General features: G+C 41.9%; 1 protein-coding gene across 5 annotated transcripts; it reads left to right on the top strand.

Annotated features, from left to right (window-relative positions):
• Positions 1-198,977: 198,977 nt before the first annotated feature.
• Positions 198,978-459,435, top strand: cplx2 (complexin 2). 5 transcript variants are annotated; one of them, XM_033029560.1, is made up of 4 exons: positions 198,978-199,183; positions 301,085-301,199; positions 432,779-432,954; positions 455,763-459,435. In XM_033029560.1, exons 2-4 carry the CDS (start codon positions 301,169-301,171, stop codon positions 455,958-455,960), a joined length of 405 nt encoding a protein of 134 aa, XP_032885451.1. In that variant the 5' UTR covers positions 198,978-199,183; positions 301,085-301,168; the 3' UTR covers positions 455,961-459,435. The 5 variants fall into 5 exon arrangements, with proteins under 5 accessions (XP_032885451.1, XP_032885447.1, XP_032885449.1 ...); XM_033029556.1 differs by lacking the exon at positions 198,978-199,183 and adding an exon at positions 298,541-298,785; XM_033029558.1 differs by lacking the exon at positions 198,978-199,183 and adding an exon at positions 298,837-299,019.
• Positions 459,436-492,500: the final 33,065 nt, after the last annotated feature.

The raw sequence follows: 492,500 nt of genomic DNA, 5'->3' as shown, positions 1-492,500 counted from the left end.
GGGCAGATGCATGGCAGATGCAGTTTAATGTGGATAAATGTGAGGTTATCCACTATGGTAGCAAAAACAGGAAGGCAGATTACTATCTAAATGGTGTCAAGTTGGGAAAAGGGGAAGTACAACGGGATTTGGGGGTCCTTGTTCATCAGCCAATAAAAGTAAACATGCAGGTACAGCAGGCAGTGATGATAGCAAATGGCATGTTGGCTTTCATAACAAGAGAAGTTGAGTATAGGAGCAAAGAGGTCCTTCTGCAGTTGTACAGGGCCCTAGTGAGACCACGCCTGGAGTATTGTGTGCAGTTTTGGCCCCCTAATTTGAGGAAGGACATTCTTGCTTTTGAGGGAGTGCAGCGTAGGTTGACAACATTAATTCCCGGGATGGTGGGACTGTCATCTGAGAGAATGGAGCAGCTGGGCTTGTATACTCTGGAATTTAGAAGGATGAGAGAGGATCTTATTGAAACATATAAGATTATTAAGTGTTTGGACACGCTAGAGGCAGGAAACATGTTCCCGATGTTGGAGGAGTCCAGAACCAGGGACCACAGTTTAAGAATAAGGGATAAGCCATTTAGAACGGAGATGAGGAAACACCTTTTCACACAGAGAGTTGTTAGTCTGTGGAATTCTCTGCCTGAGAGTGCGGTAGAGGCCGGTTCTCTGGATACTTTCATGAGAGAGCTAGATAGGGCTCTTAAAGATAGTGGAGTCCGTGGATATGGGGAGAAGGCAGGAGCGGGGTACTGATTGGGGATGATCAGCCATGATCACATTGAATGGCGGTGCTGGCTCGAAGGACCGAATGGCCTACTCCTGCACCTATTGTCTATTGAGCCAGACGAAGGGTCTCGACCCAAGTTATTGACTATCTATTTCCATCCACAGATGCTACCTGACCCATTGAGTGCCTCTAGCAGTTTGTTTTTTTGCAACAAGAATCAAACCTGGTCATAAAAGAATCAGAAAGGGAATAAAAAAGAACAAAAGGGAGACAAAGAGAGCATGTGAGAAAAGATTAGCTGCAATCATACATGGGAACCCAACAATATTCTATCGACATATGAATAGTGAAAAGGGAGGAGAGGGGCTTCTTAAGGACTAAATTGGGAACTTGCCTAAGGGTGCTAAAGGAAATGTTCAGGTATTAAATAAATGCTTTGCATCTGTCCTCACCAAGGAATAGTGTACTGCCAACCTAACAACAGAGGAGATAGTTGATACATCTTCCAGATTGTCATTTCTGTTATGTTGCAACTATTCACTTCTATAAATGATTTAAGCAATGGGATGGAAAGCACGTGTCCTGTTTTGTGAATGATGTAAAAAATGTTATTTGATGTTGTGAATGAAAACAACTGATAATTTGCTGTAGATCATTAATTTAAGATCTGAGGTTAGTTATTTTTAATAACAAAAATTAATTAAGAGATGGAGGAAAAGCCATTATTTAAGTCACAAACTAATTGGAGGAACCAACTCGGGGGATGGGGGAGAGGAGGGGGTGCCAAATAGCTAATTCCCTTTGTACCTATAATTATTTGTAACACACATTTTAAAAAGACCAGACATTTTATCAGCTGTAAGGCATCATCAGACAATAGTTACTGCTCTATGAGTCTTCTCTGCTGCATTACAGACATCCATATTGATTCATCAATGACATCCTTCTTCCCAGCTTTAGCAGGATGTGGGAAGTGCAGTGTCCCTGAGGACTAAAACTGTGGGAAATGTATCCATCTGCAACTCCTGCATTCCTGGAAGATTGTGCATCTAGAATCTAAGATGAGCTAGCAAAATTGATTCATAATTGGAAGGAGACAAGGGGTAATTGTGGATGGTTATTTTACCAGTTGAATCCTGTGAGCAGTGGAGTGCCATAAAGGTCACTGCTGTGTCCACTGTTGTTTGATATCTACATTAATGATCCTGAGTTATAGGGAGATTTGAATAGGCTCCATTTTCCTTGGAGTGTAGGAGGGTGAGAGGTGTAGAGGACATGGAGAACACTGTCTTTTTCCCAGGAACCAGATTCTCAATCAAAGGGTGAAAGTTTAAGGTGAGAGAGGATAGATGTAATAGGGTAGACACAAAATGCTGGAGTAACTCAACAGTACAGGCAGCATCCAGGTATGCCACAGGTTCCTGCAGGGCCTTCCTCTGTCACCTTCGCCCACAGAGGAATCAATAGAAGTGGATACAAATAATGATTCAATGGTGCCTTATTTGTCACATGTGCAACTGCACAGTGAATTTTTTTTGGGTGTTTTCCTGTTTTGGTGTTTTCCTGTTTTGACACTATTTCCACAAGTCCAAAGACCGGTCCACCCACACGCTCAGTCTACTGCAGCTGTTCCCGATCCAGGTAAGCCACAGTCTCCTGCAGGGCCTTCCTCTGTCACCTTCACCCACAGACTGGCGCCCCTCTCCTCGGCAGGCCATCTTTGTGTCCAAGAGTGTCTCCTGCAGCCGACCATGATGGGGCTGGAGGCTTTACCCCCTACCGGTTCACACTCCTACCGGCCCTTACTCCTCGTGTTCGACGTCTCCAGTGGTTTCCTCCCGTACCGCGGTCCACCGAGACTCCTGTAGGATTCTAAGTTCCGGAACATTATGGAAGGGTGGGCATTGCACCAAATGCAGGCAAATGGAATTAGCCCAGCATGCCAATTTGGTTGTCAAGGACAAAGTGGACCGACAGGCCTCTTACCATGTGGAATAGCTCTATGACTCTAGAATCTGTTTCGTCACACTGATTAATAAGTATAAGTAAGTATAAGTATCCTTTATTGTCATTTAAACGAAATTTTCGTGCCTTGCAGTCATACATAGAATAAAATAACAAAACACACAAAAAACACATATTTAACTTCCACAACAGTGAGTCCACCAGGCACCACCTCACTGTGATGGAAGGCAAAAGTCTTAAAGTCCTTGTCTCTTCCCTCCTTGTTCTCCCTCTGCGCTGAGGCGATCCAGGCTTCCGATGTTGTGACCCCACCGGGTGATGGTAAGTAAGTCAGTCCCGCGGCTGAAACCGAGCTCCGCGAACAGGCCGGTTCAAACTCCGCGGCCCGGGGCGGTCGAAGCTGCCGAAGCTGCTGCCCTCCAGTCCAGCGGACGAAGCTGTTGTTGTGCGAGCTCCGAAAAAACAGGTCACCAACCTGTGACCTGCGAGCTCCCGACGATATCGTCCACTGGACCGCGGTCGAGCCTCCGAGGCTCCGAAGTCGGGTCGCCGCCACCGGAAGGCTGGAACGCCGGATCGCCGCCACAGCCCCAAAGTCGGGTCGCCGCCGGAACGCCGCCACAGCCCCGAAGTCGGGTCGCCGCGGCCGGAACGCCGCCACGGCCCCGAAGTCGGCCAGTCTTGTGCTGCTAAGTCCTGGCTGGCTCTGCCCCCAGAGCCTCGAGGTCGGTCCCAGTTGGAGGCCGCCAGCTCCACCATTAGGCCTCAGCGCAGACGGAGACGGGGGATATAACAAGAAAAGGTCGCATCCCCCCCGAAGGAAGAGACCAAAAACATATTTCTCTGACCCTCCCCCCACACATACACAACCTAATAAACTAAATTTAACTAAAACAGGACAAAAGAAAACAACAACAAAAGAAAAAACAGACGGACTGCAGGCGAGCCGCAGTTGCTAGGGCAGTGCCGCCACTTCCCACTTGCAGTGCTAAGAATTGTGCAAGCTTGAGAAATGCCTGATACATAAACATCAAGAGTCACAGTGAGTTTGACAGGGTGATGCATATGTTGTACAGAGGACTCTCTAAAGGTGCTAATAATCTTAGCAATGTCTCCTCTCTAAACCATGGCTTTCCAAGATAAAACTCCAGAATCATAAAATAGGTTACTGCTGCTAATCTTGGGTGAGATATCATGAACAAATTGTTGATGACCTTACTGATCTTCCCATCACGGCTTGTGTCAGGGAAAATTGAAAGCAATCTCCAGAGTCAGTGAAATTCTCGGAAGTTAAAGAAGAAAGTGAACTGACTGACCTTTAAATGAAGACACCAGTTTTCTCACTGTACCCTCTATGGAAGTTTCAACCTTATCTTTGTAAGATGAACTGGTTGTACAGTTTAGTTGCAATGTAGAATTATTCCCTCTTAAATGCACCATTAAATGCAAATTAATGCAATAATTCAACATTACGCAAGTGAGAAGTAAAATGACAGTGGAAATTTGGCATACTTGGCATCCAACAATGCTCACCACAATTGCTGCCAAATTAAAACTTAATCTTACCAGACATTTACAAAATCGTCTCTGAGAGCTACAGACAGTCTAAAAATACAGACATCACGTGAAATAATTAAAAATAAAGCCTTGCGCTGCTTTCTTGGAATCAGCATAAATAAACTGTTGCTTTTATATTGACTCAACACGGTCATTTCTCTAGAGGATTTTATATTCTCCGAGCCAAAGACAATTTACAAGAGGGGGTGAGGTGTGCAATTATAGGTTGGGGATGAGGTAAACGAGAGAAGGCTGGGAAATAATCCTGCCTCTAATATACACGAGTATCCAATGCTACAATTTCTATTTTCCAATATAGTGTTATCAGTTGTTAATATTAATCATCTCTCAGAAAAATCTCTTATGTTTACACACAAAGAATTATTTAACTTCAAAGTGGCTTATTTTTTAATGGCATAAAAAAACAAAAAAAAGAATTACTGTCAATAGTATTGATTAAGTGAGGTACAATCTGATGTTCTTTAGATTTTTAAGATGTCGAATCGATGCTTTTTAGAAATGGTATTTGGAATTATCTGACTTTTCTGCATTGTGTGCTAGCTTGCTTCAATTAGTATTGCTCTCATTTCTGAATCAGAAGGTCACACAGGCTCAAGTCTCAAATGTAATTCTAATTGACATTTCACTATATAATTTGCATTGTCTCTGGTATTGTCCTTGTGATGAGAAGTTCAGCAACACCCACCTGTTTGTTCCTGATGTTTACATCCAGCTCCTGTCTCCTGTATGTGTATAAATTGGTGGCTGATAGCTCCCCCCGTCCCCCTCCCCTCTCCCCCATTATTTGTTACAATCGCAAGAATATTCAAAAAAAACTATAGTAGAATATGTGCAGATGCAATTAAAACATGCTGGAGGAGCCGATGAAGGGTCTCAAACCACAACGTGTCTGTCCATTTTCCTCTACAGATAAAACCTAACCCGTTGAGCTCCTCCAGCAGTTTGTTTTTTGCACGTGATTCCAGCATCTGCAGATTATTGTGTTTCCTATATACCTAGAACAAGTTTGCTTATTATCGACACATTCTGTCCATATGCCCTATTTCTTACGGTGGTGATTTTTGATTCTATTGATATGTTAACTTTGCTATTACTAATTTGTATTTTCCATATCGTTTTTCTGTATTAACTGTTCCAGTCACCATGGTAACTCTATAGTTCTTATAACCATATAACAATTACAGAACGGAAACAGGCTATCTCGGCCCTTCTAGTCCGTGCCGAACACTTACTCTCATCTAGTCCCAACTACCTGCACTCAGACCATAACCTTCCATTCCTTTCCCGTCCATATACCTATCCAATTTATTTTTAAATGATAAAAACGAGCCTGCTTTCACCACTTCCACTGGAAGCTCATTCCACACAGCTACCACTCTCTGAGTAAAGAAGTTCCCCCTCATGTTGCCCCTAAACTTTTGTCCCTTAATTCTCAAATCATGTCCTCTTGTTTGGATCTTCCCTATTCTCAATGGAAAAAGCTTATCCACGTCAACTCTGTCTATCCCTCTCATAATTTTAAAGACCTCTATCAAGTCCCCCCTTAACCTTCAGCACTCCAAAGAATAAAGAGCTATCTTGTTCGACCTTTCTCTGTAACTTAGGTGCTGAAACCCAGGCAACATTCTAGTAAATCTCCTCTGTACTCTCTCTATTTTGTTGACATCTTTCCTATAATTTGGCGACCAGAATTGTACACCATATTCCAGAATTGGCCTCACCAATGCCTTGTACAATTTTAACATTACATCCCAACTTTTATACTCAATGCTCTGATTTATAAAGGCCAGCACACCAAAAGCTTTATTTACCACCCTATCTAAATGAGATTCCACCTTCAGGGAACTATGCATAGTTATTCCTAAATCCCTCTGTTCAACTGCATTCCTCAATTCGCTACCATTTACCATGTACGTTCTATTTTGATTTGTCCTGCCAAGATGTAGCACCTCACACTTATCAGCATTAAACTCCATCTGCCATCTTTCAGCCCACTCTTCCAAATGGCCTAAATCTCTCTGTAGACTTTGAAAATCTAGAACAATCTTAAAATGTTCTTTACCAATCCTTTACCATCTTATACTTAATGGACAACTAGCCATAAAATTTAACACAAGAATACATGTAATATTTACTACTAAAGAAGTTATTTCATCTTATATTCTTCAACATTATCTAATTGGCACCAACTTACTTACTGGCTTGGAATGAAACTTCTGAGACAGCTGTAAATTATCTAATGTAAGCCCAGCCAGCCAGCTACATAGGGTTTGCTTTTTCATTCGATATCTCTACTTAGTCCCTTTCTTATTTTGCAATCCCTCATGATCAAAGATGGCTTGCTTCCGAACTAGCTCTGAAGAATGGACGGTATCTAGAAACAACCTTTTATAGTGCTGGGTGCTGCTTGGTCACTAGCTTAACCATACAATTTGTAGATACAGGTTCACCAAAATATTTAGATAATCAGCCATGATCATATTGAATGATGGTGCTGACTCGAAAGGCCAAATTGCTTACTCCTGCACCTATTTTCTATGTTTCTATATGGGCAATGACCATCTCCTGCTACAGAAAGTCTAACATTTAGTGATTAAAGGGTTGCGCCGAATACCTTTGCCAAATACTGTCAAAGTTCTTACCACTATTTCAAATCACTTCAGATACTTCCAAATTACTTAATTTGCTATAAATATGCAAAAGCCTGACTTAGTCGATAGTTGCTGTGATAGTTACTGCGATTTCACTGATTGTCTGGTTCAAATGCATTTTGTGGTGTTGACTGATTAGATTTGACACTTTTGTTTGACCACAACCACTTGTCTTCAGCTGTAGTTTCATCTGTTACTGACTACAGCAGCAATCGCTGATATCTCCCACTCTTAATCCGTGTTGTCCACTGGTGTGGAAGTGGAATCTTTCGGTGCTCCGGTCGCTGAGGCGGCGGCGACCTGAATCCGGGGCTCGGCCGCGGGCCAGTGGATGACATCGTCGGGAGCTCGCGGGTCACAGGTTGATGCCTGTTTTCCGGAGCTCCCGTGGCAACAACTGCGTCCGCTGGACTGGAGGGCGGCAGCTTCGACCACCCCCGGGCCGCGGAGCTTGAACCGCGGGACTGACTTACCATCGCCCGGTGGGGTTTCGCCTCAGCGCAGAGGGAGAAGAGGAGGGAAGAGACAGTAACCCTAAGACTTTTGCCTCCATCACAGTGAGGAGGTGCTTGGTGAACTCACTGTGGTGGATGTTAATTTGTGTTTATTGTGTGTTGTTTATTATTACATGTATGGCTGCAGGCAACGACATTTCGTTCAGACCGAAAGGTCTGAATGACAAATAAAGGATTCAATTCAATCAATTCCTTTGATTGGTCTTGGAGGTCCTCATTCCTGATATTCCGATTATAAGATGTACCATAGGGACGGCACAATGGCGCAGCAGTAGAGTTGCTGCCTTACAGCGCCAGAGACCCATGTTCGATCCTGATTACCGGTGCTGCCTGTACAGAGTTTGCACTTCCCTGAGTTGTATGGATTTCCCCGGCTGCCTCCCACATTCCAATGACATGTTGATTGGCTTCTGTAAATTTTCCCTAATGGATAGGGTAGAACTAGTGCACGGGTGATTATCGGTCGGCGCGGACTCGGTGCACTGAAGGGCCTGTTACCGATGAATCTCTACACTAAACATTCATACCTCATGGCTTTGTTTTTAGCTTGTTATGTAGGCTTATGTCGTTAATTCATGTGAACAGCTTTGTCCTCACGAGAATCCAATCTATCAGTTAACATTCACAACCAGGGAAATGCCTCGTGACATAACACAGGCAAGCATAATTCAATGTTCTTGCTTGTTAAGCTTCCACAGCTGTGCTTCCCATACTTTCCTCCTGGGTATTTTGTACCATTTATGTCGAGGATGATACTCTAAAAAGAACAAAAAGTGTGCCTGATCGCTACCATGAACATTTGCTGTTACCCCCCACAGACACCATAATATACCATCAATAAACTTTGCCACCACCCAAGAAATCTTGCAAGGGTGAATGAAAAATGTTTGTCTCCCTTGTGACTGCATCAAAACCCCAGAGTTCCTATTTCAGAGTATTGGGGGAGTACCAACACCTACAGCACTGCAGTGGGAAAAGTTCCACTGCAAAGTTTAGTTGATCTGGTCATTTTGACGGATAGGACAGGTATATAGGCCAAATGCAGGCAGGTGGGACTGGTGTAGATAGGACATGTTGGGCAGTGTGGGGTCGAAGGGCCTGTTTCCACACTGCATAACTCCATGACTCTATGGTCAATTAAATTGAAATAGTATTTGCCTCTGACTATCAAGGACGCTAGAGTAATTAGAAGGATTCAATAAATGCTGTCAGAAATACTGACCTTTTAATGTCATAATGAATAAGAGTAGAATTAGGCCATTCGGCCCATCAAGTCTACTCCGCCATTCAATCATGGCTGATCTATCTCTCCCATTCTCCTGCCTTCTTCCCATAACCTCTGACAATCAAGAATCTATCTATCTCTGCCTTAAAAATATCCACTGACTTGGCCTCCCCAGCCTTCAGTGGCAAAGATTCACCACCCTCTGACTAAAGAAATTTCTCCTCATCATCTTCCTAAAAGAACGTCCATTAATTCTGAGGCTATGACCACTAGTCCTAGACTCCCACTAGTGGAAACATCCTCGCCACATCCACTCTATCCAACCCTTTCACTATTCTATATGTTTCAATGAGGTCCCCCTCATTCTTCTAAACTCCAGCGAGTACAGGCCCAGTGCTGTCAAATGCTCATCAGAGGTTAACCTACTCATTCCAGGGATCATTCTTGTAAACCTCCTCTGGACCCTCTCCTTCCTCAGATATGGTGCCCAAAATTGCTCACAATATTCCAAATGCAGGCTGACCAACGCATTATAGAGCCTCAACATTACATCCCTGTTTTTGTATACAAGCCCTCTTGAAATAAATGCTAGCATTGAGTTTGCTTTCTTTACCACCGATATAGTACTGGTTTACTGCCAATATCTTAGAAGTGAATAAAGATAAAGAACCAAAATCTACATAGCATTGCTATGTTTATTATATCTTTCATTTTGTTATTAGTAATCCTAGTACCTGCGTATACGCAATCCAGAAATCAAAGACTCAAGCAAGCCAACAATCTATATTTATAGACACAAAATTCTGGAGTAACTCAGCGGAACAGGCAGCATCTCTGGAGAGAAGGAATGGGTCTTCTTCTTCTTATCGAGTCCACACACAGGATTAGAAGTTGTTCAGCCAGAGTTGAACACACCTCTCGGCATCTGCATACAATGGTGTCTGTCTTGTCGCTTCTTGTGCTTCTTGTGCGTGGTGGTGGAAAGATTGGTGGAAACAGGGCCGCGATGTGAACGCTCTTTCCTTGACCCCAGAAGGAATGGGTGATGTATCATGTCAAGACCCTTCTTCAGACCGAAGACTTCTTCAGTCTGAAGAAGGGTCTTGACCCGAAACGTCACCCATTCCTTTGCTCTAGAGATGTAGCCTGTCCTGCTGAGTTACTCCAGCAATTTGTGTCTCTCTTCAGTTTAAACCTGCATCTGCAGTTTCTTCCGACACAATCTATATTTGTATATCCAATCAAGAGAAAATAATTAAAATGTTAACCAATTAACTGTACATATGTTTAGTCAATATTTAATGCTTTCTTGCGGTGCAGTTGGTAAAAGGCTGCAAACTTGCAGTGAAAGAGAATGATTGTGATGGGTAACAACAAAGAATTTTAGGTCTAGATGGCCCAGCTTTGTATTGCAACATCTCATCTTAGCTAGTTGATTGAAAGGCCACCGCAGGACCCTGGTGCGTTGGTAGTGACATTTTGTGGATTCTGTCAGTCTGAACAAGGAATAGTGCTTCATGCCACATGAAACCACGGTGAATCTTAGAGCAGTGCCTCAAGAATTCTAGTTACCATTTGGAGAATAGATTACTGGAAAGCAAAAATATTGTCAAATTTTTTGGATTCTGGTGGATTTTTCATTGCTCTTTCCCACAAGAGTGAGGTAATCTGGCCTCAATTCCAGGTTTTGGGGTTTCATTGTGTTCATTTTTATGTTGATCATTTAACCATCAGTTTGTGGTGCTTCAGAGTGAAATTCAACATTTCATGGACTCCTGGAATTGAAGGAACTCTCTCGTCCTCTTTTAATAAGAAATCCAGTTGCAGCTGTACATCAAAATGCCCCTTCTCACCCTTGCTCTGGCATTGCTTCCTCCACGTATCCAGAAGCAGTGGAATGAAATGGGAGTTTCCTCTTGAAGAGGAGTGGCCATATGCTTCAACGAGTGCTACTTAACCGTAACTAATACTAATAATTTCTGGAATTGCATTTTCTGAACAAACACCAGTCTGATAAACAACTTAGTTGGCCTGTCCAAGTGTTGTATTCCTGATAATGAGACACAGGCATGACTGTAAAGATGTGTTCTTCAGTGTTTGTTTGTGTGCAGATTGGTTGTACACATCAATTCCAACCCATGATCTTCCAGTGTGATAAAACATAAATTTTCTGAAAGATTAATAATGCAATGTTCTGTTGTGAATATTACAGTTAACACCCTAAATTCTTGACCATAGTACCCCTACAGGTTCACGTCGCTACATCCTCCTCAGCTCTACATCCTGCTTTGTCTGGCAATTTTTCAATTAACTTCTTGAGTGTTCTCCGCACAGATGGAAATATTAAAATGGCTGACAATTTCAAAGACAGGATTCTCACTTTTCACACTAAAGATCACAGTCCTGAAAATGTTCAGCACAAAAGTAGACAACAAGCTGATAAAAAGTGATCTCCTTGTGGTCTGGGTATTTAAACAGAGAGCGACATTTTTGTTGATTGAGGTTTGCTAAGCTAATTGTATATTGAGTCAAAATAAATGCATTCATTTCAAATAGCTATATATTCTGGTACTCTGTCATGGACTCAAATCCAACCATCTTTATCGATTTTGATATGAATAAAAATCCTCCTACAAAAAAAAACTGCCTTAAAGAATCCTCCAAGTATAATTATGGGAGTCTGAAGAGATTTGTCAGTTTTTCTATAATGTTTTAATATAAGTAAAAATATTCAAGGCATGCATGGCCTGATTTATGACAGCGACTGGAGTACGGTTTATAGATGTAATCTTTTCTCCATTTATTACCAGAATGAGAATGACCTGAAACCAATAGCATTACTGTGCTATTTCATCCGGTTGTACAGGAAACTGCGACGACTCTTAAAACAACAGATGCACTCTGCAAACATGACAAAGATGCCACTAAACATTTTTATGACCACAGAGCACAGCTTTTACAGACTAAAAGCCTAGGCTATCAGTTCTGCGTGACCAGATACGTTGTAGTCAAGGGAGAAATTTATGCTGGTAATATATACAGGTAAGCACCCAATTTGGGATTTTGTTCTGGCTGGAATCGTTTGCATAAATTGCAAAACTTTCAGTGTGGCAAAGCATTCTGGAGGAAAATATTTATGGGATTTGGAAATGAAGAAGTGATTTATATAACTCACACTTTCATTTCAAATAACTAGTGTTGACCATTGCACAAGCATTTATGAATACCTAAACGCTATCATCAGGCAGGATTCAAATCCAAGTGGAATCATGAAACCTGATTCCAACATCCCAACAAAAAATGAGTTTATGACTGTACAATTCTTATCAACATAGAAACATAGAAAATAGGTGCTTCGAGCCAGCACCGCCATTCAATATGATATAACCATATAACCATATAACAATTACAGCACGGAAACAGGCCATCTCGACCCTTCTAGTCCGTGCCGAACACATAATCTCCCCTAGTCCCATATACCTGCGCTCAGACCATAACCCTCCATTCCTTTCCCGTCCATATAACTATCCAATTTATTTTTAAATGATAAAAACGAACCTGCCTCCACCACCTTCACTGGAAGCTCATTCCACACAGCCACCACTCTCTGAGTAAAGAAGTTCCCCCTCATGTTACCCCTAAACTTCAGTCCCTTAATTCTCAAGTCATGTCCTCTTGTTTGAATCTTCCCTACTCTCAGTGGGAAAAGCTTATCCACGTCAACTCTGTCTATCCCTCTCATCATTTAAAGACCTCTATTAAGTCCCCCCTTAACCTTCTGCGCTCCAAAGAATAAAGCCCTAACTTGTTCAACCTTTCTCTGTAACTTAGTTGCTGAAACCCAGGCAACATTCTAGATCATCCAAAATCAGTACTCCATTCCTGCTTTTTCCCCATATCACTAGATTCCATTAGCCCTAAGAGCTAAATCTAACTCTCTCTTGAAAACATCCAGTGAATTAGCCTCCACTTACTTCTGTGGCAGAGAATTCCACAGATTCACAACTCTCTGGGTGAAAAGGTTTATTGTCATCTCTGTCCTAAATGGCCTACCACTTACTCTTAAACTGTGACCCCTGGTTCTGGACTCCCCCGACATGGGGAACATATTTCCTGCATCTAGCCTGTCCAATCCCTTAAAAATGTTATATGTTTATATAAGATATCCTCTCATCCTTCTAAATTCCAGTGTATACAAGCCCAGTTGACCCATTCTTTCCTCATATGTCAGTCCCGCCATCCTGGTGAATCTATGCGGCACTCCCTCAATAGCAAGAAATTCCTTCCTCAAATTAGGAGACCAAAACTGCACACAATACTCCAGGTGTGGTCTCACCAGCCCTGTACAACTGCAGGAGGACATCCTTACTCCTAAACTCAAATCCTCTCGCAATGAAGACCAATTAGCTTTCTTCACTGCCTGCTGTACCTGCATGCTTACTTTCAGTGACTGATGAACAAGGATATCCAGGTCTCGTTGAACCTCTCCTTTTCCTAATCTGACACCATTCAGATAATAAACTGCCTTCCTGTTCTTGCCACCAAAGTGGATGAGCTCACATTTATCCACATTATACTGCATCTGCCATGCATCTGCCCACTCACCCAACCTTTCCAATTCATCCTTTGTTTATTTTTCTCTTTTCTATCTATATTCTGTTGTCTACTTAGATGACAGGCAAAATGAACTGGAATTGTAAATCAGTCCTGGCATATGGTTCATTTTGCCATGGGTCAAAAATATGCAGTTTCAGAAGTTTTTGATTGAATTCCATCATAATTTGTATTAAACTACAGATGCATAGTTTAAACAAATTTCCTTCGGAACATAGATTGCTCTGCAGTCCATATTTTATTTTATTTTCCATTGGAGAATTTGTGAAAATGTTACTTCCTTTATATTCTTTTTTCTTTTGCCTTTTTAACACATTTAGACAACGAGAAGATGTCTCATTAGGTACATGTGTCTTATTCTTAGTTCAGAACATTTATTTATAGCTTATTCTCCAGCATGTGGTACAGCTGAAGCAAACCTGACATAGGTACAAATTTGTACCATTATCATTTCAAGATTGTCTAGCTTCTCTTTTTAGATTAGGTTAAAACGCTTTGAAAAACATTTACGTATTGTTTGACAAATTAATACCACATTTATCCAGACTGTTTAAAAAAAAAGGTACAATTAAAAATAAACACATGAATGCAAATAAATATGACAACATGCATTTTGAGAACTTTCTTTTGGAATGGCTTGAGAAAATTTGCTTCATCAAAGACACAAATTGTAGACAATTGTACTGTTGTGTTTGTATGTGCAAAGAACATTTTGCCTTTTCACGCACATTCCCTGAACAACCTGGTCTGGGTATTGAGGGAACTATTCTCCTGCATGAACCAGTGGTGAATAATGTGTGCACATTATCATTAGAGCACTATGAATCAGCTACCTGTTATAACCACTGGAGATGCAGGTTTGCTTTAATAGTATGGACTACCTTTAAGTGATGTTAGCCTCTTTTTACCATTTGCACTAATTAGTAGGAAGCATGCAGCCAGTCTCCATAGGAAGCGATTTGGGGGTGGGGGGGACTAATTATCTTTCCGTGGACCATCAAACTTAGCTTCCCCAAGTATTAGTTGATCATTTGTTGCCTCATAAATAGCAATGATTGATGCTTCTCTGATATTAGTTAATTTCTTTGATAAAATAAATTCTTTGATGTCTGATCACATTTACTTTCATTGAATGTCAAGCATCAAAAGGTGATTCCACTTATCAGAAAGGTTAGTAGGGGTAAGAGTTACTTTGGTAAATGAAATACTTCAAAGTAAAATTTTAAGATTAAGTTGAATGACAAATTCATTCTGGCAAATTGTTCTCCTATGTAGAAAGATCTAAATAGCAGGAAGCAATTAATACTTTAGAAACTAAAGGTATGAAGTATAGTCAGGAAGAACTTAATTGGCCAGAAGGTATTAAAATGTTGAATACTTTACCATTGAATTTTATGAAGTTTGAATAACAATAAAGGATACTTTACGTCACTTTACTTTACCATTGAAATCGACGGTGAAAAGAGATTCAAAAGATAGTTGTATGAATTGTTCGGGAGAACATAATAAGGGAAATAAAAATATAAAATGGGCATGATCTGATCTACATGTTCGACTAGTTGGATCTTCTGAGTAAAGATGTTTCTACATTCTTAAAATATGTATTGCAAGATATTAAATTGCACTCGTATACACATTTTAATAACTCCTGAACCTGAAGTTTACAATTAGCACATTGGTATCACTTGTGGGCTCATTTTGAATGAGGACAGACAAGTGCAGCACAGGAACAGTTCACTTTGGCCCACAATATTTGTGCCAAGCATAATGCCAAAATAAACTTCCTGCCTGTGCATGATCCATACACCTCCATTCCCTGCACGTCCAAATGCCCAGCTAAAAGCCTCTTAAATACCACTTTCAAGTATGCCTCCACCATCACCCTCTGCAGTGCATTCCAAGCACCCTTCATCCTCTGTAAAAACTTGCCCTAAACATCTCCTTTAAACTTTGCCCCTCTCTCTTTGAAGTTCCACCCAGTCTTTGACATTTCCACACTGGGTAAAAGGTTCTGACTGTCTACCCTATCTATGTCTCATGATTTTGTCTAGTTCTACAAGGTCTCCCCCTCAGCCTTTGAATTGATAACTTTAAAATTTAGAATTATTCATCTATCTATATAATATTAAAACTCTGTGGCTGCTGGCTGACTGTGTTTCTGCCTGACTTGTGGTTGCCAGCCTGTGGGTGCCAGCCTTTGATTTGTTGCTACGCCAACACCTGACCCACAAACGCCCAGATTTTTTCCATTTCGGTAGAGATTTTACTTTTCATTCCAAGTATCCACTCCTGATTAAATTTTGTTGTGTTTATGTACACATTTTTAATAAAATCCTTCTCCCACCCCACCCCCCACTCACTCATTTTGTCGCCTCCTGCTGGCCAGCGACCATAACGGCTGCTGGCGCCCGCTTCTTGCCTCAAAGACGCCATTTAAAAACAGCCGCACTGCTGAGTCCTGAACGGCATGAGTTGGAGGACCACGTCTCCCATGGGGGCTACGGGTAGGGAACGGCTGCATTGGGGGAGCAGACCCAACGAGTCTGCACTTGGTCTAGTATTCTTTTAAAACTCTGTGGGTGTGTGGGTGTACGGCATTTTGCCTTTGATTCATTACTCCGCCAAAACCAGTCGCAAAAACGGCGGCATTTTTACCATTTCGCTAGCGATTTTACTTTTACATTCGCACATCCACTCCTCGGTCAATTATTTCCCCAGATCTTCAGTAAAATTGATCACAAAACTCGATTTTTAAAATCTGAACGGCTCTTACCAGCTGCTGACGTCACAATGCCGACATGCTGACCAATCCAAGTCGCTTCTCTCTCTCTCTCTTCATTTGGCAGTCCGGCTCTCCTCCACTCCCCCTGCTCCCCCCATGCCACCCGCAGCTCCCACGCCCGCCGCCCACTCCAACCCACCCCACCCACCCCCCATTCTCAAAATGCTCTGCAGATCGGAAGGTCACCGGAGGTCACAGCCCGTCACCAGAGGTCACCGGCTTGAACATGGCAGCGGCAGTTATTGTCGCGTAGGGCATTGTTCCCTCTGGGAAACCTGAAATGCCTCCGTTGCGAGAGCTGCTGAGCCTCTCCACGTCGCCCGAGGTCGGCCCTGTCAGAGCCGCCCGCTCACCGAGTTCAGCTCCACCCTCTCCCTCTCTCCCCATCCTCCTTCCCTCTCCCCTCCCTCCCACTGCAAACCCAACGTGTTGCCAGTCATGCCACTCGCAAGTCCTTTGATAAAAACCTTGCGATTCCCCTCCCCCTCTCTCTCCCCCCCTCCTCTCTCCCTCTCTCCCCACCTCTCTCTCTCTCTCCCTCTCTCCCTCTCTCTCCCCCACCTCTCTCTCTCTCGCCCCACCTCTCCCTCTCTCTCCCCTCCTCCCTGTCCCCCCTCCCTGTCCCCCCTCCCTGTCCCCCCCTCCCTGTCCCCCCCCCCTCTCTGTCCCCCCCTCCCTGCCCCCCCTCCCTGTCCCCCCTCCTGTTCCCCCATTCCCTGTTCCCCCCCTCCCTGTTCGCCCCTCCCTGTTACCCTCTCTGCCCCCTCCCTCCCTCCCCTCCCTCTCTCCCCTCCCTATCTCCCCCCCTCTCCCTCCCTCTCCCCCCCTCTCCCCCCCCCCACTACCCCCCCCCTCTCCCTCCCTCTCCCTAACCCCTCTCCCCCCCCTTCCTGTCCCCTCCTCCCTCTCTTTCCTCCTCCATCTCCCTCTATCCCCCATTCTCTCTCTCTGCCCTCACTCTCTACCCCCCTTCCTCTCTAGACGCACCTGCGAGTTGGGGGCTATGCGTCAGTAGATAGGCCGATTATGGGGTAAAAGGAGCAAATTAATAATATTTATATATTAAAAAGGGGGGTAGTTAGCGTGTGTGCGGGGGGGGCAGTTAGTGTGTGTGGGGGGGTCGTTAATGTGTGTGACGCCGCATGCCGCCTCCTTCCCCCCTCCGCCCTCAACCGCACGTTGGGGGAACAGACCCAACCGGTCTGCACTTGGTCTAGTCACCCTTAAAAATTGAGTTTAAACGATTTATTTTGCTTCATATATCAAAAGTCCTTGAAGACTGGATTGAAAGTATTCAATGCTGAATCTTTATGTGGAACAAATGGGGTGTTTTGCACTAAATACATCAAAACAAGACATATTTAACAATAGCTGCCTAGATTGTCAGTGCTTGGAACAATTTGGATTTGTACAGAAACTCTTCTTTAAGTCGCATTACTGCAACCAAGCAGAACACTAAACCACTAGAACATGTGCAGCAGGCAGATTGCATTTCAATAATACAGTCAAATCGTGATATATGCCTAGTCACATATTTCTGCATAAAATTAGGTAGAAGGAAGTGAATTGAAAGATATAGAAATAATCTCTATGATTAGATGAAGATATAAACAACTACTGATCTCAGTACTTCATCTGAGGTCAATATAATTGATCATGCACTGATCATGCACTGGCCTAATGATCAGTCTTCTTGATCCATTATTTAAGTAAGTTAAAATCAATTATAGTCGATAGTTATGTTTAATATGCCTGCATCCATGTTATTTATACATAAAGACTGCTTAATTTACTTTGCTTGAAATTAAAAATAATCCTCACCCATTTATTCATGTATATAATGATAGTAATCAACTCAACAATACAAACCCAATAAGTTTATTCATTATGTTATCACATGATCTTATTCTTGAGATGTACAATATGGGAAATCAACCTGCATTGAGGATATGGACACCACAGTCAGAGATTCATGACAGAACAATAGGAGTTTATTGCAAGCAATACCGGAGGTAATTCTGGGGTGCATTCTGGAAAAGTCAACGTGAATGATTGTAACCTCACCTACCTCATCAAACAGGCAGGAAAATAGCTAAAATCATACACTTGCCCTCCACCCACAGATTGTACATCCTGCATGTGATTATACACCAAGTAGTCCTACAAACAGTTACATAAAAGGCACTGAAGTGATTTTCCAATGTTTCCGTACCTGGGAGATGGCAAACCTGGGCAAGCCAATATTTATTACAGTCTGAAGAAGGGTTTCGGCCTGAAACGTTGCCTATTTCCTTCGCTCCATAGATGCTGCTGCACCCGCTGAGTTTCTCCAGCATTTTTGTGTACCTCCAATATTGAATACAATATTTATTAGAGATAGAGCGCGGAAACAGGCCCTTCGGCCCACCGAGTCCACACCAACCAACAATCCCTGCACATTAACACAATCCTACACACACAAGAAACACATACCAAGCAAATTTACCTACTGTGTCTTTGGAGTGTGGGAGGAAACCGAAGATCTCGGAAAAAACCCAAGTGGGTCATGGGGAGAACGTACAAACTTCATACAGACAGCACCCGTAGTCAGGATTGAACCTGGTTCACTGGCACTGTAAGGCAGTAACTCTATCGCTGCACCACCATGCTGCCCAGTATTGGTGACTTCCGTGAATTCACACTTACATAAACAATTCTGAACTCTGTCAATCATGGCAATGTAATCAAGATAGTTTGTAATTTCCACAACACTGCACAATCATTCATTTACCCTTAAGGGTTCACAGAATGTAACCCTTACATCAGTCGGGGAGTGCCTATATGTCATTCCTTTCAAGCAATAGACGATAGACAATGGAAAATAGTTGCAGGTGTAGGCCATTTGGCCCTTCGAGCCAGCACCACTATTCAATGTGTCATGGCTGATCATCCACAATCAGTACCTCGTTCCTGCCTTCTCCCCATATCCCTTGACTCCGCTATATTTAAGAGCTCTCTCTTCAAAGCATCCAGAGAACCGGCCTCCCTCTGAGGCAGATAATTCCACAGACTCACAACTCTCTGTGTGAAAAAGTATTTCCTAATCTCCATTCTAAATGGCTTACCCCTTATTCTTAAACTGTGGCCCCTGGTTCTGGACTCCCCCAACATCGGGAACATGTTTCCTGCCTCTAGTGTGTCCAAACCCTGAATAATCTTATATGTTTCAATAAGTTTTCCCTCTCATCCTTCTAAATTCCAGAGTATGCAACCCAGTCGCTCCATTCTATCAACTTATGAAAGTCCCGCCATCCTGGGAATTAACCTTGTGAACCTACGCTGCACCGTAGAAATGTCCTTCCTCAAATTTGGAGACCAAAACTGCACACAACGGGTAAGTTTTAAACGCCTCTGATGATTAGAGATCATTTAAACAATCCAATCACTTTCAGCACAGTGATGTGTCAAAATCGCCTTCAAAGTGATCTGGGGAGAGAAATGAAGGTCCACTATCCGAGACTTAGTCTGCAGTCATGGACAGGTCCTGATACATCCGGTAGGCGGCGCGACTCTCGTCAGCAGCGGCCTCTGCAGTCCGTCTGCGTTTTTATTATTTTATGTCTTATGTTTTTATGTAGTTTTTGTTATTTTTGTTGGGGTATGTGTGTGGGGGGGGGGGGGTGGGGGTGGTGTGGGGGGGGGTGGGGGTAACTTTTAAATCTCTCCCTGCACGGGAGACCCGACCTTTTCTTTGTCGGGTCTCCGTTGTCGTTGGGGCTGCAACGAGGAGCGGCCTCCAACAGGAAGACCGGGGGCTGTGGTGCCGACTACTCACCTCACCGTCGCGGAGCTGGCCGAGTCCAGAGCGGGTGGAGCTGTGGTGGACGCTGCTGCGACCCGACCCCCGGAGTTTGGTGGCTGCAACTGCGGGTTTGGCGGACGGTAACACCGGGAGCCCGCGGGTCCCTGGAGGGAGACCGCTTTTCGGGGCTTCCGCAGCGGCGACTTCTCCCGCCCGAGTTGCGGGGTTGAAGAGCTCCTGGAGCGGGGCCTTACAGCACCGCCCCGCGCGGCTTGGAATGGCGGCGGGTCTCTGCGAGCGCACGCCGGGGGCTCTAACATCAAGACCCGGTGTGCGACCTTGCATCACCCGGCGTGGCTTTAATGGCCACGGGACAATCGCCATGGTTTGTCTCAGCCAACTTTTATTTCTCAGTCCCAATTACCCTTGAGAAGGTAACATTGCCTCCTTGGACTGATCCAGTCCTTCTGGGCAAGGCAATTCCACAATGCATTTGGGTAGGGAGTTCCAGGATTTAGACTCAACAACAAAGGAAAGATGATATATTTCTGTCTGAAGATGTGTGACTAGCAGAAAATCACAATTGTGTTCCTGTGCGCCTGTTGCACCGGCTGTCCTTTGTGCAGAGGCATTGGGTTTGAGAGACACTATCAAAATAGTATTGATGGATAAGTGCATTCCTCTTTATAGATGGTACACACTGTAGCTTAATGAGGCTGGAGGAAATACATTGGGTTGTCGATGGTTTATCATGGAGCTTCTTGAAAGTAGTTAGAGCTGCACATTCAGGCAAGTGGAGGATTTTCCACTGAGCCTCTGACCAGAATCGCATACCACAGGTTATCCAATCTCTCACTTGTTTTTATAGCCACAATGTTTATGTTTTTTAGTTTTAGATTTTGAGACATAGAACAGAAACAGGCCCTTCAGCCCACCGAGACTCCACCGACCAGCGATCCCCGCACATTAACACTCTCCTACACACTAGGGACAATTTACACTTCTATCTACATACCTATACGTCTTTGGAGTGTGGGAGGAAACCGAAGATCTCGGAGAAAACTCACGAGGTCACGGGGAGAACATACAAACTCCGTACGGACAGCACCCGTAGTCGGGATCGACCCTGGGTCTCCAGCGCTGCAACTCTACTGCTGCATCACCGTGCCGCCCATTGATTGGTCCAGTTGAGATTCTGGTGTATAGTAACCACCTGGATTTTGTTGGTGGGTAACTTTGCAATGCTAATGCTGTTGAATACTAATGGTGGGCAGTTAGTCTCTCTCTTAATGGAAATGGTTATTGTCTGGCACTCGCAATGTAAATATCACTTGCCATTTATTAGCCCATGTCAAAATGCTTTCTAGATTTTGCTGCATGAGCTAATTTATCTTCTGAGGAGCTGAGACTATGATTGAATATTGGAAAATTACCACAGATGCAACCATTTCTGAGCTGATGCTGGAAGGAATGTCATTAATACTGTTCCAGACTGTAGATGTTTGATTGAGCACTATCTCTTGTGGCTTTAGGTACTCAGCCCAGGACCCATTCTCCAGCAGTTTGCTTCCTTTTAAATAAAGAAGTGCACTGACTGTATTCTACGTTACGTCATGTTATACTATGAATAACGAGTGTGAAAAAGGTTTCAATTCTGTATGCAGGGATTTATTAGTTAAATTGCTTTGCACTTTACATTCCAAAATCATATCTTTTACTTGCTTTTGTGGGATTCTTAAATGAATCAGCCAATGCATATTATGCCATTTAAAATGCAAACCCAGCACTCTTTGAATATTTAACTGTGAAATTATTTTGTAAGAGAACTATTTATAATTCCATACCTTCTCTCAGTTGATTGCTCCAGATGAAATTATCATTTGATCACAACTGTAATTTGATCCGTGAAGGAAGTGACTAATTCAAATCTTGAAAAATAAAACAGTGCCAAAGCTAGTCGGCAGCCTTTTTTCATAGTCTGAGGCTGTAAACAAGGTTTGCAGGGGAACAGCTGTGCCATCAGCTGCTAGGCTGTCAGAGTTATCTCATAATGCTGAATGTTATCTGAATTGGAAGCATGGTTTAGCTGTACCAGTTCATCCATTTCACACTGCAATAAACAGTCCCTTAGAAACAAAAAAGCCATTCCATTATTTATCTTGCTGCCGCTACATTGATTTGGTTTGACATGCATCAATGTATTTAAAGCAGATTATGATTTTTAAATAAGACGAGTATTTTGGTGAATTTTGCACCTGCCAATTATAAATGTTTGCTGGAATTTATCTTGTGAAACCAACACTAGCATGGAAAAATGTACTGTCAAAACTCCCAAGCATGAGATTCCATGAAAGTCCATCTGGTTATTAAACACTATAACCTCCAATAAGCTCTCCAATAACACTATTATTGTTTGTTTTTTATATGTGTGTGTGTGTGTGTGTATGTGTGTACTTTTGTCTATATGCACACACTGAACTTCTTTTTTCATTACTTATATTATTTACAGTACTATGTTGATATATTCCATTGTGCTGCTGCTAGTAAGAATTACATTGTTCTATCTGGGCCATATGAAAATAAAACTCTCTTGACTCTTGATGTCGGTAAACATACTTGCTTCCTTTGGAAAAGTCAGTGAGCAGCTAGTGCAACCTTAAACTTAAAATTTACTTTACAGGCGAACGGTTCAAATTCCTTTATGGGAAATATATGGTTGAGTGAGAGATCTCTCAGTGGTTTGGTTAATTTCTCCACCACATTGGGAATATTAAATGGAAAGATGAACCACTTTCATTTTTTACATTGGTTGTTTAGCTCTTTTGGCTCTACCTCCAACGCAAGAATATAAGTTGTGGTACAATATTAATCCAAAATGTAACCAAAATGTTGGAAACACACAGCAGGTCGTGCAGTATCTGTGCAGGGTGACACAGGAGAAGGCCCTTTGGGCAATGAGTTGGGAGAACGATATTATCAGTTCAAAAAGCTAGGGTGCAGAGCAACAAGAAGGGAAGGGAGAGATTGACAGTCATGAAGGACAGAGAGATTTTGGAAGTTGATGTGATGATGAGGGAAGGCTGTCTTTGGAGTTGGAGATCAAAGATTTCCTGGATGAAGCACTGTTGTTCCTTGACAATACACAGTATGAGTAGCTATTTATACTCAGAATCAAATGACTCCAGTCTTGAATCTGCTGCCCCGAACCCTCAGAATTTAGTTTTGCTTGTTAAATTCCAATCTGCCTTTTGATGGTTCCTCAGACACAGCCTGACTATAACATTTCGAGAGTCAAGAGTGTTTTATCGTCATATGTCCCAGATGAACAATGAAATTCTTACTTGCAGCAGTACAGCAGAAGTATTTAATAATGTAGAAAGAGGTCTGTTCAATCGGGGCTCAGGTTTTTCATTGATAATATTTAAGGCCACTCCTATCACCCACCTACCTGCAGATTCGGGGACAGGATTTCAAAAAATACTTTTGCCTTAAGGTCTTGATACTTTTTTCTCTGTGATCATAGGGAAACCTATTTTTTCTAACAAAACAAGCAAATGGAGTTGTACTGCAAGTACATAAATATGATTAAATACATAAAGACTTTGGATCTGTGTAGGAAAGAACTGCAGATGCTGGTTTAAAGCGAAGATAGACACAAAATGCTGGAGCAACTCAGCAAGACAGGCGGCATCTCTGCAGAGAATGAATGGGTGACGTTTCAGGTCAAGACCCTTCTTCAGACTGAAAGTCACGGGAAAGGGAAACGAGAGAAATAGACGATGATGTAGAGAAATATAGAACAAATGAATGAAAGATATGCAAAAAAGTAACAGTGACTTTTACTAGTTACTTGTTACTTTTTTAATTCAAGGCTTGGAGTTGCACTGCAAGTGCACAAATATAATCATATACATAAAGACTGGATCTGTTAGCTTTACAAACAGATTATATTTTACAGTATGTAAAAGCCATTTGCTTTCGGTAGTAAAGCCAAATGGATGTTTCGCAGTGTTTTTTAAAGTTATTAATTCAAGGCTTGGAAATATAATCCTTCTTGTCTTAAAGATTAGTTTCTCCCTTACAATGCAACATTCCCACTGGACTTTAATTGGACTGGACTGGAGGTGTAATTTAGCGTGTTTACATGTTAAATTGTCAATTTTTTCACACGTGTATACACAATTCAAATTTGGTCTTAAATGAACTAGCCTAATCCACTGAGAGTGAAGACACATTTAACAATGGCTGGAAGTTTCTGCAGTTGGCAATTTTCAAAACTCGAGTTGTTATTCACATATAAGACCATAGGACCTTAAGACCTAGGAGAATCTGTGGAATCATTGCCACAGACGGCTGTGGAGGCCAAGATATTAGATGTTTTTAAAGTGGAGATTGACAGGTTCTTGATTAGTAAGGGCTTCAAAGATTATGGGGAAAAGGTAGGAGAATGTTGAAAGGGAAAGATAGATCAAAGATAGTCTGAAGAAGGGTCTCGACCCAAAACATCATCCATTTCATCTCTCCAGAGATGCTGCCTGTGTTACTCCAGCTTTTTGTGTCTATCTTTGGTTTAAACCAGCATCTGCAGTTCCTTCTTACACATGGATCAACCTATGATTGAATCGCGGAGTAGACAAAATGATCGAATGGCGTAGTGAACTCGATGGTATCTTTAAATATTGATAGTTTTTTTCTTAAAACATTATAAACAACATTGGCATTTATTGTCCATTTTTTATTTCTCCTGAATGGAAGTGACAATTAGAATCAACCAGGTTAGGCAACAATGCTAGATTTCCTTCTCTGCAAGACATTAGTGAGCTAGAAGGAAACAAAATTCAGTAGTTTCACATTTACTATTAATGATGGTAACTTTTCTCAGGATCCTGAATAATAACTTGAACTTGATACCCCAGCATAGTAGGCATAGTGGTCCAAAACTCATCCAGAGATACAGCATGGAAACTGGTCCATTGGCCCACAGAGACCATAGTGATCAACATTAACCCTACATTAATCACATATTTTTTTATACTTTCTAAATTATCATTAATTCCACCTCTCCCCCAAGTTTGAAAACATTAAAATATTAAATATTAAATCTGAACACAATAAAATAAAACTCCACTAATTAATTCTTACATTTATCTCTCACAGCCATTTTGTTCCACACAAATGAATGGACTTTACTGGTCCTGTGACAGGTCTAATCTGGCTCTTGTTCCAAAAAGTTATTTCTCATTGTAAACACTGAGGAACAGTAATAATTTCATGCTTGGCCACTGGCTCTGTAAGGAAGTCACCATAGTTGATCAAATGCCAACAAAGATGCTTCAAGTAGCAGCAGTATGTATCATCTCTAGGATGCACAGCAGCAACTCACCAATACTGCATGGATAGCAACTTCCAAACCCACAATCTCGACCAGCTATAAGGATAAAGGCAGCAAAAGCATTGAGCACCACCACCTGGAGGTTGCCCTCCAAACCACATAATACCCTAACTAGGATTTATATCACCATTCCTTCATCCTCACTGGGTCAAGATCCTAGAACTCCCTTCTTACCAGCACTGAGGAGACACCCACACCTCAATGATTGGAGTGGTTCAAGAAGGCAGCTCATCACCACCCTCTGAAGGCCAATTTTGCGCAGTTATTCGAATGATGACTCAGCTTCTGAAGTCCATAATGCTTTGAATTAAAAAAGAGGAGCCGCAATATTCAGGACGTCCCACTTTTTAAAATTCCTGAACCTGGTGGCACCAATATGGAAGCTCACCATCAGTTTCCTATGGAACTGCCAGCATTTCCAAGCATGGTTTAGCCCAATTATGCACTATTTGAGGTTAACGCCTATAATGTCAGATATTTCGGTCGTATAGTATTATAATTACTGGTGTTTCTTACAATTCTGTCCAGACCTGGTTATTAAAAGAAAAGGTGAAGATCCACATTCTGTGTCCCTGCTTCTGACTCAAAATAGAGATGACAATGGTGAAGTTTCAACCTGTTTCTCACCTAAAAAATGGGTATATGGACACAGATATATCCCAATTGACATACACAGGATATGTTTTCAATATATTTTACTTTTTATTTGTCAGCACTTTTGGATGTCTCAAAATGTATTGTATTTGAGCCTTGTTTAATCTCTCACATCAGATATTTTCATCATTGTTATGGACATGATTCAGGTTCAATAGATTTATAATTCCTGTCTAATGATACATATAATGGTCATGAAGCAATGAAACAAGCTCTTTGGCCCATTGAGTCTACACTGACTAGCAAGCGCCCATCTCCACTAAACACATTTTTTAAATCCTCCTCCCATTTTTGTCAACATTCCACCTTCCCTTGCATCCCAACTACCACTCACCTTGGCATTAAGGACACTATACAGTGGCGGTTAACTTACCAATAGACATGTCTTTGGGACATGGGATGAAACCAGAACACCTAGAGAAAACCCATGCAGTTGCAAAGAGAATGTGCAAACTACACATGGTCAGCAGTTGAGGTTGGTATTGAACCTGCATCACTGGAGCTGTGAGGCAGCAGCTCTACTAACTATGCCATAGTGGCATCCCAGGTAAATGTACCAATATTCAAAGGTGACCGATCACTACGAGCTGAATTTAACTTGCGGTGTAGATTGTCTATTTTCTTTGCACTATGGTGAGCCTTCCATTCTGACATGACTTATTTTTCATTCAGAGTAGCACGCCTTTCAAGTACAGGGCGGTGTGGAAAGTATGAGCAGAGCATTGGGAGTTAGAGGAATAAAACATCAGTGTGGAAACTACAGTGAAGACACTATTATAATTCATGTCACACTTTTAAAGGATGTGGTTTAGGCATGTAGAATTTAAACTGTTGCTTATTTTATACCCTGGCTGTAGCAATTGTGCATGTTGGCAAATTCTGAAGACCTGCCGTACAAATCTGATTTACAAACACTAGGGATATGTACAGTGCATGGATTAATTGTTAATTATGGCTCTCCAATCAATCCAGATTTATTCAGACTGTCAAGGTTATTTGAAACGTTTTACATCTTGCAGCTAACAGTCAACAACAAAATTGCTTGCACCTGTGGACAGGTATCAGAGGGAATTTCAACATTAGTTTCAGTTACAGTACTGCCGGAGCAAAACAAATGCAAAGACCATTGTATGGGTTGGATTTCCATGGCACTTCTGATTGCTATGTGCAGTGATGCAGAGTTTAATTTGCAAATCTGTGGGGAAAAGCAGATCAATAAACTTCATTTGCTTTCTGGTATATATTCTGTGTGGATCAAAGCCACTAAAAAGCCTGAGTATTCAATTAAGTCAATTGCTAAGCTTAGACTTGGTTCAGATGAAGTGTTTTTTCTGCAATCTCACTACAGTTAGAAATTGAACATTTATCCACATTTGGAACCAACCTCCCCGGTTATAATTCAAAGTAACCAATTGATCGAGTTAATTTCTCTGCACCACTTCATGATGTGTCTTTAAAAGGCATCCGCTCTGTCCCTGTTATGCCTTTTTAAATTCTCCCATCAAATACCATCAATAGCCTCTTTCAGCAAAATTGCCAATTTGTTTGCAGTCTTGAGTGTGGATATCCACATTTGTGTCATTTAGAAGTATATATTTTCTTAAATAAGGAGACTAAAGCTGTAGAAGAAAATTCAAGTTTGAACTCAAATCTTTGTGCGCCAACGGCCTGTCGCGGAACTGACGGCCAAATTGGGACAGGCCCAAGACCCTGGCGCGACGCAACATCTCACCTCCAACAGCGGCAGAAGCAGGCAAATGATCGCTGAACTCGGCCTGGGACTCACGGCCGTTACAGACCGGATCCGCCCCCACTTCTACTCCCAGAGCGGGGCCAAGAAAATTGAAGATAGACACAAAATGCTGGAGTAACTCAGTGGGACCGGCAGCATCTCTGGAGAGAAGCAATGGATGACGTTTCGGGTCAAGACCCTTCTTTCAGACTGAAGAAGAGTCTCGACACGAAACATCACCCATTCTTCTCTCCAGAGATGCTGCCGGTCCCGCTGAGTTACTCCAGCTTTGTGTCTATCTTCAAATGACGTCACGTGCTCCAGGCGGCTGTGCGGTCGAATTAAGTCGCGCGCGACCTTCACGGGACTGTCACAGCTCAACGCAACCACAAGGTCGCGTAATTAGCGTGCCAAAGACACGTAAGCGGGACAGGCCCGTTACACTGCCAGAGACTGAGGTTTAATTATGACTACTGGCGTGTTGTCTGTAGGGAGTTGGTACATTCTCCCCGTGACCACATGGATTTTCTCCCACATTCCAAAAACATCCAGGTTTGTAGATTAATTGGCTTAGGTAAAATTGTTAAATTGTCCCATATGTGTAGGATAGTACTACTGGTCGGACCTAGTGGGCCGAAGGTGTTCTCTCTTGATATTGTTTAGGTTGTCTCTTGATATCGTCTCTGAAAACTTTTATTTAATAGCTCATGTGAGAGGGCACCGACAAACATAAACTAAAATCCTACAATCACAAGAATTGTTCGGTAGAATATATGATCTATTTGTCACTAACTGACACGTCATATAGAAACAAATGGTGAGTTGACAATGCTATCATGAAAAATTAAAACCCTTCATTTTTATTTTGCAATGCCAGAAACTCGCAGATATGTGTCTATAACTGTTCTGTAATGCAATTTAGTTTAAGAATTGTGTGCTGAACACAGAACCAACATAGATTTTTACAGATTTTCAGATAAACGATTTAAACATAATTTCTTTAATGGAACACATGGACCAAGTGCAGACCCGCTGGGTCTGTTCCCCCTGCGCGCGAATGGGGGGGGGGGGGGGGGTGCTGCAGCTTCACATGCACACTAACCACCCCCACATACACACAGGAGGTGGTGAGGGGGTAGAGGGGGAGGGTGATAGAGGGGTAGGGGGAGACGGGGTGGGAGGGGAGAGGAGGAGAGTGAGAGGAGGGGGAAATGGGGGGGAGGAGAAGAGAGGGAGGGGAGGAGGTGGCGAGATAGGAGGTGGGGAGAGAGGAGGGGGGAGAGATGAGGGAAGATAGAGGAGGGGGAGTGGGGAGTGAGGGGGGGAGGGAGATGGGTAGAGGGGAGGGGAGAGGGGGTTGGAGGAGGGGAGAGGGGGTTGGAGGAGGGGAGAGGGGGTTGTAGGAGAGGAGAAGGGGATTGTAGGAGAGGAGAAGGGGGTTGGAGGAGGGGAGAGTCGGGTTGGAGGGGGGAAGGAGGAGGGGAATGGAGGAGGGGAGAGTTGAGGGGGCAGAGGGGAAGGGGGATGGGGTGGCAGAGGGGGGAGGGGGAGAGGGGGAGAGGGGGGAAGGGGAGAGAGTGGGGAGGGGAAGAAGGGAGGGAGGGGAGGGGGAGGGGAGAGGGTCCCATCCATTCAACGCGCAGTTGCGGGGGGGGGGGGGGGAGGTTGCGGCGTCACACATACTAACCACCACCACCCCCCCCCCCACACACACACTAACCAGGGTGGGTGAGGATGGTAGAGAGGGGTGGGGGAAGGGGAGGGGAGAGGAGAGCGGAAGAGGGTGAGGTGAGAGAGAGGGGTGGGGGAGAAGAGGGGAGGAGGGGGAGAGGGGAGGGGAGAGGGGGAGGGGAGAGGGGGAGGGGAGAGGGGGAGGGGAGAGGTGGAGAGAGAGTGGAAGGGGAGAGAGAGGAGAGGGAGAGAGTGGAGGGGGAGAGAGAGGAGGGAGAGAGAGAGAAAAGGGAGAGAGAGAGAGAAAGGAGAGAGAGGAAGGTGGGGAGAGAGAGAAGGGGGAGAGAGAAAAGGGGGGAGAGAGAAAAGGGGGGAGAGAGAAAAGGGGGGAGTGGGGGGAAGGCACGGGGGCGGAAGGAAGGGAGGGAGGGGGAGAGATCTCCCACCCCTGTCCCATTGTGATGTCATATCATATGTAAATGAGATCCATTGTGATTGGAAATCTGTGAGGTGGCACTGTGACTCATGCAGCAGTTTGATTTTAAAATGTTTTGATGTTTTGTGAACAATTTTATTCAAAATCTGGGGAAATAATTGACCAAATTTGGAGAGGAGTGGATTTCTGAAATCACAAGTTAAATCCCTACCGAAATATGTAAAATTATCTGCGTTTTTGCTTCTGGTTTTCGAGAAAAATACATTTCAAAGGAAAAATGACACACACACACACACACACACACACACACACACACACACACACACACACACACACACACACACACACACTCACACACACTCACACACTCACACACACACGCACGCTCGCACACACGCACACACACACACACACACACACACACACACACACACACACACACACACACACACACACACACACACACACACACACACAAAGTTTAAAAATATATAGATGTCACAGAACCATCAATCAGGAAGTTTAAATTTATTTTGGCAATATACATTCTTTGTGATTTTTACATGATTTAATTTGCAGAACGTTCAAAGAGAGAAATCATTTAAAAATCACAAAGAATGTAACCTCCTGATACATTCTTTGCTCTGCTACATTCAAAGTCTGCTCCTGAATGCTGACTGACAAGAGTCAGAACAACAGTAATGTTAGATCTGAAGAGTTGGAGTTTGGGAGAGATGAAGGAAAACAGACAAACTCAACTCAACTCAAACTCAACAGACAAACTACCTTCCAGGTAAATGATCTGAAAGGTTGATACTTAAGTCACAGATTAGTTTAGTACAGTTTAGAGATATAGCAAAAAAACAGGCCCTTCAGCCCAACGCGTCCTCACTGACCAGCGATCCCCGCACATTAACACTATCCTATTCACACTAGGGACAATTTACACATACACCAAGCCAATTAACCTACATACCTGTACATCTTTGGAGAGTGGGAAGAAACCAAAGATCTCAGAGAAAACCCATGCGGTCACGGGGAGAATGTACAAACTCCGTACAGACAGCACACATAGTCAGGATCGAACCCAGGTCTCCGGCGCTGCAAGCGCTGAAAGGCAGCAATTCTACCTCTGTGCCACCGTGGTCGCCCAAGCGTTATGGACACTACGTATGTGTCATGAAAATGAGGAGAGGACAACATTTCTGTTTTATTGATCTTTCTGAAGGTAAGGACTTGTCTTTCCTTCCTGCAGGCCAGCAGGCCAAATCTGATTGCCGCTTCATTTATTTACATTCTACTCGAAGTGTCCAAACCAAATGCACAAAATGTTAGAATTTAAAAATAAATAATTGTCAGAGGAAATAATTGTCACAGTAATAATACAAAGCTTATGCATTCAGCAAATTTAAATGTGGAAAGTCAATAGCATGAGCAAAAATTGTTTTTTCAAATTGTAACAGACAGGTTAATTTTCAATTGCAGCAGAGCTTTCAGTATTAATATTTCACCAAACTTTTCCTTAATGTTTCCTTCATGTAACAAATATATAATAGAATGATTTTTAGCATGTTTTTATTTTAAAAAGAGAGACTTGATAGTGGTATTGGTTTATTATTGTCATATGTACTGAGTCGTGAAAAACTTTGCTTTGTGTGTATCCAGGAAAATCATATCATACATGAATACATCAGGTAGTGCAAAAGAGAAAATAAACAGAGTGCAAAATGTAATGTTACAGTGTTAAAATGTTACTCATTATGGTTCATCACCTGCTGAGATTTCTTGTTTGTGTATGGTTTTATAGTTATGACCAAGAATCAGGACACTTTTCTTTCCACAGCAAAATTTAATGTAGGTTATAACCTCTGCATTATTTTGCTAAATAGCATTTATATTGTTGGTTCTCTCCTTCACTTCTGATTTTGCTGTATTTTTCTACTTTATTGATCTTTCCACTGTACCTCAGTACATGTGACAACAATAATGAAGCCAACCCATTAATGAGCACAAAGGAAAACATTTTCACCAAGGTCTCTTTGAAACTGGAGGTGGCCATATGTAACTAAACACTTTGACAGAAGATAGACACAAAATGCTGGAGTAACTCAGCAGGACAGGCAGCATTTCTGGAGAGAAGGAATGGGTGACGTTTCGGGTCGAGACCTTTTTTCACACTGATGAACAAGGGTCTCGACCCGAAATGTCACACATTCCTTCTCTCCGGAGATGCTGCATGTCCTGCGAAGTTACTCCAGCAATTTCTGTCTATCTTATGCTTAAATCAGCATCCGCAGTTCCTTCCTACACATAAACTCTTTGTCAGTGTGGCTGCTTAGTGTATTTTTGTTCCTGTCGTTTCATGAACTGGTTGATCTTTGAAAGGAGAAGAATATCTAAGATTACATCCTCCATTGGAGATAATACACCAAACCTAGAATAACCATCTGGCTTTTCACTTCTGAACTGAGCAGGATTCTATCAGACCACTTGAATAACCAAGAAACTGGTGGAAAATCCTGATTTACTGCTCTGCGGCAAAAGTAATATCCCATTAAAAATCACAAGATGTAGATGGTTGACATCCTGAAATATTAAGCTCTATTTTTCATGCAATCTACAAAAGCAGACAAGATACATTTTAAAAATATATATATTGAAGTTAAGTACGTGTAAGAAGGAACTGCAGATGCTGGTTCACACCAAAGATACGTAGATACAAAATGCTAGAGTAACTTAATGGGTCTGGCAGTATCTCTGGAAAAAAGGAATAGGTGATGTTTTTGGTCAAAACCCTTCACCAGACTGAGGTACATTCCTTTTGAATTTGATATTCAAACGTTGGTCACATATAGAAAAGCAAACTATTTAGTGATAATATAATATTTTGATGAATTAGAAATTGTGTAGTGAGTACGTTTTCTGTGTGCGTCTTCAAATTTAGTAGAAGATAAGTTTATCCTTAGTCACCTGAGTGTGATAGTGTAGTGCCTTTTGACCATAGTCTTTTGCTCCAATTCCCTTTGTGTCAAAAGGCAAATTTCACACTGATTGTCTCTCTTATTTCCCTAGGATGAATTAATGACATGGATTTTCCTAAAATCTGATCAATACTTTGGTCGACATATTCAAAACAAATCATAATGATGAAAATATGCTACTTGATATATAATATAGTAATAGACATATCACTGCAAAGTAGCAGGAATGAACTTCATAATCTTCTTTGTGACAATTGTTAAGGCGATGGAGTGAGGCTTGTGATCTAATGGGTGGCAAAGCCAAACACAGAATAAAACAGTCAATTGCATGGCATGGCCTATTATATCGGATATGAAAAAAAATGTTAAAACTAGTACATGGCAACATTTTTTTCACTTTCCCCCGACATATACATGTAACTGATGTAAGTGGCCTAGCTTTAACGGAAAGAAGTACCAGCATAATTGGTGCCAGCATTATGATGCTTCAGGTTTTTGGCAAAGATGTTAATTCAACAAAACAATCTCACGTAAATAAATGCAGTTATGATTTCTTTGTATTGTGTTAAAATAAATTTGCAGTTAAATGAACAACACCTGGTTTCCAAAAATGAAAAATATACATAATATTTGAATTTTGATGGATAACGATCTAGGAGCCACATTAGGGCTGTCTGAAATGGACTTAGTCAGCAGTCTGTGTGTCAACTTCAAAGCAGTAATTGCAGATTTTATTTAATGCAAGTTAATTGCTGAAATTTACCAAATGTGCTTGCATATTACCAATTCTGGACAGCTATAAAATTGACAATTAAATTGTTTTGATCTGTGCTGCGAATTTACATTACCAAATGACACAATGGAAAAACAAATTTGATCTATTGAGAGATCAGATAACATAGCAGAAATTAATTTTGAAAGCTTCAATACTTTCTATTAAGTTTACCTTTGTTCAGTTCTAAAATGTTTAACATCACATATATCTAATACAAGCTACCACTAAATGGTGGCAATTTCCAATTTACAGTAAATGAAACTGAAACGGAATAATGGCTTATTAGTTCAACAAGTTGTAAACAATAGGTTTCAAAATATTTAAAAGGTGACAATTTTATTAATATTCCATTCATCTCTGTGCCTTTCTTTCTCTTTATAGGATGAAGCATTTCAAGCTGGATAGGGTACAGAGATGATTTACGAGGATGTTGCCAGGAGTGGAGGATCTGAGCTATAGGGAGAGGTTGAGTAGGCTGAGACTCTATTCCTTGGCACGCAGGAGGATGAGGGGTGATCCTCCTGCGTGCCAAATAAAAGAGGTGAATAAAATTATGAGAGGAATAGATCGGGTAGATGCACAGAGTCTCTTGCTTAGAGTATGGGGAATTGAGGACCAGAGGATATAGGTTTAAGGTGAAGGGGTTGAGATTTAATAGGAATCTGAGGGGTAACGTTTTCACACAAAGGGTGGTGGATGTATGGAACAAAGTGCCGGAGGATGTAGTTGAGCTGGGACTATCCCAACATTTAAGAAACAGACAGGCACATGGATAGGACAGGTTTGGAGGGATATGGACCAAACGCAGGCAGGTGGGACTAGTGTAGATGGGACATGTTTGTTGGTGTGGAAAGGTTGGGCTGGAGGACCTTTTTCCACACTGTATCAGTCTATGATTGTATGACTCTAATACATATGATTTCTTTGTATTGTGAGGGTGAAGTACTACCACAATGCTGATGGCTACATAATTCCAGGTTTATGTTCCGTAGTTAGAGAAGATGGTAGACAAAGGACAAAGGACGAAGGATATTTATTGTCACATACACCAATTGGTGCAGTGAAATTTGAGTTACCATGCAGCACACAATTAAGATAAACACAACACTTTAGAATTTAACATAAAACATAAATAACATCCCCCCCACAGCAGAATCAGGCACCAAAGTTCAGTCCTCTTCCTCTGTTCACCCAAGGTCAGGGCCTATTGAGGCCTCCATAGTCGCCGCAATGATGGCAAGATGTTTCATGCCCTCGAACGGAAGAACACTCTCAGCGGCCCGGAGTCTCCGAATCGGCCGCTTCCTACCGAAGACCATGGCTCCCGAAGTCCACAGGCCGAGCTGGGTGGAGATTCAACACTGGCGACCTCGGCGAGAGATCCCAGGCTCCGCGGTGTCAAAGTCAGCGCCGCCCGCGGCTGGAAGCTCCACAGACCACAGCTCCACGGTGTTGAAGTCAGTAGTCACAGCACTCCGGAGCTCCAACACAGCGATACCCGGTAAGGCATCGCCCGCTCCGCGATGGAATCCAGTGCTGCGCCACTGCTGAAGCTGAAGCTCTGGCCGGTCTCCGGTAGGAAAGGCCGCGCCAATCCAGATGGTAGGACACGAGGAGGGGGCGAAGATGCGGCTCGGAGGATAGACGCATCCTCGACCAGAATGTGACTAAGAACAGCGAGTTCCCCCTCCCCCCCTCCCCCAACATAAAAAAGACTAAAGACCTCCCAAAAACAAACTTAAAAACAGACTAAAAATAACAAAAAGGATTAGAGGACAGACAGCTGCAGGCGAGGCAGCCACACTTGATGGCGCCACCAGTCCAGGCTGGAATGTACTGGAATGTGCTGGCAAAAGCTGACACGTTTGCACCTAACTCCCTTCATTTGTCCACATAAGTGGCAAGAATATTAAGATTCCCAAAGTGGAAGTCCTGAGATTGCTTCACTAGCACTGTTATTGACTCTCTGGCTGCATAAAGTTAGACCTAGTATAGAAACATCAGGCCCATCAATTTGAATGGGGAGCAATGACTGAGATGACCAGGCACCATAGAAACATAGAAAAAAGGTGCAGCAGTAGGCCATTCAGCCCTTCAAGTCAGCACCGCCATTCAATATGATCATGGCTGATCATCCAAAATCAGTACCCCATTCTTGCTTTTTCCCCATAATCCTCGATTCAGTTAGCCCTAAGAGCTAAATCTAACTTTCTCTTGAAAACATCCAGTGAATTGGCCTCCACTGCCTTCTGTGGCAGAGAATTGAACAGATTCACAAATCTCTGGGTGAAAAAAAACAACAAATGAACGTCAATGGAATAAGTGTAGCAGAGCAGGTTACAAGGTGTCGATGTTGCTCGTTGGACCTTGCGCAACTGAATAGTGATGAACTTCAATGGAAATAATTGTTTTTTTTCTTGTTGAGTACATTTACTAAATGTTTAAAATATTACTTTTGAATGCTGGCTCGAAGGGCCGAATGGCCTACTCCAGCTCCTATTGTCTATTGCCTATTTTATGTTTTGATATATATTCTAATTTTAAGATTTTTTATGATCGTAATTGTTACTGTTTTTAATATCTATATTACTAAAAGTCTGTTCTTGACCGGTTTTGGCCATCTGTGCTGCAATTTCCAAGAGAACGCCGCCACCTACGGCCGTCATTTTTGGCCACCTTGCTCAGAGCCCCCCTCCGCCGCATGTGTGCCGAGGATTTTTCCCGTCGATTAAAATTGACAGAAATATTAATGTTTTTACAAAATTCCCCATTCTCTCTGCTGCCCCCGCTGGCGGCAGGGGGGAGGGACTATAAAACCAGGAAGTGGTGTGCCACACAGTCTCTTCAAGATGGAGGAAGGCAGAGGGTCACGTTTCTCTGAGCTGTGAATAACACTGAACACATGTCTACTCAAATGTAAGTGCCCTTAGTGGTTCTAAAATGCTTGCAGAATGTGTCTATTGGTTCTAAAGCTTGCAAAAAAGTGTCTATTGGTTCTAAAGCTTGCAAAAAAATGTCTATTGGTTCTAAAGCTTGCAAAAAAAATGTCTATTGGTTCTAAAGCTTGCAAAAAAATGTCTATTGGTTCTAAAGGAAGGATGTCAACAAAATAGAGAGTACAGAGGAGATTTACTAGAATGTTGCATGGGTTTCAGCAACTAAGTTACAGAGAAAGGTTGAACAAGTTAGGGCTTTATTCTTTGGAGCGCAGAAGGTTAAGGGGGGACTTGATAGAGGTCTTTAAAATGATGAGAGGGATAGACAGAGTTGACGTGGATAAGCTTTTCCCACTGAGAGTAGGGAAGATTCAAACAAGGGGACATGACTTGAGAATTAAGGGACAGAAGTTTAGGGGTAACATGAGGGGGAACTTCTTTACTCAGAGAGTGGTGGCTGTGTGGAATGAGCTTCCAGTGAAGGTGGTGGAGGCAGGTTCGTTTTTATAATTTAAAAATAAATTGGATAGTTATATGGACGGGAAAGGAATGGAGGTTTATGGTCTGAGCGCAGGTATATGGGACTAGGGGAGAATACGTGTTCGGCACGGACTAGAAGGGTCGAGATGGCCTGTTTCCGTGCTGTAATTGTTATATGGTTATTATTATATGGTTATATGGTTATAAAGCTTGCAAAAAATGTCTATTGCGTCTAAAGCTTGCAAAAAAAGTGTCTATTGGTTCTAAAGCTTGCAAACAAATGTCTATTGGTTCTAAAGCTTGCAAAAAGTGTCACTATTGGTTCTAAAGCTTGCAAAAAGTGTCTCTATTGGTTCTAAAGCTTACAGAAAATGTCTATTGCTTCTAAAGCTTGCAAAGCGTGTCTATTGGTTCTAAAGCTTGCAAAAAAATGTCTATTGGTTCTAAAGCTTACAAAAAAATGTCTATTGGTTCTAAAGCTTGCAGAAAAATGTCTATTGGTTCTAAAGCTTGCAAAAAAATGTCTATTGGTTCTAAAGCTTGCAAAAAAATGTCTATTGGTTCTAAAGCTTGCAAAAAATGTCTATTGGTTCTCAAGCTTGCAAAAAATGTCTATTGGTTCTAAAGCTTGCAAAACATGTCTATTGGTTCTAAAGCTTGCAAAAAGTGTCTCTATTGGTTCTAAAGCTTGCAAAAAAATGTCTATTGGTTGTGTCCTTGGGCAAGACACTTCACCCATCTTTGCCTGTGTGTGAATGTGTGTGAATGTGTGTGAGTGATTGGTGGTGGTCGGAGGGGCCGTAGGCGCAGATTGGCAGCCACGCTTCCGTCAGTCTGCCCCAGGGCAGCTGTGGCTACAGAAGTAGCTTACCACCACCGAGTGTGACTGAGGAGTGAATGAATAATGCGATGTAAAGCGCCTTGAGTATTAAAAAGGCGCTATATAAATCCCATCCATTATTATTATTATTAAAGCTTACAAAAAAATGTCTATTGGTTCTAAAGCTTGCAAAAAATGTCTATTGGTTCTAAAGGATGCAAAAAGTGTCTCTATTGGATCTAAAGCTTACAAAAAATGTCTATTGGTTCTAAAGCTTGCAAAAAATGTCTATTGGTTCTTAAGCTTGCAAAAAAAATGTCTATTGGTTCTAAAGCTTGCAAAAAATGTCTATTGGTTCTAAAGCTTGCAAAAAGTGTCTCTATTGGTTCTAAAGCTTGCAAAAAAAAGGTCTATTGGTTCTAAAATGGTTCATACTAGCGCTCCAGAAAGCGCCCCCCCCCCCCCCCCCCCCGGTTGGCTTGGCTTGGGTGTGTCTTGAAATTGAAAGGCACTACTTACTGCAAATGGTGGCATGAAGTTGAAAGGCAATACTTACTGCAAATGGTGGCTTGGGCGCTTTGGCTTGAAGTTGAAAGGCACTATTACTGCAAATGGTGGCTTGGTTGCTTTAGCTTGAAGTTAAAAGGCACTAACTGCAAATGGTGGCTTGGTTGCTTTGGCTTGAAGTTGAAAGGCACTACTTACTGCAAATGTTGGCTTGGGTGTGGCTTGAAGTTGAAATACACCACTTACTGCAAATGATGGCATGAAGTTGAAAGGCACTACTTACTGCAAATGGTGGCTTGGGTGTGGCTTGAAGTTGAAAGACACCACTTACTGCAAATGGTGGCATGAAGTTGAAAGGCACCACTTACTGCAAATCGTGGATTGGTTGCTTTGGCTTGAAGTTGAAAGGCACTACTTACTGCAAATGGGGGGCGTGGGTGCATTGGCTTGAAGTTGAAAGGCACTACTTACTGCAAATGATGGCTTGGGTGTGGTTTGTAGTTGAAAGGCACTGCTTACTGCAAATGGGGGGCATGGGTGCATTGGCTTGAAGTTGAAAGGCACTACCTACTGCAAATGGTGGCATGAAGTTGAAAGGCACTACTTACTGCAAATGGTGGCTTGGGTGCAATGGCTTGAAGTTGAAAGGCATTACTTACTGCAAATGGTAGCATGAAGTTGAAAGGCACTACTTACTGCAAATGGCAGCATGAAGTTGAAAGGCACTACTTACTGCAAATGGTGGCTTGGGAGCTTTGACGAAGTTGAAAGGCACTACTTACTGCAAATGGAGGCTTGGGAGCTTTGGCTTGAAGTTGAAAGGCACTATTACTGCGAATGGTGGCTTGGTTGGTTTGGCTTGAAGTTGAAAGGCACTACTTACTGCAAATGGTGGCTTGGGTGTGGGGCTTGAAGTTGAAAAGCACTACTTACTGCAGATGGTGGCTTGGATGCAATGGCTTGAAGTTAAAATGCATTACTTACTGCAAATGGGGGCATGGGTGCATTGGCTTGAAGTTGAAAGGCACTACTTACTGCAAATTGTGGCTTGAAGTTGAAAGGCACTACTTACTGCATATGGTGGCTTGGGTGCTTTGGCTTTAAGTTGAAAGGCACTACTTATTGCAAATTGTAGCTTGGGTGCTTTGGCATTAAGTTGAAAGGCACTGCAAATGGTGGCATGAAGTTGAAAGGCACTACTTACTGCAAGTGGTGGCTTGGGAGCTTTGGTTTGAAGTTGAAAGCCACTACTTACTGCAAATGGTGGCTTGGGAGCATTGGCTTGAAGTTGAAAGGCACTACTTACTGCAAATGGTGGCTTGGTTGCTGTGGCTTGAAGTTGAAAGGCACTACTTACTGCAAATGGTGGCATGAGGTTGACAGGCACTACTTACTGCAAATTGTGGCTTGGGTGCATTGGCTTGAAGTTGAAAGGCACTACATACTGCAAATGGTGGCTTGGGTGCATTGGCTTGAAGTTGAAAGGCACTATTTACTGCTAATGGTGGCTTGGGAGCTTTGACTTGAAGTTGAAAGGCACTACTTACTGCAAATGGAGGCTTGGGAGCTTTGGCTTGAAGTTGAAAGGCACTATTACTGCGAATGGTGGCTTGGTTGCTTTGGCTTGAAGTTGAAAGGCACTACTTACTGCAAATGGTGGCTTGGGAGCTTTGACTTGAAGTTGAAAGGCACTACTTACTGCAAATGATGGCTTGGGTGTGGCTTGAAGTTGAAAGGCACTACTTACTGCAGATGGTGGCTTGGATGCAATGGCTTGAAGTTAAAATGCATTACTTACTGCAAATGGGGGCATGGGTGCATTGGCTTGAAGTTGAAAGGCACTACTTACTGCAAATTGTGGCTTGAAGTTGAAAGGCACTACTTACTGCAAATGGTGGCTTGGGTGCTTTGGCTTTAAGTTGAAAGGCACTACTTATTGCAAATTGTAGCTTGGGTGCTTTGGCATTAAGTTGAAAGGCACTGCAAATGGTGGCATGAAGTTGAAAGGCACTACTTACTGCAAGTGGTGGCTTGGGAGCATTGGCTTGAAGTTGAAAGGCACTACTTACTGCAAATGGTGGCTTGGTTGCTTTGGCTTGAAGTTGAAAGGCACTACTTACTGCAAATGGTGGCTTGGTTGCTGTGGCTTGAAGTTGAAATGCACTACTTACTGCAAATGGTGGCTTGGGAGCTTTGGCTTGAAGTAGAAACGGCACTACTTACTGCAAATGGTGGCTTGGGTGCTTTGGCTTGAAGTTGAAAGGCACTACTTACTGCAAATGGTGGCATGAGGTTGACAGGCACTACTTACTGCATATGGTGGCTTGGGTGCATTGGCTTGAAGTTGAAAGGCACTACATACTGCAAATGGTGGCTTGGGTGCATTGGCTTGAAGTTGAAAGGCACTATTTACTGCTAATGGTGGCTTGGTTGCTTTGACTTGAAGTTGAAAGGCACCTCTTACTGCTAATGGTGGCTTGGGTGTGGCTTGGGTGTGGTTTGAAGTTGAAAGCCACTACTTACTGCAAATGGTGGCGTGGGTGCATTGGCTTGATGTTGAAAGACACCACTTACAGCAAATAGTGGCTTGGTTGCTTTGACTTGAAGTTGAAAGGCACCTCTCACTGCTAATGGTGGCTGGGGTGTGGTTTGAAGTTGAAAGCCACTACTTACTGCAAATGGTGGCGTGGGTGCATTGGCTTGAAGTTGAAAGGCACCACTTACTGCAAATGGTGGCATGAAGTTGAAGCACTACTTACTGCAAATGGTGGCTTGGGTGCTTTGGCTTGAAGTTAAAAGGCACTACTGTAAATGCACTCACTTCCTGTTTGCACTGTATATTGATTTTAGATAAAAGACTACCACTTACGGCTGTGATTTTTGGCTATCTTACTCAGTCCCCCTCCGCTGAGCAGATGCAGAGAATTCTTCCCATCAATGAAAAATGAAAGTGTTATTAGTTTTTTTTTAAATGTTGAGAATCTCTCTCCTGTCAATCACTCCATGAAAGCCACACCTTTTCCGGTGGGGGGGGGGGGGGTGGGTTATAAAACACGGAAATGTGGGTGTGGCTCAGTCTCTGCAAGATGGAGGAGGGAGAGGTCACGACTCGCTGTCTTTAGTGGCTTTGCACCCTACTTCAAATGGTATGAAACTGCACTTGAATTTGGTGGCCTTGCACCCTGCTAGAAGTGGTAAGAAACTGCACTTGAATTTGGTGGCCTTATACCCTGCTTGAAATAGAATTTCAAGGATTAGCCATGAGTCAACTACCAGCCCACCAGCCGTGAGTGAGTGAGTTGCCAGCATAACAGGCTTGATTGACTGAGACGCCAGCCCAAGAATCCATTTGGCGCACAATTTGCATACTAGCCAGTCCCTTCAGCCCACAACACCCATACTAGCGCTCCAGAAAGCCCCCCCCCCCCCCCCCAACTGGCCACCAATATTAGAATTGGTGGAGAGGTGGAATATTACGTTGGATGACCAGCCCTCCTGTGTGATGCTGGGACCCAACGGGTCCCACTTAGTCTAGTATTTAATAGATCTTCATTGGTTTGACAGTTGACAGTTGCAGTACGGTCTAGTCATTTCTTTTCTCCCTGGATATTTACAGATGGGACTTATTCTAGCAGTAACTATGTTGCTCAATGTCTTGCTGCTGTACTGGGACATGATATTTTGAAGTTGAGTAACTGCTTCAAGAAAGTTTATATCGGCAGATTTGCAAAGACAATGTATTGATTATTATTTGGCATGGAGTTTGTTCTGGATGATTTAAATCTTCTTGAAAGTTGGTGAAGCTGCACTCCACTGAAGCTGCACTCATCTGGGCGAGTGAAGCAGATTCCATCATTGCTCTTGTAGATACGAGTGAGGATTTGAATAGTCAGAAAGATAAATCATTTGCTACAGGATATCCAGCCTCTTATCTATTAGAGCCACAGAATTAATGTGGTTAGTTGTTTAAAGGTTTTAATTATTGATCCTCTAGGTGGAGTAATTGGAGATGGCAATAATAATATAATAGTAATAATAATATATTTTATTGTCATTGCACATAGGTGCAACGAAATTTGGTATGCAGCTTCCACCCAATGTCATAACTAAAACAACTAATAACATTTAGATAAAATTTAGATACCCCGAGAAACATGATTTATAAAAAAGAACAGTAAAACAGTAAAACAGTAAAACAGTAAAACAGTCTAAAGTGCAAATAGGTCTGTGCCGGGTCGATGTGCGACGTGACCATCCGAGGGAGACAGTTCATGGGGGTGGGGGAACTCAGCAGGGCCGGTTCAGAGCAACGATAGCTCTGGGGATGCTGTTCCTGAGTCTGGAGGTGTGGGCGTAGAAGGCCTTGTAACGTCTGCCGGAAGGTAGGAGTTCGAACAGACTATTACAAGGGTGTGAGGAGTCTTTGTGGATGCTGACGGCCTTCCTGAGGCACCGTGTGTAGTAGATACCCTCCAAGGCTGGTATCTGTGTCCCAATAATCTTCTGCGCTCTGTGGACGACGCGCTGAAGAGCTCTCCTCTCCGCCTCCGTGCAGCTGAGATACCACACAGAGATGCCATACGTTAATATGCTCTCTGTTGTGCAGCGGTAGAAGGTTGTCAGCAGCTGTTGGGGCAGACCAGTCTTTTTCAATGTTCTCAGGAAGAACAGTCGTTTCTGTGCCTTCTTGACCAGCGCAGCCGTGTTGGTGGACCATGTGAGGTCCTCTGAAATGTGAGTGCCCAGAAACCTAAAGCTGGACACTCTCTCCACACTGTCCCCGTTGATAGAGATTGGGGCGTATTCCCCATTATGTGACCTCCTGAAGTCAATAATCAGCTCCTTGGTCCTGGAGATGTTTAGGGACAAGTTGTTACGTGAGCACCAGTCCGCCAGGTTCTGCACCTCCGCTCTGTAGTTTGTTTCATCACCGTTGGTAATCAGCCCGATCACCGTTGTGTCATCTGCAAACTTGACGATGGTGTTGGTGTCGAACGCAGGAACACAGTCGTGTGTGAAGAGGGAGTAGAGCATGGGGCTCAGTACACAGCCCTGTGGTGTGCTGGTTGGTGCTCAGGGTGATAGTGGAGGACAGGTGCAGGCCCAGTCTCACTGCCTGCGGTCGCTCCGTCAGAAAATTCAGGATCCAGCCGCATAACGACGAGCTGAGGCCTAGCTGGTGGGGTTTGGTGGTGAGCTTGGTGGAGATGACCGTGTTGAAGGCAGAGCTATAGTCTATGAAGCGCATCCTCACGTACTTGCCCTGTCTTTCCAGGTGAGTCAGGACAGTGTGAAGAGCCAGAGAGATGGCATATTCTGTGGATCTATTTGCCCTGTATGCAGATTGATGAGAGTCCAGTGAGGCACGGATGCTGGATTTGATGTGAGAGAATGCCACTGTGTCTTCTGGCAGGTGGTTATATCTTCTTCCTGTCCGGGCCTGAATTTTGAATAGATCTTGCTGCATGCAAACATGGACTAGTTCATTATCTGAGAAGGCGCAACTGAACTTGAAAATAGTGCAGTTCTCCACATATATCCCACATCTAACATGGAGGGAGGAACACTGATGAAGCTGCTGAAAATGGTTGGGTCTTAGATAGTGGTTTGAGGAATTGCTGCAAAGAATCCCATCCTTCTTCATATGAGGTATTAGTGCAACCTGTATAGAGTTTTCTTTTTGATTTCAGTTTTACCAGAGGTACTTGACACCACCTTCAATGTAAAGCTATCGTAAGTCAAGAATAGACACAAAGGCAGCATCTCTGGAGAGAAGGAATGGGTAACATTTAGGGTCGAGATTCTTCTTCAGCATTACTCCAGCATTTTATTGTCTCTCTTTGGTGAAAACCAGCATCTGCAGTCCCTTCCTACACATTAAGTCAAGGGTAGTCATGCTCACTCACTGAGGAGTATAACTCTTATCTACAATACAATACAATACAATACAATACAATACAATACAATACAATACAATACAATACAATACAATATAATACAATACAATACAATACAATGTTTTGTCATTTGAGCCTCAGTGAGGCTCAAACGAAATTATGTTTCCACAGCCATACAAACAAAGACAATTCCTAGACATACACACAATTTAATTCACACAAACATCCATCACAGTGAACCCACTGTGATGGAAGGCAAAGTATTTTCTCTCCCCTGTTCTCCATGTCTCTCCCGATGTCCAAGCTCCAGGCGGGCGATGATAAGTCCCACGGCCATTTTAGGCCGCGCCGGGCGATGTACGGCCCCGCTCCCGGTCTAAAAGTCACAATGTTGGAGCCCCCGGCGGGCGCTGGAATGTCCCATGGCCATGAAGCCATGCCGGGCGATGTACGTCCCCGATCCAGGTCGTTCCAACCCCGCGACACGGGCTGGAGAAGTCGCGTTGCGGGAGCTCCGGGAAGCGGTCGCTCCCCCCGGACCCACGAGCTCCCGATGTCCCAGTCCACCGGACCTGCAGCTGCAGCTGGAGCCTCCGAGCCCCAGGAGTCGAGTCACAGCAGCGAGTCACCACCGCTCCCCACGCTCCGAGGCCGGCCAGGAGATGGTGAGTAGTCCGCAGCTCCGCAGCTCCGTAGTCTCCCGAGCCCCCGGGTCGTTCAGGTTGGAGGCTGCTCCACGGTGCTAGGCCCCAACGACAACGGAGACCCGACAGGGAAAAGGTCGGGTCTCCCGGACAGGGAAGAGATTTTAAACGGTTTCCCCCCTCCCCCCACCCCCGCCACCCACATATACACATTTAAAACTAGTATTAAAAAACACTAACACTACATTTAACTAGATAAAAACTAAAAAAAAGACAGACAGACAGTAGGGGCCGCTGCAACGGGTGAGTCGCGCCGCCAACTATCTCCACATCAATTGAAAACTGGAAAGTGATCTGGAACTGGATGGTTCCAGCAAAACCTACACTGAGTGTCAGTGATCAGGCACACTCTGAATTAGCATTGATTGGGTCAGCATTATTAATGCCAACATAAATTACTTTGATGGTAGATGACAGTAGATTGATGGTCTGGTTAGATTGCAGTTGACATGCTTTATGCTTGACCCCCTCATACCTGGGCCATTTTCCATGTTGACAAACGAATGCCAACTTTGTAGCCACACTAGAACAGCAGATATACTGTAGGCAGTTCTGGTCCTCTTGACTGTGTTTTATCCAGTGCTTTCAATCATTCCTTGATTGCACACAAAGAGAATTTATTAAGCTGTGAAACTACTGTGTGTAATGACAAGAACCTCAGGAAGAAGCTGAAATAGTTCAACTTGTTGATAATTCTCTATGAAGATTCTTGCAAATACTTCAAGTTTATCTCTTCCTATCACATTTTGGATTCTCCCCATCATTAGGATTGCATAACATTGCTGGTCACCATTTTCCAAAAGTTAGTATTTTTTAACTCTAGATTGTTAAATGAACTGAATTTAAACTTCTTGCTATTAGTTTTCAATCTCATGTTTCCAGATAGGGCCTGCAAGCCTCTGGATAGCTTGCCCAGTAAATCAACGTCACGAAAGGCAAAACTTGCAGAATATTTGGACCCATTACTATCTTATCCTTAACTCTGTTAATTATTGAATTTTAAGATTTTTATTTGGAGTAACTTGTTAACAACACAGTGCTCTAAGCAACGTCCTAGTGCTGAGGCTGTGGCACCACCCACGCTGCACAAATGTGCTTCTCCATTTCTCTACAATTTCCTCTACAATGTTGGGAAGGAGCAATGTCGCATCCTATGCATTTTCACAGGTAATCATGAAATCCTGGAGGTTGGAACTTCAGCTACATAAACTCAAATATATAAACAGCTGTCAATTGGTATTAAGTTACCTCCCTCAGCTTTGAACAGGAAGAATCTGCGCAAACAAGATTATGATCATAAGAGCATGTGATAGGAGTAGAATTAGGCCATTCGGCCTATCAAGTCTATTCTGCCATTCCATCATGGCTGATCTGTCTCTCCCTCCAAACACAATTCTCCTGCCTTCTCCCCATAACCTCTGACACCCATACTAATCAAGAATTAAATAAAAAGTGGATATTTAATTATCCCTAGTATATATTTTACCTCAAAGACTCTAGATGTTGTGTGTCTGAAGATATTTGAAGTTGTCGTACTATTCTATTTGTCATCTGAGGATTTGAGGACTTTGATCTGTTCAGTTATTTTATGTTGCGGTTCCAATCCTCTGGAAAAGTTTATAAATTCACTTTGATCAATTGTCTGGATCGCAGTTTCTGTAATGCTTGCAAATCAGAAACCATAATCTAAGTTCTGGAAGCATTTATTCTACTGGTTCAACAAATTCCAAATTTTGTTCAATATGTTTATAACAATTACCTAGGTTTTTTTTCAAAAATGTGGGACTGGTCATCAGTTTAATCCATATGCCAAGGCTGTACATTTAGGCAATACTTATCAGATCTTATGCAAAGATCTATTCGAAACTGATGTAACCATGAGATAATTCTGATGTAACCATGAGATAAATACAAGCTTTTCTGTATAATTATCTGATTATTAATTCTAGTTTCTGACAAGTAAGATGAAATGATATCTGCTTCAACTTTAATGTTCATTAACTCCATGTTATGTAATGGGCATTGTATTGCTGTGAATATTTGCTGTTTTCCATGGCCTTACAGAAAACACTTTGGAACGGTGCTCCACATATCACACATTGCCGATGAGCATTAAGAACAGTTTGTCCTTTAGTTGTAGCATTACGTGAAAGTAATGATAAGAAGGACGGAACCTTACAACATTATTCAACATAAAAACTGAACTGTGATAATGCTAAGGAGAGATGGATATTCCTCAGAAAAATGAACTCATAAAAAAGAATGATTAGCATTAAGTTGAACTACTTCTCAATCACCATCAGAAATGTAATTGAGATTATGGATTACATTCCTCTTATTTGGAATGAAGCCAATAAAACATACGTTTAATCAATCTCTACCTAGCAGGCTGGCCATTGTTTTAATAGGAGTGGTAATGCTTCCTATTATTAATATCTCAGCATTACGATTTCCGTGACCTTTTCATTGACTGAATGTAGTCCTGCTGCTGTTGATTAATGTTGAGAAGAAAAGGAATAAAGTCTGACCTGCGGTATTACAAGAGCTATTTCACAGCTAGTTTTTCAACAACCACTGGAGTCTGATAACACATTTGGCTCCTGTCTGGTATTACTCACATGTGCTGGTTCACGGAATCCTGAATGAACAGTAACATTTGACAGTTGTGGATATTCATAACTGGATGTTCTGGTAAACAGTGATTCTGCTGAAAGCAAAGAGTGGAACATTTGACATCAACAAGTTAAATCAGTCTTGTCAAGCTCGTGTTTCTCGATGAGGATTTGCAATAATAGTTATGTACTGTTCATTGCCATCTGCTGCTAACAGCTTAGAGACTCCTATTTTGTTTTGTACCTTCGAAAATGCTGCAATGTTTTCCAACGGCATGAACATTGAATTCCCCAATTTTAGTTAACTAACCTACAAACACTCCACCTATCCCCCCCCCCACCCCCCAACGTTGTCCCTGGCTTCGTATTTCACGCCGCTTCTATCTTTATCCCCTTATCTCTCGCTTTTGTTTTTTCAACCATGTCCAACCATCTTCCAATCAAACCCGCCCCCGACACCCCTCACCTGTATCTAGCTATAACTTGTCAGACGCTATCCAGCCCCCACCTCTCCTCCAGCTTTCTGCCCCTCTCATGTTCATCTGTCTGAAGAAGAGTCCTTTCCTGTTGATGTCATTGGATGGAGGAAGAATAGAGTTGCTGAGTAAATGTTAAAATCTCAACATTAGAACAGTGAGATATTCTAAATTGTGAAAGATTCCATATAAATGCATGCTGCTTTTGTATGTTTAAAATTAAATATCTGTCACACCAAGATGTGCACTAGATGCAATGTCACAAAGGCACTCACCATAAAATGTGTCCTTTTTAACAATATCGTTTTATTTACATAATCAAAGAGAGAAAACGTAAAAAATAAATACAAATGTGAAACCCACCCATTCCAAATCTATCAGTGCCTTTGCAAGGTGAGCATCATTAATTAGCTGTTTGCAACAAAACTAGGTTTTAGAGAGCCTTTCTGCTGTTTGGTCTATTATATATATTCTTAAAGCTACATTTGGGACCCTACAGATTACATTTATAAAGCATTCTTATTGCTCCTCCTGTGATGCAAATGAAAGGATGTCCATGTCAAATATAATTTCAATATAATTATGGCACAATACCATTAGTTTCAATATAATTATGGAGAGGGACAAAACTGGACCTAGGGTTGAGATTTTTGATTGGAGAAAGGCTAACTTTGAGGAGATGCGAAAGGATTTAAAAGGAGTAAATTGGGACAGTTTGTTTTATGGGAAAGATGTGGAAGAGAAATGGAGTACATTTAAAGGTGAAATTTTAAGAGTACAGAATCTTTATGTCCCTGTTCGGTTGAAAGGAAATCGTAAAAATTGTAAAGAGCCATGGTTTTCAAGGGAAATTGGACACTTGGTTCGGAAAAAGAGGGATATCTACAATAGTTATAGGCAGCATGGAGTAAATGAGGTGCTTGAGGAGTATAAAGAATGTAAAAAGAATCTTAAGAAAGAAATTAGAAAAGCTAAAAGAAGATATGAGGTTGCTTTGGCAAGTAAGGTAAAAGTAAATCCGAAGGGTTTCTACCGCTATATTAATAGCAAAAGGATAACGAGGGATACAATTGGTCCATTAGAGAGTCAGAGTGGCCAACTATCTGCAGAGCCAAAAGAGATGGGGGAGATATTGAACAGTTTCTTTTCTTCGGTATTCACCAAGGAGAAGGATATTGAATTATGTGAGGTAAGGGAAACAAGTAGAGTAGCTATGGAAACTATGAGGATCAAAGAAGAGGAAGTACTGACACTTTTGAGAAATATAAAAGTGGATAAGTCTCCAGGTCCGGACAGGATATTCCCTAGGACATTGAGGGAAGTTAGTGTAGAAATAGCAGGGGCTATGGCAGAAATATTTCAAATGTCATTAGAAACGGGAATAGTGCCGGAGGATTGGCGTACTGCGCATGTTGTTCCATTGTTTAAAAAGGGGTCTAAGAGTAAACCTAGCAATTATAGACCTATTAGTTTGACGTCAGTGGTGGGCAAATTAATGGAAAGAATACTTAGAGATAATATATATAAGCATCTGGATAAACAGGGTCTGATTAGGAACAGTCAACATGGATTTGTGCCTGGAAGGTCATGTTTAACTAATCTTCTTGAATTTTTTGAAGATGTTACTCGGGAAATTGATGAGGGTAAAGCAGTGGATGTTGTGTATATGGACTTCAGTAAGGCCTTTGACAAGGTTCCTCATGGAAGGTTGGTTAAGAAGGTTCAATGGTTGGGTATTAATGGTGGAGTAGCAAGATGGATTCAACAGTGGCTGAATGGGAGATGCCAGAGAGTAATGGTGGATGGTTGTTTGTCAGGTTGGAGGCCAGTGACGAGTGGGGTGCCACAGGGATCTGTGTTGGGTCCACTGTTGTTTGTCATGTACATCAATGATCTGGACGATGGTGTGGTAAATTGGATTAGTAAGTATGCAGATGATACTAAGATAGGTGGGGTTGCGGGTAATGAAGAAGAGTTTCAAAGTCTACAGAGAGATTTATGCCAGTTGGAAGAGTGGGCTGAAAGATGGCAGATGGAGTTTAATGCTGATAAGTGTGAGGTGCTACATCTTGGCAGGACAAATCAAAATAGGACGTACATGGTAAATGGTAGGGAATTGAAGAATGTAGGTGAACAGAGGGATCTGGGAATAACTGTGCACAGTTCCCTGAAAGTGGAATCTCATGTAGATAGGGTGGTAAAGAAAGCTTTTGGTGTGCTGGCCTTTATAAATCAGAGCATTGAGTATAGAAGTTGGGATGTAATGTTAAAATTGTACAAGGCATTGGTGAGGCCAATTCTGGAGTATGGTGTACAATTTTGGTCGCCTAATTATAGGAAGGATGTCAACAAAATAGAGAGAGTACAGAGGAGATTTACTAGAATGTTGCCTGGGTTTCAGCAACTAAGTTACAGAGAAAGGTTGAACAAGTTAGGGCTTTATTCTTTGGAGCGCAGAAGGTTAAGGGGGGACTTGATAGAGGTTTTTAAAATGATGAGAGGGATAGACAGAGTTGACGTGGAAAAGCTTTTCCCACTGAGAGTAGGGAAGATTCAAACAAGGGGACATGACTTGAGAATTAAGGGACTGAAGTTTAGGGGTAACATGAGGGGGAACTTCTTTACTCAGAGAGTGGTAGCTGTGTGGAATGAGCTTCCAGTGAAGGTGGTGGAGGCAGGTTCGTTTTGATCATTTAAAAATAAATTGGATAGTTATATGGATGGGAAAGGAATGGAGGGTTATGGTCTGAGCGCAGGTATATGGGACTAGGGGAGATTATGTGTTCGGCACGGACTAGAGGGGTCGAGATGGCCTGTTTCCGTGCTGTAATTGTTATATGGTTATATGGTTATATGTCCCTTTGAACACGCTGACCCTTGGGCAGCACGGTGGCGCAGTGGTAGAGTTACTGCCTTACAGCGCTTGCAGCGCCGGAGACCCAGGTTCGATCCTGACTACGGGTCCTGTCTGTACGGAGTTTGGACTGTGTGGGTTTTCTCAGAGATCTTCGGCTTACTCCCACACTCCAAAGACGTATAGATATGTAGGTTAATTGGCTTGGTAAATGTAAAAATTGTCCCTAGTGTGTGTAGGATAGTGTTAATATGCGGGGACCGCTGGTCTGCGCGGACCCGGTGGGCCGAAGGGCCTGTTTCCGCGCTGTATCTCTAAACTAAACTAAAAACCAACACCTTTCATTCTCTCACCATTTCCATCAAAGCCATTTATTTCATATTTTTCCATATTACGTTCTGTTTACGATATTGTTGCCATTCATCTAGCCTTTCCATTCCACTTGACTCTTCCTTGCATCCTCCTCATAATCCCACATTTCCTCCCTAATAATAGAGTAAAACATTTTCTCCTCTACAGATGTCGGGCTAATTGATACATTTTATTTCTCCCTCATTTCCTAAATAATGTGGTTACATTTGCTACTTTCCGTTCTGTGGGAACCATTCTACAATCTATGGAATTTTTGATGATAGTAACTAGTACATCCACTACATCTGCTTCCAAAAACTTGCTTTACAGGTCTTCGGCTCATGGTGATTCATTGGCCTTTAGTCACATGAAGTACATGTTTTAAGTACATGTCTCCCATACAGTTTTAACTAACTGCAACAAGCTCAAAGTTTGTATTATAATTACTCTATGACACTATAAGCCTAATTATGTTTCTTGAATTTATCTGGTCTGCATATGAAGCATTAAATACAACATTGGCAATTCAGGAGGCTGAGTACTCTATGCTATTATTTGGCCAGATTAGTGCAACCAGATGGGGCTGCATTGCTAGGCTTGCCACTTCAAGTTACACTGTGTGGTGTGTATATTTTGGATTTAATGAAGATGTAATCACACTTAAGGATTTGTGTAGACTTACTATCAAATAATCACAGGGTCAAATGCTCAATCACATCTAGAGATCAGCTTTGTCTGCTCTCTATATATGTTACGTTACAAAAAGGCAAGACTCATGTATAAATTACACCCCATTATGTTTCAACCAAAGCATCCACACCAAAAACAAGGGATTGATCATTTAGATTAGATTAGATTAGATAGCCTTTATTGTCATTCAGACCGAAGTCTTAAAGATTATTCTCCTTTATAAATTTATAATTTGATTGCCTACACAGTTCTCCTACATAAATTACAAATGGGAAATGATATGCATAAAAATATGGGTAGTGAAAATGAAGAAGCGGGGAGAACAGATGAACAAAGTTGCACGTAACAGAAGAAAGAAAAATATACAGAAATTGCGGATAAAACTGTTCAATGCCGGTGGTGATCAACCTGATTTTATTTACACCAAGAATATGAGAAGGATAACTTGGTGCATGTAAAATTATGAAATTTACTCCATGGATACTTTAGATCGTATTGGCATTGAGTTATATCACCAGCGATATGAACATCCTAATAGCAGTGAACTCATTTAAATTTGGATTAAACAAATATAGAAGAAATAAATGGAATTTATCCATGTATATCTGGGAAGGGTACAGCTAAAGGCTATCTAATATCCAAACATTCCTTGAAGCCTCCATCACAAACACTATTCTGTTGACCTATAGACCAGCTTGTTATTCAAGAGGATATCACTCAGCGGCATATTCAGTAGAATGAATTATGCAGATACAATCTGGAAATTGTACTAATGTTATTCAGTGTTTTTCTCTTTTCAAGGAATAATCTATCTGACAGTCAAAGTAAGAAGAGTCAATAATTGTGAATTGAAACCTATTACTTTTTATCTTTGTCGATTGGTTTTGAGCGGAGATGCTTTGGCACCATAGAGTGTATTGTGTGTTACTTTGCCAGTGACCTGGCTCAGGGTTGTGCTTTTCTAAAAGACCAGAAAGGGTCAGATTGTCATCCTGACTGTAATAAGGTTGTGCTGATAAATAGCACCAGGTAATAGGGGAAAACTGGCACAGAAAGCACTTCCCTTTGTCATCATCTGATGTTAGCTTTTCAACAACTTTTAAAGTGAAAATTTGCCTCCCCATTAACTTTCCAAAATTCCCTAGACCTCATGTTTTTCTCTAGAAGATAAATATTCATTGACAACCTTTTCCATCACCTACGGCTTCACCCAAAGATGTCCAGTTTGATCTGTAATGGGCCCTATTTTCTCCCTAGTTACTTATAAAATGTATTTGGATTCTCTTTAATCTTCTCTGCCAAAACCATCTCATGCCCCATTTTTGTCCTGATTTCCTACTTAAATATACATGAGCAACCCCTGTACTCACCTAGTGATTCACTGCATCTCAGCTTCCTGTACGCACACCAAGCCCCCTTTTTGACTGCCAGAGCTTCAATATCTCATGTCACCCAAGGGTCTCTACTCCTACCAACCTTGACCTTTACACTAACAGGAACATGCAGACCTTGTACACTTGCTAACTCCCTTTCATAAGCCTCCCATATGCTGGGTATCCCCTGGGCCGCAAGCAACCGATTGCAATCAACTTTAGGCAGGCAAGCATTTGTCGAAAACAGTCAAATTTCACAGCCAGAATTTAGAGCTTTAGTTGTGGACCGGTTCTGTTCTTTTCCATAATCTTATAGATTTATGGAACACCTAAAATGATAAAGGCATATCTTAATATTTATGCAACTATGGCCATGGGTCCTAGTACTCCCCCACTGACATTTTAGTCACTTCCCTGCCCTAATCCCAAGAGTATGTCAAGCTAGGCCCTCTACCAAGTAGGTCTCCCAACTTTTGTGAACACATTCAGCAGATTTCACTCAATCCAAGTCCTAAACACTATGGCAGTTCCTGTCTATACCAGAAAACATAAAATCCCCCCCGAAAACAAGTCAATTGTTCTTGCAACTCTCCACAATTTCCCTACATATTAGCCGCCCTCAATGGCCGCCTCACCAACAGTCTGTCTTGTCCCTTCCTTCTTTGTTCCCGATGTTGGGGGAGTCCAGAACCAGGGGCCACAGTTTAAGAATAAGGAGTAAGTCATTTAGAACGGAGACGAGGAAACACTTTTTTCTCACAGAATTCACTGCCTCAGAGTGCGGTGGAGGCAGGTTCTCTGGATGCTTGCAAGAGAGAGCTAGATAGGGCTCTTAAAAATAGCAGAGTCAGGGGATATGGGGAGAAAGCAGGAACGGGGTACTGATTGGGAATTATCACATTGAATGGCGGTGCTGGCTCTTAGGGCTGAATGGCCCACTCCTACACATATTGTCTATTGTCTATTGTTGTTTTTTAGTATGTGTTAAAGGTATGTTTTAGTGTTCTTTAGATTGTTTTATGTGGTGGGGGGGGGGGAGGGTTGGGGGAAACTTATTTTTAATCTCTTACCCCGATGGTGATCCGTATCATATATCTGTGTCCGCACTGCGGCCAAACATCGTGGAGTTGGCGGCCTCTTGCTGGGAAACGACTTTGGGAGCTCAAACCGCAGGAGCCTTCAGAACTTAACATCTTGGAGCTGGCGATCCCTGTCGGGGATCGACCTCGGAGCTCCAACAACGGGAGCCTGCAGACGTTAACATCGTGGAGCTTGTGGTTAGAGACTGACTTCGGGAGCTCCAAGCCGCAGGAGCTTCGATCGCCGAGACACGGGAGCTTCGATCGCCCCGACGTGGGGGCTTCGATCGCCAGCTGCGGGAGCTTCCATCACCCTGAATGTGGATGGTTCGACTGCCCTGACCGCGGGAGAATAAAGAGGAAGAAGATTACACTTTGTTGCCTTCCATCACAGTGAGGAATGTGGGGAATCCACTGTGGTGGATGTTTATGTTGACTTTTATGCAGGTGTGTGTTTTGTTGCTTTTTTTTAACTATGGCTGAATGGTAATTTGAGTTTCACTGTACCCTGGATCAGCATCAGTTTGCATATAGAGCTAATAGGTCAACGGAGGATGCCATCAACATAGCTCTACATTCTGCACTGACACATCTGGAGCGTCCTGGCTCATATGTGAGGATGTTATTTGTAGATTTTAGTTCTGCATTTAATTCCATCATCCCCAGCAGAATGGTGGACAAACTGTCTGATCTGGGTGTTAATGCAAACACATGCGGATGGATTAAGGACTTTTTAACAGACCGCCCACAGACTGTCAGGATGGGGTCCAATTACTCCCCAGTCCTGACGCTCAGCACAGGTGCGCCACAAGGTTGTGTGCTGAGTCCCATCTTGTATACAATATACACTTATGACTGTACACCAACACACAGTACAAACAGGATCATCAAGTTTGCGGACGACACGACTGTGGTGGGACTGATAAACAACAACGACGAGTCTGCCTACAGGGATGAAGTCCAAAAACTGACTGTCTGGTGTACCAAAAACAACCTGGTACTCAATCCATCAAAGACAAAAGAACTGGTCGTTGACTTCAGGAGGAAGAGGAGAGAGGAACCTGCTCCCTTATACATCAAAGGAGACATGGTGGAGAGAGTCACTGGCTTTAAGTTCCTGGGAATAAACATCTCCCAGGACCTCAAATGGCAAATGAACACCATCACTCTCGTGAAGAAGTCACATCAGCGGCTGTATTTCCTGAGGTCTCTGCGGAGAGCAAACGTCTCACAGCCGCTGCTGCTGTCCTTCTACCGATGCGCCGTGGAAAGTATCCTCTCCTATGGAATCCTGGTGTGGTTTGCTAGCTGTACTGTGGCTGAGAGGAGGGCGCTGCAGGGAATTATAAAAACTGCACAGAGCATTACAAACGCTCAACTGCCCTCCTTGGATGATATATATAGGGCCCGATGCTTGCGCCGGGCCACAAATATCAAGCAGGGCACATCCCACCCTGCCAACCACCTTTTCACTCTGCTACCCTCTGGGAGGCGATTCAGGTCTCTGAAGGCTCGCACCGGTAGACTAAATAATAGTTTCTACCCATGTGTGATAAAAGAGCTTAATTCCAACAGAGAACACTGGGGAAGCAAAATGTAATTCCAAGAAATGCCACCAAATTCTTTTAAATTCTTTTTAAATACTTATTTATTATTTTACTAATAAGTGTACATATGTGTCAATGGTTGTCGTGTTTGTATTTTTTTTAACCGGAGGAGATGTAATGGAATTTCGTTGCACAGTATTGTGCAATGACAATAAACGTATTCATTCATTCATTCATAATTGGTCCACGTGACAATAAACTGACCTTTGAATCTTTGAACCTTTCCTACACCTGTTGACTATTTAGGTGCCTTTAGTACTGAGCTAACAATGTGATTATCCTCTTTTTATTTCTCAGCATCATCCATAAAGCCTCACTGCGTGATCTCGAAGTAATTTCATCCTGGACTACTACCATGACAATCTCCTCTCCTCGTCACTTCCATCTCACATGTAACACCTATACCCTGGAACATTAAGTTGTTAGTCCTGTCCATCTCTTAGTCATGTTTATGTAATAGCTATAATATCTTAATCCCACGTGCATCATCCTGATGGATTACAGATGTGTATGTTCTCAGAGCATGCTGAAGTTTACCTTGATGAGTGAAGTTACCTCCAGAAAATCTACAGCATAGTCCCTAAATTGAGAGATTACACACTATGGATTAATTGCAAACTTAAATGGGTGTCTTTGCTGCCCTAGTATTGGAGAGATGTGTCGAGATGGATAGAAGAGTGACTGTCAAGGAATCGCTCATCTTTTGTCCTCGTTCAGCATGTTTCTATCTTTACCATTCTTTTGACTGGCATGGTTCCAAGGAGTCAGCTAGGAAACACCTAACCAGCAGCAGTGAAGGTGTAACAGTTTGCAACTGTGGCCATTTCAAGTATCCCAGTGTGCGCAAAGCAACCCTCTCTGCTGTGGCCACAAGGGAAGCATCTTGCAGGAGATTATTATTTTGTGGAAAGCACCGTGAGCTGACACGTAGGCGAGAAATGAAATCAAGGCAATTGTTGCATTTGCATTGACATTAATGGCCTTTATCACATTTGGCTCTTTGCTCTGCAGTTTGCATTCAGAGTAGTTTTAGAGCCTGAAATATTACCATGTCATGGATATAGAAGGTAGCTGAATAGTTTCAATATTTTCTTAATGTACAATTAAGCACGAAATGAAGAATATAATGAGATGTTGATGCAAATGATGTTTTGTGCAGGCAGTCAGGACTGGGAATTATGTAGAAGACCAGACGTGATGCAATTAATGTTGGTCTCAGAACGCTTAGACATTAGGCTTTCCAGCTGCACTGTGGATGTCTGCTACTGCAGAGCCAACTCCATATGCAAACAATGTTGGGCCCGTTTCTCAATGTAGAAATTGGTACAGTAAATTATAATGCTGCTGATGCCATGGCTCAGATGGTAGCTGCATTGTTGAGGAATATTTTTAATTACGATAACTTGCAGAATCAAAAATGAATACAGTGTGTATGTTTCAGGCTGTAAATTATTGACGTGGAAAAATCATGTTCACGAATTGCATGTATACTTTTAATTGGAAGTGCACCAGATGCTTTGGGGATCTCTCTCTCCCCCTCTCCCTCTCCCTCCCCCTCCCCCTCCCTCTCCCTCTCTCTCTCTCTTTTTATTACATTATATCAAGTGTCATTATAAAACAACATTACAATCATTGTTCACAATACTCTCAACCCCACGCGGTGACCAGCACCCACGGAAGACCTCCAAAGTCCCCGTGGACACCGCGTGTTCCCTCTCCCTCTCTCTCTCTCTCTCTCTCTCTCTCTCTCTCTCTCTCTCTCTCTCTCTCTCTCTCTCTCTCTCTCTCTCTCTCTCTCTCTCTCTCTCTCCCTCTCCCTCTCCCTCTCCCTCTCCCTCTCCCTCTCCCTCTCCCTCTCCCTCTCCCTCTCCCTCTCCCTCTCCCTCTCCCTCTCCCTCTCCCTCTCCCTCTCCCTCTCCCCCTCCCTCTCCCCCCCCCCTCCCCCTCCCCCCCACCCCCCCCCCCCCCCTCCCCCTCCCCCTCCCCCTCCCCCCCACCCTCCCCCTCCCCCTCCCCCTCACCCTACCCCTCCCCCTCCCCCTCCACCCCCCCCTCCCTCTCTCCCCCCCTCCCCCCCCCCCCCCCCCCCCCCCCCCCCTCCTCCCTCTCACCCTCCCTCCCTCCCCCTCTCCCTCTCTCTCCCTCTCTCTCTCTCTCTCTCTCTCTCTCCTTTATCATTAAGGACCTACTAATCCCGTCAGCTTCTACTTAATAGCATCAAGAAATACTTATAGCTCCATACTTTTAGGATTCATATACATTACCTGACAACAGTTCAAAAAGACTACAGAGAGTAATTTGGCATGTAGTTGCATGAGTGCATTGCTTCTTAGCCAGTCTGGAGTCATATCTGGTCATGTTGCCCACATTTGGCCTGTTTCTGGTGATTTCTAAGATAAAACAAATTGCTTTCAGATGTCAGAGGCCTAGAATTCCTTCCACACAAAATGGAGTAGTTCTGGGAGGGAGAGGAAAAGCTATGTCATAGAGTCATAGAAACATAGAAAATAGGTGCAGGAGTAGGCCATTCGGCCCTTCGAGCCTGCACCGCCATTCAATATGATCATGGTTGATCATCCAACTCAGTATCCTGTACCTGCCTTCTCTCCATACCCCCTGATCCCTTTAGCCACAAGGGCCACATCTAACTCCCTCTTAAATATAGCCAATGAACTGGCCTCAACTACCTTCTGTGGCAGAGAATTCCAGAGATTCACCACTCTCTGTGTGAAATTATCAAAGTCATACAGAGAGGAAACAGGCCCTTCGGCCCCACTTGCTCATGCCGACCAACATGCCCCACTAGTCCCACCTGCTGTTTCATATAACCACCACCATTTCTGTAAAAACGTTACCCCTCAGGTTTGTATTAAATCTTTCCCCCCTCACCTTAAACCTATATCCTCTGTTTTTTGTTTCCCCTACTCTGGGTAAAAAGACTGCATTTACCCAATCTACGTCTTCATATGATCATCCCTCATTCTCCTATGCTCCATGGAGTAAAGTCTTAGCCTGTTCAACTTTTCCCTACAGCTCACACCCTTGACTCCTGGCAACACCCTCTACACTGTTTCACGCTTGACAACTTATTTCCTATAACACGGTGATCAGAACTGAACACACAACACTAAATGTGGCCTCATCAATGTCTTATACAATTGTAACATGACCTCCCAACTTCTATGTAGGAACTGCAGATGCTGGTTTAAACCGAAGATGGACCCAAAAAGCTGGAGTAACTCAGCGGGACAGGTATCATCTCTGGAGCGAAAGAATGGGTGATGTTTCGGCTCGACCCGATACATCACCCATTCCTTTTCTCCAGAGATGCTGCCTTTCCCGCTGAGTTACTCCAGCTGTTTGTGTCCATATCCCAACTTCTATATTCAATACTCTGACTGATGAATGTCAAAAGCCTTTTTGACCACCCTATCTATCTGTAATGCCACTTTCATGTACCTGCACTCCTAGATCCCTCTGCTCTACAAGCCTCCCCAGATCCCTACCATTCAATATGTTGGAATGCAAATTACTAGGAGTATGAGGAAAGAAAAAGTTCCGTTCATGAACAGGGCAGATTTGAGAAATTCTTCAGGGAATTACTTTCTTTACTTAGTTTCATTGGAATGGAAAGCTTGAGATGCCTTTAATTCTCTAAAGGTGTGGCAGAATTGTTTTTTGTAGCCATAATGGCAACCTCAAAGAAAAGCAGAGAATGCAATGTCTGTGGCTGACAAGATACATTGTTCTTCATTCAGGATAACTGTAACAACTTTGAGAATGCTGCTGATACTACAAGCAGTACTCCGTGTTCCTCATATAACCTCATTAATGAAGGAGGCCATTGAGACTCCTTACTGTGAGATAGAGAATTTTATCTTACATTTCTCTTACCAGGACTAACATGCTGGGACAGACAAAATTGTTTCATGCAGTTTAGGTGTTCCTGTAGAGACATATTGACTGCATATACTATGATATGTGTTTCATGCAGACTGATCTTTCCTGAACAGACAGATATTGGATTTCCTCAATATACTCCTGGGAGGATGACTTCTTTACAGCAAGTTGCTAGGTGCATTTATCACCAACAATTTGTCCTGGTCTAACTATATTGATGCTCCGGCCAAGAAACTAAACTGAAGTGTCCACTTCAAAAGACGAAGGAAACTTGGCATGTGTCCATGACTCTCACTAATTTCTACAGATGTGCCTTTCTACATAGAATGCTAATTTCTACATAGAATGCATCCTATTCAAATGCTTCACAGGTTAGTATGTCAACTGCACTGCTCAATTCCGCAAGAAATTGTAGAGTTGTACTCCAGTCCATGATACAAAGCAGTCTCCCCCCACATTTACTCCATCAATGCCTTGTATGATTGAACCTTCCAGACCAGCGAACCATGCAGAACGTAGTCAAAGACCTCAACAATCTTCTTGATGACCTCTTCAAAATACTCTATCATATTTGTGAGACATGATTTCCCTCGCACAAGACATGCTGGCTATTCCTCATCAGTCCAATGTTGGGAGATCCAGTCTCTAAGAATCCCCTCCAACAACTCACTTTTGAAACCCTTTTTACTTGCCAGCCATCACTTTACTTGCAGGCTCCTCCCATTGACCTCGACAATTTCCCACCTAATGCCTCCAAAGTCTGCCTTGCCCCATCTTAGGACCTTAAATTGTGCACCAGTCCTATCCTTCTCCATAACTACTTTAAAACAAATAGAATATTGGTCACCGGTCCCAAATATCCCACCACCACTTGCGCTTCACTCACTTCTTCTGCTTTGTTTCCTAAGATTCAGTGTTGTGCCCTCTCTCGCAGAGATCTCTATATGAATTGAAATTGAAATAATTGAAATAATTTAATTGCCACACAACCAAGGTCGGTGGTATTTGGGTTGCCAGCAGCGGTACAATAATAAAGAACACAACCACAATAAAAATGTTACACAAACATCCACCACAGCATTCATCACTGTGGTGGAAGGCACAGAGCTTGGCCAGTCCTCCTCCATTTTCCCCCGTGGTCGGGACCTCCACCCTCCACAGCCGTTGCTGCGGGCGTCCAGATGGTAAGGGACAAAGTCAAAGTCAAGGTGAGTCCAGGATCGGCTCTTCCCAACCAGAGACCGCGGCTTCAGGCTGGTGTAGGCCGCAGGCCGGCGGTCAAAGTTTTAAAGTACCTGCCGTGCCGCAGCCGGGAGCACCGCAGTCTGCAGGGCCGGCGGTCGATGCTCCCCTCCAGGGGAGATGATAAGTCCATACCGCGCCCGCGGTAGAAGACGGCCGCGGGCCGGCGGTGAAAGCTCCTTCTTCCCCCCGGGTCCCCAACGTGAGATCCCGGGCTGTAGACGCCGCACCAGCTGGAGTTCTGCAGACCGCTGCTTCAGGCTGCCGGCTGCCGCGAGCCAGCGTAACGGAGCGCTCCCCTCCAGCGAGGTCTCACCCGCTCCGCGCCGAGAGTCCACGCTGCGCCCGCCGCTGAAGCTCCGGGCGCGTCTCCGGGAAAGTCGGCGCCGATCCATGCTGTTAGGCCACGGGGGAGGCGACCTGAAAAAGTCGCCTCTCCATGGAAGAGGCGGCCGAAACGGTTTCCCCCTTACCCCCCCACACCACCCCCCACACATAACACACAAAGAAACATTAAAAACAGACTTTTAAACATACTAAAAAAATTAAAAAAGTTGAAAAAAAGACGGACACGCTGCCGACAGGCTGCTGCCAGTGCAGTGCCCCCTACCGAAATATATTTATTAAATAAGCATTCATGGACACATTTGACAAATTCCATTCTGTCCAAGTCTTTACAATATCTCTATGACAACTGCAGCACCTATACCCTGGAATAATGAGCTCTGCCCTTCTCTCAGCTATGATTCCATAATAAATCTGTAATACCCCTGTCCTATGAACCAATTCAAGACCTGCATGCATCCACTTTATCTGTTAATCTCCAGCATTGATATAAATGCAGTTGAAACCACTGTTTTTTTTCTCTCCTTACTGTGCTTCTGCATGTCCAGTCTGTTAATGGTGCTCTCTTTGATTGCAATAATTGTCTCTTCACTAGCTCCATGGGGTTAGGAGTAAGAGATAGTTCAGCCATTGTAGTGGCCATTTGGCCTGTTTTGCATGTCATTGTGGATGGCATTTTCCTTTAAATTTTAGACTGCCCGTTATAATGTGGGTGGGATTTATGACGTGTCTTTGGGCGTGTTTATGCAGCTTAACTGCTTGCGTGGTAGTTTAGTTGGTTAGATTCATTTTGGAGTGAAGAGGGAGAAGGTTAATCCTTCGACCATGTCAAGCCTCATGTCAAGATCATGTGAAGCATGGAGACACGAGGAGTTTTCTAGTATCTGGAGTAATGAGCTGGAGTTCGAAGAAGATTGCCGGAACAAGTCGGAAAAACCTTGGATGTATCTTACTGTTTTATATCTACAATAAAGAAAATATTCATTAAAAGACTGTGTGCTGAAACTTTATGAAAGGAGAAGCTCTGAAGGTCTCTGAGGCAGCTTGCATGCGTACCGAAGATATTCCCCTTACCCCGTCTCACCCAATTAGTGGCTAGGGAGTTAATTTCCTGAAAGATTCGAAAAATCTGCCGCTACATTAAGTCGAAGGATACCTCCGGCAAGGGGGTAATTGCCAGTCCCAGAGAGTGGGACAGAAGAAGATAAGTAGAAGCGAACCTCCGGCGGGGGTAAATACCAGTCCCTGAGATAGGGACAGAAGATCGAAGTGCGAAGGTTAAGACCTCGGAGAGGCGCAGTCAGAGCAGGACGACCAGGCTAAGACCTCGGAGAGGCATAGCCAAAGAAAGAAGATTGGTTCCAATCGTGGAACTGAAGAAGATCTCGGCCAGGAAGAGCCTTGAGGTCTATCAACAGCATCGGAACGTATCTGAAGACGTATCACTGGATTTGTGAGTACGAATCGATTATTACCTTTTGAATTAAAATCACGGTTTTAATTAAAAGAATTCTGTTACAGAGCTCAAGAAGCTGTTTTCTCCAGCGTGTCTGGGAAAGGCAGACCGACCTTGGATTGTTTTGAATCTCTTATGATAAAGCGCATTCCATTTGAATTAGCATCATTTATTTTGCACCTGGAATTAGAGAGAGGTTCTCTACATTATCGGTATGTTTGAGTTTTGGAAGAAATTGTTGATAATAACAAAGTCACTTAGAAGCAGAGACTTTTTCGACTAATTTAAAGACTTGGCAATCTGCCAAGACCTCTTTTAAATCATGAATAAAGATGAAGATGAGGGCAGAGCTATGCCAGAAGAGCCACGTGGTGGTGAAGAAAGACCCAGACAACTTGAAGAAACAGATATTTCACTTGCTGCCTGTTTGAGGGAAACCGAGAAAGAGAGAAATGAATTATGGTTCAGGTTACCAGAGTAATTGATACACAGAAAAAACTAATGGAATCAGAACAGAACGTGATCGAGGTGAAATCGTATATGAGCCAACTATGGAACCTCTACCAGGAGGTTGGCAAGAAACAGAAAGTACTGCTGTGTTCAGTGCTGTCTTGGGAAGAACGCAGACGTCATACCCAGTGGGATGAATACACGAAGAAGATATTCAATGGGTTCAAGAAAAATGCAGAGAAGTGGTTATCTGAAATTATGTCACAAGTGACGAGCTTAATAGCTGGAAGTGCGAAGCAACAAAGTGCCGGAATGGAAGATGAATTTAGACGATGAGATAGCTTGGTGCTTGAAGGAGCACATGGAGGAGAAAGACCAGCCAGACAAGTTAAACTCACTGAGAAAGGTCGAAGTCATGTTCTCAAGGAGGCTGAATTGGATAGGAACAAGTTGGGGAAGAGGATTAGAAGGCTGTTTGAAAGTGTGAAGATACTCATGGAATCAGAAGAGAACCAGGACAAGGTGGAGGAGAAATTACGCCTGATAAGTAGCCTTAACCAGGAGCTGAAACAGAAGCAGAACACACTGCTGGAAGCAGAGCGTTCTCAAGAGGAACGTGAAAGACATTATGTGGGATTCCGAAAATACGGAGTATTATGATGAATCCAACGATGCTGCAGAAGCATGGTTAGAGCAAGTTGACAAAAGTAAATGTAGCAAAAAAGAAGATACTAAGCATGAAGAAGAAGGTGATGAAATAGAACCGGGAGATAGTATCTCAAATGTATCTTCACGAAGATCAGGCCGTAAATCTGGTAGCTCAGCCAGTTCGATTTCGAGGTCTTCTGCTCATTTGGGAGCCAAGGCTGAGTTAGCAGCGCTCTCAATAGAAGCGGATGCTATGAAAAAAAAACATGAGATGGCCCGACAGCAAGAAGAGATGGCGCGATGTCAGGAACAACTGGAATTAGATACAAAGTTGAAGGTGGCTAAAGCCAGAAAGGACATACTGGAAAGTGAAGGGTCTAGATGCAGCTCTAGATCGTCAAAGACGATGAGCTCTAGACAGAGAGCCAAAACTGCTCAGAGTGAATTGGCAGTTGGATCGATTCCACGGTCAAAGTCCACAGGATACCTTGGATTGGAAAACCTAAATAGGTTGAGTGAACCTTCAGCTCAGCAAATGGGTGCTAGACCGAAACTAGCTACTATGGGAACATCCGTACAAACTCGAGATGGACCAGTGGACCAAGGAGAAGGGAATCAGGTTGGTCTATTGGCACTGTTGAATAAGCAATCTGAATTCAACGAGATTATAGCTCGACAAAATACCTCTCTCATTCTGCCACCAGTTGAAATTCCTACGTATGGTGGAGATCCTTTGGGGTATGAAACTTCCGTAAGAGCCATAGAAGAGGTATTAGAGACGAAAGTTAAGGATGAAAAGGAGCGCTTACGATTTCTGGTGAAGTACACAAAAGGAAGTGTGAAGGTGCTTGTGGAAAGTTGTCAGATGGAGCCAGGCAACCAGGGCTATAATAAGGCGAGAAGATTACTAAAGGAATGTTTTGGTGATGAACAGAGGATTGCGAATGCATACATTGAAAAGGCCCATTGGAAAGAAATCAAGCCAGAAGGTGTGGATAAATTGAGTGAATATGCAATATTTCTGAGAAGATGTTGCAGCTCGATGAAAAATCTTGGCTACATGGAGGAAATTAATCTTTCAAGTAATATGAGAATCATCATTAACAAATTGCCCAGAAGAATGAGAGAAAAGTGGAGAGATAGGGCTGGTAAAATACGAGATAAGAGCAAACAAGTAGCCAGACTACCAGATCTGGTGGAATTTTTAGAAAGAGAAGTACGGTACATGTCAGATTCATGCAACGGGATTATTGAAGAAGCCAAGCCACTTGCAATTTATAAGGGTTCTACCTATGTCAAAACTAAACAAAAGACAGGGCCTAAGAAAAGCAATTTTGCTACCAATAAAATACCTGAGAAGGTGTTGGGTGGTGCCAAAGAGGATGCACCGACCAGAAAGAACGAATTTTGTCCATTTTGTGATGAAGTAGGTCACACCATAAGATGGTGTCGTAAATTTAAAGACAAGAAATATGAAAAAAAGATGGACTTTTTAAAAAGGAATGGAATCTGCTATGGATGTTTAAAGAAGGGGCACATGGTAAAAGACTGTAAGTGCCCAATAATTTGTGACAAATGTAAGCAGAATCATCCTGATGTGCTTCATACTGTAAAGAAAGAGCCAGATCTTACTGAGCAGAAAAAAGGGTCAGCGGATGTTAATGCTATCACCTCGCCTCAAGTAACTGCACATATTGGGGCCGGAGAGAAAGCATGCATTTTCTCTATTTTACCAGTACAAGTGAGAAATAGGGAAACTAATGTAGTGTTGCAAACATATGCATTTCTGGATCATGGAAGTTCAGCTACTTTTTGCACAGAGAATTTGATGAGAAGGTTGGACATTACTGGAGAGAAAGTAAAAATTCAAATGCGTACCATGAATAAAGAAAAGGATTACCATAGTTATTATATAACAAATATGGAGATATCCAGTTTGGATGAAGATAATTTTATTCCAATTTCAGAGGTTTTCACACATGAAACAATGCCTGTTGGTCGTCAAAATGTATCCAGATGTGAAGACTTACAGCAATGGCCTTACCTGAACAATGTCAAAATATCAAAGATAAATTCTGATATTGACTTACTTATTGGAACGAGTGCTCTGAGAGCATTAGAACCTGTACAGATAATTAGGAGCCAAGGGGATGGACCGTATGCTATGAAGACCCTACTAGGATGGTGTAAAGGAGTGATAGCTGACACACTGTAACCTTTACTGAGAGTTTAATACAGCACATGGCACACACGTCCCAGCACTGACTGCATCCAGCCTTCAGGCGTACTGGGACCTAGTGGGAGGAACAAAGGGAGGATACTACAGATATACTAATATGATGGGGTGTGGTTAGTGGTGATGAGGTAACTACATTATAGGTTGCATGCATAACCCATCTACATCCTTCCCCTTACAATTTAAACAAGTTACAACAATGGCAGGTTTGTTATACAGAACCTGCAAAGCTAAGCATACTCTCCGTAGCGAGCCGGAGGTTTTACAATCCGACCCGAGCGAGTGCGCACAGCACCTTCACCCTACCCACCCGAAAGAATAGGAGGAGGGACAGGAACAGAAACAGGAGGAGGAGAGAAGGTGGGTGGAGAACCCAGCTTGGAGGGGGAACGGAGAGGCACAGGTGAAACAGAAGGGGTAGAATGAGCAGAAGTGGGAGAGAGAGAAGATTTTGCAGTGGACAACATAGCCTGGGGAGCAAAACCGGGAGGAGCAGGGGGGGGTACCCGAGGCAAAAGGACCGACCGTGGCATGCAGGGAGCAGAGGGTACGTTAGTGGAGGAAGGCTCGACACGCGATGGAGGGGTATATCGAATCGCAGGAGGTGGTTTGGGCTCGTTAACCGCCAACAGGTGCTGGCGGCTTCGTCGGTATACAGTCCCTTCAAAATCCACGAGGTATGACCGTGGCGCGCTGTCAAACCTGACGACGGTGGCAAGTCGGGAGTAGCAGGTGGACGTCTGCAAACGGACGACCTGTCCAGGCATCAGTGGAGAAAGAGGGCGGCAGGATTTGTCATGCGATCGGCGCTGGATCTCGTGCTTCTGGGCAATGCGTTGTTGAACATCAGCAGGCTGCAGGACTTTGGGCATCAGGGACTGCTGGGCAATAGGCATCGGAGGGCGGACAACACGGGACATGAGTCGCTGGGCAGGGGATCCCATGGTACAGTCTCTGGAAATGTTCCGAAGGTTCAGGAGACCCTGATAGAAATCCCCGTTCGAGATGCGGGTTTGTTCAAGCAGGTGCTTTGCGCTGCGGACCGCCCGTTCAGCTAGACCATTGCTCTGCGGGTACTCCGGGCTGCTGGTGAAATGATTAAAGTTCCACTTTGCAGCAAACGCTCGAAATTCGGCGCTGGTGAACTGGCGTCCGTTGTCTGTCTGCAGCCGGACAGGGGAACCAAACGTGGCAAAGTGACGGCGAAGTTTGCTGATCACCATCTCGGAGGTGATGGCAGGGAGGAGGTCCACCTCGAACCAATTCGAGTAAGAGTCTACTAGCACAAGGTATTGCTTCCCACGCCAGTCGAAAATATCGGCAGCCAGAGAAGACCAGGGCATGTCAGGGGCAGGCTGCTGCAAAAGCGGCTGTCTTTGCTGATGCGGGGCAAGAGAGTTACAGTCCGGACAGGAATCCACCCTGGCCTGGATGTACTTAGCCATGGCCGGCCAGTAGTACTGTTCCTGGGCATGCGCGATAGTGGCATCTGGCCCGGGATGCCCCATGTGGGCGGCGTCAAAATACAAGCCATGCAGCGAGGCAGGGACGACCACTTTAGAATAGAATAGAATAGTTTCTTTATTGTCATTGTAACATGAACCATGTACAACGAAATTGTAAAATGTCAGCCAGTCAGTGCACCATTCAAACATTTCTAAAAGCTAACGATACATACAAGGTAAATATTTAAAAAAGATAAACAACTAAAATAAATATCATAAAAATAGCACGCATAAACACCCAGCCCTACATCCTTCTGTCGATTTCACAGTCTCTTAGTATGTATCGCCCCTGCGTTCCTTGGCGGCTACATTTAGTGCCTTTATAGCAGTGGGGTAAAAACTGTTTTTAAGTCTGTTTGTCCTTGTCCTTGTAGATCTGTACCGTCTGCCTGACGGTAACAGTTCAAACAGGGAGCGTCCGGGGTGGGAAATGTCCTTTATAATACTCTGGGATTTTTTGATGCAGCGGGAACTGTGTAAGTCCTCCAAGGTAAGGAGAGGGCAGCCGACAATCCTCTGGGCATTGTCAATGGCCCTCTGGAGCGCTTTCCTCTGAGCCGCTGTGCAGCTGGTGTACCATACGCATACACAGTATGTTAGGATGCTCTCAATGGAGCACCGATAAAAGGACAGCAGCAGTCTCTGAGTGATGTTATTCTTCCTGAGCACCCTCAGGAAGTGCAGTCTCTGCTGGACCTTTTTCAGCAGCGCAGAGGTGTTCACGCTCCACGTCAGGTCCTCCTCAATATGGATTCCCAGGAAGCGGAAATCCGCCACCCTCTCCACACAGTCCCCTCTGATAATTAATGGTACCATGCCCGTTTTATTCTTTCTGAAGTCTATTATTATTTCCTTTGTCTTTAAGGTGTTGAGGAGCAGGTTATTTTCTCCACACCACACTGTCAGCTGCTCCACCTCATCCCGGTAGGCGTACTCGTCCCCCCCGGAGATGAGTCCCACCACCGTAGTGTCATCCGCAAATTTGACAATGGTGTTGCTGTGGTGGGCGGGGGTGCAGTCATGTGTGTAGATGGTGTAGAGCAGGGGGCTCAGCACGCAGCCCTGTGGAGAGCCGGTACTGAGGCTGAGGGCCGTGGATGTGTGATGGCCCACTCTGACTCTCTGGCTGCGACCCGACAGGAAGCTATTTATCCACATGCAGGTGGAGTGTGGAAGTCCCAAGTCCCCCAGTTTGTCCACCAGTTTGTGGGGAAGGATGGTATTAAAGGCAGAGCTGTAGTCCACAAAGAGCATCCGCACGTAGCTCCCCCGCTGCTCCAGGTGGGACAGTGCAGCATGGAGAGCTGTGGCTACAGCGTCCTCTGTAGATCTATTCGCTCTGTACGCAAACTGGTGGGGGTCAAAGCTTCGGGGCAGGAGTGATGTGATATGACCCCGGACCAGTTTTTCAAAACACTTCATCACCACTGGTGTGAGTGCGACTGGCCGGTAGTCGTTGAGGCTGGAAATGTGGGGTTTTTTGGGCAAAGGGACTATGGTTGCGGACTTCAGACAGGGTGGAACAGTGGACTGGGCCAGAGACTGGTTGAAAATCCTCGTACAGACTCCAGCCAGCTGGTCAGCGCAGTCCTTCAGCACGCGTCCAGAGACGCCGTCGGGTATAGTAGCCTTCCTTGGATTGATGGCCCGCAGCGTGCGCCTCACCTCATGCTCCTCTATCTTGAGGGTTAGGCTGCTGTGGACCATGTGGTGTGATGTGGCTGTCTCGGGTGGCTCCACTTCAAAGCGAGCAAAGAAGAGGTTCAGCTCCTCTGCCAACGAGGCGTCACCTTCAGCAGCTCCAAGGTTGGTCTTGTAGTTGGTGAGGTACTGGATCCCCTGCCACACCTGCCTGCTGTTGTTGCTGTCCAGGTGGTCCTCTATCTTCCTCCTGTAGTCTGATTTGGCCTCTCTGATGCCTCTCTTCAGGTTAGCTCGGGCCGTGCTGTATAAAGCCCTATCGCCAGACCTAAAAGCGGTGTTCCTCTCTTTTAACAGCTGCTGGACCTCCCGGGTCATCCAGGGCTTCTGGTTGGGGTAGACCCGGATGCGTTTGTCCACTGTGACCGTGTCCATGCAGTTTTTAATGTAACACAGTACACTACTTTGTGTCCTTTGATAATAATGCCGTCCCGGAGGACCAACTCATCGCGGACCAAAAAATAGGGGTGGACGCTAGCAGGCAACGAATTCCGTTTGGTGGGCCACCCGCGCTTGATGACAGCAGCAAGCTGCTGCAGGTCGGGGTCGTTTGCGGTATGTGCAACCAAGCACTGTAGTTGCTGAGAAGGGACGAAGTTAACGTTCAGTACCTGTAAGTCCGACTGCTCGAAGGGGTGCTGGTCGCAGGAGGCCCGGGGGGCCCGGGACAGTGCATCAGCCACATGCATCTCGGTGCCCCTCTTATATATGATTTTAAAGTCAAAGCGCTGTAGCTGCAGCATCATCCGCTGTAGCCTGGCAGGAGCGCAGTGTATAGGCTTGTTCAGTATCGTTACCAGTGGCTGGTGATCCGTCTCAACGGTGAACCTGGTGCCAAATAGGAAGTCCTTAAACTTCGAACACGCGAAAACCACCGCCAGCAGCTCCTTCTCTATCTGCGCATAGCGCTGCTCTGTGTCCGTCATGGTCCTGGAGGCATAAGAGATAGGCAGCTGCGAGTCACCAGCGTGGGGTTGCAGGCAGGCAGCACCCAGTCCAAAGCGAGAAGCGTCGCAAGTGACCACGATCGGACGCAGTAGATCAAAGAACTTCAGGGTAGGTGTGCTGACCAGCCTCGTCTTTAGCAGATCAAACGCCTGCTGGTGGTGTGGAAACCATGCCCAGGCAATGTCCTTTTTTGTGAGTTGTCTCAGGGGTGCGCTCAACTCGCTGAGGTCGGGGATAAACTTCCCCAGGTAGTTCACCATACCCAGGAAACGCTGTAGACTGACAGCGTCTGTCGGGGCGGGCAGCTCTGAGATGGCGCTGGTCTTTTGCGGGTCCGGCTTCAACCCTTGGGCCGTGAAAATGTGGCCAACATATGTGACCTCTGGCACCCGGAACTTGCACTTTGACCGATTAAGCTTCAAATTTATCTGCCGAGCACGGTCCAAAATCCGTCGGAGGTTGCGGTCATGTTCGGCCACATCCCTCCCATAGACCAGAATGTCGTCTACAATGATCGCGCAGGGTAGACCTGCAAACAATTGTTCCATTGAACGCTGAAATACCTCGCTTACGGAGTTGATGCCGAACGGCATCCGCAAAAACTTAAACCTGCCGAAGGGCGTGCTGAACGTGGTCAGGTCTGTGGAGCGTTTGTCCAGGGGTATCTGCCAAAACGAACTTCTGGCATCGAGGACGGAGAACACTGTGGCTTGACCCACCTGGGCGGCAACATCTTCGACAGTCCTCATGGGGTAGTGGGGCCGTTTAATCGCCATATTCAAGTCCTTGGGGTTGATGCATACCCGTATCTCATTTTTTCCTTTCTTCAACGTGGCGACCATGGTGGAGACCCATTCGGTTGGATCGCTAACAGCCTCCAGCACTCCCATGTTGACCATGTCTTTCAGCATGCTCTCCACCTTACCCTTCATGGCGAACGACACTCTATGGGGTGGACGGATCACAGGCACCACGGATGGGTCAGTCACGATCTTGTACACCAATGGCAGCTTCCCCAACTTGTCGTCAAACAGGTCTGGGTACTCGGATAGTGGATCCATCACAGCTTGCACCTCGTGGACCGTACGGTCAAAAGACACCAGACCAAGATCCTGGCAGGCCTGGTTGCTCAGCAACGTCACACAGTCACAGTCCAGAATAAAGAAAGACAGGTCCTTGGAGGATTTCTGCAGCACGCAGTGGAAGGTCGCCCTCCCCACAGGTGTTAGTTCCTCTCCCCCATAGGCATGCAAAACAGAGCGATCTGCAGTCAGCAGCTCATTATTCCTTATCCTATGGAACAGCGTTGTTGACATTACGTTCACTTTCGCCCCCGTGTCCAGCTTAGCAGAGAAGGACTTATTGTTTACAGTTATGTTCACAGAAGGATCGGGGAGGCGAGATCGGCTGTGTAGGAGAGTGTAAACACTTACATCTCCCGTGGAATAGCTGTTCTCAGAGCTGGGGGCAGTGTCAACAGTGGACTGAGAATCCATCTCGCTATCAACTTGCAGAAGGTTGTTTAAGAGTTGTCTGGGAGCTGAGGGCACTTTCCCACGGGACCGGCAGGCAGCTGCAAAATGGTTCGTTCTCCCGCAGAAATTGCAGGTCTTCCCAAGGGCTGGGCACTGTGACTCCATGGAGTGCACGTAATTGCAGTTTGGACACTTTTGAGATCGCGGGACCCGGGATGTACGAACGGGCCGCGGTGGAGGGCGAAAGTTGTCCCTCATACGTCGTTGTCCAGCAACACCAGTTAGATTTATTGCTCGGCTGTCAGACCCCCTCTGCCCATGCGGAGGGGTGACCACTTTGGCAATGCGGCACGCATGCATTGCCTGAGTCAGGGTTAGGTCAGGCCGTTGCAGCAGGTCGGCACGTAGCTTCTGATCAATCATGCCAGTGACGAGAATGTCCCTGGTGAGCTGGTCGGCGCATGGTTTCAAATCGGCACCGCTGGGCAAGGTGCCGCAGGTCAGCGATGAAGCACTCAACAGGTTCATCCGGCTGTTGCTTGCGTGAGAAGAACCTGGCCCGCTCCAGTATACGGTTGGAGGGCAGGTCTCATATCTCCGCGAACTTGCGCAAAAGACATACCGGGTCGTCGGCCGATTCAGCTGGCTCGACCGGCTGGTCGTTGTCATCCAGGACCGCTGGTTCGTAGACAAAGGCTTGAGCTCTCTTCATTGCGTCGGGACCGGCCAGGTTGAGCAGGAGTGATGCTTTGACCGCGGCTGGGTCGTTCCGGTGCGCAATATTGACGTAGTGAGTGTAGTCCATCACAAAAGTCGACCATCGCTCCGCAATGTCAGCGTCGAAGACTAGGGGAGATGGCTTTCGGCATGAGGATGCCATGTCAAGGGAAACCCAACACTGGGCACTAACGGGGACAAAATAAATAAAAACCGATAAACGGGAAATGCGAGTTTAAACTTCTGACACCATGTAAAGGAATGATAGCTGACACACTGTAACCTTTACTGAGAGTTTAATACAGCACATGGCACACACGTCCCAGCACTGACTGCATCCAGCCTTCAGGCGTACTGGGACCTAGTGGGAGGAACAAAGGGAGGATACTACAGATATACTAATATGATGGGGCGTGGTTAGTGGTGATGAGGTAACTACATTATAGGTTGCATGCATAACCCATCTACAGATGGGTTATCTATGGCTCCTTGTGTAAGAATAAGGAAAGCACCAGCAAAATGAATTGCCGTGCTGTTGCTGTTAACCAAATATCTACAGGTAAATTGGAAAAGCTGTTAATGAAGCAATATAACCATGACTTCAATGAAAGTACCAGCCAGGAATATGAAGAAATGTCTAGAGAAGAATTAAAATTCTTTGTAGATGAACCATTCAGTTAAGATGAAAAATGGACATTATTGTTTGGATTTACCTTTCAAGCAAGAAAGTGTTAATTTACCGAATAATCATTATATGGCTGAACAGCGTATTCAAGGTTTGAAACGTAAGTTTGTTAAGAACACGAAATTTCAAGAGGAATATACATCCTTCTTACAGAATATGATTAATAATGATTTTGCTGAAAGGATACCAACGAATCAACTATATCGAGATGATGGAGAGATCTGGTATATTCCGCACCATGGGGTGTACCACTCAAAGAAAGGGACATTGAGGGTGGTCTTTGACTGCGTGGCAGTCTTTAAAGGGACATCGCTTAACAGTGAACTACTGCAAGGTCCAGACCTTACTAACTCACTCACTGGAGTTCTCATCAAATTTAGGCAAGAACCGATAGCTTTGATGGCTGATATCAGATCAATGTTTCATCAAGTGAAAGTAACTGGTAAACATATTGATTATCTGCGATTCTTATGGTGACCTGAAGGGGATGTGCAACAAGACCTTGTTGATTACCGAATGAAAGTACATCGTTTCGGAGCAGTGTCATCTCCAAGTTGTGCGAATTTCGCTTTGAGGAAAACCGCAGAGGATAATAAAGATTATTTCCCATAGGAGGTAATTTCCACTTTGATAAATAATTTTTACGTGGACGATTGCCTAAAATCCATATCTACTGAGTTAGAGGCAATTCAAATGGTGAAACACCTAACCTCTCTCTGCAATAAGGGAGGATTTGTACTTACCAAGTGGATCAGCAACAGTCGTGCTGTTTTGGAAAGCATTCCACCAGATGACAGAGCGGAAGAAATCAAGGAGTTGGATTTAGACAAAGACAACTTGCCAATGGAAAGGGCACTGGGACTGCACTGGTGCGTGGAAACAGATGTGTTTAAGTTTAAATTGTCGATTCAGGAACGACCATGCACAAGAAGGGGTATCTTATCTGTGATTGGTTCAGTATACGATCCTTTGGGATTTCTTGCACCATTTACACTGCTAGCCAAGTTAATTTTACAGAATCTGTGTAGAGAAAAACTTGGTTGGGATGAGAGTATAACTCAAACATCCTCGCACAGTTGGACAGAATGGTTAAAAGACCTCCACAAAATTTCAAAGTTTAAGGTAGATCGGTGTATAAAGCCTAAAACCTTTGCTAAAATCGGAAATGCACAACTGCATCACTTTTCGGATTCCAGCGAAAGTGGTTATGGGACTGTTTCATACTTAAGACTACAAAATGTAAACAAAAGAGTGCATGTTGCATTCTTAATGGGAAAAGCCAGAGTAGCACCATTGAAGCAAATGACGATTCCCAGAATGGAACTTACAGCAGCAGTCTTAGCTGTTAAAATTGACATAATGCTGAGAAAGGAACTGTAATTTCAACTGGAAGAATCTACCTTCTGGACCGATAGCACTACGGTTTTGAAATACATTAACAATGAAAACAAATGTTTTATGACATTTGTTGCAAATAGAGTTTCCTTTGTACTAGGAGCTACTAATGTTTCTCAATGGAGATATGTTAATACAATGGAAAATCCTGCGGATGAAGCCTCTAGGGGACAAACAGCAAATTGCTTTCTTAATAACAAGAGATGGATCAATGGGCCAAAGTTTCTTAGTAAGCCAAGTAGAGAATGGCCAAAGCTTGAACTCGGATTTGAAATCTCTACAAAAGATCCGGAAATTAAACAAAACATTTCGGTGAATGTGATTGAAAAAAACTCATATGACACCGTGAATAATTTAATTACCCACTTTTCATCATGGAATAAATTGATAATATCGATAGCCTGGTTTCTTAAAATAAAAACAAGATTGTTGATGAAGATTCGGGAAAAGAAACAAATAACAGAAAGTATCTTGGAGGAGAATCCTGAGGAAAGGGAAAAGGAGATCAAAGTCCAGATGCAAGTTTTTGAAGCTTCACATAGCCAACTTGATGATTCACAAGCCATGTCTTGATGATCTCCTCAAAGCAGAAAATGCGATCATTTCTTTCTGTCAAAGACAGAAATACAAAGAAATACAAAGAAGAGATATTAACATTGCAAGCTGGAGGAGAGGGGGTAAAAAGAAGTCGTCAATTGTATAAGCTCGACCCAATCTGGGAAGGAGATCTTCTGAGGATGGGTGGGCGCCTAAACAGATTGGCAATGCCTGAAGAAATGAAACGTCCTATCATTCTCGCTAAGGACTTTTACATAACGACATTATTATTACGGCATATTCATGAACAAATTGGGCATGGAGGAAGAAATTACATGCTATCCCAACTTCATAAAAAATATTGGGTTACCAAGGCTAATTCAGCAGCAAGAAAGATAATAAAAAATTGCATCATATGCACGCGAGAGCGTGGGAAACTTGGTATACAGAAGATGGCAGACTTGCCTGTGGAGAGGATCACTCCAGACAAACCTCCATTCACGGATGTGGGGGTGGATTATTTTGGTCCTATGGAGGTTAAGAGAGGACGTAGCCTTGTGAAAAGATATGGTGTGATCTTCACTTGTATGGCAAGTAGAGTGATACATCTTGAAGTTGCATCTACACTCGACACGGACTCATGTATTCAAGCATTAAGGAGATTTATTTGTCGACGGGGTCAAGTTACTTCGTTAAGATCGGATAATGGATCAAATTTCGTTGGAGCGGATAGGGAACTAAAAAAGGCACTCAAAGACTTAAATTAGGATAAAATCCAATATACTATGCTTCAACAAGGCATAAAATGGAACTAATCCTCCAATGGGTTCCCATCATGGCGATATTTGGGAACGATTAATTCGTATAGTACGAAATGTGCTGCGCTCCGTTCTTAGACAACACATTTTGGATGATGAAGGGTTACAAACTCTGTTTTGTGAAATTGAGGCGATTTTAAACGATCGACCTATTACGAAAAGTTCTGATGATCCTAATGACCTGGAAGTACTCACACCAAATCATATTCTTCTGCTGAAAACCAATCCAACACTTCCACCTGGGCTTTTTGTAAAAGAGGATTTGTATATGAAACGTAGATGGAAGCAAGTACAATATATGGCAAATCTTTTTTGGAGGAGATGGATACAAGAGTATTTGCCTTTAATCCAAGAACGACAACGATGGCTAAGGATTAAAAGGAACTTTGTTCCAGGCGACATTGTGTTGGTGGCTGACTCTACAGCATCTCGAGGTTCTTGGTTAATGGGAAGAATACTAGAAATCATGCCTGATGTTCAGGGTTTGGTGCGTATGGTGCGACTGAAAACAAAAAACAATGTTTTAATAAGACCAATAACTAAGTTGTGCTTGCTTCTAGAAGGCGAAAGCGAAGATGGAAGAGTCGATAAAGAATTGTGATTGCAGATATATAGTGCATGCTATTTTTTCCTCGTTAGTATAGTGGTTAGTATCCACGCCTAGCACGCGGGAGATCGGGGTTTGATTTCCCGACGAGGAGCTACTGGGTTCCATTCCCTGACCTTTCGATTTTGAATTTGATGTATGCTAAGCCTTTATGGCCACTTTTTTGATGTTTATTGGTAATTGCCTCATTATGTATTCGGAACAATTAGGGGCCGGTATGTAGTGGTCATTTGGCCTGTTTTGCCTGTCATTGTGGATGGCATGTTCCTTTAAATTTTAGACTGCCCGTTATAATGTGGGTGGGATTTATGACGTGTCTTTGGGCGTGTTTATGCAGCTTAACTGCTTGCGTGGTAGTTTAGTTGGTTAGATTAATTTTGGAGTGAAGAGGGAGAAGGTTAATCCTTCGACCATGTCAAGCCACATGTCAAGATCATGTGAAGCATGGAGACATGAGGAGTTTTCTAGTATCTGAAGTAATGAGCTGGAGTTCGAAGAAGATTGCCAGAACAAGTCGGAAAAACCTTGGATGTATCTTACTGTTTTATATCTACAATAAAGAAAATATTCATTAAAAGATTGTGTGCTGAAGCTTTATGAAAGGAGAAGCTCTGAAGGTCTCTGAGGCAGCTTGCATGCATACCGAAGATATTCCCCTTATCCCGTCTCACCCAATTAGTGGCTAGGGAGTTAATTTCCTGAAAGATTTGAAAAATCTGCCGCTACAGCCATGATTGAATGGCGGCGTAGACATGATGGGCCAAATGGCCTAATTCTACTCCTATCACTTATGACCTTATGACCTTTCTAGTCTGGGACCCGACCCTCTGGCAATCTAGTTTAAACCTTCCCGAGCAGCACTAGCAAATCTCCCTCCCATGATATTTGTGCCCCTCCAGTTCACGTGCAACCTCATGTACAGGTGATCTCTGCTCCAGAAGACATTGAAATGATCCAAAAACGTGAACCTTTGCCCATTGCATCAACTCCTCAGTGTCACATTCATTCATATTCCTACCATCACTATCTGTACCGTCACTAGCACTGGGATTAATCATTTGTATAATTCTAAAATATTTTTCTTGAACTTGAACTTGAAAATATTTTTCAAAAACATTATTAAAATTCATCATTTGTTTTTGATATATGTATTGCTAATCTGCAAGGAACATAATATTCCTGAGGATATACTAACAGAACTGTAAATGTTTGTTTGAAAATTAATTTTAGTGGTGTTTTGCTCTAGACATAATGAAAAAGTTACATTAGATTACATCAATTGTTTTGCATTATTAGACCATAATAAACTGCTTCCATCATTGAAAAAACATTGGCTGGCAAATGAAAGTAGCATTCACATCAGTGCCAGGCAAGAGTCATCTTCAAAAAGAGAAAATCTAACTATATATCTTTAACACTCATTGCTTATCATCACCATATCCCTCATCATCAATATTCTGAGTTTAGTTTAATTTAGGCTATTGTCATGTGTACCAAGGTACAGTGAAAAGCTTGTGTTGCGTACTAACCATTCAGCGGAAAGACAATACATGATTACAATCAAGCCCATCCACAGCACAGATACATGATAAAGGGAATAACATGGATCACGTTTAATGCAAGATAAAGGCAGTAAAGTCCGATCAAAGATAGTCTGAGGGTCTCCAATGAGGTAGGCAGTAGTTCAGGGCTGCTCTCTAGTTGTTGGTAGGATGGTTCAGTTGTCTGATAACAGCTGGGAAGAAACTGTCTCTGAATCTGGAGGTGTGCGTTTCACACTTCTGTACCTTTTGCCCGATGGGAGAGGGGAGAAGAGGCAGTGGCCAGGGTGCGACTCGTCCCCGAGGGATATCACTGACTAATAGGATTTGTTATATAAACATTGTGGCTAAAAAAAACAGGTCTGAGGCAAGTGATTCACTGACAATCTTGGGTCTTTCTGCCATATCACAGCACAAATCAGAAGTGTGATGGAAATCTCTCTGGTCTTCTGGATGAGTGGAGGACAAAGTAAGCTGCACCCTAACAACCCAACATTAACAGTCATTCCCTTCTCTGCTGACAAACAGTGGTGTCACTGTGGGCCATTTAGAAAATGCAAACCCAATTCTGACTTGAAAATATATCGGCAGAACATCATTGTCACAGAGTCTGAATCCTGGACAGCTGTCTGACAGCACCGTGGGTAAAGGGAAGCTACAGTTCAAGAGGACACCTCACTGCCATTTTCCCAAGGGTATTAAGGGTGGGTAATATATTCCAGCCTTGTCGGCATTACTCAGAATTAAACAATGAAAAGAAATAGATAAATATTTATTGACTTGTAGCAGCAAAGCACAGGACACAATTCCGAGTTGTCAGTTGGTTGTGTTGATTCTATTATTTTATGCTTCAGTAAACCATTCAATATCATTTGTATGATGGACAACAAAGAAATCCCATGGGGTGCAGAACGAGAAGATGAAGCTAAAGCGGGTGAATATCATTAGTAAGTGACAACTGGTAAGAAAATTGAACAGATTTTGCTGTAATTTGGATATGTAAGCCAGACAAAGAAAGTTAAAATTCGTACTTATTTTTCCAACATTATACTTGCATCCCTGCATATTCTTTTGGAGCTGCATGAAATCATTGGGTTAATAGGAGAGTTTGAAAAAATGACATGTTGAAGACCTCCTTCGACTTTGTAGAAGACCTCCTTTGACCTCCTTCGACTATGTTGAAGACTAGCTACGACTAGCTACGACTAGCTACGACTAACTTCGGGAAAATTGGACACCGAATAGTGGAGAGTGAAGACGACCTCCTTCGATCTCCTTCGACCTCCTTTCGACGTCCCTTCGACTATGATGAAGACTATCTATGACTACCTTTGACTACCCTCGATTACCTACGACTAACTATATCCCGACCTACTACAACCTACCACGACTAAACCTATGAGTAAAAAAGTATCGATATTTTCCATGGCGACCTTTTTTTACTCGCGGGCATTTTTTAACATATTGAAAAAAACGCCGCGACCTAGCTGAGGCCTCAAGTACGCGGAGACCACTCTCGAGCATGAAAGAGAGTTATGAAGACCTCCTACGACCTTGTGTCGTCCATGCTGCAAGTATGAGTCGAGGGCAAACTCGCCAGAACTCGCGGATTAGGTCGCCCAAGTGGGACAGGCCCTTTAGGAATTGAGCTTTCACTCATGTCACGGAGCAGGAGGGCGGTAGTGGGGCCTTGAGAGAGATGTCTAATTTCATTCCATTCTCTTATTCTTTCCCTACTGCTCCATAACGATTTTTTCAGCAAATTTGCCTTGAAAATTGCTCTTTCATCTGTTTCCACCCTGTCAGCAGTGCATTCCAAATCACAAAAATAAAAGGTGTCCACATCTTCGTTTTGGTACTTTTGCCAATTATTTTTAAAACTATATTCTCTCATATCGACTCTCTAGTCACTGAACACATACATTCATTACTTTAGCAACATCATGTGTAATTTTGAAAATCTGTTTAATATTTGGACTGTTCGCCCTAGAACAAAGAACACCCAGACATTCTGTAATTCTTTGTGAGAGGGCAAACAATCCAGCTTCTTTGGTTTTTAACTTAAATTAAACCTGACCTAAACTCAATCTCACCACTGCCAATCTGACCACAACTTGTATCAGAGATAATCACAGAATATTGTGTTATAACGTAGATGCTAAGTCAACTTGATATTTCCACCCCAGAGTCACTCTAAATCTGGGTGAAATACTATACTTGTAGCCCATGGATGGATGTCACTCTCTGACAGTGGTACCAAGCCAAATAAGAAGCCAAAACCTGGGAAAAAGATTCACATCCTGGACTTAGATTTCCATCCACTCCCATCTACATGAGTTTTGAAGAAGGGCTCTAACCGAAAACAATGACTAGTTTCTCTTTCCATGGATGGTGCTTGACTGGCTGAGTACTTCTGTACTTCTGTTTTTCATTCCCTTGCTTAGTACCACACTGTATCACAGACAAAAAGTCAAATTTGAAAAGAACAGACTCAAGACTCTTCACCATTTGTCAGCTGAGTGTCTATTCAACATAAATACTTATTGATAAACACAAAATGCTGGAGTAAATCGGCAGGACAGGCAGCATCTCTGGAGAGAAGGAATGGTTGATGTTTCGGGTCAAGACCCTTCTTCAGACTGATCAGTTACTCCAGCATTTTGTGTCTATCTTTGATTTAAACCAGCATCTGCAGTTCCTTCCTACACAACTTATTGATACCTAGTTAAAAGACCTGGATGAACTACTAAACCAGATTGATTAGTCATGGTCTGACTGACCCAAATCTAAATGTTTAGTTAGATCCATTCTCACCCTGTTACATATATCAAGGTCATGACAGGTGTCCAGTCTCTACTCCACATGTTGTTAACTATTCACCATTGGATTGGGTGTTACAGATAATCTTTCTTGCATTGCCTCCAAGTTCTTGGCACTTTCCTCCATGTGTGGTGCTCAGAATCGCATGCAATACACTGGAAGAGGTCTATTTTTTAAATATATTAATGTTTCTCTTATATCATGGGTGGTACGTTGGTGCAGCGGCAGTGTTGCTACCTACGGCGCCAGAGACCCAGGTTCGATCCAAGCTATGCGGAGTTTGTACGTTCTCCCTGTGACCTGTTTTCTCCGGGATCCCCAGTTTTCTCCCATACTCCAAAGACGTTCAGGTTTATAGTTTAATTGGCTTGGTATAATTGAAAATTTTCCTAGTATGTGTAGGATAACGTTAGTGTGCGGGGATCGCTGGACGGCACGGACTCGATGTGCAGAAGGGCGTGTTTCTGCGCTGTATCTTTAAACACTAAACTCTAAATTCTAAAAAAGAATCTTGGCTTAGAAAACCAAGAATTTCATGTACATATTTAAAAAACATTATCAATTTATTTGTTCGCCCTCAAAGATTTTAAATGGTTGGATTTCATTAGCTGACTTCCACGTGAGGTATGAAAGGACTCGATTAATTGGATAGTTAAAGGGAAAAGGCATGAAGAGAAATTTGTATTAAATACTAGACTAAGTGGGACCAGTTGGGTCCCAGTATCACACGGGAGGGCTAGTCCCCCAACGCAATATTCCACCTCTCCACCAATTCCAATATTGGTGGCCGGTGGGGGGGCTTTCTGGAGCACTGGTATGGGTGTTGTGCGCTGAAGGGACTGGTCTCCAGAGAGGTAGTATGGACATTGTGGGCCAAAGGAATTCTTTGGCTGTTTGGCTGGCAGTTAACTCACGGCTATTCATTGAAATTCCATTTCAAGCAGGGTGCAAGGCCACCAAATTCAAGTGCAGTTTCATACCATTTCAAGCAGGGTGCAAGACCACTAAAGACAGCGAGTCGTGACCTCTCCCTCTCCCATCTTGCGGAGACTGAGATACGCCTACACTTCTGGTTTTTATAGTACCTCACCCTCCCACCAAAAGGGGCATGGCCTTCATGGCATCTTCTTCTTCTTATCGAGTCCACACACAAGATTAGAAGTTGTTCAGCCAGAGCTGAACACACTTCTCGGCATCTGCACAATGGTGTCTGTCTTGCGCTTCTTGTGCTTCTTGTGCATGGTGGTGGAAAGATTGGTTGAAACAGGGCCGCGACGTGAACGCTCTTTCCTTGGCCCCCTTCATGGCATGATTGACAGGAGAGAGAATCTCAACATTTTGAAAACACTAATAACTCTTTTATTTTACATAGGTGGGAAAAATCCTCGGCACCTGATGAGCGGAGGGGGACTCTGAGTAACATGGCCAAATATCACAGCCGTACGTGGTAGCGTTTTCTCTAAAATCAATATAAAGTGCAAACAGGGTCAAGATTAAACTTTTAATTATACATAGAAGGCAAGGCAACTTTAATTAGGCAAGGCAGCTTTTATTAGGGAAGGCAGCTTTAATTAGGCAAGGCAGCTTTAATTAGGCAAGGCAGCTTTAATTAGGCAAGGCAGCTTTAACACTTTCAAACCAAAGGCAACGCAGCTTTAGCACTTTCAAACCAAAGGCAACGCAGCTTTAGCACTTTCAAACCAAAGGCAACGCAGCTTTAGCACTTTCAAACCAAAGGCAAGGCAGCTTTAGCACTTTCAAACCAACGGCAAGGCAGCTTTAGCACTTTCAAACCAACGGCAATGCAGCATTAGCACTTTCAAACCAAAAGCAATGCAGCTTTAGCACTATCAAACCAAAGGCAATGCAGCTTTAGCACTTCCAAACCAAAGGCAACAGAGCTGCAGCACTTTCAAACCAAAGGCAATGCAGCTTTAGCACTTTCAAACCAAAGGCAATGCAGCTTTAGCACTTTCAAACCAAAGGCAATGCAGCTTCAGCACTTTCAAACCAAAGGCTATACAGCTTTAGCATTTGCAAACCACATTAAGGACACTGACAGGTCAGTAAAACCACTCACAGTTTAGTAGACATGTGTTCAGTGTTTGTTCACAACTCAGACTGAGAGACGTAACCCTTTCGCTCCCCCATCTTGCAGAGACTGACTGAGGCACTCAACACTTCCGGGTTTTATAGTCCCTCTGGAAGGGGCGTGGCCTTCAGGAGAATCTCAACATTTTTTAAACACTAATAACTCTTTTATTTTTAATCGATGGGAAAAATCCTCTTGTCCAGCTCAGCGGAGGGGGACTCTGAGTAAGATGGCCAAAAATCACAGCCGTAAGTGGCAGCGCTTTTTCTAAAATCAATACACAGAACAACAGGAAGTGGTCAAGATGAGACTTTTAGTAATATAGATATGGTATTTGGGTTATTAGTCATCCCAATAGGCAATAAATGGACCAAAGAGTGTACTTAAATGTTGTGATTTCTGTATTAACTATCTTCCTCTCTAATGTATCAGTACCTTAGATATACTATTACTGTATTCATGCTGAAACTGGGTAGACATTTTAGTGGTCGGATGACAAATTAACTTCTGGACATCAGGAACACTGCCAAATTCCAATCATTGGCTGCAGCAGTAAAGAGCCTGTCCCACTTTCCCTAGTTACTCACAAATTCTCCCGAGTTTTCCCCTTGATTCAAACCCGGAGAATGTCCGTAGCGAGTCCGTAGGAGTCCGTTGCGAGTCCGCAGGAGGCCGTAGGAGTCCGTAGATATTTCATAGCGACTCGTAATGCCAGCCGTAGGTACTCGGGGCATCGGGTAAGTTGGGACGTTTTTTCAACATGTTGAAAAATGTCCATGAGTAAAAATAATAGCCCCAAGTACCTACGGCTTGCTATTGCTGTAATTCTCTGAGTTTGAATCAGGGGGAAAACCCGGGAGAATTTGTGAGTAATTCGGGAAAGTGGGACAGGGCCTTAAGGCTTTTGCAGGGCATTGTTGAATTGATGAAATTAACAGACAAAATGTGATATTATTCACAATGATCCATTATATTTACCTCTGCAGTATTGTGCATACTCATTATTTACCCTGAAATTATGTTTAGTCAACTGTAGCTTCAGATATTTTTCTATGCCCTTACTTTAACAAAATACCAATTACTTTTTGCTTATATTGTTTATCACTGATGCAACATATTTTACATTTATCATATGACACGAATTAGACAACAGACAATAGGTGCAGGAGTATCTTACAATAATCTCAAAAAACATTTATACTTCTGGATATATATTTTTCTTTAATATTCAGGCTTTAGTAATTAGTATTCTAATATCTTAGCCAAAACAGATAGTCATATCTGAGTTTATTTCCACGATTGTCAAAATTAACTCCATAGACGTGTGCTGACTTTATAGTCCCAAAGACAATATCATTTAACTTTAGTGCCAAATGGAATAGTTGCATCTTGCAGTTAAATAGTTTTATCATTACTAATGAGGCATGTCTTGTTCTCAATACATTTAAAATGGTAATATTAAGATGATTTAAAATGTATTACTTAATTAGATATTGAATACTGAATATTGAATAATTGAAAACTAAAATTGATCACAAATAACAACATTATTCTCATTTTTCATTTCTCAGAATGATTTTCACGGACAGATGAATTCATGGGATTAAAGTGGCAGAGTGAAAAATTGATCATGATAATGAACACCAAGTATAAGCAAGGTATCTTTGGGCCAATTGGCTTGTTTCTATGTGGTAAATACTTTCTAACACTTTCTAATGGTCTATCAATACAGATAGGAGCTACATTTACATTCTTGATAGATTATAATCGTGTTGTGGTTTGGTTCTGCTCCCTTGTTGTTAAGACTGATCTCACTGTTATGAGAGGGTAGCACAATGACACAGTAGTGGAGCTGCTGCCTCACAACTCCAGCAATCTGAGTTTAGTCCTGTTCCCATTTTGTTCTCTGCATGAATTTTTCACTTTCTCCAGGTGACTATGTGGGTTTCCTCAGGTACTCTGGTATCCTCTTGCATCCCAAAGATATGTGGATTTGTAAGTTAGTTAGCCACTATATACTAGTTTGCCCTTAGTATATAAGTGAGTTGTAGAATCTGGAGGGAGAGAGAAGCTGGAAAAGCTTGCAGGTGGTGGGTCAGATCAGAAACAACAATAAGATGGAGTACAGGAAGGAGATATGGAACTTGGGACATGGTGTCAGGACAATAAGCTCTTCCTCAACATATTCAAGATGAAGGAGATAATCATCAACTTCAGTAAGCATGGCGGAGTAACATGCCCTAATCAGCATCAATAGTGCTGGATTGGAAATGGTTGAGAATTTCAAATTCCTTGGCATTAATATTACCAATGATTCATATTGATGCGACAGCTAAGAAGACACACCAATGTCTCTTCTTCCTGAGGAGACTGAGGAAATTCTGCATGTCTCCAATGACTCTTACAAACTTCTACAGATGCACCTGTCGGGTACATCTGTAGAAAGCAGATAGCATTCTTCAGGTTGCATCACAGCCTGGTTTGGGAACAGCTTTGCTTAAGACCCCAAGAAATTTCAGAATGTTGTGGATGTAGCCCAGTCCATCATGCAGACTAGACTTGCCACCATTGACTCCATCTGCACTTCACGTTGCCTGGGAAAAGCAGCCAACATAATCAAAGACTTGTCCCATACCAGTCATTCCTTCTTCTTCTTGCTCCTGTCCAGCAGAAGGATAAAAAGCTTGATGGCTAGCAGCACCAGAATAAGGACCAGCTTCTTTCCACTTGTTATTAGGCTTCTGAACGATCCTTCCATAAGCCATACTCTTCGATTCACCTCTACCCATTGTGGACATTGGACTTTCCTGTGGAACTGATGAGGCTACAGTGCTGAAAAACTATCTTCCCCATTGCTCTATCTATTGTACTTGAGTTTGACTTGATTCCATTTATGTACAGTATATCAGATCTGTTTGGATAGCATGCAAAGGAAAGATTTTTATTGTACCTCAGTGCAGGTGACATTAATAAACCTAAACCTAAATGTGGAAAGAAAAAGATGGGATTGATTTAAGGAGGTACTAGATAGCCAGATCTGCTTCCGTGCTGTATGACCCAAAGACTATGCAACATGACAAGGGCAAGGCTGCTTTACCAAAGGGAGCTTAAGGGCAAGGCTGCTTTACCAAAGGGAGCTGAGGGAATGCTCTGTGTTCTGTTTCACAGAGACATGGTTCACCCCCAGCTCCCCAGACTCAGCGGTCCAGCCTGAAGGGTTCTCCATCCACCGTATGGACCGTACGCAGGCATCTGGGAAAGGGAGAGGAGGGGGCGTCTGCCTCATGGTCAACTCTGCGTGGTGCTCAGATGTGGCAGTCCTTTCCAACTCCTGCTCTCCACACCTCGAACATCTGGCGGTGAAGTGCCGTCCCTTCTACCTCCCAAGGGAATTCACCTCCATTATCCTGACCACGGTCTACATTCCACCCCAGGCAGACATCCGTCTGGCACTGGAGGAGCTGCACGCCATGGTCAACAAACACCAGACGTCTTACCCCGAGGCATTTACCACCATTGCTGGGGACTTCAATAAGGCAAACCTAAAGAAATCACTCCCTAACTTCCACCAACATGTCTCCTGCTGCACCAGAGGACCTAACACCCTCGACCACTGCTACACCACCATCAAGAATGCCTATCGTTCTATCCCTCGCCCTCACTTCGGTAAATCCGACCATACCTCGGTGCTGCTTCTTCCTGCCTACAGGCAGCAATTGAAGTGCGCACCCCCAGAAGTTAGGACAGTACAGAGCTGGTCGGGGGGGGGGGGGGGGGGGGCAGAGGATCAACTCCAGGACTGTTTGGAGTCTGTAGACTGGGCAATGTTCAAGGACTCGGCAACGGACTTGAACGAATACGCCACAGTCATTACAGACTTCGTAAAGAAATGTGTGGAGGACTGCATCCCTACAAAAACCTTCCGAGTGTTTCCCAATCAGAAACCTTGGATGAACTTTGAGATCCGCACTCTTCTGAAGTCCAGACACAGGGCATTCACTTCCAATGATACAGTGGCTTACATGAAGTCCAGATACGACCTTGGTAAGGCCATCAAAAGGGCCAAAAGAGACTTCTGCTCCAAACTGGAAGATGAAACAGATGTTCGGCAGCTGTGGCAGGGCCTGAATGCAATCACCTCCTACAAGGCAAAACCAGGAGGCAGCTCAAATGTCGGTGAAACATCACTCCCTGACGAGCTCAATGCATTTTACGCACGCTTTGATAGGGAGAATACTGATGTGCCTGCCCGATCCCCCATTCGCTGTGATGGCATTTCAGTCTCAGTCACAGAGGCCGACGTCAGGAAATCCTTCAGAGGGGTGAACCCCCGAAAAGCACCTGGACCTGATGGTATACCCGGTCGTGTTCTAAAAACCTGTGCGGATCAACTGGCTGGAGTTTTTACGGACATTTTCAACCTCTCACTTCTGAGGTCTGAGGTCCCCACCTGCTTTAAAAGGGCATCAATTATACCAGTGCCCAAGAAGAGTAAGGTGACGTGCCTCAATGACTATCGACCAGTGGCACTAACGCCGGTGGTGATGAAGTGCTTTGAGAGGTTGATCATGGAGCAAATCAACTCCTACCTCGACAAAAATCTGGACCCACTGCAGTTCGCTTACCGCCACAACAGATCAACGGTGGATGCGATCTCGCTGGCCTCCCACTCCGCTCTGGACCACTTGGACAACAAAAACTCATATGTCAGGCTGTTATTCATCGATTACAGCTCGGCATTTAACACAATCATCCCCTCCAAGCTGGTTACCAAACTCGCAGAACTGGGTCTCTGCGCATCCCTCTGCAATTGGATCCTCGACTTCCTCATTCACAGACCACAGTCTGTTCGTATTGGTGGAAATGTGTCAGCCTCGATAACAATCAGCACGGGAGCACCTCAAGGCTGCGTGCTCAGCCCCCTGCTGTACTCACTCTATACCCATGACTGCGTAGCCAATCACAGTGCGAACTCAATCATCAAGTTCGCTGACGACACCACTGTTGTGGGGCGTATCACTGATGGGGATGAGTCAGAGTATAGAAGAGAGATCGAGCAACTGTCCATATGGTGCCAGCGCAATAACCTGGCCCTCAACACCAGCAAAACCAAGGAACTGATTGTGGACTTTGGAAGGAGTAGGAGGGGGACCCACAGCCCCATTTATATCAACGGGTCGATGGTTGAAAGGGTCAAGAGCTTCAAATTCCTGGGTGTGCACATCTCTGAAGATCTTTCCTGGTCCGAGAACACTAATGCAATTATCAAGAAAGCTCATCAGCGCCTCTACTTCCTGAGAAGATTGCGGAGAGTCAGTTTGTCAAGGAAGACTCTCTCAAACTTCTACAGGTGCACAGTAGAGAGCATGCTGACCGGTTGCATCGTGGCTTGGTTCGGCAATTTGAGCGCCTTGGAGAGGAAAAGACTACAAAAAGTAGTAAACACTGCCCAGTCCATCATCGGCTCTGACCTTCCTTCCATTGAGGGGATTTATCGCAGTTGCTGCCTCAAAAAGGCTGGCAGTATTATCAAAGACCCACACCATCCTGGCCACACACTCATCTCCCTGCTACCTTCAGGTAGAAGGTACAGGAGCCTGAAGACTGCAACAACCAGGTTCAGGAATAGCTACTTCCCCACAGCCATCAGGCTATTAAACCTGGTTCGGACAAAACTCTGATTATTAATAACCCATTTCTGTTATTTGCACTTTATCAGTTTATTTATTCATGTGTGTATATATTTATATCATGGTATATGGACACACTTATCTGTTTTGTAGTAAATGCCTACTATGTTGTGTGTGCCGAAGCAAAGCAAGAATTTCATTGTCCTATACAGGGACACATGACAATAAACTCACTTGAACTTGAACTTGAACTTGAACTTGACCCAAGACGCGGAAATAGATTATTGAGTATTTAATATTGAGCGCTGCATCACACTTGGCTGTGTTACCATTACAGAGAAACTATTTCGGGCTAATAACCAAAAATAGCTTGATTGATTAAGAAATGTTAAGTCTGATTAATTAAAAATATATATTTTTTATCAATTATGGCATCTTGAATTAACTGTGCAGTTGAAGCGGAATCAAATGGAACAAGAGGCATAAATGAGCTTGGGATCATGGGAACATAGACTTGCATTAGCATTTTAAGCACTATGGCAAGAGTCAGAATTGTTCAAGACATCTGCTTTGCAAGCCCTGCCAGCACAATAGGATCACAACACACTATATGGAAAATTATTTTGGGAAATTATGGCATCAATTGGATTTCGCTAATCTTTACTTAGTGAAAATGATTTTGCTACAATCTTCTTGATATATTTCAGTCATTCTTGATCCCTGATTGTCATAATAATGAACAGACACCTTTATTTTTTAAATGCTAATTGATCTCCTGAGGAATTGCAGTGGGTAAATCAAGTTTAAACATAGCCCCAAGCTTCATGTGTCTGGTTTTAATTGATGTGGTGTAAGGGACTAACAACCAATTAATTCCCCAAACTTTGCCAATTAATGGTTTTAAGGATACCAGAAGCATCTAATTTAAGCTGTTTTGCAAATTTGGACCCAGCCAGCTATGTTCCCAGATATCTGGAAACCTTAGAACGGAAGATGGCAGAAAGGAGCGAGTATTAGCTGTCAGTCAGCAAACAAACACCTTCCGTATCAAGGCACTCGTCTCTCACCACAACTTCTACACTAGCTTGGAAACCACTGAGACCAAGGTCACTACCCACTCCCCAAATCAGAAGCCTCTACCCTTAGAATGAAAATGAACATTGTTGCATTTACTTGCAATTGTGAGTGACTAAACCATGGCGTGAAGCTTCTTGGGAAATTCCACCTACCAAGCTGGAAGGAGGCCTTTCAAATGATCTGACCTGTGTGGGGAACAACATATAATATTGAGGGATAAAAACATCAAAAAGGAACAGCATAAACACTGACTTACAGATTTCCTGGCATGAACTCCCTCCTCCTTACCCCTCCCCTTGTCTAAGCTGCCCTTGGCAAGTTTCAGACCTGGGACTGGACAGTGCCATTTTGTCTTGGGCCAGAGAACAAAATAAATAGACCTCAGTTCATGGACATCAATTTGGATGGGTGTGATTCATATTTAGATGTTTCTAGTTGAGGCCACTTAACAGTTGCTGGATATCATCAGGTTTTGCACCAGTTCCATTAGCCCTCTGTTGGCTGGCCTACATCAGCTCTTCATTACATGATACACTGCTGTTAAATTAATACACAAATCCTCATTGTCGTGATCTTCTGAATCCTACGAGACTTCACTATAACACCATCACATCCCCCAATGCCCCCCAGCCCTCATTAGAATCTTATGCATCCCTGAATTTGCTTGCTCCACCTTCAGCAGCCATGGTTCATCTACCAAGCTTTGAATTTCTCTCCCAAAAGCTCACAGATCTATGACCCTTTTTTCCACTGTAACAACTCTCCTTAAAACCTACTAATTTGAGACAAAAGCCTTTCATCATTATTCCTAATTTGAGTTTAACTTGATTTGACATAATCTTGGTATGCTTGCTCCTGCGCTGTTTTAGTACTTTAAAAGTTTCCAAGTAAATGGTGGCTACTATTGGAATTGTAGTGTTTAACATGGAGGCTTGTAAGAATTGGCCAGGAATTGAAAAATTCTTAAACTCGTGAATCTATTTCACATTCTCAACCAAGTAAACTAAAGATAAAATCCCATTCTGAATGGAATGCAGCAATTTTTGCAGGGCATTGTTGAATTGATGAAATTAACAGGCAAAATGTGATATTATTCACAATGATCCATTATATTTACCTCTGCAGTATTGTGCATACTCATTATTTACCCTGAAATTATGTTTAGTCAACTGTAGCTTCAGATATTTTTCTATGCCCTTACTTTAACAAAATACCAATTACTTTTTGCTTATATTGTTTATCACTGATGCAACATATTTTACATTTATCATATGACACGAATTAGACAACAGACAATAGGTGCAGGAGTATCTTACAATAATCTCAAAAAACATTTATACTTCTGGATATATATTTTTCTTTAATATTCAGGCTTTAGTAATTAGTATTCTAATATCTTAGCCAAAACAGATAGTCATATCTGAGTTTATTTCCACGATTGTCAAAATTAACTCCATAGACGTGTGCTGACTTTATAGTCCCAAAGACAATATCATTTAACTTTAGTGCCAAATGGAATAGTTGCATCTTGCAGTTAAATAGTTTTATCATTACTAATGAGGCATGTCTTGTTCTCAATACATTTAAAATGGTAATATTAAGATGATTTAAAATGTATTACTTAATTAGATATTGAATACTGAATATTGAATAATTGAAAACTAAAATTGATCACAAATAACAACATTATTCTCATTTTTCATTTCTCAGAATGATTTTCACGGACAGATGAATTCATGGGATTAAAGTGGCAGAGTGAAAAATTGATCATGATAATGAACACCAAGTATAAGCAAGGTATCTTTGGGCCAATTGGCTTGTTTCTATGTGGTAAATACTTTCTAACACTTTCTAATGGTCTATCAATACAGATAGGAGCTACATTTACATTCTTGATAGATTATAATCGTGTTGTGGTTTGGTTCTGCTCCCTTGTTGTTAAGACTGATCTCACTGTTATGAGAGGGTAGCACAATGACACAGTAGTGGAGCTGCTGCCTCACAACTCCAGCAATCTGAGTTTAGTCCTGTTCCCATTTTGTTCTCTGCATGAATTTTTCACTTTCTCCAGGTGACTACGTGGGTTTCCTCAGGTACTCTGGTATCCTCTTGCATCCCAAAGATATGTGGATTCGTAAGTTAGTTCGCCACTATATACTAGTTTGCCCTTAGTATATAAGTGAGTTGTAGAATCTGGAGGGAGAGAGAAGCTGGAAAAGCTTGCAGGTGGTGGGTCAGATCAGAAACAACAATAAGATGGAGTACAGGAAGGAGATATGGAACTTGGGACATGGTGTCAGGACAATAAGCTCTTCCTCAACATATTCAAGATGAAGGAGATAATCATCAACTTCAGTAAGCATGGCGGAGTAACATGCCCTAATCAGCATCAATAATGCTGGATTGGAAACGGTTGAGAATTTCAAATTCCTTGGCATTAATATTACCAATGATTCATATTGATGCGACAGCTAAGAAGACACACCAATGTCTCTTCTTCCTGAGGATACTGAGGAAATTCTGCATGTCTCCAATGACTCTTACAAACTTCTACAGATGCACCTGTCGGGTACATCTGTAGAAAGCAGGTAGCATTCTTCAGGTTGCATCACAGCCTGGTTTGGGAACAGCTTTGCTTAAGACCCCAAGAAATTTCAGAATGTTGTGGATGTAGCCCAGTCCATCATGCAGACTAGACTTGCCACCATTGACTCCATCTGCACTTCACGTTGCCTGGGAAAAGCAGCCAACATAATCAAAGACTTGTCCCATACCAGTCATTCCTTCTTCTTCTTGCTCCTGTCCAGCAGAAGGATAAAAAGCTTGATGGCTAGCAGCACCAGAATAAGGACCAGCTTCTTTCCACTTGTTATTAGGCTTCTGAACGATCCTTCCATAAGCCATACTCTTCGATTCACCTCTACCCATTGTGGACATTGGACTTTCCTGTGGAACTGATGAGGCTACAGTGCTGAAAAACTATCTTCCCCATTGCTCTATCTATTGTACTTGAGTTTGACTTGATTCCATTTATGTACAGTATATCAGATCTGTTTGGATAGCATGCAAAGGAAAGATTTTTATTGTACCTCAGTGCAGGTGACATTAATAAACCTAAACCTAAATGTGGAAAGAAAAAGATGGGATCCATTTAAGGAGGTACTAGATAGCCAGATCTGTTTCCGTGCTGTATGACCCGAAGACTATGCAACATGACAAGGGCAAGGCTGCTTTACCAAAGGGAGCTTAAGGGCAAGGCTGCTTTACCAAAGGGAGCTGAGGGAATGCTCTGTGTTCTGTTTCACAGAGACATGGTTCACCCCCAGCTCCCCAGACTCAGCGGTCCAGCCTGAAGGGTTCTCCATCCACCGTATGGACCGTACGCAGGCATCTGGGAAAGGGAGAGGAGGGGGCGTCTGCCTCATGGTCAACTCTGCGTGGTGCTCAGATGTGGCAGTCCTTTCCAACTCCTGCTCTCCACACCTCGAACATCTGGCGGTGAAGTGCCGTCCCTTCTACCTCCCAAGGGAATTCACCTCCATTATCCTGACCACGGTCTACATTCCACCCCAGGCAGACGTCCGTCTGGCACTGGAGGAGCTGCACGCCATGGTCAACAAACACCAGACGTCTTACCCCGAGGCAATTACCACCATTGCTGGGGACTTCAATAAGGCAAACCTAAAGAAATCACTCCCTAACTTCCACCAACATGTCTCCTGCTACACCAGAGGACCTAACACCCTCGACCACTGCTACACCACCATCAAGAATGCCTATCGTTCTATCTCTCGCCCTCACTTCGGTAAATCCGACCATACCTCGGTGCTGCTTCTTCCTGCCTACAGGCAGCAATTGAATTGCGCACCCCCAGAAGTGAGGACAGTACAGAGCTGGTCGGGGGGGGGGGGGGGGGGGCAGAGGATCAACTCCAGGACTGTTTGGAGTCTGTAGACTGGGCAATGTTCAAGGACTCGGCGACGGACTTGAACGAATACGCCACAGTCGTTACAGACTTCGTAAAGAAATGTGTGGAGGACTGCATCCCTACAAAAACCTTCCGAGTGTTTCCCAATCAGAAACCTTGGATGAACTTTGAGATCCGCACTCTTCTGAAGTCCAGACACAGGGCATTCACTTCCAATGATACAGTTGCCTACATGAAGTCCAGATACGACCTTGGTAAGGCCATCAAAAGGGCCAAAAGGGACTTCTGCTCCAAACTGGAAGATGAAACAGATGTTCGGCAGCTGTGGCGGGGCCTGAATGCAATCACCTCCTACAAGGCAAAACCAGGAGGCAGCTCAAATGTCGGTGAAACATCACTCCCTGACGAGCTCAATGCATTTTACGCACGCTTTGATAGGGAGAATACTGATGTGCCTGCCCGATCCCCCATTCGCTGTGATGGCATTTCAGTCTCAGTCACAGAGGCCGACGTCAGGAAATCCTTCAGAGGGGTGAACCCCCGAAAAGCACCTGGACCTGATGGTATACCCGGTCGTGTTCTAAAAACCTGTGCGGATCAACTGGCTGGAGTTTTTACGGACATTTTCAACCTCTCACTTCTGAGGTCTGAGGTCCCCACCTGCTTTAAAAGGGCATCAATTATACCAGTGCCCAAGAAGAGTAAGGTGACGTGCCTCAATGACTATCGACCAGTGGCACTAACGCCGGTGGTGATGAAGTGCTTTGAGAGGTTGATCATGGAGCAAATCAACTCCTACCTCGACAAAAATCTGGACCCACTGCAGTTCGCTTACCGCCACAACAGATCAACGGTGGATGCGATCTCGCTGGCCTCCCACTCCGCTCTGGACCACTTGGACAACAAAAACTCATATGTCAGGCTGTTATTCATCGATTACAGCTCGGCATTTAACACAATCATCCCCTCCAAGCTGGTTACCAAACTCGCAGAACTGGGTCTCTGCGCATCCCTCTGCAATTGGATCCTCGACTTCCTCATTCACAGACCACAGTCTGTTCGTATTGGTGGAAATGTGTCAGCCTCGATAACAATCAGCACGGGAGCACCTCAAGGCTGCGTGCTCAGCCCCCTGCTGTACTCACTCTATACCCATGACTGCGTAGCCAATCACAGTGCGAACTCAATCATCAAGTTCGCTGACGACACCACTGTTGTGGGGCGTATCACTGATGGGGATGAGTCAGAGTATAGAAGAGAGATCGAGCAACTGTCCATATGGTGCCAGTGCAATAACCTGGCCCTCAACACCAGCAAAACCAAGGAACTGATTGTGGACTTTGGAAGGAGTAGGAGGGGGACCCACAGCCCCATTTATATCAACGGGTCGATGGTTGAAAGGGTCAAGAGCTTCAAATTCCTGGGTGTGCACATCTCTGAAGATCTTTCCTGGTCCGAGAACACTAATGCAATTATCAAGAAAGCTCATCAGCGCCTCTACTTCCTGAGAAGATTACGGAGAGTCAGTTTGTCAAGGAAGACTCTCTCTAACTTCTACAGGTGCACAGTAGAGAGCATGCTGACCGGTTGCATCGTGGCTTGGTTCGGCAATTTGAGCGCCTTGGAGAGGAAAAGACTACAAAAAGTAGTAAACACTGCCCAGTCCATCATCGGCTCTGACCTTCCTTCCATTGAGGGGATTTATCGCAGTTGCTGCCTCAAACAGGCTGGCAGTATTATCAAAGACCCACACCATCCTGGCCACACACTCATCTCCCTGCTACCTTCAGGTAGAAGGTACAGGAGCCTGAAGACTGCAACAACCAGGTTCAGGAATAGCTACTTCCCCTCAGCCATCAGGCTATTAAACCTGGTTCGGACAAAACTCTGATTATTAATAACCCATTTCTGTTATTTGCACTTCATCAGTTTATTTATTCATGTGTGTATATATTTATATCATGGTATATGGACACACTTATCTGTTTTGTAGTAAATGCCTACTATGTTCTGTGTGCTGAAGCAAAGCAAGAATTTCATTGTCCTATACAGGGACACATGACAATAAACTCACTTGAACTTGAACTTGAACTTGAACTTGACCCAAGACGCGGAAATAGATTATTGAGTATTTAATATTGAGCGCTGCATCACACTTGGCTGTGTTACCATTACAGAGAAACTATTTCGGGCTAATAACCAAAAATAGCTTGATTGATTAAGAAATGTTAAGTCTGATTAATTAAAAATATATATTTTTGATCAATTATGGCATCTTGAATTAACTGTGCAGTTGAAGCGGAATCAAATGGAACAAGAGGCATAAATGAGCTTGGGATCATGGGAACATAGACTTGCATTAGCATTTTAAGCACTATGGCAAGAGTCAGAATTGTTCAAGACATCTGCTTTGCAAGCCCTGCCAGCACAATAGGATCACAACACACTATATGGAAAATTATTTTGGGAAATTATGGCATCAATTGGATTTCGCTAATCTTTACTTAGTGAAAATGATTTTGCTACAACCTTCTTGATATATTTCAGTCATTCTTGATCCCTGATTGTCATAATAATGAACAGACACCTTTATTTTTTAAATGCTAATTGATCTCCTGAGGAATTGCAGTGGGTAAATCAAGTTTAAACATAGCCCCAAGCTTCATGTGTCTGGTTTTAATTGATGTGGTGTAAGGGACTAACAACCAATTAATTCCCCAAACTTTGCCAATTAATGGTTTTAAGGATACCAGAAGCATCTAATTTAAGCTGTTTTGCAAATTTGGACCCAGCCAGCTATGTTCCCAGATATCTGGAAACCTTAGAACGGAAGATGGCAGAAAGGAGCGAGTATTAGCTGTCAGTCAGCAAACAAACACCTTCCGTATCAAGGCACTCGTCTCTCACCACAACTTCTACACTAGCTTGGAAATTACCTCCACTGAGACCAAGGTCACTACCCACTCCCCAAATCAGAAGCCTCTACCCTTAGAATGAAAATGAACATTGTTGCATTTACTTGCAATTGTGAGTGACTAAACCATGGCGTGAAGCTTCTTGGGAAATTCCACCTACCAAGCTGGAAGGAGGCCTTTCAAATGATCTGACCTGTGTGGGGAACAACATATAATATTGAGGGATAAAAACATCAAAAAGGAACAGCATAAACACTGACTTACAGATTTCCTGGCATGAACTCCCTCCTCCTTACCCCTCCCCTTGTCTAAGCTACCCTTGGCAAGTTTCAGACCTGGGACTGGACAGTGCCATTTTGTCTTGGGCCAGAGAACAAAAATAAATAGACCTCAGTTCATGGACATCAATTTGGATGGGTGTGATTCATATTTAGATGTTTCTAGTTGAGGCCACTTAACAGTTGCTGGATATCATCAGGTTTTGCACCAGTTCCATTAGCCCTCTGTTGGCTGGCCTACATCAGCTCTTCATTACATGATACACTGCTGTTAAATTAATACACAAATCCTCATTGTCGTGATCTTCTAAATCCTACGAGACTTCACTATAACACCATCACATCCCCCAATGCCCCCCAGCCCTCATTAGAATCTTATGCATCCCTGAATTTGTTTGCTCCACCTTCAGCAGCCATGGTTCATCTACCAAGCTTTGAATTTCTCTCCCAAAAGCTCACAGATCTATGACCCTTTTTTCCACTGTAACAACTCTCCTTAAAACCTACTAATTTGAGACAAAAGCCTTTCATCATTATTCCTAATTTGAGTTTAACTTGATTTGACATAATCTTGGTATGCTTGCTCCTGCGCTGTTTTAGTACTTTAAAAGTTTCCAAGTAAATGGTGGCTACTATTGGAATTGTAGTGTTTAACATGGAGGCTTGTAAGAATTGGCCAGGAATTGAAAAATTCTTAAACTCGTGAATCTATTTCACATTCTCAACCAAGTAAACTAAAGATAAAATCCCATTCTGAATGGAATGCAGCAATTATTTCCTTCTCCTATGAAAAGCACAAGAGGAATTTGACGGTGCAACTAGATATTTCATTCGAGCAGGCAGCAGCCATTTCGATCTGCCCCGGGCCTGGTTTTGGCACATTTTTTCTGAAAATAATGTAGTATGGTGTAAATAAGTTCTTTGTTTTGAGCATTATTAACATATAGAGTAAACCTTTGGATCTATAAGTCATAAAATAGATCTGATTACTTTTTCTGTGAAAGGAAATTAGTTTCACAAATTAAATCGTATAGTTGGATTTCACTTCTGTGATGGATTCCTATAGGAATATTACTTTTGTAATATTTTCTAATATCTTACAAACTGGAGAAAACCCAGCTCTGCTGGATATGGGTATTTCAATTTTAATAATGAGTTGATTTTGGAAAATAGCACCTCAGTATTTATTATTTCCCATGTAATTATTTTGTAAAATAAACGAGGAAAAGAGGCATAATGAATTACAAAAAATAAAATCCTGTGGTGTTTAAAGACCATGAAATAAATGCTTTTAAAACAACAAAAATGTGCTGATCGGGAATCATTTGTGGAAAACCAGGATTACAGCAAAATTTAGACTCAAGGAACTGTGGATGCTGGTTTACAAAAACCCCCCACAAAGTGCTGGAGTAACTCAGAAGGTCAGGCAGCATCTCTAGATAATATGGATAAGCAACGTTTCAGGATGTGGGGGGGGGGGGGGGGGGGGGGGGTGGTGCAATGAGAGGGGATCTTGCAGACTCCTGAAGAAGGGTCTGCCGAAGAGTCCTGATCCAAAATGTCACCTAACCATGTTCTCCAGAGGTGCGGCTTCCTGCTGAGTTACTCCAGCACTTGGCATTTTTTTCCAGGGGAAACTTTGTTAGAAAATGCCACCATTAACATGTTAAACTCTGGCATCTTTCAAAGTAGGTATCTGCAAATTTGCAATTTCTCAAAACTTGGTGTCCGCTCTCTGACTAGTGGAGGATATATACTGGAGAATATGCTGCTGCACTTGTACCATTTTAGATCAGATATCAGAACAGTGAGTCCATTTATTTGAAAGGGGAGAAATAGTTGTGAGGATAGGCACAAAAAGCTGGAATAAAAGGAAAGGCAGCATCTATGGAGCGAAGGAATGGGTGACGATTTGGGTCGAGACCCTTCTTCAGGCAGATACCGTAGTCATGGGAAAATGAAACGAGAGATATAGACGATAGAGAGATAAAGAACAATGAATTAAAGATATGCAAAAAAAGTAACGATAATAAAGGAAACAGGCCATTGTTAGCTGTTTGTTGGGTGATAATGAGAAGCTGGTGCAAGTTGGGTGGGGGAGGGATAGCGAGAGAGGGAATGCCAGGGTTACTTGAAGTTAGAGAAATCAAATTCATACTACTAGGCTGTAAGCTGCCTAAGCAAAATATGAGATGCTGTTCCTCCAATTTTGCATTTAGCCTCACTATGACAATGCAGGAGACCTAGGACAGAAAGATCTGTGTGGGAATAGGAAGGAAAATTAAAGTGTTTAGCAACCGGGAGATCAGGTAGTTTCTGGCGGACTGAGCGAAGGTGTTCAGCGAAACGATCACCCAGTCTATGTTTGGTCTCGACTATGAAAATAAGGAAGTGCAAGAGATCAAAAAAAAAGATGAAGTTCAAGGAAAATGTAGAATAGATCATTGTTAGCTAGGAGGTGACAACAAAGCAAATAATGATAAAATGTAAACAGGGGGACAGTCAGACTGGTTGGAGAACTGGGAAAGTGGAGGGATGGAGGGAGAGGGAAAGCAAAGGTTACATGAAGTTAGAGATGTCAATATTCATACTGCTGGGGTGTAAGCTGCCTAAGTGAAATATGAGGTGCTGCTCCTCCATTTTGCACTGGGTCTCACTCTGACAATGGAGGAGGTCCAGGACAGAAAGGTCAGTGCGGGAACGGGAGGAGGAGTTAAAGTCTTTAGCAACCAGGTGATCGGGTAGGTTTAGGCGGACTCAGCGGAGATGTTCAGCGAAACGATGGCCGAGCCTGCTCTTGGTCTCGTTGATATATTGCAAGAGTGAGTACTTGCTCATCACAGACACGATAATTACTTAGGTACCACAAAATCATTCCCCTGGAAACACATTCTAGTCTACATATAAGAATTATAGGCTGGTGATAGGGAAGAAGTTCTGAAGACAAAAAGTTTGAACTTTTTATTAATTAGTAAGACATTATTCAGTACAGACTGCTACAGCACATCTGCAGACAGTTGGAGAACAACCTCCTGAATACAAAACAATAAGTGGACATTAATTTAACAAGAAGTATAAAGGTTTACTGGTATTTTAATCACACTGGTATTTTGAATATAGCAGTGTCCTGTCAAATACAATAGAAATAATTGCAATGTACTTTTTCAGTTCAGCAAGAGAGATCAACTAACCAAGACTAATAAAGCATGAAAGGAGGAACAGCCTTAATTGATAGTGGTGGAATTATTAAAAAGCCAGGTAGAAAGAAAATATTACAGGAAATTAATAAAAAATTAAAAGCATATTGCAATGTGTTGCAGAAAATATTGGATTACAATAATTAATACATATATAATTTAAGAATCTCAAAGCTTGTTGGATTTGACATATATCATAAAAGCAGTTAATTTTACCATTTCAGACTACTTTTAATAATTCGAAGCATGTTCATGAGAACAGAATAAATAATATTCTCATAAAATATGTTCCGCCTTTACATTTTGCATTCTTTTTGCTGAGTTATGTAAATGCAGTATATCTATACTGATATACAGTATTGTGGTTGCATTTAAAGAAAATGTTTTTACCTAAATGATTATTAAAGGTGGAAATATTAAATTATGGTGCCCAATGTTAGCAATTAAAGTTCAAATATTGTCTGAGATCAAGAAATAAAATAATATTTAATCTTCAAAACATGATAATAAAATGAGTCCAAAATGTCATCGCATTTACTACATTTGAATGACCTAGAAATACTTATAAATATGAAAGTAACTCATTATTTATGTTGAAACCTTTCATAATTATCTCTCTTAAATAATTTAACCTCAAAGCTTCAGTTAAAAAATATTCCCAAATTTTTCATTAATCTTTGATGGGTTTTTTCCAGGTGCTCAGATTTCCTCCCACACTCCAAGGATATGCAGGATTGGCTTTGGTAAAATTGTAAATTGTCCCTAGTGTATGTGTAGTATAGTGTGCGGGGATCGCTGGTCACCGCGGACCCAGTGGGCCAAAGGGCCTGTTTCTGCGCTGTATCTCGTAATCATAATCATGATCATACTTTATGAGCCAAGTGTGTTTTTTGCAACATACGAGGAATTTGATTTGCCATACCAATAAAAAGCAATAGAACCCACAAAATACATTTTAACATAAACATCCACCACAGTGACTTCTCCACATTCCTCACTGTGATGGAAGGCGGAAAAAAGTTCAATCTCTCCCTTCTTTGTCCTCCTGCGGTCGGGGGCCTCCAACCTTCCATTGACAGGATGATCTTACTCACGTAGCCGGCGGTGGGCCTCCTCGTCGGGGCGATCAAGCTCCTGCATCGGAGGGGAATCTCAGTTCACAAGGCGATCTGACCCCGGGTCGGGGCTAGTCGAACTACATGCGGTTTTGGAGCTTCCCGACGTCGATTTCAACCTGAGACGGCGAGCTCCTTGATGTTAAAGTCCGCAATCCGCGATTGGAGCATCGATCCCAGGCAAGGAATCTGCTCCAATGGTAAGTCCACGCCCTGCTCAAAGTCAGCCCCGAGTAAGGCCTCCATCGCCACGATGTTCGGCCGCAGTTCGACTGGAGATACGATCCGGAAAACAATCACATATCCGGCAAGGTAAGAGATTGAAAAAAGTTTCCTTCAACCCCACTCCCACATAAAATAAACTTGAGAAATTAACACATGCTTTTTAAACACACTAAACATTTTTTTTTTTAAAGACAAAAGGGACAGTCATACTGTAGACGAGGCTGCCATCGAAGTGCCAACCGGTGGAATCTCTAAACTAAACTAAAACAAAACCTTGCCACGGTAACTCTATTGATATCAATCTTGACTAAGTCTAGATGAAACTTTTCAATGTTTTCATTGTTGCTTTCGTATTGGTGCTACAATAGAAAGCCAATAATTTAGCTCAATGTCAGTGAATATTAGGGTCCCAACAATAATTTTGAGCATTCTCTTTACCGTTCAATGTCAGTGACTGAATTCCTTTCCTTTATCACTGTATATACTTCATCACGCACAACATTTCTATCAAAATATGTGACTACCCTTTACATCATATGCCAACCATAAATGGGGGCATCCTTTGTATCAAACAGTGATGATGAATAAGAGCTGTTTGACTTTACTGATAGAATGAGAGCATCCTGTTTGCTTCATCTTTTTGCATCATAGACTTTACGCTACCTATTTAAACTAAGAAATATAAAACTATGAGAAATGTTCCCTCAATACCAAGGGTAATTGATCAAAGTCAAACATTCCTATATTCCTTGACTGGCAACATTATTCATAATCCCACAGTTCTGTTACACTGTAACAATGCTGTTGTTCAAACTCTCTGGCCACTTGTACCCATACTTTATTTTATTCAATCTTAATAGAACATGCTAGTTCCCATATAAAATTGTATTTTGGCTGTATATTTACATTTTTTTGTTTCTACATTAGAGTTTCACTGTTATTTTTGTGGTGATGTCGTACCCTGTATGAATAAACCTACAACCTCAGTGTTAAGCAAGTGAATGGAAGCTATTAAACTCGAAACAGAACATGCAATCTCTTTGTCAAATAATGTGCTGGATATTTTCCTTTCATTGCTTATAGTGAATGCCGGTAATATTTGTAGATAGTAATACAATAAGGTTGTTTGAAAGTAATTTGTAACCTTATAACTCCAGCATAAATCAATACGCTCCAATATCCAATTTGTTTTTTTCTTAGATCATTCTAAAAGTGTAATTAAATTTAAAAGATAGATTTATGAATTTATTTAGTATATTTTTTTATCAAATATGCATGCCCCTTTTGTAGTAACTCCTAAACCAATGAATAAGACTTGGTGACACCCAGATCTACATCTTCATGACTTATTTCAGCTTTTCAACTCCATATTTGCTTTCCAGAACCAATAGATAATAGACAATAGACAATAGACAATAGACAATAGACAATAGACAATAGACAATAGACAACAGGTGCAGGAGTAGGCCATTTGGCCCTTCGAGCCAGCACCGCCATTCAATGTGATCATGGCTGATCATCCCCAACCAGTATCCCATTCCTGCCTTCTCCCCATATCCCCTGACTCCGCTATTTTTAAGAGCCCTATCTAGCTCTCTCTTGAAAGCATCCAGAGAACCTGCCTCCACTGCCCTCTGAGGCAGATAATTCCACAGATTCGTCACTCTCTGTGAGAAAAAGTGTTTCCTCGTCTCCGTTCTAAATGGCTTACTCCTTATTCTTAAACTGTGGCCCCTGATTCTGGACTCTCCCAACATCGGGAACATGTTCCTGCCTCTTGCGTGTCCAAGCCCTTAACAATCTTATATGTTTCAATGAGACCCTCTCATCCTTCTAAACTCCAGAGTGTACAAGCCCAGCTGCTCCATTCTCTCAGCATATGACAGTCCCGCCATCCCGGGAATTAACCTTGTAAACCTACGCTGCACTCCCACAATAGCAAGAATGTCCTTCCTCAAATTAGGGGACCAAAGCTGCATACAATACTCCAGGTGTGGTCTCACTAGGGCTCTGTACAACTGCAGAAGGACCTCTTTGCTCCTATATTCGATTCCTCTTGTTATAAAGGCTAACATGCCATTCGCTTTCTTCACTGCCTGCTGTACCTGCATACTTACCTTCATAGACTGATGTACAAGGACCCCCAAATCCCGTTGTACTTCCCCTTTTCCCAACTTGACGCCATTTAGATAGTAATATGCCTTCCTGTTTTTGCTACCAAAGTGGGGGGGGGGGGGGGGGAAGAGGGGGGGGAAGAGAGGGGGGAGGAAAGAGGGGGGGTGAAGAGGGGGGAGAAAGGGTGGGGGGGAGAAAGAGGGGGGAGAAAGAGGGGCGGGAGAAAGAGGGGGGAGAAGGGGGGGAGAAAGACGGGGGAGAAAGAGGGAGGGGGGAGAGAAGAGGGGGGGGGAGAAAGAGAGGGGGAGAGGGGGGGTAGAGGGGGGGAAGAGGGGGGGGTTAGAGAGGAGGAAGAGGGGAGGGGAAGAGGGGGGAAGAGGGGGGGAAAGAGGGGGGAGGGAAAGAGGGAGGAAGAGGGGAGGGAGAGCGGGGACAGAGGGGGGAGTGGCGGAGAGGGGGGCAGGAGGGGGAGAGGGGAGCGGGGGGGAGGAAAGAGGGGGGGAGAAAGAGGGGGGGAGACAAGGGGGGGGGGAAAGGGGGGGGCGAACGAGGGGCGGGAGAAGGGGGAAGAAAGAGGGGGAGACAGAGGGGGGGGGAGAAAGACCGGGGGGGAGAAAGAGGGGGGGAGAAGAGGGGGGGGAGAAAGAGGGGGGGAGAAAGAGGGGGAGAGAAAGAGGGGGGAGAGAGAAAGAGGGGGGAGAAGAGGGGGGAGAAAGAGGGGGGGAGAAAGAGGGGGGAGAAAGAGGGGGGGGGAGAAGAAAGAGGGGGGGGGAGAAAGAGGGGGGGGAAAGAGGGGGGGAGAAAGAGGGGGGGAGAAAGAGGGAGGGGAGAAAGAGGGGGGAGAAGGGGGGGAGAAAGAGGGGGGGGAGAAAGAGGGGGGGAGAAAGAGGGGGGGAGAAAGAAGGGGGGAGAAAGAGGGGGGGAGAAAGAGGGGGGGAGAAAGAGGGGGGGAGAAAGAGGGGGGGAGAAAGAGGGGGGGAGAAAGAGGGAGGGGAGAAAGAGGGGGGGAGAAGGGGGGGAGGAAAGCGGGGGGGGAGAAAGAGGGGGAAGAGGGGGGAGAAAGAGGGGGAGAAGGGGGGGAGAAAGAGGGGGGGGGAGAAAGAGGGGGGAGAGAAAGAGGGGGGGAGAAGGCGGGGAGAAAGGGGGGGGGAGGGGGAGGGGGGAATACCGCAGTCAGCTGTGATCTTTGGTCTTCAGTCGACATGGCGATAGAGCAGACGCAGAGCGAGCAGACGGCAGGCAGGTGGATCCATTGTCACGTTACCAGCGAAAAACAGGCGTTTTGATTTCAATGTTTGATCAGATTTAAGTATTAATAACTCAAGGAATAAAGCACAACATTTTCAGGTAAGACGATTTTGGACTCCAGGGGGTAAATCTCTACCAGAATATGTAAAAATGTTCCCGTTCGCGCGTCATTTTTGTTGAGAAGATGTGAAAACACACAAACAAATAAATAAATACACACACACACAACCAAGATCAGAGTTTTATAGTTATAAGGATAACTGTTACTCTAAGGGGTACATACGTCTCATCTCCTCCCCAGGTACCATCCCCTGCCACCGCAGGAGATCTAACACCAGTCCCTATACCTCCTCCTACAGGGTCACTGACAGTCCTTTCAGGTTAGTCTCTCCCTGGCCAAGTCCGTGGTCCCTGCCTGCTTCAAAAGATCCGTCATTGTACCTGTACCTAAAAATGCCTCCCCAGCTTGTCTGAATGACTACCGTCCGGTGGCCCTCACCTCGGTAGTCATGAAATGCTTTGAGAGGCTGGTCAAGAAACACATCTGTGCCTTCCTCCCTCGCAACATGGTCCCGCCACAATTTGCATACCGTCCGAACAGATCCACGGACGATGCGGTCTCCCAGGTTCTGCACACCGCTCTCTCTCATCTTGACAGCCAGAAGGGGGGCAATGTGAGGATGCTGATCATAGACTTCAGTTCAGACTTCAACACGATAGTCCCCACCAGACTTGCTGAGAAGCTGCTGGAATTGGGGCTCAACACCCCCCTGTGTGCCTGGGTCCAGGACTTTCTCACTGCCAGGCCCCAGGTAGTCAGGATGTGAGGAAATACATCGAAGTCCCTCACCCTGAGCACAGGATCGCCCCAGGGTTGCGTCCTCAGCCCCCTACTGTACTCCCTGTACACACATGACTGTGTGGCGTGGTTCAGCTCCAACTCAATAATCAAGTTTGCTGATGACACTGTGGTGGTGGGCCTGATCTCCGATAACGATGAGAAGGCCTACCGGGAGGAGGTGGCTGATCTAGCACTCTGATGTCAGGACAACAGCCTCCTCTTGAATATCAAAAAACCAAGGAGCTGATCGTGGACTTTAGGAGGGCACATCATCCAAGGACGTACACACCATTGAAGATAAATGGGGATACTGTGTATAGGGTGAGCTGCTTTTAATACCTGGGAGGCCACATCTCTGAGGATCTGACATGGACATCACACGCTGCAGCACTGGTGAGTAAGGCAAGGCAGCGCCTTTACCACCTCAGGCAATTGAGGAAATTCAGAGTGTCTCTGAGGATCCTCCAGTGCTTCTACTCAGCGGCTGAGGAAAGCATCTTGTCCAGAAACATCACGATTTGGTTTGGGAATTGCTCTGCCCAGGACAAGAAGTCTCTGCAGAGAGTAGTGCGTCGGCCGAAAGCACTATGGGAACTACACTCGCCCCCTCTGCAGGAACTATACATCAGGAGGTGCAACTCCAGAGTCAACAAGATCATGGGATACCCCTCCCACCCCAGCAACGGACTGTTCCAGCTACTACGGTCAGGCAAACGCCTCCGTTGCCATGCTGTGAAAACGTAGAGGATGAAAAGGAGTTTCTTCCCAGAGGCCATTAGGACTGGAAACTCCTATCTCACCAGGGACTAACTTTACTGTACCATTTTACTGTTGTGTGGTGTCTTTTTTAAATTGCTGATTTTTATTTTTTCCTCCCATAAATATGTAATATGTGAATATGTGTTTCTGTTTTGTAGGTTTTTTTGGTGTTTTTTTTTTGCACAATCCGCAAGCATTGCCACTTTTCATTTCACTGCACATCTCGTATGTGTATGTGACGAATAAACTTGACTTGACTTGAGGTTCACTTGCATTTCATCCAACCTCATCGACTGTATCCATTGTTCAAGATGTGGACTCTTATGTAGACTGGCTGATCATTTCGTTGAACACCTTCGCTCAGTCTCCCTGAACCTACCTGATCTCCCGGTTGCTAAACACTTTAATTCTCCTTCCCATTCCCACACTGACCTTTCTGTCCGAGGTCTCCTCCATTGTCAGAGTGAGGCTAAATGCAAGTTGGAGGAACAGCATCGCATATTTTGCTTGGGCAGCTTACAGTCCAGTGGTATGAATATTGATTTCTCTAACTTCAAGTAACCCCAGCATTCCCTCTCTATCTCTCCCCCACCCAAGTCGCACCAGCTTATCGTCCACCTAACAAACAGCCAACAATGGCCTGTTTCCTTTCTCCGTTACTTTTTTGCATATCTTTCATTCATTGTTCTTTATCTCTCAACATCACCGTCTATATCTCTCGTTTCCCTTTTCCTTAACTTGTCCTGAAATGTCACCCATTCCTTCTCTCCAGAGATGCTGCCTGTCCCTCTGAGTAACTCCAGCTTTTTGTGTCTATCTTCAGTTTAAACCAGATAGACACAACTTTGGTTTAAACCAGCATCTGCAGTTCCTTCCCACATATATGTGGATTGTGTAATGGTTTCAATAAGGGAAATACAACTCATGGTCCTTCTTCTAGTCACTAAATAAACCATTCTATGAATAAATAACTTAACTTCCGTATGAGGGAGATGCGGACTATGTTTCCTGAGATTTACTTTTGAATGCATTTACATTTTACACTTATCGCTATGTACGTCTTCTTATTAACAAGTTAGCCAACACATATGTGATACATGTGGAAGGTACACAAAATTGCTGGGGAAACTCAGCGGGTGCAGCAGCATCTATGGAGCGAAGGAAATAGGCGACGTTTCGGGCCAAAACCCTTCTGTGATACATGTGGAATGGCCATGATTTTACGCCACAATTTTTTCTAACCCTTTCAACTAGGGATATTGTCAGAGGTTCATTAGCACTGTTAAATGTCACTGGAATTGCAATATGTGATTAACTAGACTTGTTCAACATCACACAGTACAGAGACAAAATTTGTGCTTACACCTCATTAGCATCATTGTGTCAGTCAGCCAGCACTAACGGCTGCTGATTGCTTTAGTGCACATACACAGTGCAGTTTTTTAAATGATTAATACCGATTGAAGTTGGCTAGACCGCACACGTCAAAGTGTAAGTGATCAGAGCTTCCCATCGTTGCTAGAGGTCTCTGAAAAATCTTTCTAGTAGTCATGGCGAAAAGGAGCAAAGAACAGGACTTTCAGATGTTAAATCCGGATATCTTTAGAGGTGAGATGGAGAAAGAAGGCCAATTATACAAAGGTGTCTAGAGGCCCCTCAGATTCCTAATGAAGTGGAAACAGGAGTGCACAGAGAAGGTCAATGTTTGGAGTAAATAACCATTAAGGAAGTTTAATGACTTCATATATGTGGGCCAAGGTCAATGAAGACAACATCAACAACAGAGACGGAGTATAGAACAGTAGAGCACAGGAACAGGCCCTTCGGCTCACAATGACTTTGCTGATCCTGATGCCAAGTTAAATTAATCTCACCTGCCTGTACATGATCCATATCCCTCTCTTCCTTGCACTTATATGCCTTTCTAAAATTCTCTTAAACACTACTATCATATGTGCCTCCACCACCATTCCTGGCAATGTTCTAGGCCCCCACCAGCCATTGTGTAAAAAGGAACTTGCACTGCACATCTCCATTAAACTTTCCCCAACAGAGCCTTCAGGTTCACCTGTGTTGCTGGTTATCGAGGGAGAGGTGTTGTTGCCAATTCATACTGATTAGAGTCATAGAGTCATACAATATAGAAACAAAGTGTCCATGCTGACCAAAATGTCCCATGTAAGCTAGTCCCATTTGCCCGTGATTGGCCCATATCCCTCTAACCATTTCTATCTACAGTGGCTTGCAAAAGTATTCATACCCCTTGAACTTTTCCACATTTTGTCACGTTACAACCACAAACGTAAATGTATTTTATTGGGATTTTATTGGGGTTTTAAGTGATAGACCAACACAAAATGGCGCATAATTGGAAGGAAAATGATACATGGTTTTCAAATTTTTTTACAAATAAAAAATTGAAAAGTGTGGCGTGCAAAATTATACAGCCCCCTTTACTCTGATACCCCTAAATAAAATTCAGTGCAACCAATTGCCTTCAGAAGTCACCTAATTAGTAAATAGAGTCCACTTGTGTGTAATCTAATCTCAGTATAAATACAGCTGTTCTGTGAAGGCCTCAGAGGTTTGTTAGAGAACATTAGTAAACAAACAGCATCATGAAGCCCAAGGAACACACCAGACAGGTCAGGGATAAAGTTGTGGAGAAGTTTAAAGCAGGGTTAGGTTATAAAAAAATATCCCAAGCTTTGAACATCTCACGGAGCACTGTTCAATCCATCATCCGAAAATGGAAAGAGTATGGCACAACTGCAAACCTACCAAGACATGGCCTTCCACCTAAACTGACAGGCCGGGCAAGGAGAGCATTGATCAGAGAAGCAACCAAGGTAACTCTGGAGGAGCTGCAGAGATCCACAGCTCAGGTGGGAGAATCTGTCCACAGGACAATTATTAGTCGTGCACTCCACAAATCGGGCCTTTATGGAAGAGTGGCAAGAAGAAAGCCATTGTTGAAAAAAAAGCCATAAGAAGTCCTGTTTGCAATTTGCCACAAGCCATGTGGGGGACACAGCAAACATGTGGAGGAAGGTGCTCTGGTCAGATGAGACCAAAATTGAGGTTTTTGGCCTAAATGCAAAACGCTATGTGTGGCGGAAAACTAACACTGCACATCACCCTGAACACACCATCCCCACTGTGAAACATGGTGGTGGCAGCATCATGCTGTGGGGATGCTTTTCTTCAGCAGGGACAGGGAAGCTGGTCAGAGTTGATGGGAAGATGGATGGAGCCAAATACAGGGCAATCTTGGAAGAAAACCTGTTAGAGTCTGCAAAAGACTTGAGACTGGGGCGGAGGTTCACCTTCCAGCAGGACAACGACCCTAAACATACAGCCAGAGCTACAATGGAATGGTTTAGATCAAAGCATATTCATGTGTTATAATGGCCCAGTCAAAGTCCAGACCTAAATCCAATTGAGAATCTCTGGCAAGACTTGAAAATTGCTGTTCACAGACGCTCTCCATCCAATCTGACTGAGCTATTTTGCAAAGAAGAATGGGCAGAAATTTCAGTCTCTAGATGTGCAAAGCTGGTAGAGACATACCCCAAAAGACTTGCAGCTGTAATTGCAGCGAAAGGTGGTTCTACAATGTATTGACTCAGGGGGGCTGAATACTTTTGCACGCCACACTTTTCAGTTTTTTATTTGTAAAAAAACTTGAAAACCATGTATCATTTTCCTTCCACTTCACAATTATGCACCATTTTGTGTTGGTCTATCACATAAAATCCCAATAAAATACATTTACGTTTGTGGTTGTAACGTGACAAAATGTGGAAAAGTTCAAGAGGTATGAAAACTTTTGCAAGCCACTGTATGTTCCTGTACAAATGTCTTTAAAAGGTAGACAAAAATGCTGGAGAAACTCAGCGGGTGCAGCAGCATCTATGGAGTGAAGGAAATAGGCAACGTTTCAGGCCGAATCCCTTCTTCAGACTGATGTAGGTTGGGGAGAGAAGAAAGGAGAAAGGAAGAGGAGGAGCCAGAGGGCTGAGGGAGAGCTGAGAAGGGGAGGAGAAGAGGTTGAGACAGCAATGGCTACCGGAAATTGGAGAAGTCAATGTTTATGCCGCTAGGGTGCGAACTGCCAATGAGGTGCTACTCCTCCAATTTCCAGTGGTGCTCACTCTGGCCATGGAGGAGGCCCAGGACAGAAAGGTCAGATTTGGAATGGGAGGGGGAGTTGAAGTGCTGAGCCACAGGGAGATCTGGTTGGTTAAAAGCGGACCGAGCGGAGGTGTTCGGCGAAACAATCTTAAAATGTTGGCAGTCATTGAGGCATGTAACCCTACTCTTATTATTGGTCCTTTCAAAGCAGGAAGGACCTTGGACCTCAGTAATGGGAGGTTGAAGATATTTCCATAAACTCCAGTCAGTTGCTCTGCACAGGTTGGTTTTAACAACACAGCCAGGTACATCATCGGAGGTGGACACTTTCATCGGAGGGTTCACGCTTGTGAAAAAAATCTTCTGACATCAACCTCAGTGCCTGAGATTACACTGTCTTTGGAGGCTGTGAGGCTTCGAGAAGGTACATTGTACATCTCAGATGTACTGGAGGACAGAAGATCTAAGGGGGTAGAGGAACTGAAATAAATTTTCATTAGGCGAGAAATAGTATTGTGTAGGCTAATGGGACTGAAGGATGATAAATCCCCTGGATCTGATGGTCTGCATCCCAGGGTCCTCAGGGAGGTGGCTCTAGAAATAGTGGACGCATTGGTGATCATTTTCCAATGTTCAATAGATTCAGGATCAGTTCCTGTGGATTGGAGGATAGCTAATGTTATCCCAAATTTCAAGAAAGGAGCGAGAGAGAAAACAGGGAATTTCAGACCAGTTAGCCTGACTTCGGTGGTGGGAAAGATGCTGGAGTCAATTATTAAGGAGGTAGTAATGGGGCATTTGGATAGAAGTAAAAGGATTAGTCCAAGTCAACATGGATTTATGAAAGGGAAATCATGCTTGACTAATCTTCTGGAATTTTTTGAGGATGTGACAACTGAAATGGATGAAGGGGTGCCAATGGATGTAGTGTATCTAGACTTTCAGAAAGCCTTTGATAAGGTCCCGCACAGGAGACTGGTGACTAAAATTAGAGCACTTTGTATTGTGGGTAGGGTGTTGACATGGATAGAAAATTGGTTGGCAGACCGGAAGCAAAGAGTAGGAGTGAACGGGTCCTTTTCAGAATGGCAGGCAATGGCGAGTGGAGTGCCGCAAGGCTCGGTGTTGGGGCCGCAACAGTTTACCATATATATTAATGATTTGGAAGAGGGAATTAGGAGCAACACTAGCAAGTTTGCGGATGACACAAAGCTGGGTCTGTGAAGAGGATGTTAGGAGGTTGCAGGGTGACCTGGACAGGTTGAGTGAGTGGGCAGATGCGTGGCAGATGCAGTATAATATAGATAAATGTGAGGTTATCCACTTTGGCGGCAAAAACAAGGAGGTAGATTATTATCTCAATGGGGTTAGGTTAGGTAAGGGGGAGGTACAGCGAGACCTGGGTGTCCTTGTACATCGATCACTGAAAGTTGGCGTGCAGGTACAGCAGGCAGTGAAGAAAGCTAATGGAATGTTTGCCTTCATAACAAGAGGATTTCAGTATAGGAGTAAAGAGGTTTTTCTGCAGTTGTATAGGGCTTTGGTGAGACCACACCTGGAGTATTGTGTACAGTTTTGGTCTCCTAATTTGAGGAAGGACATCCTTGTGATTGAGGCAGTCAAGCGTAGGTTCACAAGATTGATCCCTGGGATGGCGGGACTGTCATATGAGGAGAGATTGAAAAGACTAGGCTTGTGTTCACTGGAGTTTAGAAGGATGAGGGGATATCTTATAGAAACATATAAAATTATAAAAGAACTGGACAAGCTAGATGCAGGAAAAATATTCCCAATGTTGGGCGAGTCCAGAACCAGGGGCCACAGTCTTAGAATAAAGGGGAGGTCATTTAAGACTGAGGTGAGAAAAAACTTTTTCACCCAGAGAGTTGTGAATTTATGGAATTCCCTGCCACAGACGGCAGTGGAGGCCAAATCACTGGATGGATTTAAGAAAGAGTTAGACAGAGCTCTGGGGGCTAGTGGAGTCAATGGTTATGGGGAGAAGGCAGGCACGGGTTATTGATAGGGGACGATCAGCCATGATCACAATGAATGGCGGTGCTGGCTCATAGGGCCGAATGGTCTCCTCCTGCACCTATTTTCTATGTTTCTATTGATGTTCTCTCTTTTGATGCAGACATAAACTGCATTGAGCTCACCCAGGAGAAATATAATTTGAGCTACTACATGGTTCGCTTTATTGGAAGTGATGGCATGCCAGCCCTGTCACAGCTTCTGAACGTCCATCTAATCCTCCAGTTTAGTACAGAAGTGTCTCTTTGCATTCCTGCTGGCCTTATTGAGGTCATACTTGGACTTCTTGTATGACACTGGACCACAATGACCAACATTTCGTCATCATTAGATTGCATTGTTTCATTCAAGGCTACCGGAGAAGGACCCCTCGTGTAGTCCTGGTGGGAACACACCACATATTTCCCTAAGAATTCCAGAACAACTATAGCAGCAGAACAACGGGGCAGCACCATGGTGCAGGGGTACAGTTGATGCCTCACAGCACCAGAGACCCGGGTTCGGTCCTGACTATGGGTGCTGTCTGTTAGGCGTTTGTATGTTCTCCCCGTGACCTGCATGGGTTTTTCTCCGGGATCTCCGGTTTCCTCCCATAGTCCAAAGACATACAGATTTTTAGGTTAATTGGCTTGGAATAATTGTAAATTGTCCCTAGTGTGTGTAGGTGTGGGATCGCGAGTCGGTGTGGACTCGGTGGGTTCTAGGCATGTTTCCGCACTGTATCTCTAACCTGACCTATCCTAACCATATCCATTCAGGTCTGTTGCCGACTCCTTGAACATCATCATGCTACTTCTACTTTTCGTGTCCATCATGTTACAAATGTTGACCTCGCTGTCATCGTCCGTCCTGAAAAGGACACAAGCATTCGGCGACAATCAGTGGAAGCCATCACTTGTCGCAGTCAAGCAGTCATGGAGTTGTTCCTCTGCCTCCCCTGACCACTGAAGTTCTCACAACAGGATGAAAGGAATTAATCATATTTTCTATTTAATGGCGGAATAAGCTTGTGGGGTGGAAAAATCAGCTTCTTTGATTTAATTCTTGTAAATTGCGTGAGAGATTTCAGTCACTGAATCATTAGAAAATTTACAAACCCAATATTCAGTTCCCATTAATCAAGTAAGATTGGTGCTCATAGTACTGCAGTGCAGGCTTCCCATTCAGTGGCCCTCACCTTCCTCCTTTGGGCTGCACAACCAGATACTCAGACCCTCCCCTTCTCTATTTATTGCTGCAGGCCCAGCAAGAGTGCAACTATGCAGCTGCATCTTCAGTTAAAAGGGTTCTTTTGCTTCGCCAGGCCACAATAAAGATTTTGAAAAATCTCATATATAATAGTTTCCTGCAGCAAACTCCTACGGAGTACAAGTCATTTTGAGAATACCTGCAAGTAGTGCCGATTGGCTGCAGATAGAATCGAGGATGAGGACATGAGAGTCCAGCTGCTGAACAATAGGTGTTCCCATACATGCTGGCAGACTGGAACTTTTGTACCTGGCAGATGTGCAACTTTGACCTAAGATATTAAAGAACTTTGAAAACCTTTCTTTTTGGCATTGACGAGATCGACACTTGGCAAACCTTGCAGATTGATTGTTGTGCTCTGTGTTTCCATCACACAAGCGTGCAATGCAAACACAAGGAACTGCAGATGCACAAGCAGTACACATACTGTTAAATGACGAAATCAGCAGAGTAATGGTAATAACGTTCTAAATGTCAGATTCAAACTCCAGATGGAAATTGGAACCATATAATTGCCTGCATGACCAGAAGATAATGTTTTTTTTGCAGGATTTAATTTCTTTTTGCATTAATCCTGGTACAATCCCTTATCCTTCAGCAAAACATCTGCCCTCATGGACCTGGCTGTGTTTACATGTTTTATATATCTTCAGGCTGCTAGGAACCTAAATACAAAAACTGACGTCTTCAATTAACAGTACTGATGCACCTTGACGTTAGCTTTAGCTTTCAATGGTGTTATGTAAAAATCCACCTCTTGTGAGCAAAAGCAGATTATCTTTGCTCTCACTGATCCTACCTAAAGGAATTACGAGAATAATAACTTGTCATATTCCCACTGCACATTGTTTGCTGACAGTAAACTCTTACATGCAATGGTGTGACAAGAAACAACTAATCATATCCCCAATTTATAAAGAGCATGTTTAAAATGTATTTGGAAACAAAAACCTTACACATCTAATGGCACAATCTTGTCAGATCAGGACAGCCGCTGGCAAATAACATGCAAGGAATAGAGGACCATCTTTCAAAATGTGAACTTTTCTGGGGAAACCTTGGTTTCTTTGAACTACTGTAAATCATTTATGCGAGTACTAGATGCAGACAGAAACCAAGAAAATCGACAAAGTTATTTATGACAAGAACCTCTCAAGTTCATCAGAAATGAACTGCTGGCCCACTTGCTGTCTGGTGCAATGTAAGATCACAGTTTTGTTGCTCTATGAGTAGCTGGGGCCAGGCTATGATTAAATCAGCAAAGTAAATTTTTAATGCCTGAAATTTTCTTCGATTTACATCAATGGCCAATTTCAGGTTACATCAATATGTTAGATACTGCTGACCATATTTTCTGATTAAAAATCAGAAAAAGTAAAGGGCCTGCCCCATGAGCATGCGACTTCATGCGGCAAGCGCGACCTTAGCGACTCCATGCGGCAAGCGCGACCTAACGTGGTCGTTTGAGCCGTACGGCCTTGTGGGGCCGGTCCCACTTCGATCGCCGGAGCCATATGGAGTTGTGCGGAGCTGGTCCTGACATCGCGCGGGGCTGTGAAAATCTGACCGTGTTTAAAAATTCCGTGCGGCAACGGCCTGCCGGCCCGCAGCCGCCTCGACGCCTTACGTCACGCGCGAACTTCCCGCGGACTTCGCTCGAACTTCATGTCACTCACTCGACCTCCGCGCGGCCCCCGCTTCTGGTTTGGTCGCGCTTGCCGCATGGAGGTCGCATGCTCGTGGGACAGGCCCTTAAGGAGTTATCAGTGAATATTCCAATGAGTGGAGGTAGAATGAAGTGCACATATACATTCGATTTAAGTTTACACATATTTGTCAAATAGGAGTGGGACATTTAATGGGTCAAATTGTGTTTGCTCAAATACTCTAATTTCCTTTGAGGTCATTTTCTCACCCATTTCTCAGGTTCCTTTAGGTTACCCGCCGTCTAAGGTTGAAAGATTGAGTACAAATGAGGCGGCTCTCTGGGATCTTTTACTTCCCTGATGATTGAACACCATCACAGCAATAAAGATGTTAAAGGACTGACTGTGTTAAACTAGTTCTGCAGGAATCAAATCAAGTCAAGTCAAATTTATTCATCACGTGCACATAAAGTGCAGTGAAATGAACTTGCCAGCAGTGGTACAATTAAAAAAAGAACACACAATACACAATAAAAATTTAACACAAACATCCACCACAGCATTCATCACTGTGGTGGAAGACACAAAGTTTGGTCAATCCTCCTCCATTTTCCCCTGTGGTCGGGACCACAACCCTCCGCAGTCGCCGCTGTGGGCGGACAGATGTGTAGACAAGATAAGCCCTGAATCGGTACTTCTCCACCGGACACCGCGGCTTCAAGATGATGTAGGCGAGATGATACAACAGAAGGTGTGATACAAAAGGTTTGAAGATTAATAATTAACAGGCCAGAGGAGTGAATATAGATGGAGGGGGAGAAAGAGGTGCGAGTATAGATGGGGCACAGAGGAGGGGAAAGAAAGACAGGGGGAAAGAAAGGCAGGTGTGGTGTGGTGGGAAAGGGGAAGAGGGGGTTGTCCGAGTTCACCTAAAATTGGAGAATTCAATGTTCATACTGTTGGGTTGTAAGCTATCCAAGCACAATATGAGGTGCTGTTCCTCCAGTTTGCGAGTGGCCTCACACTGGCAATGGACGAGGCCCTGGACAGAAAGGTCAGAATAGGAATGGGAAGGGGAGTTAAAATGATGAGATCCAGTAAGCCTTCGACGACCGAGTGCATGTGTTCGGCATTGTGCTTTCCTGCAACTATTTCACTGACTCTTCTTTGTCTAAAGCCTACATGTGCATCAATGGGAGTGTATATTACAGGAAGTCACAGCAATAAGGAACTACAAGAATGGTACATTACCAGATTGTTGAATGCACCAGGTTTTGACACATCACTCTTGAATAGAAAGGCGACAAAGTGATTTGTCCAACTGGTTATACTGAGAATCTTAACATGCAGATTTGAACTTAAGGATATTTGGCCTGATTATAACACAAGTATAACTTAGATGATAGATTCACATGCACTGATTAACAAATTTAGACAAAAGTATTGAACCTGAAATGTCGTTTGTAATCAGATAACCAAAGCCATGTCCAAACCTACTGGTGAGGCCAATTCTGTCACTCAGCATTTTTTTCCCTTCTATTTGGAAGTAACAAATATTTCTTTTTTCATAAGAAAGGTCATTTCAACAACCTGCAAATTCAAGATCTAACATCCAAGAAGCAAACCAATGGTAGAGTTGCTACTTTACAGTGCCTGGGAGCAAGTTCGATCCTGTCTACGGGTGCTGTCTTTGCAGAGTTTGTATATTCTACCCGTGACCATGTGGGTTTTCTCCAGGAGCTCCGGTTTCCACCCACACTCCAAAAGACGTATAGGTTTTGAAAGTTAATTGGTCTCGATAAAAATTTGTGAATTATACCTAGTGTAGAGGATAGTGTTGATAGAGTATGGAGATCGCTGGTAGGCACGGTCTCGGTGGGCCAAAGGGCCTGTTTCCACGTTGTATCTCTGAACTAAACTAAACCTAAAATCAATGTGATAATTTGAAACTCTAATGGACAGGAAAATCTCATTGTCTGGAACTTCATTCAGACACTGAGGAGTTGAGATTGTGCATCTATGTCACAGCACTAATAGCAGCAAACAGATAAACTTTCAAATGAAGGTGTTAATTAACAACCAATGCATTGGCATGTGAATTAATACTGCAACAGAATGATTAATTTTTAGTCAAGGCATTTTTTCTAGCAAGTTCTGCTGGATGCTATTGATAAAATAAATCATCAAATTCAAAGTCTACTCATATGGGATGTAACAAATATCAGAATAAATTAAGGGCTGGAGTGAGTGCAGCTACTCATCATCATAGCAACCTGCGTAAAACCACAATATTAATGAGGAAGGTTTGGTTGTGATAGCTGAAGTTAGAATGTTTCCAGCACTAACACCTCAAGATCACACCTTGACACAATGCTGGAAGTACATGACTGAGTGTTTAATGTCAGTTTTGCTGGTATAATAAAATACAATATGTACATCAGGCTAAATTCAAAAACAAGTCTTCTGCAACCATTGCAGATTAGTTTAGTGATACTGCATGGAAACAGGCCCTTCGGCCCTCCAAGTCCACACTGACCAACGATCCTCACACACTTACACTATCGTACACATGTTAGGGACAATTTACAATTTTACCAAGCCATTTAACCTACAAACCTGTACATCTTTGGAGTGTGAGAGGTAACCGGAGATCCCAGGAAACCCATGCAGGTCCCAGGGAGAATGCACAAACTCTATACAGACAGCACCTGAGGTCAGGATTGAACCCGGGTCTCCGGTGCTGCAAGGCAGCAAGTCTACCACTGCGCCACCGTGCCACCCACTTAAAGAAAAGGAACGGGATAGGTTGAAATAAAATGTGGTTCTTGCATGGTTGTGCCTTAGTAATAAAGCTACAGTAAATCAAGATATGCACGATGAATTATATTTGTTACCTATCTTGCAAGATTGCAGACAGAGTTAGCAGAAGCAAAAGGTATCAAAAAATTGGACCCATTCCATGACTGTACACAACTGAATGTCTCAAAAATCTAACAGATGATTTTAACCCACAAGGAAATAGCATTGAAAGCGTTGATTAGCAGACCTGAGAAAAATCATAACAGTATTATTGACAAGAGATCTGTAACTATTTCAATTATGTCATGAGAGGAGCCATGAACAAAATTTTCTTTCAATGCATCAGTGATGGAAGAATTCACCAGTCTTGCCAGCCAAGTGTTCAGTTTGGCATCTTGACCGTGGCCTTCTAACCAGTCATGAACCGTAAACCTGCCTTGGATGTTCTGCCACATTTGTTATCATAGGCTCACAAGCATTCTTCTCAGAGTATGAATTTTCAGTCCTCTGCGGGAAAACAAGCAAAATCGATGTGGCTCTAATCATTACATTCACAATTCGAAAACAGCCTTATGCGGCCTTGCTGTAATGAAGTTAAAGGAGAGGGTCGTGTGTTCACAAGAACAGGGATGGCCAATGCAATCAAAATTCAGTCATTTTTATGGCTGGGTTAGTTGATGGGAATGGAGTACCCAAACTTTCATGAAAACCGCAGCTTGTAATTATGATAGATTTATCAAAGGAAATATGATTGCTGCAGACCGAGAATCATTTTCTATTGCATTTAGGGCAGACTTCCGAAAAAATACTTTTAAGCATGTATTGACATTAGAAGCTATGTAATATTGTGCTGCAAACCAGAACTAATCCCCTCTGATGGGTTGAAAATAGGTTAAATAGCAAAGCAGAGGTATATAAAAAAACTAATAACTTTACTGTTTCACTCGCTTTCACTGAGTTACTTCAATTTCATTTTGGATCTGATACATTTTATAGCATGAACCAACGTTAATCCAACATTTAATGGATTTTGCAATTGCAAGACAAGACTGGTGAGTGCATCTGCTATTCTAAAGCCATGGGAACTCAGTGGTGGCAAAAGTTAACTGGGTGGTGTGTTTTTCTGGAATCGTAATATTCAATAAAGCTCAAGCAAAAAAACAGAAAGTACTGGAGTAACTCAACCGGTCAGGCAGAAGCCCTGGAGGTCATGGATGATAAAGTCTATTTGCAGAGTATGCAGTTGAATAAAAATGAAATATAATGCATTTAAAACAGGTAAGGCTTTCAAACTTTTTGCAAATATTAGCAGGGAAGAGTAATTTACATAATATAATCCTTAAAGAAGCAATAGCCTTAAAGTAAAGATTATTGTTCTCAATCAACAATCCTTACATGACAAATAGAATGGGATCCAAATTAAATATTTAAAATAAACGTTAAATAATAAAATGCTATAATAATGCTAATATCTACTATTTTCTGTTTTTATTTCACATTTCCTGAAACTATAGCAAAGGAAGAGGTTGGGTGGGAGAAGAAGGGGGTGGAGGATTTTTGTAGTCACATAAAATTGGAGAATTCAGCATTCATACCATCGGGTTGTAAGCTACCCAAGCGGAATATGAGGTGCTGTTTCTCCAGTTTGCATTTAGCCTCACTCTGGCAACCGAGGAGGCCTAGGACGGAAAGGTATATGGGAATAGGAAGAGGAATTAAAGTGGTTAACAAATGGTAGATCCAGTAGGCCTTGGTGGACCGAGCGCAAGTGTTTGGTGAACAATCTCTGGGTCGGTGCTTAGTCGGTGGATAACTTACAACCCAATAGCGTTTCTCAACCAGGGTTCCCCGGAACGCTCGGGTTCCGCGAGAGATCGCTAGGGGTTCCAATAGAAATAGTGATAACTAGGCTAATCATATGTAAATGCATTTGTCTTTTTTGTGTTTAATTTCATATTCATAAATATATTATGCACATACGGCATATTTAGCTACGTCTATTTAGCATATTTAGTGACGTCTATAAGGCGCCAGTGTGAAATGGCCCTTAGTGGTCGGTGGACAGGAGCTGTATGTGACGGATTTGTGTATCATCAAGTGACTAGCTCGAGTACAGATGCATGCACGGTCTCCATCAGTCCTGTCTGTGCTTCCTGGCGTGCAGGTACAGTTCCTCATTCACCAGCATTATTTAGTAATTTTTACTTATTTAGGGATGTTATATAAATTTAAGTATGTTTATGTTTATTTTTGTTAGTTTATCAAAAGTTTATTTATGTGTGTTTTTGTTAGTTTATGAAAAGTTTATGTGTGTTGTTATCTCTCCCTCTCTCCTCCAAGGTTAGTTCTTCAGTTTGCCTTTATTTGCTTCAGTTTTGAACAAGCAGTTTGATTTCAGTTATTTTTTATGCACTGTCAATAAATTTGAGAAAAGCACAAGTTATTTTTTGCTTCAACCAGTTATCGGAAAAATATATTATGTTTGCCTTATGATCTTTAAGTTTATGAAGAGAAAGAAATAGATTAATAAAGATATTTAATCATTTTTATGTAGGGATTCCCTGAGGCATGTGAGGAGGATGCTATGAGAACGCAGGGTGACTTGGACAGGTTGGGGGGTGTGGGCAGATGCATGGCAGATGAAGTTTTATGCTGATAAATGTGAGATTACCAACTTGGTAGCAAAAACAGGAAGGTAGATTACTATCTAAATGACGTCGTTGGGAAAAGGGGAAGTACAACAGGATTTGGGGGTCCTTGTACATCAGTCTATGAAGGTAAGCATGCAGGTACAGCAGGCAGTGAAGAAAGCAAATGGTATGTTGACCTTTATAACAAGAGGAATTGAATATAGGAGCAAAGAGGTCCTTCTGCAATTGTACAGAGCCCTAGTGAGACCACACCTGGAGTATTGTGTGCAGTTTTGGTCCCCCAATTTGAGGAAGGATATTCTTGCTATTTAGGGAGTGCAGTGTAGGTTTACAAGGTTAATTCCCAGGATGGCAGGACTGTCATATGCTGATAGTATGGAGCAGCTGGACTTGTACACTCTGGAGTATAGAAGGATGAGAGGGGATCTCATTGAAACATATAAGATTGTTAAGGGCTTGGACACGCTAGAGGCAGGAAACATGTTCCAGATGTTGGGGGAGTCCAGAACCAGGGGGCACAGTTTAATAATAAGGAGTAAGCCATTTAGAACGGAGACCAGGAAACACTTTTTCTCACAGAGAGTGGTGAGTCTGTGGAATTCTCTGCCTCAGAGGGCAGTGTAGGCAGGTTCTCTGGATGCTTTCAAGAGAGAGCTAGATAGGGCTCTTAAAAATAGCGGAGTCAGGGGATATGGGGAGAAGGCAGGAACGGGGTACTGATTGGGGATAATCAGCCATGATCACAATGAATGGCGGTGCTGGCTTGAAGGGCCGAATGGCCTACTCCTGCGCCTATTGTCTATTGTATCTGGGTGAAAAAGTGTTTTCTCACCTCAATCTTAAGGGCCTCCCCTTTATTCGAAGACTGTGGCCCCTGGTTCTGGATTCGCCCAACATTGGGAACATTTTTCCTGCATCTATCTCGTCTAGTCCTTTTATAATTTTATATGTTTCTAAAAGATGCCCCCTCATCCTTCTAAACTCCAGTGAATACAAGCCCAGTCTTTTCAATCTTTCCTCATATGACATTCCCGCCATCCCAGGGATCAATCTTGTGAACCTATGGTGCACTGCCTCAATCACAAGGATGTCATTCCTCAAATTAGGAGACCAAAACTGTACGCAATACTCCAGATGTGGTCTTACCAGAGCCCTATACAACTGCAGAAGAACCTCTCTACTCCTATACTGAAATCCTCTTGTTATGAAGGCCAACATTCCATTAGCTTTCTTCACTGCCTGCTGTACCTGCAAGCCAACTTTCAGTGACCGGTGTACAAGGACACCCAGGTTTCGCTGTACCTCCCTCTTACCCAACCTAACCCCATTGAGATAATAATCTGCCCCCTTGTTTTTGCCACCAAAGTGGATAACCTTACATATATCTATATTATACTGCATCTGCCATGCATCTGCCCACTCACTCAGCCTGTCCAGATCACCCTGCAACCTCCGAACATCCTCTTCACAGTTCACACTGCCACCCAGCTTTGTGTCATCTGAAAACTTTCTAGTGTTGCTCCTAATTCCCTCTTCCAAATCATTAATATAGTAAACAATTGCGGCCCCAACATCGAGCCTTGCGGCACTCCACTCGCCACTGCCTGCCATTCTGAAAAGGACCAGTTCACTCCTACTCTTTGCTTCCCGTCTGCCAACCAATTTTCTATCCACGTCAACACCCTACCCCCCTAATTTTAGGTAATTACAAACAGCCCCTTCTCCCTGTTCTTCCCCCACCTCCCCTCATCTCTCCTCAACCCTGGGTTATTGGAGCCATGGGGTAGCAGCTGCACCTCCCTGTCACCTTTTAACCACACAGGAGGCCACCAACTTATCTGACGAATTGATAAGCATTGATAAGTCACAAAGTTTGAGGTGTAGACTGCTAATTCAAAAAAATATGACAACTGACAAATATACTACACTGAATTATATGATAAGCCAACTGCATCAGGGAATACCGGTACAATTCTAAAACCTTAATGTCTTGAAATCGAAAAGAAACAGGCGTGAAAAGAATTAACAAGCACTATAACTAGATCCTTGTTTACCTCATTATGCCCAATCAACAGGAGGAAAATGTGAGTATTCTCATTTGTTTGTTCTTGCAGTATGGGATCATGTTAATGCCACTATTCAAACAGAATATGAATTTTTTAAGAACCTGATTAATATTAATCATTCAACACCATTGCTAAAATCTGATTCAATTTTTATTCTTTGTTTCACTACTTATGGGTCATTGAAATACATAAAATGCCAACTGCAATTGTCTACTTAACAACTGTAATTGCACTTTAAAACTAAAACATTGAATGTGAAGTGACTTAAGAAATGTGGAGAGGTGATTTAAGCCATATTAATGAAAATGCTTTTTCTTTCTTCTGCCATAAACACTTCCTCCTTTTATAAACGCTAAAGAGGAGGAGAGCACAGGTGAATTCAGTCGGCATCAGGACTGGGAGTGTAGCAATTAATTTTGTCCGTGAAGGAGAGAAAGGTAGAGGAGGGAAGTTTGCAGATATGTGTGGGTCAGGACAGTTACGGGAAGCCAATGATGGGAGATGTGGGTAGATTTAAGAGGAAAGCTTGTTGTTCCAGAGGAAATAATTACTACTAGTTTGAGGCCTGATATAGTGTTATGGTCAGTTAGTCAGCTGATAGTGTATTCCACCGGGTGGCCCCGTCAGTGATGGCAGCCTCGCAAAAGGTCTGCTGTCTTTTCGTATTTTTTGTTATTTTTAGTGTGTTTTAAAAGTTTATGTTAATGTTCTCTGGTTTGTTTTATGTGGGGATGGGCGAGGTGGTCGGGGGAAACTTTTTTTCTATCTCTTACCTTGCTGGAGATGTGTTTGTTTTCCGAATCATATCTCCGGTCACTCTGTGGCCTAACATCATGGAGCTCGAGGCCTTGCTCGAGGCTGACTTTGAGCCGCAGCACAGGGACGTGGACTTACCATCGGAGCCGATTCCTTGCCTGGGATCGATGCTCCAACTAGGGCCTGCAGATTTCACCATCGAGGAGCTTGCAGTCTCGGGGAGAGACCGATGTCGGGCAGCTCCAAAGTTACAGAAGGTTCGACCAGCCCCGAACCGGGGTCGATCGCCCGGCGTGAGGAGCTGACATGCCCCCGATGCAGGAGGTTGATCGCCCTGATGCGGAGGGCCCAACCGCTGGCTAAGGGAGCCAAGGTCATCTGGCCAAGGTCATCACCACAGTGATGAATGCTGTGGTGGATGTTTGTGTCAAATTTTTATTGTGGTTGTGTTCTTTATTACTGTACCGCTGCTGGCAACCCAAATTCCACCGACCTTGGTTGTGTGGCAATTAAATTATATCAATTATATCAATATCAATCCCGTCAATGGAAGGCTAGAGGCCCCCGACCGCCGGAGAATAAAGAAGGGAAGAGATTGAACTTCATTTTTGCCTTCCATCACAATGAGGAATGTGGAGGAGCCACTGCGGTGGATGTTTATGTTAAAATGTATTTTGTGTGTCTCGCTGCTTTTTATTGGTATGACTGTGTGGAAAATCAAATTCCTTGTATGTTGCAAAACATACTTGGCTAATAAAGTATGTTTATGATTATGACTATAAAAATGACCGAGCCTTGGGAGAACTTAGTGGATGAGGTTTATGAAAGGAAAAGGCTTAGATATGTAGAATTGGCAGCAGAAGTTGAGCAGCTAGGATGGAGAGCAAGAGTACGTCCTGTACAGGTGGGTTGTAGAGGTTTCATAGCGAGATCAACCACATCGCTATTTGGAGAGTTAGGAATTCATGGACAGGGTTTGCATCAGGCTGTAAAGCAAATGTTCTGGGGTGGGTTGTTCTGGGGTGGGTTCTGGGATGGGTTGTTCTGGGATCATAGAACCAACTATTGAGCCTTCCTGTGGTGTCGTGGACCTAACTCAACGAAACACCAATTTCCCAATTGATAACCCCAATTATATACTTGCATCGTCAGGTTTTTTTTAAAATAGAGAATTAAAACATAGGTAGCTGGGTTTAATTTCACATATGGAGTAATTTATTGTAAGTTGGGGTATTTAGTTAGATAATACTTTGATTTTGGCCTTAGTTTTGCTTAGTTTAGCGCTTATCCTGGTTATAGCACAAGTACTTTGTGTTTTAATTGTAATTTATTCTGGCAATATGAGATGATATAAAATGGATGATAGTTAATGAACAAACTGCTTTCCATTTCTCCTGATTTTCATTTCCCAAAAGCTGAACGTTGATTTACTATGAACCATTATCTGGTATGGCATATACATTAGACACCATCCTTGTTTCATATGTAATATATATATATATATATATATGCTCAGCATTCAGCACAGATATTCATCAAAGTCAGGCAACAAGCAAACTGAATCACATATGTATTCACATTACACAGCCTTTGGAATGTGGGAGGAAACCGAAGATCTCGGAGAAAACCCATGTGGTCATGGGGAGAATGTACAAACTTCGTACAGACAGCACCCGTAGTCAGGATCAAACCCAGGTCTCTGGTGCTGTAAGTGCTGTAAGTGCCGTGCTGTCCCTGTGTCATGGGCGTTTTGCCATTGTCACTACAAACATTACCGATGCTAACACAGTGAAACTGTTGAATGTATAGACACTAAAAAATACATGAAGGGTTTTAAACAGGGATTTTGTTTTGTACATATTTTTTATCATGAATCACATCTGTTTCTGAAATAAAAACGCTTTATGTTTAACCAGTGAAAAGTAATTTTTAGTAGGGTGCAAAACAGGTTGTCTTTTCACCACAGCCAATTTTCCGCTCATGTTCTTCATTATAAGCAAATACCTGTCAGCTAACTCAAGCACAAGCCTAGACCATTAACAGAAATATCATCAAAGAAGGAGGAATTCAAGAAGTGTGTTTTCACTGCTTTGGTCTGGAAATGACATTGAACCAGTCCGCCATATAATTTGCCTGTTTGCCTGGCCATATTATTTGAGTGAGATACCCGTGTAAGGTGTCATGGCACCATCCTGACAGAAATCTTCATCATCTGTCACAACTTCTGCCCATTCTTGTCAGAAACAGTTTCATTGTGAGTGACACAAAAAGCTGGAGTAACTCAGCGGGACATGCAGAATCTCTGGAGAGAAGAAATGGGTGACGTTTCGCATCGAGACCCTTCTTCAGACTGCAAGTCACGGGAAAGGGAAACAAGAGATATAGACAATGTAGAGAGATAAAGAATAATGAATGAAAGATATGCAAAAAAGTTACGATGATAAAGGAAACAGGCCATTGTTAGCTGTTCGTTGGGTGAAAATGAGAAGCTGGTGCGACTTGAGTGGGGTTCGGATGGAGAGAAAGGGAATGCCGGGGTTACTTGAAGTTAGAGAAATCAATATTCATACCACTGGGCTGTAAGCTGCCCAAGCAAAATATGAGATGCTGTTCCTCATTTAGCCTCACTCTGACAATGGAGGAGACCTAGGTCAGAAAGGTCAGTGTAGAGTAATACTGTTTCATTAGACCATTAGGAGTAAAATTGATACCTGGAAATCCATTGAGATTCTAATTTTCATACAAAATCAGTTGTACTTCTATTTGGTTCAACGCCAACATGCATCGCTGGGGGCTGCGTTCATCAGCAGCCTGCGTGTGTGGAGCAGACCAGCAAACACGCAGCACGTCATTTTCGCCTGCACTGTCCGCCCCGCTGGTGGAGAAGTAGACCTCACGACCCTCGAACTGGCTACAGCGCCTGGAAGGCGTTACATAACCTCTGCTGCTTCAAATGCAAGAAGAAGAAGGAACAAAGTATTGAAAAAAAATGCACAAGTAGAAAGATTTTTAGTTAAGACAATTTTCTGGCTTCCCACGGAAGGGACACAGTACGGTAATAATTTAAGGGTCCCTGCTGTGACCTGTTAAAATTTAAGACTTCAGTTCAACTCTCTAACTTTCACACAGAATAATCATGAGCATCCACAACTTGCTCAGATGAAAAAAGCAGGTCTGAAAGATTCTGCTGTGTGCACCGAAGTAGCTGCCAGAATTTAGCTACTTTAGCCGAGAGTGAATTTCCATTTGTGTTCTGATCTTAGTGGGAAGGCTTGTGGATAATCATGAGTTTCGAACACAATTCTGCTGGGGTAGCACAACTGCTGTGCTGGGTAGAATACGGCTCAGATAAAAAAAAATAATAAGGGGCTATTTTGGTGAAGGTATGTCCTCCATTAGCGCACACACACACCGAGGAGCTGAAGGAGCTGAAGGAGCATTCTAACATCTCAAGGACACTTGCTTTTATATTTTCCTGACAGAAGTAGTTTTTATCTTTACAAATATAGTAAAATGTTGATATTAAATTATAGAGTGAATATAAAGTTAAGTGAGTTTTCTATAAATTGGAATTTGAAAGAAAGGACCTTTATGCAGTAGTTATTTTATGTGGACACGTTGTTAAGAATTTATTTGTAAAGGAATATACTGAGATTTCACTATCATTATTTGTTTGAGATTGCATTATCACTGCAGAGTCACCGAGATTGAGATGCTGAACATTCTTTCTGCCTTCTACTTATTGTTGTACATAGAACATAAAACATAGAACAGTACAGTACAGGAATGGGCCCTTCAGGATTGTTGTGCCGAGCATGATGCTAAATTAAACTGATCTCATTTGCCTACACATGATCCATATCCTTCTATTCCCTGTACTTCCATGGGCCTATGTAAAAGTCTCTTAAAGACCACTATTGTACCTGCCACCAACACCACCCCTGATAATCTGTTCCAGGCCCCCTCAACATTCTGTGCAAAAAATATGCCCTGCCCAGTGGGAGAGTCTAGGACTAGAGGTCATAGCTTCAGAATTAAAAGACATTCTTTTAAGAAGGGGATGAGGAGAAATTTATTTAGTCAGAGGGTGGTGAATCTGTGGAATTCTTTGCCACAGAAGGTTATGGAGGCCGTCAGTGTATATTTTTAAGGCAGCAGAAGATAGATTTTTGATTAGTACAGGTGTCAGAGGTTATGGGGAGAAGGCAGGAAATGTGGTTAGGAAGGAGAGGCGGATCAGCCATGATTGAATGACAGAGTAGACCTAATTCTACTCCTATCATATGACCTCATGACATCTCCATTAAGCTTCCCCTCCTCTCACCTCATAGCTATGCACTCCAGAGTTGGACATTTCTACTATGGGAGAAAGGTTCTAACATTATATACAAGTACTTTGATGATTAAGGGAATAAGGGTACAGGGAACCTCCTTGTCCCCCAAAAATGGGATAGCACATTTTTTATACTGTCAACAGAAAACAGAAATCCTTCTGAAGGTGGTTTCCAACCTGAAACATCGTCTATTCCATTCCCTCCGCAGATGCTGCTTGACACGCTGAGTTCCCCAACAGGAAACTACAAGTTCATAAGTTTCAGGAGCACAATTAGGCCATTTGGTCCATCAGAAGCAGTGGTTACATTCTCCACTTCAATTCAAACCGCACATTAGCTCTGAATTACAACTCTGCCTTTGTCAAAAAAATAATAATTACCTGCAACAAATGTTTTCGATGCCAACTCTGTCAGTGTGAAACAATGTAAAATAACAATACCCGGCCTGGAAAAGCAGCTGCTCTGAATGTCGAAACAAGGAACTGCAGATGTTGGATTATATCAAAGGCAGACACAGAGTGCTGGAGTAACTCAGTGGGTCAGGCCCATCAAGGCTACTCTGCCATTCAATCATGGCTGATCTATCTTTCCCTCTCAATCCAATTCTCCTGCCTTCTCCCCTTAACTCCTAACTCCCGTACTAATCAAAAATCTGTCAATCTCTGCCTTAAAAATATCCATTGACTTGGCCTCCACAGCCATCCACAGATTCACCACCCTCTGATGCTACAGTAGACAAGATGGACATGATGCCATGTTAAGGTCCAGTGCCAACATGATATTGAAGTAGATTCCCTTTTATTTGTAATGCATCATGGAGCTAATGTATATGCCCTCACACAACTTGGGTACAGCTAATGGTCATGGAATTTAGCTTTTATGTTCTTACATGTATGTTCAATTTTCTTAGTATGTATATCAAAATATTAACATGCTTCATTTACATTAACTACTTGAAACCAATTCATTTTCATTTTTAGCTTATGCCAAGCATCCTGATTAACTCTGGGCCTCTCATTAACATAACCTAATTCTATATCTGCTCTCAATCATTTTGCAATCCTTTATTTGCATATTTGCTTTGATGTTTGAACAATTTGCATAACATCTAAATAATAATTCCTGCAGCTGATGCCAGTCCTGCTGTGATAGATCGGGAAAGCCAAAGACAAATTCTACTGCTCCTTTGATTATGATTTGATTCAATTGTTCGCCAAGACATAGTTTAGTTGCATCCTCTATATTATGCTCGGAGTGGGGTTTAAAGAGGAGAAATCCCTTGTCCCATGATGCCCCATACATATTACGTGTTCAAAAGCAGACAAATGTAAATTACTGCATATGCTCTGTCCCTCTGTAATAGATGACGTGTATTTGTTCCTCCCAGATTTGACTAGTCCAATATTCTTCTGGCTGGTGTACTTTTGCTTGCTTTAGTGTCCATTTTTTTGTGTCAATCTAAGCTCTTGTGGGATGTTTAACTGATAAAATACATTGTTGTACTTCTATATTTTTTATTTTTTAGCAACCTATATTTTGTTATTGATAAAAATAATTTCCTTTGCTTCACTTTGCTTGCGATAACCTTAAATTCATTTATGAACAATATTCATTATTACTATATTTTAATATATATTCATTATTAATAATTTTGCTATGCTGCCTCACCTTAAATCTGACATTGGTCTGAAGAAGGGTCTCGACCCGAAACGTCACCAATTCCTTCTCTCCAGAGATGCTGCAAGTCAAGGTGAGTTACTCCAACATATTGTGTCTCACCTTAAACCATATTACTGGTTCTGCTCTTCCAACATAATAATAGACCTGACCCATCATGGACAATTTCAGTTGTGAAATCAACACAGTTTGACAAATCTGTTTGACAAATCAAATAAAAAAAGATTGTAGGAGGAGAAATGTAATGTTTAGGTAAGGCTGTTGGAATGGAGTCACAATGAACAGAAATATATCAGCTAGTAGCTGACATTCAAGTCAAGCTGTCAATTCTATATTTTTCACCCTTTGAACAATTTTATTATTTTCTATCCTGATGTTATTAGAGTTGATTTATTTGTGGGACTCGACCACAATGGCATAACCATCACAGAACAGCCAAATACACTCCAAAGGTGTCAACATTGTGCAGTCTTGTCAGTAGTACCTGCATGGAGTGGGAGCGTGTTGGTAGAAATGACATCTAGTCAGTCATTCAAGGCTTTAAAGGCATGCATCAGCTGAAAGGGGCAATACCTATGTCGAGTTGGTTGATTTTGTCACATTTGTTGACTCAGCCAAATTCTCCACAATATTTTCTCTTATAGAGCATTAAGTCCGGATAGAAACACAAAATTGAGAATAAACAAGCAGATTTAATAATAAAATAGAGACAGTTGTATAAAATACTGTCCCTCAGAATGAAGTAATGATGTAAAAAAATCTAGTAATGAAGTAAAAAATCTAGAAGCCAAAGGAAGAGAGAACCTCAGCTTTACCTGTTGGGAAAGTAGATTCCATTCCAGGGCCTAGTTTAGTTTAGTTTAGTTTAGTGATATGGCATGGACACAGGCCCTACAGCTCCCTGAGTCCATGCCAACCTACGATCACCTGTACACTTGGTCTATGTTACCCCGGTTTCGCATCCAACACAATCGGGGAAACTTACAGCAGCCAATTAACCTACAAACTTGCAAGTCTTTAGAATGTGGGAGGAAATCGGAGCACCCAGAGAAAACCCACACGGTCACAGGGAGAGCATACAAACCCTTCAAATACAGCACCCGTAATCAGTGTCACTGGCGCTGTAAGGCAGCAACTCTATTGCTGCACCCTATGACCTGCACCCTTTACCTCCCTAAAAAATGAATAACATCACTAAAGCATTAGGAGCAATATGAAACTCGATCCCCTCGTAAAAATCCCCTTAAAGGATTTGAGGATCTCAATTATCAGAACAAAAGTATATGCGTACATTTCATATTCTTATCAAAGGTTTGCAATTTGTATTTACTTTAAGAGAGTTCTATGTCAAGTTTTTACCAAAGGAACCAGTGAGATATCATCTCCCATAATTTCAATTATTCATTTATTTTCAGAAATTAAAATGGTTTCATCCATGGATTTTGGCATTGGCAGTTTGTACATACTTACCTCTTTGGTTATATTTTTCTTTCAATATTTTCTTCATTTTATAGCCATGTGTTGCTGGCCTATGGGATGTCCATGAATAGATTCTACCTAAACACCTGCAGCATAAAGGAATTCTAAAAATATGGGACAAATGCAGACAAAAAGAAGTAGAAGTTGGTAATTATAACATCATCCCTTCATATCTCCAAATAACAATTACACTAAACCAGACAGGCTGGTTAAAAGAGGTTTTACTATAATATTGAATTAGCTGCGTTAATTTGTTATCTTGTTCACTGCACAGTAGGGCTGTCACACCTCCAGCACTAACATCTGCAAATAATTACTTGGTTACTAACCATGTTTATTATTGTGTCCAAGTGGGTTCAGCTGAAGGTCAACTAACGTGACGAAGCTTTAAATGAATTGTCCTTTTCACCTCTGAGAACATTTCAATTGAGAAAATGTATGATTAGCGTTGAGAAGTGGAAACTTACCAATTGCAGGAATTAACAGGATCTGTAACTTACTAAATGAATCATTCGAGTCTCTTTAAACTCACAACTTGCTCCCTTGCCCCTTGATAATGGAGAATGGTTAATAACCAACTAGAAAATATGAAATTATAAATTGCGTTAGAGCTCCATCACACAATGTAGTGAACTTCCATTATTCAATTGGCAGCCACATATTTCAATTATTCTTTCTTAATGATTACATTTTAAGTTATTTAAATTTTAATTTATATTAATGCAGGCTATTATAAGCATCAAGCTGATTCGCCATTCTTCATTAAAAGATCTGTGCCTCTGCTTTGTTGGAGAGTGACAGGTGTTTTTAAAATTCCTTTTGCAAGATTGTGTTAAATTTATGGTGCCATTTTTAGCTCTAATTATAACTTAACTGAACTTCTAGCAATGATGTTACTTTTTTTTTCACCCATAGTTCGCAATACAACAACAAAAAATATTTCATATTGGCTGTATTGAAAAAAAAAGAATGATTTTAATAATAATTGAATAATATAACAATTTATACAATTCAAGGTCTGTTGTTAGGCATTGGAGGGGTTGCACTTGAGTTAGGTTGGATTTTTCTCTACACTTCAGCAGAAAATACACACAAAATTTTGTGCACGTAATTAGTGAGTGAGCTTGATAAAGGCTTACTGGTGAATGACTCATTGGAAAACAAGTTTAATTTGTGCAGAGATGGTGTCAATTAAAATAGCTGGGAACTAAGGTGGGAGAATAAAGTAGAAACACAGTCCTTATATATGCAGAGGCCAATATTCGTAACATTATGTAAGTCCACACATACACTGCTTGTAGTCACTTGTATAGTTTTAATTTAACTTTTGCCCATCCTATCCATTGTGACAATGAAGATCTATAACACTGAGGCATATACTTCAAATGTATTTCAAGAATTACCCAGCGGTTTCAAAAGCAATGTTTTTCCCTGATCCATAGCATGATATTGGATATGCAACATTATTTTTCAGCATTTTCACTGAAATAGAGTTGGGATCTCAGATGAGAAACAAACCTCGGCCAACATCAATAATTGTCTTCTATCTCTCTCAGGATGTGGTCATTGCTGACAAGGGTGATAATTGCAGCCAATCTCCAGCTGCTGTGAGGAAGTGGTGTCAAAACTGAGTGTGCTGTTTAACCACTTCAGAGGATGGTTCAGCATCGACCAGCTAGGATATTTTTAGGATGAGCTTACAAGAGGTTATTTTCACTGTAGGATATTGATGAATCAGATCAGGGTCATGTGACAATCCACTAGCTTCAGGTTCCCAGGTTTTTAAACTGAATTCTAATTCTCAAACTGATCTTGTGAGGATAATTGGTCCAGACACCTGGTTTGTCAGTCCAATAACATAATTCCCATATCGAGCTTCAACTCTTTCCCTGCACCAGGCACAACCAACTAATTGCTGTGATAATTGTTCACTGTGAATTGAATGATCTTTAATTTAAAAAAACTTTAATGGCTGAAGTAAGGTGCAATTAATTTACTGCTGACAACTCGCCCAAAAAAATAAATTGTTGAACTCAAGACTCAGTTGTCAATGCAAAGCTTGAATTTGCTCAGAAACATCGTACCATAAACCAGAGCATTGATCGAAACGATCTGAGGAGCTTAGAAGTAGAACAAAAAAGTTATTTTTGTTTGTACTCAGTGGGAACTCTTGCTGTTATTTATAAGACGGAAGGAAACAACAGACCTGTGAAATGCACACGTATCAAAAGGCTTTAAATATTCTTGAATAATATCTTTACATTTATTGGTGGGGATGTTGTTAATTCACAAATCCTGATGGACCATGGCTAATCACAAGCATAATTCGACTTTATCTGTATAAATTCAAATACCTGAACAGTTATTCTAAAGAAAATTTTGACTTGAAAAAATACTTGAGTAAAAGTCGTGTATCATTTTTAAAACTGGAACATAACATTTTCATGATGCAAATAATTTGATGTAAAATTTATATATTTTTATGGTTAATATATATATTAAGAATTGCATTGTTGTTTGATATAATGTGTGATGGGTTGCATCAGTTGGCTCTCGAGAGCATGTGATGGTTTGGCTGCCCCTATCTCCATGTTTGGTGGGTGAGAATTACTGGGCAACACAGGGGCGCAGCAATAGGGTTGCTGCTTTACAGCACCAGAGACCCGAGTTTGATCCTAGGTGCTGTCTGTACGGAATTTGTATGTTCTCCCTGTGACCGCATGGGGTTTTCCTGGGTGCTCCGTTTACTCCCACACTCCAAAGACGTACAGATTTGTAGTTTAATTGGCTTCTGTAAATTGTAAATTATCCCTAATGTGCAGGATAGTGCTATTGTATGGGGTGATTGCTGGCTAGTGTGGACTCAGTGGGCCAAAGGTGCTGTTTCCACACTAACTCTAAAGTCTAAAGTAAAGTCTAAAGTCACTGCTGCTAAGGAGACATGTCCAATTCTGGTCAATAAAGTGGGGTTGCCTTTCTGCCTGCCACATGGAGAATCATCACAAGATTCCTATATTATTGTCCCCTCCCCGTAGTGTGAGATAAAACCCATGCAGGTCATGGGAAGAAGGTAGAAATTCCATTAAGACAGCATCATGTATAGGGAACGAACCCGGGTCTCTGGTGCTGTAAGGCAGTAGCTCTACTGCTGTGCCATCGTGCTGCCAAAAGAAGTTCAGGACCTTTTCCTACAGTCACAATGCAGATTCTTTACGTCAAGAAGTACAAAGTACATGATCTACTTTGTACAAAAAATCGAAGTAGAAAGTAGAGAGCAGCTTCAACCACTTTACTTGGGCTTTTTCAGCCTTATAAACCATTTGACACCATCAATTTAGAGGGATTAAAGATAATCTTTTGCATTGCAGCTGTTCTCTGAAATATATTAACATTTGATGTCTGATACATGATAATGCACAAGCTGTGATCCTACTAGTGGATTCATTATAATCCAAGTATCAGTTGCAGTCTGGAATCAAACAAGGCTGTATCCTCATGCCAGCTCTCTTCTCAATCTTGTTTGCTGCAATAGTAAATTTCACTCCCAACAAGCTCCCTGGGAGATTGGAACTATTGTGCAAGATGAATAAATTGTTCAACTGTTCCCCTCCATAACCAAGTCCACTCCATTCTCAGTTAACCTGACATCTGCACTTACCCAAATCAGAAACCCTAGGTCGGACGGGAAATTTGTGCTAAACTCAAAGCATGGACCACTACCTTCAAGTCAGGGGACCCTAACGCCTACAAAGCAGCCAGATATGACCTCCGGAAGACCATCAGGGAAGCCAACAGAGTTTACAGGAACAAAGTGGAATCTAATTACTACAGCTCTGACCCCAGACGCATGTGGAGTGGATTACGCTGCATCACTGCATTACAATGGGAAAAACGGAGCACTGTCCAGCCTACCGCTTCGCTCCTAGATGAGCTTAACTCCTTTTATGCCCGGTTCGATGAAGACAACACAGTGCCCACCATGAGTCCACAGGTGTGCAGGGGTACTACCACACTGACCCTACAAAGGGCAGACGTGAGGCAGTCCTTCAAAAAGGTCAACTCCCGCAAAGCTCCAGGGTCGGATGGTATTCCAGGGTGTGCTCTCAGGGCGTGCGCTGATCAACTGGCAGAGGTGTTCACCAACATCTTCAACCTCTCCCTGAGTCAGTCTGAGGTTCTCGCCCCTTCAAAGCATCCATCATTGTTCCTGTTCCAAAGAAACCAATAATCTCCTGTTTAAATGACTACCGTCCTGTCGCACTGACATCGGTCATCATGAAGTGCTTCGAGCGACTAGTCAAAACTCACATCTGCTCCTCTCTCCCTGACACCTTGGACCCTCTGCGTATAGACCAAACAGGGCCACGGACGATGCCATCGCCATGGCAACTCACACTGCGCTCACCCACCTGGACAAAGGGAATACATATGTGAGAATGCTCTTCATTGACTACTGCTCGGCATTCAACACTATCATTCCCTCAAAACTCGTTCCCAAACCCCTTGATCTTGGGCTGGAGACCTCCATCTGTGGCTAGATATTCAACTTCCTGACGGGCAGGCCCCAGGTGGTGAGAATTGGCAGCCACACCTCTTCCTCACTGATCCTCAACACAGGCGCACCACAGGGCTGTGTGCTCAGTCCTCTCCTATACTCCCTGTTCACATATGACTGTACTGCTAAGCACAGCTCTAACATCATCCTAAAGTTTGCTGACAACATGACCATCCTGGGCCTCATCACAAACAACAATGAGACGGCCTATAGAGAGGAGGTAAAGGAGCTAAACAGCTGGTGCCAAAAATAACCTCTCTCTCAATGTCAGCAAAACTAATGAGATGATCGTAGACCACAGGAGACAGCAGGGGAGTGGACACCTCCCCATCCACATCGGTGATGCTGAGGTTGAAAGGGTCAGCAGCTTCAAGTTCCTCGGTGTGCACATCACTGAGGACCTCTCTTGGACACTGCACACGGACACAATAACAAAGAAAGCCCGCCAGCGGCTCTTTTTCCTGAAAAGACTGAGGAAGTTTGGCATGAACGCCAGCATCCTCACAAACTTATACAGATGCACCATCTGCTGACGGGCTGCAAATCACTACAGCGAGTGGTGAAGGCGGCACAGCACATCACTGGCAACTGTCTCCCGGCCATTCAGGACATTTTCCACTGGTGGTGCCTGCAGAAGGCACACAGTATCATCAAGGACCACAGCACATAGACTGTTCTCCTTGTTACCATCAGGCAGACGATACAGGAGCATAGCTGCACGTACCACCAGACTTAAGAACAGTTTTTACCATCAGGCCATCAAGCTTCTGAACTCATAAACACACCATATATGTTGATTATTTTATTTATTATTGTCTTTTACTTACCAATGTCACTTTTATCATCTTATTTTATCGTATTTTTATTCTTGTAATATCATTGCTGAGGTGACCTGTTGTCTTGTCAAACACATTTCATTGTATCGTTGACCCTGTGTTAACCTACATATGACAAATAAAACTGAACTGAACTGTCATCGAGCCGCACTTATTTATGTGCATCCACAGAGGTTAATCTCAAAGGTAACAAGTACTTCCACAATGAAGCATTCAACAGGATGCTTCTTACGCTAAACATCTGGGCGCCCATCAAAATGCACAAGTCTGTGGAAAATGTGAACCACTTTCCATACCTCAGGAGTCAACTTTTAATAAGGCAGACAAAATTCACCATTATCTCTCATATATCATGTAACCTTTGGGCAAAGGAAAGTATGTTCAAAGCCCAGGACCCGCAACCCAACACTAAGCTCATAGTGGAGTGGGAGATTGCAACCTTCACGTGGTCCACCCTGTTTCAATGAATGCAATAAACCTGGTGTGCACAAACTGAAGATCAAACAGAACAAGTTGTCTTACAACTTTAGGCTGTGCACGCTATAAGCACGAAGAAGAAGAAGCTCATAGTCTTCCAAGCAGCTGCGATACCTAGCCATTTACATGCTTTGGAGAGATGGACAACTCAGAATAGACAGCTCAAAGCATTCAGAAGCACCGTCTGTAGTGTCTCTGCAGAATTGTCTAAATCCATTGACAGATACGTAAACCAATGTCAGCATCATCTCCAAGGCCAGCATGGAGACACTGGTGAAATCAACCATCAAACTCCCAGAACAAGCACTTTACACTGAGTTCCGTCGGGGCAAGAAAATTCCACAAAGGTAGAGAAAGGACATTCTCCAAGTCCTCTTGAACTCACTAACTAACAGTAGAAAGCTAAGCCCGAGCGCATTTAAAAAGAAGAAGGGGAAAACATTTGGAAAGGTACTAAGCACTGTGAGTCTCTATCATGAAATTATATGGGGGCCAAGTAAATGAAGTCAAGAGAATCCCAAAGAAATGACCTGTGTACTCATCAAGCAATATCCATCAAGCAGCCCCATCCTGCCAGTAACAGTCTGTGGATCTCATATAGATTTCATCAGCCACCCCAGAACCACTGGGATGGAAGGGGAGGCAGGTTACCTTTGACTCTGAGGACTGCCTGAGAAGATTTTCAAAAAGTCAATAAAGATAGTAGGTTTTTGTGCATCTGCTTCACTACAGCCATTTGAAATAAAACTATTTCCATTGGGACTATTGTGACTACAAATAGCATATTGTTCCTTTCTCAGGTTCTATAAATGGTTCCAGCAAATTATCCAATTTCTGTGGTGATGACATTTTGCATTTGCACTAGTGATTACATAGAACTTAAGGGCTGAAAGTAATGTCTTGTACAATTATTTCTCCAAAGCTATGGGGCGTGTCCCTGGGAATTCGAGGCCATTTAATTTAAATCCTGTTTTTAAATTAATTTGTAAGCCTTGTACATCAGGCAAAACATTCTAATTATCGTAAAGCTCTATGGTCTCTCTATTAACCCTCTGAAAATGGTCATGTGTCTCACAAGGCAGAGCAGGTCTGAGGGTCAACTATGCTTCGGGTCTCATGTCTTGAGACCCCATCACCAGAGCAGTCTCTAACAGCTCACCATTTGTGAGGCACCTATCAACTAAAGTAGTTGCAACTTTATCCTTCTCAGTTGCCTCCTTGCAGTGATTCATTTCTGTAATTAGTTTGATGTTAGAATTAACACTCAGGGAAGTAGCCTAAAAAAAGGTTTTCCCAATTTTGTCACAGATAGCTTTCATAAGAGAAGAAATGAATCACCCAGATTGATAGAGGTTGATAAAATGCAGAGGTAACAGGAGAAAGAAAGTAAGACAAGAAGTGGTGAAAAGTGAATAAAAACCAAAGGAGGAAGTAAGAGTCTGAGGGGAAGAATAAGAGAAATAAAGTGAGAGTTTTTACCCAGGTGTTCAAGGGAAGAGCTGAAAGCATGCATCAAAGACAAGGGAGGTGCTGTGGTAGTCTAACGCGCTGACCTCTAACGGGCTCAGGCCAGGCGACAACTCTCAGACACAATAGACAATAGACAATAGACAATAGGTGCATGAGTAGGCCATTTGGCCCTTCGAGCCAGCACCGCCATTCAATGTGACCATGGCTGATCATCTCCAATCAGTACCCCGTTCCTGCCTTCTCCCCATATCCCCTGACTCCGCTATTTTTAAGAGCCCTATCTAGCTCTCTCTTGAAAGCATCCAGAGAACTTGCCTCCACCGCCCTCTGAGGCAGAGAATTCCACAGAATTCCACACCTCCTCCTACTTATCCATGGACCATGACCCCATAGACGAGCACCAGACCTTAATATCACACACCATTTCTGATGTTTTTTACTTCCAGCTCTCTGCCCTCTAAAGCCTCCAACCTTATCGTTCCCCAGCCCTGCAAGGCCCAATTTTATCTTCTCCCCAAAATCCACAAACAGAACTGTCCTGGCCGACCATTGTTCCTGCTTGCTCATGTCCCACCAAATTAATTTCCACATACCTCGACTCCATCTTATCCCCCCTGGTCCAATCCCTCCGTACCTATGTCCAACCTCACATGCTCTTCATCTCTTCAATGACTTCCATTTTCCAGGCCTCCCCTCCCTCATCTTTACCATGGATGTCCAGTCATTCTACACCTCCATCCCCCACCAAGAAGATTTTAAAGCCCTCTGTTTCTTCCTCGACCGCAAAACCAGCCACTTGCCATCTATTAATACTCTCCTCCGCCCAAGTCCTTACCATCAAGAACTTCTCCTTCGACTCCTCCCACTTCCTCCAAATCCAAGGCGTAGCTATGGGCACTCGCATGGGCCCCTATGCTATGCCTGCCTCTTTCCAGGGTACGTAGAAACAATCACTATTCCAGACGTACGCTGGCCCTATCCCCAAACTCTACCTCCGCTACATTTATGACTACATTGGTGCTGCCTCCTGCACCCATGCAGAACTCACTGACTTCAAGAACTTCACGACTAATTCCCATCCTGCACTCAAATTCAATTGGACCATCTCCGCCATCTTCCTACCGTTTCTTGATCTCACCGTCTCCATCACGGAGACAGACTATTGACCAACATCTACTAAAAACTTACTGACTCCCAGAGCTGCTTCCCACCCTGCTTCCTGTAAAGACTATCCCCTACTGCCAATTCCTCTGTCTACGCTGCATCTGCACCCAGGATGAGGTTTTCCATACTAGATCATTGGAGATGTCCTCATTCTTTAGGAAACTGAGGTTCCCCTCTTCCATTATAGATGAGGCTCTCACTTGGGTCTCCTCGATATCCCGCAGCTCTGCTCTTGCTTCCCCCCCTCCTCATTTGCAACAAGGACAGAGTCCTCCTTGTCCTCACTTTCCACCCCATCAGCTGTCGCATACAGCATATAGTCCTCCAACACTTTTGCCACCTCCGACGGGATCCCACTATTGACCACATCTTCCCATCTCCACCCCTTTCTGCTTTCTGCAGAAACAGTTCCCTCCACAACTCCCTGGTCAACTCATCTCTTCCCACCCAAACAACCCCCGCCCCAGGTACTTTCCCCTGCAACTGCAGGAGATGCAACACCTGGCCCTTTACCTCTCCCCTCGACTCCATCCAAGGACCCCAACAATCTTTTCAGGTGAGGCAGAGGTTCACTTGCACCTCCTCCAACCTTATCTACTACTGTATATCCGCTGTTCCAGGTGTCAAATTCTGTACATAGGCGATACCAAGCGCAGGCTCGGCGATCATTTCATTGAACACCACTGCTCAGTCCTCCTTAACCTATCTGATCTCCCGGTTGCTCAGCACTTTAACTCCCCCTCCCATTCCAATTTGCGGCCCAGCGCAAATTGGGGGAACAGCACCTCATATTTGGCTTGGGTAGCTTACATGCCAGCAGTATGAACATTGACTTCTCGAACTTCAAATAGCCTTTGCTTTCCCTGTCTCCAACCCCTCCCCTTCCCAGTTCTCCCACCAGTCTTACTGTCTCCGACTACATTCCATTTCTGTACTAACCATGCCCCTGACATTAGTCTGAAGAAGGGTCTCGACCCGAAACGCCACCCATTCCTTCTCTCCAGAGATGCTGCCTGTCCCGCTGAGTTACTCCAACATTTTGTGTCTACCTTCGATTTAAACCAGCATATGCAGTTCTTTCCATTACATTCATGATTTGGTTTTCAAAATTGTTTGCATATTCTACTTATATTGAATGAAAATAGCAAATTAGTGTCATGAATCATCATAGATACATAAATTGCTTTTCTGTCTCTTCACCGCTGAAAGATTTGTTGCCTCCATTTTATTAAACAGAATACAACATGTATCTACTGTATTTCCAAAATGACAAATTAACAAACTCTTCTATTTCGTTTGAAGGCTTAGGAGATTCTGCATGTCCCCCAAAACTCCCACCAACTTCTACAGATGCGCCGTAGAAAATATTTTATTGGGATGCATCACAGCATGGTTTGGGAACAGCCCCATCCAAGACCACAAGCAATTGCAGAGAATTGTGGAGGCAGCCCAGACCATGACACAAACCAACCTCCCTTCTATTCCTTTTCTCCAGAGATGCTGCCTGATCCGCTGGGTTACTCCAGCCTTTTGTGTCTATCTCCCTTCCATTGACTCCATTTACGCTGCCTCGGCAAGGCCACCTCATAATCAAGGAGGAGTCGCACGCTGACCACTCCCTCCTCTCCCCTATCCCATCAGGCACGAGGTATAGAAGTGTGAAAATGCACACCTCCAGATTCAGGGACAGTTTCTTCCCAGTTGTTATCAGGCAACTGAACCATCCCACCAATAACTAGAGAGCAGTCCTGACCTCTCTCTTTTTCCACACAGAGAGTTGTGAGTCTGTGGAATTCTCTGCCTCACGGCGATGGAGGCCGGTTCTCTGGATACTTTCAAGAGAGAGCTTGATAGCACTCTTAAAGATAGCGGAGTCAGGGGATATGGGGAGAAGGCAGGAACGAGGTACTGATTGTGGATGATCAGCCATGATCACATTGAATGGCGGTGCTGGCTCGAAGGGCCGAATGGCCTACTCCTGCACCTATTGTCTATTGTCTAGTGTCTACTATCATAGGAGACCCTGAGACTATCCTTGATCGGACGTTACTGGACGTTATTTTAGACTAAACATTATCCCCTTTATCATGTACTGTATCTGTACACTGTGAATGGCACGATTGAAATCATGTGTGTCTTTTCGCTGACTGGTTAGCACACAACAAATGCTTTTCACTATACCTCGGTAAATCTGATAATCTCTCTTTATGGAAAGTGAATGGTCTGCCATGTGTCTCCAGAATGTTTAGATCCAGTAAGCTATTTGAATTGATTCAATACAATGGATCGGTAACATTAGCTGCAAAGTGTCACGCTTTCAAAGTCAATATGTTTCACCATTCATTGATTATTCACCCATTGAGTCTAATCATTTTGAATTTGTTACAAAACTAAATCCCAAAAGTCAATCACCCATCCGCTGAACTTAATCAATGTAAATATAACTCTTAATCTCCCCAAGTAACCTTGGCATATTATTGTGAAAGTAAACCTTCAGTAAAAGAAATAAATCTGTTTCTATGTAATTCACTTCATATCTACTTTCCTGATACCTACACATTTTTAATATGTAATATTAAGCAGTGTTTTCAAGAGGAAACACACTTGTGCTCCATGAGATTTAAAATGGTGTCATTGATTAAATTATTTAACTGAATATTGACACAAAATGCTGGAGTAACTCAGCAGGACAGGCAGCATCTCTGAGTAGAGGGAATGATGCATGGCAAAGTCTCAGATCTTCTAAGGAACAAAACAGGGGGGGGGGGGGGGGGGGGGGGGCACCCTGCAGTTATAATCATACCTCCTTCAAATCTTTTTTTGCACGGAAAGCTAACACAATGGGAGGCTATATAATCTGACAGTTTTACTAATGGCTACTTAAAAGATACTGTTATTTTTTACATAATAAAAAGAAAACTCTGGAAACTCAGAGGTTCAGTCTGCATATGTGGAAAGAGAACCAAAGCTAACATTTCAGGTTAAATCTCGAAACTGTTTCTTTTTCCATAGATGCTGCCTGAGAGCTTTAGGTGTTTCCTGTTCTTTATTTCAGTTTTCTAAACTACAGATTTTCAAACTTCAGTTATACTTTACACTTCCTTGCTAGTAGCATCATATATCAGAAAATTAAAAAATCTATTACAGGTTGCCCCAGGATAACCTAAAACAGGTTCTGTTTTAACAGATGTCAACAAGTTAATTTTATCCTTGTTGGGAAATACACAAAAATCATTTGATATGATAACCATACCACCATATTGTAATGAATGCATCAAAAGCATGTAAAACTGATAAGAAGGAACAATGACTAAAACTGGAAAGAGAAGCTGTGCTAAAGTATCACAGATTCACACACACTTGGGAGCTTTTTCATACATAGGGGCTCTTCATAGATCAGGAATTTCTAACATGAGATGGGTCTGTGTGAAATTCACAGTGACAACATTTATGAGAGGAAAACAGCAAATAATGTGTCCTGTCTACAAACAAAGAATGCTGCTGATTTTTGAAGCAAGATAATTTTGTACACCTGTTTGCTTTTCTTTGTGGTACTTCAATATGAAAGCTGTACTTTGAACATGATATTTAATAGCAGATACAAAAGATTCAGCTCCACTGCATGGACACATTTCCATTATGTGAGCTTGCTGAGATGAATGGTACAGAACACAATGTCTTTCCTACCTGTGCCAGCTCCATGAAAGAGCTATCCAGTTAGGTCCACCTTCTTGCTCTCTTCCCAAAACAGTTGGAGGTTGTCTTTTGAACACAAGCTATTTTACGAGTTTCAAGCAAGAAGAAAGTAAAACAGAGAATTAAAACAGTGAATGGTGCAAATACTCTGCAGGCCAGCCAGTTTCTGTGGAGAAAGAAAAAGATTTAACAATTCAGGTTGATCACCAATCATCAGAGCACTGATGTTCCCGATAAACAAACGCTACTTGGTTGATCGTGTATTTCCAGTACTTGCTGTTTCTATTTCAGATTTCCAACATCTGTTGTATTTTGCTTGGGAGGTGAAAAACCATTCTGTTTGGTACAGTATACACAAATCCCAACATTATTAAAGACACAGTGGCACAGCTAGTAGATTTTGACCTCCAGCGATGCCTGCATTGAGTTCATTCTCACTGTGACCACATGGGTGTTCTGGTTTTTTCCCATATCCCAAAGACATACGGTTGATAGATTAATTGTCCACTGTAAATTGAACCCTGTGTAACCAGGGCATCAGGCAGATCCTTTATTATTGTCCTTTTCAATATTTCATGCAGTATTTGCATTAACTGGTTGACCCTTGGACCCATTTATTCTCCTGATCTGTTATTTATCACTGTCGAGGCATTTCCACTTTATACAAAAACATGGATGAAAATGTGGGGACGTTGGTTATTTAGTGGATCTGTGGAAAAGGCTTTCAAAGGATACATCAGATATAGATCAATTACAGATAAGGAAAATAAATGACAAATGGAATTTAATCTGATCAAGTTGTACTTTGGGAGGTCAAAAGTAAGGGGAAGGGGAATGGCAGAACTCTTAATCAATCTTAATTGAGTATTAATCTTCAAGTCCATAGTTCCCTTAAAGTGGCAACACATGTAGATAGAGGTAAGAACGCATATGTTATGCTTGCCTTCATTGATTGCAGCTTTCAGTATAAGAGTCAGAATGGAATGTTGTAACTTTATCTATATAACTAAAAGTCTCATCTTGACCACTTCCTGTCTGCGCTGTATATTGATTTTAGAAATAACGCTACCATATATTGCTATGATTTTTGGCCATCTTACTCACAGTCCTCCTCCGCTGAGACAGCCCCGAGGATTTTTACGAACGATTAAAAATAAAAAAGTTATGAATGTTTTTAAAATCTTGAGATCAGCTGATTGGTCCTCTCGCTTCTCAATCACCATGACGAAGGTAACGTCCATTCCAGGGGGGCAGGACTATAAAGCCCCACATGCCTGGACATGAGTCAGTCACTCTGGAAGATCGCAAGGGAGAGGCCACAACTGTGATTCTAAGCTGTGAGTCAACTGAACTTTGAGACTTCAATATACTTGTAATAAATGATTTGTTAGCCCTTAAACAAAATGCAATGATTCGTTTGGCCTGCCCTGCCTGTGCTTGAAACTGCAATGCAAAATTGGAAATTAAATGACAATACAATGAGTTGTTTGGCCTGCCCTGCCTGTGCTTGAAACTGAAATGCAAAATTGGAAATGAAATGACAATGCAATGAGTTGTTTGGCCTGCCCTGCCTGTGCTTGAAACTGCAATGCAAAATTAGAAATGAAATGGCAATGCATTGAGTTGTTTGGCCTGCCCTGAGCTTGAAATGGGAATGGAATGGAAATTGATATTTAAATGAGGTATTGGCCTGCCCTGTGCTTGAAATGGAAATGGAATTAAAATTGAAATTGAAATGAGGTGTTGGTCTGCCCTGTGCTTGAAATGGAAAAGGAATTGAAATTGAAATTGAAATGGGCGTTGGCCTGCCCTGTGCTTGAAATGGAAATGGATTTGAAATTGAAATTGAAATGAGGTGTTGGCCTGCCATGTGCTTGAAATGGAAATGGAATTGAAATTGAAATTTAAATGAGGTGTTGGCCTGCCCAGTGCTTGAAATGGAAATGAAATTGACATTGAAATTTAAATGTGTACTAGCCCAGGAGGAGTTTCTTTGGCCCATCAGTAAGTATTCCCCATGTAAGTATTAAATCTCACCCCAGTATTTTTCTCCCTCCCTTCATTGGCTCCCTGTGAGATCCAGGCCAGGATAGACTTTCCTTCTTCATTGCTGTGATCTGCAGAAAAATATGAAAATGTCTAAAATTGATTCTCCTCCCTCTCCCCCTTCTCTATTACAGAGTCAGTCACCTGTTTTGGGCAGAATTTCTGGCAGTTTCTGAGCTGCCAGCCCACCAGGCCCGAGTGACTGAGCTGCCAGCCCACCAGGCCAGAGTGACTGAGCTGCCAGCCCATTAGGCTTGAGTGACTGAGCTGCCAGCCCACCAGGCCTGAGTGACTGAGCTGCCAGCCAAGAAGAGGTTTATCAAAGTGTTCTTTGGATTAGAGGGTATTGGCTATATGAAAAAGTTGAGCAAATTAGGATTGTTTTCTTTGGAGGATGAGGGGAGACATAGATGTTTATAACTTCCCTCACATTTGCCCTGTATATGTTCTTTAAACTTTCCCACTCTCAATATAAATCAATGCCCTTAGATATTTAACATTTCCACTCTGAAAAAAAAGACTTTGATTATCTATCTTTTCTATGTCTCCATATTCCTATCAGATCATTCCTCAGCCTCTGGTGCTCAAGAGATGGTGTAGTATTGAAGCAATTCAGGATAAACTATAGAACACAATTTGTTATGATATAGGTCATTGGTTAGTATTGCACCCACTTTTCTCTCTCCACATTGGTAGATAAGTGGGCTTGAAAATGATTCATCAATTCTAGCATCTCGGATGGATCTACTATTAGGATAGTATGCACTTCACGGTCACCTGATAACATTTATAATATAATGAAAGAGAATAATAACTTGATCCTCGGTAGATTACACTTTCGCCTGCAACCGCAGGAGATGTCCCTATACCTCCTCCCTTGCCTCCATCCAGTGACCCAAGTAGTCCTTCCAGGTGGGACGGAGGTTCACGTGCACCTGTTCTAACCTCATCGACTGCATCCAATGTTCCAGATGTGAGCTCTGGTACATCAGTGAGACCAAGTATAGATTCGGCGACCATTTTGCTGAACATTTGTGATCAGTCCGCCAAGGCCGACAGGATCTCCCGGTTCCTAATCCCTTTAACTCCCCTTCCTATTCCCACACTGACATTTCTGTCTTTGTCCTCCTCCATTGCCAGAGTGAGGCCATACGCAAAGTGGGGGAACAGCACCTCATATTCCAGTGGAGCAGATGAAATGTGTAGGAAGGAACTGCAGATGCTAGTTTACACCGAAGATAGACACAAAATGCTGCAGTAACTCAGCAGGACAGGCAGCATCTCTGGATAGAAGGAATGGATGATGTTTCTGGTTGAGGCCCTTCTTCAGAGTCTGAAGAAGGGTCGCGACCTGAAATGTCACCCATTCCTTCTATCCATATGTGCTGCCTATCCCACTGAGTTACTCCAGCATTTTGCGTCCCCATATTCCAAATGAGTAACTTACAGCCCAATGGTATGAACATTGAATTCTTCAATTTTAGGTAACCTCTCACTAACCCCCCATCTCCCATGCACCCCCCCCCCCCCCTCTCCCCCCCCCCCCCCCCCCATCATTTTTCCCTCCCCTGTGTCCCACCTGGGCTCCCACCTATTTCTCCCCTCCACTCTCCCCACCTTCTTCTCCTGCCACTTTCCTCCCTCTGGCTTTACAATCCCACAACTCTTCAAACCTATCTCACACCTTACTTCCTTTCTTATCTCTGGCCTTCGTTACAATCATCTGTTTATCGAAAACCCCCACCTCGCTTATGTTGACATGCTACTACCGCTTAGTTCTGCCTCTCCCAGCTTTTCTCTCTTCCAGCTTTCTTCTTCACCCCTCCCCATTCAGTTTGAAGTAGGCTCTTGACCCAAAACATCATCTATCCACTTTCTTCAGGGACACAATGCCTGAACCGTTGAATAGCTCCAGCATTTTGTATCCCCTTAAATGAGCACAGATTACAATTGAGATTTCCCACCTCAATCCTCGTGATCATATTTCATTGATATCCAATTTATGCACAAATATATTTAGTGTATTTGACAGGGAACCTTTAATTAAACTTATTCCCTTTAGACTTTGAATAATGAACTTGTATAGAATTCCACAGCTGCGTTGTTACTTACAACTTACTCTTGAGTGAGCAAAGACCCTTCAGGGAATCTGTGACTGATGTGTGCCACATGGTAAGTCAAGGCAAAGAATGGCAGATCTGCCAAGCACTAGCTGTAACGGTGAAGGTCCCCAAAGCACTTAATTCATATGCCTCAGAGCCCTTCCTGGCAAATCATAGTAGTCAGTGGCTGTGTTTGTTTTTTTCATTTGTCTAACTTTTGTTCTACACATAATGAAAGGATGTCAAACTACAGGATATATCAAAGTGCATTTTGTTTATTAGTTTAGTCCTCACATACTAAAAACAATAATTCATTTAAAAGTATGTAATTAACTTTTATCTGTTGCTTTCACACCATTAAATCCTTTCATACCTGTGAGGGAAACCTAACTAATTGAATGGCCAAACAATGAGTTACCCAAAACAAATAAGATGCATTATCTAACCTTCCAATTAATTTTGAAGATAGACATAAAATGATTGAATAACTCAGCGGGTCGGACATAATCTCTGCAGAAAAAGAATAGATGACATTTTCGGGCGAGTCCATTCTTCAACCCAACCCAAAATGTCACCTATTCCTTTTTCCCAGTGATGCTGCCTGACACTCTGAGTTACTCCAGCGTTTTGTGTCTATCTCCGGTGTAAACCAGAATCTGCAGTTCCTTCCTACACATTTTGTCTGCAATTAATTTTGATGGCTCCTTATCAAAGTCAAGGGATTACTATCAATTAATACTTTTACTAAATTATTATCCATAGCTATGTGAACAATGATGCTTAAATGATATGTAAAGCATTGTGGGGATCTCATTGATAGACACAAAAAGCTGGAATAACTCAGCGGGACAGGCAGCATCTCTGGAGAGAAGGAATGGGTGACATTTCGGGTTGAGACCTTTCTTCAGCCCGAAGATCTAATTATTGCTTGCTTGTGTAATTGAGTTCAGTGTCACCTATGGTTCACATGTTATCTCTTTTGCTCCTGATTTAGTCGTGCACCTGTGCCTTGACATGTTGTCTCTGGTGATTTATGATGATTATTGGGTTCTGAGAGATTCAGAGTAAATGCTACGTTGCTGCAGAGAATATGTATCAGTACCCAGAACGTTGTTGACAAACAAGGCCTTAATCCTGTTATCAGTACTAAAAGTGCATCTGCCATTCAAAAGGATCTCATTGACTGTAAAGTGTTTGGGTGAACAGAGATACATGTGCAGCCAGCATTGATTACACACTAGCAAAATCTTTCAAGGAGAGATCTTTGTTTTGAACATGTAATGGATCTTGTTGCCTCCACAGTCAAGGTTATTTTGTAGATTCAACCGCCATCTGTGTAAAGCACCTTCAGAAGAAATTGATGCCAAATAAGGTACTTTATTACAGAAAAGTAAGAACTTGTAAAAATCAACTGTTTAAAAATCTATAATTATTTATTGGCTTCATCAAGAACAATCTCTGATCAACTATCCATGATTGATCAGACTGTAGAAATGATTTCAAGTAAATTATGCAAATATCAACACGCACCAGGCAGAATACCTGACATTTTAAATGAGGAGACCATCATTAGATTGTCGTAGGTTGGTAGAATGTTTTACAGAAGCTATGCTATTAAGCAGATATTGCCTTTAGTGGCCTCATCTAAATTAAAACTATAATGATGTATGTTATAAAAACAGAATTCATTTGGGGATATAAGGAATCTGGTTTGTCACTTTTAGCCTGATTGCAGAAACGTTGTACACAGTTTATTTGGTATTAAAGCCAACAGACACAACAGACCACAGTTTGAAAGCACTAATTTTAACTTTGGATTTAGTTTGCAACAGTTAGCTGTTCAACCTTGGCTTAGAAACAATGGTATCACCTAAAGGCTTCAACTAAGTTAAATATTTTTAGGCCACAAATAAAACAGCTCCTACCTGCCAGAAATTGGACCGGGGTAAAGAGATGCTGCTAAAGTCAAATGACCCAACAGCAACCATGTAACAGGACCTCAGTCCGAGCCTCACTCACCACCCTCAGACCCAGCAGCATCTTACCAGTAACTTACCCTTTCCAACTGGCAGCACATGTCAGAAGGTGTTCTTTTAAATATGCTGATCATATCCAATGATATTAACATCTGATCTGTAACGTTTAGGTTTGAGGTTAGTTCCCCCTCGGTCATGGCTGACCATGGGTGTCTCCAGGGTTGGAGGTCGCCTATGCGTGATTTTGTTTAACGTGGGGAGACTGGTGCACAGACAGCCACCACATGGTCCTTGACAGATCTGGGTCAGGATCCAGTGGCATGGAGTCCAAGACGACCGGAGAGCCTTTTCTGCTGCAGCCTTCATCCGCCTTCCCAGCCGTTGTGACGCTCCTGAAGGTCAGCGATCATCCTCCGCCTGTTCCACCATTGAGGTCTTGGTTGGATTGCTCTTTGTCATACTCCTCCTCACAGAGTGAGGCCCACCGTAAATTGGAGGAGCAGCACCTCATATTTCACTTGGACAGTTTACACACCAGCAGTATGAACATTGACTTCTCCAATTTCAGGTAGTCACTGCTTTCTCCTCCCCTTCTCAGCTCTCCCTCAGCCCACTGTCTCCGCCTCTTCCCGCCCCCCCCCCCCCCCCACCATCACATCAGTCTGAAGAAGGGTCTCGACCCGAAACGTTGCCTATTTCCTTCGCTCCATAGATGCTGCCTCACCCGCTCAGTTTCTACAGCATTTTTGTTTACCTTGGATTTTTTTTTAATAGATTTCGTATTAGATTGAAGAAGGTATTTGTGAATACATTTTGTACCATGATGCGAAATTATTGTTATTAGATTTGCATTGCATTGATTGCCTCGATTTTCACTTTGACTTCATTGAAAATAAAAGCAGATGAAATTTAAAAGAGGACAACTAAACCAGCTATAAGGTGGAAGTAATGTTCTTAAGTTATTAATGCTGTCTAATACAGATGATGTAAGCGCATTACTTCATCCATCTATGAGTGAGAAGTGGAACTTCAGATGAGCTGTAAGAATTTGGAGTGGGAGATAGTTGAACATTAGTCTTTCTTTAATATTGGATTGTTTTAGTTAAATTTTCATATAGGGAATTTAAAATGCTATTTTTAAAAAATATTTGGATTTCAAAATATTAGAAACATTTAGAAACTTAAAAGCACTTTTTTTTTAGAGCTGGCATAATTGTAGATGAAACTTTGCCAGCTTGCAAGATTTCAAGGATATTTTTGGATTAAGCCTCTCTCACTCCACTGTCAGAGGCTCTCATCATCATCATTGTTGAAAACATCAACGGGCACAGTGCCTTACAGCAACTTCTACTGAAGTGTGGATGGCCGTTGGCTCGCTCGGAGCTCATCCGCCTTGACTCTGATTCTGTTTAAACAATAGTCCAGAATCCTACCAGTTAGAATGAACCTCCAAATCAACACATGGTGGGACAGAGGGCGTAAAATCCATGTGTGGGGTGTTGGGTGGATGGGATAGGCCAGCAATTCAGTGCATTAGAATTGACCAGATTGTATCAATCTGGAATTATCCAAGCTATGACGGTCATTTCTCAGGACCACAGTATGGAGAGTGTGGAACTGTATGCTAACAGGGTTTCCCGGAGGCCACCTGAAAGGGCAAAATATTATTCAAACAGATCAACTTTTGATACAATCCACAGAAGATCCTTTCCTGAACCCAGCTGTTAGAAGGCAAACACCAAAGATAGACACAAATTGCTGGAGTACCTCAGCGGGTCAGGCAACATTTCTGGATAGAAGGAATGGGTGATGTTTTGTGTCGAGACCCTTCTTCAGACTGAGAGTCCTGGGGGGCAGGGGGGGGGGGGGGAGGAAGACGAGAGATATGGAAGGGTAAAGTGTGAAAATGACAGATCAAAGCAGTCAATGCTCAAGGAAATGTACAATGGTTCATAGTTAGCTGAGGGGAAGGTGACAAAACTTAAGTCTCAAGAGCCACTTTTACTAACTGCTTAGTGACACCTAGATGCTACGGCAATCTAGGCCATTAGTTTTAATGAGATTTGACAGATCTACAGTCAGCTTACAAATAGCTGCACAAGACCTACTATATAATTGGCAGTTTAAACTCCCCTTCACGAACAACCTAAAAGGACCTTAAATTATTCACAAGATCGACACAACAAGCTGGAGTAACTCAGCGGGACAGGCAACATCTCTGGGGAGAAGGAATGGGTGACATTTTGGGTCGATTTCACATTCATCTAATTTAACATTTCACATTCATCTTGCTGCCTTAATGATGCACATGCAACAAAGATCACAACAACTAGACTTGCATTGTTTATAATGCTTTCTCTATTGTGTATGCCAATTATGTTACCCAAAGTCAGACGATGATATTCATAATTACTGTAGTTGTTTTCCTCCTGTTAAATAAATTGTCACCATTTCTGCCATATCACAAACACATGATTGATAATCAGTTTTGTACATGTCTTGGTAGTAAATGTAAGGTGTATTATGAAATGCATGAACATGTGTTCGCTTTTTTTGGCAGGTTTAAGAACAGCTGCAGCCCGATATTTTTGGCTCGATTCATGATGCCTTGACTCATTGCCAGGAATTTGTTTTGCCAATCACACCTCATTCATTACCTGGGAATTTATCTACACCTTTGCAACCTTAATCAAGCAAAAGCTTTATTGTTTTTATTCCTCTTTGTACAGGCCTGGAGTTTCCACAGCATACAACAGTACTTAGTATTCAGCCTAATCCTTTATTCTTCAGGCTCATTAAACCATTCCATGAAAAGCAGCTGATGTCACACCCCCAGGAAGCAACTCATTTGCAAGAACAATAGCAAAGATATTTTTGGCAGAATGAATGTGCAATAGCACATCTAGTTAAAGTAGAACAAGATAAACTATTGTTCGTGGCCCGTGTTATGATCGGATGCCGGCAGTTGCAAAAACTTTGCAAACAACAAGACCCATAAAAAGACACAAAGTGCTGGAGTAAAATAATGGGTCAGGCAGCATCTCGAGAACATGGGTAGGTGAGGTTTCAGGATGGGACCCTTCTGCAGCCTGATGAAGGGTCCTGAAACAAAACATCACCTATCCATAGTTTCCATGGGTTGACACAAAATGCTGGAGTAACTCAGCGGGACAGACAGCATCTCTGGATAGAAGGAATGCTGTGAAGAAGTGTCAGTGATGCAGTTGAACAAAGGGGACTATGAAGGCATGAAGATTGAGGGGGGATCTTATTGAAACTTACAAAATTCTTAAGGGGTTGGACAGGCTAGGTGCAGAAAGATTGTTCCCGATGTTGGAGAAGTCCAGGACAAGCGGTCACAGTTTAACACAGAGAGTGGTGAATCTCTGGAACTCTCTGCCACAGAAGGTAGTTGAGGCCAGTTATATTTAAGAGGGAGTTAGATGTGGCCCTTGTGGCTAAAGGGATCAGGGGGTATGGAGAGAAGGCAGGTACAGGATACTGAGTTGGATGATCAGCCATGATCATATTGAATGGCGGTGCAGGCTCGAAGGGCCGAATGGTCTACTCCTGCACCTATTTACTATGTTTCTATGAGAGGAGCTGGCCAAGGTAGACTGGAAAGGGATCCTAGCAGGAATGATGGTGGAACAGCAATGGCAGGAATTTCTGGGCATAATCCGGAAGACGCAGGATCATTTCATTCCAAAAAGGAAGAAAAATTCTAAGGGGAGTAGGAGGCAACCGTGGCTGACAAGAGAAGTTAGGGATAGAATAAAACTAAAAGAAAAGATGTATACCACAGCAAAGAGTAGCTGGAAGCCAAAGGATTGGGAAACTTTCATAGGACAACAGAAGGAAACAAAACGGACAATACGGGCTGAAAAGATGAAGTACGAGGGGAAGCTGGCCAGGAATATAAAGAAGGACAGTAAAAGCTTCTTTAGATATGTTAAGGGAAAAAGAGTAGCAAAGTCAAATGTGGGTCCCTTGAAGGCTGACACGGGTGAAATTATTATGGGCATCAAGGAAATGGCAGAAGAGTTGAATAGGTAATTCGAATCTGTCTTCACTAAGGAGGACACAAACAATCTCCCAGATGTACTGGAGGACAGAGGATCTAAGGGGGTAGATGAACTGAAAGACATTTTCTTTATGCGAGAAATAGTATTGGGTAGGTTAATGGGACTGAAGGATGATAAATCCCCTGGGCCGGATGGACTGCATCCCAGGGTCCTCAGGGAGGTGGCACTAGAAATAGTGGACGCATTGGTGATCATTTTCCAATGTTCAATAGATTCAGGATCAGTTCCTGTGGATTGGAGGATAGCTAATGTTATCCCACTTTTCAAGAAAGGAGCAAGAGAGAAAACGTGGAATTACAGGCCAGTTAGCCTGACTTTGGTGGTGGAAAAGATGCTGGAGTCAATTATTAAAGAATAATAATGGGGCATTTGGATAGCAGTAAAAGGATTAGTCCAGGTCAACATGGATTTATGAAAGGGAAATCATGCTTGACTAATATTCTGGATTTTTTTGAGGATGTGACAAGTAAAATGGAAAGGGGTGCCAGTGGATGTAGTGTATCTAGATTTTCAGAAAGCCTTTGATAAGGTCCCGCACGGGAGACTGGTGTCTAAAATTAGAATGGTATTGGGGGTAGGGTGTTGACATGGATAGAAAATTGGCTGGCAGAACGGAAGCAAAGAGTAGGAGTGAATGGGTCCTTTTCAGAATGGCAGGCAGTGGCGAGTGGAGAGCCGCAAGGCTCGGTGTTGGGGCCATAACTGTTTACCATATATATTAATTTGGAAGAGGGAATTAGGAGCAACACTAGCAAGTTTGCGGATGACACAAAGCTGGGTGGCAGTGTGAACTGTGAAGAGGATGTTAGGTGGTTGCAGGGTGACCTGGACAGGTTGAGTGAGTGGGCAGATGCGTGACAGATGCAGTATAATATAGACAAATGTGAGGTTATCCACTTTGGCGACAAAAACAAGGGGGCAGATTATTATCTCAATGGGGTTAGGTTAGGTAAGGGGGAGGTGCAGCGAGACCTGGGCGTCCTTGTACCCCGGTCACTGAAAGTTGGCTTACAGGTAGAGCAGGCAGTGAAGAAAGCTAATGGAATGTTGGCCTTCATAACAAGAGGATTTCAGTAAAGGAGTAAAGAGGTTCTTCTGCAGTTGTATAGGGCTCTGGTGAGACCGCATCAGGAGTATTGTGTACAGTTTTGGTCTCCTAATTTGAGGAAGGACATCCTTGTGATTGAGGCAGTGCAGCGTAGGTTCACGAGATTGATCCCTGGGATGGCGGGACTGTAATATGAGGAAAGATTGAAAAGACTAGGCTTGTATTCACTGGAGTTTAGAAAGATGAGGGGGGATCTTATAGAAACATATAAAATTATAAAAGGACTGGGCAAGCTAGATGTAGGAAAAATGTTCCCAATGTTGGGCGAGTCCAGAACCAGGGGCCACAGTCTTAGAATAAAGGGGAGGTCATTTAAGACTGAGGTGAGAAAAAACATTTTCACCCAGAGAGTTGTGAATTTATGGAATTCCCTGCCACAGAGGACAGTGGAGACCAAGTCACTGGATGGATTTAAGAGAGCGTTAGATAGAGCTTTAGGGGCTAGTGGAGTCAAGGGGTATGGGGAGAAGGCAGGCACGGGTTATTGATAGGGGACAATCAACCATGATCACAATGAATGGCGGTGCTGGCTCGAAGGGCCGAATGGCCTCCTCCTGCACCTATATTCTATGTTTCTATGAATGGGTGACGTTTTGGGCCTAGTACCTCTGAAGAAGGGTCTCAACCCAAAAATGTCACCCATTCCTTCTATCCAGCGATGCTGCCTGTCCCGCTGAGTTACTCCAGCATTTTGAGTCCATCTTCAGTTTAAACCTGCATCTGCAGTTCCTTCCTACAACATATTTTCCATGGATGCTGCCACATTCGCTCGCTGTGTTATCCAACATTTTTTCGCATCTGTAGTTCCTTGTTTCTACATCAATGGGACACATTTCTGACAGCTGATCAGTACACTGTGTGTGATGTTTGTGATGCAAACCCATAGTCCCTTTCAGAGTGGAACATATTCAAAATAAGCAGGAATTCAAAAACTTCAGCATATAACTAAGCTTAGAGCCCACTTACTTTCTTCTTTTGGCCAGGTTGTGACACTGTTTAATGTTAATGTATGCATGCATAATATGGGAAATAAAGTTATTTTCAACCACTAAACCAGTAAACTATGAGAATCATACAAGCCTAAAGATTGAATATCACCTTTTTTTGGTGATTCAGTCTTGCTGCAAAAATAATGTGATCTTGGCCCAAAAAGTCTTGGAAACAGCATTAGAATGGTTTAGTATTGGGATTGGTATTGATTTGTTATTTTCATGTGTGTGAGGTACAGTTAAAATCTTTGTGTGCAATCCAGGCAAATTATACCTTATATGAGTACAATCAAGCCCAGCACAAGTACAAAGGTAGTGCAAAAAGAGAAAGCAAGTAAAGTGCACAATAAAATGTTGCAGCTACAGAGAAAGTGCAGATAGAAAAAGCACGAGGGTGCAACGAGATAGATTGGAAGATTGGGACTACATACTGAGCTAATGAAAGATCTGCACAATAGTCTGATAACAGCAGGGGGAAATTTATTCTTGAATCTGGTGGCATTTTGAGCTTCTTTCTTTTGAGCTTCTGCCTGACGGGAGAGGGGATAAGAGAGAATGACAGGGGTGTAATTTTGCCTGGATTATGTTGGCTGCTTTCCCAAGGCAGCATGGAGTCATTAGGGGACATGCTGGTTTGTGTTATGGACCCGGCTGCATCCACAACTCTCTTCAATTTCTTGTCACCTTAGGGCAGAGCATATGCCAAACCAAGTTGTGATGCAGAATCAAAGAACTGCAGATGCTGGTTAATACATAAAAGGACACCAAGTACTGGAGTAACTCAGCAAGTCAGGCAGCATCTCCGGAGAACATGGATAGGTGGCATTTTGGGTCGAGACCCTTCTTTAGACTGAACCCTCAGATCTGTCTGAAGAAGGGTCTCGACCTACCACGTAGTCTGAAGAAGGGTCTCGACCGGAAATGTTGCCCATTCCTTCTCTCCAGAGATGCTGCCTCACCCGCTGAGTTACTCCAGCATTTTGTGTCAACTAACCATGTTGTTCAGAGATGGTTTTTATGGTGTATCTGCAAAAATTGGTAATTGAAAATAGGTATGTTGAAGTTCTATAGTCCCCTGAGGAAGTAGAGGCATTGATATTGCTTACTTTTTTTTCTTCTTTTATTTATTTATTTAAAAAAAAAAATTAGAAGTAAGTACAATAATGTGGTACCACAGTACCAAATAGTTGTTGACATATTACATTTCATATACAACTTCTTATTTTTTAATTTAATAATAAAACAGAAATGAAGAAAAGAGTAGAAAAGAGGAGATTAACATAAGTGGTGCGTGAGATAGAAAGATAGGCCGAAAGAAGAAAGAAGAAGTAGAAAGAGAAAGAAACGAAAAAGAGAAAAGAAGAAAAAAAAGGAAAAAGGAGATTGAAAACGATATACCTATTTAATGTTCCAGGCCACTCGTCACCTGATTCTGAAACATTTTATTTATATGGTTGTGTTGCACCATATTCTTGTAAGAAGTCTATAAAAGGAGACCAATCAATAAGAATTGGTCTGCTCTACCTGCTAGAAGGAGTCGCATTTCTTCCAGATATGCCGTATCCGACATATTTGAAATCCACATTTTGAGCGTTGGTGTTGGCACATTTTTCCGATATTGCTTTCTTAAGTATATCATCAATGTGGTTGAATGAGGACAAATTGTTGGAGATATTTATGGCTGGAAACTTGAAGCTCTTGACTATCTACACTTCAGTACCATTGGTGCTAACTGGGGAGTGTTCTCCACCCCACTTCCTGAAGCCAGTGACTAAGTCCTTTATTTTGCCAACCTTTGCAAATAGAAACATGCACTACACCAAGATAAGCACACTTCTCAGCAGGACAGCATTCAATTATTCAATTTAAAATAGCTGCCAATGCTTCACTGTAAGTATAACAGAGAAAGAAAATAGAGTGCATAAATAGAGAGAAATATATAGACAGACAGACAGACAGACAGACAGACAGACGGACGGACGGACGGACGGACGGACAGACAGACAGACAGACGGACGGACGGACGGGCAGGCGGAGAGGCCGACGAACAGGCAGGCAGGCAGACGGGTAGACAGACTGACAGACAGACATACGGACAGACAGACGGGCAGGCAGACGGACAGGTGGGTGGGCAGGCGGACAGACAGACAGACAGACAGACAGACAGACAGACAGACAGACAGACAGACAGACAGACAGACAGACAGACAGACAGACAGACAGACAGACCAGGAGGCAGATAGACACGAAATACTGTAGTAACTCAACAGGTCAGGCGACATCTCTGGGGAAAAGGAATAGATGACGTTTCTGGTCAAGACTTTTCTTCAGAACAGATCTCATAAACTGCGGATGTAATCCCAATTTCCCAATCAGAAGAAAGGTCTCTACATGAAACATCACCTATTCCTTTTCTCCAGAGTTGCTGCCTGGCCCGCTGTTACTCCATTTCTTTGTGTTTATCCTTCCTTATGAGAATGATGGTCCATGCAAAGGCATCATCTCACCCTGATCTTAACAGCATGCCATTTACCTTAAATAAAGCCAATGGTCTTCTTTTAAGGAACCAAGTCTCTGCACCTTCATTATCTTAACTGTTCAGAAACACGTTATGTTGTATGCATAAAGGCATAATTATCATATCTGATGATTTTTACCAATTTCCTGTTTGTATGGTCTAAGAATGAAAGGGTTTGCAATACCTTTCATGATAATGTAATTTAAAATTCTCTCTTTCGTACTTTTTCAAATTTTGTTCTTCGTTTGCTGATTTTAATATAGTCTCTAATCTTTAGGCATGTTACATATTTATGACGCACTGGATTTTTAAAATATTTAACTTATTGCTTCCTCTAACTAGCCACATTTGCACCATTTATAGTGAAGTTCCATTACTTGCAATAACGTGCAGTAAATGAAAATTATGAATTATTTATTTAATTTCCATTGCTGATCTACAATCATAATTTAGAATTTAAATTTGGGTCATCCTGCTCCTCATTTTCCTTACTTAAATTGGTTTACAGGAGATTCTAGGCTTGGTCTCAAATATAAAATTCAGCTTAGCTATGATCTCCATTCTTTAGCAAACTCTTCATTATTCTATTATCATTTGCTTCCATCAATGGACGCAGCACTGGATCTAGAAAAATCTATTCTTTAGTTGGATTCCCAACACTGCATTTAAAAACAAATGTCTCAAACTGAGTTTATGAATGCATCCTCCAAGATAGTTTTGCCATTTTGTTTTTATCCAAGAATAAAGTTTCCCAATAAAGTAATCCAACTAAAGAATAGATTTTGTTACCCTTGTTATATATTCAGATTTAGATAGGAATGTGTCTCCTGGGAAATCCTTTGGAGATACAACCTCAATTAGCTGTAATCTCCCTCCCATATCTCTATCGCATGGCAATCTCTCATATAATCCCCTATATGTGGGAGTCTTCCTATTATTCCTCATCTTCTTCCTTCTGGTTTTGACAAAGGTCTAGTGGGTTCACAACAAAAATATTTGATTCTTTGGGGTAAATGAGGGCTTCACCTCAGAAATGATTAACTATGTCCCAAAACAATTGCTACTCTACTATTCACTGTGCCAACTGACTCCATAACAAACCTGGAAATAATTGAATAGTGTTAGGGTTGGGCTTATACCTAGTATTCAGATCTAATTTATTCTGCATGGTGCAAATACTGTGATAACAGTACATGCAAATTCATGTCACAGGATATGTGTCAATTGCATAATGACACCCTCCAACGGGGTCCCACTATTGGCCACATCTTCCCATCTCCACCCCTTTCTGCTTTCCGCAGAGACCATTCCCTCCGCAACTCCCTGGACAACACGTCCCATCCCACTCAAACCACACCCTTCCCAGATATTTTCCCCTGCAACCGCAGGAGATGCAACACCTGTCCCTTTACTTCCCTCCTTGACTCCATCCAAGGACCCCGTCAGACTTTTCAGGTGAGGCAGAGGTTTACTTGCACCTCCTCCAACCTCATCTACTGTATCCGCTGTTCCAGGTGTCAACTTCTGTACATCAGCGAGACCAAGCACAGGCTCGGTAATCATTTCGCTGAACTCAGTCATTTTGCTCAGTCTGCCTTAACCTACCTGATCTCCTGGTTGCTCAGTACTTTAACTCCCCATCCCATTCCCAATCTGACCTTTCTGTCCTGGGCCTCCTCCATTGTCAGAGTGAGGCCCAGAACAAATAGGAGGAACAGCACCTCATATTTTGTTTGGGCAGCTTTACCCCAGCGGTGTGAACATTGACCTCTAACTTCAAATAGCCCTTGCTTTCCCTCTGTCCCCGTCCCTCCCTCTTCCCAGTTCTCCCACCAGTCTTACTGCCTCCGACTACATTCTATCTCCGCCCCGCCCACTGCCCTGACATCAGTCTGAAGAAGGGTCTCGACCCGAACCATCACCCATTTCTTCTCTCCAGAGATGCTGCCTGTCCCGCTGAGTCCTGCATTTTGTGTTTACCCTCCAGCATCTCCTCTTCTTGAGTTTCAATGCTAGAGATATTTATGACTCACATAAGGACAGCACACTGGTACAGCTGGTACTGTTGCTCCCTCACAGCTCCAAAGACCCAGGTTCGATCCTGACCATGGGTGTTGCACGTTCGCCCTGTGATTGCATGTGTTTCATCCGTAACCCTCCGTAAAATTAACCATAAAGTGTAGGATGAGAAAGTGGGATAAGACAGAACTAGAATGAACGGGTGATCGATGGTCGTCGTGGACTCAGTGGGCCAAAGGTCCTGTTTCCATGCTGTATTTCTAAACTAAAGTAAACTAAATTAAACATGCACAGAACCAAATGATTGAATGTTTGATTATCCTCAAATTCATGAGCTCATTTCAAGATTCAATTTATGTTCCCGTTTAACCATGTAACATTTTAAAAGTCACATACTTTATAATTGAATTCTTAGGTTATAACCTTTCAAAATAAATTAATGGTCAACAACATGAATGACGGTGCTCTTGGAGAAAGCAAATTCTTCCAATTTTAGGGACTGGTTCTTATTGTAATGCTGCCCCAGTTCATTTATCCTGTGACGTCCTTCCCTCCATCCCAGAATAATTCTGGATTCCTTCTATGAAAGTCCTGTGCCTAACACATCAATCAATACACATCGTTATACTCAATGTCAGGGAAGCAAGTGTGAATGTGAGTGATGATGAAGAAGATTCAAATCGGCTGCGAGCAAATGAAGATAAATGGAATGCGTGGGCAATAAAATGGCAGATAGACTACAATGGGAAAAAAATATCAAATGGTGCACTTTTAGAAACAAATAAATATGGTGCTTAAGGAGTACAATCTTTATATATCTGTTGTACTGCTGCAAGTAAGAATTTCATTGTTCTTTCGGAACAGATGACAATAAAACACTCTTGACTCTTCACAGTTGTATTAATTTTTTCCCTGTGGCAGGATATATACCGATCCATCGTAATGCTATGAAAATAGTGACGGTAAAATGCTCAATCATTTTGGTGTGGTTTAAGATTTAAAAAAAAAATTCTGATATCAGGCAGCACGGTGGCACAGATGGAAGAGCCACTGCCTTATAACGTCAGAGACCTAAGTTCAATCTTGAGCTTGGGTGCTGCTTGGGTGGAGTTTGCACGTTCTCCCTATGACCCGTGGGTCTCCTCCAGGTCCTCCTATTTTCTCCCATATGACGTGTGGGATTGTAGGTTAATTGGCCTCTGTCAACTGCCTCCAGTGTGTAGGGAGTGGAAGTGAAAGTGGGATAGCACAGAACTAGAGTGAACGAGTGATCGATGGTCGGCATGGACTCGCTGTACTGAAGGGCCTGTATCCATGTTGCATCTCCAAACCAAACTAAACTAAACTATGTGCTCACTCACTCTCTTCTTCAGTTATTTTGAAGTGCTCAGTGTGAACATCAGAACAATCGTGAACTGCAATGTTTAATTATCAATGTACACATATAAAAATGATCCAGCTCCATAAATTTTTGAATAGAACATAACCAATGGTGGCACAAGTCAGATATAAATTACTGGTATCTTTTGTTCTACTTAAACTGTGCTGGTCATTGAAAGGCTCATCTTACAATTGCAATTACTGAGAAGTATTTGAAATCACAACCAACCTGGAGCAGTGCTCAACATCATAGAAGGCATAATTTAATTAAGCCACCCCTTAAGTGTATTGTGTAAAATTAGATTTTAAATGAATTCTTGTCTGCAGAAGTGGCTTTTCCTTAATGTTACAAACACAAAACACAATCTGTTGTGATTAGCACGAGTAAAAAATAAAATCAATTGTTGTTTAACTACCTTCAGAGGAAAATGGAGACACAAGAAACTCCAGATGCTGGAAACTTGAGTAAAAAAGCAAAGTGCTGGAGGATGTCAGTGAGTCAGGCAGCATCTGCAGAGGGAGCTGCACAGATGATGTTTCGGATCAGGACCCTTCTTCAGACAAAATGCGTAGAAAGGAACTGCAGATGCTGGTAGATACTGAAGATAGACAGAAAGTGCTGGAGTGACTCAGCGGGTCAGGCAGCATCTCTGGAGGAAAAGAATGGGCGCTGTTATAGGTTGGGACCCTTCTTCAGACTCCAGCACTTTTTGTCTATTGCTGCCCTTCTTCAGACGGATGGAATAGAGGGGAGAAAGCTGGTAAAGAGGGGTAGGAGTGTGGATGGGACAAGAACTGACAAGTGATAGGTGGATACAGGTAAGGAGGGCTTATTGGCAGATGGGTGGATATAGTATCTAAGGCTAGAAGTGACATGGAGACAAAAGTTCAACCTACCACCCCCCCTCCCCTTCTCAACCAACCTTGTCTTCCCCCACCCCTGTCTGCACACGTTTCTCCTATTATTTCCATCACCCTGTTCCTTTCCTCTCCACCTACTCATCGCATACCGCTCACTCAAATTTCCCTATTTTCCTTTTATCCCTCCTCATTTCCCTCCCCTTGTCCCCTTCCACCCATATCCCTCCCTCCAGCATTATATTTCACTCCTTACTTCCTCATCTGGCACCCTATTGTCTCCATTCCACCTTTAGCCTTTGTTCCCAACCACCTGCCAATCTCCCCTCCTTACCTGTCCTTTTGCATAAGAAAGGTATGTTTTAACTGTCATGTTATTAGTAAATCAGTGATTGACTGAGCACCTTATAATTCCACAGAAATCAAATTACATATATCAAATGATATAGCAGTGTAGACTGTAATTATGCCAGTCAGAATCTACAGGATTAAAATGTGCAGCATCATAGCACAGTATTGTTTTGTGCGTTCTGCCAAATGTGGATGATTATTAATTTAGTTAAGAAAGAAAAATAACAAAACTCAAAAATGAGTAATGTTTGCTATGTGTCAGTATATAAGTATATAAGAGTCAGGTCGCCATTAATGTGAGCTTCAATATTCATTGCAATATTGTAGTGCTGCTTGACAGTGCAGCATTTTTAGGACAGAAAACTGCAGAAAGGAAGTCAAAGATTTAAGTATTAAAACGTATTTCTTGAACTATAAGGGTATTAGATTTCAACAAACAATAGAAAACAAAACAAAAGTAAATGGGTTAAGGTAAAGAGTTCAACATTTCAATTGAGTAGAATTACCTTTAAGGAAATAATAGCTGAGTCCAATTAAGCTATTAGATTTCTTAATACTTATTATCCTCCGCTAGAAATTATGACCAAAACCAATCTTCATTGCAATCTAAAGGTTGTGTATTGTCAAAGGAAAGGTCTTTCACTGATACATTTAGATACAGGGAATTATAAACCAGTTAGCCTGACATCGGTGGTGGGGATGATGCTGGAGTCAATTATAAAAGATGAAATAGCGGCACATTTAGATAGCCGTAACAGGTCCGAGTCAGCATGGATTTACGAAGGGAAAATCATGCTTGACTAATCTTTTGGAATTTTTTAAGGATGTAACTGGGAAAATGGACAAGGGAGAACCAGTGGATGCAATGTTCCAGGATTTTCAGAAAGCATTTGATAAGATCCCACATAGGAGATTAGTGGGCAAAATTATAGCACATGGTATTGGGGGGTAGGGTGCTGACATGGATAGAAAATTGGTTGGCAGACAGGAATCAAAGTGTAGGGATTAACAGGTCCCTTTCAGAATGGCAGGCAGTGACTAGTGGGGTACCGCAAGACTCAGTACTGGGACCGCAGCTATTTACAATAGTAGTAGTAGGCCCCTCTCGGTCATGACTGACCATGGGTGATGCATCCTGGTCGGATGCAAGCCAGGGCGATGCCATATGGAGGACAGGCTGTTGTCCATGCAGCACGTCCCCCCTCTCCACGTCGCTGATCGATCCAAGGGAACAACACGGCCGTTACAGTTTGGCACCAGCGCCATCGCAGGAATTGCTCCGACTCCATATTTTATTGAGGTTTACTCCTGGAGCCTTGTCCATGACTGGATATGGCCACACGGCAGTGGAGGTTTTAAATAGAGCTTTCCCTCTCCTAGATGAACTGCCTTCCCAGGCTGACGAGTCCCATTTGCCCGAGACTCGTGGGGGCGGGAGCGTCTACCTACCAAATTTGCAGATGACACAAAGCTGGGTGGCAGTGTGAACTGTGAGGAGGATGCTATGAAACAGCATCTCTGGATGCTTTCAAGAGAGATAGACCTCTTAATGATAGCGGAGTTGAGGGATATGGGGAAAAGGCCAGGAGTAAACCTTATAAGTATTTGGCATCTGGTCAGAGGATTCAGAAATAATCTACATATCCAACCCCCTTAACTTACTTGAAGAAATTAATACAACATACTTGGATACAACAATATTGAGATTTATGCATAACAATTCAGGTTTAAAAGATGGGTCTCAACCCAAAAGGTCACCCATTCCTTCTCTCCAGAGATGCTGCCCGTCCCGTTGAGTTTCTCCACCTTTTTGTGTCTATCAGGTTTAGATCACTTGGAATTACATCAGAAATTGGCCAAAGGGGAGAATACATAGAGTACTTGATGACCTCAGAGGAATAAAGAAGTTGCATTATTGTGCTTTTGAGCTGGTGGGGTAAGATGGATACAAAGTTAAACAGTAGGAACATGTAAGGCTTTTAGTAAAAAAGAAGGAAGTGGAAATAATTGGTCAGATAATCTCTAGCTCTGTTGCACCTTTCAATTATGCCTTTATGAAGGCATTTATGAGATGATGAGATCAATTAGGAGATTTAAGAGAGATGCAGTGTCCTGAAATGTGTACATTTCCATGTGTACAATTGAGATTTTAGCATCTGCACTCTCTTATGCCTCCTGTTTAAACCATGCTTGCATTTCTTGAAGGAAAGATTTGCTGTGGCTGCAATGGTTTATGAGACATTGATGAGTCCAGTGCAACTTGCTAGAAGATGTTTAGCCTAGCATTGAAGAGGGAGATTCCATGAGCTCTGGATATTGTGTGGAAGGTCATCCTGGGGAAGTGATGGATCTGTATCCATGAAGGTGCTCCAGGCTCCCTCTCACTTTTGAGAGGAAGTACTGTAGCTACCGTGGGCATGCCTGGAGCCAGGGCTGGGGCATGAGGGCAAATCAGTCATGGCCAAAGTATGACGTTTCAGACGTGGTAGCCCTTAACATAAATTAGAATCAATCACCATGAATTATTTTAAAATGTAAACTACATGCAGTGATGAGTTTTAAAATTTAAGGCACAGCTGCATCAATAAGCACAGCTAGCTGAAGAGAGTTGACTACTAGCTCACAACAGAAAGCTGCTTAAGAGGTATGGTCCTTTAAGTGATATGACCATGAAACAATCTCATATGCACTTGCCAAAAGTATAGACAACGGGACTATGTTAATTTGTCTACATACGACATATTCATATAAATAATCAATAATTAGCATTTGTGTATCCTGAGCCTTGGCTTCCATTACACTAATTTTGACTGTCCAGAATTTCTGTGGTCAGAATAGTAAGCTGATCAATGGCAGTCTACCTGCTCTGCATACATCTAGTAGGGATAATAGAGTCATAGAGTCATACAACGTGGAAACAGGCTAATCGCCTGAACTTGCCAACCCTACCAACATGTCCCATCCACAATAGTCCCACTTGCCTGAATTTGGCCCAAATCCATCTAAATCTGTCTGCACATATCTAAATGTTTCTTAAACGTTGCAATAGTACTTGCCTCAATTATCTCCTCTGGCAGCTCGTTCCATACACCCGCCACCCTTTGTGTGAAAAAGGTACCCCTCACGTTTCTATTGAATCTTTCCCTCCTCACATTGAAGGTATGTCCTCTGGCTCTCAATTTCCCCTACTCTGGGCAAGAGATTCTGTGTGTCTACCCGATCTATCACTCTCATGATTTTGTACACTTTACTTAATGTTATATATGTCATATTTCAAACCAACTCACACTACAAATGTACATTTACTTGCAAGATCCATACTGGACTCAGAGGAACATTTATAATGTCTGAGCGATTGGCATTGCACAATACCACTCATAGTTTAAGGTTCACTGAATATATTTGCATTTTGTTGCAAAGGTAATTATCCTTTCAATGTTTGTATCCCATGTTTCTCAGAAATGTTGAATCCATCTTTTTAAATTACTGTATTGTGACATTTTGTAAAGTATTTTGTGAGGCCGACAGCAGACTTACTTCAGTCGTTTTCCTCGCTTTTTTCTATTTACTGCATGAGGAATAAATACAATTATTTCAATAGCAGTAAGATTAAAAAAGCAATGCCTTTTCTTAAAATTGTAAAAACGTTTATAAAGGGTAATCTCGTTAAATAGAAATGTCTAACAGGCAGTGAAGCTGCAACGGTATTATGTCTCCATCATGTCAATAACGTATATGAACAGGCTGAAATTGCATAGACTTTCTTTTCAGGATCCTTGGGCTGAATGTTAATATGCAATTGTGCGTGGGTGGGGAATTAGGACCAGGGAAATTGACAGTGTGTCAGGAAGCAAACTCCAAGGTGCCATCTTGCTCATTGAACTGCAGCATGCCAAGCTGCATATGAGTAATTCCCTTGGGAGAGGCACACTGTCAATTCCAATACTTCCAAACAATCAACAAGCAATATTAGTACTTTAGGATTGTAATCAGGGAGTAGGGGGGGTAATCTGCTTTTCCAGGCATTTTTGAGATCATCAGTGAATCCAAGGCATAATTTGGAAACAACTGAGGGTTGAAGAGAAGATAGGGAACTATGTCAGTGCGTAATGAAGAGACACCGTTGGTTTCTTGCCTGTTTCGGTTAAAAACATTATTCAGTGTTAGTGCTGAGAAATTACTTTGAATATCTTGGAAGCTTTTCTGACAACTTTGGAGGTTACTCTGACAGCTTTTGAGATTTGTATGTTTGATCTGTGCAGAGAAACATTGACTTAACTTACCAGCATGGGAGCTGCTTTTGCTGCATTATTTTGGACGAGAGATGAATGAGATGACAAGCACTAACGGCAGCACTGGCAAGTACAGCCCCAGCACCAACGGCCTGTACATCACAAACCTCCAGCAGAGGGGATGAACACCAAGTAATGTAGCTTGAAGCACATTGACCCCAAGGCTAAAAGTTAAGCTCCTGAATGTGTTAAGCTTCCTAAATAAGTCAAAGCAAAAATGTTTTAGAAGGTTCAGGGTCTCATATATGAAGGTGGCAAACACTGACATCTGCTGAAAGAAAACTTTCTTCCAGGTACCCTCTGGCCACCTAACATTATCCCTGATCATCTAAGTCACCACCATTATCTGCCTTGGATCTCTCTTGGTCTAGTTTAGTTTAGTTTAGAGATACAGCACGGAAACAGGCCCTTCGGCCCACCGGGCCCATGCTGACCAACAATCCCCGCATATTAACACCATCCTACACACACTAAGGACAAGTTTTACATTTACCAAGCCAATTTACCTAAATTGGACGTCATTGGAGGGTGGGAGGAAATCGAAGATCTCTGAGAAAACCCACGCGGTCACGGGGGGGGGGTGTACAAACTCGATGCAGACAGCAGCCATGGTCCTGATCAAACCCAGGACTCTGGCGCTAAAAGGCAGCAACTCTCCCGCTGCGCCACCTTGCCGCTCCAGTCTAGGCTGGAGATATTTGGAGGATTTCACAGTTTGCAGCATGCCAGGTAACAGACAGCTTGCTGCCAGGGCGGTTAATCATGTGGAGTCTTCCAATGAAGATGGCAGTCACAACAAACTGGTGCATGGGTTTATGGCTTTCTATTTGTTTAGGCAGTCGTGCGTTATTAACACATATTAGAAACATAGAAACATAGAAAATAGGTGCAGGAGTAGGCCATTCGGCCCTTCGAGCCTGCACTGCCATTCAATATGATCATGGCTGATCATCCAACTCAGTATCCTGTACCTGCCTTCTCTCCATACACCCTGATACCTTTAGCCACAAGGGCCACATCTAACTCCCTCTTAAATATAGCCAATGAACTGGCCTCGACTACCTTCTGTGGCAGAGAATTCCACAGATTCACCACTCTCTGTGTGAAAAATGTTTTTCTCATCTCGGTCCTAAAAGATTTCCCCCTTATCCTTAAACTGTGACCCCTTGTTCTGGACTTCCCCAACATCGGGAACAATCTTCCTGCATCTAGCCCTTAAGAATTTTGTAAGTTTCTATAAGATTCCCCCTCAATCTTCTAAATTCTAGCGAGTACAAGCCGAGTCTATCCAGTCTTTCTTCATATGAAAGTCCTGACATCCTAAGAATCAGTCTGGTGAACTTTCTCTGTACTCCCTCTATGGCAAGAATGTCTTTCCTCAGATTAGGAGACCAAAACTGTACGCAATACTCCAGGTGTGGTCTCACCAAGTCCCTGTACAACTGCAGTAGAACCTCCCTGCTCCTATACTCAAATCCTTTTGCTATGAATGCTACCATACCATTCGCTTTCTTCACTGCCTTCTGCACCTGTATGCCTACTTTCAATGACTGGTGTACCATGACACCCAGGTCTCGTTGCATCTCCCCTTTTCCTAATTGGCCACCATTCAGATAATAGTCTACTTTCCTGTTTTTGCCACCAAAGTGGATAACCTCACATTTTTTATCCACATTATGCTGCATCTGCCATACATTTGCCTGCTCACCCAGCCTATCCAAGTCACCTTGCAGCCTCCTAGCATCCTCCTCACAGCTTACACTGCCCCCCAGCTTTGTGTCATCCGCAAACTTGGAGATGTTGCATTCAATTCCCTCGTCCAAATTATTAATATATATTGTAAATAGCTGGGGTCCCAGCACTGAACCTTGCGGTACCCCACTAATTCTGGGGTACTGCCATTCTGAAAAGGACCCGTTTACTCCTGTTCAAATTGTCCAACAGTTGCAAGGCGTCACACATCATCAATATCAACTCTATACTGTTCACCAGCTGTTATCAGGCAACTGAACCATCCTACCAACAACTAGTGAGCAGTCCTGAACTACTATCTCATTGGAGACTCTTGGACTATCTTTGATCGGACTTTACTGGCTTTATCTTGCACTAAACGTTATTTCCTTTATCATGTGTCTGTACACTATGGAAGGTTCGATTGTAACCGTGTATTGTCTTTCCGTTGACTGATTAGCACGCAACAAAAGCTTTTCACTGTACCTCGGTACACGTGACAATAAACAATAAGCTAAATGAAACCTACAGAGATATCTCTATGCAAGTGTATGAAACATTCCTGGACAATAGCTATGATGGTCTCTTTGTAATCACCTCCTGACAACAAAGCAAAAGTAACAGCTGAATGCTTGGAGTAAAGTGACAAATCGGCTATAATGTGGCTGATGAGGAAACCAATGAGGTCAAGAAATGATATAATTGAAGGTGAATGGCAGCATTCCAAATCTCTTGACCAATTCCAACAAAGTAATGATGCTGATGCAACTTTTTTATGATTACGTGCATGTGCTGGGTCCAGGACAGATGTTAACGCCGAGGAATATGTAGCCTCTACCTCTCTCCACCATCAACGAGTCTAGCAGTGACATGCATACAAAGTAAGGATGTTTGTAACTGAAACTCTTCCCCCATCATTTCTGAAACTCTTCTCCCATACGACCCAAACTCATCCCTCAGCTGGCAATAAGGGATTAGGATAATATGCAGATCTATATATGAGATTAAATATGCCATTACACCCACCTTACCAATGTATTTAAGCAACTTTCACTACTATAAACTTGGCACTACACTTCCACAGCTGACCAAATGCACCAAGATCCAGCCCAACTTCTTTGTTGGAGCTTGGTGTTTTTAATGTTGCATCCTATTGTCAGGAGAAAATAATATGTCCATGCAGGTTCTTACTGGCCCAATATCTCATGCAATTATTAAACTTTTAGACTTTATTCTGTCAATTCTTTCTGTTGGGCTTCCAATTACAAAATCCACCCAGTTGCATGCCCTTTTAAATACACTTTTTTAATTAATGCAGGTTTAATTGGTTGAGTGAACAAGCTGTTCTCTCCAGTGTGTCATCAAAATTACCTTGAAGTTCATTCTCAATGGTAGGTCATGAATTAACATATATTAGTGAGCGGTCAATTAGATTCAGGTGGAATCCTCCAAATTTTACATTTACATTGAACCTAGAAAATAACAGTCATATTTTAACTTCCATTCCATCTGCTTTTTTTTCCCCTGAAGAGAGGAAATTGCTATCCTTGCATTAGCTGTAGCCCACAAAGCCAATTTGATCCAGATTTACTAATCTCACTTTCCACATGTAGCTGGTTGTTCTGTGTGAACTTTAAGGGGATCTTTAGTTCTTTAGGGGATCTTTAGAACTTTAAGGGGATCTTTAGAAAACTGAAAACGTAGTTGACACTTATTTTGACCACATTGGTGATAGAGTGGAGCCTTGGAAGTTTCTACATTTAATTTTATTTCCTGCTGATAATAAGCTGGTGTTTCTTTCTGTTCCCTTTTGAATTCTAATGTTTGAAAATTAGCTGCCTTAAGCAGATTTGCTGAACACAGCGCAGTTAGCTGCTTATGACAATGCATGCTGTGCTGGAAACCCAGTAAATTAGCATAAATGAGTCTGATTAAGAAAAATGGCTTTGCTCCCTCTGAACAGGCTCATCCCAGCCACGGTTTTAATATTTTTTAAATATTTGAAAAATCAGTCTAAAACGAGAAATCGTGGTATTGTCATCTTGCACCAAGACTGACATTGAACCTGGAGCCTCAGGTTGAAAGTTTGCTCCACCATTGGTTTTGCAGATCTCTTTGGAACAAGCACTGGACGGTCTCAGACTAGTTCCTACTGTGCATCACCTAAGGTCCATTCTCTATGTTGATTGATCATTGATTGAAAGGTACAGCATGGAAATTAGTTCTATATTATCCTATTTAGGCATCCACTTCCTTCACACTGGGGGCAATTTAAAGAAGGCACACGTCACAAGCCTAAACCCGCACGTCTTTGCCATGTGGAAGAATACCAGAGCACTTAGATAAAACCCACACGATCAGTGAGAATGTACAAACTCCACACAGACTAGCAGCTGAGATCAGGCTCAAATGCAAGTCTCTGGCAAGTGAGGCAATAGCTCTACCAGCTGTGCCCCTTAATCTTATGACAATAGACAATAGGTGCAGGAGTAGGCCATTCGGCCCTTTGAGCCAGCACCGCCATTCAATGTGATCATGGCTGATCATCCCCAATCAGTTCCTGCCTTCTTCCCATATCCCCTGACTCTGCTATTTTTAAGCCCTATCTAGCTCTCTCTTGAAAGCATCCAGAGAACCTGCCTCCACCGCCCTCTGAGGCAGAGAATTCCACAGACTCACCACTCTCTGTGAGAAAAAGTATTTCCTCATCTCCGTTTTAAATGGCTTACTCCTTATTCTTAAACTGTGGCCCCTGGTTCTGGACTCCGCCAACATCGGGAACATGTTTCCTGCCTCTATCGTGTCCAAACCCTTAACAATCTAGCAAGAGGAAGTAATATTGGGATGATGGAAATGGGAGCTCTGGTAGGAAGAAAATCTGTGGCCTGTATTAATTGTGCTATATTCAAATTGATGATGTTTGAAATGGGAAGAATTCCTGTCACAAACATGAACAGTTTTCATATTTATGAGCACAGAAATTGAAGACAGCATGTTAACATTTCACAGCTCTTTTCCCAAGTTCAAACAAAAATAATTTGTGGCAGGATAAACTGCTGCTAGAGTGTGATACAATCTCTGTCTCTTGAGGTAAAAAACATCTTGAAACTGTCACAACTAAATGGAGGGATAGGAAATAATAGGTCACCGATTAATGAAGCAAATGTGAAAAGTATAGACAAAAATTTTTTTCTATTAATTCTCCAAAATGCCACTGAACCAACCTGTCAGGAGTAAGTAATAAAAATAATAGTGAATCAAAGTACATCGACCATAATAAATAGAACATAGAAAATTGCACATATGACAGACCCTTCAACCCATAATGTCCATGCCGACAATAATGGCAAAATAAACTAATTGCATCTGCTTGCATATGATCCATATCCCTCCATTCCCTGCATATCCATATCGCTATACAAAGTGCCACTATCCACTATCTTAAATTTCATTATCATATCTACTTCCACCACCTCTCCTGGCAGCTCATTCGGGCACACCATCAAAAGAACTTGATTCACCTGTCTTCACATGTGCTTGAGAGAGATCCCCAAAAGCTTAACTATCTTTCTCCACCTTCTCCTGCAAGAACCATCCCCTTTCTTGTCTTTTGTTTTTGTGTTATTCTCTATCCTTTTACCGACATCGCTTTTGTTCGCTTTATTCTGCCCCTTCCCTGAACCTTAAAGTTTAGGGACACAGCGCAGGAACAGGCCCTACGGCCCACCAAGTCCGCACCAACCAGCGATCCCCACACATTAACACTAACTTACACACACTAGGGACAATTTACATTTATACCAAGCCAATTAACCTGCAAACCTGTACGTCTTTAGAGTGTGGGAGGAAATTGAACAACTCGGAGATAACCCATGTGGTCACAGGGAGAACGTAAAACTCCATACAGACAGCACTCGTAGTCAGGATCGAACCCGGGTCTCTGGCGCTGTAAAGCCCCTGTCCCACTTTCACAACCTAATTCCCGACCTCTGACGACCTTAAACGACCTAAAAAAAAAATCAAGGACGCGGTAACCTACGACCTTTCACGACTATGTCTACGACCTCCTATGACTATGTTGAAGACTACCCACGACTATGAAGAAGACCTCCTTCGACCTCCTTCGACTATGTTGATGACAGCCTTCGACCATGTACGTTTTACTGCTGTTTGCAGTAGCCCTTTTGCTTTAGCAGCCTTTTAAGAAAGGCAGAAGGGGATGAGCAAGGGTGAAGAGGAAGCACACGAAGAGGTCTCAATGGGTGAATGGAGATGATGTAATGGACTGTCCCAGTACACCAGATGATTGGAAGAGAGTGGCGCTGGGCTTTGACAAAAGATGGAACTTTAAGCACACATGTGGCGCAGTGGATGTCAAGCATGCCATTCTTGTCCCTGTCCCTGTACCCCTCATTTTCCTTTTCGTACAGGATGGCATTCTGTAGGGCATACCTTCCTCCAGCCCTCCCTCACCACCAATGGGGCATCTGCCTCTGATGCTGTGTCAGACACAAGAAAAAGCGCTGCTTTGCTGCCTTCAAATGAGGCAGTGAAGGATGGGGTGGTGGTAGGGACATATACTACCACCTGGTCTCCTCCTCCAGGGGTCTCTCATGCAGGGCTACCTCCTCCTGCATTATCACCTCCTGTGTCATTACCTCCTGCCACTCCTCCTCCTGGATGGGCAACAACCGCAAGGCCGTTTTTTTTAGGGTTGTGCCCTCCCCCGGCGCTGCTGCCTTTTTGGTGCCATCTCTAAAACACGTCTCCTCTCCAAAAAATTCTCCAATCTGTGAATGCCTTAGATTGACAGAGGTGAGGTTCTGCTGTTTAAATAACCTTTTTTTTCTACTGACCTTTTTTTCACCCTGGAGCTATTACCTTCGACTGCCTCCGAACACCTACGACTAGCATCACAACCTACTACGACCTATCTACGACCTACCTGCGAGTAAGAGGTATCGATTTTTTCCATGCCGACCTTTTTTTTACTCGTGGACATTTTTTGTCAGGCTAGAGAAAACGCCGCAACCTACTTGATGCCACGAGTATGTGAAGATCACTCACGAGTTTCAGGAAGACCTCCTACAACCTCGTACAACCTCGTGGCGACCATGCTGCGTGTATGAGTCAAGGGCAAACTCGGCAGAGGTCGCGAATTAGGTCCTGAAAGTGGAACAGGCCCTTTAGGCAGCAACTCTACAGTTGCGCCACCGTGCCCCTCTCTCAAACCTTTGCGATAAAAATTGGGAGATTCTACCAATTGCATTAATTTGGGAATGCAGTTCAAACCACCACTTCCTTAGCCACAGATACATTAGTAGCGATATTCTAAACGTTCTTTCAAGATTTAGTTTGGTAAGAGGTTGACTAAGTTTCGGCCATGAAGCTAATAAATATTTGACTATAAGCTAGTTTCAATGATTGGATAAAATGGACTACTCACAATTGATGGATGGACATCTGTGACAACAGTGCTCACCATTTTCTACCTTTTCTTAATTCTAATTACAGGTCATTGGTTTGCAGTGCCAACTGACATTTTTCAGTACAGATGCTGCCAGACCTTTTCAGCATTTCCACCATTTTCTGTTTTTTTTAAGTGACCAGTATCTGCAGATTTTCTTGTCTTCCATCTTTGGTGCAGTGAATCAGTCACATTGCAATAGAAAATCAGACAGCGCATGATGAAATTGCTCATCGGTGTTGCTGATTTTGGAGCTTTATTTCAGCCTTGTGGGACACAAGATTGCCACGTTCCAGGTTTCATGGGTTTAACAAAACCTCCTGATGGATTTCAATGGATGCCTATCAAAAGCAGTACTACAGTGTGACTGCCAATCCATAGCTTACACCACAAGCTGCAGCCACCTCCACAGATATCTTTCTGGTCTCGCAGCTTTTTCTGCCTGAGAAACATGGATATTACCTTCATTTACATTCACTTACATTAATTGGTATGCATAATCATATGCAAATGGTTATATTTGAGTGTTATATTTGAATAATTGCAACCCGTTTCTGATTAGGTGCCTTTATTCATGGAGAGTAAAGATTTATGGCACTGATTTGCAAGGCAAATGTATAATCTTTATTAATCTTCATAAATATCATATTGCCTTAAAACAAAATTTGAAAATACCTTTGCAAATATTTTTTATCATGAACAATGCAAATTCTAAACCTGCATGTGCACCATAAATTTTGTTTATATGTTCAAGGGTTTGGCAAAATACTACTGATATGAACAGTGTGAGCAAAATGTAATTGTGTACCATATTACATTTTCTTATATAATTCAACCACTTTCATAGGGTTCTGAACATGTCTGATAAAAGACCTAATTAGAATGTTCCAAATGCCTCTGTGGGAAATCAATTACTTCCTTAAGGTAGTCACTGTTAAAATGAAGCGAAATCTTGGATCTCATTTGTGAATTGCTGTTGCACAAGCAACCAATACAGGGCAAAAAAATACATATTTTTCAAGTAAAATATTGGGAAAGTATAAATATTGGCCAATATACCAGTGGAAATCCACTGATCTTTGAGTTCCATGGGATAAATGTTCAAATAATTTAATTAGGTTATTTTTTATGACAATGGGACTAAGTGTTAAGGAATTAAATACGAGAAAAACATAGAACATAGAACATAGAAAATAGAACAGTAAAATACAGCACAGGAACAAGCCCCTCACCCCACAATGCTTGTGTCATATAAAAGCTCTTGATTCTCTTAGCTCTTAACTGGAGTGGACTTATCATTCCGGAGCCTGGGATCCCTTGCCGGGGATCGCCGGAGAAGAGCTCCGACCGCCGGCCCGCAGCCTATAACAACCTGAAGCTGCGGGCGGGGCATGGACTTACCAGGGACTGGGATCCCTCACCGGGGATAGCCGGAGAAGAGCTCTGACCGCCGGCTTGTGGCCTATAACATCCTGAAGTTGCGGACTCCGGTAGGAAAGTGCGGATTCGGGACCTCCAAGAGTGTGTTCCACTGCCTGTACATCGGGCCATCTGTAACAACGACTACAGAGGGTCTATGGCCCCGACCACGGGTGAACAAAGGAGGAGGACTGAATGAACTTTGTTTCCTTCCATCATAGTGAAGAATGCTGTGGTGGATGTTGTGTTAAATTTTTATTGTGTATTGTGTGTTCTTTTTAAGTGTATCGCTGCTGGCAAATTCATTTCACTGCATGTGATATGCATGTGATGAATAAAATTGAGTTTGACTTTGAAATCTTGAACATGATGCCTGGTTAAACTGATCTCATCTACCTGTACACAATCCATATCCTTCGGTACCCTGCACTTCCTCGTGGCCATCTAAAAGTCCCTTAAATGCCACTATCGTATCTGTTTCCACCATCAATCCTGGCATTGCGTCCCATGCCCCACCACTCTGTGTAAAAATCTTGCCCCGCTCATCTCCATCAAACATTCCCTCTTTCACCTTTAAGCTATGACCTCTAGTGTTGGACATGTCCACCCTGGGAAAAAGGTTCTGACTGTCAAAGAGGTTATGAGAAGGTTATGACTGTCAAAGAGGTTATAAGAGTGATGACAGACCACCAGGCCCAGTAAAGTGTGTCACTGATAATTGTTGAGGTTCTTGCTCCCTAATCTCTAACTACACAAATCAATAGGTAATGCTAACCAAAGGGAGAAGGGCAGTTTGATGAAGCATTAAAGGGACTACAGAATGAGAAATGAATGAACATGGGTGATCTGAGGCAGATATACTGCATTTAAATAAAGATAAGAAAAAACAGTGACATACAAATAGAACTGTATCCTTGTTGTCTTGATGTAGATGTTGTAAATTTCAGGATCAAGGTCTCCCAGGTTTTTTGATGAATGTGAGTTATCCCCAGAAGAGGCAGCATCATGTAAAAGGAAAAGATTGCAGGAAAAGATTGCAGGAAAAATGTTCCCCGTGTTGGGGGAGTCCAGAACCAGGGGTCACAGTTTAAGAAAGGGGTAGGCCATTTAGAACTGAGATAAGGAAAAACTTTTTCAGCCAGAGAGTTGTGAATCTGTGGAATTCTCTGCCGCAGAAAGCAGTGGAGCTCAGTTCACTAGATGTATTCAAGACAGAGTTAGATTTAGCTCTCAGGACTAATGGAATCAAGGGATATGGGGAGAAAGCAGGAACAGGGTACTGATTCTGGATAATCAGCTATGACCACATTGAATGGTGGTGCAGGGTCGAAGGGCCGAATGGCCTACTCCTGCACATATTTTTTTATGTTTCTATGTTTCTATCAGAGGGACATTCAAGCAGATTAAGCTGGCACAATCCATTGTTGCAACCAACACTGTTCCTGAGAACATTGTGTTGCTTTTGCTGTTGGCATGTGCACCTAAATTAATTATTTTCAGAATGAAACATATTTTTAGTTTTAGTTATGGTTTTAGAGGGCAGCATAGTGGTGCAGCTGGTAGAGCTGCTGCCTCATAGAGTCGGATGCCTGGGTTCAATTCTGACCTTGTGTGCTGTCTGTGTGTAGTTTGCACATTCTCCTTGTGACTGTGTGGGTTTCCTCCCATATCCCAAAGACGGGAGCGTTTATAGATTTATTGGTCTCTGTAAATTGCCCCTAGTGTATAGTGAATGGATGAGAAAGTGGGATAACATATTCTTCAGAGGTTGCACAGCAGGAGAGCTGCTCCCTTTCAGCGCCAGAGACCTGGGTTCGATCCCGACTGCAGGTGCTGTCTGTACAGCGTTTGTACTTTCTCCCTGCGGCCGCATGTATTTTCCCTGGTTGTTCCGTATTCCTCCCACATTCCAAAGACCGCTCACTAATATATGTTAATTTGTAAAACAACAGCTAATGGATTTCTGAGCAAAAAATATTGTTGAAAGAGTGAGCAAAATTGTGACCGCTTGAATGCATGAACAACGTAAGCAACTTAACTAATAGAGAGAGGCAAGGAAATATACTGTATGTCACCACAGCATTGCTCCCAGAAGCACACAAGATGAAAAATGTTTCATTTGATGAGGTGATTGAGAATTTTTCAATTCAGCAATCTCAGAGTCTCTGGGAAGTTACAAATTCATAGCCAGAAATCAAAGTTCAGGTGTGATCATCTCCAAGTTTGCGGATGACACAAAGCTGGGGGGCAGTGTTAGCTGTGAGGAGGATGCTAGGAGGCTGCAAGGTGACTTGGATAGGTTGGGTGAGTGGGCAAATGCGTGTCAGATGCAGTATTATGTGGATAAATGTGAGGTTATCCATTTTGGTGGCAAAAACAGGAAAGTAGACTATTATCTGAATGGTGGCCGATTAGGAAAAGGGAAGATGCAACAAGACCTGGGTGTCATGGTACACCAGTCATTGAAAGTAGGCATGCAGGTGCAGCAGGCAGTGAAGAAAACGAATAGTATGTTAGCATTCATAGCAAAAGGATTTGAGTATAAGAGCAGGGAGGTTCTACTGCAGTTGTACAGGGTCTTGGTGAGACCACAGCTGGAGTATTGCGTACAGTTTTGGTCTCCAAATCTGAGGGAAGACATTCTTGCCATAGAGGGAGTACAGAGAAGATTCATCAGACTGATTCCTGGGATGGCAGGACTTTCATATGAAGAAAGACTGGATAGATTCGGCTTGAACTCGCTAGAATTTAGAAGATTGAGGGGGGATCTTATAGAAACTTACAAAATTCTTAAGGGGTTGGACAGGCTAGATGCAGGAAGATTATTCCCGATGTTGGAGAAGTCCAGAACAAGGGGTCACAGTTTAAGGATAAGGGGGAAGTCTTTTAGGACCGAAATGAGAAAAACATTTTTTACACAGGGAGTGGTGAATCTGTGGAATTCTCTGCCACAGAAGGTAGTTGAGGCCAGTTCATTGGCTATATTTAAGAGGGAGCTAGATGTGGCCCTTGTGGCTAAAGGGATCAGGGGGTATGGAGAGAAGGCAGGTACAGGATACTGAGTTGGATGATCAGCCATGAGCATATTGAATGGCGGTGCAGGCTCGAAGGGCCGAATGGCCTACTCCTGCACCTATTTTCTATTTTCTATATTTCTATGTTTCTATCATTGGTGATTATAATACAGGATTAAAACATTTGTTATGTTATTCACATGAAAAATACTGGGCTCTGTTATCATATAGCAACAGGATGCTTAAAACATTATAACGGGTTTGGTTAAAGTCGGTGTCAATGTATGTGAGGGAAATATGGTTTGGCAAATCTGTTGGAATTGATTGAGGTTGTAACAAGCAGTTTAGATTTGGGTGAACTTGATGATGTTTAGGCTTTCAGATCTTCAGGCTAAGGTCGAACACAAAATAATATTAAATAAAATTGGAGAGATGAGTATTGAGAATAGTACACTGGCATGGATTGAGGATCGCTTAACAGGAAGAAAACAGAGAGTAGGAGTAATTGGATCATTTCCATGTTGAGAGCCTGACTAAGAGGATGCTTTGGATAAATGTGCTGGGGCTTATGTTAATCACAAACTTTGTCACATTTATACCAGCTTATAAAGTGTGTGTGTCTTTGTGTTTGTGTATGTGGCTGTGTCAGGGTAGCATCAAATTCAATATATGCAAAGGTAGACACAAAATGCTGGAGTAACTCAACGAGATAGGCAGCATCTCTGGAGGGAAGGAATGGGTGACTTATCGGGTCGAGACTCTTCTTCAGACATATGCAATATATTTGTGGATACTTTTATGCTGGGTGGTAATGTTGTGAGGAGGATGCAAAGCAGATTCAAGCAAATATAGAGTGGTTCAGTGAATAGGCAAGGACCTGACAGATGGACGATAATGTAGATGCTTGTGAGGTCACCCACTTCAAAACATAAAAAGGAATTAAAAAAAAAATAGTAAACGTTCAACTGAACCAGCCTTATGAAATGTGCAAATTTCTGAACTAGTGTTGAAGAATTTGTCGTGATATTAGTACAAACAATACTGGAATCTACTATTAAAGTAGTAACAAGGCATTTAGAAAATAATCAGAGGATATACACCAGGTGCAGAAATTAATTTGGAAGTTATGTGATAATCTGGTCTTTATTGCAAGACGATTTAAGAATGAGAATAGAGATACCTTCTCCAATTATAAAGGCTCCTGGTGAGACCAATACCTGGATCATTGCATACATTTCTGGCTTCACTGCCTAAGGAAGGAGGAATTATAATTAAGGAAGAACAACAAAGTTTCATCAGATTCCTGGCGTGGTGGTATTGTGGTAAGAGAAAAGATGAATCAGTCTGGGCTTCTGCTCTCTTGAATTTGGAAGAATGAAAAATGATCTCACTGAAATGCATTAATTTATTTTGAGGCTTGACAGAATAGATGTTAGCATAGCATTGGTCTTGACCCCTGTATGTGTGCATTCATCAGGAGGGAGCACCAAATGCAATACGTGTAACTTGTTGAATCTTTTAAACTGGATGCCAATGTTGTGAGGGGGAATTCAAACAGGCACAGTGAAGAAAGAAGCAGATGGTAGATGAAATATAATGTAGACACATGTGAATTTACACACTTCAAAACCAACAAAGAGAAAATGAAAGTTGTTTTTAATGGTGAGAGTTTAAATGGACCTGGAGCCAAGGTCCTCAAAATGAGTGGTTGGCCATTCAGGACAGGATGAGAAGAGATGTCTTTACCTGGAGGGTAGCAAATACTTGAAATTCTCTATTAAGAAAGTTGTGGAGTTTCAATCACTGATTATAATCAAGGCAGAAACTGTTATGTTTTCAGGGAATCAAATGAATATGGGGTAGGTGTAAGAATGTGGCACTGAAGTTAAAGATCAAACAGGAGTTTATTTGATGGGTGGAACTGTTAGTCGATTCATCTTTCTATTTTTTAAATTCTTGTGTCAGCAATGTAGGCACTTTCCTAAACTGTTAAAGGATAGGTTTACATGCGGTTTAACAGAAGAGTATTGATCTTTAGACTTTAGAGATACAGCTTGGAAACAGAACTGATCCGTATCCAGTAAAATTAATGTAAATGATTGAAAATGCTTAATTTAAGATATGAATGTGCAACTATCTGAAAAGATTGGCTCAAACAAGTAACGGTATATTGGAAGAATATATTAGATGTAAACATTGCACAACTTTGTTAATCTAAGCCTTCAGAGCAACATGCTACAACCAGTTACAAAGAATCCTGAAGCCATTGAATTGTCATTGAACATCAATCTATCTGAAGTTCACTTGTGTCCTTACAATTGTGGCAGTGGTGAGTCACATTGTGGACAATGCCTTTGCATCATGGAAATTAACAAAGATTAGGTAAGAAGGCAATGCCCGTCATCCTGAGAATTTAAAGGTTCCCTCTGTTTTTGTTAGGTTGACTGTTTACATTCATCACGGCCAGTTCATAATATCCACAATGGCAGCCTCAAGGATACAATGGTAGGCTGCTCACCTACCCATATATGTTTATGGTATTGAGTGTCAAGCATCCAAACAAAATGCCACAGCCCATGCATTATTAAGATTGCTTTGTAAAGGAAACTGATACATTGTTAGAAGATACTATACACATCTTAAAACATTTATGAAAATAAATGTAATCAAACTACTTCAAATCTCCTTATCCAGCCACAGAGAAGCAGAAAGATTTGAATGTTCAATGGAAAGTGGCAAAAGAGTATCAAGTTGTGAAAGACTGATCAAGTGTCATGCGATTCATCATTCAGCACATATTTTTCTGAGCGATGGATCAACACACTCCACAACGGGGTACTTGCAAAAATGGTAATGCATAGAGGGACCTTAGAGAGGTGTGGAATGTGATTGAAACAAAGCAATTATCCCAACATGCACCGTAGAGGAATTGGTTCAAATGACATGATGGGGTCCATGTAATCTCTAGGATCTGTAAATGTAAAACCCAGAATTTATTATCAACATCTACTGTCTGACAAAAATGGTTTGACACTTTTTAATTCAGTATTGAGTGTTGCAGGTTGTTACATGTCTCATCAAAGCTCTCAGAAGACGGATCCAATGTATACATGTGGAGACTTAAGATGAAAAATTGCTCCTCCTGGCTCAAAATAAAACTCTGAAAATATTTGTTTTGGAAAAAAAAGTGTCCTCTTGTCAGACTGTTGCCAGCTCTTAGTTTCTGCTGTCTGAGTCTTAGCAACCTTTAATTAAAATAGCTTGTAAGCTCAATGATGTAAACAGAAAAGGGATTTTTTTAAATGAATGTTGCTTCTAGCTCTTCAGGGCATGTGGTGCTCCTGGGCCTGATTTCGGACGTGAAGGAAATGATCTGTACCTCTGGTAAGTGATGTTGCATATAAAGAGTTATGGCTGTTGATGTTTCTCCTTAAATAATCTCCTTACCTTTTCATGCCCTTACACTCCTTTATACAAAAATGAAATACAATAATTTCTCATTGAAAAATACACAGTCCCAATTCAAAATAGTATTCTCCACGGGTAATTGCAAGAATGTCTTATTTTTTTTACACTGTCTTTTTCTCCACTGTCTTGCAGAATGTGTCTGTCATTTTAATGCACAATTTCTGTTTTTGTATGGCTGAAATGTGCCCGTGATGCTGCTCCAAGCAAGATTTTCATTGCACCTGTACCTCATTATGCATGGGCATTTTTGCCAATACATTTGACCTGACGTAAAGTTCCTGACTGTGTTCTCATTGCACAGTGAAAATATTGTCACTTTACTTATTTACCAAACTTCATATACAACCATGAATACCACCTCTCCGATGCCCACTTTCAGGCTTACTTATGGCTTCTTCCACTGTTGATGAAATAATTATCATATGCAATTTGGGGAAAGTATTGTTAAGAAACTATCTTCCATAATGTCATTTAAATGTCAAAGTTCCAACATGATTTAAAAATTCTAAGCATTTCTTTTATTTTGAGGGCACTGAAACAGCAGTATTATTTCTCATTTCCATGATTGTTAACATATCAATGCCATTCCAACATGTTATATGGATTGTAATTCACTGGAGAATCCAGCTCTGAAAGGGGTTCTGATGCTTGATCTTCTGGGAGATCTTTAAGCAATAATTTAGCACTTGGTACTATAGAAAATATGGCACCACTCAAAAATAATATGTCGGAAGGAACTGCAGGTGCTGGTTTAAACCAAAGATAAATACAAAATGCTGCAGTAACTCAGCAGAGCAGGCAGCATCTCTGGAGAGAAGGAATGGGTGATGTTTTTGGTCTCTACTAGAAACGTCAACCATTCCTTCTCTCCAGGGATGCTGCCTTCCCCTGCTGAGTTACTCCAGCATTTTGTCTGTCTACTCATAAATAATATGCTGGATGATCTTAATGATTATGATTAAATATTGGCCTGGATGCCTGGGTTATTTTCCCTCTTCCACTTCCAAGTAGTGCTATGAGATCTTTTATTTTCACCTAATATGATTGCCACGGGCAATATCTTATTAAAAAGTCTGGACTCCCGGATCTCAGCATTCTTCCACACTGGAAAATTAATCAAGATATTTTGTACTCAAATCTTCGAATTCGCACCCATAAATTTCTGTTTCTGTAGTATCAGTTGGTTCTTTTAGTTTGCTGTTCAATGAAACTAGTAAAAAGGATAGATCTATCAACAAATCATCTTTTATAAAGAAAGTCAACACTCAATAGAGACGATGGATTCAATAAAATGTCAAAATCAATATCACATTGTTCATTAGTGCTTGTAAATGTATAGCTATTCAATTATGCTACAGATTTGAAAGCAAGTAACATACCAACTGAGCTAATGTTTACTGTGTTTGATAAACTTCTTCAGTTTCTTTGAGAATGCAGTTATTTAAAGGTAGACAATATTTTTGCTAATTAGTACTGAATGACCATGATAGGGTTAGCTTCCCAGTGGTCTCCCAGTCTTCAGTTTCATTGACTTCACACAGAATTTTTAAAGATTTAGTGACAAATTTCTTCACAAAAATCATAAAGGGAGTAACCACAGCAACACTGATCACAACATTAGACTGCATCAAAAATGTTTACATATTTGGGAAAGATTATTTAAAATACTAGAAACACATTAGAAGGTGCGCATGCTTTAATTTCCCACCTGTTAAAACTTCCAGGGGTGGCACAGTGGTAGAGTTGCCACCTTACAATGCCAGAGATCCACGTTTGATCCTGACCATGGGTGTTGTCTGAACAGAGTTTGTATATTCTCCCCTTGATCATCTGGGTGCTCCGGTTTCCTCCCACACTCCAAAGATGTACAGGTTTGTAGGTTAATTGGCTTTGGTAAAAATTGTAAATTGTCTCTAGTGTGTAGGATAGTGTTATTGTATGGTAAATGCTGGTCAGCGCAGAATCGGTTGGCCGAAGAGCCTGTTTCTGCACTGTATCTTTAAACCATACTAAACTAAACTAATGGAAATAAAATCAGTGAAGACATGCGTCTAATGTGGTATTTATTAGGAGCGGGCAAAGTTCAACACTCTTGAGAGTGATTGTGGAAAACTACGCGTGGAATATCAAACCAGGAAGTAGTATTGCACCGAGTTGGGTAGAACATTACAGCAGGGGCTTTATTGTTATGTAATCTACATTAATAGCTTGCATTACTAAACAAGCTACAAGCTCATTAAAAACACTGACAATTTGAAATATCAGTATGCCATTTCCTCAAGCATCACTGATTAAAGTTATTTCAGGTAGTCATTTTGGTTACTCTCTGTCCTTTCCAACTGTTAGATTAAACATTCCACCAAAAGGCAGCAAATGATCGGAGACAAGAGTGACAGAATACATTCATAATCACACTTCTCTTTGTTTCCTAGGGTCTCCAGGGGACATTCATATGCTGAGGTGGCCAATTTTAATCAATGCCTCAATGTTCTACAATTTGCTCCAGGATAAATCAGTGATCAATCAGACTGAAACTGAGAACTTGAAGGATTGTTTAGTTGTTCAGTGTTTAAATCAAAGGAGCTTTAAGAAATTAATTTGTAAAAAAGAAAGACATGCTTCCTAGGTTTATAATATCCAAGTCACTTTTATGCGGGTACATTACTTTCGATTTCAGGCCCATGTTCTGAACAGGGAAGGTAACATGGGAAATTGTGGGCCCAGTTGATTATCCGTGGTGACCCTGTTATAAATCTCGATAGTGCTTTTCCACCATTAGTGATACATTCATCAAAAAAATGCATAGAAAACACCAGAAGCAGCCTTGTATTTTGTGCAATTTTACCATTCACACTTTGGCTCACCATCTCCAGGGTGGTTTTTATCCTTGATTTCAAAATCTTCTATGGCTTTAGTTCTCTCTATTTTCTTTAACCCCAAAGTCTTCTAAGATCCCAGATCCTCTTAAGAAAAGGGGGTGATACCATCAATTGGAGAGAAAATTAGGTTGGCAATGGGTTGGCAATTTTCAGGAAGAATGCGGTTAGGATTTAGTCCTTTCTTGAAGAGATGGCAGAATATTTGAATGGGAGAGGATTGTGTTTGAGGTGAGTCAAAAATTAAACACAGCTATGAAAGGAATCGGTGGATTTGTAATGCAGTTTGTAGCTTCACGGGAGTAGGGAGAAATTGAAACAAATTTCATTGATAAGATGAGTTTAGAGAGGGATGTTCCATCCCAGGGCACTGCTGTGCAGGTGGAGAGCTGCAGTCACTTGGTTGGTTAGAGTTGCGGTAGGAAGAGATACAGAGACAATGGATGGAATAACATCAACCTAAGCCATAAGTGAGCCCATTGAACATGCATGGAGATATGGATGGTGGAATGAGGGAGGTAATTGCAGGTGATTTGAGAAGGTGGCTTGCAGTGCCAAAAAAAGAAGAAAAAAAAATATATTTTTTAAATGAGATGTGTTAATTTCTTAATTAAAACCCAAACTACTCAGCGGATCAGAAAGTGTCTGTGAAGAACAAAACGGGTATGCTAACCTGCATTGGAACTTTAAAACATTGACCCTGTTTCTTTTCCCACAAATGTTGCCTAATCTGCTGAGCATTTCCAGCCTGTTCTGTTCAGAATTACTGTTTTTGTGGGGGGGGTTTCCTTTCAATGTTTTCTGGAGCTTGTTTCAGTCTTTTTCATATGGTTACTGAAGAAGGTTCTCACCTGAAACATCACCCATTCCTTCTCTCCAGAGATGCTGCCTGTCCCACTGAGTTACTCCAGCATTTTGTGTCTATCTTTTTCATATGATTGACAGATTAAAAGTTTTACGGCTCTGAGCCAGACAGCGGAGCAAGCAATCACCTGGTTACAATTTGAAGTGGTGAGCAGGTAAGAAGGCAATGTCCCATACTGATTGAACAGCAGGTGACCTAGTTTGCAAGATGCAGGTTCGTCTTCTGGTCCTGCATCTTATCAGATCAAGTGAGATGCAGGACCAGAAGATGAACCTGCAACTTGCAAAGCTGTATCAATACACCATGGCAACCAGGGACAAGGTATGGGAAATAAAAGGAAGTAACTGAGATACAAGCCAATCATTACAATCCATATCTAATGTGGGTAGATTGAGAGCTTAACATGTGGCATGACGTGTTTGAATCAGCTATGCAGAGAATTGAAATGATGAGGAAGAAGCTGGCAGATGTGGGGCTGTCTGCAATTTGTTTGCTTGTGTCTATTGTAAAGCATTTGTGGGTGACACGGTGGTGCAGCGGTAGAGTTGCTTCCTCACAGTGCCAGATATCCGGGTTCGATCCAGACTGAGGGTACTGTCTGTATGGAGTTTGTACGTTCTCTCAATTTCCCCGGGTGCTCCGGTTTCTTCCCACACTCCAAAGACGTACAGGTTTGTAGGTTAATTGACTACCGTAATGATTGTAAATTGTCCCTAGTGTGTAGGATAGTGTTAGTCAGCGAGGATTCGTTTGGCTGAAGGGCCTGTTTCCTCATTGTATCTCTAAACTAAAATTTCTTAGATAAGGAATACAAAGGTCCCTCTTTATATTACGAGTATGAAAGATTCACCCACCAATGAAGTACAATTAAAATACTTGCCTAAATAAATGAAATAATATGGAAGTTTTAGTAGCTATCTACAAGCATTAATAAGAAATTTCTGAAAGACCTGGATGGAAATGAAAGAATGAAAATGTTGGAAAATTATAGTGCAGATCTTCATATCAGTTATCATGAACTGAGGTTTAATCTGCTTGAAAACAAACAGAAACAGGCCATAAACAAAAGTTGGCTAACTGCCATAAATTGACCTCAGTCATTGTAAAACGCATATCTAGATAATCCAGTTTAGAGAATACCGTGCACAGATCAACCAAGCAGTGACCTGGTGCACAGACCATGACCTCTCACTCAATTCATCAAAAACAAAAGAACTCATCATCGACCTAAGACGCCAGCCACCCCCCAAAACTCCTGTGCTCATCAACGGTGAATCCATCATCATCACTGACACTTTCAAACTCCTTGGTACCCACATCAGCAACAATCTCAAATGGAGGACAAACGCAGACCACATCTATGGAAAAGCCCAGCAAAGACTTTTCCATCTTCGACAGCTTAGGAAGTTCAGAGTAAGGCCTCATCTGATGCTCTGCTTCTATACAGCCATTATTGAAAGCATCCTCACTTCATCTATCACAGTTTGGTTTGGCAGCCTCGACTCACTCTCCCGGAAGAAACTACAACGCATTATAAACAGAGCTTCCAAAATTATTGGCTTACCCCTTCCATCACTTGAATCACTCTACCATAAACGGACACTTCACAAAGCCCGCAAGATCATCACTGACCCCACTCACCCTGCACACTATGCCTTTCAGCTACTGCCCTCTGGGAGGCGTTACAGGTCAATTGCCTCCAAAACAACCCGTTTCAAAAACAGTTTCATTCCTACCGCAATTAACTTTTTAAACTCCGTACGGTGAGGAAATACGAATAAGCGTGGCCCTTATGCATTATGAAATGTGTCTGTTTGTATGTATATCTACGTCACGAGTTGAATGTTTGATGAAATGTTGGAACCTGTATCGAGCTGTACTGAGAACAAATTCCACCAGCCTGGCTGTGTGGTCATTAAAAAAAATACAAATACAATACATACAAAGAGACACAAGAAACTGCAGGTGTGGGAATCTTGAGCTGTGAAGGGAATGGACAGACAATGTTTCTTCAAAATGACAAAAGGGCCCATTCCCTCCAATAGGAAATTTTGCTCTGGGACATTCTTTGACGTTTTCTACAACCATGTTACATCTTGAAGCAATGAAAACAATCAATCTCACGTTTTTCCATTTCTTTGCCTGTTAACTCTTCAATTGCCTTTTAGTGGTGTTTTGCTTTCACCCTGTTTCACTTGAGATTTCCACAACCTTCAGAAACCTCAGTACACTCAAAGTGTTAGCACAGGTCATATTGAGTGACTGCAATATTGAAATTGTAAATCCAACTCTCACAAATGATATTCCACCCTCTGCCAAATGAAACATAGAAATAGCAAGGAGTTGATATTGAGATTTTTGAATGCCTTCATTATTATCATTGTTTATCCTAATCTCATTTGCTACAATCCAAACCAATGAGTAGTAATGCGTTTTCCAGTCACTGAGTGGCTTTAGCATTTTTTTTAGAGCAGACTTGACAGAACGAGGAGAAGGTTAGCAGATAAACTCACCTGAAGGCCTGAGTGGAGGAAAATTTAGTGTTTCAATTTAGCTGCATTGTTAATGTTTTATTGTCAATTTATACAAACATGTTATCAATCAGAAAGGAGCAGCAAATGGCACCTGATAACATTTTAACAAAATCTCTTATTCGATGCAAGGTAGGGATCTCACATCTGACCATTACAAGAAAAGCGATATATATCATGTGGTATAGTTTGTGACCACAAAGTTAGGCTCTTATTATACATGAACGCTTCTGTTGGGAATTTAACATATAGTCAAAGCAGACCAGCTCCAAAACTCTTGCAAACCTTTCACTCAATGTCGTTATTTAAAAAAAAGCATTGCAAGGCAATATGTGTAATAGAATGCTAGATATGACCATGCTTAAATTACCCTAATATTTGAAATATGATGCAGATGCAGATGAAAACAACTATACATTCAGGATTTTTGCCGATGTGATAAATAATACTCTGATTGCTAGCTAATCAGTATTCCAAATAGTGAAAGCTTAGCTACTTCTCAATATTTAATGACATTACCAACGTTGCATTTTGGAAACTAGTCCTTCAGAAGATTTGTTCTTTAATCACCATCTCCGTGTGACATCAATCCTGTTGCCAAATATCCTTGTTGTTATTGTAGTGAGATTATCTATTTACTACTAGTGGATGATAAGATAATAAGATATAGGATCATGAAACCATGCCAATCAGGATTACAAATCATTAATACTCATTGGCTTGCTTTGCAGCAAATGCGATTGGGATAAACAGCGATAAAAAGGGAGGCATTTATAATTCTCAATGCCAACTCCTTGCAATTTCTATGTTTCATTTTGCAGTATGGAAAATCATTTGTGGGAGGTGGATTTACAATTACAATATTATAGTTGCTCAATATGACTAATAGTAACACTTTGAGAGTACAGAGGGTTCCAGTGGCTTTTGGAGATCTCAAGTGAAACAAGGTGAAAGCAAAACACCACTAAAAGGGAATAGAAGAGCTAACAGGTAAATAAATGGCAAGACGTGAGATTGATTGTTCCCATTATTTCAAGAGTTAACATGGTTATAGAAAATGTCAATGGTCGTCCAAGAGCAAAACTTCTCAGTGGCGGAAAGGCTAACAAACCTGAAACGTAAGTGGACTGGATATAACTAGTCGAAGGTTAATCATGCCAGAAACATTCAAAGAAAAGTACCAAGCAAATTCAAAGAGTATAGAAGGGACTCTCATAATTGCCTCCCGCCCCCCCCCCCCTCCACCCCCCCCCCCCCCCAAACAATCCACAACCCCACAGAGCCTATCAGGTATGAAACAAGGCAGGAGTGAAAGTAAAGAGGAAATAAGGATAATAAATTGAAGGTATGAAAAATACTGGAAAGTAAAAATAAGTAAACCACACAGAAGTTACATAAATATTAACTTTGTCATTAATTTGTTTGCAAAGATGGAGGACATGGGTGTTATTTTTAATGAATGCATTATGGCAACCTTTACAAATGAGGGGTGTGATGTGAAGGATTAGGGAAAAACTGTACATGCTGGTTTAAATCGAAGGTAGACAGAAAATGCTGGACTAACCCTGCATCTCTGGAGATAAGGAATGGGTGATGTTTCAGGTCACAGGTAGAGTGTGAAATGATGGAAAGTTAAACACGGTTAGAACGTAAATAGTAAGAGGTTTAATACTTTTCAAAGTAGTTGAATTAACAAGGCCCCATAAAGCATCTCCATAAAGAGAAATAAGTAATACTTTGCACAAGCTTCATCCATTAGCTTCCAAACATTTCTGGCTATTGGTGTGGGACTAGTGAATTGGTAGTACTCCATGTAGAAACAAAGAACTGCAGATGCTGGTTAGTACTTCATCACTGATTACAAACTGGATTATGGGATAAACTAAGTCTTTGTTTGCTATTTAGGCTAATTATTCATCCTTTAGAAGGGTACAAATTAGTTAAGGGCAGTTAATATCATTTAATAAACAAAGGACATAATGGGTTCTTTTGACAAATTAATTGTGCTCTGCATTCTGGGGATAGTTAATGCGGAATTTCTCAAGGATTTGGCCAAACACCACATTGCAGACCGAGCAATAAAGTAAAACCCATGTATCAAATGAGGTGTGGAAAGATGAACCCAAAACTAGCTCTGTACTGGAATCAAAGGATAACAAATTATTTTGTTAGTGGGAGGCTGAATTGAGTTCAGCGGAACTCAGGAGAGGTTTCTTGTTTTTCTGTGACAAATATCACTGATTTATTAATAATAATGCAACCAGGGGTATGGTAGTGGAGTGGTTATGTTAATGGGTTAGTATTTATGGGTGATACAGTGGTAGAGCTGGTGCCGTACAGCTCCAGAGACTCAAATTGATCCTGACCATGGATGCTGTCTGTACGGAGTTTGTACATTCTCCCTGTGACCACGTGGGTTTTCTCGGGGTGCTCTGGTTTTCTCCCACATTCCAAAGACATGTAGGTGTGTAGGTTTATTGGCTTCTGTAAATTGTCCCTGGTGTGCAGGATAGAGCTAGTGCATGGCGCAGACTCGGTGGCCCAAAGGGCCTTTTTCCAAGCTGTATCTCTAAAACTAAAATTAAAAATTAAACTAACTTTTGATTTGGTGATGCAAGTTTGAATCCCAGCTGATAAGGAATTTAAAATCAAGTAATTAAAATGTTAATTGCAGAGTCACAGAGAAGGTACAAATCCTGTACAGACAGCATCTGTAGTCAGGATCTACCCGGGTTTCTGGGTTGTAAGAGCAGCTTCACCGCTGCGCCTCTGTGCCGCCCCTAAATAATCAAACAAATCCTTGCAGTTGTCAAATTAATCCATTAAGTGGAGGCGCATGAGTCATGATAACACAAATGATGACCACAAAGGTGCTGATTTGTTCTAAATTCATCTAGCTTTCTCATTTTCTTCAGAGAAAGAGCTCTGCCATCCTTCAACAATCTGGGCGAAATGTTATTCCAGACCCATCCATGTGGTTTATTTTTAACTGTCCTCTGAAATGAGCTAGCAAGCTACTCCTTCAGGGAGTATTAGTGCAGAAAAACAAATCTGGCTGAGTAGTTGATGGTGAGTAAGAAAGATGTATACTGCAGGGAGATATGCCTGAACTGCTCAGGTGGATAACCAATTGCTAAATGGAATTCAACCTCAAAATATAGACGGTAATGTGTTACAAAGGACCCAGTGTGACCTGGAAACAAGAGGAAACAACACAAACGTGTAGATGAATGTTTGGTGCATTGCTGAAGGTGGTGGACAGGTTGATGTGGTAGTTAAGAAGTCATACGGACCACCTTCATTATCTAAAGATGGAATAAGAAACTAGACAAGTTATGCTTGAAATATTAACAAGTAGTCCTAATTAGGTTAATATGTCCAATGCTGTCCCTCAAATGTACTTCAAATCTATTGGCAAGAGAAGCAAGCCAACATCAGCGTCTCATTTCTGATTAACATCCTTGACAGTGAGGCTCTAATTACACTCAGTCATAGTGTATGGCACAGTGGTGCAATGGGCAGCACAATGGCGCAGGTGGTAGAGCCACTGCCTAACAGCGCCAGAATGCACACATCATTCACATGGAATACTTCAGACTTTCAGAACAGCTGGTCTTTTCTGAGCTGCATTGCGACAAATGATGACCTGGGAGACAGATGAAACGTGGCAAGGATGTTCCTGAAGCCTTCCTAAAAAACACATGTTTACCAACTTATGGTCGGCAGTCAAACAAAATGAAGATGGACCATCCATACTAGGCACAGAGAACCTCACCTCTCGATGACTGGAGCTGCTTGAAGTACAGTGAGAAAGGTAGAAGGTTCAAAGCACAGTTACCTCGGAATGTACAAATGGAAGAAGAGGAAGGCATCCTCAAATCTTTGTGATTGTCCAAAATGACAAAGGAAAATTAGACATAGGTAAAGTACTGCTTATAATTCCATCCACCATATTACAGAAATGGCATGAAGGCACAGTTGGGGCTCATGTTGTTGACCTCTCCCCGTGGTGAGTCCTGTCAACTGACCTCAGTCAGGCGAACGACAACAAACAGAGACAGCAGCAGCGCCGCAGCTTGGCGTCAACCGGGCAGGCACCTACGGATGTCAAACCGGATGGCATCACCCAGCTGCAGACTTCTGCTGCCTCAAACGCAAGAAGAAGGCACAGTTAAGATTAATGGGGATTACGAGGAATCATAAAATCATAGAATGGTTGCAGCACAGAAGAGGGACATATGGCCAATTGTGTCCATGCAAGTTCTTAACAAGAGCAACTCACTGGTATCAACCCCCCTTCCCCCCCCCCCTCCCCCCCCCCCCTCCCTGCTTGTACCTTTCCAAAGCTTTTCAAAATGTTCCCCACTATATATTTATCGAATTCCCACTAGGAGGTCAAATTAAAATCTGAGCCGATCACATCTGCAGGTAATGCACTCCAGAATTTAACTGTGCATCACATAAAATATATATTTTCCCTCACATTACTCTTAATTTTTCTTCTCCTTGACTTTGTGTCTGTGACCACTTGCTGCTGTACTGAACATGGTCTCTGTTTAATCACCATGTGACGGTTATGCCAAGCTATGGAGTTACATATTACGAGTGAATATAGTTCTGCTGGTGATAATCCAAAGCACCTCATGAATGTCCAGTTATTAACTATTCAATATTATGTAATTGGCTGCTTTGTTTGCTTGATGGTATCACTGTTGTTGCAGTCGAGATGTATACTAGAACTAGCAAGGGAAAAGGGAATATCATTGCCATAGGGAGCTCCTGGTATTAGTGGGTTTCTTTTTAGGCAAGTTAAAAAAGAAATGCAGATGCCGGAAGTCTGAAACAAAGAAAGAATGCTGGAAATACCAAAAATGTTAGGTAGAGCTAATTCTGATGAAAGAGCATTATCATTTGATTTGCTCTCCATGAATGCTGCCTGACCTGCTGAGTGTTTCCAACATTTTCATGAAGGGCAGGTGTTCAAAAATAGCAAACTACATCATAATTTATTATTTTAAACATCACATGCTTCCTTCATGAGCCACAAGCAGTGTGCCATCTTTCATATTTTAACTGAATTTTGACGATTCAAGTATCCTTTTACTTTTTAGTCACAAAGACAACATGCAATGTGTACTTTAAACGTTTTAGTTTTTTAGATTTCTAGAGACAGCGCAGAAACAGATCCTTCAGCCTACTAAGTTTGCACTGACCAGTGATCACCCATACACTTACACTATCCTACACACTAGGGACAATTTACAATTTTACCGAAGCCAATTAACCAACAAACCTGTACGTCTTTGGAATGTCAGAGGAAACCGGAGCACCCAGAGAAAATTCACATAGTCACATGGAGAATGTACAAACTCCAAACACACAACACCCACAGTCAGAATCGAACCCGGGTCACTGGCAATGTTAGGCAGCAACTCTACTGCTGCATCACTATGCTGTCACTTGCGTGTTTGTCAAATTCTATTTGTAAAATAAACTATTTCAATATTAACTGAGCAACATCTAATTTTAGCTAAAATTATAGTTACGAGCTTGATAAAAGTACAGTAAGTAAATGCAAAAATGCTGTCAAGTGACTTTGTTACATTTTTAAGATAATCTAAGGAAATACTTTTACAGTGTGCAGAAAAATATCACTATTGCTTAGTTTAATGCATCCAGGAAAGCTATGATTGTGGCTTTCACATTCACTTTGTAATGTTGCTATTGGATTTAATCACAAAAGCAATTAGAGCCATTTTACATTTAGAAATACGTGACATACAAATGGACCAGGAACTGAATCTAGAGCTTGTTGGAGTTGAATTAGTTCATCACAGTCAAGGTTCCAAATTCACTTCAATGCTTTTGAAATGTCATTGCTTATATCGAATCAGAATCCATCAGAGAAGTAAATGAGAGTGAACCAATTAATTGACATCCATTTTATAAGTGTGTGGGCATTGAAATTGTAGCTAAAAAATGGAGACCATCTGGAGGAATTCAACAGGTCAGGCAGTATCTGTAGAAGGAAATAGACAGTCGATGTTTCGGAATGAGACCTTTCATCTAGTCCTATTTTACTGCTCAACTGCAAAGTCACTTCACGGTATGCCCTCTTTGAAAAAGTTTTCCCATCTCTTCAACAGGAGACTCTTGTGCCTCCATTGAAATTGATCCCCTTTCTTGTTTCACTTCTTTGAAGGATATGAAGGAAATTTATTAGAGGTACTATATGCTGTTCAATGGTGCTTTTATTGTCAGATGTGTGAAGTGCAAATGCACAGTGAAATTAATTTCTTACAAACAGTCCATTAAAGTATTGCCATATCTAAGCACATCCCCAACTAGCAAATTGTACAGAAATAGTCTACCGGTCCTGCATATAAGAGGCGCCATGTTTTGGCGCCATTTTAAAATGCTCTAGGTATTAGGAGTGGTGCACATTCCAGGCAAGCCCCCAGGATATTGTGGGTCTCCAGCCGTCCCCTTCCTTGGACATGCGGGTCAACTTGCGAACTGACGTCCTCTCCTTGCCTGTCCAGCTTTGTTTCCCGGGAACGCCTCCCACAGCTGACCTCGAGGAGGCAGTAGGCCTGACCTCGGTTCCCTTTCCTCTCCTACCAGCCTTGATCCTCGCCAGTCGCGTCTGGCGTCGTCTCCAGCTCCATCCTCCTGGTCTCTGGTCATCGGGGAATGAGCATGGGTCGGCTCGGTGGGCTCCCCTTCCAGTCTGTGGTCGGCTGGGTTCTCCAAGCAGGGACTGGTTCGGTGGCTACCCCCTGCAGCCTGCAGTCCACAGGGTCTTGCGTTCGGCTGTGGACCACTGACTTGGCAGCTGTGGCACCGACCGTGCTGGCTGCTCTTGAAAAGGAGGCGCAGACGTCTTTCTTACAGTTTGGCTTTCTTCCCAACCAATTGTTCAAACGCTTTTGATTGCAACATACGCCTTAATTCAGTTCAACAAAGAAACTGACAAGTTACTAAAGAACTTGTCAGGCCGTGGTCTGCTGGATCAGGGTCAGAATTGATTTGAATTTTTGCTTTTTAAAATAAATAAAAAATAAAACGGATTTACTTCCCTAACATATAAGAGCATTAGAACAAATTATACCTAACGTAATGCTCTGATCTATTAATTTACAGCAGGAGGTAAGCTAACCATCAAAATTTGATATTCCATGTCAAATGTTTTTGTTATGGTGCAGATGGGACTGAGTGATTACCACTGATTCGAAGTCTTTTTGCATTTTTAATAGTGTCTTTTTGCACTATTATAATTTGTTTTATTGAGTATGTGCGCGTGTGTGTATATATATGTGTGTATGTGTATATATATACATATTATTTTTTTCATTTATTGTATAGTTTACAGAATACAGTGTTTACATATTCTATAGGTCTATTGCAAGTAAGAATTTCATTGTTTGCACTGGGACATGACAATAAAATACCTTCTTCTGTTGAGATGAATTGAGGCAACTACATTGAATCCACATATATGTCAGGTTGGATATTCTATAAGGATATGACTACAAGTATATCCATTTCTCTATAAGCAGGACATTTCAGTGTTGGTGTAACTCACCTACTAATTCCACAAAACCCTTCCATCACCAAAGAGGCAGAAATCAGGAACGTCACTGTGCATGCGACTACATCCTTAGTAATCAAATTCAAGTTACTGGTCGATCATTCTCAATGTTTTACTTGCTGCTTCATCGATTAAACTGTAGGATTACATTAGCTACTTTTTGTTCTGTGGGAACCATGGAAATTTGGAAGAAGTGAGGTCATCTATGTTTGTAAAAAAATATGGCAATGTTTTTAATTTATTTTGAGAGGCAGAAAGCTATGGTATTCAGAGGGAATGGCTACCTAAGTATGGGAAGAATTAGGAGCGGAAATGATATGCTGTCCTTAATTGCATGAAGATTTTGGTACAAGGATACAAATGCCTTAATGCAACTTTATGGAGTCCTGGTGAGAATATATTTGGAATATGGTGTACGTCTGATTTCCATATCCAAAAAAGGATGCATGTGAGATTGAGGGAATGCAATTACAGTTTACCAGATTGATTCCTTGGTTCAGACGGAAGAGGTGTGGGTGGGTTTATTAATCAGACCACTAGAGCAATATTATTCAGAAGAATGAGAGGCAATCTCTTTGAAACATATAAACATGTAGGGTTAGTGTTTTTCCAGGCTAGAATCTTCAGAACCATAGATATGTCTCAAAATAAGTGGTTGACCATTGTCAACAGAGATTAGATTCAACATCTTTATCAGGAGGGCAGCAAATCTTTGGCATTTTCTATCCAAGATACGCATTGACTAAATGTATAGAAGATCAGGGTGGATATATTTCTGTATATGAAGGAAATCAAGGGATATGAGCCTAGTACAGAAAAATAATACCAAAGTAAATCTAGTCATAATCAGATAGATAAGGCAAATAAGCACAAAAGGGTCAATATTCTACTTAGTCTTGCTTCTATTTCTAATGGACATATTTTATTTTCCACCTTGTTGAATGCATCCCTACTCTGCAAACATCCCACAGGTAAAAGCAACTGCTGGATGAGAACCCATTAATATACACTTCCTCCAATGAGATTGCCATCTGTCATAATTTACTACGGCTAACTAGCAGCATCTCATAAACATTTCAGCTTTGTGACCTAATTGCCGTCCAAATTGTGCATCTTATTTATTGTCACAATATCTAAGCAGGTTCCTGGGTCTTTATCTGACTACACCATAGGAGTATTTTCAATGAATAGTCCAAATAAATTCAAGTACATAATGCACCATCATGTTCTCCAGGGCAGTTGGGGACAGACAAATTATGTTGGCTTTAAAAGCAAAAGGCACAGTCCATCAATGAACAAGAAGCAACAATATACTCCTAATGTTATTATCAAAAAATGCAATAAAAACAATATTAAATACAATTTTGTCTGGTTAAAGAAAGAAAGCTCCTGATGATTCAGAGCAAATGTAATATGCAATTTTAATTTTGACAAATTGGTAGGTTCTAATTACCTTGCGAAGTAGGTGTCCAAATCTTATATTTCCACAAAAAATGAAGCCTGAAAATCCAGCTTTCACTTTTACCTCTCCATTATTCATCTGAAGAAGAGGTATGTTTGTAGATGGGTCTGAAGAAGGGTCTCTACCCAAAACGTCACCCATTCCTTCTCTCCAGAGATGAGCCTGTCCCGTTGAGTTACTCCAGCATTTTGTGTCTACATACGTTTGTAGACCATTTGTCTACTTGTAGGCAATAATAAAACTTAAGTATTTTTGATTAAGAATATTTAAATATTACTTGCAATATGGTCTGGAGAAGCAAGACCCATTTAAAAAATAAGAGCCAAACATTCATAAATGTTTCAATGGAACAAAACTAAAATAGGAATTAATTAAATCTTTGTGGTTATATGATGGTTGGTATCTAGTGTGGTTAACCAAATGAATGCATTGTCTAATCTCCCTGTGGCTAATTCTACATAAAGGATAACACAAGCTTTATTAAGTTAACATCAGAGTTTGATTCGAATGAGTGGGCATTTGCTGTTTTGTCCTGAACCAGACTGCATATTGATTTTCAATTTGCAGCCTTACTGAATTTCAAACTGGTACATGTTATTGGGTTGCATTATGGAGGTATAAAACATATTTTATTAAAAACTAAAATCTTGCTGCTTTGTTATTAGCTTTGTCTTGAAGAAACGGCGAGCACTAATCTATTTGGGCCATGAACCTAATCAATTATTTAAAAATAACTTTTCTTGAATAATAAGAATATAATCAACTATTCTTAACTCAGTCTGCATTAGGGGAAACTAAATTTAAAGGCAATGTCACTAAATGTATTCATTATGCAGGTTATATGCATTTTAATTATTTAGCTCCAATTTGGTGTATCAAAAAATATCTAACTATCCAGAGATAAACTAACCATGGATACAACTAACCAGGGATGTAACATGTCCTGCGCTATAATCGTCTTGAGCTAGCTAGATCTTTCCTTATGATTTTTGGAAAGTGAGCAAGTCATTGACAAATAAACCAGAAAACTTAAAGTGAGGCGGGAGATTGCTTTCAGAGTTTTCTACCCCTCTGGTTGTGTTTATTGGTAAACTGTATTTTGAAAACTGATTTTAACTTGGCCATTTCCCATTGTCTTATATAAAAGATCTGTATTTCATTTTTCTACATTTTCATATTTTACTGGATGCATATCAAATCAGAAACAGATACTGCCATGACGATATAAGTGATGTTTCCAGTCCCTCTTGCAATGGTGGCTTATATCCACTACCGTAACTTTAGTACATCAGGACCCTGTAATGAACCACAGTACTACCATGCAACAAATACCCCATAGATATCGCCTTCTGCCTCAGATGTGTATTAGATTTCCAACAATACACAGTTTGTAGGTAATGTATGGAGATCTCCCAAGCACTTCTGCTTTCTGCGTGACGCTGGCAACAGCGACTATAAACACATTTTTGTCTGTATGGTTTTGCTTCCAGTGAATAATCGCGGGGTGGGAGGGAAGTAATTATACATCCGATAAATGTACAGTTTATCGCAAGCAGACGGCATAACAAGCTATTTTTAGCAGTGCCTTTATTCCGGCAGCCGAAGTGGGATAGAGCAGCAACCGAGGGGAACACTTCTTGTCAGAATTGCAAAGCGCGGAAGGAGCTGTTTCTTCAGCACCCAAGGTCCTCAACACGTCTAATAAGGTTTGCACATTTTCTCCAACCTTTCAATCTCGCTAAATTAACTATTTCCAGTTTTTTGTGTGGGGCAGATCAATGCCATTTTCACGCCGGGGCCCAACCCGGTTGCACTCCCAGGAATTCTACGTCTGCACGGAGAGCTCGATCACTGAGATTAATTACAATGTGGAGGGATCAGAGCTTTGTTGCTTTCGGCCTCCTTTTAGACTCCACCGATGGAAAATGCCCAAGCATGCAATTTTTAATTGGGATTTGAGGCAGAACGCCTTGCGCGGGTGGGAAAGGCATTGTACCATTGTGCATGTTCCGTTTGCAAACCACAGGGTGTAAATAATCCGGGACATGAATAGACAGACGGGAACTTGAATACGGGAATTGAAGCCCGAGTAAACAGAACTGGAGAGATACGCGCTCGTTGAATAATTACCCCCGATTTCGTAGGGAAATAAACGCCTTTTTTATGTTCAGTAAAATCAATGCAATGTTCATGGTGTGAACGTTGTATTGTTAAGTTGAACGGCACCGTAGCTTCCGTCATTGTTAATGGCTTTCCTCTCGTTCTCTCCAATCCGACAACCTGGGGAAAAAAAGACGTGACGTGCTGTCGCTTGTTCAGGAGCGATTAGCATTAATATGAGCGTTGCGATTTTAATGCAAGGCTCGGCGTCGCTGAGAGGAAATCGGGTTGTTCTCTTCGGGGTTTATACTTGTGACCTGGTGGCGTGTGTTTGTGCAGAGCTGTAGCGTGGCAATCGGTATTCACGGTTGTTACATATTCATCAGTTAGTGATTTGTAAAACTGGGTGGACCGAAAGATCTGAAATGCATAAATTACGCAAGTGTTTATACATTATTAACCATTTGCTGGCGCTTCAAATAACTCCATATGGTGCAGGTTTCGGTTCCTTTTATGAGGAAACATTGCAAATGCATGTACCAGTCTTGTGCACCACTGGCGTGGAGAGGTTTTTCTTTGTGCCTAATGAAATAGTTGGGATGATTTTACTTCGGCACTAAGGATTAGCTTCTAATACAAAACAAGGAGATTGGATTTGTTGAAAAGGTTGGCGTAAGGCAGTTATGAGCGTGTGAAGGTGCTCGGGTTAGCGATATTACTATGGTAATAGGATTATACAGATAAATGCAAAAGTATCAGGCGGCTTTTCTGCTGATCTCCTACTTGATCTTCAGCCGCCTTTGAAAGCGTGCTTCAACGAGACGAACAGTCAATTAATTGAAATTGAATTGTACACTCCTGCCCCAATAAGTTTAGTTATTATATTTGTGCCTTTATCTTCCAGAATGAATTTAGATGTAGACAAAAATAAACATGTTTTTGATTCTAGATCTTGCCCTTTTATGAGTTGAGAATGTCCCATAGGATTACTTAGATTAGTTAGACAAGTCAGTTTATTTCACCATTGGGCACGTTATCTTTTATCTCCTTATTTCCACCAGACATTGTAAATAGATTCACATTTCCTGTAAAATACAAATTATTACAGTTTTGCTACAACATCTAAGCATTGGCCACTTTCACCCCATGATATTAAACGATGAATTATTTTCATATCTTTGAAACTTCCATATCTTAACATTATCTATCTCCCAACATACGTTCAAGTAACTGAAAACATGTCATTTCGATAAGAAAATATATTAGAATTGTATATTTTCATTTCTTTGCTAAAGCCAAAAACAAGACAGTTGACAACCTTTATTTTAGTATCAATGCCCTAACGAGTTTTTCAGTTTGCAACTACGGATATCAACCACATCACATTAAGTATTTCAGGGAGCACATGGTTGGCTACAAATGTAATTACATTGTAAACATTAGTATCAAAGCAAAGCACAGCCAAATTGTTGCAGAGAACATTAGAGATAACGATCCTGACATATGCCATTGAAAACCCTGCTTCCTCAGTGAAAACTTCACTTTAAATTTCTGCCAGTTTTCAGTCCTCTTTGTGTTAACCTGACAGGAGGAGTTTGCGTATTGGAGATAAGTCCAATGATGACAGGAAGGAATATTCCTCATCGGCAGTTTCACTTCACTTCATGCTAACCCATTGCAGCCTAATTATGTACGAACTGGAGAATGCAGGGTCTGAACAAACATTGACAAGTCCCGACAATGTTAGTACCCAGAGGTACTAAAACACCAGCCAAAAAGTTTCAATGCCAACAAATAGGAATACAACATATAAACTAATCTGTAAGCAAACCGCAAAGTGCTGCAGCAACTCAGCGGGTGAGGCAGCATCTGTGGATGGAATGGATAGATGACGATTGAGGGAAGGACCCTTCCTCACACTCAACTGTAAGCAAGCTGCCTGCTACTCTTGGGAATGTGCTGGAGTGAATTTTTGCTAACTGTTTAGTGGAACATTAAATACACATCCCATGCACATTAAAGTGATCCATAAAATGTTATATTTCACCGACAATAATTGGGGTCCCATGTACTTCATGACCTGCTCCCACTGAGATGATTGAGTCTCTACCAGAAAAAAAAGAGTCAAAAGCTCAAGGAGAAGAAATGCAAATAGAGCAGGGTTAACATGCAGTTATAGTATCAATGTGTTAAACTGATAACTTAACAAATTAGCATATTAATGTTAACGTTATTTTCTCTCTTCAAACAATCATGGTTACGTCCTTACCAGCAACAGCCTTAATCAAGTAATAAAACTTTGCCTGTTTCCTCTTTATCAAAGTAATTAAATGTTCAATTCACCCTTTTGTTCATAATCAATACACATTTGCTTTAAACGTCGTTAGTTATTTTACCATATTTCCCAATTTTTTCATCTCAACAATTATGCTGTGGCATTTACCTGGTGAGCATGAACTCCCCTTTGGTTCCTCACTCTCATTCTAATCAAAACAGATGCGAACATAGATGTATACAAAAAGGCAAGTGGCCTCATCAAAATTACTGCTTACCAGTTTTATGCAACTCCACAAAACAATGTTAACCATCCATTATGCTGCCACACTGGAAGAAGCAAATTAAAAAAATAAATCCTGGAACAATTCACAAGAAAATCATCTAGCAAATTCCACTCTGATCCCCCAAAACATTCAGAACAAACTTTAGAAATTGCATGATCCAACATCACAACTTCCTTCTTCCACAGTTAAATCAGTTAAAGCCAGGAAACTACTAATCTTTCTTTTGATACTTGCAGCCGCACTGTTTACACTTCAGACTGGCACCCTGCTGCAGGTGGCTTTGGTTTGATGAAGACAAAATCTAATCCTGCTCTTTGCCTGTCTAAATTATAAGGTAGCCAACTGGTTCTGCCATATCAATCTTATAGTACATTCACTTAATTACATTTTGCAGGTCTCCCATTCTTAAGAATCAGAGGATCCACTTTCCTAAACCTACGTACACTACTTTTTTTCTATGTGGAATTTTACTCATTTAATCTAAGTATTAAAATGATCTGAAACCTTTTGAATTTGGTTACTTTTCCATTTCAACTGTTTTTCCAGTACAGCTCATCAGAATGATTGTCATTCAGTTCTTCCCTCGAGCTATCCTCCTCCCTCTTCCCCCCTCAGAGCCTGGGTCTGACTCCAGCATTTACACCTGTCAGATTTCCATCATCCTCCCCTGAATTCCCTCTTTCAGAGACAGTCCACAGTAGATGCCTTGCCCTTTGTACCCCATCATCCACACCTCAGCAAGTTCCGAATCCACCATAATGTCGGGCACTTCTTCCGTCGCCTCTCCTTCCAGGCCTTTTTCTCTGGTACGGAGTCCTTGCCTCTCAATGACCCCTTCTCCTGTCTCCAACATTCCTCCTCTTCTTGGGCTCCCCCTCCTGTCCTTCTACCTTCTCTGGACCATTTTCTTTCCAACTGCCTGTGTGACATCAGCCGTCTTGATTTCTCAGCCCTCTTATACACTCCAATCTCATTCCCTCTGAACACACAGCCGTCTGCTCATTTAGCAACAATCACAATATTGTTATTTAACCCACTGACAAGAGAGGTGCCATTGATGACTGGCTGTGCTGAGACCAGGAGCAAGTTCTCTTACAGCACCAGCTATGCCTACCTTTTTGTTGGCACCACACACTGGCACTCTCCCCCAATTCTTTCTCTGCTACATCGATGACTGCAACAGAACTGCCTCCTGCACCAGTGCAGAACTCATTGATTTCATAACTTTACCATTAACGTTCACCTTGCCCTCAAATTCTCTGACACCTCCCTCACGTTTGTTGATCTCTCTGCCTCCATCATAGGGGACAGACTATCGACTGACCTCTATTACAAATCCGCTGACTCCCACAGTTATCTGGACTACACCTCCTTCCACCCTGTCTCTTGCAAAGATGCCCAACTCTCACTTTCTCTGTCTCCACAGCATCTGGTCCCAAGATGATGCTTTCCATTCTGAGACATCCGAGATGTCCCCTTTCTTTAGTAAACGTGGATTCCCCACCAGCTATCATAGATGGATCCCTCACTCATGTCTCCTCTGTACCCCGTAGATCTGCTCTTGCTTCCCCTCCCCCTAGATGGAACAAGGATAGAATTCCTCTGGTCCTCACCTTTCGCCCCAGCAGCTTCCGCAAATCCAGCTCATGATTCTTCAAATTTTTTCTACACCTTAATCGTGATCCCACCAACAGTCACGTTTTCCATTGCCTCCCATTTCCATTTTTCACAGGGATCTTTCCCTCTGCAATTCCCTGGTTCACTCATCCCTTTCCACATCAACCACCTCATTCTCAGGTACATTTTCCTTTAGCTAGACTTTTACCTGCCTCTTCCTGCTTTCTCCCTACTCCCCTTCCACCATAATCAGTCTGAAGAATGATCCTTACCCAAAACATCGCCAGAGATGCTGCCTGACTCGTTGAGATACTCCAGTACTTTGAACATTTTTTTTTGTTCATTCAGTTTAGTTTAGTTTAGTTTATTTTAGAGATTCAGCGCAGAAACAGGCCTTTGGCCCACTGAGTCCACGCCGACCAGCATTTACCCCATACACTAGCACTATCCTACACACTAGGATCCCAAACATTCAGAAAGAAAATGGGATCTAAGGTTACAATTCATGTCTTGATCTAGACGAAGGCATGGTCTGATGAAATGGTTATATTAACCCAAACAATCACTGAGAAGACTCCAACACATTAAATGAGTTAGCAAGCGATCTACACTCCTGGAACTCAGCTTCCTGATTTAAATTATCTTTCCACTCCAGACTAAATCTCAATAAAAAAGACAGGAATACTAAATAACATTACGATGTATGCTGGAAATGTGGTATATAAACAGTAAAGGCGAGAAATAACGGGGCATATAGAATCTGTGGCGAGACAAACAAGTGTTAATGATTTGGGCTAATAATAATAAGTATTTTATGATTTTATTTACTATGACAATATTCGCACAATTACAAGGCAATATATGGTATGAGTTCAGTACCCTTAACATACAGGGCACAGGAGTCCATTGACAGCTGGAACAAAATTAATATCTTTGTCGATTATTGCAAGGTTTGATTTTGGTGCTGTGGCAATGAGAGGTTGCCTTGGTAACACAATTCTACAATATATGAAAAATTGTTTGGTAATACAATTATGTAAATGTGCACGTGATTACAAGATTCGTGTTCAATTGCCATTTCCAACAATAAGAGTCTTAATATGCTTTACAATAAAACTTTTGTGCATCAGATTCTCACAATTTAGTGCAATGTGCACCAAGGAATAAACCTGGGTGAATGAAGGTGATTCATGGAATGAATAAGTGATAGCAGTCATAAACCAAATCAACTCTTCACAATTTTTATTTTTTTAAATTACACTTACATTGGCAATATCACAAACATTACAATAGTTACACAACTCAACTAAACCTTGAGACACTTTGGTATCTATAATGTTGATGGAACATTTAATTTAGTTTAGCACTAGACAGGCTCTGTTCACATATCCTATACAATTTGCGGAAATCAAATCTAGGGTAGATCGGAAGATGGACACAAAATGCGTAGTAACACAGCGGGTCAGGCAGCATCTCTGGAGAAAAGGAATAGGTGACGTTTCGGGTCATGACCCTTCTTCAGACTGAGAGTCCGGGGAGTGGTTAACTAGAGGTATGAAGTACAGAACAAATCAGAGCTGGCACTGCTGATAGATCAGACCAGGGGAGATAAGCGTTAGGTATGGGTTGCAAATAATTTTGAACAATTCTCATGATATTAGCAATTAACATGATAATCAATATGCAGAACTGCCTTACTTTAAAAAAAATAGGATGAGCCAAATGCTGCGCATTTTTCAAAATGATTAATATGAGGATCTGAATGTTATTTTTAAAAAATCTTAGTATTTATTACATGGGCTGATTAAAATAGTTCAAAGTGAAACTACCAAGTAGTAGACTAAATATATTTTGTATTAGGCATGATAAATATATTTAAACTAATAAGGCCATATGTCATAAATTGGCCATGTCCATAGATTATTTATTATGTGATTTAGACTTCTGCGCTCTCCTCCCTTCTTCCTACAAAGCGTAAGGTTTGGATTCCCCTTGTGCACATCTTCCACCTCATTAGCCTTCACATTCAATTTGTTTCAATTGCTGTTATTCCTGACATCTTTAACATAATGCCGCCTCAAGACATATCTTGCTCTACCTCCCTTTTCAGTATTCTGATTAAGCTTTCCTCTCCAGAATAGAAACATAGAAAATATGTGCAGGAGGAAGTCATTCGGTCCTTTGAGCCAGCACCACCATTCAATATGATCATGGGTGATCATCCAAAATCAGTACCTCGTTCCAGCTTTTCCCCATATACCTTGATTTCCTTAGCCCTAAGAGCTAAATCTTTCTCTTGAAAACATCCAGTGAATTGGCCTCCACTGCCTACTATGGCAGAGAATTGCACAGATTCACAACTTTCTGGGAATACTTTCATCTGTACTTGCAGATCTATCAAAACCCATTCCCTTTCACGCAGCAGTTCCACAAACAACATTACCTACCCTACGGAGATACAACACTTGTACATCCTCCCATCCCTTGTCCCATCCCATCGTCCTCATGGAGTGATCATCTTTATAAAGGGGAAATTAAATGCAGATTGGGTTTTCTAAAACACTCAATTTTCATTTAGTCTGCAACTATGAAGTTGTGTCACTTTAATTCTCCACTTGACTCTCTTTCTGCAAAGAGATCAACGTTAGGTAAGCCAGATTTTTCTCTTTGTCATTGAATGCATTGGGCATTTTGTATGGAACTGTTGCGCTATCATACTGAAAACTATGTTGTGCACCTTGTATCTTTCCTTTCGCATTACCTATTACACTTGAGTTTGGTTTGGTTGTATTTACGTGTAGCATTATCTGATTTGATTGGATAGCATGTGCAACTAAACTTTTCGCTGTACCTCAGTACACATGGCAATCATAAACTTAAACTTAATCCTAACTTTAGCCAGTTCTGATGAAAGGTATATTGAACCTATTGATTAATTGTTCACCTCACCATATGAGTTGGGCCAAGAGACCTGTTTTGAGCTGTATGACATTATGACTTGCTGGTTGACCTCAGTGAATTACTTTCCATAATGTTCATGTTTTATTTATATACTAGACCAAGTGCAGACCCGTTGGGTCTGTTTCCCCAACGACGTTTGCGGGGGGGGGGGGGGGGGGCGGCGACATCACACTCACATTAACCACCCCCCAAACAGGTGGGGGGGGGGGGGGGGGGGAAGAGGGGAGGGGAGGAAACGGGACAGATTTGGGAGGGAAAGGAGAGCGGGGTAGGGGGTGAGAGAGGGATATGGGGAGAGAGATGTGGGGGAGGGGGGGATGGGGAGGGAGGGGAGGAGGGAGGGAGGGGGAGAGGGGTGGTGGGTGAGAGGGGAAAGAGTGGGGAGGGAGAGTGGAGGGGGAAGAGAAGTGGAAGAGTGGGGAGGGAGGGGTAGGGGGAGTGGTGGAAGAGGGACAGAGGGGTAGGGGGAAGGGGGAGAGGGAAGGGAGTGGGGTAGAGAATGAAGGGGGGTGGGGGAGAGAGGGATGGGTGGGTGGGAGAGGGAGAGGGGTGAGGAGAGGGAAACATAGAAACATAAGATTCTATAAGATCCCCCCTCAATCTTCTAAATTCTAGCGAGTACAAACCGAGTCTATCCAGTCTTTCTTCATCTGAAAGTCCTGACATCCCAGGAATCAGTCTGGTTAACCTTCTCTGTACTCCCTCTATGGCAAGGATGTCTTTGGGCATTGGGCATTGTGACATCACACGATGGAACATTCACCAGGGGCTGGGGCTGGTGTAAAGGCATATGTAAATGTATCCATTCCAATTGGACATCTGCGAGTATTGGGCATTGTGACATCACACGATGGAACAAATCAAAAGGCAGAAAGGCAGCCGGACGGACTGACGGCGGCAGCCACAGACTTTTAATATATAACTAGACCAAGTGCAGACCTGTTGGGTCTGTTTCCCCAACGGCGTTTGCGGGGGGGGGGGGGGGGGGGGGGGGGGGGGCTGCGGCATCACACTCACATTAACCACCCCCCTAAAACACAGGTGGGGCGAGGGGGGGTGAGAAGAGGGGAGGGAGGGGAGAGGAGGAGGAGGAAACGGGACAGATTTGGGAGGGAAAGGAGAGCGGGGTAGGGGGTGAGAGAGGGGGATGGGGAGAGAGATGTGGGGGAGGGGGGGATGGGGAGGGAGAGGAGGAGGGAGGGAGGGGGAGAGGGGTGGGTGGAGAGAGGGGAAAGAGTGGGGAGGGAGAGTGGAGGGGGAAGAGAAGTGGAAGAGTGGGGAGGGAGGGGTAGGGGGAGTGGTGGAAGAGGGGTAGGGGGAAGGGGGCGGGGGAGAGGGAAGGGGGTGGGGTAGAGAGTGAAGGGGGGTGGGGGAGAGAGGGATGGGTGGGAGAGGGATAGGGGTGAGGAGAGGGAAACATAGAAACATAAGATTCTATAAGATCCCCCCTCAATCTTCTAAATTCTAGCGAGTACAAACCGAGTCTATCCAGTCTTTCTTCATATGAAAGTCCTGACATCCCAGAAATCAGTCTGGTTAACCTTCTCTGTACTCCCTCTATGGCAAGAATGTCTTTGGGCATTGGGCATTGTGACATCACACGATGGAACGTTCACCAGGGGCTGGGGCTGGTGCAAAGGCATATGTAAATGGATCCATTCCAATTGGACATCTGCGAGTATTGGGCTTTGTGACATCACACGATAGAACGAATCAAAAGGCAGAAAGGCAGCCCGACGGACTGACGGCGGAAGCCACACACTTTTAATATTTAACTAGACCAAGTGCAGACCCGTTGGGTCTGTTTCCCTAACGGCGTTTGCGGGGGGGGGGGGGGGGGGGCTGCGGCATCACACTCACATTAACCACCCCCCAAACACACAGGTGGGGAGGTGAGAAGAGGGGAGGGAGGGGAGAGGAGGAGGAAACGGGACAGATTTGGGAGGGAAAGGAGAGTGGGGTAGGAGGTGAGAGAGGGGGATGGGGAGAGAGACGTGGTGGAGGGGGGGATGGAGGGAGGGGGAGAGGGGTGGGGGGAGAGAGGGAAGGAGTGGGGAGAGAGGAGGGGGAAGGGGGGAGAGAGGAGGAAGAGTGGGGAGGGAGGAGGAGAGGGGTAGGGGGAGTGATGGAAGAGGGACAGAGGGGTAGGGGGCGGGGGGAGAGAGGGAAGGGGGTGGGGTAGAGAGGGAAGGGGGGTGGGGGAGAGAGGGAAGGGGGGTGGGGGAGGGATGAGGAGAGGGAGAGGGGGGGAGGAGTGGGGAGGGAGGGAGGGAGGGAGGGAGGGGTAGAGGGAGTGGTGGAAGAGGGACGGGGGTGTGGTAGAAGAGGAACAGAGGGGTAGGGGAAGGGGTGGGGGAGAGAGGGGAAGGGAAGGGAAGAGAGAGGGGTGGAGGAGGAAGAGGGGTGGGGTAAGGGGAGAGAAGTGGAAGAGTGGGGTAGGGGAGTGGTGGAAGAGGGACAGAGCGGTATGGGGGCAGGGGGCGGGGGGAGAGAGGGAAGGGGGTGGGGTAGAGTGGGAAGGGGGGTGGGGGAGAGAGGGATGGGTGGGAGAGGGAGAGGGGTGACGAGAGGGAAACATAGAAATTATATGCAGGAGTAGGCCATTCGGCCCCACGAGCCTGCACCACCATTCAATATGATCATGGCTGATCATCCAACTCAGTATCCTGTACCTGCCTTCTCTCCATACCCCCTGATCCCTTTAGCCACAAGGGCCACATCTAACTCCCTCTTAAATATAGCCAATGAACTGGCCTCAACTACCTTCTGTGCCAGTGAATTCCAGAGATTCACCACTCTCTGTGTGAAAAATGTTTTTTCTCTTCTCGGTCCTAAAGATTTACCCCTTATCCTTAAACTGTGACCCCTTGTTCTGGACTTCCCCAACATCTGGAACAATCTTCCTGCATCTAGCCTGTCCAACCCCTTAAGAATTTTGTAAGTTTCTATAAGATACCCCCTCAATCTTCTAAAATCTAGCGAGTACAAGCCGAGTCTATCCAGTCTTTCTTCATATGAAAGTCTTGACATCCCAGGAATCAGTCTGGTGAACCTTCTCTGTACTCCCTCCATGGCAACAATGTCTTTGAGCATTGGGCATTGTGACATCACACAATGGAACGTTCACCAGGGGCTGGGGCTGATTCTATGGGTGAGATGCCAGTATTTTTTGAAATATTGGGGGGGGGGGGGGGGGTGGGGGAAGGGGGCTGCGGCATCACACTCACATTAACCACCCCCCAAACACACAGGTGGGGGAAGGGGGGTGAGAAGAGGGGAGGGAGGGGAGAGGAGGAGGAGGAAACGGGACATATTTGGGAGAGAAAGGAGAGCGGGGTAGGGGGTGAGAGAGGGGGATGGGGAGAGAGATGTGGGGGAGGGGGGGATGGGGAGGGAGGGGAAGAGGGAGGGAGGGGAGAGGGGTGGGGGGAGAGAGGGGAAAGAGTGGGGAGGGAGAGTGGAGGGGGTGGGGGGAGAGAAGTGGAAGAGTGGGGAGGGAGGAGGAGAGGGGTAGGGGGAGTGATGGAAGACGGACAGAGGGATAGGGGGAAGGGGGCGGGGGGAGAGAGGGAAGGGGGTGGGGGAGAGAGGGATGGGAGAGGGAGAGGGGTGAAGAGGGAGGAGAGGGGGAGAGAAGTGGAAGAGTGGGGAGGGAGGGAGGGGTAGAGGGGTAGCGGGAGTGGTGGAAGAGGGACGGGGGAGTGGTGGAAGAGGAACAGAGGGGTAAGAGGAAGGGGTGGGGGAGAGAGGGAAATGGAGGGGAAGAGAGAGGGGTGGGTGAGGGAGAGGGGTGGGGTAAGGAGAGAGGTGGAAGAGGGACAGAGGTGTAGGGGAAGGGGGCGGGGGGAGAGAGGGAAGGGGGTGGGGTAGAGAGGGTAGGGGGTGGGGGAGAGAGGGATGGGTGGGAGAGGGAGAGGGGTGAGGAGAGGGAAACATAGAAATTAAGTGCAGGAGTAGGCCATTCGGCCCTTTGAGCCTGCACCACCATTCAATATGATCATGGCTGATCATCCAACTCAGTATCCTGTACCTGCCTTCTCTCCATACCCCCTGATCCCTTTAGCCACAAGGGCCACATCTAACTCCCTCTTAAGTTCCGATTGGACATATGTGAACATTGGGCATTGTGACATCACACAATGGAACGTTCACCATTGGCTGGGGCTCCTGCAAAGGCATATGTAAATGGATCCATTCCGATTGGACATCTGTGAGCATAGGGCATTGTGACATCACACGATGGAACGTTCATCAGGGGCTGGGGCTGGTGCTGCTTCTAAGGGTGAGAAGCCAGTTTATTTTTTAAATATTGGGTGGGGGGGGGGGGGGAAGGATTTGATTAAAAACGTGTACTTAAACACGACGAAATGTAATGAGGAGTGGATACTTAGAAAGAAAAGTGAAATCTCTACCGAAATGGAAAAGATGTCGGCGATTCTGCGTCTGGTTTCGGAGTTGCAGGGAATCAAAGGAAGAAAGGCAGTCAACAGCCGTCCATGTAAATGGATCCATTCCGATTGGACATCTGCGAGTATTGGGCATTGTGACATCACACGATGGAACGAATCAAAAGGCAGAAAGGCAGCCGGACGGACGGCAGGCGACAGGCACAGACTTTTATATAATAGACTAGACCAAGTGCAGACCCGTTGGGTCTGTTTCCCCAACGGCATTTGGGGGGGGGGGGGGGGGGTGTGAGAAGAGGGGAGAGGAGGAGGAGGAAACGGGATAGATTTGGGAGGGAAAGGAGAGCGGGGTAGGGGGTGAGAGATGTGGAGAGAGATGTGGGGGAGGGGGGATGGGGAAGATGGGGAGGCGGGAGGGAGGGGGAGAGGGGTGGGGGAGAGAGGGGAAAGAGGGGAGGGAGAGTGGAGGGGAGGGGGGAGAGAAGTGGAAGAGTGGGGAGGGAGGAGGAGAGGGGTAGGGGGAGTGATGGAAGAGGGACAGAGGGATAGGGGAAGGGGGTGGGGGGGAGTGGGAAGGGGGTGGGGTAGAGAGGGAAGGGGGGTGGGGGAGAGAGGGATGGGAGAGGGAGAGGGGTGAGGAGAGGGAGAGGGGGAGGAGAGAAGGGGGAGAGAAGTGGAAGAGTGGGGAGGGAGGGAGGGGTAGAGGGGTAGCGGGAGTGGTGGAAGAGAGACGGGGGAGTGGTGGAAGAGGGACAGAGGGGTAGGGGAAGGGGTGGGGGAGAGAGGGGAAGAGAGAGGGGTGGGGGGAGGGAGAGGGGTTTCGGCCAAAAACGTTGACCATTCAATTCGCTCCATAGATGCTGCCGCACCCGCTGAGTTTATCCAGCTTTTTTTATGTCTACCTTCCATTTTCCAGCATCTGTAGTTCCTTCTTAAAGACAGAGACTGTGCACGGTAAGGGAATGAGGAGGGAGAGGGGGAAGAGTGTGGAGGGAGGGGGAGAGTGGGATGGGAGGGGGAGAGGGGTGGGGGGAGAGAGGGGAAAGAGTGTGGGGGGGAGAGAAGTGGAAGAGTGGGGAGGGAGGGAGGGAGGGAGGGGGAGAGGGGTAGCAGGAGTGGTGGAAGAGGGACGGGAAGTGGTGGAAGAGGGCAGAGGGGTAGGGGAAGGGGTGGGGGAGAGAGGGGAAGACAGGGGTGGAGGAGGGAGAGGGGTGGGGTAAGGGGAGAGATGTGGGAGAGGGAGGGGTAGGGGGAGTGGTGGAAGAGGGACAGAGGGGAAGGGGGCGGGGGAGAGAGGGAAGGGGGTGGGGTAGAGAGGGGTGGGGGAGAGAGGGATGGGAGAGGGGTGAGGAGGGAGAGGGGGAGGAGAGAAGGGGGAGAGAAGTTGTAGAGTGGGGAGGGAGGGAGGGGTAGCGGGAGTGGTGGAAGAGGGACGGGGGAGTGGTGGAAGAGGGACAGAGGGGTAGGGGTGGGGGAGAGAGGGGAAGGGAAAGGAAGAGAGGGGTGCAGGAGGGAAAGGCGTCGGGTAAGGGGATAGGTGGAAGAGTGGGGAGGGAGGGGCAGGGGGAGTGGTGAAAGAGGGACAGAGGGGTAGGGGTAAGGGGGTGGTGGTAGAGAGGGAAGGGGGGTGGGGGAGAGAGGGGTGAGGAGAGGGAAACATAGAAATTAAGTGCAGGAGTAGGCCATTCGGCTCTTCGAGCCTGCACCACCATTCAATATGATCATGGCTGATCATCCAACTCAGTATCCTGTACCTGCCTTCTCTCCATACCCCCTGATCCCTTTAACCACAAGGGCCACATCTAACTCCCTCTTAAATATAGCCAATGAACTGGCCTCAACTACCTTCTGTGGCAGTGAATTCCAGAGATTCACCACTCTCTGTGTGAAAAATGTTTTTCTCATCTCGGTCCTAAATGATTTACCCCTTATCCTTAAACTGACCCCTTGTTCTGGACTTCCCCAACATCTGGAACAATCTTCCTGCATTTAGCCTGTCCAACCCCTTAAGAATTTTGTACGTTTCTATAAGATCCCCCCTCAATCTTCTAAATTCTAGTGAGTACAAGCCGAGTCTATCCAGTCTTTCTTCATATGAAAGTCCTGACATCCCAGGAATCAGTCTGGTGAGCCTTCTCTGTACTCCCTCTATGGAAACAATGTCTTTGAGCATTGGGCATTGTGACATCACACGATGGAACGTTCACCAAGTGCTTGTGCTCCTGCAAAGGCATATGTAAATGAATCCATTCCGATTGGACATATGTGAACATTGGGCATTGTGACATCACACAATGGAACATTCACCATGGGCTGGGGCTCCTGCAAAGGCATATGTAAATGAATCCAATCCGATTGGACATCTGTGAGCATCAGGCATTGTGACATCACACGATGGAACGTTCATCAGGGGCTGGGGCTGGTGCTGCTTCTATGGGTTTGAAGCCAGTTTATTTTTGAAATATTGGGGGGGGGGGGGGGGTGGGGGAGAAGGATTTGATTAAAAGCGTGTACTTAAACACGACGAAATGTAATGAGGAGTGGATACTTAGAAAGAAAAGTGAAATCTCTACCGAAATGGAAAAGATGTCGACGATTCTGCGTCTGGTTTCGGAGTTGCAGAGAATCAAAGGAAGAAAGGCAGCCGGCAGCCGTCCATGTAAATGGATCCATTCCGATTGGACATCTGCGCGTATTGGGCATTGTGACATCTCACGATGAAACGAATCAAAAGGCAGAAAGGCAGCCGGACGGACGGCAGGCGACAGGCACAGACTTTTATATAATAGACTAGACCAAGTGCAGACCCGTTGGGTCTGTTTCCCCAACGGCGTTTTGCGTGGGGGGGGGGGGGCTGCGGCATCAAACTCACATTAACCACCCCCCAAACACACAGGTGGGGGGAGGGGGGATGTGAAGAGGGGAGAGGAGGTGGAGGAAACGGGACAGATTTGGGAGGGAAAGGAGAGCGGGGTAGGGGGTGAGAGAGGGGGATGGGGAGAGAGATGTGGGGGAGGGGGAGGATGGGGAGGTAGGGGAGGAGGTAGGGAGGGGGAGAGAGGGGAAAGAGTGGGGAGGGAGAGTGGAGGGGGAAGGGGGAGAGGTGGAAGAGTGGGGAGGGAGGTGGAGAGGTAGGGGGAGTGATGGAAGAGGGACAGAGGGGTAGGAGGAAGGGGGCGGGTGAAGAGAGGGAAGGGGGTGGCATAGAGAGGGAAGGGGGGTGGGGGAGAGAGGGATGGGTGGGAGAGGGGTGAGGAGAGGGAAACATAGAACCATTGAAATTAAGTGCAGGAGTAGGCCATTCGGCCCTTCGAGCCTGCACCACCATTCAATATGATCGTGGCTGATCATCCAACTCAGTATCCTGTACCTGCCTTCTCTCCATACCCCCTGATCCCTTTAGCCACAAGGGCCACATCTAACTCCCTCTTAAATACAGCCAATGAACAGGCCTCAACTACCTTCTGTGCGAGTGAATTCCAGAGATTCACCACTCTGTGAAAAATGTTTTTCTCATCTCGGTCCTAAAAGATTTACCCCTTATCCTTAAACTGTGACCCCTTGTTCTGGACTTCCCCAACATCTGGAACAATCTTCCTGCATCTAGCCTGTCCAACCCCTTAAGAATTTTGTACGTTTCTATAAGATACCCCCTCAATCTTCTAAATTCTAGCATGTACAAGCCGAGTCTATCCAGTCTTTCGTCATATGAAAGTCCTGACATCCCAGGAATCAGTCTGGTGAACCTTCTCTGTACTCCCTCTATGGCAACAATGTATTTGAACATTGGGCATTGTGACATCACACAATGGAACGTTCACCAAGTGCTTGTGATCCTGCAAAGGCATATGTAAATGAATCCATTCCGATTGGACATCTGTGAGCATCGGGCATTGTGACATCACACGATGGAACGTTCACCAGGGGCTGGTGCTGCTTCTATGGGTGAGAAGCCAGTTTATTTTTGAAATATTGTGGCGGGGGGGGGGAGAAGTATTTGATTAAAAACGTGCACTTAAACACGACGAAATGTAATGAGGAGCGGATACTTAGAAAGAAAAGTGAAATCTCTACCGAAATGGAAAAGATGTCGGCGATTCTGCTTTCCCCCTTATCCTTAAACTTTGACCCCTTGTTCTTGTCTTCCCCAACATCCGGAACAATCTTTCTGCATCTAGCCCATCCAACCCCTTAAGAATTTTATACGTTTCTATAAGATACCCCCTTAATCTTCTAAAATCTAGCGAGTACAAGGCGAGTCTATCCAGTCTTTCTTCATATGAAAATCCTGACATCCCAGGAATCAGTCTGGTGAACCTTCTCTGTACTCCCTCTCTATGGCAACGATGTATTTGAGCATTGTGACATCACACGATGGAACGTTCACCATTGGCTGGGGCTCCTGCATAGGCATATGTAAATGAATCCATTCCCATTGGACATATGTGAACATTGGGCATTGTGACATCACACGATGGAACGTTCACCAGGGGCTGGGGCTGGTGCTGATTCTATGGGTGAGAAGCCAGTTTAGTTTTGAAATATTGGGGGGGGGGGGGGGGGAAGGATTTGATTAAAAACGTGTACTTAAACACGACGAAATGTAATGAGGTGCGGATACTTGGAAAGAAAAGTGAAATCTCTACCGAAATGGAAAAGATGTCGGCGATTCTGCGTCTTGTTTCGGAGTTGCAGGGAATCAAAGGGAGAAATGCGGCCGGAAGCCGTACATGTAAATGGATCCATTCCGATTGGACGTCTGCGAGCGTCGGGCATTGCGATTGGACATCTGCGAGCATCGGGCATTGTGACATCGCACGGCGGGAACAAATCGAAAGGCAGAAAGGGATCCGGACGCCAGCCGGACGGATGGGGCGAGAGTTTTATATATTAATAGATAGATAGACAGATAGATAGATAGATAGATAGATAGATAGATAGATAGATAGATAGATCGATAGATCGATAGATAGATAGATAGATAGATAGATAGATAGATAGATAGATAGATAGATAGATAGATAGATAGATAGATAGATAGATAGATAGATAGATAGATAGATAATAAGAATTGTTACCGTTCTAAAGCAATGAATACATTTCTTGTCACAATAGCTTCCTACTGAATTGGTTCCATACTATAATTGCATTGAATTTAAATGGGAGTTTGTTTTCGTAGGCAAAGGAGACTTTGCAGAGTATAGTCATCATAAAAGAAAGTTGAGACGAATAGAGAATAGAGAAACAAAAATCAGTATACGGCAGCAAAATATATTTTTTTGTTTACCCACAACAACAAAAAGTCACAGAAATTCTAATAATTGAAGTTGCAATGACAGACAGGACAGTTTTATCTTTCACCAAGGTGTACACAAGGAGGCCAATTGAGCGGAATATTGCTTTGTTTGAGCACCAGCTGTGATATATTTATTCTTCTGAAAGCTGATGCCTGTCATTGTGCAAGGTTACTTTGTCTTTAAAATAATGTTGGCACAACTCCATAAAGCAAAATACAAATACAGATTATAAACATAAAATGCTGGAGTAACTCAGTGGGACAGGTTGCATCTCTGGATAGATGGAATGGGTAATCCTTTCTTTGCAGAGATGCTGCCTGTCCCGCTGAGTTAGCCCAGCATTTTGTGGCTATCTTTGGTGTAAAACAGCTCCTTCTGATACAAATACAGATTCATGTCACATAGCTTATTTAAAATACAGACGTAAGTTTGACTTTGGTGGCTATTGTTAAACAGGTGCTAAATGAATCTGAATTGACCAGTGATTGGACTCAACTCCTGATACCCTTTTTATTGATGTCAATTTAACTGTCTGTTGGGAGATGTTTGGGAATAATCTCACATCCCATTAGATTTGGTAACCAAAGATGAAATATTCCCTCAACCATGAACAATGTAACACCATTAATATGCTTATCTTTTACTAAACCAACATTAAAAGTCAAAACATTTGATCACCAAAAGCTTTTCATTGTTAATATGTTTGAGGTTGCAAAGATCAAACATTTTATATAAATGAACGGTGCTTAGATCAACAACAATGATATGCAAGGTTGAATCTCAGCCTAATTTACAACAGCAGATGATTATTTTGAGTTCTGGGACATGAACAGTCAGGCTGTGGTATCATGAACACACTTAAGTGGGTTCAGAGATGTATATTCCATTTTGAGTGCAAATTGAAAAATTGCAGAAATAATGGTGGTCATTCTATCAAATATACCAAATATTTGAGTAATAATTACTTTTCTAGAGAAATGTACATAGCATTGGAGTGCTGTCAAAATGCCAACAATTGGATTTACTTTCTGATGCCAAAAATGTACAATTTATATGTGTTTAGTGATTTCAAAGAAAGGTATTTCAATTTTCAATTCCCAGGCATAGTAATTAATCCAGTGTTAAATGAATTACTCTTCTTCCATAAAATGCACAGCATAGGTTACACAATTTTACCCAAAGATGAGTCTCCACCACGATAACAAAAATAGAGATACATGGGAAAACGTGAGTTTAAAAAAAAAATGCTTAATTAGGATTTCAATTAGGATCCTAAAGTATATATGTATATTTTTTCCCAAACAGCCATTTATGCCCCTATTAAATTACAGCTTAGTGTAAGAATTAAGCTTTTCTATTTAACCTAGCCACTAATCGTGGAATAAAATACTCTCAGCTCAAGAACATATCATAAATGGGAAAACATTTTTTTAACTGAAATGGAAAGTCCGGAAGAATACTCTAGGAAAATTTTACGGTAATTTCACTCCTTGTGGACACACTGAGAGCCAGGGTAATAGCAATGCTTAGATTGGGTTCAAATTCCACATCTTATTGATATACTGATGAGAAGCTTGAGGGAGCATTGTTTATTGGACCAATGTCATGGTTGCCATGAGTGGAATTATGCATAAGATCTGGTAGGAGGCAACAGTGGCAGCTGATCTTAAGGTGTTGCACACATCGAATGCCATGGATAATAAGTCAGGAAATATATATGCTTGGATATATATACCAGTCATAGAGAACAGACATTATCCAAAATGTTATCTTGAATTTCTATCATTGTGGCGAATAACAATTTGGGACGAGTCTCGACACGAAATGTCACCTATTCCTTTTCTCCAGAAATCCTGCCTGATCCATGGAGTTAATCCAGCTCTTTGTGTCTATGGGGCAATGGAAGTTGTTTCTTTCCAGTGTGACATGCTTTAGGATGCTTGATAACTTATACATCTTGTAGTGTTGCAGAGTCTGCATAATAGCTCATACTGGTGAATTAAATACTTAATGATCGTACATATTGACTTGAGTGTGTGTTTGTTCTGGTGCTCTGCATTTAAGCAGAAATAATCTAACCAATTGCTACAGGTCATAACAATATCATCCAATAATTGATCTTGCAATTGGTTGCTGGACTAAAGGTTTGCCACTAAAAGCAATTTGCCAAGTAGAGATGTTAGCTGCTCTTCACTGGACTGTACATAGCACAATGAGGACATGGCTTTAGCCAATAAATGGATATACACAGGAAAGTCAATGGACTGAGATTATAAGGTATCAGGTTTTTTTCTAACTTCATAACCTGTTGCTTCCTGGTTCTTGCATCTATGTAATTTCATTTTCAATGGCCATAATGTGGATGCATTACTGATATGGTTTTGGTTAGTTTCTTCACTCTTGGCATTATTCACTATATCGCAATCAGTCACTTTATGGCTGACTCAATGACTTAATTGTTTTTTTCTCTGTGAAACTCTCAGCCATCTTTGTCATCGCACTGTTGAATTAAACATTTCATAATACATATATGAGCAGGTAATACAGAAATGTGTATATTGCTGTCTGTGGCTCCTCCCTAAATGTCCACTTTGCAGTGTGATCTGTAAAAATCTGTAAATTGAGAGTATTTATGAATTATTTTTGCCTTTAAAGACCCCAAATGTAGTATACTTAGATTGCCAAGCTTTTGGTGTACGCAGGATATGATTCCCATATAATAAAATCATTTATAATTTTGTGTTCATTCATTGAGGTTGCTTATTTTCTAGGCATACAATATCCTTTAAAGATGTATTCCAAAAGGGGGAAATACATGTCACGGTGTTTGCTGAATCTTGGTGAGCCGCCACCTTTGTGACCAGCAACAAGCTCGACTGCCCTGCCATTAATGACAAAACATGGGCTTTGCTGTTATGTCCTCTCTACCATTCTCCTTACGCCTTCCCCAAACAACCTAGTTATAAGAACTAAGTACATAATGACGACTGTCTTTTATAGACAATAGACAATAAACAATAAACAATAGGTGCAGGAGTCGGCCATTCAGCCCTTAGAGCCAGCACCGCCATTCAATGTGATCATGGCTGATCATCCACAATCAGTACCCCATTCCTGCCTTCTACCCATATCCCCTAACTCCGCTATCTTTAAGAGCCCTATCTAGCTCTCTCTTGTAAGTATCCAGAGAACCGGCCTCCACCGCCCTCCGAGCAAAGAATTCCACTGACTTACAACTCTCTGTGTGAAAAAGTGTTTCCTCATCTCCATTCTAAATGGTTTACCCCTTATTCCTAAACAGTGGCCCCCAACATCGGAAACATGTTTCCTGCCTCTAGCGTGTCCAAACCCTTAATAATCTTATATGTTTCAATAAGATCTCCGCTCATCCTTCTAAATTCCAGAGTATACAAGCCCAGTCACTCCATTCTCTCAGCATATGACAGTCCCGCCATCCCGGGAATTAACCTTGTAAACCTACGCTGAATTCCCTCAATAGCAAGAATGTCCTTCGTCAAATTAGGGGACCAAAACTGCACACAATTATCCAGGTGTGGTCTCACTAGGGCCCTGTACAACTTCAGAAGGACGTCTTTGCTCCTATACTCAACTCCTCTTGTTATGAAGGCCAACATGCCATTTGCTTTCTTCACTACCTGCTGTACCTGCATACTTATTTTCATTGACTGATGAACAAGGACCCGCAGATCCCATTGTTCTTCCCCTTTTCCCAACTTGACACCATTTAGATAATAATCTGCCTTCCTCTTTTTGCTACCAACGTGGATAACCTCACATCTATCCACAATAAACTGCATCTGCCATGCATCTGCCCACTCACCCAGCCTGTCCAAGTCACCCTGCATTCTGCATTTGTGGAATTCCCTGCCACAGAGGGCAGTGGAGGCCAAATCACTGGATGGGGTTAAGAGAGAGTTAGATAGAGCTGTAGGGGCTAGTGGAATCAAGGGATATAGGGAGAAGGCAGGCACGGGTTATTGATGGGGGACGATCAGCCATGATCACAATGGCGGTGCTGGCTCGAAGGGCCGGATGGTCTCCTCCTGCACCTATTTTCTATGTTTCTACATTTCTATGTTTCACAGCATCCTCCTCACAGTACACACTGCCACCCAGCTTTTTGTCATCTGCTAATGTCACTTTGAATCCCTTCATCTAAATCATTGATGTATTTTGTAAATAGCTGCGGTCCCAGCACCGAGTCTTGCGGTACCCCACTAAACACTGCCTGTCATTCTGAAAGGGACCTGTTAATCCCTACTCTTTGTTTCCTTTTTGTCTAGAGAGCTCTTTTATATTTATGCAGGAGAAACCTATCCATTGCTGCAGGCCATAACAAAATCCTCAATAATCAATCTTGCAGTTGGTTGTTGCATTCATATTTTGCACCCAGAGGCAATTGGAAATAAATCATTTGTTGTTCACAGAAAGTATGATTTTGGCTTGATCACAATTGCAAATAGTCTTAAAGCTCATTTGAAATTCTCCTATGGGCAATTTCAAAATTCTATGATTCAGTGCACCCGTTTATTTATGTTTTCTTCACATTTAAAATCATTCTTCATTATACTTTAATGTGGTACCCTCATTCAGTTCTTTTTATAACAGCTAAAAATGGGGTCACGTAAAAATAAGCACTGTTGTTACAGATATCCGTCCATCAATTGTGAGCAGTCTATTTTATTCAATCACTGAAAGTGGCTTACAGGAAATACAGTCAAACTTCATGGCCAAATCTTAGTCAAACCCTTACCAAACTAAATCTTAAAAGAATATTTAAATGTCCCTACAAATGTATCTGTGACTAAGGAAGTGAAGGTGTTTTGAACTACATTCCCAAATTAATACAGTCAGTAGAATCTCCCAATTTTAAATGATGGAGTGGAAAAGGTTTGAAATGGTGGCAGGGTGGCGCAGCTGTGGAGTTGCTGCCTCACAGCGCCAGAGACCCGAGCTTGATCCTGACTGTACGGAGTTAGTATTTTCTCCCCATGACCTGCATAGGTTTTCTCCTAGATCTTTGGTTTTCTCCCACAGATTTACAGGTTTATAGATTAATTGGCTTGGTATAAATGTAAACAAAAAAATTGTCCCTAGTGTGTAGGATTGTGTTAATATGCGGGGATCGCTGGCCGGTGCGGACTCGGTGGGCCCAAGGGCATATTTTTGCCCTGTATCTCTAAACTAAACTAAACTAAACTAAACTGAATTGGAAAATTGATGTGGGGAATCTGAACCTTGAACCAGAATAAGAGATTTACAGTAAACATAAAAGTAAGTTGGCTTTAAGCAACTGATTTACAATTTAAGCTTCTCCATTCTTTTGTGCTAGTTCGGCAGCTTTGTGCCTGGATTGTGCCGATTCTGTCAGAGTTGTGCAGGTGTTACTAACAGAAGCAGGAGGAAAAGCGATCCGTACTTACGCATGCAAAGTCTTTCATTACATCTATATTACTAAAAGTCTGATCTTGACCACTTCCTGTTGCTCTGTATATTGATTTTAGAAAAAACGCTGCCACTTACAGCTGTGTTTTTTTGGGCATATTACCCAGTCCCCCTCCGCTGTGCATGACAAGAGGATTTTTCCCATCGATGAAAAATAAAAGTTATTAGTGTTTAAAAAATGTTGAGATTCTCGCTCCTGAATGCCACGCCCCTTCCGGAGGGACTATAAAACCCGGAAGTGTTGAGTGCCTCAGTCAGTCTCTGCACGATGGGGGAGCGAGAGGGTCACGTCTCTCAGTCTGAGCTGTAAATAACACTGAACACATATCTACTAAACTGTGAGTGTGGTTTTACTGACCTCGAGTGTCCTTAATGTGGTTTGAAAATGAAATTGTGGTTGGTTTGAAGTGAAGCACAGCAAATGGCTGTTGGTGGTTGGTTGTTTGAAGTGAAGGACAGCAAATGGCTGTTGGTGGTGGTTGGTTTGAAGTGAAGCACAGCAAATGGCTGTTGGTGGTGGTTGGTTTGAAGTGAAGCACAGCAAATGGCTGTTGGTGGTGGTTGGTTTGAAGTGACGCACAGCAAATGGCTGTTGGTGGTGGTTACTTGACAACTTCCTGTTTGCACTGTATATTGATTTTAGATAAAATGCTACCACTTACGGCTGTGATTTTTGGCCATCTTACTCAGTCCCCCTCCGCTCATCAGGTGCAGAGGATTCTTCCCATCAATGAAAAATTAAAGTGTTACTAGTATTAAAAAAATGTTGAGAATCTCTCTCCTGTCAATCACGCCATGAACACTATGCCCCTTCTGGTGGGAGGGGGGAGGGATTATAAAGCCTGGAAGTATGGGTGTGGCTCAGTCTCTGCGAGATGGGGGAGGGAGAAGTCACGACTGTCTGAGCTGTGAATCAACTGAACACACTGAATGTCTACTGAACTGTGTGTGGTGTTTATGTGGTGTTTTATGGTGGTTTCACCCTGCTTGAAATGGTATGAAACTGCATTTGAATGTGGTGGCCATGCACCCTACATGAAATGGTATGAAACAGCATTTGAATTTGGTGGCCTTGCACCCTGCTTGAAATGGTATGAAACTGCACTTGAATTTGGTTGCCTTGCATCTTGCTTGAAGTGGTATGAAACTGCACTTGAAATTGGTGGCCTTGCACCCTGCTAGAAGTGGTCAGAAAATGCACTTGAATTCGGTAGCCTTGCACCCTGCTTGAAGTGGTAGTAAACTGCACGAATTCGGTGGCCTTGCACCCTGCATGAAGTGGTAGGAAACTGCACCTGAATTCGGTGGCCTTGCACCCTGCTTGAAGTGGTGTAATGCACTTGAATTTGGTGGCCTTGCACCCTGCATGAAGTGGTCAGAAAATGCACTTGAATTCGGTAGCCTTGCACCCTGCTTGAAGTGGTAGTAAACTGCACTTGAATTCGGTGGCCTTGCACCCTGCATGAAGTCGTAGGAAACTGCACCTGAATTCGGTGGCCTTGCACCCTGCTTGAAGTGGTATAATGCACTTGAATTTGGTCGCCTTGCACCCTGCTTGAAGTGGTAAGAAACTGCACTTGAATTTGGTGGCCTTGCACCCTGCTTGAATTTGGTAGCCTTGCACCCTGCTTGAAATGGCATTTCAAGGAATAGCCGTGAGTCAACTGCCAGCCCACCAGCCATGAGTGAGCTGCCAGCACATCAAGCTTGAGTGACTCGCTGCCACCCCAATAATCCATTTGGCCCACAATGACCAGCCCTCCCGTGTGAACTTAGTCTTGGATTATTATGTATTTGTGGCTGGAATCATTTGTAACTGATGTAGTCAATGGACATTTTGCACCTCAAATTGAATACAGTAGCATATTGGAGCGTGGGGAATGGATGAGGTGTAAATGAACCTTTTGAACCAAGTTCCTGTCAAAATCATGATGACAATGCATGTAATCATTAAGATGATTGAGGCAAGTGCTTCGGAAAAAGTGAGTGGATGATCTGAAAAGAAATCTGGGAGTCACAATGGCATAGCTGGTAGAGCTGATTTCTCACAGTTCCGCCAACTCGGGTTCAACCCTGACCTCCGGTGTTGTCTATGGAATGAATGCCCTGTTTTCTTGCAATGTGACCCTATAAAATATGAAGGGGGATCTGTGTGGAGGATGCAATAACATGCTGCTGAAAAGATGAGCAGTAGCTGCTGCAGGATCGAGTTATTGAGTGGAGAGGCACAGGACAACATAATCTTCCCCATCAGGATCTCCACAAGCATTGGATGTCATTCTTTTCTTTTGAAAAGCTTCTCACTGTACATCGGTACACCTAACAATAAACTAAACTAAACTAGGTATATTTGGGGCTACCAATACTACCCTGAAACCTGCTGCTGTGTGTCAGCTAGGTGACTTTACATTTTCAGGAGAAATTGGTCCACCAATGCTTCCCCAAGAAAATTGCATTCAATATATGCTTGTGGGAGCAGCGTTGCTTGTGGCTGAAGGGACCAATGCGGGAGTGACAGTCTCTGTGGCAAAGGTCATATTTATGTGTGGTCTCTGGTTTGTTGAAGTTGCTGCGATCCTTTCTGCGCACCCGCTGCATTCATCAGTTTCTCTTCCCCCGTTTTGAGATGTTGCTTCAGGGTTCCTCTCCACCTCATGCGGTCAGCTGCAAGGTTCTCCCAGGACTCCACATTGATGTTGAGCACCTTCATATCTCTCTTGCAGACATCCTTGTAATGTAGCTGGGGGCGGCCGATGGTTCTCCTCCCTGATGTCAGCTCTCCATAGAGGATGTCTTTTGGAATACGGCCATCCTCCATGCGGTGGACATGGCCCAGCCACCACAGTCTGCGCTGCCTGAGTAGAGTGTACATACTGGGAAGGCTAGCACGAGACAGGATCTCGGCGTTGGACACTGTCTTGCCAGGATATGCCCAGGATTCGTCGGATGCTTCTAAGGTGGAAGATGTTGAGTCCTCTCTCCTGTCTGGCATATATAGTCCATGCCGTTTCACTGCCGTACAGCAGCATGCTGTTGACGCAGGCGTTGTATACTGCTATCTTTGCCTTCACTGTCAGCTTTGCGTTGGTCCACACTCGAGTTGTGAGGTGAGTGAGAGTTGTGGCTGCCTTCCCGATCCTCTTATCAATCTCTGTGTCCAAGGAGAGGTTGTCAGTGATGGTGGAGCCAAGGTACATGAACTGATGGACGGCATTAAGTTCGTAGTCATCGATGGTGATGACAGGCGGCGCCTCTGTATCCTGCCCCAAGACGTTCGTCTTCTTCAGGCTGATGGTCAGCCCAGTCCTTGCAAGCTCGATAGAAGCGGTCGATCAGTGACTGTAGTTCCTGCTGGGTGTGGGACACAACTGCTGCATCATCGGCAAACAACATGTCTCTGATGAGAGCGTCACGTACTTTTGTCTTTGCTCTGATGCGGGTGAGGTTGAAGAGCCTGCCATCTGATCAAGTACGCAGATAGATCCCCTCTGTTGCAGTGCCGAAGGCATGTTTCAGGAGCAGAGCGAAGAAAATCCCAAAGAATGTGGGAGCGACGACGGAACCTTGTTTGACGCCACTGTGGATATGGAAGGGCTCCGAGAAGCTGCCATTGAACTGCAATGTCCCCTTCGTGTTGATGTGGAAGGATTCTATCATGCTCTGCAGTTTTGGTGGGCAGCCGATCTTTGTCAAAATATTAATAATTACATTGCAGCTAAATCATCCTACTCTTTGCTTTAATCACTATTAAGATCATAGCAATTTACTCTAACATGTGGATGCATCTCATACACTGTACTCTACACCATAGTAACTGCATAGGACGTCCACCAGCCTGATAGAGAAAGATTTGTGTTTCTGTATTGTTTCGTCAACGTGCAGTTTTCAAGTTACATCAGAAATTTCAACAAATCTGTATCTTTCAAATTCTGATAAATCCTGCATTAAGTATCTTTGAATCCATTCCCAACCTTCCATAAAATGGGACTTGGCATTTAAAATAAAAATAAAAAAGGATTGCACATCCCCAATCCTTTCCACTCGTCACTTTAATTTCAGTTCGTGTTTTTATGACTGTTGGCGGATCAATTTCCCTCCTGAGATAAATAAAGTGCTATCGTATCGTACCACGTATCGTACCACATCAAATACCGATTATGTTGTGTTTATGGTGGTAGTTCTTAAAATAATCCACTTAAACAACAGTTATAAAGTTGATACTTGTAGAGCAGGATGAACCAGTTAGTAGTCATGTGTAAATATGTCTAAAATTTAACTGTTAGTTAATAACGGGTGCTGGATGCTAACATATTAAAATGAAATAATGCCCAGCTGCAAGCCTATGATTATATTGTGCATTTTCAACAACATTACAATCATTTAAATGGATTAGAGTAAAAGGAATTTAATTAAAAATCTGAACCGTTCAAAATTAGACGTGGTTTGTAAATTAAATAAAACATGTATTTATATAACACCGTTTATGATTATAGTGGGTTCCTAATTCCGTTATAACTAAGTAGTTTTAAAATGTTGTCTTTGCTTTAACAACTAGAACCATCACAATAATTTGTGTGAGGTGTAAATGTTGATCAGACCTTCCCTGTAATGAGGGTACACAAAATTGCTGGAGGAACTCAGCGGGTGCAGCAGCATCTATGGAGCGAAGGAAATAGGCGACGTTTCGGGCCGAAACCCTTCTTCAGGCCCGAAACGTCGCCTATTTCCTTCGCTCCATAGATGCTGCTGCACCCGCTGAGTTCCTCCAGCAATTTTGTGTACCTTCGATATTCCAGCATCTGCAGTTCCCTTTTGAACGAATTCCCTGTAATGAGTATCTAAAGATTGTTTGTGTCCAAAAATTGAAAGACAAGTCCATGAACCTGGAGAAAAAGGCCACTGTGGTTAGTACAGAGCATTAGCTTGTGGTTGAATTTTTGATCTTAACTCTGCCTCCACTATCTACAAGGTCATATTTACTCATAATTATTTTCTATCAACCACTAACCTCAGTGAATTCAACATTCTACTTTTTAAGTTTTATCCTATTCCAAGTTCTGCCTACTCATCACTCTCGCCATCTGTGGCTTATATTGGTTCATAGACCACAAGGCTTCATATTTAATAATCTTGTCCCAGCTTTTATACAATGCATGCCTCTCCTCTCCAGCCAACGCAACTATATTTTAAAAACTGTCTCAAAATGCTCTGCCTCCTACATTTTACACCATTTTACATGTCAGCAGATGGGATATAAAGTGAGACAATGGAAATGGTACTGATTTAGAAAGGAAGAATGAAAAAGTAAATCTTATGATTAACAGAATGACATGCAAAATATTGCAGGGCAAAGAGATCTTGGGGTTCTACCACATGTTGGTCTTTACTGTGAAAGGGATGAAGTGCAAAAGGAGATAAGTTTCAATACAACTCTTACAAGCTGTTGGGTGAGACTGTACATGGTGTATCACCTATAGTCCTGGTCTCCATATTTAAAGGAAGGATGTGCTTACACTGAAGGTAATGCTGAGAAGGCCCATCAGGTTAATTCTTGAAATGAAAGAGTTGAAGTATGAAGTAAGGTTTAAGCAGGCAGGCTTTTACTCATTAAAAGAACAAGGTGATTCTGAGAGCAATTGGAAAGGTGGGTGGTGAGAGAATATATCCTCTTGAGGAAATTCATAACTTTTAGTTTAGAGATACAGCGCAGAAACAGGCCCTTTGGCTGCCTGAATCCTTGCACATTAACGAGATCCTACACACACTAGGGACAATTTTTACATTTATACCAAGCCAATTAACCTACAAACCTGTACATCTTTGGAGTGTGGGAGGAAACCGAAGATCTCGAAGAAAACCCACATAGTCACGGGGAGAACGTAAAAACTCTGTTGCCTGTTCTAAATTGGAATTTGTCGATGCAACGTTTAGATATCACAGATCATCCATTCTCTTTGCTTTCGCCCTAATTTATATTAGGTATACCATGTTGGATTGTGCCAATATGCATAGAAGATCTGTACTGGATATGATATTAGTCAATAAACATATCAAGAATAAGACAAAAATTAATATTTAGTTTAGTCATAGGTCCAGAAATTAGCTGGTATATTTGCTGCTGATGTCATTGATAATAATTGAATAATTTGAGGAAAGTGTTTCAGCTACAATATGAGTGAGAAAAAGGACTTTCATAACAGATTATTAGCAGTTGTGATCTATATGTAACCTGTTGTAGCCACACAGGACCACAGCTTATGATACAGAAGGATATGATGTGGTGTTTCTTCACTGATAAACTCTAAAGTGATGTTTATGTTCTTTCCTTGCATAGTTTGCATCAACATGCTCGATTTTCTAAGCTCAGGTGCTAACCTACAGATCCCAAAGTCCAAAAAGGAAAATAAATGTTAGCTGCACTATTCTTCATCAAGCATAGTTTAATCTAGTTTAGAGATACAGCTTAGAAACAGGCCCTTCAGCCCATCCAGTCCCTGCCGACCAGCGATCCCCGCACACTAACACTATCCTACACGCTAGGAACAGTTTACAATTTACCTAAGACAATTGACCTACACACCTGTACGTCTTTGGAGTGTGAGAGGAAAATGGAGCACCCAGAGAAAACCCACGTAGATCACAGGGAGATGTACAAACTTCGTAAAGACAGCATCTATAGACAGGGTCGAACCCGGGTCCCTGGCACTGTAAGGCAGCAACTCTACCGCTGTGCCACCGTGCCGCACTAGGTTTAGAAAATTAACATAGCTTTTCACATAGAAGTATAGTCTAACCCAGTGTTTAGATTGTGTGAATTAATTATTTTCATTTGGAGTGTGCCATTTTTATATTGTATGCACGTGTATTTTTGATCTGCTTTATGCTATGCTTAAAAAGGTGGATGGCGTGGGAATAAATGCATTCACTTCAGACAAATAGCACAAAATTAACTCCTTCCCCATTGCAGACTGGGTCACTTTCCAGCTCCAGTATAAAGAGCAGTCTGATGATTGTTATCAGGGTTTGGCACGGATGAATGTTGCCTAGTTACAGAGTGAATGCACATCTGTCAATATCCTTTACTTCCTACAGTCCTTGTCAGATATTTGGATACATCGCAAAAGCTTGACAATAGGAATGATTGTTACAAACAAAAGCACTCAAATGCTGAAAGCTCTGCAAAAAGGTCATTTTACAATAATCTCTGCAGCATTGCACAATGCAGCTTTCATTATGTAATCAAAAGTATTCAGAAATACTGTATACGCTTCTAATGTGGAGTTTGGGAGGAACCAGCAGCTCTTATTTTCATGTATTAGCTCAACAATCAGAGTTGTGTAGAAAAATGCAATAAAAACACGTTGTCATTATATTGTGTCTCGGAAAACAGACTGTAATTGACACCTGTTGAATATATTTACTGCAGCCAAATGAAGTAACAGTTTCCATAAAGCAGTACACAGTACTGACTTACATACTTAAAAGAGCAGCATCTTCCATTTGCTATCAGCTGTAAGAGCTCTCGGATTTCTGGTGGTTTCGCTTGCACTCTTTCTGGAAGATGAGGATCAAATGACCAACACTATATCTAGCGAATCAGTAAATGATACGAAGTAACTTTGTCAACTTGTTTGGGCAAGGAATAATCAGAGGTTGAATCAGAGGGACTGGCTGAACTTTGTTGCCTTCCACCACAGTGAAGAATGCTGTGGTGGATGTTTGTGTTCAATTTTATTGTGTATTGTGTGTTCTTTTAAGTGTATCGCTGCTGGCAAATTCATTTAACTGCATGTAATGTGCACGTGACTAATAAAATTAGGGACATTGACTTTTATTATTAAGATTCCAAGGGGGAGGCCATCAGTATGACCGTTTTCAGTCTATGGATTATCTATTTTAAAGTCAGAGAAAATTAAAAAGAAAATTGCAGACGTTGGAACTCCAAAACACAAACAGAAAATGCTTGAAAAACACAGCAGGTCAGGTAGCATCTGTGGGAAGAGAAACAGAGTTAACGTTTCAGGTCAAAGACTGTTCGTCAGAGCTGGGAAGGAGACAAAAGAATCTTGGTAAGCTGCAAGGAAGAATGGATGTCTCTGGTAGGAATATACCAGGAGGACTATGAGGATCCCATTCGACCCCCCCCCCCCCCCCAGAACTAAATAAGGCAGGGTGGGGGAGGGGTGTCAAATGGGATAGTCAAGGACGGAGTTAAAGGGAAAGAGAGTAAAAGGATAGTTGATGACCCCAGAATTAACGGGAAAGAAAGCTCACAAAGGGATAGGAGAGTATGGCCAAGTATAATAGGGATCGATGTGAAAGGTGAGATGCGTAAGGAATTAAAAGTATTGTATATGAATGCGTGAAGTATAAGAAGTAAAGTAGATGAGCTTGAGGCTCAGTTAGAGGTTGGTAGATATGACATTGTGGGGATTACTGAGACGTGGCTGCAGGAGGATCGGGCCTGGGAACTTAATATTCAGAGTTATACATCCTATAGAAAGGACAGGCAGGTGAGCAGAGGAGGGGGGATAGCTCTGCCGGTGAGGGATGGAATTCAGTCCCTTGCGAAGGAAGACATAGCGACTGACGAGGTAGAGTCACTGAGATTGAGTTGAGGAATTGTAAAGTAAAGAAGACACTAATTGGTGTTATCTACAGAACCCCAAATAGTAGCCCGGATGAAGGGTGTAAGTTGCAGCAGGAGTTAAAACTGGCATGTAACAAAGGTAATGCCACTGTGTTGATGGGGGATTTCAATATTCAGGTAGACTGGGAAAATCAGCTTGGTTCAGGACTCCAGGAAAGAGAGTTTGTAGAGTGCCTCCGAGATGGATTCTTAGAGCAGCTTGTAATGGAGCCAACCAGAGAAAAGGCAATTCTGGATTTAGTGTTGTCTAATGAACCAGATTTGATAAGAGACCTGTAGGTAAAGTAACCGCTTGGAGGTAGTGATCATAATATGATTAGTTTTAATCTGCAATTTGAGAAGGAGAAGGTTAAATTGGAAGTGGCAGTGATGCAGTTGAACAAAGGGGACTATTAAGGCATGAGAGGGGAGCTGGCCAAGGTAGACTGGAAAGGAATCCTAGCAGGAATGATGGTGGAACAGCAATGGCAGGAATTTCTGGGCATAATCCGGAAGATGCAGGATCATTTCATTCCAAAAAGGAAGAAAGATTCTAAGGGGAGTAGGAGGCAACCATGGCTGACAAGCGAAGTTAGGGATAGAATAAAACTAAAAGAAAAAATGTATAACTCAGCAAAGAGTAGCCGGAAACCAGAGGATTGGGAAACTTTCATAGGACAACAGAAGGAAACAAAACGGGCAATATGGGCTGAAAAGATGAAGTACGAGGGGAAGCTGGCCAGGAATATAAAGAAGGACAGTAAAAGCTTATTTAGATATGTTAAGGGAAAAAGAGTAGCAAAGTCAAATGTGGGTCCTTTGAAGGCAGACACGGGTGAAATTATTTTATGGGTAACAAGGAAATAGCAGAAGAGTTGAACGGGTACTTCGGATCTGTCTTCACTAAGGAAGACACAAACAATTTCCCAGATGTACTGGAGGACAGAGGATCTAAGGGGGTAGAGGAACTGAAAGAAATTTTCATTAGGCGAGAAATAGTATTGGGTAGGCTAATGGGACTGAAGGATGATAAATCTCCTGGGCCTGATGATCTGCATCCCAGGGTCCTCAGGGAGGTGGCTCTAGAAATAGTGAACATTTGTGAACATTTTCCAATGTTCAATAGATTCAGGATCAGTACCTGTGGATTGGAGGATAGCTAATGTTATCCTACCTTTCAAGAAAGGAGCGAGAGAGAAAACGGGGAATTACAGACCAGTTAGCCTGACTTTGGTAGTGGGAAAGATGGGAAATTAGAGCACATGGTATTGGGGGTAGGGTGTTGACATGGATAGAAAATTGGTTGGCAGACAGGAAGCAAAGAGTAGGAGTGAACGGGTCCTTTTCAGAATGGCAGGCAGTGGCGAGTGGAGTGCCGCAAGGCTCGGTGTTGGGGCCGCAACTGTTTATCATATATATTAATGATTTGGAAGAAGGAATTAGGAGCAACACTAGCAAGTTAGCGGTGAATACAAAGCTGGGTGGCAGTGTGAACTGTGAAGAGGATGTTAGGAGGTTGCAGGGTGACCTGGACAGGTTGAGTGAGTGGGCAGATGCATGGCAAATGCATAATATAGATACATGTGAGGTTATTCACTTTGGTGGAAAAAAACAAGGGGGCAGGTTATTATCTCAATGGGGTTAGGTTAGGTAAGGGGGAGGTGCAGCGAGACCTGGGTGTCCTTGTACACCAGTCACTGAAAGTTGGCGTGCAGGTACAACAGGCAGTGAAGAAAGCTAATGGAATGTTGGCGTTCATAACAAGAGGATTTCAGTATAGAAGTAAAGAGATTCTTCTGCGGTTGTATAGGATTCTGGTAAGACCACATGGAGTATTGTGTACAGTTTTGGTCTCCTAATTTGAGGCAGGACATCCTTGTGATTGAGGCAGTGCAGCGTAGGTCACGAGATTGATCCCTGGGGTGGCGGGACTGTCATGTGAGGAAAGATTGAAAAAAATTAGGCTTGTAATTCTCCCAATTTTGCTAGCCCTTGCTGTCTCCTCCCCTTCCTTAACCCTCAAGCTGTCTCCTCCCACCCCCCCCGCCCTCGGGCTCCTCCTCCTCCCTTTTCCCTTCCTTCTCCCCCCCACCCCCATCAGTCTGAAGAAGGGTTTCGGCCCGAAACATCACCTATTTCCTTCACTCCATAGATGCTGCTGCACCCGCTGAGTTTCTCCAGCATTTTTGTGTACCACAGGCTTGTATTCACTTGACTTTAGAAGGATGAGGGGGTTCTTATACAAACATATACAATTATAAAAGGGCTGGACAAGCTAGATGCAGGAAAAATGTTCCCAATGTTGGGCAAGTCCAGAATCAGGGACCACAGTCTTAGAATAAAGGGGAGGCCATTTTAGACTGAGGAGAGAAAAAACTTTTTCACCCAGAGAGTTGTGAATTTGTGGAATTCCCTGCCACAGAGGGCCGTGGAGGCCAAATCACTGGATGGATTTAAGAGAGAGTTAGATAAAGCTCTTGGGGCTAGTGGAATCCACGGACATGAGGAGAAGGCGGGCACGGGTTATTGATTTGGGATGATCAGCCATGATCACAATGAATGGCGGTGCTGGCTCGAAGGGCCGAATGGCCTCCCCCTGCACCTATTTTCTATGTTTCTATGATAAACTGTTTTAATTCATATTTAATGGACTATTTGTGCAGGAAGGAACTCCAGATGCTGGTATAAACCAAAGGTGGACATAAAATGCTGGAGTAACTCAGCGGGACAGGTAGCATTTCTGGGTAGAAGGAATGGGTGACCTTTTGGCTCGAAATCCTTCTTCAGACTGCTGGACTATTGTATGAACTATTTTAAGGCTTGTTTCTTTCCATGCACACTTCCAAAACGTGAAGAATCCCTTTCGCTTTTCTTAGTTATTACTTTTACTCTCTGCATACAGTAATACTTCCTGCATTGTGATATATTGTGCAGATATCTGAAATCAATCATTGAACTGCAGTCCAAGGCTCCACTAGATTTATCTAGCCACCAAAAGTATGACATCCCAATGTCTGCTGTCTGCTCTATTTAATGTTTTGCTGTGACAGGGTCCTCACTATTATTTATTCAGTATTTTAGGCTACTGGTATTGCTAGTGAGGCCAGCAATTATTGTCCATTTGTAATTTATTGTCCTTTCCTAATTGCATCTTGAACTACAGCAGTCCTTCTGATGCAGTTATCCTTACAATGCCTTTGCGCATGGAGATTCAAGATTTACAGCCAGTTGCAGTTTGGAAAAGCAGCAATATTTTTCCAAGTCTGGATAATGTGTGCCTTGGAGAGGAACTTGCGGGTAGTGGTGACCTGTTACTCTGTCCTTCTTGGAGATACCTAGGCAAGGAACCACAGTGCCTGCTGTGGAGGGTAAACATGGAGGCAATGTGCACTAACAGTTGACGGATTGAACATTTAGGATGGTGTATACGGTTCCAATCAATTTGGCTATATAGTTCTAGATGGCATTGAATTTCTTCAATGTCATCGGAGTTGCAAACATACATTTAAGTAGAGTTCACCACATCTCATGGATGCCCACTTTAGAGAATTTTGTTGTGTACTTTAATGTAATATTTAAGAATACACAACAAAACAGAGGATAATTCAGCACTCTGTACAATTTCAGGTTAGAGGAGTGAATGTAGAAGACTGTGTATCAAAGAAGATGATACATATGCTCCCCAATCAGAAACCATAGATAACCCGGGAGGTCCACCCCCAGGTGAAGTTCAAGACTGCAGCATTCCAGTCAAACAATCTTGAGTGATGCAAGAAATCTGTCTGGATCTTATCAGGTCCATTACGGATTCCAAGAGGGAATTCGGGATAAAGCTGGAGGCATAAGGCAAAGACACGGATACCCATTGATTGTGGCAAGGCTTGCTATAATCGGCTACAAAGCAAAGGCAGGCAGTATCACTGGCAACAATCGGTCCCCCATCTTCGCCCAATCAACAACGCATTCTCCGTCAGTCATAGAGTCATAGAGTGATACAGTATGGAAACAGGCCTTTTAGCCCAACTAGTCCCACCTGTCCGCGTTTGGTCCATATCCCTCCAAACCTGTCCTATCCATGTACCTGTCTAATTGTTTCTTAAATGTTGGGATAATACCTGCCTCAACTAAATCCTCTGGCAGGTTGTTCCATACACCCACTATCCTTTGTGTGAAAAAGTTGCCCCACAAATTCCTATTAAATCTTTTCCCCTTCACCTTAAACCTATGTCCTCTGGTTCTCGATTCACCTACTCTGTGCATCTACCCGATCTATTCCTCTCATGATTTTATACACCTCAATAAGACCACCCCTCATTCTCCTGCATTCCAAGGAATAGAGTCCCAGCCTACTCAACCTCTCCCGAAAGCTCTGACCCTCTAGCCCTGTCAACATCCTCGTAAATCTTCAGTCTTTTGAAAAGTACTTTCCATTAGCTAGTGTAGTGTTTAATTCACCTCTCCTCCATTGTGGACATTGGACTTAGCCTCTGGCACTAATGTGCTTCAATGCCGAGAATTATATTCTGCACACTGTATTTTCCCTTTTGCTCCATCTGTTGTACTTGAGCTTGACTTGAGTGTATTTAGGCATACATTATCTGATATTTTGGATAGCATGCAGAACAAAGGTTTTCTCTGTTCCTTGGTACTTGTGATAATAATAATCCTAAACCTAAACCAGTTAACTGTCATATCCAATGGGATAGAAATGAAATTCCTTATTCACATGAAGCTCACAGAGTCGACAGTATATGGGTAATGAGAGACACAACAATGAATACACCAACCAGAGTAAAGATAGCAGAATGGTGCAAGATTGTAGTATAAAGTCCGAATGATGCAAAGCAATATTAAAGGACGATAACAGTATAACTTAATGAGGTAGAGTTAAGGATAAGTGTACATGGCAGCTTCTCCGGGAATGAGGAGAGAGATAATTGATTCATGAGCCAGATAGCAGTGGGGGGAAATCTGTTCTTAAGTGTGGATGTCCAGGCTTTCAAACTCCTGTACCTTCTGCCAGAAGTAAAAGAGAGAAAAGGGAATGGCCAGGGAGGCAGGCATAATTGATGATAAGGCCAGTCTTCCTGATGCATTGGACCATGAAGATAGATTAGATGGAAGGACGTACAGTAAGGAGCCTGTGATGGGCTGGATTGTATTTAGTTATTTCCATAGGTTACGGTGGTCAATAATAGAGTAGATGCCATAGCAAGCTGAGATGCATCCCATCAGAATACTTGATAAAGCATCTGTACATTTGAGAGAATCCTCATGGACATTCTGACACCCAAGGAAGAAAACATGTTGATGCGTTTTATTGAACACTGCAGCGATGTGAAGGGACCAGGCTTGGTTGCTGCTGACACGGTGTCAAGGAAATTGAAGCTGTTGACTATTTCTTCTGAGCAATAGAAAAGGTTATTTTCCCCCTCCTTTATAAAGGAAAGAGTATTTATCAGTAAATAATTCTTCTCTTTAATGATTAGCTGTACATTATATGGAATGTTATACTAAAAAAATGCTCTGATGCTGGATCCAACTTTCGCAGTACATTTGTCAGCGTCGTCACTTGGCAACAAAGACTTGGTAATAAACTCTCCTGAGCAGTTAATTACTTCTGGAGTAAATGGAACATATCCTATTTGAGTCTTATCATAGATCATAGAACTACACGGCACAGAAACAAGCCCTTTGGCCCACCTTGTCTGTGTGAACTAAGTTACCATACTGGGCTCGTCCCATTTGACTGCATTTGGCCCATTGCCCTCTGAACCCTTCCTATCCATATATTTTACAAATTATGATATTCAAAAGACATTAGAAGGCTATGTTCCAAATAGTCTGTCCTCTGAGTGATTACGGGACTGAGTAAAAAAGTTGCCTCTAATGTCCCTCTTAAATCTCACCTTAAGTCTATAGTTTTAGAATCCTCTACCCTGGGAAAAAGACTGTGAGCGTTCACTTTATCCATGCCCCTCTTGATCTTGTACACCTCAATTGGGTTATTTTTCACCCTCCTACGGTCTACAGAAATGTCCCAGCCTATCCGACCTCTCCCTATAACTCATGCCCACAAGCCTAGGACCCGCCGGCCTGCAACACCTTGAAGCCGCTGACTGCGGAGCTACTAGCCGCAGATGCGGCGGGGACTTATGGGCCTGTCCCACTTTGGCCGTCAGTTACGTGACAGGCCATTGGCGTGCGAAGATTTTGTGCAGGACGAAGTCCACACTCCTACACGCCAGTCCACACCATGCCATGCGCCTGTCCCGCGCTACCCACACGCTAGCAGGTCGCGTAAATGGCACGCGAATGACGGCCAAGTGGGACAGGCCCTTTACTTACTTACCATCTGGATCGGGACCACTCGCCGGGAATCCCTGGAGAAGAGCTCCGACCGCCAGCCTGCGGCCTATGGCATCCTGAAGCCGCGGTAGGGAAGCGCCGATACGGGATTTACCGTCCTGACGAGAGGGACTGTACATCTTGCTGCCCGCAGCGGCGACTGCGGATGTTCATGGCCCTGACCACGGGGGAATAATGGAGAAGGACTGACTGTACTTTGTGCCTTCCACCACAGTGAAGAATGCTGTGGTGGATGTTTGTGTTAAATTTTATTGTGTATTGTGTGTTCTTTTTTAATTGTACCGCTGTTGGCAAGTTAATTTTACTGCACTTTATTATGTATGTGATGAATAAATCTGATTGATTGATTGATTGATTGAGGTACCATCCTGGTAAACTTCTTCTGCACACTATCCAAATTAATGACATCCATCCTACATCTTGGTGACCAGAACTGTACACACTACTCCAAGTGTAGTATCACCAACGACTTGTGCAGCTGCATCATGATATCCCAATTTTTGTGCTCAATACCTTTGTCAATGAAGGCAAGCATGCCAGACATCCTCTTCACCAAACTGACCACCATACTCACTGTTTTCAGGGATTAATTCACCAGTACTCCCAGATCTCTCTGTTTTACAATGCTCTCCAAGGTTCCACCATTTACTGTGCAAGTCCTGCCCTGGTTTGACATACCGAAGTACAACAGCTCACACGTCAGACTTAAGATTCATTTTCTCTTCCTTAGCCCAACTTCCCAATGCACCTAGAACCTGTTCCTTGCACCTCATCCAACCTCATCTACTGCAGCCGCTGTTCCAGGCGTCAACTTCTCTACATGGGTGAGACCAAGCGCAGGTTTGGCGATCGCTTCGCCCAACACCTCCGTTCAGCTCACACTAACCAACCTGATCTCCCGGTGGCTCAGCACTTCAACTCCCTCTCCCATTCCGAATCTGACTTTTCTGTCCTGGGTCTCCTCCATTGCCAGAGTGAGGCCCAGCGCAAATTGGAGGAACAGCATCTCATATTTCGCTTGGGTAGTTTACACCCCAGCGGTATGAACATTGACTTCTCTAATTTCAGATAGTCCTTGCTTTCTCCCTCCTTCCCCTCCCCCTTCCCAGCTCTCCCACAAGCCTACTGTCTGCCTATTCCTTTATTTTTCCTGCCCCCCCCCCGACATCAATCTGAAGAAGGCTCGAACTGAAACGTCGCCTATTCCTTCTCTCCATAGATGCTGCCTCACCCGCTGAGTTTTTCCTGCATTTTTGTCTACCTTCGATTTACCAACATCTGCAGTTCTTTCTTAAACTATCCTTCCTCACCATTTATTATTCTGCCAATTCTGCATATTTACTAACAATGTTAACTACAATGTTGACATGTTAACTGGTGTTACTTAATACATTAACTGTTCTAACACAATTTACTGTGAGTTACCAAATATTGCAAAGAGTGTTCCTTGTTTCAAACATATTTAATTTACTCAGCCAAAGAAGTGCAAAGTATAAAAAGACATATTGGTTACATTACCATTAGAGGAGATTTATTGAGACATTTTGGCCATATGCCTAAATTACTTATTCACCAAGGCTAAAATGATTTTTAAAAAAGCAGTTAAGAAAGACCAAAGTAGTGATTTGAAGGCCTGCAATTTAAAGCACAGAAGGAAAACACAAATGTAAGGGGATCCAAATGTTGAAATTGTGGTGAAAAATGGATTTGGAATAGGAGATGGATGGACAGATATTCACCTCAGGTGGAAATGGAAATCAACTTGCTGACAATGACAAATTGTCACCTCTTGAACAAGGTCCATTTCTACGTCAGTAGTGCAATAAATCTTAAATTCAATATAGCTGCCATGTAGAGAGGAAGATAATGATTTGGGAACTCCAGATTGATTAAGGCATTACCACAATTAATTGTTCAGTTTAGTTTTGTTTAGAGATACAGCGCGGAAACAGGCCCTTTGGCCCACCGAGTACGCACCGACCAGCGATCCCTGAACATTAACACTATCCTACACATACTAGGGACAATTTACACTTATACCAAGCCAATTTACATACATACCTGTCGCCTTTGGAGTGTGGGAGGAAACCGAAGATAGAAACATAGAAAATAGGTGCAGGAGTAGGCCATTCGGCCCTTCGAGCCTGCACCGCCATTCGATATGATCATGGCTGATCATCCAACTCAGTATCCCATCCCTGCCTTCTCTCCATACCCCCTGATTTCTTTAGCCACAAGGGTCACATCTAACTCCCTCTTAAATATAGCCAATGAACTGGCCTCAACTACCTTCCGTGGCAGAGAATTCCACAGATTCACCACTCTCTGTGTAAAAAATGATTTCTCATCTCGGTCTTAAAAGACTTCCCTCTTATCCTTAAACTGCGACCCCTAGTTCTGGACTTCCCCAACATCGGGAATAATCTTCCTGCATCTAGCCTGTCCAACCCCTTAAGATCTCTGAGAAAACCCATGCGGACCCGGGGAGAACGTACAAATTCCGTACAGACAACATCCATAGTCAGGATCGAACCCGGGTCTCCAGCACTGTAAGCAGCAACTCTAACACTGCACCACCATGCTTGAAACCGTTGAAGCCGTGTTTCAACCATTGTTGAAAGAGTTGAAAGCAAAATCTTCCTGTAATCAGCAGTTTAAGGCATTAACTTTAATTCACTCACATTAAATCCAACAACCAAAATAGTTGTAATAAAGTGATCTATAATGATTGGTGATCCAAACGAAGAAGTGATTTATGTGCAAAGGCTTCTGGTCACACAGATTTGGAACATTGAAGAGTCTTACACAAACTAATGCAAGTTAGAACTTCATTGAAATAAAAGAACAAATTTTAGATCAAAATTAAAGTAAAGCTAATAAAATTATTGTCTCCTGCACCTAAAGAAAATAAAATAGAATTCTTGAAGTCAAAAGACCATAGATGATGGAATCTTAATTTAAAAATATGTTAGAGGATCTCAGTGGATCAGACAGCGTCAATGGAGGGAACTGAACAGGCAGCATTTTAGGTTGGGATACTTCAAGATTGGGATTAGAGGAAGGATAGCTAGCAGAAAGAGGTGAGAGGAATGGGATGGTGTAAAAGATCAGTGGACCTTCTATCAGATGGGGGAGGGACGGGTAGAGATAGTCCCAAGCTGGAGGTGATAAGTGGATACAATAAGTGTGCAAATGGTGGAATCTGATAAGAAACGAAGGCGTGGAGTGTAATGCAGAATCAGATGGAGGGATGGTGGTTAGATGGAAAGGGAGAAGGGTCGTTAAGGCACCCAGCAAGGTTAGGGCTGTGTAATGTGCCGAAGGAGGAAGTAGAGGAGGGGAAAGGAACTGGGAGACAGTGGGAGTGGAAAGTAAGGTGTACGTGAGAGATCTTCCGAAGATCAGAAGAAGAGGAGGGAGGGGGTATCACCAGAAATTGGAGAATCCAATGTTCATGTCAATGGTATTGTACACTTCCGAGCACAATAACGGGTGTTGTTCTTCTAGTTTGTGTGTACTTCACTTTTTAGTGGAGGAGGCCAGGGACAGATAGGTATGTATGGGTCTGGAAAGGATAATTGAATTCGCTTGCAATCAAGACTTCCAGCTGGGCTACACTGTATTTCCATTGCCCATGCAAGAAATAATTTCTAGGTCATATCTACTATCTGTGTGAGAGAGATTTTCCTCACAAAGGTAAAATCGAAGCCAGTTATAATCCTTGACGAGTTATGAATCCAATCTTCGCTTGTCGTTCGCTGCTGCACAGAGAACAATGACAGCTTCTCTAGACTAAATTTAAGACCAACATCTCTCTGCCTTGGATTATTCTATCCAGTAAACATTGTCTGCAACCACTTCTAGGACATTCACATCTTTCTTAAATAGCGGCATCCATAAATTGAACTTAATATTCCAATTGTTATACGACGTTGGTGTTTTTGAAATAGTTTCATTGTGTTTTTATAAAATATTGAACAAAATCTGGTTGCCTTTACATTTTATGTTTGCATTTATGAAGGCCAGGACCCCAAATGTTTTACTGCTCCCTCATTATATTTTGCTACTTTCAAAGATTTATGAACATATGAACCCAGAGTCTCACCTTGCTACATCCTTTAGAACAGTGCAATACATTGTCACTCCTTTTTCTTTCTATCATAACATACATCCTCACATTCAATTTCAACTGCAACCCACCTGCTATTTGCCCAACCTATTAGTGTCCATTGCTAATCAAATACAATCCTTCTGTTTACAACTCCATGTTTAGTACCACCTTCAAATTTTACACAAAAAACGTGCATCCATTATTAATATATCTGTGTAATAGTGGCCCGAGGAATAACTCTCCAAAAGCTAATGCATCAGCCTCTTATCTGGAAAAACAAAATATTTTATCAGGTCTCTCTCTCAAATTTATGTTATAGAGTCATATCGTCATGCAACATGGAAACAGACCCTTCGGCCCAACTTGCCCACTCTGATCAACATGCCCCATCTACACTAGTTCCACCTGTCTGCTTTTGGCCCATAACCCTCTAAACTCATCCTATCCATGTACCTGTCCAAATGTTATGTTTTAATATATTGTGATAGTACCTGCCTCAACTACCTTCTCTGGCAGCTCTTTCCAAATACCTACCACTCCTTGTGTAAAAAAAAAAGTTGCTCCTCAGGTTCCTATTAACACCCCCCCCCCCCCCACCCCCCCACCCCCCCACCTTAAACATATGGCCTCTGGTTCTTGAATCGCCTTCTGGATATAAAAAAACTATGCATTTACCCTTTCTATTCCTCTCCTATACACCTCAATAAGATCACCTTCCTCATCCTTCTGCGTTCCTAGGAATAAAGCCCTAGTCTCAACATCCTGAGGATGTTATTGAACTAATTTCTTGCTGCCACCGATCCTTTAATTTGATATCCCCAGTTTTACTAATCAGGCTTTTATCCAGGTTATTATTTCTAATTAAGTGTTCTTTTAGAGAGTGTTGTGAGAAGAAATGTTTCCAATTAATCTGAGGGTACCTACCCCTCAGCTAAATCAAGTTTTAATGATGGTGTGCCAGTCCAATGAGGCCATCAAAAACCACAATGGTAGCTGTAGAATCTGAGTTCAGGTTTTAATAGTTCTTCTTTCTCTGCTTCAGTAATGTGATTTAAAGGAGGCTTCCTTGTTCAGATCCTGATTAATCCAGTAACAGATAGGGTAACTAGAGACAGAACAGGACTTTTCAGAAACCAATGCTGTTATCTCTGTGTAGAGCCACAGCAGATGGTCAAGGACCTCAATGAATATTTCTCATGTTTTACCATGGTTCTTGGTTTCTTGGTCCTCCAAAATATTTCAAATGGAATTTAAACTGGAGGTGGAGAGAGACATGAAAACTGAGAAACTTGGGACAGTTTTGGAAATGTTTTGAGGACAGTCTGCATTACAGTCGAGGAAGTACTGAATGTCCTAAGGTAAATGAAGGTAGATGAACCCTGAGGAACCGATCAGACACTGTACATCCGAGGACACTGTGGGAAGCTGGAGAAAAACAATTACAGAAGTCTTGCTGAGATTTATGAATCATTTTTAGACATTGGTGAAGTGCCAAAAGACTGGAGGGTGGCTAATGTGTCTCTATTTAAGAATGGCTGCAAAGGAAAACCTGGGAACTATAAACCTATGAGCCTAACATCCGCAGTGGGCAAGTTTCTGTAAAGGATTCTGAAGGATAAGATATATATGCATTTGGATAGACAGGGGCTGATTGGAGATAGTTAGCATGGTTTTGTACATGGCAGATTGTGTTTTACGAACCTGATTGAGTTTTTTGAAGAAGTAAATGAAAAGGTTGATTACAGCCAGGCTATATATGGATTTCAGTGAGGCATTTGATAAGGTTCTCAATGGTAGGCTTTTCTTGAAGGTTAGATCTTGTGGGATCTAAGGAGAGCTAGCCGACTAGATTGAAAATTGGATTTATGAAAGGAAGCAGAGGGTGATGGTTAAAGACTGTTTTTTTTTTTTTGGACTAGAGACCTGTGACTAGTGGAATGCCTCTGGGAATGATGCTGGGTCCATTGCAGTTTGTGTTTTTTATCAATGATTTGAATGAGAATGTAGAAGGCATGATTAGCAGGTGTACAGATAAAACTAAGTGGGTGGTATTGTAGATAGTGAAGATAGCTATCAAAAATTACAGCAGGATTTTGATCTGTTGGGCAAGTGGCCTAAGGAATGGTTTATGGAATTTAATGCATATTAGTGTGAGGTTGCAATTTGGGAAGTCAAACCAGGGCAGGAATGCCACAGTGTATGGCAGGGTCCTGGGGAATGTCGTAGAGCAGAGGGATCTGGAAATGCAGGTACATAAGGAGGAGGGTGTATAGAGATAGATAAGATTGTGAGGGCAATAGATAGGGTGAATGCACAGAGTCTCTTATCCAGAGTAGGGAAATCAGGAATCAGATTTAGATTTAAGGTGAAAGGAGAAAGATTTAATAGGGGCAACTTTTTCACACAGAAGGTTGTGGGTATTTGATACCAACTGCCAGAGGAAGTAGTTGAGGTAGGTACTATATCAACATTTAAAAGACATTTGGACAGGTACATGGATAGGAAAGGTTTAGAGGGATATGGGCTAAATGCGAACAAGTGTTGATGTAAAGGCATCTTGGTCGGCATGAGCAAGTTGGGCCAAAGGGCATGTTTCCCTGCCATGTGAATATAAAAATATAACCTAAAGATTGTGCCAAGGCTAACATATTATAGTGGGCTACACAGTGAAGTTGGGCAGTATCACCGCGACATTGCGTCCCTCCCTGACAAGTTCCATACACACTATGCTCAATTTTGAATAGAAAGTTAGTCGAAAGACGTCATCTACCCTGGTTTGCCTGTACCTATGGTCACTATCACAGTGTCAGGTTGGCCTTCCTGAGTGTGAATCCGTGAACACAGCAAGCCCAGATGGAGCCCCTGGCTGCATCCTCAGAATCTGAGTGGACCTGTTGGCAGGAGTATTCAGAGACATCTTTATACTCTCCATCCTCCATTCTGAGGTTCTCACCTGCTTTAACAAGACTATTATCATCCTAGTGCTAAAGAAAAGCAAGGTAGTGTGCACAATGAATAATGTCTAGTGGTTCTGACTTTCACTTTCATGAAGTTCTTTGAAAGGCTGTTTTTAACTCACATTAACTCACACTGCCTTCCAGACAACCTTGATCAAATGTAACTTGCCTATCACTTCACCTCAGTTCAATAGCAGATGCCTCCCTGGAACATCTGGATCTGCTTATTGACTATAGGTTTTCCTTCAACTTCATAATCCTAACCAAACTCATCTCCAACCTCCTGGACCTGGAATCAGCACCACCCTCTGTCACTGGATTGTTGATTTCCCAAACCATAGACCACAAACAACGAGGAGTTAGATATAGCTCTTAGGGCTAACGAAATCAAGGGGTAATGGGAGAAAGCAGGAGCAGTACTGATTTTGGAAGATCAGCCATGACCATATTGAATGGCGGTGCTGGCTCGAAAGGCTGAATGGCCTACTCCTGCACCAATTTTCTATGTTTCTAGGATAGACAGCAAAAACGACCTCCACAATAATTCTCAGCACCAGTACCCCAATGATTTGATCTCAGCCCCTTTATGTGCTCTTTATGCATTCACAACTGCTTAACTCCAGTTACAAGTTTGTAGATGACACTGGGCCAGTTCTCAAATAATGATCAGACAAAGGACAGAAAGTAGAACTTAACAACATGGTGTCAAGCCAACAACCTCTCCCTCAATGTCAACAAGACAAATGAGCTGGTTATTGACTTCACAAAGCTAGGTTGAGTGCACACCCCAATCAGCATCAATGGTGCTGAAGTGGACATGACTGAGTGGTTCATGTTCTGAGGCTTAGATATCAATAACAAATTGTCTTACAAACTACAACTAACTACATTGAAGCTATGGCCAAGAAAACACACTAACGCCTCTACTTCCTCAAAAGACTGAGGAAGTTTGGCATGTCACCTACGACTCTTACCAACTTCTATAGGTACACCTTGGAATGCATCTTATTGGAATGCATCACAACTTGATTTGGCAACAGCTCTGCCCAAGATTGTAAGAAATTGTACATTCATGGGCGTGGCATAGTCAATCTTTTTCACCCTAGACCATCCCACTTCTCCCCTCTCCTGTTGAATAGTGGGTACATAAGCTTGAAAGGACATCACACCAGTTTCAGGATCAGCCACCTCCTCACTGTCAACCACAACTACTTACTAATATACTCTTGACCCAATAATACAACTCTCAAAACCAATGATAGACACAAAAAGCTGGAGGAACTCAACAGGTCAGACACCATCCTTGGAGAAAAGGAATCGGTGATGTTTTGGGTCGAGACACTTCTTCTGACCCTTCTTCAAAACCAACCTCAGCACCCCATCTGTGCCTCAACTAAACATCCCAACCTGCACCCAAACACCAACCATCTCAGAATGACAACTGCATATGAACCAACAATTGGCTGCACTTACCATTGCTCACCCATTCACCCTTCCAAGCACCAGCCCGTGACCTCAGGCCATGAACTATCAGAAGCCTGATTCTGGCCTTCTCTCTCTAGAAGTACCTTTGGAATAAACCTCCTACCCACGTCTCGGGCTTATCCGTTTTGGAACCGTGCCATATCAGGCATACTGTCATTCCTCACTATCCTGTTAAGGTCAATTTACTTGTGGTGATCATTTGAGGTGCTGCATAATTAGCTGGTGATCCATAACCAAAATGATCACTGGCACACCATGCAGCAAGCACTTATGTACCTCTGTGGATGATGAAGAAGCCAGTGGTTAACATCTATAAACCAGCTAAAAAAAAATGTACATTCAACTTTCACCAAACATAATTTAAGTTTAAAATTGCTTATATTTTTGCATTGATTTTGATGGGATAAGGCTGAGAAAACAGTTGAGGAATCTTGAAGAATCACCGGGTTATTCAGAGATACCCTGGGATTGTCAACTGTTAAAGTGCTCTAGGTTGCATTTGACAAGAGTTCCTGTAAACTGACAGGAGCTGCACAACTATTCAATTTGCTGTAGATAGTAAATCAAGGTTCCTGGTTAGACGAAGCCAGTAATAATCAGTGAAGCATTGAAAAAGTGGTAAATAAGATACTTCAGTCATTAGCAGATAACCACCAGAGCTGAATGAAAGTTAGAATGTAACAGCAAAAATAATAAAATAAATCACAGAATTTAGACCGGCATGAAGCATTTACTGCTGTTGTTCGACCAGTCAATGGCTAGGATAGTCCCTGTGTTTGGAACTAGGAGAAATCCCCACCACTCTGCTCCAATATTCAAAGGATAAGGAAGGAGGTCGGGGAAAGGATGCCTTTGCGCACTCCCCATGATCATAAAATATTCAGTAGTTTAAAGAAGAGCACACTTCAAAGCTGATGATGAAGCCCAAAAGGATTATATCAGCTATGTTGAAGCGAGAAATCCTTCGAGAAATTGTCTCAAGGGCTGTCACAGATGCAACTGTGAGAAGCACCATCCCAGAACTAACATAATATTTCAGCATGCACTGTTTTAAATTAATGCATACAAATATAAAAACGGTATACAAAATCATGTATAGGTATAGATAAGGTAAATGGTCACAGTCTTTTGAGAATGTGAATGTTCAGGGATCATGCATGGTAATTTTGGATAGAGGGCTCAATCTAATACGTAAAAATGCTTTTTTCAGAAACTCTAAGGCATACAACACAATAGATCGTTGTAATACCAATATGTTCATTAGGAGTTACATTTGTCAGATATATGACGTTATACACAAGGGCTCAGCTTCAAAGTTACATGAAGCAGACATTTTTTGCCTCTTGGTGGTAAATAGTTATGAGGTTTGGCCTTTGCATGGAAATACATGTTCAGAATTTGAATAAAATTGGTAGCTGAATCTATTTAGTACTAATAATACTAATAATTGGTAGCTGCATCAATTTAGTACTAATAATCAAAACAGATTTTTCATTCAATACCTCTGTGATATACTAAATGGAAACTATAATCCAAGAACTGTGGCAGAACGGTAGAGTTGCTGTCTTACAGCGCTTGCAGCGCCAGAGACCCAGGTTCGATCCTGACTATGTGTGCTGTCTGTACGGAGATTGTACATTGTCCCCGGCGTGACCTGCGTGGGTTTCTCCGAGATCTTCGGTTTTCTTCCCACAATCCAAAGACATACAGGTACGTAGGGTAAGTGGCTTGGTAAATGTAAAAATTGTCCCTAGTCTGTGTAGGATAATGTTAATGTGCGGGGATCGTTGGTCGGCACGGACTGGTGGGCCGAAGGGCCTGTTACCGTGCTGTATCTCTAAACTAAACTAAACTAAACTGTCACCCCCCAAACCATACTGCAGAAATGCAGAAACTGAATTGCGATCAGGTCTGTTTAGACAGAGAATAAAGATCTGAAGTAGCTCTATAAGGAATCGTAGCTGAAACTGTAGAGGAAATAAAAGCATTACTAGAGGAAATCTAGTAAGGGAATCAGGAATGTAGTTCAATCGAGTCATATCCAAATGATAACACTCAATACCTGCCAAATAATCAGTGCTGTGGTATGATGGGCCGAATGTTGACACATAGAGCAGTCAACTATAATTAGGAGATATAGATTGCATTTTTTTCAAATGTAGGTAAAGATGTTCCCCTCTACTACAATCAGTCTGAAGAAGGGGTCCAACTCAAAGCATCACTCAGAGCATTCCCTCCACAGATGCTGCCTGGCCCATTGAGTTCCTCCAGCACATTGTATTTTACTGAAGACATTCATTTAAGATGTGTTCAAAATAATAATCTACCTTACTGCTAAATATAAAAACCTGGTATAAACAGAGTTGCACTTTAATGATCACTATTCACTTTCTTCGTCCACTTCTTGGTTATTAGCTTTTGCCATTATCAAGTCTATACCAGCCAATTGTGAATACAAGAAACAATTAAAGCCTGTTCATTCATGAAGGATAACAATGTCGATGAAGAACAAAAGCAGAAGATACTGGAAATATTCAGCAGGTCATCATCACAAACCATTAACTGCTTCTTCCTACATAGGTGCTGCCTGATCTGATGAGTATTTTTTGTTATAATTTTGAATTCCTCAGATCTCATCGCTCATTTTTTGGAATGAGCATTTATTGAAGACCAAATGCATTGCACTGTCAAAATTTCTAATTGTTGTAAACTGATACAAAACTGACTAACAGTAGATGTTTAATAATCCTCAACCTCAACAATCCAACTATGTGAGGTTCATTGAGCACAAGAGACTGTAAAAGCTGGTATATTGAGCACAAAGATAAAGTACTAGCAGCATCTGTGGAGGGAATGTTCGGGTTTGTCCATTTCCCTCCATAGGTAGATTCATAGAGTTTTACTGTGTGAAAACAGGACTTTCGACCTAACTTGCCCACGCCAAGCAACTTACCCCATCCTCACTAGACCCACCTGTCCGTGTTCAGCCCATATCTCTTTAAACTTATCCTCTCCATGTGCCTGTCCAAATGTTTCTTAATGGGTGCGATTGAACACACTGCAGGGGCTGACATTGAGGTAGTGCATACATATAAGTACCTTGGAGTGCACCTTGATAACAAACTGGACTGGTCTGTCAACTCTGACTCCCTCTACAAAAAAGGCCAGAGCAGACTCTTTTTCCTCAGAAGGTTCAAATCCTTCAATGTGTGTAATGATATGTTGCACATGTTTTACAACACTGTGGTTGTAAGTGTTATTTTCTACGCTGTTGTCTGCTGGGGCAACAGCATTAGTGCAAAAAACAACAAGAAGCTGGACAAACTGGTTAAACAAGCTAGCTCAGTGCTGGAGGGGAGAGTAGACTCTGGGATGGATGTGCTTGAGAGGCGTATGAGGCACAAGGTGCAGGTCATCCTGAAAAACCCCAGGCATCCCCTCCATGTAATTCTGGAGAGTCAAAAGAGCACTCGGAACAACAACCGGCTCCTCTCCCTGCCCTGTAGAACGGAGCGGTTCAGGAGATCCTTCACCCCTGCAGCCATTAGATTTTATAATTCGGACCGCTAGGCTGTAGGGGGATGCATTTTGCAATTTTTAATTTTTAACTGTTAATTATTGGTCTTTTTAAGTATTTATTGCTCTCAGGTAGTGTCCACATTGTATTCTATGTATTTTCTGTCTGCGTTCGTTTTGAATCTGTGGGTTTGTTGGTTGGGGGCCTCTGGACATCTGAATTTCCCTGAGGGGATCAATAAAGTATTTATTATTATTATTATTATTACCTGCCTCAACTACCTCCTCCGGCAGCTCGTTCCATATACCTACCACCATTTGTGTAAAGCACCTGCCCCTCAGGTTCCTATTAAATCTTTCACTTCTCACCTTAAACTTATGTCCTCTGGTTCTTGATTCCCCTGCTCTGGGTAAATGATTCTGTGCATTACCCTATATATTCGGCTCATGATCCAACACACTTCCTTGCATCTAGATGCTGACCGGCCTGCTGAGCTCCTCCAGCAATTTGCTTCCTGCTGTGAAAGGTTAATCTTCCCTCAGCAACATTGGTCATACTGACACGGTTGCTGAGAAGATTATCCAATTTATCACTGAAGACAACCCAGTTTCATTTATTTCCTTCGGAGTAGAAGTGTACTTTGCATTATATTAGGATGAGAATTTCATATTTTTTTAAAGAACACCAGCAACAATGGAGATTTGAAAAATATTTTGTTGATACTTTACATAAGCAACTTACAGTAGATATAGTTGTAATACAGTTGTAAATAAATTACTTGCTTAATTCTTGCCACTCAAATGTCTTGCTGCAATTCACCTTATTTCAAGTCTTGTTGGAATGTATATATCTTATACTGTCTCCTGAGATGAGTTGCAGAAGATTTGACCAACGAGAATAGAAAATCCTTTCTTACATATAGATTCAAAGCTTGTCTTGAAATACAGGTGGTCAGCAGAATTAGTTGCAACTGGATCATTACTTACTTCCATCATCAACTTTAATAAGACCAGGGCAAATACAATCCAGTGCTTGTTTGACAGCAGAGATAATCTAGCCCACTGTGGCTAATTAAGTAGAGAGACAATGCTATGTATAATTTTAGTTAGCTTTGAATGAACTACAGAGTGCATGATGCCCAGTGGGTTTGATAATCATGTTGACTTAAGTGTAAGAAGGGCAATGTATTGATCATGCTGGAAGCATTTTTTTAATCATGTTTGCTTCTAGTAAGACCATTTGCATTATTCATTATTACTTATTAAAATACATAATACATTTATGATTTTAATTGAATTGAACTTCGTACTTTCATAGAAAGTTTCCACCCTTTAGGCTGCCTTTTAGTTATATACTAGACCAAGTGCAGACCCGTTGGGTCTGGTCCCCCAATGGTGTGATCCCCCAACCCAATATTCGTCCAATGGAACTGAAGCCGTTCCCAAATGTAAGATTCCAGCACTCCCCTGCCTCCCTCAGCAGTGGATCAAAAAAAATAATCAAATTGCACCTCCCCTGCCTGCTGCAGCAGTGAAAGGTTCAGTGTTCCTGGCTTGCAAGTTTGTTTCGAAGTGTGTTGGAAGCTGTTTCGAAGTGTGTTGGAAGCTGATAGGAAGGAGCAGCCGTCAACAAATCAAAAGGCAGAAAGTCAACGAATCAAAAGGCAGACAGGCAGCCGGACGGACGGATGTCGGACGGATGGGGCGAGAGTTTTATAGAATAATAGATATATTGTCCAAGATAAAAAATTAAGCTTTCTTGGCACTTGCCTTTGTAAATTGTAGCATAAGATCAGTTTCCTGAGAGTGTCATTCAAAAAAGTTCCACTCCCCTGCCCTTTCCATGTAGCCGTGACAGAATTCCTCTTCATCTCCTTTTCTCTTATAACCTATTTATTTTGCAATGTTATTTTATCTACTACTTTTTCAGACAGCACAATGCAGATTACATGAACACACTCTGCATGAAAAAAGGTGCACCCTCATGTATCCTCTGCTTCTTTTCTCCTCGAGTTTAGAAGATTGCGATGGGTCTTCTGGTAACGAACATTTCTGACACTGAAACATCTCACTTTAGTTACTCCATCAAAGAAAACAAAATGTTATGATCTCCATAAATTCTCTGCCTATTTTATAGCAATGTTACAAAATTTTGAGATTTTAAAAATCAAGTCTGTAATTTATCCCATCAGATAAAGCATAAAAATAAGTTTAATTTGACACCTAATTCACTTTCATATCTCAAGTATTTAAAAAGTTATGGCCATTTTCATACTCGGAAATGAGCATCTTGTTCCCTATTGATTTTCTATGGACGTAACAAAATAGCTGTGATCGTGAACAGTCAAAAGCCCATAACTTTCTTAAAAATTAAGAGAACTGAATGAAATTTTCAGTTATCATAGATTGAAGCATTCTGAAACAAATATAAAATAATCTTACTTGGATGACCTGAAATTAAAGCATATAATTAGTTAGTTACCTAATTGTAGCTAATTTCAGACTTCAATTACTAGATCTAAACATCTATCCATTTCTTAATAAATTATTAACATTTTTAAATAGCCTAAATGTCCAAATAATATTCACAAATAATTCACAATAAAACATGATTTTTAAATCTCATTTACATTAATTTATAGGCCAAATGGAAGGAATTCAGTGTTCAATTGCTGTAAATAAATGCCCATTTTAAATCAGCTTTCCAGTGGGTTCCTGTGAACGCGCTGGTTTAGAACGTTCACATTGCGGTAGATTTGTGCCCCAAATGCCCAGAAAAATACTGCGCGATATAATGGGCCCAAAATGAGCTACTCGCAATATTAAACTTTGTATAAAGGGATCTTTAGAAGCCCTTTTTAATGTAAAAATATACAGCCTACCTTCTGTGGTTTGCTTTATGAGACCCTGCGGTTGCTGGCGGTCGCGGGTTTAGAGATTGATTTTTAAACTACTATAACTATTATTCAAGGCCTTTAAACCTAATAATAGCTTTTGCGACGGGGTCTTCCAGCGATTTTTCGTTAATAATTAACTAGGCTGAACATCTTCGATTTGAACAGCCTAGAGAAAATTGCGTTTTAAACCCGCCCCCCTCTAAACGGCGCCAAAATCGCGCACACCCGCAGCGGCAGATTTTCAACGACGCTTCAGGTAGGCTTTGCAACATACCTATATTTTATCAACTCATGTTATATCAAGGGACAAGTCAAGATAAGACAAAGGAGCAGGAGGATTGCCTGCTTCTTTTATAAATGTTACACCTTGGCTCACGGGGGCCCGCTCGAAGGCTCGTCGGTCGGCGGGATCGGGAACCCACCTGAAGCCTCGTCAGTTGGGAGGACCCGCCTGAAGCCATGTCGGACCCGCCCGAAAGCTCCTCCGACGGCGTAACCGGAAGGGAGACGTCAGGCGCTAAGAGTGGGCAGGTCGGAAGGGTAAGCTGTGTAATGCTTCCCGCGCCTTCGGGGTGGGCTGCAGGATGCACCCCCGGGACACAAAGATGGCCGGACAAGGCGAGAGGTGAGGGATGTTCCAGAATATCCAGCGCGCAGGACAACCAGATTTTGATGTGGCGCCAAAATGGATGCGCCAGCATGTGTAATATATGCAAACGGAATTTCATTGTGCAGTTGCATATGTGACAAATAAACCACCATTGAACCGTATCTGTGGATAGGAATGCCTGATCCCTATATCTTTTGATCTGCTTAAGAGCCCAAACATGAATTGACTCCCCCAACTGCAAAGATATTAAGTGACTGAAAACACCCTAGAATACATCAAAGATTTATAAGCTTCGAGTAAATAAACCTCCTCATCTCATAAATGGTTGACCCTTTATTTTGAGGCCAAACCCTCTAGAAATAGATGCTGAACCTCCGACAGCAACTATTTTTTCAGCCTTCTCGCAACCCAATTTGAAGTGAAAATGGCAGTGAGTTCCATCTCAACTCACCCAGTTATAATAGCAGAGGTTTAACAATGGATTCCGGATTGTTCCACACAAAATTATATCTGGAGATTTGGAAGCTCATCAGTGATTGCCTGTTCTTCCACAAGCAATGAGTTTTGTAAGTTTTCTCAAACACAAATCAGCAGAAATCATTTAATGATATCTTCAGGTAATTACCAACTATTCCCACAAAAAAATCAAGAAGTTGTTTATTTTGTGTCATACGGTCTTAACAATATGCTAAACTGTAAATTGCTGTGCCTAAAACTCTTAATTTAATTGGTGCCGATTGCTTTAGTCTTCGGTAATTATTACAAGTTACAGCACTTTTCAAAAAAATGTCATTTAAATATTTTGAAATGTTCAATGTTCCATTATTAATTTAGCACACATTAAAACCTTTCAACATTGTTTAAAATTTGTGCTTTTCATCTCCTGGCTTCCTGTCCAAAAGAATTGTTGCTTTGGCTCCTTGAATCCAATGCTTTTGCTGGTTGCAAGAGATTCTGCAAAGCTGGTTCTAACAGTGACTGATATTGAAAACAATGAAATTCACACTGAAGAGATTTCTGATCTCTTTGAGCCAGCTTTCAAGGTCACTGGCAAATGACACGGCAACCTCACCACTAAATGGAAAATCTGACTTTTATGTACTAGTGACTTCTAAAGTCGAGTGGAATATCAGCATGTCTACTCTGTCTCTTCTCACATTTCAGGAGTCAATTCAAAAGATCCATGTCACACTGGCTCCAAAGCAAATCTATCCTGAGGCAAACTTAACCTGTCAACAGCTACCTGGGTGCAATGGCAAAGTTCTTTTGCAGCTAACTTTCTTTCATGTGTTAACCTCTGCAACAACAAAAAACTTCACTATTTGTTTGCCGAAATTGCACATGAACAACTTATGGTTTGTTTATGACATTTAAATCTCCCTGAAGACTAATGTTTATTGCACAACATCCAAAGCAAATTCTGTTTTCTCTTCTTCCTTGAAAGTAAATAACCTTACATTTCCCAACCTTGTAATTTATCATCCTATCTTTACCTACTTGTTTAACCAGTCATATCCCTTTCCTGATTTGTTATTTGCTTCTCTCAGTTTATATCCCTGTCATGCTTTTTACCATCAGTATACCTGGAAGCAATATTGGTCCATTTTCTGTGTTTATTAATATAATCATAGACTTCCAGGAAAATGTAATAATACTTTTAATCTTATTCTGCAGTATTCTTCCATTCTGAAAATGCAACATTTGTTTTCTGTTTCCTGAGCTTTATTCAAAACTCAAAGTGAACCAGTGTATTATCCTTAACCCCATAACATTGCTTTGTGCAAGAATATTTTGAACAATTTTTCAAATGTCCTTTAAAAATAAAAAATATATCAATTTCCTTTCCCTGCATCTATCTTGTAAGCCTACCCTCAAAAAATGTTAATTTCCCTCCAAAAAAACACATAATCAAGTTCAAGTTCAAGTGAGTTTATTGTCATGTGTCCCTGTATAGGACAATGAAATTCTTGCTTTGCTTAAGCACACAGAAAAATAGTAAGGCAGTACAGTACTACAGTACAGATAAATGTGTCCATATACCATGATATCATGTTTACTTTGCTTAATTAACATTAATTAACTTTGCTAGAAGATAGCCTGTTTTTCTATAACCAATTTCCTCACGGTATACAGTCCTTTTGCTGCCTGGATAGCATGCGGCAAAAAAGCATTTCAGTGTACCTCAGCACACAAGACAATAATAATAGGATGGCACGGTGGCGTAGTGGTAGAGCTACTGCCTTACAGCGCCAGAGAGCCGGATTCGATCCCGACTACGGGTGCTGACTGTACTGAGTTTGTACATTCTCCCCGTGACCTGCATGGGTTTTCTCTGAGATCTTTAGTTTCCTCCCACACTCCAAAGGCATACAGGTTTGTAGGTTAATTGGCTTGGTATGAATGTAAAATTGTCCCTAGTGTGTGTAGGATAGTGTTAGTGTGCGGAGATTGATGGTCAGTATGGACTTGGTGGGTGAAGGGCCTGTTTTCGCGCCGTATCTCTAAACTAAACTAAATAAACTAAACTAACACTAAACTAAGCTAAAATATTCTACATTAATGAGACTAACTGTAACTCATTTAATCTACTTCTCCTTTGTTACATAGTGATGTTATGATTACTAACTTGCAACCTCATGAGTTCATTCTTTAGCTAAGCAATTCAAAGGAGGTGGGAGGATAGAGTGTGGCGTGCAGTGGAGGGATGCATTCTCTCTGTCTATGAATTCCTTGGCCATTAGTTGCAGGGAACCTGTCAGCTTTTAGTTCCAGTAATATACCAGCATCTTTTCCTCACACATATTAATTAACTCACTCAGTGTCATTACACCCTTGTTTCCTTAATCTTTTTCAAATGCTTTTTGTAATATCATAAATGGATTACAAATGCTAAAACTTTTGTTTATTTCCAGATTCCACAGTACAACTTCTTCATTGTCTGTTTTTATTTGATCCAACTTACTTTTGCTGATCACTTTCTAATTGGTGAAGACTAATTGGTGATTGCTGTTCTTGTACGTTTTTATTTCCATTTTCTATCTTCCTTCCTCCCATTTTATCACCTTGTTGTCTTTTAAAAAAACCCTCAGTTTATTGTTCATTGAAAAAAATATTACGTTCCTTCCTTTAGTGTAATATGGTTCTTTCTTGTCAGCGGTAAATCACATTTCCCATCTTTTTTTAATTTTTCAATGAAATAAGAATTCATAACTAGGAATAATTTCTCAAAATAATTGGCTTTATTTATCACCTGTCATATTTTCTAAATCTAATTTCTTACTCTACATTATTTTTTCTCCCCATTCTTCTGCAATTAACTTTGCTTAAGGCTTTAGTTTAACATGTTAGTTTCAAACTCAATAAAAATTCTATCATATTATTCCCATTAAAGCCCTGGAGTATTCCTTACTATGAAATTACCAATTAATCATGACTCATTCTGCAAGGCAAGATCTAAAATAGCCTCTTGTTCGGTTATAACATGACATGCTACTCCCTAATGAATTCAATGAACTCATTGTCTAAATTAAGTTTTGCCATTTTGATTTGCCCATTCCTGTCGACATAGAGATTAAAGTTCACCAAGATTACACGGTTACCTTTATTATTACAGGCTCCACTTATTTTTGATTGTAAGTTTAATTGGAGTTGTTCTCTTTCCATAGTAAAGCCTGTAAAGAGAATAACTCCAATTTCTCCAAACTCCTATTATCTGAAAGCCATCATTTCCAGTGCCTCTCAAGTAAATCCTTTCAGCTCCTTCAAGGCCTTGAGATTAAATGCAGCTAAAACCAAATCAATGTTTTACCAAGATTTAGCATTATCTCCTCTACACTATTTTTTTATTCTATTAATAAAGTCCTGGATCGTATTTGCATTTCCCAATCAACGGCAGCAAATAATCTTCTCAACTCGCACAGGCATATTCAAATATTTGCATACAGTAATTCACAAGTCCCACTGATGCTGTTCTCCTTTTTATCTCACCCGTAATGTTGATATTGTGAATCTTCTCTCCTCCAACCAACAATAAAACACTAAGCTAAAGAGTAAATCACCATCATTCTGTCTGCATTAAATTTTATCTACCTCTATTTGATGTCTACATTCTTTAGTTTCCAGCACTGTACTATTTTTCCACATTTCCAAGTGATATATCACCTGTAGTCTTTCTAGTCATGCTATATGCACCAAAGTCAAAATGATTAATACATCAAAATATGTAGTGGTTGAGTTTGACCGGCTTACATTTCCCTGAATATTGAAATTATTATTTTTCTCACAAGCAACCAATTTGTAACCATGTTGCCAACATGTGTTTATTAATCCATGGTCTTTGAATTTACCAGAAAATATGTGCAGAGGAATATATTTATATTTATACATTCACAGTGCCCTCCATAATGTTTGGGACAAAGACCCATCATTTATTTATTTGCCTCTGTACTCCACAATTTGAGATTCGTGATAGACAAAATCACATGTGGTTAAAGTGCACATTGTCAGATTTTAATAAAGGCCATTTTTATACATTTTGCTTTCACCATGTAGAAATTACAGCAGTGTTTATACATAGTTCCCCCCCATTTCAGGGCACCATAATGTTTGTGACACAGCAATGTCATGTAAATGAAAGTATTCATGTTTAGTATTTTGTTGCATATCCTTTGCATGCAATGACTGCTTGAAGTCTGCGATTCATGGACATCATCAGTTGCTGGGTGTCTTCTCTGGTGATGCTCTGCCAGGCCAGTATTGCAGCCATCTTTAGCTTATGCTTGTTTTGGGGGCTAGTCCCCTTCAGTTTTCTCTTCAGCATATCAAAGGCATGCTCAATTGGGTTCAGATCAAGATACAAGATACAAGATACATTTATTCGTCACATGTGCCAGATGGCACAGTGAAATGAAATTCCCATACAGCCATACAATAAAAATAAGGGACGCAACACACTATAGAGTTTGACATAAAACATCCCCACACAGCAGAATCAGAGTTTCCCACTGTGTGGGAAGGCACCAAAGTCAGTCTCTTCCTCCATTGTTCCCCGTGGTCAGGGCCTCCCCGTGCCCTCTGCAGTTGCCGCTACGGGCGGCCCGATGTTCAGGACCGCTCGCCGGGGTGTTGTAAGTCCGACGTCGGGGCTGCGGGACGTCCTCAGCGGCGTGGACACCAGAGTCGGCCCCCTCCTACCGGAGTCGGCGGCTCCCAAAGTCCGCAGGCCGCGCCGGGTGGAGACTGCTGCCCCAGGACTCCGTGTTGGCGATCAGCGCTGCCCGCGTTGGAAGCACTTCCAAACCAGAGCTCCACGATGTTGGAGCAGCGGCCCAACGCTCCGGAGCTCCAACCGGCGACCCAGGTAGGCATCGCCCGCTCCGCGGTGAATCCAGCGCTGCGCCGCCGCTGTAGCAGCCCTGGTCCGGTTCCCGGTCCCCGGCAGGAAAGGCCACTCCGATCCAGCTGGTAGGCCGCGAGGTGGGGGGCGAGGATGCGACTCGGAGAAATAGTCGCGTCCCCGCCAGGAAGAGACTGGGAGACGGTTTCCCCCTTACCCTGCCCCCCTCCCCCACATAGAAAAGTAAAAGTTTCCCCCAACACAAGACTTTAGACTAACTAAAAATAATAAAAAAGATAGAAATAACAGACATAATAGGCAGAGGCTGCTGCCAGTGCAGCGCCCCTAGAGGACCTGATTGACTTGTCCACTCAAGAATTTACCATTTTTTAAACTATGAAAAACTCCTTTGTTGCTTTAGCAGCATGTTTGTGACCATTGTCTTGCTGTAGAATGAACCGCTGCCCAATGACTTTTGAGGAATTAGTTTGAACTTGAGCAGATGCGATGTGTCTATACACTTCAGAATTCATTATGCTACTACCATCGGCAGTTGTATCATCAATGAAGATAAGTGAGCCAGTACCTTCAGCAGCCATACATGCCCAGGCCTTAACACCCCCACCACCGTGTTTCACAGATTAGGTGGTATGCTTTGGATCTTGGGCAGTTCCTTCTCTCCTCCATAATTCACAATCACAATCAAACGACAGGTGGCACAATGGGCTAAGTGTTCGGCTGGCAACCTGAAGGTGGCCGGTTCGAATCCTGCTTGGAGTGTGTACTGTCATTGTGTCCTTGGGCAAGACACTTCACCTACCTTTGCCTGGGACTAGAGACGGAAATTAGCTACTGATTGGCTACAATCTCGCATATTTACATGCAAAATGTTCATTAATATGCACTGTCCCTTCTTCTTTTCGTGTCTTTGAAGCTGGTTGGCTATATGACAGTTTCCCATTCCTTTACACAGTCCTTTGCGTTTTTATTGAACACTGCAAGATCCTTTGAGCTGCACTGGTTGGGTAGTAGGGGGCAGACAAGGCAGTGCTGCATTGTATGGTCCTCTTCTCCACATTCACAGGCGGTTTGGCCAGTTTCATAGCCCCATCTGGCCATGGCAGCTTTTGATCGCCCTGTTCCTGTTCTCAGGCAGTTGAGTGTCTTCCACTGGACCCATGGTGCTTCTGAGCCCGGAGGGAGGGCTTCAGAAGGAGGGATACCCATGTCAGTAGGAGGGGGGTCGTCCTCAAGCCTTTTTGTCCATAGTTGGAGTCTGGTTTCTTCCCGTGATGCTATTAGGGGCTGGACATGGCTGAGAAAGCTTCTCCTGGACTTCAGCCGTTGGGCCGGGGGTACACGTCCGTAGAGGAGGTGGCGTTCATCACTGGTGGCCTTGGTCATCTCTACTCGGCTGGCGACTTCCCGTCTCACATCAGCAGAGGCAATGCCAGCGAGGAGGTGCAGGTTGTTTATGTTGGTGGGCTTCAAGCAGCCAGTGATTGAGCGGCAGGTGTTATTCAACGCTGGGTCTAGTTTCTTGGCATTTCTTTGTCCCTATAAACAAAACATTAAATTAAACAATTACAATAATACTTTATTAGCCAAGTATGTTTTGCAACATACGAGGAATTTCATTCGCCAAGTTAGTCATACAATAAAAAGAAACGGAACACACAAAATACATTTAAACATAATCATCCACCACAGTGACGCCTCCACATTCCTCACTGTGATGGAAGGTGAAAAAAAAGTTCAAATCTCTTCCCTTCTATGCTCTCCCACGGTCGGGGGCCTTGAGCCCTCCGTTGATGGGACGATCTTGACGCCCGCAGCCGGCGGCGTTTGGGCCCTCTGCATCGGGACGATCAGCTCCTGCATCGGGGGGATGTCAGCTCCCCCGCACCGGGCGTTCGAACCCTGAGTCGGTGTTGGTCAAACCTCTGCGTTGTTGGAGCTCCCGACTTGCCTCTCCCGAAACCGCAAGCTCCCGATGTAAAGTCCGCAGGCTGCGGTTGGAGTGATCCCAGTCAAGGGATCGACTCCGATGTTAATGCCACAACCCACGGTGGGGCTCAAGTCAGTCCGAGGAGGCCTCCAGCTCGATTGATGGTAGACCGTAGAGCGACCGGAGATGCGATCGGAAGATATTTGCATCTCCGGCAAGGTAAGAAACTGAAAAAATATTTCCCCCGATCCCTCCCCATCCTCCCACATGAAGCAAGCCGGAGAACATTTACACAGACTTTTAACACACACTAAAAATTTTAACAATACGAAAAAACAGACAGACTGTTGGCGGGGCTGCCAAACATTTGGCGCCTTAGGTGGTTCTTCTCTCCTCCATACTTTGCTTTTGCCCTCACTCTGATATAAGTTAATCTTCGTCTCATCTGTCCACAAGATCTTTTTCCAGAACTGTGGTTTCTATTTTAAGTACTTCTTGGCAAACTGTAACCTGGCCATCCTATTTTTGCGGCTAACCAGTGGTTTGTATTTTGCAGTGTGGCCTCTGTATTTCTGTTCATGAAGTCTTCTGCGGACAGTGGTCATTGACAAATCCACACTTGACTCCTGAAGAGTGTTTCTGATCTGTCGGACAGATGTTAGGGGATTTTTCTTTATTATAGAGAGAATTCTTCTGTCATCAGCTGTGGAGATCTTCCTTGGCCTGTCAGCCCCTTTGCGATTAGTAAGCTCACCAGTGCTCTTTTTCTTCTTAATAATATTCCAAACAGTTGATTTTGGTAAGCCTAAGGTTTGGCTGATGTCTCTAACAGTTATATTCTTGTTTCTCAGTCTCATAATGGCTTCTTTGACTTTCATTGGCACAACTTTGGTCCTCATGTTGATAAACAGCAATAAAAGTTTCCAAAGGTGATGGAAAGACTGGAGGAAAGACTAGGTGCTGAGAGCTCTCTTATACCTGCATTATACTTGCATTAAGGAGGCATTTAAACAAACCTGAGCAATTACAAACACCTGTGAAGTCATGTGTCCCAAACATTATGGTGCCCTGAAATGTGGGGACTAGGTATAAACACAGCTCTAATTTCTACATGGTGAAACCAAAATGTATAAAAATACCTTTAATAAAATCTGAAAATGTGCATTTTAACCACATGTGATTTTTTCTATTGTAAGCCTCAAATTGTGGAGTACAGAGACAAAATATAGAAACCACATAGAAACTAATTGAGTATTATTATTGTTATTATTATATTATATAAGACAATCTTTATATTTAAATCAATGAGATTTACATTCAGAAATGGAAAGCGATAAGAGACACATTGCATGGGCGTTTATTGCAAGAGGATTGGAATACAAAGTAAATACCTGTTTCTACAATTAAATAGGGTCCATGTAGAGCCACACTTTGAATAGTGTTCAGTGTTAACTTCCTTACTTCAGAATGGAGAGAATGCAGCAAAGTTCAACACGGTTAATTCCTTGGGTGGAAGCAGTGTTCCAGAAAATGGAGATAAAGCAGACTCTTGAAGAGTACAGCAGAATTATTGATTATCAAATTGATGCATACAATACAATACGATATGATACGATAGAAGTTTATTTATCCCAGGGGGGAAAATGATCTGCCAACAATCATAAAACACAAGTTACATGAAGTGAGGAGTGGAAAGGATTGGGGATGTGCAAAGATTGGAGGGGGAGTCAGTCGACCTACTAAAAGGAGGACAGTTGACTATTGCTTCAATTTCTTATATACTCATAACAGCATTTGTAGAAGGATATAATTTAATACATTTGTCTGCCATTTCCATCACCAATGTGTGATCAATTAGTTACTTTGGAAAATAAAAGGTCTGTATTAATGGCTGAGCCTTTCTGTAAAAATGCTCCATGACGTAACAGCAACAGTACAAATAATTCAAGCTGCTTAAAAATGTCAGCTGCACAACCTACAATTTCCAATTTCCTTGGAAGTTTGAAGAACACCGTCAAAATTAATAGTCAAAGCCAAAACATTTTGACCCTTATTTCAAACTGAATTTGGTCTCAAGTGCCTGAATTTAAAATGCAGTTTTCAATAGTCTGCAGTACTGATTTCTTTGATATTGGAAATCATGTTTTTGTAATATACGTGTAATTGAATAGTAACATGTGCGACAAAAATTAATTAATCACAACATAGAAATGGAATCATTCCAAATCTGGCCAAGGGATACGGTTAAAGGGGCTTTATCAACAAATTATTGTCTTTCTTTTCCAATAGGAATATGTTTGAAGTAATGAAACCAGTGATGATGAGCATTTCAGCCTTATGAAGTAGACAGTTAATATCTCTTAATAAATAGATTGCAAACCTCAGATGAATTAATTCATGTATTTAATTTTACTTTTAATTTTTTTGTCATCTCTAAATGTTCCAGAGAGTAACATCTTCCTGACTGAGAAATTAACTAGTCATTCAAACTAGACCCTGAACTACTCTGGGTATTTAGAGGAGACAAAGAAATGTGTTATATCATGAAAACTGTCCGAACAGAATTCCTAATCCATTCAATAGCAGAATTTATTTGAAAGATGTGGTAACCCTTTCTTTTATTGATTCTATCTTTTTATATTGTAAGTCTTGCAAACTAAAAAGCAGCCCTTTTAGCTGTTAATAAATTATTATTCCTTGAAAGGGAAAAAAAATATTCCAGGAAATCTCAATGGATTCTGGCTGTAGGATATTATCTGAATGGTGGCCGATTAGGAAAGGGGGAGATGCAACGAGACCTGGGTGTCATGGTACACCAGTCATTAAAAGTAGGCATGCAGGTGCAGCAGGCAGTGAAGAAGGCGAATGGTATGTTAGCATTCATAGCAAAAGGATTTGAGTATAGGAGCAGGGAGGTTCTACTGCAGTTGTACAGGGTCTTGGTGAGACCACACCTGGAGTATTGCGTACAGTTTTGGTCTCCTAATCTGAGGAAAGACATTCTTGCCATAGAGGGAGTACAGAGAAGGTTCACCAGACTGATTCCTGGGATGTCAGGACTTTCATATGAAGAAAGACTGGATAGACTCGGTTTGTACTCGCTAGAATTTAGAAGATTGAGTGGGGATCTTATAGAAACTTACAAAATTCTTAAGGGGTTGGACAGGCTAGATGCAGGAAGATTGTTCCCGATGTTGGGGAAGTCCAGAACAAGGGGTCACAGTTTAAGGATAAAGGGGAAATCTTTTAGGACCGAGATGAGGAAAACTTTTTTCACACAGAGAGTGGTGAATCTGTGGAATTCTCTCCCGCAGAAGGTAGTTGAGGCCAGTTCATTGGCTATATTTAAGAGGGAGTTAGATGTGGCCCTTGTGGCTAAAGGGATCAGGGGGTATGGAGAGAAGGCAGGTACAGGATATTGAGTTGGATGATCAGCCATGATCATATTGAATGGCGGTGCAGGCTCGAAGGGCCGAATGGCCTACTCCTGCACCTATTTTCTATGTTTCTATACTTACATGTGAACAGTAATTATCACAATTGAGTTCATGGTCAGATGCCTATTGGAGCCATCCAATCTTATAACCACAGGCTGCCTAGACTGATATAATTTTCCCCACGAGTACAGAAGTTAAAGAGCAGTCGGCTAGACTTACAACAATGCCTGCAAACATTCACTGGTCCATCACATACGGTGTATCAACAAGCGTTTTGGTCCTGGTCCGGCTACTGAAAAATACAATTACACATCAGGGATAAGGAATCAGCCATCATTGAATGACCTCACTTACTTGTTTGTGTGATTTGCTATTGAAGAACACATAAAGGAAAGCCGGACATAAGTCTGGAAATAGGGTTGTTTCAGGGTGGAGCAGGAAAATGAGTATAGTGGCCTGTGACTAATTGGATGGGATGGGAGATTGCAACCTTCACTTGGTCCACCCTGTTTCGACTAATGCATTCAACCCGATGTGCACAAACAAATAGATCAAATAGAACCAGTTGACCTACAACTTTAGGCTGTGCACGCTATACGCAAGAAGAAGAAGAAGAAGACTAATTGGATATAGGTGGTCTTTCCAAGGCTCATGGGTTTAGGGTCTGGGTGTGGACATGGACATGACATGGGTACATTCTTCCTACCCCCTCCCCAGGCAGTGATGGATTAAGATTCACTGGGGCCTTGGGGATACAGCCAAGATGGGTGAAGTGTGGCGGAAGGAACTGCAGATGCTGGTTTAAACAGAAGATAGACACAAAAATATGGAGTAACTCAGCGGGTCAGACAGCATCTCTGGAGAAAAGGAATTGGTGACGTTTCGGGTCGAGTCCATTCTTCAGACTGAGAGTCAGGGAAAAGGAAAAGGAGAGATATAGATGGTGATGTAGAGAGATATAGAACAAATGAATTAAAGATATGCAAATAAGTAACAATTATATAGGTAACAAGGTGAATGCTCATACCCCATTGAGAAATGATCATGTTCTGGCCTCACAGAATTCATGTTCAAGGAGCAGAATTAGGCCATTTGGCCCATCAGGTTTACTCCACCATACAATCATGGCTGATCTATGTTTCCCCCTCTACCCCATTTTTCTGCCTTCTCTCATAACCCCTGAAACCCCTACTAATCAAGAATCTGGCAAACTCTGCCTTAAATATATCAATTGACTTAACCTGCACAGCCACCTGTGGCAATGAATTCCACAGATTCACCACCCTCTGCTCCCTCAATAAATTCCTCCTCATCTCCCTTCTAAAGGCACATCCTTTTATTCACATAGCTGTGAAAGAGAAAATACAAGACATAAAATACCATCTGCTTGCTACCCATTCAAAATTGTGACAATTTTTGGAAAGTATTACAATCCTCAATCTGCGTGCTAATGCATTCAGAGGTAATCTCCAAAGGCAACATTCCAGAACATTTAGATAAAGTATATGAAATCTTAGTTTTTAATTTTATACCCAGCTGCTCACACCTTCTTCATTCCCCTCAGAGGGTAAGCAGGAAGTTGGATGCATTTCCTTCCTGCCCCCTCAATAATTGCTGTACTTTGTTGGGTGTGATTTATCCTGGAATCTCACATAAACATGCCTGCACTTAACAAGAGTAAAATCTGGGCGAGAGGCCAGGTAGTAATTCAAAGAATCTAACAGTCCATTGTGAATGTACCAACTGCTTAACATTTTCTAATTGCAGTCAATGCCAGAGAGCGACACCTGTACCCACCAATGCCACAAAGTGACTGAGCTGTGCATACCAAAAACTGTATCCCAGTATAATACTGTGCCCACCAGCACTGTATCCCAGAATAATGACTGAGCTCTCCCCACAACTACAGTAGCACTGGATCTACAGCTGGAGATCGACTACAATTGCCCAGATTGGGCAAATGGACTACCTTGGATGGACACCAAAATCTGGAGTAACTCAGCGGGTCAGGCAGCATTGCAGGAGGAAAGGGATAGGTGACGTTTTGGATTGAGACCCTTCTTCAGAATGGTCTAAAGAAGGGTCTCGACCCGAATCAGAATCATACTTTATTAGCCAAATATGTTTTGCAACATACGAGGAATTTGATTTGCCTTACAGTCATACTGATAAAAAGAAAAAGAACACACAAAATACATGTTAACATAAACATCCAGCACAGTGACCTCCACATTCCTCACTGGGATGGAAGGCAAAAAAAAGATCCCTTCTTTGTCCTCCAGTGGTCGGGGGCCTCTAACCTTCCGCTGATGGGATGATCTTACTCCCGTAGCCGACAGCGGGCCTCCTCGTTAAGGTGATCAAGCTCCTGCATCGGGGATCTCAGCTCCCCGCGCCAGGCGATCTGACCCCGGGACAATAGACGATATACAATAGGTGCAGGAGTAGGCCATTCGGCCCTACGAGCCAGCACCGCCATTCAATGTGATCATGGCAGATCATCCACAATCAGTACCCCATTCCTGCCCTCTCCCCATATCCCCTGACTCTTAAGGAGCTGGGGCTGATCTGCGGATTCTCAGCATTTCCCACAAAAATTGTATGGACTAAATATATTGTGACATTTTAGGCATCAAAGGGGTTGACAAAAGCCCTGGCCCTAGACAGTAGTCCTCATGCCTGGCAGCTCATCGTGCAGCTTTGAAATGTTTCAAGTGGAAGGTATCCACATACGAGACAGGCATCCCAGTGCTAGGCAGGAACCTGGTCAGGCAAGCGCCCTTCAAATTATGCTGCTGCACAGATGGCAACCATCTTAAAAAGAGGTGTGTTGGAGTAACAGCGGGACTTATCCATGTCACTTGTCCATGTTCTCCAAGGATGCTGCTTGACCCATTGAGTTACTCCATCACTATGTGTCCTTTTGTGTAAACCAGCATCTGTAGTTTCTTGTTTCCACAGCCATCTTAAAAAAAAGCTGCTGTTCTGAGGGTTCCCAGCATGAAGTTTCCTCAGAACCATCTGGACATATTTCCCAGGCAAAACGTTTGCAGAGACATCATTAAATGTGTAACTTACGTGGAACATGGATCTTTTGTCCAGATATGATTCTTAATTAGAAATACATGGTTGAATTTCTCAAGAAGCATGATTCAAAAGAGAAATTGTACTTGTATTATCCTCTAGGGGAAAAAAGGCCATATGACTATGTTGTGTAAAAAAAAGGAACTGCATCCTTAATTTCCAGTCAATATAATTGACTTCTGGTGGATGACCTCACAACAAGATAACATGACCTTAAAATTAAATTACTTGGAGTCAATCAGGTGAGATATCAGGAAGCTTCTCACACCAAACTGAAAAAAAATCTCTCTTCCAAAATATGAAACATTTTAAGACTTTTCTTTAAATATTTACTTCACAAGAAATAGGGGGGGGGGGGGGAGGGAGGGGGGAATTGTAGAGAGAGAGAGAAAGAGAGAACGAGAGAGAGAGGGGAAGCAAGCGAGAGAGAGAGATGGAGGGAGGGAAGAGGGGGTAAGAGAGAAAGAATGTAAGAGAGAGAGAGAGGGGTGAGGGAGGATGAGAGATGGGTGAGGGGGAGCATATAGGACTGAGTGGGAGAGGGGTGAGAGGGGCATGGGGGAAATGGGGGGGGGGCGATGGGGAAAGGGATAAGGGGAAGGACAAGAGGGGGTAGAAGGAAAGAAGGGGCAATAGAAGGGTAAGAGTAAGGTTGAGGAAGAGAGAAGGATGCGATGGAGTCAGATTGGGAGATGGAGTAAGATGGGGCATGGGTGAGGGAGAGCAGTAGCCAAGGGAGAGAAGGGGAATAGAAAGAGAAAGATGTGAGGGGGAAAGAGGGTGAGAATGAGGATGCAGGACAGAGATAGATGTGAGAGAGATGAAGAAGTAAGAGAAAAATGGACCAGAACAGAGAGAAAACGTGTTAAGGCCGGGAGAGAAGAGGAAAGAGGGAGAGAAGGGGACAGCAAGGCAGGAGATGGAGGGGGAGTCAGGGGAATGAGTCAGGGGAGCAAGCATCCCCTTAAGGTGAAATAAAGTGGGTGTGAGAGGTTGAGAGAGGGGAGGGGTGGAGATGATAGAGAGTTGGAAGAGAATGGGGAAGATGGAGGGGTGGAGGGAGGTGTAGAGAAACGATAGGGAGAAAAATAGGGAGGTAATACATTTTTTCTAATCTTTTACGATCTCAGCATATCCCATGTCTTTTCATAAAAACGCAAAATACTTTTGACTTGTAATCATTGCTGCCCATCTTCTCAAAAGGCCAATTGAGGATGACTCATACCTCCTCTGTTTCTCTGGTTTGATGGTGCTCACAAAGTCCAGGCAGAACTGGACACCCTGCCATGAGAGGAAAGAGTTGCTGGAGAGTTTGGGCAAGTGGACAGTTTGGCTATGTGGATTGTTTGGGAGGTGATGTGCATCTTCTACCATTTACACTGGACTTCTGCATGATCCCAACAGTGGACTCTATGTTCTCAATGCCATCAAATGTGCCTCCTTTATTTTAAGAATCTTTGATCAGTGATAGCTAGAAGCTTGTGGAGTTGCTATGCTTTTCCAAGAAGGCTTTGAAAATATATTTGAATTGTATTCTCTAAATACCTGGTAATCAATTGAAATGACAGAGCTTGAGAGAGAATGTCAGAATTGGGAGTCTCATGTTGGACACAGATTGATGTGGCTTGCCCATTTGCACTGTGAGTATAATTCTGTCCTCAATGATATTGGTGAGACTGGTGATATTGAAGTGCCTGCTGTTGCCTATCTATAATCTATTACCATACAAGTAGTTAGAGATCATTGCTGCCTGCTGGCCCAGAAATGGGTTCGATCTTCAAACACTCCCTTCATTTGACAGACGTTTGAACATACAGAATAAGTTCAAGATCAATGTCTGTACATGCTGAGAGGTGGCTCCAAAGGTACAGGATGTGATCTTCTTAACCAACAAGGCCACAACAGACCCTGTCTCAGTGAAGTCTAGTCAAAGAGGCATAGAATCACACTGCCTTCGGCCCAACCCACTTGCCGACCAAGGTACCACCTGCTTGCGTTTGGCCCATATCCTTCTAAACCTATCCTGTCCAAGTGTTTTTTAAACATTGCAATAGTAGCTGCCTCAACTGCCCCCTCTGGCAGCTCGTTCCATATAGCTACCACCCTTTGTGTAAAAAAACCTGCCCCTCAGTTTCCTGTTAAATCTTTCCACCCTCACCTCAAACCTATCTCCTCTGGTTCTTGATTCCCCTACTCTGTGTAAAAGACTCCATGCATTTACCTAATCTTTTTCTGATCATGATCTTATACACTTCTATAAGATCACCCCACATCCTCCTGCACTCCAAGAAATAAAGTCATAGCCTGCTCAACCTATCCCTATAGATCAGGCCCTCGAGGCCTGGCAACATCCTCATGATTCTTTTCTGCACCCTTTCGAGCTTACGAACATCTTTGCTATAACAGGGTGACTAAAACTCAATACAATTCTCTAAATGTGGCATCACCAACGTCTTATACAAAGCAAGATTTTATCATCACTCCAGTATTCTTCTCAATCTCTGCTGCAATGCAGCAACATGTCTTCAATAAGTATCCTGTTGTTTGGAGCTAATCTACTGGCAAATCCATGCTGCATCTTCTCCAGAACCAAGGTCACTGTAACCTTTGTTATCAAGCTGTAATACACATTGGCACTTACACATGCGCACTTTCAGAGGCCAAGCTCCCATTCACCATCAAACATTCATTGAAGTGGATGAGAGAATGGGCCTTAAATTAAACATCCACAGATCTCACTTCTGTAATGTAGGAAATGCATCAGCCAATTTGCACATAGTGAGAGAGAAAGAAACTAACTGAAAGTGATAAATCGCTTGAAAAATAAATATTGGCCAGGATACCCACCGTCACCTTTCTATTCTTCTTTCGAAATAAAGCCACACAAGGGAACAGACAATCCTGAGTTTAATGAGACAACATCAGGCAATCATTAGGCTCTGGAACACTGCACAACACTGAACACTACCCTACCCCAGCCACTATGATCTACTGCAAACTTTGTTTTTGTTGCACTACAGAGTACAGTTTTGCACTTTTATGATGTGATTACTTAGTATTACTGTATTAATTTATTGTAAGATTGATTACTGTATATTTATTTGTGTGTTATTGCATTAATTGGATGGTAAAGCTGCAGCAAGTAAGCATTTCATTATTTTATTGTAGTACAATTAAACACTCTTAAAATCTGGTAGGTTCCATGCATAGCACCTATCTGTATTACTCTTTCAGTACATTGTGTTGAGTATTAGAATACATTTTGAGGTCAAGTCTCTGGAGTAGGATTTGAACTTTAAATGTTTAGACTCAGATGTAGAATTGCTGCCAACAATCAGGCAAGCCCATGAAGGGCTACTGAACTAAAGTGGATAGATGGAGCCAGTGTAGAAATCAGCCATTAATTTAAACTGTCCTGAAAGACAAATGGCCTCTTGTTTTCCATATTCTTAACCAACAGCTGTTTCTAAAGAAGTGATTATTACAACTACATTTGTCTGGTTACCTAGTATTACTGATAATTTATTGTATTATTGTTAATTGTAGATCTACTTGCTGTGTTGTAGCATTAATGTGCCTGGAAGCTACAGCAAGTAAGAATTGCATTGTTCATTCCTAGTACATGAGTTGAGGATGTGGGAGTTGTGTGAATGTGGCATGTCAGTCAGCATGGGCAAGTTGGGCCAAAGGGTCTGTTTCCACGCTCTATGACTAATTGAATAGCCTCAAATTTTGATCTTCCAAGTATATTGCCTATCAATTGGAAACATTTGTGCACATGTTATGAGTAAATGCCACATGAAAACACTTTGTCCGTGATTTATAGTGGTCATGTCCACTTCCTGTGCAAGCATTATTAGTTGGGTAATTGGGCTGTGCACTTCCCATTGTTTTTAACCTACTCCAGGTGTTATTCCCCATCTATCATCACCCCACAACCTGAAATCTTCCCTGTTCATTTTCCTTCACTCCTATTCCACAGACTACTATGGAGAAATCTCTTTAAATGCAATGACCCTCTTCCTAAGGGTTAACATGCATATGATTAGTCTGTCTATAAAACAGTAATATCTCTACAGTAATATCAGTCTGAAGAAGGGTCCCATTCCGAAACAAATCCCATACTCTCCAGGGATGCTTCCTGACAAATCCCATGCTCTCCAGGGATGCTTCCTGACCCTCTGAGCTACTCCAGCACTTTGTGTCCTTTTTTTAACATGTATCCACAATACACTGGTTAAGTTTTAAATCTCCTCAAAATGAGAGCAAACCATGAAAGTAGTTCCTTAAAAGCTATTTCAGGATTTTTATGTTACTCTGGATTTGATTTGGGGAATATCATCACAATATAGCACACCAAAAATGCTCACAGTCAAAAAGAAAATGAAGCGTGCATTTTACTGCTGTTATTAGATAGTTTAGATAAAAAATTTAATTTGTAATTAACTTTGTGTCCATTTTACATCAACCGTCATGAGGGGGGGGGAAAAATGATAACGGAGAACTGAGCCCTGGCTGTTCCTGGAAGTGAAACGACTTTTATCTTTCAAACCTATTTTTTACTTCTGTTCAATTAATCAGAATCCAATGAATTATTTTTAGAATAATAAAATTCTATTATTTTATCATACCTACGGTCCTTGAGTCTTCTGACTCAGTGTTCCCTATTGCCCCCTCCTCAAGGGATTGTTATATATTTTCAGCACACACAAATTATGGTAGATTATGGAAATATAATACTTTGTACCATGTACTTATTCACACATATGCAGCGGCCTTCTTGAAAAACAGATGTACTTAATGCCTGAATTATGCTGAGATTTATGATTTTAATTTGGATTTTGATAAATATGATTATCACATTGTGGACAGATTCTTAACCTACCACATAATTAAGTGCAAGTAATTGAAAATATACTTTCCGATAACCCACGCAACATAGATTCAGGAATCCTGATGCATAGTTGACCTCTGATCATTTCCTCCACCACTGTTGTCATCTAGTGTAATGCACACTACTAATCCATGGATCCTCATATTGGAACTGTCATAGCACCAAAGAAAAAATAATCTCTACAAAATTACGTTTTACATTCATTAAAACACATTTGTCACTAGTGTGATGTTAGCTGCCATGGCCAGATGGGGCTATGAAACTGGCCAAACCACCTGTGAATGTGGAGAAGAGGACCATACAATGCAGCACTGCCTTGTCTGCCCCCTACTACCCAACCAGTGCAGCTCAAAGGATCTTGCAGTGTTCAACAAAAACACAAAGGACTGTGTAAAGGAATGGGAAACTGTCATATAGTCAACCAGCTTCAAAGACACGAAAAGAAGAAGAAGCCAAAGACAGAATCCAAGTGGTGGTCTGCCCACATTTTATTCTGTCACGGACTAACTAGCTAATAAAGAAACAAAATGCTGGAGTAACTCAGCGGGTCAAGCAGCATCTCTGTATATATGAGTAGGTGATGATTTGGGTCAGGACCCAAACCAACAGATGAGTCCCAACTCGCAATATCACCTATCTACATCCTCCAGAGATGCTGCCTGACCAGCTGAGTTATTCCAGCACTTTGTGTTTTTTTTCATAAAGCAGCATCTGTGCAAGTTCCTTGTATCTAACTAGCTAATATTTGCTGTCTCAGCTCATGTTTGAATAAATATTTGTAATGAACAATATATTAAGGTGTATCTGATGTCTGAAAATTTAAGTCAGTATTTTCAGAAAATGGGGTGGAAGAAATAAATGGTTCTGAAATTATATGTTTTTAATTACTGATCAAATGGGCACTTGGACAATTGAAAAAAAAAAGCTATGAACAAAATAGCGAGAACTTCAGGTACAAAAAAATAACATTTCAAGTTAAGATGCGAGGTGGGTAGTCAAACTTGCAATTGGACAGTGTAAAGAAATTTAGCCCACTAAAAATGAACACTAGTGTGTTTATTGTTCTTTTGTTCGCAAACTCTGACTCAAAATCTTTTGGTTCTGAGTTTTTTTAAATATATACTCTTTTCTATAGTATAATGGTCACTATTTCAATGTATTTAAAATGTATTTAACTAGCTCCAGATCTGCAAGTGCTGATTAATAGTCCAGAAAACAAAGGGAGGAAGTAGAAAGCACTTCCTTGATGGTGTGTTTCAGGTTTCAGAATGGTGTCAAAGAAAAATAACAGTCCAACCAGCCAATCTCAGTCACATCAGGGGGTAACTTTCTTGGGCATAAAATCAAAAGCTATTTATTCTTCATTCTTATCCTTCAATTTCGATCAAGTAACAAAAACCGTAGAAACATTTTCAATATAAAAATTCTATAGATGAGTAGTTACAACACAATATGGGAAATGTAATTAACTGACTCTCATTTATAGGTAATTATTATAACTATTATAATTGAAATGTGCAATCTTTTAAAAATTAAAAGCCTTTCCCAAATTATCAGTTTTCTGTTCCTGCAGGCACTCATTCTTCATCCCACCATTAAGAGCTACTAATACCATAACCACTGGAACCATTAGTCTTATTAATCAAATGAACATTGAGAGCCGGCAGACGATTTATACTTGAGTGCATCACAGATGAACCTAATTATATCTTCAGCCAGTATCAACACAAACACACTTAACAGAAAGGGTGACTGGACAGCAACCAAAAGCAGACTTTCTGATTATTTTGTATGGAAAGGAACTGCAGATGTTGGTTTATTCCAAAGATGGCACTAAAATGTGGGAGTAACTCGGCAGGTCAGACAGCATCTGTGGAGAAAAGGAATAGGTGATGTTTTGAGTCGGAACCCTTCTTCAGTCTTAAGAAGGGTTTTGACCTAAAATGTCACCTATTCCTTTTCTCCGGAGATGTTGTTTGACCCGCTGAGTTACTCAACATTTTGTGTCTGGCTGATTATTTTTCTTCCCAAATCCATAGGTTTGGTTCTCAAGGTAACATCTTGTTACCTCTAGTTACCTTAAGATAGCATCTCGTTGCTGGACCCAGTGAAATAAGCTTGTTTAGCATAGGACACACTACATAGGTTTACCATTAAACTATCAGATAAAATATAAACCTATTGTTTCTAGTTTAGAGATGCAGTGGCCCTTTAACGGGCCCCACTGAGTCTGCATCAACCGCCAATCACCCATACACTTATTCTATCCTCCACAGTAGGGACAATTTACAGAAGCTAAGCAACTGATAAACTTACATTTCTTTGGAATGTGGGAGGTACCCAGAGCACCCTGGGAAAACCCATGTGGTTACAGGGAGAACGTACGAATTCTGCGCAGACAGCAGCCATAGTCCAGATGGAACGAGGGTGCTGTAAGTGGCACTCTACCACTGTGCTGCCCTTCTAGTTCTTGGTCTGTTGGATAAATGGGAATCTCCCTGCCCATCAAGCTACATAATTACACTGTTGGAAGTGAATGTTATTGACATGCACATAAACAATTCATGCGTAACTATCCTTCTCAAGATGTAGCAGATGGATACAAATTCTTCTCAGGAATGCATTATTAGCAATACCATATTCACTGTTTCTTTTAAACCAAAATAAACTTTATTCAACAAAACAAAAGATGTGCAACATTTTTGAGCGAGTCCCTCAGCACGTACTCCTGCAGTCTGGAGCGGGCCAGACGGCAACATTCCCTAACAGACATCTCACTCTGCTGGGAGGTCAACAAGTTTAGAAAAGACTGTTGAACCTGATAATGGAAACCACAAGATATTATGGTGCATTTATTTTTGAAAGATATTGGACTCCAAAATCTTTCCAGTAGCTCTTGACACATAGTGTGCATCCAAGGTGACCTGAAATCTAGAATGGCGAGAATTTTAGTAACTTACTGTCTACTCCGAAACTAAAATTCAATGCAGCATCTAATACCCTTTAAAATCTAATTTAACTCCACTCCACCCATCAGTCTGATTTAAATAGATCATTAACACTGTTGTTTGTTTACTACTGGCTGTTGCTATGGTTCTACTGTTGGCTGTTGTAATGATGCCACAGGTGCTTAGGACTTTCTAATGTTCCTTAAAGTCCTAAAATCTACAGGAAATACTTTGTTGGATACTGAAGGATTTTGTCTTGACTTTGGTTCTATGGTACTTTATTTGTCACATGTACCGAGGTACAGTGAAATTTATTTTTGTATAGGGTTCAGTACAAGTATAACTATACATAAGCATTTAGATACAACTAGACTAAGTGGGACCCGTTGGGTCCCAGCTTCACACGGGAGGGCTGGTTCCCCCAACAGAATATTCCACCTCTCCACCAATTCCAATATTGCTGGCCAGTGGTTGGGGGGGGGGGGCTTTCTGGAGCTCTAGCATGGTGCTGTGGGCTGAAGGGACTGGTTTCCAGAGGACTAGTATGGACATTGTGGGCTGAATGGATTATTGGGCTGGCAGCTCAGTCACTGAGACCAGTCACACTCACTGAGACCAGTCACACCCACACACACACACACACACACACACACACACACACACACACACACACACACACACACACACACACACACACACAAACACACTCACTCACCACATTCACAAACACACACACACACATATACTCACAAACACATACACGCACACACACACATACATACACACACACATACACTCACAACCACATACACACACACACACACACACTCTCACACATACACACACACACACACACACACACACACACACACACACACACACACACACACACACACACACACACACACATACACTAACAAACACATACACACACTCTCACTGACTCACACACCATATATATGGCAGTAAACTTTCTTGAATCTACTCACACGGCTGAGCCTGGCCTCTCCACTTTGGGGCTTCCGCAGTCAGCGGCACTTCCGTAATCAGAGTGAACTCTGCACTTACCGGAAATTATGCAATCAGCGCGACCTCTGCACTCACCGGACATTACGCAATCAGCGCGACCTGTCCACTAAACGGAAGTCACAAAATGAGCGGGACTTTTGAACCAAACAGTCGGACCCAATAAAGCATTTATTCCTTCCAAATACAGTCGGACATAATAAAGCATGCAGTTTCAAGCACAGGCAGGGCAGCAGGCCAAACAACTCTTGGCATTGTCATTAAGGGCTAACAAATAATTTATTGCAAATACATTGCAGACTCACAGTTCCAAGATGGCCGCGCCGTTGTGTCTGGCTGTCCCTCATCGTCTCCTGTCTGAACAAAGCCCCAAACAAGGTAACCTCTACCGTTCGTATATGGCCTGCAGTCAAAGCTGGCTTACGAACGGCAAACACTTGGATATTCAGTACAAGTATCACTATAAATAAGCATTTAGATACAACTAGACTAAGTGGGACCCGTTGGGTCCCAGCTTCACACGGGAGGGCTGGTTCCCCCAACAGAATATTCCACCTCTCCACCAATTCCAATATTGCTGGCCAGTGGTTGGGGGGGGGGGGGCTTTCTGGAGCTTTCTGACGGGCACCCGAAAAAGGGACCACATCCCCCCCATTCGGGCCTCTCTCCACTTGCTCCCTGTGCAGTTCCGAATAAATTTCAAGATCCTTCTTTATGTTTACAAAACCCTTAACGGGCTTGCCCCCACCTACATCAAAAGTCTGCTTACCCACCACACCACCTCCAGGTCCCTCAGATCGGCCGACTTGGGGTTACTGAACATCTCGCGGTCTAGGCGTAAGCTCAGGGACGAATGCACCTTTGTGGTTGCAGCTCGTAGATTGTGGAACAGCATCCCTCTTCCCATCAGAACTGCCCCCTACATCGACTCTTTTAAGTCGAGACTTAAAACTCATCTTTACTCTCAAGCCTTTCTTGATGTCCTCTGAGGGAGGGCTATATATATGTATTTATGTATGTACTTAATCTATGAACCACGTTAGTACCACGTATGTATAACGTTAGTACCTCCACCAATGCAAAGCACTTTGGTCAACGAGATTTGTTTTTTAAATGTGCTATAGAAATAAAAGTGACTTGACTTGACGAGTTGATTCACAGCTTAGAATGAGAGTCGTGGCCTCTCCCTCGCGATCTTGCAGAGTGACTGAAGGGGTGTTACCTTCATCGCGGTGATTGACAGGCGAGAGGATCTCAAGGTTGTTTAAACACTCATAACTTTTTTTTTTTTAATCGATGGGAAAAATCCTCAGGGCCTGCTCAGCGGAGGAGGACTGTGAGTAAGATAACCATATAATAACCATATAACAATTACAGCACGGAAACAGGCCATCTCGACCCCTCTAGTCCGTGCCGAACACATAATCTCCCCTAGTCCCATATACCTGCGCTCAGACCATAACCCTCCATTCCTTTCCCATCCATATAACTATCCAATTTATTTTTAAATGATAAAAACGAACCTGCCTCCACCACCTTCACTGGAAGCTCATTCCACACAGCTACCACTCTTGGCCTAATAAGATGGCCTATAATCATAGCAATATATGGTCGTGTTTTTCCTAAAATCAATATACAGCGCAGACAGGAAGTGGTTAAGATGAGACTTTTAATTATATAGATTTAAATAAGCATCTCAGATTAGAGTATGTGTATAGTGGTTGTATACTAAGACAATATATACAGTCACCGGATTTGGCATAATTTTGTTTAGTTGTAGAGTTGTTGTTTAGGTGTAGAGTTCATAACCTGACCATGATGGCCCGTTCCCCTAGTGGCTTTGCAGGGTCAGCTTGGCTAAGCGTGGCAGTTGGTATCCTCCACCACTGCTCCACCGCTCTATGTCACTGCAGGTCATATCTGGTCCACGTACTAGGCCTCTTGGAGCGCTGTTCAGTCCAATTGAGCCCCAGGTTGGTGCAGGGCCTCCAGCAGTCCGCTCTACCATCGAGGCACTGCACTGCCTCCCGCAGCTGGTTTGTTTCACTGTCCCTCAGTCCAACTCCCGCCTCCCCAGTCTTCCCTCCCCTGGTGAGTCCCTGGTTCCGCCCCGGCTAAGCCAGCCCTGATGTTGGGCCTGATGTCGAGGCTTGAAGTTATTTACTCCCATTCCTTGGTAATGTACAATACATGTACAAAACTGATAAATTTTCAGTAAGTATATTGTTACAGCGAGTCCAGAACCAGGGGCCACAGTCTTAGAATAAAGGGGAGGTCATTTAAGACTGAGATGAGAATAAACCTTTTCACCCAGAGAGTTGTGAATTTATGGAATTTCCTGCCACAGAGGGCAGTGGAGGCCAAATCACTGGATGGATTTAAGAGAGAGTTAGATAGAGCTCTAGGGGCTAGTGGAGTCAAGGGATATGGGGAGAAGGCAGGCACGGGTTATTGATGCTGGACGATCAACCATGATCACAATGAATGGTGGTGCTGGCTTGAAGGGCCGAATGGCCTCCTCCTGCACCTATTTTCTATGTTTCTATACAGGCAAAGGCACACAGAGAAGTAACCAAAAAGAGAAGGAAGAAATGCTGAATTATAAAAGGGGTATTTTCCAGGGGTCACATCTGTCCATTGTGTTCGGGGAAAACTTTGAGGTTACAGGTCTTTCTACTGAAGGGTTCAATGCGTGTAATGGTTGCTGCTATTCAGGAGCCATTTTAACAATCTACAAAGAAATCTGGTCCCTTAATGTGTAGGAAGGAACTGCAGATGCTGTTTTATACCGATGATAGATGCAAAATGCTGGAGTAACTCAGCAGGTCAGGCAGCATCTTTGGAGAAAAGGAATAGGTGATATTTTGGGTCGAGACCCTTCTTCAGACTGCAGAGATGCTGCCTGACCCATTGAGTTAGTCCAGCATTTTGAGTCTATCTAGTCCCTCAATGTTCCTCAATGTTATGCAATGATTAGCATACAGTTCAATTACAATATCTTGACAGCAGTAGAGAAACCTTTATTCTGTAGCTTCATTTGAACCAAGATGATAAGCTATAGTTTTGTTGGGGGCAAGAGTTATCCATTGACTGCAGTTGGCAACAAGTGCATGCCATGGCAACATGCGATCAATGAATGCCATCCTGTCTCGTGTAATGTGTTAAAGAAGAATATTGGCATGCGGAAACAAGGATTACACTGCCTACGCTGTTGTGGAGAGTCATACAGACTTTGGCAAAGTGAGTGTCAAGATGGGCGGCAGTCTGCCTTATGTTTCACAAGCTCCCCATCGCAAGGGTGCAAACCTAGACATCAGTTACATGGTGAGCACAGGAAGAGGAGGAGGAGGAAAATATTGGAGCAGAACCAGGAGCAGAAATGGAATGAAAAGAAAAACTGGACACAGCCTTTCTAGTCAATATATCTGTGAATGACTCATTCTGATACCATTAAGCACAATCCCAATTGTCCTCCGTCTGTTCCTGCCCATCAGAATGTATCATGACTTCAATATAAATATAATGGACAATGCAAAATGCACAATAGAAATTGTCTTATAGTATGGAAATATTAATCCCCCTTGCACATTCTCTTACACTTGTTTCTAGTGCCTTTATCTGTCCTGGTGTTTTCTCGCATTGTAGTACCAGTCATTAAATCTTGGCTTATGAAGGTTTCTGCTTCCAGCAGGGACAATTACTTAGGGCCTCTGAAGATGGCATCCTGTTGCACTGAGTTTGAAAGTGTTGGATTTGAACTACACCATCTCACTAATTGTGGTGGTCAGTCTGGGCTAACGAACTGCTGAGCAACAGAAAGCCATAGATAATCACAGTGATGGAATCACAAATCTGTCATCCTAAGAGGACAGTAGCTAATGCCCCACAGACCACTGTACCTCTCGAGAACAGTGGCCCATCAGGTCTTTGTAACCTGTGAGAAGAGAAAACAAATTCCAAGGTGCAAATATCACCAATAATATGTCCTGATCCAACGGCATTGATGCCATAAGAAAGCACACAAATCATCTACTTCCTCAGAAGGCCATGTCTCCAATGACTATTACCAATTCCTAAAGATGCAGTATCGAAAGTGTATTAAGCAGATGCATCGAAGCATCTGAAGAAGGGTCTCGACTCGAAACGTCACCCATTGCTTCTCTCCAGAGATGCTGCCTGTCCCGCTGAGTTACTCCAGCATTTTGTGTCTATCTAGGCATGGCAACTCTTCTGCCCATAACCGCAAAAAGTTGCAGAGAGTTGTGAACGTAGGCAGTCCATCTCACAAACCAGTCTCCCACCCATCGACTTCATCTATACTTCACACTGCTACAGGAAAGCAACCAACATAAATGAGGACCACTCACACTCCAGTCATTCACTCTTCTCCCTTCTCCCATCAGGCAGAAGACACTGTGAAGGAAACATTTCTTTAGAAGAACAAGTACTGTCAGGAGTACCGCAAGGCACGGTCCTTGGACCACTGTTGTTCCTGACGTACATTAATGATCTACCTGAACACATAAATGCTAAAACAAGACCGCAGATGATTGTCTTGTATATACACCTGTCATTCATGTAGAGGATATGAACTCCTTGCAAGAAGGCCTTCAGTCCTTGGAATTATGGCAAAACACATGGAAGATGAGCTTCAACCCAACCAAATGCTCAATTATGGTAATTTCAAACAAGAAGAAACCACCTACTCGAGACTACGACTTCTGTGGACAAATACTTCATCATACAAGTTCACAACCATACCTTGGAGTTCATTTTTGATAGCAAGCTTTCGTGGGGGAAACACGTGGACAACACGGTCACTAAAGCCAACCGGAGACTAGGATTTCTTAGACGAAACTTCTGGTTCTGCCCAAAGGAAGTGAAAACCGCAGCATATACAACATTGGTTAGACCCTTACTGGAATACGCTTCATGCGCCTGGGACCCATACAAAACTGGTCATATCAACAAACTAGAAAGGGTACAGAGGAAAGCAGCACGCTTTTGCATCCGGAACCACAATAGAGGTAACAGTGTCACCCAGATGCTGTCCGACCTGGAGTGGAGAATGCTGGAAACAAGAAGGGCAAGGAACAGACTAGCCATGTTGTACAAGGTTCAAAAGGGGATTGTGGGCATAATTGCAGATAGATACATAACATACTCAACAGAAAGGAGAACAAGAAAGAGAAATGATATGCAAATAGAAACCCCATTCGCCAGGACAAATATTTATTACAACTCATTCTTTGTAAGAACCTTAAGGGAATGGAATAAACTAGACAACAATATAGTCAAATCACCTTCACTAGACAGTTTTAAGGGGGCACTAACAGCACGTTAGTATGCACAACACATCCAAGTTGGCGATATGCAGAGTACTGCCCTGCCGTCTACAAATTCAGAAGGTCCAGAAGGTTCAATGACATGAAAACACCGACCACCCAATTCAAGAACAGCTTCTTCTCCACCAAGATCCTTGAGTGGAATTCCCAATCACCCAGTCTACCTTGTTGTCGTCTTTGCGCTTTTAAAAATCTGCGTTTTCTCTGTAACTGTGACACTATATTCTCCATTCTGTTTTTTTTTCTTCTTTTATTCTACCTGATGTACTCATGTATAGTATGATATGCCCTAAACGTTTTTCACTTTATTTTAGTACATGACTATATGCTCTATGACTCTACATGTGACAATAATAAACTAATACCAGATCAATATCAATAGCAATAAATGATGGAGTAATCTTACGTCATAAAAGTCACTCTGAACATTGTTATCCAGAGTTATGATTTTGGTGGTCTGGATAGTATTTCTGGATTTAAGTTACACTGAAGGCAACGAAGCCTGGATGATGTCTGGCTATCTCCAATGGGAGCCGTAATACAGGCCAGTCGTTTCATTTTGCATGCCGACACAACTGTGCTAATGGATTTGCCCACCAGTTCCTTGCTGAAAAGAATGGGCTCTAAGCATTGTACAAAGTTATATGCAAGGTCAGTGCTAGGTTTGTGCATGTTTTTTGACAGTTAATGAAAGCATTCTGATCGACCCAACAGTGCCCAAGGAATGCAGCATTGTCAGATGTGACCCACAAAAAGTCAGAATGTCAAGAATTAGTAGAATTTGGCCATTCGGCCCATCAAGTCTACTTTGCCATTCAATCATGGCTAATCTATCTCTCCCTCCTAACCGCATTCTCCTGCCACCACCCCATAACCTTTGACTAATCAAGAATCTATCCATTTCTGCCTTAAAAATATCCACTGACTTGGCCTTCACAGCCTTTTGTGGCAAATAATTCCACAGATTCACCACCCTCTGATTAAATAAATTTCACCTCATCTCCTTCTTGAAAGAACATCCTATAATTCTGAGGCTATGACCTCTAGTGGTTTTCCCACGTGGAAACATTTTCTCCACGTCCACTCTATCCAAGTCTTTCACTATTCTGTATGTTTTCATGAGGTCCCCCCTCATTCTTTAAACTCCAGCGAGTACATACCGGTGCCGACAAATGCTCATCATTGGTTAACCTACTCATTCCTAGGATCATTTTTGTAAACCTCCTCTAGACCCCCTCCAAAACCAGATCATCCTTCCTCAGATATGGTGCCCAAAATTGCTCACAATATTCCAATTGCGGCCTTACCAGCAACTTATAGTTCCTTAACATTGTCTTTTTTGTATACAAGCCCTCATGAAATACATCCTAGCATTGAGTTTGCATTCATTGCTGTCAGCTAGATAAAACATCCCATGGCACTATTTTGAAGAAGACTAGGAGAGAAGTCATGATCAATATTTATTCATCATTAAGTCAGATTATCTGCTTATTTGGGAGCATGCACTGTGTAAATTTGTGGCTGTGTTTTCTACATTGCAGTAAATAAATCACTTCAGAAGTACTTAACTATTTTCCAAGTGTCAAGTCAAGTCAAGTCAAGTTTATTTGTCACATACACATACGAGATGTGCAGTGAAATGAAAGTGGCAATGCTCGCGGACTTTTGTGCAAAAGACAAACAACCAAACAACCAAACAAACTATAAACACAATAATAACACACATATTCTTTTACATAATAAATAATGGAAAGAAAAACGTTCAGTAGAGTTAGCCCCTGGTGAGATAGGCGTTTACAGTCCGAATGGCCTCTGGGAAGAAACCCCTTCTCAACCTCTCCGTTCTCACCGCATGGCAACGGACGCGTTTGCCTGACCGTAGCAGCTGGAACAGTCCGTTGCAGGGGTGGAAGGGGTCTCTCATGATATTGTTGGCTCTGGAGTTGCACCTCCTGATGTATAGTTCCTGCAGGGGGGCGAGTGAAGTTCCCATAGTGCGTTCGGCCGAACGCACTACTCTCTGCAGAGCCTTCTTGTCCTTGGCAGAGCAATTCCCAAACCAGATGGTAATGTTCCCGGACAAGATGCTTTCCACCGCCGCTGCGTAGAAGCACTGGAGGATCCTCGGAGACACTCTGAATTTCCTCAATTGCCTGAGGTGGTAAAGGCGCTGCCTTGCCTTACTCACGAGTGCTGAGGCGTGTGATGCCCATGTCATATCCTCGGAGATGTGGACTCCCAGATATTTAAAACAGTTCACCCTATCCACAGGATCCTCATTTATCCTCAATGGAGTGTACGTCCTCGAATGATGTGCCCTCCTAAAGTCCATGATCAGCTCCTTCGCTTGGGAGACCAAAGTTCTAGAAAAACATTATATAATTGCAAGCGTTTCTTCTTTTTCATACAGATTTATACAAATTCATTCAGAATGCAGAAAGGACATTATTTGTTATGCTTCTTTGTATGAATTATGTTCCACCCCCTCATCTCCCATTAATACTTCTACAACACTAATGGGAAGCTGCTCTGAATAAATCATTCAAAATATCCTTCCCTGAGCATGGCTACATTTGAATCTTGTTTTGAAGCTCTAAATCGATATAACCATGAGAATAAATGGTTTCTGTTTCGATGAACAATTATAACTGTAATGTATCAGGCACACCGGAAAACTCACCCTGAATACTTCAGCGCAGCTTTAATGGAAAGTGTGAATCAGCTGCAATGGCAGAACATATGGCAATATTGTTGAAAACAAATAAGAACATGGTTTAACTTATCCGATAAAATCTATGGAGTATGATTTTGGGATGACTTCAGTCTCAAGGTGCATTTGGAGTAAATTAAATCAATAAATAATTGTTTTTTCTTCATCAAGATGCTGGGAAAATCCATGGAGCTCATTGAAATGTCTAACACCTGTTAAAGTATACTGTGAAGGTTTCTGGCTGATAATATTTGCCATGAACACATACTGCAACTGGGAATTGTGGACAACTGTTCTCTGCCAGAGATGTTAAGCCAAAAAGAATCTGATGCACACGTTTGATGCAGAAGTGCTAAGATTTACTGGATCACAGACTGCAGGAGACAGTTCATGAAATGTGCTCAAATGGCATTGAAGGACAAGACCAGAGAAAATATGCAATTTGTTGAGGGAAGAAACTGTTTAGTTTAGAGATGCAGTGCAGAAAAGGCCTTTCGGCCCATCAAGGTCTCACCAACCAGCGATCCCCGCTCATTAACAATATCCTACACACATTAGGGACAATACTTTTAACATTTATACATTTATACCAAGCCAATTAACCTACAAAATGCAAAAATATGATGCATGAAAATAATCATCAACTGAGAAAATCATGGTAATTTAAATGGTAATAATATAGATGTTTGGCCAATGCTAAGATATAACATTGTTTTATTATTATTTTAAATATATAATAGGTAGGACAGAGAATGAAGAAATTATGATGCGTCTTGTTGAAATATTTGATTATGACATTGGAAAGTTCTCTTTTTCAATCAAATTGGCTATATTTGTTTGATTAGGTGCAGGACTAAGGAAAGAAATAAATGGGCAATTAATAGTTCTCTCAAAGACATAATTCAGTCTAACATGAATACATAGAAGGATGCATGTGAAAAAAATGTGCCTGAAAGATTTTTGCTGATATTTTTTCAAAAATCGATTGCAGGCACACATTGTCATTAATTCTCAATCTATAAAGAATAGACCAAAATGGATAGATGAAAGTTACAACTGTATATAAATTCCAAATATCCATGCGAAAACAAAGCAGATATTGTTTAATCCTTCATATTTATTTATTTAGTGATACTAGATATATAGGCAATGTGTTGCTGCTAATCACACAGTTTTCATTTATCTTGTTCTAAAGCATATGTCAGTTGTGAGATGATTCTTTCTAGAACTTCATATCATTTGATGATCTGTAAAAAATACAAAATATAACAATAAAAGGATAATGCTGGATCCTCTATATGTTGTTAACTGATTTCTTCTTCCATAAAAATTCTGTTTACATAAAAATCTGTTTTTATAATATCTAACCTTTGTGTCACTGCATAATAAATCAATTAAATTTGCCTGTAGTCCTACTGTTTCTACTAGAATCAAATTTGATAAGCTTTATAAATATATATATATTTTCAAAATTATATTAAAATGCTAATTAGTCTATATGCAACCATGCACCGACTGCTCATTGTCTTTAGTGTAGTTTAGTTTAGAGATACAGGGCAGAAGCAAGCCCTTCGGCCCACCGGGTCCGCGCCGACCAGCGATCCCCGCACATTAACACATAGAACAATCCGACAGCCCACGAGGTACAATTTTTACATTTACCAAGCCAATTAACCTACAAACCTGCACGCCTTTGGAGTGTGGGAGGAAATAGAAAATCTCGGAGAAAACCCATGCAGGTCACGGGGAGAACGTACAAACTCCATACAGACGGCACCCATAGTCGGGATCAAACCCGGGCCTCCGCCGCTGCATTTGCTGTAAGGCAGCAACTCTACCGCCGCGCCACCATGACCGCCCATTCTGGCTATTAATTTACAGCTTCCAAAGGTAAAATTCATATTTCATGAATGTTGGTCTTTACCAATGGCACTTGCTAACTGTATTTCCTATTGTCCACAACATCAAGATGTGCCAAAAGCACTATTTTTCTCTTCCAGGATTACAATTCAATAAAACATTACTTTGTTCCAATTTGCTAAATTCCATGATAAATGGGAAAGAGAACTTGTAATAGCAGGGAAAGCATGCACACGATTTTGAATCAGGCTTACCAACCAAACAATTAGTTTAAAATTGAATATTATTTATTTCACAAGATAAATGAAAACAGTATGTTTTGCATCAACACATTACCTATGTATCCAATAACAGCAACTAAATAAATAATATTGGGTGAAAATTTATCTTAGAAATCAATATCTCTCTTGGACATTAAAAACACTTGATTACCCTTTTTATATCAGTCTGAAAAAGGGAGCAAACTGGAAATGTTGTCTAGGGAGGAACTGCAAATTCTGGTTTAACCGAAAACAGATACAAAAGGCTGGAGTAACACAGTGGATCAAGCAGCATCTCGTAAGAAAAGGAATAGGTGATGTTTTGGGTCGAGTCCCTTCTTCAGACTGCGAGTCAGGGGAAAGGGGACAGAGAGATATAGATGAGAGATAATGTTGTGTGTCCATTTTCCTCCACAGAGCTGCCTGACCCGCAGAGATCCTCCACCACTTTAGTTTTGACCCACTGTGTTCCTCCAACATTTTGTTTTTTTTTTCAAGGTTCCATCATCTTCAAGAGACTTTTTGTCTTTTCATCTCTGGCCTTTGTCCACCCATCTGCTAATCAACATCTGCCTCTCCTCACTTGTATCCAACTATCACTTGCCGGGCTTTGTCCTGGTTCTAGATCTCTTCCAGCCTTTTCATCCCTATTGCAATCAGTCTGAAGAAGGGACCCAATACAAAACGTCACCTATCCAAGTTCTCCAGAGAAGCTGCCTGACCTGTTGAGTTTCTCCAGGACTTTGTGTCTTTTCTTGTAAACCAGCATCTGCAGTTCCTTGTGACTACATGGTCTTAAATGTACAGTTGCAGACGAGGAGGCCTGTAAAGTAAGTGAAAAGAAGATCCAATTAATGCACATCTTGGAAATCTCAGGGGAAACAGAAAGTTCTGACATTATTTAGCAGATCAGGCAGTATATGTGGAAATAAGTGCAAAGTTAAGGGGCTGTCCCACTTGGGCGACCTAATCCGCGAGTTTTGGCGAGTTTGCCCTCGACTCATACTCGCAGCATGGTCGACACGAGGTCGTAGGAGGTCTTCATAACTCTCCTTCATGCTCGAGAGTAGTCACCGTATACTCGAGGACTCAGCTAGGTTGCGGCGTATTTTTCTAAGTTGAAAAATGCCCGCAAGTAAAAAAAGGTCGCGATGGAAAAAATCGATAGGTTTTTTTACTCGTAGGTTTAGTCGTAGTTGGTCGTAGTAGGTTGGCATGTTAGTCGTAGGTAATCGAGGGTAGTCGAAGGTAGTCGTAGATAGTCTTCATCATAGTCGAAGGGAGGTCGAAGGAGATCGAAGGAGGTCGTCTTCACTCTCCACTATTTGGTGTCCAAATTTCCCGAAATTAGTCGTAGCTAGTCGTAGCTAGTTGAAGCTGGTCTTCAACATAGTCGAAGGAGGTCAAAGGAGGTCTTTTGCATAGTCGAAGGAGGTCTTCAACATGACATTTTTTCAAACTCTCCTAAACTCGCCAAATAGGTCGCCCAAGTGGGACAGCCCCTTTAATGTTTTAAGTTTGGAAACATACAATGCCTGGTTGCACATTGAATCTTGAGTTGGTGGACAAATAAGTTCCAATCCCATTAATGCCATTTTAGCAAGCTATTTAGGGTGAACTAAAATGTCCAGTAATTATCTCTTTGTTGATTGCTTTGTACAATGCAGCATAAACTATTCAGTGTAGCTTCAATCGATCATAACATTAAATTATTTTAACTTGTCAAAACTTAGGAAACAGCCATGACACATCTATGCACGATGTTTCCAAGGTCGAAAAGAATGTGAAGAGCCAAATTGCATAAAACAGTCGCAGCTCTACTTTGATTTCAATGGAGTGAGTATCAGAAGCGTAGCACATGTTGATTCTCAGAGGCTGTTTAGCATTTTCAAAAGGGGACACACTTCCCTTGTAGAATTTCTGATTAAGCAGAAAATTCATCCCAAATAGGTGCAAGGAAAGTTCTGGTAAATGTGGACAAAAGTTATCATCATCATTATTTATTTTCTATAACCAAGACAATTTTGATCCAATCAATTTAAAAAAAATCTCATGTGACGTTTTGCCCAATGCCTTCTGAAAATTCAAGAAAATCTGTACTTTAAATAGCTTTGCTAAAACAGTCTGACCTGCTGGGCATATCCCATGGCCTTTCTATTAACAACGCAAAAAAAGCATAATATCTTTCTGACACCTCCAGTAATGTTACCTTTACTCATTTGGTCTCACTCTATTGGAGATATACTCCTTCTTCTACTCACCTTCTCTGCAATTAAAAAATAACTTATTTTCTCTCTTCCCTGGTTCTAATGAAGAATATCAGTCCAGAAACATTAACTGTTTTTGTGTCCACAATATAGTCTTTGCTGGAGGAAGGCAGTGGTCAGGCAGCACCTGTGAAGGCCCCTTTTTCTTTGCAGATGCTGCTTGGTCCACTGAATCCTTTCAGCAGCTAGCATTGCTATGCTTTATTATTGTCATGCTTACCAAATTACTGTGAAAAGCATTTGATTGCATGCTATCCAATTAAATCAGATAATATTATGTATGAGTGCAATCTGGCTATACACAAGTACAACAGGTAGGGCACAGTGAAAAATATCAGAGAGCAAAGTGTACTTTTTCAACATTCTAGCATTACAGTTCCACCGAAAAACTCCAATGATCACAATGATCTAGGTTGGAAGATCAGGCTACACCATAGTTTATGGAAGAACCTTTCAGAAGTCTGATAACAAAGGAGAACAAGCTGTGCTGGATTCTGTTGGTACTTCCAAGCTTTTGTATCTTCCGCCTGATGGTAGTGGGGAGATGAGTTGGGGCCAAGGTAAAAAGGGTCCTTGATTACATTGCTTCTTTCCTGGGGTGGTGGGAAGTGTAGATGGAGTCAATGGTGGGGAGTCTGATTTGTGATCTCTATGATTTCTTGCAACCTTCAATAGAGCTTTTCTCAAATTAAGCTTTGATACAACCCTATAGTTGGCTGAATGAACCGACTAGGTAAGGGAAAACTATTAAAGTGGAAGATGGCAACAGAGATTTCAAGTCAAAAGTGGTGAGAAAACAAAGGAGGGAAAATAGAGTATCTGGGATAATTAGAGACTGGTTGGACAGTCCTACTTGAGGTTCTCTGGAAGTGGTGGAACCACTGTGCAATGTTGTTAGATAATGATGCTGGAGGCATTTAAGGGAAGCTCTCCAGAAGAAATTAAGTCAGTGAATGTTTGAGAAACTATGGTCTAATTTTCAGTCGTGGGACCATGGTCTAAAGGGAAACATGAGAGTCACAGAACTGACATTCAGGCACTGCAAGATAGAGATAATTTACCAAGCAACCACAGAACTCTTGCCAGTAAGGTTTACAACAATGTTGGGGTTGGTCTCCAGAGAGTGGAGTACTGCAACTTCAGAGGGGAAGATTAGAAAGAGTACTGGAGCAGAAAAATTGAGACAGATTGCCGACAGCTTGCAATGAATAGATGTAAAGAGGGAAAAGGACCAGAGGGAACAGTTCAAGTGTATTTTTTAAAATTATTTTGCACTCCTTTAAATGTATGTATTTATTTGAGGGAATTGCAATCTACGTGCATAAATTGAAGCTTATTTTGGAGCATAGTATTTATAAAGGCAGTAATTATGGCTTGGTACACCATTAGGCATTGATTTACACTTGAGCAACTGTGTGTAACTTTTTCAGCATGTTCATAAATCCCTGAATAGTTCATCAGTTCAACTGATTTCCCTCTATACTAAAGAAAGCTAAGTTGTGCAGCCCAATCAGGAGAGCTAAATCACTGAAAACAACTTTGGGAATTCCATGCCTCACGTTACTTCTTTGGAAATCCCAAATATATATATGGTCTAGTTAGTCTCCACGGCAATAGTTTCAATCTTATTGCAAGCAGAAAATCCTGGCATTTGTGCAGCATGGGAATGGATTCTCTTTCTGAGTTCCGGGTACATTCCCTCGTGTAACCAGAATTACACGATTCTGCAAGAAATGTTTAATCTCATATTAAAGCTTTATTACATTTTATAGCTGCTATCTAAATGCAAACTGCTGTTGTCTTATGCATACCAAACTCCTGTTCAGTATTTCTGATGTACATTTTGTCAGAAACTGAATCTTCTCTCAGTGGAGCAGTGTGTCTTATTTTGCTGTGACAGACTTTAGACTAAATGACTGTTGTTTATTAGTTCATAAACTATTCAAGATATAAGATTATATTTATTATTCTCCAGACTGAGGTGATGATTACAAGGGATGTAGAGATCCAGGATATAGGCACCTCTTTCAAAATTCAGTCAATAGCAACAAAAACCATCATCAATTTCTTCTTTCGGGAAGATAACCAATCTGATTTTTTAAATTTTGTTCTTTTGTTGAAATGAAGTCCCATGACTTCACAAAGCTCAAGAGACTGATTCAGGACTAACAGTAATCTAGAATAAGAGAAGCTGATTTAAATGCTGTCAACGCCATAATTTTTCTGTTAATTTATTGCAATGACTCATAAAATGCCAGAACATTTGCAACATTAACACCACAACCATTCATAAACTGCAATATTTTCAATATTTTCATTTCTGATGAAAATATCTGAATTTATAAAGCTTGTGTATATCATCGCTGTTGAGATCAATCTATAAAAATCAAACAAAAAGACATGCACTGTATTACGATTTTTTAATTTATTTGAAACCCAAGATTATTGAGCATGTGGATAAGTAAAGGATACAGTAAGTAAAGGAAAAGGGACCTTTATTTCCCCTCTCTTGTTTAATGCATGTGACTGGAATACACCATATAATTTACATCTACTAACCCTGTCAGTGTGCAGTATGTAAAAGATTTATATCATTTCAGTTTTGTTAAATTCCAGATTTATAAATGGAAAAAATTGAAAGTATGCTCAAAGTGAGGCAACAGGGAACTATCCGGGGAAAGAAATATGTCCAGCTGAGGGCCAAAACACTTTCAGATTTGCTGGCATCAAAGAGGTAATTTGCTCCACGTTTAAACAATTGCAAATTGAAATCGAAGGCTGATTTGTGGTTGCTCTAGTGGGAAGAGAGTTTTAATAAAAGCATATCTAGGAATCTTCCACCCTTAGAATCCTTGCAAATACCTGAGTTGTGTAATGCTTTCAGCTGTATCAAATAAGCATTAGATATTTCAACTGTTGACTTCGGTCAGATAGATGAAGGTATTTTCAGAACAAAATTATATTTCTTCATAGGGAAAACAATATATATAAATTCTCTCAACTATGGCTATAGTTTCTGAAAATGACATATATCCACCTTAGCAAACTTATTAAGTACCTGCCTATGGTTATTACTGAAATTACTGGATAATTTTGTATCCATTATAGATTGTAATAGGAATATGTTTAACATTGATGGTAACATACAACAGAATAAGGGAAAACTGGAAGCAAGCGCCAAATTGTATGATTTTCTTCCTAGCAAAACACAAAGTGCTGGAGGAACTAAGTAGGTCAGGTAGTACCTGTGGAGTTTCTGGTCATGACTCGTCTCAGACCGATTCTCGATTCTGGATTGAGATGCCATCTGTTCATTCCCTCCACAGATGCTGCCTGACCCTTTGAGTTCTTCCTGTATTTTGTGTTTTGCTCAACATTGAAATATTTGCAGTTTCTTGTGCCTGCTGACTATATTCATAAATGTGTGAAGGATTTCAAATTTAAATAGTTTTGGATATGGTCATTCCTAAGATTGGGCATATGTTTCAATGGGAAGTTACTTTATTTTTTAATTTACAAGAAAATCTAGAACTTTTTAAAAATATCACCATTCAGTATATATATACACATACATCTACAATAATGGCAGGTGAGAAATGTTGGGGATTTACAGCTTTGGCAGCCTGAACAAAGAAATGTTTGTAATTTCCCTGGTCTAATTGAAGCATGGTAAAGACAGGTAGCTTTTCACCATCTTGACAGAGTAAAGCCTTCTTTTCATCCTTGCGTGTTTTGGTTTGTGAACACACAAACAATGACAGAGAGAAAAAAGACCCTCTGTCCCACAAAGCTTATCCCATACAAATGCAATGCTCACCCAAAAAAAACATGATCGATGAACACAGACAAGGGAACATTTTGATAGGCAGATGGTTGGTCAAAGACCAGAGACACAAAAACAGAGGGAATGAAACAGAAGGATTGAGAGTTGTGAATTGTGAAGGATAAAGAGTTGTGAATTGTGAAGCCTTACAATTGTGTGTGGCATCACACTAGCAATGGAGGAGGCACAGAAAAGAAAGGTCAGTATGGGCATGGCAAGGGGTGTTAAATTGGTTATCAACTTAAAGATCCAGTAGGTCTTGGCGGACTGAGCACAAGTGTTCGGCAAAATAGTCTCTAAGTCTACCTCTGGTCTCGTCGATGTACAGGAGGCCACATTGGGAACACCAGATGCAATAGATGAGGCCAGAGACAGTGCACATGAACCTCTGTCTCACTTGGAAGGACTGTTAGGGTTCCTGGATGGAGGCAAGGGAGGAGGTATAGGGACATGTGTTACATCTCTTGCAGTTGCAGAGGAAAGTACCTGGCAACAGGATGGTTTGGGTAGGAAGGGATAAGCAAACCAAGTATTTGCGAAGGGAGCGGTTTCTGCAGAAGGAGGCGGAGATGAGAAGATGTGACTCGTGGTGGGATCACGTTCGAGCTGATGGAAATGGCAGAGGATGATATTGGATACAGAGGCTGATGGGGTGAAAGGTGAGGACCAAGGGAACTCTATCCTTGTTCCATCTGAGGGGAGGGGTGGGGCAAGAGCATAACCATGGGATACAGAAGAGACATGGTTGAGGGATCCATCTATGACAGCAGAGGGGAAAATCATATTTACTGAAAAAAGAGGAATCTTGGATGTCCTAGAATGGAAAGCCTCATCTTGGGAGCAGATGCGTCACGACAGAGGATTGAGAGTAGGCAATAGTGTTTTTACAAGAAGCAGTGTGGGAGAAAATGCAGTTCAGATCACTGTGGGTGTATAGGTTTTGTAGATGTCAGTCAATAGTCAGTCTACTGTGATGGAGACAGAGAAATCAAAAAAGGGGAGACAGGGTGTCAGAGGTAGTCCAGGTGAATATGAGGGTAGGTTGGAAATTAGTGGTAAAATGAATGAAATCAACAAGTTCTTCACAGCTGCATGAGGTAGCCCCAATGAAGTCATTGATGTAGTGAAGAAAGAGTTGGGGGATGGTGCCCGCGTACACCTGGAACAAGGACTGTTCAACGTAACTGACAAAAAGGCATGCATAGCTGGTGCCCATGCGAGTGCCCTTGGCTACACCTAGAGGTAATTTACCAACCTTTACCAACTTTTATAGAAACATAGAAACATAGAAAATAGGTGCAGAGTAGGCCATTCGGCCATTCAATATGATCATGGCTGATCATCCAACTCAGTATCCTGTACTTGCTTTCTCTCCATACCCCCTGATCCCTTTAGCCACAAGGGCCACATCTAACTCCCTCTTAAATATAGCCAATGAACTGGCCTCAACTACATTCTGTGGCAGAGAATTCCAGAGATTCACCACTCTGTGTAAAAAATGTTTTTCTCATCTCCGTCCTAAAAGATTTCCTCTTTATCCTTAAACTGTGACCCCTTGTTCTGGACTTCCCCAACATCGGGAACAATCTTCCTGCATCTGGCTTGTCCAACCCCTTATGAATTTTGTAAGTTTCTATAAGAACGCCCCTCAATCTTCTAAATTCTAGCGAGTACAAACCGTGTGTATCCAGTCTTTCTTCATATGAAAGTCCTGACATCCCAGGAATCAGTCTGGTGAACCTTCTCTGTACCCCCTCTATGGCAAGAATGTCCTTCCTCAGATTAGGAGACCAAAACTGTATGCAATACTCCAGGTGTGGTCTCACCAAGACCCTGTACAACTGCAGTAGAACATCCCTGCTCCTATACTCAAATCCTTTTGCAATGAATGCTAACATACCATTTGCTTTCTTCACTGCCTGCTGCACCTGCATGCCTACTTTCAATGACTGGTTTACCATGACACCCAGGTCTCGTTGCATCTCCCCTTTTCCTAATCGGCCACCATTCAGGTAATAGTCTACTTTCCTGTTTTTGCCACCAAAGTGGATAACCTCACATTTATCCACATTTTAGCACTTATACTCCTGCATCTTAAAGTTTGAGCATGATTCATCTAAAATTGCGATGTTATAAAAGCTGCTATTAAATGTTACTTCAAAAATACGCCATGTGGACATAATTATGTTTTTAAAATTCAACATTAGATGCCTTTTGGAAAGTTAATGCTATTGCTAACAATATGCTATGCTTACTGGTTCAATGGTTTGTCAGTAGTAATTGTATCAACTCCATTTGGCATTACACTAGTGAATGCAGCTGTTGCAACTAAACTATCTCTAAGTGGCGGCCATTGTGTTCTCAGATGATTTTTGCAATCACAGTATGGAATGATTGAAGATGCTTCAAGCAAAACAATGTCTTCTCCCTTCACTTCAAATTGCTCAATTTCCAAAAATGTATGTAGCTTGTAGTGATCTGGACTGCAGTTTTTTTTGTGAGTTAGTATATTGGCACTGACTTGACTAAACTGCAGGGCAACTGGCAGCATTACGCTATTTTAGTCACTCTCTCAACATTGTCACTTGGAGAATTGTTTGTTGTTCTAAATGTACTCCACAATGATGAACCAATATCCACCCACACAGAGTTCAAGTGAAGTGGGAGTAAAGCACGTATTCTGCTGAAGGAGGCTGCTTGAAGTAATTCACGTGGATACCAGGTCCTCCCATAGGGAGGGTAAAGATAAGTCTACAACGCGGAGGAAACAGCTTTTTAACAGGGCTCTGTGGAAAACGAACTGATTGATGAGTAACATCGTATTCATAAACCCCACAGATTTCAACGTTGCTTTCAGAACTTTTATTGTAGGCACTCCAATCAGTCTGTGGACTGACTGCACCTGGTGAAAAATCAACATTACCGGTCCATAATTAATTGCTTTTTAAATGACCAGTCAAGGATAGAGCTCGCTGTTCAGCATTGAGAACTGCCATTAATATACCATACTTGATAACAATTACTATCCAATGCATTTCAGTTCAGTTGGTGTAAATTTATCAAGAGAACGTTGTCTTGTAGTTGACTCAATTCATGCTCCTTGTTTACATTTTTATTTATTTAATGTAAGGTTTACATTTTATTTATTTATTCAACAAACACAACATGTTTTGTTGTAAATTAATTTGACGTCCTTCAAGTAATTCGGATGATAGTTTGGGATGCAAGTGTAGCGATCCCTGTGGGTTAAAGCCTTTTTTTAAAACAAAAATAAATGTACTCAATTATTGCAATAATATATACAATACAAAACAATACCAACCAAACCCACCACCATAATACAAAATCACCCAATTATCTAAGCAAATGTTGCACTCTTAAACAACCAAAAGGCAGACAAAAAATGCTGGAGAAACTCAGCGGGTGAGGCAGCATCTATGGAGTGACGTTTATGGTCGAGAAATGTCACCTATTCCTTCCTTTCTTTTTCCCGCACCCCCCCCCCCCCCCCCCCCCCCCCAACATCGGTCTGAGGAAGGGCCTCGACCCGAAATGTTGTCGATTCCTTCTCTCCATAACTGCTGCCTCACCTGCTGTGTTTCTCCAGCATTTTTTATCTACCTTCGATTTTTCCAGCATCTGCAGTTCTTTCTTAAACAACTCTTAAACAACTATATCACCATCCTTATTAAGGATGTATTCCTCCTCCCGTGGTGCTCAGCGCTCCCAGAAATCCCCAGGGCACCCGTGGACAGCATGTAGTCACTATCAAATACCACTCTGGCATTGACGTAACCACAAAAAAGGAGTAGGCAGCCGGTTCGGGCAGAGCCCACTTCCGCCTGGCGCCGTGACTCGCGGATGGCCAGCTTGGCCAGGCCTAGAAGCAACCCAACCAGGACAAATTCAGCCTTACCCTATCCCCTGCGCACAGGGTGTCCAAAGATGAGGATGGGTTAAAGCCTTTGGGTGATTATTCCAGTGTTGGCAACACTACAAATACTGGCATATCTGGACGAACAAAATTCATAATTTGTAATTGGACAACCAACTAATGATGCATAACCTAATGTATAACCTAAGTATCACCTTAAGGAAATAAATTAAAAAATATATATTCGAGCTTTATTTTGCATTTTTATTAGTATACCTCACCTGCACACACAGAATAAAATAGTCCATCTTTTGCTCTTTGGAAATTGAAAGTAGTTGCAATTAGAAAGTAGAAAGTATATTTGCAGGAGAATAACGTCCCAACTGTGTGGGGAAAAATGGCACAGGAATACAATGATCAAGACTGTTTCTGGTTCAGTTAGAATTTTTAGTCCCAACATCAGCAGGTTGTTTCTTTGGCCCAAAAGGACACAAACTGTTCGAGTAACTCAGTGGGTCAGGCAGGATATCTGGGGAATGTTACCTATCTATACATGAGAAACATCACCAATTCATGTTCTCCTCCAATGCTGCCTGGCCCACACAGTTACTTGCACACTTTGTGTCCTTTTGTGTAAACCAACATCTGCAGTTCCTGCTGATTGTGCTGCCAGAGGCGATGCCATTATGTCCCTACGTAGTTCTCCTTATCCATTAAGTTTGCGTTTGAGTGGGTTGATATTGATTATGTTTGTGATTCATTATTTTATTGTCATGACATTGCCTGGCCCACAGAGTTACTTGCACATTATGTGTCCTTTTATGTAAACCAATATCTGCAGTTCCTTCTTTCTACATTCTGTTTCTTTGACCTCATAGAAGATTAAACCAGTTCAGACGCCGAACAGAGTGTGTTGGGAGAAAAATCCACCTGAAAATCCAAGCTTTCCACATATTGAGAAGTCATTTCATATGGGAATATTTTTATGAATGAGATTGTGCTGCCAGAAGCGATGCCATTATGTCCTTACGTAGTTTTCCTTATGCATTGTTTGCGTTTGATGGTTGACATTGATTATGTCTGTGGTTCATTATTTTATTGTCATGACCTTGCGGTTGAATGTGGCAAGTGTATTGCAATATAGGTAGTGCCACCCCTGTCAAATCCAATTTATCTTGTCAATGTAGGAACATCACCAAGATAGGTGCAATGGTGGGTAAAAGTATCATGAGCGAATCAAGAAGCCACCGATGCTAAGCTTCAGTGCTAAGAGGAGCTTAATATCAAGCCATTTGCCTTCACGCATTATATTGTTGGATAAATGCATTATGGTGGAGTACAGTAGTTCTTTCTTGGTCTTGCCATCCAGTCTATGAAAAATTATTCTAATCTTCAATACTTTGAAAGGGGAAAAATGATGGAAACTTTGTGAACAGCGGCATCAAAGGAGGAGGCTTCAGTTACACACACCTTCCCTTTCACTACTGAGAAATAGAGGCGAGAAGCTTTTTCTTGAAACAGATACGATAGCAGAGGGACAACAGGAGCCGAATGCCTCAGAGAGTCTGTAGAAGGTTCCGGACCCGAAACATTGTGTGTCTATTCCCCGCCGCAGATGCTGCCTGGTCTGCTTTGTAGTCTGTAATTTGCCTCATGAAGGGTTGAGATTCAAGATATGGGTTGAAGATGCGTCTCGACCCGAAACACCACCTATTCCCTTTCTCCAGAGATGTTGCCTGGCCAGCTGAGTTGCACCAGCACTTTGTGTCCATCTTCGGTGTAAAGCAGCTTCTGCAGTTCCTTCCTACACATTCAGGACAGGGTTGTTTGGCAAATGTTTTAGGCCTTGACACCACGAAGAATTAAGAAGACTGGATCAATAAAATAAAAGCCACAATAGGAGGAGATTGAGAATGGCTTCAGAGTGTTAGTGAGAAAGCTGTAAGGCAATACCCAAGACCAAGGGTGGCATGGTGATGCAGCGGGAGGAGTTGCTGCCTAAAGGGCCCGTCCCACGAGCATGCGACTGCATGCGTCAAGCGCGACCTAACGTGGTCGCTTGAGCCGTACGGCCTCGCGGGGCCGGTCCCACTTCGATCGCCGGAGCCGTATGGAGTTGTGCGCAGCTGGTCCCGACATCGCGCGGGGCTCCGAAAAACGGACAAAATTCCGCGTGGCAACGGCCTGTCGGCCCGCAGCTGCATTAAGACCTCGACGGACGTGCGCAGCTTTCACTCGAACTTCACGTCAACTCGTACGGGATCACTCGACCTCCACGCGGCACCTTCTTCCGGTTTGGTTGCGCTCGCCGAATGCAGTCGCATGCTCGTGGGACAGGCCCTGTACGGGATCACTCGACCTCCGCGCGGCCCCCGCTTCCAGTTTGGTTGTGCTTGCCGCATGCAGTCGCATGCTCGTGGGACAGGCCCTGTACGGGATCACTCGACCTCCGCGCGGCCCCCGCTTCTGGTTTGGTCGCGCTTGCCGCATGCAGTCGCATGCTCGTGGTACAGGCCCTTTACACTGCCAGGGACCCGGGTTCAATCCTGACTACGGGTGTTGCCTGTACAGTTCGTACGTTCTCCCCGTGACGTGCGTGGGTTTTCTCCGGGAGCTATGGTTTCCTGCCATATTCCAAAGACGTAGGTTAATTGCCACGTTAAAACTGTAAATTGGGTCCTGATGTGTGCAGGATAGTGTTGTGTGCGGGGATCGTCGCGGACTCAGTGGGCCGAAGGGCCTGTTGCCGAGCTGTATCTCCAAACGGATGGAAAGTGTTGGAAAGATAAAAGGGCAATAATTGCCACCAGTTTCCGACCTGCAACAATGTGCAGAAACACGGTCAGGAAACTAATCATTATTGCTGCCATGATGGGTTTCGGACATGAAGCGTTTCGGGCGCCCACTTGAATGTGGCGCCCATTGGATTGTCAGGGAGGTTGCTGGCTCACTGCGCCCACAACTGGACGGAAATCACACCTATTAACACATAAAGGGAAACGGAGGATGCGCCGAGCAAGTAAACATAGAGACAAAAAAAATCTGGAGTAACTCAGCGGGACAGGCAGCATCTCCAGAGCCCCGCTGAGTTACTCCAGCTTGTTGTGTCTATCTTCGGTTTAAACCAGCATCTGCAGTTCCTTCTTACACAAGTAAACATAGAGAGCGGCTCCCGAGGGGGCCACATGCTGGCATGACGGAACCGTTGTCCAATGAATGCAAAGAAAATAAAGTGAGAGATCAGTCCATCCCAATCTGTGTCGTCTGCGACCAATTTGTTTTACTTTGTCGATTTAGGGGATGTAATAATGTCATTATGGTTAACCAGCAGTAACCTAGCTAAAACATGATGCTTATTAAGACTGCGATGGAGGTGAATGGGAATATACGCTCCGCATAAATTACTATTGATCAGGAGTGCAAGTTATAGTGAAGTTGCTTGCTTCAAAATACCGGCAAAGCCAAAACTGGCAGCGGCTCCGTCCTCTATATACTGTGAGCTGAAACTGTGGGCGGTAAGTGTTGGGAACATAGTTTTCTTGCATGGATTCCCCGTGGAGTCCGGGTCGTTTCGTTCAGCAGTGATCAGTATTCAGGACTCTCCGCCCGCGGGCGTTGTATCAGTCGGAGTAGAAATCGCGACCGAAACGCGGTACAGGTGACTCGTACGGGAGACAGTCGCAGAAACGCATATTACATTCGGACCTTGTGAGATCCAGGTCGCAAACATCACATCGACCAATTCGCAAGTAAGACTGATCAGAATGTTCCGCCCGGAGTTGCTGGTGATTTTCCGCCCACTGTCAAGTTAGCGCGGAAATATTTGACAAGCTCCCTGTCTTTCAGCGCGTCGTAAAAGGCGCACGGCAACTTGGGTGAATATTATTGCTGTGTAGCGGGTGGGGAAATGCCAAGCCAACATTCCTGTTTTATTTAAGGATTTGGGATTTTGAATGCCTGTAATGCCCCTGTCCCACTTAAGAAACCTGAACGGAAACCTCTGGAGACTTTGCGCCCCACCCAAGGTTTCCGTGCGGTTCCCGGAGGTTGCAGGTGGTTGCCGGAGGTTGCAGGTGGTTGCCGGAGGTTGCAGGTAGTGGAGGCAAATGGGGAGACTGACAAAAACCTCCGGGAACCGCACGGTGACCTTGGGTGGGGCGCAAAGTCTCCAGAGGTTTCCGTTCAGGTTTCCTAAGTGGGACAGGGGCATAACTTTGCCAATGGTATGAATGAATGCAACACACTTCATGCAGAATGCTTTTAGGGGTCATACTCCCGCGTAAATCAGTTGTACATCGTTTTGGTCAAGATTCGTCATCCACGTAGAGATGCTGCGTAGATTTTGGTATTACTTTTTTGCGGAAAACGAGACGAGCGAGCACTCTTGACAAATAGCAGAAGCTGTGTGCTTCAAGATTAATTGATTGCTTATCGTCCCCGGTTGCAGGTTGACATTGAAAAGGATCTCTCGGTAGAGTTTTCATTTACTAATGACAATAAAATCTTCAGTGTATAATTATGCCAAACTCTTCTAATCCAGTAGAGACGGCGCTGGCTGGTTTACTGTATGCAGTTCTTTCCAGATCCCCAGGGCTACGGGCATGTGCCCGGGGCGCCAGGCTTGGGAGGGGCTGGCCCAACGTGTACGTTTGTGGAGTTTTAACGACAACTGCATCGCGTTTGGTGTTTGTAGAATTACAATGATAGTGTAAATCAATAACTTAATGGGAAGGGAAATTATCTTCACACTTATGAGAGTTTAAGGGGAAAAAAGGACATAATTACTTGCCCGGGGTTCCAGACGGTGATTGTAAGCGATTGTGCAAAGTGCCCTCCCAGTTTGCACAAACGATGCTGCGGGACGCACTGTAGGCAGTCTGTCAAACTCGCAGAGGAAGGCGAATTACTAGCGTCCTTCTGGCACCTGTCACTATCACGACTGAGACTGGAGTTGATCAAAGCCCATGCGTGTACGGTTGCTGTCTGGCCCGTTATTTGGATTTATAATTTCCTTTGAAGCCTAATTGTTCGCATCTTCACGTTTAATTCCAAAACTCTCAAAGGGGGCAAATGGAATATTTTAATGGAGACCCAGGTGAAACTAAATTGGCCACTATACTCTGCATGCTAGTTTTCTGCAGAGAGGTGAGACTGCCTGACTCCTCTAGTTTGCCTGGTGTATCGCCAGGTCATCAATTCAATACGAATCAACAATTGTCCGATCGGCTAGAAACTCCGCAACGCATTTGTCAATCGCCTGAATGTAATAATGCATTCATTTAAATCCACATTTCACCCTTTACAAATCGCGTACGAAGCAACCGAGCCCCACCCGACCTGTAAGAGCAATTCAGTGTAGCTAACATCAAGTGTCCGTATCAACAAGTGAATCGGGAAGATTCGCCATAGTCTTCAAAAGGACACCTGAGAGCAAGCTGTGGAAGCGTGGCTATTGATGTGGCAATAGTATGCGCACTAGTCTGTAAAATTGAACGCTGAGCGAACTAACTGCATGAAACACCTCCACCACTAGAGAGAGTCGTGTTGCCGACAGAACACATCTTCCTACAGCGCCCGTAACTTACAGACACGCCTTTAGTTATTGTACATCCAAAAAAATAAATGAAAAAGGAGTCGGCGTCCGTAGATCCCATTTCGCAGCGACTGAGACAACGGTACACACGTCCCCTAACATATGGGTTTATGAGCTCTAGACTACTGCTATAAGTGTTCGGGGCCGTAAACCGAACTCTCTCCCATCGAAGCGTGAGCGAAGATCACAGTAATCTATTTCTCCTCATATCTTGTTTCCAGGTCCGACGACGTTCTGAAGCGATTCCAAGACAAATCTGAATGAAATCTTCTTGAATAAGAAGTGAAGAGAATTAGTTGAGCATCATGGATTTCGTTATGAAGCAAGCGCTGGGCGGTGAGTACAGTAAAGCCAGTCGTTATTGCTTGGACAAGTGTTGATGCCGCTATCAAACACGAAAGAATAAATAATTCTGGGACCGCTCTATCGTGATTTTGCACTGGCGACTGCTGTCCCGTGTTTAGCGCGCACAATATCGACGATTCGCTTCGGTTCACGTTCTTAACACAACTCGGGGATTCATTGGAAAAAATAAAAGCGCTAAGTCTGGTCTGCACGTGAGCTCCCTGCAAGATATGTTGTTTGCTCAAGGTCACACCGTACGCAGAAAATCGACGGAAAGGTTGGGAGATCAAGGAGCCGGGGTGCTAAGGGATTAGTGTCTATAATAAGCGTCCATGTCCCGAGAGGCGTTCCGACTGGCACAGCCATAATGATGTTAATAAATCCGGTGTATTCCCTTAAAGCGACAGTGCACTTTATCATTTACCGTGTTGCTTCCTTCCTGGAAACAAAACCGGTTGCACACAGACAATCTAACCAGAATCTTTGTCGAAGTTTAACATCAGATACTTTCAACATTAACCAAGCAAAAGCAAGTACTTGCACTGCTCACCAGTTGACTTCCTTGCAATGCAAATTCCGGCTTTTGGATGTATGTTGGGAAGCGGTTTACACATTTGCTGGAAGGGGCATCTTGATTGTACGTGCTTTTGATGGTGGAATGTAGTTGCATTTTACGATGGAGTTTAAAATCAGAAACTCCCCAGAGAATAAGCCATCTCTATTGAGTCATTTGCCTGTATACATGTAGGTGACATATTGAAGCAGGCAGATCTGCGACGTTTGATGCTGATGATGATTCATTAATAATTGCGAATATTCAGACACTTGACACTCTCTTATAGAGTTTTAAACATTTTGTTCAACGGGCAGCTGCACCGATAATTGAGTTCGCGGCGCAAGGTTCAATGTTAATGCAAGGTCAGGGAGTCAAAGAACAATATTCGGTATTTTGCTTATACGCTGAGTCGGCTCTGATTATTTTACCTGTTTATTTAATTTTTGTTCCAGCTTCACTCAGAACGTCAAGTTCTCGCCATTTCGAACCCCCATCCCACACCCCCAAGGGAACGCGCAAAAGTCACTTAATTAATAGGAGGTAGACAAATAGTAGACAATAGGAGGTTTTCCAGCATCTGCAGTTCCTTCTTAAACATCACTTAATTAGGTGTTTAGCCATTTCCTCAGTGCGGGCTGCCATTCCGCAATACAGCGATTGGAGGAACCAATATAATTTGTACTGAGAACGGAGCATGGGGGGGGGGGGGGGGATGAAAACATAACCCAAAGCGACCACTTTTCTGAATTAAACCATAATTCGAAAGAAAATACAGTATTATGCACTAAACAACTGTTCCACTGATTTAGTAACATGCTTAAAAAATATTAGCAATTTTTACCATGTTACTAAGTTTACGCTTATACACGTATTGAACATGACAATCAAAGCACATCCAACCTAGTTGTTTTTGATAGCAGGTTGTGAAAGGTTCTACGAAAAATATTAATTTTCCAATTTTTTGTTGGTTTCACTACCCTAGTGAACGTCACAGATGCAGTAACTTTGCAACAGTTGTTTTATATTCATAAAAGTTGCATTGATTCCAGTTGTTTTATTCAAATAAAGGTTTAAATATCAACTTGAAAGCAGATAAATATATTATACTCTCAGACACTGTTGCATCTTTAGCAATCAAGTGAACTATATAACCATAGTGTGGAAACATGATGCACTGCCAGATTATGTACAGATATGCAATGCTGCTAAATTAAAAGAGGCTGATAGGTGATGTGATTGTTGTTTTCAGGGTTCTATAGAGACAAGGTAACTTGGATTTTCTGCTGGAATAGTATCTGAGAGCATGACCTGCATTTGAAGTACAGTGGTTTCAAAGAGCATCTGCCAAAACCAATATTTCACCAAGTGAACGACCACGCTGTGGAAAACGATCCCTTGGGAGTCATGGAGTCAGAGTAATACAGTGTGGAAATAGGCCCTTCAGTCCAACTTGCCCACAATGGCCAACAGTTTCCCAGTTGCCTGCGCTTGTCCCACTTGCCTGCGCTTGGTTGATATCCCTCCAAACCTGTCCTATCCATGCACCTGTCTAACTGTCTCTTAAATTATGGGATAGTCCCAGACTCAACTACCTCCTCTGGCAGCTTGTTCCATACACCCTCCACCCTTTGTGTGAAAAAGTTACTCCTCAGATTCCTATTAAATCTTTTCCCCTTCATCTTGAACCTATATCCTCTGGTCTTCGATTCCCCTACTCTGTGCAGAAGACCCTGTGCATCTACCCGATCTATTCCCCTCATGATTGTGTACACCTCTATAAGACCCCCATCGTTCTCCTGCACTCCATGGAAAGGAGACCTCTCCCCATAGCTCATACCCTCTAATCCTCGCAACTGGAGGGACAGTTAATAGTGATCATTCAAATGCAAAATGGATAATTTATTTTAGAAAAAATAACTTTTTGGGTTAAAATGTATGAACAATTGAGTCATACAATGAGTGTATATAAAAGGTATGATTGAAAGGAACGTCTTTCACAGACAAAATTAGACTTATCCTTCACAAAGCCTCCCCCATTTCACATCTGACAGATGCATAAATGGCTATCACCATTGTTTAGTTTAAATCTCATATCTTTCCAGTTCTGATCATTTTTTAACAGATATATCAGTTCCCTAACAGAGCCACGTGACACTGTGATGTATTTGGAGAATGCTGTTTTTACAAAGCACAGCACATATACTTTGTCCACAATGTTTGTGCTGAACATGATGCCCAGCTGAACTGATCTCATCTGCCTGCTTTGATCCATATCCTTCCATTCCCTACAAATCCATGTGCCTAACTAAAAGCTTCATAAACACCACCAACGCATCTGTCTTCACCACCACCACTGGCAATGCGTTCCAAGCCCACACCATCCTCTGTGTAAAAAAACTTGACCAGCACATCTCCGTTATATTTTGCTTCTCTCACCTTATAATTATGCCCTCTACCTCTAGTGTTGGACATTTCCACCCTGAGAAAAATATTCTGACTGTCTATCCTATCCATGCCTCTCATCATTTTTTAATCTATCAAGTCTCCGCTCAACCTTCAACGTTCCAGAGAAAACAATTCAAATCTATCCAACCTCTCCCTGTAACCGAAACCCTCAAATCCAGGCAGCATTCTGGTAAAACTCCTCTGCAACCTCTTCAAAGCTTCCACATCTTTCCTGTAATTGAATGACCAGAACTCCATTCAATACTACAAATGTGGCCTAACCAAAGTCCTGTAGAGCTGCATCAAGACTTCCCGACTCTCATATTCAATGTTCCTAGCAATGAGGTCAAGCATACCATATGCCCTCTTTACCCCCTATCTACTTGTGCTGCCACCTTTTGTGAGCTACGAATTTTAACTCCCAAGATCCTGTACTGGCTCGAAGGGCTGAATAGCCTACTCCTGTACCTACTGTCTATTGTCTATTGATCCCTCTGTACACCCATGCTGTTAAGGATCGTGCCATTAATAAAGGGCCTGTCCCACTTACGCGTCATTGGCTCGCAAATTACGCGACCTCGTGGTCGCTTGAGGCAGACGGGCACCGTAAGGCCACGTGGGGCCAGTCCCACATAGAAGCGCGAAGGGGTATGGAGTCGTGCGGGGCCGGTCCCGACATCGCGCGGGGCTCCGAAATTCTTGCAGTGAACGAAATCTTTGCGCGCCAATGGCCTGTCGCGGAACTGATGGCCAAATTGGGACAGGCCCAAGACCCTGGCGAGACGCAACGTCTCATCTTCAACAGCAGCAGAAGCAGGCAAACGATCGCCAAACTCGGCCTGGGGCTCACGGCCATTGCGGTCCGGATCCGCCCCCACTTCTACTCCCAGAGCGGGGCCAAGAAAATTGAAGATAGACACAAAATGCAGAAGTATCTCAGCGGGACCGGCAGCATCTCTGGAGAGAAGCAATGGGTGATGTTTTGGGTCAAGACCCTTCTATTCAGACTGAAGAAGCGTCTCGACACGAAACGTCACACATTGCTTCTCACCAGAGATGCTGCCGGTCCCCCTGAGTTACTCCAGCTTTGTGTCCTTCAGTCGACTGTCTCGGCTCAACGCGACCACGAGGTCGGGTAATTTGCGTGCCAAGGACACGTAAGTGGGACAGGCCCTTAACTGTATACTCTCTCCTTACAAAGTGCAACACCTCACACTTGCTCGGGTTTGTTTAGACAATGTTAGATGTAATTTCAAATTATTTACAGTGCTATTTGATTAGACAATTTCAAACTTTACATAATTTGGACAAACATTGGGTTCAATACTGAAAACAGTTTTTAATGTGCAAGAAAGAACTGCAGATGCAGGTTTAAATCGAAGACACAAAATGCTGGAGTAACTCAGCGGGACAGGCAGCATCTCGCGAGAGAAGGAATGGGTGACATTTCAGGTCGAGCCCTTTCTTCAGACTGATTTTAATAATGTTTATAAACTTCATCAAGCGGTTAATAAAAAACAAAATTATGGAGGCCTGTAAATATCAGAAAAATGGAACTGTATATGGATTTCTTAGAACATCCATCTATTGCCTATAAAAGATAATGGGCACCGTTAACCTTAACTTAGCTTTACCATCTACATAATTTTATCTAAAAGCTTCTTAAGATACATTAATGTAACTGCTTCCACCACCTCTCCTGGCCGTGCATTCCAAGCACCTACCACTCGCCGTGCAAAATCAAAACACATCCCCTTTAAAATTTGCCCCTCTCACTTTAAAACTATGCCATATGCCTTCAACATTATCACCATGACGGTCAGAAAAGGTTTGACTGTCCAAGCTATCTATACTTCTCATGATTTACCATACTTCTATCAGATCTTCCTCCAGACTTTGACGCTCCAGAGAAAACACTCAAAATATGTCCAACGTCTCCATATCAGCAATACCCACTAATCCAGGTAGATCCTGATCTCTGCTCTATCCTCTCTGAAACCTCCACATCCTTCCTGTAATGCAGCCACTAGACCTTCACGCAATACTCTAACTCCAGTATAAGCAAAGTTTATAAAGCTGCAACATGACTTCCCAACTCTTGGTCTCAATGACACAATGCCTTGATCGATTAAATCAAGCATTGCCACTTTCAGGGAGCTTTGGACTTGGACCCAATGTTTAATTCCCAGTTAGCACAGACAAGTATTGATTTTGACAGAATGCTTTCCTGTGTCAATCCTTTGGAAGATTTGAGCATGGAAAGATTTCCAGTTTAAAGTTGCTGCCATAATATTTGTGGTATCTATTGTGAAGGGTTGCAGAATATCCATAGAAAGTGCTGAAAGATTATGCTAAGGAAAGCTTTTGACATATTTTGCAGCACACTATGATGTAAATGTTGCTTCATGAAAGTAGCACAAATTATTCATTTAGCCTGCATGGCAAATGCATAGAATTAGTCAAGCAATGTATGTAAATTATTACATTTTCCATCTTGAGAATGTACTCTATGATCTCTACTCGTTCTGACATCGCTCTTTTGAAGGAAACCTGGTAGATTGGGAGCAGTGTGTTATGAGGAACTGAACTTTACAGAATATTTTGATTATTGTGTATTCATTGGAAACACTTCAGGAAAGATTCAGTAGACTGACCTCTGGGAAGTAGAATTGTTTTATGTGTAAAGATGAACCAGGTTGGGTCTTTGCTCTTTGCAGTTCATCAGAATGAGAAACAATCCTATTGAAAGAGGTAACATTCTGAGGGGGAATTGATGGAGTTTAAGAGCCTTTTGGATAGGCGCATGGAAATGCAGGGAATAGAGGGTTATGGATCATGTGTAGGCAGATGAGATCAGTTCGGCTAGGCATCATGTTCAGCACAAACAGTGTGGGCCGAAGGGCCCATTAATGTGCTGTACTGTTCTATTTTCTAAGATTGAATTCATGTAGACAGCAAGCTTTTCCTCGGGGAGAACCTTAAATTAGAAGGCATTGTCTCATTGTAAGTGGTTGTCCATTAAGTTGAAGATGAAGAATTTTGTTTTTCTCAGAGGATGAATAATGTTTCAAACGAGACACCAGAAATTGACTCATGGATTATATTCAAGGCTGCAAAACTTACTTACTTACTTACTTTTTATTACAGATGCAAGGTCCAGATAAAAGACAAAACATTACATAGAATAAATTGCATACAAAAACACAATAAATGACATATAAAAGCACAGTAAATTACTTGCAAAAGCACAATAAATTACATACAAAAGCACAATACATGGTTTAAGATCAAGAATAAAAAAAATCAGTGTCCGACAATGAGACAACTATACCAATGTCTCCACAGCTGGGATTGGTAGCGTGTAGTGCTATACCTTATGTTTGATCAGGCCAAGATGATTTCATTTTAAGAGTCTTTAATCTGGCAAATATATTTATACATAAGATTTTTTAAGACAGTTTGTAAAGTGTTGACTTCTGCAACCACAAACATTTCACTTGCACTACACCATCTAGGTCTCTTAAGTAATGTTCTCATGGCTTCATCATAAGCTACTTTAAGTCTCTGTAAGATAGACAAAAATGCTGGAGAAATTCAGCGGGTGAGGCATCATCTATGGAGCGAAGGAAATAGGCGACGTTTCGGGTCGAGACCCTTCTTCAGACTGATGTGGGCGTGGGGGGGGTGGGAAGAAGAAAGGAAGAGGCGGTGCCAGTGGGTTGTGGGAGAGCTGGGAAGGGGAGGGGAAAGAGGGAGAAAGCAAGGACTACCTGAAATTGGAGGTCAATGTTCATACCGCTGGGGTGTAAACTACCCAAGCGAAAGATGAGGTGCTGCTCCTCCAATTTATGGTGGGCCTCACAGGCCATGGAGGAGGCCCAGGACAGAAAGGTCAGATTCGGAATGGGAGGGGGAGTTGAAGTGCTGAGCCACCGGGAGATCAGGTTGGTTATTGCGAACCGAGCGGAGGTGTTGGGTGAAGCGATCGCCAAGCCAACGCTTGGTCTCACGGATGTAGAGCAGTTGACACCTAGAGCAGTGGATGCAATAGATGAGGTTGGAGGAGGTGCAAGTGAACCTCTGCCGCACCTGGAAAGACTGCTTGGGTCCTTGGATGGAGTTAAAGGGGGAGGTAAAGCGACAAGTGAAATGCTACAATTTCAGGTACTCCCTGCTTTCTCCCTCTTTCCCCTCTCCTTCCCAGCTCTCCCACAGCCCACTGTCTCCGCATCTTCCTTTCTTCTTCCCACCCTCCTCACCCCCACATCAGTCTGTAGAAGGATCTGATTGTACTTTACATAAATACAATCAAGTTCAAGTACATTAGGTAGAGCGGTGGGAAAGAGATAGAGTTTAGAATATAGTTCTCTGCATTATATAGCGCAACAGCTCCAGAAACAAAGTCCAATCTCTGCAGTGAGATGGATGAGAATTGGACAGGACACTAGCTTATGGAAGGACCATTCGGAAGCCAATATCATTTAGTCAGTGATTTAAGGTGCGATATCAGATGTTCAATGTGTAACGGGTGAAGTTGATTTCAAAATCTCTGGAACCATCCTACCGCAACCAGAGAGCAGTCCTGAACTACTATCCATCTCATTGGGGACCTTCGGACTCTCTTTGATCAGACTTTACTGGCTTTACCTTGCACTAAAGGTAAATTCTCATCATGTATCTGTACACTGTGAATGGATTGATTGTAATCATGTATTGTCTTTCTGCTGGCTGGTTAGCATGCAACAAAAGCTTTTCACTGTACCTCGGTACACGTGACAATAAACTAAACTGAAGGGAATATCCTCACCTAGGCTCCCTTCAATTGAACAGTATGACAAGCCACTATAGGGAAGGATATGCCTGCTGTTGTAGGAAAATAGAAATAGAAAAGCAGATGGTTGCTTCAGTGGATAAATAAGAGGTTGGTGGGTTTAACATCTGCTGCCTGACACTGATATGTATGTATAATCTCTTGTGGTCTAGTGTGAAAGGTCTATCCCTTGCTGAATCTGGAAATAACTTCACATTAACCTGGAAGATCACAACATCATCACAGCTCCTTGAAGATTAATTTCTTCAGTTGCTAGCACTTATCTATTGTAATCCTCTGATAATCAAATTATATATAGTTTTCACAGTAAACAAAAGTTTCCTTCATGATAATTGTTAGCAATTCAAATAAAATGTCTAGTATTCATGATACCCTATTAAAATTAACATAGCTATTGAAAATGTTTTAAAAAGAAAAATATCACTGAAATACGTTTTGGTAGTCCTTTTTTACATACTCCATTCCCTTTACTTTTTTCTCTGTTTTGGTTTCTGTTTATGATTTTATATCAAATTTAACTTTCTGGTTTAGACTCTTGCTCAGATGTGATCGTTCCATTTGATTAGTTAAGTTGTCAAACCATTGCTTGTTTTTATTTACCACGGGCTGAAAGATCTAGACATGTTAAAATTTGAGCATGAATAATAAGAAAACTCTTAATGTGAAATGTAGCTCTTTTAACATGATAAAATGAATAATTTTGCTCTTAACTAAATTAAAAGCTGTTAAGTATTAACAGAACATAGAGTAGTACAGCATAGGAACAGGTCCTTTGGCACACAATGTTTGTACCAACCTGATCTCATCTGCCTGTACATGATTCATATCCCTCTGATCCTTGCACTTCCATCTGCCTATCCTTTTAAATGCCACTATTGTATCTGCCTCCACCACCACCGCTGACAATGCATTCCAAGCCCCCACCACTGCTTAAAAGATTTGCCTTGCACATATTCATTAAACCTTTCCCCTTTCACCCTATAGTGATCCCCTGTCATATTGGACATTTCCACCTTGGGCAAAAGATTCTGACTGCCTACCCTATCTATGCCAAAATCTTTTTAACATGCATTTTTAAGTTATCTCTGATTTTAACAGTAATTTATTATTATACTTAACAGTGAGTTTAAATGTTATAGTTCTGCTTCTGACCCATCTCTTTTGAGAGCGGTTCAAAATTGAAAGCATAGTCCTCTGAAGTGTTTCCTTAAATTTTTAATTATGTAGACACAAGATACTGAGAACATATCAAGTTGTGCAATTGGATTCCGCAGTCTCATTGAATTTTAGTATGTTCTACTATTGAACCTTGGCCGACTGGTTAAAAGTTGTAGAGAACTTGTGTGCACAATTTTAATGAGCCAAATTGATCTGGCTATGGCAGGCAGACTCTAATGGCAGGGTCCAGACGTGCTGGGATTCCTAATTTAATTATCTCTGTGTGTCCTCATCTAATGCAATGTCATCTTTTTCAATCATTAAATAAAATGTAATAATTTTGAAGTGCTTGAAGGAAACGAGAGGTTTTAAAAGCATACAGTAATCTGTAAAAACGTAAATGAAAATCGCGTTAGATTGCTTACAGTAATAAAACATTAGGATTCAGAACCATGTCAACTTGTGCTCATTGACCAGTTCTGATGCAAAGCCCATTCTGCTGTAACTGCTTGAGGATGCTAGGAAAATGTTATAAACATTACAATTAAGTCATTTTCAATTAAAAAATATTTGGTGAATTGAAAAAAGTAAACCTGTGAAATTGATGGAAAATCTTTTTCATCCCCTTTACAGCAATTAACCCCAAGCAGTGACAGGCCATATTCAATACAAAAATATGTCACAAAGTGCAGTGCATGGGCACAGTCTGATCAGAGGATGGGTAACTAAAAGCTTTGTTGCAAAAGTGGGGCTTCTGGAGAGGTTTTAAAGTAGTAAATATAAAGGAATTAGAGCAGTAAAGGAATTGCAGAGCTTTGGGCTTCGAAAGTTGAAAGCATCACAATACTAAGAAGCTGCAATCAAAACTGATTGCACAACGAGTTTAAAATACGCACATATAGCTTTTGACTTGATTCTCTAATAATTGCTAGAGGGCACTGTCGTCTTTAAAAAGCCTGCTTCAGGATTGTATCCTGAGTCACATGCTCTTGAGAACAAGCCAATCAACCAAAATATGTACGGGCACACAAGCACGTGTACAAACACACAGGTGCACAATCACACTGCCTGATAATAACTTGGTAAGTGATTCATAGCAGCACATTGGGTTAGAAAGTCATCTTTGTTTGCTTACTTTCTGCATGGATATGTCATTAGTCTGTTTTACCTAACTTCCATGGTATCATTGACTTCAGTGCAACCAAATTTCCGAGCTGGATACAACAATGACACTTTTTTGGCATTACACATTTGGCACGAGTAAACAAAGATTAAGTATTTGCACCAATTTATTTGATAATTAAAAAATAAAACATTTTGCAGAGGGAGCAAATGAAGGAAAAAAAGTATAAAACTAACATATTTTAAGTTGTAATTATCAGATGTTAGACTATTCTAGTGCTTTTGTGCTGGATTCTTATGTCTGCCTAAAGCCCATTTTGTGATCTATTTATAACTAAGGAAATAAGGAAAGTAAATCATATGTTTGAGCATATTTAGTTAATCCAACTAATTCTTTCTGTTCCAAAATTTTAGTTTTCAAATATATTTTTATCGCCAAATGTTTATTTTTATATGGACTTTAAGGGTTCAAAGGTTCAAAGGTTCATTTATTGTCACATATGACTTTGACTATTATTGATGTTTCTATTTTCCATTTCACCTCTGGCAAATGTCCAAATTCTAAACTGACCCAAAAATGCTAAATTAAGAAAAAAGTGTACATCAGTTTAAATGAGACTAATATCAAATCAATTTAAATGTGAAATAAACTTGTTTTCAGTTGGCAAGAAAACAATGCTAATAACACTGATCTAAGTGACATTTCATAATGTCCAAACATGGATACTTGACTTGTAGAGTTGGGATTGATGCATTTTTATTAAAAACAGCCTGAATTGTCCTTGAAACAATGTAAGTGCCACAGAGTGAGCGTCTACATGGCGTTTGACACCAGCGTTATGTCATCTTTCCTCAGGCTAAAGATTTGAACGTTTTTGTTCTGATTTATGATTTTTCTAACATTTTGACAACGCTGCTGCTTGTAGACATTGATAATCACCAGGTATGGATGAGAAAGGCCTGTCTTCATAAATCTCTGCAATTAAAAATACCTGCAGCTATCGATCAACTTCTTCCTCAATTAATTCTGAGGACTTAGACTTCATTATTCTATTAAAGAAGAGAATATAACTCTTCATGCAAACAAGAACTTCCAGAATATCAATTGAAAATCAAAATTACAGATGTTAGAGAACTCTGTAATTCTCTAAAAATTTAAATTATTGGAAACACTCAGCAGATGCAAGTATTATTGGCAGCCTGAGAAAGAGCTAAGAGTCGAGAGTGTACAGAAAATAAAACATTTGTCATATGTCCATTTGTCATATGTACTGATAATGGAACTATGACAGTTTTACTTGCCGCAGCATATCAGGTCTGTAAGCACAGTGCTCATAGGCAACACAAGAAACAAAACTATGTTCAATAAATTTAAAAAAAAAACAACAATATTAGTGCAAAAATAAAAGCTCAAAGTCCCTAGTGCAACTAAGACAATTTGTAGTTTAGTTGGTGTTTGTAGTGTTTGACATTACAAATGAAGGAACATCCTAACAGTTAGAAACTTAATTAAGAAACTTGATAGCCCCCTGACTCTGTCTGAAGAGGGTCTCGATTCTAAATGTCACCTATTCCTTTTTGCCAGAGATGCTGTCTGACCTGCTGAGTTACTCCAGCCTTTTGTGTCCAACTTAATTAATATCACTTTTTCCCTTAATTCTATCTTCAAAGCTTATCTTTGAAGATAGAATGAATCTTCTGGATCCATTTATTCCATGTCTTTGCAATCTTATATCTCTGTTTGAGATCAGTTCTTGGTCAACTTCTTGTAAGGCTGACAACTCACAGTTCTCCAGCATTTGTTCCAATCTTAGTTCTGTAACTTTGGTTGTTAGGCTTAACAGTTCTTCTCTGAACTATCGCCAGTGCTTGAATATCTCCTGTTTGTTTTACTGTTAAGAACTAAATGGGGTTCATGTTTGATTTGACCTGAGTGTGGCCTTTTTTTCTGAATTAGGCTTGACTCTTTTAATAACATATTTCAGCATTCTCCATAACTGCTTTATTTCTGCTTAGTACTGGTGGGCATATTGAACATCTGACCATTTGATTGTTTTGTCTTCCAACCAATTGCAAACATATTAGCAATGAACATTTGTCCCATTTATCTTGTTCCTAACCCACATTCATTGTTCTATCTCAATGGAGAGCATTTATAGCACAGTCATAGAAAGTAACCTGAGACATACTTTGTGAGTCAGTAGACACTTGATAATACATTGGGTTTTGGAACTGCAGATGCTGCTTTACTTCTCTTCTTCTTATCGAGTCCACACACAAGATTAGAAGTTGTTCAGCCAGAGCTGAACACACTTCTCGGCATCTGCACAATGGTGTCTGTCTTGCGCTTCTTGTGCTTCTTGTGCGTGGTGGTGGAAAGATTGGTTGAAACAGGGCCGCGACGTGAACGCTCTTTCCTTGGCCCCGCTGCTTTACTGACCAGTCAGAAGAAGAGTCGCGACCCAAAACATCACCCATCCATATTCCCCAGGGATGCTGCCTGACCTACTAACTTACTCCGGCACTTTGTGTCTTCCCTAGTCGTATTATGAGTTAGTTTGCATTACTGTTGAATAATCATCCAAGCATAAAGCTAGTGATTAGCAATGTTGTCTCAAGTTATGTTTTATGAGATGAAGATTAGCTGCAGCCATAGGATAATTAAATATTTGCTTATTTTCTAGGAAGAGATTGGCAGGAAAGTTAACTTCATTTTTATGTGCACAAATCTTATTCCCAGAACTGGTGAGTCAAGAACTAGAGGGCAAACATTTAACGTGTAAGGGGAGAAACTCAAATAAATTCTGACACAAATTTTCACACAAAAATGGTGGTCATCAGCAATGAAAGAGCTGCCAGAGGAGGTGATAGAGGCAAATGCAATTACACTGTTTAAAAGTCATTGAGGCAGGTACCAGGATATGGAAAGTTCAGAAGGACATGGGTCTAATGGAGGCAGATATGACTAGCATAGATAGGAATCATACTTAACTAAATGTCTTGTTTCAGAGCTGTATGATTCAAAGATTCCAAGCCAGAGAGCATTTTTTATCTATTTGGAATTTTAATAAATAACTCAAAACTGAAATGTATATGTTAAAGTCTCATGTGGTTTTCATCCTTAGGGAAATAATCCTGAGCATCCAATGAGCAACGCTTTTCTTATAAAACTCACAGCATGAGCAATTGATTAGGAACTCAATTTTTCTTCATTAAAGTTAGGATAATTTGAATTTTGTCTTAACTTCACAGATGAAAGAGAAAGCTAATAAAGAGTTATTGCAACGCTTTAACATTCTCCTTATGATGCAAGTCTGGATTTTCACATATACTTTTTTCAGTTGCTATGACAAAAAAGGGACTGCTGTGAAAATGTGTCTAACAGCTGCAAACTTGTGTCTGATCTCCTCCCCTGAAGTAATGTAAGAATACAAATGAGTGGTGCAAAATATTATGGGTGATAATGTCTTGAAAGTAGAAGTGAACCAATGTGCTAAGTATAGGTTTCATTTTGAAACTCATCCAACTGTTTACACAATGTCAATTAATCATATCATCATTACAAATAACAGATACTTAATCAATTAGATTCTAAATTTTACTCATTAGAGCACTGACATAGAATTTAAAAAGAAGCAGAAAAAAGTAAGACTAAATGTGATATTTGCTAAAATTTGTCAGTGAAGGGCATAACTCACAGATTAAAAATTTGCCTCGTGAACTCGTACATACATTGCTTGCGGTGACTAATCTTTTACCGTTTGTTGAGTAATAATGAGACCTATAGAATAAGATTCTATTTATGCTACCTCTTTAAGTATTCATCCCATATGTTATTTGCTGAATAAAAACATTTTATTTCAACACCTCAATCAGTGCAATAATAATAAACAGAAAGCAGAAAGTCTGAGCATTGAAACAGGCAGAAGACCTTAAACCCTAGTGATATTTTTCTTCAAACTTCAGCATCTCTCTGAATTTCCTCTTTTTATTTAAAAAAAATAGAAATTGATCGTTTATATAAGTTCTGCAAGTACTCCTTTGCATTGAACGGCTGGAACAGTTTTCCAGTGCATTACAATTGCCAGGTATATATTCGTTTACGAAGAAAGTTAAAAGTTAGTGCGACAGAAAAAAAAATTTCTTCACAATAGCTTTTCATTATGAATTTGGATGAGAGCATTGGATGAAAAGGTTTACTATTGCTGTCCGTGAAGAAGAATATAGTATCATTGTATCAGGTCTTCTGCTTTATCGTGATTGCCACTCAGTTAAACGAGTCTAGTTCAGTTCAGGAACATTTTTATAAAGATAGGAAAGACTGGCTGTAAAGATTAATATGCTGCTTGACCAGATATTTCATTCTCTTTCATTAGAAATTTAATTGCATTAGATATTTAAATATTTCACTATAATTAATGTCAATAAATAGTTGAATACAACACAACTTGCATGAATGAATAGGAGAGGTGAGAAGGGACGGGTAATTGAACATCATATTAAAAATGGCATGTGAGAAAGTTTTATCTGTGGAATATGAAATGGAGTAATGGGAAGTATTTTGGAAGAGAAGGGAATGAATGGAAGACACAAAAATGCTGGGGAAACTCAGCGGGTGCAGCAGCATCTATGGAGCGAAGGAAATAGGCAACGTTTCAGGCCGAAACCCTTACATAGAAACATAGAAACATAGAAAGTAGGTGCGAGAGTAGACCACCAGGTCCGTCGAGCCCGCACCGCCATTCGCTCATGGCTGAACACTAAACAGACACACTTACCCACAAACAGTAGACACAAGACACAGAACACAAAACACTACCCTCCCCTTTATACCGCTATCACCCCTCTCCACCCCAAGAACCGCGTGATCTCCTGGGGGAGGCAAAAAAACGGATAAAAACCCAGGTCCAATTCGGGAAAAAAATCCGGGAAATTCCTCTCCGACCCCAATCCAGGCGATCGACACTTGTCCAGGAGATCACTCAGGTCTACTATACTAACCATACCTAGGTCCATATCCCTGCCCTCTCCCCGTAGCCCCTTATCCCCTTGGCAGCTAAAAAACCATCTATTTTAGACTTAAATATATTTAATGTTTCTGCTTCCACTGCTCCCTGGGGCAGTGAATTCCATAAATTAACCACCCTCTGGGTGAAGAAGTTCTTCCTCATCTCAGTTTTAAAAGAGCCCCCCCTTATTCTGCAACTATGTCCCCTAGTTCTAGTTTCCCCGATCATTGGGAACATCCTCGGTGCATCCACCCGATCAAGGCCCCTCACGATCTTATATGTTTCAATGAGATCGCCTCTCATTCTTCTAAACTCCAAAGAGTAGAGTTCCAGCCTACTTAACCTTTCCTCATATGTCAATCCCCTCATTGCAGGAATTAATCTTGTAAACCTTCGCTGCACTGCCTCCAGGGCTAGTACATCCTTTCTTAAGTATGGACCCCAGAACTGTACACAGTATTCCAAATGTGGTCTCACTAATACTGTGTACAGCTGCAGCAAGACCTCCGTGTTTTTATACTCAATCCCCCTAGCAATAAAGGCCAAAACTCCATTGGCCTTCCTGATTGCTTGCTGCACCTGCATACTAACTTTTAGTGATTCATGTACTAATACCCCTAGATCCCTTTGCGTTGCATTACAACGCAGCTCCTCCTCATTTAGAAAATAACTTGCCCTATCATTTTTTTTCCCAAAGTGAATGACTTCACATTTATTAGTATTAAATTTCATCTGCCAAGTTGTTGCCCACTCACCTAGCTTATCTATATCCTTTTGCAGACTCTTCCTATCCTCCTCATCCCCTACTTTTCCTCCCATTTTTGTATCGTCCGCAAATTTTGATATATTACACTTGGTTCCCTCCTCCAAATCATTTATATAAATTGTGAACAACTGGGGTCCCAGCACCGACCCTTGCGGAACCCCGCTAGTTACCGGTTGCCATCCCGAGTATGCACCATTTATCCCCACTCTCTGCTTCCTATTTGTTAGCCAATCCTCTACCCATGCTAATATATTACCCCCAATCCCATAATTTTTTATCTTTAGCAATAGTCTCTTATGTGGCACCTTGTCAAAAGCCTTTTGGAAGTCCAAGTATACCACATCCACCGGTTCCCCTTTATCCACCCGGGTTGTTACTTCCTCAAAGAATTCAAGCAGATTCGTTAAACAGGACTTCCCCTTCACAAAACCATGCTGGTTCTGTCCGATGAAGTCATGTTTATCCAAGTGCCCCGTTAGTGTTTCTTTAATAATTGTCTCTAACATTTTACCCACCACCGATGTTAAACTAACCGGTCTATAGTTACCCGCCTTCTGTTTACTTCCTTTTTTAAATATAGGTGTTACATTGGCCATTTTCCAATCCACTGGGACCGTTCCTGCCTCCAGGGAGTTTTGGAAAATTATCACCAATGCATCCACAATCCCCACCGCTATCTCCCTCAAGACCCTTGGATGTAATCCATCAGGCCCAGGGGATTTATCCTCCTTCAGTCTCATTAATTTCCCTAATACCACCTCCTTGGTGATTTTAATAGTATTTAGCTCCTCCATTCCTACCGCCCCCTGTTTATCCAGCGTTGGAATATTTTTTGTGTCTTCTATGGTGAAGACTGATACAAAATACTCGTTTAATGCCTTTGCCATTTCCATGTTCCCCACCAACAACTCTCCAGTCTCACCCTCCAATGGACCAACGTTCACCTTAACCACCCTTTTTCTTTTTATATAGCTATAAAAACTCTTACAATTAGTTTTTATGTTGTTCGCTAAATTCCTTTCATAGTCTATTTTCCCCGTCTTAATTAATCTCTTAGTTATTTTTTGCTGACCTTTAAATGCTTCCCAATCCTCTACCCTCCCACTATCTCTGGCTACCTTATATGCCCTTGCCTTCAGCCGAATACTATCCTTTATAGTTTTACTGAGCCATGGCTGACTGTTCTTACCCTTACCCCTTTTTTTCTTCATAGGAATAAATTTTTCTTGAAGGTTATACAGTAGATCCTTAAACGTACACCACTGCTCATGTACCGTCTTATTCTTGAGTCTGCTATCCCAGTCAACTTTGATCAGCTCAGTCCTCATACCTTCATAATCCCCCTTATTTAGACTAAGCACCCTAGCCTGAGTTTCAACCTGCTCCCCTTCTATTTGAATATGGAATTCGACCATATTGTGGTCACTTGTTCCCAACGAGTCCCTAACTATGACATTTTTAATTAATCCTGCTTCATTACACAGGACCAGATCCAAGATTGCCTCCCCCCTTGTCGGTTCTGTGACATACTGTTCTAGGAACCCGTCTCTAATACATTCTATAAACTCTTCCTCTAGTCTACCCTGCCCAGTTTGGTTTGCCCAATTAATATGAAAATTGAAGTCCCCCATGATTACAGCAGTTCCCTTTTTACATGCGTCAACTATTTGCAGATTTATGTTCTGACTAACAGCGTCACAGCTATTTGGAGGTCTATAAATTACACCCACTAGTGTTTTTTTCCCCTTATTATTCTCTATCTGTACCCAAGCTGTTTCACTATCCTGATCCTTCAACGCAATATCCTTCCTCTCTATTGCCGTTATTCCCTCCCTTATTAAAAGGGCCACCCCTCCTCCCTTTCTTTCCTGTCTATCTTTTCTAATTGTCGAGTACCCCTCTATATTTAACTCCCAGTCCTGATCCCCTTGCAGCCATGTCTCCGTAATGGCCACGATATCATAACTATATATACTTAATTGCACCGTTAATTCATTTATCTTATTTCGAATACTCCGTGCATTTAGATAAAGCACTTTCAGATGATTTTTACTACCCTTCCTTTCCGTTTTTGCCCCTTTTACATCTAGAGCTTTATCTTCACACATTCTGGATCCTCCTGTCACATTTTGATTTTCCGCTTCCCCACTGATACCCTGCTCTATTTCCTCTACCCCTGCCGTTATTACCCCCCTTGATACCTCCCCCCCGCTACTTAGTTTAAAGACCTCTCTACTGCCCTAGTTATATGATTTGCCAGGACCCCAGTCCCAGCACCGTTCAGGTGAAGTCTGTCCTTACAGAACAGATCCCCCCTGTCCCAGTACTGGTGCCAGTGGCCCAAGAAACCAAACCCATTTTTCCCACACCAGTCTTTGAGCCACGCATTCAGCTTTTTAATTTTTAATTTTTACCCTTCTTCAGATTGATGTACAAATGATCTGAATTAGGTCTGGCAAGTATGGAAGCTAAATGCTGTGAAAGTTCAAATGCATAGAAATATAGACAGCTGAATTGCTAAGGTAATTAAAAGATTACAGTAAAAAAAAGGGGTATGGGTAATAATGATACCAGTTAATTTGTTAAGGGCAATGCAGTGGCACAGCTAATACAGTTACTGCTTCACAGCACCAGAGACCTGGGTTCAATCCTGACTTCGGACACTGTGTGTGTAGTTTGCTCGTTCTCCATGTGACTACATGGGTTTCCACTGGGGAAGGGGCTCCGGTTTCCTTCCACATCCCAAAGACCGATGGTCCATGTGGACTTGATGGGCTGAAGCCTGTTTCCAGGCTGTTTCTCTAAACAAAATGACGTGTGGTCAATCAGGGTGGGAGGGCTGAGTTGGCAGGACTTACTGAGATCAAACACATAACTAAAATGTACATTTGAAGCACATTTTTGGATACCACGGTTGCCACTTTAGTTTTGAAGTACAAGTATAATTACACCAGTTAATCTGTGTAACAATTTGTTATTACAAAAACAAATGTTTGTTTTTTGTGAGCTGGGTCTAGGTGATAGCCTAAGTGGTAAGGATTTTGCACATTCTTTGCCAATACATGTCAGAACTCAAAAGGTATAATAATGATTTAAAGGCAGCATTGCTATTTGAGGCTTTAATACTGCAGCTAATGCTCTCTTTTAATCAAACATGCCTTTACATAACTTGGACACTAAGAAGGACCCTCCACCAGCCTTATTTAGAGGGACAACAGGTGCTTTCTTATTTGTTGCTAATGGATTTCTGCAGACTCTAATTACCACAATCACGCCAGTTCATTTATTTGTAGAACACCATTCCAGAATTAGAAAAAGTTGACATTTGTCCTAGGTCACAAGCATGATATAGGCGTGATAGTATTGTGCACTTTTGTTTTATGCTTGCTGTATGTACTCAGCAACTGCAGGATTGATTGTCAAGTTTACTGTCTGCTATAATTTTGTGAAGGCCACTTTATGCATTTTCTTTTCTTTTGAGGATTGCTGATAGTACACCCAGGAATAACGCAATTACTTGAAGTGCATGAATGAACAAAGTAGTTTGGCAGTATAAATTATCTATTTCACACCCATGCCTGATAACATACAACTTTCACAGTATCTTGGTACGAACTATTGCAGGCCCATCTATCCTCCATGTGAAGTGGTCTTAAATGTAAGCCACAAGCATTATGAAGTTTCCATGATCTTCATGTTCATAATCTAGTGGTAAAGAAACTCCTTCGATCTCAGCCGGCTCCTTCAGAGAGAAAATAATACCCTAAACTATACCCTAACCTCTCACATCTCTGGATTTTAAAATAATAATTCTACCAAACAGCCTATCAAATTTACCACCTTGAATGAAGATTACTTGATTTGGAAGCTGACGGCACTTGAAAACTATTCGGCTCAGATTCCTGCTGGGCATAATGAATAAAAATCATTCTAACACCACCATGTGAACTGCTACGGGATGTATTTAATGACTCCCTATTGCTTCCCAATTAGCATCCTAAATGTTTCTAAATGTTAAGTTACAAATTGTTATACATTTGGGAGTTAACCTTTTGGAAAATGAATGCAGTCTTTTATAATAACATGAATTAAAACTAATTTATTTCCATATAGATAAAAGTCCCAAAATGTTACACTGAATAAATCTAAAACAATGAATTACCTAGTGAAAGCTGAATTAACACATTTATTCATTCAAATGAACAAAAATGGCAAGTTCAAATGACAGATTTTAAAGCGAAATAGCTTTGATCTCCAAAGATTAAAAACATATTTTAGTTCACACGTGTAAATGTATCATCATGATGATAATGATGATGATCAAGTATCATCATCATCTTTAAATGTTTGGGCATACCATAAATAATACTAGATTATAAATTCAAGAAAAATAATGTTTTTTTTACCATATGTAACAACTTTGTCTTGTCAAAAACATTTTTAAGTGAGGTTATTCTCCATATTGTTGTTCCTTGGCTTTTTTTCTCTTCTTTCTTCAGTGTCTAGTAACAGAGGCACAGTTCTTCAGTGTGTGCTGATCCCTCCCAGAGTGTGTTGATTTTTTCATTACTTGAACTTCCATGCCTTAAGTATAAATCCCAAATTTCATCCGATTTGTCTTGAGGGAGTTTTTATAAAGCTTATTTACCCTCTCTAAATGGTTCCCCATTGACTGAATTGGGAATAGATAACTTATTTGCTGAGCTCCTCATCTCACATACACATATAGTGATTAGGCAATTCCGGGGAAAATGTTTAGTTCAACAACAGGTAGACTTTGTGGCTATCATTGCTATCTCTGAGGTTTTTGATTCTGTTAACCATGAAATCCTATGAAAACTGCTGTTGAGTTTAGTAGCCCAGAGAAGTTTACCAGTATGTCAGTAAGTAAGAATTTCATTGTTCCAGTCCCAGTGTATAAGACAATTAAAGACTCTTGGCTCTCTTGACATTGTGAAATTTCTGCATTGTCATGTGTGCCTTAGATATCCATCAGTAACACTTGGAGTTAAGAATTACTTGTTTTCACAGCAGTTTGGTGGTTTCTGAGGTGGTTAATGAGGCCAAAGTGGAATCTGGAGATCCGGCCATGAGTGGGTTAGGAAATAGTTGACCAAGCAGACAAGCGAACAGTATAGTGTCCATTCTCTTTCATGCTCCGGTGAATGAGTCAACTATGACAAAGAACTCCACCTCTAAACATGCATGCAAACAAAGATCTTTATGCAGCCCAATAACCAATGTTAGGGTGACCTTGGTTCTTCAACGGAGGTGACATAAATTAGACCATTGCCTGTCTGTCCTGAAAACTAACTGCAGCTGAGCAGCATGATAGTGTAGTTAGTAGAGCAGGTGCCTACAACTTCAGAGTCCTGGTTTTGGTTGCTGCCTGTGTGGATTTTGCAGGTTTTCCCTGTGGCAGAGTTTTGAATGTGTGCACCACCAGACTCGGGAACAGCTTCTTCCCCTCTGTTATCAGGCTTCTGATCAGTCCTTCCATAAGCTAGGATATCATCCGTTTCACTTCTAACCCATTGCAGATATTGGACTTTGTCTTTGGGACTGATGCGCTACAATGTTGAGTACTACATTCTGCATTTTGTATCTTCCCCTTCGCTCTATTGTACTTGAGTTTGACTTGAATGTATTTATGTATCGTATTATCTGTCTGTTTAAATAGCATGCAATACAAAGCTTTTCATTCTACCTCAGTAGGCATGGCAATAGTGTACGTAAACATAAACATATTGTTAGGGTAGAATTTGTGTAAAAAATGGATGATTGGTGCAATGTCTTGTTTCTGTTCTGTATCTTTCTGACTTGTTGGAGGTGTAGTCTGACTTTATACCATCGCACACTGAAATTCAATCAAATACAAGACATGATCTGCCATACACAGTACAGTGCTGATTAGCCTTAATCAACCTTTCCAAATGCAAATATATTTTATCTATAGGGAGAGATATAGGGAGCTATAAGGAGAGGTTGTGCAGGCTAGCACTCTATTCCTTAGAATACAGGAGGATGAAAGGTGATCTTATAGATGTGCACAAAAACATGAGAGGAATAGATCGGGTAGAGTCTCTTGCCCAGAGAAGGGGAATCGAGAACTAGAGGACATAGGTTTACGGTGAGCGGGGAAAGATTTACCAGGAACCTGAGAGGTAACTTTGTCATGCATAGGATGGTGGGTGTCGGATGAGTTTGTTAAGGCAGGAACTATTGCAATGTTTAAGAAACATTTAAACAAGAATATGGATAGGACAGGGTTTAGAGATATATGGGCCAAATGCAGGCAGGTGAGACTAATGTAGATGGGGCATATTGGCCTGTGTGGGCAAGTTGGGCCGAAAGGCCTGTAAGAGTCTATGACGCTATTATCCCTCAGTATCAACTCCAGTAATTTAACTACTGTAGATGTTAGGCTTCCTGGCCTAAAATACCCAGCTTTTTCTAAGTTGCCCTTCTTAATTAAAGCAAAAACACTAGCCACACTCCAATCTTCTGGCATTTCACTCATGGCTAACGATGATGCATATATCTAGGCCAGGGCTCCTTCAATTTCTTCACTAGCCTTAGTGTCGTCACCCATGAAGGTCATCGATGCACCAACTTGAAGCACATAGCCCATTAGTACCACAAAGGCCATCGTTGTCTCCTTCTCAGATTATTGTGAGCTTGAAGGTTGGAGGAAATATGTCCACAAACTAGGTCAAGACAACCTGAGAGAAGAATACTTTTATCTTCTTTGTAAGACAAACTCTGATTGCATTGACAGTTCGTTGGAACACTTCTCTCCATTCACTTTAACTCTTCAGCCTAGTCACACATGGACCTCATCTACCTACACTGTTCCAGTCACTAGAAACATGAACAAAAATCTCATCTTTTAATTAGTTACTGTCTTTAAGAAGTAACGTTTGAGTGCACCAATTTCAGCTTGTACTGAGAGCCAATGGTGGGTCTAGAGGAGGATTAACTATTCCTGAATCCATTGCAGTTTTGTTTAGTTCAGAGATGTAGCGTGGAAACAGAACTTCGGACTACCGAATCCGAGCCAACCAGTGTTCACCTTTACACAAGCTCTATCAAACAAACCAGGGACAATTTACAGAAGCTAATTAGCCTATAAACTTGCACACCTTAGGAATGTGGGAGGAAACTGGAGCATGCGGAGAAAACCTATGTGGTCACAACAGAACATACAAACACCATACAGACAGCACCCATAGTCAGGATCAAACCCAGTTCTCTGGCGCTGTAAGACAGCAATTCCACCACTGCGCCTCTATGCTGCCCTTTCACCTTGAGCTGTCTTTCGTTCCTTTGTTTCAGCGTTTACTGTCTCTGTTTTACTTTCCATTTTACCACAGACTTCCAATTATTCCTCGTTCATTCCCTATTTCCCCTATTAACTCTATGCCTATTTAAAAATAATTTGTACATTCTATTGCGATGCACTAAAGTCTAAGATGGACTGATAGGGTGAACAGTGAAGGCTAATTTTTATGGCTGGATGGTACAGAACTAGAATCATTGATTCACAGAAAGGAGTCAAATGAAGAGAAATGTCTTAACACAGAAAATGTATTACTTGAAGGACAAAAAAAACAGATGGGGCATCAAATTATGTACAGGAAGGATGTGGTGGCTTTGTAGAGCAAAAGAGGTATACTAGGAAGCTGCATGGAATAGATGATATTAGCCATACGGAGAGGTTAGATGATTTTTTTCTGGAGCATAGAAGGCTGAGGGACAATATATTAAAAGTATATAAAACTATGAAATGCATAGGTGGGGTAGACAGGAGGATTATTTTTCATAGGGTGGAAATGTCAAAGATGAGACAACATAGTTATATGGTCAGAGGAGTTTAAAGGAGGTGTGGGGCAGGTTTTGTGCACAGTGTTAGGTGTCTATGTGTCACTGTGTTTGTGTTAGGAACACACTGCCAGGGATGGTGCTGGAGGCAAATAAGATTGTTGTTTTTAAGAGGCTTTTTGATAGGCACATAAATAGAGGGTTATGGATGATATATGGGCAGAGTAGATTGGTTTAACTTGGTAATCTTGTTCGGCACAGGCATTGTGGGGCCGAAGTGTCTTTTCCTATGCTGCACTGTTCTATGTTCTATGCAGCACTGTTCTATGCTAGCACTACACTGAAAACATAGCTTGCAGGAATCAGGTGCAAATGGCAGAGCAATATCTGAACCTACAATGGTTTCCCAGACAGTTCTTTTGGAGGCCAGTAGGCCAATATCAGGGAATTTGCAGAGATAGGATCAATTGGGAATTGCTGTAGCCAGGGATGGGGCAATGGGGTTTTGTACATTAGTGTGTGGTGTATGGTCAGCATATCAAAGGCTGAGAGTGATAGATCACGAACCATGAATTGTGGTGGGGAGGCTTGGACCAGTGTTGTTGGATATAGGATTACAAACGTGAGTCACATCAGGAAGAGCTGTTCAACGGTGATATCCCATGACACAGAAATGGTTATTATTGTATTTTGCTCCAGAATTAAGTCAATTTTCAGTTACATAACACTTGTAAAAATACCACTTTCCTTTTTGGCAATGATTGTAAATCTCTTAAATGTCAAAGCCCGAGAGGTATTTATATTCAGTGTTATTCTTCAACTTAATATTGAAATCTTTATATTTGGGCATTCCAAAGTAAACCAGGGCTCTAAAGTTTGGAAATACATGGCTATAAGCAACACAAACTGTTGCATATAACATTTCTTTAAGCAAAAAACACACACAAAAAAAAATTCAACTGATCCAAGAGTTGCATTAAATAAAAACTAAAATGATTGTAAATGTTAAAATTTCACATTACATTTATTAAAGCCAAATTATTTTAAAAGTGCTTAGGAAACTGAAACCTGGCTTCCACGTAAAATAAATTATTTAGGAAAGAACTGCAGATGCTGGTTTAAATCGAAAGTAGACACAAAATGTTGGAGTATCTCAGCAGGACAGTCAGCATCTCTGGAGAGAAGGAATGGGTAACATTTCGGGTCGAGACCCTTCTTCAGTTACTGAAATGTTGAGTTACTCCAGCAGTTTGTGTCTACCTTTAAAATAAATTGTTCATGGATTGACAGGATTTCTTTTGTAAAAATACAATTTTTACCACACATATCAAAGTCTTTTAAAATGTGACGTGTTTTTTAATGGCTACTTATCACTTATTTGGTGTTGATTTTTCATGTTTGCCTGTCAGAATAATAGCTGACAGTACTTTCTATATCCACAGAAACAAAATATAATTAGAAAAACAATTACCTGATTCTGTCTTTCAATTATCTGCTCTTCTGATTGGAGGGCAGATGTCCATGCTGAATTTGTTGCTTGAGTTACTAACAATCTTGAGGTTCGAGTGATTATTCCATGATATTTTATTGATTTTTAAAGTGTGATACCACAACTATGTCCATTCCTGCATGATAAGTCCTTGAGAGAGCGTGTGGCGGGGGGGGGGGGGGGGGGGGGGGAGGAGAAGGAGAGAGAAGGGAGGAGAAGGGGAGGAGAGGGGGGGGAGAAGGAGTGGAGACAGTTTTAAGAAGTTTATTAACGTTAGCGGCCATTTTTACCTACCGGCGGGTCTTCTAGGTCCTGAAAACTCCAATGAGCCAATCAAAATGGCCGGTCAGCAAAGGAGATGGCCTTCGACTGCCTGTAAGTAAATAGCGACCCCAATCCACTGGCTTCGACAAAACGGCAACCTATTTTTAGTCAAGGCCAGTTTTGATTTTGTTGGAACAATCGAAGCAACCTAGAAGAAGCCTCGACCACGCGGAAACCACTTTCGACCATTAGGAAGAGTGACCAAAACCTCCGGCGACCTCATGGAAACCTTGGGTCGCGGGCAAGGTCACCAGAGGTTTCCGTTCAGGTTTCCGAAGTGGGACAGGGGCATTAGAGAAGCAGATGGATATCATACATTTATTATTTGAGTACTAATCAGAGCCGTAGCTGAGCTAAACATACAAGGCTATCTTTCTCCTTAATAACTATATGAATTGATTTATTGTACATCATTCATTGGTGTCTATATCCAAATTTTATCTACTCTCAAAGTTTAGCACAATAATGTAATTTCATGTTTTCCTGCTTCAATGTAGGTTCTATCTAATTGGAGGGAAATAAACAAGTAAGCATTGGGTGCAAAGGTTTAGAGAGAAGGTTTGAGAATACAAGTTTCTACCTTTAAAACTGTATGGGAATCCATTACAGGTGAGCAACCAAGAGAGGAACCGATATGATCTCCTTGTCCCCACTTCCATATTAGTGGATAGTTGTTATAAACATTGTTTTTGCCCACCATCGGACAACAAAACTTAAGATCTCAATAATGTGGAGGAAAATGAGCAGGAGCATAATTGCCACATGCACCACCAAGCGAGTTCGGTATTTCAACTGCGCATGCCTAGATCATAGGTCACTAGAGATAAACATTCTCGGCAGCTGAGCTGCTGCGTGTATACAGACCTGCATTTCATCGTAGTCAGGATCGAAACCGGGTCTCCAGCGCTGTAAGCGCTGAGGAATTACTACTGGAGTAAGCAACACTATTTCTCCCTTCTCCACTGGTCCATGCAGAAATCTCAGCAGTGACAATCTAATGTGCACAGACTGCATGTGACTGCTCCAGGCCGATGTCCCGTTGGTCCAAGGTCACCCCAGACATCTCCGCCCACCCCCGGACATGGATGGGACACTCGGGAGGCGATGGGGAAGGTAGTGAGACTCTGCTCACAATTCTTCCTCCTGGGGTTATGCCAGCATGGAGAAGAAGCGTTAACTCCAGCTCAACTCTGCTCCAACTCCTAAGGAACCCATTCCCCGACGGGCCGGGGACCGTCAGCTGCACCTCTCGCCTTATCCAGTGGCTGTCGGTTAACCCCCTTGGTGCCGGCGAAAGCCAAGCACCAGTCATCAACGGGGATACACACAAAATTCTGCAGTAACTCAGCGGGTCAGGCAACATCTCTGGAGAAGGGTCTCGACCCGAAACATTACCTATTCCTTTTCTCCAAAGATGCTGCCTGTCCTGCTGAGTTACTTCAACACGTTGTGTGTACCTTCAGTGTAAACCAGTACCTGCAGTTCCTTCCTACACGGTAATTAACGGGGTATCGATTACCCTATCGATTACCCTACCGAACTCGCTTATTGCCTGATGTTCTAATGAAATTATTCATAGATTTAACTGTTGTTTTAAAAAAAAGTCTCAGAAAAGGTAGTTTTCATGATAAAATTATGGACATACTGAACAATCCTCATAAATATTAGGGTAGGCTGAAGATATCAACACATTATTGACTGTTTTGACACAAAAGAAGATCATATTCCAGAAGTTATAAGAGCTTGCTATATCAATGCCATGAAGCACACTACATCAAAGTTGTTAAATCAATACATTTCTACATTAATGATTTTTAGTGAGTTATTATGGTTGACATAAATTGAAAACGACGTATATAAATTGTACGTTCCTTGTTACAGCAAAAGCAATAGCAACAACAATTAGAGAGGAACAATTATGTTAACCCTGAATGATCTGAGAGTTTTAAAGAATCTTGGTACTGGCATTCCTTTTGCAATTAACCAAGCTGAAGATATTTACTTGCTAAGAACCTAATGGACAATGAAATTTAGCACAATGTAATTTTTTCTTTACTTAAATACTTTAGGTACAAATAGAGTTCAATTTTGATGGATATCACAATCAATCACAATCACAATAATACTTTATTAGCCAAGAATGTTTTGCAACATACGAGGAATTTAATTTGCCAAGTCAGTCATACGATAAAAAGCAACGGAACACACATAACACATTTTAACATAAACATCCACCACAGTGACTCCTCCACATTTCTCACTGTGATGGAAGGCGACAACAAGTTCAATCTCTTCCATTTGCTCTCCTGCGGTCGGGGGCCTCGAGCCTTCCGTTGACGGGACAATCTTGACTCCTGTAGCCAGTGGTGTTTTGGCCCTCCACATCGGAGTGATCAGCTCCTGCATCAGGGGTATGTCAGCTGCCCCGCGCCGGCGATCGAACCCTGCGTCGGGGCTGGTCGAGCCTCTGCGTCGTTGGAGCTTCCGACTAGCCCATCCCGAGACTGCGAGCTCCCGATGTAAAGTCAGCAGGCCGCGGTTGGAGCGATCCCAGGCGAGGGATCGACTCCGATGTTAAGTCCACACCCCGCCGTGGGGCCCAAGGTCAGTCCGAGGATGCCTCCAGCTCCATCGATGGGAGGCCACAGAGCGACCAGAGACACGATCCGTACAGTAATCGCATCTCCGTCAAGGTAAGAACTGAAAAAAAAGTTTCCCCCGACCTCCACCCTCTCCCCCCCCCCACATAAAACAAACCGGAGAACATTTACACAAACTTATGACACACACTAAAAATAAAAATAAAGACAAAAAAACAGACAGACTGTTGGCGGGGCTGCCAAATCGTGCAGCGCCCTGCATGACAAGCATGTACCACATTTGTACCCTTGTCATACTGGGAATAGTGCCAGCTATCACCAAGTAGGTAGATTGTGATAGCTGATTTAATGACAGCACAGTTAAATTGGACTTTAGTGATATAATTAATTTCATGTATTCAATTCGCTACAAAATAGCTTTTCACCTTGGTACACGTGACAATAATAAACTAAACTATCATGGTGCTTAGTCTGATGATTGAAGGGCCGAGTTCGCAATCCCTTTATGTAAGTGCTGGTTGTGTTTAGTGATTCAATATTATACTTCAGTTCAGTCACATCATTGCAAAAAACACACACAACAGAATTAAATGCTTTGTCCAATGTCTCCTTAGTCATTGAAATTCAGTAAGAAAGCAGATGCCACAAATCTTAAGTAAAACTAAAGTACTGTAAACTCTCAGCAAGGTAGGACAGTTTTTTGTGGCAAGAAAAGCAGAATCAATGTTCTGATTCAATGACCCTTTATTACTATTGTTAGTGAATGTGGAAGAAATTAATTTAGAGGGAAATGAAAGGGAAATGAAAAGCGGTGACTTTGCAGGTTTGCTTCGAGAGACTTTATTGCATGAGATCATGGAGAGATGGCGGCAGTTAACTGCTCGCCAGTTCTCTGTCTTCACAGCAGAATTAGCCTACAGTATACTGTGCAGTAAACAATTGTTTTTTTTTTAGATACAACTATACGAAAATATTGTATCTACTACAAGGGTACCAATTATTTCATTAGTCATAACATACTTTTTGTTTATGTCAATCTTATTCAACAACTGATGGTTAATACAAGTCAAACACAATACAAGGCCATCTTGACATTATTCTATCTCACCTTTTAGGCGGCCCGTGCCACCACCCCCTCTCCGAGCCAATCATAAGCCCCCCATTTTCTGCAACGTATCTATGCTACTAGCGGTAGGGGGCGCGGGTGGTCTACTGTAACACACTGCTGTGAGAAACAAGCTTCCTTATCTCCGTCTACTATTTCATGTTTACATTTACCATCCACCCTTCAACACATTCTTTCACAAGAGGTAATATGTCTAATCTTACTTTGCCGATTCCCACAAACCTCTTCTACACCTGGTCAATGAGAGATGCCAATTGTCACATCCAAATACCCTTTCGTTGCCTTGTTCAATTCCAATCAAAATTAAGTAAGAAAGGATATTAATATTTTCTTCCACAGTGAACATGACTGAGGGTTAAATATAGACCATAAAACCTGGGGAATTCTAATACTTTTCTGATAACAGTACCATGGGATATTTTAAATGCACAGGGGTGTAGATGTGGCATTGATTTACTTTCTCTTCTGAAAACCTGTACGTCTGATATTCAGCAGTCCCTCAGTACTCATGCCTGGTCCTGGATGGAATGCTCCAAACTCTGGGGTTCCAGATAATTTGACCCACAAATGGGAGAACTACATGAAGTTAAGGCTAACACTTGGAAGAAACTAAACTGCTATTGTTCCACTTCATGTTCTTTATGCATTTGTGGGATCTGAGCTTTATTAACTTGGCCAGCATTTCCTTACTGAAACTTCAAATAACCTAAACAATCCGTTGAAATTCTGGAAAACCATTAAATCAATAACTGGAAATAAAAATGTTATTGAGCTACCTCCATGCATTGTCAAAGACTCTACCCAAATTTATGAAAAGGCTGACATGCTTGGTTGTTTTAATGAGCATTTCATTGCCTCTGGTTCACTTTTCAACTCTCAAAACACAGCTCAAGGCTCCTCTGCTTGCTCTGATAGTAGTTGTTTTTTTGAGGGACAAGCCTTTACTTTTGACGCTGTTACACTTTCAGAGGTGCATAAGGCCCTGAGATGTTTAGACACAAAAAAATCGGCAGGTCCAGACAACCTTGAGCCTTACTTCCTAAAGTTAGCCGCTGATTTTATTGCATTGCCTCTGACTTATCTTTTTAATCTATCCCTGGAGACAAACGAAATTCCCCTTATTTGGAAATCTGCCTTTGTTCTCCCACTGTTAAAAGGGGGGGACCCCACTGTGCTAAACAACTATAGGCCCATCTCCAACTGTCTGTTTTAATTAAGGTGCTGGAATCCATTGTAAACCAACAACTGAAGGACTTTTTATCAACTAACAGTATTTTATCTGAATTTCAATCTGGTTTTAGGAAAAAATATAGTACGTCAACAGCTGCTTTAAAAGTAGTAAATGATTTTATTGAATTTTTAGACAATAAGCAACACTGTGCAGCCCTTTTCGTTGACCTATCAAAGGCTTTCGATACTGTGGATCATGCCTTATTGTTACAAAGACTATGCAGCATCGGTTTGTCTGATCAAGCTGTCTGTTGGTTTAAAAACTATCTATCAGGCAGATCCCAGTGTGTGCGAGCAGAGGGTATTACTTCTAGCTCTCTTAATGTATCCAAGGGTGTGCCACAGGGATCGGTTCTAGGACCTTTATTATTTACTATTTATATTAATAGTCTAGATCATAAAGCTCCGAACGCAAATTTTCACTTTTATGCTGACGACACAGTGATATATTGCTCTGCGTCTACCCCAAATCAGGCTCTCTGTCAGCCCCAAACTGCTTTTAACACTGTGCAACGTAACCTGTGTGATTTAAAACTTGTTTTAAATGCTGACAAGACAAAGCTCATGCTGTTCACTAAAGCTAAATCAAAGCCCTCGGACCTCCCTCCTATCACCACTTTGCAGGGCTCTGTGGTTGAATCTGTGTCTCAATATAAATATCTGGGAATTATAATTGACGATTCTCTCTCTTTTAAACCTCATATCCAGCAACTTGTGAAAAAACTAAAGATAAAATTAGGTTTTTACTTTAGAAACAAATCTTGTTTTTCTTTTGAAGCCAAAAAAAGACTTGTTGCTGCAACGTTTATGTCTGTGTTGGACTATGGTGATGTTTTATATATGAATGCATCTTCAAAATGCCTACAGTCTTTGGACACGGTCTACCACGGAGCACTGAGATTTGTTACTAATTTTAAAACCCTCACGCACCACTGCACTTTGTATGCTCAAGTTGGATGGTTTGCCCTGTCCACCCGCAGACTCCATCATTGGCATATCCTTATTTATAAGACTATCCTCGGTGTTCTTCCTTCATACCTGCAGAAGTATGTAATTCGAAAAAGCACAGGAACTTATCAGCTCCGCTCTGAGGACTTGTTCTTACTAACTGTACCTAAAGTCCGTACTGAACTGGGGAAAAGGGCATTTAGTTATGCTGCTCCCTTCGCATGGAACCAGCTGCAGAATGAACTGAACCTTAAGGAGCTGGTTTCTATAAACAGATTTAAATCCCTTCTTAATGATGTTGAAGCGGGCTCTTCTGTCTGTACATGCTTTGTTTGATGATGTTCTGACTGTGACTCTATTTATATGTTCTCTGTTGTTTTTTTAAAATTATTGTCTGTAACTGTGGAACTGTGCTGCTGCCTGTCTTGGCCAGGACTCTCTTGTAAAAGAGATTTTTAATCTCAATGAGACTTATCCTGGTTAAATAAAGGTTAAATAAAAAAATTGTCCATCTCTATTTACCTTAGAAGGAATGGCAGTGAGCTGTTTTTTTATAATAGTACTACGGGTATGTGTGCTGAACATATTCCAACATATTAAGGACCACTCCAGTGTGTAGACTCAATGATGAGATGAAGAAACAACGATATAGTTTTAAGTCCAGATTGTGTGTGAGTTGGTGGGTAGCTTTCAGAATCCCTTTGCATCAACGGCCCCATGTTACAAAGTAACATTGGTATTTTGAGAATTGCAGCTGAGGGAGCTTTGGTACATTTGATGAAAATCAGAACAACCACAGTCTAAGATATATGTCACCATTTAAAAAATCAATTATGTGCTCCAAAGTATATATTGTGATATGAAATATGACACATATGCCAATATCGATCAGTGCAGTTCAAATGTGCTAAGTATCTGCTCTTGAGTGGAAATGGAAATCAAAACAGTCAGCCCATAAGAACAGAAATTTGTCATTTGGATCTTTGAACCTGTCGCACCAGACTTCTAATAAGCCTTGACCTAGTTGATTATAATTGAACGGGAGCACCCTTATTTTTCAACGCAAGTAGTGACATCGAGTGATGACTCATTTTTTTAGATCAAATAAATAATTTGATATGGATTGTATAGAATTAGAGGAATACTGATATATTATAACATGCTACATTAGTAACCAATTCTTTGGACCTTCATGATCGCTTGATATTTTCACGTTAACTTCATCACTATATTTATACAAAAAGTAACCTGAGTGCTTATTTTTCCGACACGGAGCATAGGAAAGCGGGACAGACATATGGATGATTGCCTCCTTCATGTTGTTTTGAGTTTCCAGGGAGTGGGGGGGGGGGGGGGGGGGGGGGAGGGGGGGGGGGGGGACTCAAAGAGGAAGCAAAGGGTTTGTATCAGCAGAAGGTGCGAGGAAAAAATGTAACATAAAAATATAGAAATAGTAGAATTCTCACCCTTTCCAATTTGTTTTCGTCAAAAAACTTTTTGAATGAAATATCAAAGAGAGATTGGGTACAGATGCAAAGAAGCGTCAGTTTAGGAATTGGCACTTTGTGGTAATAAGCCTGAATTCAGCTTTACATATGTCACACAGTCAACACACTAGTGATAACACTGCTGGAAGACTGTTTCAATTGTGAAATGTGATTCATGAAACAGTTTGCTTCAAACTCAAAACGATAATACCACAACAGGAGCACTGGAACATAATCTAATTTCTTGAGTAATAACATTAAAAGGCTCTAGTGCCATGGAAAGCCTACAAAAGAAAAGTAGCTGATGTTCAAAGCTGAAGTAAAATGAGAAAATGCTGGAAATGCATGAAGTCAGGCAACATCGGTATAAAGAGTGAGTTACCATTTCACATCATCAGAACTGAATATGTGTAAGAAGGAACTGTAGATGCTGGTTTACACCAAAGATGGACACAAAATGCTGGAGTAAAGGGCCTGTCCCACTTGGGCCGTCACTTATGCGACAGTGACGGTCGCGCGACGGTCCCGCGAGAGTCGTGCACGTCATCATGTGCCCGCACAGCCATCTGGAGAGCATTACGTCATTTGAAGATAGACACAAAATGCAGGAGTAACTCAGCAGGACCGGCAGCATCTCTGGAAAGAAACAATGGATGAAAGAAAGGTCTTGACTCGAAACGTCACCCATTCCTTCTCTCCAGAGATGCTGCCGGTCCCGCTGAGTTACTCCTGCATTTTGTGTCTATCTCCAATCGTCTTGGCCCCGCTCTGGGTGTAGGAGTGGGGGCGGATCCGGATCCGCAACGGCCGTGAGCCCCAGGCTGAGTTCGACGATCGTTTGCCTGCTTCTGCTGCTGTTGGAGGTGAGACATTGCGCCTAGCTACCCACATGCTAGCTACACACATGCTAGCAGGTCGCGTAAATGGCGTGCGAAAGACAGCCAAGTGGGACAGGCCCTTAACTCAGCAGGACAGACAGCATCTCTGGAGAGAAGGAATGGGTGACGTTTTGGGTCGGAAGAATAGTCTCCACCCAAAATGTCACCCATTCCTTCTCTCCAGAGATGCTGCCTGTCCCGTTGAGTTATTCCAGCATTTGGTATCTATCATCAGAACTGAATAGTCAGATTTGAGAATGGTCTACTTATAGTTGAATGCAACCAAAGGAAATGCTACAGATTTCAGCAAAGATTCTACAATGGGTAGTGAGGCACACAATCAGGGCACAGCCAGGTGAAGTCCCAACCCTTTTGTCCAATAGGAAGTAACCTGAAGTTCCTTCAATTATGGATTAAAGGGGTTGTACAATTTAGACAAGAGAGGAACATATCACAGGATCTGCCCAAGCCCTTTGTATCCTGATCAGAAATCCACCAGTCTGGGCTGATAGTGTTCAGTAAATCCTCAGTAACTGATTACATTTGCAGTGAAAAATGGTGGAATATATCACATGATGTGTTTCTTCCTTTGCAATCTTGAATGAAGGGGATATTGTTTAAGAGAACAGCCAAAAAAAAACGATTTGTCATAAACCTTATCAAATGACATAGTGACAGAAGTTAGATGTTTGACTGCTATTACTGTAATGAAGTTCTTTAGAGAGATCGCTGTCATCTCAATTCAGCAGGCACCAATTTCTATATGAAAAATACCATCTGTTGCTGTTCCTTGGGGTCTCAAGGGTGACATGCATGGAAATGCACAGTAAATTTTCCAGAGGGATGTGGCACAACCAAGAAATACTCCTTATTGCTATGAATTTCAGTGAAAAATCACTTTTGCGTTACATGATGTTGATAGGAATAGTATTACAGTTGCACTTTGAAGTAAGGGTTGCAGATGTTCAGTGATTCAACATAATATGAAAATTGTTATATTTGAACTTTTCAAACATAAAGCGAGCTTCTAAAATTTGAATATATGTCCTGTTAGCTTGTCGCCTAGTCTACGTGGTTGGTAATAATAGTTTTGTGAGCAAAAATCTTCAATAAACAAAACAGTGCCATTTCAAGACACTTAGGAGGGGGTAAGAAAAATAGTTTATTCTATAGCGTGAGATTCAAATTTAAGAACTTTACTTCAGGGAGCAGAGTGTAACTGTGAAACCTCTGGGTGGAATGATACAAGAGGATAAAATGCATTGTTTCATAAATCAAAAGGCATAAACAAAGCAAAAAGACATATAACAAAATACTTTGGAGCAAGCTTACTTTTATAATTATCTAAGACTAGACGGAAAAATATCAGATATTTCAATAATTGAGGCATTTTGCCAAATTATATGCTTTTTTGCAATCAGTTTTTTTTTCCATATGGTAGTTCTTTGGTTTGTTGCATTTGAGAAAGAATTTTAGAGAAGCCCATGTGGAAAACATGATTCAAAAGGAAGAGATAGTTACCTTGCAAGAGGAAATTAATAATAAATCTAAATCATAAAAGAAAAGAAAAAACAACAATGTATTTAAGTAGGAAGGAACTGCAGATGCTGGTTTAACCGAACATAGACACAAAAAGCTGGAGTAACTCAATGGGACAGGCAGCATCTCTGGAGAGAAGGAATGGGTGATGTTTCGGGTCGAGACCCTTCTTCGGACGAGTCAGCTAACAATGGCCCGTTTCCTTTACATTTGTTACTAATTTGCATATCTTTCATTCATTGTTCTTTATCTCTCTACATCTTTGTCTATATCTCTCGTTTCCCTGACTAGTCTGAAGAAGGGTCTCAACCCGAAACATCACCCATTCCTTCTCTCCAGAGATGCTGCCTGTACTGCTGAGTTACTCCAGCTTTATGTATTTAAATAGATTGAGTTATGTACTTTCTGCAACTATCCCTGTTTTGCAGAACGTAGGACATAGTCAGCCGTCCATCCACAAAGCAGATGCATGATTTGGCCACTTTGACCTTCATAGAACTCCAAGGAAAATATTGACTGGAATATGCAATCAATTGGGTGGTACTCAATACACAGATGGAAAATGTTGGTATGGGTGAAAATGGCTGCAATGTAATTTAACAGCTATTTTGCACCCCGACCATGAAAGAGTTAGCTATATTTGCCTTCATTAAAGTTAGGCTTTGATGCATGCATCCATTTTTTAGAGGATTTGTTGCTAACCTTTTCATAATGTTGTAACCAAAATTATTAGCACATTGGGAAAACAAGCCTGAAACATTTCTCGAGAAGTAATTTCATATGCAAATAGCAAGAAGCAATTGTAGGTGCAATGTGTTCAATTTGGGAGAATCATTGTAGCAGAACTCCAGCATTGGCTAATAGCTTGAAGCAGATCCCAGAGCATCGTCTGCCATCTTTATTCTTTCATAATAAGATCGTTTGATGTCATGGAACTGAATATAGTGAGTGAAGTATAGTGGGTGCCCACTACTTCTATGCAAATGTGATGGCAGCAATTAAAAATATATTTCTTCCACTTTAATCTAATGTTGAACCATATAAATTTAGTTTAGCATTCATCTATAACACGACCACTTTAGAGAACCAGTTGTTCCCAAGGATTTTCTGGAATATGACTGCCAATTTCCACAAATCCTATTGCATGTCAAGGACTTTCAAAGAAGAGACGTCCATATCATTAATTTTGTGCTGCTTCCGTCTCATGTTAATTGGTTAATTGGCCTACATAGTTACCAAACACTTTAAAGTGATTAAAATATAACCTTCCAACTATTTCTTGCACAAATTCAAACATGGAATTAATTTGAATCAGTTGTGAGAATAATGTGCTGTCCATTACTGTCAAACTGATGTACTAATAGTCCTTGCTAAGAGTACAGATATTACAATTGGTTGGGATTTATGCTAACTGACTTAGATAAAGAGTGGATGCCTAATTTATTTGACAGAAAATTATATCATTTTAAATGATTAGTATATTTAGATAATATGGTATGCAAGCAAGAATAATTCAGTAATTGACTGTATTACATAGCAATGTCAACTAAATAAGTTATATTTTAGAGAGTAAACTGAAAGGTATATTCCTGCTATAAAAACGATTAAAAATAGGATGAATAAAGTACTCAAGATTGGACAAATTACAGCTTCATTCAATGCTTCTACAAAATGAATTAAGAACTGTTTGGGTTTGGGAAAGAATCATACTCAGTACCTTACCTACCAAGTGCAATGGCTAAAATTGCTAACTTTAAAAAAAATGTTATCATTTACAGGTATAGGAAACCTGTAACACATGATAAATTTAAGTCAGGAACATTAAATGCAAAAGAGCAGCATTTCAAAACTATGTTCCAATGTATTGCAAATAATCTAGGATTTCCTTTGTATATAGCACTTCACTGATGTATGATTGATCACCGATAGACTTTGGTTATTCCCACTGGAAAACCCTTATGAGGCTGCTGTGTGATGCCGCATGTCAGTGAAACAAAACAGTGCCATTTAAAGCTTCTCAGGAGGGTGTAAGAAAAGAGGTTTATTTTATACCTTCAGATTCAAATGTAAGAGTTTTTCCTGGGGGAATGGATTGAAAGTTCAGTCAAAATTCAAGAAAAATAAATTTAATCGCTGGAGAATAAATTCCTAAGCCATAAAGAAACCAAAACAAAGAACATGATGCAAATTACTTTGAAATAATTTTGCCCTTCCGATTATATGAAGTGATTCCCTCTATAGTTTGCATGCATAACACAATTAGCTAATTCATTGATGAAATGTTGGACAACTGGTTATGTGTTGTTTTGCCTGCAGGTTTGCTCTTCAAATGTGCATTGAATTAAATCACAAATTTCATAAAAGGCCGTACAAGAAACATAATTCCAAAATGAAAACAATTGTCATGCAAGGGAAAGAGACTAAATATATATTAAATTAGCTAGACCGTAAAATAATACAAAGAATGATGCTCAACTTGATAATACGATTTATGCAACCGCTAATACAGAGCGCTCTCATGCATATTTCCAAAATAGAATATCTAACATAGAAGTCGGGGTCAGTAGGATACTGTTTTTTGGTCTCTAATTGTTGCTACAGTATAATTTTCGCATAGTGATTTTTTTCCATTGTTTTAATGCTTTGTGCGAATTAGCATGTTCTTAAAATTTACTAAATTGCAAGAGATAAAATAAAAATAATGTAAACAAATATATAAGTAAAAATTATGAATCATGCAGTATTTGAGATTCTGTGAATAGTTATAGCTCCAAGCAAACATATCATCAATAGATGTCACCTCCTCAAATCTCTCTAGTTTAGAATTTTCATAAGATCATAATGGGGCAGATGATTATCTGAAATGTCAGTTGCAGAGCTTACTAGGGTGCAAGCATTAGATGATTTGATGAATACAGTAGAGGTAAAGGGGGAACGCAAATAGCATCAAGAATGAGAATCCACATAAAATGGCCTATACAAAAGTTACAGTATACTTGCCACCTGTCAGGTGCAAGATAAAGAGTTATGGAAGAACAGGAGAAAAGGAGGAGAAAGCAGAGAACATTGGTGTAATAATAGTTGGAAATTCAATAATTAGGGGAGAGAGAAAACATTATCAAAGTGCTGTAGGCAAAGGAAATCTTGTATTTGCAGGGCTATGTGCCAAAATACATTGGGCGCTAATTTAAAATGTTCCCTTGCATTTAATGTTCCTGACTTAAACGTATCATGTTGTGCAGGTTTCCTATCCATGTTAATGATTAATAAAAATAAAAAACTAACCAATTTCAACCATGTAAATCTGGATAGTGGTAAAGCTAGTTGTGAGGAAGATATGAAGGGGGTGTGAGTGGGCAGATTTGGCAGATGAAATATAACGGAGGGAAATGTGAGGTTATCCACTTTGGCAGGGAACATTTTGTTGAGTGGAGGAAGGCTACAATAGGCTACTGCAAATAGGGATCATGAGGAAATCAAAGGATATAGCACTCAGAATGAACATCAGCCATGGATTTAACAATTGGCAAAGCTGGTTTGAAGGTCAAATTGCCTATTCCTGCCTATTTCTTAATATTCTTATGACTCTGTGAGGTTTAGTGCTGGAGTGGAGATGGCTGGTCAAACTCGGCTACTAAGTTTGAGATTCCATCATGTAAGTATGGAACATCTGAAAATCATTCATGTCCAATTGGCACACTAAATATATAACAAATTAACTTTCACCCTGAATCCAATTGCTATTGTGGTTTAGGATGTCGAAAGGAATTGCAGATGTTGGTTCATACTGAAGACAATCACAAAGTGCTGGAGTAACTCAGTTGGTCAGGCAGCATCTCTGGAGAAAAAAGATGGGTTACGTTTCGGGTCAGGACCCATCATCTGTAAAAGTAGAGGGGGGGAGCTGGGGGTAAGAAAAGGCCCGAAAAAAAAGCAGGGCCGGCAACCGATGACCAAGGAACGGTAGAGCCCATAATGGCCCATTGTTGGCTAGGAATGAGGAGAATGTGGTTTGTGGTTTGTTCAGCTGAACTCTGGAGATCAAAGTAAAATAGTATCCCTTTTGGCATCATTATTTAGACTCTCGGTTCATGACTATTATGACCTTGGTTGCATCTTTCCAGGAAACCTGGATACACTTGTGGATAAGAATGAACATTGAATGCTACATGACAACATTGAGGGCAGTATTTTTCAGTCAACATCAGTCATCTCTCTGGTGAAACCCTGCATTGTTTATGGTCAGGACTTTACAATTGCAAGCTACATCTGACTGTGTGGATCGGTGTAACACTATTCACATATTGCTATGTGAGCGGAATATTGTGAACTTCATGATAATTTTTTTCAGTGTTCTGAAAGGCGGACTGGTGAACACGCTGGTCTAAAAGGCCAATTGAAATTCAATTAACTGATTCATTTTGCATATTTAAGTAGAGTGCCAATTAAACTCTTCTATAACGCATCTCACCATGGAAAATAGCAAAGTACTCTGCGTCACTAAATGGGAGGCTAAATATATCAACTGACTGACATTTTGTCCTGAATTCTGTTGCCATTATGATCTATTTAGCTGAGCCCTGCTGAGCCATGTAAAAAGGAAACATTTCTAGATGAATATCACTGGGAATTGTTGAACGTGTTGGGAGCCCCTTTTCCATACTCAAATGCCATTATCAATGTGAATCCCATTGTTTTTAAGGAAGTTTAATTTATGTACTAGTTGTTTATTCCAGCAGTTCCATTTTCCTCTTACTATCGAATGGTTACAAAGATGCTTTGTCTATTTGTCCTGAGAATCCCCAGAAATGGCCGTAGCCCAGCCAAACTACAATCATCTCCCCTACTGGGCTAAGTGGTCAAACATTGTGGATTTCAACAATGGTACAGAATGATTTATTGCATTATAATATTCCCTTCAATTCACCTTGAGGGCTGAGATGCCATATAATGGAAGTGCCTTGGGTGGTCTTCTGAATCATTGGCACTGGCATGCAAGATAAATTGCTTGCTAGCCGCACATTAGTAGCAATGAAATCACTTGTTATTCTTTGTCATGTGGTGCTTTGACTGCCAAATGTAAGCTGATGGTTCTTGTGATAATGTTCACCCTGCAGAATTGGTAAGCTTGCTGTTTGGTTGGCTGGTATCATTGGAAAAGGTATGCGTTGACCAGGCCTCCTGTTGTAGAAGTAAAAAGGCCGCCAAACCCTAGAACAAAGTCCACATGATGTCACCTGGAAGGATCTAATTACAAAGATATCAAAGATATTCGCTTTCAGATTTTGACAAGCAGTGCTGTTCTACTGGTGGACGGATACTCTACAGTAGCAGCCGGTGTCTTTCTTCAATAAACTCCAGAAGGCAAGGCACTGCATTCTAAAGCACTGAAGCCAAGTCAGATTTTGATGGTAGACTGCGATGGGAAGAGATGCCTCCATGATCCCTCACTCAGAGCTTTGAACAAGAATGGAAAGATGGCCATTGAGAAATTCAGATCCACGATGCTATCTACAAAGCATTGGGTCAGCCTGCAAAATATAAAATATTTTTGAAGTAAAATCTAGGGAAAGTGGGTGAGAGAGAATTAACCAAGTTCAAGATATAATTTTAACACAGCAGATGGGTATATTTTAGAACCTAACAAGGGAATGCTGTTGTTTAGGAGGATAATTTTGGTGGAGCCATTTAGAAGTGATTTTAAAATACTAATAAATATAATTTGATTATACCAGTTTAAGTTATAATTAGAATTCTACCTAATTAAAATTAATTCGAACTTTGAACTCAGATTTTTCTAGACCGCAGGATGGCTTTGTACTTTTTCCATTGTACTGTAACATTGGTTATGCAACAATGATTCTCAAGGTCACCCAGGTATAGTTCTCATCTCTCGTAGCACATTGGAAATAATGGATCGACTGCACAGTAGTGGAGGTAGGATCTAAGATAGCTTGCCGAACAGAATTGGTCCTGACTGAAAATAGTTACATTGTAAAACTCCACACGCAGATCAACCAGTTGGCTACAGAATAAAATAAGCCAAGAATGAATTATTAATGACAGGTGTTCATAGCTTACCACCACCGAGTGTGACTGAGGAGTGAATGAATAATGCGATGTAAAGCGCCTTGAGTATTAGAAAGGCGCTATATAAATCCCATCCATTATTATTATTATTCATTGTTAAGACTAATGCATTCATAAATTCATTAACAGAATTACATCCATGATTGTACATTTCTTTAGCCAGCTATCATTCTGCATGAATTTACAATTTTGAGAAATGTAGCTTTTCTCTTGTGTTTAACCCTTATTAAAAACTAGCATTTGCTTTGTATTCCCTAATTTTGAATTGGCATTATATGAATATATTAACATAATCCCTTACTAAGGAAATGCTCAAAGTTACAAAACATGTAATTTATATATCTCTATTTTTTTTAAAACCTGCCAGTGATAGGAATCCCATTACCCAAATTGCCCACAACAACTTTGAGGAGTGTATCCTTACAAATAAATGGTAATGAACACTGACACTGAATCTTGCTACTGATGATCGGCATATGATAAGAAAACTATGAAAACTTTCCAGTGCTGAATACAATGGAGTTTCCTTTTTCCTGTCAACTTTAATTCAATGTGAAATGCATTGGAAATCTGCAGGTTTTCATCATTAGGTTTCACTAATTGCTCTTTCTCACCAGTTTTAGTTACATCAGTCTTTGAAATGAAAACCTTGTGTAATTATTGGTGAGAGGGTCCAATCCACTTCTTCTTCTTGCGTATGGCGTGCACAGCCTTAAGTTGTAGGACAACTTGTTCTATTTGACCTTACTTGATTGTGCACGCCAGGTTGATTGCATTCATTGAAACAGGACGGACCACTTGAAGGTTGCAATCTCCCACCCCAGGGTCCAATCTAGAGGTCCATTACTAGCCCAACCCGTTGTCCATACAGATGTCAATAATGGTGGTGTCAAATAAATGTGCTTTTTTTTGGCCATACAGAAATTCTTCAAAGAAGGTTCAACACAGATTATTAAATACATTTAGAGTGCACAGCATTGGGGAAATCATTGGTGTCGAGTGAAGATTGATTAACAGGCAAAAAGTAAAAAATAGGAATAAAGGTGCCAGTTATGGGTTGGGGATTCTAGTGGTGCACAGCAGGGATTGGTGCTGGAACCTCAGCTGTTCACCATCTGTACGAATGGTTAAAGAAGAGGATTAAATATTTCCAACTGTAGTGATGATACAAAACTAGGTGACAGCATGAGTTGTGAGGAGATTGCAGAGAAGCGTCAGGGGATGTATACAGGCTAGGCGAATGTGCAAGTACATGTCACATGGAATACATATGGAAAATGTGATATCATCCACTTCCTTACTGGGAGTGAAAGCAAGTCATCCTTGATCCCTGGAGAATGCCTAAGGAAACAAAAATAGATGTCAAGTTTGCCCGTGAGGATAGAAAAATATAACTGAGGCAAATAAATAATGCAAGGCTATCAAATGTTTTACTTTCAGAATAAAACCTACATATATATATATATATATATATATATATATATACATATATATATATATACATATATATGCAGCAATGCAAATAGGATAGGGAAATTGAGAATTTTGTAATTATGCTTGGACTGATAAAATCAATATGGTAAAAAATATTTCCTTAAGCAGGTAATTGCAGGGTATCATATGGTGGCCAAACACATTAAAAATCTATTCAATCTATGCTGACATTGCAGATCAAGATCACAACAGGAGTTGGTGCCACAGGACACCTGAGTGAAAACTCTGCGAAAGCTGCTGAGATGGCTTTTCGTGAATTTTTTATGCAACTTCCGTGGCAATTGACATGAAAGTGCATCAGGGAAGAGTTAGTTAGCCTCAGTTGTGTGGCTTCCCAACGGTTTATATGTCCACTCTTTATTATGTCCAGTGATGATCAGTATTTGGACAATGTATCTGCATCAGCACAGTCCTAAATCCTCCCATGGCTTCATCCTCTGTATTAGTCCTGATCTTCACCACCACCCCCCACCCCTCCCCCCCCCCCTCTCCTCCCCCCACCCCCAGCACATTGGAAGCTGCACTTTCAGTGGCCAATTCTCTTCTTAAACCTGCCATTCTCTTTCCACCCTCACTTTCTTTAAGATGCTCCTTGAAAGCAACTTTTCTCAGATGTATTCATTCCTTCTGTATCTTGTTACCCAGCTTGCTCATGTGGAGCTGAAGGGCTATGCAATAGATTTTTTTTACAATGTAGTAGTTGTCCCATCATTGCAAGTTGTAAGATGGCAATAAAATTGAACATGCATTTTTGGAAGAGGGCTTCCTTATCACCGTCTATAGCAAGTTGGACAAACAGTAAGTAGCAATCAAAGTAAACCACCCCCACTTTTAGTCTCAAGAAATCTAATTCCATTGTTATACTTTTTCTTAAAAATATAAAATGTTCAGTTTAATTACTATTCATTTGTTTTTTTGGTTATTTGAATTTAATATTTTGAATGTTAGTGGCCGTTGATGTAAAATGTATCCTTTTTTTTCTGAAATGAAACTTGCTGTTGTGATTTACTGACTTCATATTGTACCAGCAGCTCGGATGTGAAATATAGATCAGATGCCGAGAAGCAGTGCCTCACTCTTCTCTGATATGAGCATTATATGCAGCCAATACAAAAAATCCTCATGCCACTGAGAAAGAAAATCAATTTCATGCCAGATCATACTGAATAACAAACAATTTAATGTTATGATCTTGAATCCATTGGTAATTGAGCTGAGGGTACCAGTTTGTTTGGGGCGCAGCACATATATCTTTTTGCAGCATACTTTAAAAGTCATTCCAACATCTTGATCCAGAATGTGTTGGAGGGAACTGCAAATGCTGGTTTACACCGAAGATGGAATCAAAATTCTGGAGTAACTCATTTCTGGAGAAAAGGAATGGGTGATGTTTCAGACAGCAGTCTGAAAAAGGGTCTCAACCCGAAATGTTAGCCATTCCTTCTCTCCAGTGATGCTGCCTGTCCTGCGGAGTTACACTGGCATTTTATGTCTATATTGATCCAGAATGTTAAGTTGGTTTGGGTGATTTTAGCACTTCTCCATCATCTTGTTTCAATTCTTCCTTCCGCTGGTTACATTTCTTCCATGCAGGAGAATACATTTTTGTGGTGCCATTCTATAACTTAGCAAGGTTATAGAATGGCACCACAAAATAATGAAGTATGCTAAAAGTAAACATTTGCCAATTGATATTTTTTTGTTAAACTTGATCATCCTTGTCATACTTGCTTCTTCCAACGTTGTCAATCTCAGGGTCTTACCACTTTACTACTTGAGACGAGATGGTATGTGATGAAATCAGTGTATGCTTACGACCATTTTGTTTAATCTTCTATTCGGGTAGAAATGAATAATACTGAAGATTGGTATCCAAGGCCACCTCCTCTGAGAAGTTATGATGTGAGAAACAGGATCTTGGTTTTTTAATGGCACACTTTATTGCAGTTCCACACCCAATATGTTTTGGTTCAATTCACTTAATGTCTTTCAAATTTCTCTTTATGAAATTACCTATCTTATAAGAGAGAACCAATGTGTGCTCTTGGGGAAAAAACTAACTAGCCTTTTCCAACCCTGTAACAATATCCTTACTGGCCTGGCTCTGCAATAAAGACTAACTGTGCATCTGAGTTCTACTTTTTCAAATCTTTATCTAAACCTAGCAAATAAACAAAACTTTTGTCAATTATATTCATGGTCACAGTGACAAAATGTTTTGTGTGAAGATCTTTTAAAACCTATCTTCTCAAAGCACTTGTTATGACAACTTTGTATTCACACCTTCTTCAAATCTGTCATGCTAACAACCCATATCATCAATTACAGCAAATCTCACTTCTTGGTTCATATCTCTATGATTCAGTCCATCCATCAGAAGATTTATGTGCATTAATTGTAGAATATTGTATTTCTCTGTTTTTTTTCACCTATAACCAACCGCAACCTCTATTGCTGTATATTATAATCTACTAATTTCATTGTGAAGATAATGCTCTCATTCCCTATTTCTAAATATTGTCAACTTGACAATTCAATTTATATCCAATTTTTATATTGAACTATGTAATTTTAATGAGATGTGAGAATGGTCTACTTTAGTATTCTTGATGCACCTGCAGCTAATATTGCTGATTTATTATGAATAATTGCTAATAATGTTATGTTATCTATGATCAAGGTGCGTAGTAGGAAAATCTGAGGTATTTAAATGAAAATAAGTTAATATCTAAAGCATCTTTCTCAATTTACGCCTAACTTCACTTAATCTTCATTAGTTTTTTGTGATTCATAAGTTCGTACGTTCAAGGAGCAGAATTAGACCATTTGGCCCATCAAGTCTACTCCGCTATTCAATCATGGCTGCTCTACCTTTCCCTCTCGACCTCATTCTCCTGCCTTCTCGCCATAACCGCTGACACTCTTACTAATGAAGAATCTGACAATCTCCGCCTTATAAATATCCTTTGACTTGGCCTCCACAGCCGCCTGTGGCAATGAAGTCAACTGATATACCACCATTTGGCGAAAGAAATTCCTCCTCATCTCCTTTCTAAAGATATGTCCTTTTATTCTGAGGCTATGGCCTCTGGTACTAGACTCTCCCACTAGTGGAAACATCCTCTCCACATTCACCCTGTCCAGGCCTTTCACTATTCAATCTAAATACATCTAATTTCTCTTGGCCATCACTCATAACATGACTGTCCTTAATCCATATTTTAATTAGACCTTGCAACATGGTGAACCTACAAAGACCCACTCCATAGACTCCATATGCAAAATTCATGGCCTTTGCTGTTCTCCGTCCTAATTCCATTTCAATTTATTAAAAAATGATTTGTTGGTAATAGTTTCAGCATATAGCATAGTTCTGTATGAGACTGTAGATGTTTTCAGCGTTTCACTATTTCTAGAGTTTCAATGTATTCTTTGACCTACTGCAATCCATTTATATCTACTTATAGCCCAAGATAAACTGTGCTTTATAACTTCTTTTGAGCTTTACATTGTGTTTGTGTAGCTGTGTGAACACTGTAATATTGGATAATTGTCTACTTCATATGGCAATTAGTTCATGACCATGATTGTATTAAAAATGATATCTTGTCTACTATAACATGACACAATTTGATGGCTAGGTCACACAGGTCATTCATTTATGATTGAACACCCTTCTACGTAATAATAATTAAATATTGCACTACATAATAGGCTATGTGGCTAAATGAATTTGCTCATCAATGTTACTGCCATGAAAGTTTTGTTGCAAGGAATCCTTGAATAAAAAAAACATTGTCTTATCTGGCATGATAACCAGTTTAAAACATAGCTTTTTATGGTTTCTGATGATTTAGCATTCAAATTATCTTGTAGTACTTTGCTGAAAAACATTGTTTGCTCTTTGCGGGGTAAGAGGAATTACTAATCTACTCTATATTTTGGAGCAGTACCAAAAAAAAAAAAATTCTGGTACTCTTGCATAGGATTGTTCTGTGCATGTGCATTTAAACCCAATATCAATTCCCACATTTTAACCTGCATCAACACATATGTCCATGCATTCTATGAATGAATTTAAACGTTCGCACACCTGATCAAATATAGACAATAGGTGCAGGAGTAGGCCATTCGGCCCTTTGAGCCAGCACAGCCATTCAATGTGATCATGGCTGATCATCCACAATCAGTACCCCGTTCCTGTCTTCTCCCCATAACCCCTGACTCCGCTATCTTCAAGAGCCCTATCTAGCTCTCTCTTGAAAGTATCTAGAGAACCGGCCTTCACCACCCTCTGAGGCAGAGAATTCCACAGACTCACAACTCTGTGTGAAAAAGTGTTTCATCATCTCCGTTCTAAATGGCTTACCCCTTATTCTTAAACTGTGGCCCCTGGTTCTGAACTCCCCCAACATCGGGAACATGTTTCCTGCCTCCAGCGTGTCCAAACCCTTAATAATCTTATATGTTTCAATAAGATCCTCTCTCAACCTTCTAATTTCCAGAGTATACGAGGCTAGCCGCTCCATTCTCTCAGCATATGACAGTCCCGCCATCCTGGGAATTAACCTTATGAACCTACACTGCACTCCCTCAATAGCAAGAATGTCCTTCCTCAAATTTGGAGACCAAAACTGCACACAGTACTCCAGGTATGGTCTCACTAGGGCCCTGTACAACTGCAGAAGGACCTCTTTGCTCCTGTACTCAACTCCTCTTGTTATGAACGCCAACATGCCATTCGCTTTCTTAGCTGCCTGCTGTACCTGCATGCTTACTTTCAAAGACTGATGAACTAGGACTCCCAGATCCCATTGTACTTCCCCTTTTCCCAACTTGACACCATTTAGATAATAATCTTCCTTCCTGTTTTTGCTACCAAAGTGGTTAACCTCACATGTAGCCACATTAAACTGCATCTGCCCATACCCAACCTGTTCAAGTCACCCTGCATTCTCATAGCATCCTCCTCACAGTTCACACTGCCACCCAGCTTTGTATCATCTGCAAATTTGCTAATGTTACTTGTAATCCCTTCATTTAAATCATTAATATATATTGTACCCCACTAGTTACTGCCTGCCATTCTGAAAGGGACCCGTTAATCCCTATTCTTTGTTTCCTGTCTGCCAACAATTTTCTATCCATGTCAGCACTCTACCCCTAATACCATGTACCCTAATTTTTCCCACTAATCTCCTATGTGAGATCTTTTCAAATGCTCTCCTATGTGGCACCTTATCAAATGCTGATGGAGAGACCTTGACCTGAAATGTTGATACTGCTTCTCTGTTCAATGATGCTCCCTGACTTGCAGTGTTTCCTGCATTTTCCGTAGTTATTTTGGATTTCTACATCTGTTGTTTATTTTGGATTTTAATCTTCTTTACCATATGGTGATTTGAAAAATTAAAAATTGTGCATAGGAGACAAGGATGCTGCAAAGAAATACAGATACACTATGCAAATGGACTGTAATTGGCAAATGCAGTACAACGTAGGGAGATAGAAAGTTATCCTTTGTGGAGGAAAAATAAAATCAACCGTATAAACCATATGGTGAGAGATTGCAGAGCTGGAAAGGGTTCAGGACGTCCAGATACATAATTTGCAAAAAGGTACAATGTGAATACAGTGACTCAATAGAAGAATAACTCCAACAATGTAGCTGTGTATTGAATTGAATAGGGATGTAGGAAGGTTATGCTTCAATTAGATAGGATACTGTTGAAATCACATCTGGAACACTATAAAGTATTGGTCTTATTTAAGGAAAGCTATTATACATTGGAAGCAGTTCAAAAAGGCTATAGTCTAGTATCCGGAATAGATGGGTAGTCTTCGAAGAAAAGTTGTACACGTGAAGCTTGTATCAGCTGGAGTTTGGAAGAGTAAGTGGTGTCCTGATAAAAGCATTAAAATTCTGGACAGGATAGATGTGCAGAGGATGTTTCCTCTTGTGGAATGATAAATGCTGGTGCAGCTTACGGAGCTGACTGGCCTACTCCAGCTCCTTTATGGAAACTTTGCTTTAAATGTAATATACAAATGAAAACAAGCACAGATATTCAGAACAGTATCACTTTTAATATCGAGATTTTGTTTCAACGATTTCACTACACCAATAATAGTGTTATTAGGGCCATACTAAATTGAATATTTCGGGACAGAATGTAGATATATAAACTTATTTTCCATCTGTCAGAGTGGTATAATCTTTAGCAGGTTTTTGTTTGATACAACCTTCTCAATATCCTGCCAAGTTGAGAAAATTAACACATTGCTATGCTTTGGCACAAAACTGGTGTAAGTCTGTTACACGTGAATAACTGAAGGAAAGTGCGCGTGAGTTTCCCTGGAACATTGCAAAAACGAGCGGGCCAGAGTGAAATATGCCAAGTACAATAAGTGCTTGCAATAAAGTAGTAGCTTACAGTGTCAACAACAAGCAAATCTGTCTGCAGGAATCTCTGTTATGGAGATGGGGCAATCTGTAACCAAATATAAATAAACAAAAAGGTATAGTTTCTGTCAGTAGATAGTATTTGCAATAGCCATCAGTCACTAGATTTCAGTACAAGCACTATCAGGTTCTCACTTTTAGCACACTTTTGCACATTCCCAGTTCATTAAATCTAAATTGCCATATTTATTATTCCCAATCAGATTTAGAATTACTTTTATTTTATGTAAATTCACTTTTAAGAGGTTGATTAGTAAGATGGTAAGTATAACTATCATGTCCTGCAGCCAATGTATTTATTTTATTGTAATGCAAAATTGGGCTTTAAGGCTGTTAGAAGGTTAACATGCAGTGCAGGTACTTGGATTCTTAGCTCCTTCTTCGCGTTTTAATAATTATAAACAATGACATTATTATATTGTTGCAGACTCCCAGAAAAATGACTCTATTGATAAAGTAAGTAGGTTATAGATTGTATTGAAAATGAGTTTAAATTGAGCATTGAAATTTCATGTAAGCATATTAATTGTTCATAATTTCCAAGCATCAAAACTTTCAGGCTGAACATGGCAATTAAAAGCACAGATGAAAATTATTTTAATCTTGGTTGTATGAACTAAATAGACGATACAACTAAGTATTTATAATGTACTCCTGAAACTTGATTCCATTGAAGTTAAATGAATCAAATTACCAGAGTACAGCACAATAGCACATTTGCATGTGCTGCAACAGGATGAATTTCAATGCTTTCCAAAGTGACCCAGCAAGCCGTTTATTTGTACACTCTGCTGTCTGCTGTGTGAATTTTGTTTTTTACTCGCAGAAGTCATTTTCAGATCAACCCCAGAGATTACATTCAGAGTAAACCTTTCCTTTGATCCAAGTTCAATTGAAGATCCACAATATTTAAACAAATCATTGGAAGTCAGAAGCCAAGATTTGTTGGCAAGCTGTGGAGGATTTGCATGACACTGCAGATGCTTACAGGTTAGATACACAGACACAGTATTAAGACTATCAGTTTACCAGCTGCCTACAGGATCTTGCTTTGGAGTTATTTACATTTTGTAATGTGCTACATAAAACATTTTTATGTCTCTTTCACTGCCAACAAGCTCTACAGGCTGAATCTCAATTCATTAAAAGAGATGAGCCGGAGATACTGTATGTCAGAGACTAACATGTAAAACGATGCAGAACACCAACTAAGCCTTACCTTAATCCTTAATCCTTTAGCTTTATCAGAGGTCTGGCAAGGGACAAATGGCTAAATTGTTACTGGGAAATAGATGGACCATATAAGTAACATGATAGACCATCATCTTGAACTCCACTACCCAAAACCAAATTGAAAGCCAGTGAGAAATTAAATGTAAATACTCAAGTGTCCCTTTTGCTCTTCCATCACACCATTCTTCTACGAACAGCCCTTGTCAAGCAGCACAACTTAACATAAGTGGCAAGACCGATTCTGCAATTGAGAAACCACACCACAAGCTAGATACCTATCCCTCCAGGGTTAACACCCTCCTTTGACACCACTTCAATTAACGTGATCTCAATTGCTTTGGTCTTCTGAAATAGAGTTATCACCGAGAAAAATCAACCCCATCAACCATCTTGTGAATTGGAGCCCTCCCTAAAGGAACCCTGCAGTTACATTCTGCAAGGCATTCTGATGTCATATTCAACCTACGAAGTCCCTCTTCATGAACTTTTCTTCAGGCCATTATCAAAGCCAATGTCTTACCTGCATGAGGTAATGCTAGTGTTAATATTTGGCATAGTGAACTGTCTAGCAAACATCATTTTTCCATGCACTGACTTGTGCTTTTAAACTATGTTCAAAGTTATGTTCATATACCCCATTAACCCAGCATAATGTGGAAGAAATGATCTGATTCGGTAAAAAAAACTGAAGCATGTATCCAGGTGTGCACACATTCTACAATGTTAAACCCAAACATGACTTGCTTTATGTAGGAATCACTCTCTCTGTGACCCCCCCTGTCCTTCCCACCCACTCTGACACTTTTTCCTGCAACTCGTGCAAATCGTGAACCTACACCACCGCTCTCACCATCATTCAAAAATATGAATGGCTCTATTAAGTGAGGCAAAGATTCACTCGCTCTAACTCCAACTTGGTCTATTGTATTTGATGCTCTCAATGTGGCCTTCTTTGCATTGGCAAGATCAAGTATAAATCAATGTTATTTCAATTCTCCTTCCAATTCACACTCTAAACTATCTATCCTTGGCTTTCTTCGCTGCCAAGTTGAGGCCAAGTGCAAACCAGAAGAACAGCATCATATATTCTCCCTGCATGGCCAAATCGAACAATAGGAACATAGAATGTTCCAATTTCAGTTAACCCACAGTCCTTGTGTTTCTTTCCCATTCCCACCAGCACATCCAAGGTCACTTACAGCTCTTTCTCAATCACATCTCCCCCACCCTTATTACTTGGACCACCTGTCCCACCTCAGTCATTCCTACTTCTCTCTGCTCCGTCAAGGAGAAGGCACAGAAGCTTGAAAGCGCACACCACCAGACCCAGGAACAGCTGGTTCCCCTTTGTTATCAGTCTTCTGAACAGTCCGTGCATTAGCTTGGGTACTGTTTGATTCACCAGTACCCTATTGCAGACATTGTTGTCTATGGAATAGGTGTGCTACAATGCTGGGGGCTTTATACTGCGGTCTGTGTCTCCTTTGTTCCACATGCAGGACTTGTAATATGCTTGGTTGTATTTATTATTGAAATTATTTATTCTGATTGGAGAGCATGGAAAGCAAAGCTTTTCACTCTACCTCAGTACACGTGACAATAATAAACATAAATCTAAACCTAAACCTAGGATGGCACCGTGGCAAAGCGCTAGAGTTGCTGCCTTATAGTGCTAGTGACCCTGGTTTGATCATGATTATCTGCTGTCTGTGCGGATATGGTACGTTCACCCCGTGACTGTGTGGGTTTTCTCTGAGATCTTCGGTTTCCACACTCTAAAGACATACAGGTTTGTAGGTTAATTGGTTTTGTACAAGTGTAAATTGTCCCTAGTGTGCGTAAGTAAGATAGTGTTAATGTGCGGGGATCGCTGGTCGGTGTGGACTCAGTGGGCCGAAGGGCCTGTTTCTGCGCTGTATCTCTAAATTAAACTAAACTAAACTTAAACCTCACCCCCTCCCCTGCCTAGTTCCATCTGCCCATCGCCTACATTATTGTACTACATACTTGGGGTTCTGCTACCTTTGTTCACCTTTCCTATTCCCTCACCTGGTTCCATCCGCCCATCCTTCCTCCCTTATCTGGTTCTGCCTACCACCTACAAGCGTCTCTTTATCCTACTACGTCCTGTTTCCATCTATCACCAACCAGTCCATATCCTACCCCCCCCCCACCCCTCAGCTCTTTATATTGGCTATCTTCCCTTTACACTCTCAGTCCTAACACAATTGGTTGAGCCGAAACATTGACCATCCCATTGCGTCCAGAGTTGCTGCCTGACCTGCTGAGTTTCTCCAGCATTTTTAATTTCGCTCCAGATTTCAGAACCTTCAGACCCCTGTGCTACCAGCAAACATATTGTTGGTCAAAGCCCACAAAAAAAATTCATAATGTAGACATTCACAATTATGCATTTGTTGTTTTTATTATTAATATTACAAAAGAATAGTTTGGATCTTAAACAGTTCCATTCTGCAGGGCTGCATCATGAGAAGATAACATTGTGTTTGCACTGATCAGTGGACATTTTTCTTACGTAGCATGAAAGACTGAAGTGGAGCTGAAGAGAGGTTGGCCATCTTAAAATAAATCCATAACTATTAATTTCCAACTGGTTTATCTGCTAAAATAATCACAGATATGTGAAATGATGCAGCAATACATTTATAAAGCTTTGTTTCTTGTAGCAAAAATCTGTTCATGTCCATTGTGTATCTGAAACTGTTATTTTTACCAATACCATTCTGATTTATGACAACATTTTACATAACATGACATTTTACATAGCACACCACATTCCAGGACAAGGGGTAACAGCTTAAGGATAAGGGGGAAATCCTTTAAAACCGAGATGAGAAAAACTTTTTTCACACAGAGAGTGGTGAATCTCTGGAACTCTCTGCCACAGAGGGTAGTTGAGGCCAGTTCATTGGCTATATTTAAGAGGGAGTTAGATGTGGCCCTTGTGGCTAAGGGGATCAGAGGGTATGGAGAGAAGGCAGGTACGGGATACTGAGTTGGATGATCAGCCATGATCATATTGAATGGCGGTGCAGGCTCGAAGGGCCGAATGGCCTACTCCTGCACCTAATTTCTATGTTTCTATTTGTCTTGTTGCAAATAAAATGGCACTGTTTTATTTCCTTTTATAGGCTACGAGTTAGTCTGCAGTGTAGCTTTCTCACGAAGAATTAAAAAAAGGTTTAAAACAAGGTTTAAAACAAGATGCACCTGACCTACTGAGGTACTCCCAGAAGTGTTCTCAAAGGTTTAGCTTCAAAGGCAAAGTTGACAATATCTATTTCTGTCTGTCACAGTCACATCTAAACAAAACAGGTGTAATAGGCTGCAGTGATATTATTAATGCTTGTTTTCGATGTCACTGTGTTATTAGTACAGTTCCTGTGTTATTGCTGGTAATAACTGCCACCAGAAATAATTTAGTTTAGTTTAGTTTAAAGATACAGCACGAAAACAGGCACGTTGGCCGACCGAGTTCATCCCCACTATTATTATTATTTTTTATTAAAGCTTTATTTCAGACACAGGTCCATATAACACATCAAACAGTACAAAGAATTACAAAGATACATTAAAAAATTGCATATTAGCCTAAAATATATATAAGCTATTGCACCAATGCCGTCTTAGCCTAGAAGTGAATCTATAGCAGCTTTTCAGAGGGCTGACTAGGGCTTCAATTATGTGGTTCTCTGATTTGTCCAGGCGACACATAAAACTAAACATCAGCTGTCTTAAGAGTGCCTCACAGGTTGGCACTCTAGTGGACACAAACAATTGACTGGCACTATGCCACCTAGGGACACGAAGTAGCAACCTCATTGCATCATTGTACGCAACCTTAAGCCTCTATCCTACACACACCAAGAACAACCTACAATTTATTGTACCATAGTCAATTAACCTACAAACCAGCACGTCTTTGGAATGTGGAAGGAAGCTGGAGCACCCGGAGAAAAGCCACGCTGTCTCAGGGAGAAAATACAATCCATATAGACAGCACCCGTAGTCAGGATTGAACCTGGGTCTCTGGTGCTGCAAGGCAGCAACTCTACTGCTGCACCACCGTGCCATCCTTTAACATTAGTATTTGTTTCAATTGTCTCACATCTGTAGTTCTTTTTGTTGCAGTCACTAAAGTAATGTGGATAATTTTCTTGAAATTGTACATTTGTTGCCCTTGAGGAAAGTTTGTTTAAATTCCTTCTTCAGCTCCAAAGATTGGCAATAAGGATGCAGAGAATCGTGACCGTAAATATCCACACTTTCACATCATCCGTATATTGGGCTGAGAGTGGATGTGGTGAGGGGCGATAATTTGGTTTACAGGGTGCCAAGATGCAAAAATGGTCAAAATTGTAGGTATCAGGTAAAACAGATTCAACAGTGCATGCAAAAAGAAATGAGATATATGTAGTAGTAGTAGTGGTAGTAGAACAGTATAGCACAAAAACAGGCCCTTCATTCCATAATGTCTGTGCCAAACAAGATGCCAATACTATTTCATATCTGCCTGCACATAATCCATATCTCTCCATTCCATGCATATCCATATGCCTATCCAAATATCTGCCTTCACCACCACCCATGGCAGTGTGTTCCAGGCACTCACCACCCTCTGCATATATTAAAACTGGAAATATTCAGGGTGCTGTGAGGACAGAGCCGAGGAATTAAAGCATTCTTTGAAACACAGGGTCAAATTACCACCTGCTCTGTTGCATGGGATTTCATATTTCCATAAGACCCCCCAGCTTGAAACCTAAGTGACTGAGAGGCTTAAGCAACCAATTGAAGCAGAACCCCAAGCAAAGTTTGCAGAATTAATTTTATTAATTGTCTAATATTTCATCCTTGCTCTTCATACAGCTGGAAAAGATGTCGTATGCAGCTGAGTTTTCATTACTCACATAAAAAATAAGGAACTGCAGATGCTGCTTTACACAAAAGGACGCAAAGCACTGGAGTAAATCAGCGGTTCAGGCAGCATCTCTGGAGAATATGGATAGGTGAGGTTTCGGATCGGGATCTTTCGTCAGACTGAAATTCTGACACAAACCATCACCTATGCATGTTCTCCAGAGATGCTGCTTGACCCTCTGAGTTACTCCAGCACTTTGTGTCCTTTTCATTACTTCCCACTTCTTCCCATCAATTGCATATCTCAGCTGATCATTGAGATAGCATTTTCCTGCATCCTCCAATCCAAAGTCGTGGTTGGGATTCTAACAGAAGAAAGAGCAGTATGCGTGGGCTTAGGTAGGCCCTCTGAGGAACAGAGCATGCCAGAACATCATTTTCTAAGAAAAATATAGAATTGAGTGTGGAAAAAAAAAAGTGACTTTACTGCATCAGGATGTTAAACCCTTGCCTGTTACATAGTAGAACGGATAATTGACACCAGTTGTGAGTTTGTCAGCAACAGTCCCCTTTATGACATATTCATTAATGTTACCTCCCATTGCATTCTTTGGAAATGGCCAGTGACAAGAATACTGCAGGTCTGGAATTCGCTGATATGGGAGCAGGAAAGAGAATGTGCTGAATATGAACCCTTTAAATAGTAAAGAAAGAAAATTGTCATTTTGACCTCAGGGTTAAGATGCTTTACACTCCCATAGTCACGGCATCAGCATCAACGCTTGTAATGAGTTCTGTCAGACCCTGACTGGGTCTCCCAGCGGGACTCTCCCCAATCGCAGGGAGGAATACAGAGTGTGTGTTGCCCTGCAGCTAATGGTGTCGCTGCTGGGTTGCAGAAAAGTACTCTGCAAGAAAACGAAATGGACGACATAGCTGAAAAGGGAGAAGTCGGCAGATGGTGCCATAGCAATGTATGCGTAATATAATCTGGCCAGCAACAACGACTTCTGAAAAATTGAATAAATCATTAAAAATATATATTTCAATCTAAACTCCACAGAAGAGACAGCTCACCATTGACAGTGGAAGGAGGAATGCATTTTAATCAGGCATTCAAATTGCAGTCTATTTGGCAAGTTGATCCAGCCTCCACTCTTCAGTGGAGTTTATTACATTCCAGCCCACACTCTGATTACACATCATCCAGCAGCTTAACTCTCCGGCCCAGAGCAGTGAAATATACTGTACCGTTCCAACTTCCTTCGATTGGCCTTAGGTAAATGATAAAGACAATATTAAGACAGGATTGACACAAAATGCTGGAGTAATTCAGCGGGTCAGGCACCAGAGATGTTGCCTGACCCACTGAGTTACTCCAGCATTTGTGTGTCTATCTTCGGTGTAAACCAGCATCTGCAGTTCCTTCGTACATAATCAGGCAGGTTTTTCCCTCCTGAGGAAAACTTAGAAAAAAATGACAAACTGCTGGAAGAACTCAGCTGGTCAAGCAGCATCTGTGGAGGCAAAGGGATGGTTACCATTTCAGATGAAGACCCCGCTTTAAGACTGAGAGTGTAGAGGCTCAGCATCATAATTCCTACCTCATTCAAGTGTGCATGTGAGGATGAGGATGGATTCGATTTCTGTCAGATTTTCCTTATTTAAGACGAAAACATCTTGCACATTCTTCCGAACCATGATGCATTGAGGAGGATAGTTTCCTTGCACTTTGTTGGCCATGGCCTTTTTCTGTCAGTCCTTCTCCCTCTCTTGACCCTTCCTACAGTTTATCCACATTCAGCCAATGGTGCAATTGCAATGAGAATGCTTCCCAATGCTCCCTTATAAGTGAGCAACTGATCTGCCTAGAAGCTTGGACTCAGCCAAAAGCCTTCAGGATCTGGCACACCATAATTGGCAAGTTGGCAGTGTGATGTTGTGGCAAAGCGATAGCCAGAATGTGAGATGCAAAGTGACAGCGCTGGCATCAAATCAATGTTACACACATTCATCAACCTACTTCACTCCTTCCCAGTGGGCATTTGCGAAGCGCACACTCATACCAACAGTGCTTCACAGTCCAAAGGTGTATGTATTATAGATGACATATTGGAGGGGCATGGGTGTCCAGAGGAAATCACAAAGTAAAGGCTCTAAAGATCTGAGGCTTTTTTCAACAGATCCAATTTTTTTTGTAATCATTTGGAATACATAAATCTGTTATTGTGCGACCATTGACAAGTAGAGTGTGTTTTCATTTCCAATGCTTTCCATTATATTTCTGGCTATTTTAGAATTCCAAAGATTTTAGCTTACTATTGAAAATATATAGACTCTATTCAGAGATAAATTAGCACATCCAAACCTGTGAAAAAACACATTATTTCACCTTGTTACAACCTATTCTTTTGAACAATAATCAGTTAAGTATGAAGCTTTTGCAACACAGATGGCCAATCTGTATATGTAAGGCCAGTTTATCTCTCAGCTCACACTGTATGCAATTTTTGAAGTCTAATCTTCCTACAGCTGTTTGAACCACACATACACGATAAGCATACACCATACTTTAATGCAATTAAACAATGATTTATTTTTGTAAATATTTTGAAACATCGGAAATGTGGAAGGCATGGTCGGCATTTAATAAACCCTTATCTATTTTTCATGCTATGTCAAAATAACTTCTAAACAATGCCTCCATTAACATTTGGCATATAACTGAACACTAATTTATTTTGCTCCCCACAGTGCAGAGTATGATTCCTTATACCTAACAATTAAGAGGTTTATCTAGTTATTAGATGACTAGGAACGGGTAGCCAAATGATATTTAAAAAAAAACATTTTTTGTTAACCTTAGGGAAACATTATCTAGTAACCGAGCAATATATTTGGTCACAAAATTATTTCCCCAGGCTTTGTAAGTGGTGTTGTACATTGTGCATTGCCCATCAGATGAAAGGACTTGGCTTTGAATTGTACTAAGAAAGGTCTCCATTTAGAACAAGGTACTAGGGTGGCACAGTGGCGCAGCGGTAGAGTCGCTGCCTTACAGCGCCAAAGACCGATCCTGACTATAGGTGCTGACTATCTGGAGTTTGTGTGGGTTTTCTCTGGGTGCTCGGATTTCATCCCACACTCCAAAGGCATACAGTTTTGTCAGTTAATTAGCATCTGTAAATTGTAAATTGTCTTCAGTGTGTGGGATAGTGCTAGTGTGTGGGGTGATTGCTGGTTGGAATGGACTCCGTGGGCCAAAGGGCCTGTTTCCATGCTGTATCTCTACAGTCTAAAGTCTAAAATAAAGTACTTGATATTTTATATCAAGCTATATTATAAATTTTATATATTTAATAAAATCATATAAATGATGCATTTATTTTCACAATCAGACTGCAGACTGTCAGACTTGGTTTTTAATTCAAAAACTGGTATAAATTATGCAACAAATAATTATAACAAATTGTGCGTGTGTGAAACCTTAAAATATATAGAATTCGCACTAATGCACCCCTTGTCCCACCATCTACAAACATCACACATGCACTCGCATATGCCCACACACACACACATACATGCACGCACACACACACACGCATGCACGCACACACACACATGCACACATAAACACACACACATGTAAATCAAGGGCAGTTAGTGTGAGGTTTAACATAAAAAATGTTAAACTGAGCCACAGGTGGAGATATTGTGACCAGTGACCAAAATCCTGGTTATAAATGTAGGTTTTCAGAACCATTGTATTGGAAAGACAAGGTCTAATAAGTGACCATTTTGCATACCATCTGGATCAATTATTTGCCTGAGAGAGGTAGCTCCGGAGCTCAGCTTGTGGCATGGAATGAATACAAGTTTAATATTTTCAATTCTTAGTTAGAGGATATGCCGGCTCATCCAGTTCTATACATGTTACGGGAGCTAGATAAGACAGTAGGAGCATTCATGCCCACTGTATGTATCACTCACCTAGTATTCCCAAGAGCACTAACTGCAACCAAGAACATCGTATGTCTATTTTCCTCCACAGATGCTATCTGACCCACTGAGTTCCTAAAGCAGTATGGTTTTTTTTTGCTCAAGTTTCCGGCATCTGTGTCTCCAGTTCCATTCAGCCTCTGGCTGTGTGTGAAAATCTCTTAACACTTCCTTTAAATACATTTGTTTACATGTTTCAGGAGAGAAGGAGAAAATTTCATATTGGAATTTCGATATTTTTATAATAGTGCTACCCTCGAACCTTCCTAATTAATTCTTGATCCTGGATTTACTGAAATGTCAATAAAGGTCCACTAACCACAAATAAGATGTGCATTCTGCATTTTTGTGGAATTAACTGGTGTCAGGAGGGAGAGCAGATGGAGGGGGATCCTCTTTGCTTACTGCTCAGTTGTACTTCCTAGTTATCTAAACAATGAGTCACAGACATACGGTGTCCATGGAGATTTCTGCAGGCAGCTCAGTGCCATTGAAATGGAGGATTAGGGGAAAGTGGCGATAAAAAAATCAGAAATGATCAGAACTGCCTTTTTCTGATGTACCTGATTAATAATGTTCAGTTACATCATAATATAAATTATAAATAAGAGCATTAGTTTCAATAAGCATGCAATTTTAAAGCATTCCTAAGTTTAAAAAACAGCTCAAAGTGTTTAATTCCTGGTATTCAATACGTACCTACCTGTTACCTTGGCAGTCTCGTGAGATTCAGCTGTAAAATAGGAAAGCTCTTACTAATGTAGATTTAGAGTGCAATTTTTAATGATTTACCTGATTTGCTAACCTTTGACGAGCTGGAGAAGTTTATGTTCCCCACACCTTTTTCACTATGGCAAGCAAACTGATTTAAGGCCCATATTATTAAAATGCTGCAGATCAATCTCTCCTTGATAGGTTCAAAGTGGTTGGCAAACTTGGCGAATAGCGCAGCAATATGCTTTTATTTGGATTGTTGCTGAATATCAACATGAACATTAAGAATGTAAAGGTCAGTGAAGTTTTTCATTTCACTCCTTGCGACATTATGACGATAAACTGGCTTACTTAAACAGAAGTATGAATCCTCTATTATAATTAATTGAATAAAATATATTTTCAGTTATTTTATTAGAACATGGCCCTTTGCAGTTTAATGATGCAAGTGCTGTGAAAAACAGTATTAGAAAAAAGAACAAGCTATTCAGGGAACAAACCAGCTGCTGCAGAGCCTTGGTTCTCTTCTGGACTAGGAAAGAATAATTGGTAGCATATTGGAGCAAATGAAACATTTGCAGTTGTATATTAAACTGTGAGCTTATATCAATATTGCTGCTATGCATGAGTGAAAAATTGAATGAAGCCTGTAGGTGGGTCACCTTGACAGACTACATGATACCTGAAAAGATGCCAGTCTCAGTTTTGCAGCATATTTATCACTCCAGGAGATGTACAGTCATCACATGGTCTAATTTATTTATGTGTATGTTCTGATAAATCATTTAAAGGTCCATAAATCAAGCTCACACACTGCAGTTACTTTTAAGAAATTTCAACTGGAGAATATCGCATGGAATATGGGAAATATCAATTACCATTGTTCCAAGGAGAACTTTCTTAAAATTTCTCCAAAATAACAATATTATAATCAATGTATTCTTTTGCAATCTCTCATGGAATTAATGTTATGGGAGGTAAAATTATAGTAACCTTGTAAGATCATGTTTCAAACTCAAGCAGAAACAACTGTTAGATTCTATACGATCTGCAAGCATCCCTGATGTGATCTGAGTAACACTAATGGAACAATTTTGCTATAGTCTTCAGTAAATACTATTTTCAGATGCCAAGTTTGGTTTAATATAGAAACGATACATGATCTAAGAAGTTAAGCATATTTAAAGTGTCCTGCTAATAGTAATGTTCATTCTAATTTCCATTAACAGTTAAATAGCAGATAGCCATTAATGATTATGATATAGTTGGGATCACGGAGACATGGCTCCAGGGTGACCAAGGCTGGGAGCTGAACATCCAGGGATATTCAATATTCAGGAGGGATAGAGAGAAAGGAAAAGGAGGTGGGGTAGCGTTGCTGGTTAGAGAGGAGATTAACGCAATGGAAAAGAAGGACATTAGTTTGGAGGATGTGGAATCGGTATGGGTAGAGCTGCGAAACACTAAGGGGCAGAAAACGCTGGTGGGTGTTGTGTACAGGCCACCTAACAGTAGTAGTGAAGTTGGAGATGGTATCAAACAGGAAATTAGAAATGCGTGCGACAAAGGCAAAACAGTTATAATGGGTGACTTCAATCTACATATAGATTGGGTGAATCAAATTGGCAGGGGTGCTGAGGAAGAGGATTTCTTGGAATGTATGCGGGATAGTTATCTAAATCAACATGTAGAGGAACCAACGAGAGAGCAGCCTATTTTAGACTGGGTATTGAGTAATGAGGAAGGGTTAGTTAGCAATCTTGTTGTACGTGCCCCCTTGGGCAAGAGTGACCATAATATGGTTGAGTTCTTCATTAGGATGGAGAGTGACATTGTTAATTCAGAAACAATGGTTCTGAACTTAAAGAAAGGTAACTTTGAGGGTATGAGACATGAATTGGCCAAGATTGACTGGCAATTAATTCTAAAAGGGTTGATGGTGGATATGCAATGGAAGACATTTAAAGACTGCATGGATGAACTACAAAAATTGTTCAGCCCAGTTTGGCAAAAGAATAAATCAGGGAAGGTAGTGCATCCGTGGATAACAAGGGAAATCAGGGATAGTATCAAAGCAAAGGATGATGCGTACAAATTATCCAGAAAAAGCAGCATACCAGAGGACTGGGAGAAATTCAGTGACCAGCAGAGGAGGACAAAGGGCTTAATTAGGAAAGGAAAAATAGATTATGAAAGAAAACTGGCAGGGAACATAAAAACTGACTGCAAAAGTTTTTATAGATATGTGAAAAGAAAGAGATTAGTTAAAACAAATGTAGGTCCCTTGCAGTCAGAAACAGGTGAGTTGATCATGGGGAACAAGGATATGGCGGACCAATTGAATAACTACTTTGATTCCGTCTTCACTAAGGAAGACATAAATAATCTGCCGGAAATAGCAGGGGACCGCGGGTCAAAGGAGTTGGAGGAATTGAGTGAAATCCAGGTTAGTCGGGAAGTGGTGTTGGGTAAATTGAATGGATTAAAGGCCGATAAATCCCCAGGGCCAGATGGGCTGCATCCCAGAGGACATTAAGGAAGTAGCTCCAGAAATAGTGGATGCATTAGTAATAATCTTTCAAAACTCTTTAGATTCTGGAGTAGTTCCTGAGGATTAGCGGGTAGCAAACGTAACCCCACTTTTTAAGAAGGGAGGGAGAGAGAAAACGGGGAATTACAGACCAGTTAGTCTAACATCGGTAGTGGGGAAACTGCTAGAGTCAGTTATTAAAGATGGGATAGCAGCACATTTGGAAAGTGGTGAAATCATTGGACAAAGTCAGCATGGATTTACGAAAGGTAAATCATGTCTGACGAATCTTATAGAATTTTTCGAGGATGTAACTAGTAGCGTGGATAGGGGAGAACCAGTGGATGTGGTGTATCTGGACTTCCAGAAGGCTTTCGACAAGGTCCCACATAAGAGATTAGTATACAAACTTAAAGCACACGGCATTGGGGGCTCAGTATTGATGTGGATAGAGAACTGGCTGGCAAACAGGAAGCAAAGAGTAGGAGTAAACGGGTCCTTTTCACAATGGCGGGCAGTGACTAGTGGGGTACCGCAAGGCTCAGTGCTGGGACCCCAGCTATTTACAATATATATTAATGATCTGGATGAGGGAATTGAAGGCAATATCTCCAAGTTTGCGGATTACACTAAGCTGGGGGGCAGTGTTAGCTGTGAGGAGGATGCTAGGAGACTGCAAGGTGACTTGGATAGGCTGGGTGAGTGGGCAAATGTTTGGCAGATGCAGTATAATGTGGATAAATGTGAGGTTATCCATTTTGGTGGCAAAAACAGGAAAGCAGACTATTATCTAAATGGTGGCCGATTAGGAAAAGGGGAGATGCAGCGAGACCTGGGTGTCATGGTACACCAGTCATTGAAAGTAGGCATGCAGGTGCAGCAGGCAGTGAAGAAAGCGAATGGTATGTTAGCTTTCATAGCAAAAGGATTTGAGTATAGGAGCAGGGAGGTTCTACTGCAGTTGTACAGGGTCTTGGTGAGACCACACCTGGAGTATTGTGTACAGTTTTGGTCTCCAAATCTGAGGAAGGACATTATTGCCATAGAGGGAGTGCAGAGAAGGTTCACCAGACTGATTCCTGGGATGTCAGGACTGTCTTATGAAGAAAGACTGGATAGACTTGGTTTATACTCTCTAGAATTTAGGAGATTGAGAGGGGATCTTATAGAAACTTACAAAATTCTTAAGGGGTTGGACAGGCTAGATGCAGGAAGATTGTTCCCGATGTTGGGGAAGTCCAGGACAAGGGGTCACAGCTTAAGGATAAGGGGGAAATCCTTTAAAACCGAGATGAGAAAAACCTTTTTTCACACAGAGAGTGGTGAATCTCTGGAACTCTCTGCCACAGAGGGTAGTTGAGGCCAGTTCATTGGCTATATTTAAGAGGGAGTTAGATGTGGCCCTTGTGGCTAAGGGGATCAGAGGGTATGGAGAGAAGGCAGGTACGGGATACTGAGTTGGATGATCAGCCATGATCATATTGAATGGCGGTGCAGGCTCGAAGGGCCGAATGGCCTACTCCTGCACCTAATTTCTATGTTTCTATGTTTCTAAATAGTGATTAATTGAAAACACGATTCCTTAAACTTACAGCTTGGATCACGTCATTATTTTTGGCATTAATGGTATTAAATACGCTGGTATTCTTGTTTAATGTTTAGTGGTATTTAATGGTTTTGGTATTAAAACACTCCTAAACCTTAATACGATTCCAGGAATTCTCAATTGTAGTTTTTTTTAGTCTCTGGAAATAACTTTCTTTCTAGCCCATGCAAATACTGTATCTTTATAAATGCTTATTTCTTTGTCATTCATATTGGTAGGAATCAAGTAAATATGTGCATGTATATACTGCAACCTTACAAAAGCTCAGTTTGGTATAGAATTCTGGAATTGTAAATGTAATGAATAATAAGGCTTCACTTACCCGTCCAGGCCATTAATATATAAGGAAAAGATCTCTGGTCTTATTCCCTTTCACTGATTATGCCCAGAGGGGTCGTCAACTTTTACCCTTTCTTCACATTGTAATCTAGGATATAACCTTCGGCACAGGATGACTTTTAAAGATTCCCAGGTTTTTAATTACCTCCTGCTTACCTGTTCTTATACAAGTATCACCATCACACCTTCTTTACTGTGAGTTCCTTTTCTAGAAGGGACAGGTGCAGAGCACTCCTTTTAGTATCCAACTCATTTCCTATTCTTCTATAACAAAAACTATTTTTGTGCGTTTTGATCCCTAGTCAATCATATCCTTCTTTCAACTATCATTCACTATTTATAATTTAATTTCAGTTTACTTTTGATATTGATCATTAATCTCTTCTCAAATTGCCTTTTTGTTCCTGTTTTTATTTTCTTATTTAGTCTTAACTGCTTGGTTCACCATGGAATTGTGTGCCTTATTGTGTACCTTGACCATCATTTGCTATCTCAACTCTAGTTTTTGGGGTACGTGGCACCAGTATTTTTAACCATAAAAGCCATTGAACAACATTTTAATGAGTTTGTGCTCATTCCTGGTGAAGTCCTGTCCAATGGAAAATTGAACCTGTCTGGATGTGACTCACCTGAGTCAAACTGTCATTTATCTTGTGTAATTCACAAGCATGACAACTTATCATTGTGCACATTCGGGCCCAAAGTTATCTACTTGCCATCAAATAAAAAGCAAATGCTCACAAATATTATTACATCTATTATGTGCTGGGACATCGATGCTTTGGCCATTTTTATGTTCTGTTGTCTTCTCCGCAGACATCTCTGATAAAGATTATAGGCTCTCACTATTATGCAGCCCAGTGCAAGATGTTGTGATCTCAGTTACTGGCCTGATCCCAGTCCTTGCAATGTTTTCTCTGGTGGAAACTTTACAATCACACCAGATGAATAATCAACCACTCCCAATTCTTTCCTTGCTCAACATTTTTTCATTTAGTATTGCACTGGGGACTCTGAATGATGACGAATTGTGGAAAACTTCAGACCATCTTAATTTGTTATTAGTGCCATGTTATATTTCTGGTTTTCATATGTGTGGAAGACCAAGACTGAAATTCCAGAAACTTAATAGGAAACCGGGGGTTACTTTTTCACACAAAGGGCGATGGGTGCGAGGAATGAGCTGCCGGAGGAGGTAGATGAGGCAGATGCTACCACTATGTTTAAGAAACATTTAGACAGGTATATGGATAGGACAGGTTTAGAGGTATATTGGCCAGACACAGACAGGTGGGATTAGTGTCGATGGGACATGTTGGTTGATGTGGGTAAGTTGGGCCAAAGGGCCTGTTTCCATGCCGTATCACGCTGTGACACTATAAATACGCCATTAAGATTGTTTCAAGAGAAATTTTATGACATAGCACTTTGAAAGAAAGTTTGCATCCAAGGATAGATTTCCTCACCTGTGCCTTCCAATCTAAGTTACAGGCATTGGTCCTCTTAACAATAGTAGGTACTGGAAAATAATTTTTATGAAATTGTAGGTGTAGGGACCAAATACAACCTCCCTCATGAATGGATAGGTTTTGTACTTAGAATACTCCAATAGAGGTACATGTTAAATTAATGAGCTTGCTTACAATTGGCTCATGCACAGGGGTCACTAAAACAAAGTATTTCACTGTATGTGCATGTGATAATAAAGTATCATTGAATCATTGCATTAAATCAACACAATTTGTGAAGCAGAGTGCTGATTATCATGATGCAGCATTTGGCATTTTCATTTACTTATTATAGATTTTCTTGGAACTGCCATGCCAGCCATCATATTTATTTATTATTCTCAGAAACACATTTCAAATCACTGTGGCCTGCATCATCACTCTCCTGAAAAGGAACAAGCAGCTTCAGCTCCATCAGCTGCATCTTCCATTAAGCAAATCAGTGAACTCTATCGAGGGCTGTGATTTCAAAATGGCTCCCTTCTAATATTGAACTGGAGCTGTCTGTGCTGAAAATTACTTTTCTAAAAACAATCAGTGATGTGGAAAGAAAGAGAAGACTGACTTTTAGCTCAATTTTTTCTATATTTATCTCGCCTGAGTGATAAAAGAAGGAAACAATCCCTTCATGAATATTGTAAAAGGATAAATTCACCCATAAGGAGCTCCCTGTAAAGGATTAAATTTGAGTGACTATAGTACTGGCCCAAGTTCCTTAGTGTAAGCTCCCTTATCTCTCAAGGGGGAAAAAAACGCAGCTCTGCAGACACCTGAAGACAGATGTCCAGCAGAAAACCTGTAATCTAAAGAACATGTGGGGAATAAAGAGACCACAGGAGGATAATTAACCTTCAGACAGCCATGCAATACGTGGACTCTTTCACTCTGTCAAGAAATTGCTTAGAGTTGTGAATGCAGCCCAGCCCATCACACTAACCAGCCTCACCCCCATCTACACTTCACATTGCCTCAAGTAAAGCATCCAATATAGTCATGGATTATTTGCACTCAGTCATTTCCACTTCTTCCCTTTTCTGTCAGGTAGAAGATATAAAAGCTTGAAAACACATTGTACCAGATTCAGGAACAGGTGCTTCCCTGCTGTTATTACATTTCTGAATGCACCCCTCGTATACTAAAGGTGGAATCACAATCTCCCAATCTACTCACTGCCCTATTGTTTTATCTTCACTTTTTCTGCAGCTGTAACACTATAATATGGTTTCACTATATTTTGCATCCTGGTATTTTTCTCTTTGCACAAACTTCTGAACTTGTATATGCCTTGATGGTACTCATGTATAGTATTCATTTGACTGGATAGCATGCAAACAAACCTTCTTACTGGATCTCAGTACATCTGACAATAATAAACCAATATTAAAACCAAATGCAGCTCATGCAAACAAGGCCTCTCATGATTGAGAGCCAAAATGTGGCTTGAACTCATCAGGGGCAGAACAGCAATTAGCTTTTACAAACCCTCAAACTACCACTCTGACATTGTCATGATTCTACTTGACTCCAAGCCATAGCAACCTATTCCATCTAGCCTTCCCATTAATACTGACACAAAAGGAATGCTGAAGGCCATACCTCAACATTTAAAAAAAGCCTCTTAAGCAGAGGGGATCCCTGCTGAAGTTCAAAAACGTGGCAGTAAGGAGCTTCAAAACCCACACTTTGGTTGTCCACGTGGGTTTGAATATCAAGCCTTTTGACCTAGCACAAAAATTCATGGACCACAGCAGCAGTAACCTACACCCTACAATACACATCTTAGACTTGGATTAGGTATCTCAATATACTGGACAATTAGCACTAACATCATATCTGAGAATTCACTGGAAGAACAAGCAAACAAAAGACTGTGTCCTCTCCAAGGTCAATAACATTCTGTTGGCTCCATTGAACAGGCCACATCACTGTCTTGCACAACAATAAAATACTGAAACTGACACTCTATTCGAACCACTGTCATGGAAAGAGATTACAATATGTCCAGAGAAAAAGATTCAAAGATATGCTTAGATCCTTCATTAGACATGCAACCTCCACTAACTCCTTGGAACCCTTGAACATTAACCACTAAAAACAGAGAAGAATATTTGGAAACTATTGAGAAACTCGACTCCATGCATCAAGAGCTCTGCATAAATGGCAGAAGCGTACTAATTCGACTCCCACCTGTCCTTGTAAGGGACTTCCTCCCACATCTGTCAGAAGGGCAGGGGTCCTGACATTGTCACCTCAGGGTCCACATTCATCAATTCAATTCATCCTCAATCCCAATAAACCGTCCGAGAGAGGAGTGACTCCATGATTATCACTGGGGTGACATTTTAATTGATGGCTAGAGCACAGTTCCTTATTAGAAATAAGCTGTATCATCAAGGAATTCCACTGTTAAATTAGAACACTTGGAATGGTGAGATAACTTCTGTAAAAGGATAATGTGTTCTCTGCAATTATTATCAAGAAGTGCCTTTAAAGCAATGGTAAAATTATGTATCAAAGCAACTAACCAGCAGTGATGTCTCATTAGAAAATCTGACCAGAATTTGAAACAGAATTAAATATCACCAGCTTTCATTTATATTGAAATGTTTCATTTATCTCTACAGATGTTTTTACTATTTGTGATTACTCTCAAATTATCATGCCAATGTATTGTTTCTATATTTTTCTCTTGGATAGTAGAACTAGATAACTTCTTCCACAGTCTATTAATTGCTAAAATTCTAAATTGTCATTTGACATATAAAGGGCACAGGCAAGAACAGCATAATCCATGGAGTTACCGTGCAGTGAAAAATAATTTGTTTCCTAGAGACTTCATTTGGCCAATTATTCCTAAGAGGAGTTGTATGTACCATTATTATTAACACCATCTCCAGATAATGACAAAGCTTAATTTCCAGGAATTCATTGCAAACAATTGTTTGAATCTAGATGCTTTTTCAAACAAGGGGGCTAAATATTTCATAACACAAATGCGTTGTGTGTATTCTAGAAAATTGAGCAAGTAACAAGCTCAAAAATGACTTGTTCGGTGATGCAGATTTGTACCATCATACTCAGAATAATTTAATAACAAAGGTACTATAAATTCTACTTCTCCCTTTTTGGCTGTTAATCTATTGTAAAAGGAGATAGATTGATGGTAAAATACAATTTGCTTAAAAAGGTAAATTTGCAATATTTCATGTACATATAATTCAGAATAACACCCTTTGAGTGATTTTGGATGTCTACGCCTTTAGAAGCCAGGTCCCAAGCTCTTAATTCCTTCCCACTTATTCCTTCCCACTTATTCCCTTCTTGAAACTTGCCTCTTTGCCTGAGCTTTTGCATCACCTATATGACTTGGTCTGAAATTTTGTTGGGCAGCATTTTTGTGTTATGCGCAGTGATGCTTTACTACATTAACCTATTTCTGAGCGTTTGATAGACACAAAAAGCTGGAGTTACTCAACGGGTCAGACAGCATCTCTGGAGAAAAGTAATAGGTGACGTTTCAGATCGAGATCACTTATTCCTTTTCTCCAGAGATGCTGTCTGACCTGCTGAGTTACTCCTGCTTTTTGTGTCTATCTTTGGTTTCAGCCAGCATCTGCACTTCCTTCCTACACATTTTGTCTGAGCTTTCGGTGTTCATTTAGACACACTCACAGTCAGCATTAATGCCTGACTATTTGAAACAGTCCCAAGAAACGATGAATTGGTACCTGTTGAAATTATTTTAGCATAAATTGAGTATTGTTATGAGATTGTGCACAACCTCACCAACTATACAAAGCCTGATAATTATAGGTGAGTATGTCGAAGAAAGGCAGATACTTCCCTCTTGAGGAAACCAAATCTCGACGCAGCAACTTTATTTTCTATTAGCATCTGCACTGTAGTGAATTCATCCCAAAGCAGTTCAAGGAAATATTATCAAACAGAACTTGAAGCCTAGCCACATGAGGTGCAATTACAGCAGGTAGCAAAAAGGTTGGCAGAATGTTGGTTTTAAGGACCATTTTAAGCCAGAGGGATTTATAAAAGGGTCACTGAAAATTAAGACCATTGGAGCTACAGGCATGACACAATGGTGAAGCAATTACATTGAGGCCAAAGTTAGATACGTGCAATTATTTGAGAATATTATTGGATTAGAGGAGACCAATGAAATAGAGAGGGATAGGGACATCAGAACACATGTGTGAATTTTAAATTTCAAGCTGCTGCTTAATCAGGTGCTGTGTGTTCTAGTAGAAACAAGGAATTGTAGATGCTGGTTAATACACAAAAGGATACAAAGTACTTGTGTAACTCAACGGGTTAGGCAGTATGTCTGGAGAAGATCGAGGTGACGTTTCGGGTTGAGACCCTTCTTCAGAATGTAGGAGGTGGGAGGAGAAAGCTGGAAGAGAGGAGAGACAGGATAAAGCATGGTTGGTAATAGGCAGATGCGTGTGATGTTTTTGTTATAAACCAAATGCTATCTTTCTTACATCTAATTTTATCCTTTAGTATTTCGATTAATTTTGAACAAAATGCTAATGGAAAAAGGGAACAGTTGGGCGCGAATTAAAAATTGTAAGACCTAAAATAACATGTAATAACAAACAGGCAATGACATTTTTGGCATGGCGTGAACTAAATAGATGTACTGAACAAACAAAATGGCCTGTTTGTTATATATGGTCATCAAATGGCAGATAAAACACCTCCAATTATGAATTAATCAACAATATTGTTATGGATTGTTGCTCTTTGATCTTCACAGTACTCTTCCTAGACAAAACTGAAGAACAAAAACATGTGTTTTTTAATATTTTTTTAATAAGAATGACATAAAGGGAAGATTTGAAGACATTGCTTGGATTTTCTCTGTTATTTCAGTCATAGTGCCAGGAACCACACCTCTGAGGATATCATCACACTGCAAAAATTTAATAGATATAATATCTGGTCGGCTTAAACAATCAGCCCTGTAATGTATTTGCTTATTGGATAAGTCATTTGCTCTCCTAAGAATGTGAAGGAATAAATATTTCTATCTGACTGTGGTTTAAGATTATAGAGTATGGAACGACATTATTAAAAGAACCAGATAAGTACTATGTCACAGTACAGAACATTCACACAACTTATAAAAGTAACATTGCCAAGGCAGAAAAAGATTAGAGACAAAATTTGGCTCGATGGGGCTAGTGCAGATAAGTACAATGGTCAAAATGATCATGGCGGCCAAATGGTCTGTATCTGTGTGGTATGCATCTATGATTGAGATGAATTCCTCACATATCTTTGGGACATTAAATTTGGCCTAGCCAAATATTAGATTAGATCTACTCAGTCTGAAGAAGGATCTCGATCCGAACAGTCACCCTTTCCTTCGATCCTGATGCTGTCTGTCCCGCTGAGTTACTCCAGCTTTTTCTGTCTATCTTCAGTTTAAACCAGCATCTGCAGTTCCTTCTTACACTAGCCAAATATTACTTATATACAAAGCTTTGATGGGCAATGGAGTTTAGAGTGCCTGTTAATTTACTTTAGAAATTTAAGCATGAAATTCAAAGATATTAGGGCTTATTCTGGTCATTCAGTATAAAACAATGAACCACAGCAGAAAATAATTCTACCATTTACATTTAGTATGGGATTTAGCATATAATGAATTAATAACTGCTTGGTGCAGAAAAAAGGGTTATATTGTTAAGAAATACTTACTATTGAGGATTCTGGTAAAGAACAAAATTTTGAAACTATAAAAAATGTACATTGAGAATAATTTAGTTGAAGGTGTAGAATTATCTGGTGAGAAATTACAATAACTAGCAGAGCAATACAAATTTCTAAATGATATAGGTTAAAATAGATTGTAGGATAAGTTGTTGCTACGATCTAACAAGTCTAATCTAAGATAGCAGAATGTAATCTAAGGAAGATAGACACAAAATGCTGGAGTAACTCAGCGGGACAGGCAGCATCTTTTGGATAGAAGGTATGGGTGACTTTTCGGGTCGAGACCCTTCTTCAGAGGAATCTAAGGAATTTGAGAAGCATCAAAGAAGGTGTAAAGAATGATGGTTTATTTTGTTAATCAAGTTGTTTGGGACAGTTTGTTACTATTTTGGAAAGATTTTGACTTTTTGACCACACCAAATTATCATTGAAAATTAGGACTCTAAAGTTAAAATGGCACCAATAATCCATAGCATAAAGTTCACATAGTACAATGTTGCCATCTATTGGTGTAGCAGCATAGATCTATGGATCACATGATAATATTTCCACAACTGATTCAGAATATTGCCTAATAATGACTGAATCTTTACCTGAGGTGGAAGAAATAGGAATATTATTGTTGTTCTTTGTCATTCAACACTGAAAACCCATGTGAATTCTCATGTAGTTATGGATCCCAATGGGTATCCTATTCATATGTAAACATTTCCACAAGTCTAGTTTTGCTCTGTGGGGAAGAGGAATGCATTGTTCTTCTTGGAAATGTTTATAAGATACCCGATAAACAGACGTGGCATGGTATCTAAATCAAGTACATTTACCTGATTCCTGTGCAGTAAGAGATGTAATGACCTTGCCAACACTGCCAAGAAAGGTAAACATCCTTGTCATTTTTCCCAAAGTTTCTGTTCCTGAGGTCCGGATAGAGTGAATGTGAAGATGTTTCCAGTAGTGGAATAGTGGCACAGCCTCAGAATAAAAGGCTGGACCTTTAGAATGGAGATGAGGTGAAATTACTTTACCCAGTCAGTGGTGAATCTGTGTAATTTATTTGAGGCCAATTCATTGGATATTTTTAAAGCAGAGATTGATAGGTTCTTGATTAGTAAGGGCAGTAAAGGTTACGGGAAGAAGGCAGGAGAAAGGGATTGAGAGGGAAACATAGATCAACCATGATCGAATGGCTGAGCAGCCTTGATGGGCCAAATGACTTGATTCTGCTCCTACTGTAGGTCTTATAGTCTTATGGTCTGTTTGGATACACATAAACAAGCTCAATTTGTAGATAAATAATTTTTATCTCTGCTTCTTCTGCTTGCATTTACACAATGAAAAGCTGGAAGTCCCCTCCCCGCTTCAACAAATTTGCTCTTGTTTCTTACTAATAAATGCACTGTGGTATTCTAGCATATACTGAGGCAACTTGAAAATATTTCCCCAGAAGAGATACCTGTATGGTACTATAATGTCATGAAATATGCTTCCCAGCAACCAGAGTGACAGCCAATAGTCCTTTTGCACTTTTAACCCACACATCTGCTGGAGAGGCTACCACTGGTATTTTGGCAGCAGATGGCCAGTGTTGGATATGGCAGAGTTGAAAGTCTGAGTTCATTGAAGAGTGTAGAGATCTGTTGTCTCTTCTCTTTCTCTTTGCCACCTTCTTCAAATCCTCTTTAACTCACACCCTGTCTCTTCACCTAATCATAACACCCTGCTGAGATCTGATATTAAATGCATTTAGCATGGAAGCTACAAATCTTAACCTCTGTCGCAGTGGTGTATCTTTTCATTTATTTGATGACTCAAGAGACTAATGCAAGATAGAATTAAGCATAAGCCTTGATAACAATGCACCATTAATCACGTCATCCTTAATAGAAATCAGCATCCTGCTTAACTTAAATAGAAACTCTGAAAGGTCTGTATGAATGGGCATGTGAGCAGAGGCGGATAGAGGTGGCATAGAGGCAAGAAAGCCCTGTAAAATGGAACCCAGCACATTGCATAGGTAGTTCCCACCCACACTGACTTTGCCATTGCATTGCCTTGTAAGGGAGTTTCAGAGACATATTGTTGAGTATATTGAAGCCTATTCCGGCCTGGCATGAGGTTATTACACATGCCATTGAAATTCTGGAGTCATATACAGCACGTTGATTATTTTGCGAAACTCATTTCCCACTACCTACATCGATTGTACTCCCCATTGCCACCTGCCAACCTGAATCTCCCAGAATAATTCCAAGTGCTGCCCTCAAATCAACATCAACAGGGATTTAGCATTGTCAAGTTTTGATATCCAACAATTTGAACATTTTCAAAGAGATAGTGGGAATTTAAAAAAAATCATGGTTCAGTGTGAAATTGATGTATAATTGTTGTGCAATATTACTGATTGAACAACGGTATGCCTAGCTAAAACAAACAACAGAATTCTTTGCTCATTCTCGATAATGTAACTGTGCCTGGATAAGTATGTGTACCATCAATTATGAGCACAGTTTCTGTACTGTATGACTTTATTACTTACAGCACTCATCCATGCTGCATGAATAAATATTCCTGTGGGAAGGGTGTGGATGAAGTTAAAATCTGCTGAAAATCGAGCCAGTTTAAGGATGTGAAGATTTTGCCAAATTTAACAGCAAAGCTCCAATGGGGCGGCCTCCTACCAACTAGTCTAATATAAAGAAGGCAAGGAGTCTAACATAAAGAGTCTAATATAAAGAGGACAGGGAGCACACAAAAGCGAAAGAGAATGAGAATTATCTAAAGCAGGTATGAATAGAAATGGTGTGGAATTAAATGAATCAGCTCAGTAAGTTATCAAAGCCTTAGATTGAAAAGGATTGAAAGGTTTGTATGATGGATAAGAAATAGGAAGTCAGGAGAAAAATCAGCGATGTCGCCCACTCCTTCAGATTCCAAAAGAACACGTTTCTGTGCTGTACGATTCTAACTAATTGACACCAAGACCTTGAGCTTCAATTGCATCCTCCCACTTTATTTACTGCTTGGTGTTGACTTTCATCTCTGTGAAGCTTTTTTTCCCACAACCATTTGTACGTTTTCACCCTCTTTACCAATGAAACCTAGTATTTTATTTTTTCAAGTTGTTTTATCAAGTGCATTTCAGACAGTTGAAATTCTGCTGATTACTTTTTTGATTTATTTTGATACATTTATTATACATTTCAGCTCCCGCATCTCTCCAAGCTGCATCACTATCACAATTAAAGTATTACTTATGTGCTATTTGTGTTTCGCTCATTTTAACAGTGGGCATTTTCTTTTGTGGTTCAGCCTTTTGATCTTTTGCAGGATGATCAACCTTCAGCCCTTGCTGTTCTCCTGCACCAATCTCCTCATAAATCAATACGTAAGCACAGCTCTGTTCACTGCATACAAAACTCACTTGTTGTTACTCATGATAAGCAAACAATTCCATGGGAAAGGAAGGCTTGAAGTGATGAGGGCTGGGATTGGGGTGTTTCCTTGAGATTACCAGGAATCATGAGGATTGGGGCAAAGCCTAAGGATGGGAGAGGGAGGTTGGAAGCTTGGGAAGGAAAGGAAGGAGGCTGCATTTAGGAGATTTCGCAGAAGAAGGTTTCTGAAGAAGGGTTTCGGCCTGAAACGTTGCCTATTTCCTTCGCTCCATAGATGCTGCTGCACCCGCTGAGATTCTCCAGCATTCTTGTGTACCTGCATATAGGAGGCTTGAGAGAGAGACTGGCAACCGGTACTGTGAGAGCAAACTGCAGGTAGTATTGAATGGAGATGCCATGCATTTTAAATTGGAGGAAGTGCAAAAGAATAATCGCAAAAAGGTCGAAAGGGTAACAGGACATTAGTTTAGCTGCCATGGGGCTTGGCTGAAGAAGGCCCCAGCACGGGGATGTGTTTATCAGAGGTGCATGATTTATAGCTGTTGTCAGAGGAATCTGAGAACAAAGGAATGCTGAAGTGAAGTGTCTTTGTGAAATTTGTTGCAGGTTCTGTACATGAGTCTTTATTTGGTCAACAGTCTAGTTTGACTGTTCCCAACTGCCATTGAATTTGATGCTTTTAAATATAGCTTTGTGGCGTATTTTAACATTTTCTTTGACAAAAGCCAAAGCCTTGATGGTACGACCTGGAAAGAACAGCCTGAATAGAGTGAAAGTGTAGGGGATGTTGACAGATTCTTGATTAGTAAGGGTGTCAAGGGTTATGGAGCTAAGGCAGGAGAATGGTGTTGAGAGGGAAAAATAGATCAGCCATGATTGAATTATGTAGACTTGATGGGCCGAATGGCCTCATTCTGCTCCTAGAACATATGAACGTTAATTATTTTTAGAAGCTGGCCTTGGACCTGCTGCTGTGAATCACACAGTATCTGACCCAATGACTCACTTAACTCTCTCTTAACTTTAAGATAAAGCTCCAATGATTCAATCGGAATACCAGGGAATGTCAGAGTTTATTCACCAAGAGATATCATGTATCTGACAGGACGCATCTACAATGCCGAGTCTACACAAACTGCTCTGGCAGCGTGGCTCTTTACCTCCTGTATGGATCGGGCTTCACCCTGAAGCCTCCCAATGCATGGAACATAAATTTGGTACGTTAATTAGTTCCCAGCTGACTTATATGAGTGACAGCCTTGGGCTAAATTCCACAGTTTAAAATTTAAAAGGCACACGTGTGGTCCAAAGATAGAGACAAAAAGCTGGAGTAACTGCAGGGCAGGCAGCATCTCTGGAGAGAAAGGATGGGTAACGAGACCCTTCTTCAGATTGTAAAGGTTTAAACCAGCATCTGCAGTGTCTTCCTACTCATATGTAGTTCAGTTATTTGTACCTTTTATTTGATCACCAACCCCATCAATCTCTCCTGTCAAATGATGGATGGAGTCTATTAATGATGGAAGAGCTATTTTACTTCGGAGTCACGTGAGTGACTACGTGAAGAACCCCGCCATGACGCATGCGTGTCATATCGCTTCACGCTTGCGAAACGACAGGCGGGGTGGAGCGTTCCCCCACAGCGGTAAGTTTGAAACCGCGACCTGCAGGTAAGTGATTTACTCTGCGGTAGTTTTTGTCCCCGCGCTGTTTTTACACAGGGGGGGAAGCTGGACAAAATAGTGTCCACAAGTGCTGCGAGTGAAGCTGGCTGGGGAGGACCGCGAAGTTGCGGGAGCCAGCAGCAGCTGAAGGCACAAGCCCCGTAAGGGATCAGCTGTGCCGACTTTTGGTCCCGCGCCGGCCAGAACACCACGGCCGGGCGGGAGACTATGCAAATGGCGCCGTCGACTTTTGGACAAATCGAAAACGGCAGGAGACGGGGTGGAACGACGTTCCCCCGTAGCGACAATTTTAACTTGGACCTGCAGGTAAGAGCTGCGGTCTTTTTGTGTTTTTACCATGCTAATTACAGGTGGAGAAACCAACGGGCTGCGACAAAGCTGGTGGGCTAGATTGGATCAGCTGTGCCCGATGTCGCCTCCACACCGGCCAGATCCACTCCACGGCAGTAAGCACAAAGCTGGTGAGGGAGGACCGCGGAGCAGCGGGCAGCCAGCAGCAGCCAGCGGCACTCGGATCACCGATAGTGGGATCAGCTGTGCCTGATGTCGCCTCCACACCGGCCAGATCCACGCAGCCGGGCGGAAAGGCTAGACACAAAAACAAACAAGGTCGTGGACTCAGAGGAGTCCGACTTTGAACAACCGCGGGCGGCCAGCGACCGAGAGCGCTGGAGCCGGATGGAGCGGTGTGTGGAACATTTGCTCCAATGTGACAGACTCCGGGAGATGGAGTCGGGTCACTGTGGGCCCTATGATAAACCCACAGCAGTACCTCTTGAAGGGCTGCACAGTGCTTCTACCTCATCAGAGGGGAGCACTGCGGGTCAGTTCTGGGCTGACCTGGAAGAGGGGTCCGCAGAAGGAAAGACAAGTGTGCAAGGGGTGCAGGAACAAGAGAACCTACTGGACTAATAAAATGGACTCCAACAAACACTACAGCCAAAGACAGCACCCCTACGCACCCACCAGAAGAACTGGTGAAAGCTCGAAGGCCCGGTATTCAAAACATGAGTCTTTTTAGGCCATGGCCCAGGCCGGCCTTCTTGGAAGATGAGGGGACCTCCAACGCCAACCAAACCGAAAATCCAGACACCAGCGCAACAACAGCAGCGAAGAACCTACAAAAAGAAGTAAACCTGCCACTGGTAACTATGGAGGTAGGTGGGTCTGGTTCCCTACAAAATACAGGGAGCATGGAGGTTGGGGGGAGACTACACTCTTTTCTGAATGCATGGAGCATGTTAACAACCGATACTTACATTTTAAGCAGTATCCAGGGATATACAATAGAGTTTATACACAAGTACAGCCCTCCAGTTCAACATATAACGAACCGAATGTTCGTGCCTTCTGATAAAGAAAAATCAAAAGCGCAAGCTGAACTGGAGCGGCTTTACTTAAAAGGTGTAATTGAGAAAACTCAACACGAACCATTAGAATTCGTGTCCAATATATTTACCAAAAACAAAAAAGATGGTGGTTGTCGCATCACCATAGATCTGACAAAATGGATACCTTTGTTACTGCTAAACAATTAATTTCCAAAGGTTACTTCATGGCCAGCATCGATTTAAAAGATGCTTACTATTCAGTGCCTATACGAGGTGACCACAGATGTTACTTAAAATTCAACTGGATGGGCAACTCTGGCAGTATAAAGCACTGCCAAATGGGTCATCAGCCCCAGGCTGTTCACAAAAATTTTGAAACCAGCCCCCTAGCGTTTCTACGGAAACGTAAACACATGGACATGGCATATTTAGATGACATACTCATTGTGGGCAAAACTTTGGAATTGGCCAAACAAACTGTAACAGCCACAAAACAGTCATTTGAAAAACTGGGATTTATTATCCATCCAGTTAAATCGAAACTAACGCCTTCCACTACTATGGACTATTTGGGGGTTTCACCATTGACTCAGTTCACATGTCGGTGACTCTGCCTAATAGAAAGGCTAGAGATTTAATAGAGGCTTGCATAACCTCATTGACATCAGCAAACCATCCATCAGATTGGTAGCAAAAGTAATTGGCAAATGGTGGCTGCCTTTCCAGCCACACAATTTAGACCTCTACATTACCAAAACTTACAGAGAGCAAAAATACAAGCACTCTAAATTAATGCAGGTCACTTTGACAGACCTATGAAACTACCAATCAAGCTAAAATTGAATAAAATGGTGGATAGATAACATCTGGTTTTGTTCCAATCCAATCATTGTCAGTAACCTTTCCATGGTACTACAAACTGATGCCAGTGCACTTGGGTGGGGAGCCACCAATACCATCACCAGCTGTGGAGGTAGATGGACTGCTCAGGAGGCATCATTATTACTCACACTGGGCATAAACTACCTGGAAATGTTGGGTGCATTCCATGGCCTAAAGTCATATTGTACTGGATCATATCACCAGCATGTTAGACTACAGATAGACAATACCACCGTGGTAGCATACATTAACCACATGGGTGGAAACAAATCGACATCATGTGACAATCTGGCTAATACAATTTGGCAATGGTGTATCCAGAGAGATATTTGGATATCAGCCACTTACCTACCAGGAAGACTAAATTTAGTGGCAGACACCAGGTCACGCAAATTTAATGAAAACACCGAATGGATGTTGAATAAAAAAGTATTTGCTGATATTACAGCAAAATATGGAACACCAGATATCGATCTATTCGCATCCAGAATTAACCACCAGTTATCAAATTATGTTTCATGGGAACCAGACCCTGGGGCAGCGGCGACAGATGCATTTTCGCTGCATTGGGGGGGAAATTGTTTATTTACGCATTCCCCCCTTCCTGCCTTATCAGTCGGGTATTAAGGAAAATACAACAAGACTCTGCGTCTGGTATTTTGGTAGTACCCGATTGGCCTATTCAACCATGGTTCCCAGTGGTATTAAACATGGTATTAGAACCATGTATCACCATCCCACATAGACCAGATTTATTGCTACATCCCGTAACAAGGGATAGCCACCCATGCCATAAACATTTGAACTTATTAATTTGTAGAGTTTTAAAAAACACCTCTACTACAACTGGAAGGTACACAAAATTGCCCACTTCCCGATATAGACCAGATCTGTTTTTTGGTTGACTGTCTTTGGGCCGCCGAGATCATGTTCACTGTTCGGTCCGTCAGTCCCAGTTGTAGTAGAAGGTACACAGAATTGCTGGGGAAACTCAGCGGGTGCAGCAGCATCTATGGAGCGAAGGAAATAGGCGACGTTTCGGGCCGAAACCCTTCATTCTGAAGATGCTCAGGAATTGATCTCCAGCAACAGCTCTGTCCCTACACAGACTGACATTAAAAACAGTCATGCTAATGGCATTGGTCACGGCACAGAGGGTACAGTCACTGCATAAACTAAGACTGGACAACATGACTTCCTCAACAGAAAATATTACGTTTCATATCTATGAGTTAGTAAGCAGAACAGACAGGGATCAGCAGGCCTCAATATATAATATTTAGGTCATACCCAAACAGATGACCGTCTGTGTATAATAAGACATCTGTCGTTATACATGGAGAAAACGAAAATCCTAAGAGGCAATGAGAGGGCACTTTTTGGTCAGCCACAAGCAACCACACAAAAGAGTGACGGTCCAGACCATCTCAAGATGGCTGAAACAGGTGCTAACACAGGCTGGGGTGGATACTAATATTTTTAAATCTCATTCCACCAGGGCTGCAGCTACATCGGCAGCGATACAGTTGGATGTACCAATGGACCAAATCCTCAAGGCAGCAGGATGGTCTGGGGGAAAAAACATTCCAATTATTTTACAATAAACCAGTAATGAAACCTGGAACGTTTGCAGAAACAAATTTAAGTTCTGTAAATTAATTTAAACCCATAAAAAGGGGTTATAAATTTGTGTTAATAAATGTTATGATTTCAATGTCGAATTCATGTCCAAATTATGTTAACACAATTCCTCCTACAGTCATCAAGGCAGACGTGATACATGGACTCGTTTCCACGGCATGAAATCACAGAGCTTTAAAGTCTTCACGTAGTCACTCACGTGACTCCGAAGTAAAATAGTAAGATTAAATGAGAACTTACCAGTTTGAAGTTTGATCTGTATTTTATGAGGAGTTACGATGAGGGATTACGTGCCCTCCGCTCCCACCCTTGATCATATACTTAACTGGTATCTCTTCTCTAATCTTACTATGTTTAGTCATTACACTTATCTGTGATTTCACACTGCTGCTTTGAAGAATGACACGCATGCGTCGTGGCGGGGTTCTTCACGTAATCCCTCATCGTAACGCCTCATAAAATACAGATCAAACTTCAAACTGGTAAGTTCTCGTTTAATCTTACTATTAATCATCCCAAAACATCAATTGTTGACTGATGCCAATGTTCATTATTATCTTTTTCCTATTACAATCACAATAGCACTTTGAGAATTTAAAAAAAAATCAGACCTACATTAATTGTCCACACCAGATAATCCCTTCAGAATGCAGTGGCACAATTGATTTGCTTGACCATTTCAAAAGGCATTTATGCATCAATGACATAACTCAATGACAATAACATAGCACATTAAGCCCAGATCACGTGAAGATGATAGGTTTCTCCACTGAAAGACATTAGTGCACTAGATGGTATTTGCAACAATTCTATAGCATTTGAGTTCATTATTATTTGGACTAAATTCCAAATTTCTGATTTTTAACTCCACATCTGTCACGGTGGGATTTTAATTCATATATTTGGATTTTCAGTCTAGGTCCCTGGATAACTACTATTAACACACCCCAGTGCTTTGAATTGAATTGAATTGAATCCTTTATTTGACATTCAGACCTTTCGGTCTGAACGAAATGTCGTTGCCTGCAGCCATATATGTAATAATAAACAACACACAATACACACAAATTAACATCCACCACAGTGAGTTCACCAAGCACCTCCTCACTGTGATGGAGGCAAAAGTCTTTGGGTTGCTGTCTCTTCCCTCCTCTTCTCCCTCTGCGCTGAGGCGATACCCCACCGGGCGATAGTAAGTCAGTCCCGCGGTTCAAGCACCGCGGCCCGGGGGTGGTCGAAGCTGCCGCCCTCCAGTCCAGCGGACGCAGTTGTTGCCACGGGAGCTCCGGAAAACAGGCATCAACCTGTGACCCGCGAGCTCCCGATGATGTCATCCACTGGCCCGCGGCCGAGCCCCGGATTCATGTCGCCGCCGCCAGAATGCCGTCTCAGCCACCGGAGCACCGTCTCCGCCCCGCACCAGGCTGCCCTCACGGGAGCGTCTCAGCTTTGTTACTTTGTTACTTTGTAACTACAAGTGTTGAAACTGGAGACATTGGAACATTAAATTAGTGATACCGCTTCACAGTTCCAAAGACAGGGATTTAATCCTGAACTCAGTGTTGCTAGTGTGAAGTTTCCATGTTCGCCTCCTGACCATATAAAGTTGCCTTCAGGTTCTCCAGTCTCACCCCTGACCCCCCCCCCCCCCCCCCCCCCCCCCACACACACACACACACCCCATACCACAAAGAGGTGTTACTTGCTGGGTTAATTGACCATTATAAATTGTCTCCGATTACATTTTATCTCTGTTTGCTTTGTTGTTACCTTCTGCCAGCTAACAATGATCTATTCTCCATGTTCCTAGATATCCATCCCCTTTGTCCACTTTTCACACCTTACACGTCCTTATCTATGCATCTCCCTCTCCCCTGACATCAGTCTGAAGAAGGATCACGACCCGAATCCTCACCCAATCCTTCTCTCCAGAGATGCTGCCTGTCCCGCTGAATTACTCCAGTATTTTGTGTCTATCTTCGGTTTAAACCAGCATCTGCAATTCCTTCCTACACTGTAAATTGACTCTTGTGTAAGTGGATGGCAGGACAACTGGAAGTTGATGGCTGTGAGAAACGAATAGGTTGGAAGGAAATTTAAAACAATAGGACTAAATAAAAGGGCATCACAGTGGCACCACTGATAGACCACATGTCTGACAGCTGCAGTACCCAGGGTTTGTGTATTCACCCTGTGACTGTGTGGGTATTCTCAGCCCTCTGGTTTCCACCCACTTCTCAAAGAATATCCGTTTGGTTGCTTTTATTGGCCCTAGTGTATAGCTGTGTGGCAACATCTATGGGAAGGGGGGGGGGGGGGGCAGGCTTTGATAGAGATGCTGTGAGAAGAAAGTGGGATCTGTGTAAGATTAATTATAAATGGGTAACTGATGGTTGCCATGGACTCAGTGAGCCAAAGGGTGTATTTGCAAGCTGTGTGGCACTATGGTTCTATAATGGCAATCAACAATTCTCGTGCACTGCTAAAAATGTATCCTAATGTAAGAGATTACAAAATCAGCTGCCTGAGTTAAGTATTTTCACTTGCTTTGATGGAAATTATATTTGTTTATAGAATGTCTTTGAGGCATTCTATTTTTCTGTAAAATTCCACAATATAATTGAGAAATGGAAGCTGGCAATAAGCAAAATTTAGTCAAATCGTTAAGATCGTAGAATATATTTTATTTTGCTTTGAATTGTAACAAATGCATGTTCTTGATGAACATCAACCTTAGCTCCGGGTGTATAACTGGTAGCTTTCCTTCCACAGTATGAAGTCATGTGTGCCTCTTAAGGCATTTCTGTATCTACCTGCACACATATTGCATGCTTGCACCGTTTCTTATGCATCAAATAATATTCTTGTTGTAATATTCAGTGCAGACACAGAACAAAGATGTTTTGAATTGGTATTTAATGAATCAAAGAAAAACAGATGAATAAACATTGCTTACATAATTGCAAATCTTTGAGACAATGGAATTTCAGAAATTAATGTGGATGAAGGCATTAGATAGGATTTAAACTGCACAATTTTCCTTGGCAACGGCAGCACAATGGAATGACCTTACAGGCTTCTTATAATCAGAACAGTTGAGAGCATTAATTTAAGAACAGCCAATCTGTAAAGTCTAGGGAAAACATGACAAATCATCTAAGGTCACAATACCCATCAATTATAATTCCTGGATGGTGTGAGCATTCAGATGGATATTGGATAAGGATAATGCTTTCAAATTGGCAGGGTACCTGAGGTCTGTCTCTAATGATCTTGAGCTAAAGACAATATCTGATACAAAAATGCCTATCAATGAAATTGCCATTGTAATTTTGCCCTTTGATATTTAATATGATTAGTAATGTGAGTTATTAAGCATAATTCTCTTTGCAATCATATTATAAATAATCATTTAGAATCAAGACCAAATTATATCGTCTGGTAAAAGTGGGTTCTAAAGGGACTGTCCCACTGCGGCGACCTAATCTGCGAGTTTAGACGAGCTTGCCATCGACTCAAACTCACAGCATGGTCGACAAGAGGTCCTAGGAGGTCCTATGAGGTCACTGGAACTCTCCTTCATGCTAGAGGGAAGTTCCCGAATACTCGTGGCCTCAGAAAATTTTTCAGCATGTTGAAAAATTTGCCACGAGTCAAATTTGGTTGATATGGTTCTTTTTGACTCGTAGTGCAGTGGAGTGGGGTCGCTATTTAGTTACAGGCAGTCGAGGGCAGCCGTAGGCAATTCCCTTCGCTGACTGGACATTTTGATTGGCTCATTGCAGTTTGCAGGACCAGGGAAAAACTTTATTATACTTCTGAAAAGTGTCTCCACTCCTTCTACCCCCCCCCCCCCCTTCTCTCCGCCTCTCCCCCCCTCTCCCCCCCTCTCTCCCCTTCTCTCTCCTCTCTCCTTCCCCAATCCCCCTCCCCCCCCCCGCGCTCTCCAAAAGACTTACCGTGCACTGTGGCAGCCGTTTACCTTCCTGTTCATCGCGGTTGTGAATTTCAGACAGCACTCCCCTGCTTTCCCTGGCTGGCCCCCGCCTTTGCGATGTGTGTGTGTGTGTATGTGCGTGCGTGCGTGCGTGTGTGTGCGGTCGGTCGATCCAGCTCGCGCTTTCAACGCGGGCGGTCGATCCAGCTCGAGGTTTTCCAGGCGAGTGCACTCGAGCTTGAAGGTCGAAGACACTCTACTTAACTCGCTGATTAGGTCGCCGCAATGGGACAGCCCCTTAAGTGTTGATCGATTGAATAAAGAGGCAAAGTCCTAAATCAGTCACATTTTCACTAAAATGTTTTTTCTCCTTGCGCCAGTTTGAATCAATGATATTTCTAAACAGAAAATCTTGTGGCAGTTTGAGAAGTCGCAAACTTGATTAGGTCAGAGCTTAATGCTGTAAACCAGGCTGAAATCTTTGCATGGTGCAAAATTGTTGCCCATCATAGGTAAAAATGGTGCAAATATTTTACATAGACAAGAATCTGCAACATTTGGTCCACAACATTTGTGTTGAATGTAATGCCAGGTTAAACTATACTCCTTTGCCAGTATGTGATCCATAACCTTCTATGCATTGCATATTTCATATGCCTATCTAAAAGCCTCTAACACAATCTAACACAACTCTCGGCTCTGCTTTCAGACACGTTCCAGGCAACCACCACTCTCTGTCAAAAAAAAGCTTGCCGCCCACATCTCCTTTAAACCTTCCCCCATTGACCTTCAAGCTATATCCTCTGGTCTTTGACATTTCCACTCTGGAAAAAAAGGTTCTGATTGGCTACCCTATCAACGCCTCTCATAATTTTATATACTTCTATAGATCTAGAGCTAAATGGAAGTTAAATGTTACAGGCATTAAATATATATTGTTTAGTTTAGTTTAGAGATACAGTGAAGAAATCGGCCCCTCGGCTCACCGAGCCTGCCCCGATCAGCGATCATCCGTACACTAGTTCTATCACACAAACTAAGGACAATTTACAGAAGCCAATTAGCTACGTCTTTGGAATGTGGGAAGAAACTGGAGCGGCCAGAGAAAACCCAGATGGTCACAGGGAGAATGTACAAACTCTGTACAGACAGCACTTGTAGTCAGGGTCGAACCCAGGTCTCTGGAGTTACAAGGCAGCAACTCTACCACTGCACCATGGAGCTGCCCAATTGCTGAAAAAATATTTTGGAGTCACAGAGTTACGCAGCAGAGATACAGGACCTATGGCACACCATAAGCATGCCAACTATAGTACATACATTAATCCTGTCAAATTACTCAGTCATACTCATGAACATGGTACAAAAGTATTTATGGAAATGCACATAGGCCACTAGGGGTGCCACATTGATGGCAGCCTCTGCCTACAGTCTGTCTGTTTTACTATTTTTAGTCAATTTTAAAAGTTTGTTTTGGAGATTTCTTTAGCTTTTCTATGTGGGGGAGGGGGTTAGGGGGTAGGGGAAGGGGGAAACCGTTTCTCAGTCACTTCTTGGCGAGGATGCGACTATTCTCCGAGTCGCGTCCTTGCCCCCCTCCTCGCGGCCTTTCCTGCCGGGGATCCGGACCAGAGCTTCAGCAGCGGCGGCGCAGAGCTGGATACATCGCAGAACGGGTGATTGCTTACCTGGATCGCCGTTGAGGCTCCGGAGTGTTGGGCCTGCTGCTTTAACATCGGAGCTGTGGTTCGTAGAGCTTTCAGTGCGGGCGGCACTGACTTCAGCATCGCGGACTCCTGGGGCCCTTTGCCGAGGGCCGCCAGCGTTTAATCTCCGCCCAGCGTGGCCTGTGGACTTCAGGAGCTGCGGACTCCGGTAGGAGGTGGCCGATTCGGATGTCCAAGCCACTGAGGATGTCCTCCAGTCCCGACATCGGACTTCCATCACCCCGGCGAGCAGGCCTGAACATCGGGCCGCCCGTAGCGGTTACAGCGGTGGGTTCGGGGCCCCCCCGACCAAGGGAGGACAACAGAGGAGGATGACTGAATTTTGGAGCCTTCCCTCACAGTGGGAAACTTTGATGCCGCGGGGATGTCTGTGTTAAAGACTATCATGTTCTGTGCTCTTTATTATTCGTACGGCTGTATGGCGACCACACATTTCACTGTACCAATTTTTCATGTGACAAATAAATGTATCTTGTATCTTGTATCTTGTAACACACTACAGCATGTTGCTTCAGTTGTGTAGCAGCGTAGATTGCCAGCACGAGTTGGGTTACGATAATATGAACAGTGTAGTAGGCGGAGCTTCTATTAATAAAGCACTACATTGGTTAGTAAGTGAAGTAACCAATCTACATCTTTCCTTGTAGAAATAAAAGTGAAGCACATCTAACTATAGGTGACCTATAAGAATAAACACACTACTATGTGATGACTGAATAATACAGTACCTGAAATGCTAATAGCACATACAGGGATGTACAGATGGTTTAAACAAAATCCCTGTATCTAAGGGAATTAGATACAACATTCCGTCGAGCTACAAACCCGTCGTGCGCGCGTGCGGTATAGATCCGCATCCCCGCTCTTCACCGGGGAACTAACCGGGGACCCATGCAGGGAGAGCACTGGAGACCCGGGGGGCGAACACGGTGAAGCCGACGAGCGGGGCACCGAATGTTGTGGTGTGGGCGTAGGGGGCATAGCCAATGGTTGGTCTGAAGGCAAACAACTTTCCCACTGGAGAGAGGTTTAAGTGGTTTGCTGGACTTGTCGAAAAATCGCTTCTGGGCATCGCGTTTCAGTTGGGTTTGTTTCTGGACAACAGGTGAATGGACCTGTGGCTGTGGCAGCTGCGGGGGCATGGGCAGGGCAGCACGGGTCTGCAGAGACATCAGGCGTTGGGCTGGAGACCCCAGTACTGTGTCACGGGCGATGTTCCTTAAGTTGAGCATGTCCACAAACACATCGGATTTAGCAAGGTGTGAGCGTTCCATTAATTGTTTGGTGCTACGGACCTCCCATTGTGCGAGTCCATTGGACTGTGGAAATTCAGGACTGCTGGTGACATGGCGAAAATCCCATTGTTGAGCAAAGTTTTTGAAACTCTGGCTGGTGAACTGACTGCCGTTATCAGATAGGGGGCGTGCAGGGGCGCTGTGTACGGGGAAATGGCGTGACAGCTTTTGGATGACTGTATCGGATGTGATGTTTTGGAGTAGGTCAATTTCGAACCAGCCCGAATACGAGTCAACGAGAACCCGATAGTGTTTTTCACGCCACTCGAATATGTTGGTAGCAACCGTGGACCACGGCAGAGGAGGAACAGGGTGTGAGAGCAAGGACTGCTTCTGTTGGTGAGGCGTTAGGCTGTTGCAGACAGCACAGGCTTCAACTTTTTCGGATATGTACTCGGTGATCCCAGGCCAGTAAAACATGCTCTTTGCTCGTTGTAAGGCCGCTTCCACACCGGGGTGGCCCCTGTGGACGGCATCAAAGTATTGTTTTGTAGAACAGCTGGGATGGCTGCTTTGTGACCCTTGATTATAACCCCGGCCTGTAGCACCAGTTTGTTGCGAAGCAGGTAGTATGGGCGAATCGCAAGTGGGGTACTATGTTGTTTATCCAGCTGAAGACAGTAGTTGTAGAGTTGTATCTGCAGCCGTGTGCTCTGCCAGGCTGCTTAGGCATTCAGTAGGTACGTACGACACCATCATTACTGTGAACTGGTTTTGTTCTGACGGCAGTTGTTCGCAGGTTTTATGCGGGGCTCTTGATAGTGTGTCAGCTAGGTGCATGTTCTTGCCCTTTTTCTAGACTATGCTGAAATCGAAACACTGTAGCTCCATCATCATCTGTTGCAGGTTAGCCGGAGCGGCGTGAATGGGTTTGTTCAGAATGGTGACCAGTGGCTGGTGGTCTGTTTCCACATTCACAGATTTGCCAAAAATAAAGTCCTTGAATTTCATGCAGGCAAGCATATGGCAAGTAATTCCTTTTCAATCTGGGAACAACACTGTTCAGTCTCAGACAGGATGCAGGAGGCGTAAGCAACAGGTCAGCAGTCACCTTCGGTGGAAGTCTGTAGGCAAGCAGCGCCAAGTCCATATTAGGATGCATCACCGGTAACTTCAAAACAAAGTCGGCGAGGGTTGGAGTACTGGGCAATTGCATTTTGAGGATTTCAAAAGCACTCTGGTGTTGTGGGTACCAGGACCAGGCAGTGTCCTTGTGAGTCAGTTGTTGCAGGGGAGCAGATATTTTGCTGAGGTTGGGAATGAATTTCCCCAAGTAGTTGACCATTCCCAGGAATCTCTGTAAACTCATAAAATCAGTGGGAGCTGGCATCTCGTTGATAGCAGTGGTCTTGGATGGGTCCGGTCTGAGGCCATCACTGGTGAATACGTGTCCGACATAGTTGACCTCCTTGACACGATATCTGCATTTTAGAGGGTTGAGCTTGAGATGGATGTCTTTAGCATGGTCTAGTACTTTTTTCAAGTTGGCATCATGTTCAGCCGTGTTGTGTCCGGCAATGAGAATATCATCTACAATGATGGCGCACGGATACCCCTCGAATAATTGTTCCATTGTGCGTTGGAATATCTCACTAGCAGAGTTGATGCCAAAGTGGGTTCTAATCCCACTTCTGACACCATATCAAATGTCCCAGCCATTGTCAAATGACCCAGTCATACTCACAAACATGGTACAACAGTATTTATTGAAAGGCACTTATAACACACTACAGCATGTTGCTTCAGCTATGTAACAGCGTAGACTGCCAGCACGAGTTGGGTTACGATAATACGAACAGTGTAGTAGGCGGGGCTTCTAATAATAAAGCAGTACATTGGCTAGTAAGTGAAGTAACCAATCTACATATCCCATTTGCCTGAATTAAGTCCACAACCTTTTATGTACTAGCCATTCAAGTGTCTGTGCAGATGCCTCTTAAGTGCTATGCTTGTATAGGCCTCTGTCACCACCTCTGCCAGTGTATTCCATATTTCATCCATCCTCTGTGTTAAAAAAAAACATTCCCCTCTGGTCCCTGCACATCCTAAACCTATGCCTTTATGTTTTTTACATGCCCACCATGGGGGGGAAATTATTTTTACCCTTCTCTATCTATGTCTCTCATAGTTTTATATTCCTTCGTCACCCCATCCCCCCTCCCCCCCCTCACTCCCTGTTCTCCTTTGTGCCAAGGAAATTAACCCCAATTTATGCAGTCTGCAAGGAAAGACCTCAACTCCAGTCAACATCCTGGTGAATCTCATCTGCACTCTTCCAGTATAATCACATTCTTCCTCTGGTGTGGAACTTCACACCACAATCCGTGTTGCCGATATGATGTTTTATGCAGTTGTAGCATGGTCCAACTCCTTTATTCTATGCCTTGGCCGACAAAGGCAATAAGGCCATATGCCTTCTTCACCACTCCATCCATCTGTATTGCCACTTTCAGGGAGCCATGGTGCCCTAAGCTCTTACTCTTCATCAATGTTCCTCAGGGATCAACCATTTACAGGGAATGTCGTATCCTTATTTAACTTCCTTTTATGCTTGACCTTCTACTGATATATTATAGGCAAATAAAACTTTGAAATCATTACTCATGTGGAAAAGTAAAATTGGGAATTTATTGGATAGAGAACTGGCTGGCAAACAGGAAGCAAAGAGTAGGAGTAAACGGGTCCTTTTCACAATGGCGGGCAGTGACTAGTGGGGTACCGCAAGGCTCAGTGCTGGGACCCCAGCTATTTACAATATATATTAATGATCTGGATGAGGGAATTGAAGGCAATATCTCCAAGTTTGCGGATGACACTAAGCTGGGGGGCAGTGTTAGCTGTGAGGAGGATGCTAGGAGACTGCAAGGTGACTTGGATAGGCTGGGTGAGTGGGCAAATGTTTGGCAGATGCAGTATAATGTGGATAAATGTGAGGTTATCCATTTTGGTGGCAAAAACAGGAAGCAGACTATTATCTAAATGGTGGCCGATTAGGAAAAGGGGAGATGCAGCGAGACCTGGGTGTCATGGTACACCAGTCATTGAAAGTAGGCATGCAGGTGCAGCAGGCAGTGAAGAAAGCGAATGGTATCGAGTCTACCCAGCCTATCCAAGTCTCATCCATACCCCGCAACACTGCTCTCTCTCCCCATCCCCGCACACGCAACAAGGGCAGAGTCCCTCTGGTCCTCACCTTTCACCCCACCAGCCGGCAAATACAACACATAATCCTCCGCCATTTCCGCCACCTCCAACGTGACCCCACCACTCGCCACATCTTCCCATCTCCCCCCATGTCTGCCTTCCGCAAAGACCGCTCCCTCCGCAACTCCCTCGTCAATTCTTCCCTTCCCTCCCGCACCACCCCCTCCCCGGGCACTTTCCGTTGCAACCGCAAGAAATGCAACACCTGTCCCTTCACCTCCCCCCTCGACTCCATTCAAGGTCCCAAGCAGTCGTTCCAGGTGCGACAAAGGTTCACCTGTATCTCCTCCAACCTCATCTACTGCATCCGCTGCTCTAGATGTCAGCTAATTTACATCGGTGAGACCAAGCGTAGGTTGGGCGACCGTTTCGCCGAACACCTCCGCTCAGTCCGCCTTAACCTACCTGACCTCCCGGTGGCTCAGCACTTCAACTCCCCCTCCCATTCCCAATCCGACCTCTCTGTCCTGGGTCTCCTCCATTGCCAGAGTGAGCAACAGCGGAAATTGGAGGAACAGCACCTCATATTCCGTCTGGGGTCCTTGCGCCCTTATGGCATCAACATTGAATTCCCCCAATTTGGCTAGCCTGTGCTGTCCCCTCCCCTTCCTTCACCCTCTAGCTGTCTCCTCCCACCCTCCCATCCGCCCGCCCTCGGGCTCCTCCTCCTCCCTTTTTCCTTCTTTCTTTCCCCACCCCCCATCAGTCTGAAGAAGGGTTTCGGCCCGAAACGTCGCCTATTTCCTTCGCTCCATAGATGCTGCTGCACCCGCTGAGTTCCTCCAGCAATTTTGTGTACCAAAGCGAATGGTATGTTAGCTTTCATAGCAAAAGGATTTGAGTATAGGAGCAGGGAGGTTCTACTGCAGTTGTACAGGGTCTTGGTGAGACCACACCTGGAGTATTGCGTACAGTTTTGGTCTCCAAATCTGAGGAAGGACATTATTGCCATAGAGGGAGTGCAGAGAAGGTTCACCAGACTGATTCCTGGGATGTCAGGACTGTCTTATGAAGAAAGACTGGATAGACTTGGTTTATACTCTCTAGAATTTAGGAGATTGAGAGGGGATCTTATAGAAACTTACAAAATTCTTAAGGGGTTGGACAGGCTAGATGCAGGAAGATTGTTCCCGATGTTGGGGAAGTCCAGGACAAGGGGTCATAGCTTAAGGATAAGGGGGAAATCCTTTAAAATCGAGATGAGAAAATAAAAATTCACACAGAGAGTGGTGAATATTTAAGAGGGAGTTAGATGTAGCCCTTGTGGCTAAAGGGATCAGAGGGTATGGAGAGAAGGCAGGTACAGGATACTGAGTTGGATGATCAGCCATGATCATATTGAATGGCGGTGCAGGCTCGAAGGGCCAAATGACCTACTCCTGCACCTAATTTCTATGTTTCTATGTTTCTATTATTTATTTTGAATCTTTCAGTTCTTAGATTTATGCCCAACATTGATAATTTGACAAGTTTTATCTCTTTCCTATAATCAATTGGTATATAGTTTGAAACAATGTGCATAATATGTAGAAGATAATTAACTAACAAACCTATTTTATAGTTCTAGTCCAATTGCTCTTGATTCTGGATATTAGAAAGCAAAACATTTATTTTAGTTCTGCTGCCTTACAATTAAGTAGTGACAATATGATGCTCTGTAATTCAGATTCTCGTTCGAAGAGGAGTGGGTTCTCTGTTACATGGCTTATCAAAAATACTGTTTTTTAAAGTATTTATAGCTTAATAGTATCTAAAGCACTCAGCTGCACGTTCACTTCATTCACAATGTATTATTAAAATCTACTATTTACGGATTCGTTGCAAGCACCATGTGACGTATGGGAGGATCTCAATTCCCAGAGCAGAATAGCAAATGTGAGTAACTTTCCTTAGTTTAAAATAAAATGTAATCAGTCTGGACTCCTACAATTGTAGCATAAATAATTTATATTCTGATTATAGTTACACGACTATGCATGTTTGTTAGAATGTGTAACAAACAAATTCTAAATAAATCCATGTATTTGGCTATACGTACAGATCCTTGGCTATGACAGGCTTTTAGTTTTGCATAGAAATGGTTCTTGCCTTCTAACTTTGAAAGGCATTTGGAATAATATGGGGATTAGTTGTCTTTTGCAGAAGCCTAAACAATGTTTATTTTAATGTGGCCTCAAATGAAACAAATTAATAGGGAACTTTTTGACACTTGAGAGGCAAGAAAGGTAGGGTGTTCTGCAAGGTACATTAGGCGCTGGTGCTCGCTTCCTGATGGCACAGCAGGCTGTTTATCATTCTACTTTCGCTCTGTCATTTATGACCTTGATGCTGCTGATTAAATGATGGAGACTGCAGAAGCATTCAGGCACACCAGCACGCTAGGATACACACTCTCCAGCTTTCTTCACACTGACTGCAATTAGCCAATCTTGACATTTCAAAAGGCCATCAATGCCTTTGATTTTACAAGGCAGTAATTATGGACAATTTTCTTCTTTTTTTTAAATAGCTTATCAACCAGCATAAAAGAATGTACATGTAGGTGTGAAGAAGCTGGATGTGCATTAAAAGATTTGTTTTATTCCTAAAGCCAACAATTTACGTGTCACCAGTGAGGGAAGTTAATTATCAATAATGATTAAACTGTCTTTTGAATTTGAATTAGTGCAATTTTTGCATAAAATGTAATTTCATTAAAATATGTACAGTTGCAATGACAGTCATTGTTAAGAATTTATATTGGTTGGATATTTTACATTTTAGAAAGCTTTAGGTTCTCATCACATTCAGTAGCTTACAGTGTTTGTCAGTGGAATGAACAAGGGCCATATCCCTGAATAAGGGTGAAGAGCTAACAAAGAATGACACAAAATCACAATCACAACCTGCATTTTTTAAATAATTCATGTGGTAAAGTCTATAATTCTAGAATTAATTTTTCTTGAAAGAATTTATAGATGCAATCTGTTACATTGTTGCATTTTTTAAAATATATAAAAATGAGATACTGGAGAATGGCACAATGGAACAACAAATACCATTGAAGAAATAATGAAAATAAATAATATTTCTGATTTTAAAAAAATGTGTTGATATTCATGAAATAATAAATGATATCTGTAAAGATTTATAAACTTCTAAACTTGGTATCTTAATTTCCTCAGTGCTCTATGACATTTTGTTGGTGTTTATATCTTTAGTTTTAGTTTTAGTAATACAGCATGGATACAGGGCCTTCAGCCCACCAAGTCCGTGTCGACCAGTAATCATCCCGTACACTAGTTCTATTCTACGCACAAGGGACATGTTTTACAGATGCCAATTAGCCTACATACCAGCATGTCTTGGGAATGTCGGAGGAAACCAGAGCACCTGGAGAAAACCCATTTAGCCACAGGCAGAACATAAATTTTTATTGCTTTTCTAATGGTACAAAATGAATCACAAAAAAAATTGAAAGCATCAGATAATACATGAATTCACAAACTGCTACACATAATCATTTTGTAATTATATTCAAGAAATCACTCAAATATATGGGTCAGCTTGGCATAAACAGTCACATTGTTTAGAAAGTAGGATATTTTCTCCATTAATGTAAATTAATGGAAAATATAGCTACCAGGATCTATTGTTCAGTTAACATTATAATAGTTTCTCAATAGTTTCTGATCAGTAGCAATCTTGTAAAGTATCAGCTGGTAGAATTGCTTTATGCGAGATTCTCAATTCCACAAGATTCATGTATGCCTTCCATTCTTTGAGTGTTTTGGCAGAAATATTAAAAACTGAATAGTAAATAAGAATTTACTCTGAACCTGAGCAATTGAAGACTAATGGCGTCTGTATGCATGGAGTCACTGTTCTATTTAATGAACTCCCTTTGACTGATATAAAAATAATCCTTAAGGTGAAATTCCTTTCTGCCCATCAATTCAGTCTTCTACTCTGAGATGCTGGCAAAATATAGAAACTCCCTCTGTAAATGGAAATTAGTACAGGGTTACCTGTTAATTTCAATCTTGAGTTAGACAGAATGCTGTTCATTCAAATGATGAAGGATTTGGGAGTAAAAGATAAGGACATAGATTGGGTTACAAATGAGCCACTGTACATATTAGTATAGGAACAAGCCCTTCGGCTCCTGATGTCTGTTTCGATGCCATGTTCAACTGGTCTAAATCTGCCTATGCATGATCCATATCCCTCCATTTCCTGCATGTTCATACATCTGTTCAAATGCCTCTTTACAACAACTATTGTGTCTCATTCCACCACCACCCCTGGCACCTACCATGCCCAGAAAAGGAACATTTGCTTTGCACATTTGACGAACTTTCCCCCACTCACCTTAAAACTACACCCTCTAGTATTTAGCATTATCACTCTGGAAAAACTCTATCCACCTCATCTATGGTTCTCACCATTTATCATTGATTTCACTAAATGATAAAACATGCTCAAGGAACTGAGGCCTGCCCCTGTTCCCACGAACATGCATTGTAACTTGCAATACATTGCAATAGATTTCTCCATGGCTGTTGCTGGCATTGCTCATGAAACATCAGTCTGTTTCTGCAGCAGTTTTTAATTATTCTTACAGCAAATTATGGTATCAATTTATCATCAAAGGATTGGAATGTAATGGTTTTACTTATGGCATTCACTTCCAGTATCAGCATTGTCGAATCCTAGATTCCATAATTCCCACATTCCCAAATACCATGGTTTAAACAAGCACACCCCTGACCTATTAGATGCTCATTGCTAAGGGAACTTTCTTCAAATTGTCTGTTGCCTGTAAATCAATGTTTCTACCTGGAGGGAAGCCAAATTAGGAAAGCAATAAAACCCCACAATGAATAATTGGCTTTTAATAGTTTAGACTGTATAACATGTGACATTTTGAGTGTGATGGGTATGCATTAGACTCATGTTTATATTTTTAAATCTGTGCTTGAATACAAATGATTAGAATATAAGATGCAAGAGGCAATTACAAGTTACCACATTAATAAATGTTTTTTTTCTTGAGGCTTCAAAGGTTGATTGTAATTTGCACTCCATCTAATAGCCATGGTGATTACCATCATAATATAGGCTGTCAAATGGACAATCGAGGCACTACTTATTGAATTTAAATATTAATAGCATTCAGATATTTGATGTTTACAAAAAATCAGTATGATGTAAGCATTTTCAGAATATTTTGATTTGTAACACTGAAATAAATAAATTTTGTTACCAGGAATATATTTTATTAGAAAAGTTGATATAAACATTGTCTTTGAAGTGAATAAGGATTGTGAAATATAGAAATACACACAATGCTGTATGAGGCAGCAAAAATGCTTTTCACGTATCTGAATTATATATTTTTCAAAAAGTTCCATTCCTTCCTAGCTGTACGTACCATTCAAACTATCTGTGTTCATCTACCTCAGGACTCTTGAGACCAGAATTAGAATGCCTAGTCATAGAGTCAGACAGCGTGGAAATAGGCCCTTTGGCCCAACTTGCTACACTGGCCAACATGTCCCATTTACACTAGTCCCACCTGCCTGCATTTGGCCCATATCCCTCTATAACAGCCCTATCCAGGTACCTGTCTAAATATTTCCTAAAAGTTGCCTCAATTTCTTCCACCGGCAATTCTAGTTCCATACGCCCACCAATCATTGGGTGAAAACGTTACCCCTCAGGCTCCTATTAAATCTTTCCCCCCTTTCCTTAAACCTATGTCCTCTGGTTCTCGATTCCCCAACTCAGGGCAAGAGGCTCCGTGCATCTACACAATCTATTCCTCTCATGATTTTGTACACCTCTATATGATCATGCCTCATCCTCCTATGCTCCAAGAAATAGAGTCCTAGCCTACTCAACCTCTCCCTACAGCTCAGGCCCTCGAGTCCTGGCAACATTCTCGGAAATCTTCGCTGCACCCTTTCCAGCTTGACATCTTTCCTGTAACAATATTCTAATCAAATCAGTAACAAAATCGGCCTACTATCACCTCAAAAACATAGCAAGATTAAGAGGACTCATGTCAGCTCAAGATTTAGAAAAACTTATACATGCCTTTATTAATAGTAGGCTAGATTATTGCAACGGTCTCCTTGCAGGTCTTCCAAAAAAAACTGTCAGGCAGCTACAGCTTGTTCAGAACGCTGTTGCTAGAGTTCTAACAAAGACCAAAAAATTTGAGCATATTACACCAATTCTTAAATCCTTACATTGGCTCCCTGTATGTCAGAGAATTGATTTTAAAATCCTGCTGCTCACCTATAAATCACTACATGGTTTAGGGCCAAAGTATATCACTGACATGCCTCCACTATATAAGCCTTCTAGACCGCTAAGATCTTCTGAAACCAATCTGCTAGTGATTCCCAGAGTACATACAAAACATGGGAAAGCAGGATTTAGTTACTATGCAACAAATAGCTGGAATAAACTTCCTGAAGATTTAAGACTTGCCTCAACTTTGACCACTTTTAAAACAAGACTGAAAACTTTTATGTTTACTTTAGCTTTCAGCTAAATCTTAACTACATTGCACTTTTAACTTTTGCACTTTTTATAATGCATTTTTAATTTTGTTTTTCTTTTCTTTTAGTTCTTCTATTTTATTTCATTTTATTATTTCATTTATTGTATGACATGTTTTTATGTGAAGCACTTTGAGTCTGCCTCGTGGATGAAATGTGCTATATAAATAAAGTTGCCTTGCCTTGCCTTGCCTAAATGTGGCCTCACCAACATCTTATACAACTACAACATGACCACCCAACTTCTACACTCTATAGTCATTGAAATTTATTGGCTTAGTCTTTGGCTGGTGTATATGCATTTTATTACCAAGACCTTTCATTCTGCAATCATCTCTCTAAACTACTTCCCCTCTTATTCCTCCCTTAAGTCTTCTTCTTCTTGCGTATGGCGTGCACAGCCTAAAGTTGTAGGACAACTTGTTCTGTTTGATCTTAATTGATTGTGCACACCAGGTTGATTGCATTCGTTGAAACAGGGTGGATCACGTGAAGGTTGCAATCTTCCACCCTGCTCCTTTAAGTAATTTCTTAAATATGACCTGCTCCATCCACCGAGCCTAACCTGAGTTAGCATTGTTCTTAATATGCTAACTCCTCTGTGAAGTGCTTTGTAACATTTTGGTTCATTAAAGGTGAAAATAAATGGAAAATTATCATTGTAAAGAGTACAAAACAACTACAAATGGGTATAACCATGAAAAAAAGGGAAACAGCATATTTTACTACAGTTTTTTCCAAAAAGAACAAGAAAACAGAAACAGGATGCAAGATAGACAAAATGAACTCATGTTCATCTTCACATGTTTATCCAGGCAGGATTGAAGATTTATTGCCCAACGAGAGCGCTTTTTAATGATGTTAAGATGTTTTGTACAATGCATATAAATTTATTTTCCCAGTTTGCAATAATCCAATCTGTCTTTCCAGTCTTCAGTGGGTTAACTTAATTATTCTGTGTTCAGTGGCCAGACTTGACTGTATAAATCTTCTGTAGTTTATCCATTGTATTCAACTATGCACTAAAGCAATGTTATTGAGTTATATCTATAATTTGTCAAGGCTGATTCGTTGCAGTGGCCATCAGAAATACCAGGTAAATCATATTACAAATAAAATAATTGCATGAAACTCACTGACACACGTATAGTACTATGAATTTATGAATACTGTACTGAGTAACTTCCTCTTTCTCACAAAATGGAGTATATACAGTGAGGGAACATTTTTGGTGAATGCTGAATACTTTGATGAACAATTGTCTCTTAAAACTATAAAGTGCTGGAAGAACTCAGCAGGTCAGGCAGCATCTGTGGAAGGAATGAACAGGCGACATTTTGGGTTGGGACCCATCTTCAGACTTTGAAGTCGGGTCCCAAACCAAAACATTGCCAGTCCATTTCCTCCACAAGTGCTGGCTGGCCGACTGAATTCCTCCAGTAGTTTGAGTTTTGTTCAAGATTTGGTGAAATTCAAAACAGAGAGATAATTAGAAAGAAAAAGTTCTAAGTATCCTGATAATCAGCATCAAATAATTGAGCTTTTGAGTGTATTAATCTTAAGAGGGTGAAACTTAAGTGCATCCTCAAAAGATTATATAAACAAAGATAATTAATCTGAAGCCAAAATTTAAACTGCTAATCAAAAAATTCATTGAAAATGATTAGAGGAAAGCGAGAATAGATCTCAAGACTTTTCTCTAGAGGGTGGCCAAAAGTTAAAATGATCATTCTGGTCGGGTAAGGGCTCAATTAAGAAATGTAGTTGAAAAGCCATATTTTATGAAAAGAAGATTGGATGTGAAGATTGGATTCATCTGCTTTTTTTTGTGCCTTTATTACCCATCAAAATTAACTATGAATAACGTGTACTGAGCTACTTGGGGGAGAGGGTGAGAAAGTCTGCTTGTCATAGGAAGGATAAATATAAAGGGAGCAGGAAGTCGTGATCAGAGCTGCTATTATTCACCTTGAAGTGCTATAGTGGTTTTCAGAGAAAGACTAAAACATGGTGTAAGGAGGATAAGGTTCTATTATGTCAACAAAATAGAGTTAAGAATCTGAAGGTCTCGACCCAAAACGTCATCCATTCCTTCTCTCCAGAGATGCTGCCTGTCCCGCTGTTACTCCAGCATTTTGTGTCTACCTTCGATATTTACAGTCAAATGCAGAGATAATAAGAGTTGTCTCTAAAATCAATTTGCCCTGAATAGTGACGTTAGCATGACAATATTTTTCATTATGGAAATAATGAAGTGATTATTGAATGTGAACAAAATATTTTGAGTGTGTTTTAGATTATATTACTATAGGTGAGAAAGGTAGGAGGAGACATTAAAACTAGAAAGGCACAAGAGTAAAATGTATGTGAATTGATAAATAGCTGAAGAATATTAAAGGAAGGTGGAGGTTACCAAGCAAGGGATTAAAGGAAGTCTCGCTGATAACATCAAGAAAAATTGTTACAGGAAAATAATAACAAATAAGGAGGGATAAAAGGACAAATAATGCTGGAGAGAAAAATCTAGACTACATCCATAACCTTAATATATTGATTCAGGCAGGCATGATTATTGTAATAATTAGGTTAGGCCATAAATCAAACATTTAGGATGCAATCCTAGAAAATAATAATGGGGAAAAATTTATGGCTAGAAATTCATCCAATTGAAAATTCAAACGTGCAGATGCCAGAAGTCTGAAATGAAATTGGCGGGGAAGCCAGAGTAAGTAGTGGTTGCAAGTAAACATCCATTTTGGTCATAGACCCACCACAGTAAAATTCTGTAATGTCTGAATTCAACGACAGTGGGTGATACTGAAAGGTTCTTATAGTCTTCAGTTGCTGAGTGGATCAATTGAAGCTAGGATTAGGGTTTGGTCATGATAATTCTGCAAGAGAGCAGGGTGGGGATTATACAGCAAACTTGGCCTATGTCAATAATAAGAACACATGGGGAGGGTTGCCAGGCCGGGATCACCATTTTCACTGAACATCGTATCGAGTATAGGTAGGCGGTAGAATATTGCGTTGGGGGAAGGAATATGGCACAGAAGCGTAAGGAATATGGCTTAGGTAAGAGTTTTTCTACTTTAATTAGCTTTAGAAAAGTGAATTCCAATACAGAATGTCCAGTTTTCATAATGCTTCAGTCACAATTAACAATCTAAGACACAAACCTAACTTTGAAATAAGGTCAGAATTTAGTGTTCATGAGCACAAATAACTGAAATCCTTTTATAAACACATAATTGGAACATAAACATTTGTGTTTTGACTGAACATCGCCTCGTGTAGAGTGGTGGAATATTGCGTTGGGGGAGGGGGACCCAACGGGTCCACACTTGGTCTAGTAGAACAGAAAACGACACAGCACACAATGTCTGTGCAGAACATGATACCGAAAAACAAACTAATCTCATCTGTCTGCCAATGATCCATATCCCTCCATTCCCTTCACATTAATGTGCCTATCTAAAAACCTCTTAAAAGCTACTATTGTATCTGGTGCCACCACCACCCCTGGTGGCAGGTTACAGGCACCCACTATCCTCTGTATAAAAAACTTACCTTGCATGTCTCCTTTAAATTTTGCCCCTCTTACATTAAAGATATGCCCTCTCGTCTTTGATATTTCGACCCTGGAGAAAAGGTTCTGACTGTCTATCCTATCTGTGCCTCATGAGTTTAAATACTCCCATCAGGACAGTAGGTGAAGAATGGTTGTGGATCAGAAGAACTTGTTCAGCATGACTTTTGTGAGTGGATGTAGTCTCCTGAAATAACTGATAATATTTTACACAGCCTGAAGAACAACTCAATTCATAGAGCATCAAATAGACATTTGATTAATAGGCAGTCCTTTCTTTGAGCTGTTTGCTTAATTTTACAGATGCCAATTAGTTTCAAAGCTAAACACCGCTCCTCTGGGCAGATAGCTAGTCTGTCCTAACATGCTGTACCTGAAAAAGGCCAACAATCAGTCCAAAACTACTCAGACTGCCAAACATCGTTTTAAACAAGTGTTTGGCTGTGTCAAATGTGTTTATGCTTCCCAATTGCAATAAATAAATTGCTGAAGATAGAGACAAAGTGCTGGACTAACTCAGTGGGTCAGGCAGCATCTCCGGGAAAAAAGGATCAGTGACATTTCGGGTTGGGGCCCTTCTTCAGACTGGAAGATAAATTGCTGAAACGTCTTATTTGTGGTACTGAGATAGACTAAGCAGAAGTAAATATGAAAGCTAAACGGGATTAGACGAAGTAAAACTTAGGGGGAAAAAACGAGCAAAGTGAGTGGGAGAGAAAACAGAGCTGGAGTGATACAGATAACGTTAAGGTTTGGATAATGTTCTGGAACAATTGATTTCAGTAATCGTCGCAGATAAAGAAGTATGAACCAAGACATTACCAAATTTACAGTGGAATTATCACATAACTTTTACAGCAAAGAAAGATTCATGAGTAGCTTCTAGGTAAGAAAGACTGTTCCCATGTACAAGAACCTCAGTAAGAGTAACTGAAGAAGAAGCAAAGGAGCAATACAATGATCAGATGTCTTTTTAAATCTGGGATAATTATGTAAAACATACTAATAATAGCAGAAGCGAGTGTACCCTTCATAATGGAACTGAACAATAAAAAGTGGGCATTGTCATAATAAGAAAACCCTAAGCCTGGCTCATATGTATGGTGCAGAGCAGAGTGGTTCCAAGCATACCTCATCTCTCCTGAATAACAAAGTCTGCCTCTGACTCCACTGCCTTATCAGTTGAGTCACATTGTCCAATAAATGGATAGCCACTTAGAACAATGCAGGATCATATGCATCCTATTGAATTTAAACAAATCAGTATTTTATAACATTTGGCCAAAAATCAGAATGTACAAATCAACACCAACCAAGTGTACGCTTTTATGAATGAGTCTGTACTACAATATAGCACATTATCAGGGTAGTAAAGTAGGTGTATGGTATATGGTAAATGGTAGATGTTCTAAGGTGAATGAAATGCTTGCCTTCCTTGCTTAGGGACATTGAATATATTGTAAGAGTCAGGAAGTCATGATGCAGCTCTAGAGGACTATGGTTTGGCCGTATTTTGAGTATTGTGTGCAGTTCTGGTCGCCCCATTACAGGAAAGATGTGGAGACTTTGGAAAGGGTGCAGAGGAGGTTTACTGCCAGGTATAGACGGTTTCAGCTACAGGGAGACGTTGGATAGACTTGGATTCTTTCTTCTGGAACGTTTGAGGTTGAGTGGTGACTTAATACAAGTATATAAAATTATGAGAAGAATAGATAGGGTCGACAATCAGAACCTTTTCCCCTGGGTGGAAATGTTCAACACTAGAGGGCATAGCTATAAGGTCAATCTTTTCTAATCCAAAAAGTTCAAAAATCAAAACTATAAATTGTGATACTCTCCTTTATCTTGGTTCTCCAAGTATCTGTCTTGTGTCCTGCTACTTTTGTATGTACTTTAAAGGTGAGGATTATGGGCATGTGGTTGAATGCTTATCTGAATAAAAAATTATTATTAAAATAATTTTCAGTTATTGTTATTATTAAAATAACTTTTAAAGTTAAGACGTTATAGGAGTAATTTGCAACACCAATCTGCAAAGTTTTCTCCTACAACAGAGATTGTGCAGCCTGCATCTTCTGAACTTGTGCTTTTGGACACTCTGGTGATATTTCCTGAATTCAACTTGGAAAACACTTTGGCAAGGAAAGAAATAAACCAGGTCTTCACCAATGCCCCAGAGAGTAGTGTTAACGGTCAGGTGGACTTCAAGATGTTCATTCCACTCAATCAATATCTAGAACATTGAACAGTACAGTGCAGGAACAGGCCATTTGGTCCACAATGTCTGTGCTAAACATGATGCCAAGTTAATCTCCTCTCCCCATACGTGATCCGTATCCCTCCATCTGCCCATGGCTGGTCTATCAGTGGCTATTGGATTCTGAGGCAGCACTGTTCATTGTGGCTGCTGCATTCTTGAAGTCCCCATGTTGACTGCTCTCGGATATCTCACATTGCTTTATTTCTGTGTTTATTTCTGTGTTTTCATGGAGAGATTTTTGCTATATCTTCAGCTGCCTTTTCTAGCAAAGTAGTCCATGTTATACTGCTGTTTGGAATAATTTCATTTCTACTGTAATTTCAGCCTTTAATGTATCAGTAATCCACACCATTGATCTTCAATTAAATGACATATTTAAAAAAAAATACAGCATGGAAACAGATCCTTCGGCCCATCATGTCCACACCGACCACCGATCACCCATTCACACTAGTTCTATGTTATCTCATTTTCACATCCATACCCTACACACTCAAGGCAATTTACAGAGGCCAAGTAACCTACAAGCCGCATGTCTTTGGGAGGTGTGAGGAAATCAGAATACCTGGAGGAAATCCACGCAGCCACAGGGAGAACATGCAGATTCCATAGACAGCACCCGAGGATGAAACCTGGGTCTCTGGCGCTGTGAGGCAGCAATTGTACCAGCTGCATCACTGTGCTGCCACCGTGTTCTTGGAATATCCTTTGATAAGGTTGTGCATTCATGAGTCTCAATTACAGGAAGTCATATCTCAGTTTGTTCTGAACATGACCCACAGGTTGTTAACCTCTGGTGCCCTTGTGAGTTGATAATATCTTCTCCAATATTGATACAGCAACTTACTGGGCAAATTAGTTGATTATTAGTTGAAGGGGATCAGCTAGTAATCCAGAAACATGAGTTCAAATCACACCGGAGCAACTAGATTAAATTTAGAAAGGATAGGGAAAGAGTTCATGTACTGTTATTCCTGTTCAGTTAAGTTAAATTTATTTCTTGCGCTCTTCCTGGAAGTGTTGGCATTCAGTGCTTCCACCACTTTAAACCTGTCTCCTAGTTTGCTTCTGCTCATTTCTTTAGCTTGCAGAGGCTTGGAGATCAGAGTAAAAAAAAGTTGTAGGGTTCTTGGATCATAGTCATACAGTATAAAAACAGGCCCTTTCGCCCAATTTGACAATGGTAACCAAAATGCTAGCCACGATTGTCTGCCATTGAACCATATCCCTTTACAACTTTCCTATCATGTAATGGTCCAAATGACTGTTATTGTGCCTGCCGGAATCTCTTCTTCTGCCCTGACAAGTCATACCCTGCTACTTAGCTCAGCAAGTCTTGAAAAACACCAGAAGACAGTGTTAAGAGAGAAATGGATGAATCAAGCAATGTACTTTGGAAAACTACAACTCAACCTCCAAATAACTGTATCCTGGAATTTATGTTGATCAGTACTCGAAATAATCCATTGCCCCTACTCCTCCAGCCCCAACTGGATATTTTAACACTAATTCAATGTAGACCAAGGTATTTTCCCTGATCAATCTCGAGTTAATATTGCATTGGAACTTTACCAATATACTGTTATGCTATATGCTATGATACTGATCTTCATAACGTTATAAACCACTTCAATGCTTTAGATAGAATGGACACTGGGTTGAATAACCCATAGGGTGAAATTACAAATGATCAGGAACCGAGTGGGTAATTTACTCATTTTTATAGTTAGAAGGTCTCTATTATCTTCAATGTTTTTGAGGAACACCTGGAATATATATTTTGGTTGTGATCTGTCACTTCAGTAGTTCCTATACATTTCATTGTGCTCATTGATGTTTAATGATTAGTTCCACAAGTATATTAAATCTATCATCTCAAGAATATTGTACACTATCATGATCTTTAAAAGATAGCTGTTACTTTAAAAAAACAACATTTGGATGGTTTTGATCATTGGGTTGCGATATCTATGAAAACACAATTTTGTTCAGCTTTTGAAAATACAAGAGCTGAAAAATATATTAACACAGTCACATCAATTCTTATATTAAATGTAATGGTAAAACACCACAACAGGTATAATCCCTACTTGCATTTGCCAATGATATTTAGACAGCTGGTTGAACAGGAAGGCAATATTGCCCATGCGGTGTGTGCATTAAGAAACAGAATAGCAGAGCAGATGGGATGGATGCAAGAAGACAGACTTGTGGAATATTGTTACATAACATCTGTCCTTGTACATTTATTTATCTTATGTAAGTTTGCACAGTTTGTCCATTGTTCACACATAGGTACAAGCCTGCTGTTCTGGTTACTTTGGCTCATCAGTGTTTGCCTCTAGCTATTATTTCCCAGTTCAACTCTAGATCTGTACAAACAGCCTTTAGTTTGGTCAATGTTGATTGTGTTCTATTTGAATTGTTCTGTTTTTTTAAGTAGTATATGTCTATATATGTTTTTAAATTAATACATTTGAAAGCTTTAACTATTGAAAACAAATCATAAGGAATTAGAAATGATGTAGAGAACCATATTTTTGAGGAATAAAAGAAAACCATTTCCATTTATTTTTCTTCCTCAACTGAATTTCAGGGCATTATCTATATTGGGATATGCAATTTACCAGATAGTCATTGTTCACATGTGAGCTTTCACAATGTGCTTTGACAGTCTATTCAATCACAGTGACATCATTGTTGAATACATTCCTAACCTAATATGCCAGTAGATATCACTGGATGTGAATTAGAGTGGATTGAACACAGGAAAAAAAATCTTCATTAATATTCGGTCCTTTGAACTGTAAACACTGACTGTAATACCTATAATAATAATAATAATAAATTTTATTTAATGGACGCCTTTCAGACATCTCAAGGACACCTTACATAGATTAATAGGAATAAAAACATATAATAAGAATAAAATAAGTAATAAAGACATCACAGAGACACAAATTAAAAACAGAATTCAGTCCAAAAACAGAAAATCAAAAACACAATGTGAAGAGAGAGCAGCGGCAGCCAACGCGCGCCAGCGTCCACTCTCTCTTCACGGCAGCTATCTTGGACACAGACTTACAGGATTACATTAGACAAAAAAATCATCCCCCCACAATGGGTACCACTGTGGGGGAAGGCACAAAGTCCAGTCTCCACCCCAAGTTCACCCCAAAGTCAGGCCTATTGAGGTAGGGACCTAGAAATAAAGTTGAGACCTACCCCCCACATTAAAAAGTCCATATCCCCTACAAACAAAAAACAGGACTCACTAAAAACTATTAAAAAAACGAATTAAAACGGACGGCTGCTGGCTAGCAGCCGTTCACCAAGATGGCTCCTCCTCCTAGTTCTTGCCTCAGGTGAGGAGACTTCCTCATCAGTAGGTTAAGAAGGAGAAACTAGCAGGGGTCATTAAGTAAGCCCGTGGCTATTTCTATACTTCAGAAAATGTTATTTTGCAAATAATTTGGATTTACTTCCAGTGACCAAAGTCGAGCAAGAGTATTAATGGTAAAATTAAAATCCAAAGGTAATGTTAAAAATATAGACAATAGGTGCAGGAGTAGGCCATTCGGCCCTTCGAGGCAGCACCGCCATTCAATGTGATCATCCCCAATCAGTACCCTATTCCTGCCTTCTCCCCATGTCCCCTGACTCCACTATCTTTAAGAGCCCTATCTAGCTCTTTCTTGAAAGTATCCAGAGAACTGGCCTCCACCACCCTCTGAGGCAGAGAATTCCAGACTCACAACTCTTTGTGAAAAAAAGTGTTTCCTTGTCTCCGTTCTAAATGGCTTACCCATTATTCTTAAACTGTGGCCCCTGGTACTGGACACCCCCAACATCGGGAACATGTTTCCTGCCTCTAGCGGGTCCAAACCCTTAACAATCTTATATATTTCAATAAGATGCCCTCTCATCCTGCTAAAGTCCAGAGTGTACAAGCCCAGCCGCTCCATTCTCTCAGCATATGACAGTCCCGCCATCCCGGGAATTAACCTTGTAAACCTACGCTGCACTCCCTCAATAGCAAGAATGTCCTTCCTCATATTAGGGGACCAAAACTGCACACAATACTCCAGGTGTGGTCTCACTAGGGCTCTGTAAAACTCCAGAAGGACCTCTTTGCTCCTATACTCGGCTCCTCTTGTTATAAAGGCCAACATGCCATTCGCTTTCTTAGCTGCCTGCTGTACCTGCATGCTTACTTTCAAAGACTGATGAACTAGGACTCCCAGATCCCCTTTTCCCAACTTGACGCCATTTAGATAGTAATCTGCCTTCCTGTTTTTGCTACCAAAGTGGATAACCTCACATTTGTCCACATTAAACCTCATCTGCCATGTATCTGCCCACTTCCCCAACCTGTCCAAGTCACCCTGCATTCTCATAGCATCCTCCTCACTGTTCACACTGCCACCCAGCTTTGTGTCATCTGCAAATTAGCTAATGTTACTTTGAATCCCTTCATCCAAATCATTGATGTATATTGTAAATAGCTGCGGTCCCAGCACCGAGCCTTGCGGTACCCCACAGGTATTGCAAATGCCTGCCATTTTGAAAGGGACCCGTTAATCCCTACTCTTTGTTTCCTGTCTGCCAACCACTTCTCTATCCATGTCAGCACTCTACCCCCATTACCATGTGCCCTAATTTTGCCCACTAATCTCATATGTGGGATTACCCTCACACCCACACCGAGTTTAAGATTATTAGTTTAATGAGCAAGTTTCAAACTAAACTCTCTAGTGTCCCTTCATGTCTGGAATTCCTTAAAGTGGGAATTGTAATTTTAACAGTTGTTGGAAGGAATGGAACCGCAAAGAATGGCCTAATATGAAGAGTTCTAGGAAGGACAGAGATGCAGGCAGCTCCTGTATTGAACATGGTGGTAGAGAAAGTAATCATTGAGGGAGAGTATAAGAGCACTATGAGCATCACTCAGCCTCCCAGAAATAGAGTGGAAGGCCTCACCAATATAATGCTCTGGGATTTTACTTTGGAGTCACGTGAATGACTACGTGAAGACCCTGGCAGTTCGCATGCGCGTCAATTCGACGCTAGCATGGCGAAGCACCGGATGGCAGGAACGTCGCTCCTGCTAACGGTAAGTTTAAACTTCAGGTAAGCTTGTATTTCTTACCTGTTTTTGATTTCTTGCAGGAACCTCTTGTTGCAGAGGTTTCCTGCTGGATGCTTCGTGAAGGCCGATGAGGGAACCAGCTATGGGCTGTGGGGAAAGCCTGGTTCTCACCACGGAAGCGGATAGCTGGGGAATGTCGGGTTTCGCGATCTCAGTCACTGACAAGGTGGTCAGTGACTTCCAAGCGCTGGGGTTCCCGGGGAGGGGACATCCAGCAGACCGGGTGCCGGGAGGGTTTTCCCCTCCGATATGCATATAGACGGTAGGGGAAATCCAGTAGTAATGCGGCTCCCAGACCGCGGGGGTCCCCAGGATAGGGGTTAAACGGACCGGAACGGTCATCCCTGGTGCCGGTAGGGTTTCCCTCCGTTAATGCATATAGACACTGGGATTCCCGGGGAGGAGAAATCCAGCAGCAATGCGGTGCCCAGACCGCAGTGGTCCCCAAGATATGGGGTAAACCGACCAAAATGGTCAGCCCTGATGCCGGGAGGGTTCCCTTCCTGTAATGAGAAAAATTTGGAGGTTGGCCAGGATGGAACTCCTAATGGAGAGGAGGCTCCATCTACAGACACTCCAACAGCAGGAGTTGTGTCAGCGCGGGACTATGGGAGAACTCGCGCCAGCAGCACCTTGTAACAGGGCTGCTTAATGGGGATGCCGAGTCTATGGCAGTGCCAGCCTATGGGGGAGGCCGCGCCAGCAGCGCCTTGTAACAGGGCTGCTTAATGTATGGCAGCAGCAACTGTAGAAGGGCTGCATAATGTCTCCCTCATGGAGGAGGTGAGCAGTTTTGTTCTGACCCTGAAGTTGGAGGTATTGCAGAGCAGCATACCCCAAGGCATGTAAGCCGCCGGGTCAGTATTAGGCTGACGCCGAGTCCATGCCAGCGTTGGCCTATTGGAGAGGCCGCGCCAGCAGCGCCTTGTAGCAGGGCTGCTTAATGTCTCCCTCATGGAGGAGGAGAGCATGCCGGGTCAGTGTAAATCTGACGCCGAGGCTGAGGGTATAGTCGTGGAGAATACCCCAAGGGATGAAGGGCACATGTCAGAGGTACCATTCCTGGAAGCAAGGTTGCCATCCCAACACAATGCAGTGAACACCGCTATCAGGGGACGTTAGAGCCAGCCGCCGAAACTTCTATTCAGGTAAGACCTATTCCACAGGCAAAACCTGGAGGACGAAGCTTATGCTGTTGGACCAATTAGGCCAACGACGAGCAAGGCTTCATAGTTTCGGTGACAAAGCACCCCATGGCTTCATCGGCAGTAAGCGGTTCACTGAAGCTGGTGGCAGCATGAAAGCTGGCCAGAGGGTCCACGCACTCTACCAGTGTTACTCTACAACTAAGGGACCACTTACAAGTTGGTAAGATTTACACTTGGTTGTACAGTACACAAATGATTAAGACATTGTCATGTACTCAGAGGCATTTAACCAGGTAAAACTGGACATTACTAGCATTCCAAGCAGGTTGGAATTGGGCCAGAATTGTGTTGAGGCAGGCTCAGTATTTTAGCCAGGATTGCCTTCGAGACAGGCTCGGAAATATGGGCAGAATTGTCTATCAAGGCAGGGTCAGAATTGTGGCAAGAATTGTCTTTTGAGGCAGGCTCAGAATTATGGCCAGAGTTGGCTTGGGACAGGTTAGAATTATCGGTAATCGGGCCAGAGTTGCTGTTCAGGGCAGACACAAAATGATGGCAGGCGTGGCCTGTTCATTATGAAAGATGGCTGATTAAACTGATTTCATAGGGTGTTTCTATTTACAGTGATCATCGGAGATATTTGGAGGCATTGCTGTGATGAGGCAATTTAACAGTATGATGACAATAAATCATTCAAAGAGGATTACTCAGAGTTCAAAAACACTTGTTATGTGTTGTCTGGATGATATTTTGACGCTGTATTTTGCTAAAATCCACTGTTTCAGTCTCAAGCTATTTGAGAAATTGGGCTCCTCTATCCAGTTAAAATTAAGTTGTTATCAAATGGACTAGTTGGTCATTGGGATTTGCCTTTGGCTATTAGTTGGCCTGTGACTCCACCCTGGGCAACAGATTGGAGTCAATCTTCTTCTTCTTATCGAGTCCACACACAAGAATAGAAGTTGTTCAGCCAGAGCTGAACACACTTCTCGGCATCTGCACAATGGTGTCTGTCTTGCGCTTCTTGTGCTTCTTGTGCGTGGTGGTGGAAAGATTGGTTGAAACAGGGCCGCGACGTGAACGCTCTTTCCTTGGCCCCATTGGAGTCAATAGAAACCTGGAACAGCCTTGTTGTTATAAAGCAGCTTTCTATTTATTAGACTAATTGGCAATGTAATAGATGTGATGCAGCTGTGCAAGTGGGAGAACTGACAGCATGCTAAATGGCAAACTCTAAAGTGCCATGTAGGTCATTGTTAACACACCTTTGCTTTTATCAACTGAAGCTACTAAAGTCACAATGATGGACAAACAGTATTCAGCATTGCTCTAGTAGTTTGATCAGTAATTATTTCATTATATTGCAAAATGATGCTAATGGCCTAAGGTGGGAAATTGAGAATGTAATCTCTAGTTTGGAGGTGGAGGAGATTTGCATGAGCTATTAATTCTTCAGTTATTGGTATCAACTATCTATAAACCCTACGTGCATTTTATGGGTTAAAGAGTGATTGAGCGAATATGCATATCTGCATGCTCAACTTCATGTTGATACACTATGATGGTGGCATATGATAATCACGTGGGTGCAATCAAGTAAAAGAATCCTGTAATAGGTACATAATCTCATTTGCCACGAGTATCATCAAGTACAGATCAATGACAACACACAATGGTTGTTGGACCACACCGTATTTATGAAATTCTGACTCAATGTAACACCGAATATAGATATGTTGTTTTCATGCTAATTCACAAGTTGCAAAAATATGTGGCATAACAGTGGCAAAAGATACATTCTCGCTACAAGCAGGAGGAATGGTCTTTTATGTCTTCCTCCATTTTGCTTCATCAGTCGGGTCTTCAAATAAAGTCATGAAGAGCCTGCTTTAGGTTTCCTGTTGTGTGATTGGCCTATGCAGTTTTGATTCCCGATTTGTCGGGAATAATAATACAACCTGATATGGTTATTCTAAACGTAACTTTGCTGGTTCAGCCTGTGGCTCGGGAAATCAGCCATTGCATGATAAAATCAATTTATGTTCTACAGATTCTCAATAGACTGCCTACAGGTTGGGTTGTCACACCTATCCTTGTATGTGTTCAGAGTGCTGGGATAGTACCAAAAAAGCAGTACTTTGCTTCTTCAGGAGATGGGAAGCGTTTGCTTAATGCTCATGTTACATTTAAAATGGTACAGATTACTGAACTCTTGGAGTTCATTTTAAATGGTCTTTGACAATAATTGAGTTATAGGGTCATTAACTGTGCCAACGTGTTTTCCATCAGATTTGCTGCAGCAAACGAGATCCACTCTGTTGGGTTCACCCCGGATATCGAGTTAGTAAAGGATATCTTTAACACAAGTTCTCCCAGGACAAGTACAATGCAGTATGGGATGTTGACATTATATTAACACTATTTCACCTGGGGGTTCCAGCTACATTCTTAGCTTTGGCCGGATCTCATTAGGTAGTTATCCTCCTGGTGCTAGTTTAGCGCAACAGGTCAGTCGTAAACATAATTGCGACGGGACAGGATGATTACACCTGTAAATAATATGTATAGTATTTTATGTTTATAATTTACTTAAGCAGAGCAGTAGGGGTGTCAGATCTCAAAATAGGTCAAGGCATACCCAGGGACCTTTCGTTATGTGAGGGCACACATATACAACAATACGTCAAGGTCACCAAGAACCTTCGAGGCTCTGAGCTAGCTAGTTCAAGTTCAAGTTCAAGTGAGTTTATTGTCATGTGTCCCTGTATAGGACAATGAAATTCTTGCTTTGCTTAAGCACACAGAAAATAGTAGGCATTTACTACAAAACAGATAAATGTGTCCATATACCATGATATAAATATATACACACATGAATTAATAAACTGGTAGTGCAAATAACAGAAAGTGGTTGCTAATAATCAGAGTTTTGTCCGAGCCAGGTTTAATAGCCTGATTGTTAGTTACAAAAAACTTTATAAGTACGTATCTGTTCAGACCATTTCCAGGTGATAAAACGGAGTTGAGTTATGCAGGAGTAGAAACTGATTCCAGATCTCACTCCACCAGGGCGGCTACAACAGCAGCAGCAAGGGTTAATTACGTTCCGCGAGACCACATCCTAACAGCTGCAGCATGGTCAAACAAACAAATTTGCAAACATTTTATAATAACCCGTTGTCAGACCAGGGGTATTTGTCAACTTTATTTTACGTTCTGTTATAGGTTCCATCCAGATGAGAGATGTGACTATTATTATTACTTCATTTAACAGCATCAACATGTTTAAATCTATGTCATGACTGTATGCATTATGAATGTTTTCCCTCATTTGTCAATGGAGCAGTTGTGGTTGTGTAGACTCGTTTCTCACGGCATGAAATCACAGAGCTTTGAAATCTTCACGTAGTCACTCACGTGACTCCGAAGTAAAATAGTAAGATTAAACGAGAACTTACCAGTTTGAAGTTTGATCTTTATTTTATGAGGAGTTACGATAAGGGATTACGTACCCTCCGCTCCCAACCCTCATTAAGGTCATCTGGTAGTTCTAGTCTTCTCTGATCTTACTATGTTACTTCAATTGGTGTTATCTGTGATTTCACACCACTGCTTTGAAGATTGACGCGCATGCGAACCGCCGGGGTCTTCACGTAATCCATCATCGTAACTCCTCATAAAATAAAGATCAAACTTCAAACTGGTAAGTTCTTGTTTAATCTTACTATTATATTGGCCTGCATCCATTGATAACTTTTATAGTAGAATCCCTACTGTACGCTTCCTATCTCCCATCGTAATACAAGCACACATCTAATAGTGCACACTTTTTTTTACCAATAATCTCTGTTAGAATCTCCGCGCAAAAAAAAGGAAAATTATATCAGGAACATTCAAATAGTTTCCCATACTTCCATGTTAGTGATTACCTTAAAAAAATGAACAAATTTACTATCCAAAGCAAATTTGTTCATGAAACAAATATGTTCACATTCATTCATTCCGAACTATCCAACTGATGAGAAAGAGTCTGTACAAAGATTATAAAAATAATTCAATTAAAATTTTTAAGCAACTAATTAACAAGATGGAATAGTTAGTAAATTATTCCATCATAATTTTACTAATTAGTTCTCTGCTTAACATAGGATTAATTAAAAAAGATTGGAAGAATGGCATCTGTCAAAATATGCTTTTTTAAATTATTATTTTTATTAGAAGCAATTGTACAAAGATAAAACATTCGGCATCTAAGATTATACAATTATTGTACAGCTTCATTTTTAACCTTATAACCTGAAAATGAAAAAAGAAAAGAAAAAGAAGTTGTGTAATTTTGTACAGGAAGCAAAATAATGGGTTATGGTTGCTTCTTGAAGGAGACAAATATCACAAATAGGGGAGACATTTGGGAAGATCTTATTCAATTTAGACTTTGAGTAATAAAGTCTATGCAATATTTTAAATTGTATTAGCGAGTGCCTAACATTAAGAGAACAGTTATGTATATATAGAAGGCTTTCCTCCCAACTATCTTTAAAAATTGTTAGACCCAGTTCATCTTCCCAGGCTCGCCTAATTATTTCCGACGATGGAGTTTGTAAATTTAAAAGGGTATTATAAAGGTACGATATTAACTTATTTGAATCCGACTTTCTATTCATGCATTCATCTAGTATGTCTGGAAACATATATTGACAGTCTTGGGTGTGTGATTTCACATAGTCCCGTATTTGAAGATATCTAAAGTATTGGCTACCTTTCAGATGATATTTCGACTGTAATTCTTGAAATGAGAGGAGAGTCCCCATCTCATAAAGGTCTCCCAGCTTTTTAATTCCTTAGCTTTCCCATTGTATAAACGCCTTGTCTAAAGTAGACGGTTTAAACCTGTCAAGATATGCTGGGGTGTTACAATGACATGCTACTGATTTACTTCTTACAACTGATTTACTTTGAGCAGATTTATTTCCAAACTACTTGTAGCAGCCATTACATTCTCATCATCTGTACATAAATTCCAATTCGTGGCAGGCCAGATCAAGCACATACACAGATGGAGTCATAGAATCTTAGAGTCTTACAGCATGGAAAAAAGCTCTTCAGCCCAACGTGCCCACACTGGTCAATATGTCCCATCTACACTTGTCTCACCTGACTGCATTTGGCCTATATCCGTCTAAACCAGTCCTATCCATGTATGTGTCTAAATGTTTCTTAAACATTCCGATAGTACCAGCCTCAACTATCTCCTCCGGCAGCTCATTCCATACACCTACCACCCTTTACATGAAAACGTTACCCCTCAGGTTCCTATTAAATCTTCCCCCCCTCACCTTAAATCTTATGCCCTCTGGTTCTTGAGTCCCCGACACTGGGCAAGGGACTTTGCATCTACACGATCTATTCCTCTCATGACTTTGTACACCTCTGTAAGATCACCCCTCATCCTCCTATGCTCCAAGGAATAGGGTCCTAGCCTGCACAACCTCTCTCCATAGCTCAGGCCCTCGAGTCCTGGCAACATCCTCGAAAATCTTCCCTACACACTTTCCAGCTTGACAACATCATGATATCATGAAAAAAACATTGACCAAGCCATGTTTGTTGTTATGCATCGGTCAAGGAATTGAATGTTAATGTTCAGAAACATTCAGAAAAAAATGTAAATTATTAAACATGAATTGACTATTATATTTTAAATAATATATTTAAAAAATAAAATTCTTACATTAGTGAAAATGTTTAAGCAATTCATTTGGTTTAAAGAGATGAAAATTACCTCATATATGTCGAGGTTCCTAACAGCAATTCCTGTACTGAAATGAATGGAATCATTTTTCCTGCTTAGGCTCAGTGGGCAGATTCCCCTGTGTAAGTTGAGGAATTGCACCAGGTTCACATTACACTGCTGTCTGAAAGTCATGAAACTATCATCACTTCTCAGTGAAATCTATTATGTTCCATGCTTCACATATTTGGCTGGAATTTTCTGCTTGTTTGCAAATATTTACAATTATATGTAAGACGCAAATCTAACACACAGTATATAAGGCGGAGCAATATGGTGCAGAAGTTGCTCGCCTGAAACCTGAAACCTGTGGAGCATTTTTAGATCTCAGCATGCAAACACATCTGCCCTGTATTTTCTGTTTCCCTTAGAGCAGTTTTACAACATTAAAAATTAAAGCACATCTCCTTAGAGGTTTTTTTTGGCACACATAGATATTGTGCACGAAGGATATTTGACTGATTTGAAGCAATATTTTTCATCCTGAAAGTTAGAATGCATTGATTGAGCTTTGAGCGTTCATTGGGAATTTATTGAATCTGCTGATATGGCTATTTTTTCTTTTGTGCTGATTCTAATGGGATTCACAAGAAATTTGAGCATAACTTGACAGCAGCAGCATGTCAATTATTGCCCGAATATCCAGGATGTACCCACAAAAATAATTCCAGGCCATTTAAGTCAAACTTTTCTCCTTGCCTCTCCAGGTACATGAATAATGCAGCAAAGAGATTCTAAAACTTCTAAGAACATATTTTTACAGATTTAACACCATTTTGAGAAGTGGTTTTTCAACAGCTAGTGAAAAATGGATTTCACGATGGCATTTTCCAACCATCCTTGCAACTGACCTGAGACTTTAAGAAATATATCTGATGCTTTGGCACGTGAAGAGTTGATTTTTTTTTCTACATATATATTAGAGGTCACTATATAATGGATTTTACTCTAAATGTAATAACGCGAAGGAACTATAGCGATCAGCCTGATGCTGTTGTCCACAAAGGTTCAAAGGTTTCTTTATTAGTCACATACAGTGAAATGCATATTGCCATTGCAGCACATAAAAAAACATAACAATAATAAAGAAATTTAACATAAAAAACATCCCCCCACAATGGTTCCCATTATGAGGGAAGGCACAAAATCCAGTCCCCATCCCCATGTCCACCCATAGTTGGGCCTATTCAGGCCTCCGCAGTCGCCTTTACGGAGGCCCGATGTTCCAGGCCGTTCTCGCCGGATGATGGTGCTCCGGCGTCGGGAGAATCCTCACAGCAGCATGGGAAACCTGAAACGACCGCTTCCTTACCAGAGACCGCAGCTTCAGAAGCCAACAGGCCGCGCTGGATGGAGCTCCACCACTGGCGATCTCGACGAGAAATCCCAGGCTCCCGATGTTAAAGTTCAGCGCCGCCGCCCACAGCTGGCCGCTCCACAGTCCCGCAGCTCCGCGATGTTGCATCGGCGGTTTTCAGCTCACCGGAGTTCCAGCGCGGCGACCCGGGCAAGGCATCGCCCGCTCCACTCCGCGATAGTGCTCCTGCGCTGCGCCGCCACCAAAGCCGAGGTTCTGGCCGGTCCCCTCAGGAAACGCCGCTCCAAGCCCGCTGGTAGGCCGCGAGGAAGGATCGAAGGTGCTGCCCGGAGAAAAGCCGCCTCTCCGACCAGGTAGGGACCCTGAAAAGCAGTTTCCCCCACCCCCCCTACCACCCCCACATAAAAAAGACTAGAACTCCAAAAAACAAAAACTCAACTAACTAAATATAAAAAAAGAGATGACAAAAATGGACAGCTGCAGGCTGGGCAGCCATACCCATACAGGATGGCACCTCCACAGCACTTAATATTGCAAGTTCTGAACATCAGTAAGATGTCATCCCAATTGCTGAATCTAACAGTGTTCAAGTACTCAGAGCATGGTTTATAGACAATATTTTAAATGGTCGGAGTGAAATCTTGGCTGTCCATCCAGATTTCTGATTAGTGCTCCCTAAACAGATGATTGATGTCCTATGGAAAATTAAGCCACATTTCCAGAAATAAAATCCCCCAAAAAAAGTTATAATTTTTCACATAACCAAAAATCCCACTTTCACCATTAACAACTGATCTTGGCTCCTCGATGATCTTACACTATGTTACCATGTACCTCTAAGCAACCGTATCATTCCATGGTATATTGTTTGAAGATGTGGATCTTTAGTGACAAAATCAGGAATAAGATCAAAATTAGGCTTGATAAGAAGGAAGATTTTCTGGATCTTCCAATTGAATTATTTGTCAAAATTAAATCCCAGCATCATTCACAGACTCTGAAAATGTAAAATAACATGCCTGCCACTCTTTATACTTGCAGTTTAATTAATCTGTGTTAGATAGAATAACCAAAGCAAACCATGGACCAGTAACTTAACTGCTGCAACTGCAAGATTACCTTCTGCACCGGGTTAAGCTTCTCCACACAATTGCAACAATATTTACCATTCCAGGACAAAATAATCCAATCCTTTGGCATTCCATCAACCCTAAGCATCTCCCAAACCCATGACATCTTCTACCATTGAACACCAGGGAGCGCCACACGGTGGCAACCTTGCCAACAGTCTGTCTGTCTTTTTGTCTTTTTTGTTGTTATTTTTAGTGTGTTTTAAAAGTTTGTATTAATGTTCTCTGGTTTGTTTTATGTGGGGGGTGGGGGAGGTCGTTGGGAGAAACTTTTTTTCCAATCTCTTACCTTGCCGGAGATGCAATTGTTTTTTGGATCGTATCTCCAATAGCTCTGCGGCTTAACATTATGGAGCTGGCGGTCATACTCGGGATTGACTTTGAGCTCCACCGCGGGGATATGGACTTACCATTGGAGCCGATCCCTTGCCTGGGATCGATGCTCCAATCTCACCATCGAGGAGCTCGCAGTCTCGGGTAGAGACTAGATGTCGGGAGCTCCAAATGACGCAGAAGGTTTCGACCAGCCCTGACCCGTGGTCTGATCGCCCGGCAAGGGGGAGCTGAGATCCCCCCCGATGCAGGTCCTTGATCGCCCCAACGCGAGGGCCCAAATGCCACCGACTAGGGGAGCCAAGATCGTCCCATCAATGGAAGGCTAGAGGCCCCTGACCGCGGAAGAACAAAGAAGGGAAGAGATTAAACTTATTTTCGCCTTCCATCACAGTGAGGAATTTGGTGGATGTTTATGTTAAAATGCATTTTGTGTGATCTGTTGGTTTTTATTGGTATGACTGTATGGTAAATGAAATTCCTCGTAAATTGCAAAACATACATGGCTAATAAAATATGATTATGATTATGATGAAGGACAAGAGGCAGAAGACGAATGTGTACACCATTAACTGTTCCCATCCAATCAGTCCATCATAATTTGAGAATCAATAAACATACTTCTTTGTAAATGGGTCCGAATGCAGAGAATCCCTACCGACAGCACATTGAAAGTGTAACCAGTCAATGGGCTGATGCTGTTCAAAGACAGCTACAAATGAACATTCAATTCTAGGAATGTCACCAATGTCCACATTCTTTGAGTGAATGAAAACATGCATTATTGTAGTGGGCAATGAAGAAATACCACATAAATATAATTCCTAAGGAGATATAAAGAAAGTTGTCACAAAATGCATGCATAAATGGTGAAATGGCACAGTTAGAGAACATCAAATGGATAGGAACTAGTCTGCCATTATATTCCAAGGAACCGTGCATCCTGAAAGGGCATATCGGGAAATCAATACATTAGCTGCTTAATTTTCTGCTTCATCAATGAATACATGCCAAGTTCTGTAAGATGCCTAAGATTTCTTAATGTATTCTTCTAGTGGATACGTCCTCATATAAGCACATATTTGGAAAACAGGCAAATTAATCTGATTATTTGCAACCTGACAACCAGATGGAAAGTGCTCAAAAATCTGCAATGTGCCCTCAGTAGGGCATCAAAAGTCACAGTATGAGTAAGAAAAGACTAGACAATAAATACAGTAGGAAAATAAGTCCTCTGGGCCATGAATGGGTTGTAACAGTGGATCTCTCAGGTTGGTTCTGCTTGTGCATCTTGCAGACAGAATAAGCAGGCCAGACGTGCTGCAGTTTGTGCAGTGGGGAAATGGAGGAAGGATCTCCATTGGAAAGAAGGGCTGTAGCTTTATGGGAAATGATGACTTGATGTTAAGTGGTGATGTTATGGTTCTGAGAGTGGTAAGAAGTTTTCTCATGGGAGAGCTCAGTCATACAACACCACCATCCTCATCAGCCAATATAACTAACTCCCTTAAATTCATCAATGCTGTTAGGCTCACATTATTACAAATGGTAGCACTCTCAACTTTCTGGGAATAGAAGATTTTTAATTATCCTTTATGAAATTTATTAATGAGGGAGAAGGAAATAGAATGCTTCAATGGAATATAATGGACATTGAATTTTTGCAATGCTCGATTTAAATTGTCAGTTTCCTTAATCAGGACATGGTTTCCATAATGAAGGTAGAGGACTTTACAAAAATAGCAGCTTCCCAGCATATAACTTTGGCCATTCTTTAATACCAGTCATGGGGAATGAATGGAATTATGCAGACTTAAGCTGCTCACATTCACATTCCAGAAGCATGCACATATTACTGCATTAATTTCTTGTATGGTAATATTTTAGTGGCACTATTAACGTTAAAGTGACTGTAAATCATTTGGCTTCTCAGATAAAATAATGTGATTATTAAGAAGAATTTTAGGTCACTAGTTTGCATTAATTGTATTATGAAGCAGCAATAAAATAATATAGGATACTGGACTGCAGTGGAGAAGCTTTAGTTGCCCTATGATGGCTGTGTTGATTAGGAGAGTTGCTAATGCTTAATGCCTTACATGGAAACATATCCTAATGTCATTAGGATGCTAAGATTTTTAAATTATTTAAGTGTAAATATTGGACATGCTAATGCAAGATGTTAAACATATCGTGCTAATGTAACTGAAAGATTCTGCAATATTCTGGGATATTAATCAAGATCATAGTAAGACTATTTTGACACATGCGATTTTGGCAGTACTGGGTGTGGTTATTATTGAGTAATATTGTACCAAACCAAAACTATTTGTAACAAGTGATATGTGTACAGTTCTCCACAGACTATGATCTTAATGATATGAAGATATTGGTTAAGATTTAACTGCTCTTCTCGAATTATAACAGCTTACCCTCTCAGATCAGGTTAGGTGGTTTAAAATTTGGTTTTAATTTGCATACACTGTATAGGAATGCTGTGAACCATCCTTCTTCAATAGGTCTCACATCTTAGGCAAAGTGTTGCTTGACCTCGATATTATTGTATCCCTGGCAAACCTGAATCACCATGATTTGGAAAGTACAATGCACTTCCAGCATCTGCTCTGTGTAAGTGCCTTTTAAGATAAAAAGCAGGACTCCCTGCGATGCTCAGCTTATCCATTGTAACTTCAATAAAAGGGATGCAGGAACACTAGCAACACAGCATAAATATTTCAATAGTTTCCACAGCTTGTCTGTAAAAGTTATCCAGATAAGCATGGAAAATCTGTAACTCATTAAATTAATTATATGAAGTTAAAATCAGAAAATGTTCGGGTGCTCAGCAAGTCAGGCAACAAAGAAACATTTCTTTTAATGACCCTTACTCAGACGAAAATATTATTGCTTACTAAATTGCATGCATTGTTCACAGAATTGATTGCAATGTCACCAAGATTATCTATATAATGTAATGCTTTAATTAAAATATAAAATTAAGATAGCTGAAACAAGGCGGATAATATTGTGAATTCTTAATATAACCACTGTCAAACTTTCTGCCATTATATGTTAGTTGGCTCTATCTTCCTCCGCACACAGCATGGTTCTGTTATAATTAACTTGAGTTACCTGTGCTGAAGAGACCAAGTAACAGAGTTTATTCCATCCCTGAGCTAGATCGTTGTAGCCAATTAATGTTCATCCTCCCACATATTATAGAACACTCTGGTTTTCTGGTCATTTCAAAGGTGTTAATTGTGAATACTGAAATGATTTTTTTTCCTCAACAAAATTAAGTATCCACCCAGAGATCTGAGGCAGAAGGGTTACTTTGCATGTGTGGCATGTATTGCACAGCCTGTGGACAATCGCTTTGATTCTTGTGATCCAAACTAATTTTGAGTGGTGACATTTCAGAGACATTTGCTGGGTTTATAAGCACCATGAATTTATGATAGATTAGAAAAATCCTACTGCAAAACCTCTCTCAATTGTATGATTTTGTTATCAATATTATGAGCAGAGAATGGGCACACAGTATTGTATTTGGCAAGGTTGGTGTCCGTATCTAGTAAGTCACAACCATTTAACTTTAAGTTCACAAGTCCTAGCAGCAGAATTGGACCATTCAGCCCATCAAGTCTACTCCGCCATTCAATCATGGCTGATCTATCTTACTCTTGCAACTCCATTCTCCTGCCTTCTCCCCATAATCTCTGACACCTGTACTAATCAAGAATCTATCAATCTTCACCTTAAAAATATCCATTGACGGCCTTCACATTCTTAAGTGGCAATGAATTCCACAGATTCACCACCCTCTGACTAAAGAAGTTCCTCCTTGTCTCCTTGAGGATTGAGGCAAGGTGGAAGAGACATGGGAACTGCTAGAAAAGTGGGAACAGAACCACATTGCAGTGTGGCTGTTGATTACACAACATTTATATATTACAGGAAGAGAAGGACAAGATAAAGGGGATTTGCTGAAATAATTTCTGAGAACATTCTTAATGTTCTGGATATTTCTGACCCAGTAAGGAGGAGCAATGTTGGATTCATTCCAGGAAATAAGACGGTTTAGATGAATGCATGCTAGTGTGCATACACTTATGGAGCAGTGATTGTTAAATCATGAAGCTTGGCTTAATAATGGAGAAGAAGAAGAAGAAATTCAGAGGAGACTTTTAAATTGGGGCAAGGTTAACCAAAGTGAATTAAGAAGGGCCATTTCTAGGTAAAGATGGGACCAAATAATACTGGATAAAACTCCAAGGGAACAGGTAGATTTTAAAGAGGTAAGACATATTCACTCAAGGGGGAAAAGTACAACCGAAGCAAAAGCTCCTTGCATGACAGAAGGTAAAAGAAAATCTGTCAGAATAACTGCAATGAGAAGTAAGCTACACAGAAAAAGCTGAGGGGGAATGAAAGAGTAGCAGTAAACGGGTCCTTTTCAGAATGGCAGGCAGTGACTAGTGGGGTACTGCAAGGCTCAGTGCTGGGACCCCAGCTATTTACAATATATATTAATGATCTGGATGAGGGAATTGAATGCAACATCTCCAAGTTTGCGGATGACACGAAGCTGGGGGGCAGTGTTAGTTGTGAGGAGGATGCTAGGAGGCTGCAAGGTGACTTGGATAGGTTGGGTGAGTGGGCAAATGCATGGCAGATGCAGTATAATGTGGATAAATGTGAGGTTATCCACTTTGGTGGCAAAAACAGGAAAGTAGACTATTATCTGAATGGTGGCTGATTAGGAAAAGGGGAGATGCAACGAGACCTGGGTGTCATAGTACACCAGTCATTGAAAGTAGGAATGCAGGTGCAGCAGGCAGTGAAGAAAGCAAATGGTATGCTAGCATTCATAGCAAAAGGATTTGAGTATAAGAGCAGGGAGGTTCTACTGCAGATGTACAGGGTCTTGGTGAGACCACACCTGGAGTATTGCGTACAGTTTTGGTCTCCTAATCTGAGGAAAGACATTCTTGCCATGGAGTACAGAGAAGGTTCACCAGACTGATTCCTGGGATGGCAGGACTTTCATATGAAGAAAGACTGGATAGACTCGGCTTGTACACGCTAGAATTTAGAAGATTGAGGGGGGATCTTAAAGAAACTTACAAAATTCTTAAGGGGTTGGACAGGCTAGATGCAGGAAGATTATTCCCGATGTTGGGGAAGTCCAGAACTAGGGGTCACAGTTTAAGGATAAGAGGGAAGTCTTTTAGGACCGAGATGAGAAAATCATTTTTTACACAGAGAGTCGTGAATCTGTGGAATTCTCTGCCACATAAGGTAGTTGAGGCCAGTTCATTGGCTATATTTAAGAGGGAGTTAGATGTGGCCCTTGTGGCTAAAGGGATCAGGGGGTATGTAGAGAAGGCAGGGATGGGATACTGAGTTGGATGATCAGCCATGATGATATCGAATGGCGGTGCAGGTTCGAAGGGCCGAATGGCCTACTCCTGCACCTATTTTCTATGTTTCTATGAAAGGGAAAATAAGACAATCAAGGAAAATGTATCAGATGAAAATGACTGTATATAAAAAAGAAATCAAAAAGTCTGTTACAGACATGTAAATAGTTTAGCGGGTGTTCAGAGAAAGTGGGGAGCCGATTGGAAGTAATGAAAGGCATGGTAAGGATACTAAATGAGTCTTTACCAAGTACATTTCTTCCAAAATCTTAGTATAATTAGAGGTTGTAGAAATAAATTGATGGAGGGAAAAGGAAAGGCTAGCTTCGCTTAATGTAAATAAGATCTTATTTTGCTCGGATACCTTGTAGGTTGGTTCGGGAGATAAGGGTGGTTGCGCAATCTTTCAATCCTCTCTTGATAGTGGAGTGATGCAGGACTAGAAAATAGCTATTCTAATAGCCTTTTTCAGGAAGGGGAGTAAAGGTCTCCTAAGCAACTTCAGACCAGTTTAATATCAGTTCCAGAATCAAGCAAAACTGCAAAGGCACTTGCCGGTAAGAGCTGATAAGGGACGGCCAACACAGATTTGTTAAATACAAAAAAAATGTTTGACTAACGTTGTGGGGCGTAAGTCCCGAAATGAAAGCGAGGAGCCAGGTGTTTCGGGAGGTACCTTTAATTATGTCCTTCTTGGTATCAGAGAAGTGCGCAAGAGGAAGATGGCACCCAAACCCTTGCCTTTTATCCCTCTAGCTAAGGGCCGCCTCTAGACTCAACCATTCCCGTGCCGAGGGGTTTGGTAGTTGGGATGGCCCGGCCCTTGGGAGACGCCACAACGTGATTGAATCTTTTGATGTGTTAAAAAAGGACAGTTGTGGAAGCGAATGTAACAAGTATCATCCATATGGATTTTCAGCAGCTCTTTTATAAAATCCCACACAAAAGCTGGTTTGCAAATTTGAGGTCTATGAAATTAAAAGCTCACTCACACCATGTATGAGAAATTGGCTTAAATTCGGAAAGCAGAAAGTTGTGGTAAGTGGTTGTTTTTCAGACCAGAAAATGTGAAACGGTGGTGTTTCCCCAGAGTTGGTGCTGTGAGCATTGATTTTTAATATATCTTAATTATATATAAATGTAAGTGTGCTGAGTAAAATTTTAAATTTGCAGATGCAACAAAATGTGCACGTATGGAAGGTAATAATAAGCATTGACTACAAATTGATTACAAAAATTGGTTTGAAAAGACACAAGGGGGAGCATTACGTTACAGAGCCTAAACGGGCTGTCCCACTTGGGCGACCTAATACACAAGGTCGTAGGAGGTCTTTGTAACTCTCCTTCATGCTCGAGAGTAGTCCCCGTGTATTCGAGGCCTCAGCTATGTTGCGGCGTATTTTTCAACATGTTGAAACATGCCCGCGATAAAAGAAGGTTGCCATGGAAAAAATCGATACTTTTTTTACTCGTAGGTTTAGTCGTAGTAGGTCGGCATGTTAGTCGTGGGTAATCGAGGGTAGTCGAAGGTAATCGAAGGTCGTCAAAGGTAGTCGTAGATAGTCTACATCACAGTCGAAGGGAGGTCGAAAGAGATCGAAGGAGGTCTTCTACATAGTCGAAGGAGGTCTTCAACATGACATTTTTTCAAACTCTCCTAAACTCTTCTAAACTCGCCAATTAGGTCGCCCAAGTGGGACAACCCCTTTAGAGTCATACTGCGTGGAACCTGGCCCTTCAGCCCATCTTGACTACACCGACCAACATACCCCATCTACCCCATATGGGCCACTTGCCTGCATTTGGCCCATATCCTTCTAACTCCACCCTATCCACGTATTTGTCAAAATGTTTTTTAAACTTTGTGAAAGTACCTGCCTCAACTACTTCCTCTGGCAGCTCATTCATTATGCCCACCACCGTGTAAAAAGGTTGCTCCTCAGGTTCAAATTAAATCTTTCCACCCTCACCTTAAACCTATGTCCTCTGGTTCTGGATTCCCTTACTCTGGGTAAAAGATTCTGTGGATTTACCTTATCTATTCCTCTCATGATCTTATACAGTTCTATAAGCTCATCCCTCATCCTACTGCGCTCCAAAGAATAAAGTCCTAGCCTGCTCAACCTCTCCCCAGAGCTCAGGCCTCTCGAGACCTGGCAACCTCCTCGTAAATCTTTTCTGTGCCCATTCCAGCTTAACAACATCTTTCCTAACATGGGGTTACCGAAACTGAACACAATACTCTAAATGTGGCTTCACCAATGTCTTATTCAAATAAAACTTCTTTACTCAGAGAATAGTAGTGATCTGAAAATAATTTATTTAAGGGTATGAAAAAAACAGAAGCAATCAATCCCTTCAAAAGGAATTTAAATTAAATTTAAAGAAAATAATTTGTAGGTTATGGGGCAAGAATAGGGAATGGGATAAACAGAAAGGTTCTACCAGGAAGCAACATGGGCCAAATGTCTTCCTTCTGTATCATTACAATTCTGTGATTTTGTACTTCCAAGACACTTTGGAATACATGAAGGTCACAAGTTTGGGCTCATAGGTTTCAAGGCACTGTCAATGTTTGAAGATGGTCAAACCATTAAAAGCAAAAACAAATTATATATTTAAAACCTATTGATAAGTTAAAATAATGCAGCTGCCAGTTATTTACAGCAATCATGAAAGCAGGTTTGTGTGATTTTAAATACCACTAAAAATGGGTTGCTTTCCTTGTCAACCTTATGAAATGGAGAGGATTAAAATTGATTCACAACTAGGCAGACTGGCCACTTAAGCCCAGGCCTATTAAAAAATCAGCAACCTTTCATTATAATTTTCATCCCTGCTATTGCCTGTTCACCATGAAAAATAGTGAGGTTGGGAGATGGAAATTGGCTCCCATTTATGTCATAGAGAGAGAATTAATTAAAATACACAGTGCAGCCAAATGTTTTAATTTGCTCAATGTCCCCTTGTCCATCATAAAACTCCACTTAAATATTCATTATAATCAGCAGTACATTGGGAAAGAAAAACAAACGAGGTTAATGTTTCCAGTTTAAGAACTATTGGAGATCTGGTAAACTAATCCACATATAGCAAGCTGTCCCCATGTATGAATCTACCTTGCCCTAGAATTAATCAGATTGCTTCATGAGCAACAATTTATCCCTGTATACGTGGTAAGATGCTAAAGTTTCAAAATCAAAACAAAACCTCATTGATCAGTGTGAAGATTTCAATGTCACCAGGTGATTCCACTGATGGGATTGTACACGGTGGCTTATTAACTTCTGGGTAAAGGCAAAGATAAACTGAAACAGAAAAACATACACCATGCAGAAAATAATGAAGGGAAATAAATGAGAAAGTGAGCCTGGGTCACGATCGTATAGTTATAGCTTAGCTTGTTACAGTTTGAATTTCCACAGATGATGGAAACCCTTGGAAAAAGCAGGTGACCTCGCTTCACAAATAAGCCATACAAAGGACAGAGCAGAAGAATTTATTATCCACCACTCCAGTTTTATTGCCAATTGCCCATTTTCCAAGCAAAACAGTCTGAGTCATAACTAACACAAAGGTTAATGGTTCTTCAGTGTTTTTGAGCCAGTTTAGCAGGGCTGAGCTCAGACTGCAAAAGACTGAATTTGTTCACCCCTAAATCAAGTGCCTCAAAATATAATTGGCTTTTAAAAATAAACTTTTTTTCTCTCAATTTGGAGGATACTTGTTAAACGCCAAGCGTCAAGATGTGTTAAAATTGGACTTTTACATTGAAATGTTGGTCCCATTACTGGCGATAGCACAAGAAAAGATACACACAATCAAGAATGTATCGGCATTAATCACAGAGATTAGAGAATGAGTGGAAAATAATTCCCAATCAGAATGTAGGGGCCACTTCTGTCCATTTCCACAGATGGTGCATTGTGATCAGAGAATTGCTTTAATTTGCTAGACACATTATGGTGACATATAAGCTCAGTTGGAAGAGAGAATCTGATTGTTAAATCATAGATTCAAATTGGTAGGGTAACACTCACGTACTGGGAAAAAATACTGCAGTGCTAAGGCTTAGCGTTTGGTGGAAGGGAGAGAGGATTATTATGGGGGCCAGTGAAATATTTCACACTTCAAAAGTGCTGATTCGATTGTTACATTTATATTACACATGGAGTACCTGTACTATGCTCACTCCATTCACTGGAAGCCCAAAATAGTATCTGGAACTCCGCTTATTCCAGAGACCAAACATAGATTATCCATCAACCTCAGACAAAAATCATGGTTGTCAGTTGTGGAGCCTCTTCTTCAAATTTGGTGACCAAAACTGCACACAATACTCCAGGTGCGGTCTCACTAGGGCCCTGTGCAACTGCAGAAGGACCTCTTTACTCCTATAATCATCTCCTTTTGTTATGAAGGCCAGCATGCCATTAGCTTTCTTCACTGCCTGCTGTACCCGCATGCTTACTTTCAGTGACTGATGAACAAGGACCCCCTTATTGCACTTGGCATGGAGTCTAAAAGAGTAGTGGGACCTTGGTGAGATTCCCCAGTGTTAATATTGGGGAGTTTGCTCTAGGTTCCTCAACCTGGTTAAACCTGGTACAGGATTTAACAGGCAATTCATTTAGTTTAGCTTAGTTTAGTTTAGTTCAGAGCTACTGTGAAGAAACAAGCCCTTTGGCTCACCGAGTCCACACCGACCAACCATCACCCATACACTTGTTCTATAGTACACATTAGGGACAGTTTACAGTAGTCAATTAACCTACAAATAAGCACATCTTTGGAATATGGGAAGAAACTGGAGCACCCGGAGAAAACCCACACGGTCACAAAGAGAACATACAAACTCCGTACTGATACCACCCGTAGTGAGGATCAAACCCGGGTCTCTGGCCCTGCAAGGCAGCATCTCCACCACTGTGCCACAGCGCCATGGTGTTTGAATGAGGATTGTGAAGTTAGAAAAATTAATAAAGAACGTTAAATTTATTTTAAATGTTTACGTATAGACAATGCTTTAATTACTTCAAAGTCTTTGGTGCTTTTACTTTTTCCATTTTTTTCTTTGTTTATTCCATGAAAACGTTCAGACAGATTGAAATGCCTTCACAGCTAAATGTAAAGCTTATGGTGGGGTTTTGCTATCCATCAAATATTTTTCATAGTTATTTTATGGACTGGGCTTTCCATGGCTAAATCGTGCTAATCAGTATGCAATTCGTAAGCCACATGCCACATGGATCCTTGCTGCTTAGCCTGATGACCATTTCAGCCAGAAAGATCAGCTTCTGCAGCAAGCAAGGTTTTATTTGTACCTGTACCCCACCTACTTGTGCATATGACAACAAACTCAACTTGACTTGAAAAGATAAATTGAATGCCATTGGGAAATATGAACTTAGGTAGTCTGTGAAACTCAGGACAATTATTTATTATTTGAATGTTTACTCAAAAATTGATTATTCAAATTCTCAAGTTAAAAACCAAAATAAATGAGTGAGGTCTGCTTGCACGTGTGTTGGACTGGTCAATATATGGAGACATTTATTCTTGTAGGTGAGAGGAGCGAAGTTAAATGAGAGGTGCGAGGCAAGTTTTTTATACAAAGGACGGTGAGTGCCTAGAACATGCTGCCAGGGGTGGCAATGGAAGCAAAAATTATAATAGCATTTAAGATACTTTTTGGCTGAACACGTGGATATGTAGGAAACGGAGGGATATGGATTATCTGCAGGCAGATAAGAGTTGGTTTTGGCATCATGTTCAGTACAGACATTGTGGGCCAAAGGGCCTATTGCTGTGCTGTTCTATATTCTATGCTCTATGAGACCACAAAAGTTGAGATAAGGAGGTAGTGATGAATTATTTGACAATCAAGGACAAGAATACGTTATATACTTGTGTTCAAAAGGGAACTGCAGATGCTGGAGAAGGGTTTCGGTCTGAAGAAGGGTTTCGGCCCGAAACGTCGCCTATTTCCTTTGCTCCATAGATGCTGCTGCACCCGCTGAGTTCCTCCAGCAATTTTGTGTACATACGTTATATACTTTTTGAGTCACTGAGAGGCAGGGCTAAAGGAGGACCTAGAATGCAACCAATTTACTGGAAAATTAACGGCACCACCTAAACACTAATACATGGAAGGAGTACAGTTAGATTGTGCCTATGAATACTCAGCTGAACTGTAAAAGCAACCTTTGATAAAGGAGCTCACATTGTTACTGCAGTGAAGTTCAGAAAAAATGTACAAACCAATAACGTTACAGTGTTTAAATATTACTTCATTCTCACAGTGCCAGCTTACAATACAAGAACGATAACATATTCTTCTCTGGCAACTGGTCTTGATTAAACCCCGCATGTGTGATTTGATTCTAGGAATAAGCATAATATTGAAACGATAGTAAAATGTGTAAACATGGCACCTTTTTGAAGCTTTCTATTGAAGCTGTTAAAGTTATGCAAATACAAATGTTCACGGATTAAATATTGGGTTTAAAATTTCTCATAAGGTCTCAAAAATATTGACTATTATCAACATTGCAATGCATGAAGCTTAATCATAGACTTCTTGGCTGAAAATATTAAAGTAAATTAAGTGTCGGAAGAAACTGCAAATGCTGGTTTATACCATGGATAGACACAAAGTGCTGGAATAACTCAATGGTTCAGGCAGCATCTCTGGAGAAAAAGGATTTCGGGTCAGAACCCTTCTGTAGACTTAAAAGTGCATTTAATATTGGTCTGAAGAAAAGTCCTGACCCGAAATGTTACCCATCATTTTTCTCCAGACATGCTACTGCCTGAGTTACTTCAACACTTTGTGTCTGTCGTAAAGTAAATTTGTCCAGTTTTTCTTTCACTGAAAAATAATGTTATTTAAAAAATATTTTTACGCAATGATATTACAAATAAATCCCCAGGTTACTGCAGTTTGATAATAAGATGTCTGCTTTCTGACAATATATACCAACATCCAGGATCAGACTAAACCTTTGCCTCAAATGGCTCACTCACAGGAGAGCTATTTTTTGGTACATTGCAAGTTGTTAAGTTCTTGAATGACCTGACACAAAAATAGTGGTAAAAGAAAATTCCGTAGTGACTTTCAGAAGAAGATTTGATACGTATGCTTGTCTCTGGTGAAGAATGGTGGTTCCACTGTGACAAATGGGAAACATGCCATTGTTGAAGCAGGATTGAAACAAAATGTCAAATGTCAAAGATGGTGGATCTGAAAGAAAGATATACAACTTTGAGTGGATTAGCCTCCAGACACTAGCAAATGTCATCTTAATTTGCTGTGTGAAGAAGGGAAGTGGAGCACACCTACCAAGGACCCCACATTGCTACCTATGCAAGCAAGCCCTCAGTCCAATCTTCATTCCAGAATCAAGAAACAAACAAATGTTTCATTGTCATACAGTATGTTCCAAAACCGAACAATGAAATTCTTACTCTCAGTGCAACATTTTCAGAAAGACACAGTTGATAGTTCAGCCACCTTATCAAAGATCATTTTTGCCCAAACACAATGTCTGTGTTTATGTTAAACTATATCCCTATAAGTACTGGTGCTTTACTGGACTTTATCCCTCGCCAACTGTAACATAACAAATCTATCTGACAATAATTTAGCTGTGACACAAACTTTTTCAAAATAGCATAAGTGCTTCCATTGTTAAGTGTGGCCTAATCCATCTCCAGACTCCTATAGAACCACATCAAGAGATTATGCGCAGTTAGGATTTTTTAGTCATATCTGACATGTGCAAAATATAAAACAAAATAAAGGAATGGTTTTATTCTTAGCATTCTCCATGACTATAATATAATGTCATTACTTCACCCAGGGGCCACCAAAGACATGGGGAAGATGCTGGGGGGTGATGAGGAGAAAGACCCAGATGCACAGAAGAAGGAAGACGAAAGACAAGAGGCCCTTAATCAACAGGAAGATGAACGTAAGCAAAAGCATATTAGAATGGAAGCGGAAAGGGAAAAAGTACGACAACAGATACGAGACAAGGTAAACAGACGTAACTCCCCTATTAACCTCATCTGTCTAATCTGTTCTCAATTATGTTTGTAATCTTTATGAATGACCGTTTAAATGGTTATTACAGAAGAAAGCACAATTTAATGGAGATGTAACTAGGAAAATGGTCAAGGGAGAGCCAGTGGATGTAGTGTACCTGGACTTTCAGAAAGCATTTGATAAGGTCCCACATAGGAGATTAGTGGGCAATATTAGGGCACATGGTATTGGGGGTAAGGTGCTGACATGGATAGAGAAGTGGTTGGCAGACAGGAAACAAAGAGTAGGGATTAACGGGCCCCTTTCAGAATGGCAGGCAGTGACTAGTGGGGTACCACAAGGCTTGGTGCTGGGACAGCAGCTATTTACAATATATATCAATGATTTAGATGAAGGAATTCAAAGTAACATTAGCAAATTTGCAGATGACACAAAGCTGGGTGGCAGTGTGAACTGTGAGGAGGATGCTATGAGAATGCAGGGTGACTTGGACAGGTTGGGGGAGTGGGCAGATGCATGGCAGATGAAGTTTAATGCGGATAAATGTGAGGTTATCCACTTTGGTATCAAAAACAGGAAGGCAGATTACTATCTAAATGGCGACAAGTTGGGAAAGGGGAAATACAACAGGATCTGGGGGTCCTTGTACACCAGTCTATGAAAGTAAGCATGCAGGTACAGCAGGCAGTGAAGAAAGCGAATGGCATGTTGGCCTTTATAACAAGAGGAATCGAATATAGGTGCAAAGAGGTCCTTCTGCAGTTGTACAGAGCCTTAGTGAGACCACACCTGGAGTATTGTGTGCAGTTTTGGTCCCCTAATTTGAGGAAGGACATTCTTGCTATTGAGGGAGTGCAGCGTAGGTTTACAAGTTTAATTCCCGGGATGGTGGGACTGTCATATGCTGAGAGAATGGAGCAGCTGGGCTTGTACACTCTGGAGTTTAGAAGGATAAGAGGGAATCTCATTGAAACATATAAGATTGTTAAGGGCTTGGACACGCTAGAGGCAGGAAACATGTTCCCGATGTTAGGGGAGTCCAGAACCAGGGGCCACAGTTCAAGAATAAGGAGTAAGCCATTTAGAACGGAGACGAGGAAACACTTTTTCTCACAGAGAGTGGTGAGTCTGTGGAATTCGATGCCTCAGAGGGCGGTGGAGGCAGGTTCTCTGGATGCTTTCAAGAGAGAGCTAGATAGGGCTCTTAAAAATAACGAAGTCAGGGGATATGGGGAGAAGGCAGGAACGGGGTACTGATTGGGGATGATCAGCCATGATCACATTGAATGGTGGTGCTGGCTCGAAGGGCCAAATGGTCTACTCCTGCACCTATTGTCCATTGTCTAATTGTTCTGCCAATAAACCTGTTTATTTAAAATTTTCAACAAAATATGAAATCCAAATGTAAACTTCAGTATAACAATTGACATGTAAGGTTTCAGTATTGAAGCAATCCTTTGGTTCTGGTCGCAGGGATTACCTGTTCTTAGACACAAAAAGCTGGAGTAACTCAGCACGACAGGCAGCATCTCTAGAGAAAAGGAATAGGTGATGTTTCGGGTCGAGAACCTTCTTCAGACTAACTGACAGACTAACCCTTCTCAGTCTGAAGAAGGGTCTCGACCCGAAACGTGACCTATTCCTTTTCTCCAGAGATGCTGTCTGACCCACTGAGTTACTCCAGATTTTTGTGTGTATCTTTGGTTTAAACCAGCATCTGCTGCTCCTTCCTACATATTACCTATTATTATCTGGTTCAATGAACAGGATAGCGCCTTAATGACGTGGTGCATATTAAATGTTTATACAAGGCAGCATTATTTTCCCAACACTTTTCTTAGACTTTTTCACCACAATGTGACCCTCCAATGTAGCATGAAAGAGAGAGAGCACAGAAACTGGCACTGCTGGTCACTGAGCTCACACTGATTTTCAACCACCCATTTACATTAATACTACATTAATCCGATTTTTTCCCATACATTCTGATCACCTTGCAGGGAGGAAATAAAGCTAATTGACTGAACCAATTTGAAATTGTTCAACCTTCTGTAACTGCACTCTAGAACCAATGTAATTTGTACCTTAGTAGTTGAAATGAGTAAGAAGGAACTGCAAATGCTGTTTTATGCCGAAGAGAGACACAAAATGCTGGAGTAACTCAGCATCTCGGGAATAGATGAGGTTTTGGGTCAGAACCCTTCTTCAAACTGAAAGATAGATGTGGGGAGGGGGAATCGTGGAGGTGCCCTACCCTAGACACCTTACTAATTCCAGTGTTCGCATCCTTGTATCCCTGCTGTTAGCACTTCTTCCCCAGCTAATAATGTGCCAATATGGACTTCACCTTTCCTGAGGTCACCTGTTGTCGGCCCTGATATCGCCTCCAGGATTTCACTCACACTCCCTCTCACCTCTATCTTTCAGGTTCTAAACCAAAATGTCACCTATTCCTTTCCTCCAGAGATGCTGCCTAATGGGCCTGTCCCACTTAGGTGATTTTTTGGGCGACTACAGGCGACTGCCACAAAAGTTTCAACATGTTGAAATATTGTCGTGACAGTGGCGACAATTTTTGCTGGCGTAGGTTGTCGTAGATTGTCGTAGGTGGATATAGGTGCTGTCGAAGGTTGTCAGAGGTGGTTGTAGGTGCTGTCGTAGGTTGTCGCCTGGTGTCTTCCATTAAAACTAGTCCCTGGGAGTCGCCTAAAGTCGCCTAGGTGGGACAGGCCCATTACCCACTGAGTTACTCCAGCATTTGTGTCTTTCCTCAGTAGTCGAGCTGCACTATGTAGATAACTTACAGGATTGTACATGCACAGAGGCTGAGTTTCAAGACATCATTGACTTGGTCATTGAAGGATATTAGAGCATGCACCTGCTACTCATCATTTGAAGGACAAAAGTCCTCTTCCATCCTGCTCGCACAGCTCTACACTATCCTCTAACAATAATGATTCATGGCAAAATCAAGGAAAGGATGAACCACTTCCCATGTCACAGGAAGGCACCTCTCAGCAAGGCAGACATTAATGATGAAATTCACCATTACCTTCAATACAACTTCAGCTTAGCTTTTGATAGCTTAAGAAAAAACATATTAGAAGGTCAACTCCTCAAGACTATGCACAAATTCAAGGTCTTCCTCGTAGCAATGATCCCTGCTCTCCTGCAGGTTTTTTGAGACATGGACTACCTACATTAGGAATCTTAATAAACAGTAATGATACACTACCACCAAATCGTTCAAATTCACTGGACGACAACTTAACCAATATCAGTGTTCTCTCCCAGGCCAGCATACCCAGGAACAAACCCCTTGATGTACAGTGGCTTGCAAAAGTATTCATACCCCTTGAACTTTTCCACATTTTGTCACGTTACAACCACAAACGTAAATGTATTTTATTGGGATTTTATGTGATAGACCAACACAAAGTGGCACATAATTGTGAAGTGGAAGGAAAATGACACATGGTTTTCAAATTGTTTTACAAATAAAAAACTGAAAAGTGTGGCGTGCAAAAGTATTCAGCCCCCTTTACTCTGATACCCCTAAATAAAATCCAGTGCAACCAATTGCCTTCAGAAGTCACCTAATTAGTAAATAGAGTCCACTTGTGTGTAATCTAATCTCAGTATAAATACAGCTGTTCTGTGAAGGCCTCAGAGGTTTGTTAGAGAACATTAGTGAACAAACAGCATCATGAAGCCCAAGGAACACACCAGACAGGTCAGGGATAAAGTTGTGGAGAAGTTTAAAGCAGGGTTAGGTTATAAAAAAATATCCCAAGCTTTGAACATCTCACGAAGCACTGTTCAATCCATCATCCGAAAATGGAAAGAGTATGGCACAACTGCAAACCTACCAAGACATGGCCGTCCACCTAAACTGACAGGCCGGGCAAGGAGAGCATTGATCAGAGAAGCAGCCAAGAGGCCCATGGTAACTCTGGAGGAGCTGCAGAGATCCACAGCTCAGGTGGGAGAATCTGTCTACAGGACAACTATTAGTCGTGCACGCCACAAATCGGGCCTTTATGGAAGAGTGGCAAGAAGAAAGCCATTGTTGAAAAAAAACCATAAGAAGTCCCGTTTGCAGTTTGCCACAAGCCATGTGGGGGACACAGCAAACATGTTGAGGAAGGTGCTCTGGTCAGATGAGACCAAAATTTAAGTTTTTGGCCTAAATGCAAAAAGCTATGTGTGGCGGAAAACTAACACTGCACATCACCCTGAACACACCATCCCCACTGTGAAACATGGTGGTGGCAGCATCATGCTGTGGGGATGCTTTTCTTCAGCAGGGACAGGGAAGCTGGTCAGAGTTGATGGAAAGATGGATGGAGCCAAATACAGGGCAATCTTGTAAGAAAACCTGTTAGAGTCTGCAAAATACTTGAGACTGGGGCGGAGGTTCACCTTCCAGCAGGACAACGACCCTAAACATACAGCCAAGGCTACAATGGAATGGTTTAGATCAAAGCATATTCATGTGTTAGAATGGCCCAGTCAAAGTCCAGACCTAAATCCAATTGAGAATCTCTGGCAAGACTTGAAAATTGCTGTTCACAGACGCTCTCCATCCAATTTGACTGAGCTTGAGCTATTTTGCAAAGAAGAATGGGCAAAAATTTCAGTCTCTAGATGTGCAAAGCTGGTAGAGACATACCCCAAAACACTTGCAGCTGTAATTGCAGCGAAAGGTGGTTCTACAAAGTATTGACTCAGGGGGGCTGAATACTTTTGCACGCCACACTTTTCAGTTTTTTATTTGTAAAACAATTTGAAAACCATGTATCATTTTCCTTCCACTTCACAATTATGCACCACTTTGTGTTGGTCTATCACATAAAAACCTAATAAAATACATTTACGTTTGTGGTTGTAACGTGACAAAATGTGGAAAAGTTCAAGCGGTATGAATACTTTTGCAAGCCACTGTACTTGGTCAATTCTGTGGGGCAGGCTTTAATGTCATTCATGAGCTTGAGACCAAACTCCCAAATTGAACACTTTATTCAAGAACTGTCATGGGTACAAACGACCAAGCAGGCGGAGGGAAAGATTCAGTGACATGTTCAAAGCCGTTGATTCCTCATGGTGTTTGTGCCATGATCACTCAAGGTTTAGAAGGAGATTGTGTGATTCTTTCAAATCCATGCAAAGGGAGTACACAGGCTCTGTGCATAAGTAACAAGAGTTAATCACCTCAAACCCCTTACCCCCCCCCCCCCCATTCTATTGTACACCTGTTACCCCATCGATGGAAGAGTCCGCAGTTCCCACGTTCACCTGATCACTCATCTACAAACTTAGAAAACCAAAATGAAGGGAAGTCATCCTTGATCGTGAGAAACTGTCCAAGATAAAGAAGGGAAGATTGTATTTTAACTTTTTGGTAGTTTATACTCAATATGTAATAGCAGTCAGTGCAGAAAGAGTGGGAATGCAAATCATTTCCTAAGCTAACAGATTTATTTTTCACTAGACCAATTGGGACCCATTGGGTCCCTGTCACATGGGAGGCCTGGTCCCCCAACGCAACCCGTTCCCCAACGCAATATTCCACCACTAACCCATAGCCCCCACGGGAGGCGTGGTCCCCCAACTCAACCTGCTCCCCAACGTAAGATTCCACCACTCCCCTGCCTCCCCCAGCATTGGACTTTAAAAAAAATCCAATTGGACTTCCCCTGCCTGCCGCAGCACTTCTAATTACAATACCAATTCACCCTACCCTCCTGCTTCTTCTTCTTCTTCTTCTTATCGAGTCCACACACAAGATTAGGTTGTTCAGCCATAGCTGAACACTCTTCTCGGCATCTGCACAATGGTGTCTGTCTTGCGCTTCTTGTGCGTCTTGTGCGTGGTGGTGGAAAGATTGGTTGAAACAGGGCCGCGACGTGAACGCTCTTTCCTTGACCCCCCCCCCCCCCCCTCCTGCTGAACCACTTGCTCCCAGCAACTGGAGTAAGTGTTGTATGATGGCAACATTGTTGCAAATGTCAGGTGGAGGACTGTGATGGTGGAAGCACAGAGTGTTCCTGTATTGCAACTTTGTATCAAAGTTTGTTGGAAGCTGGCAGGAAGGATTTTAACAGTAAAAATCTTGTTAAAGTTAGCTTTTTTTAAACCTTGAAATGTCAATAACGTGAAATATAACATCAAATCTGAAGGAAACATTACATCGATGATGGGAAAAAGCTGAGTAAGGTTCTGAAAAAATGTTCACGCTATTGTGTACTGTTTTGGCGAAAATACAATCACACATACACACACACATAAAAACAAGATGAGACTTTTATAAGTTTATTGATTAAGTGTCCACATTGTGCACGGTGAGTAATGCTAGCGGTAATAAGTTGATGAACTATTATAGAAGATCATGGGAATTTTCATTACTTTACCCAGAGATAAAAAGAGTGAAACAATAACATAAACAGGAATGTCACAATTTTCTTGCATAATTTGAATGGAAATGGGCTTTGTACAAAGTATCAAGATGACAAACAAGGGCAGTAAATTGGCAACACAATTTACACTCACATTTCATTTTCATTGGAAACCAAACTTCATCCCCATTAACATTTGCATTAAAAAGGCAAAAAAAATAGCTTCAAGTTGCTTGACTTTTCATGTGTAGTTATGATTTCAGCATGATAAAATGAGCACACACGCATGCTGGGTGTGCGAATTGCGTCAGGTGCCACATCGATGAAATATACTGTGTAAGAAGGTTGTTACATTAATCAATACAATATTGATTGAATCCCAGGTCTGCCATTTTGGAGTTCAGTGCTTCAACAATAAACCTTTTAATCTTCTTATTGAGTCCACATCACAAGATTAGAAATAGTTCAGCCAGAGCTGAACCCACTTCTCGGCATCTGCATACAATTGCGCTTCTTGTGCTTAGTGAATGCTATTTCCTTGACGCCACCCTTTTAATAATGATAACTGAACTTATACTGTGCTTTCTTGAGTATTTATGTGTCAAAGACTGTGACACAAGATGAAGGAACATCAACTTTAATTATTACTTCAACGCTTCTGACATTTGTCCAGTGGCGGGTATAATTCTTGAATGAAGCGAGAGATTTCTGCATTTCCTTAAGGACTTCCTCATTGAAATTAGACATTTGCTGCAACTGCACCTGCAAACACCTGTGATATATATATGAACAGTTAAAACAATCTCCCTTAAATAATGTAGAATGAGATTGCTTTGTTAATAACATGGAGTTTAACTCCCTTGGAAAGCAATCTTCATTAAAGGATTTGATGATGATTGAATGACCTGCAATGTTAATGCACTTTCCAAGGGTAGACAGAACACATCCAGTTAAAGATTTAGCAATCGTTTCACATTGTGTTTCCTGTCAAAAAATAATAATTCTGGCCCCCCCGAATGCTATTTGTAGAAGAACAAAAACAGTTTTCTTTGTGTAGGGCTATACTGAAGTTTCAGTGCTGTGTTCCCTATTGATTTGTTCCAATTTCTTGCAGTTGTCAGCATGTAGCCCAGGTGATCTTTACAGCTAGGTTATAAAGAACGTACTGCAAGGTGAGCAAAGCGCTTCCACCTATTGGGGACTGTGGTCACTGTATGAATCGATGCTGCCATAAGGGAGTAGGTTTAAAGAATGCCTCCAGAAAGTCAGAAGGATGTGGACAGGCTGGTGAGACGTAGTGCCTGAAGGATACATGTTCTTTGTACAAGGAAGCTTAAGACCTGGTGTTCTTGGAAGTACATTGCTGTAAAAGCCTGAATTCATTCTAAGAATATCTTTACACTGGGGAAGCCGTTCGGAATGCCCGCGCATTCTCTGCCTGCTCTCCTTGAGCATGTAGTTTGGATAACTTCCTTAATGCAAGCATGAGATGTGTGGAGATCAGTATTCTGAAGCTGAGAATAACCATGGGCAGGTGCAGAAAATTGCAGTCACATTTGAGGCTATCTTTGAGACAACAGATCTCAATGAGAACAGCAAATGTAAAGGGATCTTCATTGCTAAGTGTTGGCCCTTTAAATCATATGGATTTAATGGAAACAGGATTAATAACATTTGATTGTTCTGCAAATATTAAGAAATTTAATTTTTTTAAAGATCAATGAGTTTTGTGTGACTCATTGTACAGCTGGAGAAAAGTATTAATGGAAATGGAAATCCTGTTGAAAAATTAAGAGATAAATGGTCAAGTAAGTGCTAAGACAGCCAGAAATGTGCACAAAATTGTTCTATTCCAGGTTAAACATCTACTGCCATTTTTTAAGTTGTGTCAATGTGACTAACTGTGCCAAACTGTCTAAGTGAAACTGATCTTCTTTGAAAAAACATCAAGTTTCTAATTAAGTAATTCAAGTTACTCAAAAGCCTGCATTAATATTGATTAAGGAGTTGTGAAACTATTCTGTAAACCAGTTATATCAAAAGAATAGAGAAAACAATTGTGTTCTCTCAGACTTTCATTGATACTAATGGCAAGAGAACCTGACTATGACCTTTAAAATTGCCAACTTCTGATGACATCTGCAGGAATATGTTTATGGTCATTGGTCATTAGGTCTGTACTTGTCTTCTACGCATCATTCTTCTCACTACACACCATTAACATTGCAGAGGAGTTACCATGTCTTCATGAGTAACCCCTGCTGGATCTACATTGTAGATGTCAATGTATGTTGCCTAAATTAAGCGCTGGGACTTGACCCCACTTGCGTAAATTGTAGCATTGAAGTGTCTGCATCCTGAGGGAACCCTGTTTAACTTGAATCATAAGTTACAGGGGTCAAAGCACCAGGTTAGGGCATTTATAAATTGCTTGAGGCAATCTTCACACAGCTTTAATGGTGAATTTTAAAGTGCACTAGTTCCATTTCCACCCAGTTTTGACAATGCTTTTCTTCCTGAAACTTTGACTCTCTTTCACTTTCCACAGATGTTGCCTGATCCATGTCTAGCATTTTCTGTTGTCATCAACCTTTTTAATGTAGCTCCACACCCACATGCTTGACCCCACGTCAACAAAATTAAATTATTGTTGATCCCAGGGTGGCAAAATTGCCTTCCAGGATGCTTCCTGCTAATTGTTTTGTAGTATCAATGTTTTTAATAGGTATCCCTCATAGGCAAGATTCTTTTCCAGAGTTCATATCCGGTGCAGTGTCTTTTTAAGGTGGAAGGGAGTTAATCCCTATCTGTACTTGATTAGAAAACAGATTTGATTGCATCCGATTGATAAAATAAGATTGCAATGAAAAAATAGAGGAGCCGCAAAGATGTGTCAGAAACAGAATCTCCACTATTAAAATCAGTACTGCACCCATTCTTCAGGATGTAGGCTGCTTCCTCAGTCAGTACTCCAGTTATGCATCCCTGCATACTATGACGTTTTGCACCATGTTCCTCACCTTCTTTAGAGAAAAGAACTAGGGAGTGGGACTTGCTGAACTATTCTTACACAGAGTCGGTATGTACTTGATGAGCCAAATTATCCCCTTCCATGCTGCAATCTTTCACTGATTCTGTGATTTCATTATGTCACTTGATGTTTCAGTCTCGCGTTCAATGCTGGGTCCCGTCAGACCCGGCAAAGTTGAGATAACCGGTGGTCGGCTTTTGGTACGATTTGCTCTCCAAAAGATGAAGTGAAGCATGAAATTAAATTTTCTTTTCTTTTCAAAGCTGGCAAAATGTCTGGGAATTGGAAGAACCCTGTGTATAAAATGATGAGAAATATAGTCGACAATCAGAAATTTTTACCCAAGGCCGGAATGTCAAACATTAAAGAAAATACCTATAAGATGAATTGAACAAAGTTTAAAAGAGATGTATGAGCAAGTTATTTACACTGAGAGTGGTTGGTGTCTAGAATGTGCTGCAAGGGTTGGTGGTTGAGGCAGATACAATATGGGGCATTTAAGAGGCTTTTAGGCAGGCATATAGATATGCAAAGAATGGAAAGATATGGATCACATGCAGGCAGAGGAAATTAGTTTAAAATAGTGTCATATTTGGCACGGACATTGTCGACTGAGGGCCCTTTCCTGTGCTGTACTATTCTATGTTCTATGTTTCCTACCAGTTCTGACATTTCCAGCTGGAGTCACGATGATTCAGATGAGCTCCTTAAAGATAGTCGGTGCCAAGATCTGAAAAAGTGCGAAGAAGTATTAAAAATAAATAATCAAGGCAATTCAGATAAAATAAAAACTTGAAATGGACAGTAGGTACTAGAGCATGAATCACAAACAATTTAAAAACAATTTAATATATTTTCCATCTCTGAAAATGTTTTGTGAAAGGTTATCAGGTAGAGTCAGCTTCCCGATCTGAATATATCACAGGAGCCTTACGGTTCCACAGGCAGCAAGGCATGTGTGTGCAGGATCTCTTTGTGCTTTTATCACAAATCCTACTCACTGAGTGGGTGAGCGTGCAAGTGATTGAAATCAATTTTCTGTCCCATAATTTTGGGACTGAAATGACAACTGTTCAGTTGCCCACTGTGTGCAGGCGTACCTTTCCTAAATTGGTATATTGGAAACTAAAACTGCTTACCATATGTAATGAGCATAGTGGAGGAAAAAAACAGCTGAAACTCTCCAAAATTGTCAACCTACATGGCCAAAGTGTTTTATGTTGGTCTTCAACCAGGTGGTTATCAGACACTGCAGTGCACGAGTCAGCTCATTTCAAGCGTTGACATCTGTGCATTACAATGGGTATGTCATAGAATCATACATCATGAAAACAGGCCCTTCGGCCCAAGTCGTCCATGCATCTAAACTAGTTCCATTTGCCCGCATTTGCCCCTTTTCCCGCCAACCCTTATGTATCCATGTGACTTTTGAATGCTGTTATATTACTTACCTCAACTATCTCCAAAGACAACTTATTCTGTTCAGCCACCACCCTCTGAGTGAAAAAGTTGTCCCTCAGGTTTCTATTCAATCTTTCCCGTTTCAGCTTAAACTGTTGTCCTCTGCTTCTTAATTCCCTTACTCTGGGTAAACAACTGTGCATTCAACCTATTCCCCTCATGGTTTTATATACCTCTATAAGATCACCCCTCAGCTTTCTGCATTCTGAGGAATAGTCCAAGCCAGCCTAACCTTTACCTTCCAGACCCTCAAATCCTGGCAACATCTTAAATCTTCTCTGCATTTTTTACAGATTAATGGCATCTCTATTGAAGCTGTTAGTTAAGCTAATATAAGTGTTCACAGGTGAAATATTGCACTGGAATGTTTGTAAGGTATCAATAAATTAACTATTATTAACTTTGCATTGCATGAAGCCTGCTCATAGACATCTTGGCTACCATTATTAAAGTAATTTTTACAGTACTTTTTTCACAGAAAAAAAGTTTTAAGCAATTTTATTACAAATAAATCCCCAGCTTAATGTAGTTGATAATTAGATGTCACTGTTTTCAGAAATATGACACAAGATTTCAGGTTCAGACTAACATTTTGGATGTGTTGTCCAGCTGTGTGCAACACACTCACAGGAGATTTTTTTGGGGGAAATTGCATGTTGTTAAGATCTTGAATGACCTGACACCAACAGTGATAAAATAAAATTCAGTAGTAAATTTCAGAAGGAAATTTGTTGCATTTATTTAAAAAAGAGAATATTACTAGTTTTTTGGATGTTCCTCTGTGACCAACAGAGACAGAACAGCCAATATCAGAGCAATGAAAATTGGGTAGAATTCTTCCAATTCTGGTAGAGTACAGAATTGGAGGAATACAGAGATTTAAGGATTGAGGATTGCGGAGTTGCAAGTGATGATGTAAGGTTATAGGTGATTAGATGTCAATGGTTTAAGTTTATTTGTATATAGTAAGGTATCCCTGAAGATATAATGAAAATGCTGGAAGAATGATTTGTAAATAAATTCTACTCTGAAACACACTTGAAACTTACAAGGTGGTGCCTCATAAAAATATATAGGTTGTAGCGGCACCAAACGTGGTGAACAAACAGTTGCAGGTAGGGACTCCACCCACCATCGCCGATGTCTTCGTAGACAGGCTGCGCTATCACCAGGGAATCCTTCACAACTGGCCGAGGCTCCACCCCGCTGCTGGGCTGACCACAGCCCAACCGGACAGGCAGCCAGCGCCCGGGGATCTTCGGGGTCCGTGCCAGTGAGGTGCAAAAGGCAGCCGCCCCAGGTAGGTCTGCTCAATTGGGAGGCTAGACCTTGAGCAACGGCCGGCGGGGAATGGGCGTGCCTGCTCTCTCCCCACTCCCGGGGCTGGCGGGCAGGTGGCGGTGATGCTGGGGGCTGCTAAACTCGCAACTACTGCAGCAGTTGGTGGGGGAGTGGCAGCTGGTGGGAGAACGATGGCAGCTGCAGCCTCTCAGCGCTGGTGGGCAGCAGCTGGTGGGGGAGTGGCGGCTGGTGGGGGAGTGGCGGCTGGTGGGGGAGTGGCGGCTGGTGGGGGAGTGACGGTAGCCGCGGCCTCTCAGCCCTGGTGGTCGGCTCCGGGCGGACCATGCGGGAGAGATTGGCGGCCGTCAAACAAGGCCCAAACTGCGGCCATCGACCCGGGCAGCCTGGGCTGCTGAGACCAGTCACAGGGGGAGGTTGAGGTGGTCACCGGCAGCATACATTACGGTAGGGCCGGGTTGGCAGCAGCGTCCTTCAGCAGGACTGGACTGTCGGCTGCAGACATCAGGTCTCCCGAGGCTGCATGCATCGGGAGAAATCCAAAATCCCAATTTGGATCGTCGCGGGTCACCAATGTAGCGGCACCAAACGCGGTGAACATACAGTTGTTTAATTCAGACATTACATGGTTGATGTACATGTAAGTTTGGTTCTCTAACATATAGTCATTGCTGCTGCAGCTGAGCGAGGGTGTTGCCTCGACCTCAGCTACCTGTCGACTCCTGATCTCAAGGTGAGATCCACTTATATAGCAAGACACTCCCCTAAACCCATGACGTCACATGACAGCCCTCGTAACCACTGACGAGGGTTCGACTGTAAGTGGCCTGACCATAAGCTGACGCCACAAGGTCACCATTTTAAGTGGCAGTTGCTCAAACAGAACATAAGCACTTGCTGTTCTTATTCCCGACTATTCGTGTAGCATTTGTAATTTTGTATTGAAACTGAATGTTTCTTGATCATGGAAACATACTAAGAATTGTAACGTTAGTAAGCTACCATCTCCTATGCTCGGGATTGTATACCTCTATTTTATTCTTGGCAGGGTTGATTTTGAAGTGCCTACATTTATCAACTGGAGACAGAAGAGAACCTGCCATTCACTTCAATCAATCAATCAATCAATCAATCAATCAATCAATCAATCAATCAATCAATCAATCAATCAATCAATCAATCAATCAATCAATCAATCAATCAATCAAACAGTTTTATTCATCACATACACATATAAGTGCAGTGAAATGAATTTGACAGAAAAACAAGACAAAAATCCAGATGCTGGAAATCAGAAATAAAGCAAGTACCAATGTTGTGGTGTGAACTGGGAATAAGGCCTCTCATGGAAATCTACAGCTTTCAATCTTTATGGAAAGGCCCTGAGCCATGCCACCCCCACCATATCAAATACTGGGTTAACCAGAGTCTGCACTGATCTCGGTTTTTACTGAACAAACTATTTTGCCGCCAGAAGGCTGCTTAAAGAAGGGTAGCATTTCTGAAAAACCATAGGTTGTGTTGCCTTCTATGCACAATTCCTTCAAATAAATTCTCTTAAGACCAGCTGGTTTTTGATAGTTTCTTTTATACAATATTAATTTCAGAAAATAGTCTGAGGAACCCATCAATAAAACTGTGATTAAAAAACGTCTATCATCTCAGAACGAAAACTAAAATTCTAAAACATGTAAGCAACCTTGTTGAATTGTGTACAATACCATGGATATGTTCCATTATCCATTCACCTTATAAATGGTGTTATGCCTGATATATATCAATAGGACAATGAAGAAGGATCTCGACCCAAAACGTTGCCTATTCCTTCGCTCCATAGATGCTGCCTCACCCACTGAGTTTCTTCAGCATTTTTGTCTATCTTACATTAATAGGACTAACAGTTATGTCTAGGATGACCTTTATGATCCTGCCATTAAGATATCAGGAATATTGCTTTTGTTAAAATGTGTGAGTTAAAATGCATGGCAGAACTGTTTATAGATCTATTTTACTTTGGAACAGATACTTCTTTTTGCAGAATTAAAAATATATACAAAACAAAAATTGTACAAAAACTCTACAGCCAATCAAAGTGTCAATACATTTATTAGCGTCATACTCAATAGTGTTCACACCTGTCTTTAAACAAAACACCATTGCTACTCGTGCTCCCCTGAGGTGATATCTCTTCCTTTGATTGAGTGGTGTCCCCAGTCAAATCAATTTTCAGCAGCGGAAGAACCATATCCTGTGGTCCTCCCCCACAAAGCCTTGGTGTTGGTTGCACCAAGCTTCAGCGAGTCCCTCAACATGTACTACTGCAGTTTGAAATGGGCCAGTCGGCAACTTTGGGACAGATTTGACATGTGAGATCTTCAAAGAGGAGTGAACAGCTGTTCTTGGATGACTGCGGTTCAGATCATTTAACAGCAACAAGCCAAAATTCTCATATCTCTTCATGCACATGACTTCCTGGTGGCTGGAGACACCATCAGAAATGTTTCTTCATTGATTTTTCACTTTAATTAACTACTCTTAACAGTTAACGATGGGGAAAAGCTTCATCTTATAGTGCATGTTATTGGTACTGAATTTAGCACTATATTTGAAAACAAGATCCCAGATTCGGATGAAAATAAATTGATACACATTTATATTTTTATTGAACCATTTTTATTGAACCATGCGGTGCTAGCTCGAAGGGCCGAATGGCCTATTCCTGCACCTGTTGTCTATTGCCATGGTTGATCCCCTAACCGAATGATAATGGTAGAGTAAGGGCTATGCCAAGCCATGAGGTTAAAGATTGCGATGATTTTATTTTATTTCTCATTCTTCTGAATATAAGGGGCAGCACAGTGGTGCAATTGTAGAGTTGCTGACACAGCACCAGCTACCTGGGTTCAATTCTAATTAAGGGTGCTCTGTGTATGGAGTTTGCATGTTCTCCCTGTGACCCTGTGAGATTTCTCTGGGGTGTTCCAGTTTCCTCCCACATTCCAAAGACGTGCAGTTTTGGAAGTTAATTTGCTTCTGTAAATTATCCCCAGTGTGTATGGTAGAATTAGTGTCTGGGGGATTGCTGATCGGTGCAGACTCAGTGGGCTGAAGGACCCCTTTCCATTCGGTACAGGAACAGCTTGGGTTCTTGAACCAACCTGCAGAACCTTAAAGATAGACACAAAATGCTAGAGTAACTCAGCGGGTCAGGCAATATCTCTGGAGAAAAAGGATGGCTGACATTTTGGGTCGGAGCCCTTCAGTCTGAAGAAAGGTTCAACCCGAAATGACACCCATCCTTTTTCTCCAAAGATGCTGCCTGATCTGCTGAGTTACTCCAGCACTTTATGCCTATCTTTGGTATAAACCAGCCTCTGCAGTGTCTTCCAGCACTGCAGAACTTTAATCCTACCTTGTCAACAGAAGATTTTGGACCACCGCTTGTACTACCATGGACATGTTTTTTAACTGTGTTTTGGACTGATGTCTTGTTTTTGAGTACTTTTCTTTTCACTGCCTTGTATAATTTATGTATCATTTATATTTTGTGTGTTGTCTGAATCTATGTGACTGTGATGTTGCTGCCTGATCTTCTGAGTTACTCCAGCACTATGTGTTTTGGTGCGGATTTTCACTGTACCTGTACTTCACTGTAACTTGTGCATTTCATAATAAAATCAACCTGATTGCAGGAGGGGCAAGGAACTGCAGATGCTGGTTTACATAAATAATTCACAAAGCTGTGAAGTAACTCAGCAGTTCAGGCAACAACTCTGAAGGTCATAGATAGGTGACGTTGTATTTCAGGTTGGCTGAAGAAGGGTCCCAATCTGATATGCCATCTATCCATGTCCTCCTGACTTGTAGCCTGACCCGTTGAGTTACCCCAGCATTTTGTGTGTGTGTTTTTTTTAATGCAGTATGTATGCACAGAAGAAGCCAGGAATAATTATTGCAAAATGCCACAAGGATAAAGTTTTTGACAGAATTTGGATGGAATCTATCTATCTATTACTAAAACTCTCATCTTGTTTGGATGTCTGCCTGTCTGCTTGCGTGCGTGTGAGATCCTGAAATTACGCCAAAACATTACACGACAGAGCTAAAATTGTTGCACCACCTTACAATTGTCTTGTGGTGTGTTTTCAACAAGTTTCGTTCAGATTGATGTTATATTTTACAAGTTATTAACATTTTTAGCTTTACTAAATCCAGTTTGAGAAAGATTCAGCAGTGGCAGTTAGAGCTATGACATCACAATGGGATCTAATTTACATTGCCCGTGAGCAGTCTTCCAGCCCACAATGACATCAGAATGGGATCAGCAGCTTCCACCTCAAGGGGCGTCGGGAGGGAGAGAGGTTTTAAACTAAAATCCATTTTAATCAGGCGCAGCATGGACTTTCCATCGCGGAGTGGCCGAACCCTTGCCGGGGGTCGCCAGAGAGGAGTGCTCCAAATGCTGGCCTGGTGTCGTTGACAATATGGGACTGTGGTCTGCGGAGCTTCTAGCCGTGGGCGTGGCATGGACACCATCCGGAGCCTGGGATCCCTCACCGGAGAAGAGCTCCGACCGCCGGCCTACGACCTATAACATCCTGAAGTTGCGGACTCCGGTAGGAAAGTGCCGATTCGGGACCTCCAAGCCGCGGAGTGTTTTTCACTGTCCCGACGTCGGTTTAGATCATCCTGACGAGAGGGCCTGTACATCGAGAGCCATCTGTAGCGGTGACTACGGAGGGTCTATGACCCCGACCATGGGTGAACAAGGGAGGAGGACTGGCTGAACTTTGTAACCTTTCACCACAGTGAACAATGTTGTGGTGGATGGGGGGGGGGGGGGGGGGGAGGGGGTCAAATAGGGGAGAGGTTTCATTTATAAAAAAAGATTCCAGAAATTTCCTCTGACGCTGCCCCCCCCCCCCCCCCCCCCCCACGTGGGAAGGATTGATTGAGCACCGCCCCCCGGCCCTCCCCCCCACGTGGGGGTTATCATTGTGGGTGGGTGCAATAGGGGAGAGGATTAATTTACACAAAAGTCCAGGTGGGGGGGTGGGATGGGGGCGAGGTGAGCGCCTCCCAAGGAGAGGGAGGGAGAGGTGAGGGGGGGGGGGGGGGGGAGAAGGGGAGGGAAGAGGGAGGGTGAAGAGGAGGGGGTTGGAGTGTTCGGGGATGAAGGAAAATGAGCCGCTGCTGTGCATTTGAGTGGTGGAATATTGAATTGGGGAAATGGGTTACGTTGGGGGATGGTGTGAGTGGTGGAATCTTACATTGGAGAACAGGTTGCATTGGGGGACCAGGCCTCCCGTGGGGGCAATGGGTGAGTGGTCAAATATTGAATTGGGGGAAGGGGTTGCGTTCGACGTTGGAGGACCAGTAACATAAAACCATGGCACAACATAATGCAGTATCTAACTTTGTGTTTGTCATGGCTGTACCTGACTGGATGACTCACAATTGTAATGTTTCTGCCAAGTTTTCTCATTAGTTTGTCAAAGGGCAAACTTATGTCTGACTCCTTCAGTTTCTTGGATTTTTTTTCAAGAAAGTTGCTAAAGAAAAGGCTATATATATATTTAAACTCTGCAACAGATTTTATAACACTCTGACTTTACAACTCTCAGAATATATTTGTGATCTAGCCCTGTAGATAATTTCCATGTAGATAATGTAGATATATATATATGTTATATATACATATATAATATTCATACACCATGCAAATCATCTCCAAGGCTACATCACAGATATATTCTGAGAGTTGAAAGTCAGATATCAGGGATAGGTCCAGCGTAGGCCTGGAACAGGGAAGTTCGACATACCCTTCTAAGAGGCAGGCATAGCTGGGGCCTATATGAGTGCCCATAGCTATGCCTTGGATTTGGAGGAAGTGGGAGGAGTCAAAGGAGGAGTTGTTAAGAGTAAGGACCAGCTCCAGTCCGAAGAAGGATCTCAACCTGAAACATCGCCCATTCCTTCTCTCCAGAGATGCTGCTTGTCCCGCTGAGTTACTCCAGAATTTTGCGTCCATCCAAGAGACAAGATACACGAGGGACAAGAGACATTTATTGTCACATGTACTAATGGGTACAGTGAAATTTGTGGTCACCATACAGCTATACGAATAAAAAAGAGCACAGAACATATGTCTTTAACGAATCAAAGTTTCCCACTGTGAGGGAAGGCACCAAAGTTTAGTCATCCTCCTCTGTTGTCCTCTGTTGTTCACCCATGGTCGGGGGGGGGGGGGGGGGGGGGGGGGGGGCTGATGCTGATGCTGATGCTGCCGGACCCATTGAGTTACACCAGCACTTTGCGTCTTTTATTTATAAACCAGCATCTGTAGTTGCTTGTGTTTATGTTATAAAGGCAATATCTATCCCAAGGTTATAAAGTGACCAGGTAACTGGGCAATTCCAATCTCCTGCAGTTTGCTTCAAGATGGATGACACTGGGCACAGCAGCATGAACCAGTAATTGTAAATTAATATGTGCTTAGTAAAATGAGCAATTGTAAGTGAGCTTGTGGAAAGTTAGCTCATAATAGAGATAAATTCCTCATTTGATGCAAGTTATGCCTTAAGGGATTGGAGCTGAAGCGACATCCATCTAACTGCTAATGTGCTAATAGTACTCAATTACCTCAGCTCATTTGCATTTTAATTCATGGATCTCAGAGCACACTGGATCTAAGGACAACACAGGAGGGAGGAGAGGAAATGTGTGTGAATATGAATTAAAAGGAAGGCAGACAGCTAAAGAAGTATGTCACTATGATAGGAGGAAAAGAACAATTCTGAAAGTCTTTGTAAAGATTTATATGACATTTGAGCCTCTTAATTGTTTTAAGGTGCAGGTGCACAGGATACATAGATCATGGATCACGAGTGTCAAGAGTGCTTAAGTGTCACATGCACCGGGACTGGAACAAATAAATTCTTGCTTGCTGCAGCTTTACATGCACAGTAAATGCAACCAAGAAAACCACATGTGCAGATCTGTGGTCACAGCTGATGAGCTCAATCACTTCTGAACCCCTTCATAGATTAGTAAGAATCGCTTGACGTAGAGCTGTACCTCCATCATATTGTTTTTGCAGATAACCCCATCCACTGATCCCTGAAGCCATTTCAATTAACCCTCTCCCAAACCCATAATCAACAGCTGCAGTCTCCCAACGTAATGGTCAACAATTCTAGAAACCCAAATTTAAAAAACCCAGATTATTACCTCCCATCCAAGACCGAGAACTGTAGACCCCCAATTCAATTGCTTCCATGTTCAGTATACAGTTGCAGAACTGTCAATTGAAGTTCAACTCTATTCTTATAGAGCTCTAAACTAGGAGCTTTTGAATATTTTTATCAATTTCTTTAATCTCATCAGACAATATCCGTATTTCAATTTGAGTTTGTTATTTTAATCCCGCGGAGTATGAAATAATTTGTCCACAAATATATGCCTTAAAAGCATCCCATACTACACCATTGGATATTTCTTTAGTAGAATTTGTTAAGAAGAAAAAACAATCTGATCTTTAATAAAATTAACAACATTTAGATCTTGAAGCAAAGTAACATTAAATCGCCATTGTTTAGCACTAAACGTGGAATCGGGTAGTTTGATTGATAGTTTCAATGGTGCATGATTAGAAATAGCAATTGCATCATACTCACATGCAGTGACCGATGAAACTAGCCGAGAATCTATTATAAAGTAGTCAATCCTAGAGTAACTATGAAATACGTGAGAGAAAAAATAAAATTATTTGTCATTTGGGTGTAAGAATCTCCAGACTTCTAACATTACAGAGTCAAGTAAAAAAGAATTGATAAAACTAGCTGATTTATTTGGAAGCACATGATCAGATGCAGATCTGTCCATCGAGGGGTTCAAACTACAGTTAAAATCTCCACCCATTATTAAAAAGTGTTCATTTAAATTAGGAAAAGATGCGATTAACTGTTTAAAAAACTCAAGGTGATCAATATTTGGTGCATAAACATTCACCATAGCAACTTTTTGGTTATGAAGAACACCAGTAATCACCAAACATCTACCATATGGATCAGAAATTGTTTCGTAATGAACAAACGGAATTGAGGAGTCAATAAAAATAGAGACACTTTTCACCTTAACTTGTGAATTTGAATTAAAATGCTGTCCTCTCCAAAACTTGAATAAAATTGTTGATTGTCGTCTTGCCTTACATGAGTTTCCTGAGCAAAGATAATCTGAGCATTTAGTCTACGAAGAACTTAAAAAAAAAAAATCCTCTTAATGGGATGGTTCAAACCATTCACATTCCATGAAAAGAAGTTAATAACTTTATCCATATTGTTTGTAAAAATCATGTGGAATGTAAAGGGTTAATTTCTTAAAGCATAATAGTTCATGATACTGGAAGAAGAAAAATCTAGGGCGGAGACAGAAGTGACGACATTTCAGACATTTTTGTAGTTCAGGTTCTGCACAGATGAAAAAAACTAAGCTAGAAGCAAAAGACCCCACCCATGCAATGCCCAAAACTGACCAGTAGACAGTCAGTGCGCTACCTAATCTCTTCCCTTCCCCCCATCTCTCCTAACGACAGCACCCAACGTAAAAAGAAAGCATGTTTGCCACTCAGTAGCCAAAACAAAATTAATGTTATGGTTAAAAAAGTACATGTTAGCAGTGGAACATAAGAGCTACTTTATATTATTTATCCAAGGTCAAAATTTGAAAAACAAGAACTGCGTTCACTTAATTTGTCTAAAGACAGGGGGGGGGGGGGGTGGAATTCCTTCAATTTTAAAAATAGAAAAGCTAACAAAGAAAATCTTAAAAATTAATATATATATATATAATACCATGACATTAAATTAACAGTATCTTAGAGAAGGTAAAAGTTATTGTTTGATACCATCATACCAAAATTCTAAAAGGTAAATTAAAAAATAAACAACTCATCCAATTAAATGCTTAATCATTACAAAAAATTTATTGTCAAAACAGGAACAATAAATCTCCAATTATAACTTAATCAGCTATCAATTGTTCCCGGTCGCGACTTCACCCTCATTAGCCTCCAGAAAGTTGGAAGCGTCTTGAGGATTGTTAAAAAATGGAATGTTACCATTAAAGAGTCGTATACGCAGTCTTGCTGGATAAAGTAAGGCAGGGCACAACTTTTTCTTAAACAACTCAGATATTACATTATGGAACGACTTTCTTAATTCTAAAATCTCATAACTATAATCAGGAACAAACCAAAACTTGCATCCTTCATATTCAACCATGCTCCTTATATTCTCCTTCATCTGCAAGAAGTGAAACCGAACAATCAAATGTCTCGGTTTATCTTGGGGACCAGATTTCTTCCCGATCCTGTGTGCGTTATCCAAAATTGGACAATTTTCATAGTGCTCGGTGTTGAAAGTCTCCTTTATCATTTTAGAAGCATATTTTATACCATTATCTCCTCTTGACCTTCCGGCAAACCAACAACGCACAAATTCAGTCGGCGGCTTCTGTTTTCCAGATCCATATTTTTAATCTTGTGTTGCTGGAGTGCCCAAGTATTTTCATTCATTCTCCGTTCCAGTTTTTCAATCTTCAAACATCTCTCCAGACCCAGGGTTCGCAAGTTATCAATTTGTTCCTTCTGTTCACAAAATTCATCTTGTAACATAATCAGCTTGCCTTGAACTTCCTTCAATTTGCTTGAAATTCCTTTCACCATTTCTTCCAAACTGCAAAATCTTGTTTTCATTTCATTTTTCAGTTCATCGTTCATTTTTGATATTGCTTCTAAGATACTAGAGTCAGAAGCTGTGCCTTTCCCACGCTCCTTCCTTGGAGAAGCTCCTTTCCCTCTTGTCTCCATCCTTTACACGATTAAAGCATATAAAAGTGTTATCAACACTTTAAGTAAAGTTAGACCGTGCCTTGAAATCAAGTAATAACAAGTAACATTAAAAGAGTGGTAAGTAAAAGTTAAAAGTTAAGGGAGCAAACAAATTTGCAACCTTACAGCATGGCACCACCAGGATAGTCCGCAACATTATTCACAATTATTTACAAGGTGTATGTCTGGTTTGCAGCCATCCAATCCATTCTATGCATTTTGCTCCTAATTGACAGGGTTTTCAGATGTTCTTATTCTTTGCTTGCAAATTGTATCTATGTTCTAGACACACTGGCACCTCTTCACAGCTTGTCCCAGCTCTGCAGAGAGCAATTCCAAATTGACCAAATCTCCCAGCAGCCCTGAAGCTTTTACCCCATTTTGAAGTCCCAGCCTCTCCAATTTAGCCAGGATTAACATGACAAGTCACAGTGAAATTCTTCGTTTTGAATACCCCAGGTTTGCAAAGAATCGCCACATAAAGGGCTCTGACAAAGTTACAAAGTATCCCACACCAGGTTCTCCTTTGTTCTCCCCCCCTCCCTTTCCCCATCACAGTTGTTCCCCCACACTGGGCTCTCCTTTGTTCTCCTCCCCCCCCCCCCCCCCCCCCGCCCCCCACCTAATGGCAGATCCCCCACTTAGTATCAGGAGGTCTTGGTATGAGAACAGCAGCCCATCACATTATATTTGTCTAAAGCTATCTCCTCTGTTTATCCTCTAGTATGGCCTTAAGAAGAAGGAAGAAAAGGAAGCCGAGGAAAAGGCTGCAATGGAAGCACCAATAGAAGGAAGCTTGACTCGCCCAAAGAAAGCAATTCCTGCTGGCTGTGGAGATGAAGAAGAGGAGGAAGAAGAGAGTATTCTTGATACTGTCCTTAAGTATCTTCCCGGGCCACTTCAAGACATGTTCAAGAAGTAGTTTAAGAAAAGAATACTATATTTTGTAAATTATTTTAAGTTACATTAATGGGATTTACATATGTTTTGAGCATATATTAAAATACATTTCCTTTTTTCTCTGACTAGAGTAATTGCTTATACTCCTACTGCAATATAATTACAAAGATTTTTTGTGCCTCTCTATGATGTAAGCCATGGTGAGGGGGTTGACATGAGCATGAGGAGTCCAGGAGACCAGTGGACCTCATGTAAACTCCTAATCGTCTCTATTGTAGACTCCATATATGCTCATGTAATGCAGAAACTCTTAACCTCACAACTGGCAGTATTAAGTTGTGTTCATTGCTAAGCTTTTCTACCGTATTGCAGACTGTTTTGAGGTAGCCTTTTTAAGTTGCCATACTGTTAAATGTGTTGTGATGTGTTACTTGGTTGTTGGTTGTTCCTGAAGAACTTGGGGTGGCATGCAGCTAGGCACCCTGCGATGTATGTGTGCAAGATCTGACAATTGTCACAGTGATTTCTACTGAGATTTTTAAAAGTTTTATGCAGTTAATTATTTAGTAGCAAATATCTTGCATGATTTGCTAAAATGGTGAAATTGTATAATATATGTGGAAAAGCCTTTTGTTAAAAAATGACAATTTGCGATATAAGTTGATAATCTTCAAGTTGTAAAAAGTATCTATCATCATCATTGCTTTTTCGGTAAGGTATGAGGATCTCTCTGGTTTAATGTATAAAGGTAGCAGTATAATTTTCTGTACGTCACAAAGAAAATATATTTGCTTAAAAATAAAAAAAACAGACTGCCAATGCACTAAATTCTATCCAATTAGACCTTTAGCATTGAAAACCATTCAATGCTAATCATCAGTCCAAGGAACACAGTGCCCATCACATTGCTAATTCAAACCCCACCGCCTTTACACAATACAATACTAAAATGAATAACGTATTGAATTACTTGCTAATCATTCCTAAGTAATGAAGTGACCAAAGCTTTTTCTTGGAATTTGGGAGGGACTTTACAATAATCACTTTTCTTCTAATGTTAAACTATACATAGTTCAAAATGTGAACTGTTTTGTGTCTTTGGCCGTCAGAAACTTAGATGGGATGGAAGGTTTGGAAGGAAAGAAAAACTTTGGCAAATTGAGGCACATTGCAAGTCAACAGGTCAAAGACTGTTTACACAAAGTTACGGACTTGCATTGTTATTGACTTATGGGACATGGCTATCACTTGCAAGACATGTTTTTACTGCCCATCCCTAAATGCTCTTGAAAAGGAGATGGTGGTAATCAGCCACCATCCTGAATGGATCCTCTTTATGTGTTGAAGTTACTCCCATGGTCCCATTAGAGAGGATGTTCCAGATTTTGTTCTAGCGACAATGAATGTCCAAGTCATAATTCAGAATGACTGCCATCATGTTAAGGAAACTTCTTTCTTAGTCTGTTTAACATTTTGTAGCCATTAACCTAATATTTTATACGTTTGTAATTTTTTGTAATTTCTTATTACTTTGGTTACTCTTTGTAACGGAACTATTTCTATTGTAGATCCTCGTGGTCTATAATCCTTCACAGGTTTTCAGCAACATAATTAGTATATGTAGGAACGATACATTCTCAGTAATTAATGACACATTCAGCAGAATATTGCCAAATGGAAACTCTAACATTCCTGGAATATATATTTATTGGAATTAGAATTTCTCTCCAACAATGAATATGTGGTTTATATATCGATTTCCTTGATACCGGTCATAAGGTAAGACTTTGTTTAATAGTGTAATTAGATATTGCTTAATAATGAACCAAAACAGGTCAAATGATATTCTGCCAGGAGAATTTTTAAGAAAGTTGTATTTAAATCACTTTCACGACAACGAACAAGTAACATTAGATATACATTCCCCTTCAGTTGCACGCCAATTGCCAGTAGTTTAGATTAACAAGTGAATCATTGAAGTGATTAATACCCCATTCTATAGAACTATTCAGCAGTAAGCTATTTATTAATAATTTGTTCAAAATGCTACTGCAGAGTGAAATTATTAGCAATTTGTCTCCAGATGTGGCACAGACTGACTTGTACTATAAATGTGGATCTTTCTTTAATGGTAAACTTTGCTGCTTGCGTAGAACACTGTTTCAGCTCTATTGAATTGCAATAGATTAAAAATTGTGTTTCACCTGCATTTCATTTTACACCACACCAAAGAGAGCTTTTTCTCTATGGACACACTGATTTAATTGCTTTCCATGGCATAAAACTAGTTTAAAATTTAGAGAAAATTAGTTTAAAAATCTCAGGTATTGGTTCTTGGATTTCAAACCACTATGCAGGAGAGTTGCTTGTGTTTGTGTTATGCTTGCTGTTTCCCACCGCAGTCCTACTAAAACAAAACCAGGTCTCCATTCAGGAGAATCCTAAGTTAATGTTTAAAGTTAATTTAGGGATGTTAAGCTTCTTTGTTTAAACTCTTTTTCAATAGTTAAAGCCATATCAGTTTGACTGCAATACTAAAAAGAAAATTGAAAGGAAATACCTTTTCCTAAAAAAAGGAGTGTATTCAATAATTTATACTTAAAGCCACAGTGATGTCTGTTTGTCTACGTGTGAAACTAATCATGCCGTTTAAACATCTGTCTAGTTTTCGACCAGTCTTTGTAACAGGGTATTTCGCTTGAGCTCACTTCTCATACTCATCAGTTATACTGCATAGCATTATCTTAACCATTTGGAAACGTGATCTGCTTTTTAATGTTGAAGTTCCATTGCACAACACAAAAGGTACACACAGTGTATGTAATAACAAAGAATATTTATGAAAGCCATGCTTGTCTTCAGATGTATGCGTCACTCAAGCTAATATTCACTAAGTTGTAGATGAAATGTGCGTACAGAGGTATAATCTTTACTGACTGTGAATTTAAAGAAAAGGCGCCACAAGTTTATAGACAATGGAAACTGAATGCCTTCAACCTTATTCTCAGCTAACATGCCTTTGCTTTTGATGGGAGCTATAGCATTGTTATTTAAAAGTACTCAATTCACTGTTATTTTTATTGGCTTTAACAAAGTCATTAGGCATAGCTCTGTGCTTTGCTTTAAAGCAGTGCCGACAAGTCTTATAATGTTACATGCTCCTTTCAGGAAATTATGTTGAAAAGTAAAATCATATCATATTCAAATTAAACTTTTCAACTTTTATTTCTGTCAGATATTTTCTTGAAATGGTGCTGAACGTGGTGAGGTTGAATATATTCAGCAATGACACTTCTGCATAGCAAGCCAGAAAGGTTAGCCTTTTGCAGCCCAGCAAAACTTAAAATTCTGCCGCTCTAATAAATGAGAATGTAAACTGTGTCCATCTGATAGAAGACTGTAATTCCACTGCATGTCATAAATGTGCAAATCACTGTAGTACTGTCACGAAACTGGAGTCATAAATCTTTAAAATAAAATGGTTTATAAAAACTTCACTCTGCCTCCTCTTTGTAAGAACCTGAAGATTACAAAACCTGGAGATTTAGGGACGCATGGAAGCACAAACACTTTTATATCTCTCCTGGAAAATGTAAAGAGATCACACAGGAACAGAATAGCCACATTAAAATGCTTTTCCTTTCAATTCCGTGATTTAGAAAATGGTTTAGCACTTATGTTGAGGCACCACAGTGGCGCAGCTGGTAGAGCTGCAGTCCCACAGCACCAGAGACCTGGATTTGATTCATATCTCGAGTACAGTCCATGAGGGGTGTGTAAAGTCTCCCTGTGTCTGTGTGGGCTTCCTCTCATTTCCCAAAGACGTGCTGATTTGGAGGTTAATTGTAAATTGATCCTAGCAGGGTATGGGTGAGAAAGTGGGATAACATTGAACTACTATGTGGGTGATCGATGAGCAGCGTAAATTCTGTGAGCTGAAAGGCTCATTTTTTGCTGCGCCACTGTTTCTGGTGACATAATGGCACAGCCGGTAGTGCTGCTGCCTCACAGTGCCAGAAACCCGGGTTCGATCCTAACCTCGGTTGCTGTCTGTGCGGAGTTTGCATGTTTTCCATGTGACCCCGTAGGTTTCCTCTGGGTGCTCCAGTTTCCTCCTACGTCACAAAGACATGCGAGTTTGTAGCTTAATTGGCCTCTCTAAATTTGCTCAAAGTGTATAGGGATGGATTAGAAAGTAGGATAACATAGAACTGGTGTAAAGGGCAATGGATGGTTGGTGTGAGCTCGGTGAGCCATCGGGCCTGTTTCCATGCTGTATCTCTAAGCTACACTATTCAATCAATTCAATCAATCAAATTGCTTAAATGGAAATATGCGAGAACTGGAAATGAACTACTGGAAGGGTTTAAAAGGACAAAGCTATGAACGTGGGAGCACAGGGAGGAAGGGTGAACATGCTGCAGAATGGGATGATATGACAGACCAAGGTGGGGATTGGATACATGTAAATATTTACTTTAATTGATCATAAATATTAAATTGAAAGCTGGGGTGATAAAATTGCACATTATTCTGCACATGCAGAATAATCATGGAGGTTTCTATGTAGTAGCGACCTCATCACTTTGCAAGCCTTGGTATTTGTGATGCTATGGGAAGCAAGAGAAGAGATTGTTGGGGTTCTAATGGTGAGTTTTTCATTTTCATTAGCTCCAGGTGAATTACCAGAAGAAAGGAGGATAGTTAATGTTGTTCCCTTATTCAATAAGTACAGTAGGGATCAGGCAGGAAACTACAGGCTTGTGGGCCTTACATCAATAGTAGAGAAATTATTAGAATTATTCTGGGGAAGGGGATTTATGTTCACCTCAGAAGACTGATTGGAAGGAGTCACCGTGGTTTTGAGCTGGGAGACCCTGTATCTCAAATCTGAATAACCATATAACCATATAACAATTACAGCACGGAAACAGGCCATCTCGGCCCTACAAATCCGTGCCAAACACTTATTTTCCCCTAGTCCCATCTACCTGCACTCAGACCATAACCCTCCATTCCTTTCCCATCCATATACCTATCCAATTTATTTTTAAATGATAAAATCGAACCTGCCTCCACCACTTCCACTGGAAGCTCATTCCACACAGCTACCACTCTTTGAGTAAAGAAGTTCCCCCTCGTTACCCCAAAACTTCTGTCCCTTAATTCTGAAGTCATGTCCTCTTGTTTGAATCTTCCCTACTCTCAATGGGAAAAGCTTATCCACGTCAACTCTGTCTATCCCTCTCATCATTTTAAAGACCTCTATCAAGTCCCCCCTTATCCTTCTGCGCTCCAAAGAATATAGACCTAACTTATTCAACCGTAGTTGCTGAAACCTAGGCAACATTCTAGTAAATCTCCTCTGTACTCTCTCTATTTTGTTGACATCCTTCCTATAATTGGGCGACCAAAATTGTACACCATACTCCAGAATTGGTCTCACCAATGCCTTGTACAATTTTAACATTGCATCCCAACTTCTATACTCAAATGTTTTGAAGAGATAACAAGAAATTTGATAAAGGCACAGTGGTGGACTAAATTTCCAGGGACTTGTGATAGCATCCCACATGATAGGTTGGTCCAGAATGGATCCAAAATGTTTTGGCAAACTGAAATCAAAATTGGCTTGATGATAGGTGGTTTAGGATATGACTTGTAAGAGAATGTAAATGGACAGATTAGTAAGTTTGGTAACATTGTAAAACATTGTGGAGTTGTAGATAAAGAAGTTTGTGAAAGCTTACAGAGGAACAATGATCAGTTACAAAGTTGACTGTAGTGGCAGATGGAATTTAATCCAGACAAGTATGAAATAATACATTTTGGGATGTCAAATATTAACAGGACATATACAGTACATGGCAGGTACCACAGGAGTGTTGATGTGCAGAAGGATCTTGGGTTTCAAGTCATAGCTCCCAGAAAAAGGTGAAAGAATTGGCTAACATATTGAAGAAAGCATTAATATGCTTGTCTTTATGGTCTTGTATATAAGTGACCTCAGCTAGGTCGCGGAAAATTTATCAGCATGTTGAAAAATGTTCTGCGAGTAAAAGTTGGTCAGCATGGTTCTTTTGAACTCGTAGTGCAGTGGAGTGGGGTCGCTATTTAGTTGCAGGCAGTCGAGGGCAGCCGTAGGCAATCTCCTTCCCTAACCGGGCATATTGATTGGCTCATTGGAGTTTCCAGGACCACGGAAAACCTACCGGTAGGTTAAATTCCCGCTAAACTTTATTATACTTTTGAAAAGTGTCTCCTTCTCCTCCCCCCCTTCCCTCCCCTTCTCTCCCTTTCTTCCCCTTCACTCTCCTTCTCACCCCTTCTCTCTCCTTCTCTCCCCTTCTCTCCCACCCCCCCTGCGCTCTCTAAAGGACTTACTGTTACTGTGCAGCCATTTTACCTTCCTCTTCATCGCGGGTGTGAATTTCAGACAGTGCTCCCCCGCTTTCCCTGGCTCCCGCCTTTGCAATGTGTTTGTGTGTGTATGTGCGGTCGGTCGATCCAGCTCATGGTTTCAACGCGGACGGTCGATCCAGCTCGAGGTTTTCCAGGCGAGTGCCCTCGAGCCTGAAGGTCGAAGGCACTCTTCTTAACTCGCGGTTTAGGTCGCCCAAGTGGGACAACCCCTTTACTAGTCATTACAATCAGCATGGAAGAAGTGAACTCAAGGTCCTGTTTCTGTGCTGAGGAATCTCCTTGACTTAACCAATCATTATTACCAGCAGAGTCATTCAAAAATTGTGAATTGAGGAACCACTGTCCCTAGGCAATGGAGCTGTAATATATATTGTATTTTCCTCAGAGTGGTGGATCAAAGTTGGAAGCAGGTACCAGGCTTAACTGATAGACAAATGGACAACATTGCATCTAGCAAAATCATCTCCTACATCCTCCAACTCATATCTAGGAGTCACCAGTGGTGGACTAAATGATTCAGGTAGAAGGAGGCAGATTATTTTATGCTCAGACATTTTTCCTATTATTAAAGCTACTAAAGTGAATCTGGGGACTTACACATACATTCTTGTCAGTGCTGCATGTTTGTAGCCTATCTCCCAAGCAATAATCTCTACTAGTCTGCACTGAACATTTATGTTCATATCACCCATCTCACTTTTATTTGCTTATCACTACTCCAAACATTTGTACCAATATCTCACATGCTACTCGATATTCACATTAGCAAAACACCTGTAACTGTACAAAATGTTTTGTACAGTTACATCAATTATGGCAAAAGATCACTTCAACCATTCAAAATGAAACGTTTATTAATCATCCATTGGTGGAACAGTGGCGCAGAGGTAGAGTTGCTGCCTTACAATGCCAGAGACATGGGTTCGATCCTTTCTACAAGTGCCATCTGCGCAAAGTTCATAAATTCATGTCCAATCCTCCTTCGTACACCCTACCTTCTGCTCTTCAAACTGTGGCATAGCTGGTCGGGCATCTGCCTCACATGTCAGAGATCTAGGTTCAATCCTGACCTTGCCTGCTGCCTGTGAAGTTTACACTTTCTCCCTGTAACCCGCATGGGTTTCCTCCACGTTCCCATTTGCTTTCACATCCTAAAAATGTGTATGGTTGTGGATTAATCAGGCAACGTATATCAGCCTTAATGTATACGTGTGCAGCAGAATCTGTCGTGAGGTGATGAGGATGTGGGGTGAATTTAAAATCTGGATGAATGTAGGATTAGTTTAAATGGGCAGTTAATAGTAGGTGTGAATTCATTGGGCTGAAGGGCCTGCTTTAGTGTTATATATATTTTTATGACTGGTCTCTGAAGAGTATGTAAGCATACAACAGCTATTTCAGCCTCTCACCATATCTCTACTCTTGTCAAAACGTCCCATCTGGCCAGACAGCAGGTTCTGAGTGGAATGAAGGAAATGATGGAAGTGCACTGCTACATTATCTGATTACATTATCTACCCACTGCTGACACTTCTCTTGCTGTCAAGGTTAACCTAGACATGGCAGATGCATGGAGTAAGTCACTGGGAACAAACAGCCTGCAGTCAGTGCTGGGAGAAAGGGTACACCAGGAAATATATCTCCTCTCTGTTGTATTGTTTTGGTCCTTTACTACTGTGCAAAAATTAAATCGGTATAATAAATATTTACTGAAAGTCACGTGAATAATCCAATTTCGCACCATGCACATTCATCGATACAACATTTCTGCTACGATGGATAATTCATATTGCCAGTCACTGAGGAGCCAATCTTTGAATTATCTGATATTCATTCTTGGCAGCTCCGGTGAATTATTTTATATCTTGGAAAATGAATTCTAGGTGACATACGATTCTGTCTATGACAGATGAGCCCTGGCAGCACCACTACCCTGTCTACTGCCTTACACTGTATGCACCTTGCTTGTCAGTACTGATAACCTTTTTTGTCTATTGCACCTTCCCTGTTTGTTGTCTGCAATGCCATTGAAAAATGTATGTATATATTACTTTGAAAATATATATGTAGTATATTTGCGAAGGAAAGAGCATGAGCAGGAGAGAAAGAGAGAGAGTGACAGCGAGATAGAATTGGAAAACAAACCCTGGATTTAAAAAGCTTGAACCACTGCCAAGAGAGTCAAGAGCATTTATTTAACTTGCACCAGATATGAAGCAGAACCATGGAGTTCCTATTTGCTGCAGCTTCACAGGCACATTAGATGCAGCAATAACAATAAATATACGATTAATTTCAGTTATTCTATGTAAGCTAGAGAACGATGGTGCTGAAACTAGAGTATGTAGAGAATTCTGGTGTCATGTAAGTGCCATGGTTGTACAACAGCAATATATTAAAGTTCTAGTTTAATTATTTAAATGTTTACCGATGAAGAAATAGTTCCATCTTTAATCATATTTCAATTTAACATGAGTGCCTTCTTTGAACTTAGCAGCAAAATCATAAATATGTGCAGTGTGCTTTCATTTTTGATACAAGCAGCAAACACAGAAAAACTTCCTGCAAATGAATGACTTGCTGTGAATTCTGCAAAATAAATTTAAAACGCAAATATAATACATTCATTTTATCTAACTTAAGGACATGATTTTAATATAGTTATTTAACAATGGTAAAATAATCATACGGCGCATTTGTATACAAGATAAGGCAAAGGAATTAAATAGCATTGAAGGAGGACATATGTTAAAATTGAGAAGGCTTAGAACAAGAGTCAGTGGGTCTGGCAAGGCAATTCTATCCACAATTCACAAACAATCTGCTCTAATAATGATTGATTATCCTTTTCTCGCATTTCTAACACAAATCAAGACAAGAATCAAGAGTGTTTAAATGTCAGGTACACAAAAATGCTGGAGAAACTCAGCGGGAGCAGCAGCATCTATGGAGCGAAGGAAATAAGTAACGTTTCGGGCCGAAACCCTTCTTCAGACTGATAGGGGTGGCGGGGAGAGGGAAGGAAAAAGGAGAAGGAGGAGACAGCTCAAGGGCTAAGGAAGGGGAGGAGACAGCAAGGGCTAACAAAATTGGGAGAATTCAATGTTCATGCCCTCCGGATGCAGGCTCCCCAAGCGGAATATGAGGTGCTGTTCCTCCAATTTCCGGTGTTGCTCACTCTGGCAATGGAGGAGACCCAGGACAGAGAGGTCGGATTGGGAATGGGAGGGGGAGTTGAAGTGCTGAGCCACCGGGTGGTCAGGTAGGTTCTTGCGGACTGAGCGGAGGTGTTCGGCGAAACGATCGCCCAACCTCCGCTTAGTCTCACCGATGTAGATCAGCTGAAGATACAGGTGAACCTCTGTCGCACCTGAAACGACTGCTTGGGTCCTTGAATGGAGTCGAGGGGGGAGGTAAAGGGACAGGTGTTGCATTTCTTGCGGTTGCAATGGAAAGTGCCCGGGGAGGGGGTGATACGGGAGGGAAGGGAAGAATTGACAAGGGAGTTGTGGAGGGAGAGGTCTTTGCGGAAGGCAGACATTGGGGGAGATGGGAAGATGTGGCGAGTGGTGGGGTCACATTGGAGGTGGCGAAAATGATGTAGGATTATCTGTTGTATGTGACGGCTGGTAGGGTGAAAGGTGAGGACTTGGGGGACTCTGCCCTTGTTGCGAGTGCGGGGATGGGGAGAGAGAGCAGTGTTGCGGGGTAAGGAAGAGACCCTGGTGCGAGCCTCATCTATGGTGGAGGAGGGGAATCCCCGTTTCCTGAAGAATAAGGACATTTCAGATGTCCTGGTGTGGAACGCCTCATCCTGGGAGCAGATGCGGCGTAGGCGGAGGAATTGGGAGTAGGGGATGGAGTCCTTACAGGAGGCAGGGTGGGAAGAAGTGTAGTCCAGATAGCCATGGGAGTCAGTGGGTTTGTAGTGGATGTCGGTCAGGAGTCTATCACCTGCGATGGAGATAGTGAGGTCAAGGAATGGTAGGGAAGTGTCGGAAATAGTCCAGGTGTATAAATGTCATAAATGTCATATGTACTGACAATGGAATAATTACATTTGTTCTTGCATCAGCATAACAGGCATGTAAACATAGTACTCATGGATAACATAATAAACACAAAAATCAATAAGTTCGAAACCCCAGTATTAGCGCAGAAAGCCCAAAGTCCTTAGTGCAACCGAAACAGTTCATAGTCCAATTTGAGTTAGTGTTTTGACATATTTAAAGAGTTGTTGCACCTTTTCGTTCTTGAACCTTGGTTCTTGAACCTGAAGAGCTTTTCAATGCTGAGCAATATTGAGAAGACCGAGAGAGGTGACTGAGAGGTAAATCAAAACACTAATTTGGACTACACTTTGGACAGTACTTGGGTATTGATCTAACACAGTTGAAGTCTCACCGAACCACCAAATGTGAGACAGGGTTGTCGACATACACAACACGTTCGTAGACATGTGCCAGAACACAGTTCTGTTCAGCGCAGATGGCATGGAAAGGGCAAAGATCTACAGAAGAAAATGAAGATTATTCAAACCAAAGTACAGAGGAATGGGGAACTAATCATAATTGGCAAGTTTGGGGAAATACAGGAACACCAATGGAATAAGATGTGAGGTGTAGGTCTATGGCAGACTGTAAGCTCTGTAGTTTAAGTCTGAAAGTCAAAAATAATTATTTAATACAATTTTTCTATAATAATAACTCAATTAATTGTGATACCCAAAACAAATTGAAGAAGGAATACAAACAATACAATCAGCAGGTCGAGCAGCATCTGTGTGAAGAAGGAATTGACTAAGTTTCAGGTCAAAACCATTCACCAATTGGTTTACCTTCGCAGATGCTGCTTGATTCACTGAGTTCCTCCACAGTTTGTGGCTCCATTTTCCAGCATCTGCTGTCTCTTGTGTTTCCAAACTGAAAAAAAATGTCTATCTGTCTAAATTTACTTTCAGTTTCTACAAATCTACACAATCGTACTCTAAGACAATATCAATAATCAAAGAAACATTGTTTCATACATGATAATCTGAAGATCAATTAATCAATCAACCTTTATTGTCATCTTGCAAAGCAACAGTTGTACAGTGCAAAATGAGAAGACGTTTCCCAGGGAATACCGGAGCATCGCACATGAAACTTAAAACATTTCCCACATAATAACAATAAAAACAATCCAGTCCCTGATGAAACAATATAAATAGTTAAAAGCAGGTAGAACAGCAACATTAAAATACAGTAAAACCAATCATTATAATGACATGGGCAGCTGATTTGAGTGGCCAGTGCCAGAGTTATTAAAATGTCAGTGCAAAGCCGCAGAATCAGGTGACTGTGAGTACAGAGTGACTGTTTAGCAGCCTCACAGCCTGTGGTAGGAAGCTGTTTAGCAGTCTTGTACCGGGCTTTGATGCTACGGTATCTCTTGCCTGATGGAAGGAGATCCAGGTGGGTGTGGAGGGGGTGCAGTTTGTCCTTAGCTATTCTCAGAACTTTTTTCAGACAGCGGCTCTGGAACAGTTCTTGTACCGAGGGTAGGGAGACGCCAATGATCCTCTCTGCTCCCCTCACTACACTCTGCAGAGCCTTCCTGTCCGAGCAGTTGCAGTTGGAGTACCACGTATTTAGTTGGAGTACCACGTGTTTAAGTTGGAGTACCACGTGTTTATTCGGGCATGTTCCCCATTGCAATTAGATACCAGCAATACACACTTAAAGCTGTCATGGAGGAAGCAAAGGCTCAAAGGGAATGAAAAACTTCTCCCATGTTCACTCTAAGGGACATTTAATTCCCCTTCAGAATGGAAGAAAGATCTTATGTTTCGGTGAGACCAGGAGACCCACCTGGCCCATCATGAACAGCTTGGCAGGAGATAGTTACAAATGTGTCCTTAAGGGTTATTTTACACCGTGGAACAATCCCAGAAGATATTTCATCCTCTCGCAAGATCCACTAAGTTGCACACCATTGTTTAAACCCACAAAATGTTGAACCTCCCAGAAAAAAATATTATCTAGAAAACTGTTCTTTAAGCAAGTTGCCACTGATTAGAAAATCAGAGATTTTATAGGAAGCTGCTCAACAGCAAGGATTCATTCATTCATCCCTTCATTCATTCATCATTCATTCATTCATTCATTCATTCATTCATTCATTCATTCATTCATTCATTCATTCATACATTCATTCATGTGCAACACAGTGCAGGTGAAGCTGCAAACAGCAGGAAGTGTGATATTTATTTATTTTGCACGTGTCTTAAAAGAAACCTCACTATTTCAGTTCTTGCCAATAACAGTTTCTTCCTCTGCTGAAAGAGAAGCTTTTGATGCTGAACAGACAAATTCTCTTGGTAGCCTCTTCTCCCTCCAGTCCTTTCCTCGTGTGGCTTTTCAGGCAGTGTTTCATTGCTCCAGGCTTTATTTCTCTCACTGCTCTTCCTCTGGCACCAGTTGCTATTTGCGCTTTGCTGAGTCAATACAACCTTATTTGGCAATGAAATATCTGCAACTGTTTAGTAGGTACTGCAAGCAATCCCTAGACTGACGAAGGCAATGAGATTTTAAAATGAACTCCTTGCATACATGCACTAGTGTTTGATTATGGTACCATAGGTTAAGGCATATTCTTATGTTGGCATTTATTACTAGATTTTAATTAATAAATGCATTTTATGATATATTTGGAGTCATTGTACAGGATACTACACTGTGTATAAATTTCATTTAGAGTGGGAAGCCCTTGTTCAAATGAATACAGAATATCTATATTACTAAAACTGATCTTGACCGCTTTTGGCCCACTGTGCTGCGATTTCTGACAGAATGCCGCTACCTACGGCCGTCATTTTTGGCCACCTCGCTCAGAGCCCCCCTTCGCCTTACGAGTGCGGAGGATTTTTCTCATCGATGACAAATCAGAGAGATTTTAATGTTTTTAAAAAATTCACCATTCTCTCTGCTGCCCCTGCTGGAGGGAGGGGGAGGGACTATAAAACCAGGAAGTGGTGTGCCTCACTCAGGTTCTGCAAGATGGATGAAGCCAAGGGTAACGTCTCTCTGAGCTCTGAATAACACTGAACAAATGTCTACACAACTGTGAGTCCCCTAATGTGGTTTGAAAATGAAAATATGGTTTGTTTGAAGTAAAAAGGCACTGCCTGCAAATGGTCGTTTGGGTGCTTTGGCTTGAAGTTGAAAGGCACTACTTACTGCAAATGTTGGCTTGGGTACTTTGGCTTGAAGTTGAAAGGCACTACTTACTGCAATTGGTGGCTTGGGAGCTTTGGCTTGAAGTTGAAAGGCACTACTTACTGCAAATGGTGGCATGGAGTTGAAAGGCACTACTTACTGCAAATGGTGGCATGAAGTTGAAAGGCACTACTTACTGCAAATGGTGGCTTGGGTGCATTGGCTTGAAGTAGAAAGGCACTACTTACTGCAAATGGTGTCTTGGGAGCTTTGGTTTGAAGTTGAAAGGCACTACTTACTGCAAATGGTGGCTTGGGAGCTTTGGCTTGAAGTTGCAAGGCACTTCTTACTGCAAATGGTGGCTTGGGTGCTTTGACTTGAAGTTGAAAGGCACTACTTACTGCAAATGGTATCATGAAGTTGAAAGGCACTACTTACTGCAAATGGTGGCTTGGGTGCTTTGGCTTGAAGTTGAAAGGCACTACTTACTGCAAATGGTGGCTTGGGTGCTTTGGCTTGTAGTTGAAAGGCACTACTTACTGTAAATGACGGCTTGGGTGCTTTGGCTTGAAGTTAAAAGACACTACTTACTGCAAATGGTGGCTTGGATGCTTTGACTTTGGCTGGAGGGAGGGGGAGGGACTGGGACTATAAAACCAGGAAGTGGTGTGCCTCACTCAGTCTCTGCAAGATGGATGAAGCCAAGGGTAACGTCTCTCTGAGTTCTGAATAACACTAAACAAATGTCTGCAAATGCACTACTGCAAATGCACTTCCTGTTTGCACTGTATATTGATTTTAGAAAAAACGCTAGCACTTACGGCTGTGATTTTTGGCCATCTTATTCAGTCCCCCCTCCGCTGAACAGGTGCAGAGAATTCTTCACATCAATGAAAAATAAAAGTGTTATTCGTGTTTAAAAAGTGTTGAGAATCTCTCTCCTGTCAATCACGCCATGGAAGTCACACCTTTTCCGGAGGGAGGGGGAGGGGGTTATAAAACCCGGAAGTGTGGGTGTGGCTCAGTCTCTGCATGATGGGGGAGGGAAAGGTCATGACTCTGAGCTGTGAATCAACTGAACACACTAAATGTCTACTGAACTGTGTGTTTGGTGTTTTGTGTGGTTTTATGGTGGTTTCACCCTGCATGAAATGGTATGAAGCTGCATTTGAATTTGGTGGCCTTGCACCCTGCTTGAAGTGGAATGAAACTGCACTTGAATTTGGCGGCCTTGCATCCTGCTTGAAGTGGTATGAAACTGCACTTGAATTTGGTGGCCTTGCACCCTGCTTGAAGTGGCATGAAAGTGCACTTGAATTTGGTGGCCTTGCACCCTGCATGAAATGGCAGGAAACAGCACTTGAGTTTGGTGGCCCTGCACCCTGCTTGAAGTGGTTGGAAACTGCACTTGAATTCAGTGGCCTTGCAGCCTGCTTGAAGTGGTCGGAAACTGCACTTGTATTTGGTGGCCTTGCACCCTGCTTGAAGAGGTCGGAAACTGCACCTGAATTTGGTGGCCTTGCACCCTGCTTGAAGTGGTAAGAAACTGCACTTGAATTTGGTGGCTTTGCACCCTGCTTGAAATGGTAGGCAACTGCATTTGAATTTGGTTGCCTTACACCCTGCTTGAAGTGGAATTTCAAAGAATGGCCATGAGTCAACTGTTAGTCCACCAGCCGTTAGTGAGCTGCCAGCGTATCAGGCTTGAGTGACTGAGCTGCCACCTCAAGAATCCATTTGGCCCACAATGTCCATACTAACCAGTCCCTTCAGCCCACAGTACCTATACTGCATCGGGGGACCAACCCTCCCGTGTGAACATGGGACCCAACGGGTCCCACTTAGTCTAGTATATCATAAAATCACAAAAGCATAGAAGGAGGCCTTTCAGGCCATCTAGTCCATGCCAGCTCCTTGCAAACCCATGTATTCAGTCTCACTTCCCCCCAAGTCAAAAGAAAATAGTAATGAATCTATCATAAATAACAATGCTATAATTCTGTATAAATACCAAGTGGCCTCTGGAGATTTCCCAAAACCTGCTTTGATGAATTATACAGAAAAATGTAGAAATACAAACATATTTTACTTTAAATTAGGTAATGTATTAATGTCAGCCTAAATCCAAGGCACCATGTTTCATGTTAAATGCAACGTCTCCAAGTTTGCGGATAACACAAAGCTGGGTGGCAGTGTGAGCTGCGAGGAGGATGCTATGGGGCTATGGGATGACAGATAGGTTGGGTGAGTGGGCAGAAGCATGGCAGAGGCAGTATAATGTGGATAAATGTGAGGTTATCCACTTTGGTGGCAAGAACAAGAAGGCAGATTAGTATCTTTTTCACGCAGAGAGCTGTGATTTTCTAATCAGTGGTAACTTGCTTAAAAAACACAGAAGGCAATGGAGGCCAATTCACTGGATGTCTTCCAGAGAGAGTTAGAGAAAAGCTCTTCGGGCTAACGGAATCAAGGGATATGAGTGAAAGCAGGAACGGGGTACTGATTTTGGATGATCAGCCATGAAGGGTTGGCTCGAAGGACCGAATGGCCTACTCCTGCACCCGTTTTCTATGTTTCAATATTTGTCATTTTCAGTATCAGCTTGCTACACAAAGCTGACTTTGGAAATAAGCATTTGGGACATGTATAGCAATATGTTTCTTATTATATTATTTTTCATTGTATTATCTTGCATAATAGAGAGAGGGTGTTTGGTTCCATGACAGTTCTCAGCAAAATCCCATCAATCCTCTTCCTCTACTCATTTCACTGTAACATATTCTCTGACCTGTTGCCACGTATATTCCCACCAATTCTCTCACTGCCCCTGCCCCCTCCCATCCACACCCCCCTCCCCCAAATTTCATACCAACCTTCTCGACCACAGGCAATTTAGAGTAGGTAATATACCTAACCACCATAAATACAAACCTTCACACTGGCTATGTCCTATACTAATAGTTGCTAATGCTCCATTATGAAACAGAATATATTATATTCGTACAGCTAAGTGCCAAGCACAACATCATGTCAATTAATATATTCAAGTTCAAATCTGTGTAGCAGTAATTTACAGGATTATCTGAATATAAAGCAATAAAGGTGATAGTGGCTCAACAAGGAGAACTAAATAATCTGAAATCATCCAAGCGTTCATATACCAAAAAAAAAGGCTTATTGAGAAAGAAGAGGCATTGGTGTGTTTTCTTGGCTGCAGCAACAATGTAGTTGAAGCAAGACAAATTGTTGGTATTATTAACACAAAGGAACTTGAAATTCTCGACAATCTCAACTTCAGCACAGTTTGCACAGATTGAGGTGTGTTCCCCACCATGCGTCTTGAAGGTGATGATGATCTTCTTTGTTTCGCTAACGTTCAGGGAGAGGTTGTTAACTTGACATTTAGGATGGTGACCATGGGTACAGATGCATCCGTGGGCTTTGAGGCAGGTGACATTGTTCCACTGACCTTCTATTCATAGAATGCATTGAGCTTGTCACGGAGGAATACATTGTTGCCATCGCTTCTGCCTGTAATGTAAAGGTTAAACAGACTGTGCCAATTAAAATGGAAATGTCAGCTAACAATCATATGCATTCTTTTCAACTAAATTAACAGCACGACATGTCAAGTAAGCAGGGTCGCTCAGAAAAACAATTAGGCATTTGATAAAATACTTGAGTTCACATAGAACCAATAAATCATGAGGCCAAATGCAAAGTCACTAGTAGTACAAATAAGATAAACTTTTCATTCAAGGCTGGTTTTGCGCCTAATGTTACAGATAACTCTTGTTTGCGACACTAAGGAGGATAGTCAGTTTTGAAACATAGTCAGCTGTTGTTCTTCTGTTAGGGTAGAAGCGTGGCTTTTAAGAATAAAAATACCTGTAACATGTACACTCATGGGACTTAATCTCAGGCCGAGCTTCCAGACCGGTGACAGGACACACAGGTTCTTTGAAAAATACTTTAAAAAACATCTTTGGTTCAATCTGTTAAATGGAATTCCCTATGAGCTTTTGAAGTTAGAACCTGGAGGACTAGCCGACCTGTGAGACTCAGTGTTTATTTGCCATTAGCCGCTGCTATTTATCCTGTAGTATATTTGTGTTTTTATTGTTGTATTAACTTAAATAGTAGAGCTATCCTATTACTATCTTCTCATTGCTCAGTTGTTGCTTTAATAAATGTTTGTGCTTTAAATTTTATATTGTTTGAGTGTCCTTCCTCTGTTATTGATCCGAATTCTCGAAAACCACTAGTAATCCATTATACTGCCCTACTTTACATTTAAGGCCAACAAGTAAACTTATGAAGTATTGCCGTCATTTAGGTTCAAGAGAATTCACACTGACTTCTGGATAGAAGTAAATATTTTGAAATGTATGAGAAATGATTAATGTCAAGTGAATGACAATTTGGAATTTAAGGATGGAATAACTCTGACCTTCCTTCTCTCAGCAGCTGCGTCTCCACAACAACCAATTAAAAAAAAAAATGTTTGCAAATATACATTTTATAAATAAAATGTTTTATGAATTCTAACAAGAGGATGGTGCAATGGTCAGGGAGTCAAAATATATTTTATTAATTCCAGAATTGCAATTGTAAGTAAAGAGGCCATGAAATCTGCAGAGCAAAGCCAATTTTAAGAAAATAGGAAAACATGCAAAGAAGGCAAGCTGTTTTTCTATAGGAGAATAATAGCCTCTAGGTTTTATTTCAATCCTTGCTTTTAGATTGGTATTGGAGGAATATTACATTATAGTAATTATATTATAGATTATTGTCTAGTAATTGGGATGTGAATATATAAGTGGCTAGTTAATAATTCTAGCAACCACCTTTCACTTGACAATTGGGGTAAAGTTATTGGCAGAACTTAACTATTCCTGTCACACTTCTCTCAAAATCTTTCAAACAAATAGAATATCATATGATTCTTGTGCATACTGCTTGCGCATCTGGGGAATATATTATTGATGTGATGTTTGTTAATAGGATGCTAGGCATGAGAACATAGTAAGTTTTTTCTGATACAAATGAGTTTAACTTTTGTGTAGAAAGGGACTGCAGATGCTGGTTTAAACCGAAGATAGACACAAAAAGCTGGAGTAACTCAGCGGGACAGGCAGCATCACTGGAGAGGAGGAATGGGTGATGTTTCGGGTCGAGACCCTTCTTCAGTAGACTGCTGAAGAAGACTGCTGAAGAATGGTCTCAACCCAAAAAGTCACCCATTCCTTCTCTCCAGAGATGCTGCCTGTTACTGAGTTACTCCAGCTTTTGTGTCTATCTTGAGTTGAACTTTTCTCAGGCTAAGGCATTTAAAGTAAGCTTCCTAGTCAAGATGTATGGATGGAAATTTGAAAATGGTAGCACTTTAAAAAAAATTAAAATAGACTTTATTCAAGTAAATAAATATGTACAATACAGGAATTATGCAGAAAATTCTTCTGACCTTTTCAGAGGCTGTACATACATTCAATTTGTCATTACATAAAGTTTATTAAAAATTTGTAACACTGTTGCTGCTTCAGTTAATGGGGAAGAAATTCTGGTCAGGAGTTTCGGAAAATTCCCATGTTTTACTTCAATTGTATCACAAATCATTCATGCCGACTGAGAGAGCAGGGAGATTTAAAGTGCTATTTGAAAAAATGAAAAGCTCCATTTATTATTTTGCCTTTCATGATCACGGGAAACCCCAAAACATTTTAAAGCCAATCAACAACCTTTGAAGAATCATTGTGGTATTGTGGTAGGAAATACCAGTCAAAAGTTTGAATTTTTGAGATGTTAATTGAAGAATAAACATTAGCCTGGGAAGAAATCAGATTTCTCTTGATCTCCTTTGAAAACTTCACTGGAACGTTTGATCTCATCTGTACATACGATCCCTAGGTACTGCATTAACGAGTAAACTACAGTTTTGTGCTTGAGGTTGTGAGAGGGATTAAGTCTATAGATGACTGATTAGAAAAATAAGCTTATTATTACTTAGGTTAGATGGGCATTGATTGATTGAAAAATACAGCATAGAAACAGGCCCTTCGACCCACCAAGTCCACGCCAACCATTGATTGCCACTTCAGACAAGTTCTACATTATTCCACTTTCACATTCACTTCCTGCACACTAGGGACAATTTACAGATATAATTAACCTAAAATAAAGTTCACAATTTTTTGGGATGTGGGAGGAAACTGGAGCACCCTGTTGGAGACCCACGCGATCACAGGGAGAACTCCACACAGACAGCACATGAGATAAGGATCAAACCTGGGTCCCTGGTGCTGTGAGGCAGCAGTTCTACCAGCTTGAAGAAGATTGTTTCTACACAAATCTCACCTAACATGATTCATATTACCAAATACTGAACATAATATAGAGAGGATGGAAGAAAATCTTTTTTTTTCGCTTTTTAAAGTTTATTTAGTTCATCTGGAAGTTTCTAAAGCAACTCTTAGGCAACCACCATGGCAGAGGACTGTGATATGTTATTATTCCTCCACAATAAACTCCAACATTTATTTTGTTATCTCAAAGTATATTTTTCATGATACCTCATCTTATTCTTTCCAAGGTAGCCTAGGGTAGGGGAACTTCTTTATGGAAGAGGGTTGAGGGTACAATCTGTTTCCATTATCCATTTATTTCCTGCAAAAGATTATGCAGTATTAGCACTGTACTGTTTTGTAGATGAATTTCCATTGTTGGCTGACAATAGTATTTTGAAGTATTATTGCTGAACATATTTTGAGATTTTTCATAATCATGTAAACTATTTGTCTAATATAATTTTTTTGGAAATACATAGACAATTTATATCGTAATTTTCTATGAATTAACATTTTTGTATAATATGCTTTGCTTTCACAATTTACTTATCTTTGTCTTCTCAACTGTTTGTTTTTTTGGAAAGGTCTTGTAGGATACCAAATGGAAATGCCCTTCTTATTTATCCTCAGCATGAAGCAAAATCCATGAGTAGTGATTTGGATAATGCATGCATTATCCAAAGAATTATTTGTTGACCGAAAAGAAAAAAATATCAGAGATGTCCCCATTTAAAGCACTTAGGCCATGGCTAAAACTTGAGCAAGACAAAGTGCTGCTTGATTGATTGCTTTCCAAAGTTTAACCATGGAGAACTGGAATGCTGTAATCTTTCATCTTAAAGTGCAAGCAGTTTTAAGCATTTGTCTTTCTAGAGTACATGCCCATTGCTAAGACAAGCCGCATTTATTTCTTTTCAAAATAGATTGGGCAAAAAGGAACAAATAAGTTGTGTTATTTTGGATTAATTACAAATCTACATTCAAAATGAAGTAATGGGCATAAATTATAAATCATATCTAAAATAAAATGATTTATAACATTTCAATTCATGACAATCTCGGAACAAAACGTTAATGAGAAAGTTAAAGGCACAAACCCAACAAAGGCATTGATGCAGAAATATTTATAAAGCCAGTCAATGCAGAAGGAGACAGCAATGAGCATCATTGACAGCTTGACAGGTACATTTGAAAGTTTGAAAAGGTATAGAAGTGTGAAAACCACACCTCCAGATTCATGGACTGTTTCTTCCCAGCTGTTATTCAAGCAACTGAACCATCCTACCGCAGCAAAAGAGCAGTCCTGAACTACAATCAACCTCACCAGAGACCCTTGGACTATCTATGATCAGACTTTACTGGCATTATCTTGCACTAAACGTTATTTCCTTTCATGTATCTGTATACTGCGAACGACTTGATTGTAATCATGTAATGTCTTTCCAATGGCTGGCTAGCACGCAACAAAAGCTTTTCACTGTACTCAGTACATGTGACAATAAACTAAACTGAACTGACATACCTATTGGAGGGGATCTCCCCTGGAGGGGAGCTTCGACTGCCGGCCCTGCGGTCTGCGGTGCTTCTGGCTGCGGCGCGGCGGGGACTTTAAATCTTTGACTGCCGGCTGCGGCCTACACAAACCTGAAGCCGCGGTCTCCGGTGGGGAAGAGCCAATTCTGGACTTACCTGGACTTTTACCTGTCTGTACATCTGGACGCCCGCAGCGACGGCTGCGGAGGGTTGAGGTCAGGGGAAAATGGAGGAGGACTGGCCAAATGTTGTGCCTCGGTTAAATTGTAAATTGTAAATTGCCCCTAGTTGTGTGTAGGATAGTGATAGTGTGCAGGGATCGCTGGTCAGCGCAGGCTCGGTGGGCTCAAGGGCTTGCTTCCACACTGTATTTCTAAACTAAGCTAAACTAAATTAAATTAGTACAAGACGTTGGAGGTCGCACTTGGAGTATTATGTTCACGTTTGGTCACCCAGTCATAGGAAATATGCCATTGAGCTGGAAAGAGTAAAGATAATATATATAAGGATATTGCCAGCAATCAGGGACCTGAGCTATGAGAGGTTGAGCATCAGCAAATTTGCAGATGACACAAAGCTGGGTGGCAGTGTGAACTGTGAAGAGGATGCTATGAGAATGCAGGGTGACTTGGACAGGTTGGGTGAATTGGACAGGTTGGGTGAGTGGGCAGATGCATGGCAGATGCAGTCTAATGTGGATAAATGTGAGGTTATCCACTTTGGTAGCAAAAACAGGAAGGCAGATTATTATCTAATTGGTGTAAGTTACGAAAAGGAGAAGTACAATGGGATCTGGGGATCCTTGTTCATCAGTCAATGAAAGTATGCATGCAGGAACAGCAGGCAGTGAAGAAAGCGAATGGCATGTTGGCCTTCATAACAAGAGAAGTTGAGTATAGGACTAAAGAGGTTCTTCTGCAGTTGTATAAGGCCCTAGTGATGCCACACCTGGAGTATTGTGTGCAGTTTTGGTCCCCTAATTTGAGGAAGGACATTATTGCTATTGAGGGAGAGCAGCGTAGGTTTACAAGGTTAATTCCCGGGATGGCGGGATTGCCATATGCTGAGGGAATGGAATGGCTAGGCTTGTATACTCTGGAGTTTAGAAGGATGAGAGGAGATCTTATTGAAACATATAAGATTATTAAGGGTTCGGACACTCTAGAGGCAGGAAACATGTTCCTGATGTTGGTGGAGTCCAGAACAAGGGGTCACTGTTTAAGAATAAGGGGTAAGCCATTTAGAACGGAGATGAGGAAACACTTTTTCACACAGAGAGTTGTAAGTCTGTGGAATTCTCTGCCTCAGTGGGCGGTGGAGGCCGGTTCTCTGGATACTTTCAAAAGAGAGCTAGATAGGGCTCTTAAAGCGGCATCAGGGGATATGGGGAGAAGGCAGAAACGGGGTACTGATTGGGGATGATCAGCCATGAATGATCACATTGAATTGCGGTGCTAGCTCGAAGGGCCAAATGGCCTACTCCTGCACGTATATGTCTTTTGTCTATTGTCTAAGGTTTTATTCCTTGGAGCACAGGAGTCTGAGGGATGATCTTATAGAGGTGTACATAACTATGAGGGGAATGGATACGGTGAACGCACAGTCTTTTGTTACCAGGGCAGAGGAATTAATAACGAGAAGATGAAGCATTAAGATAGTTTTATCCCAAGAGCTATAGCGGCTCTGAACCGGCCCTAATGAGTGCCCCCCCACCCACTCCCTTTGGACAGTCTCCCTCAGATGGTCACGTCAATCAATTCAGCTTGCTTATTTATGTATTGTATTTATTTACCTTTCTTGTACATCAGTGGAGCTGCACACTAAATCTCGTTGCACTGACGTGCAATGACAATAAAAGATATTATTATTATTATTATTATTATTATTATTATTATTATTATTATTATTATTAATTATTATTATTATTATTATTATTATTATTATTATTATTATTATTAATTATTATTATTATTATTATTATTATTATTATTATTATTATTATTATTATTATTATTATTATTATTATAAGAGGAGAAAGATTTAATAAAAACCTATGAGGCAACTTTTTCACTTAGTGGATGGTGACTATATGGAATGAGTTGCTCGAGGAAGTAGTTGAGGCAGGTACAGTAATACATTTTCAATGACATTTGGACGTACATAAGTACATGGAAAATAAAGATTTAGAAGGATATGGGCCAAACATGGGTAAGTAGCTTAGATGGGGAATCTTGCTCGGCATGGACAGGTTGGGCCGAAGGACCTGTTTCTGTGCTGTATTACTCTTGTCTGACTATTGTGTTAAAGTTTATGACAAAAGTGGTGCCAGGAAATCTCTTGGATCATAGCATGCATGTTATTTCACACCTATAGTAAGCACACCATGCTTTGGAAGGAAAAGATGACTATGACTTCCAAAGCTTCCTAGCTTGTGGTTTACCTTTTTCGATCCTTAGTCTGGTGTAAAGTAACAAACAGACATTGATTGTTATGGTGAGTCAACAACACAGTTATGGACCAGGGCAAGCTGATATTGATCTTTTTCCTCCTAGAAATTGCAAGTCAACTTGAACCCTCTGCACTGAATACACTAAGATCTCCAGGAAAATGCAATTCTCTGGATACATCTCTCAGTAGCACAAGGCAACACTGAAGTGAATACTCACGGTAAGAAATTGGAACTGTGTTAATTACAGGAAGTGCTGGCATTTGTCAAGGTTTTAAGATCTGGATGGAATATACAGTCAAAAGATATTTCCCAGCATAAATATTCAGCTCCAACCTACTGACAATTTGCTGCAAATAAGTTATGGATTGAAACTTTCATAAATTTTCATGGTTCAGTTCCTGTTAGCTATATTTCCTGATTGCATTAAACCATAACATTCACCTTATAAACCAGGAAGTGCCAACCAGTTTTAATTTTACCAGAATCAATGTAAAATTGACATTTTGTATTAAGAAAAAAAAGTTATTAGTTTTCAATCGTAAGCTAAACACAACAGAGAACGAAAGCCAAAGGTAATGGTTTTAATTAGGTATCATGAACTGCACATTCAGTTCTTGGCTCAGAATTTTTCTAAGCCTTTGAAAATGAATGAGGTATTATTGAATCGATTAAAAGCCATTTACATTGTTTTGACATACTTTAGCAACTTGTGCGCTGACAATTTAGGCTTTTGTTTACAGGATGTGTGAAACTATGCAATAATAACAGTCAGGACAAAAATTAATCGGGATGTGATCCTCAAAATTATGTTGGACTGACTGAGGCAGTGGTGGAGCACCGATGTGAATGAAAACAAGGGGACAGGAAAGTAGGAACAGGAGTGTGCAACTTGACCCCTCAAACCTGTCCTACTATTCAAAATAATCACGACAGTTCTGCCTCTTCTTCTGTACTAGTCCATCACAGCATCCGATTCACCAATCTTAAAAAAACTATCTGTTTCCTTGTTAAACATTCCTGATTACCTTACCTCCACAATATTCAGGGGGGCGGGGGTTCCAAAGATTCACCACCGACACATTTCATTTAAATGATTACCTACTTATCTTGTAATCATTTTCCTTTGTTTGAGATTCTCCCACTGGTCAAATACCTAATTTTCCATATCACTACGTCCCCTATGATTCTGGATGATTCAGTAAGAACACATTTCATTCTTCTAAACTCTGAAGAATACAAATTCAACTTTATTAATCTCACATGATTGAATAACCCTCTCATAGTCATAGATAATCATAGTCATAGAGTGTGGAAACAGGCCCTTCAGCCCAACTTTCTCAAACCGACCAACAAGTTCCATCTACACTCGTCCCACCTGCCTGTGTTTGACACTTTCTATTCTATATTATATAACTAAAAATCTGACCTTGTTATCTTCCAGTTTGTGTTTTTTTTCTATTTGCACAAAAATGGTACACGATAGCGCTACAAAATTTCACCACCTTACTCGCCATTCCCCTGTGCTGCAAGTGCAACACGTTTAATTCCAATCGATGGCGTATTTTAAAAGTTATTAAGGTTTAAAAATCTTAAAAACTGCGCATGTGCAGATTGGTCTCCTCTCTGTCACCGCCATGCAGATTGGTCTCCTCTCCTGTCAGTCACCACCACTATGGCTGGGACAGCGATGCCCCTTCCTGCACCATCGCTGCACTGATTGACCACGTCTGCTGTCAGTCACCAGCATTGCCCGGCACCTCAGTCGGTCAGCAGCGGCCGGAGGAGATGGTCACAGTTGCCGGAAGGCACGGCCACAGCCACAGCCGCAGCTGCCTGAGGACGCAGCCCGCAGCGAGGAGAATATTCCAACGTGAAAGGGAAATCTGAAGTGAGCGGAGTGAGTTGGGGTCCGTGTACTGGTTCATGATGTTTGTTGATTTGGTTCATGATTTAAACGCGCAAGGGAGCATATTTAAAAGTACCACTGTTTGAGGTGCACAATTTGCGGGGGAAATTGTTAGTGTGGGACGATGTGTTGGTATCGATGATGTGGGCAATGGGGATACATTTCCTGTCACCTGCAATGGGGCTTGGGTTATGCGTCGGGTGGCTTCACGTGATATTCGCGTGCGATCGGGTGACCAGCGCAGTGCAAGGGACAAGGTTAGATGTTGCCAGCAGGGCGCCGTGGGCATTCTTCCGGCCAGCTGCGGGTAATTAACCGGGAGATAGGTGGTTTGCAATGGGATCGATTTGCCGGTATCGACGGGGTTGCGGGAGCCTTCTGCCAGGTGACGGTGAGCGATCTACCCATGCAACCAGGAGACCAGGGGAGTACAAGTGCATGGAGATGCCCTTGCCCGCGGGGGGCCATGGCCTTCCTCCTTGCGGCCCGTGTGCCTGCCTCTCTCCACTTATTAGTGATCTGTGTTGTATCAGGATCAACGTTCACATGGGGTGGGGTGCCGCTTGCTCAGGCTTGGACCCAGACCAAGTGGGACCTGTTGGGTCCCTGTCACATGGTAGGCCTGGTCCCCCAAAGCAATATTGCACCACTCACCCATAGCCCCAAACTGCGCTGACGTGGCAAAAACCTGTGAAAAAATAAGATCAATGTGAACGCATCTCACTCTACCTCTTCAGTCCTCCATTATCCGCACTCCCCCTACCTTCCACCAACCATCCTCTGCTTCCTCCCCTCATCCCCTCCCTCCCCTCCTCTCTCTTTCCCCTCCCCTCCTCCATTACCTGGGCAGATTAGATTAGATTAAACTTTATTAATCCCTTTATTCAGGGGAAATTCTGATGTCCTTGCAGCACACTAATAAACAACATACAACATACAATAATACAACATAGCATTCAAAAAGAAGCTCAACACAAAAACATCCCCCCACAGTGATTCCCACTGTGGGGGAAGGCACAAAGTCCAGTCCCCATCCTCTTGTCCACCCAAAGTCGGGCCTATTGAGGCCTCCACAGTCGCCGCCACGGCGCCCGATGTTCTCGCCGGGTGATGGTGCTCCGGCGTCTGAAGAACCCCCAGCGGCTTGGGGTGCCAGGAACGGCCGCCTTCCCACCGGAGACCGCGGCTTCCAAGCCAACAGACCGCGCCGGACGGAGCTCCGCACACTGGCGATCTCAGCAAGAGATCCCAGGCTCCGGGATGTAACGTTCAGCGTCGCAGCTGGCCGCTCCACAGAACCGCGGCTCCACAATGTTCTTATCGGCGGTCCCAGCATACTGGAGTTCCAGCGCGGCGACCCAGGAAAGGCATCGCCTGCTCCGCAATAGCGCTCCAGCGCTGCGCCGCCGCCAAAGCCGATGTTCTGCGCCGCCGCCAAAGCCGATGTTCTGCGCCGCCGCCAAAGCCGATGTTCTGGCCAGGTCCCCTCAGGGAAACGTCGCTCCAGGACCCGCTGGTAGGCCGCAAGGACAGGTCGAAGTCGCTGCTCGGAGGAAGGCAACCCCTCCGACCAGGTAGGGACTCGAAAAGCAGTTTCCCCCTTTCCCCCCACCACCCCCCACACATAAAAAGATTAGGCCCCCTGACTACACACTCAACGTACTAAAATAATAAAAAAGAAGGGGAAAAAAACGGACAGCTGCAGGACAGGCAGCCGTTCAGGACAGCGCCTCCTCCGGATGGGGTGAGATGGGGTGAGATGGCTCTGTTGGTAAGGAATTAAATCCATGGCAAGGAATGACATAGGATCAGAAGGTATAGAATCATTGTGGGTACAGTTAGGAAACTACAAGGGTAAAAATGACCTGATGGGAGTTATATAAAGGGCTATGAACAGTAGCCATGGTGTAGGGTAAGTGGGGGAGGTGAGGAGGGAGAGTGGGGGAGGAGGGGGGATAGAGAGAGAGAGAGGAGGGGGATACAGAGGGGAGGGGGGTTATGGAGGGAGGGAAGGAGTGACTGAGGGAAGGGGAAAGGAGAGGAAGGGAGAGGTGAGGGAGTGGGGGATGAGGGGGAATGGAGGAGGATAGTAGGAAGAGGGATGGCGAGGTAATGAAAATATTAAATGCATAGTTATTAACTTTAAGTTAACTTCTGCCGTTAATGTGGGCCCGTCAGCTGATCAGGCACAGTTGGGGGCTATGGCTCAGTGGTGGAATATTGCATTGGGGACCAGGCCTCCCGTGTGACACGGACCCAACAGGTCCCACTTAGCAGGGCCGGCCTTAAGCCAATTGGACCAATTGCTCCCAATTGCTCCCAATTGGGCCCCGCGCCTAAGGGGGCCCCGCGCTCCCCGGGTGGAGGGGGGGAGAGAGGGGGGAGAGTGAGGTGGAGAGTGAGGTGGAGAGTGAGTGGAGGGGGAAGAAAGAGGCAGACGGGGAGGGGGGTGTGAGGGGTGAATGGAGAAGGGAGAGGGGGAGGTGGATCGTTCCCTCACAGTCCGGGGGCAGCGCTCCAGCCCCTCCAGTCGCCGTGCTTCACGCACACAGCCCCAGCTCCACCCCTCTCTCTCCCCGGGGAGATGCTGTGAACAATACAGGGAGGGCCGGGCCGGGGTTTGGAGCAACGTTTACAAACCTCGGCTTCAGCTCACACCCGTCCGCCCAGACCCCGGCATCCGCTCCCGCCACCAGCCCTCTCCCTCCCTTCTGTCCTTCCCTTCCCTCCCTCAGCTTCTTCCCTCATTCCCTTCTCTCCTTCCCTCCCTCCTTCCTCTCTCTCTTTTCCCTTCTCTCCTTCCCTCCCTCCCTTCTTCCTCTCCTTCCCTCCCTCCCTCTTTTCTCTACTTCCCTCCCTCCCTTCTCTCCTTCCTCCCTTCTCTCCAAAGATCTCCGCTATAGGATCTTTGCTTCTCTCCCTCCCTTCTCTCCTTCCCACCCACACACATCACGCACAGACAACTAACACATTCACAACTAACACACAAACACAACTAAGTTAGAATGGGGTAGAAGCCCAAAGGGTAGGATGGGGCTGAAGCCCAAAATTTAATGCCTGGACTGGTTTTTCACCAATGGTTATTGTTTTTCCAGGATCTAGTTAATTAAATTACTTTTTTTTTCCATTTCACAGTCACTAAAACAAGCGGTATTGTAACTATGTACTTTTCAGAGGTGATCTACAATTTTGTTTGTTACGTAGGCTTACATGTGTGCAATTTGATATTAAAATGTAGCTTAGATCTGTTTGGTCCATTAACTCGCAGGCACTTTTTAAGCGCACATTTTTATTACTTTCCATTCTACCATAGAGATATAAATTCTATAATAGACTTTATTTCTATTTCTATGATTCTACAGACCTTGGCTGTGAACCTGGGGCTCACCAAAATTGTTCCCAATTGGGCCCCGCACCTCCTAAGGCCGACCCTGCCACTTAGTCTAGTATCCCTCTAAACCTCATATCCATGTAGCTGTCTAATTGTTTCTTAAACATTGCGATAGTCCCTGCCTCAGCTACCTCCTCCGGCAGCTTGTGGCATACACCCACCATCATTACGTGAAAAGGTTACCCCACAGATTCCTATTAAATCTTTCCCCCTTCACCTTAAACCTATTTCTTCTGGTTCTTGATTCCTCTACTCTGGGCAAGAGACTGTGCGTCTACCCGAACTATTACTCTCATGACTTTATACAGCTCTATAAGATCACCCTTCATCCTCCTGCACTATTAGATCACCCCTCATCCTCGCATCCTGAGTTACCCGAGTGAATCTCTTGAACAACCATTGCTAGTATTGTACATTGCTAGATTTAAATGCCAAAACTCTACAGGCACTGCTCACAGAAGAACCAACATGAAATAAATGCTTTCCACAGACTTCTGGCTTGTAGCTGATACAATAAAATCACAATAAAACAAATGGGAGACTATTAGAATTTCTGCTCATCTGATATATTTCACAAACTGGTTTGTTTTAATATTATCTTAATGAAATAAATATCAAAGTATTTGAGTGTTTAGTGGTAAATAAAATTGAAAATTGAACTAATTCATAGTCAGGGAAATAGATTAAATATAATAAACCCACAAGGATAGAAAATAATCCAATAATCTAATCCTATTTAAATATTCCAAAATAATCATTAAAATAACTGCAGGGAGAATTAAATCAACTCTCAGATTTAGTGTATCCATCTACATGCTCTTAACAAATATTATACTGAAACGACAGTGAGTGTTGTCATGGTGAGGTAGAACAGATAATTGTGTGATAAGATGCGTCAAAAGAATCTGACATAATTGCATATTGCCTTGTTAACAGTCACATTTTGTAAAAAGAATGACATTTCATGCTACATAATTAATTTTATTCTGAAAAATGTAAAAAACATTTTTGTTGAGCTATTATTTCTTTGCTATCTGTCCAGGACTCTTGAGTGTCTACTGGGTTCAGATGATTATTCAATTAAGCTTTGCCCAGAGTCCAAGCCTTCAAAAGGTAAGTTTGTTAGCACATGTGTGGGAAATATTTTGACTTGATTAAACCTGAAGGTAAATGTCATTCATATAGATAGCTAATAACCCTATTACATTTGGCCTTGCCTTTTTGAATGTATACTTTGAGTTTTTGTGCTTTTTTATTTAAAATTACTGCAATATGTTACGTTTTCATGGGCCAGAATCATCAGTGAACATTATATTGCCTGTGTTATATTACTTTATAACATGGGCAGTGTTGCCTTGTGGCCCTTGGGGATGGTCAGACCTAGGCCCATCCTATTACCTCACCTCCTGCATGTATAATGATGTAGAGGGAGATAACATTGTGAGTTGGTGCCCTACTTTATTATTCTTATCCCAGCACACTCTTTTTGGAGGCATGCCTGTAAAAGGGCAACATAGGGAAGGAAGTGAAATCTGCCTCTGGACTCAGACTGATGAAAATGGAGGATAGAAGGGTTCAGTGTGAAACCATTTGCAATGGATAAGATCCTCTTAAGATGAGAGGTCTGGATAATCTTGACCCAGAAAGGTACAAGTGAGATAGCAGCCATATCACGTATCAATTGCAAGCAGTGTAGGAAAGAATTGCTGAAGCTGGTTTCACCAAAGATAGACTCAAAATGCTGGAACAACTCAGTGGGTCAGGCAGCATTTCTGGAGAAAGGGAATAGGTGACATTTTGGGACGAGACCCTTCTTCAAACTGAGTCTGAAGAAGGGTCTCGACCTGAAATGTCATCTATTCCTTTACTCCAGAGATGCTGCCTGACCCGCAGGGTTATTCCAGCATTTGTGTCTATCTTCAATTGCGAGCAGGACCACCAGGTGGCGGCGCAGTGGCTGCCTTGTCAACAGTCTGTCATTCTTTTCCTTCTTTGTTGCTTTTTAGTATGTGTTAAATGTATGTTTTAGTGTTCTTTAGCATTGTTTTATGTGAGGGATGGGGGTGGGGGGGGTTTTGGGGGAAACTTTTATTTAACCTCTTACCTCAACAGAGATGCAATTTTTTTCATATCGTATGTTCGTCCACACTGCAGCCTAACGTCGAGGAGCTGGTGGCCTTTGCTGGGGATCGACCTGGGAGCTCCAACCGCCGGAGCCTGCTGACTTTAACATCATGGAGCTCGTGGTCCCTTGGTTAGGGATCGACTTCGGGAGCTCCAAGATGCGGGAGCTCCAAGACTGACCCGATCGCGGGAGCGTCGACCGCCCCGAAGTGGAGACTTCAATCGCTGGCTGCAGGAGCTTCGATTGCCCCAACTGTGGATGGTTTGACTGCCCCAACCGGAGGAGAATAAAGAGTGAAGAAGTATAGACTTTATTGCCTTCCATCACAGTGAGGAGTGTGGAACCTGATGTGGTGGATGTTTATGTTAACTTTTATGTAGTTGTGTGTCTTGTTGGTTTTTCTAGTATGACTGCATGGTAAATAGTAAGATTAAATGAGAACTTGCCAGTTTGAAGTTTGATCTGTATTTTATGAGGAGTTACGATGAGGGATTACGTGAAGAAGCCCGCCACGACGCATGCGTGTCATTCTTCAAAGCAGCGGTGTGAAATCACAGATAACTGTAATGACTAAACATAGTAAGATTAGAGAAGAGATACCAGTTAAGTATATGATCATGGGACGACAGATGGCACAATGGGCTAAGTGTTCGGCTGGCAACCGGAAGGTAGCCGGTTCGAATCCCGCTTGGAGTGCATACTGTTGTTGTGTCCTTGGGCAAGACACTTCACCCACCTTTGCCTGTGTGTGAATGTGTGTGAGTGATTGGTGGTGATCGGAGGGGCCGTAGGCGCAGATTGGCAGCCACGCTTCCGTCAGTCTGCCCCAGGGCAGCTGTGGCTACAGAAGTAGCTTACCACCACCGAGTGTGACTGAGGAGTGAATGAATAATGCGATGTAAAGCGCCTTGAGTATTAGAAAGGCGCTATATAAATCCCATCCATTATTATTATTATTATCAAGGGTGGGAGCGGAGGGCACGATTACCCTCATCGTAACTCCTCATAAAATACAGATCAAACTTCAAACTGGCAAGTTCTCGTTTAATCTTACTATTTTACTTCGGAGTCACGTGAGTGACTACGTGAAGATTTTAAAGCTCTGTGATTTCATGCCGTGGAAACGAGTCCATGCATCACGTCTGCCTTGATGACTGTAGGAGGAATTGTGTTAACATAATTTGGACATGAATTCGACATTGAAATCATAAAATTTATTGACACAAATTTATAACCCCTCTTTATGGGTTTAAATTAATTTACAGAACTTAAAATTGTTTCTGCAAATGTTCCAGGTTTCATTACTGGTTTATTGTAAAATAATTGGAATGTTTTTTCCCCCAGACCATCCTGCTGCCTTGAGGGTTTGGTCCATTGGTACATCCAACTGTATCGCTGCCGATGTAGCTGCAGCCCTGGTGGAATGAGATTTAAAAATATTAGTATCCACCCCAGCCTGTGTTAGCACCTGTTTCAGCCATCTTGAGATGGTCTGGACCGTCACTCTTTTGTGTGGTTGCTTGTGGCTGACCAAAAAGTGCCTTCTCATTGCGTCTTAGGATTTTCGTTTTCTCCATGTATAACGACAGATGTCTTACTATACACAGACGGTCATCTGTTGGGTATGACCTAAATTGTATATTGAGGCCTGCTGATCCCTGTCTGTTCTGCTTACTAACTCATAGATATGAAACGTAATATTTTCTGTTGATGAAGTCATGTTGTCCAGTCTTAGTTTATGCAGTGACTGTACCCTCTGTGCCGTGACCAATGCCATTAGCATGACTGTTTTTAATGTCAGTCTGTATAGGGACAGAGCTGTTGCTGGAGACCAATTCCTGAGCATCTTCAGGACAATACTTACATCCCATATTTGGGAGTACCTGGTTCTTGGGGGATTAGTATTAAAAATTCCCCTCATAAGTTTTGTTACCAGGGGGTGAGTCCCAACAGAGTAACGCTCTGTCCCCTGCCATAGGTAAGTCGATAGGGCACTTCTGGCGCAGTTGATGGCACTGTAACTGAGCCCCTCATCATAGTGGAGGCCTGCCAGATATTCCAGAACAGACGGGATGTTCATGTCTCTGTAGGTGATGTTGTTTTTATGGCAGTGCATCGCCCACTTCCTGATATAGACCAGATACTGTTTTTTGGCTGACTGTCTTTGGGCCGCCGAGATCATGTTCACTGTTCGGGTCCATCAGTCCCAGTTGTAGTAGAGGTGTTTTTAAAACTCTACAAATTAATAAGTTCAAATGTTTATGGCATGGGTGGCTATCCCTTGTTACGGGATGTAGCAATAAATCTGGTCTATGTGGGATGGTGATACATGGTTCTAATACCATGTTTAATACCACTGGAACCATGGTTGAGTAGGCCAATCGGGTACTACCAAAATACCAGACGCAGTCTTGTTGTATTTTCCTTAATACCCGACTGATGAGGCAGAAAGGAGGGAATGCGTAAATAAACAATTTCCCCCCAATGCAGCGAAAATGCATCTGTCGCCGCTGCCCCAGGGTCTGGTTCCCATGAAACATAATTTGATAACTGGTGGTTAAGTCTGGATGCGAATAGATCGATATCTGGTGTTCCATATTTTGCTGTAATATCAGCAAATACTTTTTTATTCAACATCCATTCGGTGTTTTCATTAAATTTGCGTGACCTGGTGTCTGCCACTAAATTTAGTCTTCCTGGTAGGTAAGTGGCTGATATCCAAATATCTCTCTGGATACACCATTGCCAAATTGTATTAGCCAGATTGTCACATGATGTCGATTTGTTTCCACCCATGTGGTTAATGTATGCTACCACGGTGGTATTGTCTATCTGTAGTCTAACATGCTGGTGATATGACCCAGTACAATATGACTTTAGGCCATGGAATGCACCCAACATTTCCAGGTAGTTTATGCCCAGTGTGAGTAATAATGATGCCTCCTGAGCAGTCCATCTACCTCCACAGCTGGTGATGGTATTGGTGGCTCCCCACCCAAGTGCACTGGCATCAGTTTGTAGTACCATGGAAGGGTTACTGACAATTGGATTGGAACAAAGCCAGATGTTATCTATCCACCATTTTAGTTCCATTTTAGCTTGATTGGTAGTTTCATAGGTCTGTCAAAGTGACCTGCATTAATTTAGAGTGCTTGTATTTTTGCTCTCTGTAAGTTTTGGTAATGTAGAGGTCTAAATTGTGTGGCTGGAAAGGCAGCCACCATTTGCCAATTACTTTTGCTACCAATCTGATGGATGGTTTGCTGATGTCAATGAGGTTATGCAAGCCTCTATTAAATCTCTAGCCTTTCCCTTAGGCAGAGTCACCGACATGTGAACTGAGTCAATGGTGAAACCCCCAAATAGTCCATAGTAGTGGAAGGCGTTAGATTAGATTTAACTGGATGGATAATAAATCCCAGTTTTTCAAATAACTGTTTTGTGGCTGTTACAGTTTGTTTGGCCAATTCCAAAGTTTTGCCCACAATGAGTATGTCATCTAAATATGCCATGACCATGTGTTTACGTTTACGTAGAAACGCTAGGGCTGGTTTCAAAATTTTGTGAACAGCCTGGGGCTGATGATTAGCCATTTGGCAGTGCTTTATACTGCCAGCGTTGCGCATCCAGTTGAATTTTAAGTAACATCTGTGGTCACCTCGTATAGGCACTGAATAGTAAGCATCTTTTAAATCGATGCCGGCCATGAAGTAACCTTTGGAAATTAATTGTTTAGCAGTAACAAAGGTTTCCATTTTGTCAGATCTATGATGATGCGACAACCACCATCTTTTTTGTTTTTGGTAAATATATTGGACACGAATTCTAATGGTTTGTGTTGAGTTTTCTCAATTACACCTTTTACGTAAAGCCGCTCCAGTTCAGCTTGCGCTTTTGATTTTTCTTTATCAGAAAGCACGAACATTCGGTTCGGTATATGTTGAACTGGAGAGCTGTACTTGTGTATAAACTCTATTGTATATCCCTGGATACTGCTTAAGATGTAAGTATCGGTTGTTAACATGCTACATGCATTCAGAAAAGAGTGTAATCTCCCCCCAACCTCCATGCTCCCTGTATTTTGTAGGGAACCAGACCCACCTACCTCCATAGTTACCAGTGGCAGGTTTACTTCTTTTTGTAGGTTCTTCGCTGCTGTTGTTGCGCTGGTGTCTGGATTTTCGGTTTGGTTGGCGTTGGAAGTCCCCGCATCTTCCAAGAAGGCTGGCCTGGGCCATGGCCTAAAAAAGACTCATGTTTTGAGTACCGGGCCTTCGAGCTTTCACCAGTTCTGCTGGTGGGTGCGTAGGGGTGCTGTCTTTGGCTGTAGTGGTTTTTTGTTGGAGTCCCTTTTATTAGTCCAGTAGGTTCTCTCGTTCCTGCACCCCTTGCACACTTGTCTTTTCTTCTGCGGACCCCTCTTCCAGGTCAGCCCAGAACTGACCCGCAGTGCTCCCCTCTCCCGGAGTCTGTCACGTTGGAGCAAATGCTCCACACACCGCTCCATCCGGCTCCAGCGCTCTCGGTCGCTGGCCGCCCGCGGTTGTTCAAAGACGGACTCCTCTGAGTCCACGACCTTGTTTGTTTTTGTGTCTAGCCTTTCCGCCCGGCCGCGTGGATCTGGCCAGTGCGGAGGCGACACCGGGCACAGCTGATCCCACTATTGGTGATCCGAGTGTCGCTGGCTGCTGCTGGCTGCCCGCTGCTCCGCGGTCCTCCCTCACCAGCTTTGTCCTTACTGCCCTGCCGCGGAGTGGATCTGGCCGGTGCGGAGGCGACATCGGGCACAGCTGATCCCATTATAGGTGATTCAAGTGCCACTGGCCACTGCTAGCCCACCAGCTTTGTCGCAGCTCGTTGGTTTCTCCACCTGTAATCAGCATGGGAAAGCACAAAAAGACCGCAGCTCTTACCTGCAGTTCCAGGTTTAAATTGTCGCTACGGGGGAACGTCGTTCCACCCCGTCTCCTGCCGTTTTCGACTTGTCAAAAAGTCGACGGCCCCATTTGAATAGTCTCCCGCCCGGCCGTGGTGTTCTGGCCGGCGCGGGACCAAATGTCGGCACAGCTGATCCCTTATGGGGCTTGTGCCTTCAGCTGCTGCTGGCTCCCGCAACTTCGTGGTCCTTCCCAGCCAGCTTCACTCGCAGCACTTGTGGACACTATTTGTCCACCTCCCCCCCCCCCGTGTAAAAA

The sequence above is a fragment of the Amblyraja radiata genome, chromosome 11, assembly GCF_010909765.2.
Source record: "Amblyraja radiata isolate CabotCenter1 chromosome 11, sAmbRad1.1.pri, whole genome shotgun sequence".
NCBI lineage: Eukaryota > Metazoa > Chordata > Chondrichthyes > Rajiformes > Rajidae > Amblyraja > Amblyraja radiata.
The sequence above is the reverse complement of the archived record's forward strand: the minus strand, read 5'-3'. Positions and strand labels throughout refer to the sequence as shown.

Bases quoted from the DNA above. Each gene is read 5' to 3' on its own strand.
- cplx2 (XM_033029560.1), top strand. From the start codon at position 301,169: ATGGATTTCGTTATGAAGCAAGCGCTGGGCG. The intron at 301,200-432,778 runs GTGAGTACAGTA...TACTTCACCCAG, and splicing joins TATGAAGCAAGCGCTGGGCG to GGGCCACCAAAGACATGGGG. The intron at 432,955-455,762 runs GTAAACAGACGT...TTTATCCTCTAG, and splicing joins GACAACAGATACGAGACAAG to TATGGCCTTAAGAAGAAGGA.